Genomic DNA, 565005 nt, shown 5'->3' with positions numbered 1-565005 from the left:
GAGAAAATATTTTTGAGAAAAATTTGAAGAAATTGTTCCGAAGATAAATAATACTTTTCTTTTGTAACGAATAAACGAATGTAGATAGCACGCGTTGAAGTTCACTTTTTCTTTCTAGAGGTCTCTATCGAACTGCGGCAGGTTTGCTTTTCTCGCAAGAATATTTTGATCGAAACACAGCGTTGTAATCTCCTGAATAGTTTGTATTGTTATTACGAGCCTCCGTGTGTCGATAAAAATTGAGAAAACCACCGATATTCCAATTGCAGATTACGAAATCCCACCCAAAGTATCACGCGAAATAAGCATTATAGAATTCAAGTAGAATATATGCAATAAACACTGAACTGTGCTGATATTGCAGTTTTATTCTTATAATAATATTTAATACACGATTATCAATTATCATTTCAACCATTTTATTTTTAAACAACTTACCTCTTTTTGTCGAATTCAATTGTTTCGAAGAATTCGAAAGGAACGTGAAGTTTCAGTTAATTCGAATTATCTTCCGTTCATCCTGTTTCGATTTTTAGTGTGATTTCACATATTGAACGAGCATTTCATAATTAACGCAGTTCAGCTCGCGGCGAGAAAGAAGAAGCGTGATTTCGCGCCCTGTATTCCTCTTGAACTAATTTCTACAGAGAACGATGGCGCATATTATACATTATACGAATATCGGCCTGAGTATAATAACGTTCGACTCGTCATGCTGGCGGATCCTGTAAATACGAGTACATAGACTAAATAAGTAAATAGACACGGGAAGAGAGAAACGAAACGAAGAGTCCTCGCGATGCTGTTGAATTCGTGACCATTTTATTCGTGCCTCGAGAGTTTACTTCGAGAAACATGGAAAACTGTTGAGAATTTTCTTGTATCGCGACAACTTTTTGTTCTGGTTTGCATTGAATTTAGAATAAATATACCGAGGCGTTCGGTTAGGAATTGAGTTATGGTCGCCCTCGTACAAGCGAAACGATGCAAGTGACTTGAATTCGATTGTTCTTCGCTTAAAGTACATTGTTAAATGTGAAAATCTAAGTGATATGTAGTTTTCTATAACTGAACAAGAAATAAAATATGGACGCATCTCTAAAATATCGATAATTATAATTGTATAATTATGAATCTGTCTAGAGAAAACAATAATCGACTATCAACGCGAATAAATATTGCGATTGTCATTTCACGTGGTGTAAAAAGCTACTCCTTTACAATTATTTCCCAAAAAAAAGATGTTTCATCAAAATAAAAAGTTTAAAGTTTCATGGCGATGAACGTATCATAAATCAACCAAAGTATTTGGAACTAATTAATATTTGAAATTGTGCTGTGAATTTTGAAATGAGATACATTCTTAACTTCTATGCGTATTTTTATTTTGAAAAATAGTTAAATAACGTAAAAAGAACATTTACCAATCTTATCAAGCTTATCTACATTTCCATTGTCCCAAAAACATCCTGAAAGAGGAACTTGCATTGCAGCATTTACATAAACTCTGAACTCTGTAACTCCGAACTTGAGAACTGACGAACTTCAAATTCAGAAATTCTTCAAGTTAATGAACTCAATACTGCTTAAAAATTTCGAAAGTTTGCGTTCCTACCTTCCACATTGATGCACATGTCGATGAAAGTGAATCCAAGGAAAGAATTACGAAAAATATAATAAAACATAATGCGTCGTAAAGAAAAGGGAAATGTCGTGTGACTTCACAAAAATAGAAAAGAACATTATACGGAATTATTTTATTAAGTGGAACAACGTAGAAGCGTACATATACCTGTAGATAGTAGAATTTAAAAATGTCATCAAGGCTGAATTTATTTTTAAACATGTAACTAAAAAAGTATCCGATACTGAAACGTAGCTACTAAAAGTAGCTTACAGCCCAAAAATTAATACACGATTTCCACTCGAATGTAAATACATGTCCTTTGGATTTTCATGATTGAAGAAAATACTTCGATGAGAAACAATCCAATTCCAGACTCTTGAATCGCATCCTTTGCAAGATGCTTTCGTTCGGTCGTTCAATTTTGCCGGATTTTATACGGCTGTTGTAAACAAGCGTGTGTGTCAGGGAGGAAATAATACCATAGGGGAATATTTTGACCTTAGCATGTAACGTGTAACGAAATCGACGCGAAGAACAGTCGTCTTAGCGGTTAAGTTATTTTAAGTGGTCGATCACATCGTTTTCGCTCGAAGCTCGATAAGAAGCTCTAAATCTAAGTTAATCTAAAATTAAACGAAAACTCAACACGGTATTTTGTCAGGGTAACGTCGGAAATGGAAGTTTGTACATCGAAATTCTCTCCTTTCGCTTGAACTCATTATGCTAGATGTATTAATTAGTCCGCTTCTCCATATATATGTTTGTAAAACGGTTAGCAGAATTGAAAGAAATTGTACCTACTAACAATTGTTGTTTAGTTCAACATTTTACGACCTAGTATTATTATTCCCCGAAAAAATAACTTTACCAAAATACGTGGATTGTATTTATTTATTATATTTTATAGAAAATCAATGATAAATATTTGTATTTGTTTAATCGTAACTATTAGCAATTTATACATAACTATTTTCTAGGAAAGGTAAAAACTGTGATTGTTTCGCAATTTAAGAGGTCAAACGTGAAGTTAGTTGACTGGATAAATTTTTAAGCGGAAGGATAAAAGTCATGTACAATTTTTCCAGACCTGATACTCGAGACGTGCTTCTTTCGAATTTCGAGACAAAAAGATACTGTCGAAACTTGAATGCATAAAACGAATTAAACGCGAAGATATATATGTATACATAACACAGAATATAAATATATAAATATAAATATACGAATTAAGAGGGACTATTGAGTAATGATATATCATATGTATATATATATATATATATACATATATATATATATTTATATATATATTGTATGTTACATGATATATTATTATAATATTATTATGCTTTGCGCCGTTGAGTTGAATGTTGTTATTTACATGAGAAAAGAAATGAAAAAAGTTCTTATGGATACACTCGACATATGTAATAAAATGTGGGCGAAGTAATTGCTCTGAAAAAGATCGTGTGTTATTTTTTCATCATTAATACTATACTTAACCCTTGGATATTTTCAAAACACCTTCGAAAAAAGCTTTTACAAATCCCCTTTTTTTTTATATGTTCAATCTTCGATGTTTTGTAAGAATATTTTGATCAGAGAGAACACAATCAACTTCCGTAATTATCGGGGCTAAAATTTTATTTATCGCATAGAGAAAGTTCGGCTGATGTTTTAGGTCCCATTTGAAAATTCTATTTGCATTCGAAGCATCGCCGACAGCGAAAGCAGCGGATGCTGAGAAAATGAAATAATTAATTTCGTGATATTGCAGCAGCAGTGCCTACGTTGATTTGTATTTAACTGCTTTGCCACGTCAGCGAACATAAATCCTTAATTACTCCGTGCTTACGATCGTTGCTTCGCTTTCATGACATGCCGCTGATGTAGCGATACAAAAAATTTCAAATATGGAAAAATATTCAACATTGACATCAATTTCATCCTCTTAAAACGGAAATTTCTCGCGTTACATTTATTTCGAAGATTCAGTTCGATACCATTATAACGAACATATCAACGAATAATTTTGCACGTAAAAATAATTTTAATAATTTGTATTATTATTCCTAAAAAATTTTTTAATATTAGAATTGCATAAAACGGAAAGAAACTTCAAACTTCAAATATGTAATATATTCTGTTGAAAACAATGTTTTGCTCGCCCCTTTTAGATAACAGCGAAAGTTAGAACATCGTGCAAATATGATTGTATCTATAAAAGTAAATTACGATTATGTACCGAAATGGTACATTAAATTTACGAGATATCAACTGGATTTTATTTTTGTTGACTCCGTTATTCCAGTAGTGATAGTAATGTTCCTTAAATATGTATAGAAATGATGTACATATCTTGATAGCGCAATAACGTCACCGTGCAAATAGGTTTAGAATCGTGCAGAATTATTGATTAATTAAGGATATAATTTTCAAAAAATAGTATTGCTGATATTTCATACATTTTAATACTATTTAAATGCAATTTCAATAATAAAAACTTAATTTTTGTTAAATGTAGAAGGAAACTGGAAATATGTCCCACCGAATTCAACCAGAAACTAAAATGAATGTTCAAGTATATAATTTTTTGTTGTTGTACATATATTACATTTACAACTGGCTCTGTTGAATCAATCTGCAAATTTGATAGTATGAATATCGTGTGTGTGTGAATAACACTCAATAATGTTTCCACTGCATTTCCTTATTTTTCATTTCAGTAACTTGTATGCTTTCGTTCTCTTCAATTGTCTGACTCTTAAAATTTGTGTCAGGTGTTTAGCTAATTCATTGGGATCTAACCCTAGTTTGTTACTATATGCTGCTGCAAATGATTGAATCTGCTTGTTTTTACGTATTTTATTCCTAGATATTTATGGACAGCTGAGGTACCGTGGGACAGCTGTTATTGTTCTTAAGGATTGGTTTTGAAATCTCTGTGTAATATTCATATTACAAATTTATGTTTTGATTTTATAAAATTCTACCAAATATAACGAATAATATTTTAATATACCTACATGAAGAGAGTTGAATATCATAAAATAACATCTCGATTCACAACCTGTTTCATAATATTGTATATTAAAGAAAATTACACTCATTAAATTTTTAATATTTTAACGTAATAGCATTGAGTATTATAATCAATTCCATGATATTTTGATTTCATTAATTTACTAATTAACAAAGATAAAAGAAGAATATTTTTCGCATAAAAAAATCTAACAGTGCTAGATACAAAACGGCAAGATCTCCATTAACCTAATTAATAGATTGGAAGACAAACAAGTTAAATGGAGATCCACCGAATAATCGAGACTTGGGGAAAATTGTACTACAAAGTCTCTTTACAGGCACTCGTATAATTAATTTTCGGTATTAATTTTGCACGACGTCATTCTGCAAATTATATACTGCTCGTATTAATCCCGCCAAACGTTAAATTCTTAACGCTGTTTTCATTCTGCACATTGGTTTTATCAATTCCCTCTATTTCATTTTATACATTCTTGATACATATTTTTATCCTGTTAGTGATCCCTCAAAAATACCTTGACGAAAGGTTTAGGCAATCATCCATAGCCGTAACCGACGTATACATCGCATCGTTTTGCGTTATGGCGCAAAGTTGTATGACAATGGACAAAATTTGTTGAATTTATGAAACTTAAGGGGAGTTCTGAATCACAAATTCCATCGCGTTGATGACGCGACTTTGTTAAAAACCCTTCTCCGAAAAGGGAGTCTTTCAACATTCTCGTTTTTTACACCTAGCCAATCAACCTCGGTGAGCGATAAAATTCAACGACAGGCGACAACCCTACGTGCACGGTCCTGAGTAGACTAACAGAGAATCGAGATAAGTGTCGTCGGGGAAAATCCACGGACGAGTCGAGTCTCTATCTAAGATCGGCAGATTAAACGGCGAGGGTGGCGTGTGTTTGCCATGGCTAGAGATAGGTGCGTGAAAGTTAAGCAACGAGCACATGTCTGGCCAAGTAGCGGGTGTTGGCGCCGCCGGAAGGTATATCGCCCTTTACACAATATTTCGCAGGGTTATTGCCAGCGATGTTGTAACAGCCGGTTCACCACCCGCATACTAACCGGAGGATTAATTCACACCAGATCCAAAGTCGGCTTACTGACAACCGTCTGACTTTTCTCGGACAGCCGCTGGCTTTTCGACTTCGCCCCGCAGGGTTACCTCGCCGTTACCTCGCCGCGATTATGAGTCAGGCCTCGATAAACCAGGGGATCCCGAAGTTTCGACGTGCTTGGCTGTCTCGGTTCTGACAGAATTTCTTGTGTTCACCAGTAAGGTTATAAGAAGTATATCGAAGTTTTTTTTCTGAAGTTTCACCAAATACTGGTCTTAATACTTTGAAATCATTAGGATTCCTTAAGTCTTCGAATTTCCATGCTATACACATTTTTTTCACAAATAAAAGTTTAGTTAAAGGAAATGATATTTTTTTGAAACTGAATACTATAAATCTTGATCCTATTACAATTAATATCATCGAAGCTATTATCGAAAACAATTTTATAGATAGAAAATATTTCACTCCAGGAATACTATCAACATTATTCAAACAACATATTTATTCAATTTATTCGAGCATAAAACCGTACAACTGAAAAGCATGGTATTCGTTCCAGCTGTCGTTCCAATATTTCTATATTCGTTAAATCCCTACACGGCATCGCGTAATTATTGCAGAATCAAGGATGAAGCTTCAATTAGCTCCGGCTGAGGTGATGTGGAAATCAAAAGAAAAGCAAATATTCAGACATATTAGGACACGTGACATTGAAATAGGCGGAAGGTGCAGAAATCGGGGTTACTTAGAGAAATGAAAGCACGCACGATCGGCCAAGCAACAACGCGTTTACGTGAAAACTGTTACGACGCACGACATTAAGTGGTCATGGTAAAATTAAAAAATGATAGCCGCCCTCTGACCCGCATATTCGCGCGTGCGCAGTTCACTGCAGTTTTACGATAAAATAACTCACGATTGCCTATTACATTGAAATTTAAACTAACGGCGCGATGAACGTGAGTTGGAAATATAAACGTTTCGAGAATTGACACAATATTTCCGCCGTGGCATATTTATCAGTACACTCAATATTTACAGGGAAACAAAGTCGCGTTGCAACGTAACGCCTACCTATGTGTTCTGATTAGATTTACACAACGTAAGAAGGACCATTTGCTCTGATTTTTTCATGAGCCTATGCACAATGGTTTTATTTATATAATCATGTATGGAATACCTGCCTTGTCTATGTATATACATATGCAATACCTGTATGTCTTTGAACTTTGATTACGCTTTCCACTCGGGCAAAACGAAAGAACCGATTACAAAGCTCGTGTATATTATTTATATTTATTTGAAAATTTATCATTGTACGAAATATCGAGTCGCCAAGTAAGTAAAAACGGATTACTTACCGAAACAATTCATTCCAAGAAAGGTAAAAAAACTGATTATTAAAAAACGTAAAGAAAGGTAAAGAAAACGCTTATTAAATTGTACGCAAAGGCAATCAACAATATCGTAGCAAAATCGCGCTGCGTGTTTTTCCAAACATTTACAGCTTCACCATCGATCGCTCAAAACTCAGCAATTCCAACGAGAAAGTTCCCTCTGAAAACCTATAAATGTCCCAAATCGTGTATCGAATAACGTCCAACGAAAACGCAGCAATAAACACTGTATAATACATATGGTACATGTATGTATAAAAAAGAAAAAAAAAAGCAAGCGATTAAAATCGCTCTTTTCATTCGAGCAGAGTGAATTCGAAACGAAATGTCGGGCACAAATTTTGATCGACGTGAACAGACAAACGAACGAGAGATCGGTCGATTCCAGGCCAAAATTGCTTTATTTTCCGAGTGCAATCCATTCGAGTGGTTCTGGTTCGAATAGCTCGAACGAACAAGACAATGCGAATCGAGAAAAGATGATTCCACGTAACCATTGTGCCTGAAGCTCCAACGATTATCTGCTGTTTCACATTGTGCGAAATCGTCGAACACTCGACTGGCTCCATTCGATGAAAACTCGGCTAGCCACGCGACCGATCTTGATTACGGCTGTCATCTAAGCCATTCTAAGCGACAATTCGTTCGAGATGAAAGAGCGAATTTATTCTATTATACACATACATATATCAGGCAAACCAGGCCATGCTTCACGCGATTGCGTTCGAATTCGCTCGTTTGCTTCTTTTACCGAAACATAGTTAAAAAGTGCGGGCTCGAAGGAAATTGTTCGCAAATGGCGCGCGCTAACTTTGCGATTAACGTTCCTGCTGTTTTCCTATATAAAAAAATAAAGGACAAGTTCTCACGGTACTATAAAAAATAAACGTTTTAGAATAAGAATATTTTTTGACCTAAGTTCCAAAAATATCCCATCCAAACCTTTAATTCTAAGAAAGAGAAATTCAACGTATTTGTATTCTCTATTTACGCTCATTTTGAGTTTTTGAACACTCACATTGCGAAGTCTAATAAAAGGACGTTGCAATTGTACACTTTTCTCTGTAGTCTAATCGCGCGGTAATTCCTCCCCCGATAGAATCGGAAAGTTTACTGAGAAACGTCTCCGGAAACTTTAGCTTTCGCTGCAGCGAAGTAATAAAACAGCCAGCTTGGGAGGCTACGCTAAAAACAGCTACGGATAAGAAAAGGCGTTGAAAAAATTGGCTTTGTTTCGGGGAAGAGATGTATGCTAGCGATTTCACTCGGACGTTACACGCATCCTGTATCGTATGTAACTACGAAAATGGTTGTTTCTATGAACTCGAAGAGTCGTATAGACGCATTTAATCTACAGCCTCGTTAGATATTCTGCGTTCCAATGTTCTAACGATATAAGGCAGCAGTTTATAAGGATTATGTTAGTACCATAAAAAAGCGTGTTCTTTTTTTCTACTCGTTAATAATTAGCGACCACTTTTTACATAATAAGATAACTTCGAATCATGTTTTACCAATTATGTACTTTCATTAAGCTATTAGCATACATTAACCCCTTAACCTACGATTTACGTTCGAGAATGCCCGTAATATTTACGTTTGGCCCGATCATCGTACTACGGGCTATGCCCGTAGTTGTAGGTTCAACGTAAAACGTGTAATGAAAATCTCATCTTTCTCTGAAGTCACATAACAATAAACCGTATACTTTGTCTAACAATATGCAGAGGATTGAAGATAAAAGGCACTATTAGCGACTCACCGGCGCGACGGCGATGCAAACAAATAAATCCAAAAAGGCGCTCAAGAAAAAGAAAAAGAAAAACATAAGCAATTCATGCACGGAGGTATAAAAAGCAGCAACGCAAAGAAATTTTAATAGTATGTAAAGAATCGCAATCGAAATCGTTAGAAGTAGCAGCCCGTAAACCTTCTCGGGAGAAAACCATCGCGAGATGCGTCATAGGCGTCAAACACTCTGGTCTCTGGACTTTACGGTGCACCGCTTTCAACGCTACTTTTACTCTTTCCTTTTTTTACTCCCATTCTTCCTTTTTCCTTCTTTTTTAGTGAAAAGAGTGACGCAATAGCTTCCGCGCTATCGATCTCCCTTTGTTCCTGGCGGCCCTCGGTTTTTACGTTTCCTTCTTGACGGTGCTAAAACGGGTTAACGAAAGAGAGAATAAGGAGTCGGCGGATAACACAGAGTGCACTCGAAGCACCCTGTTACAATCCATAAAATCGAACCCCGGCCGCTCAGTGAACGACTTCGTTTACGAGCTATACGCAAATTTAAGACCCCCGTCAAACGATCGAACACAGTAACCGCGGGGCCACCTCGTGCCAAACCCTAAATCGTCCTAATAAATCGACCGTAAAAAAATAGTTACGCCGTCGTGGAAAATATTCATAGGTCCGATTTCATTTCGTGCGCCAACAAGCTTCAATTGCCATACCATAGTTTTACGACTGCGAATTAGAGAAGAATGCACCGCATGCTTATAAGGGAATTGCTCGAATTAAGCCGACATGGAATCGCGTTGAAATGGGCTGCGAACTAATTTTAAAATAAGGCTCCCCGTCGAAACGAGGAGATTATAGAAATCTCTGCGTATCTGTGATGTGATCCGCTTTATATAAAATATATCATTTTTTATTCTATCGTTCACAGAAGCTTGGATACAGCGACAAAATCAATGTCACCAAACCGATTACTACATAAATACTATCACGACATGTGATCAGTCCTTTCAAAGAGTCTAGATCCACGCATAACCCATATATAAAAAGAAGCATACGACAAATAAATGCATCTTCAACAGGTATTCGAAAACGAGTTTGAAACGCCGATGATTAATTGTTTCGAATAAAGGGAACGAATTATCTAGTGAAATAGCATATTAAATTGATTACTTATTAATGAATTGTGGGTCGATCATTCTATACAACAATAAAAAATCTCCAACCTCTCCTACCCCATAATCCAAACGTGTTTACATAACAAACCATCATCTTCCTTGCTGTATTTTGGCCTGTACTAAAGCCGCGGCGTCGCGAAATCGCGGTCTTGTTTCATAGAACTCTCTCTTTCTTTCTGGAGGGAGAGAGCCGAGTTCACGGTCGGCAATGGCCGAAGAAAAAGGCCTCGTGAAACCTTGATGAGCCGTGCTGCCGGCAAGTAGGCATTGTGGCGGATTATGAATTAAATTCACCCTCGACTAGCTCCGTGCCAGCACTTGCTTCTCTTTACTTTACTCCATAATACGGTCCGTAGCTCGCGGCTGCCCCTTCGGCTCTTTTCCTCGACCATTCAGTCCCCACCCTATTTCTGTCTCGCTCTCTAACGGTGCTTTCTCTACTCACCAGGTTCCTCGAGCTCTCTTCTATCTTGATTCTCTTCAGTTTCTTCTTCACTCTCGAGAGACTTCACCGAAAGTGGCCGCTACGAGCGGCATTAACCAGTGTCTGTGTACGCTAGTCCCTGTTATTAGCTCCTTTTTCCAGTTAAGCTCGAATCTTCTTTTTTTCGTTTTCTCCCGTTCTCTCCTTTTATTCGAAAGCAAGCTTGGCGATAACGCGTGCCGGTTAATAGAGCCGTCTACATTTTACAAAATTACTATTTTTTCCACTCCTCTGTTGCCCATCCTTTACGTACTATTCTTTTTGTACGCTTAATATCGCCGTGAGTTGTCCGAAGATTACGTTAACCGTGTTTGTATTCGAATGAAGTTCGCATTTACGCGCTGGTGGATTTCCCCTATTTTTCCCTTAGGTTTTGGATTTTATAGGTAACGTTCGTAGAGAAAAATTTCACATTTGCCATTCGCTGCGAAATAAATATTTAGAAAGTCTGATGGTTTCGAGAAAACGCGTGCTTTTTATCATAAAATTTTTAGGATGGAAGCAAGAACGAATCTACCTTCAAACTGCTCGTGGAATTAAAAAAGTCTATGTCTTTAAGGGAGTAACAGGTATGAAAAAAGGATACAAGAGAAAATTAAATGATGCTACGAGGTTTAGCCTCTTATGCTACCATAACATTATGTATTTACGCGCACATGTAGCTGCAAGGAGTGGTTGTATTCTTTTCTTCAAAATTTAAATGTTTCAATACCATCAGATCTTATTTACAAAAGTCTCTAATTTAATTGTTTTATCCGATTAAATCTAAAAAACCATGAGCAAGTAAGTAATAGACTAGTTCGTTCCTAAACAGTAGCCACGAATGCCTGCCTGCCTGTGATTTTCCGTCATAATGCGTAACGTCGCCATTTAGAACCGTATTAGAAATTTACTTATAATTCTATGAAACGAACACGAGGCTACGTATTCACTTTCATATTCCAAATCGAAAAACAAATTGGTTTTAAAGCAAGCCCTTTCGCAATGGAACACATGGGTGAGTTTACACGGCAACGCGCGGCGAATAAACTTCTTCGAGTAACTAACTATGACGTTCTAACATTGAGAGTGCTAACTTCTTCCTTCATCAAATCCTAAACTCATCATCCCGTCGAAGTTCTGTCCATCTCTGGAAAAGAGATTTTAGTCGCCCCTTTACCACAATCGAGATAACGAATCCTCGCTGGGGAAGCGCAATTATATCGATCGTTTCAACGGCACGTACGTGACGTCCAGTAACTTCATATCCTCCTCTTCCACTTCGAGTTTCGCATCGAATCCGTGGTGTACTTTTTATTGGAAAAACTTTGACTTGTCTTCGTCTTCTTTTCTTATCCAGTGGGCGCGTGCTACGAAAACATCGTTTCTGCCTGGCAGCACGGCTTCGTGATTGAGAACGTGTGTAGAACCTATCCGCACACATTTTTATGTTCTATTCAGCGAAAAGTTCCAATACGCTTCGCGCCAAGCATGAATTACGCGTGTTGGATTTTTAAGCTTGAGAAAATAGTAACGTCTAATAAATTATGTTTTTTTTGAAGATAATACTTTATTTATGATTTTTTAAGAAAAATTTGAAAATGTAAGTTCTCGTACCAAATTCCTCCCACTTTCTCCGAAACGAAAATCGAAAACCCACCCTACAACCACGGATATTCGCAAAACATCTGGCAGTAGCGGAAAGCACAAAAGCTCCTTTAACAAACCCCATCAGGACGCAACGCTAATTACCCTGAAACGCTTGCAGCATAGATGATTCACTGTTCAACGGAATCATTAGTCCGTGCGCGCTGGAGAATTCCCGCGGCCCTCTTCCGCCGCAGTATTTGTTCGTTGAGACGTCTGAAGTCTTCATTATGACACATATCGAGCATACTTATCCCAGGAGAACATGGTCCGCGCGTCGAAGATCGTGGAAGCGGACAGGAATCCACAATCCGTTTACGAAATTTGAACGGCAAGGCAATCGCCCGCACGGAGACGCGCGGTTAGAAATTACAATTCGAATTCCAAAGCCGTGGCTCGGCGTGAGAGACACGGTCTCACCATTGGGGAAAGCTCGCCGGGGGTTGGTGGGTGATATACCTAGAGAATAGTAACCCAGGGTCGGACTGGCAGTTGACCCCCACACGGATATCACAGGCTTTCAACCCGATCGGCATTCTCGAATTCTAATCGCAGTTCCATTGGAACCCGGACACACGACTCTTCCCTCCCTCTCTCTCATTCTCTCTCTCTTTCTTTCTCCGCTTCTGTGCTAAACGCGTTCAACGGACAACGAACGCGTGCTCTTTCCACTTTCATCCCTCTCTGTACACACGTAGACCATTATGAACGGAGAATTCCCTTTTAATTAATTTCCTCAAACCATGTTCTTGAGGATACTCGATCGAAAGTAAAAGCAATGACCAGGTTCTTATCGTCACGATACTGTTTCATCATTACTTTCTAGGTTTTATGCATTTAAAGAGCTGAATTTTTTATAAGATAAAAATTGTACTAAAACAAGTTATTCAATTATATCGTGTCTCGAGCTTTTGAAATCTATTGGCATTCATCGATCACGCTAACATGATTAATTTAATAATTAAAATTATTAAAAGATTAATAATAATTAAAAGTTTATAAGAAATTAGCGATCTCGGCTTCTTTCCTACGAATTTAATATTTACTTCCTGCAATAAAACGCAATGAGACTGAAGTTCCATTTCAGACCTTTAGTACCTTTACAGCGAAGGAAAACAAATCTCCTAAGAACTTCTTTATGACTCGATCGTTCTGAAAACTCTTCAGCGTTTATTTTTCGATTTCCCAAATAAATACATACTTGCGATCTATAGCTTTATATTTATCAACTAATCGAACAGATTTCATTTCAATGAAAAAATCTGACCAACGGCACGTGTGTTCCTTCCTAGCTGGTAAAACCGAAAAATAGAGTTCTTGTGGGATGAACGCATTCTCAACCGGAAGAGACCCGTCGATCCGCAAAACGGTTCACTTGATTTCCCTCGCAGTTGGGTGCAAATGTTTCCAGAAGTCGGCGTGAAAGTCCTACGGAGTTGTTGCGTTGAAATTGCTGCTATTTGTATACCAGACCCTGAATTCCGTTCGCGAATCAGGAGAACGAGAGAATGCTCGCATTAACGTGTGCACATATACGACTAAATGTGCAATAATCACAATGCAGAAAGCGGTAAACCATTCATGCGCGTAAATGATTGTGCTTGAACGGTGCTGCGAGCTTCCTCGTAAAGTGTGTACTTTTGATTTTCTATATCAAAGGTTGACACGAAATGTGGAATGCGTGTAATAATTTACGACACTGATCATTTCTGTCTATTGGTAATATTAAAATAGAGTGATAGAAACATGCGAGTAATTACTAATACGAATCGCTCAACGATCCACGAAATAAAAACGTACGACAACTAGGAGATAAATCATCGTCAATGCAAAAGAAAGACGTTTGTCCATTAGTCGTCCTAACTCGATTCTATCCTCCTTTTTTTCTGCCCACCGGAAAAATTTCAATTCACTCGGCACAGCCGCTTCTCATTCCTTTTAATCCTGTATCCTGATTACTGTTATTGCTGGCTGGCAGGAAGACAGAGAGCGAGGAAGATATACTGGGAAAGGAGAGTGAAATAGTTGGTCGGTTTTAAACTCCGGGAATTGCATCTTCCGAAGGAAAGCCCGTAGGCTGTGGACGTTGGGCAATTACCCATGACCGAGCAAAGTAAACTAACGGACGCAGAAATAGATTTGCATTTTTACCAGAGACCCTCCGAGAAGTTACGCCTTACGTGTACCTCGAGGTTTCGTACTTCTCGCTTCGTTAGGCAAAGTCTTAATGACGGAAGGTCCTGAAACTTGATAGCGAAGCTCTTGAATATTTCAGTGGCGGCGTTTAACGCATACAATGCTTCTCAGCGAGTTTTTCGATGCAAACGTGCTCTCGATGATTTTACAAACGATTGAAAAGTTTCTATGACAGGGAGAACACCTGAATATCTGGAAATTAAAAAAAAACTATAATTCGCGATAAAAATATTTAATCTACGATAAAAACAGCATTTTGCGAGCAATGAACATAATCTCCGCTATAATCCCATCATCGAAACAGACTTAATACGAGGAATAGCAAAATAAAGTTTTACGATTTAAGGGATAAAGAGAGCAGCATTATAAGATAAAACAAAAATACAAAGTATACGCGTATATTACGATACGCGTAAGTGATTGATGTACGCGGAACACGCAAGCCTATATAACTTTTGCTTCGATGAAAATAAAGCGCTATTTTTACATGCAACAATACAATTGATATGAGCTCGCACTACGATATAAATTTAATAGGAAGAAAGAAAAATCGAACAAAAAAATGCATACACGAGAAAGAAAAAATTCACACCGACGTATCTGCACTGGATATCACTTGCCATAATATCAGTAACTACGTGGGAGCATCGCAATATGGAAAATTCATGAAAATCGCGGCGGACATTCCCAGTGTATGACATTCGCAAAAATTTCGTCGGATACTTTTAACGGCCCGTACCGCGTATTTTATACGTGAAATCATTTTGCCGGCTGCGTACGAACGATTTCAATTAAATTAAATTCCAATTAAATTAAATTCCAATTAAATTATAGGCCAGCTCCGTTCTCTCCCGACCGAGAGAACACATGTATTCGGCCTTGTGTTTCAAATGCTCCTTCCATATATAGGACAGAGCTTAAAGCGAATATAAATAATCCCAATTGCAACTGAGTTCATAAATTGCGAAATATTTCTTTCTCATCTTTTGTCGTTACCTACTTTCTTTTATTATATAATTTTCAATAATTTTGAATAGCGGTAAGGAATTAAAACTTAAGAAAATTATCTCGCTTTAGTTTAGTATTTCCTTCTTTCATTTCCAATCTGTATATCCGTATAAAGTCAACGACTTTTATCAATTGTTCGAAAACAAAAATGAACAGCGAGAAGATGCGTAAAAATTTTCCCTTGAAGAAAAATACGATTTTTTTATGTTGTTTTTGATACTTTTCAGCCCACAAGCAATTGGTTGCCATTGAGACCGAGCAAATCTGCAAGTCGAAATAGACTTGCGTGTTTATCTGAGACTTGGTAAGCTACAAATAGTAAATACAACTTGTGTACCCAGTGTTTTCGGCAAGGCAGTACCTGTTTCAATTTGCCAAGAAACTATTTTGCTTTGGCAATAGCTGCTACTACCTGGTCTGAGTACAGAAAACAGGAAATGAAGCGCAAATTACTCGCGAACATTTGATTCGCTCGAAGCAGCTTTTCCAGGAAGAAAAATTTCAGTGCTTGTCGCCGCAATAACCCAAATTACTCTGTAATTTTTCGCTATTTCGTAAAATAATTTAGAAGTGTCAAGAAAAAATAATTCTCTGAAATGGTGTTAAAATTTTTTTAAATATACGTTCAACAAACCACAGCATGTAGTAAAAATATTCTATATCCTACATATATACCTTATCCACTGTTCACACTTCACTGATAACGCCTAAATACCAAAAATAACTATCTTAGGAAGATTGATGTCGTGGATGCTCGTGCACATTTTAAACGCCTATACATGCGCAGTATTCACAATTTGGCGCTCTTCATCGGTAAAATCTACATAGAGAAAATGATTTCCCAAGTAAGATTGATGTCAATGTTCTACGCAAGTAATATGTACAAATATAAATTGAAGTTATTACTTAAATCCTTGACATACGATTATGTTAAAAAAATGTCCATATAATTTCATTTGAAATAAAATAATAACAATTCCGACCCGACATACATATATGATTGAAACACATATTAATAGCATAAAAAAACAACAAAACGGAAGTATGAATAACCATAAAAGCATACCTGTGCAGTATAAGAGTATGTGGGGTTTTGCTTTTAAAAATGGTAAACCACCTTGACGTACTGGCCTACTTGCATACATATGCAGTAATGATAACAACCTTCCTACATACAAAACACAAAAAAGTAAAATAGAAGTGAGGTACAGATAAAACAAAACTAGATGCACTATATATTGCATTATATTTCATAGAACACCTCAACATGGTTTTATCATGTCACCGAATTTAACAATATAAATTGTGGCAACATAAGCAAGATAATACAATTCTCAAAAAAATTATCTTATCGATCAATCGCTCGCAACTCGTAAGTCTAAATGTACTTCTAATCTTTTCAAGTTACGGTTAAGATTTAAAGAACAGATTGTATATTGTAATAAAAATTTATACAAAGTATTTTCTTACAATACCACCAAAGTAAAGAACTCTGAAGCAAGTATAATAAGAATTTTCTATTATTCTGCAAGCAGTTTTATCAGAATTCTGATTAAGCTCGTACTTTTATTAAAGAAGAACTACAACGAATCTGTCAACTGTCTTTGAATCCGTAGATAATCCCCCCAGAGGAAAAAAATTTCTTAATTTCCAACTCTAAGAGCTTGTTAGAACTTGTTCCATAATTAATACTCCAAATAATCTTCGCCAACAATTAATAATCTTTACTTACTTCATAAATATAAATCTAATTAGTTCGGGAACATCACGGAACATAATATCAAAATGTCAAAAGTTTTGTATATCTTACTGATGTTGATTAAACAATTCAATTATTTAAAATTATACAGTATCATATCCCAGAAAATTTTTTCACAATCCACATATTTAACAATTTAAAAAAATCGGACAAGCAAGAGAACAAATCAAAACGCAACATTCGATCAACCTTATCCGTAGATCGTGCCATCTGGAAAAGATTTTGTCGCGGTATGGTACAGACGCACCGCGAACCTGCTTGTCAAGGTCCATTTGTTTATTAAAGATTATCTCTTGAAACGACATCTTTCGTTCAGGATGAAAGCACAGTGAAACGGTGGGGATCGTACTTCCGAAAAGCAGATGCCCATACGATCCGGAAAGTTAAGTTCGTTAAGTATCCCCGGAGGTCGTGTCTTATCGGGTAGACCTGGCTTTGATCCTCCACTTACCGTGCCGTAGCATAACAATTACCCTATTATTTCGCACACAACCTGTGCCAGTTCGCCACCCTGTATGCCACGCGTTTCCGTTTCACGATACACCTTTCGTGATCGTCGGCCGAACATTTTTACCCTCGCGTGTTCCTATCTGGCCGTCTACAAGCATCGATGTTGCGCCTAATTAGCGGGCAAATGGTTAACTATGTTTTTTAGCGCGCTATCTACTAACTGACTCCGCCATTTGGATTAATTGCATGGCCGTTAAGGAGCATCTTTGAATGTCTTAGAGCTCAACTTTTCATGAATGGAGTTCCTATGCGATTTCGCCCTCTTACATTCAACATAGCTGAATACACTGGTTTATCGGCTTAAGAACAACCAATAATATTTTAAAGCATCTAAAATTTCACGTGAATCATATTTTCAAGTTGTAAAATAATTGAAACAATCCGGTCTTAACAAAATTTAAAATAGTAAAATCGTCCCTTTATTCGCCACGATATTTTCAGTAGTCTTAAAAAAACGTGGAGCGGATGTAATTTAAGTAATTACGGAACCAAAACATGCAATTGGTAGTGCAAACAGTAACGTTGATTTCATTGAGGCTCTTTCGCATTTACCATCGTCCCTCAGTTGTTTACGAGCTCTACGAGGTTTTTATTGTTACCGTTATCCTTATCTTATTTTGTAAAGCAATCAGCGGACTTTACGTTTGCGTTCGTGCTATAATTTTCATGGCCGTTTATTTCAATTTATAAAGTATGTATATCAAAAAATGTTTTTAAATCGTTTATGAATGTAATTACATACAGTCACGTATCTGCCTCATTAGCAAAAGACTCTTTGCAATTATCGAGGATTATCTTGCAATTTTTCAGTTTCTTCTTTTCTTCACAGACAGTTACATCATAAAAAATTCTATATTAGACGTCGATCATACGTCCGACTTTGTAAAAGCAGTATACGTCAGAGTTCGTTTTGGCACTATTCGCAGCGAACCGCAGTTGCAATTAGAACGAATTCGACTTCCAAAGGCGAGTTTAATTCGGCAGAATTAGAAGTGCGGAACCGGCTCTTCCTCGTACGGGAAACTCCGGAAATTTCGAGAGTTCATCTGGACGTCTTGAAGGGGAGCACTGAAAAAAGATACGAATAGAGAGCCGAAAGAAAAAGGAAAGGGATCGAGACAAACGTCGAACTTCTAAAGAATCGCAGAAAGAACGAGTCGTTCGAAGAATAGCTAAAGTCGACCTCTCCGCGTTTGGGAATTCCAAGATCGGTGAAATTCGCATAATCCCTTCGTAGAACAACTGAGGAATGATTGTATAATGTTCGAAAAACAACCGATACCGCAAAACAAAAAGTCTTTTTCCTTAAATGAAGCAAGAATTAAGTGAATGTGAAAATGAGATATTATAACAACTTTTACGTGTAATGACATTTCCAAAATTTTATAGAAGTTGAGAAGCGTGAACCGTATGCAAATGATTGACTGAATACCTTCATAGAGACATAAATAACCGAATTAACTAAATTAACTTAAAAAAATATGCTTCCTTTCTGTATACATATAAAACATCTAATCACATCCAGACCGTATCTCTTAAATATCTATATAAAACAACAAATATTAATTTCGAAATAATGTTTTTTCTACATAAATTACTGGATACATTTCTACAATTAATGGCCGGGCGTATTGTTTGAAGGAAAGTAATTTTTCTCGTTTAAAAGGTAGTAAAAGTTAACGCCGTTTCTTTCAACCTGAATACCGTTTATGTTTCTTCCTACGGTAAGTTTGTTTCAATCTTACGATATTCTGAAGTTTTCTGATCGTAGAAGATTGAGAGTTTTGAAGAAAAGTGAGCAAGGAAAAAGCAGAAAGGCAAGGTTGCGCCGTGTCGGTCATCGTTAACAATTTCAACGTACCACTTATCGGAACTGATAAAAATACTCCACGAAACTTAAATTTCTTTATTATTCAGTACTATTCCTTTGAAAATCGTTTTATATGCTTTATATTACTGCATTCTTACTTCAATATATATTAAATTGAACTCAGCAATATTCTGTGAAGAGTTGTCTTAACAATTTCAGAAAGAATCTTGTTCTTGCTTAAAGAATATAGGATAAATATCTAACATTTATAAAACGTTGTATTCATGAAAGGAAACAAGTAACGCGTATAGAATATTTTAATAAAGCGAGGAATAAAGGATATTACCTGACAAAATTATCTATCTCATCCTATTGCGATATCTCCGTGTGATACCCCACCTAATAATCAACTTTTACGATAACGAGAAAAAAGAAACACAGTACCCGGAAAACCAAAAACATAACAAACCAAATAATCGAGCAACTAACAGAAGTGTTGTTTTCTCCATTACCAGCTGCTAAATTTTCTTCTTTCGCCTTTTTCTTTTCGCGTATGAACTCGATTAATGTAGTAGAATATCGCGGCTAAACTGCAGGAACATCGTAAATACGTGAACCAGATGGCTAGCAGTAATTTCGGAAATGAACAGCGTAAAACGTCACGGATAATCTTGTTAGAAGGCAGACTGGTCGTCAATTAGCGAAGTCCTTTATATTTAGGAGCTATGTGCAGTGTTAAGCAACCAGAATCTAAATTTTATGAGTGTATAGTATTCACGAAATACAAATACCCTTCTATTCGCTTAGTTTGTCGAAACAATTTGCGATTTTCTAGTCCTACAGCGTAGATGACTTAATATCTTCTAATTTTCAATCGCTGAAGGAAATATTACAATATTGTTACTAAAATATTTTTAGTAATTTGTTATATTAAAGTGAACACCGAAAGAACCAATATTTCTAAAATATTTCGAAAATTTTTTTTAAATGATTCAAATTCAAATACGAGAATTAAATTTAGTAGACGTACACGAATGTATCTTAATTCTCCTTCGCTCAATTAGTTCTAAAATAAAAGATTTTCAAATTCCATTTAGAACTCGAAAAATATGTAGTTTTCCTCTACTGTACAATAGCAATTGACGTATCGTAAAACCACAGGAACATCAGATTTCAAAGAGGTGCTATGGTATTGCAGATCAGTGTCTCAAGTCAAGAACGTGAGCAACATCCCTAGTGTATCTACCTACCTACTCGGCACACTATGTATAAGGTGCATACAATACGCCAACGATCACATAAAAAAATCCTCATTGACATTCTCACATTCCAGGATGTATCTCGAAAAACAAGGGTTAAAATATATCGTGAATTTGATCACAGTGGAGAAAAAGATGTATCCTTGAAGTTATACCTTGCTCGATAACATACTAATTAATTTAAACAAGTTCTTTGACATTTCTCGAGGCACCACAGCATTACGATTAGATGGAGCTTCAGACCGAGTACAAGAGAATGTAAATGATGGGAACTGGCAAGTTCATTATAACGCTGTAGTAGGACTGCACAATTGCTCGCAGAACTTTTGTGAATGGCAGTTAATTATAATTAATTCCATATTGTCTGGTCGACAGCTCGTACTGATTTTTCGCTCGACAAGGATCATTCAGAATTGCCGCGAACTTTTAGTTATTATCGGGATTAATATGAATACCAAATTGGTACATCATACCGGTAAGACAACTTCCCACGATTATTTTTTTCACCCTTCATTAAACATTATTTTATAGAGCATGAACTTCTACCAATGCCATCAATTTACCGCTCCTTACGATTTACAAGTTCTTATACTTGGATACCTTAATTTGATAAATTAAATAGACAGCTTTGTATGTGTATATCATGTCATAACATGGCTAGCGCATCTTCTAATATATGTATAAGAATTACCTAAAAAGTAAAATTACTTAAAGATACACACTGACCTTATAAAAAGGTATATTTAAAAAATATTCTATTATTTATATAAACCAATATCTGTATCTCTAACATAGAAGGTCTAAATATAGAGTCTAAATATAGAATTCTATAAACACATATATGAAAGAAAATCCAACAATTTACAATCGAGGCACGCTGTTTAGCCACCACTAAAACAAAGCGTAACTCGATTCAGGAGAACATCGCGCGGAGCAATAAAATTTGACCCATGTTGGTATCGGATGAATTTAGGTTCGCACATATTCGAACACGGATTTTAACTCGAAAATGTCGGAGAATGCAAGACGAACTAGCCGACACCGCTCAGAAGCATATTATCAGTTCGTTCTGCGCTCATAGGAAACCGCAATTTCCACGGATTATACGGACGAAAACTGACTCGCCTGACTGTATAGCGTCGGCCAGGCTAGTGGAATTCATGGGTCGCGGGTTATGCCGCATTCGGTGGTATGTAGTAATTAGCAACATTGCTTCCAGAACCCAAAGGTGGAAGGAGGACGGCCGAAGTAGGATCGGGATATCGCCAACACGGATTTCATTCGAAGGAATACAACGCGGCAAATTACTGTTACTATGCGGCCCATCGATTGTTTCGGTACGAACCGACTATCATGATTGACTAGATTTTTCTTTCGAGATTTCGTAACGTTTATTGGATAATATTATATTTTTTATGATAGAAATTTTTAAAAAAGCTTTATTAAAAAAAATTTTAATCTAAAAAAAATTTTTTAATTTCAAATTTTTATAATTTTATCGATTATGTGATTTTTTTTATAAAAATAACAAATTAAATTAAATATAAAAATATAAAATTCTATAAAATAAAGTTTTTCGTTTTGAATCTGATGAATCATCAATAGTTCAAAAACAGCAATAGTGCTTCCCGTAATGTTATAAAACCACTGGAGACAACGCCAGCCCAATTGTTTGAGCTCAGCTTAATATTAAATTTCATAAAGTCTCAAACATCTGTAGCTGAATTATCGTCCTAGTTTGTTGTTTCCTAGGAGAAAGCAAAAACCAAGTTGGATGCAAGAAGACGAAATAATTTCGAACTTCTTCGTCTGATGTCTTTTTTGCTATCGATTTCTGCCTGCCAACTGAACTTCAACAAAATTGCAGGAACAACTGACGCTAATGCAACCTCGTAGATCGTTACAGAACAGCTTAAAATGCAGATTCGCGTGTTACTATTATAATATGGCATGTCGAAGAGCAGCGAGGGCAAAGATTAACCTTAGAATTGGATCCATGAATTTCACATACTAATGCTTAATAACTAGAATCAAGAAACTATTGCAAAAAGCAGAGGAGGTTAGCTGCAAGTGATTTTTACAAGAAAGAAATTTCATTTCTTAACGGAACCTCTTGACAAATATACAACGCGGGCATGTTTAACTACATAGTAAACTTCTAGTACTTCAACGTAACATCTTCCGCATTAAACGCTTAATTTAAATTACATTCTGTTTTATTTGATGATACATTATGCGTAAACAAATTAAACTAACAATCGCATACTTTTTATGATAATATAAGAATTAACAGAGACGCGCAATCTAGCGTAAGTCTGTACAATTAATCAGGAAATAGACAATCGGTAACAAACGCAATAGATCTCCAAGTGAAATATTGCATGAATAAAATCATCTTGAGACCCCATTAATCAAAGATGAGATTCAATATACAACAAACTCCGAAGCTACTTTTAAAAATCTGGATAAGATTGTTTATTTATATGAACATCATACGATACATTATCTTATCACTCTCTATTTCTACATTTTGTCCTGATAAATTTGCACACTACGAGGAATACATTTATTCATGGATTCCAAAGGTGTAATTTATATTCCGTCGCTTTCTGTTTCTTATGCGAGGATACGTAGCTTAGTGGATACTTATCAACTTTTGCTGATACTAGATAAATCAAATTTAAATTTGCCATTAAATTGCGTAGCAACTTGACTATTTGTTATTGAAATTAATTAATCAATAGCCAAAAATTATCTGTATGTGAATCTCCTTTTCATATTATATGTAATTACTATATATTCTAATATATAATTAGTTCTTCATATGTATACCAAATATACGTATATATGTCGGGTTGGCGTTAGGTTTAGGGACGTGTAACGAATCTTCATTCGGACTAGCCATCGTTGTTGTACAATAGAGATTATATTTACTGGTATAAATATTGATTTTTACAAAGTTTGACAAATAACCGTGGTGATTAGACACTCGAGATGTTAATGACAATGTTCTTAGGTTCGATAACGAATCCACGGTCAACGGGGTAACTCTCTGTTAAACGTAGAATATATTTTGAAGCACAAAGTAACGTTTGCTGTGAAGCTCGGTATAATACTGCACGTAAAGACGGTGTGAAAATTCTCCAAGGTGATTGCAAGAATAAAAGACTGATAGGAACTTTCCTTTCCTTACGATCGCGTTTGTTCGTTGCATATTGGTCGGGGATACCAACAAAATTCCAGCCGCGGTTGTTAGGCAGACCCGCATAGAAGTGACATTGCTCCTGCCCGAGGTTTGATTGTTAATACAACGTATGTCACGCAATATTGGCACTTCTCTGCTAGGTAAAAACGTTCATCCCGTGACCGTTGCTACGTTCAGCGACCAGTTGTGTCACCTCAAACCCAAGCCCAATGTCACAAATCTCGGGCAAACATAATCGGAATGAATCATAACAACTACTTCTAAGTTTTATTATTTAAATACAGCTATAATAAATAGTCTAGACTAAAGTATTGGGGATCTTCCCAAAAATTCCAAAAGAAAGGCCCCGATGTCCTTTCATCTCCGACATATATATATATATATATACGTAAATATTAAGAATGCGTAGATATATCTTAGTTTTATGACATAAAAATGCAATTTAGTATTTTGGGAACAATACCTATTGTATCGTATCGTGAATAAAAAGAATTACCAGAATATACTAGAATAAAAAAGAAATAATTGATCATTAATTCTACGAAATATCAATAATGTTAAGAATTAAATATTTTAATTCAAATCAAATACCGTATTTCTATTGTTTGAGATATACATATGAGCTGTTATAAATTATGATCAGTTTACGATTCACGTTATAAATTATGCTGCTTGCGTGTTATCAAATACGGAACAATTTACGCGCTCGTTGCTCGTTTTCGAGGTACGTGCATATGTATGCATGTGTATATGAATGATGACGAAACAGTATTCCGCGACACATACGCACGCGCACTGCACGTGCTTACAATCATATAGTAACACTTCGTTCATTCTCTGTTGATCATAGTCTAATTTCCGTAGAATATACCAAAAAGAAAACGATAGCCGTACCAAAGATTGAAAGAAATAAAAGCACGAGGTATACGACAATCTTTATTCAGTTACGTAACAAAAATTGTGAAGAAATATGAGATATCGTTGGTGTTTCTTCGTATCTATTCATTTCAGGGTTCACGCTGTAGCCACAGCTGATTGTGTTCTATTGCAGTCTAACATTAATAACGAATTTGAATAGTGATATCATGACCCAAAGATCAAATTCCGTAGACATTCGAGATCTACAAGATATACAGACACCTTTTGGAGTATGTTTATCAGGAATCTATAAAAGGTAGAACAAATTTTTTACTTCTATGTAACCTAGGAATAAAAATACTCTGAAACTTATGTACCCATTGTTTATTAATGTCTTCTTATGTTTCTTACAGGAGCTTTGCTTATATAACAATTAAAGATAGATTACCAGTAATTTTAACAAAAATAATTGATACTCTCAGTCGTAACAAAGAAAATATTGCTGAAATATATGGAGAGGTAAAACACACATTTGAAGATTCATTTGATAGAGTCTAGTGACTTATGTATAATGTCTATAACTTTTAAACTGTTTAGAATGCCACAGAAGAAATTAAACAAATAACAGGATTTATCAGTAAATTAAAAAATGAAATAGCAACAAATAAAACTTTGAAACCTCTGCAATTGCTACCCGATAGTAAAGACAATGATGCTGAAGAATGGAATAAATATCTAATAAAAAGAACCGAAATAGAGGAAGGAACACCAACATGGTTTAATACTTCTTGGCTATATTGCGAATGCTATATGTATCGGGCACTTGCACAAGAATTTGCTCTCCTGTAAGTTCCAAGAAAGATTAGTAGTCAGTAGTATGTAATACAAATATATGAACCTTTTTATTTTCAGGAAATCTATGAAAAACTATGATCCTTTCGAACAACAGAAACAGAATGCATTTACAAATTCATTGGCTAGCATAGAAGCACTTTCTACTTATACTGTGAACCTCATACATAAAGTAGGAAGTCTATCAATAGTCGAAACTAAAGACGAACTTTTTAAACTTCTTAAATCAAATCTTTGGGGTAACAAGTATGCTTTATTTCCTTCGCTACATTTTCTATCTTAATTTTTTGCATGTTTTCTGGCATCAAATTTATCAGAATATGTTCTTTGTAGATGTGATTTATCTTTAAGTGCAGGAGCAGAAGTTAGTCAAAGTACTAATCCTATAGAAGCATTAAAGACATTAGATAAAGACATTCTTGTAAACAATTTAGAATTCGTTTGGAATTTATTAAGGAACAAAGACAGTGATGATACAAATATTGTAGATATAATACTTGATAATGCAGGTTATGAATTTTTTACTGATTTATGTTTAGCAGCATTCTTAATTGCAAGTAAACTTGCTAGAAAAATCAGGTTTTATGTAAAACGTTATCCATGGTATATCAGTGACACAACAGCAAATGATTTTCACTGGATTCTAACATACATGGAAAATTCACCAAATAAAAGTATACAAGAATTAGCTAACTATCTGAAGAATAATGTATGGTCTATTGAGGTAATCTGTTTCTTTTCTTTTCGCTAATTTAAAAAAATAATTATTACAAAATATTAATATCTTCCATATCTTATTTAGGTAGAACTATATTGGACAAGTCCTTATGATTTTGCAGAGATGAAAAAACGTGACTCAAAATTATATGCTAAATTATCGGAAGCTAAATTAGCAATATTCAAAGGTGACCTAAATTATAGGAAATTACTAGGTGATATAAATTGGGAATATACAACAGAATTTAGACAATCATTAAGAGGGTTTCATCCAACAAATATCTTAAGTTTGAGAACTGTAAAATCTGATGTATGTGTTGGTTTAGTACCAGGTGTAGCAGAAGAATTATTTAAGGAAGATGAAAGTTGGATGTTTACAGGGCAATATGGACTTATCCAAACTACAATAGCTGGAACTTGTCAATGTTCTAACAAAACATGTTAAAATTCTATGAACCATGAGCTATCAGAAACATTGAACTATGAACAAATTTCTATGTGCTGTTGCATATATTTTGTATTAAATGTGTACTATTCTCACAATTCTGATGCATTTCATCCATTGTATATTCAGTGTACAGAATTGATTGTATATATTATGTATAGTTTATCAATTTCCAACTACAAAAATTACATATGTAATCCAATTATTATAGCAGTTAATGAACACATATATGATTAATGATTATTTAAATTGTATAATAAGTATATGATGCAAACTATGAAAATAATTATCAAAAGCTACTCTATAATTATATTTCAGTAATTATATCTTTAGTAATTGTCTTTTTGAATTTATTATTATTGAATTAAATATGTATTATATTTTGTATTATAATATCAGTTTTGTAATTGAAATTTTCATACTACAAACTATTTTTCCAAGATAAATGATTTAATTATAGATAAAATACTGTACACGCATAAATATAGAACATAAAATAAAATTTTGCGAATTCTATTCCAAAACCTTATTTATGCTTTTTTTATCTTGAATTAGAATTCTTTAAAATCCATGTAAATAATAAGCATTGATTTTTATGTTTCTTATATGTTATGTTATTTTATCCTATACTTGTATATATCTCCTTTCTATAAATACTTAAATAATAAATAATTACTTTATTATCATTATATATATTAATGACATACTAATAGTAGTATACAATTAGTCTGTATCATTTAATATAATTCCAAATGCATATTTTAATATACCAATCCATATTATAAATTTATATTGAAAAATATACACATTTTTACTTTCATTTATTAAAACCAAATTATACAAAATATTAGTTATGATAAAATAGTATTAAAATAAGGAATGTATTCTTTACCAAATACAATTCACTCTAAAACACTTTTTTTAATAAAATGTACATAACACAATGAGTAACATGTTTCAATAGTAAAAATATATAATTTTTACAGTCATGTGATATATAAATGTATTTGGAAAGGTATATTACTCATAACAAGTATATTTATATAAAACAAAAGAAAATGATGAATCAAAAATATCAAACATCATTTCTACAAAAATAATTTTCACAAAATATTAATATATTCATAATGTTATATTATAACAGCCAATATAAAATACTAGCTTTTGCTAGTTAAAATAAACATATATTAGATTGTAATTATATCTAATTTGATATGATGAAAGTACTAATTGTAACATGTGTTCTCGGAGTTAAAAGAGTATCTCTATTCTATTCCTCTTATCTTAAATTTAAAAAAGAGGATAATAACAATATAAAGTATTAGACTTAAAATTTTTAGTGAATATATACTCCAAATATTTATATGTAGCACCATATTCTACAGTTAAAAGAACTTGCAAACATCCTACCAAGTGGCAGTAGAACTCTTAATAATTAAAAAATAAGTATTTTAATTTGCATGTAACCATTAATATGCAATATTCATGAATAACATCAATTTGAATTTATAGAAATTAGTTACCTTACTATCAGTAACATTGTAATAATAAATGCTAAAAATGCTTAATATTTATGAAATGCGTTTGTCCAGCAAGCTCTTTTTTAAGACAATTTAAATTATCTTTTCAAACAAATTCTTTAATAATATACAGGTATAAAATTATGATATTTATTGACTATTTTGCTGTATTACAAGAAATTTAACAATAGCTCATACTTTTTAAATCTCTTTCAATAAATATTTATGTTATTTGGGATGCAGTATAATAGTATTCCAATATTGCAGTAACATAAAAAAATCTATATATGTTTCTAATTTTATAATACTAAGGCAGCAATATTAAAAGATTTTAGAATATCTATTTCTTTTGCTCTTATTTATTATTTCCAAAATGTATGTCAATATATGTATGTATAAACAAAAATAAGTTTATTGTTCTATAATACATATTATCTAAACACATAAAATAATTTTATGTTATACAAACTTATGTAGGGAACCCCTCAACATTATGAACAAATTCAGTTGAATACATACAGGATGTTCCAAGAAATATTAATCAAACAAAGATAACATAACATGCTGCTTTAAATTAAAAAGATATATTATTAAATTAGTTAAATTAATGGTAAAGTTCTAATCCTACAAGTACGAAATTTTCAACTACTATTATAACCATAAAAGGTACAAATACATTTGAAACTGATTAATCTGTTCTAATGCAGATACTGAAACTGACTCTTATGTGTATTTAAAATATATGAGCCTAAAATTTTTATAGTTTTTAAATAAAAGGTAATAATATAAAACTTATATATTCAAATCAATATGATCAGTTTAAACATTGTCAAAAATAACAATATACCTTCCATTTAAAAGATCAATATATTTCCACAAATATAATTTGTGAACTAAATATTCAGAAATGCCATTGTTAAATACATACTAAACTTATCACAAATATTCGATTTTCGTAATGAACGAAGATTTGAGACCGAATATTAAGCAATTGCACAAGTTTACGATTTTAGTAATCGATGTAATTTACGATGTATGAAAAAATAGATAAAAAAGTGAAATAATTGAATCGTTTTTCATACATTGATCATTTAAATGTTGCTAGAAAATATTTAAATGTCCAAGAAATAAATTAGTACTATTATACAAACATTCCAAAGAAAGATTAAATATTTCTTGATCACCCTATACACATTTAAAGATTTGTAAAAGACGATAGTATATGTTACTGACATTAGTAACAATTATAATTCTTGAAAATCCCTTATTCGTCTTTAATTTCGTTTGCCTTGATACACTAATTATAACAGACAATCCCCACTTTATTTTTTTTCTACTTACATCGTATCATATCACATCGTATAATGTTAACAATAGTAACATATATACGATAAGTTAACAACAAAATTTATCGGGAACATACGTGCGTATCGCGTATTAATTAAGAACATAATAGCTTCGACATATTCGTTTGCTACCTCCAACTATTCCCGCGTTACATTTCATTATAGATCATAGCGATACATTGAGAAAGATTTAAGTGGGATAGAAATGACTTTCATAAGCTATTTTTGACATCTGAGTACTTTACTGCCACCTAGTGAAACTATAAATATACACTAGTTAAAAAAAATAAAAACAAATTTTGGAAATATAAACCTACTATAATCCAGTTTTCTATAAAGAAGACGTAAAGAAACGATAAAAATTCGTCACCACTGTGCAAAGAATTACTTTCATTGCTTTCACATTTAGACAACTATCAGAAATGTGACATTTGATCCAACATTAAATGTCTGCCATATAATTGTCGCGTCTGTAAACATATGTATTTGCAGTCCATGTTCAGATAATAGACACAGAGAAGATATGGGACAAAACTCAGCACAGTGCAATCTTTTGTTCCTGAGCTGACATGGCACTACCCCACACGCAAAGTACTCATTCATACCTTAAATTTTGTTATTCTTTTTTGCTTTTTATAATATTTAAATATGAACATTCATAATTCAGCTATCAAATGTATTAAATAACAGTAATGGAAATGACTAATATTCTAAGTCTGCTTTACACAGTTGGGTTCAAGGTATTTGGTCTGAATTGTATGATCATTAATAACACTTGCAGCTACTCCATTTCAGATTGCAACAAAAATTTCTGTAAATTTGATAGTCCCAAGTATTCATACTAGTATCCAATATTTGCTTTATACACTTGTAATTTGTGAAAGAATTGTTACTTAGTGAATGCAGCAAATACCGCCCAAAGGACTGGATTAGCATTAGGTTTAGCAGCTTCTGCTTCAAAGTCAAGGTCCAATAATGTTCGCACTCGTCGCATCGCTAGTTCATAGTCATCATCTGAGAGAGGTGCAAACGCATTTTCTAATACATCAGCTGCATGAGCTAAAATAACTAAAGCTAATGTTCGCCTATCCATACGGCCAGCATCATTGACCCAGCGACTTAACACGGCTTCTTGAATCTGAGAAATATAAAAAATACATTTTTTATATATAACTTCCCTGTCATTATAATTTTTTAATTTCAACAATCTTTTAAACAAGATTCATACAATCTAATTATGCTTACACTTTTATGTATATATAAATTTATATATAGGTAATACGATGTTACTTTCACTTAAATATAATGAGTGAACCAAAGACATAATCAGTGACTGAAACTTAAATTACAGATATAACAAGTAAACTAAAAAATAATACAACAAGAATTCACCTTTTTTACAAGTCGACTTTTGGCAAGATTATCAGTAAGAGGATGAGTTGTCATATCAAAGAGTAAGAAATTCTGTTTTTCAGTTGTCAAAACTCCTTTCTCAACAAGATTTTTAGCTAATCTTTCTCTAACATTTTTCAACTGATATCTTAATTTGAGTGGATTCCATGTTTCTCCTAAATAAGGAAAGATATTTAAACTATTATAGGAGTATATTATAAAAAATTTGTTATCAAATAAGTATACTTTCATGCTTAACTAACCACTGAGATATTCAATCCAACTAGGAACAGTTTCAGGTGGATCAGTTTCTTTTAGGTGTTTTAAAGCTTCGTCTAACAGAACATCTCCTGTAGGAGCATCATTTTTCAGTAGAAGTTTCCTCACCAATAGTCCCTTTTTGCGCATACCAGCTTTTTCTAATTCTACTCGACCACGGAATCCAAGTTCTGCCAAAATACAACCACGTAATCCGGAACTTATGCAATCATTCCAAAATGATGTGTAACCCTATAAGAAAATATATGTTTTAAAACTCAGGTATTGATTCATAATACATTTTACTATGCATGACAGCAAAGAAATTAACTACAGAGTTGACAATAATGTCAACAAACCTCCTTGTCTTTCAGGCCAAGTAATAAAACTTCCTCCATGAGTGTCAATCTGGTTTCCTTATCAGAATCTTGGGATTCGTCGATCTTGGGATTTGAATTAAGATCTTTTTGCATGGTACAGTCTGTATCCATGCCATGACCAGATAATTTATCATTATGGCTAATATCATTAGAGCCATCCTGGCCTAGACTACTACCACTACTGCTGTTAACAACACGTCGTCGTTGTACCAATCCGTCACTGCGATTCATTATTTGACGAAGCTGTGCTTCTTTTACGATTACGTCCGCGTGTCAAATACGCCACCGTGTCGCCTTTACTTCCGATGATTAGGTGTGTAGTCAACCGTAGTTAAAGCAATCTGGCGGCATGTATTGAACAATACACACTATATTGTTGACGTTTTAAAAAATATGACATATCTTTTCAAGATGGCCAATCTTTACGAACGTTGTTATTTTGTTCCACTAGTATTTTTATTACGCTTGTATTATACACAATTAAAAACAAGCCTCTATACGTTATGCGTAACACTATCGTACTCAACGTAGTTCGTTGTTTCTGCGATACATTTACCTCGGCGCTAATGTTTTCGGAAAGAAACTTATCACAGCTCGATCAAGGCCCTCTCAACTCTCAACACTCATCGAGCCTAGGATGCGAATCGCGCACCGCGTATTACAATTGTTTAGAATGCTCACTCGACTCAGACAGAGAGATCCTGTCATTCGGTCGGTAATATCGGTAGTTTTGTTTACCATCGTTATGTCAAGTTTTCTGTAAAACTTGCTGCAATAATTCAAAAACCCATCTACGTACATATGTATATATACATATGTAATATCTTGTCATGAGCCTTGCATACCCGCGCGCAAAAGTTCGTTCGTTTCCTCCGATTCCTCAAATAAATTTTAATGAACAATTAAAACTGAATACGTTTTCTTAAATTATTCTGTTTATGAAATACAACGTCAAGTAGTTTGAAACAAATTTTACTATTTTCAACTATTAATGATTGTATATATATGAGCAATGTATGTATAAATAAAATATGTATAAATAAAATAAAATATGTATATTTTCAGAAAAGTATAAAATTGAAAAATCCCTGTTAATTTGACTTTGTTTAATTCAAAGTACTGAAAATTTTAAATACTACTATCCCTTTTTTTTAAGTTTGTGTCGTTTCCTTTGCAATACCGAAGCAGTTTAACGTTATTATATTTCGATTAGAAGGAGATTCGTGTATTTACAAATATATAAAGCATTTTATTTTCAACCCTATAATATACTTTACAATGGTTAGAAATGCGATTATATGATACAAAGTATTCAAAGACCGCTCCATTTCTGATAATAACCTAACCAACAATAAATCCTCCGGTTAAATCAACTTCTTCCATGCACTGCAAACAGTGAATTTCGAATATTTATCAAACAATAAAATAGCATAACCCGGTTAAAATGCACATCTTTTTGTATTGTAATTAATGTAGCAACCCTGGTACTATTTTATTAGATCACAATATTTGCGTATATGGCACTTAATTGCTCTCGTGAAGAATTTACATAATGCAAAATACTAATATTTGAATTACCTAATAGCAACATAAAATAACATTCGTGGCAGATATAACTGAACTACTGCGCTCTGATATATCTCTATTTTATCAGATGTGATTTTTCTAACCACGAAACTAATATCTACCTATTAATGTTAAGACACCAGAGATTTTCATATGTATCATATAGATATATACATACTATTTTAGCAAGCAATGTCTGTTGGCTCTCTTCGATAAAGGGAAAGACGCTAATATTTAACCAGAACAATGAAAGAAAAATGCTCGTCACCCTCTGTTCTTGTGCATATAGAACCAGTAACACGGTAACGATTATTTTTTATTGCTCGTGAACAATGGAGCGAAACGAAAATTACAGCCTGTGAGGCTTACGTTGTCGTTTCACAACGAAACATTAACTTTTACAGTTAAACTATACGTGTCCTCGAAAGTACCAATAAAATGATACGTGTTCTCGCGTATACCGTATACTATGTATCCGCATCACTCGATGATGCGTGAAGTTTTGTACGAACGGTTATCTTGGTAAATTCAGAAATATCAATATATTGTGATTGGTGTAGAAAAAACTAGTAAAGTATCTAAACTGCCATGACTGTAAATTATAGAATAGGAAATGCGCAAGCTAGAAAAAGTTATATTAGTTGTGATAACGATTATTTTTATAATTTCCTGTATGATATTACTTTGTGTTTACTCTTTGCTTTATTATTGTCATTTACATTCAATCTAAACCTAACTCAAACGTAATCCAAACCAAACGCATAATTTCAACATATCTGCATGTTCAACTATCTATCGTATTAGAAAATACATACGTAAAATGTTTTGTATTCAAGCGGGGTATAATCACTGTATTATCGGGGTTAGTGACACTCTACGGCCGATCGTGGTGTACGCTGATATTGAGCTTAATGATTGTTTCCGGCGCTCAATGTCAACCGTTCAATGTCGGTGTCGGTGCCCACATTTGCATGAAGCAGGTACGAACAAGTACAAATGTAACAAAAATATATTTACAAAAGGAATAAAGTATTTTTTCTGTTTATGTGTGTCAAAGGTATAGAAAATAAAACTCCTTAATATTCACGTTTTTAAGGATTAAAATCTATATATTTATACAGTGTCGTTAATTTTCATTAATAGAAGAAATACTCCGGTATCTATTTTAAGAGAAACAATTTTAATTTGTGATAATAATTGAAAAAGGTAACAATCGCTGATCAAATTTCAATAATTATAATCTATAGATATCTTTTTATCAGTGTATTAACGACCTTCGACATGAATTTAAATGTCGCGCGCTTATTAAATTTTATCAAGTAAAATATTTAAATGTCACAAATCTTTTCTCATATGCCTTTCCACATACAACTTGGATAAGAAGGATAACTATTCCCCTTTCCTGCTCAATGTCAATTCCACGCCTATACGGCATCGCTGCATAGCTTTACTCTGTACAATAACTTATAAATAGAGGAACGAATAACGGAAATGAAGATAGTCATGTTCTACATCATGTCGAAGATTGTAACTTTTGAAAAAATATATCTATTATGGATAATTGAGTCAAATATCCATTATCTAATTATGATAAAGACTATTTGACGACAATTTTTGATTACACTTGAAAAATCTAAAAATTTGAAAATTCAATAATTGAGACGAATATTTGTTAAAAAAAAAGCGATTCAAACAGAAAGTCCTTTAGGCTAAATAAAATTTATTACACGACAAACGAATAAACTATACTGCCATAATAGCAAATCTGTATTCATCGAAAAAAGATGTGATCGACATTATCCATCTGATTAAACAATATAATGGTCTAACCAAGAATGCCCATATGTTCAAATATTTGTTGAAAACAAAAGTTACATATATTTAGACAATCCAATGAGATTACAATATTTAAATGATTCTTTGGTATCCATATATCATACCAATTTATCAAGAAAGATCGTAACGTAAAATTCTAATTCTTATTTAAAATCAAATTATACAATTTCTGTACAATTTCTGTTTATATAGAGGGAAAGGGAGATACACTCTACAATGGGGAGAGAGAAAAAGAGAAAGAGAAGGTAGGAATCGAGGCTGTCGGTGAAGGCGCAACGAGAGGCACGTTCAGTCGTCCGGACCCGCTCGGTCGGTCTAAACAGATGGTACCTGATCGTATTCCCTGCTATCGCAGTGGCTCTGTCAGGTCTTCACTCGTGTATAGTGAAATTTTCCTCTTAATTGTGCATTTTTAGAAAAAACACAAGCGTATACCATAGAAAGGATACACTATTACAAACAGAACCAACGATGATTCAGTGGGACCTCTGTTGAACGCATCGATTTTTTACGAGGACAGGTATCAGGTAAGTTAAAGGAATTTATTAACTTGAATTCTGTAACGACCTTTAATAGAATAATGTGGGAACAATGTTAGGGATTATTTCTTTCGTTACGTACTTTGATCGATTCGTCAAAATATTGCTTGCTCTTCTTTCACGGTATATTTTATAATTTTATTAGTGGTAACAGGATAGTGAGTGTTTGGCTTGAGACAGCTGTTAAAATATTTTACGAATCACACATTGGTCCGTTGCACAACTTGATATAAATTAAACAAAAGATGTTTTAAAGGTTCTTTTTGCTACAAAAACCTAACCCCAACCTAACCCCAATTTTATTGTCTTATCACTTGAATATTCATGTTGTTTATATATTTTAAGCGAGCAGTTATTAGTCATTCATCGTTATTAATAAAACATCGTTTGCAGTACGTTTTGAACAACTCTCACTATATGGAAATATTCGATTAGCGCATAAATTACATTGTTGTTTTGCATACATGTTGAATTTTCAACTATCGGAATTTCGTTCGCGCGCTTCTTCTGCTCTCTGTGAATCATTGCCGAGTTCCCGGTTGTCTATGTATTGAAGCCGGGTCTCACAAAAGGGAAACCATGGGAAGAATTGCGTAATCATATTATTCATAATTAACGAGAACACTTTACAACGTTTCGAAGACGCCACTTTAACGATGTGAACGGCGTATTACCATGGATACCATTTCGGAGATGCTAGGTTAATGGCTAAAATCTGCTTATAGGTGATTTTCAGGAAGCTTTTTAGCCTCATATTTCCCATTCTTGTTCGTTTCTTCTTCGACGTCATGTTTCTTTTGTCTACAGATAAATTTTGAGATTTCTTTTGCGTTCGAGACGTTTTCGTGCTAAACAATTATTCACTATAGCAAACAATTACTTGCACCTTGCATTACGTTTACACTGAATGATTCGCTAGGATTACATAACTAACTGTTAACGGTGAATGGTAGAGTTACGATATATTAAGTAACTATGTTAGCTAGCGTACATTAAATTTGTTCTGAACTGCTTTTAAGCGTGATTTTAATTGTAATTTTTACTTAGAGATTAATATTGATCAATTGAAAGAATTATAACTCCTTCGTTTTGGCAAATTTGTTTAAATTTATTTGTATATTTACAATCTACTTTTCAACACCAGTGGGAATAATGAGTAAATTAAGTTTGTAAATTAAGGCTAGAATACAATAGCTGGTAATCATATAGAAGCAATTTTACGATTATTTTTAGTAAGTGAAAATAAAGAGAATGTCAATTAGTTAATAAAAGAAACAGGAGATAAAAGAAAACATAGAAAAATACTTGATTTGTCATGTTTTTAAGATATCGATAAGATTTTTTCCTAAGAATGCACACTGATCTCATCGTTATATGACTAATCCTACATCTTAACAAATACGCAGATTATACTTATGTATGTGTTGGCTTCAAAAAAGAATAAATTTAGTCTTGTGCCACTGAACATTAATTAGAATGATTAGAATATTGTTTCTAAATATATTTGCATATTTCATAACGTTTTCTATGCTCTAATAAAAATTTTAATTTTTGTACAACAACAACTACGTAATTAAATTAGATGATAATCAGCTGGCAATGAGATGAAAAATGAACTGACGCGTTAAGTATGTTTCGTATTTATCAAAACCATTTAGAGCAAAAAATATAAATATCAGTGTGAACATATTTATAGAATCACGTTTATTTATTCTACTAACGATGAGTCACCTTAATCGGGTTAGCGATAGCTAAGCTCCTTATCGTTAACGTTATGTATTTCAGAAACCTCTTTCGATAAACGCTGTATATATTTCACACATATGCATTTTATATGCAAAGGTTATTAATGCAAACTTTTTGTGTAATTAATTATAATGTTACACATATTCTGAACTTCGCTACGGCTTGAATGGAAGCCTGATTACCAAAGATTTATTCACTGATCCCTAAACGAAATGCTATTTTTTAATTGCAGGATATGGTACAGTGAAACTCTTTGGTTTTCATTAGTTTCGCAAGTAAAAATTATTTAAGGATTCGAAATTTTTAATTAAATTAAATAGCAGTAATAATAATAGCAAATAGACTTATCGATCAATGTGGCAATTAAGAAACTTTGTTTAAAAGCAATATGAGAACATCGTTGTATTATAATCATATGGTATCAACTTTTAGGTGAATGAAAAACACGTAATAGTAAAATGTGATTCGCATGAAAACGGAATACTACATGCCTCATCGGCGATACAGTCTACTCGTAATTTATACTTCACGCGTAATTCATCAACCATATATTAACATTCGTTAGATTATCAAAAAACTCTCGAGATTACAGCAAACGAATGGCGTATAATTATAAAGAATTTAATCAACTAAGCAGTCCAGGATTGACGAGCGTGGCCCAAGTAATCTGTCTTAGTCAAGAAACCATGAAGTTTCATAAATTGATTCGTCTACGTGAAATTATTCGGAAAATTGTATAGTTATTGTCAAAGCAATCCTCTCTTTTTCTTACTATTTGATCACCAACTGGTTTCTTTAATGGAAACGCCGTACACGGTACATGCACCAAATATTCGTGTACCTAAGCAAAAGTGTAAAGATAACTGTTTCATCGAAATGTGCTTACAGTGTGCTTATAAACTACGGAATGAACTCGGTGATATTAAAGTAGAATTTCGTACGCGTCGTTATTTTTCACTTATTGGTCGTAGCCTATGATAGCCACTATTCAATATATTCACAATAATCGTTCGTGGAAAATTATGGCAATTGAATACAGGAGACAAATTGTCGAATCATCCTAGAAAAAACAGATGTACGAAATAAAATCAATTTAAAAAGTATTATAATATACATTACTCGCCGCGAGAACAAACAAACACATAAGAAAAGAATGAGTTATTAAATATACGATATTTGATGCTAAAAAATGGAATTATATCACTACTTCCGTAATAGAAATTCATTGCATCAATATATTCGGTTCATTCATAGGATAAGGGACAATTTGATTTTTTATATAATAATCGGGTCATTTAAATGTTACACTTCGACGGATATTATCAGAATGATTTCACGCGGAAAAATTACAAGCGCTGAAAATGATTCGCGATTAACTGCATTCGTTGAACCGTATTGGTGTGGCTCATCGAGAAATGAAAGCTTTCGAGTGAAAGTACCGTGTTTTTTCTGCCGTAAATCTTTTATAACACAATGCAATTCGACGTTGTGATCTTGAACAAACGAACGGACGAACGACCAGTGTGTCACAACGTGTTTCAGTCTCCATAGGACGAGATGTAAAACAAGTAACTTGTCTTCGCTTTGTTCATGGTTACTTATGCGCGTTTAACAGAGGCCAGCAGCGAAATAGATAAAGAGAGAATATCATTTAAGTGGCGCATGGAGTGAAAGTCCGAATATAACGAGTGCACGGGGTCTGCCAATAGCTGTTTCACGTGCTGCATAATTAATGTCGTTTCACAAATAGGAACGTACGCGATATTGTCGGATATTAGCTTTTGTTCCTTTGATTTTCTTTTCTATTTCAAATGTACGCGATGGCTGTGCATGGGAAAAGTTGTGAGTAGTAGATACACCGAAATTTTGAAGGAACGTGACCGTCGTCAACCTTAATTTACCAGACTATGTTAAAATATAATGTTAATTTTGCGAATAATTCTCGTTGTTCAATTTTACAGTAAATTGGTAGAGAGTCATGTAGTGGACCGTGAATTTGTCATGTAGAATCGATTTAACACGCGTCAACCACTTTGAAAAAACGATACTGTCTTTTAAACCGCTACGAAACTCACTGTCTCGCGATGAAAGCTACAAAATACGGTAAAGGTGGACGAGGGTTAAAAATGATCGATTTATATATAAAGTCTCCGCACCTTTGACTAAACCCCCTGTAATTCGTAACTTTGCGAAAACAATCTTCTCGGTACATGCGTCGATGTAGGTATACATATCTCTGTCGTTGATCAGAATTCGAAGCACGTTGTTGCGGTGGATGAACGTCCTTAAAAAGAGAAATATCCAGGAAAATTTAAAAGATAACCTGGAAAGGAACGCGATTGCACAAACGCTCGAATTGCAACGTGGGATACGCATAACTCAGGGCTATACTCGCCCCTATTTTTCTACAGCTTGCAGTAAAATTGCGGCTGTCCAAGAGCTGGCGGGCATGGCTCGCGTTCCACGGTTTCGCGTATTGCCATTTAAGTTATCACGTTCGCAGGGACGCGGACCAGTTCCATATCTTGAACTTTAATCGGCCAGCGTCACGGTAGAACGAACCCATACGCGCGTATCACACGTGTCACGGCACCTCCCCGTTCTCTTCCGAACGTACCCCTTTCGCTCTTATGCTCTGATAATAATTCGCTCGACAGATATCAAAACAGCCTCGAGCCGACAGCCGGGAAGGCCGTCTATGTCCGACCATATCGTGAGATTATTATTATACATGGATTTCATGAACCGGTCGTCCGTATTTGCTGACATCCTGGCGGTTACGTAACCAGCTAAGAAGGTCCGAAGGCAGCACACGCTTTACGCGTGCCAACCCCAAAATCGGATATACAGAGTGATCGTCCTAATGATCACCGAAGCGTTTCGATTACTTCCGCTAATTTGTCAGAAAAAATATTTGGAGAACAGATCGTTAGTTTTTAATGGGGTAAGACGTTCTCGGCGGTTATAGCTTCACAATCAAGCTGGTAAATGCAAAAATAGCTAGAGTTAACGGCTAATACGATATGTCTTCACGTTTTTATTGTATCTATCAATCGATCTTTATATTAGGAATGATATAAGTGTGTGATCACTATTTTTAAGAAAAGTACGACTCATAAGTGGAATTTTATAATTTCCTAATTTCATAATTAATAATTTACTTAATAATTACTGGTAATGCATTAAGTTATATGCTGTTAAGGTGTAATTTTAAGAGTAATTGCTTTGATCTATTTCGATTGTGTAATACAACCGTTTTATTAACATTAAATCAGATGATAATCGGTGATGTGTTAAGAGGTTTTCTATACCGTTAATTATATGTAAGTCTGAGATTTATTTTGCTAAAATTTACGCTTCTTCTTTGAAAATAGAAAAATAGGCTATGGATTACATGAAAGTGAAAGAGGAACATTATCGAGCTAACCGTCGATAAACTGCCCAGTTGGCTACAGATTACTCTCTTGTTCCTTTTCCTTTTTTCGTCGAAATTGCCACTGCTATTTACACAAATACGAGCCGTTAAATTACGCATCATACTATAAACAACGTAGTTTACTTGCAACTTTTTATATAAATTCTCCTTACGGTTAAATCGAAAGTTTTATAAACAGCAATTTATACTAACATTAAAAAAAATTTAACACAATCTACAACATATTAGCAACTGACGTACAATTTAAAGAAAACGCATATATACGATAATAATTTATGTTACTTAAATTTAATCCAGACTAAGGCCAAAATACTACTTAGAAAATATATTAGAACATAATTTTTGTGAAATAGCATCAGATATGATTCTTCGTTCTCTGGACTTACTTAAAGAAATATATACTTTATATGCTATTCGTAAATATGGCTCTCGAGAGAAGTTGTCCTTGTCCTTGAGCAGGTGGTAACACATGACGGCTTTGAGTTCAAGAAACGATGGCACACGTGTTTTTAGATAATCCCATATGAAGTGTTAATTATGTTTTGTATTACTATGTTCGATGTGAATAGCGAACGTACGTACAAAAATTAAATTGTCTCGTGCATTCACAATCGCAGCACAGCAAAGCACAGGAAAATCATTCAGAACATAGACAGTTATCTTTATCATATGACATTTTGTACTACTTTATGTAATGTCGCCTTTTCATATACCGTCAAACGCTAATTTACATTCCTGTCGTTCGCACTGTTCTATTCAAGCAATCCATTTAACTGTGCATCTTACGCGGTCGCCCGCGGCTAGGTTTTAACCCGGTAACCAGCGAGTTTTCACGATCTCCTTCATGATCCTCGTATGCGACCTCAATCGCTATCAACCATTGCCTGCATGATCATTTCTACGGCCGACATTCGACGCATTTAAATTCTACACCGTTGTCACAGGCTGGAAAATCTTGTTTCGTATTCACCGTGATCGAGTCTAGCCACAGATCGGAATACGCGTCGCGTCGTGTCGTAGCACCTGAACAAAGAACATGCCGGTGCACAGCGTTCAATACGTCGACAACTTCTCTGCATTTCATCCTCGATGGGACAATTTAGCGCGTGAGTCCGTGCTTTAATTGAAGCGACGAAGAGAATGTAACTTGTGTTCTTCATAGTCAGGAAACGTTTCTAGAACGAACGTTCAACATGCTTGTAAGTTGCGACAGCTGAGTACGTAAGTATTTGTACTTAAAATGGATTCCTCTTTATCTCACCGTTTATCGATTCGCGTTATTTATGTGTATCATATTATCTTAACAAAATGTTATTTTTCGTATATTATAATTTCGAGCCTGCTTTCTGTGTTAAAACAAGCAATATTTGCATAAGTTGGGAGAAATTAAAGGTTATTTTGATGTGTTTAATGAACGCGAAACGAAAGTTTCTCGACTCAATAGAATTCACAGTAAGTTCGCATATGACGGTTTTCCATTGTAATAGATTTCCTCGGATTGTATACATACGTTCCCAAGATTGAGTCATCGTAACTGCGTTATGTAAGGATGAGATTACCGCGTTCGAGAATGAAAAATATATTAGAGACAGCGACCGTATGTACAGCCTCAGAACCAGAGGACTGAAATTTCATATGAAATAACGCCAATCTCCTTGTTAATGAGGATAGTTAACGTGCAGAAACGACAAACAGCTTCTAATTTCATCTGTTGAATAGTAATCATTTAATTGTCACCTTGAAGATGCCAAATTTTTCCAATCTTTCAGCAAACCGACTTATTCAATTTCGACTTATTTAATAAAATAGAATTTGATTCGCATAAATTCATAGCATCTTTTAGGATTTTTCAAGTAAAAGTTTTTAAAACATAAAAAATCGTTTTTACGGAGCTCAAACTATCTGAAAGTAAAAAATAAAAGTATCGAATGTGTGAAATACAATTTAGTACTCTGACTTCTGAGTCAGAGCCAGAACCAAGCGGGAGATTTATTTTTGTGAAAGTTTGGCATTAACGATCTACGTGATCGAGTTGACGGCCCTTTTCATGGCATTGGACCATGGCTGGGGATAGTGACTCAGGTAAGAGGATTCCTTTGGTCATTCATAAAAATTCCTGTCTGCGATCCGGGGGCGAGTGTTCTGATTCTCAGAGTTGGATGAATGAAACTAGACACCGTTCAATATCGACACCTCTGACGTTCAAGGATTCTCTTTCGTGCTGTCGCTATCTCATTTCTAGTTCCCCGATAGTTCATTTGATATATCAGATGACCACGAGAAAAATCGGCGCTTCTTTGCTATTTCATCCGTTACGCATCGTATTTGTGCCGTAAGTGACGTAACTGCCTCATACACGTGGGAAAGCAAAAACAGAGCAATTGCGGAGCTAGCGTTTGGATGACATTTTCAATATATATGGAAATTTTATATGAAGCATTAAACGTTGTGGAGAACGATTTTGATTTTATAAAAAGGCTTGTTTCTTTCTCGTTTATTAATTTTAAGCCTGTGATTCGAACTTCCGAAAAATTATTTCTCTTTTGATTACACAATTTACCCTGTTTTAATTTAAACGATGCCTTAACACAATTATTGGACTGGTTTGAAGTGAAGATTTAGAAATTCAAATGTAAAATGCACGAGCAACGTAAAGTTTCACCATATTGGGGAGCGGCGAAGCCAAGAATCGACTGCATAGAACTTTCCAACTAGCCGAAGTGCGTGGAAAAGACCAAGGACGGGAAGATCGTTCGGCAGGAAGAGAAGCGATTAGAAGAAGGAGCGGTTAAACCGGAAAGTCGAGCGTGGCCGAAGATACCTCAGAGCAAAACGATCTTCGAACAAGCTAGTTCTCCGAGCAACCACGATTACCTTCGTAATTGCTCGCGTCGTACGTATCGGACTTCCGGTCGTGAGCTCTTAAGAAGGATACGTGGTCCAGGACTGGCGCGTGTCCTTGCGCGTACCACGAAACGCGAACAACTAGACGCGGGGCAGTAGAATTCTTTGTATCAATGTTAGAAAAAGGGTTATAAAGGGAAATAGAGTTAGATACCTGTCTATTACGAACCTGTTTCTGTTACAGTACTAGGTTGTTGGATCGTCTGATTTTTATATTCCACTGATGCGTGAACATTCGTTGAGATTCTTAAGTAGTTTCGGTCAACACGAGTCAGACTTTTACAGAATCGTATATAAGCGACATTACAGGGCGATATTACATACTATAGTTCTTAATTTAGAAGCTTATCTTAAATTACGAAGATAAACTTTAAATAGATAGTTTGTAAAATGTTTTGGTCATTGGCGGTTATAAATGATTAATATGTAATATTATCCTACAAGGCTGTTAATATTAACTACGTTTCCTCTATAGGTAGTAAAAATGTGGTTTCTAACTACGTATACAACACAACTTTCAGATACCTATACATATCTCTTATAACCAGTTTTCTGAGAAGATGCGATCGTTACATGTTGGATGTCCGGTTGTTCTTTATGAACTCTTAGGAAACTCAGGATATGTCCTTGCGAGCCTTCGACACGTAATATTGAATCCTTTTTCTATAATCCAGCTACCGCGGCTGTAGCCGTACAACGAGTAGAAAAACAATAATTACATTGTGTAGTGGATGTAGAAGCTAATGAGTTGTTACAGTCGCTGTCAATTTTGTAGTCTGATCTTATTCTTCACTTCTTCAAATATGATAGCGAGGACTTGTTTCCCAGTTAAGATTAGTTGGTTGTTAATTTCACTAGAAATATATTATTTATGGTTATGTGGATAGTATTCCCATTAAAAAACTTCACTTGAAGTTATGTCTGCAATTTGCCACTTTCGTACAACTTTCACTCGATATATCTAATAACATTTCATTTACTTTCGATTTTATTGTGCATATTATTTGTTTATTATAATTCAGTAAAAATATTCAGTGTTCTTTTTCAAAGAACCGAAATATTTGATATATTTTGACAAAAACATGCATAAATTTTACGCCGGGAATATATTTTTCTTTTTTTTTTTTTGGAAGATCAATTTCACAGTTACACCGTTATTATATATTTCCTGTTGCTTCGTAGAATTGACTACAGTTTCCTAGGAAACGTAATAAATCGTTATAATTACGGAACCAATCGATTACACGATACAAAAGTCTACAAAACAGAGAAGCGCGTAATAGACGAGCGACGAAACTCTATCGTTCACCGGCGGTTTCTTGTAGTTAATTCATTTTGAAAGCCTATCAATATTCTTGCAGCACTTGCACAACGTGTACACACGAAGAGAAACGGGTGTTGGTTGTCGAAGCGTAGAAAGCATTAAAACGAAAAGTCACGTACTACGTAAACACGTTCGATGATCGAGGAGTACGTTTTTGATTCGTCAATGTGATCGTAGTCCCGCCACGATCTTTAAGTTTCTTGACACCCAAACGCTGGTCGACCAAATGGAATCAATTCTGCACACAATTATAACGATATGAAAGGATAGAACAGCAAACGGATTCGTTTGTTGTCTCATTTCCCTGATAGATGCGTTCGAAAGTGCCTGTTCGATGAAAAGTGAAACACCAGAAAATTCTTTTTGATCGGAATGAATTAGCTGTTAAAGGAAGAACGATCACGGAGATAGCAGCTGTTCTAGGAGCGAGATTGAAATCTCCTGACAGGAAGTCTTAATGCATGAAAGTGGCCATTAACCGAGTCGATTAGTCTTTTTTTGTGCTGTTAAGAAATTCCAGAGAAAACATTTGTAATTCTATGTATGTATATTTATTTTCGATCTTTTCGTCAGGAACAGGTAGAATTTTCCAGAAATGGACTATTTCTATCTTTTTTCAGTATCTACGTATCTCTCAATAAATGAACAATTTGCGAGACGTGTCAAAACGAGAACAAGATTTCACACAAAGCTAAGATAACATTTCGTTGAAACTCGCTTATCTAATACCAAGAGATATTTGTTAATGTCTCCAATAAGGCAGTTATGTACGTGTCACCGAGGGAATTCGCTTATTTAAACAATTATGTGTTATTTCGTGTACGGCGTTATTGTTCGGTCCTGTTTCAATGCAATAGTGTTTGATAAAGATATATTGCATTCGCGGCAACTTCACGGCTCCGAATTGTCTTTCTTGTATGTTCAAGATGGAGAAAGAAGGATTGCCCGACGATCGGCCTTGAGTCCCCGTCCTTTACGCACACGCATACCTTTCGTATTGTATCCAATGCATGTATACTACACGCGTGTAACCAGATGCATAAATGTCAACTACAGGCCCCATTTAAATATCACATCCTCACTTGTCTGCCGTTGAACACAATAACGTTTCAGAGGAAAGAATTAATAGTGATTCGTAAATCGATCGATCGATCACTTCGCAAATTATTAGTACTTTATCAAGTAATTAATAAACAAACCACCTCTTTGGCTAATCATCGGAATGGCAGAATCTTGAAAAATGATTTTCTTTTACACTTCGTTGATTAACGTAAAAAATTTGAAAGTAATATATTCCTATAAGAACATAGATGAATTTATACAGAAAGGAGAATAAGCACGAGGAAGCAAATGGTGGGATTCTTTGCCAAAATAGTCCAGATACTTACACGTCCGACGTTGAACGTGCTAATTAGCATAATGACCGAATGTACATAGACTGAACCGTAAATGGTTAGTTTAACAGCACTACTATAGGTCTCTGTTATGAATAGTCATGTTCCATTATTCGCCTATATATCCATATGGAAGAAAACACGATAAAAAGTATATAGTTCGTTAAGATTGAATTTTTCAATTTCAATAATAACAAACATCAACAAGAATAATAATATGAAACTTTAATATGAAATAGGTACTTAATATTGTACTTTATCGCGAATGATATTCACTAAAAATATTTCAGAGTTTCACAACGCCTGAAATTGAAATAAACTTCGAGTGTGTTACAAAATGTGTCAATATGTTTTCTCCGTGGTCAATTCCGGTTGCATATTTTGGAAAAAATCCTGAAGAAAAAACGGTAAAAAATTCGCTGAAATGATCGACGAGAAGCAGGATGTAACGTGAAACTTCACGTTCCCATAAGTCGCAGCATCTCATAGGCGAACGTGAAATTTCCATTAAGCGGTTTCACGCGCCAGAAAATCGGAATGTTCGCTTTCTGTTGCGCACCCTGTATAAAGTACGTACACAGATGAGCGCGGAAACGCGCGCACACGCGTACACGGTTGAACACGCACGTAGGCCATGCCGAGGGCATAGTTACACGGCTATTCCAGCGTGGAATGTCTGGCATGTCGCTCTCGTCAAATGGCCAGAAAATAAAAGGACTAGCTCGGCTGTGGCCTTGATAGGTTTCCACCGGGTACCGGGCACCGGATTCCCTACGGTCAGCTACCACGATCTTAAGGGGTCAGCTTCCTCGAAGATGACAAGATATGAAATACGCTGGTTGCCGTGTTTCGTAGTCGCTCGAATATTTCTTCATTGCTTGAACTAGAAGCGAAACAAGGCCTTCCAAGTGCCGAATCGATCGATTATGACCCTCATAGAGATAGATAGATCCTCTGATGGGAGTTTCGTTTGATCGATGAAAATCATTTTTTGTGCGAACCGCACGGAAATTAGACTTGATCATGATGGAGATGAAGAATTAAACTTCTGAAGTAGCGATTATCTACAACTAAGAGGAGGAGTCGTCGATGTATTATTACGATGATGCACTCTCGATGATTTCTGCGAGTAATCGATGTTACTTTAAATGAAATTTGACATGTTTACCTAAATGTCGTCTTTTTTGTCGTTGGCATCTTGATTTTTGAATTTCACACCGTATGAATTTTTTTACGCATACGAGTTTTCTCCATGCCGTCATTAATTAAGCAAAGAAACTCTCTGTGCAATGTATGCGCATACACCTTTCTAATTTTCACTATACCCACAGAGAAAACAGTTTGCGAGGCAATGTACGTATATTTCGTCTACATCGTCTACATCTCGTTTGTTCTCTCGATCAAATTTTCTTTGAGGTTGCATTCGCACCCGCTAATTGCACGAAAGGGGACTCTATCGTTGGAGGAGTGTCTGGTTCACCTTGCGACGTGATACCAATGACTACAACCCTGGCCTTGATAGTGCTTCCGACGGAACGTAGAATTCCGATCGAGTGGCTTGGGGAGAAGCGTCGAAGGGTCAACTCTCTCGTGACACGAGAATCGTGTGGCCGCGCTCTGGAAAGTCTGGCGGAGAAAAACCACGGTTCGATCCACACACGGTCGGCTCGACGATGGCGACACGACGGTTCGTTCTTCTATATACACCTTTTGCATCTGCGTTCACCTTATCCGGTATCGGCGCGGCGCCTTAAGGTCTCTCGCGATCAGAAACGAATCCGGAGAATCGATACGAGATCTCTCGCGAGGAGAAGAGTCAGTGTACTCCTCGGACAACACTGCCTAGAACTGGTACGTGACGGAGGGTAGAATCGATAGAAATCGTTTGATACACAACGATCGTGCTCGTGCCAGCTTCCTTGTTTGGATTACGAAAAAAGCACAACAGTTGAATGGTGCATCGCTGGCTAACTCTAACTTCTGAAGTATCGGTTAATCGCGCATTGTGTGTGCACTGACTGGGCTACCTCGCGCGAAAGGATTCTGCCAACGATCAATTTCTTTTTATTTTTCTCTCTTAACGTTTGCATCGATGCACTGATAGTTAATCCGTTACGTACTCGATATTTTTTTGTTATTCGAGAATGTCATTTATATGAAAGAAACTATACCGCTAAGAAACTACGTTTGATACGCGATGCAATATATGTATGTACTACTTGCTAGGTAATGTGTCAGTGATTTTATCGATTATTAGTATAGTATGCTTTGTACTCGAGAAAGGACAATTTCTTTGACAAAGTATACTTTGTATGGATTTACGTTTATGGAAAATATGTGTATCTTAATCGTTGCACATTAAGTATATTTTATGGAGGAAATATTTGTTTAGGGAAATATAAATACATTTCATTCCAATTTTAGTGATTAGCACAATGAAAGTGCAATGCAAACGCTAGACAATGATTCCATATTTGTATCCTATAGATATTTGTTAGCTAAGACATGGTTAGACTTCTAGAGAGCTCGTGGCAAGTACGCTCTATGGTATGCCAAGATCGATTATATCCATCTAACTTTGAATTCTACGAATTAACTGTGTTCAGGTGAACTCACGAGCGAAAACACTCAGGCTAGATCAAAGAACCCCAAGGAATGCTGTTAGGTCTATGGCCAGGTTCATTCGTTACATGTAATTACTGATATCATTGAACCGAGCCACAGTCAAATGGTATCGTACTTGTTCGCGAGCGTGCCATATAAATTAGGTATTCAGTTGTTCCGTGTACACATAATCGTGTGTGTTACATAACAATTGGCCTAAAGCGCGATCTAATCGTTGCGTTTCAGTAGGTTTTATTATATTTTAATTCGAGAAAGTCTTATCTATATTTTTGTCAATACGAGACGAAAGATTCCAAGATGTGTCTAACGCGAATTTGCGTAATTATTAATGTGTTAATCATCGAAGCGAATTGTGTGGTATACTTCTACAACGATAGAAAATGTAATATATAACATTTTTATTTGTAAACGATATCTGAATTAAATTTGTGCAATTGCATATTTTGATTCAAATTTTAAAACGAAGAAGAAACATTATATAGCATAGAAAGCGTAATTGTAGGTATCGTAGGTGCAGCGTTACAATGTTTGCTTTATTAAATACGTATCAGATTTCACTTGTGCATATATAGATACGCATGTGAAAGTGATTAATCTCTTGGAGCACATGGCATCGTAAAGAGATATTGCATTCCACATTTAATCATTTGTAAGTCATAACTTATGCAATGGGTCATTAACTAAAAAAATATCTTACGTATCAATTTTTTAAATCTTACAATATTAATTTGAACTAAAAGAAGATATTTGCATAAATGATTCAAGCTGTATATAAGCATTTAACTTGTAAATCTTCTAGTAAAATAATATTTAAACGAAAATAACTTGGATAACTGCGTAGAGATGCATCTGCAAGTATCATCGTTGAAATCACCGTGGATTGCTTTTATGATGTCGAAGAATGCTTACGACTTACACCCACTACACATACGGACTACTGTAAATTTCATTTTCTTCCTTCAGTTTACTTACTTTTAATCGTTCCTTCTGATTTTTGGACTTGAAGAGGCAGCAAAAGCGAACGTGTAATGCGTACAGCTTCAGTTCGTAAGATCGTTCCTCTTAAAAGAACATCTTTAAAATGCGTGGTGTTAAGAGTAGATAAAATCGTAAGTATGAGTTTTCGCGGAGCTATATCTTCGTGCTTCAAGTTACTTCGTGGAAAACATTCTGGCTTTTTATGTAACGAAAGAAGACTTTAACCCTTGACACATCGGGATAGATCCTTTATTTTAATCAAATCTGTTATATGAGTTTTAATTACAAGTATTTACATGGATTCGTATTTAAGTGTTTTCGTTTATAGTAGTTTCATTTATTATTTCTTCAGGTTTAGGCGATCTTTCAAAGATCGGATGAAGTCTTTTCACTCATTCTACTCCAAAGATTCGACTCAAGTTTTTCGAAGATCTGACTTCTTAGTACGTGTGAAAAATATTTTACTTGTCGGGCAACTGTGATATCATTATCATTATCCTTACTTACCACTTTTAGGAAACGATTCGGATACTTTTATTCGATGACTAATAAAGATATCAAAGCTTGGATATAATCCCCGTATTCGCTTCTTCGTGCTTCCTGATCAAAGAGTATTGCATAGAAAATATTTTGGTGATGTACTGGTGACTAAAACTGATCGTTTACTTCACGAATGTCTGCCGTGTTTTAAAGTACCATTAAGAAATCCTCGTAAAATTTTCGATGCCGTTGGTTGTACAAAATTATCGAGGTAACGTTATTCCGAAACAGCGAACCAATGGTTTTTTTATTGCAAACCAATTTTCTTAAATACCCTGTGTAAAATTATTTATTTGTTAACGAGCTATCTTTCATTGGGCGTGTTATAACATAACGTTGTAACATGATTCGATACGATACAGTATTGTTGTTAGATTTAATAACGGTAGACGGGTATGAGCAGTCGTAAACGATATTAATAATGCGCGCTGTGCATTTTAATTTCCTTGTTTCGTAATGAGCTCCTAATTTCACATTGTACGTGGAAACGGAAACTGTTTGACTTGCAACAAGTATTTATAAAGAAGATCTATGTAACAATGCGTAAAAGCGGTAGAGCATTATGAATTATGTAAAAGTGGCCTCGATGTTAACATTACAGACTTTTAACTTAAATGTTTTACTCTATTTGTTTTTACGAGGACGAAGAAGTAAGTCAATAAAATTGATTGAAATATTTAGACGAAAATAATTCTTTGACGATACATCATCGGAAACACCATCAAGCTCAGAAGAATTTGTCGGATTTCGAGTCGTAATATTATCCATACAAGACAGTGCGCATCGTCGAGCGCAGCAAATTGCATCGGTTGCATTTTCCAAGCGAAAAACATCCTATACTGATACACACACACACACAGTCGAGTCCGGTAATCGACGTGACGGTCCCCTGACAAGCCGATCGTGAAAGGTGCTACGTACGCGCGACGTTAATTGCTGACAGTATGTATTTCCGAGTTTTAATAAAGTGACGGTCGTTAAGATCGCACGGCCATCGCGACCAGTTAACTTCTTGCCCCCGTCAACCGGTCTCGTTACGTCGCAATGCTTCTTGAATTCTGGAATACCACGACTGGAAACGAGATCAGCTAATCCACTTCAGAAACTGACACCGTTCAGCTACCTACTTTTTCTCCGCTTGTTCCGGAATCTCCGCGGCTGAATAGTTCCGTGGTGAAATATGTCAATAGCCTGTGCTACACCGTGAGTTCAACTTTATTCTTTACCATGAATTTGCGATACTTTGCTATTCATAGATATAAGTTTTCTTAGCAAGTGGAAGTTGTTCTTTTTCTAGTATTTCATCGAATATTTAAACCTTTTCAATCCTCTTGATAACCGTTAAACGCCAAAGATGTATCTAATCCAACATAAGTTTCATTTTATAATGCTTAGACATTGATAAAAAATGTTTTCCTTGATTAGAGACCAATTCATAAAGTGATCAGCTGGTGCTTTGATTTCTGCTTAGAATATTAAACACCTGTCGGATGGTAGAACAAGAATTCAGTACGCTTCTGCGAAATTTGTACTTAGGACTTCTGTTGATTTATATAATACATAAAATATACAAAGAATACAACAATATAATACATAGAATATATATAGGAATGATGTTTTCATTTCATTAATTATTTAATGTTATATAGTTATATAGCTTTTATTTTTTTGGGTATTGACGGAACATCTGATATATGAATTTATATATTTTGTATGGATAGGAATCGTATGTGATTTTAATAAGTATTAACGTTATTCGTCGTTAATAATGTGTCTTTTTAATTTTTCACCACGATGCACTCTTGAAAACTAACATAATGAATATAAATGTGATTTTGGACTAAAGGCGATGTTTGTTCAGAATCGAATGCGGAATCATATCACTGTCAGAACGTTGGAAACGTTTTCTTTATAAATATTTATCCCGACGTCCTATGTGCTCGATTCCGTGCATTTCTGAAATCCGTAAATGTTACTTCAGCTTTAATTAATTCGGGAATTTCTTCGAGAAACTGTCCACAATGATTTAAAGGTCTTATTAGCAGTTCCAGCGTGCAACGGTTCGAAACGCGGAATAATCTTCGTTTATGGTTGACGAGCCAAAGTATTTTTATGCGTTAATATATCACGTCTTTCCAGTCGAATGCTTTTATAACGTTTAACGTCACTGTTTGTTGTCCCGCTTGCGCATTTGAGACGTTTCCAGGTATATTTAGAACCGTTTTAAATTTCAGTCGGATTTTAATTACGTCAAATAAATTACCGAGGTTTTATGAGCTGTTTTGAAGTTACAGTTAATTTGACATAGATCCGGAAGCGAGTATCGAACGATTTTACGCAATTTGCTCCTGTGTTTTATTCTTTTGCTTTACGTTTGATAAATAGAGAATTTCTATGTACTACTGTCATCTGGGACATAAACAAATCTAATACTGTCAATAATAAATCTTCGTGCAATGGAATATTTGTTAACAATGATTAATCTTTTAATCTTAATCTTTAATCTTAAGTAAATTTAACAAAAGAATTAATATATTTAATTTACTATGTTATGTGCTTGTTATTATATTATTTCTATATACCTAGATTCAATTAGATCATAATTTTAAGTCTTTTCAATCTTGATTTAAATAGGATACCTATGTCATTAGATAATTCGATATTTAAACAAGAACACAAAAAAAGGCAGTAGGATAGGGTAATACTCTCTTCTTATGTAAAGAACTATTTCATACCGAATTCTTTTTAGAAACAAACATCGCGCCTTAAACGACTATAGAAATGTTCTGCTACATCTTAAAATTAGCTAGATTATACTACATCGCCGCTACTAATAAATCTTTATAAAACGGACATAACGTAGAAGCCGTATATGTAATGCCTCTCACCTGTTCTTGCTAAAATATCTTCGATTTGTACTTCCACTTGCCTTCAGCAAACGTGTTTTAGATGCGCCTGCCTTTCCGTTATCTCTAATAAGTACGACACTTCTCTGTTCTAGTTAATTGTGAGTTGATGTTTCCGTATTATAATTATTAACTCTATCTTGCTTTAATTTATATTATTTGTTCTATTAACAATACTTTGAATACGTAAACGAGGCATGCAAGGAAACATCTGGGCAAGGAATTTGCATACATTTAATTAATTTTGAAATTAAAGAGTTTATAATGAAATAAAATAAAAAGTTGTTCGGCTTCCCGAGGAGTTTTGCATGGTTACGGAACGGTGGTCTTGACCGTCTAACACAAACTTGTTGTTCGTCTGTAGCAGAAGTGGTGCGCAAGAAGTTGCTTGGAACGTTTCTTCCGTACTTGCTTTGTACACGAGTTGAGATTCAAGAATCCTTCGGTAAGGCAACAATACCTAGGAAGCGGAGCGAGTTACGACGCGGTAGCCATACGATGGAGAATGCTTTATGAGCACTCGAAGAATGCATGCACACAAGTCACGTTTCGTCTTACATTTCGGCCGTACATGCATCTATCATACGAGTACTCCCGGTAAATTTCTCCCGAACTTTTAGTGTATTATTTTCACGGCTTCGTCGAAACAGAGTCATTTGCCTTTAATTTTAATTAGGATGATTTTTAGTTTTATTTTCGTAACGTCTAGTCGCAATCAATTCGTATGCAATGTCATTCCATTTTTCTACCACACATTAGGCTCCCATTATTTCAATTTAAATTCTATTTCTGTGATTGGGATCTGCCGCGTTCGTGCAATTTTTTCTTTTTTTTTTTTTTTCTTTTTAGCAAATTCTTTTGAGTCGAAGAGATAAATGGTATCCGGTAAAGACTGTGCAAGTAGAATGATGAATATCTTACAGAGACATGGACTCGTGGTATACGGTATTCACAACGCTTCCGCTCCTGGCAAGATCGGGATAAATTGGATTGAAAATAAAGCATCGAACGATGAACGATAATAAATGCGATATTTTATTACTTCTATATGATTTATCTACCAACATTTTCAATACCTACGATAGGATATACTGTTGCAGAATGCACGCAAACCGCCAAGATTGTTCCTTTTCACTTTTCACAGTTAAAAATATTATATCGAATAATATGTTCACATTTTAGCAAAGTAATGCGTAGTATGTACGCAAATGTTTCGTATGTCATGGTAGTAGATCATTTCATTGCAAAACTGCTCGATGAAAGACGCTTTGATCAGAAGAGCAACAAACATGTAACCCCTTAACCTACAACTACGGGCATAGCCCATAGTAAATAGATGATAGGACCAAACGTAAATATAATATTACGGCATAGCCCATAGTACGATGATCGGGCCTAATATAATATATAATATAATATACAGGGTGGTTGGTAACTGATGGTACAAGCGGAAAGGGGGTGATTCTACGCGAAAAAAGAAGTCGAAAATATAGAATAAAAATTTTTCGTTTGAGGCTCTGTTTTCGAGAAAATCGACTTTGAATTTTCGCTCGGTACGCGTGCGGTACGTTATAACGGATCTCACTGTAGATCGTTGTCTCGATGGAAAAATTAAAAAAAAAAAAAATAAAAAAAAATTTTTGTTCTATATTTTCGACTTCTTTTTTCGCGTAGAATCACCCCCTTTCCCCTTGTACCACCAGTTACCAACCACCCTGTATAATAGCTTGTTTACGTTTTCGGCTTAAAATTCTCGAACGTAAATCGTAGGTTAAGGGGTTAATCAATTTCATCATTAAAGATCAGCATTTTAACAGCGTAAAGTATGATTTGAAACACGTACCAAATAATTTAGTGGAATATAGTACATGTCAAGAGAATCGAAATAACGTAGGCAACATATGTAGATTCACAAACTAATTCTAAAGCAGCAATTTATTGTATTTGTCGAAATTAATTGTGCATTATCTATAGTACGTTGTAACACTATCTAACCAACTATATTTACTTGTCACCACGACATTGCTACGTGTTTAACGTTATCAATCCTGCGTGAATCATTCTTGTGAGCCTAACGCTTGTTACATCCTATGCCAATTTTCTACTCCAATGCGGAAACAGTAAATACTTAACAGTGGAACTCATCTGCTTGTATATTTTCCAAAATTAATTCGCAAATCTATGTCGACTTACTAAATATTCATTTTTTTGATCTGATTTGTGTATTATTTTCTACATAACAGTCTATTAGAGAACGGTTAGAATAACATTGTACCATAACACAAGCCACTGTACCATTACACCGAAACAGTTCTTCAGAAATTCTAATGTTGTCATATCGTACTGGTATGTAAAGTAATCCAGGAAAGGAACGCAAGAAAACTGTGCATTACTTCGTAACGGTGCATAATTACGTATAATTAGCGACACAATTGACGATTGCCAAGTAACGCAAATGCACATGGAAATGCATTAAAATCGAGTGCATTTCTCGATATTATAAACAATAACAATATCTAAAAATTACATCCATTAATTTATACAGGCGAATCTCGTGGTATTAGTTGGAAGCGAGTCAGTAAAATATGGTATTCTTTCAGCCATTATTTCTCCTTTTCATTTTTCATGCATCGAGTCGTGGGCGTCTAGTTTTCCATGAGTTTACATTATACAATGCCGCGAGCTATTTGTAGCTGCTCGCAGTTATACGTGGGCAAGATGTACTCGAGAAACTTAGAATGTAACCATTTCGAGGCAAGATGCATCGACCGCGTTCAACAAAGCCGCAACATTGGCTATTTCTAATTTAAACAAATTAATCAGTTGTATTTTTTGTATTTTCTTTAAATGTTTTAAAAATAATATAAATTTTATCATTTACCTACCATTGCCTGCTATAATTCTAGGAGTTGAACACGAGCAAAGTAGCTCGATGAAAAGAATATTCGAATATTACATTTCTTTATCTGGAATGAATAAATACGAGTACTATCGCTTTTTGAGAGTAGCAGAAAAATGTTCACAAAGATGTACTTACTAATTCTATTTTATGTAACGAAGTAAAAATTTACGGTTCGTGGAAAATTTATACATCTCATAACATCTAGCTGAAACGTATATCGAGACGTCAACTGTTCGTTTTCTATGATTTCTTATTGTAAAACGTTGTCTCCATTTGTAAGATGGTGCAGTAAAATCTATTCAAGTGAGATGTATCCCAGAAATGTGAAATTTGAAACTCGAATATCTTACAGTTTCTACGCTAACTAAACTCTCTGCTTGTCCTATCAGAATTACATTCTATTTTCTACCAGAGAAATACTTGACTGAACTAATGGAAAGCTGTTTCAATCTTCCAACTAAGAGATGTATTCTGTGCGCGTATAACTCTTTACCATGTTATCTTTTAACGTTCAATGTAAGTATTTTTACATTGCAATTATTTTTCTTTGCTTGTAAACATATTCATACGGGAATGTATATATGCATGTTTCATTAATTTTCGAAATTTGCTAAGGAATAGTTTCTTGAATTGCTTAACAGTTAATATAATTTCCATTTCAACAAACACTAATAGACACAAAAACGAATTAACAATTTTTCTGCAAACCCAAACTATTAGCCCACACGCTTTCTGTCTTCTTAGTGCTTCACCCAAATACGTTCACACATTACTTTTCAAACGTATCCTCCAGCCCCGAAGAGCAATCTCGATCAACGGACTACCCGTAATATAAATACATAGCCACATAGCTACGCATCTGCTTCTTCGTTATTCGCACATATCGTGGCCGTAGAAGATTTTACACAAGTACAGCGATCGATTAAAAATATTTTCAACCGCGATATGAGTCGTCGCGATACAAAGGGGACCCGAACGAAACTCCGCTCGCGCGACTATTCACGCGACACGTTTCGTTACCTCAGGCCGCCACCACGGTCTCGTAAATAGTTCGAGGGTCGTAAGCGAGCCAGCGACTCGTAATTTCCGCAGCCAGAAAACTGCGGTCATATTAAAGTGAACGAACGAACGAATCGTCCATTGGATAGCAAAGCCACCCCGCTGAACACGAATACAGAATGCAGCACGCGGAGTTATTTGTAACGAGATCCGGATAAGCCTTCACCTACCCGTGGCGCTCGCACCACGAGAGAAGAGCACGATCCACGCTCTCCTTAAATGCGAATTTCGCATGTCGCGAGAGGCCCATAGGGTGGCGAATGACAAATTGCCACGACCAGTCTGTTGGAACAAGCTTTAATCGTCCATATCGCATACCGAAGTCAGCGTGATGTTGCCTCGTGTTACAGAATCGCGCCGCGAGTCCAGATTTGCATCGCGGTTCGCGAGGGTATCCGACCTCCACAATCAACTCGCGGAACACCGTTTTTCCGGTTGCTTCCATAGCGAACAATATGTCGTGAACAATAATTCAACATAATCATACGGAGCCATTTTAATGATTTCACTGCTCTCTTTTGTGGTTCTGATGGATCGTTTTTGAAGCGTCGCTCGTGGTATCGTGAACGTAATGTTATCTTGATAATTGTCCGTCTGAGAAAAAGACAATTTTATCATCAGAATCAATATTTGTTTCAGGATGCATACTGTGCAATAAATCGTAAGCTATTATGCGAGTTCTTTGTTCGTAAACATTTACCTAATTTAGTTGCACACAAAAAAGACAAACAACCAGATATTTCTTAGCTAAAAGCCCCTGTTTTTTAACAAATTTTCAACGTTACATAACTAACCCGATATAATTAAATTAAGCTTGTACAAACAGATAGTAAATCAAGGACGATTATACAATCGTTACGTGGCCAATTAATTTTTTAATCTCTCCTCGTTCGCAATCGTTGGTGAATAGGTAATTAATTAGGATCTCCTAACTACCTTATACGTTAGTTAGCCATCTCGTCTAGAACCAATTTACCGAGCGGTGCGGTTCGTTAAATCACGCGACTCCCGCGGTTGCTCCGCGTTCCTTCAATAAAGATACGATCTTCCGAGTAATTAGACCCGTGGAAATGCTAAAAATTTCGAGAGCTTGGTAAAAAGCGTGACGGCGAGAAATGTCATTGCCAAGTCGAGGACATGATCAGATGTGAGCAAAATGTTATGTTATTCACGTGAGAATTATGAAGATGTAATTACAAAGAACTAGGAATGAAAGTACTTGCTTGTTCTAATACAGGAACAGTAACGTATCTTCTTTACTCAGGGTGGTTGGTAACTGATGGTACAAGCGGAAAGGGGGTGATACGCGAAAAAAGAAGTCGAAAATATAGAATAAAAATTTTATTTTTATTTTTTTTTTTTTTTAATTTCTCCATCGAGACAACGATTTACATTGAGATCCGTCACAACGTACCGCACGCGTACCGAGCGAAAATTCAAAGTCGATTTTCTCGAAAACAAAGCCTCAAACGAAAAATTTTTATTCTATATTTTCGACTTCTTTTTTTGCGTAGAATCACTCCCTTTCCGCTTGTGCCATCAGTTACCAATCACCCTGTATATATGCAGATAAAAAATTTGCGAAAAATATATTATTGTCGTATTAAAGATTAGACTCGTAAAGTGTCGTAGTATCATACGGAAAGACATTCAACTATAAGAAAGGACGTAGCTCTGTCATTAAACACGAAAGTGTAAAATCTCTGACAACGCGACGAGGTTTTGAAGCCTCCAAGATAATTCTCCATACAATGATCTTCAAAAGACGCGACATCAATACTTTATTGCCACTAGAGATTGGAAGGCTATGAATAATTAATAATTACTCCTATCGTTCTCCATAAAATCAAGAACTTGCATATTACCACAGTCCGGTATTATCTGACCCACTTTCTCGTGCTGCGCGTCTGACTAATCGCTTAATACTTCGCTATTAAAGTTGACTTTATTTAAAATCCCCTGTCAACAATTGCCCATTGTCTTTTTCCTTATGTCCTTAAAGATAATCCTCTTTAATGGTTCCGATAGGAGTAACGCAAAATATCCGTTTCTTTCACCTCCGCTATTTCAACCATCTACGCTGATAAAATAAAGTACACTATGAATATCGTGCGATAATGCCCTACAGTTTCTAAAATGAAAAGAAAGAAAAGAAGGAGATATCCTAGCGAGCCGTCGATTTTCCATTCGATGTTCAGCTACAGACGCCAGGAGAACGTCGGTAGACAGCGGCATCGTGGCGAATTTATGGGTCACGGTCGAACGAAAGAGAAGTTCGAGTCGTATTTTGCATCGTCCTCGTAATTTCCACGATTCGTGCACCCGCGAACTCATCCGACGCGTATAATTCCACTCGCTGAGAATTTGTCCCGCGATCGTTCGGGACGATGCACGTGCAATCGTAGTCGTAATAAGATAGGCTCTGTACAAGATCCTCCTGTCGCATCGCACGGCAAGCTGTGCCATGCCGCAAGCTCAGAAAAATCGCGTGCAATTTAAGCGTAGAGCGATAATTCGCACCTCGTGCCAGCCTTGAGGTGAACCCGGGGTTTATGACCACCGTTTCTTCATGGAAATGCACTTACGCGACCGAGATGCATGCCACGTACTTATGCGATTTCCATGAATGGAAAATGCGATAAGCCGCGCGTAGCGACGTTGCAAATACGACTTTTCTCTCGGTGCCGCATCACGTCTTCCTATTTTTAAACGGGTATACGGAAAAGTTTAAGATTCTCGCGAAGCGAATGTGTGAGTGGTTATTTTTGAGGAGAGTCGTTTGTTTATTCGTTGCTTCGGTTAAAGATCTCCTTCGTGCATAAAATCGAAAAACATTTTGGTTTACGAGGTTAGAAATCGAGAGAAATAGTATCCGGCAGTGAGAAGTCAATCGAATTTATGGTCATTGAAAAAGTTTCGCGGTTCAACTGGGAATCGATCAGTGATTTAACTTTCGTTAAAGATTTCCTGGTTGACGTGTATCTGTACTAGTGCTTGTACACCAAAGTTCGTTTTCCTTTAATTGTCAGTGAAATATGATTGGATTTATTGCTCTTTTTATTACTCGCGGTAATTTCCGAATAAAAGTTGCCAATGTAAAGGTGTGAAAATATTTTAGGAGGTTATTTTAATTTAAACGTTTTGAAGGAGATTCCAATGAGTACAGAATAATTCGTGTATCGTTTTTTTACTAATTCCTTAAAGCCAAAGAAATATACCATCGACCTTTTCCAATACTGATTTGCACGATCTACTCTTTACGGTTTTTAACGACAAATATTTATACAACTTCATGAATCAGCATGTACAAAACGTTTTGTACATCCAGACAAATTCTGTACGCTTTATGCGTGGTTCGTGCAATCGATACTTATGTTCTCGAACTTTCTGTTGCCGCCGATCACGAACGTTCATGAATTTTAATCGAAACTCGAATCGGAAAATACGGAGATATCGTGCGAACACAATCGGAATGCCAGGCGAATTCGATTCCGTATTGCACGTGAGCGCAGCAATGGCTATCTTCGACGCGAACACGCACATAAGTTTCGTTGCCATTTTGTGACTCCTTTACGTTGGTCCAAAGGATCGTTAATACGCCTCTTAACGACGAAGGCCTCAATGATATACGTCGCGGATCTATCGAACGAACGCCTCGTGTGACCATTTTCCCAGAAACGCGTTCGGATAGTTCTGGTGATTCGTCGAAGATTTGCTCGAAGCGTAGAAATGACCACGCGAAAACGCTTGCCCGCCAGCACAATTGTATAATTATCTCTCGAATGCGGTGTCATTCGAGCGGCACGTACGCTCCGCTCCCATTTTTATCCTCCTTTCAAAACGGTGTCAAACAGAGAGAGTCAATCGCACGTGAAAATAAAATACGTTTCAAAAATTTCTAGATTAGTTGTATGTTTATGGTTACCGATAGGTGAATCCGGATAGCTTTAACAGCATCTCTGTTTCTTGCGACAAAATACGTTGAAGTCGCGTTGAGTTTGGAATTTGGTGAATGATACATTAAATAATTTGAAATAGCTTGAATAGTTAAACAGCTAGCAACTGCAGTTGCACAGAGTTCGTGTACAATATTGGGTATAATAAATGGAAAATATTTTAATGGTAGCGGAAGGCATTTATTGAAAAAATATAGGAATGAGACATATAAAAAAATATATAAGAAGATTTAATAAATTTGGAATAGAATACTTGAATAAAAATAAAATCGATCTGTGAAATTTTAGAAATTTGCGTAGTACAAAAGCGTGAGCAGAGGAAGAACTCCGACATGCGCTACTTAATGTTCAAATTACAACTTATCTTGTTTCCGAGAATTCCCATGCTGATACTCTCAATACATTATGTTTTGTTTATACTCTTGGAGAAAGGAAGCTTCCATCCGACGAGATGATTCAGTTTCTCGCCACGACCGATGCAACGTGTACGGACGGTTCTTTAGTCTCTTTCTTTAGAAAAAGTTAAATGGCACAGCATCTACCTCTATCAGAAACGCTTGCTATATTTTACAAAAAAATACTTTTGCAATATACCATCGTAGATTCATCGAGTCGAGTAATCGATCGCGTCTTCCAGTGCGAATTTTCGGCTGCAACCACCGCTGGATGAATTCCTCTCGGCGTGAAAGTAGTTTGCAATCAGCATTCCCGAGACGAGCATCCCAAAAGAATCGAGTTATACGCAACACGCGCGACGCACGGGAGCGTACCTCGAGGTACCTCGCGCCAACGATCGCGCGTGTGTCCGTGCAACGAATGCTGTCGCAAGTAAGTGGGTCACGTTGTGTGACCAGGCCGAAGGATATCGTGGGTACCTGCGTTAGACATCGCCGTCGGCTAATGAAACAGCGACAGGTAAGGAACATTCATTTCTACAACATTCGTTTACTGGGTATACAATATTTAACATAGATACACATTCCTAACTAATACTTTTCAATAGCATTAAAAACCGTATTCTAGAACACAGCCAAGTACTTAGTTTCGAAAGAATTCGTTTAACAGCCATTCACTAAAACTTCGAATATTTGTGTCTTAAGGAACAGGAAAACGTAGCACCTTACGTTACGAGTTTGTAAGCTTAAGTATGATGAAACAGTTTCTAATAAGGATGCAATCGTAGTTACGGTTGCTTCAGCCGCGTAAGATCGATAGATCGAGGACAATTACCCGGTAGTACGATTCACTTTGCCAAACGAAAGTCTCTCGGAATGATACTTGGTACTACCAAGCCCAGGTCCCTTCCAACACTTTCTACTTTCATCGACTACGTTATCGATGACTCATAGAAACCGTTTGACTTCGATATTGTCGCGACCGCCACTACCAACAGAGAACCGTGGAAAAACGATTTAATTCGAACATGAAGCCATTCATCGATAAACGCTTTTCATTTGCTTGCTTTTTAAAGCAGATTCCTTTTATAAAACTTTTTACGGAACATGGGTTTGATCAAATCGAGATTCAACAATTAACATTGCAATTAACGTGCAATTTGAATAATAAACAAGAAATGTAGTTACGGATAAACAAAGAAGAGCAAGAAATGTGATTGTGTTTGTTCGTGTGGACAGTTTGATGTGTCTGGGAACATTGAGTTTCTCTGCTTCTGAGAAAGTGATTCCATTTTTTGCGTAATCATACTTTATCTTGGTTTCCGTTCAACCTTATCACGTCATTGCGTTTCACTTAATTGACTGGAAGATCAGTGAAAGCGCGGCGAGTAAATTACTTAATGACTTAATGGATTCGAGTGTTCGCTATGCATATACACCACTCCGATTACGAGTACATTCTAAGTTAAAGTTAACAGCCGTAAAATCAATTTCGCGACTTATTTATTTGCGTTCTTGCATTTAAAAAATTTAGGAATACGATGATATACGATATTCTTATATAATCTAATAAATATGATATTCGTTTAAATTATCGTATGATCACTTTTTCAAACTGTGTATCATATTTTCTAAACAATTCCTTCTATTATTTCACTCTTTATTATAGTTAGTAGCTATTAGCGCTCCGCTAGAGACTGTCATGCTTCTTATTGTGATGTTGAAAGTGAGAATTTCATAAAACGCTGTTACAACGAGTGTTTCACTTTATGAACTTGTTGTGTTAAATGTTTATCTCTGAGGTAACTATGACGCACTCGTAATATTTAGACGCGGTCTGACATTTTGAAGATTGCGGCGAATTTTCACTTGCATAATCTTACTACTATTTCTTAAAATTAGAAACTATCACTTGTGTTAAACTTACTTACTGATACCGTTTACATATCTATAAAACTAGAACTTTTAAACTCCTATAAATTTAGAAAAAGATTAAGTAATACGATTACGATACTTTATTAAATAAGATAATAAGAGCACTTCGCCGGTTGTCCTTGTATGCTTTCAATCTGAAGAATCATTCCCATCCTATGTCTCGTACCCACAAAAATTATACAAAATTAGTCTCGGTGAAACGAAGGTCGTAATTAATCGTCTAATGATCATTTGGCCGCGTTTAATCACGGTCGGGAACATATCGCGAAGTCTGCAACTAAGTGCTGCTGGTTTTATCGATTCAAGATAACGGCTACGACGGGTGCAACGAAGATTTACAATCGAGAACATCGAAGAGACTTTAACACTGAGTACCGGAGGGTGGAACGAATCAGCAGCCACGAAGGTGGAACGATAAATCTGTGCACAGATAACTGGACGTTTGGCTTCCAGATTCTTCAAAGCAATAACGATTCAAGCACGACATGAAATTTAGCGAAGGACACTCGTGCGTAAGTGCACGTGATTCATTTAGGTATTCATTCGTTTGTAAGATTGGAGGTCGAAGATTCAACTAACTGATAACGGATTTTTATGAGTATCCAGTTATAAATTACTTTGCGCACAACTCTAGGAAATGTAACAGAGCTTTCCAAAGAATTATCGTTAAAAGAATTTTCAAGAACCTGCGACTTTCCAATCTTTCCCGCCTATGATCACCCACCTATGACTACGCTCGACTATCGATAATAACCATTAAAAGAAAGAGATATACCGTGATTCCTTAACCAGATACAAAACATACCCACTTAAGTTTCACCGGAATAACAATCAAAACCTCGGCGAATTGGAGCGTGAACTTGGTTCGTGTTCCATATAATTTTCGAAAAAATTCTTCGCCTTAGCATCCAGCTCGCTAAACACGCGATGTAATTTCCTACGGAGGTGGTAGTCGCGATCGATCGACTGTCACGGGCCGCGTGTTCTAGGGCCGCGAGTTTACGGCCATGAACTTCCTCCTGACGACGGGCATCCTTGATCGTGGTCCCCGATTCATCTTTTATGGTCGCCGGTCGTCTGAATGAAAAGTGAAAAGCGGACGTCGTGGGAGCAGCGGAAAGGTACCGTTGGCATACATATTTGTATCGGAGAAAGTCGCCGCTCTCTCTCCCTCTCTTTCTCTCATGGTTTCCTCGTAGCTGCATCTACATAATATCGATGCATTAACACCTTGCATAACTCAGACTCGCAGTATTAATCATCCCATTATGCGACCGTCTCGTAGAGACGGAGGTATGTACGTTGCGTCGCAGCCGACGCTTTTCACGCTCAGCGTGTAACGCCAACTCCGTATTCGCGGAAAATCATGCGATGGAAATCGATACTGTTGGTGGAATGTGAGAGTAGGAGTCGTAATGAAATATTTCGGATGTGAAAATTTTAACATCGCATCGCGGCTCTCTGATGCTTACATGTTTCGTATTAAAACGAAATGGTTCTGATTGCCCCAATAAACGTGTTTTATTATTCATAGCAGTAAAGAGTAAGCGATAGGATTAGCTAGCTGCGTATTTTTCCAAATTCCATAGGAGCAACGAATCGTTTCGCTTTATTCACGATCCCGCATGCTTTTACATTTTCTTTTGACCCCTTTGTAATGCAAATAATGGTATACGATTCTCATAACGGAATAAAATTATTTCACCGTAAACTTTCAAATCGATCAAATCTTTATAGAATAGATTTTGCATCTCTAAGCAACAAGCGCTTATGGAACGCATCTATGTAGGTCCAATTAACGAAACCAACTATGTATATATCTTTGTCAACGTTTTATAGATGAAAATTGCATTAGAAGAAAGATAAGAACAGGACGTAAGAAACACGTTATTTATATTTCCAAGCACAGACGATATGTACGATTCAATGAGTAATAAATAATGATACTTCCAATAACCGCTTTTTCCGTGACAAGATAATCGCCCTCAAAATCCGTCGGTTCGTTGAGCGCAGACTGTCATACGGAAAAGGCATGATTTGTCATGAGAGATTATGCGGACCGTTAAAGTAGAAGTCGTTATGTTCGCGGCTTCGTTTCGGCGAGTATGAGGTGGTTAAATTACGGTTTCTACGAGAAGCAGATGAACGGTAACGCCTCCGTGAGGATTCCGTCTGGCAGAGAATCACGAAGGATCAAGCGATACTTCTTCTGGTGGAAAAAGGACAGCATTATCATCGACAGTTGCTCGCAACGGTACTTACTACATAGGCAATGGAAAATTTCTTCGAGATGACCCAACCTTTTTTCCCGTCTTTTGAGCGATCTCTGTATCAACAGCGCTGATGCCGCGATACTGGGAGTGTAGAATTCGACGTCCGCAATATGTATATACACGGTACACTAACTCGCAGGTATAATTTTTGGATCATGCGGTCAATTAGATAATGTTTGTTAGCTTGTACAAACTACAGATGAGTAAGAAATAGGATTAATTGGAATTTGAGCATTGCATCAAGAACGAGAAGAATTAGGATTATTAATACGATATTCATCAACGTGTGATTGATAAGTCACGAATAATTTAACGAAGTGTTTGTGCACTTTGCAAGTTTTAAAGAAAATCGATATTAACTTGAATTAATGATACAACGATGCTGTGAAATTTTACGTAATCCTTGCGCAGCCACGTGTAATTGTCGCGACGTGAACGGTTTTAACGAGAGTCAAGGTCTCTTGGTGAGCAAAAATAAATTCCAATCGAACGAATCAGAATTACTACCATTCGCTAATTAATTTGTGTTAGGTCCGTTATAATGGCTTCGATTCGTTTAGGAATCTCTGGGCCTGATTTAACCGACTTTCGTGTTTCACTTTATCGCTTTTGAAGATAAAGTTGATAATTTCGTAAGGCGGAAAGTAATATTTTATGCTCAGGATCCATGATAATTATATAGATACTATTAAGTATCTAAGCAATATATCAAACTACAACATATAACAATTAATGGTATTGGTATTTAAAACTACACATAATACTTTCATTGTGTATTAATACAACATTCAGGAACACTTGTTTTGTATTCATATTCACATTGGTGAATAAAAAACACTTTACAGTTCTCTGAAATTCATAAATCTTCGTTATGCGTATCAAAATCGACCATTAAATCCTTCGAATCAGCGAATTGTATTTTAAACAGAAAGTTTATAATTTATAACATCCTCCATACTTTTCCAAGGTTGCCTGTCCATTAAGTCCTTTTACGCGATATGTATTCGGTATCGGTAACAAGTGCACCCGCGAGGTGGAAAGAAGGGCCTCGGTTCAGCGATCACAGCGGAAACTGTCGCCGTTCGTTCACGCGAGATCCATTCACCGCAAGTGTAACCGTTTCACTTTTATAAATTATCACTATTGCGATCAACCGAAACCTGTTGTTGCTCCGCATTTTTTATCCTGATCTGATTTTCTGTGTGAGATTGCAAGAGAAAAAATGTACGTCGAGTAAACCGAGTTTTGTAACAGCAAAATTAGGAATTTTTTTAGGATTTTGTGTTATAGCGCGAGCGTTATTATTATTTGTTCTTATTCGAACTGTTTCTGTAATTTTATACAATAGTGCCGTCAGTTCTGCTCACCTCGAAACGATAATTGGACCTTAGATCAAATTTCAACAGGAGTCGAAATTAAAACTCGTGTTTCAATTATAATTTCTTATTTCAGAAATGCGTTGGTTTCGTGGCCACGCCGAGGCGCCAAGACTTTTAAGCTTAAGTCCTCTTCAAGCCGATGAAGACCTTGACGGAGCATCTTACCACTTTCATGCCACGTCTCAGTACAGAGGTAAGAATCGTGAGAACCATCGATACAATTACCACATTGCTAAGAACAACACATGTCGTTACATTCATATTACAATCATAATATATACAATATAATACAATAATTACAATCATATTCTGATGTTAATTAGCGACTGATCGCGTCTCGAAATCAAACGTAACTTATAATCAATACCTACCTACATGTGCCATATGTTTTTCGAATAAAAAACTCCAGTTACATTCGCATGCTTTACCTTTAATTATATTCGTATACTGCATACTAATATATCAAGTATGCCTCTTGACACATGCGATTCCGTCGCAACAGCTTGGTTTATTACGCTTCGAAATTGCTCATTTGGAATTTGAACTTAAATCGCCTGTCGATATTGCCTGCGATTGTTCACTCTAATGCCGCGTTATTAGCTAAGATCATTGGGAAATTGCACGCAAATTGAGTCCATACCATCAGGATTTCATTTCAGGAATAGTTATTACTACTCAAAGTTGCTTTACACGAACACTCGTGTAATAACATGTAAAAGAGTCTCATTGTTTCACGAATTTTTCTATGAACGTTAATTCCTGTGATAGTACGGAATACCATTTTGTTGGTATAGTAACAAGTGTGTTTTATGACGTCGTCATAATCGTCACGACGTGTGTCGCTACACCAAAGTCGCTTTCGAAAGCAAAGAAACTTTGCATAGCCTCGTTACCTATGCGAGAGTCTCTTTTTACGAACCCGGTCTGTATTCGGTTACGAAAAAGGAGAGATTTACCTCGTTCGCCACGATGAACTCAGCAACGCACATTGCATGCGCTGGAAAATGCGTTAATAAGCTTAATAATCCGACACTTTATAATAATATTCATTGCATAGAAGTTAGAAATTGCAATTGTGATTCTTATATTGTATTTCTTCTGGATGTCGGCTTGAAGTTATTTGTCGCTCGAAGGGTTTTGAAATTATTCAGTACGGTACTTTTAATGATAGAAAATTTGTAACGTGTCAACATGGCAGATAAGGTTTTCTTTATTCAGTCTACATGAAATAGAAGAACAGTCGCTTCTGCAACTGTTCTGAGTCCTGAATGACTTTAATTTCTTAGTTAACTTTATTGTATATATATGTATATAAGATATTAAGATATATATGTAAGATATATATATATATATATATCTTGCGATAGTCACCTGCTGGAATTTTTTGGACAACATTGGATTACGATTATATGAAGAATCTCATATCTAACAGACTTATCTACAAGGTTTGAGAAACCTTACGTCGTTGGCAAATTAATGCAATTAATCGTGATGATAACACAAGATAATGATGGGAATAGTAGGCGCATTTCTTTGTGTAAAAGCGACGAGGTTGTTAGTTTACATATGTATATTTACGTAGCCGACAAACGCACACCTTTACCGGAAACCACAGTGTTAGTTAACGCGCTTCTATGAACAACTGTGTTAATAGCATTGTGGTTTTTGACGGTAATATACGGTCAACTTATTACTATTTTTGCGACAGTCTCGTTAATTTTTGTAACCAGAATGCTTGGTTCGCGTTAGTTTGTGCCACAACACTTTCTAAAGACTAACAACCTTCTCTCGTCGATTATAAGAAAGGAAACGGCTGCATTTTGCGAAGTCAGCTCGCATACTAGACAAAAACCTCGTGGCATTACTGGCCGACATCAACTCTGCGGTGTTACGTAGACGTTAACGGGTTTCTTCGCGGCAAAAACGACTGGTGGTTAAAGATTTCGTAATTGTGTGTTGTTTGCAGGGAAACTGCAAATTATTTAAATCACCGTTGAGAAAATGCTGGAAAAATTTTGTGGCGTCGAGTCACGCGTTACGAACGTTACGTAATACGTGTACATAGCCTAAAGAATTGCAGCATCATTTACTACGTTATCTTAATATAGTTTCTTATAGATACTAATGTCTTTTTACAGAAAAAGAAAGATCGAATACTACTATCTAATAGTAACACTATCTAAATCAAGCATCTGTCAAATAATGTTTTGTAGTTTATCCTGTGTAATTTATACTGTTTCCTGAAATACAGGTTATCACATTACAGACAATTATATAATTGTTACATATCAGTACCCAGAATTTCAATTTTGCACGACAGGAAGTAAGCTTTAATAGTTTCGTTTTAATCGAGTTGCTGCTTGCATCGAGTGAAATCGCATTTGTCTCCTTTTCTAGTAGTTCGTCGTATTACATTTGCCGCAAAATTGATCCTTTCTTTCTTTTATTGTGAAACTCTTTCTTCAATCCCATCGAACAACTGAAAGGTCTATTTACCGTGCAACTCTTAACTTCGCTCTCTATCATTATCATCGATACTCGAGAAATATACTAGATATCGAGTGAAGCATACTTCCTGCAATTCGTTAAACCTACTCTAGCATTTCATCCCAACGGAAAAATTTACCGCTTCAAGCATTTATGTAATTTAATTTATATTATGAAATTATTCCCTTTATATTCATTAAGTATAATATTAATCTTCGCAGTCAAACATTTTTTGGATGCGTACTTTTATATCGTTATAAAATATATCAATTCATAATTTTACGTTATTCGTCGACGTAATACTACTGTAAAAAGAAATATCAATACATAGCTACTAAAAATTCTGTTTCAATTATTTTTTGTTTGAAGAGGTAATTATTCAATTCCCATAGAGATTGTAAAGAGAAAGGAATTAATTTATCGCTTATATGTACAATGTATTTAACGGTATCAATAGCAACTAAAAAACGCCATTTTCAAGACATTTAATTTATAAAAATATTTTATTGATTCATTTATGTAAAATTCGTTACATACTTCCGACCCCTCATCCGTTACTTCTTCGACCGGCTAATTTCCTCGGTTCGTGTGACTATTTTTATTTCTATCACCCGAGCAGAGTACTCATGTGAATTGCTCATACGGGATGTCCTGCCTTCCACACATCCTGCACGACGCCGTCTTAGGCCTGAGTTCAAACTCATATAACGTCATGCTTCGCAGAAGCATCATTTTCGTCGCGACTGTCGCTGTTAAACGAAGTTTCAAGTTATAACGCGTCGCATGCGTTTTGTGCTCGTTGAATAAAGATCTATCGTTTCCTTAAAAGGATGACTAACGTTTGGTGCGACAGACTGTTATACGTGGACCATTCGAAGAGGATCGTAGACATCCAGCAGTTTTTAAAATGTAATTCCCATTGTCGTGTAATCTGTTAAACAGATTTTGAATTTTCCAAAATGAATTTTTAAGTGTTCGTTTCGACGTTGGTTGTTTCTGAAGTGATTCATCGAACGTGACCGAGCGTGATTTTATCGTTGATGACAACAGTTAATTGTAATTCTTGACAGTGTCAAATATAGCTTTACATTTTGAACAATTACGTTGTGAGCTTTTTAAAAAAAGATCATTTTTGTAAAGAAATAAATTAGCATTTGTAGAGAATAATTTTGCATTAATGCAATGTTGAGTTTTAGTTGTGCTGTGATTCTTCAAAGTAGTTTGCCTTGTTTTTTGATAAAACATTGTAATTCAATACTTTCATGAACTTTTATTGTTCATGTGTATGATTGATAAATAAATGTGTCACGATAGTTTATCAATTTGATTAATAAACAAGTACAACAATTATAGATATTCTACACATCTTGTACATTTACCATTCAAAATCTTAATAAAATCAGAACTTTTAAAGCAAAGTTAGCTTGATAATTACATCGAGGTGCAAATAGTACTGATAAACGTTTCATGAACGTTATGAATATGATAAAGAGTAATATGAAGAATTCTGAATAACTTTACTCGAGAAAGAAACTTCTGAAATAAAGAGTTTCCAATATTCGACTTTAATCATTTTTGTTTACTTGAATAATTTTAAACAAACATTTGTCTATTTTTCATCGTCCCTTCGTAGATTTGTCTCCGGTGCGATGGGCTCGCCGAAAATCGTCGAGCTCGGAATCGGAACGAAACTGCTACAACGTGCAAACATCGAAAGTGACCACCGAGCGGAGTCCCACCAAGAAGAATAAGAAAAGGATTCAGCAGGAGAGGCGGAGAGTCTGCGAGAAACGGAATCCTCTTTTAGACCGCGTAAAGAACGCCAGACTAAGCTTCTTCAAGGATCGAGATTCCGACGACGAAGACCAGGAAGAAGCCGAAGATCCGGAGAAGTCGCAGCTTCGTTCTATGTGCGAATTGGACCAACGTGGCCTAACTAGAAACGAATTTCGTAGATCTGTCTGCGAGTCTGATTTGAAAGAAATTATCGAAGAAGAGAAAACTCAGGCGAAGAGAAAAAGACGTTCGAAATCACAAACCAGATTGCCTTATCGAAAGCAGCAAGAAGAACGCTTCTCTTTCGTAGGTTTTCGACAGTCTGGTGGCCAAAAGGTAGGAAACTTACCTAAAGATGTCAACCAGGAAAGCGCTGCTCAGCAGAATCGCAAATGGCGGAAGAGCAAAGAGTTCTTTCAGGATCATCAGACACCTAAACGATCGATGGATCACGTTTTGGAAGGTTCTACCAGCCGTCTAGAAGACCCATCTTTCAAAGATGGTACTCAATTCGATAGCATAACGCCATCGAGCTGTTTAGCCGCTAAGTTTCGAGCAATGCAGGACAGGTACCTAAAAAGTTCCACTAGTAAGATAATAGCGAAGATCTACAAGAAGGAAGGTAAAGACAAAGAAAGACGAAGACTGAGAAGTTTCTCGTACGGTACTCTGCCAGGCCTCGAGGAACTCAGGACGAATCCGCTTTATGAAGAACAAGATCAGGATGATAACGATTCTGGGATTCTGGATAACGACTCTGCTACCAGCTCTTTGCTCGACGACAGGTGCAGCAGCAGCGCTTCCGGCTTGTTAACTGCTCTCAATGATTCGTCCGTAAATTCTCCGCCTCAGCTACCACCGAGAAAACCTTCTTCCTCTATCGTAGATGTAGAGAGAACTTCGAGGCTGTTTTCCACCCTGGATATCTACTGTAGCAGAAATGAGGGCAGACGTTGCGGGAGAAATGCGTCCGAAACGAATACTCTCGAAGACTCTCCCGGGCAGATTTGTCAAGCTGCGAACAACGAACTGATAGATCGACAGGATCGTGATGGTTCTAAGTCGCCTGAGGAAAAAGATGTCATCGAGAGGCTCGACGGTAAAGGTTCGTTAGGATCGGAGAACTATCAGACTAGCAGACTTCCAGTTATCAGAAACAGACCTTACACTACTGAAAACATCGTCGTGAAGCTCCCCAGGGAAAGTTCCGATCAGTGTTTAGGTATCTTCATCGCGAAGACGGCGGAGTCCAGTCCAGGTTACTTGGTGGCACACGTAGTACCCAATGGTCTGGCTGATAAAGAGGGTACCTTGAGGATAGGCGACGAAATCTTGATAGTTAATGGAAAAAGACTGCGAGGATTAAGTATGGTCGAGGCTAGAAAGATTCTTGGAAGCGGGAATGGTCCTGGCGACGTGGACATCGTCGTCTCAAGGTATTCCGCCGTAGACCAATCCCCGAAAAAACTGACAGAGAGCAGCGTAGATTACGAGAACGTTCACATGGAAAATGGTCACGGAGTTATAGTCGAGAATTCGCCTAGTACGCACTTTAGAAAACATCAAACGAAGCATCATCGAGATAGAAAGAATGAATGCAACAGATCCACTTCTTCGGATAAGGCCATCGTGAGTGTGGACAATGGCGGATCACAGAGCATTTCAAATTTTTGTACATTGCCAAGGAGACCTAGGAACACTGTTTCGACGTTCCTGACAGTCGTGTTTCAGAAAGGTCCTGGGAAGAAATCGCTGGGGTTTACTATCGTGGGTGGAAGCGACAGTCCTAAAGGAAGCATCGGTGAGTGATTTACTTGTAATTTATATACCACTATTGATACTGTTGACTCTTATCAATCCTTTGCAATTTCTTGCAACGTGTCAGTGATACAAGGTTTATCTAACAAAAAGTGGGGGGAGGGGATATATATGAGATGAAAATGTGTGTTCAGATTTCTACTAGTTAAACGATATCCATAATTATAATTGTATCTTTTGCAATGTCTCCATTTGTGCGTTTCGCAGATCCGTGTATCATCTATAAAAGAGCATTTACATTATTTTCTAGTTTAAATAGATTAATCTGTAATCTATGGTATTTTTTATTATAAAATTTACAGTAACAGAGTTTGTCTGGAGATAAATTATTAATACCTGTATTTTGATATACTAATAAACTAATATATAGCAATTAGGTATTAGTGTAAAAGTATGCTTGTTAAAGACTGTTATAACATTAACTTTAATTATAATTTAACTTTAATTATAATTAACGTGTATTTACTTTAGCATTCGGATGCAGTAAAAATAGATTAACAATTATTATCTAATATATAAGGTAACATCGTTACTGTTCGTTGTGGAGTACTATTATATGATAACATATCATATCACCAGTAAATTAATTAATATTTAATTGGTTTAAAGATAGTATGCGGAACATTATCTATTCTAATGTTTTAGCACAATTTGCGATTAGTACATTAAGGAAAGATAAATAATTCGTTTTACAATTGTCTCATTAAAATATTCTTAAATATTAACATTACAAACGGCATCCAATTACAAAACGATATAAGATCTGCTGTAAGTTAGTACGATTAAATTGAAAAAATCTTGGTATTTTACTTAACAAAGACGCTTTAAACTTTTAACAAGACTAACCCCATGTTAAAATCCTATAAAATGTCTTTGTAAATATATTTATGTTTATATATATATTTATATTTAGAATTGAAAACACGTCTCAAACTTTAAATGCGATTGTATATGTATCAGAAATTTCCAAACATCAACGTTAGCATCGTTTCTTAAAATTATTTGTATTTAAAGAAAAACTTCCAATCGTTAACCAGAATGATTAATATCAATTTAATCAATTTAAAGATAAACAGAAAGATTTCAAACTTAGCGATTAGAGATTTTAAATATTCTTAAAATTCAACGTTCTCTACGTTCTTTAACAGCTTCAATATTCAGAAACAAAATAACTTTATAAATCTTTCGATATTAACATTATCATATCGTTTAACACGACTCCTTAAAATCTTTACAATGTGCTTCGAACTTTTAACACGATAAAACATCTTAATAATTTTCGATATCGAAATCTTTTCAACATTAAAATAGCACTTGAAACATTCAACAAAATCCGTTCGTCTTTACTTTTTCACTAGTATAAATTGATTCTGTATAGGTTTTAAATGAAAAAACCATATATTAGATATTTTTTTAATTATTATTCAAGAAATTAATCAGGTCAAATTTTATTTAAAAAGTTATAAGAATTTTAATTTTGTCATACAACACTGAGATAATATTTTACTTACGACATGCATTAGAAATAAGAAATTAAATAGTGCAACATGATTTCTACCATTCATAACATTTCGAATTGAGAGAGCTAAAATCTCCACCCTTATGATCCATCAACCCTTCGCCGTGATCTAATCTCGATATGGAAAGAACTCAATGCTCGAGAAAACATTTTCAAACCTCGCAATAAAGATATTCCGACGAAGATTGCTTCTTATCAATGTTTGTCGAAGGCTGCTTCGGGTTTTATCACGAAGCGTTGCTTGTACTCAGGGCCGCGTATTTGGGGAGGGTCGATTCGCAAACAAGCAGAAATAGCGATGGATCAAAACTTTTGCTTAAGAACTAGAAACACCGGCGGTTTTCTCGCATAACGTTTACGCACTCGCTCGACCGCCGTATGGCGCTGCTTGTCGATAAACTACCTCCGCGTGTATACAAGCATTCTCGAGTTTTACGCGCTCGTTACATTACAAGGCGAATGCGTTCCAATCTGCGTTTCGTACGCATCGGGAATACCGGCCTTCCAGTTGTTTTACATTCGTGTAAGATCAACCGCGTACATGGATGCGATGCAGTTCGCTTCTTGAACGATGAAAAGAACATCGTTGAGAAACGTTCGAGTCAAAGAACTATTGCATCGAGTGTTTATCGGCTAGAAGGGCGAGGAGAGATGTTCTGTAATACATCTCTGAAATAAGAATAAGAATTAAGAAATTGATCGCTTAAGTTTTGCATTCGGTTGACCGTAAAAGACAAACCTCTAAAATCTATTTTTCTTTTTTTTTTTTTTGGAAGATATAGATGGATGAACATGTGAAAATTGATTGCTCTTGTAAAATACACGTTCTTTCAAAAACTTTGACGGAAGAAATATTTAATTTGTACTTAATAGGATTTATGTAGTGAGAAAGGATGAGACGTCGAAAATTATCATAAAAAGGAAAAATGCACAAAGACTAAATTGAACCAGATCGAATCTTTCCGATGACATTGTATTTGTAATTTTCAGCAAGTTTAAGTCCTTATAACGATACATAAGCGAAGTATTAATTTTTGTGTTTTAGATTACTTGCCTAGATGTTCTCTACGGATTATAAAATGATATTACGTTGTATGAATTTGTCTGTAAAGCTTACTTATTAACATTATCGAGTTTTATCAAATCGTCCATGTTCGTTCATAAGCTATCTATTGTCTGCGAATAAATAATTCGAAGTTATCGCAATAGAAATATTTCCTTTGCAAATCTATTTGTCATACCGATCGCTGCTTAATTTTTTTTTCGCATAATTCGTAGTAATTATCGTATATATTTATTACAGGTATCTTTATAAAATCGGTATTGCCAGGAGGGCAAGCCGCGGAAGATGGCCGTTTGCGTGCGGGTGACGAGATCTTGGCAGTGAATGGCCACGTTTGCCACGACTTGACCCATAAAAAAGCCGTTCAGCTATTCCGTAACATCAAAACTGGACCGATCGCCTTGCATCTTTGTAGACGCGTTAAAAATAAAGAATTACAGTAAGTATGGCAGTACTGTACTGTTACGCACAGCTTTCTACGATTTTTATCAGTGTCCTCTAGTATTAACGTTAGCTGATTGTATAGGAAAGAAATTCATAAAGTTAACATAAGATTGTTATAAAATGTCAACTTTAGTACAGTCATGCTGATTATGTAAAAAGGGAATGAGTCACACTTTTCCTCAATATATTTCATTCATAAGAATGGATCTACGAAAATGAAATTAAAATCTTTTAGCAGCATGTGCGTAAAATTTGGAATTATAATTAAACAGTGCAAAAAAAATACATAGTGCCTAAATTATACTTGGAAAGCACAGCCCTTTCATATTATTTTGCTTCCTGTATTTCCAAAATATTTAGAATTTTCTCTTCCTTACATTTATGTACATTTTCTCCATAAACATCGTAGGAATGTGAATATTTTCGCCATACAGCAATCTTAGTGATTATTTAGCAACAATAACCGAACCTAAATTCTTACGTAACCAGCACGATATATACTAATTCCTTAATTCTATAAAATATATTACAGTTTGAGATTAAGAACGGTATCTTAAATAATTTACGACATTATCTTTCAGGACAACGAAGGCTAAGTCGTGCGCAGATCTTTTGCTCGTCGACACGTGAAGAGAAGCTGTACAAGAAGATTGTAAAAACGAAGAACATACTTTGTGACCTCTGTAAAAATGAATTGGGAACCTGTACATATTGTAAATTTGTAAAGTCCCTTGAAAATAAAATTATTATTTAATAACTGTTCAAAAGTTGTTTCGTTGATCGTTGCACATCATTGTTACGCATAACAGATCCTTAAGCACCTTTAAATTACGGCCCCTTTATTGTCCTCTATAATCCTAATAATCCTAATAATAATACTAATAATAATAATAATAATAATAATAGTAATAACAACAAGAATAATAATAATAATAATGATGATAATAATAATAATAATAATGTCAGAAATCGTATACAATGAATTCACGCTGCTGTAACGTATCTCTATAAAATCTTATAGTCATAATAATAATAACATAATAATAAAAATAATACATAATAATAGTCAATAATAACTAATAATAATAATAATTTCATAATACACTTAATTCCTACGCAACTGCGGCACCGCAGTAAATAAATTAATTGAAACAAACATCAAAGATCAAAGATTCGTTCTGATAGACTAGAATCCTAAAACTTCGTATGCAGCGAATACTAAATCGTTTAGAGTTAAACCGAAAGAGCACTTCCTGTGGGCAGCTTCGTCCACGTTGCCTCCTTCTCAGCACGGCGCGGATTTTTGCGTACTTTTTGGATACCTGCAAACAGTTATGTTCTCTATAGGTTCATTCATTTTACACACACTTAGCTTTTAAATCTGAAAATATGGATATCAAGTTTTATAAATACCTGTGTCTCCTTGTGATTTCCAATTCAACTGGGCCTTCTCTTACTGCTTTGAACAATTCGATAACTTCTTGGTGTGTGTAGCCACGCAGCACCTTTCCATTTAAACTTAGGATTTCGTCACCTACGGAAAATGTTTAAGCGCTATGTCAATTAAATGCTTATATTCATCTCATTCTCTAAATATTTAAACCATCGTTTGATCCAAAAGAAAGAATTTCGAAATTTGGAGCAGCTCAAAGGAGTTTCTTGGCAACAACCGAAGATGCATCGATCCTGTACTTATGCAACCGAAAGATACCGGCGCGGCAGTCCGTTATGCTTACATGCGGCAGGTTGCAGTGACACGAGGAAACCGCGAACGTTCGCGTGCTCGAAAAAAGTAGGGATCGGTTGAAACTCGAAACGCATTGCGTGAAACTTGCCTACAGAACGTGCTGCCGCCTACCGCGACGAGATCTTCGTAAAAATCATGAAAGAGACGTGTGCGCGAAATTCGATTCGACGTTGACACCGTGTCTCTTTTTCCTGGTGGAAACTCCATATTTCGTTTCGATCAGATCTTTACTCTTTCCTGTTTGTTGTACTTGATAGCATTTCACAGCAAGTATTTAAATTTTACAGTATTGTGATACTATAGTACTTAAAGATGTATTTTATTTTCATAAGGTAAGACCGACCATTGTATTTTTGTATCTTTTGGCATCGTATCTCGATCACAGAACACATATTTTCCAGCATTAGGAGGCCAAGCAATTTAATCAAATTATTAAATCTACGAAACGAAATTTCAAATGAAAATCGCCAGCAAATAAACAGACATTCCGTGTCTACGTCCACTCAATATTCATTAAAATCTCTAACTGCGTCAGACCTACCAATCGATCCAATTCACAAGTCCATTCTTCCTGCGTCCTATAAACGTAACGAAAAACGTCCATTAACGTAACCGTGAGTCCCATTTAACTTGCTCGCCTTTGGCAACGAAGAAAGCGACAGAAAAGATGCCGTTGACAAAGCTGGCGACGAGGTCGCCAAGCCAAGTCCAGTGGCACGCCGCTTCAATAGGCGGGAAAAGAAAGAGTTGGCAAAAATGAAAAGGAAAAAAAAACAAAGGGACCGGAGAACGGGAGAGGAAACGAGAAAGGGCACGAAGAGTGCCGGACTGTTTAGAAATGCACGCGACGTCAGGCGTCGGATTAAAGATTCGAGGTGTGTCCGACGCGTCCATGGCGTGAATGCACGAGGAACGACGAACGCGTACGTGACGCATCGACACGCTCGATCCACACCGTGATCCTGAAATAGCGAACTATGTCGATGGAACGAAATCCTTGCGCGATCCACGCCAGAGAAATCTGCGATCGATTGCGTCACGGTCACGGAGGAATGGTAACGTGAGAGATTACACGCCGCAACACTAAGCCCGTAAAAGGAATTGAGATGCCCGCGATAGATCTTCGAGGAGATCGTTTCCAACTGCATCGATCGATACGTTTGGATTACCGATCCGGAGGTTTTTTTTACAAGATTTAAAGCCGGTATCGAATGTCACACTCTTTGAATGTCACGGTCTACTCTCGAGCAAACTATCGACAAGTACCAATTTAATTACCAATTCCAAGCTCGTTAAACTAGTTTACGTTACCTTGGAACAGCGACTTGGAGACGTCAGCTTGACCACCAGGGAAAATCCTTCTCACGAAGATGCCCATTTCACCTCGTGGGCTGTCTCTGCCACCCACCACGCTGAAACCGAGACTAGGCTTGCCGTAGCCCTTCTCGAATTTGGCAATGTGTCTCGATAAGTAATGTTGCGGCTCCATCGTCGATTCCAAATTACTTTCCACGCCCTTCCGTTCTTTGGACATGCAAGAAAGCGGCAGAAAATCCGGCCTCTTCGTCGACTGAACGCCTTCGTCCGCAGCGGGTGTACTCGATTGATTCGATTGTACAGTTTGCCTCGTTTCACTGTCGATCAACGACAGATTCGAAAGATTCTTTGCATTTTCCAGGTACTCATACTCCCCAGGTAAAGTCGGAGGGCTGACATACACCTGCGGCACTGTCTCCTCGAACGCGGTCATCAGACGTATTTTGTTACCGGTGAAAGATTTTAGAAACTCTTGGACCTCCTCCAGACTTTCCAGCGTCCTCAGCTCCTTCCCTTCAACCTCGACGATTTCATCACCGAGCCTTAGTCTTCCGTCTCTGTCAAAATTGAACTTTATTAAATGATTGCGTGGAAATAAAACCAAGAGCAGTTGATTCAAACAGATGATTATTTATCGAGAAACTCTGATGGAACTCGATAAATTACTACCTATTCCTGTATGCTCTAAACTATCTCTAACCTACACTTAAATATTCTCTGATAAGACTTTACCTCTGACATTTACCTATTACTTATGATATGATACTCTGATAAACTATGTCATGTCGATAGACCCTTTGATCTACTATATATATATATATATATATATATATATATATATATATATATATATATAGTACTCCTTCAAACTCCTTTGTACAACGCCTAAACTTACCTATGCGCTATTCCATCGCTTTCCAACTGAACAACGATATACCGCAACTCGCCTAAACGTTGCTGCGCCAAGCGGATACCCAAATTTTCCTTTGGATCTCTCTTGTTCAGTTGTACCAATCGACATCGTCTAACCCTCTTCGGTGGTTGAATTATGTCACTGAGAAACCTACTCTTGTCTTGTTGTAATCTCATTCGATGCGGTGAGATATCCAGCGATTTTGGTGAACTTTGCAACGCGGTCAGCCCGTTCCCGCAAATTGGAAACTGAGAATTCATCATGACATCATCGTACGTCTGATGAATGCTCGGCAACAATCTCCCCGAATTACTCTGATGCCACCTAAGTCCGTCTATACCGTCGTTCAATTCAGACGTGCCAGCCCGAACATCTGCCTCGGAAAGCTTTCTCATCCTGGTATCGTTGCTGTTCTCCTGTTCTTGGCACTCGCTGGGAGTAGAGCTCCTGATAGGCTTCTCCAGTTCCGAATCGACCACACTGCTAGTATCCGAACTATCCGTACACTTTAAACTTAAACCTTCATTTTCCGAAGCTGCCGCTGACTCTCCTCTAGGCCCATCACTGTCGTAGCCAGACTCGTTCGAGCTGACATAATGAGAGGAAAGCCTCTGCTCACCACTGGGCGCGGAGTTCCGTCTGTGGCTCCTCAACGCTGCCACCATGTCCAGGTCTACGTTTAACGAGGACGTCTCGGAAAATCGAGACTCGTTGATCCTTCCGGCAAAGTCGACTCTATCCTGACCAGTTTCTGGATGCTGAACAGTCGCGTTACCTCGAAGGGACATCGGACTGCTATCGTACGAATTGTAGCAGCCCGTATCTTCCTGCTGGAAGTTGTCGTCAATCCTCTCCAAATGACCAGGGTTTAGACTGTACCTATCCTCGCATCTGCTCGAACTCCTCCGAAACTCAGTGTACGAGTTCCGTCCGCTTTTTGAGGTGGGCTGTTCCTGAGACTTGTTCGGATTTCCCCTGGCCAAGTTGCCGTTCCTGGTGCGACGACGTCCAAGCGTGGTCGTTCCGGTATACGTATCCTCGATCTTTAACGCGGGAAAATGTTCCTCTGAGGCAGTCTTGAACAGTCGTTCGTCTTTAGAGGCGAACGTACTGTGACGTTCCTCGGGTAGGACGGATAGTTTCGACCGTAGGAAAGCGTAAGGAAAGCTAGACTTCTTGGCTTCCTTGAAGTCACAGCTACTGCTCTTCCGCATCGGCGATTCGTTTCGGGACTGACCAAAGTCACAGGGACTGAAGCTCGTTATCGATGGGTTTCCCAGGGAATATAAGCTCGCGGTAGCGTCTCCGATATGCTCGTCGAACGCGTCGTCATTTTGACGATCCGCTAGATTGTCGCAAGATACTGTTTTATCCTTGCGGTTCGAGATCTGTAAATCGATCCCTTCCGAGGGGTCGTCTCCCTTTACGTAAGTCGGGCTGGTGTTCAGCTGACTAGTGCTACAACTTCTAAACAAATTTTCCTTCTCGGTGGTCTTTAGTCTCTCGTCCATGTTTTGCGAACGTCTGTTACTTCTCGCCGAGTTGAGCATTCCCGTGGAACCCATGCGGATGAAGAACGATTTAAAGGGAGAAGGTGATCTATGGAAAGTTCCCGGTATTCTCTTTTCTAGCTTGCTATCTTGCTTCAAATCTGGCACTGACTTGTCCGTTTTCGGGCTAATATTGTTATTGCTAGCTGCCGTGCAACTGTTATTGTTATTAGCGTTTCCGTTTCCGGCGTCAGACCTTTCGGAAATGGAGCAGATCGTTTCGCGGGAACCAGCCCGCCGGAACGAATCTATCTTCTTGCTCATTCTACGACCCCAGACTCCAAAACTCGAACCTGAAAAAAGTGGAGTGTCATGTCACGACCATTTGCGTGGAGTCTGTGAAATACACATACTCTATTATTCCAAAACAATTAAACGTCTAATATTTAAAAACAGTACCATAACGAGTACACGTCGTAATTTAAGAGAAGTAAAGACTCATCTTCGCTATGCAGAAATGAAAAATTTCGGAGAATCGAACGGAACGAACATTCAGCTGCTCGAGTCGCAGCAGTCGGGCAAAAGAAGAGATACCGGGCCATCCCGCGAGACGAAAAACCACCGGTCGGCATCCTTATTCGCGGTCGACATATGGTCGTCCCCAGGAACGGGTAAGAGGAAGTCGGGTATGCGCGACAGAGGCAAGCAGGTCGACCGATGGTTCCGCGTATTTTGGGACTACTTTTTCGAGGTGTGAGCCCGGTTAACGGGGCCGGGCCATTCGCTCCTATACCATGGGAAACAATTGTCAGGCTGCTCAGGTATCGGGTACACGTGTTTTGCGATAACGCTCGCGCAACAGACGGACTGCCGACTCGTGATACGACCTCGTTAACCCGTCGCCTCGCGATTTCTTTAATGGTTGCTCGTGTGCGCGCCATGCTTCGTTATTTAACCGATCCAGCAACGTGATAGATACATGTTTCGTCTGAGAAATCATCGAATGCGTAAGTACTAACTACTGAAAGTTGGCTTTTAGAGCTGTAGGTCAGGGATTAATTGGTCGATAGCTTGCAGAAAGGAATAAATAAGCTTTAATAAATTGCCTGGTAAATTGCAAGCGATCCTAATTTTATAAGCATTTTGTTCCTATTTTATTCGAAGGAATAGCTTTCGTAGATATTATTTGAAAAAAAAGTATCGTTATCTATCGAATATAAGCTGGCGTATGGTAGCATGCAGAAGTGCGACTTTTTTAATTAGGAGGAAAAATTGTAGGCGAATTTGAAGAGTTGGAAGTTCAGACCTCATTAACAAGGCGCCTTTTGCATTTCTAATATGACGAGATGCCTTTGTAGGTTATAACGAGGAATATTCATGAATTGAAGAAAGGAATGAGTTTAAGTAAAACCACACTGTGTCTATCTGGAATGTAACATATTTGTGATGAATACGATATCGTTACGTAACTGATCAATTCTGCCGAAATTAATTTTCATACAATCTATCTTCGTCTAACAAAGATTTTACCCAATAGACTCGAATATTCGAAAATTTGAGAAACTAAGAAACTTATTGTATCTGTTTCGTCTGCTTTATTTCACAGTTCTGAAAAAGCAAGAAGCAAAACGGGGCCAAAACCAGCTTCGCGCAATATTTATTTGATCAGATTCGTACGATGCAATAACGTACCCGTCCTTATTTAACTCGCGGCTGTATTAATATTAAAGTTTCGTTCCGGCTCCTCGGACGTATACTACGCCATTATGTTCTAATGCAAATTGAAAGACAAAAAAATAAGAATAAATGGCACAATGGGGATGCGACTCTAATTCTTCGAATTAATCTCGCGGGGATAAAACGAGAGAATTCATGATAAATCGAACACGGCGTGACAAGTGCGATGACTTACACTCTCATTAAGGTAACAAGTTGCATCCGTGCACCACAGTGCACAATTAAAGCGTACATGTATTTCCATATGAACGCTATCAGCGTCATATACAGTACGGCCGCGATGACGGTGAAGCGTCATCACTTTATCCTTGATTAATTAGTTCCTTAATTAATCAAGCACGGAACGCCGCTCGACGTAACGATAATTATATTGAGCGACGCGATAAAAATGATTACGGTTACTTTTGTTCGTGCTATAACGAAAGATATCGAGAAAGTGACATTGATTTTCAAATAAAAATTAACGTAAGTGAAATATACCATGGTCTTGGTAAAAGGTCGCGGCCAGCGGGATGTAGTTTGAATCGATTGAAATAGATTTTTAAACGTGAGATTCTTTATGGAAATTATAATATTTGTAGTTCTACGTAGAATGTAATTTTGTAAGCGATGTTCTTGCAACTGATAACGATGCATGAAACGTGAAAATAAATGAAAGTTATTCATTCTATATCTTTTTCCATTACGTAACAAAATGTCATCTCTTTGGAAAACCACTCATATTTCTGTAAATCGTTCCCACTATTTGTCACGACGAGTGATTAATCTTCGTATTTCACTTAATGTTTCTTATTTCAACACCAAAGTCACGACAGCATATTTCATTTCGCGTGGAAGTTCAGTTTTTATGACACGTGCATCGCGCGTGCAAATAAATGTATAAGCTAATATTCGTTATTACTTTAATTTAATTAGTAACTGTGTTGAGTTACTATATAATTTTCCAGGTCATTCTATGCTGTAAAATATTATACATAAAACATTAAAGTTTATGAGATCGAAATTATACGCTACTTACATAATTTACATTCATTTATATTAATATCATTAAGAAAACCTTGCTGTTTACTTTAAAAGAGTCAATAATATAAAAAAGCAAAACGTAACTATGTTTTAGATAACCTTTTCGATCTTCTATTACGAAGTATCAGTACAGGTTAATCATATTATAACAAGCTTTTTCTTGATAATAATTTGTCGAGACTAAATATACTCGCTTTACATCTGTAGGATAGCTTAAAATCTTTGTATCGCAACATGTAACCTCAAGAACGTCTCGCGAGACAAACATTAACAGTCTTTCGCGTGTTATCGTAAAACGTACATAATATAACTATCTTATCTATTATCATTGCCACAAATTACATCTTAATAGAAACCTATCCTCTTTAATTCTGCAGATTGCAACTCTAATTTGAACAACCTATATAACCTCCATTTTCACATTTCCTAAAACAATTCCACTCGTAAGAACAAAAACACCTTTGAGTTATCTTATTTAACCGCGAACTTCTACATGGCAGCTAAAATCCAAGGTAAACAATATCTAACGAGCCGAAGGAATGTTGCCGCAATTAAAATTAACGTTATTAACGATCTTCCATGAGATCTTATTTAATCTAACTACTTGAATATCGGCTATGAAAATAAAGCAAAATTTTTACGAGGGAAAACACATTATGGACATCGTAACCTTGTTACAAACGCGACTGGTGAATACGGCACTCGTGCGGTACACACGTTATCCCCAAAACTCGCGTTCCTGTCCATTAATCCACTGGACACATAATGATAACGCGTTTTAATAAATTAATCGTATCATGTGTATTTTACCGTATCGCGATAATGACACGTCGAACAGATCCGTTAAATCAACAGCTATTTAACGAGCATTTTCGCGAATAACAAACGAACGATAACGCAAACGCTTGAGTTCTACTCTCCGACGCTGAGCAGCGGTGTTAAGCGTAATTTTTAAAATGACACGCGCAGATGTATGTCGGTGGTCGTTTAACAGCCTTTTTAAGGATTACCTAGGAACGTACGATCCTGCCAGAGTCGAAATGGTTAAGACAGTCACGAGCCCTACGAAACATTGAAACTTTTCCACTTGGCGACTTCGATATTCCGACACAGTTTATTGTTCTTCAAAAAATCTCAGCCGTGGTTCAAAGTTGTCAGAATCGTCGACTCGCTCTACACGCTTCGAACGTATCGTCAAACAAAATCTCAAATCCGTCGACTGTTAAGCGAAATCGTGCTTCGTCAGTAGTATAATTCGTAATCAGTATCAGTGAGTCGTTCATCATCCAGGGATAGAATATCTCCTTCAAACAGTCAATTGAATTACAACGTCCAGAGCAACCTAGTCTCTCTCTCTCTCTCGCTCTCTCTCTCGCTCTCTCTCTCTTTCTCGCTCTCTCTTTCTCGCTCTCTCTCGCTCTCTCTCTCTCTCTCTCTCTCTCTCTCTCAGCTGGCTGGTATTTTGCTTTTCGAGACGAGTCGAACGAGTGGAAGTTCGCGAGGAAAAAGCTGAACGAAACGCGTCACCGCTAGTCACCGAGGGTACACTGTTTCCAGGGAGGAACAAGAACGGCACTAAGAGCCGACAACGCGTTATAATCCGCACTTTAATTCTAGAAGAAGGCACCGTAACGCGGGCAGACGCGTGGCCTGTTATAAACCGAGGCTCCGACCCGACAAGTAGTTTCACGATGCTTTTTGAAAGCGAGACGCTCGTAAGCGTCTCACTTTTGCTAATTTTTGAAATATTCGTGAATACTTAATATGTACGTTAAGCGTCGTTCGCATTGTCGTACGTTTGAATTTGTACTGCCCGGTCAATCGTAAGAATCGAAGATGCTAATGTATGGTACAAAGATGTGACTGCGCGATGAACCGATAAGATGTAACTTCGTTGAATATCGTAATCCACACGGTTGCTTACAACAATCTTTTATTATTCCTCTATTTTCCAGGCGTTAATTATTCAGACATTTTTTTACCAGAGAATCTGAGCGATACTTTATTTTATGATTCATTACTGTGTACTTTTGCAAATATATGTATTATCAATTTATCACTCTTTTCGCTTTGACCGTTTTATCAATTTATTGCTTTTAACGAAAATTAAATTATTGACATTAAACATTAAATTATTAAGAGATCATTTCTTAGGAATATCAAATATTCACATATATATATACATATTCTTTAACGCATTTTACGTTAACGATATACAAATAGATCCATTTAACGTTGGCAGACATTTCGAAAGTCCAAAGACACATACAGTGTGAAGAGATCTTTGACCTAACAAGCGTTAACGAGAGCAGGGACCATGTATATTTTAAGCTAATAAATGAAAAACACGAATGGAAAATTTATTTTCGATCTTGCTAAGTAGTTACGCTATGTTCGCGTTCCTTAACCATTTTTAAAAGAACTAACGGTTAATAATGAAAAAAATAGAACAAAATTTATCGAGCTTAAAGTAGATTTTCCAATAGAAAAGAGTTTGAAAAGGATCGCATTCCAGAGCAGAGAATGTTGCACCTGCAAAGACATCCAGCTGCGCTTAGCTCGTTCTAACGAAGCGAGTGACTCGCGCCGCGATTAGTAAAAGGATGCGAAGTTGAAGCGTTAGCGGCTCATCGCCGGCTTTAGAAAGAAGTCAAACCACAGTATCGAACTTCTATACTGCTAGAGCAACAGTACCTCGGGACCCGTTGCCACGAAGCAAAAGACACCGAAGCCATCAGAGCATGCAATTCTGTTCGAGAGCACTTAGATTCGCCACATCAGGAAACGGTGTCCTCTGTGTGTATTGGTCAACAAAGAAACGGACACGTGACCGTGATACTATCTCTTTCTTGGGGAAATTCTTTTTCCACATTCTCGTTCCAAAAGCTTCTTACAGATAAATGATTTTGAGAAATCATCCTTTTTGTCTTATTTCTTTGATTTCGTTTCTTTGAAATTTATATTATTGTTATTGTTAATCGTGAGATATCGAGCAGAATAATCTTCCTTCAAAGAGGTAGTAATATCGACAAAGGTTTAGCTGAATAATCCATAAACGTAGCTTTTTCTATATGAATAAACCAAATTGCCTAATTCCCACTTCTGCTAAAATCCCAATTCTTTCTCGCAGCGAAATAAACTCCGTTATCTTTAGCGAACTGCAAACGAAATAGGTATTTTCATATATAGAAGCAACGAAGAAATGTCCAGTTAAGATGTATTCGCCTGACAGCAGGCCGACCACTCGGCAAAGTGTTAATTTGTTAATTTCACGTGACGCGTGCGCCATAGTGAGATGCTTTAACGCAGTTGACCCTCGAACTTTCATACATGCATACCATCTCGAACTGTCTTCGTGCAATTTGAATGTGAAAATCATGGCTCGCTCGTACCTACTCCACGAACACGAATACAAACACGAACTCGTCTCTTTTTCCCGATGATCGCCACGTCCTGCCACGCCGTTCTAGAGCTGGTTAAGGCTCGTTCTGGTTTGAACGTGCGTCGCATGCGACGCTTACCGATTTTGTAAATGAATCGCTTTTGTTGCCGATCGAACCACAGTCTGTACCGTAACGACCAAAAGGGTAACCCACGGTTAACTGTATTCTTTTTTAGCCCGTTATCGTGGCGCCCGCGATCGATTACTCGCGTGAAACACGATAACGACCACGATTATCCACGTTATTTAGCGACTCCGTCACACCTCTTCGAGTAGTAGAAACTACCGGGCCAATTAAATTGATTTAGATGTTCCGATAAAAGTGGAAAAGTCAGGCAACGATACGTGCGCCCAATAATGTTGCTTTTATGAAACTTTCACACGTCATTCCGCCGCTCAATAAATTAACACGATGCTTATTTACCAAAGCTAGTTTTTTAATTTCTTGATCGACCGTCTAGAATTCTTGGTTACAAATGAAATATCTTAATGGTATTAAGTATAGAAGCTACCTAGAAGAACCTAAAATAATACATTCCACTGTAATTCTGTACGCTAAACCAATTTATATCTTTCATAACCACCGACTGCACATTAATAATTATTTGTAAACATCGAATTATCCAAACTTGTAACGTTCATTGTAACGGACAAGTTTGACAGCATATTCCTGCTGCGTGAGACTATTTTAAACTCGAATTTTTTAAATTAGTCAAAATTATAATACGCGATATGGAAAGCTAACAGTTTCTAATAACACCGATAAGAAAGATATCAAAAATAGACACAAATTGAGGAAAATGTAAACCTAGGTAATAGATAGTTCACTACGGTCTATGATTACTGCAGCAGAAAGCAGTAATCTACCTATGATATTAATGTAAAAGAGCTAGAACTAAGATTGCTAGCCAAAGTTACTTTGCACAAGGAAAACGATTGATCCGGATAATTGCACAATATGTGTTTTAACAACAAGAAAATTTTGTACGTTGAAACCATTACCTTGCTAGTCTGTTCGAATGCATCACAATAGACGTCATTTCCGTTCATCTACAAGCATAGTACACGAAATCATCGCCGTAGAATATTTCCACGTTAGATTTGCATTGTTACTTCGAAACATTAGCTGCTGTACTCATATAGAGTATCATATTCTTAGTATTATGATAGCACGTATTATGCTTATTAATTGCACCTGAATGAACTTCGAGTATTCCGCGCATCCTGTGGTCGCGCTATAATAATTCATAAATTGCGCAACCGTTGTCCATCGTGATGCAACCTAACCCGCATTCCTCTATGTAACGAACATTTCGCTCCTTCGACACATGGAGGTCGTGAGATAAGTCGAAAAAATTAAAGATGCCCGTCTAAGTGAAATCGCTCGATCGATGCAGAGCGAGAATCGAGAGTCGGGTTCGCGGATTCATGCCTCTCAGGAAGAACAATCCTACGAGTAACTCTACATTTTTCGAAGAAAAATAGCCGAAACCTTCCTTCTATTCGTCGCGAGTTTAGAAAGCCGATGAGTGATGACGACATTATGCGTTCCAGACACGTTTCGATGGTTTAAAACGGTGTCATTGCCTGCGACGGTGACAATGAATGAAGATTTTATGTAGTATTCCTTGTGATAAGGTAGGAGAAGATGGAGAGCCAATCGAGAAATTCTGTAATCTTTCAATACATCGATGTAACTTTTGTCAGGAAATTAGATGCATTCTTTAAAAACTTACGTCAAAAACAAAAAGCATGATTTATTATAAAATTTACTAAAACGTTAATAAAAGCTATAAAAGAATGCCTCTTCGCTGCCTCATTTATTTCTTTTTTATTCGTAACATTTTGAAACTATGAGGAAACGTAACAGTCGTTAAACGCGTCCTCGATAACTAAACGCTTGTTAACACGAGAAAACCGATGGCGTTTAATTGTCCCTATGGGTAATTATGAACCTCTGATTTCGTTAAATGTATTGTAAATCGCGTCATTGACTACTTATACCGAGTCGTCAACACGAACCATAATTTGTTTGATTGCTGACAAAATTACAGCGTCGATTTCGCTACGATGTTCATGCCTAAGATTGTTCGCAATTACAACATCGAAAAGAAGAGTGAAATAAGTCGAAACCTGCAGCGATAGATACGCTGCTTGCCGCGAGATACTCAATAAATACAAAATGACAAGGAATATGTATTGTTGAAAATGATCGATCTTGCTTCTCATGTAACCTACGTAACCTTTGAAATTTTTTACGCCACCTCATTTCACATATCGTTATGCATTTCACAAGGAAAAGCGAATACTTTTTACTGTAATTTATCTCTGTCAATAGCAAATTTTTCTATTTTACCCTAACTCTGTTCGTTTTATTATCGTACGGAAATATTTACCACGCTGTTTCTCGGGCTCGTGTTCGACGATGAACGCAGGAACGGCCGTGACCATTTGATAATCGGCCTCGGCGACGTCTTGCTCCTGTTCCTGCTTAGTGGCGAGCAACGCTTGCATGGCGCTCGCGTCCCCGCAGCTTCTCCTGGTGTACTTCGTCCTCGAAACCCTCAGCAGGGCGGCTGGGCTGATGCTCTGACAGTTGTCCCGCGGCGTCGACGTCCCCGGTGGCTCGTCCAGGGTCGTCGGGCTCGACAACGAAAGGGCCACGTCGTCAGCACTATGGCGCCTTGATTTTGACAACCGTTTAAACATTCTGCCACCTGGAATCCAATCCACATGTTCCTGAGGATTAGTTTCGGTGTGGAATCAATGTAAAATTATACAATTAGGTATATCAAGCATATTTCAATTAATTTCTTCGAAAATTGATACTCTAATTTGAAACGTTGAATATACTATGAAACCAATCGGTTCATCTAGTTTTTATCGTAAAACGATAAACGTAGCTCAATCTTTATAGCATTCGATTTGAAGTAACGGTCACGTGTAACGCTTGGCATCGATCGCAGGTCAAATTCCTGTTCATGAACGCGAGCTACCTTGAAATTTAGCTTCCCCTAAAAACCAACAGTCACGTAAAAACAGCAACAAAGAGGCCGTATTCGTTACAATATACTAGCGAATGCGCTTCGATCCGTAACTTTCCAAGTACGATTTACCGTTCAATCCTCTTGGACGCAGCCAATACATCGTGGCTTTTTGCGATTCGATGGGAGGCAACGATGAACTCGATATAAATCACCGACCGATTCGAATCATAGCGATCAAATTCGTTCGGAAGAATAACGCGCGCGTTATATACGTACTCGTGTTTCAGAGCGTAGTTCACCGAATACTTCAAACGAAAAAAAGAGGAACCTACGTGGAAAGTAGAAAAACCATAGCCGGAAGAAATAACCGTTGTCTCCCATAGATGTGTCATACTTTGCTTTTTTCATCGATGTTTGTTCAATCGATATAACAGGATTTTCCTTTTCTGATGAGAACAAATATTATGGTTGATTGCAATACGATTGGAGAGATAGCAAGAAGACAACCGAAAAATGCAAAAAAATAAAATCTAACTCTCGACGTAAATATCGTAGACTACTTGTAAAAATATTACGCGTCGCCAGCAATTTGCCACGATTTTCCATGGATACGCGTTTCCGCGGAAATTGAAACCGTAGGAAAAGCGAGATCTAGAAAAGTTCGCTCAACGGGACGATGACACGGAATATACTGAAACTTTTTCCTCGACTTTTTCCTTCGTTTACTTGTTCCATGCCGGCTGTTTCTCTTGTTGGAGCGTGCACTCGTGTAAGCTTCGTCATACAGCTAGAGAGAGCAAGAACCTATTCAATGCACTTCGAAGGTCGTGTCGAATGCAATGATACGAGCACGAGACCGACACGAAGCCACCAGTAATCTCAGGATTATTGATATTTCGTCGATGTACACTGCTCTAATTGGAGTATCGTAAATGAGGCAATTAAAAGAGAATCTCTCATGAATTCTGTACACGGTTTTCGCACACTTGTGTCTGTAAAATTAACCTTTTTGCGTTTTTTATATGCATACGACTTCTTTTATTGAAAAAGATTAAGTTTATAATAACATTTTAAGCATCTTTTACAAAACTTTAAACAAGAAGTTTCAACAATTCGAATAACTTGAAAGCGATAAAACGCTACTATCGCACTATCTAAACGTCGCCTTTTATTAAATGGGAACGAATGTTTGCAACTCCAACGTTTTTCGATATTGAGGTTTAGCTTAGAAGACTCTATTGAAAATCTTCCACTTTGACGCAAGAACGAATTCGACTTGCAATTGCAACAAATAAACAAAAAACTCACTGCACATATATTCAAACTTCGTCATACGACCGAAGAATCTATAAAATTGTTCGACCATAACTAAGAAATTTTAGCCAATAAGCGGTTTTGAAACGCGTATCATCATTGTGACATGATCGAGTTGGTACTATAACGCAACTACGAAATTACGTTATTAACGTTCGAGTTTATTGTCCGGGTATCTCTGTTTTACATTAACCTATTAGTGTAGCTTAACCAAGTAAAGTATTTGACAACCGTATCGATGTGGACGATAATAGTCGCACTAGCTATCGAACTCGGCGAAAACGAGGGAAAAGCGACGGTCAAAAATAGGAGATCGCAACCGTGGAAACGTCCCGTGTAATAGGGGCATTACGGCGATCGCAAGATATTATTTTCGAACGGCGCGGCGCGGCGGTAGCGCGGCTGCATGGAGAGCAATTAACTTCTCTCCTCGCGGTCGGGTACGAAGGCCGCTCGCTATTATTTATTTTCCTTCACCAAGGTCCTCTGGTTGTACGGTCAGGAGTCTAATGCACAGCCGAGAGACACAAGGCAACGGTCAACGGAACTCCCGGCAGAAAGAGACGAGGCAGAACGTCTTTCTCGGTGTGAACGTCCCGTTCCTGCAACCCTCCCACGCAACCCGCCCCACTCTGCTCTTTTCTCGTTTCCGTTCCCCAGCGTACTGCGGTGTATAATAAACGTTCTTCGATTATTAATCGAGATTTCTCACCTCGCGAACGAGATACCTCACGAACTGGTTTCTATTTATTCTTGACGATTCTTCGAACCAGGTATCTCGTGAGTCGAAGTTCCATCTTTGTAATATATCAGGAAATTTTCTTATGCGGTATAGCCAAATAAAGCGACTAAATCTCTAATGAAGGCAGCACGCAATAATAGTTTAAAATGTCGAAAGGCGGTAAAGAAATTGGCAATTAAACGATGAAGCTCGTCTCGCTATTACCGCGTAAAGAAGAATTCGTATCCTCCCTCGACTTACGAACTTCCATTTAACCCGGAGCGTACTTTATGACCTCCTTCTTACAATTACAGAAGTCGCCAACTCTCGTAACTCTCGTAACATTGGTATTTCTACGCAGTCAATTAGCTGGATGAGCGAGAAGGAAGGCCGCACCGCGCCGTGCCGTATCCCGTCGACCTCCTTATTCTTCCCCCGGTCTTGTCTTGCTCCGGCTCTTTCTTCGTAAATTAAATTTCGTAAATCAAACCGTTTTGCAGCGAAAGTGACCTGATTTTACCAACAAAACCAACGTTCAGGAAGAGGTTCCTTCAATGTTAACAAGATGCACATCGAGAGATCGTCTACGATCATCGGACATCCGTCACCAGCCGCGTTTCTTACGTTGTCGCTATTAAATTACATATATCGTTCCATCGATTTTTAGCAAAATAATCTAGGCTTCTTGCTCAACCGTAACGAATGCGATATTGCGCGCGACGCTCATTGACAGCAGTAGGTACCGGGAGAAGATGCGGATTTACCGGCTGGATAATAGCTCGATTCATTGGATCGGTCCTTTTGGTAAATGGACGATCATTGGTCTGGAAAAGTAATCGTTTTGCCTTGTTTCTTCTTCGTTTATATCGTTTGAAAGAAACAATCAATTTATATTACACGGTGTGTTGTACCATAAGAAATTCTTGATTCAAAGCGGTGATACATAAAAGATGTTAAAAAAAATCAAATTTAAACGCCGTACATTTCGCAGAGCACATAAAGCACGAGAGAGTTTCCTGTAACATCGTTAAAATATGGCTGCAAGGCCCGTCAAAGAGCTATCTGATTCATCCCGACGTTTCATTAAGGAGTACATTATCGATCACAATGTAGATTGCATTTTACGTGATCGCGGGATGAACCGCTGCCAAGAGTAAAGAGAAAACTCCGAACAACCGCCGTTCCCTCGGTTGCCGTAATGGCCCGGCACTTTCAATTTTCATTTTTCTGCTTTTCAATTATGAACACGCTCGCGTGGTACCGCCGACGAACTGTCGGTTTCAATCCCCTTTCGTTGCCATGTTCGTCGCGGCGATTTCGCGGAGCAACGGCGCGTGCATTCAAAACGTCAGATTCTTCGCTCGCAAACTCCAGGCACGAAATTAATTCATGCGCAGTTTTTTCGTTCCTGTCGACGTGTGTATCGTGTCTGCGACGCGTGAACATCCACGCACTGTAACTTGCGTCGCACAATCGACAGATTGCGTCGCTTCTTTAAGAGGGCCTCCGCGTTTTCAAAAACATCTGAATCGCGACAAACATACAGTCTGCGGGAAACCAAATGAAACGTAGGTGAAAAAATTTATGAAAATCGAAGCTGTTACCATTTTTATTCGTCCGTGTAGAAATGATTCAACCGGTTTTAATAATCGGTAACTAAATGTGTGAGTAAATAAATTGATAGCTAACAGCGGTATATAGCTATTCCTGCATCTGCGATTTTCATCGACGAAACAATAAAATTGAATCGGGTGAAACGGAATGTCGATGTCTCGAATTGTAATGCAAATAATCGAAGGCCATCTAAAATAGGTGTAGCCGTGGCATTCGGGTTGCATTCGATCTTACACGCGGCTTAATTGAAAACGATTAGTTTTGCGGAATAAGCTGCTATACACTGCTTAACGATCGTTGATTATCCATTTAAAGGACGGTTAATCAACCCGTGAAATCTTTATCAAAATCAGTGTATCTTCAATTTAATTAGCCAATTTCAACAGTGATAATAGTTTCCGATGAATGAATTCAATTTTACTCTGTATATTTAGAATGTAAGTGAAATATCTTTTTATCGGTAGCGTTAAATCGTAGAACTATGTAAGTGCGTTAGAAATAATTGATACGAATTAAGAGAGAATTAATTATTTATTCTCATGGATACATATAGTTATGTATCCTACCTAATTTATACTGTTTATATTTCATAAGTCCAAATAGTAACGGATACTTTCTTAGTCCATGAAGGTTTTTGATTAGATCGCGATAACCCGACTCGTATCGATTAAAAGGTTTCCCCTGTCTCGTAAGAAAGCTCTCTTGAGACTAGTTCTTGTTACGAGCGCGAAGAATCTCTCATTGTTTCGCTTTACATCAGACAGTTCATCGATATTGTTGTGACTAAGGGCGTGGATAGTGACATGATCGTAAATTTCACTTGAACTGGAGAACCTGATATTTCGAGTAAACACCAATTATTTTTAGAAGGAGCTCACAGATCGCAAATGACAATTACGTATTGTTTTCAATCGCTATACTATTATGACTTCTAAATTTAAGTTACTTTTGATAAAGTAGATAAATACCGTTGCTCTTGCTATATTCGGATTTTAGTGCAAATTAGGAAATGAATTTCCATGGAAGGAATACATGCTATTGACGGTGACACTACCACATATACAAATATGGTACCGTCTATGTATGAGAATGCAAAGGAACATTAATTGAGTAAAGAAATTCAGCAGACATCGAGCAAACGCCATGTAAACACGCATCGCATCTGCTCCAAAACAATTAAATCTCGACACAGTCTTATCCCTTACAACAACATACCTCGGTCCAGGGGTTAGGGCATCTAAAGGAACACCTGAATCAGTATTCTTTATTCCAAAAGTTCTCGGCTTTGCGAAGCTTCCTCGAGGACAACAATCGTTGATCATCGTTCGACGACGAAGAGAGACCGGCGCATCAAGATCGATTCTTGTATCCCTCTACAGGCTGCACGTTTGTTTTTTATGGACGCGTCGACGAGTTAAACTCTCGTTCCAACGGGAAAGAAAACCCGTGTCGGACGCCCCGGCCCCCTAATTAACGCGTGCACCAGATAACCGCAAAGAGTCGTTAATTCGCGCGGAAACCACCTGTCAGACACTCAAAGACGTGTTCCTCGTGTCTATTGGTCGACGTGTGACCGGTCTCATCGCGAGATCGCAAGCCACAGAACCGGCAGCGGCCGCGAAATCGACATGCCAGATCTTTGGACAGGGCCGAAACCCTTTTTCGACCGGAATACGTCGCGCCAATTATAATTGCGTACGACAGTAGGCTTTTAACCGATCGACGCTGTTGCCGGTTTGAATTAACATTTTGTGACTATATTTGACAGGCTAGATAGCCGACGTTGAAAGTAACTACTTTTGAATTACGTGCTAGCCCAAGCGTTAATTCGTATCTCAATAAAGAAACGGAAAGCTAGAATAAAAGATTCGAATTCCTTTTACTTTTCAAAACGAGCGGAAGGATATCTATCAAGCGAGTACATCTTTTATTCATCGTACAAGATTTAGAAATCATAGTTACGTGCAAGAGAAAGCATGTAACAATTGACTGGCTGTTGACAGAAACCATGGTGGAGAAAGAAGGAAGCTGCATCTTCGCTGAAATATACCGTAGATAACCTACGATTCTTCGTGACTGAAATTACAATTACGCTTACAATGTCTACTTTAAGCGAAAGTCAGTAGTAACTATTAAAAGCCAATTTACAACGAACGTTGTTAAAACATTTATGGAACATTTCATGGTAAAAAGTGAGGGAAACGATGTACGCGCGAGCTCTCTCGAATATCTCCGCTACTCGTACACCTGTCGTGGCAAACAAAATGGTACCGAAGCCAGGAGCTTTATGTTGTACTAATTCGCGGTTTTGATCGTATGTATTGATATTGATATGTATTGATCGTCGCAAAGAAGTTTTACGTGCACGGAAGCAATTATACGCGACAGAGAACCCGGTTAGATTGCAATTTTCTATTTGTATCGAAGAGAGCGTATCCGTTTTCATCGTTATTAAAAGGGAGCTTTCCTTTTTGAAATTCTGGCGAATGCCAAAGTACCTTAGAAACACGGCAAGCGACCGGCCACGATGAAAGGATAAGCCGAATCGGCTGGTTTCGAGCCTCGAGAACGCTTTCGTTAAATATTCATATACGCGGTGCGAATGGACGGAACTAATGGTTAAGAATGATGAATGACGAGGCGAGTTGTGAAATGGAAAATGAAAATTTCTCGGCTATCCTCCACTTCCCCTCTCTCACTAGACATGTTCAACAATCGCCGGCTCACGAGAAATTATATCGTTCTCACCCGAAAGAGAACGGTAGGGGAGTAATTAAGTATTTAAAATCATTTGTAGCCTTTTTGGATGTGTCACACATTGCGTTCGAAAATTTCTAGGCAAGATGTTGGAAAGTAATTGAAAACAACGGAGTCTGCAATTGCTAATTAGGTATAATAACTCGAGCCTGTGAATATTCTAAAAGTTTGATCACGTAACCTTTAGTGGATTAGAAATCTATTTATTGAAACGCATGGAATTTTTGAAAAATTTGGAGAAAAGGCATTTTACGTGATATTTTTTCGTCAAAAACTGCTTCCAAATTTTACGTAGATTCGGATCGCTACGTCGCACCACTGTTCGGTTTCCATTAAACGAGAAACGATAGTTAGGAGAAGGAAGATGGAACGGTAAAATACGACGTTAATAAAATGTAGGAATTGTGACAGTTAATCGGCAATAAAATTTCTTTCCTAAATGAGATATCGATCATTACTTTTATACTCGGCAGATTCGATTTCACGTGTTGCTAATTGACGTTTTATTTTCGAGTGTTTTACGATTTCCTCGTTGTACAGAAAGAATCACATTAATCAAAACTTTCAAAAGTCACCAAAAGTATCGTTTTATTTGGCCAATTAACCGAGAGTGACCACTTTCGAGTTTTGGATTTATATCTTGCTTTCGGTCCTACTTCTTTCCTCGCTTCCAATAACTTTGAACATAATTTTTCGACACGAGTGAAAATCAACCCATTGTTGCACCGCATCGGTTAGTTTCTGAAACAACGCGTGTAATTAAACCATCTTTTCGACTCGAGAGTAAACTTTCGCGCGACTTAAATCGGAATAAGTAAATTTAATTCGTGTTATATATTAAATTATTGGTTTAATCAAGATAAAATATTTAATTTCTCTATTGGGTGTAAGAATATCTTTTGTTAAGAATTCTTGCAAATAATGTTCCGAGAACCTTGTATATCTAAATTAAACGGGACGTTTCTTCTTTCCTGCTACCTGAAATGCAATTCTAAACATTCTCGTCGTTAATTTATAATGATAAATTGTTCCGTTTCATCAAGAAAGCTAGGTACACCAAGGTATGAATCTCGAAAACCGCCAATCGATTGATGGGATGAAAAATGACTTTTTTCTGTCTGGACTCATCGCCATTAAGAACGCCATCAATCAACATACGAAGGGAAAAAATTTTTCTCTGACTAGTTACGTAAACCAGAAATTTTCTTCTCGGTTTCTGCCGATTTCTTCATACGCTATTGATACCTGTACTACTGCTTCTCCCAGTCTTGATAATCATGTCACGATATCTTCGTTACGCGACGTATTGAATACAACTCGCAAAGAAATAGTAACATCACTCATTAATTATACGCGTAAGAAACGTTTTGTACTGCCAAATCTGAACCACCCTATTAAACGAACAGTATCGGAATCGGCGTATAAGCATACGGTACCTGCACATCTATATCTCATACAGGCATATCGCGTAGAGGTTAACAGCGATTTCAAAACGCTCGTTTCCGAGGACCAAGGTCTCCTCTCGATTGACCGAGAAACGCGCATAAAATCTTTCAACAAGCAACACCTAACCATCATCCTCCATCAGGTTACGCCGGACCGCAGACCAAAATCGAACTTGGCTTTATCGAGGCGCACCGATAAAACCACGAAGCCCGAGTACATCAGCGACAACAATTAAAATTAAGATTAAAAGAAAGGAAGACACAGATGAGTCGGGTCTCGAGTTTGAGGGCGAACTACCAAACTTACGAAGAAACTTACGAGACGCACTACGCTTCAGGTTGGAGAAAGTCCTTGCGGTGGCTCCCACTGCTGTGCGACTGCAATGCACCATCGTGCCATCGGGGGAATATTATTACACGATTTCACGTAACGCACGTGCCGAGTCAACTGACGCGAGAACACGTATATACTCGCGCGAGCTGACAACCAGCCTTTGGAGAAGAGAGATCATCGTCGGAGAAGTGAGTGCCGTACGCGCCTCGTAGGGGATCAATCACATTCAGACGCGTCCCAGGCCAGATGAGATCGGAAGAGAACGGATCGCTTCCAAGTTCGAACGCTTGATTTACCACTCTGACTTCGTGATCGAGGAGCATCGCTTCCGGGATCATCGCGGAAGAAATCTAACGTGGACTACAAATACGACTAATTTTTGTCGTTAGAAACGATGACAGAATTAAATTCTATTTAAATACATCTATGAAGCGAGTTTGTATGTACGCATGCTTATTTCAAAATTCCTTTCGTTTCACGCAATAACAATAAAGAAATCGTAATAGCGTAACGTGTTTAACTCGAACCAGGTTTCTAATAGGGAGAAATCTCGCGTCATGGAAATTCTTTCGATTTTTCCAGTTTTTCACGTCACACTTGACGAAAAATAAGCCAAAAATTTTACTCGCCTTTAAAATCGCCAGCATAATAACTAGGTTCATAGAACGGCAAAGATGCTGCTTCGTGGTTGACCCCAACGAGAAATTTCTAAACATAGGAGAAACCTAACGAGATTTTATCGCGGAAGTTCAATCCTTTATTCCAAGTGGATGTTAAGTAGAACGTCATCGAATTTCTATCCTGCTCGGGTGCTCGTATAACCGTCTATGTAATCATCTTTCTCCAAGGAGATGCTTTTACGCGGGAAAATTGCAGCCTGCATTGTAAAAGTGTATACAGGGTAGCTTCGAAGTTTGCGCGCAAGATTAACATTCAAATATACATAATACTTATCGTTAAACGCATTTTGAAACGCGTGTCTAATTGGTTGGTAAAAATAAAACAGAAATAAATAGTAGATATACTTTTAAATGAAAAACAATTCGCATTTTCAATAGCTAAAAAGATAATATGTGTAATAGTATGAAACGTCCTATATGTCTTTAAATACTGCATGTCAAGATAAATAGTTTAGCGCGGAATTCACTTATATCATATTTATCCTCTTCAATCTCAATTTACGCAACATATTTAGAAATTCTTCCACATGCCACAGATTTATCTTAACACCTTGGAACTGACTACATATTTGCAATAACTTTTTGTAGAATGCGGTCTAAACAGGGCTGTCAGTTTTCCACGTGCTGCTTTTAAAATATCATTAGCAGATAAGGATTTTTCTCTGCTACAGCGGAGTGTAGAAATTTGTATCGGGTCGAACGCGGAACTAATCGAACTTTCCATTTGTCCGATCGATAAGAATGGCATAGAAGGAGCGAATAATATCTATTTCGTCGCTAACCTATCAGCAATTTCTGTTATCTGCGTTTCTCGCGTGATATATCACTCCTATTCGAAAAACTCTTTCTAACCGAAACGTATATCTATACCGGTTAATTACGTTTAATTGATCGATCTGTTTTCCTTTATCTACGAGGAAGTTTCACGGATGTTGAAATACCCGTGATACTTAAGCGGAACGCTCGCCAAACACGGCGAACAACGCATTTCTATTTTCACTCTTTCGCTCTTTCGAACAGAGCTACTCCACTTTTGCGAACAACGATTATGAAGTAACGTTAAACACAATTTTTTAGATCTATTCTCAGTCGGGCCGTTTTAGTTTTACTAACTCTATACAAGTAAATAAGCAGAACGTTAGTCCGCTTGCTATATTAATGCGGCAATTATCGCAGTCGCTCTATCATTAATAACTGGATGTAGGTAAGTAATACGAAATTCCATTCTTGTCTATAAATCGTGAGTAAATTTTTTCTTCAAGGCGTAATGGTTTTTGTCATAATTCAGAAATACGTATATTTAACAATTTGAAACTCCAATCTTTTCAACAACTACATGTGAGATATTTATCTCGTATCGAGTAATAATCGCGCACGAGACGCGGCATACGTTTATTTACAGTCATCATTTTCCGTACCAATGACGCGTGGCAGACACGTTCTTCATCCTTTCACTCGTGTAAATCGATCGGCTCTGCATTCTTGCTAAATCTTTTAGAATCTACGTTCGAAGCATACATCGTGTACAATCGCATGCATCTAGGAAATATTCGACCTTGCATTTTTCTACCATTCGTCCTTCTGGTAATCTTTGAAAGAATCTTGATTAACGTACATTTCTTGAATGATGTATTATCTTATTTTTTCTAATTCTTTAACAGAATTTTTAGTACGAGAGAATCTGCGAGAATTTTTGCTGCTTCGATTTAAAATATTTGTTGAAAATGACAACGTGAGTTCTCGCTCGCCATCTATATGCTGACGGCTAGTTACAAAAAGGAGTAACTAAAAGATATTACCAGACACGGTCGATAGACCAGATCGATAGTTTAAGACTTCCTTTTCGTTCATTCGTTCGTGTCCCTTCCAAGTGTGTGCAATAAAGGTTTTTCGGCTCCGAGAAGTGTGGTGTTCTTCATCCGAATAATAAAGTAATAACTAACGCGATCCTACCTCTAAATATAAATATAACAACAATATTTCTAGGTACTCTTATATTCCGGTTGATAATTAAAGACACGGAACGTTAAGATCTGCGATACAGAAAATCGAAAAATGATTGAAGAAGTTAAACTTTAGAGCCCATACTCGAGATGAAAGTCCGCGATGCGAAAAAGAGAGCAGCCTCGGATCTCGATTGTCACAAGCATTAAATCGAAACGAATATTCGCACCAGAATCCAGGATAATGATTTCGATGGCTATCGAGGCACAATGAGTCTGTGCAATTTTACGCAGATGCGGGATAAGTAAGCATCAATTATCATTAACGTTAATTTGAAATTAACGTTGACCATAGCGAGAAATGATCGTTCCTGGCCGTTTGAGACCACACGAAGAAACTCTGTCATTTCGCATAAATACAAATCTGCCCATTAATTGTCGTTGCTATAAATTATAGTATTATAAATTCGGCCTTTTGATCGTCAATTTGAACGCTATTCTCGCAGGCACAGAAGATATTTCTTCTTTGATGCTTCAACCGTGGCGCGACAGTCTGCGTGAACGCCCCTTTACATTCAATTACTCGTTAACATGAATTCCACACAGCTGAGAAATGAAATAGCGTTGGTCACGGTGTTTCTAATCGCTCTTCGCTCGGGGAGCTTGCTCGAATGTTTGCTCGTCTAGCCTTGTAGGTGTTTCATCGGTTACCGGTATAGTCACCCATTGTTTCCGTTGATTTTGTACACGTACTTCTTCATTTCTTTTCTAAGGGCTATATTAATTGCAGTGATAGCACTTCAACGTTGAACGCGTGTTATAACATAGGGGAATAAGAATATTTGTTTTTGTTTTTCATTAATGTCTGTTTCCTTTATTCTGGATACTACAATAGATACGCAGTTACAAGCATAGCAAGTAAAGTATTCTTCTTAATGAAAACTTTGCTATTTTCATATCATAAATTAAACACAGATTTATGATACACACTTTTTTACCGTATTATCTTATTCACAAACAACCGCATATTTCCTTACGATTGCCAAACAATTTACAACCACATTTTTTATACTAGATATTTATTCATCCCTATCATGCAATAAGATAGAACGCTGTTATTTCTCTGGGCGTCAAGTTCTTTCGATCTCGATTCTTAGAACACATCCATCGACTACTTGGGAAAATAACGCGGGCGATCCAATCGCGTAGCAATTTGCACGTGAGCGTTCAATAGACACGTCGATGTTGGTATGCGCTTTGTAGGCTGAGATTCAGACGCATTCCTTGCACAACCAGTAATTTAAGCAGCAGCCGATTGATATAATGCGACAGACGTAATGTACCAGGAATCAATCGCGAGTGTCAACGAGTAACCACGCTCTCTTAGAATGTCACGTTCGACTGAAAAAAAATCCTATCGTCAAAGGATGCAAGTAATTTCGATTCGCACGAGCGCTGATGTTCCGCACGTTACTTCCGATACTTGTGCATCTTTTGCAATACTTGCGTTTCTAGATATTTATTTGGGAAATGTTGCTGCACGTTCTCGTCTGTCGTTATATTCTGTAGGATATGGCGAATGAGAGTAGAATTAAAAATAAAAATTGGCAATAGAAATAACATTGACAAGATAAATTCCCTATAACTGTAATTCTGTAACCTAATTCACCTACTACGATAACTTTTTCCTTATCAGCGATTTACATATTTTTAATTCAGTTTATGTATTTCGGTATTTCTTATCGTAATTTTAATTCAATTCCTTGCACTCCATAGATCTTACTGCGGCATCCATCAAATATGTTCCCGTCTCAAGTATGACTCGATTCACAATATCTGTGCCATATCTCCTTACAAACCTAATTGAATTCACCCATTACAAATACTTTCTTTTTAACCATGATCTCTATATCTCTATAATCCAATCCATGAGTCATAATGTTTCTTGGTCTCGAATCAATTCTCTGGACTATATATGTCTTGGTACAGCTTTAATCGAATTCACGATACTCAAATCTTTTAACCCACTTCGGACTACTTGTTTCTGCCTCTCAAAGTCAGGACAACACCCCTTCTATTCATTATTTTTCTTTTCATCTATTTCAATATTTCTTGTCCCAATTGTCCGAACCGATAGACCGTAATACGCTCGCGATACTTCGACATAGGGTTCGATCAACTTCTCGTTTCTATCTCGACTCGAATCGTGCGACCTACCGTCTCTTTCGATTCGATGCTACTCTATTCTACTCTACTCTACTCTACTATAACGAGTAATTCGAGAGCTTCGCGTTCGCGACATTTTTACACGCGTCATAACATCGTAGCTGATACGTAAGTGTGAACGAGCTGCGGCCACGTTATTACACAGGTAATACACCTGTTACCATACGCGTTGCGTAAGCCTCTTCAGAGGCGAACCCTCGGCTCAAACTGGCCACAAGAATTCCGAGTACTTTCACTCGACTTGCTTGTCGGTGAAGAGGTGTCGCGCACCATACATACGCACAACTGCCGTCGTTCGACAGCGTACAGAGAAGGTGAAACATTTGTTGCATACTTTCCAGCCGACCGGTAAAATTCGAGCGAAATTAATTCCGAAAAATTGATGGTTCGTTGCACGATCAATGAGAGTCCAACTCGGAGCGTTATATCCATTATACGCCACGCTCATTCGCCAGCCCGTTCGTTAGGTAATTTAGAAATTAACGTTGTTTCCCTCGACCGTCCTACGCGTGCTATGGATTCGCTGGAATGTAAACGGAGTTTGCGCGACCGACTAATTTTCGATAAAAACGATAACTCATTTTGTACTGAAAAAACTAATTGGTTCTACTGGTTCTTTTCTTTTTTGGTACCAAGAAAAAGGAATCTTTTATTTTTTTTTTGATATATAATCACTTTATAATCTACTTTATTGCTCTATGATAGCCCTAGTCTATTAACAGAATTCTATTCTAGATTAAAGTTATGCCAAACAAATAATAAATCGTTTGTACATTAAATTGTACATTAAATGACTCATGCAGCCGAGTCAAACAAGAGTAAAATAACTGACACGGTTTCAGACTGAACCCCGAAGGAACGATAAAAAGGATAGATAGGATATTTATTGACATAAGCGGAGGAATATCTCGAAGCATAAATTGGTGGATAATACGATTTAAAAAAGGGAAGAAAATTTATACGTGACAGAATACAGAACTATATGAGCAATTTAAGTCCATCATATTTAGCTACAAATTATCAAATTCATCTGTATACACAATATATTAAATCACGATCAGCAAATTGCATGATCGATCGCAAACAGAAATCCGCAAAATAAATATAATTTATTTCAGGCGTTCACGATATTATTAACCATGCCACGATGATTACTAGTATCATATTTACGTATTTGTTACAACATCGTCTTCTATTTTATTTTATCATCCGTTAGTTATCGAAATGTATCGAATTAACGAAATAGTCATCCGATATTCTTAGAAAGTTCATTTTCACAAATAAATTCAGTAAGAATTTCCTTAACTGTAATAAAATCTCTAATTTAGCATCGAATGCTGCTCCTTTGAAACATATCGACCGAGGGAATTTCCTCGAAGACACCGTAAGTGGTAATTTACTTACAGCAACGATTTCCAATTAACTAGCTGCTTTCCGTCGCATTGCTATGCTCTCCAGTTACGCCTTTATTATTTCGAACAAAAAAAAACACGTTCAACTCCGCATTCTAGTACATTGGGGCCGCTTCGACTCTTTTACGTTTCCCCTATTGAACATGACATAACGTACTACGAAGTTTCTTCAGCTTTCCCCGACCCTCGTCAAAAGACTGCGCCATGTCTGTAATTTTCGATATTACACGCTACGGAGTTCGAGGCACAGATGTTCTCCACCGAACGTCCAACCACTATTTACATAATACGTTTTCTGTATTAAAACATTCGCCTGTCCAGTTGTGCCCGAACGAAAAATTTTTTATGACCGATGTTGCAAATTTGGTTTAAAAAGACCACTTTGGTTTAAGACGACTTAGATGATCTTTTACTTTTCGCTGACTCTTTAAAAATAACGCATGGGTACTGTATAAAATTGTTCGCCAAGTTTGCAACTCACTATTTTATATTTTTCTCTCTATCCCACAGCGATATCTTTCTGACACATCGTTTCATTGTACGATTCCAAGATAATTCCAAGTCCAAATTAATTGCAACCGGTAAAAAAATCTCATAGCGACAGAAAGTACACAAAACTGCATAAAATATTTGTGAATGAAGAAAGGGTTCCTTATCAATATGTCGTTTGCACGATTGAAGTTCTCCATTCATTAGGTTTCCCCGCTGACCTGTATTTCAATATGACACGAATTGTTTAACTACTTCCAAATTCTATACGTCTGGCTGCTGCACTGATTACGTAAAATTCTTTTCGAAAGGAAAATTAATGAAACATTTACTTCACATCATATAAGTGCAAATTCGATCGAAAGTTCGTGTGTAATACTATATAATAAATCTAACTCGGTCCGAAATGCAAGAAAGTTCCAGAGCTTCGTTAGATTTGATTTGCACATTTGTTGATCTTTGCCAATCTACTCTCTTAAGCCAACTACCCTCGAGCTTCTATCTCAGTCAGCAGAAAAAACTCGTATTAATCTCTCCTTGAAACTAAAAATCCGCCACGAATTTCATCATATTTACCAGCAGTAGGCAGTTCGACCGTGAATCGAATTCGTATTACGACACAACATGATTTTCCTTTCGCCTGGAATTACGCACAATCTGTGAAGCTACTACGAATTGAGAGAACTTGCACGCGACGAGATTGTCCAAGTATACGAAGTGGAAAAAAAAATATTCAACAGGGTTTTCAGCTGCAAAGCTACCTCTTCGAATTTATAGAAATTTGTTTTCTCTTTATTATGACGCTACGATACCGTTTAGGAGTAGAAATAGCTTGTCAGGAAATTATCTTGAGTTTCGAGAATCTGTGTTAATTTTCTTTTGATTTTTACGTACATTATCGCACGAAAGAATTCGAAAGGAAACACTTGTCGCAAATGCGCCATTTACTTGCAATAAAATACTTTCCCCTAAAAACTACGTCCATTGCCTTTTTTACAATCTCCACTCGTAGCTTAGAGAATCTTTCTTACACAGATCGAGGCAATAAAATCTTGAATCATACATGAAGGCACGTGCATTTACTTTCGCGTGTTAAAACCCTCGATTATACGTTTATAGCTTTAATCATCGGCTAATTATTTCAAATTTCGTAATGACTGAATTTGTAATCGGGATTGTTACGCGACGTTCATTTTGGCCTGTGTATTTCAGTCCATGTAATATCCAGAAGAAAAGGTGGTTTCAAATGTCGCTACATTTTCGAAGAAATTTCGAAAGAATATTTAAATTATAGATGGGTTAAGATAAATAAATTTCATTAAAAAGTTTGTAGCAAAATTCTTTGACAATGCGTGAGATGAAGTGTTTAAAGTTTAATAGAATGTTTTTTTATGATGTGTAATTAAATTTAGCATTGGATGTCCTTTTTTCTATTTAAATTGTACGAATCGATTCTATTGTCTTGAGAACGTAGGAACAGAAATTGCCAGTGATTTTGCAATACGATTTCTGCAATTACCAATGATTTCTTTTTATCGAATGTACGATGCTGCTGCAATGTTGCAATCTCTACATCATTCATCTAAGTTTTTTTTCGCAAACAGCCAATGCGATATTTCAACACAACCACTGGAACGATATAAGGCTGATATTCCTTACAATCAAACTGATAAATTAGAGAAATTAAAATGATTTCTTTCGGTAATACTTGAAACGAAGATTTTCTTTCAAAATTTGAAGGAAACGGAACAAAGTAATTTAAGATATTAATTAAAGCAATTAAGATAACTCTGGAAGATATCAAACAATTAAAGGACAAGCAGGAAAAACATTTGTTCCTGAGATGCACCGGATGTACACGCGATCCCTGCTTGATCGGGCACGAACTCGGTTTTTCAGAAACGCCACGAGTCTAGCGGGGCTAATTCAGTTTCGCTCGGCTCTAATCACGTTTGGCCGGTTAATCGCTCGAAAATCACAGTGCGCTCCGACGTGAGAGAAACGGGCCGACCTAACGCGGCCTGTAAACTTTAAACGCCAACTTAATTCCTAGAGAACCGGCTGTAATTAGACGGTTGAGTTGAATTTTTGCCCCGGGAACACGTAAAACGCCGCTCCAAAGCGATGAGGTCTCTTTGCTTTATGAAGAAGCTTCGTTAAAAGTTTAACTCAAGCTTAGCCTTTTGTTCGTTTCACTTTAACGCACTTTCACGGAATAATGCATCTTTCAAAGTAATTCGCAGGTTGCTGGTATTATTTTATGTTTGGGGTTGTTTGGTTAATTTCATGACTGTGCCTTTAATGTATTTAAGATTTTAAAAAAATAAGCGTGCGCGTTCAAATGTGGAATTCAAATTAGAAAATAGAAGGGAATAGAAATAGGAAAACATATTTATATGAGAAAAACGCAATATACGTGTCATTTTCAAATATTAAATTTCTCAGTCTTTGAAATCTCTCCTCCTCTTTCGTCTTGAATTCATAATTATAGGAGTTATCACCGTTAGTGATTCCGAAAATTATGTTACGTGGAATGTTGTCTGGAATTTTCTTTTATTGCCATCAAACATTTTAGTCATCGATGTAATTCCACGATCGACGAAACGGTGAATAAACATAAAACAACCCCACGCTACTGTACACGTCGAGAACCAATGCGTAAAATTTAAACGAACATTATCGTTACAAGTCTGGTTTCTTGTAACACACTGAAAACAGCAAGCCAATACCACTTGCATGGTAGAAAATTCTAAACTACTGATACAACCCGTTTTAATTCATTTCATAGAGACATAACTAAGAGGACTATTCAGATTGTTATGAAATGAAAAATTCCAATGGAATCTTATACCCAACTTGTACAATTATAATAACGAATACAGATCTTCTAAAAAATTTAAGTTATTTACAAATCACAAAAATATCAATCTTGAAAAATACGATATAATGCAGCTAACAACTATCGCTATGATAACTTGATCCTGTCACTGTCATTTCTTACAACAATATCACATATCATACATAATTACCATTCTGCTATTATTTCACTCTGTATATCGCTAAATGCAATTGAAATATACAATTAAATGAAATAAAAATTAAATTAAATATGATAAAAAAGATGTTACGCGATACTACTAAATCCTCTTACAAATTTTCACCTCAAAGGACTTCAGATGGAAAAGCACGTCGCTACATTTTTAACCGCTCTCGAAGTTCATTACTCCAAGAATCGACGATAACATTTTCCGGGAAGAATCTCTATGATGACCTCCTGAATCTCTAATCCCATTTCCAAAGGTTTCTATCTTCCCCTGCCCGCTCACCTGTTAGCGACACTACACACGCGATAGCATGAGAGAGTCTCTTTGAAGCCATGAAAGCCTCGGCTCTTTCCGCTCTCTCAAGTTCGATGGAGGAGCAGCACAGCCGTAAATAAATAATAGAATTTAGCCAATGAAAGCGGCTCAACGTCGTTGAAATAGGTCCGAGCACTGACCTCACGAGCTTCGATCCGTTGCAAGTCCACGCTTAATTGAACTTCCCTGTGTGCATATACGTACATCAGCACTAGTATCTACATATATAAATGTGTATGCATTCTCACCCACGTGCAATTTTGATCTATGCACGTGCCTGTATTCAACGCCGTGCGCATGTCTCTAACGCGAAAACATCGAGATACGATTCCGTTTCTCTCTCGCCACGAGGAAGAAGAAGCCGTTCCAAATTAAAATTAGGGTCGCGTCTTTCGATGTACGCAAGTATATAACGAGGTAACAATTTGTTGGTACTCGTCTCAGCGGTGTGCGAGGGTAGTTGCTTCCGGAAACATAAGCTCGATAGGGCTTTTTCATTCATCCATTTATCATAGCGCTCTTTTGCGTTTGATATAGTATGCACGACTCATGGAATATCTAAATAAGCCGAAAATTTAGACTGAATCACGAGATATCTTAAGTCTGTATAGGTTAATAGGTGCATAAGCTTCGCCCGAGAAATATCCGACTATTGTATTTAATATTAAAATAAAAGACTATATACACAGGGCAACAACCTCTTAAATCTTTTGAACGTATATCTCTTGAGATCTTTAATTTAGTTTTAATTAAGATTAAATGTGAAAAAAAATAATTTGTCGAGATATGTTAAAACACTTGCAGTTATTTGATAACTTCTAATTGGCGTACTCCTCGGTTTTCATAGATGCTTTCTCGCTGTAAACGATAGTTCTACAATGCTTAATAAGGCGCAAACAAAATGTTTCACACTATGTTACTGTAGACGCACGACACTCGTTCAGAAAGCATCGACACGAAAAAATCTTTCTAATTAATGTAAATAAAGTAATCTGCTCGAATATTTCAAGACTTCGACGCGTGTTCGACAACTTTTAATTAGTCTAGTTTTCTATGCGATTAGCGCTCTCGTATCATGGCGACGTAGGTAACCAAATTTACGTTGATTTCTCCAACGATGCTTTTTCTGAAAATAAATTACAAATATTTATATTTTTACGGACTTCATACTAACATCGATAAAGCGCCGAGAGTTGATAACTAATTTGGGAGTGATTAGGTTAATTTCTCTGCAGAGCCTACGAGTCACGATAATTAACGTTTTCGATCTAAATTCAGCATTATTCTGCAATAACGAACACGCCATTTCCATCCTAAATGTCGCATCACATCAATTAACTCGCTAATACGGACATCAGCAGACGTAGTGTCGTTGACACGAAAGTTAATCCGATTTGCGATCACAAATGTCTTTTGATTATTAACGAATTGAACCGTATAATCAGCGTAGGAATGGGATATTAAAACGGAACACGCCGAACACACCAAACCCGTCGGTGTTCCCAATATTAATTTATCAAATTGTATTCGGGAAGCGACATTTATTTTTACCGGCGGCACTTAAATCGGCTATATACGAAAGAGGAAATTTATAGATCCTTGAGATCGATAAATAATCAGGCTTTTACGTAATTGTGCGTAATTCAATGAACGCGAACGTCGAATCACGACTGCGGGAGTTCTTGTACATAAAAATTAACCGCTAGTTTATACGTTTGTCGGTTCACATCTTTCGCGTATGTGAACATAATTGCTCACTTACTAAATAAATTAGTGCTTTACGAAGGCATTCGACTACACGCTTGGAAACGAATATTTAAGGAATTTCCAGACCGCCTAATATATATATTGCGGTTCACGTCGCGTTTCTAGCCCTTTCTCAAACGATTCCGAATCCGAGTTTGAAGAACAAAACAATGATCGTACAAATCGATCTTCTGGTCGCATCGATTGAATGTCCTAACGAGCTAGGAAGAGTTTCTATGCGAGCGTGGCAAGTGGTGCTGATTGATTTACGATCGTTCCAATTGCGATCGTGGAAAAAGGAACGAAATCGATTTCTGTAAAACCGCAATGCAAACGGCCGTTATTGCCACCACTCGCGAAGGCGATTGGATGTGAGTATGTTAATAAAATGCGTCTTGAGAAGAAGAGTTGACGTCACATGGTGGATTGATTTTAATGGCTTCTTTGCTTCTTTGGATCTTCGATAACGATGTGCCGAGCGTCTCGTACAGTAATATTTGTTTAAACGGTCGTTAACAAATTGCCGTACGAACGAATCACGAAAACGATGTCTTGTGAAATATAATAGGTCTTCGTGGTAATCAACCTACAGTTTGTATAGAGTACTATTCCGAACAAACATTTCCGACGAACATTTCATGGTTTTAATGATTGAATGCATTCTCTATAATAAGAATTTGTAGTACTTTTCAAAATAATCCTGGTATTACTCTAAAAAATTATAAATCACTTACGATTTTACTGCTACTTTAAACAAAAACTGGCGGTCAAAGTTTTACAGCATTATTGATCGATATTCTCTACTGGTATGGTTGTATCTGAAACAAAATTTTAAAATGTTACAAATGTTACATTATGTAATATATATAAAATGTGTACACTTGTTACATTATGTAATATATATAAAATGTGTACAATTGTTACAAAATCAGATTAACTGTATAATTTTACACGTTGACTTTAACGATGAACGAAAAGCATTAAGAACGCGACGTTCGCGCGGTCGCAGGGGCGATCGAAAGGGTGACGAGAAAGAGGAAGAACGATGCGAACAGACCAAGGGGGGTTTGGCAGTGCGACAAGCGCAACGCTGGAAATAGCGACCGGGGGTAGGGAGTCCGGTTTATAGTTAGCTCCTCTTATAGTTAGCCGCTGACTAGCTCTCTGCAGAATGCGAAATCGGTCTTCAAAGCTTCCTCCCTTTCGCCTCTTTCTTCCATGCCCTTTCGTCGAACGCTTTTTTATCTGTCGCCAATTTGCAGACATATTCGTTTCTGTCCGATACTTTCTTCTTTCCTGCATCTTCCTCCTTCCTCTTTTTCCTCCCACTTAGGTCTTAATCGTTCACTCTTACCAAACTATTCTAACTCATCCATAGTTTGAACTTTCTCGGGTCCGTTTCTGTTTTAGCTGGGTTTATTTCTGCGCGACGGTTTATCGCATTAGGATCGTGAACGCTTCTCTTTGAAAGCGTCTCTTGGCCCAGACTCAGGAGCACGCTGAGCGACGGAATCTTTGTGAAAAAAAGAAAAAGCACTGCAGTTTGGTCGGATCGGGAATGAATTCCGGCGACATATTACGAGTGTTAGGGGATCTAGGTCCTAGAGACATAGTCACGATCGCGACTGGATGTCTTGGTACACCACTCGTGCAAAAATAATATAACGACACGGGTTTGTTTCTATACTCTATATCAGATTAAATTCTATTATATTAGATTCTATAATAGAATACTCGCGTGAAGATTTAAGACGAATAGTGCCTTTAGAGAAATGCTGGTCGAAGATCCAAGTGATACGATATATTTACATAGAGTGACAATTGCTAATTATGCAAGGTGTGAAAGATATTCCATTTTGTTTGCATTATTAATAAATACTTATAGAAGTCTGCTTAATTATTTTCGGTTGTTACGTGATTATCATTTTCACTTTAAAAGGTACAGTACAGATATTTTAATACAGGTCTCTGAAAAAAAATGCGAGAAAAAATTGTAAATAGGCTTTGATAAGTAAGTAGATTGATATATTACTTTCTCTATGAATTCACATTTTGAAACGAAAACTAAACTCATAGATGAATAACAATCTTGGAAAATATCTAGCAGAGCGATGTCAATTGCGCAAATTTGATAATTTATGACGAAATGGTAGCCAGTTATCAAATACATGTACCTACTTATACTTGAAAATCTAGCTTCTGTTAGGTATAAGAATGAATGACGATTCATCCAATTTAATGTGAGAAAGCCAGGGATCGAGGATAAAGCAATTTATCGTAATATTCTACGAACGCGAACGTGTATCAAGCTATACTTATCCGATAAATTCATCAACGAATACCGAATAAAAATCCTAATATCCCATATTAAAGTGAGAATTACACTAAAAAGCATAATCACGAAGTGAAAATTACACTGAAAAGCATAATCACGATACCAAATACCAGATATTAAAATATATATTTACCTGCCTATACGTTGCCTACGAATCGATCATTTATTATATTTATAAACTCTGACACTATTAAATCTAACTACAATTCATGAATTTTAGCTTCAGTTGATAAACGCGCACTGATAACGCGGTATCATGGTTAGTAACGTAACTATGTACTTTAAATGTACCACACTTAGCACCAAGATCAGCAAAACGCGCATTACGAAGTTGATAGAAACCCGAGATCGAAAGCAAACACTTAAATTCAAAACAGAGGAGGAATATCATAAGAAAGCTTTACAGAAAATCTGCAAGACAGTATGATTTAGCAAATTTCGATCGTTCGCCTTTGTGAGAAAGGTTTCGTGATATAAAAAGCATGCAAGAACAAAAGAAAAAATTGAAGGAGACGGAAGAAGCGTAGCGTGGAAACGAATACATCGGTATTAAAACGCGACTCTAGGCCTTGCTGCTTTAATTTGCCACTAAGGGAAAAACGATTTCAGCAATCTGCACAACCCGTGTAACTTTTTATAATTTACGTCCCAGTGAAACATCTTGTTGGTTACGTTCGCACGTCGGATTTGATTAAACGAGCCTTCGATTCTTCATTCCAGTTGGCTGATCAAAAATGATAGTCATCGTCCAATGAAAGCTGTTTTCCTGTGCATGGTTTCCGCCGGATTCGCGTCGACAGTGCTTGCAGTGATAAGTAAGCAGTCGCACGCGCGTGCGTATACTTTACACGAGTCAATAATTAAACGATAACTTCAGTACATGCCTTTGATAACAATTGTCCAGTGCAGGAAAGACATTACATAATTTTTACTACAATTTTAAATTTATCGCCCGAATGGGAGATACGTGGTTCATTAATTACATATAAACACGCACCAATTCACAAGGGGTTTTCAAGGTATATAAATTATATCCTTTCTAAATAGCGCAGTTTCAGCAACTGGAGCACAACAATTTTTTGTCGACATTTTATGAATGAACCAAGTAACTTTCAACTTATTATCAACGCACATTTTAATATTACTAGAAGAAACGAGGTGCATTCATACATCATAATCGTTACGCGGAATGAATGAACTATAATGTGGCACGATTTAATAAATGTATAATGGAGATTCTCATTATTCAAACTGTAAGAACAGGGAAGCGTGAGTGGGTAAATAAGAAATTTCACAGATAGGATGACGCTGATATTTAAAAGTAACATTAAATATTTAAGAAACAATAGCATTTATCTTCAGAAGACTTATTATTAAGGCTTATTAACCCGATATTTTATTTCAAGAGAGATCGAAACCACAGCCGAAACTAGACCGTGATTCTCTACCTGAGCTATTCAAGCTCATCCAGACTCATTCTCAATAACGCCTTGATTCTCTCTGGTTGATACCCTGTACGATGCTTTCACTCGGCTCCAAAGCCCCGATAACAATCCTAACGTCGCTCGACAGGATCCATAATGCAACCAAATACGTATACGGGCGATGAAGCGTTATACTCGCCGCGGGCCGTTATCGTTAAACCAACTGATCCTCGTCCTCTAATTACGCAGCCCCTCCGACCAGACTTTTACGAGATGAATCGGTATCCGATACGATATACGAGCAACGTCTGCGACGAAAAATAATTAACTCGAAAAAATTCGATCCTCCCCTCGCCTATGTCCACTGTGTGACCCTTTGTTTTCACGTTAATTCCATAAATCCCAGTGCAAAGACACGAAATACGTGGCTCAACGGTCCGAAACGTACGCGCTGCTCGTGGCTAACATCAAATTATAAATAGACTGAACTATCCCATTTATCAGCGTCAATAGAGCCGTAAATTTCGCGGCTAACTGTTCTCACTTTACCATCTGGACAGGACCGAGGGAAGTATCCGCTGGCGCGACATAGCGAGTTAGTGCGAGTGAGCACCAGCAAGGATACGCTGCAATCATCCGCGATTTCAGGGTCTTCGCTGACTGCGCTGCGTCAACTCTCTTAGATTCACGCCGGATAGTTAAGTCGTGTTAAATGACCAACGCAACTATCTAGATCCAAAGTACCTATTTCTGGTAAAGGTCAAGAGAAAAAATGGTCGACGACGCGATTCCAATGGCGATTCTCGCGCGGTTCGGGACGAAAAACGAATTCCTATTACACACGGATAATGTATGTTGTATTATATTTCAGGTGTTATTTATTGGGCTAACGTCATCGGTGCCAGACCGTTGTCGAGCTTCTCCGTGTCCTCGCGACATCGTGCGTATTAATATTCAATTTGCATAGGTTTCTCACCGATGTGCCGCCAGATAGACCATAGTGATTGCTCGCACGCTCTTACGTGATTATTTACGGCGGATGTTAGGCCGCATTTTAATTTTAGTTGCCAACAGGTGTCGAATTTTCTCGATAAATGTGCGAATCCTCCTATCTTAAATTACACGCATAGTTTAATCACGAATCTAATTAAATATACATCGATTTTAAGAAATTCGCTATACTATGAAACGGGAACAATAAATCCAGGCACCAACCAAACCATAAACGAATCCAATAAAAATATGTCTGCTTCGCTAAATACGCCCGATGTCGACACAACGGAAACTTTTTTCTATTATTAAGAAAGTAGCAGAAGCACATGGTTCGCCATTAAGCAAACCGATCTCGTCCCGCTCACGGGTTACATAACCGTGAGACAAAAGAGAGCTGGCCGAGTCAGAAAATTACAAGTTGGCCACTTTCCATAAAGATGAACGCGTTGGGATTGGAGCAACGTGACAGAGAAGATAAATTTGACCGGTTTTTCGACAGCGCAGCGTTACGCTTTAACATTAGTCCATCACTTTTCGCGGGTTCTATAATCACTTGAACGTATCCATTCACGTGACCAAATAAGTATTTCCCGCAATTCCCGGCTATCCCTCGAGATTTCGCTGCGTCCACCTATTATCAGCATATTTCAGAAGCTCCTTCTTAAGGACCTTGGAGGCCCGTGCCCGGTAATAACGCGAAACCGGCTGTATCCGACAGTTTGGTCGCTCGCTCGCTCGCTCGCACCTACACCTATCTTCCTCGACTCACACCAGGCTAAATGAATGCAGTCGCTTACAGCTACTGGATACGAAGATTACCCCAAAGGTAATCCTGATCGTACGCAGCTCTCGAAAGGATCCCTCCTCCGGCTAGATTTCTCCTCGAGCAGTTGCTTCTTTTTTCCCGATACCTCCTGCGCTGACGCGCGCAGTGGTATAGGCTCCATTTTCACGGCATCGAAATCGTGTCGAACCCATCCACGAGCTGCAGATTGCACGCCTCCAAAGATATATTTTCGATCGGCCATTTGGATATCGATCGATGAAAAACTGGTTCTGTCGATTTCATTCATTTTGGTAAATGTATATTATTAAACCGATCGTTTGGAAATGAATTTTTCTCTAAAACTCTTAGATTCTAATGTAATATCCATCTTCCAATTATAGTACAATACAAGGAAACACTATAAATTTTCTCAATTCTTAAACAAACTATATATTTACCATCATTTTACTTGATCTATCATTCGCAGGAACGAATATCTTCGAATCGTAAGCCGTGTCGTCATTCGACCGCAAAAACCTTCCAACACTCGAGAATCCAGGAGATCAATGACTGACACTATCTTTTACAACACCAAACAACTAGATCCGTGTCCCTTGAACGATCTCGAGTTCGCCCAAAGAAATATATCTGGATCGACTAAAAGTTAATTCCACACCAGTGTGCGTGTCACTCTGTCCCTCTCGGTTTTCACGATCGCGGCTGGCTCTTCGTCGTTGGTTCAGCCTCCAGTGGAGGCCGTTCTATTCGCAGAGGAGAGCAGAGGAAGCAACCGATTAAGTTTTTGTTCCCTCGAGTCGAGAATTAGAGGTTGAGAGAAGCTAGCTCTCTCTTGTTGTAAAGAATCGGGGGACGTTGAGAAGAACGCGCCAAAGGAAGAGAGGTCTAGAAGAAGAAGAAGAGTAGAGGAAAAGAGCGGGACCATCCATCGAATGGACCAATTCGTGCACCTGTTCGACTCTCTCGACCTGCTCGATTCCATAAAACATTAACTAGCGTGGTCGTCACGGAACCCAGACAAGGGTCCAACCTCGACCGACTCTCTGGCCTTTGTTCTTCTTTTCCTGCCGGCTAGCTGGACTCGTTCTTCCTCCTTTCCCCATCCTTCGATCGATTGTACGCCGTTCATTATGGGAGAGGGTGGGGAGAGAGAAAGAGAGGCGGAATTACGTTAATCGCTACGAATTAAGTTAATCGGACGAGAAACCCACGATGAATGGCGAAAATCGCGGAACTCTTTGCCACGTCTTCATCAATGAACGCGACTTTCAGAAGATCAAAGGATCGACTAATACGACTAACTCCTTAATCGCGTAGAGTCTCGTTGTTTTAGAGTCGTCATAAATTACGAAAGAATTTGAAAAATCATCGAGCCTGTTCCGTAAGAGTTTCGTTGAACGTCGGTGAACGGAATAACGTTCATTGAAATTTAGTTAGAAAGAACAAGAGAGCATGAATTTGTTTTGAAATATTTGCGATGCAGCTATTTCTTGCTTGAAATGAAAAAGAAGTTATCTGTTATAATAGGAAGGTTTTCGACAAAACGTCGAAAAGCTACGCATCAGTGAAATTATTCGATACGTACCGTACATCATTCCATGTTTTCCCCAACTACGTACACGAGGAACGTCTCACTTTCATGAAATATGATTCTCCATGCGCCGGAGCTTAACTTACCTACATAGAATTACATTCAAATATTTGCTCGTGCCGCCAGTAATTAATCAAGGTAGAAGAAGAAGGAGGAGGAGGGTTCAGGACAGTAATCGATTTACCTTTTTAAATTGTTTTGACGTATACATACAGTTAACTACGAGGCCACGAAGCTGTATTTCCACTGAATGAACATTTCTATGCGGCCTTTTATCAGGCATTAGACATATTACGTGTTTCGATAAATCATTCCTTTCCGCTTGAAACGCACCCCGATAGGACAGTCTCTTCTTATGTGTGTGGGACTGCCGTACATGTCAGCATAATACCAAAGTCGCGGTGTATCTTTTCTATCTTCTCGCTGCCACGCACTACGATGTCGTAGGAAAGATAGCGGTTTTGTCGTTATTATTACACGGATGTTGCTTTGCTTATTTCTCGGAATCATATACGCTTCCACTTTATCGGTACTAGAAATCCAAACAAGATACGTTTGGTAACTTAGAAACGAAGTTGATAGAATAGTTCTTTCATAAAGTTTGATAAAAGCAGAAATACAGGAAAGAAGAAAAGAGATTTTCCGCGATAAATTCTTCAAATTCTTCGGAGGTATTTACATCACCGATGACTTTATAGCGTCGATATGCGCGATAGCCGATATACACGAAACAGATCGATATACAACTTGTACAAAATGAGACACTGTCAGAAATAATGGATGGAATTCCTATCTTACGTTCAGTGGCAGACAATTCCTACAGCAACCTAGTACGAAGTAAAAGCAAGTGTCGAACCGGTTTGTATCGATGATTAATAGTAGTTCATAACAGGTGATCTGTTTCTGTATTTTTTATCTTTTTAATTTGCATGAAAATCCATGCACTAGGGTTGCGATAGAGTTAACGCATATAAGTATAGGTCGCACAACACCCTACAACTACAGTGCTATAAACAAAATTTACTAAAATCGCCACCTTCGATCGTATTGTAATACAATGAGCATATAAATATAAGATTTAATAACCGTAACTGGAGTATCACGATCAAATCCATTAACATTAACGCTTTGAATTATAACAAATTTCGATTAATTTGATTCCAATGACGCCATTAACGCTAAAAGCAAGACCGTTACGCTCGCGTAACGCGAACAAAGAATTTCTCTGCAACGCTTTCGAAGACTCAGTGATTGTTTGTTCCTCGGCTGAAAGCAACTCGACGTCAGGAAAATCAGGCAGCAGCAACACTCGCGTGTATACGATGCCTTAATTACACGCGGGGTCGACGCATTTAATTGCGATACTTTCGTGACCCAGTGTCAGACGTAGTACGAACTTCATCTAACCGTTTCTATCTGAAGAACGACGCGCCGTGATGCCGTAACATGGGTTGAAACGTTAATGCGTTCCGACCATGCGATAAATCACCAAGTGTATCTACAACAAGCTCGAACGGTGAGCGGACCGCGACCGAGGAAGACGAGGAGAGCCGAGGAAGAGGCATTCTAGCCGCGTGTAATTCCGTAGAGAACGTGAAACGACGCGACGCGGCGCGGCACGGCGGAAGATCGAAAGTCAAGGGACCATGACGAGCTCGACCAGCGGAGGAAAGCATCGACTTTCATCGGCTCAGGAAGCCATCCATTCACGGATCATGAACGGTTCTCGCCCTTGCTTGCTTCATTTTCCAAGATCAAGGCTGTAACCAGATTTTGCGTTTTAACACTTTGAGACCTAACTAGAAAAGGAAAGGCATTAACGCGGAATGTTCTGTGTCGAGGTTTCTCGCAATGGTACAAGTTGAAATATCGAAGCTTCGTATTTCAGAAACGTAACTTTGAAATTTATGAAAAATCCAAGATGTCCATATCATCGGTTTAGCTGTCAGACGTAAGGTGATTTTAAGAATTTGTAAAGAAGATGGATGAGATAGCGATAAATGCGAAGCGACAATGAGATATAACAGATTATTTTCTGTTATTTTCTGTATACTCGAGATTTAGAACAACGATAATGATAGAAGCGCTGAGTCAAGTTAAACGACGACAGAAATGAGGGTGGTTGACGAACGATAATCAAGCGCGATAAAGATGTGCAAGCTCGATATATCTAAATGCTGAACGCTATTCCGTGTAAAAATTGTGGGGAAATTGGCGATAAATGGATGAATCGTTCCAAAAGAAGTTTCCAAGGTTTTATATTCAGCCAGAATTTAAATTTCTAGACGACAATTTATGCGTAAATATCTTGCGTGTATTATAACAAATACACAATATATTTTATTATATAAGAGAATGGCACACTCGATAAAGTAAAAGGTGCATATCGATCATTGATCACGAGTAACATCGTTTGCTTAAGCTAAGAATATACAATGGAAATAAATGCCTACGCAAGTGCGTATGATGCCAGACACCTCACATTTTACATACGATTAAAAGTGATATCATCAAGAAAAGGTATAACATGTTGCTTGAATCTTCTTTTTCCAAAACCTTATAGATTCTACGAACTGATTATTACGACAGAAAGGGAGAGAGAAGAACGTCCCTTGCAAGGGACCATATCCTTCAACGGACGTGTAATTATGTTAACTTTTTGTTTTAATATTTTTTTTATTTTTCCTGTAATATATCATCATCTATCGTATCGGCATTATGCAACAAAAAATTCGATTTATATCTGGTTATAGACGAAATTAATTCCACAAAAAACTGGCATCGGATATCCTGTTATTAGAAGTTTAATAGAATACTGTTATAATGTTTCATTAGTAATATTTCTTTAATTATCACAGTGAATAGCTAGTCGAATACAGGATTCTTAGAACAAAAATATCCGTTGACAAGACTGAATGGTTTAATCGGTTTTAGCAATTACTCGGCAAGATAGACGCGAGCTGGAGTCCCTTTCTAATACACGGTTAAATCTCTTCGAAAGAACTCAACGTAATTTTACCTCCTCGATAGCTGAAGGACCAGGATTAATCCTTGCAGATCGCAAAGCACCGGATCGAGCTTGAGGGACGAAAAATTGACGTAGAAACGACGACGGACCTTTAGGCTCGTCAAATCGTCTGAGCTTGGCCTATCCTGGGACCATAAATGTACATGCGTATGTGCATCATGGAAGATTGGAAAATTATAATGTCTTAGCTAGCAGGAAGAGCCAAAGCATCGGGGGATAGGCACCGGATACTTAAGACGGTAACAACGTAATCCGGCGAGAATAAAAACGTCGACTTCCTCCGGGTATCAAGTCGTCTTTCTACATTTTATCACTTTGCTCAATGGGAGAATGTAACGCGTTACATTCGTTTTGCTCCGATCGCTCAGAAGCTGGAGTTTTGATCTCCCCATTAACTGGAATTGGAGTTTCTCGAAAGATAAACGAAGGTTCAGTCTTTTACATTTTCCAACGACCATGACATAAGCGGTCGTAGCGTACATTGTCTTTGAGGTTTTACGAGTTCTTTCCTTCGGCAAAGGGAATTTTAACGGGAGATTTTTAGTGCCAGGATTAGGACTTTACAAATCATTATACTTCCCGCATGTATCTTGTACCCATCGTCTTCGCTGTCTCCTATTTAACTACGTCATAAATTATAGAAAATGAATGAAAATATATGTATATGTATGGTATATTATAAACATTGTTAAATATGATCGATATATGTGATAAAATACGGTATTTTGAGATAACGGTGAAGAGACATTACGACTAGAAAGAAGTTCTTGGAATTCAAAGTATAGAAACGATATCGTGTAAATTCTAGAAAATACCTACCATTTTTCACGAATGGATATTTAATGGATATATATAACATTAATTTTATATCGTAAACGAGTCGAGTACTGCTTTGGATTATCAAACGATTATTCACTCATATGCGAGCAATCTGAAAGACTAGACAGAACGATGCCAAGGACATTTTTACACGTAGCGCGAGCGCTCGCGTATTATTCAATCTGAGCAAATCTTTAGTTGTTTCGCTAAAAAAGTGATTTACATTAAAATTGGAACATATTTGCATGCAATTACAGACGGCGAGAGATCGAAGACCGTACACCTGCCTGTACTATTCAACCACGAACACTGTTATCTATCCCGGACAGTTGGAAAAAATATATCACTGACATACCGGTGAGTCAATCGCCTATCTCGCGTAAAACGCATTCCGTCTCGCTGCTACACCTTGCATTGCGTTATCTCTGATTCATGCTACTTAGAGGGCTGCGATTCGATAGAAATTAAAATAGTTTTCTTCGTTTTGTCCATTATCTGTGAACGACATAAATTTTCAAACGCATTCCCGATATCGCTTTTTGCGATTCTTTCCGAATTCGAAGACCCATTCGAGCTAGATCAATTAAGGATTAATTACGTCGTTAGCACGAATAAATCGGCTGTGCGAACAATCGATAGACAGCCTGTCGTATTCGTAGATAAATTACCTAATGCAGCTTACAATCTCTGTTCATACACGGTAACTATTCATCACCATTCGAGAATATTTATTAAAGTAAGGAGAGCCACGATGTAGTTACGCGATATCTGATGTACCCAATGGCTACTCGACTAGTTTCCTTAATCCAACTAAGTGGATAGTCCCAGGAAAGTGATTTTATATGAAAGGCAAAACGGAAATGAGAATAGCTGTAGGGGGAAACGCGGCAATCGGAATACGATAAAACGAGAAATTATTAAAAGTACGTTTGGAATCGAACCAATCATAGACTTACTTGAAAACTTAAGCGATATGAAGTATCAGAAAAAGTCGCATAATTTAATATCCGTAATAATTACGAAGGATAAAAATACAGGCCTGTTAAGTCATTTTTAGCGAAGCATAGTTCTAAACACGAGTCGGAATAAAATAGCACGATGTTTTATGATTACTTCCTAAAGGGATTTACGTAATTTTACTCTTGAGAACCTGTTCAAATGCGAACCGATGCGATACATGAGTGATAGGTAGACGATATTGGCGCGATAACGGTAAAAACTATTATCTAAGAATACAAATAAGAAAAATTGAACAAGCGCTTCTTTCCTGTTGTCGATTTCAACGCAGAATGAAATCGTAAACGGTGGAGTCGCATCCGTTAAATTATAAATCGTGAAACGTGAGATCGTCGATCGTTCGTCGAATGTTCAACTACTACACCTGTTGACCAAGATAACCTGTGGGGTCGTATGGCACGTGCCGACATTTTTCACTTTTTTAACCATGGACGCACGCATCTGATTTACCTGCCGTCAGATAAGACAGTCCAGTTTTCCCTGCTAGCTGCTGGCAGCGGTTCGGCCGCAAGCCAGCGCGCGCCACGCGTGTCCAATAGAATTCAAATGCGCCGCTAGAGACATTCCTCCGAAGGATCGTGATCCAGACGGCTGAACCTGTGTGCGTGCAGAAGCTTCGACGTGTGGTAGGAACGCGAATTTCACGAGACGTGGCAGACTACCGTCCTCAGAGCGCAAAGCTTCTTGTAATGAAAATTCGCCGAGTTCTAATAGATCGTCGAGTTATTCTCACTCTCTTCGCGAGGTATGCTTTGCGATTTCTCAAAGTTTGATTAAAGTTTCTCAAAGTCGAGGAATATATAATATTTTCCAAAAGATTGTTATCATATTCCTGAAGCAAGCTTTTAAAGTACCGGATAACTTGCAATATCGTGATAATTTTCTTAGTGGGTGATATTTGTGACGGTAGATGCCGTAAGTCTATTCGAGATTATAGTTCTGGAGACGTATTTTGCGAAGAACTGTTTGATTATGCATGAAGAAATACGAAAGAACTTTTCGCTGTCCAAAAATAATTTCACGCAAGATAAAGTGCAGCTCACAAATACGTTGCGTGACATGAAAAATCCAGTTTCGAGACGCAAATAACAGTACTACCGGCTGAAATAGTACGTACGTGTCTCGAAAAACCATTTGGAAGCCGAAAGTCCGTGCCAGCTAAAGAAATACAGTCTCAAAGTTTAGAGGAGAGCCACGTCGCGTCGTTGTCGTTCGCGTAAAGCTCTCATGGAAAAAAGAACGGGGATCGCTCGGGGTACCAATTTTAACGTGCCTCGGATACGAACTTTGGTTGAAAATGGAGTAATTGAAAACTATTAATGTCATGCGTGAAGCCACATGATTTGGGATAGAAAACGACGCAATACCGTATGTTGAAGTATTTCATAAATTTCCGTGTAGTCTTGATCTTCGAAGAATAATGATCGTAATCAACCTTCAACGAGATATGCTTTGAGACTTTAGACCATGTAACTCCCGATTTAATACTATAAAATTCATCTTCCTTTTTTATTTTAATCCATATCCAAACCTTATCGAGGATTAATCTGCCTTTTCCTACAAGGAAGATAATACGCGATATTATCGTAAAACTTGGACAAACTTGTGCAAAGATACACGCTAATATCTTCCATCGAATCAACGCTCGAAAGATCTTCTCTTGCAACAACAAACTCGAAACAGCCAAAGTCGCATATTGTAACGAAGCGAAAGACAGGATTCTCCTCTGGCTATACGCGTAGCTTGTTGCAAGGATCAAGCAGCAGAAATCGCCAATAAACAAGCAGAAATTGTCAGAAAATCCCTCTCCCGTATCGCGTGGAACTCGAACGCTGGTGACGAGACTTCAAACTCTATCCTCGATCCGCCCGCATGTTCAATACAGCGCAACTTCAGCGTCGAATAAACATCATAAACGTCGTTCGTCTCGGACACGCTGCTGAATAAATTCAGACGGTATTCGACGGGACGAAGAATCAGCGAAGACGGGTTCATGGAAACGCGAGAACGCGCGCAAAACCAAATGGAACTTACTAAAGATAGGAGAGAAGAGATTGGAAGAGGAAGACGCCCACGTGGTGCGATAGTAACGCAGCATCGACTAGTGAGAGGGATTTTCATTCAACGTCATCTGTATCTTCTCCTTCGTCGTATTCGCGATGGATCCATGACATTCGCAATCCGTACGAGCAAACCGCAACTTTGATTATAGTGCGCGATTTTACAGCGCGTAGAGTGGATTCCAAATGTTTTCAAGTACATATTTGCAGTATTGAAAAATTCTACTTAAAGTATGCTGTTTTATTTCCAAATCGGTGATTTGTGTTGTAAATAATATGACTTACCCTCATGTTCCTCAAAAGGTATCTGGTCTACTTAACTCGACTGTGTTAAATTGTCGTTAATATCATCATGATTAATTATTCAGAAATGTCAAAACGAGGAAAAGACATCTTTGCAATCTACAAAATTCACGTTGTACTAAGTGAAAACATGAGAAAATTACACATTATCTATGGTAAAATCACGAAGCTAACTAAAATATAATCTGCCATAAATTACTGCGGAAACTGTTTTATCAAACGTATTTGTATACATGCGTAAGATTAGCAGCCGATAAAAAATAATTACAAGTGAGAAATGATGGTCAAATAATTTTTACAGGTTTTAAGTATCATACGCAGTCTATATAGTTTTACAACAACATTTACTTGTCTAGATGAAGCTGTAATCCAAAGGATTTATTACCGAAGTGTGTACTAAAAATACGTTCGACTTGGAATAAATTGTATACTTCGTAAACTACGAGGAAGAACGCAACTTCTATCTTCCTCGTACGATTATAATCCACATACTGTCTTTTGCGAACGAATGAAAAGACAAATGAAGAATAATCATAAAGCCATCGGACGCTTTATAAAAATATCGATTGGTCATTACAAGAATTCAACCTCGCGTAAAACTACGAACACGCAGAAAAATCCATTCGAGCATCAAACCGTGTGAAACGGCGAATCATTTTAAGTGCGCTCACACGTGACAGAACGAAATTCCTCTAAAACGCAAAGACAGGTCCTTTTCGAAACTAGACGCTCAGACTTCCTAGTAAACAGGACAAAGAAGGGAAAAAAGTGATAGAATGATTGTTCGTCCTGTGAAGCGCGGTTCTTTTAAGATCAACAAGAACTAAGTGAAATTCGTTCGGATGCGTGGCAAATGCACAGGAAAGAGGAACGTTGCGTTCCATTATGGCGAGGCTGGCAATAAAAGTCCATCTACGCATCTGTCTTTCCTAGTTTTTCTCAGTAGACAGTCTCGTACCATCCAAATGGATGACGCAGCACCTTTCGCATGGCACTGAAACTGTCTCTCTCTCTCTCTCTCTCGCTCGCTCTCTCTCTCTCTCGCTCGCTCTCTCTCTCTCTCTCTCTCTATCTATCTATCTCTATCTCTGTCTCTTCCTCTCTTTCTATCTTCCTCCCTGTAGCAAAAATATTCCGCGAAGTTGGAATAAAATGGTACGTACGTTCGACGCGTAACACGAATATTGCCGTGAAATCAGCCATGTCACATAGAGCAACGCGCATTCTGTTCGATAATAAAAATCTTGATTTTGTTCACTTTTCTATAAACAATTGTAAAACGTATGCGTCGTTCGTGCAAAAACGTGATGCGGCGTTTTCGAAATAACCAAGAAAAAGGGTCGCAGTTGACTTGTCCAAGGTTCGTGTTTTTGTTACTTTATTTTTAGGAGGTTGGATTTGCTTTACGATTGTGACGCGATGAATCGACTATTCAAACTTTTAAGCGTTAATCATATGCGACGATTTGTGGACTATCGCGTGATAGGGCGTGTAATCTGGTATTTATGTATTAATTTTAGAACCTGTAATATCGAGATTACGTAAGATTGGCAGAACTACAAAAACCTGAAAATATACCACTTGCAGATCAAGGAAATCCAGGATCGATCGCTAGACTACCGCATAATTCCCGGAATGATAAACTGGCTAACCATCCTACGGCTATCATCCAGAGTGGAAATCACTCGGGCGATTTTTCGATCGAGGACGCTCATCCAAGCGATCCAGGAACGTGTATTTTAAAATCACTTGAATTTTAATCGAACCGCGTGCGGTTGTCATCAATTAACGTGCATTAAAGCTACGACGAGCAAGAGTGTTCATCCGGAGGGAAGGAGTTCATTCCACTTTGGCGGGATCGTGAGAGACAGAGAGGGTAACGGAGACTAGATGCGTGCATCCAGCTTAGCGAGGGAAAGATGGCAGCTCTCATAGGTTTCAGAAGCCCTCGGGGTCCGGAGGCCGCCACAGCCTGAAGGCTTAGAATTCGCATCGTGAGGCACATCACGTCTCCGTGGGGTCTTCGTTTCTCTTCCTCCTCCCCGCTGCTTCTTTCTTCAGCTTCTTTAGCTTCTCCACCTTTCCTCCGCTTCTCATCTCCTTTTTTCCACCGGTCATACTATCGCGTTAGGTCACGCAGACAAAACGTGCACCAAGGGTCGGGACACGACGCGCTACCGTGCACGCCACGCTTTAGAATGAATTTCGTTTGCATCCTTCCAATTGCATTCCTTTCGAGCCCTGAGCCGTTTCCTGCCCGCGTGTCCTCCAAGCAGCCTTGCCGCTTACTTTTCCTTTTTCCCCCTTTCTCTTCCCTTTCCCTTTGTTCAACGATCGAGCAGCAGATACCGCATTGATGAGAAGGCCAGTCCTACCCGCTGGTTTATCATTCAATTTATCAATCATATCGCTAGTTTGTATTATTGGATTCGCCGTTTCAGCAGTAACCTGAACGAGTTTAAAAACCATCGTTGTTCGTTATACGCACTATATATATATACATGATAAAAATATATATATTTTTTTTATATATATTTCCTAATTTAAAAACAAAAATACTTACTTTTTGCAATCCTCGAGTAAGGTCTAATCATCCACTAATATCGAATAACCGTTTCTATTAATTTACAGTTTTCGGTTCAACGATGTTTCCACGTTCCAATTCGATAATCTTCGACCGAAAGCTCGTCCAAGAGGATATCACGTGAAAATCGTGGTAGTCGAAGCACGAAGGGCCGCGCGACGTGCGTATACAATCTATTAGAATGCATTTCTTTCGTTTCGTATTTCGCGGCCGTTCACAATGTTCGACTGCATTCCGAAGGGTGTGCCACTTCCTGCACGTGTGTCCTCCAGGCAGCCTTGCCCTCCCCCACAACATTTCATGTTCATAGAAACGGTTGATGAATCATGTTCGTTTATCTATCGTCGTTTAGACATTTTTATCCAACAGAAAGTGCAATAGAATAATTCTACTACAACGAGAAGAACGTTGGTACTTAAGAATGATCGGTTCATCTTTAATTTATACTATCGATTTTATTTTATTACTATTAATTCTATTGTATCAAATTTGATGTCGTGACCAAGAAGAATAAGAAAACTTTGTCTATTTTTAACTGATATAGCAATGAAAATAATGATATATTAAGAACTATAAAATTATTTCTAGAAATGTAGGCAAATATTCTACAGGTATAGCATTAAGTACAAATTCAGTGAACAGTAGTTACTAGGGCATTAACTATGAATTGCGAGTAAAAGAATAAACAGAAAGAACGTATAATTAATCATTAGTTATTATTACAACGCATGGTTACATAAGTAATTAATTCACTTTAAGCGAAATTTACCGCTGCACACATTACGAAAATTATTTTCTCTTTATACGATCGAATTCTTACGAGCTTAAAATATCATTGTTTAATGACGAAATAAACATACGCTGCGATTGTAATAGACACAAAAACGTTCTCGATAACTACAGTTCCTATGTAACTTCTCGATAACTCCAGTTATTTCCATAAGTAACATGTAACTACATGATAGCCATTCATTTCCTTGGATAATTTTAATAACTCATTTTAATACATTTCGTGGCAAGAACTAATTCAACGCTATATCATGTTGATATTATCTGCATTTACCAAACAATTTTACTCATCTAAGATGCGCGTCATTCTTAATCCTTTGCGATTAAGGCCTTTTTCGCTGAGACCTACCAACAATTGGAGAAGATTTACCACATATTTGGTGTATATTTAAATGATTTTACATACAAATTAACACATAAAACTACTACATTTTAATATTTTACGTATGTTTACATTTCAAATGCTATATTCATCACTGCTTTCCTTCTCTCTATCAAGTACTCTATGCATAAATGTAATTTCGTCGTTTAAAAGCGAAAGATCAAACTCATCTTCACTTGAGCTAATTTCATTACTACATCCCAAGCTTATAGGGTTCAACAAATTTGAAAATAATATTCCGATTGCTACGACTGCTAAGCTCAAACTGACGCCGAAGACGCAGCCCGATTCATGATCACGAACTAACTTGACATAAGAAAATCTTATAGCCATTTGAAATGTATTATTCTACATTTCGTAAGATTATACGTAAGAAGCATAGAAACCCATTCATGAAGCTATATTAGCATCGACGCTTCGAGTTCCAAAGAAATACAAACTTAAATAAACATCGTCGCCGTTCGAGTCACTGTATCAAACCAAGTGATGGCCGAGAATCACCTCTCGAGTGCAAAAGGTTCATATTCAATCATTCGCAGTGAAAAAAAAATTCAATCTGCAGCTGTTTTAAAAGCTATAAGATTTCTTCAACATTAACAAGCGAATTCCATATTCCGTTCCTATTAACACTCCGAATCGTCGATTTTCTCTTTACTTTAATGTTCATAAATTACATAACGATACACGAAATGGCGCAAAAATATCTGACGGTATTAGCTGAATTCGCAGAAATGAAAATTTGTCGTTTGTCAAAAATTTCAGTCGTTGGCACACTTACCCTTCGACGAAACACCAAAAAAGCAGTCTAATGACCAGAACGATGGCCACCGTGAAAAAAGTTTCCGTTATTACGAAAATAACGAGCATGGAGAGCCGGCAAGGGTCATTTTCGGGCAACCAGGAATACGATAACTCAATGAAGAACCAACGTAGCGAGCGTCCCCGTGATCAATCGACGATCATGTTACGGAACACAAAGTCTAGGTCCACCAGAAATCCGCTCGGGTTTCTTAACTGGATTCATCCAGGGATTCGGGACATTCGAGTAACGAGAACGCTGAAGAAAAACGAAGACACAAGATACGGACAAAAAGTTTAACCAGTGGTCCAGTGACACCCTCAGACTTGGTTGTTGGTAACGGATTCTCTTTTTCTGACGTTCGGAGTCAGGTAGTGTATCGAGATACTTTGAAAAGTACCGAGGAATTTGGAAGATGTTCTTCATGCGGAACTTTTCACAAATACATATTACCAGGAATTTGGAGGTAATAAATTGAAATATCGTAAAGACGTTGGCAGCGTGAAAGAGTTTCTTCCAGAATTTTACACGGCAACGTCTGGCCAACGTACAACTGAATTATCTTCAGTTCCTAGACTAGCTGACAGTCGATCGATTATGAGATTTCATTCGATAGAACGTGTCGTTGGAAATAACGTTTACAATCAGAATTACGCACATACAAGAAAAGATATACGGAAAAACGAAATGTTGACAAATTTTGAATGATCACTAAATGTCGTACACTCGATATAAGATCTCCTCCGTGTGAAACCTAATTTAAAATAATGCGCGCTTTATTCGTTGACACGGCTGTAGCAAGTGTAAACCGTTAGCAGGAATCGCGCGTGCATTCCGGTTAGCGTCAGAATAATTACTCGTTCGCATAGCGCGGACCAAGCTAATGATGGTGGTAATAGAAAAAAAGGGGATAAACACCAGATAATTGCTATGCGACCTGATTTATGTCTCTCCCTTCTACCAATTGCTGGATTTGCAATTGCGAACAAATAAAGTGTGATCTTTAATAGGCACCTTGCGCTAATAACACCAACGTTTTCTTTCGTTTCTGTTCTTTTTCCTCTGTCCACTATACATGTGATAAATCAGAGTGTCTGCACATAATTTTATCGCCGTGCAACGGCACTGTTACATTTTATATCGATTTTTTCGTATCTTTTTTGTATATACGATCGCTTCACATTTCTTCCAAATGATGCAAAACATTTTCTTTTAGAAAAACTTAAGGTCGATCGTTTAGTCTTATCGACGAAGAAGTTGCACGAAATATTCGGAGGTACGTCGAGTGGGCCAGTTACATGAATGCACAATGATGAATCATATCTCAGGCAAAGAAGTTAAATCTTTAAGCGGCATGACCTTGGATCGACGATACAAAAGCAGCAACTCGCGAATTAACGTTCCTGCCGATTCTTCTCTTTCTTTTTGCCCGACTAATTACGCGTATCGAGTAGTCTAATTAGCGAGACATACACCGTTTTCAAGATTACAGAGAAACCTTCAAACGAGATCATCGATGGTTCGTTGAAACAATTTAATGGAGCATCGCACCAAATAACGCTCTCCTCTTCGCGATTTAGTTCCGATCGAACGGAAGCTGGTAGACGAAAGATAAACGCTATCAGCTTCAGTGTACAACGAATGAGAAACTTTTCCTGCCGGAAAAGATCGATAAAACGGATATGCGAACTGGAAATTATCGATCTTTTTGCCAAGAAACGCTAACTTATCTTGATTTCAAATACAGCAACATTTTTTTCCTACGTCCAATACGAACTCGGTCGATCCTTTCCATTTCCTTCAAGTAGTATCTACTACCAAACCGATATCCAGGAAATTGAACACGTCCAAATCTACTACGAGATTCTTTCCAGAAGTTCTGGAAGTCAGATGCGACGCGAGTTAGCACGGAAGGAGCCAAATGAGTGGATGCATAATGGTGAATCATATCAGTGCCGAAGAAACTAGATCATTAAGCCATATAACCTTGGATTTCTTGCCAAGTTCAGTGCACTGTCCGGTCGGCTAGGCTGAATATACCTACTCCAGCGCTACCTACCGCCTCTGTCTCTCCTTTCGTTTCCTTCCTCTTCTTCGTCTTCTCCTCTCTCCATCCCACCCAGATCACGCAACCTTCTCTTTTCCCCTCCGGTCCCTATACTCAACCCACAGCGCCTCTCTTCCCTTCTTCGTACTTCGTACGCACTTGCACGCGTGTACAGAGGTATCTCGCGCATATCCTCGCTCCTCTCTCGCTCCTTGGTCGTAGTATTTTTCTCCTTCTAGCCTCCCCCTGTCTCCCGAGGAACTCAGCCATCTAGGCCTATCCTAGTTTTTGCCTATCCAGAGAGGCTGACCGAAGGAAGGAACCCGGACCCGGTCTGCATAGCCTGCCACCGGTCTTTGAAACCATCTAAGGCCGGTTTCTGTGCCTTATACGATCATTTCTTCGCGGCGAATAACGCGCGCCACGCGAATCCGAATGCGTCCGGGAGACAGAGACCAAATAGAGCGAACCGTGTGCGTATGTCGAATCGAGAGAGCAAGAGGAAGAGAGTTCAAGGTGAGAAAAACCAAAGATCGAGCAGAAGCGAGAGGAAGACCGAGAACAGAAAGAAATATGTTACTCGGCGGTGCGGCACCGCCGAGGAAATGCAGAGGATCAGAAACAAGGCGAAAAGGATCGGTCCAAGAGAAAGGGAGAAAGATATACGGTGAGACACATCGACGGCGATGGAGGAAGAGGAGGAGGGCAAACGTGTAGTGAGAAAAGAAATGGGAAGAGAGAAGAGAGAAGAGAAAAGAGAAAGGTTCTTGGCTCTTGGCAGACAGCGATAACGACGAAGTGTAATGTGTAATGTGTAATGCCTTCACTTTCCATCGTAAACATTTCGAGGCTGTTTCTCTCATGCGACGATAGGACGTCGCGCGTCGTCTGAATTTTCTAAGCGGCACACCAGCCATTCGCCCCGCGAATCTTAGATGCATACTCCTTGCCAGTCTCTACGAGGAATTTCGTAGGCTTAATATAATGCTCGGAACGAAATAATGCGATGTGACCGTGCAGCGTTCGGCAAGATAATGCTGTTTCGCTGGCTGGCGCTCAACGTGAGGCGTATATACCGTGCGCCCGCGTCCGTGCTCAGCTTCTACGATCCTTGCACGCCACAGAGGTTTATATCACAACCATGCACCGAGTAAGACATTACTCCGAGCATCGGTGTAACGTTTAAGTGCTAGTAATTCGCGGTTAGCGATTGGAATTAAAGAAGGTCGTGCCGTTCTCATGCTTTGTTTGCAGGCATTAGACACACGTCTTGTGCGTTCATGGATCTCCTCCCGTTCGTATTGTGTCCTGCGTGTTTCTTCTTCCACGACGACCACGTATACGTATATTTCTTCGATGACACAGCACGTAGTGGCTTTTATTCTTGGCACAAATGATATCATGAACGATTGATTATTTCAAATGCGATGGGATGATTGTTAAGACATCAGATTAATACTTTATTCCTATATCGTGGTTCGCAACGAACACGAATAAAACAATATTGTTTCGTTCGGAAGGATGATCGTTTAAAATCTCCATTATATGGAGTTTAAATAATTAGTCGCATCAAGAGGATTTAGATATCGAATCCTGCCTTCGAAATTTTATTCGCAATAAGGCTTACTTTGCTTTACAAATATTTTTAGATTTGTACCTTTCAAAAATTCCGTTTGTATATCAGAAAATATCCAAAAATCAAGCTCTCATTTGCAACGATAACTGGTTCGAAAATATCGCTGTTCTCGCGACATGATTCCTCGCTCCTCGAATCTTATCAGTCAAGACAGCAACGGTAGTCTACTGCTATCCTATCTTTGCTCGATGATAGGTTTCCTGAATTTGTCGAAGTACGCCAGAAAATTTATCGCCATTCGATCGTAAAAGCTATCTAACGCCCGTGCTTTTTCCTCGCCTTATTTAGAACCGTGCAAGTACTGTAAGGTATCGCACCCGATGCAAAGGAAGGAAGCTTTAATCGTTCCGAAAATTATAGCACGCGCGAATCTGCGGTGCTGCGTTAATCCCGCGACTGTTACACGCGCTATTACTACTCTCTTCTGCCAGAACAGCGTAAAGAGGAAGAGAATCACGGTCTCCCTCGTAACAGGAAAGTAACAACGCTTTTTCTGCTGGTATCCTGCCGCGTAACTGTTCCGCTTAATATCTATTATAAACTTACGCGCCCCTTTCACCCGCGAGAGAAATAAGAAGAAAGAAAGAGATAGGACGGCAGGAATATGCATGAGAGTATTCGCAAAGAGATCTGTGTTTATCGTTATAACGTTGAACACATTGTGTTTAACGGTATCCACCGATCCTAAATAGCCATTCGCGCTCGATTGTACGTGGTATAGCCATTGTAGCGTACGTACGAGCGAACTTTGACTATCGTTAATAAACTTTTACGTGGTCAGCTGAAGTTTACGAATGGAAATTGACGATAATTCTACTAATTAACACCTTATTGACTACTGACGCGATAATACAACATTTCTGTCAGTTGTATCCTAATACAGCCGATAGTTCGAATCATATCGTTACATACAACAATACCCGGGATAACGTGATATTAACTCACCTTGCAAAAGCGATTTCGTCACTCATGCAAAATTATAAGATAATGAGGTTTATCTAGTCCATGCATATTAATGCGCCTCCAAATTATAGGTTCGTGTTATTAACGTTGCTAATGCGAAAGGAAATGTTAACACGGCAGGCAGTAAAACGTTATAATATGGCAACAGTCTTACGAATCCGAAAATAGATGAAACCGATAATCGAGAAACATCCGTATTTTAAACGACACAATTCTCAAAAACAAAACTATGATTTCTCTCGAGTATCTAAATTTCCTTTAACCACTAATCAACGTTAAGCAATACTTGAGACAATCTCTCCAGTCCCCTCGCCTCTCAATGGCAATTTAATCGCGCCGAAAATTAACCGGCTCCTGAACATACGGCGTCCGTCGAAAACCCGGAACCATCTAAACAGCATTCTTCGTGACAGAACAGCTAAGAAAAAAGGAAGAGGGTAAAGAACTAAAAAGGGCAACACGAGTATAACAGAGGCAAAAGAAGCAATATCTCCTCCCGAGTAATTCGGTCCTAACGTTGCCCTTATGCCGTAACATCCGATACCTTCACCTTCCTCTATCCGCTAATACGAATAATGTAAGATAACACCTCTGATATAACCGACGCAAATAAAACGGTCCGATGACCGAATACTCACGCATGCATATAGTTGCACGTACAGTGGCGATCAACCGATCATCAGGAAATCGCGTTTCGAACTTGCTACATCGCCGAGCTTCTTGGAAAACCTCGAGTTGTTATCATTATCGCGTGGGTGGCCTGTAAGTGTTCATGCCGAGATGCACGGTAAAGTACGAGGTATAAGTTCGGTAGATCTTCCTCGCAGGAAAAATTTTTCTCGCAGGATACGATGTAAGATGAAGAAAATTGAAATACGTCGAGAAGAATGATTGAGGAGAATAAAATTTACGGTGTTTTAGCAAGCGAGTTAGTAGAAACATGGTTTTTGAGAATTATCAAATAGAAATGCATAGAGTCGTATTACTCAGGTTTGACCAAATCCTGTTTCGTAAAATGAAACCTTTAACCAGTTAAACTGCGGAATTTAGTTTTAGAAATCTCTCATGGAGTTAAGTCATGGAGTGTGTAAATAAATACAAGCGACAACGAGTATACACGACAAACGCACCAAAATAAAGTTTTTGTTCGACGCGTATACTTGTCAAACGCAGTTGGCTGATTAAGAATCACAATAAACACAAACAGCAATGATCGATTTTCTAATTCTATGATTTTGCAACGCAAAGAGTGGTCTATTTTTAAAGACCAAGTTAAAGTTCAAGCCCGGACAAGCCAGGAGTCGCGAACACCGCGTATTAACTTCCGTTCACCATACGTCCGCGAGAGTCAATGAGTATACATACGTATACGTATGTATGTACATCCACCAGTAGATGCCTATATAGTTTACACTGGTCGCGACGTCGATGAACCTCACATCACCACGGTTATTATAGTTTTTCTCCATAAATTGCCACATGTCATCCCGAGCATACGGCTTACGTGTTATACTCTTCTTAGTTAATTCTTCCAGACATCTCGGACGGTGTCACATGAAACACGCGACGAAACACATCGATGGACCGTTGCTATATCTATACTAGTTACACACTGTGCGATATATATGCGACGTGTGTGTGTATCGACACATAATGTAGAGTAGACCATGGAAGATCAATTTCCCCTGAATAAAACATCCTGTCGGTCGGATCGGCGTTATCGATGGAAGAGTCTCTAGGCTGAACGACGAAACGGATGCGATACAAGAATGAGAACATGCTTGTTTCACGGCCTACGCACCGCTAGATATACACCGTGGTCGAGACGATAGCGAATATTTGGTATCGATGTCCGGTGTCAATAACGTGCGATCATCGAGTCGGTGGAGCTATGTAAAGCGGATGTAATGAAGGTTTTCCAAAATAATTTGTGTCACTGCAAATACACGTACTGGCTTTTGACACTTAAATAACACACCCTTTGATAAGTTGCTTGTCTTTCGGGATGATACTTAACCAATCGAATCGGCACGTTTCAGCTATCGATGCATCGCAGATTGTTACAATTAGCGATGCTCGCTAACAATGCTAACAACGCTAACAACGCTAATAACACTAAGAACGATTAAGCTTCTTCCGACGTTATAAAAAATAATATATAATTCTGAGAAAATAGTTTTCCCTCTTACGTAGAAAGCGAATTTTTCAGGAAAATGTATCGATCAAAACATCTGAAAAGTTGGGTCTCCTATAATCCAGAAAATGAGAAATCGAGTTTCATTGTTGAATTTCAGAGACCAGCCATACGATTCTCTTCCTTTTCGCAGTCAATCTTCGCTGCAAGAGTTCTATTTCTGCCATTTCGTTTCATCAGGTACGTTTCATGCTTAAACATTCCCCGCCTGATATCGGGCGTATCGTATCCTCGACTTTTTGCTCGCTTTGTAACCCTTCAACGTGCACTTCGATTCAGACATCGTCTACAGATGCGCACCGTTTATAAAAAACGTTGAAACGTTAATTTGCCGGTTCATGTTGTCGTCCATCTATTAATATTCTCGGGCATGTCGATTGCGATGAGAAATCAATTCATATAATTTCTCTGAAAAAGAACAAACGCAAAAGATCGCGATCGAGAATATGCCAGAAGCAATGACGCGCATCCTGTGGTCCATACTGCAGAACCACCTTCTTCTCTCCGAGTATCCGCTCCTTTCCGCTTGGACGAGAAAGGATGATTCGAATACCCTCTGGCATCGACTGTCCGCCCGCTTGAAAAACCTTCGATGTGTATTCTACGTACACACATAGACCGGAAATACCCATGAGGCACCTTTGCACAGCCCGCCACGATATTCTTGCGGAAGTGCACCACACGGAATGCAAATTTGTTTCGATCCAATCGCTTTACGAGAAATAAAATTGATACATCCTTTCCTTCCGAGCTGACATTGTTATCCAAATTCGTACCCCTTCGATCGAGGCAATTGCTTTCAAAACTTGTTCGAATGCTGTCCAATAAACAGACTTTATTCGCAAATATACATACCACAAAAGTCCTAGTATCGAAAGCATTATATACATCGAGCTTATCTTCTGACCACCGACATCGAAATAAAGACAGAGTTCATAAATGAGATCGAAGGTAATTAATCACCCGAATGGAGGTATCAAGGCGGCCGAAATCGAGGCACACAGGTTTCGACGCTCCTACCAAGCGTGTCTGGCTGTCTAATTAAATCCATAATTACGATCGATACACATAATTGGATCGAGTTAGAAACAACTTTAGTTGCGAAGATCAAAGGTCCCACAACCGATTTCTCGTGATGCACAGGACACGAACGAACAACGACCAACGGAGATTGAAAGGGACCATAACCATGGATCGAAATACACTGGCAGCGTTGCACCTGTGCCAAGCGTTATTGTTTTAGGACCAGGTAGATAAACTTTAATAGGCTTCGGACACGCTTCGATCGGATCTCCATTCAACCGAATCGTCTCCGTTCAAGTCCGTAGCCAGGATTTTCGCTTCTTTATTTCTCATTCTTGTCCGTAGTCGCTCTTTGTAATCTATTTTTGACGTTTTGTAGTGTAAAAACTTCGAATTCCAACTTGATTTGTTACGCTATTCTTCAGAAGCACTTGTCTTATTATATTCGTTTCTATTCGTTTTTTCAATTTATGTTGCTGTTTTTCCCTCTCCCTTTCCTTTTGTCGCGTGGTTCAGATATCTTTAACTTGAGAACGTTCTTCGAAACCTTTACTTGCGAAACTAAAGGAAACTTCTACTTTACGTTCTTAATAAGCTATGAAATCTTCTCATTGTCAGAAAAGTTGAGATAATATCTATCTCGATAATAATTGCCTCCATTAAAAGGGTAATATACATATTTCTTTTATGATATAAGTGACTTCGTAATACGCGGAAGTAACTTCGTAATATGCATTTTCCAAAGGAAATCTTAAGTAAAATTTCTCGAGCATATCGCATATAAAGAGATCGGACTTGACTAAATCAGCCACAAAGTCTTTACTTCTAAAACTATCAAAAGCCAGTTAAACCGAAACGAAGAAAAAATCCAGGAAAATTGTCAGTACTCCGTGAAGAATTTTAAACATGTCGGAGCACATAGACCAATGCTACTTGCCACTGCCAGTATTCAATAAAATAGAAGAGAAAAAGAAGACGAAAAATCACTCAAACCTGTCGGATTACACCTGTCGCCTCGCTTCATCAATAGCGACTAATTCTCCTGCTGTTCGTATTTCCTCTCAATGATGTTCATCTCTTTCCAGTCTTGATCTGCATTCGCGCGTCCGCTGTCACGGTTAATTCTTTTAATTCCCAGGATTCCTTCGTTGAAATATTCTGTGACTTTATGTTATCGCATGGCGACATTTCTGTGTCTTTATCGACCAGTTGCCGGCATTATCAGTCCGGTCAATCGGTCTCGATCGACAACTTCCCTCATTGCGCACTCGCTCTTTCTCTCTTCCTCTTTCTTCGTCTTGCCTCTTCCTGTATCTGGCCAGTCCACCAACGATTATCAAAGTCGTTCTATGCGCCTTAATAGTGTGTTAATGTGCAACTCGGCGAGATATCCAATCGAATCGCCTCGCCACCGTTCGATTACCTATAGCTCGCTGTGTATTCCGTTCGAATGTCGACGACCGATCTGTTGCTCGCAACGAGGCAAGAAAAAAAGAAACCAAGTAGGGAAAAAACGCAATGAAGTCTGTACACATGCCATAAAATTATAATGCGAAGTAAAATCGACCCTACTCCAGATTCCATAGCATTGCTGGCTGGCTTTTTTTTATTATTTCGCTGCGAGTGACCGCGATTCATCGATAGCAATTAAACGTGGGCGGTGCTTGGATGCGATGGATTTTTTTATTTCTCGCGCTCGCCGTCTTCGTAAAACATGTTTGCCAACCTCCGGCACGCCGGAGAGCTTTTCTATCTTTACGGGCGAAAATAACGCCAGTCTCAGTCTTGATCGTCGAGACTCACGCACATTGTTGGAGGGTAACGCGTTTTCATCTTCGATAACATTCGATGAGACTGGTCGATTCCTTAGAACAAACGTTTAGGATGATATGTAATTGACGATATGGATGATGACTAACACCCGAGAATGGTGTTTCGTCTGTTCGAGGAGTAGGTAATTCTAACGATTAATGAAATCGATAACAATATACTCGTTGTTTGTCTAACTTTTTCACAATACGTTGTAATTACTTCTTACTTTATCCTATGCTTTGCTCTATTTCTAGCTTATCTAAAAATAGTCCGCCTATTCCTGTTTCATAAATATACATATAACGATTAGAAGTATCAAAGAAAAGGTAAAAATTAATTCTCGATAACGATTCACCTAACTGGTGTATCAAGAAGTATCACTTTTAAACGATAAACATAAAACGGTCACGAGAAATACTATAAGTGCATTCGAACAAGTTGCTCTTCAACTAACCGGACTAGTAAAGCAAATGTCACGCGACCAGAAATTAACCAATATATACACTGAGACGAGTGCCAACTAGAGATTCAGAAGATAGACATCCGGTAACTTAACGTTCGAATCAAATATCATAACAGCACATCAACGGGCTGAGTTGAACACCAGAAAGGGCTGAGTTTTACGCGACTTGATTCGTAGACGATCCAAGCGGTCCGAGTGATATCATATTATTCGGTGAATATAATTTAAGTTTAATTTATACAATTATTTCAATTGACACAATTCAAGTTTAACTGATAAATATTACAAGCTTCTATCTCATTTTCTATTCATCGACAGAGATACTTTAAAAAAATGTCGTGAACTTTTCCAAGTCTTACTCAACAACCTACGCACCGATCGATGTGACCGTGAAGCACTTTAAAATCTCGGGCATCTCGAAGGAGGAAACAAAAAACCGCGAACAACATCCCGGTTCTTTCCTCGACCGATCAAACTGTTCGTTCGCAAACTGTTGCACCGATAAACTACGGTTTCGGAAATTCTACGATCGATACAGGCGATTCTCCCAGTTCCAAATACGTGCAATCGCGTAAAATCCGTAGCACTGCTTTGTAAATTCATGACGTATCTTCATCAAGACATATCACGGAGGAACCAAGAAAAATCGAGTAGAAAGCGGCACGGTTGAAACGTGTTTCCGGTGTTCGAAACTTGCTACGAATCGATTGTGTCGAGCGTAACGCATCCGAGCGACATCGCGCATCGATGCTCTTTCCAGCGGGCGAAAATTATTGTAGGGACAACAACATGAATGTTGTCGGGAACTTCAATACCACGACCATGCAATGCCGTAGAGTGTAGAGCGTACATCGTTGGAACAGCCAAGTAGTTTACCTCTGTCAGTGGCCGGCCGCGCGTCCATTGCACACACGTCAGAGCGAGTGCACTCCCGCAAAAAAATTAGCGCACGTTCCACGATGGAAGCGGTGGCAGCGACGGTTATCATCAGCAGACCAGCAACTACTCCAAGTGACACGAGAAACTCCGTTAGATTCGCGACCAAATGAAAGTTTAGTCGAACTGCGCTCGCGTTCGCGTACTTCCTGCAACTTGCTACCACACGGCTCGCGCTCTAGCAAGAAAATCGGTGGACATGGCATTCGGTGTCAGGGTTGGAATTTGACGTCGGAAAGGATCTAGCACATTGGAGCGTCGGAAAATATCTAGTACATTGGAACGTAGGAAACTTAATGGCAGATACTGTTATGAAGAATGCTCTGGATGAGATTACGGATCGTCTTATGGTGAATGTTGTCCGACTGTATGTTTTTATAGAATCTCTGATGTAGGTTTAATCGATATAAGTGATTCCATCATTATGGGAGATTAGCTTATTAATGTTACATATCTAGAAAGGAAGGGCGAAGGAGCTCTTAAAACACTTACGTACTTCAAAATAAAGTTACACTCGGACATAATATAATAGAAATAATTTCATAAAGTACAATAAGTAGCTGCGTTTAACTTAAACAATCAATGGCCCTATTATCTTGCACCACGCAGTCAGAGTTGGTACTTGAAATGAAACTTCGTAATTAACATTTACTGTTATTGCTTGATTTTAAACACGATTTATAAGAGTGTTTAAGTATATTTACTCCATCTTAGTTGCGATAAAAGCACTTTGCGAAGCTTCGGTGGAAACTAGCGGCACGATATAACTCATAAAGAGCAGAGGACTAAAGTTTGGAAAGCCTCGTTGAATTTTCTACCGAAAATGAGTATGTAAATTAACTGAATTTCTCACAGTATGAAAACTAATTTTTCTCTATCAATTTCATGTATAGCTCTTATTTGAAATAACAATATTTCACACTAAAAAGGGCAGGGAGAAATTTCCAAGATAACAAACATACACAAAACGAAAAGCTCTCTCTAACCAAGAAACCTCTTTAACGTACCAAAAATCACTTCTCCGTCCTAACTCAAGTAAGAATCTGCACGTAAGCTCGTAAAACTACTTATACGTATCCCTTAACTCGTTACGGACTCGGCTTAAATATAGCGACCGCCTTCGGAGCAAGATCCCACGGTCGATAAACATTCTTACTAATAACACATTATGTAAATCCATTAAGGATGTCCGATTGGTAGTTGCCTTTGATTCGCCAATATACCCGTTGTGAGATATAAATGAGACCGAACACCTCTTGTTATACGCCTATACTTTGCGAAAAAATTTCGAACAACAAAAAACTGTTGAAAATTTTAGAGACGGAAGCGTAATAGGAAAACCGCGAGAATACTAGGAAAGAAGAAATATGCCAGGAGGAAGCCAGTTGCAAGGAAACATCGAACTACGAACGGGAGCAACGAACGATAAACTGTTCCGGGAGCACAGATGGATCCGCTGCGTTGCGTTGAAGGAATCGAGCGTGGATCGATCCATCGATCCTTTTCTTCTCTATCACAAATTCAACGTAGTTGCATAGTAAACGGCGAATGATTCATTCTGGCGAACGTGAAATCTCACCGTGAACCACGTACTCGGGCCATATAATTACGCCAAGTAGTTAGCCTTCAGTGTCCACGCGGTTGCGTTTAGGACATCCTATGCGTTTGACGAAGTGACGAAACAAGCGTGATTTACGATTTGTGCACGATGCAAATAGCGTATGTTAGTGTGAATATCTTTCTTCTTCTTTCCTTTAACATTTCCTAATGAAAATGCCAATATCGTATCGTATGCTTGGTAGTGGATAGTCCGAATAATAAAGTTTACTTTCCAAACTACTCGCGAGTAAGATTTGAAAGTATGATCGTAAAACTTGTAATTAATTAAAAACAATTGCACAGATTTCCTGAATTTTCTGCAAGTTCGTAAAATCTTCTCGGTAATTAAAAATATCTTCGGACTTTCACTTCTCTAACCAACACTTGGATGGTGTATAATGTATCGCACGGTTTTATCGATCGATAACGATCGTCGTTTTCGCGAGGCGCGCGTCTCTCTAAACGTACGAAGCTTTGAGATGTTATACAAAATCAACCTGCGTGTACCGTTGAAAGTAAACATTCTTGGTTATAAATTTTACGTAGCTGTAATAGATTCATTAATAGCTATTTATCTATCGTATTTAGATATACGCCAACTTTTCCTTCACTTGTTTGACTTCTTCGTGCTTTCCAACTTGTTATTTCTAATTACCAGTAGCCATTGCTTCCTTCTGAAGAGTTTACTATTAAAGACCAAGATATTACGTTTCAATTGCGATTATTGATTATTAGGCTTGAATCTAAACTCTACTTATAGAGTATTACGTATTCCTAAATTACATATATAATTCGTGAAATTATACGATATACAGATACATATCCAGAAAAAACGATTCGTCTTATAAAAAATCTAGTTTCCTATGGAATTCATTCGATAGAGCGAAACAAGAAATCACTGTGGCGTGAAATTATATGCAAATTGAAGCGTGAAAGACAACACGTTTTCAGGTTGAACGTTCGACGCTTTACAAACGATCAGTCTAGATCGAAGCAGCAGACGTTACATAGGTACCTATATCTAGGATTCGCGAAGACGTGAACGAGGTACCGCGGAGCGGAAGCGTCGGCGGATGCATCAACGGAAACATGTGTCGACTTTCTAACTACATATGCACCGTAGGAAACGCAGTAAATCTTACATGAATACGAAAGATTAAAAAGAAATTATTCCAGCGCACGTTTCCATGCAACATGTTGAAACAGCTTCCGAAAGGGCTTTTTGACTCTACGTAAGATTTAGTAACTTGGCTGCAGACTTCTGATCTCTGCGATAACTGGAAAACGCTTTTGGAATAAATAATGTAACGCTATGGAGACTACCTTTTAGTTTCGTTGTTCCCAGATACGAAACCTAGGTGTTACTTTCCTTATGTTATTTCGTCTTATCGAAAATATTAAAAATCCATTCGTCAAACTTTTGCCCTTTTTAAACCAAAATGAGATAAAATCATCGAAAGACATTAATTTATTTACGCGCAACGCGTCGCCATAAACCATCCTTAAAGCCAGATTACTAGATAATCTTCCCCATTTATGGTGGAGTTTCACGCACAAAGAGTTAAATACTCCCACGCGTCGTTGCCGTGTTCTCGCTCGCTCACCGAACATCAATGCTACTGAAATACGGCGTATCTGAGATGCTGGACGTGCACGGCACGACAGAATATCGATCGTACGCGAACCAACTAAGTAGGGAGAACGAGAAAGCAAAATGAAAAGAGGGATGAAACGACAGGCACACGCGGCTAAACGGAATAGAGATATTTATTGGCACAGCCGGCGTCGCCTATATAGGGCCAACTTACATCTCAAGTCACACGCATGAAGATAAGTTGTCACAGAAGAAATACACGCGGGACTGATAGATTTCGCAGGGGGCTCTGTTAGAAGCGAGAGCCATTTAGTAGATTCACCTACGGTCTACGTCGACAACGAAAACGGGCATTGATTTGTGTTTTGACGCAAACTATCAGACTGCAAACTTCACACAGATTTAACGAAACGTATCTATTAATTCCGGCAATTTTCATGGTCAGATACTGCCACGGAAGTGTTATTTGAGCAAGAGTTATGCGCACGCTATTGGCTCCACCCGATGCTCCGAGCATTTGCGACAAACTAATTACTCTTCCGCTATCGTCGCGCTTTTGATACTTATTTTATCAATTTTTTATATGATGTGAGTCGTATCCCAATTAGTCAGAATTAGACTTGCTTCCCAGCAAGTATATTACGCGTCTTGTATCGTGAAGTAAAAATAGTTTAGGGTATCGTGTCTTTTCGGAGTACAGCGCTAATAAATTTTCCTCTTACAAATACTCGTTTCCAAGGAATAATCGTAATCCAATACATGTTATAAAACAAACCTCAGACAAAAAATACAGTAGTTACTACATTTATAAACTTTTCGTTTAACATTTTATCGCTATGATTCAACGAACAGGTACTATTGTATGTTATAGTATCTTCTTGCATTAAAATGCGAGATTTTATTACTATTCAGGTTTGCAGAAATCAACAAGTTCAACCTCAACTCTCTTCAGCCTCAATGGTCAGTTAACTACTATGTGTCTCAATATCCATTTTATCTTTTTAAAGTACACTTAGCTCCTCTAATCGTTAATCCATCGATGACTAAAGAACTAAGAATACGCTTAATTATTATTTCCGTTCCTAAAAATTTCAACATCGTCGTAAATTTCATCGGCGTACATTACTGAGCGATCTAAATATCAGTCAATTTAGTATCATCAAAAATCTGCATCCGACCCGACGATAATCCCAATCCAATCCATCCAATATACTCACGGTGAAAGCGATCCATGGAGCGTTTCTCGCAAACAAAGCAAAGCGTCGTTCTACAGGCTCCATCGAGCGTCAACATTAATAACTTCATCAGGAGAGAAAAAAGAATAAAAAGAGCGGAGAAGGCTCGCGGGGCTCGGTGAACGGAATTCATTCTGGAGCGTCGTAAAAGTGGACAAAAAGGATCGGGCTGGTCGTGATCGTCCATTTTCGGTCACGTCGATCGGGACAATGGTAGGAGAGAGAAAGGGGACCACGGTTGAACACGGGACAGAAGGAGCACATTATGGTATGCAGCTATGCAGTCAGGCACGTTATATGATTATTTTGCGCGGCCACGGCAAGGCCACCCTATGGCGAGGTGACAGGATCTCTCCCGCGCGCGATCTCGTCTAACCCGTCGTCGTCTCCTGGATCAGGAACCTTGAGGAATTCCCAAACCGGGATCCGTTTAAAGAACCAAACCGAACCGGTGCCCCCGTCAAAAAGGTATAAAACGACGAAAATGTGTCGCACAAAAGATCCCCAAACGGGTCAACCTGGGTCAACCGATGCGATTTGGTTTATGGCACGAGCGAGAACCTCTTCTCTTGCATTATTGTATTTTCGTCGGTGATTTTTTTACGATAGGAATGACTGCGTTCCTGTTTCCCTTTTTCATTTCTTTTTCTTGCCTTCCTACCACTGAGTGTCCTTCACCCTTTAATCCTTCCTCTCGCAAAAGCCAACTTCGAAATATCGTACTTTTTTCGCTTGTAACGAGAAACCTCCTCGTGTATCGCTCGCTTAAGTTTACCGTCTTCTGTAAAAGACCATCGAAGGAAGCTTTGATTTCATGAACCGTATATAGTTGATATATAGTCGGTACTATTGCTCGAAGGAGAACAATACTGGAAGGATTTGACGAGTGCGAGAAAAGCGCACTTGTGAACGCTTCGACCGAGCTCAGAAGAGTTGGCTAATTCAGTGGAATGGTATGTTTTTCGATAAATATTCTGAATTGCTGAATGAGTTTGCGCTGCAATTGACCCGCGATATGCCTCGAGTGGTGCTCTCGATATTTAGTTGGAAGTTTGAATAGACTCACGTCAGCGGTATTACTGGCGGGTACTCTGTCGGCAAATCTTTCGATATCCGTTTTAGTAAACGTTTGTACATTTGCGTATTTCCAGCGTTGCAATTGTTGCGATAACCTTTGTTCAAGACGAGAAGAACAATAAAATCCAGTATTCGCGTGTCGAGACGTGTGTGAACAGAATGACGTTGCATATATTCCAATTATCGTGCGAATTTTTGATGTATTGGTTACTCTAAACTTTTATCGTTTAACTTTATTAAACGACTAAAAACGTACGTAAATCTCCGGATGATTATAGTCATCTGTAACGGTCAAAGGATCGAATACCAAAATCGCGCTTCACGGACCGAGAAGAAGTGTTTTACGCAGTTGGGGAAAATGGTATCATGAACAATGCTAGCTTCCGTTCTCCTATCTAGAAACCAGTGCCGAGCGGGGATTTCTCGAAACCGTTGACTATAGCGATTCACCAGGCGTGGCGTTAAGTATCCGTTTACAGGTGTGCTTAGACGAATTATACATCGAACGTTTCGTTCAGAGAATTGGACGAAACGCCGTGATTAGTATTCGATCGTCGGTAACGGCGTGTTCGCGTTACGTAAAGCCGATCACGGAGCGCATACCAAAGCATAATTATTAACACAATGGCTGCATTGTTGACGATGGGGTCATAGTTTAATTGCGATATAATTGCAACCAACGCAGGATGTAATGACGCGCATGAAATTCATTAACGCTTGTTCCGCAGATGCCGCTCTGTTCTTCTCTCTTCCCAATGCCTTCTCATCTCTTGTTCCGTCTCTCCTTCTTCAACTTTTACCCTGTTTCTCTAATGTTTGCGCGTTATTATTAGTTTCGAGCAATTCTCAATGCGGCGAGGGGTGATCGCGGTTCATCGACCACCGGGCAAAAACTGGCCACGCTCCGCAAATGGGAACATACGTACTTACTCCTGCGAGTACGTCACTCAATTATTATCACTGATCAGCTACGCAAGATCTAAGCCTGACGCAAAACTCGCCGTGAACGCGAGTAAATAAAGCTATGAAATCGCAACGACGCGTCTGCACGGGTCTTGCAATTAGAAATATAAAGCTACCAAATCGCATAGCCTCGTATCACAGCTATGAAATCGAGATCGAATCTACTACGTTGTATCGCAAACGTAACGTGAACGAGCGAGCGAGTGCGTAGAGAAGCACGCATTTCACAAAGGCTCGTTCGAACAAAAGGTCGTAATTTTGCGAGAAACGAAAGCGCGCGATTAATGTCGCAGAGAGATCCGTTATCGACATAAGTGACATACCTAAGTACTTCGAATTTAATTAATTAATCGACGTTTCTCCGCGTCTATATTCCGGCTAATTTACAAATCGAATGCACGAAAAACTATGTTCTTTAACTAAGTGCGTTTAACATCGCCGACAAGAGGAGCAGTTTAACCCAGAGAAAGATTGAAAAACTGGTCACACATGACGAAATTCTTCGAAAGCGAACGGAGAATTAAGATTTCACGCTCGTTCGGATCTAATTAGCGTTATTCGCACGATACAAGAGGCTGTTTTTTGTCGCGTAGCCTGTGCGGATACGAGGACGTTCACGAGAGCGAGAAGAACACGATATTAAGAGCAAAAATAATCGGAACAAAAAATAATCGCAACATAACAAAACCTTGAAAAATTAAAAACCCTTAAACAACCAATTTACGTTTTTATTCACGATTTAAATCGTATATTTAGTGCTACTTTTGAAGGAAATACAGAAATAACTATGAAGATACGATTTTTAAGCCGCGGGATTATTCACGTATGCATAAATAACAAAAAATAGATGGTGAATCACGGAATGTTTAAATCCTGTTCTTTTAAAAATAGTACGTCGTACAAGAAAAGTTTTCCTTGGGCTCTCTTTAATTTTCACTTTTGCTTTTTCTTGAGAAATCGTCACATTCCTGTTATATTTACGCAAATCACGCGGCAAATTACACAGACAAAAGTACTTACCGTGAATATTTAACACGAGTACGAAATTTAATTATGGTTAAGTGACGCGTGTATGCGAGGGTGAGCGTTCTCAAGAGCGTACAGTGAATGAAGAAAGAAATAATACTAGATAACTACGGCACTCTCAGAGAATTCTGCGAAAAAAGGAACATCTCGAAAATTCGTAGCAAAGTACCATTCGATTATAGAAGGCGAATGGTATAAAAAGTTTAAGAAGACAATTAAGTAAATAATTGTCAATTAAAACGCGTGTCCTCCGTATGGCTTGGAGAAGCTAAAAAGTCGTTAAACAGATTAACAATTTTTACGTGACAAAGGAAATGAAACTGTATAACTTCGATTCCAAATTTATCTCACCGAAAAACAAAAATTTCCCTGATCGTTAACGCGCAATAGGATATCGGTACAGGCGTAGACAATCTAATTTCATCGAAGTGCGATAGCATTTAGATGTTGTGATAGACCTTAGACGAGAGAAGACAGTGTCAAGATGCGTGATCTTGCTCATCGACAGGCTATAAACAATGTCAATATATTTCGAGACGCGGGAGTGTGTTGAGCAGGTTTCCGTGGCCCGTTGTGAATCGGTAAGAAACTCATCGGACCGCATGAAGACCTAGCTCGCATGATAGATGCCCACCAGCGATTTCCTCGTGAGCCGCGATCAAAGAAATTTATGTGTTTCGCAAGCTTCTTTACTTTCTCTCCGCTCTCGACAAACAGTTCTTAGCAAGTTAGACGCGCGGCATCGCTAATTGCCTTCGGACCGGAGCCCCGATCTCCAACTAACTGGTGAATTAATTACTGGCGATAAACGCTGGTTCATCGGCAGGTTCGCGCGTACGAGCACTCTGAATCGAGATCGTAATCGAAATCGATGGGGCAGAGTTTCTATTGCGATGCGAGTTCGTACGATGGATTTCCTACCAACCTTGCTACTATGCAGATACAATATATCGCTACTGTGGTTAGGCGAAGAGTATGAAACACGTTAAACGAGAAATTCTTGACTCAAGTTCGATTATTAAGGGGGGTAAGGGGGGGAAGGTTAATTCGTACAAAGATAAGGTATGTGTTTGTGAATTATTTGTGACGACACAGTTAAAATCTCTTTATTAAAACCAATAGTACATTAAAGTATGACATTCGAAGAATATTGTATAAAATTTTCACGGAGAAATATTAAAAAATACGGCAATGGCAGCAATTATTCGGGCGTGTCTCGGAAAAAAGTAGAATTGCTCATAACTTGGTGCTGGATCATCTGAAATGAAAAAATCAAAGTTCATTCGTTAGGTAACAGCTTTCCCCAGGTAACGCTGGGAGGGTTTTTCGAAATTTTAATTTTTCACTTTTTTGGAACACTTTGAAGGAAAGATTAGCCGCAAATTTTCGCAAAATCGGCAAATTTATCCTTTCAAAGTGTTCCAAAAAAGTGAAAAATTGAAATTTCGAAAAACCCTGGGGAAAACTGTTACCTAACGAATGAACTTTGATTTTTTGATTTCAGATGATCCAGCACCAAGTTATGAGCAATTCTACTTTTTTCCGAGACAATATTCTTTTTATATTTTATACAATACAATAATTAAAAATACAATAATTTTATACAATATTCTTCGAATGTCATGCTTTAATGTACTATTGGTTTTAATAAAGAGATTTTAACTGTATCGTCACAAATAATTCACAAAAACATGCCTTATTTTTGTACGAATTAACCTTACCCCCCCTTAAGGGAATGTGACTGCGCGATTGTGCAGGCAAGCGGAAGTCATGGAACTTGAACCCGTATGTTTTCAGGTGTTTTTTGGCCATATTAGGTGGATATGATAATGTTGCTATCGTTAATAAGCATCGGCTTTGCATTGATAAAATAATATAAATAATTACGAAGGAGAAGGTATAAAAAATTCTATTTCGAGTTCGTTTATGTATGCCCTAAAATCTAAATATTCAGATCTAAATATTAATTATTGATAACAATGTCTTATACTTCCATTAAGAACCTAATTTTATAGAAATTTTAAAAAGTGCTAATACCGTCTGCTCTAATAAAATACAAAATGAAGAAAACAATGAGATTCACCAATCGAACGTGAGAATCAAAATCCATAACTACACATAATGCATCTTTTCACAAATGCCAAATATGTATTAATAATCTCTTCTTACGTAATTATTAAAAATAAGCACAGAAGCTATACATTCCGTTCCTAATTCCTCCTTTTTAATAACTTTTTACTCGAAACAAATTCTCTGAATAGGAATTGCGCGAGACAATCAAAACGTTTTCATTAGTTTCATTGACAACATTCATTTGTTACCACGCACGTCAGGTATGCTGACTAAATTTCATCGATGCTGAGAGCTTTCGTAAACAGCGAGAGTCTTTTCTTGGGAACTCTGTTTACGAGTATTTCTGACGGAACGAATAGTAAAACATTGGCTTCCGTATTTTTAGCACGGACTCGCAAAAGCACGTGGAAAGCTATTTGTCGAAATTTATACAAATAAAAATTTCTGTTTAGCGAACTGGAAGGAAAGTATGTCAATGCGAGAGACACGGACTCATAACACATATCGTGTGCATGTTCAATTAATTTTCTAGTTAAATCCGTGTCATCCGAGTGTGTAAATAAAACGTTGCTTCGAGAAAATAACTTTCATCCCGCCTCATTACTCTCGATGTTGTCTATTATTACGTCCGATGAGATTCTACTTTCCTCTTGTTAATATTTATCCTTTTATTGATTACGATTTCTATACTCGTAATATTTTTTTGACAGAGTCGTGTTTCACTTCATTTTTATCATGCAAAATTATAGGTTCCACACCTCGCTTTATCCGTGCTACTTTCTCGTTTACTTCGATTTGGACCTGTTTATCTTTTTATTTGATTTTCGATATATATAATTAGCATAAGCGTTTCCCCTCATATAGAATGAAACGCTTCTCGGTAGAAGGAAACTCACTTTGTTTATGATCAGGAAAAAGATTTGTCAAAGATGTTTGTAACGGAAAGAAAAATATCAAGTAAATTTAGGTAACCCGAATATAATTTTTTTTCAATAGCAGGTTCATATGACGCAAGTTAATAAATTTATGTCAAATTTCTAATCTTACGTGCATGGGAACGTGTGTAAGTGATACTATTTGAAATTGTGTTAACGACCTCATTATTCCAAGAAAAGCTAATAATCAGAAGAAATTATCTGTTTGCTTTACTCGTCTAATGAAACCATACATACCATTCTTGGCCTAAAATACCTTAAAACTAAGACGACTGCAATGTAATGATCTCTGGTCTAATGTTTGATTTGGTTGCTTGTTATAGAGAGAATAGAACAATTACTTTATCAAATAGCACAATTGTAACTAAATTTTTTTAATCAACTAAAAATATTCTTTTTTAATCGTTCGATAAATTAATTCGATAGAATGGACTTTACATTTCGTGATAAATAATATAACGTTCAAAAAATACTATTCATTATTCCTTAACTCCAAATTGTATACCTTATCAGGCTTTATTCCAAGCTAACGTTATTCTTGCACTCAGGAACATTCCGTATACGCACATCAAGACTTACTCGATTACGCAACGAGGCAGCAAATGAAAGTAATCTCCTTACAACCACGATACACAAACCAAACGAGATTCGGGTCTCCGTTTGAACAAAGACAAGCATCGCGAGGCGTAAATCATTGAAATGATATCGCACCGCCTTAATCGCCACTCCGTAAACATTTCGGCATGTTTCCTGTGATTTTAGAGCTCTGCGGGATGAAGATGAAAAGGCAATAAAAGGTGACGACAACCTACCCAGATACGGAAACACGGCAATTCCGCGCACCGGCCGTGGAAATATTTGGAAAGCGAACGAAACCGTTTAACTCCCTTTGAAATATGGCGCCAAACAATTATAAACGGTTGCGATTACGTACAGCGTGTGACCGTGTCATCACAAGGAAGGTACTGAAATTATCCTGTCGCGACGTGCCCGTAGTAATTCTGATACTACGAAGCACGGTAACAAGGACCATCTTGTCTAATCAACAACTCTTAGAAATTGCTTTGAATGTGTAGCTAAACTCAATCACGTATCATCTACCACGTGTTCAAGGAACTTGTGAACTCACGTTTTATAAGTGTGCTTAGATTTTCTTTTCTTTGCACGGGCTTTGGTTTGCTTACATATATCTGGTTTACTGTTATGACTGTTTTCGTTTTTGTGATTGAATTTTTATGTGACAGAAACCATCCTTTGGATATGGTCGTGACTTAACATTCAATGTACTATAATAAATTATAAATTGATCGACTCCGTTTTCGAATTTGTCCAGTATTTGTTTTACAATATTATAATGCCTTAAAATAAAATCTCATCAGCTATACACATTGCAAGGTGCGACTTCGCATATAATCAAGAGTTCCTCCATCTTCGTTCATCGATGGAAAAGTAAAGTTGTTTAATTTAAGGAAAGAATTCGTTCGACGTATGGTCGAAGTAATTCTTAAGAAACGACCGCTTTTATACTTTAATTGGACCGGAGAAAGGACGACGAATATGGAAATACGTGAAGACTGTCGTTTTGAAATGTGCTTCGAGATCTTAATGTGGAGCAACTGTCAAGATAAGGAAAAGTGAATCGACCGCTTTCATGGTTGTTTATATTCTGCTTGGGGTTGTGGATTAAACCGACGACCCAATTAGTTCGATTCAGCCACACGTTCGATATTTGTACAAAATTTCCATTGAGAAAATATTCGTAACGATCGACCGTCCGAATGTTTCTACGTTAATGCCGTTAAAGGTCACGTTCCAGGTCGAGAGAGCAAACAAAATTTCACTTTCTGATCGACGGATATAATTGAATCCAAGTTCAAAATTGGGGTATATTGGATATTTATTACGTAAAAAATTGTTCCATTCTTGTTTCATAGAAAGTAATCATTTTCCTAAAGCAGTATGCTAAGATTTAAGAAATAAGTAGTGCTAACACCCAAATTAAACTTGAGGTCCTCAAAGGGACCTTAGGTCTTGGAAATCGAATTTATTGCAAGTATTTTGAAACATAAATCATGCATATCGATATTCGAGACAAATAAAGTAGCCAAATTTCGATGATACTAACGTTTAAAATTTAAACTCTAAATAAAAATTTGTCGCTGCATGGTAATTCATTAATTCTTGCTTAAATAAATATACGTGGAGCAGTCAGATTTTACAAAGAAACTTGCATAAATAGACATTCCTTTTCGAAAAAAAATGCGAATTCATATTTATATGAACGATATCTCAACTTGCAAAACATAAATCCTTGATATATTGATTTCAAAACTACACATACAGGCGCAAAAACAGATTCCAATGAATATTTAATACAAAGAAGATTCGCCTTCTCCAAACTTTCCTAAATTTAAAATAACAAGAGATATACATCTATCACCGACAAAAATCATTGAGACACCAGCGTATATGAGACGAGAAACCATAGGATTTTCGACTCGAAGGCCGCTAGCGTCTAAATACAAGACCTATCTTCCGTACAAACCTAAATCTTTGTAAATCAGAACCATCAAAGGAGGTGGTTTTCAGGTGTACTCGCGATCTTCCCACTTCTCGCGGTCCATTCGTTCCATTAACGGATAACGCGCTTTTGATTTCTCAGACTCTCCGGGTTTCTTAGCCCTTCATCCTACTACCTCGTGTACACACGCACCCAGCACGCTTATCCACGAGCATACGGGACAATAGCGGTACCAAAGTCGTTTTATTGTCGCGCATTTATTGTCCATCGCGTATCGCGGCTCGTAAACATTGTCCCGCTGCTGAAAGCATGCTCCGTGGGCAGATTTCGTAATCGTTTTAGAGGTAACACCGGAGGGTTAGCCTTTCAGTCGCAAGCACCGTTGCTTTCCTCCTCGTCATCGTCGTCGATGCGACGCATTGCGGACATTGGAGACCAAGGAACGCTTCAACGCAACGATGAACAGAGTACCTTCGATATAAGACTCTGATCAATGTGAACGATATACGCCCAATATTTTTCCGGTTGTTAGATATTAGCGATACGATGGGAGTTTGATTCGATAGACCATGTTCTTCAAGGGAGAAATTCATCATCGTAACCTCGAAGTGTTACGATAAAATGGATAAACACTGAATTTACAGAACATAATTATAAGGTTCGGTCTAATCAAAGAATACAGTTAACATGACACTTGGTGTCGTGTGTTTATCAAGAGTGGAATTGCGACAATGTCCATAATGTCCGAAGTTCTCGAGAAACATATAATATAGTAGCAGTTAAGGGTTAAAATGTCGCTTTTGCCGCGTCTTTGGAATTGTAGCTGCCAAAACTGGGAAACCAGTTATTTATAGCGCAACGTGTTTTGGAATACAGGCTGTAATATTAAGACAGAAATGAAACGAATCGCAAGGACGATTATCGAGGTACGTTAAGCCGCGCCGAGAGGTGTAATCGCGACACAACTACCACTTAACCTTAATCAACAAATTCTCACGAGAAATTCGTTACTCACCGATAGAGTACAAACACGAATAGAGGTTAGTTGCGGACCATGTTACTGCTCGATCGACGCGTATACGTGTGGCGATTCACAGGGTGTAGAGGAGTTGGCAGGGTTGTAGAATCGGTCTCCCAGGACGACGATGATTTTCAGTCTTTTTTTCCGAAAGGCACAAGTGTCACTACACCGAGGCACGACTCACAGGAGCGGAAAGCAGACGTGTGATAAATCGCGTGGCAATGGTTCGCGTCCCGACCTTGGTTGTTCACGATGTGTCAACGAATCGAAAAGAAAACACCGGGAATTTCGAGGAGTGGATGTGAACGTGAGCTTCGATCGATGTCCGTGCGCAGACTGCCCGCACCTCGGTGCTGCCGGGCGTTCGTCATGTCGCGGTCTCTGTTGCGGTCTCTGTCGGGCTCTGTTACTCTCGCTTGGCCTCTCGCTCGGTTCGATCTCCCTCCCCACTAACGTCAGTTGTATCGTCTCGTTCACCGAACGCGGGACGCGCGCGCTTCCCCTTCGAAATAACGCTCAGACAGTTTCACCGTTCCTTGCTTCGTTCGTTCATTCGTTCGTTCGATGCCGCGTCCGAACATCGAACATTTTCCTCCATTTTCCATAAATTCACACGGTACACCGTGATTCGCGCGAGCTTTTCCATTTATAGTGGTAGGACGGTGCGTGCGCACCTGATTCGGTGTACCGCTCGACGCGCCGCAATTCCAACCACGAGTTTCAAGAGGCGGGCTTTCCGGTTAAGATCGTTCGATAGTTGGAGAAATGCACTCGTTTTAAAATTAATGACTTGATTTCGGCTCCGATTTAACGATTCGCCCAAATAATGAAAAACAATGGTTCTTTAGAAGTCTTTTATTGTTTATGTGCTTATATTTGTGCATATTATATAATGCTTATATTTATTGGCAGTTTCGAATAACGACTGCTGTCTTATACGAGGTTCAAAAAAGCAACAACGGAGCCGATTATTTTACAGACAAATATTCAATTTCAATTATTTGTAATATACTCTTATACTAGTATATAATTTCTAGTTTTCATCGAAATACTTTTAACTATCCTATTTTAGTCCATCTGCCACGTATTATCCGCGTTCCTTTATTAGTATGCATTCACGATGCAATCTATACTCATATTCGGTTTCCTCTCGACAACTGAAAAATCTTGCTGTATACAAATCATATGCATTATGTCAGCTACATTTGACTATAATTTATGCTACCGTGCGTAACAAGTAAGTTACCTGTGTTTTACATATTCGTTCCTAGTACATTAATAAGAATACACAGACGCGAATGCTTGTTTCTCTTTCATCATCTATTTATTCAGCTTTTCATATTGCTTCTTTATAAGAACTCTTTAAAACTTCTACATTCGAAAAAATTATATCTTTGCATGATCATATTAAAAATGTTAACGGTTGTTATCAAGCATAGTCTGTATTGTTTCTTCGTAAATAATTATGTTCCATCGAAAATAATTTGTACGTGTTCATAATTTTAGGACTACGAGCAATTTTCTACTAATAGATTGACCTTGCTTCATTTCTTATGTCGTGGTCTTATCGACTTGTTAAAGGCCGATAAACCTATTGACCATGTGTTCTAACCTTTTGTTCGACCTATAAACTTTCTGTAACTTTTCTCAAACCAACTAAATGTTAAATACACGTCTCGTATCGATAAATACACATTATTCGTATTAATTCGATATTTTAAACATTTCTCATTTTTAATTATTGCATGCAAGAATCAGTCCTCTTAAGTAATTAATAATTCTACTTATCCAGCATAATTTTTGCGATTAAATATGCAAATGTTCATATCTAAGAATACTAGTACATATTTAAACAGTCAATTCGAACTCTCACAATGTTAAACCCATTTTACCTGTTCATTTTTGCTCGTGTCGATGAGATCAAGAGGAAAGAGAAGATGGAGCATACATACATAAATAACTACCAACACTTGTTGGTTAATAATGATTTCAACTGTTAAAACAATCTCGTCACGATTATCCAATAAACGACCGAAGCCGCGAGTAAGTATTGTCTAATTTCTGCGATCCCCCTTCTTGCGGCTCCGAAAAAGACAAAAAACATTAGCAAAACTATATGTTACCATACATCCACAGCCAACGTCATTTACCACTTCCAAGCTAATTATCCAAGCAATTGTTTAACGCATACCCTGAGCCGTTTTCAACATGGCATTGGGCATCAACGCCAACTTAATGTCACGTGTTTACCCATTCCAGAGTGCACTTACGATCTCGTTAATTGGCCTGCGATGCGCATTCATTAATTAATGACGACGCCTCCCACCCAGTTTTCATAATCACCAGGCTGCTGTCCCGATTCGACCCTCTCGACCCTCATTCGCCGGCAATCAACGAATAAAAGCTTTCCTCGCCGCGAATCTGCGTGTTATCGCAATCCCCTTATCTGGCACGTATCGTCGCGTTGTTTGACGCCTATAAAAGACTGGATGAATCAGAAATCGGCGGAAGCATTGTGCTAAAGGTAGATCGTCGATCCAGGAAGCACCGGGTAATAGGATATTTCCAGGAATCGATGCGACCCCATTTCGCCTTTTTATGGATTCGAATACGTCCTGTAACCCAGATCGAGCTGCGATTTCCGTCACTGTTTAGCGATCGAAATCGCAACTTTGAATACTTACTCCTGGAACTTGCCGTTCTTTGTCGCGAGTTTACTTTTGTAGAAAATTGGGAAAATAACGTTCACCGTGAGAGAAAATAAAGTATGTTATTTTATGAATATAAATATAAAATAGAAAATATAAATAGAAAATATGATGACAAAAAATAATCAAAGAAAATTTCTTAAACTGTTACTTGTTATCCCAATTTCACCAAACACAATTTCCGTAATTACTCCAGACAGTAATGATAATTACACACGTCGATGTCTCCATCCCAATGCAGTAATAAAAAAAAAACCGAACAGAGCTGCTTGCCACGAGCGTGCACTTGTCACAATGCTCGGTGCGATCAATTACACGCTCGTTAAGAAGGAAAAAAGAACAATCGGGAGGACAAGAAGATGGAGCAAGATGGAATATAACTGACAGAACTGCAAATAAATGTGAGAAAGTTCATGTTGTAACAAACATGTGTGTTTCGATGGACCCACATCATTCGTATAACCAGGCATCTGTGGTGCTTCCGCTAGACGAAATTGACACCGATCTTCCGGGCAAAATTACCATCTTTTCGTTTTGGAAGATCCACTCTTCCATCATAAGTCATCAAAGCTTCGTAACAAAACTGTATTTTAGAAAGGGAGACACGTAGAGGGCGAGTTTCCTTTTATTTTACGTTAATCTCAGATGAATCCCTTCGTTTCTGTATTTTGTGACTTCACAGATTGTAGCCATATGTAAGCTCTGCATAAGAGAGGAATTATCAGGAAAACAGAGCAATTATCAATGCGATTAAGTTGTTTCTAAGATTTCCTGTGCAAAAAATTATATAGCGTACTAACGAGCGAAAGACTTTAAAAGTAAGAGAGAAAGTGTTGAGCTTATAAATCGTAGACACTGAGCAATAAAATTTTGCTCCCCTACTGCGCACATTTTGCATACACGGTACTTGAAGTTTATCAGAGATCTACATCGCATTATATCGAACGTAAGTTATTGGCCACTTCATTTCTGTGATTTGAAATTGATTCTTTGATTTATTAGCGTAATTATAATTATCAGCTATTAGTTGTAAATCATTTCTCTGGCTAACTACTCGAACGCTAAAGATCGCTATGTGTGCACTAGTTCGCACGCTAGTTCATAAAGTTCTCCATAAATCGCTCAACCTCGTTGTTTCAAAGAATTTGCAATTATTTGCCACCGAAGTGCACGAAGAATCTTCCTGTAATTGACATGACTATGCGTCATGTTCAATTTCAACGATGCTTTTGTCTTCGAAATTTCGCTTCAAAGTGTGGTAAATCATAAAAGTGGTATAACTGACCGTAAACACGCGAGTGCGGTCGTAATTCTTTTCTAGTGGTACGCGACCACGTAGCTCCGCGACCAACCGTTTTTCAGTTTTCACTAGATGGAAGGTCATTGAACGTGTCGCGGTATGCTTATACAAACCGAGTGGAACGAACGACGCTGACATGTCCATTGTTAAAGAGCAAGACGTTCGCGGTCTCTTAATATCGTTTTCCGCGTCCGCAATTGAGTTTTCACCTCGAGAATCCTCATTTTCATCATAAACGCGCATTAATGCTCCAAAGGCTTACATTTGTGGCTAGAGTCTTCTAGCATTTTAAACCTACAAAATAAAGATCCGAAGAAAGTCATAAATTTTACGAGCGGTTGTATTTTAGAGTTAAAATATTATAGAATATAAATAGAGTTTGATATTTATTTTTTTATATGATAATAGGTATGAATATCAATGCCTCGAGCTTGATCGTACTTAGATCAAACATCAGTGTAAAGTCGTCAACAGTTGTAATAGATTGGTCAATCTGTAGCTTCCTTTCTGTTGATACAACAAAGTCGATATAATGCTAAATCGAGGGTTTTAAAGTGCCAAGGTTGGAGAAGTTCAAACACTCTCAATAAAGAATTAATATATTGAGTGTTATGAGGTTCAACTGCAATTGGCACCATTTTCTTTGGTATTGCAATGGGGGTCTCTGTTAACTATTTAACTCCTTAACCTACAACTACGGGCATAGCTCGTAGTACGACGATCGGGCCAAACGTAAATATTACGGGCATAGCCCGTAGTACGATGATCGAGCCAAATATATGTAATATAATATATAATAGCTTATTTACGTTTTCGGCCCAAAATTCTAGAACGTAAATCGTAAGTTAAGGGGTTAATACGTACTATTCCATTTAATTGAAAGTGTTACAACACATTAAGCTTAATACAATTCAACGTTAAATTTCAATATTTCTTCATATTTATACTTTATTTTTTACAAAAAAAACAATCCCTAGGAAAACACGAATTTACAAAGCTAGATTCCATGAAGAGATTCTTCCAATTCTATTGATTATACTCTCTATTGCTAAAGTCAAAACAAACCACGACGTCCAATCGATTTATGAACCATGACACAAGTTTGATGTCAGTGTATCTGTCAGCAGACCACACTCGAAGCTTCATAGGAAAAGAAAGAAGAAAAGGAATGGCGTAACCCGTAGACCTGCATAACAGTACCTCTCGAAAAGACAGGGCAACGCTTCTAACTGTACTGTTAACATCGACGCTCGCCTTCCTTTTTCTCCCTTTTCCCTTTTCGAGCCACTTTGGACACATATTATTCCCGCCCAGGAGTCGTTACAGCTGTTTTTCGAGTGCGGTAAAGGCCAACCCATTCTTCGATTGCAAACGGAACGAACAGAGCATTCGAGCTGTCCGCGACGCGACGCGCCGACCTCGGCCCCGCGCCCTTTCTTCTTTTTCCCGCTTCGCAGGACAAATGCGCGTCGCTTTTTGGATCGATGCACGGAATCTTAATGACATCCTCGTCACGTATTCACTCGCCAACGACACCGTGCACCATACGTCCCGTGGAACGACAAAGAAAACGTGCCACGAACGGTATCACGTGCGCGATACCTCGAACCGCGCCAGCTTTGTTTAAACCGTTTTATGCTCTTTGTGTGGGCGAACCGATGAACCATTTTCCGAGAAAATACATCTTCGATCATCGTTCGATGAAACGTTAATCGCTTGTTATTTGCTTGAAAATGTAAAAGGAAGCAAAGCAATTTTGTCACACTCAGGGTCAGATACACCGGATTTCTTATATAATATAATAATTTGTAAATCGAAATAGTTTCCTTTATGAAATTAAAAAAAATACAGTTATTGAAATTGCATCGAAACAAGAGTCAGAGGAGTTTCCACTTAAAAAGAGACTACACAGTTGTTTACTGGGTTACCAAAATGTGCTTTTGGTTAGATCTTTAAACATCTGGCATATATCCAGAAATATATTGCACTTAGAGACCTGCATGTCAACAACATTTTGGGACGTGACATTTCACGAGCACTCGAAGACAAATTCTGGAGTTAAACATTTCTTAAACTTCTCAACAGGGTAGAATAAAATGAAACACGTTCGAGTCGAAGCAATCTATTTATAGGATTCTTATGCATTAAAATTATAGCAAAATTAGTGTTATCTTATACACGACGATTTGAATATTTTTAGAAATAAACCAACCCGTCCTCATGTCGCTTATTTGAGAACGAGTTTCAACGATAAAAAATCCCTCATTAACGTTCAAAGTATGCACTATACAACGAGTACGCATGAAATTAATCAAAGGCTATAAATCACAACGATTGAAATTATGAAGTTCACTGTAACATGTCGAGTATCGAAGACATAAATCTTCGAAGATCCGATCTATTTTTACACATCGCGGACAGTTCTGATCGTCATTAATATTCATCAAAATGCAACGAACTCCTGATACCTCGCAGAAAGCAATAAACCACGCGCGTCGATCAGAATGTCTATTAAATTTGCTTTGTCTCATCCTGACTCGTTAAATGTATGTCAACCATTTGTCATTTACCACCGTGTTACTCGATCTTTTCACACGAGAAGCAAGACATTTTCGCGATATCATTTTTGACAGGCGCATTTAGCGTCGTTTCTATTGTTAACGCAAGCCTGAGAAAACAGATTATAATAAATCGGAGTATATGAAACGTTTAGTGGAAAATCTTTTTCATTTAATAGCCACCTATTAAATTTTATCCTATTTTAACAAGCTATTTTTATTTTTTATCGATATTACAAACGAAACGCATTTAATTGAAGTTCCAAAGGTGTACACAAGCAATGAGTGGCGAATCTTCCAGAACTCCGCTTCTTTGGAGAGACATTGATTTATTACATCGTCCAGGAAAACCGATAAAAGCATCCTTTATGTCTATGTAAAAATTACAGGATGCAACGGGCACATATTACGGGCAGACGACCCACGCGTCTCTCTTTCAATGATCATCGTACTCGAATCCTTGTTCATAAAGTTTTACCGATAATTTACAGCTTAATATATAAACAAGATGCGAATAGTTTACACCTTTTTACTTTTTGCCTGATCGCAACAATCTATTCATCTATTCGAACGTTTTCCAGTTTTGCCAACAGCACCGCATTACCATCAAATTTCAGTTGCAATCTGTATTGGTTTTAATAACTAATAGATACATGTTGATTTCCTAATCGAATATTCCATCCGTAATACATATTTATATTAGGTTTTATTTGCTCTCCTTAAAATAGTTTTGTAACGATCAAACTCGACTCGGAAAAATTGTCCTCGAAATTACGTAATAACATCCTTCTCTTCTTTATCTTCTAGCTTCTAATTCCCTTATTTTTTTTACATGTATAGAATAGATTCTCTTCGTGATTTCTTTTAATAGTAAACCGATCCTCTAACAGAGGTATTTGTAAAAGGAATCATTATGGGTAGATATACTATAATTTATACTTGAAAAAGTATTCAGAAGAAAACATAATCGAAACGCATCGTGTTCCATTTTATCTATTCACCATTTATGCCATTTATCACGAACGTAATCTTTTCTGCTATATTTCTCACATTTTTTTATACACTTCTATTTAACACTCGACAAAAATCGTGATTTTTTTTTTAATTATAAACGAAACGTATAAGAGGGTTATGGAAATTAATCGGTTCAGCGTTGAAAAACGCGTTATTTCCTGTAAATATTTTTCTTAACGAACAAAGATACTACACGCTAATTGTTGCGTTACATCAATTTTTTATGAAATGAGAGTTTTTTCCGAGAAAGGGGGTTAGAAGGATCATACGTGTGTGTATAAGAAAATAGAATGATATCCTTATTGATTTATTAAAACATCGTAAATGGTCAAAGATCAAATTAATAAATAAACGCAACTACTGCATCGTTATTCACAATGTAATTATTTACTTAATATCTCTTTGAAGTTATTTTACTACATACCAACTGCAGATTCAAATATTTCAATGCAACATCGAACCAGTTATCAAGGTCCAATCAAGGGAAAAAAATAACTCCACCATTAAAATAATTCCACCAGACTGTAACAAATTCAAGCCTTAATTACCTTGATTTTCATTAATTAATGTCTGTCCGATTTGCGATCGAGTGAGCAATAAATAGATTCGGCAGGTTCGGTAAATAGGGTCGAATCGAGCACCGGGAGGGATCGAAGCAGAGGGAAGACACATTGAATCCAGGTAATGCAACGTCATAATAAAAGGAAAATGTAGGTATAAATCATCAACGTGTCGAATAATCAATAATCGGTTCAAATGGCGCACGTGGAACCAACCTGCCGATAATTCTCAAGCAAAGCTAATATCCCATCATGGGGTGGTCGTTAACTGACCTAAATTATTCGAATCATCCTGCAGCACAGTGCGTGAATCTTGATGATACAATTTTCCACGTTAAACTCCTGAAATTATGCCACCTACGTACTATCTTTCCATAACATCGAACAAATTTAGCGAATTCCAATTAATCGAGTACGAATACATCGACGTGTTTTTAAATGTGAACGCACGATCCAAAGACGCGTAACTTGTAACGATACTTTCTTTATACATAATTCATCCGTGTGGTATCGTCCGTTTGAATTGCTAACGAACGGAACATTTGTTAGCGCGTTAATAACCGTGAAACTGTTGATTAATTGCACCGCGGTGATAAAAGCAAGAAGAGTTACTGACAAGTGTGTGTTCCTTGGTACAGCGGAGGTTGGTTTTGGAGAACGACTTTACTTGCGCAGCGCGATGCAAGTTCTGACGTATGAAATTAGGGTGACAAATGATCTTGCAATTATTTTAATAGCTGTCGTATCTTTCATGTGCGTTTAGTTAATTTAAGTTATGCGTCAACGTATATGAAAAGGAAGAAAAGTAAAAAGGAAAGTAGTACAGAGAGAAAATTCTGTGTGGAAGGAAAAACAACAAAATTCGTTTGAAAAAGTACAGAAAATTGCACGGATTGTTTACAAAGGTTGGGAAATTGAATTAGTAATAATTAAGTGCTGCCCGTTTCACGTAAATAGACTGACGTTAGAGTTAAAGAAAAACCGAAAAGTAACTTTCATTTAAATGATATGTGCTATCAACGAAGTAAAATAGGATGCACGATGAATCTATTTAAACGAAATTAACGAATAATTAACAAAGCTGTTTCCTTGAACGTGCAGCAAACTAAAACTTTCAAACAAACGTTTACCACTCGAACGAAAATATATATACTCTGCCTAATAAAAGATGGTTCGAAGGATATAGCAAAACATAACAGAACAGACGTTGCATAATTACGATCATCGGCGAATCGTTATTTTGGCTGTCGAATTAATCAGTCGCAGTCAGTGAGCCGGCAGCATAAATCGAGAAGTCGTAAGCACGAAATTAAGAGGCGGTGATACGACAGCTAAGTTGTTCATTGACGCACTAGCGAACGAAATAAATTGCCACCGTAGTCGCGATCATTATAGGCTCGAACGTTCGCGAAGAGTAGGTATGATTATACGCGTTCATCCCACCCTGTTCCGTTCTTATCTTCCTCCTTTTCTCCCTCGATGGGGGCTGCTTGAATCGGTAGAAGAAGAGTTGGTTCGCGTTACTCGAGCTGTACCAGAACCTTGCCTGCTAGGTAAGGTAGCTAACATCTCGGCAAAAACTGGACGTTCCTCCGCTGCTTCGACTTTTTTCCTATCCTCGTTCCCCTGTCCCTCTTCCTAGCCGAACAGAAACCTGAGTTTTCCCGAGAGGATCGCAGTGACACATCGACCTGTCCGACGCGCAAACGTATAATCACGGGGAATCAGCTTAATCGCGGTCCAGGGGAACAAGCAACCGCTCTCAGAATCATTACAGCCAGGTTCTAATGAAAAGCTGATACGCCGGAGGACTCGTTTGACCACGCTTCTTCCTTCGTGTTCCTTTGTTCGCATCTAACCTAGAAAGTCGAAGATATGCCAGTAACTCGATGAGATAGGACAAGTTCGACTTGATTCGTGCTGGTTGATCGTTTTTCACAATCTCGAGAGAGGATAGCTCGGTGGAGGAAGTTCGTCTGAAGATTGAAAATTCCTAATTAATCCCTTGTTGACTGAAGGAAGATCGTTTTCGAGGTTCGATGTTTATTTTCATTTTGTTGTCTTTTTCGAAAATCGTAAGTGCTTGTGTATGATCTTTACGGGTTGATAATGTAAAATGACGTCATTGAATATTCAACCGACAGTTATGTCAATAAATTAAAAGAATGGTAACAAGTTTCAACCTGTTAAAGCTGTTAATAAAAACCGATACTACTGACATAAAACGGATTTTAATTATTTCCCTCGTTTCGACTGCTAAAGATATTCGACAAGCGTTCTCAATTTATCCAAAGTGTTGGGGAGTCGAACATCGACAAATTCGTTAACGCCAACGCGGATTAAAATGCTAGACATTTTTGCCATATCAGCACCAAGTGAAAAGTGCATGCTCCTTGCTACATGGTCGAAGGAAAAATTAACGTTTTCGTATCTTTCAATTTACTGCGACCATAACCCTTCAGCGCGACGTATTAAACTGCACGTCCGTCCATTTAAAGTGTTCAGAAGATTCTTGGCAAAATTGTGTTGGCCATCTGGCATGCAACCGGTTGCCAGCAAGTGCCACGCATTATCGTCCACGCGATAGTAATTGTTGCAGAACTTCTCGTTCCCACTTCTTCGTTCGCGGAATCTCCACGCCGGTCTTTCCGAAGAGAGTTCCTTCGCCTCCAGGCGCACTTCCGCTGTTTAGAATACTAACGTTCCATTGTTCTAAACGAAACGCACGAAACAGTTATAGCAGCTCTATCGATCTTTCGATTACAGCCATAGTTTTGTTCGTTTATGTTTGTCGATTTCGTATAGAACTGCTTAATCGAAAGTGCCAAGACGGGTCTTGTAATATCAAAAAGTTTCAACTTCCTCGAAACTCGCACTGAACGAAATAAAATTCCATCACGCGCGAATTCAAGGCCAAAGAAAAAAGCAAGAACATTATTGCAACCATTGATTCCGGACAACACGATTCTTGCCAAAATGTTATCGGAGGTGGAAAGAAAAAAGAACTGGAAGAAAAAACGTAAAAAGATAAAGAATGGAACGAATCGTCCACTGGCGGAATATCGAGTTAATATTCAGCCGAGTTTATCCATAAACATCGTTTAACTGCGCGTAACTTCACGAGTCACCCCGCTAGGGTCTTGGGCTCGGAAACCCGCAATTTCTACTGGACAAGCACATTTCAGATGGGAATATTCGAGTTCGCAACACGTCGTACCGAAATATCATCTCTTGGTATCTTTGATCATAATGAAACTTTACGAGGTTCGTGGACCTGAAACAAGGATCGTGGTCTCTTTTACGCGGAGCATATTTAAGGGGTACTGATCAACGACGAGTGCAACTATGATTCTACAACGAAGACAATGTCACTGTGTCCGGAAAAGAATTCTTGTCACTTCCCTAACTGGTAATTTCTTCGTTTCTTGATGACAAAAAGTCGCTTTAAAAGCGATATGCCGGTATTATCCATTGGACCATCGAATTACAAAAAATATGGCACTTGGCGAGTACAATATGTATAATAATTCAATTACTATTTTGGATCAAAAGCCTCGTATAACCCCCTCTAATTTTACATCATCAACACCACACTCGATCCACCATTATAATTTCTTGTCGCTTTCATTTCACCACTGAATCCCAAAAAAGTCGAACTAATGAGAAACCAAAATCACATTTCTGATTATACCAGTTTAATACACTGTTATTGAAAGTAAGACACCACCATCGCTCACGCAGCGTGATTAGTTATAAACACTTTGATACGTAACATTTAGCGAGCTGAGAATTATGGTGTAAGTCAAAATGCATCGATATCGGTAAAGTATTAGGACGGATTCTGAATGAATAACCAATAAAAAATAATCATAAAAATCGTATGCGAAATCGTATTATCTCGCAAGTATAGTTGTCATTGTTTCATTTAAAACTATTCAGACGTAACAAACCTTATAGACACGTTCAAAATGCTCTCAGCTCTCCTCGTTTTCTCGGTTCCCGCTGTAATTGCGATGGCATCGTTTTCGAAGGAAATAAAAGAAAAAGATGGTTGTCTTCCTGGCCATCTGGCGCATGGAAACCTCGATATTAGGCATCTTAGGTTCTCTCGTGGCAATGGTCGCAGTGCAGTCGCTGGTGCCGTGAAGCAAATTATCCAAGTATACGGTATTTGAAATGAAAGTGGCTCGCTCATCTGTTTCACACTCGCTCTTCTCCATCTTCGATCCGTTTGGTGTTTACTTTTTAACTAGCTTTCGAGAACCGACGTCCCTTTCTTTCATCAGTCAGCCTGTCCGCCTTGGGTGGTTCATGGACCAAGCTACAATTCAGAGAATACTGTAAACAACTTCGTGTTGATTAATTCCTTCGTTGTGGACGAGGGTCGGTAAAGAGAAAGTTATTTGGGAAACTCTTTCCGCTGAGACAAAGGTGGAGAAGACACTTAAGAGTGTAGAAACGAAAATGAAGAGGATCACGAAGATGCACGACTATTAAAAAGAAGAGGAAATGGAGTTATAAAAAAACTTACTTAGAAAAGTATTTTGACAGTACGTTAAGAACGATTAAAACAAACATTTGTTTTACATCAGATCATAATAATTTTCTATGCGTTTACTTTTCGCAAGATACAAACTTTTACAAAAAGAAATTAATTAAAGCGTGACTAAACAAAATATACAGCCGTTAAAGATACATATATATATATAATACATCTATTACACACGAAGAACTTTTTTTTGACACAAATTAATTATCACCACTTTTTTTTCTTAATTTACACCTACACACGATCCGTGCAGGCTTTCATTAAATGTAATAGTTTCTATGAATATCCGGCTGCGATTCCGCCAAATTAGAATACACATACATGTATCTATTTAGGTTCGCCGTTTTTTTTTTTTTTTTACAAACGCGACACATTTAAAATTACTACGCTTTCAGCGATGTCTGAATCCTTGTGGTTGATATACCTCGATATACTGTCATTATCAGTGTTACATTTTTTATATAAATTCTACCTTACTAATCTCCATTTCAAATCAAAACTACGTATTTATTACAATTTCTATTCAATTGAAATATCTTACGTTTGACCGATCATTAGCTACTAATTAACTTATTGAAACATACCCCGAGGCAGTTGAAAAAATTAAACTCAGAGATCGTCCTTTAAAATCATGAGTGATATTAGATACAAATGTAATTATCGCGAGTTCCAAAGGACGTGGAAAAAAGGCGACCCAAAACGAAGAGGGAAAGAGACAAGAAAAAGTTATAATTACCAGGCTCACATTCGCGATTAATCATACGAATAACAGGTTCGAGAATAAAAATCACATTAACCTACCTGTCGGCCGATAAGTTTGCGCAAGAAGATTAACGAGCCTCGTCGTCGGTGTTCAGCGAAAGTGCACAAGCATTTCAATTTGTCGCGATGTTTCGGATCAACGTGTGCTGTTACATTAGCAAACTTTTACGCGTGCATCGCGTCAAGAGCACGCAAAGCACGATAGAAGTGCAAACGAAGAAAAGGTCGCACATCGATTTGTTTGCGTGTGATTCGTTGTCATTGCATGTACAACGAAACAACGTATTTCGACGATCGCGGACGTACGATTAACTTTCTCGTTTATTTCATTTACGTTTACGCTTAATAAAGTACCTTTTATATTTCATCGCTAGAAAACATTGCTATATGAATTGGGAAAACTCTTATCCAAAAAATAATTTCTAGAAAACATCGTACTTTTTGCATCGATCTAACAATTGTTCACAGCCTGCTTACGCAGCTGCTGTCTTATCGATTCTTTCGAGAAGATTTCGCAATGTTTTTGATACTATGTCGACGTTGAACGCGATTTCGCACTGCGCTATACGATACAGAAATAAATGCACCAGGGTTTATAAGCGTTATTCGCGTTTACTGAATGAACCGTGACAGAATCGTAGGATTTGGTTGGTTCGAGTAATCAAGCGACTACTTACTTTGAGCGCAGGAGACGTTCATACAGGTCCTGGAGTGAAGCGTGTTTTGTTACGACTCGCATGATGAAGTGATTGATGAAGTGACGTGAACTTGCGTTAGATTGTAAATGTTGCCACGGTTCATAAGATCTAACAATATGTATTAGCAATTATTTTCTACGAAAAGCAATTTTTGTAACGTATAATTATAATAGTTCATTGAACAATCAATAAACTAATAGGCCGTCAGAAAAGTTTCTTTCGTTCTGTAAGGAAATAATGGATGCACATTTTCCGTTTTATACTATTTTATCGAATTACGTATGATCCATTTTGCTTTATCAAGATAAATATCACAACGTTCGACAGATTAGGTTTCATGTTTATATACAGAAGCGTTGTAAAAGACATATCTGTAAAAGAAAGACACTTTTCGGACAACCTAATACATTTACTTGAAAATTGTAATTGATAAAGAAAAATATCCATGGAAGGTAACGTAACCTAGGAAAATAAACCACGAAAACGTACCCCTTAAATTTTAATATACGATACTAACATAGAAAATAATTTAAACGTTTCTTTGAAATGCCGGGCGTACTTTTAGCCCTGATAGTTTTATATAAAATTCTTTCAGAACCACGTGACTATGACGACACTGTGACGAATTAGATAAACAAGTATCCTTAGGTATTGCTAGTAAATTATGCGCTTCAAACTGCAACAATATAGCGTTCCTTCTCTCATTGTTCTTACACAACGAGAACATTGAGTATGAAAAGAGGAACAGCATGTTACAAAAACACCCTGCTCGAGGGATATAATCATCTTGCATGTAATAGTCCTGGGTGCGATTAGGACACGAATAATTTAATGGTTAGCTCGCGAGTATATTTTATGAAATCTTATGAAATAACGCGGTTTCGCTAAACAACAATGGGAGATGTACGTATAAAAGGCGTTGACACTTTTGTATTCCTGCTATACGCGAGTTGATTATGCGGGCATTAAAATGGGTACGTAGTTTCTTGAAAACAACTCAATAAGTATCACTCTGTGTTTAAATATTCACTAATTGTCCACATACGCAGTTGAGGATAGTGCTGTCGATCAACTGCGCCGCCGGAGAGGGTCTACGGACGGCTCGGCAAGCCGGATATACTTACAACATTCCCACGGTACCGTTTACCTTGCCTGCACCTAATCACGGCCCACCGGCACCACCTCCTTCACCGCCAAGTTATCCCTATTCCACCCCATTGCCACCATCTTCTAGGCCGGATTATTCTTATCCCGCGCCAGCCCCTGCACAGCCGCGTTACTCATATCCTCCACCACCAGCACCTCCTCCGCCTCCTCCACCTCCACCTCCACCATCTCCCCCTCGTCCTTCTCCAACACCTACTTATTTACCACCACCGCCGCCTCCGCCACCACGACCACCGCCACCTCCACCCCCACCTCCACCACCACCGCCACCGCCACCGCCTCCTCCAACACCTACTTATTTGCCGCCGTCACCACCGCCTCCACCACCACCGCCACCTCCACCCCCACCGCCACCTCCACCTCCACCTCCACCTCCACCGCCACCGCCACCGCCACCGCCACCGCCACCGCCGCCGCCTCCTCCAACACCTACTTATTTGCCGCCATCACCATCGCCTCCACCACCACCACCACCGCCTCCAACACCTACTTACTTACCGCCGTCGCCACCGTCACGGCCACCACCGCCGTCACCACCTCCGCCTCCTCTGCCTCCACCAGTGTCGCCAACCTACTTGCCTGTTTCAACATCACCTCCGTCAATACGAGTTTCTACACCAGCGCCAACTTATCTACCACCATATGGTCAGGAAATCCAACAACTTTCTCAAGCACCCGTCACTTACGCATCAAGCACCGCATCTGCAATGTCGTCCAATGCGGTTAAAATAATTGGACCAGTCGGACCAACGGTGAATAATTACGGAGCATCTAACGCAGCATCGTTTGCAAGTTCTTCGGCTTCTAGTCCGACATATGACTACTCGACAGCGCGTCCCGCGACTATTGGATACAATTATCCTACGTCAGCTGCTCCCGCCAGCTATCCTGCCCCAGCTCCTCCACCTAGCTATCCTGCTCCTGCTCCTCCATTCAGTTATCCTGCTCCAGCTCCTCCACCTAGCTATCCTGCTCCTGCTCCTCCGCCCAGTTATCCTACGCCAACTCCTCCATCTAGCTATCCTGCTCCTGCTTCTCCACCCAGTTATCCTGCCCCAGCTCCTCTACCGAGTTATCCTGCACCAGCTTCTACTCCGACTTCAAAGTATAACTATTCTCCCATCTCTAGACCCAGTTATTCTGCATCCGCTCCTCCACGTAGTTATCACGCAATACCACGCCCTGGCCCACGTTATCTACCTCCAGCCTCCTAGACTAGTTATCCTACACCAAAATCTCGACTTAGCTATCCTGGTTCAACTAATTTGGTTGAGATCCTCGACCTAGTTACCTTTTTCCATCAGAATGATTATACCGTTACTTTGCTGTTATTTAGTAAAAATAATTGCAGATTCTTCCTCTTTCTATTTATCCTAAGGTCGCTTCCAGTTAGAATTATTCTTTATATACCAGCGTATTTGTAATGCAATTATAGATGATATAAAATATAAAATATGCATTATTATTGTTGAGATCAGAACAGAATTTACTATATAAGATTTTTACGTTTGTAACTGTAAAAGCGTTTATTCTTTTTGTGCTCGTAATATGTAGGTGGTTTGTGCAAAAATTTAATCGCATGTGATGTTATACGTATCTATGTAGTCTTTCTTACAATATATGCGAACTTTATAAATTCCTTAGAATTTTCGTCATTGTAAGATAGAACTTTTGTATCCAATTAATACAAAAATCAAGACAATTGTACGGCGCTTCTACATTAATTATTCATTTTACGTCCTTAATAAAGAAATCACTTAAAGCTAGATGTTAGTCAAAAGATTATAGAACGGAGAAAGCGAATTAACTGTGTACATTCATTTATCAACAAAACCAGATTTATTTTAAATACAGTTTGTACGATAGCAGCTAATACGACTACAATGAATATCACAGCATTTTTCTCAGGTAGACATTCTAGATGTCAGTCAGTAGCTTAACATTATTAACCAACTAAATACTACGCTTACGACATAATTGAGTAGTAAGTAAATGATGAGTACTCATCCCAGTAAATAAATCTCCACTCGAACTTGCGTATAGCTCGTATTAAACAAACATGTGTTTTTTAAACAAAACATAGGTGAAATCCGCGCTACACTGACAAATAAATTGAACAGCCATGATCCGAAGTGTTAGCGTACTATATCTAACAGGATATGACTATGTATAGTGATCTGTTACAATTATAGTTATAATCATCATTGATCTTTATGATTGTGATATCATAAACGAAGGCGTATTTAAATGGATCAATTTTTTTTTATAAAAGTCGAGTATAATTCCGAATTATAATTTTGACACGAACCGATAACAAAGATCAACGCGTACATTTCTTACTCTTCACTTTACTACTTAACTTACTGTATATTGCAACGAATTTGATTGTTTAAATAATTTATGTAGGCTTATCATAGTAGAAACAACGTTTATAAATCAATTGTTTGTCAAATAAAAAAAAATTAATGAATCTCGTTAGTCTAAAACAAAAGTTAGTAATAGTCAACCAATATCACAATAATCATCTTAAGAAAACGAGTTCATTTGCATAAGAATAACGAATACATGAGAAGAGAATTGCCATGTTGATTACAAATCGATCACTGGTATGTAAATTTTCGTTAAAAGAAAATACATCGATTGTTTATATCAAACTCGTCGAAAATGAAATGTGACAGTTACTAATCTATATTACAATGGCGAGGAATCGTAAGAACGTGCTTTATCGTACATGAAATATATACATCGTCTTTTTACTTGCAAAAACGAGAAAAGATAGTAATACTTCAATCTTCGATGGATTTCATTTAAAAAAATGAGATATAATGTGATTTTGATGATTGTCCGTGATCGATTTCTCGAATTTCTTATTCGTCTCCAGTTTCCGTTAGTCTATCCAGGCAATCGTACGACTTCGACTGAATGATGTATCTGTAATATAAGTAGCTTTTGGTTAATATATCGAAATATAAAATAGAGGTTCGGAGAAGTTAATTTTAAATTCGGTACTAAATTTAAAGGTGAATTATATTTGTTATTAGTTAAAAATGCCAAAAGACAAAGATCTGTTACATAAGTAGAAAGCAGTAGCGGTAGATAGTTGATTAAAGAAGCAAAGCACCGAAACTAACCCAGAGTTATATACATCCAAATTATCTCTATCGTTTCAAACCCAACCGTTTGTGCGTGGGGTCTCTACGACCCACGTGAAGAATCATTTTCCCAGCTTTGGCAGCCTTGAAGCTTTGCAACGCTTTCGCATGCGTCAATCCGTCCATCGATATTCCATTGATCGCTAAAATCTCGTCTCCGATTTTCAGAGTTCCTTCTTCGGCTGCCTGGCCACCAGCCATGATATCCTTCACAAAGATACCCATGGACCCTTTGTTACTATCAGATCCACCTACTATAGAAAAGCCTAATTTCTTCGGAGCACCCTTTTCCAAGGTGATGGTCAGCAAATTCATGGACAAACTAGTCGCCCTACGGGAACAGGAAACCGGAATGACAGCTCGCTTTCGCACTACCTGAAATTTTCTCATGCCAGTCATCTTTTCGCCAGGTTCTTTTCTCACAATTGCTTCACTTTCGCTTTTCGTTCGTTCCATAGAACTCGCGGATAAGTTCGTACCATCCTTCGTCAGAGCACCGGTTATTTTACACTGAGAAGGGGTTTCTTGTCGTACATTTATGGAATCGGAAACATCAACTTTCATGTTTTCATTCATTTTTTCTTGTTTCAGCATCCACACCTCGGAGTCGCTTCGAGTGCGTACAAGAGTGTCGCCCCACGTGTCACCTAGCTCTTCACCGAAAGCGAAAGCCGGTTCTCTGGCTATCTGCAATTCCACGGTTCCCGAACATGTTTTTAACGCGCTTCTAGCTTCGAGGATCGACATCCCACGCAGCCTACGTCCACAAACCCGAACGATCTCGTCACCGATTCGAAATTGCTTCGATTTAGCTGCCACTCCATTTACGTCCATCTTTGAAATCACATAGAAAGGTCTAACAGCTTCTTTCCTTTCTACGGAAATGCCAAGGTTCCCAGATTTCTCCACGAACAATTTCATAGTCTTTAGCTCTCGACGGACCAAGGTCTTCGCTGGTGTTGGTGGAATTGACGTTGCATGATCGACTTTAGTTATTTGTTCGGATTTTTTTATTTTGTTTCTACAATGGACAACCTCGAGATCATCCGGTCCCATGTTTGACCGCGATCTCTTTGGACTATAGTACTGCAGGGGGCTATTGACAAGTGTCGCGCAAATTTTCGTCGCTGGTGGACTATCCTTGCACGGAGATGCCGCGTTATCCAACAAACTTAAGACGCTGTAGTCGATGTGCTTCCGAGACTTTAACGGTATCTGGGACTTTTGTAAATTGTGCACCCTCACTGCTTGCGACAATTGCAGTGTTTGTTCCGGATTTGCGAACAACTTTCTCTCCGGTATCTTAGACAATTCGTTGCTCATAGGTATGGTCGAGGATGTTCTTTTATCTTTGAAATCTCCACTCAAAGATACTTTCGACGTTCCACCGTCGCATCTTTCTGACGTAGATGCCACAGTGCTAGATTTTGTTTGTCCGACTGTACAGTTCACAGAATATTCCGTAAATCCTATGAAAGTATCCTCATCGCAACTGTCCGTGCTGTCTCCATCTGAAGCTACTGTGGTTATGTTCGTCGTTACCGATTTGCTTAATAAACTTTTGTTCATGATGACGGTATCATCAAGGCAAGAAGGACTGGATTCGTTTTCTTCCGTTCCCGTTGTCACTTCTTGTTTTATCGGTGTGCTGACTGGTAACGATAGATCGATGCCATGGTAATCGTCCGATGTTATGGAGAAACTACGGGATTTTAACATCGGTGGAACGGAGTTTTCACTGTCTGGAGAATCGGCGCCAGCTCGCGTGCTGTCGGAATCGTAACCACTTTCGTCGCATCCTAATCGCAAATTGCTCATCAGCTCCTCCAGGCCAGTCGCTGAGTAAGATTTGTGATTGTCGGCTCTGAAACTGAAAGAAGAAACTTAAAAGAAGTGGTCTCGAGAAATGTAAGACTGCACAGCTAAGCGTACCAAGTACCAAAGTAAAAGTAGCTTCTTAGTATGCTTAAATAGGTATGTTTAAATGTAATCCCACTCACCTGTCACAATCACTGCCACTTGCGCGAATGTTGAACAGATTCCTCTTAATATTGCTAAGATGGTTATTGAAAGGTCTCGCGGTTTGCGTGGAAACACTGCTCTTGCCATCATCCGTCGTAGTCTGACTCGTTCGTCGGTTAGGACTCGTACTTCTGACTTTTTCCAACGTTTCTCTCGCGAAAGTCGTTCCCTCTTGAGTCTTAAGCATATCCTGGTTCTTCAAAATATAATCTAAAACTCGATGTTGCTCCTGGAGGTTTTGGATGCTGCGACTGAGCTGCTTCTTTTTCTCGCGAAGTATCGTTTCGCGATCTAATCGACTATCGTTCAAGCTCCCACGAAAGGAGACATTCTTTATGGCACCCTCGCTCAAAGCCTTTTCCATCGGATAATGACTGATGCAGGTAACATCCTCCTCTTGTATCGTCACATTTTTAGCTGACACGTCGCTGTTCAAGAAGCCGCTACCTCGCTCGCTGCTTTTGAACAGATTTCGTAACGACTCCACTCTGGAAATTCTCTTTGGCTTTGGTAATTCAAATGAACCACTGATACCCTGGAAATCACGATTTCCATCAAATCAGATATTTAGCATTAGATCGGAAGAAGATGCGAATAAACACGTGACTCTGTATATAATTTTTATCCATAACATATTTTCTCCAGCTACTTAAAAGATTTTAATGTAAAGGATACAACAATACAACTATGTGATAAAAATTTGCTTATGTATAATACGATATATGGTTAAAAAGAAGATACTCAAAAGGTTCAGACATGGCCAGTCAAGTGGTAAGTAACAAGTAAGCAACTTACTTCTTTTTTCTTTTTTTTTTTTTTGTACGTAGAGAAATCCTCATGGACACTCCGCCGCTGCGGCAGCAGCAGAAGGTAAGCTACTAAACGTTTAAGGCACGTCCAGTAATGTAATAAAAGGGTTTAGTCGAGTAGATCCAAATTTTTAGATTTTCTGGTCAAGTAGGAGAAAAGAAGAGAATATAGACGAAAATATGATTATAATGATTTTATTAATATAACTATAGGAACATTATTAAAAACATATTGTTTAAACTTTCTAAACTCTAGCAATTAAACAATACACAACTAATATCAAATAATTAATACTATAATGATGGAAAAATATTCTGCCATAATATCGCACATATATTTGCTTATTAATATTTGATAGAAACCCAAAATTTAATAATTTTACTTATTTTCTTCAACCCTTCCAAAAAAATTGATCTACTTAGCTGATTTAAAAAAATATCCGAGATTGTTTGAAAAACAGCTTGTGCCTGTAAACCAGTATAATTACCAAACTCCCTAGCATTAGAAATGTAAATTTAGACTGCGACCAATTGCGGCTTACTTGGCCAAAAAATCTAAACATTTGGATCGGCTTAACTGATCGTTTCACTAAGCTACTTGACTAAATTTCAGTGTTCAAAAACTGCAATATATTAAATTCCTTGCTGCTTACCTACCATAGTGGCAATGTCTGAATCAGCTTAGTTATTAAGTTATTTAGTTAAACGAACGAAGATAGCATATTTACGTTTTCTTTCTCGTCTGTTACACCGCCTTTTCGATTCGGGCTCCATCGTCTCCGTCGGCCTGAAACCGAAAGCAATTCGGAGCTGTCCGATCTCTTTAACTGATCCCATCTTCGACCTACTTTTCTGCCCCATGTCGAAATTCCTGTGACGTAAACCAGATTCGATACGTTAATTCTCATTCTACGTCGTACCCTACGGTTTTACTACTGTATTTAGTCGTTACCTTTTCGATTCGGAGCGCAAGATTCCGTCGACGACGGTTTCAAGAACGGTGATTCGCTATCGTCTTCCTTCATGGACATCCGACCTAATCCATCGTTTTCCTTGTGCAGTTTTTTACTACTTCCACCGAGATTTTCCTCTGCCACTGTCAAAGGCGCTGTTCCATCCTGAGATAATGGAGTAGCCGAAACTAGCTGTGGGCTGGTATCAGAACACTGTCGTTTGAACAGACGCATCGTGATAGCCTGAAAAAAGTGGTGATATCGAGATTACATAAGCGAATAGATACGACTGACTGCAACCGAATAAGTTTCCTCTTGTAAGATATTCATGACTTGCAACTGCTGCCCTTTTATCGATAAACGATATATCGTTATTAACAACCAAAGGTAACTTTCATGTGCCTTTATAAATAATTAATATTATATATAAAAAGTACTAATTAATAAATATTAATATAAATACATTTGTATTAATACTCTAGAATTTAGAAGTTAAAAAGAAATATAGAAGACACTGTACCAACACTCGAATCACAATGAACAAAGAGACGCATAAAGTTTAGTAAAAGTTCGGATCATCGAACGATCATTTTCCCAGCATTCCAGGAACGTTTAGCAACGTTTCCTATAGGTATCGGTCTGCGAACGAAAAACAAGTCTCTCTCCTACTCACGCCAACTTTATCACTACCACGCTTCTACGCCTTAACGGCTACGGTCGAAAGTACGTTACCCGTTCCCAGCTTCGAGTTACATCCACCCATATCGAGCGTCTCAAAAACGAGCGATCGCTTTGCCCACGGCCCTCTCTCAAGTTCCAGCAACGATCGCGTTCATGCACCACTTCCTCCTCGATGTCTCTCTTACGAACAACGATTAATAATAACCGACGCCCTTCGTCATTTCATGCCGCGATCTCTCCTCGTATCTCGATCCGTTTTCTTCGATATTCCACCACGCGTCCAATGATCGCGACCGCGTTTCTCTTTTTTACGATTAATTACCTCAACCGGCTCCGGTTAAACCTATACGACTGAGATAAATAACTTCCTCGCTTTTATCCGATCATCATACAGGCCAAAGAGTGAAAATATAAAATCAGTCAAAAACAAACATGTAAAAGCCGGCACGACGCGATTCTTCGTGGAAAAATAAAAAGGATATAAAATCAAACTTTTCATCCTCGGCTTAGTTTTCGAGGAAACCGAGTTTGAAGATTTACCAAGTATACTTGAACATGGTTAATTCTAAACTGGACGGGACTACTTACACCTCGACTAGTCGATTACTTAAATCGTCGAGAGATCATTCTACGTATGAAAGTAAGTCGAATGTAGAATGCGATTTTTTCACAAGATGCTTTGCTTCCGAGAAAAAATTAGAGAATTGAAAATTTATCATACACGTGTACTAGCCCGATTCTTAACTAAGCATGTTCAAACTATTTTCTTGAAAATAAAATTTCGATTTCCTTGAAAATGAATTTTCCTAAACGGAAAAATGTTATTCTACATTTTCTTATTTTATTTATTTTCATTCGTAGAATAACCTCCTGTCGATTATTTACTGCCCACCCTGTCCAGAATTAGCCACGTTCAAGCATAGTTGATAAACTTTCAATTTCGGTTTTTTAAAAAATTCTGCCGAGAAAAGAAAAGGTTTGATTCTGTATTTTTTTTCCACAAGGAATCGCGTCGTGCTGGCTTTTACGTGTCATTCGATCGGAACTTGTATATCTGGATGCGAAATGGAGTATTCAACAAAATATCAGGCTCGATAGAAATATTCTATACGCAATTAATCAAGAACCCACGCTTAGTCCAAAGTGAAAGGTTAGTATTGAATATTAAGAATATTACCAATATACATTTAAACCACGTACCACGATATACTCAGAAGATACTTTACCATGATTATTTCTATTAATCATAACCGACGAGAATTAATACGACCACTGAAAACCGCGACGTTAATGTATATTAGTAACATTGAGATGAAAGAGCTTCTTGTAGTTTATGAGGCTGCTAGAGGTATTAAGCGCAAGGTATTAAACATAAATTTTCACTGATTCAAAAAATCAACAAACAAATAATCGACAAAAATAAAACAGAAAAAGGCGTATTATTTATGTCACCGTACGAAGCAACGCAATTTACGAATTTATGGGTCATTAAAGCGATCGGTGAACTATTTCCATTTGTTTCGCACATCGTCTAAAAATATCGCCCATATGAATTGCGTTCGATGTAAGTAGATTTCTCGGTGTTCATTGTTAAATACGTTACCCTTCTAACGCTCCGAATCAAAATTATCCTTTGCGATCAAATCTCAAGGAAAAATGTTCAAAACGCTTCTCAATTTCTTTCGCCAATTTATTCTGATTCGATAAGTATCACCCGTTATGTAGGCAGCACCGGCACAATGTTCTAGGATTGGAGAAGAGGGAACAGGGTGTGGAGACAGGGAAAAAAGCGCATGTAGCGTTGCCCACGTGTCCCGGCCGGCCGTATAAGTGTATATCACATAGAGCACATGTCGCGACGAAGTGGCGCGCATTTTTCCTAGACGAAGCGCACACGCACGCGCCGCGTTCGAGACGTTGCACGCATCCGGTCGCAATTACGACTGTTAACGAAGTCGTTCAACGATTCGCGTCAAATAGAGTCGACCAATTATAGTTTCAAACCAAATCAGATCTGTACCTGTTCGAATATTACGCGTTACCTTTTCTTAAAGTGAGAATTTATCATTTTCATATCAACCACTGCTACATCAACTGCTAGTGAAAACGTAATGAAGTCTTTTTACGTTATCATTACCGGTTATTTACAGTCAGTCTGGTTCAGTTCATGTCCCAACTGCTGATAATTCCAACGAGTACCGCGCATTTCTACTTGACGTTACGCCTAGTTAATTTATACCTCAGGGTGTTCTGTAACTTTCCATGCCTATGTTACAAAATTAAAAATTAAATCGAGCTTTCTCCGCGAGTACGAGTGCTCGGAGCCACGATACGGACGAGATTAGCGCATTTTTTAATCGAACGATAAACAATATCAACAAGTATTAATAAAATTTCTCTCGACTTTCGCCAGACTATATTCGAGTTATATATCGCTTTTCAAACATATCATTACCTTACGGTCGAGACAGACGTTTCAGATTGCAAAGGTAATTACCATTTTTTGCCCGCGAGTTATAAATCTTCTTGCGCTTCCTCGAGTCGAATTAAGGCGTCTAATAGCCTTTTTTGAAACGAACATTATACTTATAATATAAAACATAGAATACCGAGGCCTTTGATCGCGGCAAATCTACCAGTCCATTCGATACGGGCGTTTCAACACGAATCTTGATTTTCACAAAAAATTCAGATAATGCTTGTAGTTATATGTACATAGCTCATATATTTAGCGCAACTTTTAATGATCACACTAAAAATGCCACGATATAAACGTAAACGTCTATATGAAATAACAATTCCTAGCAGTTCGAGTCCTCCCTAGGTGTAACACGTCAAAAGCATCACAAACGTCTTTCTAATCCACACCATCACAACTAGACAAATCAAGAGATATCACCTTCGTTTTAATCCGTCCCTTTGCCCAAATCCTACGAGCGACGTCGAAGCTTCTTCCACGTTTCTCCATCCTTCTCCCTTCTCTCCAGCTTTCTCTCGCGCTACAGCGTCCGAAACCAAAATACCGACCCATCCTCTGTGCAACTTTTCGCGGAGAATCACAACAGAGCGTATCGAACTAACGACGAACAACGCGATCGTTCTCATAAACCAGTTCGATCGTCGCGATTTCATGAAAACACAGCAACGCGTAACGCGACTGGCTAGAGCCACCGATTAAAACTCGTCGAGTTACAAAGAAAGAAAAACGGCACCCACGCGCCGTTTTGAGAAAAGCCAGCGAGGTAGAACGAAACCAGACACGATGTACCAGCTGATTGGTTTCCTCTTCGACTCGACTTTTCATTCATACGATCGTGCACCGAAAACTCGATTCCACACCCCCACCAGTCAGCCACGAGCCTCGCCCCCGCCTGTTTCTCCTTCGGAAATAGATTCATCATCAGGATGTCGTCCCGAACACCGGAAACGGCCGCTTCCTGTCGAGCCAGCTTCCCGTCGCGCGTTCGTCTCTCTTCCACGCTCTCGTTTTTTCCGCCTGTTCTAGCTTTTTTCCGCTTCCCACGGAACGTATATGTAAGCATCGGTCCGCTTTCAAGAACGAATATCTGTCGTTTATCAAACAGTGAGCGAAGTTTGCGGTTCGAATTTGCAGGTCGGGTTTACGGGCCGAGCCACAGCCACCAACTGGCTACTCACCTATTTCAAGGTAACATAACGGTGCGAGATCATAGGTGACGCGAGATGCATTACAGTTACAGCCGGGTGCATACCGGACTTTATTCCAGTCGACGTTTAAACGTGCTTTGGACATGCCTTCGAAGCAGCCGCGTGCGTACGTACACGCTGGCAGCCCGTGCGAAAAATCTGCCTGGAGTAGAACACTATGGCCGCGTGTGTCTGCACAGGCTAGCTATACGCTGTAAAATATGAAATACGACGTATGGCACGGTTGCACAAGTTCCATGTTCCAGCCCGAGTCTCCAGATAGTTATTAACTAACGAGACGTTGAGACGATCCGGTAAAATTAACGATTACGATTTAGTTCTCTACTTTATAGCGAATTACTCAAATATCGGTTTTAATCGAATTGCGTGTTTGAAACGAGAACGAGTAACATCGTAAGCATATCTTTGGGAAAATTCATGAAACATCGTAATTTGATAAGGAATTTTTGTAACTAAGAACGTAATAACGATACAGCGACGTTATAAAATTAAAGATGTACGCGCAAATAAATAGAATTTTTCTCAAGTTCGTCCATAAATTTGTGTTCGCCGAGGGAAGTCATTGGTACATCATGGCTGAAGCAGGGGTCAAACACGAAAACTCATCGAGCGGTGTGATAGGGGCAATATTTTTACGCGTTACATCCGCTCGGATACGTGGTTAGCCTTGCATCCTTTGGCTACAAACGGAGGTGCAAGAGGTTAAAAGCAGCGTGCGTATTGCTGTATGCATTTGCATGCTGCTGTGGAGCTGCGCTATTAAAACCAGCGAAAGTAAGTTGAGCATAAAATGTGGGTGATTGGGTCTCTGATCTTCGACAGGCGCCCAGAGAAAAAATCGCGCGAGAAGATCGCGATAGTCGTTTATTCGCGAAACGTACAGCCCAGTCCTAAGATGTCCCATTACTAGCCAGCCACTGATTCGTTTCTTAGCGTTGACAACTATTCTATTTTACAGACTATGTATTATTGTACTTTCCACGTAATAAATGAAACTTTGGAAATATCGAATAACTTCAATAATGTCTTCTTTTTTATCAGAGAGAGGCAAGAGCAAATTTAAGGTTTGGTCGATCGTTATCTGAATTTAAGATTTCAACAATTTTTTATCGTCAGGTATCACAGTATGAAAGAAATTGAAAGTATGTAAATCATTATTTACCGAAGGTAAGACGAAAATAGCTCCGTCATTTGATTAACTTTCACAGCTTGCAATACGTGAGAATATGAATGGTCGCTGCAATTGATGATGAACGTGCATAACTTGGTTTAAAATACGACTGCCGTCCTTCGTTAGAGCCCATTGTCTATTTTGTTTTAAAATGTAATCACCGTTTGCAATAGGACTCGAGGAAATTATTCCAAGTCGAAGTACTAAGCTTTCAAGTAAACTTTAGCCAAGTAAAAGTTTCCAAAAATTATGTTTCGCGTCATTAGGGAGCAACGTTTCAACACTTTTAACCCGGCAACTTTCACTCGATACTCTTTTTCCCCCATCACTTTCCCCATACAGCTTCAATTCGTTAACAACTCTCGTAAACTTCAATATTATTTACCAAAATTCATTTTTTCGACGTGATATATAACGTTTCTCGCTGTGCGATATATAATTCATAATTCATAACATAATCCTAGTTTAATTTCTAATTCTTTGTAATTTTAACATAAGCATAATTCAGCGATCTTCTCTTCTATATTTGCCGCAAAAATGAGCATCTCTGCGTGGACGATGACGAGTCCAGAAAACACATCTTTCCTTTTGCGAATTCGAAGAACCGGTTCCATTTTATTACTCGATATACCATCCGATGTTAACACACGGTTACTGTATCCACCATGTATAAGCTAAAGGATAAATCGATATTCGATTCGATGATTCGTCGTTATCCATGAGACAACCAGCCGAACGAAATCGGTGCCACGGTATTTCGGTCGTCGTCGTCTTCCTTTCTTGGTTTTAATCTTTTGTTTGTGCACTATTTTTTCGTTTACTTGGACCGTAGAAAGTAAAACTATGAGATTTCGGGCGTCCTCGAACACACTCGTCGTCTGACACAGATTCATGATTTCGAACATCGACCGCTTGTCCTCGACTGGTCTTTTTTTCGAAAGAACTGCCATAGCCCACAGCGAATCGACTCGCGTAGAAAGCGGATTTGCCGATCCAAGAATCGTACCAGATTGGGGACTACGTTCTTCGTTTTTAATTTAATCGGCGGACGAAAATGTTTTGGAATGTCGGATTGGAATATTCACGAGGATCTAAGGCTCGATAAATATGGGTTATCGCAGGATGTTTTTAGATCGATACAATCGATAGAGTTAACCGAATATGAAATATGATAAAATTGAAATAATAAAGGTTTAACAAACATCTTCCGTGGTTAAAAATAAGATATTTTTATTTCGAATCGCTTTGACATTATAGTTTCTTCGATCACTTCCATACAGAGAATCTCGCTTAGAAATTCCTAGATATCGGAAATATTCCAAGATATTCAACCTCACTTTCCATATACAGTGCATATTTCTGCATACCAGCCAATCCAAGCAACGCTATCTTCGATAAATTTTAAGCAATGATAGTAATACAAGTCTTCAAACTACTACATATTCCACTTCTCCTGTATTCAATCGCAGTAGTTGCTGAAGAAGAACTCGTATAAGTACGCGTTTCTTATATTCCTCTTATTTCACAGGCATGCCAAGTTTCACAGAAATCGAACACCCGGTGGACGTACCTCGTTAGTAGCCAGCACGATGGCAACAGAATGTTTGTGCAATCGTTCAGAGTAGTCAGTGATAATTACAACTTTTTACTTCAGCCCATTCCAAGCGAAGTACGAGGCGTTGAATGAACGCTGGCAAACGTGTTCCAGGAACGCGACGCGACGTGGTGTCCTTTTTTTAAAGCAACGTAAATGTGTACCAAACAAGCCAGCATTCTCGATCGCTGGGAATTTTCATCAACAGGCCTACATTCCGTCTTAAACGAACCAAATCTAATGCGATCATTCGCCCCGATGAGAATCGTGTCATGATCTAGAAGACACAGGCTGTCCTTGCGTTTAACTTTTAACTTACTGCGACGGTTATCTCGTCGAGATATTTACGGAGGATACGAGGAAAAAGATCGAGTATTTCCATGAGACGGTAGTATTAATCGAGAAGGTAAATTCGATAGAAAATGGAGCTAGTTAAAATATTTTTTCCAAATGTTTATAGCTTGACGACTTAACTATTAATAAACAATCTCTAATAAGACCAATCTTATCTGCAAATTATTTCATATACAAGATTCGACTCCATAAAGTTAATAAGTTTCCATCCCTGACCATACGAAAAACATACGAAAAACGATGTACATATATCACGTCCGTATCAGAACACATCTTACTTGATTGCTCGATTTCTTATAAAACTCCTGTCATACAACTGGTACAAATCTTGAACATGAAATCATGTTTTCACTGGTTGCCGTACGAAAGAACAGGGCAAAGATTCAGACACCGAATGGACAGTACACCATTTCTATAGTATGTTTATTTGCAAAGTCCATACAAATTTTAAACGAAAAAGAGGTATTGGGCAGGAATGGAGGAACATGGCAGTAGCAAGACGGACAGAGCGCTACCATCGACCATTGGAACAAGTCGAGATAACTAGCGGCGCGTTTACCGCAATAAAAATTTGTCTCCTTGTCCTCTACTCGAATTCTCTGATAACGGGATGAATGTTTTTATGTGGAAGAACCGGCTGGTATTTCCTTTCGTTGTGTACGAACACGTCCAAGAGGAGAGCGGGTTGGACCGAAATATCGAATACAAAGTCTAGAGAAAAAGAGGGAAAGTGCAAAAGCGAAAAAGAGAAGAGAGATCAGAGATCTAAGAGTTTTCAGGATAAGCGAAACGCGATGGATTTATGTAAACTCACGAACCAGGATGTGGTTGTTTCGCGTTCGCCTTGTCCCGAGAACTCGAAAAACGAACAATGTTTGTTCCAACGTGGGAGAATCGCGGAAATTGTAGATGAGACGTGCTCGGCTTACGAGAATTAACGCGGCTGGTGTGAACTTGTAGGTATGCATGTAAAATATTACGTAGCGGCAAGATCGTTACCTGGCGATTCATTGTTGAGTATGTTGGTGGTGCCGGGTTGTACGAGCTCGTCTTGAGCCTCAACGAAACCGGAAGTCCTCGCCAGGAACAGATCGGAACTGCGAATTATGTAGGTCTTCGAATTAATCGATGATTGAATTTGCGAGAAACATATCGTAGAAGCGTTGAGTAATAGAACGAAGAGAGAAAGATGGAAAAACAATAAAAATTCCATGATTTAAAATACGAATAAAGTAAATTCAATCTCGTAAAATAAAAAATGTCAATTTTATCGAGACAGGGATTAGAAATCGTACATGGCGGTACCATTACACGTGACAATTAAACGCCAGTTATCGTTACACGAATTTACATTATTGCCCGATAACCTGACAACAATTGTCAATCATCGCACAGACGATTCTGAAAGCAGTTCGTTGAAAATCCAACCTAACGGCAGCATACACGCTGAATGGATTCGATGCAAACGCTCGATGGAGAAAGAACATAATGAAAAGAAGAAAGAAAAGGAAGAAAGGGAAAACGGATGAGACAATACGTTCAGCGTGGGAGAATCGTAGGCAACGTACGCGAGGTGTACACAAGAACGACAAAGAGGGAGAATAATCGACATCTGTTCCATAACACACTAGAAACCCTAACCATGGGCTTCCAAAGGACAGGTTCCCATAGGGGCAGGTATATACGAGGTCAGGTGGCCCTTGGCTAAAGACCTTTTTCAAGAGCTTCCAGCTTTTTTGCAATTGTGTCGATCGTCCATGGAAATAATTCTATTACTCGGTCAGGCACGTTGTACTCGTGTTTCCATAAAACTTTGGTGACTCATCGTCAGAATTTGCCTCGTAGTTACCGTTTTTACACTTAAACCATTACTGCTACGATAGACTCCCCTCTCTCCCCACCCCCTACCTCTTTCTCTCTCTTGTCTGGTCACGTTTTCGTCGAGATCTTATTCCGATAAGAAATATCAAACGGCAAGATAATGCATCCGCCAGTGATATATGCATTTACAAAGAAAATGGTTGCCTCTGGCATTTAATTCTATCCATTGATCACGATTAGAATTTTTAATAAACGACGGAAGCCCAGCCACCTTACATTTACGCATCGTCACAATAGTACCACGCACTAATTACATCCTACGTGAAATCATTAACCTAGCTTCCATTGTGCCATTGTGCTCAGCTTTTAACGAAGCGAGTTCTCAACTGCTAACTATGCACTGTAAATCTCCCTAAAGGAATAACGTATTTACGCAATTAACCAAACGAGCTATTACGTATTAACGTAACAAGTGCAAATACTGCGAACGCGTTTGTACCGGTATAACGTACGTTAATATCGTCATTATATCGTTACACTATCATTAAACAACAAATTCAATTATTACGTAACAATGCTACGTACGTTCTACGATTTTAATTCACTTAATTCTCGCGCAATGTATCTTCTCGTAACGTTTATTCAGACCGTGGCAAGTGGCTGCGAAAGGAAAGTTACAATACGCGTACGGATAAATTTATTTGCAGAGAAGCAACTCATAAGCATGACACGTGCTATAGACTCAATTACCTATCTTTACGGAATAAAGTTTAGCCTAGGGTCGTCCCATAATTATACCGTTTCGCGCTAATGATCGCTTTGTGTATGTGTAATTAAGAAAACACATTAAATATGCTGGCGGAGAGAAACGATCAGCGTACCGTTCAGGTACGTTGCTTTCATGTAAAATGGCACGGTGGTACTTCTTTAATAGATCGATCCATTAGATCGAATGGTTATCGTAATTCTGCTCTCGTCGTGGAATTTACGATGAATCGTACGATATGCGCCACTAATTTCGCTAGATGGATCGTGATACCTCAAATTTGAACAGCGATTATTACCTATTATTAGCATAGCTCGATGTAGGGCGTTTAGAACGCTGTATGACTAGAAATTTGTCAATCAAGAATTCTCAAGTATAATGAAAAGTGTGGTATGATAAAAATATAATTTATATTCTGCCAGTTAGTCGATAAAATAATCCAACACTTGGTTCACATGGTTTTTGTATTGTAATGTTTCGGTAGTATTATCGGAAAATCTGCTTAAACTCGTAAAGAATCGTAAAAAATCGCGCGTTTCAAGAAGCCTTTTTCAAGGAGTTTAGCGTTTATTCTCGTTTTCGTTTGCCGTTGCCACGACTCGAGGGATACACGTTGTAGGCTTCAATTATCGATTCACTTAAAGATTAATTTTTTTTGACAATTTGACAAGTTTTTTTTTTTAAAGGAGTATTTAAATTTCCGTCTCACGGGACTTGAGAACGACAATGAAAATACAAATACCCGAAGAAATATGAAAAAATAATAGTACTGTAAGGACAAACACGCAGCGGACAACGAAAATGCATCACTCTCCAATTTTTCCAAATATTCACGTAAAATAACGTCTGAGACTAATAACGGCAGTATAGCGAATCGCATGGGCAGAAAGTAACGACGTAACAACGATAATGCCCACGCTGGAGAAACAAAATCACCAGTGTTTACTTGCAAAAGCCGCATAATTAGAATGCTGGCCCGCATTATAACGTTCATAGAACTGCACAATCAGTTTACTCGTTAATTATACGAGAAACACGACCGAGATTCAACGGATAAAGAACATGTATTACAGCATCTGAAGAAACTTAAAGGAGGTCCTGGTTTCTCAAATATTTTTGAAATGCATCTCGCATGATGCTTCGCATAATTACAACTCTCTTTATTCTGCTTAATTTCGTCCGATATTGTCTAACTGCTAAACGTTATTCATAATTTCTGCGACTTTCTAACGCATCTTTCAGCTTTTGATGAGCGTAACTTAATGTATCATAACGTTAATCCTTTCGTCAGAGATGTTCATACTTTACAATGTGGAAATAACAATTGTACGATTATTAAAACTGGGTTAGCACGTTCGTACAAGAGAAATATTCTAATTGGCAGTTTACGGTACATCTTATCGGTTACGGATTGCATCCGTTTCCGATAAATCTATAAATGTAGAAAATTTGATCGAGAATTTCGCGTATAACGATTTCTACATCATTTGAATTATCATTTGAATCAACGAACAGACCCCACTTTAATCGATATCACTATACAGTACCTATCTATTTCCAACACCGTCTGGAAAACCGTAAAGTATCTCCGATAAACGCTTCACGAGTGTCGTGCAATTAGAATCCCCCTCCCCCGTTTTAATCTGAATAAATCCATCCTGATCCATTACCAAACGTGACCACACCTAGATCAACTGTGTGGCAGCCCTACCCTTTTATTAACGCTAGGAGCACCTGCGATAACTTCTCATTTGCTCCCTGTTATCTAGGGCCCGGATGACACACGTTCATGGTTCCGCCAGAGGAAGGTCAGATGGAGATCACGAGATTAGATCGGGACAAAGAAGGTCGAAGAAGGGAGTCGAGACGAAATGGAAAGAGAGGAAGAACGAGTGAAGCGAACAGTCGCGGAATCGAGAAGGAGTCACGACGAAGCGAAAGCAGGACAAAGAGAAAGAGACAAGGCTGTAGAGAGAACAAGAGTGAGAAAGGATGAAGAGAAAGAGGTGTATCAGCTAGCAGAGAGTTCGTTGCCCGATTGGCTAGCTTCGCCGTGCCTCTTCTTTACCGTCCGCTTCATCCTTTTTTATTCACAAGCATTGAACACGCGTATACGGCCGCAGGTAGGTACATACAGGAGTGGCTGTTTCGTCGAGTCGTCGAGGATGACGTCATCGATCGACAAATCTACCCAGGTGAGTTCAGGTTGCCTGGCGAAATCACCGTTCGTTCTTTCTCCCCTTTGACGCCGATATAGAATAACCTGCATCAATACGGCCGACATTGATCCTCGCTTTGTTTCAAGGGACACCCAAATCGCCTTTGCGATATGCATAGCGAGCCAGCGTCAGTAATTATCTCTTCGGTCTTTCGGGCCTCCAGAGACCCGAAATAGATACGTTTATGTTTAGAAACATTCCAGGAAAGAATATACTAATCTTTACATTCGAGACATGTCATTTGAAAAATAGTTTAGGAAAGTTACTGGATCGTCATAAATTATGATTCAACCGACTATAAGATCCCAACCTTTAACATCGGGAAAATTATTCCTCGATCCGGTCGAAGCTCGTTAACACAGAGCATACTAAACAGGATAAATATGACAAGCAGCTGAAAGCATGGAGCAATAAAAATCAGATATGGAAAGGAGAACGCGATTGCTACTCGCTGAGCTGGGTTTAATTGTAAGAAGACTGGATGAAACAAGGGGTCGCGATCGTCATTAACGCCCATACAAAGGGAACGTCTATCGTTTGATATCCGAGTTGGCAACCTAACAATAAGGATCAGCAGTCGTACAATACAATTTTCTCCAACGTAATGTCGTCTTGCGCTTCCAACATAAGAAACAATCTCCCTGTCCCTACGTCTAACTGTAAGACCGTCCATTATACGCTCATTCATCATTTTTCTTCATACAAATTGCCGTTCATTGTTCATCGCATAAGCTGCAAGCGACTTACCGGCTTAACATTTGAATCCAATCGATCTAGACGATAATCTATCGTTCCAAAAAATCAAGAACGTCACTTTCGACCGGTATACAAAAATCCCTGTTTTTCATTGTGTAAGACGACAATGGTATTACATAATATCATAATCTATTGATATACTTTATATCGCCTGTTTTTATCGTACCTGTTAGAAAGAAATATTTTTTTCTTCGGAAAATCTGTTTAGGCTATATAAATATCGAAGCAAAATATTTTTTGCGAAATGCGCGACCTCAAGGTAAACAGATTCTGTAAGTGATTCTATCGATTCAAGTAGCATCGTGCTTTGGAACACAATGTGATTACAACGGTTGCTCAGTGCAACGTTGAAAAATATTTACCAAACCATGTGTAACCAATGTATATAGCGTCAACAGTATTATGCTTTAAGTACAATTCTACTGTTTTGCTCTTGTTTTGGCAAAATAGTTTTGTATATGTATATACAATAGTCGCTATACCTGTTTTAAAATAGTAGAATTACGTAAAAATTCTCTAATCTTTCTTTCGTCGTAATAATAATCTATGTATATTCAAATGATTCTGTTTTCAAAGATTAATTTTCATTGCTTGGAATTAGCTACATGTAATATTAAAAAAAAAATAAAACAGAAAATGTTAACGTCAAATTTTTCAATCGCTTTAGTTACTAAAATGTTTAAATTAACTATTCGAAAATTTATCGTTCCGAAATTAGATTACATTTCAATTCTCTAGTAAAAAGATTTGCAAATGATTAAATAGTGGCTACTAGCATTATCAGCGAGATAGTTTATAAGAATACCTTTCATGAAGAGTGACAAATAATTCAAGTTCGTTTCCAATTTCGCGAATCCATGAATTCGTTTCACGGAAAAGAATTCGCCTATGATTTATCGTCGGTTACTGTGATTATAATTAACACGGATATGTTAAATGTATTAAATTAAATTAAATTAAATTAAATTAAATTAGATTAAATTAAATCAACGACCCTTAAACACTTATCAATGAAACGCAGAAACGCATTTGTATTTTTTTGCAGAAGAACAGTTAGAGATCACCGTTGCTACACTTTCTTAGAATGCAGGTTCAACTTGTCTATTCGATTTATAGGGACCTAACCTGCTAATTATACGCGGTAAATCAGCTAATAAACTCGAAATTTTATTTTGTAGTCTTCAAGGCCAACCGTCTCTCGACATTCAGTTCCATGTAAACAATTCGCAAAGCGAAGAATTCCTATTTCTAGTCGAAACTGAAATTCCAATAAAAGGAAATCGTTCTTGGATTAAAATGACGCGTTTTTGTACAGCGATATATCTATTATATGTTCCAAGAACAACAAATTTGGTAACGTCGAAAGTATCAAAGATAAAGAGAATCGCGAGACATTTCGCCAGTGCTTTGTTAATTGGTCGTGAATTGACAAAGGAACTTCGGTTACTAGGCGAAACTCCTCTTAGAAGCGAAACACAGAACGAAACTAGGGATATTACTTCTTGAAAATCTGCTATATAAATCTTTAAACAAGAATCCATATTTAGAACGCGTCTCTGTAAAAGATCTCTCTTCGCACACAGAAACAAGAACTTTATGATACTATTAACCACAAAGATAAAAGTTTCTTAATTTAACGTGAGATATTCGAACAGGACGAGAGGGGAAAAATTCCAGGCAGACATTAATTAATGTCGAACTTTAGAACTGTTCGTGTAAACATCGATACAAACTGCTCTGAACACGAGCCAAGTCGTTTGTAAATGGCCCAAAACATAGCGTTGCCGCAACAAAGTAGCACTTCGAACAAATTCCAAGTCAAAAGTTCCGACAAGCACATAAGAAAAATAAGAAAGAAACGTTTCTCTAATTATATCTTACAACAGACCAATACATCGACGCTGTATCCTATAATAACGCACAAATGAGAAAATAAATAACCCGTCGACAAATGTCAATCTTCGTTCAATATCAAACGTTTCTGAAATGAAACTTAATTATCAGAATTAAACGATTTACGAAAAATCCTAGGAAAGGTATGAGAAAATATAAGAGAAACTCACCTCTGACTAGAAGACGCTCCTCAAATGAAATGCATAATAAGAAGACACGAAACCAAGAATCACGAGTATATCGTAAAGCACTGATTAAATAAACTTTGTTAACTTCACAAAAAAGTAAGGAAACTTTCGAGATCCGAACTCGATCGAAGATTGGTATTTTCGACGCCGATTCACGCGATATCGAACTACGTATTTCTGATGTATCGAATTGACGAATCAGTCGATAGAAGCGATCACCGGCACGACTCTGTCGAAACTGGCGAGTGGAGCGACAGCACCGAGAAACGCCAGGGTTGCCTACGCAACGATGCACGTGGGCTCTGGAGTGGGGAGTGTAAAGAGATGGAATTGAGAAGGTCCGTAGTCCGTAGTAGGTATTTGCGAATAGCGTTTTACTCGACGAAAACAGGGGTGGTGTAAAGTGTATGTAAATCATTCGCACTCTCCATCGACTGCCCGTTTTTCTTTTTCTTTTTCCTTTTTCGCGCTAGAATCGTTTCGATCTTATCAAACACTGTTATCTTCTTTCACTCTCGGGTGGACTTCTTAGTGATTCGCAGTTATTGCAGAGATCTTACCTATAATTAGGGTATGACAAAGGTTTAATTTCAGTTGTAATTATTTCTACTTTAAATATCTTCTGCTATAAACAGCACAATGGAACAAATAGGTTGTCGCTTTCGGTACGAATGATAACAGCCATATCACTATAATTACTTGGGGAAAGTATTGAAAGCAGTTTGGAATCTGTTATTATTATGATTTCTCCTTCGTGTGGAGAGTTTCTTGGACAATGTACGAGCTACAGTTTCGCAACATATAAACAAAATTTTACGCCCATTTTCAACCCAAGAGTTCACAAGATACTCGAGATCGTCGAGTAACACGAATCATCGATTCGGTCAACATTTCACGAGTAGGTAGTATTGAAAGGAAGCTTCGACAGAACAAAAAGGATTACACGGTGGACAATACACGCGAAGTAGATTATATTTCAGTCCGTGTAACAAACTCGATTCAACCAGGTTCTAAGGCAGCTTTCAACGAGCTTATTGCCTGTGCCTGACTTCTCTAAAAGAAGGTAGAATACACGTAAGAAGAAGCAGAGGGGAACAGGTTTTAGATTCATTCACATCTCGCCGAGGCCTTGAGCTCGACAAAAAGCATTCTATGCAGTTCCTACCATAGGCTCATCCTGTATTCCTGCGTAGGTAAGAAAATTGTAGAGTTGGATTATACATAACACTTCATTAACTACATACGTGTTCTATGTTTTATACAATACAAACTACGACGTGCCTCGTACAGCTACTAGCTCGAAAATGCCAAAAAAGCGACAAACGAGCGATTCTCGTCCTCGATCGTCAATTGTCTCGAATAACAGTAACGCTCGAAAACTCGAAACTTCAGTTCGCCACACTCTTTAACATGCTAACATTTATTCTGCCGATACTCTCAAGTTATAAACTCATGTGTCGTAAATATCCAATATAAACCATCTGCGGATTGATTTGTTATCGTTGCTCTTTTTCTCGATCGAGTTACGTTTCTTTGAAATTGCGATGTTTAAGTTTTTCGAATACAGATCCGCACAAAGAAGCATAGTTGTTCACAGAAAAAAATATACATGGTTCAAAATGTGCCTCGTTAGAAATAAACCATCTATTTCTTAAAATAATTTAAATCCCGTTTTAATAAAATAAATTTTTCATAAATATATAGAATATTCTTACTATTCTTACTTTTATTAGGAAGAAAAATTGTAATATATATCAGTTTCGTATGCAATATAGCAACGATTTGTACATCACTGTGTTATACGTATTCTCCCATTTGTATTGGACTTTGTTTAGAATCAAAAAACGCGATCGAACAAGATAATGTATTGCTGTGATCCAAATACCAAACATCCTATTATCGCAATGAAATAATTTAACAAACAGCTCAATCAACGTTACAGAATGTCCATGCATAAAGATCGTCGCGAATCAGGCGAAAGAAACGTTGATCTGATATTCGTATTACCTATCGTCACTAAATAATTGATTTACATATAAATCGTGATTGTTGAAAAATTTTCGATATTTGTGATACACAAACGCTTGTTCATCTTTCGGATATCGAGGATCGAACGAAGGAAGGTCCAAATTTGGATCAAAGGTAGTTCAGTTTCTCCTTTATTACACACGGCCCTGAGTACATGCGCGCGTTATCTGGGAGCACTAATCTAAAATGTTCTAACGTGAGTTGCGTGGGTATAGAGTATGGACGAACATCGTCGCTTAAGAAACTCGAATGCCTACGCCTTTCTCACATGTGGTCAGCCATGATGAATCGGAGAATCCAAGCGATTTCGACGATTTTTACGCGTATAGTTTGCGTAACTTGTATGAACAACACGAGATTGCCAAGACTTGTTTAGGTCATCAGCATAGAACTCCGCTATCTTTGGACGTATTTATTTCGTTCAAATGTTATTATTGTTATTAATAATAGGTAGAGAAATTGTACACATCTTCTTCTGTGTGTACGTATACATTTCAGAAAATCTCAATTTTGAGATAATTTTACCTAAAATATATCGGATAACATAGGGAATAATTTATTCTCTGATGATAAAAGACAAATGCTTTAATGAGTCATGCTCTGTTTATTCGCGGTTTATATCTGATCAAAACGTACACTGACACCTTTAGCTAACTAAAATTAAGATTACCCAATTAGGCAGGAAATCCCCTGTTACAATTCTAATTAGGAGAAAACATTTCTGATAAGAGTCTCGGGTTCTATGTAAAATGAGCTTGAATAAGATTATAACGAAAATAGAATAAATTATTCTATGTATGCACAGTAGTTCAATTTATGCGTATGAATGTAAAAGTTTGTTTCGAAGAACATATTATTAAAATATCAACATAGATAGGACAATATTAAAAATTGTATTCGATACGTTCTTCGCTTAATTCAGAGTAGGGCTTCGTTCTATAATACTCGTGACATGATAGTTTCCTTATTTCCTTAATTACCCTTAGGATGATAGATGAATCCGATCATTCAATTTACAAGAACAATGACAGAATTTATTGTTAGCCGGAATGCTTCCTCTGTTTGTCATTAGCATAAACCGACAATTGGATAAATGTTCGCAATGACATTACCGGCTATAAAATTTATTTTAATTTATTCAATCAGATTCCCAATCATAATTTTGATACGCGATAGATCTTTTGTCATACGTAAGGACTGATGAGATTTTCAAAAATCGAAAGTCGTAGATACTTTCTACTTTTCCTAGCGTTAACATCTAAATAAATAAACGGATCCATAAATAATAGAAATAACTGTAAGAAAGGAAAGTTAGTGAATACCTCGATACCTAGTTCGTAATGGAGGGAGTACAATTCATTCATAAATCGTCGTACAAAAGACTCTACCTAGATTATACCGCTCTGAACCTTTCGGAAATCCCTCGTGCTAGGTATATTTAAGTTGGGACGATCATAAACGAAATGGCACGTATTAAGGGTCAACTCAAACATCTACTTAATTACGGTTCGCTACTAATTACGAAGCTGTCGAGATTATAAGCTGCTTATTTAGATCTGAGTTTTTGTAGAAATAGTTTTTTTTTATTTATTTATTTAAATTTTACAATTTGTCCAGTAGGACAAGTAGAAATAGTTGATGGTATATTACAGTATTGTACTCGGTGCAATTTTATGCCCCATAGAAATAACGTGGATAAATTTTCGATTCAGTAATTGAAAAAGAATTAAAGAAAGATCTTTGTGTAAGAAAAATTCACATTTACTGTTGTTTCTATAGGTATCGCAGGTAACAAAAAACTTAAATTACGCATCAATAACGTATATCGTTATCGGTAAAGTTCGATACAATATGGTATATGGTAAAGTGTTATTATTCTATTGTAAGCTACAACTAAAGGTTTATACATATACACTACGATCCTAGTTCCAAATAATCCTTTTGGTTACATGGTGAGGTTACTTATCGCGGCGCTTCCACCAAATATCAAATCAACTCTAATTTACAGTTGTTCATACTCTCCTCTACTTTACTTATATCAATTCAATCATTCTTTTAATTCCTCAAAATCGATGTACGTAATTTATATATATTATAAATTAATAAATTTTCATCGAACGCGTAAGGTGGTAAAGCACGTAGCGTCCGTTGGATGATTCATTTTTGGACTTATAAACAATAATTAGCAGGTTAAAAGTGAAAGGTGTCTAGGAAGGGGAGCAACGATAGACAGGTGAAGAGTCTCATAAACTACATACGTCCAACTGCTGCACCGGATCTTACGCACCTTTAACTCGCTACATGCGCTTACGTTTCAGCTGCGTGAAAAACTAAAATTAATCGTGGCAATGGGTGTCCTCAACGGAAATAGTTTCACAGCAAGCTGCAGCAGCGTGTGAACGAGCAGGTTGTTTAAAATAATTACTGTCCACTAATTCAAAATAACGTTAACCTCTATTTTCAGTATGTCTCGAAGATAAATGTTTTAAAAGTACCGAATATCCTATTTGCCAATAACAAACTATCTCTTCTGAACCGTGCAATTATCTTATTATTATTAGATGTAATATCTTTGTAAATAGCTGCACGAATGATAAAAGTTTGAGATGTGGTCTATTTCACTCAATGATAAATCGAGAGATTTTGTACTTGAAAAACGAAATTTGGGTTGCAAAAGTTATAACGCGTTGACCGTAATCAGTGGGAGCAGACTGTCCTTAATTTCGACTTTGATAAATTCGACAAATCCGTTTCCACGCGTCGAAGGAACAAAATGCGAATAAAGTATTGCACTTGAACGACTGCTTTTAAATTACGTAACTTGGTGAATACGTATCCTTCGTTCGCTTCGGATGTAAATGCTCAACGATATTCGTTACGTCAATAACGGGAAAGTTTTAATTAAAAACAGGAAAATATCAGTGTAAACATGTCGTAACGATCGAAAAATCGCTCGACGAGACTTTAACATTTCTTCGACGAAGCAATACTCGTATCGTTGAATTTTCTGTCGTAGTCCTAAATTACATTTCGTAACGCAATGTGTCATAAGAGACTGAGACTGAGAGAGAAAGAGAGAGAGAGAGAGACTCCTTACCAAACTCCTTACCTCCTTACCTCCTTGATCTGTCCGCATTGAAAGATTTTTCGTGCGGTCCTTTCTGCGCCATTAGTATCCTTTGTAACACCGAATTATCGATACACGTCTGAAAAAAGCAGGAAAGATACATAATATTATTCATGCGATAAATAAATTTGTAGGCGATCGAACAAAACTTTATTAATAGATTGTACGATTATTTATGCGTCGATAACTCGCATTTATTAGAAACAATCATTTGGAATTTTCTAGCATCAAAAAGTACAATTAATATTAATTAAAATGGCATAAACTGAATAATATTATAAAATAAAAATAATTTCAAGAAATCATAGAAAGGCGATCATGTTAATAAATCAGTTTCTTACACTAAATATTCCCACACCTACGATACTATCATGATGCTCATTTATTCTAAATAATAACTGCTAACGTTTAACGGTTTAGCCTCTAGCGAGAATCGAGATTATAAGTTTATTAGATCTAAGACGTACATAATCGCAAATTATTACGGTGTATCGTGTAATTTAATGAAGTGTTATAACCTCGACATAGCTGAATATCTTCATAAATGGTGAAGGAGGAACGTTAAAAGTCAGGTTCATTGTTCTACGCTATATGATGATTCTACGACGCTATATGATGTTTATTATGCACATTTTGATATTTATTGTTTTGGATTCGCGTAATAGAAGATTATTCTAAGCAGCCATTGCTTGCAAGAAAAAGTCACTGTGTCGACATTGTTGCAACTGTAACTGTTTGCAAAGATAGACACAATATGTGAAATTCCTCGATACCATAATATCTAATTACTGTATATTTTGTAATTGACAGAACTACATAATAGACCAGTAGTAAACAAAACTATTAATACGATTATGGTAAATAATATAAAATTGAAAATTGTAACAAAAAAAAAGTATGTAAGAAAGATCATGAAAATGACGGAAAAGTGTGTTTTTATGAAGTTTCTTCTTAATAGTTTACCACTAATACTAATATCTTGGAGAATGACCAGTCGCAATTCTGAGGTACCAAAGCGAATTTACATTTTATCTGTATTGCAGATACGGTTAATACGGTCTTTCGGGCTGGCCACACCTAGCACATCTCTTTCGCCATCGATATCGCATCGAACTGTACACTCGCCATAATCCACGAACCAATCAGTCAAGGCTGTTTGGATCTTGCAAATCATCCACAAATTCAAACTAGCAAACAGATACAATAGGGTTTAACCTCCTACCTAGGATTTAAGCGTTTACCTGGGAATTTGAAAAAGCTATTAGAAATTGGGAACTTTTAGAATAGTGTTTCAAACGGACGCTATTACGTGGGTTAAATATCTGGGGTTCTACTTGATACGACGGACCAGATTCGCAGGCTGAAGAGGCACTACCCGCTAGACCTAAACGCTAGATTCAATTAGCTATCTAAATTAAGTAATATTCACTTATTTATAACACTTACTTATAAATTATACTTATCTATAATAAGTACTAACTTATTATAAATAAACAGCCATGTCACTGCGCCACGCCAGAAAAATTACTGAAAATTCTCAACGCGAGAATTGATTGTAATTTTAAGAAATAAATAAAAACAAAAGAAAAAAAAATATCTGGGGTTCCAAGTTATTAATCGGAAGTGTGATATATACTTCCCTGAGCGATAATGAGATGCACTTTTCTAGCACTAGCTGATCGTATCTAATAAGCTTCGACTCAACATTCACCTATTCGCTTGTCATTGTATGCATCTACTGCACTTACATAACTGTGCATCTAAAATTTTCTATGATGCGCCAATGCACCATGAAGAACTGCTGTTCTCGGGGCTTTATGTACATATTATTCGATCGTCTCGTTAAACGTTATAGAACCATTATTTCGACGCCTCGAAAAATTCTCCATCTTTTTCCGTTTGCATTGTCAATTTGAGAAATTTTTATGTGCCTCCGCATTTGATTCGATTCGTGTTCAATGCGTTTCGTTAAGAACCGAGCACGGTTGTTCCATCTTGCACGTCAAATTTCAATCCGCGTAATAATACTTCGTTAATTCATTGTGTTCGACATCAGATAAGATGTCGTCTATTTTAAATAGTTTGCGTTGAAGAACTCGGCAGGTGACATAGGTAAAACGTGAGAAAGATTATATCACCGATCACATTTTTACTAGGGAGACCTACCAAACGCCTTTCGTGTAATCCTGCAAATCTAGCATGCTGAGTTTCTATAATATCGTCTTCGAAAAATTATCCTAATAAAAATAATCGAATATACCGTTTATTGATCTTATGTGTACTATGCAGAGATTTCAGTTAATGTGAAATGTTCGTGTTTTTTAAAAATACTTTTAACGAATCTCTTCTCTCTAAATTTTATGGTTGTTGACGAGTGTTTTAAATATACATTTTTGGCACATGACGGATTTGGATTTTGAGTTAGGTTTTGGAGGTCCGCAACAATAAAAGATTATTTATAAGGAGTCCGTGGTAAACAAAATCGTAAGGAACCGTTGATCTATACGAACCATTAAATTTTCAACTCTCGAATATGCAATCGCTATAACAGTTTATTTCTTTATAAAATTATTTACGGTAATTGGTCCTATTACCATTATCTGATATATGTTATCTGTGCTTATTCCAGAGATTCGATTGTCGTTATAACATTCGATTCTCTCGTTTTATATCCCATAGCAGTAATTGTTGTATCGAGCATACCTCCCGACCGAGGGCATATTTGAAAGTATTATTTCATACAACGATACCTAATCGATACCTATATTATTATATATATTATCATATGTATTATAAACGATACCGATATCTAATCTTGTGTTTTAATCTTGCTTAAAAACAGATTAACAAATTTTATGAAGTATTACCGTTAACCTGCACTAAGAATAAACCATTGTGAAAAAGTTCGGATGAATTTTAAGCGTAACCGTTAACGGTGATTTAGGATATCCAGGGTCCCAAATTTCTTGAGTCGAGTAAACCTTGTGGACATATTGTTTTATGAATAAAGCGTAGAAGCATAGTTCGTAGATGTTTCTAGGAAGAATACTGGCAATAAAATTTAATTGTTGTACTTATACAACTAGATAATTTCCGCGTTACGATCCTAATCAAACAAATTTCTCCCGTTTTCAAGTAACGTTTTCTTACACATGTCCGAGAATATCAACACTAAAATTTGTAACTTAATGATCATAAAATCTCAATTATATAAATTATAAACTAATTGAACTTTTGTATTTCATATATAATAATTTTCATTTTCGAAGTACGATTTCATAGGGAAGTAGCGCATCTTTGTAGAGCATACCAGTGCAACCCTTTGAGAAACGAATTTCAACGAACTTCCATTCATTCTTAACAATGCTAAATATAACCAATCGTTTCACGGTCGAGTGGATCCTTATATTCTCTACCGGACAACATCCCGGAGAAGCGATGCCTGAAGCGCTTTTTCGAAGTCATCAGGGTCTAACAACCTTATCTTCCTATACCTTGATGGCTCTCCATTCCGTTATACTTTTGGTATTAATCATTTTTCTCCTGCAAATTGAAATTTGGACGTGCTAAAATCTCTCATTCTTGTCTGTAGGAGTAGCTTAATTAGTTCATGTATGACATCGAATTTTAAATTTAACATGTTTGAAACTTCCCTCTACGATGAAAGCATATTTCTATAATGTAGAATAAACCCTTTGTATCTATCATAGAAATATTTTGTAACAAACTAATTCTTTATCCAATAAACAAACAAGATAATTAATGCAACAATTTTAAAAAGTTAATGTTATAAAATTTAAATAAACTTTAAAAGCTTATTAGATAGCCTCGGATCGGCCCGGTCTTACAGTACATGTCAACGATTAACTTTGACTTAAAAACTTCTTTGTATTACCCTCTAATCCTATTTATTCACGTTTAAGTAGACAAATTTTGCAGGAAGGAAAACGTACGACAAATGGTAGGTATTTAGATTAAAACGAAGCCATTATATATTACTTAATATGTAACTTTCAACTGCCAAATATGAAAGTGTGTGATTAAAGTAGGTTTGTGAAATTAAATAATCTACTAAACTATCTAAACAATCTAAACCGTCTAATAATTGTCGATAATATAAAGAACGTTAAAATATATCATCTCCATCCATTCCATTCAACGAACGCGAACATCGCATAAAGGAACGTTATTAAACTCCTTCAGAAACTATTGTGGACTCCCATGAAGCTTCGAGGCAGAACCCCCCGAAACGGAAGACGCTATTGTGCAAGGGCGCGTTACATTTTTCGACCAATAGTTGTAAGAGCGGTGACCGGAAAAGAAGACAGGCCAAAGGTGTGGCATACACGTGTACATACCCGTGTATTAGGATACGAGTAGGTTGTTTAATTGGCAGCTCCTCGAGCCGTTTGCGCGTGCCATATGCGGCGCGGCCTCTTTAAGGGCCCCCGCGGCTTCCCCTGGGGACGTTCCCGTCGCGTCGTCATCGTGGATCTAGTTCTCCAGAAAAATTCGCGTTCAATGGCACTGAACCGTGAAAATTTAATGTCCTGTTTCTTCATGGGGGCAAAGAGGGGTATACTGTTACTGCACAATATGACGGAAATAGGATATCCAGGATCTGTGCAGACATTCGTTGAATTTTAAACTCGAGTGACTGGAAAAAAGCTAGCTGCGGGAATTCGTGGCTGACTTATCGATGTTACTCGTTTGTTCTATAAACTCGACAAAATTGGATCATACGTTAAGTATGGATAGAATGCTTTTAAGTTGATCGATGAAAATTATATATACTATCTTAATGTTTCCTTGTATATTGCAATAGAAAGTATTCGTAGAAACATTTTTTCTAGCTTTGTTCGTGAGATATACATTTCTATAATCGCAATCGATATTCTAACACGAACGTTAAACATTTGATCTTTACCATTCGACACTCGGGCATTCGATATTCGCAGATTACTCGCTCCACATCGCATACCATAAATGTAATCAAATGAAGACAAAATAAATACACCAATCTAATCGCTCGTAGATTACGCTAGATTGAAACTCAAATCGTCTAATTATTTAATTACTACATAGAAGATAAATACAATGTTAACATAATTCAATGTTTCATATACATTTTGAGAAAAACGAACATCAAAGTATTTATAAGTTTATGAAAACAAACTATTTAATACTATACTGACTATGGTTAATCGATGAATAATTTTATGTAAAATCTAGTTACACTGATACGTTAAGTACGCGATCGGTCTAAGGGTAGAAATTCGGTAAAAGGTGTCGACTATTCTAAAGACAGAGACTGAGTAGTCTTTTGTAACGATGTTGTGGCGGAAGAAAGCTAGGGGTAGGTGTGTTTAAGGCCACGAGATGAGCCGATTCGTTAAGGACAATTTTAGTTGGAAAAGTGGGGGCGATAGACATTGCCTTCGATTGGAGCATAAGAACCCTGATGGATTAGGAAGACCGAACGTGAACGGAAAATACCGAACGTGAGAAAACTATCTTTCTGTATCTTCTCGTAGTAAACGAAATGTAAAGATTTTTTTTTTTGTATTTATTTATTAAAATTACAATCAATTCTCGCGTTGAGAATAAAATGTAAAGATCACTGGAAATAGAAGAAAATGCTTGTTTTTGGCCCGAAGGACCTTAACTATAAAAATGCCAAGATTTATGGTGGGTCCTTAAAACTATTGAGGGTAAGGATGCGTAGACATCTGGATGCCATCTTACCCTCGGTCTATGGCCTGGTCTATGTGGATTGAGATTTGGTTTGATGTTACAAGGCACTTACCCTTGCCTTCGCAGGAGGGCCATTCCTTTCCGTGACCGCACAGTACGGCGAGCGAATGATATTATATCGAGTCGGATATCAGCTGAGCATATTTGAAATAACAACAATGAAGTGCAGTTTAAATTGTATAATTACGAAATATAGAATATTGTAAAATGCATATTCCTTACGATCTTTTTAATCTTATTTCAATATCGCATGCATGACATTTTATAGGAAAAGAGTATAATTATTTAGCAAGTTACCGCCCTGATGGATTTCGATCCGGCGGTAACATGCAAAGGAAAATATTTAAAAAGTTATTCCAATCCAAGATGGCGGCAGTTTTCTAAAGAAAATTAGACAGTTTTCTCTAGAAAGAAACGAAGAGAGAATGTTCAGTCGATTTACTAACATTATTTTAAGAAATGTGGATCTCGAAAGCTTCACAAATTGTTCCTCCGTCTCTAGACTTACTGACCTCAGCAAGATAACGATACTTATCGTGGCACGAAGCGTACACCGCGTGAAACGATTTTTTGACAGAAAGAAAGGATCTCTCGTTCCCGGAGCAGCATGGACGGTACTCCGTAGTAAATTTGATTGTTCTGAGGGAAGGCGTTCGATTCATTTTGTGTAACAACATCTCGGATAAAACGAAGCAACTAAAGAACAAACTAAAAAAACTCTATTGGCTCACGGGCCGACGCTCCAAACTAAACATACAGAATAAAATTACCCTCTACAAGACCGTAATAAAACCTGTCTGGACCTACGGAATCCAACTATGGGGAACAGCAAGTAACTCCAACATTGAAATACTCCAACGCTTTCAATCGAAAACGCTAAGATCCCTAATTGACGCACCTTGGTATGTAACCAATGAAACAATACACCGCGACCTCAAGATACCCACCGTCAAAGAGGAAATAGCAAAATATAGCGACAGATATAGCAAAAGAATCAACAAACACCGAAACCCCCTAATCACTGGACTACTCGATACGACGGACCAGATTCGCAGGCTGAAGAGGCACTACCCGCTAGACCTAAACGTCAGATTCATTTAATTATCCAAATTAAGCATATGCACTTACTTATAATACTTATAAATTATACCTATCTATAATAAGTATTAACTTATTGTAAATAAACAGCCATGTCACTGCGCCACGCCAGAAAAATTACTGAAAATTCTCAACGCGAGAATTGATTGTAATTTCAACAAATAAATAAAAAAAAAATTTTTGTGTAACATCGCAAGGAACAAATAAAATATCTTATTGTCTGAAGAATTTGCACGGCGAATGCTCGCTGATGAAACCTTCTCTCGAGCAGAAACCAGTTGTCTTCCGTAACAATACAATTATGACATTAGAATCTACTCGCGAAAATATCCTGCAACCGATACTTATCACTTCACAAATAAATACCGTAAGCCCGTTTTCGATTATACTTTCTATTGTATTTTTAGATAGCATTGTTTAGACGTGAAACAGTTTATGAATAAAATACTTGAGTTTAGGTTTTTCATTATTTTATTGTTATTTCGTTAAAAGATTTATGATCGCGTTATCGCAAACGTACAATTACGAAATATAGATTACATTTCTTACAAACTTGAGTACTAAATCTTACATAACTCTATAATAAATAATTAGATGTGCGTGTAACGTACATGTGATTTATACAGAAACGACGATTAAGTAAAAGTGATGCCACAAGTTTTCATGACACACGCGAAGAAGAGAAAATTATTTCCAATAACTTTCTATGGATTCATACACGATCGCTTGTGTAATTCCAAAGAAAATACATATACTTGACATGGTTGTCTCGTTATAAATGTATTATTGAAAATTTCTATCGTCTGCAACAAAGCAAACATTTCCTGTGATAAGGATAAAAAATTAGAATAGCGTAAAGCTTACGCAGCGTCAGATACTTAACACTGCAATGATAATGTATACATATATATGTAAATAAAAAAACCTTACCGTATCGTCAAAATTATGCCTATAATTATGATGTTTTACTAGCATTATACTTCATCCTTATAAATAAGGAGATTATAATAATAATAGTCCAAGGAGACACACTTACGTTTCATATTTGCAGTTTATATTTTAAATACATAATTACGGAAATAATTATTTTCGTATGACAAAGAAAGTGCTTAGGACTTAAGAAAGAGAAACATGTATCTGTACACGATAAAAAAAATCTCTTGAATACAATGGGCTTCTTGGAAAATCAATAAAATATTGTGGTCGCGAATCTTCTCTAAGAGACGACGTTGGAACACTTTTCTTAATACTAGCTTCTGCCTAGAAAAGAATACGTCTACAGCTCGAATGGATGTGCGAGTAGGAGAAATAAGCTGCCATTCCCACGGCTGAACGCTGCGACCACTTTCGCTATTATCCAACATTATCCATCGTATTACGAAACATGTAATAGGTACGTGTTTGTAAGATATTTTCAATCGGATGGTTCATTCGATTTACAATCTTCTTAAGTCATTAAACTACATACACACGTTCCTTCACCGTTTGCAAATTTCATTAACCGCCAATCGATCGAGGTAAGGTACATAAATGTGAAGAACACTTTGTTTCGTAAACGTCAAATTATTGAACGATGATAATAAAAAAAATTCTCTTTTATTCTTTTCAGTATCTGTAAAATGCGTGTCACGTTTAATTCATCTATAAAGTTACCCAGCAGTCTTTAAATTAGATCGCAAACAAGATCGAAACGTCGATAAAATGCAATTTACTTTGGCAATTCACTTAATCTAAGCTTCTAAGGGGATGAAATAAATGGTACGAAATACATACATACGCGCAACGTTTCCATTCTTCCAAGCCATAAGACATCGGTAATTATCGTTGAAATCGACAGATAATGTTCCGATCTCGCAGTGGTCGTCACAGCAATGAAACGACGATAGTTTATCCCAAAGTTCCTTGACTGTTATAGCGTCGACTGGAATAAAATAGAATCCATTACCGTTAGCAGTTTTATACCAGAGTAAACTTCAGGAACGATATATACGTGCAATATAGGTACCTTTGGCGTAGTCGTACGCGTTTCGTTTCACCTGCGCCCTTAAACGCAAGAAACAATTCCGCCAGTTTTCTTAGCCCTCGTCGTAAACTGTAATAGCAGTATGTTTCAGCACGGTGCACCTGAACAGAACGGAAGACCGCGCCGTGCTCCGATCATCGTGAATCCAGCACCTGTTTCCGACACCTGACGCATCAAGCCTCGCTCCTCCACAGGAGATCACTAGTCCTACAAAGGAGATCATCATCAATTACCGTCCCCGCGGAAACATTGCCACGAAAGCACCTTGCCATTTTACTATTTCACTCCTGGTTAAGGCCTGAATCAATATCGTATCAGTGTTAAGCAAAACGCTAGTGGAAACCTGATGTTGACATTTGTATCGGCTCTCGGTTTTTAAACGGGACATGTCTCAGCTAAAAACCGATCGATACTTACACAGACACGTGACCAAGATGTCCATTGTAAATAGATTTCCCCAAGTAAAGGTTTAAAGTAAAGATTAACAGGTGTCCCATTCTAATTTTGAAAAGTGCGTTGAGGAGGTTCAAAAAACAGATAAAATACGATGGTTTTATCGAGTCTTTGTTGCACGAATAGTATTTGAAATTACAATTATCTAGATTGATCATAAGTTCGTGCAACAATGACTTTTGAGTTCCTTAATTTTTCACTCAATAGATCTGCCTGTTTTACATTATATATACAAATATCAAAGAAGATATAATTTGAGAAGTTAAATTTGTTATTAGGAAAGTTAACTTTACAAACGTTAAAATATTTAAAAAGTATAATCATCTAAGTCGGCGGTTTTGCAACCTTTATGCTACTACGCCTCCCCGAAAAAGAAACTTATTTAAATAGATATAATAATATAGACACGTTTTAAATAATAAAATCTTTATTACAAAAAAAACTGAAAACTACAATTAACACAATAATAACAAGGTTTTCCTATATACGTGCGTACGATATGAAGTTTTATTTATTTGTAGATATTATGGTATGAAAATTAATATGTTATTAAAAAATTTTGATGCTTCCCTTAGGAGGCGCACCTCCCAGGTTGAAAACCGCTGGCCTAGGTACATATTTAGGACTTACAATTAAAGTATTCTACACATCCTTTATGGTATGCAATCATTTACATTCATGTTAAACAGGTTGCATCTATGGGCGCAGAATGTCGTGAAGCGATGACGATAAGTGATGTGTGTGTGGATAGCACTTTTTAAACTCCTAACATCAACTGTTTTCTAAACACAATTTTATAGAAATATTAATAAATTCTTATAAAGAATTAAGATTCTTTTCTATAGTGTAATTTAACACATAATTTTATTATGTATAGCACATATCCGAGGATATTCTCCTTTCATAGGTTCAGTTAAATCAGACAGTTTTAACAAAGAAATTCTTTATTTATTGTGATGTCTAAATTAAAGTACAGAAACCATAAATTAATGTAATTATATTTTATTTATATTCATTATATATTTATAAGTATTATATTTTGGTTTCTATGTTTCTATTTTTATAGCTGTTATAGCTCCGTAATAACATACTATTGAAGTTTTTATGCTTATTATCCGAGAGTACCTGAAAATGAAAATATTTATTATAACCACTATACGTGTTGCTCAAAAATTAATTCATAAACTTTCTAGTTTTAATATTATACAATATCTAAAAAGTTAATTTTTTGTTAACAATGCGATTTTCCTGTCCATTTCGTATCTATCGTTTTTTCACAGTTGTAATATTTAAATGCTACAAAAACATTTTCCATTTTTTTCCGAGCGGTGAAAGTTACAGAAAAACACCATACATTAATTTAAAATTTATTTAGAACGATATTTTTGTAAATTGATAATTTGTATCCTATCAGGAATGATAATATTACACATTGCGTTATCTATCGAACTCACCACTTATGCCACCATCGCCATACTGTTTGTGTATCGCCATATTATAACAAGACACGTCGCACCTAGTCTGAATCTGTGGATATAAACAACCTGAACAATCAATTGGCCCTATTGGATTTCTTATATACTGTAAAAAAAAAAATAAAAGTAACGTTAAAATGAATTTTTAACACATTTGCTCTGATGGAATATGCGTCATGGCTATAAAATTACGATATTTAAACCAGGCTTACTTGATCGGTGCAAGGCCATTGATTAGTATATTGACATCCAAACGTTAGTAGAAAGACTAATCCTATAGAAGGCTGTGCCGTAATCTGCGGATAAGGTCGAGGAGGATTCCAATACGGAGGACATATGTGTGGAGGGCACGGGGGCTCATAACCACACGGAACTGGTGGTCGACACGTAGCTAATTAAACAAAGTACTCATAGTAATAACATAAGAATTTCATCTTTAAACTTAGACGTTTAACAAAACGATCGTTTACTTACGACAACACGTTCCACTTCCATTGCCAATAACGTTATGGATTTCGATATTTGTGGTGAAGTTAGTATTTCCTGAATGATTGCTGTTTTTACTAGTTTCGTTGCAATTTCCAGAAACGCACTCGTTTTCGTATTCTGTGATTATTTGAAGCTTATGCTTTGTTTTCTTCAAACAGTGACCACATTTCTTTTCACATGAATCTGCCGCGCGTTCTGTCTGGCATTTCTTCACGCACGACTCCAAACAATTATGATCTTGATAAAATTCATAATAATATTTATTGATTTGAAATAATTTGGCAAAAATTCTGAATAAGAAGAATAGGGAAGAAAAATATAGACAGGATATCATATTGTTAGTACTTATATGACGAAGGAAAAATACTTCAGTCTATACTGTACACAGCACAAAAGTTGAAAACTTAGATTTGACAAAGCTAACTTCCCCTCGCTCAATCTCTTTTATTTAAATCTCAAATTAGAAAGGTTTGTCTTATTTCACAAAGCACACATTAAAACGTTACTACCTTTCTTTAGAATAAAGATTATTTTTTGCACTTGCATTTTTACATGATTAAAGAACATATTTTCAAGCAAATAAGAATCAGGACTTGACACAAAATTAATATTTGTAACCAATAAGAGTCACTATTTTTTAAGCTCTCCCTTTATTAACAGAGATACCTAATAAAGAAAAAGATGAAACGTAAAGAAGAAATAAACAGATATCGGCATCGCTGTTTTATAATCAACTATCGATACAACTAAATTCCATTTTCATCAACCATCAACCAATTTCATCACTTTTATCGCCCCATAGAAAAGTCGTCTGATCTAACCGAAATCCCCATGTACGGGGTGATGTCTCTTTTGCCTCCGCAGGCATTTTATGTAGGTTCTGTAATCCGAGTGCTGACAATCGAGGAGAATCTTTTGTTCTTCCGACGTGGCTGCCTCTGTGACCGCGACCGGTGTACCGAGGGCGGAGTACACAAACACGGTGTAACCAACGAAAACGGCAATAAAGCAGAATGTTCGCGGCTGCATCGTGAGGTATTTTAACGAAATAGTCGTCTGCCACGACTCGACCGTCCTTTTATACTCATATTACTTGCTGTTAGGTAAACGACCTGCAACACCGTACCTAACCCCTCCATTAAAGACATAGATTTTTGCGCCGAAAAAAGGATGGCGTCGTACTCTTAGCCCCAAGCTAATATTTTAACGCGTAAATTTTTCACCACGGTTCTACCGTCATGACAAATTTGCACTGCTTATCGTGCATCGCCCCGCTGAAATCACTTCTCTGCTTCACTGGAGACGCGCACGAATCAAACAGAAAGCTTGGTCACTTCAGAAATAGTTTTTTCTTCGTATTCTCATTAATCTTTAATACAAAATTATAAATATATAATATTTTCAGATTTATTACGTTATTTTTTTTATATTTACACATCTATTTTTTTTTTATTATAGTAACTGTATTTCCAATTTTTTTCAACCACGCAAAATAATGAAGGAAATTTCTCATGCAAGATTAAACTTTAAAAACCCTTTACAGAATAGAACTTAGCTGAAAGAAAGTTGGAAATGCTTGGCATCACTTTTTAAATTGAAATTTAACGGACTATAATGTTTTATCCCACCGTTCTTCATTACCGGCTTATGGTTTATAATCGATTCGAAATCAGATGCGATTATTTCTTAGAATGCGAATTAGAAAGTAATGTCATAGGCGCTAATCTGTTCATTCTTGCTAGGCAGGTGCACGATATGTGATTATACTTTACACGCATAATTGCATAAATATGGTGGAAACGGCAAACATTTGATAACAACCTCCTATTTACTCCTGATATGATTTTCGAGCGAGCAACGAAAGGAATTTCTTTGTCACAGATACCTAACGGTTCAAGGTGTGATAATAACACGTTTTGCATAACGTTCGTAGATAGTAAATATTTGTGTGATAACGTGCAGGAATTGTAAGTCAGAGGGTTAACTATGCATATATTACGGAATAAGTGTGGATATAGATACGCTTTCTAGAATGTTATAAACAGTGTTAGTATATGGATCGGGTAATATTTAGCTTATTCTTTTTTTCTCGAAATCTGATAAAAGAGGCAGGATCGATAGTTTTAATCGTTTTCAATTTCCGCTGACAATGAGACCTACTACATTATTAAGTGTTGTTTTTACCTAAATTCAAATTAATAATTATATGCACACAATAGAAGTGTAAACTTATATATATTTTGTTAAAATTGGAAAGATACTTCTGTTTTTCATCACTTTTATAAAAATCGCGTTGTATGTTACATTTCTACCAATGCGCATGGAATTTGTAGACCGTAAATCACAGACTGGTATGTGGTACTTTTTTTTTCTTTTTTTTTTTTATTATTTAATTTAAACTTTACAATTTGTCCAGCTGGACATTTGGTAAATTTTTCTAACTTAATTGGTAAGTAACATGTGGATGGCTACCCCCCAGTGAGATACCATCTTCGAAATTGATTGATATATGTGGTACTCATTCTCAACGCGAGAATTGATTGTAATTTTAATAAATAATAAAAAAAAATATGTGGTACTTGTGTTTCTTTTTCACAGTACCTACCTAGGTTCGTAGTACATATTGTGGTAGGCCATTGACACATTTGTCAGATCTTGTAACGCTTTTATATATATTTTGTTTTTTTTTTATTTATTTATTTATTAAAATTACAATCAATTCTCGCGTTGAGAATTTTCAGTAATTTTTCTGGCGTGACGCAGTGACATGGCTGATTATTTATAATAAGTTAATACTTATTATAGATAAGTATAATTTATAAGTAAGTATTATGAATAAGTAAATATTACTTAATTTAGACTTTTATATATGTTATCGTTTCTTTTATTCATGTGAATTATCGGTACCTATAAAGCATAATAAGGTGAAAAAATTTTCAGTTTACACTGCATTCAGTTAATAGGTTAATTATTTATCAGAACCATTCACGTTTCTATAGGCATGATTAAAATGGTTATTAGACTACAAAGGGTGATCTCTAATCTAATGAATGCACCGTGAAGATTTCTCTAGCGAGTGGTATCCACAAATGTCGCAAGAATCGTTTAAAATCGTTTAAAAGTAGAATGAATTTTGCAATTATTATCATCTAATGCAAAAAATATGTATTAGCGCTTGCAATAATTTAGGTCACGATCCCGTACTGCAGACACTGAAAATAATTTTAATCGTCGATCATACGGTACAAAGCTGACGATGGGAATAATAATGTACGCTTTTCCTAATCGAACGTACGATTTTATCGTAAACGCGGGAATTATTGACATTTTGTCATAAGTCAATGTGCGATTAACAAGAATGAAGAAAGTACAAAAACAAAATATAGAAACAACTAGAAACTAACGAACCGATAGTACATCTGTTCGATTTAATTTCTAACATGAGCGCACAATCTCTATGGTACTGCATATTTTGAAAATAAAATTTTCACAATTAGTACTTTTTTAATCTATGTAAAAATGTAGTTACTGATTTCATGGAATATCTACCGAAATATGATATCGGTATAATGTGGAACTAATATATACCTATAACGCATATGGACCGTTTATTGTGACCTGAAAAGTTTAACATTACCAATAATGTTTAACCTCATTTTCTTAGTACCGTTCGATCACCGGAAGCACATCGTTATACGTGCCGATATTCTATATTCAACTTTGAGTAGCCTTACTTTGAACATCGGATTTTTGTTTTTAATGTGTAAGATTTCAGCGCACGTTTCAGGAACATTTCACGAATTTTTTTAAAACGAAGAAACCCAACGAAAGTTAACACGATCAACGACTTCATCCCTACTGCTATGCAATTTTTATATCTATAAACGCTTAATTATAAGAGAACAACTTGGGCAACGTTTAGTTTCGCCCAATAACACTCTTATATATTTGACTACGCGTTTAATGGAAAAATATCGATTATATGATATATTTATCAATTTGAATTTACTCATTAATTCAATTTCACGATAAATTGAATAAAAATTGACTGAGACTTTCCTAAAAGTAATGCAGAAGAGGAGAATTCTACGAACACATGAAATTATCATATTTTCTACTGGAACTAAGTTTTTACTGCTTTCGATGTGTGCATTGCGTTTTCTCATTTTACTACAATTACTGTGTAGCATAAATTTTATTTCCACGAAAAATTAGAGCGTCATGGCTATATCGAGTAATACCTTTTTTTGTGAATACTATATGCGCAATACTACATGGAGCGCAATGCTATATGCTTTAAAAATTGTTAAGATAAAACTCAACTGATCTACCAAAGAATACATATTTAGTAATAAATGTCTTAGTTTCTTCATTTCGATTCGGATTTCAATAAAAAGATGAAGGATATATGTATTGATAACTGATGGAACTATGGTTCCAAAACTGATGGTGGAAAGTGGAAGGGGATCGAGCCTCAGTTCCTATGACGTGAGCACAGCAGAAAAGTAACGGGCACCGTGGTAGCGAGCAACACGCTGCGCTTTCAACGCAATGGATTCTTACCGGACCAGCTAAATACCGGGTGTCTTAGAATTACAATTACTTGTCTTATGTACATTATTATGTTAACGAAGAAAATTGCAAAACGAAATTTTTACACTATGTGAAGCCTATGTGAACTATGTGAACTATGTGTGTGTAAAAATGGTTTCTGAGAATCTTGAGAAAACCCCATGCAACTTTTTGAAAATATTATTCACGCTATGTATCTAATCGCAATTAATATTATAATCCTTTGCTATTGATAATTATACGTATCAACTCTGTAAATATACATATAAGTACTAAATACGTACTTTATCCCGCCATTTCTCTTAACCTAGGATCTCAATTGCGAACGGTAAAGTCGGACGTTTTATCGAATTTGTTATGGAAAATAAAGAGAATAGTCTATAAATTTCTGTAAAACGTTACATTTATTATTGGTGAAATAAAGGAGGAATGCTTACGTAAAGTAGGTGAAACGCATACTTTTGAAAAGCATGGAGGAAACTGGTGGGACACCGTGTAGAGAAGCGTGCGAAGTGGGGTGGCGCTGTCTCGTGTGAGCGGCGGCGTGCGTGTGCCTCGGGACGCGCAATGGCCGCCGTGACCCGATGTGTGGCGGTTCAGTGTCAATCGTCCTTAATTTTCCCGTTTTAATTCACCGCTCCACGCCCACGAAAATGCGCGCTACCTCGGCATGCGTACAGTTAACGCGGCTCTGCGACACGGTGTACTTGGACGATCGCCATCATTCTGCCCTCGGTCGTGGTAACGCGATCTCCTCGCGAATGTTCCGATCATCGCCAAGAACCATCGTGGATGCTGACACGCGACCGTGCGTGTCGAAAAACTCTTTTCTCGTGGATAATCGGCCGTAAAAACCGAGCCAGTGAACATAAATTCTCAATGTGTACCCCCGTCGGGCGGCTCTCGTGTCTCGTGAAAGTGGCCCCTCGCGGATCGCCTTCTTCATGCCCGATTTTTTCCTGCAAGAACAGTCTGCGCGCCGAGAAGTGTCAATTGACGTTTAATGCGTGCGTTTAGAGATTAGATGAAGAGGAGCAGTGTGTACCGATTGTTGCGCGCATTTTGTGTTAAAGACGATTTCCGGACTTGTCAACGATAACTTGTGACCTCGCAAGTGCGAATCACTGGCGAAACCGAGCAACAAGTGGTCTTTCAGTATCGAGGGATGGGAAGAGCTTGCAGTCAATTTTAAACCACACTTCGTCGACGTGTGCTACCTATCGTGCGTATCCACCGCGGGGAAATGAACCGGTCGGCAGTCAAAGTTCAAAGGGCAAGTATAATAATGAACGTTCGCCACAACTCCAGCGTTAAACGAGTATCATACTCTGTGTTAAACGAATGCAAACAAACGATTTGACAGCGTACGCGTTTCAAAGTTTCAATGTATGCAACATTTTTTCTGCCCATTGGAAAATTCCACATAAGCAGAGTGTTATTATCAAGCTAACGCGAAACAAGAAACTAAGTTTTATTTATTACGATTAACGTTGTATAGTTGTCAGAGATGTGTAGTATTCGTAACTATTATTTCGTAATGTCACTTCTATTCTGCTTCTTCTATTTAAGTTAAAATTCATCTTATTTAGATGCGCGTACTTATGTTCGGTTACATTCGGGAAAATCGTTCTGGACACTGAATAATCTAACAGCCATAGTTCGATGAGTAACGCTGTATATACTGAGAACTGATCTATTCGAATAACCTGCATAATGGATGTGGAACGTAGACGTAATTATATCAAGGATAATGGGCATAGAGCATCGAAGTATACTCTCACTCCTGATATAGGAATAATTAGGAAGTACACGTATAGTACTTTCTATCATCTAATTTGTATGGATTCTGATAAAAAAGAGTATCTGATGTTTCATTGTGACACAATACATCGCACGGTATCATAAATATATCAAACCTGTGCGGTTTTAAACTGGATCATGTTGCGCGGGAAATATGAAAAATAGATTCCGATATCAGTTTTATGACAGAAGCGTAACTGGAATTATACGTACATTTTATCTTTCTTAAGTTTGCAGGGAATAAAAATCGAATATTCTAGAAAACGGTAGATCTTTTAAAAAATCTCAAGCTTCAAAATTATTTTTATCACATCCTTCTCTTCAAATTTTTAACTATAAAGCTATGTAAAGCAATTATTTTGTTTCAAATCGATCACTCTGTAGGTATCACTATACCACCACATAGTTTTCTAGTTTTTACGCCTTACTTCACACTATGCATCATATATCATACCTCGCACACCGCGTAAAAACTTGAGAGAACGGACGAGCCCAACTATTCTCTCGTTATCCGTTATTTGTATATCGGTACATTGAAACTACGCGATATATATTATGCACGACTCCTGTATGGCATATAATGAGAATTATCCTTCGGGATATACATTCTGTTATTTTGCTATTACTTCATGTACACATTCGTCATTCGTGTATTTATTATGCGAAATGACATTAAAATGTGATGTAAGAATTGGCTCATCGTTTGCAGATCGGGGTGATGAGCTCTGTAATTGTTCTGCTCGAGAGAAGAATCGCCCATAATAATCGCCCATAGAATAAGAAAAACGGAAAACGGTATTTAAAAAGCGTGTTATTGAAAACGGTCAATCGATGTAGCAGTTACTAACAAGTTTGCAAATAATCAACGTAAGCAGTTTAAATAAGCGTTTGACGTTGTTTATTTTTTAGAGTATGAATATTTATATCTCATAGTCAGACTGAATATATAAAGAAGTCCATTATGTAAAAATTGCGGACGAAGTTACAAATACTTGTTAAACGTTTTATAACACAAACTAAATGTAACGAATGAAATAATAAAAACGTTTATTCGACTTTCCAAAAAATAGCATGGAACAATTATTGGAGAATGTTTGCTGTAGCTTACTTTCTGTTCTTGGTTCCTATCTTGCAATATTACAAAATTTTTAGTCAAGAAAGTCAGAAGATAGCAGATTTATCATTGATACTTCTGTGAGTTGTTTTATGAAAATTTTAGTCTTATCGCTTTACCAGATTCGTTTTGGAATTCACACAGTCAGATCAGTGGTCTAAGAACACGTGACTGTATCAAATCAAATTGCGATCTTTCCGATTAATGATCCGAATCCAATATTTCCCCTTCCAAATCCTCCTCTTATATAATTAGTAGTCTAAAAATCGATGCGGAGATGCATACCGTTGCTTTTAATTCTATTATTTATGTAGTTAACGTCACAATTGCCTTCCAAGGAAATACATAAAATAAAATAAAAGAGAAATCCTCTATAAATATTTTTATATCAGGATACAGATCTCCTCACATCGAAACACTCAACACTTTCCTTAATTGCAAATTACATTTACTTATCGATCGGTGTTTTAATCGTTCATTAAAATTCTGATATCGTATGATATGCAATATGCATTAGTAATAGCAATATGGTATTTGGTCATTGGTCATCTAATTAAACTTGTTATTCACAGGTTGAAACACTAGATATAGCAATTAGCTGTTTCCACGTTGGAACGATCATCGGCAAATCAGCGAGCCGTAAACTGTTTAACACAAGAAGCCGCGAGAAATGTTACTTTCGTTTTTCGTGGGGAAATCGTATTTGATCGAGCAACGGTTGCAAAAATTGCAGGAAAAGTGTTGCAAGGCTACGGGCACGCAACTCGATGGAACGATCGAGCTAGGAGAAAAAATAGAGGAGATTCGTTAGAAGTGACGAACAAGTCACGAGAGGAATATTTAAAAGGATAAAAAAACGACGGAACTCGATATCGGAGACAGGCGAGGAAAGACGCAGAACAGAGCCGATTTAGAAAGCCTGTGGACTCTATAAGTAAGAATTCAGTTTCCAACGAGTACACGCTGATGCATAGGCATAATTGCATCGAGGAAAGGTAGTATACGGATATTTATAGATATTAGATACTTATAAATACGCATATCAAATACGCAATCATCCCACATTTTTGGCCATTTACCGTTACATGAAAACTAACATTGTGTAAAAAGACAGAACCTTATTGGTTTAATGAAAATCTCATTTTATAAAGAAGAAAAAACGGAAATATCATCTATAAATTATATCGTGATGTTGGAAATATCCATCGAATCCTACGAAAATTTATAAATGAGAAGAATTGTAAAGAATTTTTGGAGAAATTATGAGTTATAGAATTTGATTATATTATTTGTAGAAAAAAATCATAAATAGAGTAAATTGCTATTTTGGGTCACGGAAAGTAAGAATACTTAACATCGTAGCGAATTGTGACTTCGTTATCGTGATATTCAACGATTAGAGCTGGTCTCCATTCACAAAGAAGAAAAACAGCACTGTGAGGCAGCAAATTTGTACTGCGAACAGCAAAGCAAGGAGTTCACAACGCGTTAAACAGAAGGCTAACACCGGAACTCGATTCCGGGAACAAGAAGATCCTTAGTAAATTTCTCGACTATTAACGAAGATTAGTCAATTTATAACGTTATAACAGTTCCTAAACATTGCGTGACAAAGAATTTTATAACATCTCATTGTTGGAAAATACTCAAGCAATCTTTATGATCGCAAAAAGTAGTGAATTTTCGTTGAAAACATGACTACAGAGGGAGAAGATACAGTATCGGTAACACCTTGGTACACAAAGTTCTTCGAATATTGGAGAAACAGAAATCGAGTGGGTCCAGGCAAAGTAGAACTTCCCGACTGTGACTTCTTTATTGTCGAATCACGGCGAACCTTAAGGATTCTGAAGCCAACCTTGAAAAGTGGCTGGTATTACGACAACACGAACGAGAGGCCTGAATCCATCGCTGACAATTTCTTCACCCGTTGGTCCAGAAGACCTCACTCACCCAGTAACTGCAGATGCTCTTTTCGACAATCGAAACGAGTAAGTACTGCCGAAGAACAAATCATCTCCGCCGAATTGAACAGGATTAGGACGAGCCTCTGCGAAGCGGAGGAAAACGAACGCGCAATCGAGGAACTCGAACATAAGGTGTCGGTAAATTTGCAGAAATTTCAAGTTTCTGAAGCCGAAGACGATCCCGCTAAAATAGAGGATAAGAGTATCGGCAGGATAAGCATAATCGACAAAGTTACCTCTGATACAACCGATCAACAGGTGGACGAGCAAACGATCAAAAGTAGAATCGTGAAGGATCTAGAGAAGTACATCAACGTGCTTCTCGAAGAGATATTGGACGACACGGTGAAGTACGTCGCAGGCACGAAGGACACTCTTATCAAGGATGTAAGAAGCTCTAAAAAGAAAAACGATTGTTCCACGTCACAACGATCGAGTCACGATAAAGAGAAGTTGAACAAAAGGAAACAAACAAACGAGGAATCCTACGACACCGAGGAATCGTTCAACGACATCAGCTTCTCGTTTCATCCGAAAAGGATCGAAGAGAACGAAAAAGAATCGGAGCGACGTGAAAGCGACAGCAACGAGGGCTATGTAAACCGCGGCTTCATCGGCTCGACGGACGATCCCGATTCGTTGGATTTCTACCTAGGACGATCGATCGACACGGAAGTTACTTTGGAGCAACTGGATTGTATCGATTCCGGGATAAACAGCGTTGAAACGATCGAGTTCCAACCGGATCAGGAGCCGAGCCTGGAGCAATCCTTGTTGAAGATCATCGACGAGAAGCTCGGTAGGACGGCTTTGAGGAACAGTTGGGAAGACTTGAGTACAGGTGGCCAGGAGAACGATGCTCAGGGCCAGCCGACAAAGAGAATGGACGAGGAGATGGTGTTTCCGAGAAGTGGCGAGCAGCTGAGCAACGATCGAAGCACCGAGAGATCGGAGGTCACCGGGAAGAATGATGCGGAAAGGAGCGAGCCGCAGGATTCGAGCGTTCAAACCGCTCGAGGAATCGATATCTCGACGGATAATCTCGAGAGTGGCATACCCGCGGTGGATCTGAAGGAGCTAGAGGAAACTGTTAACGAGCCCAGTTTCGAGAAACTGCGGCTGGAATTCAAGGACAACGGCAACGAGTCGTCCTTCAGGGCCAAAAAGGGTAACGCGATTGCTAATCTGCGAGAAAAGTTCGCCACGAACCCGCACGACTACGATTCTGATCGGTGTTCTTTGGGAAAGAGCAGTTGGAACGAAAAAATGGGCACGTTCGAGATGAAGAAGGAAGCCGCCGCTGCGTCCATCGAACTCGAGGATTACAGAAAGACGTGGCCCAACATCGAGGAAAATACCATCTCGATCGATTATAAGGAAAATCCTCGAGATTTAGTTACGTTTCGAAAAAATCGGAAGCCAATGATCGTGTTTCTTCATGGTTTCGGATCGTCAGCGGAGATCTTCGAACACCAGCTTCGATATTTCTCCGCTTTGGGTTATCCTTGTATCGCGCCGGATATGCTGGGACACGGAATGAGCTCGGCACCTGGACGGTCCAGAGATTACCATTTTACCAAGCTACTCAAGGATTTAGATACTATACTGTGTCACTACGCTTTCAAGCCTGGTCAGAAATGCGTCCTGGTAGCGCATAATTATGGGTAATTATTTCTCTTTTATTTCCTTTTTATTTTCGGATTTTATCGTTCAACTTTACGCAAAATTCACAAAGATTTACAAGATACCAGCCCATGTAAATATCTCTTAATTACAGCAAAGGTTCGTTTTAAATATCGTTAAATTGAAACTATCAGACAAATAATGTTCTTAGTCGGTATACAGTGAAATTTCACACACATCCTTGAATAGCAGACAATTGTCGCGTGTATTCGCGTGTTACGAATGAGATCAATTTCACGGTCGAAATCATCGATAGTGCCTTTGATACATCTTTAAATAGCAATCGCTTTATAATTATCACTTTGATAACAAAAATTTATAGTGCCTAACTAAAATGTAGCCGATTAATTTTTCATTTAGCGTTACTTGATCTTATTACAATAGTTAGAAGATTTTACATTCACGTTGTCACTCGGTAGATTATCTGATGCTTTGTTAGAATCTTTTCCCAATTTTACATTCCTCAATTTCACAACACGTTCAGGAAATTTCAATTAGTCACAAAAAAACAAAACGTAGGGCTGTGGTGATGGACGTTCTGCTCTATGGTAAGGTATTAGATTCGATCCCCTTAGTTGTATTTAAAAAGAGTCTGCATTTGCATAAACATTCGTACTCTATTCATTACTATTAAATAATTTTATAATAGTAACTAATAGAAACTTGGTTGTAATCGCGTAACTTATCTTTAACTATGTAAAAGCATCTGGTGTATCGTAATCTCTTGGTACACGCGAGACAGTGTCTTATCGGATATCAATGATTACAAATTCCTTGACGTTCGTATCGTTGCGCGTCCAAGCAATCTAGTCAGCTGTACGCGTTTAACCGACGAAGTGGCTAATGGGCGTTTAATCCGCGTGTCTCAAGTTCTTCAAATTCGTCGGGATGATCGATTCACTTTTATGCGCGTTGTGAATGTACGTTCTAGCTAGCTCTTGTCCTATTCCTCCATATCGTAATGTTTAAACGCTTTTTCTAACTGTTCGACCTTCTTCCGGGAAAATTGTATCGGAATGTATATACAATATACATAACTAAGTTAATGAGAGAGATAGAAATACGAAGCGAAAAGTGAAATTCTATTAGGTGTAAAATGCGCATGTTTTTGCTTTGGATTAAATAACTCGTTAAGGATGTCGAAGGATTAGGATTGTATTTTTCGATTAGTAACTTTCTCTATGTTTTTCGTTATTAATCGACGATACGTTTGATGCATTTATAGATAGAAAATAATAAAATAAAATTATTAGGTTCATAGAACTATTTTCCACTTGTTCAGGAGATCCGACTTTTTCCCTTTATGAGGAAGTATACATTTTTTATTTCCTTTAAATCTATCAAATCAATATATAGCATCGATAAATATATCTTTTAATTTCATGTGCTCGTTAAAAGGAGCGTATATAGTATATAGATTAAATTATTACTAAAGATTAACACGACTGTTTCTATGCAAATTTTATTCCTATCTATTCGTGAAATTGTATCAAACGCTTGCGTTTGCATCAATTAGGCGCATATACATTGGGACGTAATTAGACCAAGAATGGTATAAAGTGAGCTCTTCGCCTTACCACTAATCTTGTATTTTTGTAATGCGCAAGTGCATTTCTCAGTGATGGAAAGTTGCTGGAATACATAGTAACTACATACAATGTTGCGTGCGTAGATTAATTTATGATACATGCGCCATGAAACGTGGAACGTACTACTTATAATATTATGTATCATTATACGTGTTTAATCTGCATACACGTAACAGATGTAAACCCTTTATCTTGTTTGCAAACATAAATCAATTCCTGTACCTTTCTACTAAAGTAGAACATATACAAAGACTCGTCATTTTCGTCTTGTGCGGAATGTGTTGATGCTAGCATGCAACAAATTAGAAATTCAGTTAAGCTTTATCTGTGTATCTCGAAATTAATTTTTGACGCTATAGCGCGCTAATTAATTTCAATCTTATCCAACAAGCTTTCGTTTAGCGATAACGCTCGAATTAACACTAACGTGTGTCAAAGTATTCGATTAGACAACGTGGTACAATATCATTCGGATTGCAAAGACCGATTGTAAGGTCGTTGTTGCACACATCATGATTCGTATCGATTCGTTTTTGAAGCTAGAGGATTGTCATCCATGCTTCGGCCCCGACTAAGGAGAAAGAAAGGAAGAGAGAGAGAGAGAGAGAGAGTGAAAGAAGAGGAGAAGGGTTGCAATATATACAAGAGTGGGTATATCGTGTAAATTTTATCTGCGCATTATTCGTATATCTGCAAAATGGTTCGTGGATTCACGCAAAATGCATCGTGCATGTCGACTTGTATTAGGAGTGCGTGTAAATGATTTTGTTCATCACGTTTTTTTCTAATGATATTCCCCCGATACGTGGATAAGTGGAAAACATCGCTTTAATCGGGATATTTATCATTACTATGTGTGTTATAGTTATACGTTGCTTCATGAGTGCGGTTATTAAAGTATATAAGAAAAAAAAAGACATGGCTTCCTAATCGGTTTGACGATATCCTACGAGAATTTCTCAATTTTTTTTATTATGTAAATTGCTAATGAATACGATCACTCGACTGGCAATCACGACCTACACGAAACGGTGCCGTAATAAAGAGGCAAGTTGTATTAATCCTTCACACGACATTGCAACATGACATGTAGGCCGCTGGCTATGTCTACGAACCAAGTAAGGTTCAATACTCGTTCGCCGATTTAGTTAGAAAAATTAACATTTGTATCCTACACAGATTACGGCAATGAGTTAAGACAGCAATAAACGCGTTGCGTCCACGCGGTATGAATTATGTTAGGAAGGAACATTACGTTAATGAGACTTTCGAAAAGGCATTAAGAACCACACAAAGACATTCGGCGGAGTTCAAGTCCCATCTGAATGAAACAAGCAACTAATATATCATGTTGGTTTTCTTTTCTATTTTTTTATTTCCATTTTACGAGACTTTATCGATCTTGATACATATATTGTCATCATCGTCAGTAACCTGATTTTAAATATCTATAGAAGATTCAACTTCAAATAGCAAGTTTCAAACTTTAGTTTCAAGGAAATTCGATTAATAGGAGTTCAAACCAAAGAAAATATTGCACACGTGCAATGATAAAACGATTGTGTCATTTTCTATTGATTGCAGATGCAGTTTTGCAGCTGCCTTGGCTTGCAAGTACGACAGTAGTATCCATCAGCTAGTCCTGATATCCGGAGGTGGTCCAACAGCTTTAGCAGCACCCAGTACCGAAAGCGCCGGCCACTGCTGCCTCAGAGCAATCCTGACACCGTTTTTAATGTGCGGCCTTCATAGAGATATATTATATTCCGCGAGGGGCCGTCAACACCCTTACTGTGGCCCTGAGCCACCAGAACAATGGCCTTCGCACATGAAATACGTTTTGGACGGCATGGTCTGGCCGGAAGGAGACTACGTGTTCCATAGAAGGATATGCACGCCGACGCTTCTCATACATGGTTTAAGGGACAACAAAGTGTCACTCGTGCAGGAATGCCAAATGGAGAGGGTACGTTGCTCTTTCTCAAGCTTCTTCTCAGATAGATTCTAAGAATCATGTAAATATATTACGCGTAAATTCTTATGAAATTTTATACGTAGCAAATGGCTTGTATCAAATATTGGAAGATCCTTTTAATGAATTTGTAAGTTTAAAACAGTTAAAAAAATTCTTACTTATGCATATATTCATATTACTTTAGATAATACGTAATACTTTATGTGATTCTTTCATGATTATGGAGCACGGTGAAAATATTTGCTATTGTCATTCACACTAAACATTTTTTCCTTCGGTAGTTTTATTAACGTTGAAATATAATTCTAATTTATTTTTAACTGCAGATATTTCAAATTCTTAATTTTCTCAGAAGATATCTAGGTAATTTGAAAATAATTTTCATCTCATTTTCAATATCAATTGTATTCTTATGTTTCATGTTTTAGACCATGATGAAAGCCTTTCTCGAAGCGATTCCAACTGCTGGTCATACTCCCATGACTGATTGCCCAAAGCAAGTTAATCACATGATACATTGTTTCATAGATTTGTGGAAAAACAAGAAACGGTAGCAGTAAAGTAGGCAAAAAAATGTCTTTGCAAAAAGGACTATTTGTGGACCAAGTAATTATATAATAATATTATATTTAAATATCAAGTTCTTTGTACGGGTATTTCACTCATTGTACATGAAACAGAGAGAACAACAAGAAATTATAGTGCCTTATGCTTAATTTGCCGCGGCAAAAACACCGAAACAAAGATTAAGATCTATTGTACATAATTTAGATTTTACGCTGGTAAAACTTCGTTTGTATAGAATGCTATTTTATAAGATTGAAATGAAGTAACCAATTTTCTGTATAATTATTTTTTTATAAACTTTCGTCTAGTGCCGTATAGCCGGATACCCATGTTGGTAAAGTTGTATAAGTCTACAGAGTAACTGTGCCAAAACATGTACACGATTATTAAGTTGTTCTCTTTGAATTTATCAATTTAACGGTATATTTGTAAATGAAATTATAAAATGCAATGTGGAGGCTATATAATAGCGTATAAGTTATACCAAAGATGATTTATACAGCGTTATTTTATGTATTCTACCGGAGTATAACTTATTCGTTTACAATAAAATTGTGTACAGATATTTGATTCCGTTCATGATTACATTTATGAGTCTTATTCCACGTGTTCCTCTGAATCATCTAATCAGTCATATGCGTGTTTACATTTCGTTTGATTTCGTTTAGTATCAACGGTTTAAGAGTAATTTTTGATTGAGTGGGTTTTCTGGAGATTTCATCCATTCCTTTTTTAATATTTGTTTTAATTGACTTAACCTCAAAGTAGGGTTTTGCTCTTTAACAATAGGCATCATTCTTTCTTCGAAACTAGCATACGCGGCTTTTACACGTTTTTCTGGATGACGATCAACCTCGGCTTCTTTTGTACTGTGTAACAAATAATAACAATGTACTTTCAATATATATAATATGAAATAATTGCTTTCATTTAAAATGTCAATATAATAATTGGTCTTACCTTAAAACAGATAGCGCCTCATCTATATTATGAGCACTTTCACCTTCTATCGTCAACCTATTCAAATTTTCTTCGATTGGTTTTTCTTCTTCCCTTTTTTTAGTTGCTGCTTGATTTCGCTTTTCCATTACAGCTACTATTTCTGCTCTAGTTACTTTAGATGCAGGCTGTTTGCCACCCACTTTTATATTTGCCATTTCCTTTTCTAGTAAAGCTTTCACTTCTGCTTTCTTTTCTAATTGCTGTTGACGTTTCCTTTCAGATTCTTCCTATGAAATAATTTAAAATATATTAAAAATTAATAAATAAATTATAGGAAGCAAAGTTATTAAGTACATAAGTATTGTATAAGTAATAAAATTTAATAAGTATTATTTAGATACCTGTTTTTGTTTCTTTTTCAATAACTGTTTATCATCATCTTGCCAAGCTTTTTCTTCCGCTTCAAGAGCTTTCTTTGTATTTTCAGCCTCTTTTGCTGCTGCCTTTCTGGCTCGGGCAGCGACGGCTTTACTATTTTCACCGACAAATTTTTTAGGCATATTAACCTGTAAATTTTATCGTAATTACAACATGAATTGAAAATTCGCTGATAATAAGCTTTCGTATTATTTATTTCATTGCGAAATTATTATGTAATTCGTAATATTTGAAATATTATCACAAACGAAAAACCGGCAAAATTAAATTGGCTTAATAATTCGCGGTAACATGTATCTCACTATGGTTTAGTTGGTAGTACCGCTACACGTGCGCAGATGTATCGCTCAGCTAAAGATATAAAGAGGTTAAAGAATCATCGGCATCATCTTTAACTATAGCCATCTAAATCTAAAATATGGTTCGAGTGATTTTTAAATCATAAATGACGTATTACTTTGGAAGTGCGTGTCTACGAAGGAAACTTTTGCAATATTTTACGAATACTCGCGAAATGTCGAAACAGGGATCAAAGAAAGCTGGAAAAAGTAAAAAAGCTACAGTTAATGAGGTCAGTGAATAATAAAAATCGTAACTTACCAACTCCGGTTACAAGAATTAAAATGTAACGTGTGATCGAGATTTGATCACCTATTAAGAAAATAACATGACATTTTCTATGATACACCTCCAACTTATATTTAATACTACTAGGTGTCGCTTGCGAATTCATGAATGGCAACATTACATTCGCAGTTCACTAGATATTCTCTAAGAAATACCAATTTTTTCGAATATTTTATTTAAATAAAAAAGAAAATAAGATATATGTGTATATAGAGACGCTATATATACTAATTCAGTACTATTATATATAACATACAATATGTGATTAAGATCGCAATCATATTTTACGTAGCATTTTAGGTAATCATCTACTTAAAACTTAAAATTATATTATATTGTTTGATTGTTCGATATTCTTTGTTCATATTCATAACGGATAGATAAATTTTGGTAGGAATCTAAAGGACCCATAAGTTTAGATAAGAATGGAAATGTTACTATAAAAATACAAGCAAAACCTGGCGCAAAACATAATAATATAACAGGTGATAATATGTTGCAATATTTAAAGCAAAATTTAAAGTAGGATATCAGATACATGTGAAGGTGTAAATTGCTTTGTAGATATTTCTGAGGATGCAGTGGGCGTCGCAATATCCGCACCTCCGGTTGAAGGTGAAGCAAATACAGAACTCGTGAAATACCTAGCCTCCATATTGGGAATGAGAAAATCCGACGTATCGTTAGATAGAGTTAGTTTAATATCTACTAATTAAGCCTCTCCATTTTTTTTTTAAATTTATATTCTCATCTTTTATAGGGTTCAAAGAGTCGACACAAGGTGATAATAGTATCTGGAACTACAGTGGAAAAGGTCTTAGAAAAATTAAAGGGAGAAATAGGAACTTAAAAATAGTAACAATTAATTATTGACGCACTTCTATCTTTTGTTAGAACAACTATTTTTTTAATGTATACATATAATGTTACACTCCTTTCATTTTGATAAGTCATATTTAGTATACATAAATATGGCAATCACGTCAATATAACATATTCAACTAATCTATACAATAAAAAAGTAACTTTATACAATTATTACGTCATAGAAGTAGTTCCTTAATAACTTTCAGAAATTAAATATATAATCACGAAATTCAAGTTTTACTTTGCTGACACATTTAGGCTTTCAATATATATGTCGGAGAAGCGTCAGGAATAGGGTTGTGGGCGTTTGATAGATCTTCATTGGAATTGGCCATCGTTGTGTTATAACGAAGGTACGGCCTGGTAATACGAGTATGGATACTACCGATTCGACAATCAACCGCGGTGGTTGAGCACTTGCGATACTAGTGACGTTAGTCTTAGGTTCGATAACGAATCCACGGTCAATAGGATGATAGATATACTTGCTCATACAATCTAACTCAAACGTGTAATACTCACAGATCGTAAGGCGCTGCTCTCTTCGTCGATGAGATCACAAGAAAGAATGATTTTTCGTCCCAATGATGCCACAGAGGAAAACTATGATGGGGTGTGTCTAAGGACACGAGATCATCGGATTTGTCGAGTATAGCCCTCGTTCCGAAAATAAGGGAAATTGACGTCGCTGTCAATTGGTCAATTTGGGACAAAAACTGCCTGTCCGTTTAAAGAACCTTAAGTACAAAAAATACCCAGGTTTTATGGCGGATCCTCAGGCTAACTGAACTTGTGCTGTGTAAGTGCCTCAACATCTGGTATTCATTGTGTCCGAAGGAACCGTTGGAATATTTTACTGTCAAGTACCTCTATGAGTATTTCTTTTAATGAGGGTCATACTATCACTCCACACCTTTGTTAGACGAAGCGCCCGTCCCGTTGACCGCGGCTACGTTCGGCGACTGATGATCGCCTTAAGCCCAGGTTTATTATCACAAATCGCAAACAAGTACAATTGGGTAGAATGACGGCAAATTGTTTAATTACAACTGTTATAATTGACTCTTCTCCGACATGTATATAACTCATTATAGACATTTATAAGATATCAACAAAAATGATATAAATCACATTTTTAAATCTAAAATTTTTAAATTATAAAAGAAGTTCTATTCTTTATATACTTCCTAAATTTAATTAAACAAATATTTCAAGATGAAATGCAAAAATAACGTATTTATTTGCCATTTGTAAGCACTTTTAGTTAAGTTTAATTTGAGATAAGTATTGCTATAAGCGTATTAACTTTTTCCAAGATTCAAAGAATTTTTTTCAATTTTTAGTATCACCGTCGCGGATATGTTCTATATAAATTCTTTCAAGATTTTTTTCATCTATATATTATGATCACCGATTAAAATGAATTAAACCTTCACTCTTGTATCTCAAAAGCTTTATCGTCCAACCATGGCCGAAATATCGGCAACGTTGATGGATAATGTGCCCCTCTTTTCGACGGTGCAGTTCCTGCTGGAGCACCTTCCTGTCTTAAAGGATAGGTGGCTAAAACGATTGGTATTTGTAGTTTTATCTCTTTGTCCAAGCTTTTTGGACTTATTACAAACTGTAACAAAGTGAAATATTCTTTTATGTATGTTATAAGACATTATAATAAAAACATAAATAATTTTATCCGATGAAATAATAGTATAAAAATGGAATCTCAATCATATATTCTGTACCATCTAAGATATTTATCTTCGTTTAAAGATGTCTCTTATAATATGTAGTTTTTAAAAGGTTGTCGATTATTGCCAGAGAAATACATATACGGGTATGCATGTTTGTAAAAGAATATTTTATTAATGTTTCGAATGGAATGCATTTGGGATAAAAAGTCGGTTGACAAAGAATCGAGTGACACAAATCTCGAGAAAGTTGACTAACATATAAGATTCATGTACACTCCACAAAATCAGAAATTTTAAAAGATTGATAGTACAATGTTCTTACGATATTCTTACAATATTCTATCATGAAAATTATTGCTTTGTTCGTAAAATTTTATTAACGTTGCAAATTAATCCCAGTAAAAATTGTGATCGTGATAAAAAATAAGTGATTCATAAACAGAAGTGATATTTTCATAACAGAAAAAGAAAAAAGGAGAAAGAAGAACCGTACAGAAGAAAGTCGCTGCTTTCCGTAAATGATCATAAACACGTTAGCTTTGTGGAGGAAACACATTAGAGTAAAGAGAGAGTATGATACTTTAATCATGCTACATGTAGTTGTAATTATCGTAATAGCAGTTGAAATGGCATTTATACTCACGTAGACGTGATAAAGGACGTTGATAAGGTGACAACCCCGCAGATTGGTGGGTGGTAACGGGGGAACGTACATTTGTTCGTTCAACCACTCCTCACCTTCTCCGGGACGGATTTTACCCCTGGAAACACTAGCCAATTCTCGCGTCTCGCTCGCGAGTACTTTGCCACGACAAAGGTATTGGATTGTTTCAGTCAAGGATGCTTTAGTCGATTTCATCGTCACCTGTTGAATCATTTCAATTCTGTGTGTACACTTAAATGTGGGTCTTGCATTATTTGCATCGATTTCGTTGTTATGATAATATTGTGAAATTTTATGCAAAAGTCCTGTAATTAGAATTAGATGTTTACTTATGATTTTCAATTAAAATACTTGCTTCACGTTAACTGTAAATCTAGGAAACGTTTATAGATTGGAATAGTATGTGATAGCATCATATTGTGCTGACCTTATTTCCACGATAGAAATTCTTTTGGTTAGTCATTGAATCGAAATACGATACATACTTTGCTCCGATTGCTGACAGTCGCCGAGATGCCGATAGTTTCACCGGGTACATATCCACCTCTGTCGAGGCTTACCCTGCAAAATACAGGGCCTCCAGAGACACAGGAAACTCCGACTCGCTGCTCGATTTCTTGCCTTGCTGGTTGCTATTGAGAAGTATACATTTTGACAAATCATATAAATTATTTAATTCTTTATTATTATATAATTCTAAGTTCTTATGGGATTTGGTTTCATGATGTAATTTCTGTATTTGGATATCTAAAGATCCTATATATTACGAAAGTATACTACTACCATTATCTCCGACATTTTCTAACGAAGTAATATGTATCGCGTTCTTTTATAATACTTGGATCTTCAAATTTCATCAATTTCTTCATCAAATACGAGATCAATACTTTCAGTTATCACTTGGAGAGTTCTTGATTATGCAATGCAAGGCGTGTGCAATGAATGTGTCTATACAGTAGAATCGACAATGCGGTCGCGTTCGAAGCTGAATGCCACATGCCTACGTAAGAATTATCTTATGTTACATGTTAATCTGGTATGATGTAAATGTGTTTCTTTGGCCCCATAAACAATCAACTTTCCACCAAACATACGGAGGAATGTGTGTCTGACTGAGTAAATGTAAATGCTGATTCTTTGACGTATTGCGGGGACGATTCCAAAAAAACTATGTTGTAATTTGCAAACAAATTCAAGGAAATCATCAGTATAAATGTTACGTCGCGTAACACTCTACCTAGCCGAGGCCACACACCGCGGGCAATATGGCAGCCAGATGTCTTCGGATACTCGCAGCGTATCTTCCATGATTTCAAGGACCTTCCATAAATCACATAGATTTCCTAGAAAAAGTCCTTCAAACGAAACAAACATCTGGTCCGGAGGAATTTCTAGAGACTATTGTCTACCACGGCTTAACAAGGGAAAGTCAGTTTTTGTCACGTACGCTGCAACTTTCCTCCCACTAACCACTTTCTCTCGAGGGCGGTTAAGACCCTTCGTTTAACCAATTAAAAACGAAGCCTATTCCCTCACTCTCCTAAATAACATCGGCGCGAACAAATTCGATGGTCCCGTGCGCTAGACACACTCATCCTTAGCTCTCCTCCGAGACAGCATCGTCTTCCAAGAGTACTGTTTTTGCATCCTTCGAACGGTCAACATCCTTCGAGCGGGTATACACACCCGCAGATCACTCAGTCACTCATCTCGTACATACGCACCAGTGTAACTATCCTCGTTATAAGTTGTGGAATAAACGGTGAAATATAACTTACTACTGTGTCATATTCATATCAACCACCTCTGTTATCCTAACCGAAACAGGGGAACGACTACTTCGCGGCGTCGATTCACCGAATCGTAGCGAGAATTTACGCCTCTCGCTGACGCGTTTTCCTCGCGACCGCGTCTCTCCGCGAACGGTCGTAACAATAAACTTGAACCGTTTGCAAAAATCAAGAAACGAAATGAAATAAAAAAACGAGAAATGCTAAATAAAAATGTGATGGGATAAAAACAAAATGTAAAAATTAGAAGACTAGAAAATAAATCAAGTGAAGTAATAAAATAAAGAATGAAAATATAATAAAAAAAAACATTAACGTAAAGTAAGACAAGAAATATTATCCATGAAATTAATTTCCTTCCATGAAGCAGAAATAACTGCAACGATTGAAAATTTGGTATTGGAAGCAAAAAATGCAGCATAATGACAAAAATCGCGATCGCTTTCTACGCAGGTTGGTGACCATTATTCAAAACTCGGAAGAACCAACGATTCTGTGTTGGATTTTGCCGTTAAACGATTCGTGAAACGTACAAAGTCGTTTGAAATCTTAGAACACTACTTCAATCTAACCGTGACTAATTTTTGTGTTATTGTATTAATACCCGCATAATTTCGACGATGACTCGAGCGATAAAGACGATACGGTTTTATATCATTTTATTGCTTGTTAAATGCCCGAACGATACTTGACTCGCTGTGATCATATGAATACTACGGATAATCATATGACATACTACAACCTATTACTAATTACATATAATTACAATCTAGTAGGGTATTAATTTTTGCTGTTTAAAGGGAAACTAATGGAACATAAAATATTTTACAGAATTACTTGAAATTTACACGTGTAAAGTTTTACTAGAATGGACCAAGATGCAACAAAAATATTCTAATTTTTACTACATTTTTTCAAAAAATGTTTTTCTTTAAACTTCTTAAAAAATTGGTTGTGGGATATATGATAACTCATCGCACAGGCCATATTACATCCTCTTACCACACAATTATCCTAAACTTTAAACAAGCTTGTCCTGCGAAACATTATTCTTTTTATATGTAATTCGTTAAGGCCGTTGTTTTAAACGGCAATTAGAAATCAGACGGGTGTATTGCGTGCAGCAAAATTGCAAATTAAATCGTTTGATGTGCAATACGACGTTCAATGTGATCGCAATCGCAATAAAATTAACCGACCAGAGATGTTTCACGATTTAGGATGCGCGTATCGGGGTTCGTCTAATCGCACGCTTCGGGTAGAAAGCGTAAGCTGAATAATGATGTTCAAAACAAGCACGATCGTCCTGGCTATAAAGTAATGGAAAACATGAATCATGGTTCATTTACGTGCAAACATAGCCAGCATAAATTTGAATATAGGACTATCTTATAAGGATTATCACTATCTTGATGGTCGTATTTTATTATAATATATTTTAATATTTCCAATAAAACAATATTCATTTTATCGTACATATTTTAATCTAGAGACACGATAGCAAAATGATAACTTTTGTTTTTTATGCATTAGCAGTAACAATAAAGGACAAACATCCTTTATAGAATAAAATTTATGCTTTTTATATAGAACATCGTTTCGTCCGAAACGCAAATATGATCATCGTTAACGACGAGAAAATCGTGGATCGGTGTAGACGTTGCCCTAGTCATCCCTGGTTATCTTTTTAGCCAAATTCTATCGTCTTCTAACAAAGGAAATATCTATGCGATACTAAATCATCGGCATATATAATGCAAAGATAAAAAACAGGAACAAATAGGTAAAATAGATATGTACAGAGACTTACTGCTAGAATCGGCGGTTCTAAATTTAAATCGATTGGGTTCATTACGATGAAGACTTGCTGATTCTTGTGCGTCAGACCTCCGGGCTCCCGAAGTGCAGCTTTGCAGTAGTATTGTACCCAACCATGTTTCCCCAAGAAAGTAGACGGCAGGCCCAGGGGCAGACCTAATTTGAATGGAAAGCTGTGAATCCCCGGCGATAGCAGCGATGGTCCCTCTCCTGGATTCCGGTGTCGTACGCATGAGCAACAGAGAACGAAAAGGAACAGTTTTTACATTATTATGCGCCGCATGGCTTGCAGGTGTGCCGCTTGTAAAGAGAAGAATTTGACGGCTTTCAAAGATACATCATTAACGCTACACCTAGCAAATCCATTAAAATGTTAAGTTCCACGTATCATGTTTTTACAATTACTTAGTGAAAACATGCAAGTGCTTCTGACAAATCCTTTATCGTCATATGGGATCTCTTTAAATTCGATAATCAGAAAAATCAAAAGTCATAAAAAATTCCATTTTAAATCTTCCATCTTTAAGTAGAAGACGAATGTCGTTAAAGAATCTGGCTATTATTGCAAACATTTATGCAAACTCGAGTAAAGCTAATTTATGAATTAAGATGTTCCAGATCACAGGCTTATCATCTAAGGCTCATTATTCGAACACATTGTGCCCGTTTCATTTTAACGGCTACATTAAATGTACCGTAATGTAATTTCTTTTCATTACCTGGCTCACCCAGCAATCTCATACGAAAATCTATATAGTTTTCTTTGTCGTAAACCCTCTCAGCACGTTGACTGCGTACACGCACCACTCCTTCGCCGATCACATGAAAATGTAACCCTGAAACGCTACGATACATCGAAAGTGTCATTAATCTTATTACGTCAATGAAATAAATTTAATAAATCCAATAAATTACTTTCAAGTCTTACAACACTTAATATCGAAACTGAAAACGAACAAATTCAATTTGATTATAATAATACTATTATAAAATATTTGGGGTAATAAATCCTTCAAGAAAGATAGAATTCTAGACGTAGAGCATAATAAATAATGGATAAAAAAGAAATAGATTAAAAGTAAATGAAATTTTTGTTGTATATGTATATATATATAACTATCCTATGCAGTACGCTTTCTAAAAAGTAGTTTGATACTATTGACAATACTGTATTGAATTAACATTCTAAGGAGCGCTGCATGTAATTGTGTAAAAGGTGGACAATACTCATATTCATGTATTTTAATGCAAAAATGTTGTTTTATACGACAATTGTTTCTAATAAAGTGAAAAGTTTATATCGCGAAACATATTTTATTTATATTGTAAATAAATTAATGATCATTAATTGAAATGAACATGTAATTTTCAATGGTTTGTTTAGTCGATTATATAAATTATCATAACTATTGGATATATCGTAATTTATACTGTGAAAGTTTTCAGTGGCTACAATAGATGTTACGCGAGTTAGTCACGATTAAAGTAAATCTGACGAAACATAATTATTTAAAGTAATATACCTACATGCTTCCATGCGCTTCCTCATGTCTCATAAAGATCAAAAATATTAAGACATAAAACTCTTAATTTCAAAATAATTTATTTCAAATTAATCTTCAAAGCTAGTCAGTTTGATCAATATCTCGTTGATAATTATATTTTAATAATTTAAATTCTCTTCGAATTCTTTTTTATAAACAGTTTCATAAAAATATAAATAAGTAAAACATAAATGGATTGTATGTGAGATTTCGTGCGATTGTATATATATACATACATGTGGTATGTAAGTAAATACATACTTACTAGGCCTCATCATCCAACTCGATAAGTACCCGACCGGACAAAAAGTGGCCGGGAAAATATAAAAGATTCGTATTGTCGAAAAGTATTAAAAACTTGCTGAGTTTTCGCGTCATGGTCTTATGCAGCACGTTGTTCAAGGATCGACAAGGATGACGGATGACGCTCGCGTCAGAACGGCTTCGCGGTAACTGATTATGCACAAAGTTGTCACGAGCACAAAATTTTTTCCAACGGAGGCCGAAGTAGGCATGTCAGTGAGAATCACTGGCATACACTGGATCGCACCAGCAACGGCAGCACGCCCATAACCTTGCACACACTACGTTTCTCTCTTTGGAACGTCACTGGAATCGGCGGAATCTCACTCAGCCAGTCAGTCTTTTCTTGATCGAGCAATCGCGTTCGTACATACTTTCATTTTTCGCGTACTCTGTTGTCGCGATTTTCCAATGGCTAACTTAGCTGTAGATCATCATGGAGATCCATACACTTCCCATTCGACTCAATAAAACATTAATAACGATGCTCCTACGCTATTATCCGCCAAACTTTCTGCCGCAGGCTCAAGGAGCCCGTCTCTTCCTGCCCATTCTTGGAGCTGTGTTCACTTTCGCTCCCCTACCTCTTTCGTTGTTTCCACCTCCAACCAACGTAATTACCTGCCTTCTTCCACCGACCAATGAAGAACTCCAATTTCTCGTACACAGAGTCTCTAAAGTAGAGCGTCTTGATTTACCGTGCTGTTGTACATATCATCTTGCTAAGCAGACTGTGCGCGGTCGATGAATAAAGTCGATAAGGTTCGTGTCGTCTGGCACGTTATATTATGGATCCTGTCTTATAACCCGTGTTCCGATGCGCTCCGCCGATAAGGTTAGTACGACGCACGAATTCACCAGGAAACCAATCGGCCAATGAAAACAACATATGTATATATATTTCTATATATGATCACTATCAACCACTATTTTCCTTATGTATAATGCGTGTGCATCCGAGCGAATATAATATTCGTAAGATGTTAGGTTGCCCCAAAAGTTTCTTTCATTTTACACGGAAACATCTTTTGTTTTATATTATTTTATTGAATTATGTTTCCTATAGAACAAAATGGATCATGCAAAATTCAATAAAATAATGTAAAACAAAAAATGTCGTGTATCTATTATTTCCTTATAAAACGAAAGAAACTTTTGGGACAACCTAATATCTGGCGTCATATAAAATAATTTTAGAGGATATCAGATAGCGAAATACTTGTTTTGATGTGCCTGGATTTCTCTTGATAATTTATGTATTGTTTGTCACTTCCTGTTATGCTGAAGAATTAGTATTGTTATCTTGGCGGTTGTTCTTAAAATACTTACGTATAAAGGTAAGGCAATCGTACAGTACCTTCTTCTTTAAATATTGTACTTAACACTTTATCTTATACATTAAATAAGCGTAAGCTATATTGCAAACAAAACAAATATTTTTATGTAACTTCCAAATATGTATTCTATACAATTTATGCATTGACTTTTAATGATTAACTAGGACGAAAAGCGTATTATAGCTAAGAAACCTTAAATTCTAATGCTTCAAATCATACATGAATTAAGTTTAAAACTGTAATTGTTTTCAAAATTTGATTATTCGTTGGAAAGAAGTTATGACATATAATTTTTCAAATTATCATTTTTGTGCGACATTTAAATAGCGAATGTAGTGCCCTCGCGTGTATGCGGCACGAAATACTGATGGAGACAGTATGGTATAGCACATACCTAAGCTACAACATAGTTGCGTGTTGCGCGCTGTACTTGGGATATAAAACTCAAAATGGACAAAAAGGTTATAGATCAAAAAGAATATTTAAAAAAATACTTATCTTCAAAAAATGAAAAGAAGAAAAAGAAAAAGATTAAACTGGGATTAAAAACGTAAGATTCCATTTGTAAATATTGTGGCTTTGACAGTTTCAACAGGGAGTTCTTGTGCTTTTTAACCTTTAATGTATAAACAGAATATATTTTATTTATTGTCATGTTCTTCATTTAATATTATATTAATATCGGAGATTGTTTAAATGTGAACAGAAATAATAAACTATCGTAGAAGATTATTCACTCCTTAGCATAAATTTTGATATGTATTTTTCAGAGTAAAAATCATTGATGATGACATAGAGCTGAAGAATTTAAGACCAATGGAAAAGAATGAATTGGATATTTTCACCAATGCAGAAGATGCACCTCAAATTGCTGGTGTTGTAGATGAACGTGGTCCGGTTGACTTTTCTGATAAAAGAAGATGGAAAATAATAGCTAATGACAAAGGTGACGATTTAACTATTCCTAACATTGATAGAGAAAATAAGCAACTCAAAGAAGTTAAGAACATTTCTGATGACGACTTAAGTCCACCAAGGCAAGAAAAGAAATATTTGGATGATGATTTGTCTCCTCCAAGATTATCTAAAAAAAGAAAAAAAAAGTGATAAATTAAGAAGCGAAAAAGAACAATGGTAATGATATAATAAGGGAACCTGACTTGATACAACATCCATGGCCTTGAAAGATTTTTTTCTCGACAAAAATAAAGCGAATGTTTCCACAATTTTAAGGGTGCTTTATTTTATATTCAAGTACTAAACAAAATTTTTTTATTAAAAAAATAATGCATTTTTTAATTAGACATTAGATATATTTGTAACATCAAGCCACCAGGGTACAGGAATTGTAAACTTGTGTACATCTTAACACTTTGACTGCCACGCCGAAATCACATGTTTCGCTCAGTACGCCACTGGAGTATTTTTATTATTCAAAGCATACAATGACAAAATAATAATAAATTGATGATTTAAGACAACATTCTTCTCCAATGGACCATTTATCTTATTGGTGATCATGGGTGACCATCGTGGTGTGTAACAGTTGATAGTGATATATTATAACAAGGCTTTGTTTATTTCAACAAACCATTTGCATTCGTTATTTCGTCGTAACCAAAACGTCCAAAATATATTGTTGAAACGTGTAGAAGATATTAGAAAATAGCATTTGCTCATTCTATATATAATAGTAAGGTATCTTCACACTTCTAACTTCAATTATATAATTATAAAGCAGCATTTACGATTATTTTCTAAGGTGTGTTTATAATAATAATAATCATAGAGTATCCCTCAAAGATATGGATGCAAACAGTGCACCGTTAGATGCAAGATTTGTTCTCATCTTTTTTTTATTGATGTTCTAATAAAAATGTTTAATTGTTCAATGGGGCACTTTTTATTTCAAAGTATCTTCTATTTATCGGTTATATTCAAAATGCCCCAACTGTCGATTTTCATTCAATTTTTACAATTGTAAGAAGTTTAAGCGCTCCGGTCACCAATGACCACCGTGGCGTCACAGTTAGTCATATATGATCAACGTGGCAGTCAAAGTGTTAACCTAACGGATCCAATTCTTGCCTGCAACAAAAAACAAAACTGTTCCTTAATTTTCGTGTAATTACATCAACAAATACAAAATTGAACAAATCGTGGAATTTTAAAAGAAAATTACGGGAAAATTTCGATTTATTTTTGCAAGAAAAATCATTTTAATTCAATTGTTTTTCTAAATGTTTCTATTTCATTGAGAATTATTAGTCATCATCTAGCTATAAAATCACGGGTTAAACTTTGTCTTAATTGTTCTTATATATCTTAAATTATTGTTTTCTTTTTTATCACTATCTGGCAGTTTTCAATATGTAGTTTCAATGTGTAGAATCTGAAAATGCAAGTCTTAATTTTAAGAATTCAGCATTTCAAAAATTATGCATGTATAAAGTTAAGCGTTTTTTAGCATATTTGACAACTTGCTTTGTCGTCATATTGCTTCCATCTATCACCGATTGGGCCGCACAAAAATGAACACTCATTCATACACATTTAGTTTTTTATTTTTTGAGCTTTTATTTTATGACTGTGGATACCGTTGCTGGCTGTAATTAACACGTAATATAGATGAACTTTGTCGAAAATTAACATGTGAATATAGCTGGCCGCCTTGCAGTCACTGCAATTTTATAGCTATCCTCAACATAATTCAATACTTACCTACAAATTCTATGTTTTAATTTACTGTTTTATGGGCATATCCCTCTGAAAAGATATTTGTCTTATCCCGCTTAAGTGGCTACTTCCCAGGTGCATTTGTTACAGCCAGCGATTCCACTCATTGGACGAATCGTGAATAAAAGCCAATATGGCGTCAAAGTAAGCTGTCAAATACGATAAAAATGCTCAATTTTATATAGTTATAACTTTTGTGCCGTTGGATTCCTAAAGCTAAGAGTTGCATTTTCGGATTCTACGTATTGAAAACTATCAAGAAGCAATAACAAAAGGCAATAATTTTATTTCCATTAAGTCGCATTCACAAATTTAAAAAAGACATGATTTTGAGAAAGATGCATCCAAAGTTTTCGATAAAATGGTTTCTTATTAAATAACAAAGAGTGAAGAGTGCAAACGTGTATCGAGAATGTTACATAAAATGTTGTCAGATGGGGCGATCGCCGCTCGACGCTCCATGTAGTAGTGTGGCCACAATCATATAAAACTTGTAGTTGTAGCTTATGGCGATGCAGTGAGATCGTTTACAATATGCATGCATGTTTCCAGTTATGAAACTTACGAATGTAACGAATCGGCTGTTATGCAGCATGCATGTCTTTACAACGTTTATTTTTGCGATTAAGATTTCGAGTTATTTTTGTTTAATAAAGTTTATGTATCAAATACCAGTTTAATTTATGTTGTAGTGTCCAGCACATACATTGTTTGGAAATATCACTATATATATGTAGCGGACAGCAGAATTTGCAAGGACGACTGCAAAACACACGCATATAATAGCTGAAATTGGGCAGACGTTACAAGTAAAATGTACAAACATTATAAAAAGAATCCAGACAAGAGACATGATTCAGATATGAGTCCACCTCGTAAAAGGAACAGAGATGATCACACAAGTTCAAACAGATTTAAGGAAGGTGACAGAGATTACTATAAGTCTAAATCAAGCAAATTTCGTGACAAATATGACCACGATTTTAGTCATCGTTCGTACAGAGAGGACTATTATACCAAGGAAAAGAGATACAGGCATAGGAATATCGATAAAGAATGTAGCGAAAAACGCATGAAGAAAACATTAGACGGAAAAAAGGCGGGATTACAAGATGCTAAAGCACTACGAGAAGAAACAGAGGCATATAGAAAACGAGAAGCTGATCATTTTCGCAAGGTATTTCAAGAAATTCCATCTTTCCGTTTTCTAATTTATGCCTTATAAAAAAAAAAAAAAAATGCTTAAATTTTACTTCAGTGAACCAGAAATTATTGACTTCTTTTTTGCAATCTTGTAGTTTTCGATGTGTACACTGTACTCATTGGACGAATCATAGATAGAAGCCAATGTGACACCAAATAATTAGCAAAATATCCTAAAAATGCTCAATTTTACATAGCCATAACTTTTGAATCAGTGATTTCCTTACTTTAAAACTTGTTTTTCCAGATACTACACGTTGAAAATTACAAAATTATAAAAAAGAAGTTAACTTTTCATCCCCTAGAGTAAGTTTACTCAAAAAAGGTTACAATTTTGTTTTCTTCAGCTTAGTAAAGAAGTTACAGGAGTTGGACAAGCGGCGATTGTGCGTGATAAAACAGGTAAAAAGCGTAACCTAGAGGCAGAGGCAATAGAAGAACGAGAGAGGCAAAAACGACAAGCGGAATTAGATGAAAAATATGCTAAATGGGGAAGAGGGTAAGTAATACAGAATCCAGTTCATAAGATATTGTATTTGTGGCAAAATTTGTAAAACACATATTTGTTATATCAGTTTAAAACAAGTTGAGGATCGTGAAGAAAAGCTAAAAGATGATCTTTATGAAATGAGTAAGCCTCTAGCGAGATATGCAGATGACACTGATTTAGACAAAATGCTTAGGGAACAAGAAAGAGAAGGTGATCCTATGTTAGAATATATTAAACAAAAACAGATAAAAGAAGGGAAGAGAAAACCAGGTATAGCATTATACATTTTCTAAGTTCAGTTCTAAAAAAATATTCATATTTGTCATAATAATTTCATTGGTATACAACTATGTATGTTCTCAGATCGACCAAAGTACGAAGGATCATTCATGCCAAATCGTTTTGGTATCAAACCTGGTCATAGGTGGGACGGGGTTGACAGAAGTAATGGATATGAAAAACGATGGTTTGAAGCACAAAATGCAAAGATAGCACGTCAAGAGGAGGCTTATAAATGGAGTACTTCTGATATGTAAAATGCACGCGTTTTTTCATTTTTTGTATATATCATACAAGTTACGTGTTATGAACATCATGGTTTAATTGTCAAGCGAGAGATCGGAGATATACAGGATGTCGAATTTTAGTAAATATTACAAGTATTTTGACATTTATATATATATAATAATTAGTACATCCTGTATATTCAAAATGTAAAATACAGTTTCTATCATCTATATTCAATAAACATGGTCTCAAATTCGTTACCAATCATTATTATTATTTATCCTTAATATTTTCTGTATCGAGAGAATCGTGCATGCCGGGAAGGCATTAAAAATATCGAAGCTATTTGTTAGTACTGCTCTCAGTATAAGTCACGCGACTGTGAAACGCAAACAAATGTATGTCTCATCTATGAAATATGAATCATCAACGGTGGTAAATCGCGGAGGATTATCAAAACTACAAAATCGATATTCGTTCCAGAAAGCAGGAAGACCGCGAGAATTGTTGGCGCCTGTCTGCCACCGGTCTTGTCGATTCAGTACATTTAAACGAGGTATCCGCTTATGAAATCGATTGAACCTTGCAAAAGTCCCTCTCCTTGGATGATACACGAGAAATGGGAGTGACGCGTAGTTAACCGACGATAACTAATACAAAACCAATATGTCTTTCATAGAAATGTTACAATGCAAAATCGTAAAACATTGTAGCGTCTTTAAGCATCTAAGCCGTGTGTAGCGGAGGGTCCACCGTAGCGGTGCATATCGTTATTGGTTTCGCGCGCATGCAATCGTGTATGTGTACGCATACGAAGATCACGAAGGAATATATATCGACTCGCGTAGTCGCGACGCAAGGGCAGGGTCGTCGGCGTCGGCACTCGGCACTCAGCAGTGTCAGTACGCCTCGCGACGCCGATGGGACTTGTGTTCGTGATACACACTTAGGTTAGCGTTTAGTGTTCGCCAGCAGTAGCTTTTGTACAGTGTTTTAATCTATATACATACAAATATATATACATACATACACGCGCGGGCACACACATACATATACACATATATATATTTTCTTAACCGATTGTTAAATTCGTGAACGGAAGAGACTGCGTAACCGATCGAATTTACAATACGTCCAGTTTGACCAACCACAAAGATTCATTGTATTTTCGTCTCAACGAATTGCTGCGAATAAGCCGGGTCCACAGCGTGTCGTTCACCTTCTCTGGGCCACGAGAAGAAAAACGAAATTTTTGGAAACTCCAAAAATACACTGTGATCTTTCCTACTAACCAATTTGTCCTTGTCAAGGTGTCGGTAGCTTTTTTCTAACTCCTATGTGTAGTCTCCTGGTGTAATCTCTATTCCTTATTTTACGACTCGATGTTAACCAGAAAAGCTCCTACAATCAGTCGATTGTAATCGCGAATTACATAGCAAGTGTCACGAGTAACGGTTGGCGTTTGCGATTGGAGAATAGAGAAAAGATATAGGGAAAGAAGAGAACAAGGAAGAGCCGAGTGAAAATGGGGTGCAATACGAGCAAGGAAAGTGTCCAGCCGGTAGGGGATGAAGCGAAGGAGGACGGGAAGAACGGCGGTGAGTAATCTACTTTTAATATTTATTTTTATATTTTCTAAAACATGATATCTGACAAATATGTTCAAATTAGTCACAATATGTACTTATGAGAAAATACATAATTACGTGGACATGCTAGTTTTTAATTAAACCGACAATGAAATGTGCTATGCAGCGTATACTATATAGAAATAAAAATACAGTATGTAATTTAATCAAAGATAATTTTAATGTGAGCACCGTAGTTCTGTGCGAAAAACATACGTTTCAATAGATGTTGGTGAAGGTCTAAGAGAATCGTAATAAATGAATCTCGTGGACTTTTTCGGTTTACATTGATGATAATTTATTGTAGAAGCTTTTAAAATCGTTTTCTACTTTTAGGAATTCGATGTTTCTAATTTGTTTCCGAGCTAATGAATACAGGGAGTAATATGATATTTTTGAATTAATTTGATGAAAGCAATACATTTTCGAAGAAATAATGTTCATGTAATATATCACTAAAATGAAATACGTACTGGCAGATATCAAATTACTTACAACTAGTCGCGTTGGAGGTTAAGAACGTTTTGTTTAAACTCATTCAGAAGGACAAGCTTGCCAGTTCGTAAGAATGCATGGAGTCGCATTTGATATCTTTCCCTTCGAAAGACGACTCGAAGAATTATTGCGTTTTCTCGTCTAGGTTCTTGGTTGTCATTCGAAGTTGTTTAATCTTCGACTGATCATGGTTGTGGCGATTTTTGTCGCGAAACACGAGGAATACGGTGAGTAACGAAATCGTAATAAAATCGATCTGTGAACGCTGAGGCATTCGTATTCCGAACGATCCAAAATTCTCCGGAGAACAATTCAAGCATTCGAGCGAAGTTCGCAATTAAGAACTACTTTAATCTCACAGTCAGATGAACCATGTTTTAATGGTATTTTTATTTTTATTATTCGGTCTAAGAATTTGCAATATCAGTAGAACGTAAGTAAGTATTTTATTCATCTCGTTTATTGTGGAACAAGAAATTTTTATAATTCAGAAATGATACCCTCCCTGTACTGAAATGCTTGCTGCCACATCCGCAAATTTTTCTTATGACTTTTGCATACTGAACGTGTTTTGTAATTTTTTATTTGAAGTACCTAACTTGTTTTCAATGTTTGTCGCATTCGAGCAAAGAGAATTCCTCTTTTCACGTAATTTGTTTGTAAGAGAGTTTTAATCGTTGAATCTTTTTGTTTCTTTTTTAATTGTTTCAATGTACATGATACATCAATATTATTGACGTTGATGTAGTGACTCAGAAGAACTTCAAATGTCTCAGGCACCGTTCATTTAACCTTTTAATTGATTAATCAACTCGTGTTTTGTGATAAATAGTTGCATCATAAATATAGCGCTTATAAAAGAATTTTTTTCTTAGAGTACTAAATCACAATCACGTATTGTCGCTATTGAACATTTGCTTATTAATTACAACTCACCAGAGAGTAATTAGATCAAAATGATATTCAATTGTTTGTTCATACGCACATGAAACATATATTAACATATAATCAATTACTAATTGATTGTTAGTTTAGTGTACGTATTGTCTTCGATATACTTTTTCATTAAATAAAAATATACATGCGTATGAAACTGAGAAATTCAATGTATTAGGTCATCGGACAAATATTGCGGTTTTTCTGGGAATTGAGTTTAAAATAGAATTCACGATAGAATTCATAGTCACGATAAATGTTTTATAAAAGGAAAATATGAGACTTACTAGAAAGATAAGTAACAATCGTAGAAATATGGAAAGATACATATGACTGGCTAATTATTGATAGATACATAATTGTTTATATTTATTCAATGTACGTAGCGAAAAGTTACTTATTAAAAATGCTTTCCACCAAAAAGTTTCAATATTTTAACCTATATCTCTTATCGATGAAATAAAACCTACTCTACTCGATTCTCATAAAGAAGAATTCTTTTCGATCCTTCGTCGTTGATGGAATAAAGATTCTCACGTGATATAACCAGTTGCCCAAGGAGGAAGTTAAAACCTCCAGTTACGTTGTGAGACGAAGGCTAGTATGTATGTGCATTTGTATATACTTAGATCTCTCGAATTACGAGCGGAGTTCTCGACCTTCTGCTTTTTCTTTACGCTTGGTTCGTGCATCGCATTAAGGCTGACTCGCGATTTCTATGTACATGCTGTCACACCGTTGATACTGATAAAGTCAGAGTTTCGAGGCTTATGAGCTTTACTTCAGAAAGCTCAATGTTGCATGTCACGGAAAAGGAAGAAGCCGACAACAAGCCGAAAAGGGGATATTCCCGGTTGAATGAAATGAAAATTCTCGGCACGGCTCGGACAGTAATATAATGTCACACCATACATTTCGTTTGGGTACTAGAGCACTAAATCTGTTCATACGCTGAAGTACGATATTTATAAGATCAGCGTCATTCACGTTCCTTGCCTTCTTTCTTGAGTAATAGAAAAATATCGTTTCGAAACCGTATCTTGTTTTTATTACGAAGCGATAAAACGCGTAACAAGTGCACAAAGTTATATCGGTAGTGTCATTAAAAATATGTAAAAGGAAACGCTATAACAAATAATTATCAGTAAAACATTAAATGAATTATCGATCGAAATTGGAATTTTACTTTGACATATATGCAGAATTTCATGCCTTCTGACTTTTTATCTGGAGCAAATCGGATAGGGAATTTTTTTTTATCACAAGCTCCTATTAAAATTGTTCCATTGTACAAAATATGTCCGATACATATCAATACCCTCTACACTTCCTGTACAATCTTTTCCTATATGTTCCTTTTCTTCATGCATTTAGTACAAAAATATAAATCTACAAATACAGGAGAAACAAATAATAGACAAAACAAAATTATAAAATAAAATTTTTCATCGTACAGAATTTGATTACTCGTAAGTTCAAAACTGGTCTACGAAGGACGAGATATAATATTCACATATGTATATATTTTTAATCAACTGCAAAATTGTCATTTGTAAGATTCTATCAGAGAGAGAAATAAACGTGCAGTTTAGATATTTTTTAACCGATAAACGTGCTTCTCGTTGCATCTTATGGAAACAAGCAAGTATTACAGGTAGACGTATCTACGATCGAATTATATGTTTGTGAAACCCTCTTCCTCTTTGCAAAGGTAAGGCAATATTGGGCATATATATATGAAAATTTTATTCAAGTTGAGTAATTCTCGTTTTCCAACAGACTTTTTGAGATAGATATTATGGTATATGAAAGATTTCCTGTAATACGATACCATCTATTGATTTATACTTGCGTATGATCACTTTTTATCGAGTAATATTAATAAATTCTGCAAAAGAAGAAAGTGTTGTTTTTATAGAATTCGAAGGATAAAAGACGGAGAATTATTTTATAGATATTTCTTTATTAGTAGTGATACAGTATAGAATTTTGTATCGAAGATAAATCTTACTCTTTTTTAGATGCATTTTATAGAATTAAAACTACATCAAATTAAATCGTTAATTAAAGACATTTGAAATAAGATATTTGATATATGTATACACACATCTGAATAAGAGAATATAGTTTGATATAAAAAGTGAATCCACAGTTAAATGATACAGTTGTATGAAGTATCGAATATTAGACGAGACATACTTTTGTGAAATTCTAAAAATTACTCGAGCAGAAAGCCATCTCGGCGTTAGAAAGAGGAATTTACTTTCACTGTAACATAGAAAAATACATGCTGTGCTCACTTTTCTTTTTACGTCAGCAATAATGTGCACATTTTAGTAATATCAAGGCAATCAGCAGAATGCAGAGGATGGATGACCAAGTTGTTTTGTACAGCATGCGTACACTGTATGTATTATGTACTTATCTTTTATTTCTTCGTAGTTTTTCTTTGCAACGAGATCCATGTTTTGTGTCACGAACAGAAACTTCTTATGAATTATTCGACTCACCAGACGTAACTATTCTTCTTCCACTACGCTATTTCTCTTTAGATTATAGATACGTGTCTTGTTTGTGTTTCCGATTTCTGTAATATTACATTTATTCGATACGTGTCACTTTATTGCTTGATTATCCTCGATGGATTAAAACAGGTAATCAATCAAATACTAAATTTTATAATCATTCGATAATAAGATAATTTAATAATCTTCGTCAACATATAGCGACCAAACTATGTTAAGATAGAAGTAATGAATTATTAGTGTCACATTAAACGCATTTCCTCCCAATATAATTTACAAATAATCTAACATTGATAGAATTCATTCACATTTAAATATGAAGCAGACATAGAAACTGAAACACACACACCTTAACGCAACTTGATTATCCTTTAGGAACCTAGTTACATTTCTATTCGGTAGTCTAAGTTCCTATTTATCTAGTAACATACTACGATACTCAAGGTTTCTTAAATAAATAATAAATTCTTTCATGATCCCAAATATTTGGAATTAGAAAGGTGTCCAACCTTATCACATGAGTAAGTTCGGGGTTCGGCGAATCGGAGAATCGCGAAATTGGCAATAAATATTACTCGCTTCGGAAAATCGTGTTACCTTGTTATTCGCGTCGATCTTGTGAGTAATAAAAGCACAACGAAACAATTTTATTTGTCTCTATAATATCTTCTTCCATCACTGATAGAAAGTGTTTTCGATGGTGAGTATGACTTCAGCGACTCGCGAGTAGTGACATTTTCTTAACAAACATGTTCTAGTGCTATTTCATCAAGATTTTGTCACTATCGGGAGTTAAGGAACGACCAATTCATGTGAACAGTGCTTAGTCTCAACGATATAATTTCTGCCTAAATGAAACAACACCAATGCATTATCCGAGACGTTCTACATTTTTCAGCGCAAAATTGCATGCAAATTTTGTCACCCAATTTTTCGTCCGTTTTCTTGATAATCTTTTTTCATTACTTAAATTTGTTCGTGACATTAAACATCGTGCAATTAGGAAATTATAAAAATCTTTAAAAATTATTACGCTAGTTTGGACCGAAGAATTTTCTTTAGGGATTGTCTGTTTATTCGAAAATTGTTATCGGTATTTTGGTCTTGCGATATCCGCTGTCAAGGGGTTAACAAAATTTTTAATCCCTAGACTATAGGCTGTTTAAAAACAAGCCGTTTTGTATAGTTAACTTGACATGTATGACCTGAAGATGATGACAGAATCGCATATACGGATCATATAAACACGCAACACTAGGTATTACAAAAGAAAAGTACATATATATAATATTGTAGAAGTGAAATATAAACTCTATGAAAATTAAAAAATTTCATTTACATTTCAATTTATTTATCTTAACTACATGGGTTGATATTCTCCACCATATTAGGTATTAGGTTATTATAATAGTTCAGTAACAGTACCATTAAGGTTTAAATATAACGATGTGATTAAAATTTCATTTTATACGATATTGCATATGCATCGACTTAAAACAGTACATATTAAATGGTAGGAATGCGGAAAATAGTCTTCAGTTCTTGTATTCAGTTCTTTTGGTGTTTGTTCCGGTTTGTTGGCTCCATTTGCGTAAAATCGTTGTTTTACGCTCCTTTATTTGTAGGAAGATCTTAAGCAGAGAATCGAGGAAATGAAAACAACATCAAGGAACGATTATTTATTTTCTTTGCCGTGATCGGTTACTGTTGAACGCGAGAACCAAACTTCTTAAATAATAAACTGAATAACATACGATACGACAATATGGAATAATGTACTCTTCGCTTAGTTACAATCCTACTTTTCGCAGCACTTAAAGCAGAAAAAATTCCTTAAAGTCAACTGTTCACGGTGTGCACTACCGGGTGCATCTTTCGTTATTCAATAAATTCAAAGGTTATTTCGGCGAATACTGCTGCGTACTTCTTTATTGTGCAATCACATTGGTGCAGTAATCTGTGCAGAATTTATCTAGAAATACATTAGCTTGAAATTCTTTTGACTACATTCACGCTGGTTATGTGGTAACATGTTTTTGATAACGACGAATCGTGTCGTAATATACTTGGGAAAAAGTATTGTTTCTTTTTATTATATAGAATGCATCACAAGACAAGAGAGTAACCTACAAAAGGATTTTTGATATCAAAGGTACATATATACTCGTATGATACGAAGAGGGACATATGGTGCTAAAATGTTTTTAAAGAATAATCTACTGTTTTACTACAGGGTCAATGTAACTCGTTATATAATTCTTAATTACTCTCTAGATCGTATAGTTATGGCACTTGTAATACACAATCTAAATATTCAGGAGGCTTGTCGATAATACACAGTTACCAACGTTTTTATGTCTTATCAGAACGACGTTAAAATCGTGGAATTAAATTCGGTGATAAAGACATATACATACGCACATATGTATTTGATACAAATATAGTAGATGTTATACGAAAGATAAAGCTCGTGCGATCAATTATTTTGCGTGTTTGTCGAGAACAGAGTTCCGTTTCGACTTTCTTTCGGCCTGCCAAAGCCGACACGTAGCAGCGAATAATGTATTTATTCTACTGATTGTGAGTAGCGGTGGAGCGGCGCGGCGGTTAAGTGGAAAAGTGCCAAACTGTATCAGCCAGCCGTAGAGTTTATTGCATGGACACTTACAAATTGATTATTCCGCGTACAAAGCGATTTTAGGCGTAAAATGGCAGTGTCCAATTTTCTCTACGTACGTGAAAATCGTTTCTATATGTTTCGAACATGACGGTTTGGACATTTTTTATTTGGAAAACCCGAAAATAAATTCATCCGCTACGTTTCACGCTCTCTCCAGCTAGAACGCAAAAGTTTTTTATTTATATTTAGCCGAAACGAATGAAAGTGATATAAAATATTTATTGTTATTATTTATCGAAGAAATTAATAGGTGTTTTTGTCGCTTTCCGTAAGAGTTCATCGATCTGTTCGCGTGATAACTTTGGTTCTTTCTAAGTCTTTCTAAAATTACGTCGTATAAAAATTAACGAGGGTTACAATCGATCGTATAATCACAGTCATGTAAATTATATTCGCATAATAAATTCCTACTAAGCACGTGCGGTCACCGAGCATGCGTTCTTTCGGCTCGATTGAATGAATCAGCGCAGAAAATAGTTTGGAAACGAACACGAACTACGAAATTACATGGTGCTCTGACTGTAGAATGTAGTATCAACTGCAGGAACTTACATGTAAGTTGGAAAAGGCTTTCGGGTTAGACCATATACGTATGTATGTATGTACATATAATTTGTGAAATAAAGGGAACAATTCCATTAAGTTTCTCCAATCTGTGGCGTGGATTTGAAGAGATTCAAGGGTGTACTTCACACTGATCCCTCTAAATCTTTAGTTTTGACATATGCTTGTTTTCGGAGTATCTACATATATGTATAATGTTTACACGGGACAAATAATAGCGTACATTTAAAATGATTAACTTATGAGTGCAGATATACATAAACTTACAAATTAATCGGTAAGATGTCTTGTGGTGTCGAGAAAAATCGCTATTTGTTCTACCGATCTCCGTTACACGATGCATCGGTCCTGTGCTTTTTTGTGACAACTGTCATGTATTCTCTATGTAAGATTATACAAATAAGTTTCGTATTACGGAGTTCTTCGAAATCAATCGATCGTGATACACCCACGAGTTCAATTAACTCAAGGCCGCATTGATTCGAGCGCGACACGCGGAGCATCGATTAACCGGCTCTCCATTCGATCGATGCGCTAGTCTAGTGCTCGCAGCCACGGACATTCAACCTTTTTGAATAATTACTTGAATCGACCTAATGACAAGCAACAGCGTTCGCTTCGATTCTCATTTCGACAATGTAACAGATAAGAACGCAGCTTGTTTTCATACTTACTTACTTAGCTTTGCCATTTTGCTGATATCGTAGTACACTAGTTTTAATACTTCCTTCCAAGAACCTAAACTCATTTATCTTAGGTAGAGATACATATAGTTGAAAACTTATTTTATGGCAAAAGGTTATATATTTGCGAGCGATTCATATGGAACTACATATCTCGCGCAGTTCGCGTGCGAAGCTTGACCTCCTTTACGACATCCCTAAGATACGCCGCTATGTTTATGAATCCGACAATAACGCCGTTTAACTGGATTCATGCGAACGGGCATGGTAACAGCGTCAGCAACCAGAAAAAAGTTGTAACTAACTTTGTTCGGTTATTTCAGGTAAATTTGTAATGCTCGGGGCGTTGTAGTGCATATGATATTAGACATGGTATCGTTGAAGTTGCGTAGTAGCAATGTAATATTCTTTGTATGTATTAATTACATCTTCAGGTAGAAGTAAACTAATAGCGTTAGAGACACGCTTATCTAATAAGATAAAAGGATAGATGAACCTTGCAGGTACAAAGGGGTTAGATGGAGCAATTACTTGCACCAGAAAATACATACGTATGTGTATGTATTTAATTGTCTGTTATTTAATAGTACTATCGAGATAAAGACAAGTCTTGCTGAAAAATTGAGTTGAAAATATGGAATAAAATTCTGTTTTCGAGAAAACGGAATGAGAAAAATATAGATACTAGAGTATTATATTTTTTATAGTATTTACATATGTATTTGAAAGGAACTTCTTTTCAAGCACGTTAGTTGATACCTCTTGAAGGAGGTCAGAGTTTAAAGTAGACTAAAATGTCTATAATAGCCAATTGTATAAAATCTAGAGGATCGCTATTTTATCTATCTGTATGCTTGTCAAATTAACATCTCGTGTAATAACATTGTTCAGAAATTGCGTTAATTCGTTTAGAGTAAAAGAGCTTTATTCTCGTCATTAATTCTAAACTCGTTGACAATTAGCATGGAATTCGATCGTGAAGCAAGAGACGTTCGTGTGCTCTCGTGTTTTGAAAACATTTTGAGTTTACAGCTCGAAATTAATGGTTTATATGGATAGGCTCGGGCGTTAGAGATTTCCTACAGGATCGTGGTTTTTGATATTTGGCAACTTTAATTTTTTGATAAAAACAGAAAAGTTGAAAAAACAAAGATTAGTTGCGAAGTTGAAATAGGAGAAGTTTGAGTTTCGTTAGAGGGAAATTCGGTTTCTTATTTCAACTCGAGTACAAAGTTGTTTTTTACACGTACAAGCACGTAATCGTGCTACAGATAACCGATTCAAATTTCACAGGATGTTTTAATGAAGACAAAGTATACTAGGATATCAAATAAATTAGTCGTGTATTTCATAACATTCTAATTTATCGTCATTATGAATCAGTTTGTGTAAATTTAAATGAAGTGCTTGGGAAATATCATTTAAGATTAGTGCCTCTCGTTATGATATATTTAGTAGCTGTATTTTAATTTGAACTTTTTGAAACGAGTTGCGCGTTAATTGCAATGTAAATTAACATGACTGGGTGAAATGATTTCGAAATTTTCGCTTAAATCGTGGTTAGATGAAATTTAAAATTTTCTATTAACATGTAGGATAGATAAATATGTGGATAACGAGAGAAATTTATATTTCACGACGAGATTTTTTCTCGTGGTATAATAAATATAAAAAAGGGATGTGAAATACTACGTCAAAATCTTTCTTGACCCTCGAATGTAAAATTTATGTTTATGTTAAAAAGCACTATAAGTCGAATATAGGTATGCATTTCATTGAAAGTGGATTCTGGGAAAGTAGATAAAAAGACAAAGTACCATATTCTTCTAGATAAACTAAAAGATAAACTTTCATATTCTCTTCATGCCAGAAATACACGTTTCAAAAAAAATCTTATATTATATTTTGGAAATTTAAACTGAAAAAGTCATATTCGATGTTTACGTATATGGTATTGAAATTTGAGTAATTTTGCGAACATAAATAACAGGCGAGTGGTTCTTTAAGCTCATAAAGAGTTCAAAGTCGGTCGTAAAGAAACACGCCTATTGGTGTGAACTTCATCGTTGCAAAACCATTAACATTTCTAACGATACAGTAGTTTCCGGTTGACTTCAAAGAATTTCATAGTTGGCGGTAACTTGTGTCTTTATGACGTCTAACGCTACGTCTAGTGTACTGCGTAATGCTTAAACAGAAGATGTAGAAAGCGAGGATTGGTTGGAGAGAAGTAGAAGCGTGTATAAGTGGAGCACGAGCCATGAACCGAATATTAACACAATGAATTGTCGTCAGGTGGTTATAACTATGTATACATGTATATACTAGGATGCATAGGTCGATGAAATTAACAGCGGTGCAACAGTGGCAGTGACAAAAGAGAAACTTTTATTCCTTCTCTTTTTTTGGTTATACCTTACAACTCAATTTTCCGGAACATATCTTTGAGTTGAAAAAATTGGAGACTTTCGTGGACTCTATTTTAGGAAGCCTTTTATATCACTGAATATTATGTTTTTGACAGTATTATACTATAGTTAGTATTATAATTTAATTTGTATTTTTAAATAGTTACAACAAGGCGAAATTATTTTTATCTTTAGATCGCAGTCTTTTTTGGTACAGTCTGTTAGCGCAGATCAAAATGCAGTGAATTGAAATGATGTAAGTTGACGAGAAACTATTACGAGTCTCGTTTATTTTGTGAACAGAATTTCTACATTTAGCTAATATAACGTATATTTAGGATATATTTACTGAAGTATCCTTTGGCGATATCAGATGGATTTTCGAGGTCTATAACCGCAGGTCGATTGTCTAGTGCTTCTCTCTTAGCTATTTGCTCCGTGCCGTTGATCTATGAAGCGATTCGCTTAATTCCCTATCCGACGATTCGCAGATCAGACAAGCTGATACAAAACACGTAAAACTAAAAAAGAAATAACAATGGTTGTCTTCGTGCGATGAATAGAGTTCCTGCTAAATTTCACCCGAGAGCATATCCCTGCAGAGAGACAGAGAGAGAGAGAGAGAGAGAGCGAAAGAGAGAGAGCGAAAGAGAGAGAGAGAGCGAAAGAGAGAGAGAGAGCGAAAGAGAGAGAGAGAGAGATTTACGTATTCACAAATTTAATGTTATTTTGTGGCATCCAATAATGTGACTCTCTTGGGATTGAAATATCTAAGAGCCTGAAGGTTCCTGTTTTTATCGTGAAATTTGATAAACCAGATAGAGGTCTGCCATTAAAAATTTTGAAATTATTTTCGGATAAATTTTACTAAAATGTTCTGTAAATGATTTTCATATTTAAATATATTGATTCAGTTATTTTATTGCCTTCACTCTTTCGCGATATAAAGATATTTATTATGTAATGTAAATTTAATTTCAAGAGTTTAAAAGTTGCGAAAGAAAAATTCATATCCTGAATGAGAAAGACTGCAGGCTGTGAGATAGTGGCTGAGTGTGTCAGAAGTGGAGGAACACTTTGTTTCAAATTCCTCTTATCGTTCTTTCTGGTGGGTTTCATTCTTTAATTACATCGCGTTTAATTCCGTCGGCTCCTTCCTAGAGTCGGTAACGGTCTTTAAAATAGTCAATCTCTTTAAGGCGATAATAATATTTCCCTTTCGACGAGTCAATCTGACAGACTTGTAATTGTCGCGAATAAAGTCGTTAAATGGTGGAACATTCACAAAATAAATAACGTCGTTTTTCAATTATAGAAGAAAATGAACATCTGTAATAGAACATGTATCATAAACACAACATTTTATCATGAAAATATGTATTCTTTCCTTTTCTATTTGGATTCTTTTATAATTTAATTTTTTGACTCATAAAAGATATCATTTTTAATACCTAATTATATCCTAATTACTAAGAGATTGTTATGGCAATTAGGTGTTGTAGTGGCGCTCACAATGAGAAGATCGTAGTAACACGGTTTTCACATGGTAAATTACAAGAAATTTCCAAGATGAGGATTAAGGAATGAGGATTACGTTTCATAGATAATATACGGAGAAAGTTCTGCGAAGGACTAAAATTAACCTCTTCGGTAAGATGCTCGTCCATCGCGTAGTGCCACTTGACGGCCGTGAGCAAGAGCGATTGCATAGCGTTACTGTACACTTTAGTCGATACTCTGCCGATTATAGTCGACGCTTGTACCGAAAAGATTAAAGCGATGATTTTGTATAAGTAAGAAAATCAATAAATTTAAACTAATGGAACAGTAAAATCGTCATAGAGATACAAAGATAGAGTGCGTGAGCGAGAAGAAAAAGCGATGTAGGAATAAAAAGAGAAATAAAAAGTGTCCTTGTCTAATAACGCACGCACATTTGTACAGTAAATATGTAAGTGTAACACCGATCAATCAACGGCGTCAGTGTGCATGTCAGATAAGACATGGACAAAAGAGACCTCTATACAGCGTTCTCTTTCTATTCCCATATCGCATCCACACTTACACTTTGTACGGTAACGTAGAGACTCGCCTACTCTATCTTTATATCTCTATGTAAATTGCAAATATAACAAAACAACTATAAAACTAACGAAATACCGCGATAGATCGCTTCGAAACAATTATCAAACGAAGAACTAACGCGATAAAAAGTGATAGGAACGAAATAATATTACGGTAATTCTAAAACGACCACACAACGGAATAACGTCAAAACAGTTACAAAATGACCAAATGATAGAACGACATATCTAGTCAACGATTTCAGTTCACAAAACTTCGGTCCAATGGAACAGTCACAACCTTGACGGAACATAAAATCACGTCTCTTAAATTGGTTGAAAGTTTCCGAACATGCGTTCTCCCACCAATCGCAATCGAAAGGCTAAAATAGCAGCAAAACATAACATTCTGAGTGGCATCCGGGCACGCTCCCTGGATGGACGAGTAAACCTTGACACGCATCACGTGTTCGGTATTCGGGGCAAAACAATTCGCGATATTTCCACTGAATTTCAAGCCCGATCTCCATTCCAGTTTTGGTCGGTTGAAATAACCGCGAGAATAGTCGTTGGCTATTGCGTGACTAACTAGACGAGCCGGAAATTTCGATCATATGACAGTGCAAGTGAAGGTACTTGGATTACCTTGCCCAAGCTTGTTACAAAGCCGTTCTTCTACGTCTTTCTCTTTTTGTCATTGGGAAGAAAGCGCCGGTAACTCCCGTTAGGTTCGCGTTAGGTGTTTGAAAAACACGTTCGTGCGCGAACCAAATGAATTATTTATACGATCGTTACTGGCCGCAATAAGTTACCTTAATAGACACGCCACATTTCCATCGACAATTCGTACGTGAGATCGAGAGAAAAGATCGTTGTCTCGAGCGAGCTCGTTATTACGAAAATGTAATTAGGCAGTAGGAGGAAACACAGGGATAGTTGATGTTCTTCGAGAGAATCCACGGTATGGATAACCCCGTATCATCGATATTTTATACCTAATATACTAATTTTTGTCTGTCATTGTTTCTCTTTCTTCGCTATACATATCCGATATATCTGTTTGAGTTCCAAGCAGCGCGATCGCGCTGTTTCGATTTTGTGTGGAAAAGTCCCAGTACATTTGAACGCTACGGACGATTGATGGTATTTTGTATTTCATTGTTATCTTCTCAATAATTATTATTGAACAAAACTAGAAATATTTATAAACTAATAGTACGCATATATAATAATATATATGTATTTCATAAAATAACAAATATGACGAACGCCATTGCATCGCCTTGATTCTCTTCGTAATCGATTAAGACAATCGCTATCGCGCTGTTCGGGATTTTTCGACCCTGTTTTTTCAATGACCCCTGGGACTCAAACGGATATACAGCTACGTATTTGTTGCGTGCTCGGAATTAAACACTGATTGAATAAGGACGACCAAACTTTTCAATGTGAAATATTTTTTTATTTATCTTACATATGAAAATGTATTATGTATTTAATTATTGGAAAGAAATTAACGTATCGGATTCTCTTTTACATGTTTCCCGTTATTTACATTGCTTTCTCGTCAAATTATTCAACGAGCTGCTCGTGCACTCTGGAATAAATTATGCCGATCATATCGCTCATTTTAGATGGCCTATCGAGCGATTTATGTTCGATTCAGTGTTTGATTGCTGGAAAATGATTTGTAAACGGTTAATTGATTCGACAGTTTGGTATATTCGAGTCAGAGCGATTTCCTCTATCGGAGCTATATCTAAAAATTAATTTCAAATATGTAATTACGGACATCCTAAACACGACACGTGTATCATTTCGTTATACAGCTACGTTAATGCAAAATTACAATTTCCTGCGGTTTCGAGTAAATATTAGCTTAATAGGATTTTGCGTTAAATTCTTGGAGAAAAATATGTAAATCATTTTTATGTGGACGCATCTTTTTCTGGGAACCCTGTAAACTGTAAATTGTTGCTTTAATGGTAACGAATAGTTGATGACATTCGTGTGGATATAACGTTCGTCTGAGATGATATTTCGCGTCGAAATTTTCGCACATGTGTATATCAGAACTTTTCGTAGAAATTATACTTATCGCTATTATCTTAAACTATATTAAGTTGAAGATCTCGCGATTAAACTATAGGACGTCTGTATGTTGATTGACGCGACATTTTTCCATTTTTGTATTCATGTATATAGGGTATCTGAAAAATGAGATTTTAGAAAAAATATTCCGTAATAAAAGTTAATTCATAAATAATGAAATATATATTGCAACTTTTGATCGAAGTAAACGCATCGTTCAAATCAATAAAATTGGGAAGTCATTGAGGAGAGAATATAATAGAGTTCGTGAAATTCGTACAATTTCAGGATGTAATGTTTAAAAAAATTGATGCAAGAAGATAATGAAATGATTAATTATAAATTATTTATCAGTAGCCAAACGTCTATGGGAAAAACCAAGCCGGATTGGGAAAATAACAAGCATATTAAGACAATATAAAGATATCTAATTTGGACCGGAAGTGTATCGACAAATATTTTCTATTACGTGAAACAAAATAGTGGCTGCGGTACCTCTACAATTTGATTTGTTCGTACTTGTATTATACTTATATCAGCACGGTCTCTGGTGATTTGGAACCTATCTAAAATTTAAAATTGTAGTTCCTACGTGTCTCCAACTGTACCAAAAACCATTGTTGTTCACTTTGCGAGTATGCACTAAACTGAGACAAAGCATTCGGCTGGTACAGTTTCGCTTCCGAAAATAGAGATCCATGTGCCTTGCACTACTAGAGACCTTATATTAGAGTACATACCACAATGATATATGCGTATTATTCAATCCAAAGTAGTCACTAGTAACCTCGTAGTTGATGCGATTATAAATAAACAAATAGGAAAAAGAAAATAGAGATAGCATGTAACCAAGGAATTATTAAAGGCAGAGACTGCTGGTGAAAATTGACGCGTATGCAAAAACATGAACAGTGTCGACATACAAAAACGAGTGTTAGTAACAATTTTTGTTACTCCTGAGCGAAACAACTGAAAACTTTCGTATATATACAAAAATATAGAACGTTGAATTGTTAACGTGAAATTATTACTAAATACTCCGAGGAAGAAAAATACTAGCTTAGATAATAACGAATTATATATATAGATTATAGATAATATAGTAATTGGAATACGAACATGATGGATAGAACAAAAATCTCTTTTTAGACTTTTAAAGAAGATGATATTCCTTTTGAGCTCTTTTTTGGAAACATCTCTATCCAGATTATAAAGAAGAAATCTTTTCTGCTTTCTTTAGAGAAAATTTTTTTTCTGTATTTCTACGAATATTTCCTAGATGTTAGATAAAAGTCTTTGTTACGACGTTCGATTTTGTAATATAAAATAAAACTCCTTCCTGCAAATTGTATATAAAAAAAATCTATTCGCACGTCAGATTCCGTGAACTATTTGTGGGAACTTTAGATTTAGTACAGAAGTTGTATATACGCAATTGGATAGGTAATGGGCGAGGATTACGTTTCGATAGCGTTGTCAGTTCCGATTACGTACACAGCAAAACAACAGTGGTATAATTTCGCTGTTACTCTTTGATCGATGACAATGTTCCGTTTAGCGAAGAGTCGATATCACGAAACGGCACACCATTAATCCAGTTGGATTAATATATTTTTGAAAACGAATTGATAGTAGAAATGTTTTTGCATGTTATAATTCGGAACGATATTTAGAACGAAATAAGCGACTTTGAAATAATCTTCCTCCGATGCTTCATAAACAAAATATGGAGTAAACGAAAAAGAGCGAGATTTTTTTACATTTCGTTTTATACCTTAAGAATTATTTTTCGTACATGCAAAAGTTTCAGTAGGATGTTGTAGCTAATGAAGTTATTTGTAAAACGAGATAAAGTTGTTCCATTTTCACAGCAGGCAGTCAGAGGACATCGGCGCAGCCCTCGCACCGTTTCTTAATCATACGTGCGAAAACTGTAATTGATGGAAAAAATCGCAAACTTTGTAAACGTATTTCTATCCCTTATGGGTGTTTAATTGATATAAAAAAATTAACATATAATAAAAATAATAAACTGTGAAACGACGCCTGTTTCATCCCTTACTGTTTAATAGTTCAGCGTTCGCGAATTTTTGAAAAAAAATCTATCTTTGAGCCAATCAGTTCTATTGTTGCTGAAAACATGTTTTATTTTTAAATTACGTGGAATGATTAAAAAAATCGGTAAAAACAGATTCCACAACGGTAGGACGTAAAGTGGGAAAATAATAGCATTTTACAACTAAGCGAAAGTAACCATCAACATGTTTTAGCATCACAAGCGTTTGAATGAAAAGATATTTTCACACTTGCATATCAAAATCCAGATCTTCCAGATAGCGTACGAGCTCAAGGGATAAGCTCATACACTTTTATTGTAAATTTTAAATTTCCCGTTTTGTAAGTTGACAAATTGATTGTGCGAAAACTAATAGACGGATCGATTCGAAATTTGGTACCTATTTTAAAATGACTAGAATTTGCTTATCTCAGAGCCTCGATATTGAATGATAATTTTAACGTACGGTATAAACTACTTAAGAAAAGTGTATTTTGTTCTACTTCTTACTAATTCATAATCTCTCAATTTTATTCACTTTACAGATAATTTCATTAGCTTCAACTTTCCATTGAAACCTTTTCACGTACAATAAATAGTTTTTAAGTTTTATAAAGCGAGATATAAAAGAAGGTAGTGCTTTTTTTCGTTTAATCGATATTTTGCTTATAAAGCACCGGCGGAAAATTGTTTTACAATCGCTTATTTTGTTCTAAATATCGTCCCGAAGCATACCACACAAAACCATTTATACTATCAATTTCTTTCTGAAATCATAGGCTTAATTCGGCTGAACTACATGGGAAGATCGTTACAACAGGTAAGAAGAGATAGATGCATGAATCGTGATTGCGCGCAAATAAATGTGACCAAATTTCTTTTCCTTTCTTCTGGTAAGTCGGCTAACATCGATTTCATTCTGCTGTAATTACAGCTGGCAATAACTCGAAATATAGGACGACAGCCTCGTGGAGTTTGTTCATGGGTGCCCGACTGTCTCGCGTGGTCTACGCTCCACCGACGACCACACCCGTCTTTAAGCACGTAACTGGATGAAACCTAATTTCTACGAATTCAGAATGGAATTTCATAATTTAGCAAAATCGATAGGAATTCGATGAACTTAAATTCTTTCCGCATCACTATATCGATTCGTTGCTTTTCTTCCGAATTTTCAGTAAAACTTGGTCCTTCATCCTATGCCGTTATTTGAGAGTATCGAATATAATTGATATTTCATTTCTCTCAATTTCGAATATGTTTTGGCATTTACTTAATCCTATATTGGTGTTATAGGATCATAGGGGATACAGTAATTTTAGTTGAATATTTTAATAGGGGAAGGGTTATTCGCTTGCACTTGATTGTTTGCGTTTTTCTTTAACAACATCTTATACTTTTATACTAAATGCGACCTGTAATTAAAAAAGGTGTTGATATAGTTAATTCAAGATCTATAAAAATGAAATATCAAAGCGGATTATAAATGACTTAATTACAATCTCCATCTCCGTTTTCAAATGAAGCTTAATGAAAATGGAAAATACCGAAATTTTGATTTTCATATTGTACTTTTTCTATAAGTCTCTAAAAAATTCAATTTTAAATTATCTATTAATTGTTTAACTTACTTGTCCGAGTACACGATCGTTAAATATTTGAGTGGTTTTTATTGCTTGACCAAAATTAATTTGAGCTGTAGCAGAGTTTGAGTTTGAGTTTGAGCAGAGTTGTAATTGTCCCTGATACTATTTCGTTGCATTGATGTCGCGAATTCTTAAGAAACGTGGTAGTTAATTGACTGTTAGTTGTTAGTTATTGCTATTGGTATTATTTTTGATATCTAGCGAATATTCGAAAACGAGATGTAACATGTATATGAGGTTATATATCGATCATTTGAGGATTTGATGTGATCAATTTATAGGTAGGCCGAACATGACGAATTCAAGGGGGGATATGGTTAGAATTATTAATATTCTCTGAAGCGAACTCAGATTAGCCGCGAATTGTAAAATCTTGATGTGAAAGATTAAATTTATATGTATATTGCATATTACTCTAAATCGAAACTCTTAGTTTATATATCTTGCATATCCACGAATTTTAAACATGAATATATTTACTTTTCTAGAAATATTTGTGAGCAAAGTAATTAGAAAATTATTTTAAAGCCCTGATAATGTAAAAGATATAAACAGAGTTTTTAATTGTATCGTCTTAATTACATTACATCGCCACTTTGTTAATTTATCATTAAACAAGTATTTACAGGAGTGTTATAATAATTAGAAATATTGGATTACACGTTTAGTTTTTGTATTCCATGCTGTTGAACCGATTTTCATTATTCTCACGATTGTGCGAATAAACTTTATAAGAAGGCATGAATAATGAAATTATAACACCTTTAATAATTATTCGTCGGTTATATGTGTTTATCTGAGTACACAAGCTGTTGTGCCACTTCGAATATTAACGTCTTTTTCTCGTGTCGGTCTGTCTATTGATTTGCCAGCATCAGCACTCTAGAATAACATTTCTTTTCTTGTGGACACTGGGGTGAACGTTCTTTAACCTTTGACTTTTCGCTTTAAGCTTCTCAAAGAAGTCGTTAGCCATCCGACACTTGGCACCTCGACAAGCTCGTCAACCTCGAACACTGAATACCTAGTTATATGAAGAAGTCGCGATTATCTCTCATTTCAAAGAGAAGTAGCCAGATAAGGACGGGTTCATTGGAATTCGATATTATTTAATTCGTAGATATCGTTTATGAGCTTGATACATGATAATCAGCTACGTATGTGTTTAGCGATAAAGAATCTTTGCTTTGCGCTTTGTGTATCTCCGTGTGATGTTTTATTTTGAAAATTATTATAGCAGAATAGATAGGTAAAAAGCAAATACGTAATATCTACGAACGCTTTCAATCAATATTCGTTAATATAGAAAAAAAAAACGCGATTAATATTTTATTGTATGAAAGGTTCATGAAATTCAATCCAGTACCGGTGGTATTGATATTGATCATCAAACAAATGATGTGACTGTTTGACGCGCATCCCAAACTAGAGATTGCCGAGAATATCGATAAACTCGTTTAAAAGATGCATTTCGTTACGCACCACTTATTCTCGACAAATTGAATATTGTTTGCAAATGCGATTAATCGCAATATAATTAATTCATAAATAACAATTTGAACAATGTAAAGGCGCGTCGCGATATATTGTTTGGCGATTATCTTTTTCCTTAGAAAAGAAGAATTTATCATCGTTCATTATTTTATCTTTGATGAAGTACGATAGATTCTACATATAATCTTCGTACAGCCACAGAATTCAAAACTGAAACTTTTAGTCTTTATGTGCTCATGTTTATAATTCCTGTGTTTCGATATCCGAAATACGTTGCTTTGCTTATCAACTAATTTTATGACCTCGTTATATCGTGGTCTATATATATAATATATGTATACTCCGATGATCTCTACACGCGTTTGTCATGTCTCGATAACGATGACGGAAGTAGGAACTTACGCTTCCTGGAGTGAAAACGCATCGCTTCAACGACTACGATCAAATCTCCGAATTGATCTCATCTGTAGAAAATTGCGTAAATAATTTATAGGAAACGGTCGCTCTGTTTGAAAAAAGAATGCAAACTGTTTATAATTGAACCTTCGACTTTTGTTTCTGCCTACGTTTTGAACAGCTTTATTTTTACGTTCGCCTCCATTGTCGATCTATTTATTCACGCATCGCAGCAACGTCCTAATTAGATTTACCTTTGTTTCTTGCAGTTTCTTGCTCGAACAACTGAACGATCAATTATTTCTAAGATGGAGACGTTGCTTCGTTAAATTTCAGTGAAGTTTACGTGGATTGACAAGGATAAAATACACGGATTGTCGACTAATATCGATATGGATATGAGAGATAAACTAAAAATCACGAAATTTAAACACAAAAATTTTAGTATTAATTCATATGTAGTATGCAGCGTGCAAAGTACATACTGTAAAGTCAATATATAATATACCATAGATAACGAATATCCGATTAGCATCGAACATATTGAGCATTGAAATTATTGTAACACGGTGCCGTGACGTTTTCTGTTCTCTGAATATCTATGGTCGTTTTTTATAGGTCAATTCTTAATTTCTCATTTTCAGTCATACGATTTATATCTAGTGACCTCTTTCCTCGAATACACCTTGTCATCAATCTCTTATGCAGACGCTTACGTATGTTCGTGAATTACTAAACAGATTTCCATGGAACTAATACTGTGGTCCCTTGACAACCATTAGGAGGGCTCATATTTCGTATACAATTGTTTTTCCAGTCAATTTATATTATGAAATGATATTTCGATATATGTATATACATATAGAAATATTTCTTTCTTCATTTACGTTTCATGATCTTGTACCTTATCAACTTGTATTATATTGTAAGATTATCTTAGAAGTTCCTTTTCTCATCTATCTCTTGTGTTGTTGAAACAGACATAAATATATATATGTATATGTATATATATAGTCGTGAATAATTAGTGAGACAAGATCGCTAGTTTTAAAGTATAGTTAGTAGAACATAATGGTCGGTTTATGCTATTTTCTTGCTATAAAAATTCACATTGATTAGTTTAAAATATTTTGAGACTATAAGTCTTCGACTTCTTCATAACCATCAAGTTTTTTCATTACTCCAAGAAAATTTGTTCTCGCGATAAGAAAGAATGATAGTGTATAATGAAGTCGCGAGTATGTGATGGATGACTAATTAGTTGTCAGTTCGAGTCATGCAATTCTTTCTTCATGGAATTTCTTTCTTTGAATCAGATGTAGCTTTATAGTACTTAGAGATGAAAGACCATTTTTCTTTCGTTAATAAGTGCGCGCTACTTCTCTTTAACGACAATACTTCATTCGTCTAAATAGTAACAATCTTTTTCAGTTTCAATGAGTTCGGTTTTTTTTAACATACATAACGTACCGAGCTTCTTCCTCCCGTGACGCAACTTAACATTTTCTTTAAACGTAAGTTTCGCTGACTTTTCCCAGTAATGGGAAATATTCTTTTTGCTGATATTCTTGCGCAACTCTCGTTTATTATCCGGTGTAATTAATCTGTCTAGAACTGGATTGGTTTCGAGGAGATGGACTGGAGATGGATCGAATTCTTATTCGATCGACTTAATTCTTCTGCGACAATTTCTGCGACCAGGAAAATAGCATAAATCATTTTATGAGATTAATCTAATCGGGGGGCTGAAGATCTAGAATTCGAGATAATTATAGATAAAAGCCAGACAATCGTAACAAAGTTTTACAAAAATATTGATAAAATTTTTTAAACTAATAGTTTCGTACAAAGGCTTTATCGTAATAGACCGTGGTAGTTAGGGTAGGTTAGGAATTGAAACGGCATCTTGTGTCGTAAGATTTGTAATATAAATATTGAGGCATACAAATTATTTTTAAACGAACTGTATAATTTTTTCACGATTTTGTGGTAAAGTTAATCGTTCGTGCATGCGTAACGAATATGGAGAGAAACGTTGCACGTTCTTTTAACTCTACCAAGGCATTAAATTTCCTTAGCATTCAAATGAAAATACCGAGGCCTGTATGAAAATCAGCATTTTTTCCTCGCTTAGTTTGTTTTAATATTTGTTCATTACCTTCCTTTTGAAGCATGCATCAACGCTTCCTAATTACATTTATTCCTAGGTTAGGCTCGAAGCAACCGCACGATAGGTCTTCAAAACGAATGCGTCGGCTGCGATTATTTTACATTCAAAAAGTATTTATTATTATTTCTTCTGTATTGGAAGCATTTAAGAGGAGCTTTCTTTTAAAAGCGAAATAATGAAATAAAATGATGAAATGATATTTGATTTAGATATTACAAATGGTTTTTAAATGAGAAATTTTATGACTGACTGACTAGTTCCATCTTCCAGTAGTGGTAAGTTGACGTAATTGCGAAGTGATATTTCCGGGTATGATTAAATCCAGTTAGAATTGATATATACATACATAGAAATGATATTGTAAATTAAAAGATGACGCATGATTAATCATCTATCAGTTTTATATAACGACCAAATCTGTTGCAGTTAGAAAAATAAACGTTTGACATGTTCTTTATTAGGTTATTTCGTTGTTTATATTTATAAAAAGAGGGGTATGAAGAGAAATGGCGAATATTACATTATTTATATTTTGCTGTTTAATTGAAACATCAAATAAACATTTCATTATTTTTAGCTATATTTACTACTAAGACCATACCATGGATTTGTATAATATCACGGTAATGAACTTGTGCGAAACTTTTAAGTTGTGACAAAATTATAGGGCTGGCTACTGATAAGTAGTAGAACCCATGCGTGGCCGGACTTTACAAATTTCTGTCTAACTTTCGTGAACAGTTTGAAACTGTTTCATTGTGATTGGTGGGTATCAGTGAAGTAAAATATCTCTCTCTTTCTCTCTCTCTTCCTCTCCCTCTCTACCTCCGACTTTCACACACACATACACACACGCATGCACGCACATACCAAGAGAAAATAACAAAAGTCGGATAAGTGAGGCAATTAAGAAAATTTCATTTCGCGAGAGGAATGCGAAGGTTAAGTCTCGCTAAACGTCACGGAATTAAAAAAAGGTGCATATTACTGAGACGTTTATTAAATTTTTGAAACAATTTTTTCGTGTTGTTTATTAAGAATTTTAACAAGGAAAATACTTCATTGTTGAAGAGTTACACGTAATACTCCTACGACAATTGCCATTCTTGATTTTTTCTATCTTGAGTAAGAGGAGCATAGATCTTTGTTATTATATTTGCTATAATATTTACCATTTTTACGATTAGTAAATTAATAAAAATATTTAAGTAGCATATGTAAATTAAATATATACAAAAATCAAAAAGATACGTGGTTAAACGAACGCTGTATCATTCGAAGTACTCAATACACACACCACAAAAGTATTCAAGGCTAAAGGATAAGCAAATCGATCTTCTGCTTCCTTTGCGCCCGCTAAAAAGCAAAAATACCGATCTTGATATCACTAACAGATAACCAATGTACCGTGTCGATTAAAAAATAGTGAAAAGGATAGAATATGAAACACAAAAAGAATTGACACTTTTTCAACTCCGTATCGGATAACTACAAATGTGAATATCACAAAACGGGTCAATCACACTTACTCAATACGTAAAAATAACCTCACAAGTAGAGTAGGTACGTGATATTGTCACTGGTCTAATATAAAAGCGCAAACGGTATGTTTCTGAGACTTGGCTTTGTGAAGTACGAGAACCGACGAGTGCTGCTTGTTGGTAAGGTCGTGCAAGCTCTGTGCCACGTGCCATTATCAAAAGCTCACCCCTCTTCTCTGTTTTATCGGCTGCAGCTACAAGTTCGTCACACATGCGATAATTTTATAGAGCGTTCGTGAATTTTGGACAGGTGGCGACAAAAATCTGTCGACTTGTATAGTGCTTTCGGAAAACAGCTAGTGCTGAAAAAATCGCAGCTTAAAATAATTATACACTTTATCGACGAGATTCTTGTTGGTCCTCGAACACGTATCCGCTGCTATTCCATCTTTAATTGGACTCTCTGGGCTCGTTTGTCTGTTCTTCTTGACGGAAATCCAGCCGACTCGTAGAATTTAATTTCAACAAATTTATTCAGTTACGTGACTCAATTTTTAAAGTTGCCTTTAATAGCTCCTTTTTTTATTCTTTCTAAGAGGGAACCTGATAAGACCAACTTTTGTATCAAGTGGATCGACCTATTGACCTATATTTCGAATAATTTTTGGTTCTTATGGATACCGATCCTCTCGTTTATATTTATTTATATTTAATTCTATCATTTTGACAAACCAGTTGGCATGTTTTCTTGGTACTCGTTATTATTCGCATTACTCGTATTACTCGCCGATACAAATTTCACGAGTTCGAATTCACCAAGATTCTAAGAAAACTTGTTGAAAAAATGTAATAAATTTATTAAGAGATTCACAGGAATATTCATGTAAATTTATATAATATATAGAGTATAATATAAGAGTATAATATAGAGTATAATATATATATAGAGTATAATATATAGAGTAGAGAAAAAGTAAGATAAATTTAATAACAAATGAATTAATAGAAATGTAAATATTTCGATACATTTAACATTTTTTTTTCAACCATTTTTCTTTTCAAACCCTGCTCTCAACAATTATTCAATATCTTCCAAAGGCTTCTACGAGTATAAATCGTTGCAAATTCAGCATTTCATTAAAACAGCTCGCATGGACGTATAATGATTAATCGATTTCTCTTGCAAGTCGACTACCTGAAATTCCATGTAGTGGGCATATAGGAACTAAACGCGACCACATCGTCACCAGCAACATTTCGGCTAATAGCTTTCGGCTGTATAAGTTGTAAGCTACGTGATATTTCTAGTTAGAAGGTTCTATGGATTCTGAATTTGATCGATGATTAATTTAACCAAGTCATGTTATCATTTGCTATTGTTTATGATCTGGTCCTAAAAAATCTAGTTTTAAAGCCCATTGGTTTCGTTAAATGTTAATCCCAAGAAAAGTAAGTTCTCTTATTCATTTAAGAGTTATGTTTATTTTATAACGTAGAACTTGTGTAAAATATAGCATTGTCTGTCATTTGTAGAATACGAAATTCTTTTATATATTTGCAATAGTATTAAAATAGGATTTTCTCAGATTAATGATTTAGTTACTCGTATCATTTATCACAGTTATTTTACGAGAGATAACTATTAAAATATGGTTTTTTTTTGTTACATGAAGAATTATTTTAGTATTCGGTTAATCACTGCAGAAAGTTTATTTGCAATTTTCTTTTGCGAGCTTTTAATTCGACGTGCAATTTCCTTGTGCACTTCCATGAACTGCGAATGTTGCAAGATAGGTGTGATTAGGTACTGCCTCCATAAAAAGTAGATCACATAGAACTTGTAAGATCTGGTTTCAAGCAATTTAGTATTATCTTGACTTATAATGCAGTGTCTGTCACATACTGTTGTAAAATAATTACATTTTCAATTATTCGAATAGTATCAATGAGGTTTGATTTTCTTTGTCAAGAATAATTATCTTTAAAAAATATTTTCTATTCGTGTTATTTGGACACCTTTCCATATCATACAAACACAATATTTTTCCACCCCTTAAACTGTAAAAAAGAACATTTTTGAAATGATATTTCAAACTACCTCGTAATCTTGCAAACGTAAAGTAAATAAGAAATGTGAACAGGAATAAAAAAAGTTCTACACAGAGTAATATAAAAATCCCTTTAAAACTAACTGGTCTGAAATACAGTTAAAATACACGGTTTTATTTATTTTATTACTTATTATATTTTATTTATTTATTACACATGGAATACAAGTTGATAGGATCCGTTAAAAACGATAGACTAACGATAAAGTAATGTATCTCAGAGAACACGTGATATTTAAACAAAAGTGATCTTACCATGTGTGTAATCATTTTTTTTCGTGTAAATATGCGGGGCTGCATCCACGCAGACACGTTCCTGTAGTCGGCTCACAGAGACTGCGTGGCGTTCCGCGCAGGGCCGTCAAGTCCCGCTGTTATAAAAGGAATCGCCGGCACCTCGAATACGCCAGTTGTACGTTGAATCAGGTAACTCACGTTCGCGAAGGTGAGGGTGGTCGCGTTTTCCCGTCAGGTGAGTCCTGCACACTGTACAACGAGTTTAAATCTTTACAGGAGGGCGGCCAGCGAACGCCTTTTTCTCACGAATCCCGTACGCTACGCATAGTCCAAAGGAGAAAATAGTTACGACATCGTGACACGCGAGGCGGGCTTACTTTCTACGCAGTGAACCGTTCTTTCGAAAATTATGTGAAAATGAAAGGGGAAATACTTGTTTCTAAAACAGATTTCAGATATTATTGGTATGGTTCGTAGAAAGGAAATTTGTTTATTAGAAAGGATTTTAAACATTCTTGGGCAGTTCTTCGCTCTTTTATTTAAGAGTTTTATTTAAAGCGTTTTTTTCTTTCACACAAAATTTGATATCATTAGAATATTTTTTAATTTTAATAGAATGGGATCGATTAATTTATTTCATGACAAATGATATTGGGAATAATGGAATAGCTCTTTTGCTATGAAAATAAAGTGTAGTAGCGAGAAGAAATCTTCTAAAAAGGTTGCAGAAATTATAAGCCATTTTTTTTAGCTTTAGCTCGGAGCGAAGAACACAATTTCATTCGCTTGATAAGTTTTGTGAAGTTACTAGTGGGGGTATTCTTCTCTATAAAATTTGGCGAAATCAGGAGAAAAATTTAAAGAATATTCGTACTATCATTGAGCAAGGTATTATATTTTTTTAAAGAACGAAAATACGAATTTTACAGACTCCTATCTCGAAATCATAATACCTTTTAAAAAAGAATCGTTTTTGACATAAAATGCAATATTTGAGTAATAAATTTCCTATAACCTTGTAATACTTTTTACGTTGCTTTTCTAACTTACTTTTATTCGACATATATTTTTTCGAGACGTAGAAACAACCGTTTCTGTCGTATCTTTTAATTCAGATTATTGTCCAGAATTTTTAATTCGGATTTTTATTACATTTTTTAAATTAAAAATCATGCAACTTTATATTCATTTATCACTCTAAAATAAAAATTTAATCGTAAGAAATTTCCCGAACAACATGCTATGCTGTATATTTGATGAAAAATGTCACCAAAAATCGATCATAGTAACCATCTATAAATAGAAGCATAAAATATGAATAAAACATTCTTTCCACTAAAAAGCTTTTAAAACATCCTTTGTAAGAAAATATCTCCAAACACGTTTCTCGAATCCGCATTTCCTCCCGACACTTGAAAACGAAACCCTCTTCTTTCTTCGCTCCGAACGAAGATCTTCATTCCTTTTTTCCATTGAGCCCTATGGACTATTGAGAAACGCGCGTTTACAGTTGCGGAGAAAAGAATCGATAATGATCGCGTCTAATTCAATAAGCAAATGGTCGATTGCTGCGATCACAGCCGAGAATTAATGCAATCAGAAGCAATTTTGCGCGCAATTCCGTTCCCGCTCTCGCGATTTTGTCTTCGGTGGAAGGGCGGAATTGAGGACAAACGAGACAAGGGAACAAACCGAGTTCAAGGGGAAGGGGCGAAACTCGGATTCCCGGGGAAAAACAAACACAAATGCCGGTGTAAGTTGTTGGTCCTTCCGTATAGGGGTTAATAAACAAAGTAGAATAGTGAAAGAGTTCGACTTTGTGGAGTAAACGCGGCTATCCCTGTACACCTTTTAACAAAAATTCCGATAAAATCTCTATTTAGGTTCTCGTCGTAAAGTGATCCGAGTGTTTTGTGGTGGTCGATGATGGAACATTCGTTGAACCGCATGTCAGATACTCGTTTCTGTTCATCGCGATAAATTTTATTTTATTTCTACCTTGTATTCGACGAGATCGGATATATTTTATTTTTTCGTATAATTTATATTTTACTATCAAACATACGATAAAATAGGTAAAAGTGTTATTTAGAAAAAAGCAAGGATATAAAATTGTGTATACCGATAAGACGACATTGCGAGTGAAAAGTAAATATACAGTCTAATCGAATAACACGTAAAAGCGGGTATGACGTGATTCCTATAATGTAGAAATAAGGAAAAGATATAGAACCAAATTTTTTCATTTTTGACATAGTTTCTGAAAAAATCAAGTTTAAAAATTTATCAAATATACTTGAATGTAATTAATTCTGGACTGGACAGAACTAAATAATCGACAAGAGGTGATTCTACGTGTGAAAGCAAGTCGAAGATGTAGAATAAAATATTTTTACAAAAAATATTTTGTTTCCGAGAAAAATAGATTTGAAAATTTATCGTACGCGTGTGCTAAGCCAATTCTTAATTAAACGTGTTCAAACTCTATTTTCTTGGAGTCTTAAACAGAAAAATGTTATTTTACATTTTCCACTTATTTTCACACGTACAATTAACTTCTTGCCTATTATTTAATCTGCTCAGTCCGCCATTAGCCACGTGCAAGTATAGTTGATAAATTTTCAAACTGGGTATTCTCGAAAACTAACCCAAGAATGAAAAAACTTTATTCTATATTTTTTCCTTATTTTTTCACAAGGAATTACGTCGTGCTGACTTTTACGCGTTATTTGGTTAGGCCTTGTATAAGATTTTTTTTAACTCTATATAAGCGGTTATTTTAAAAAGGTGCAAGTCGCTTTCAAGCAATATGTAGTTTGCTGCGCTAACACGGGTAAAAGTCATACTTCCGGACTAAAAATATGAGATCTTGGCTGACCTTGTTTTCGCTTTTTAGAGTGGAGTGGTGTCATAGGATCTGACGATCGACCTGTACCTAATGAAATTTACTACCTCGTATTTCCTTAATGACAACTTACTATCACGCTATTGTCCGTAAATAATGAATTCCTCATGAGAAAGAACACAACATTTCAATTTTTAATACAGTTGTAATTATTTCAAGGTATGTAATTACGAAGAATTCATAAAATAGTTCTACTACAAACACACTTTACAAAAATTTTAACAATGTATCACCGATACCTTTCTATCTTTTTGCAAACAATCTCCTTAAAAACGTCACGAGATTCGATGCAGCAAAGATCTTCCCCTGTAATATAACTTCCGCCGAGACAAAAAGGTCCAGTTACCATATATCTCTTTCTGAAAGCACATTTCCGCTTATCAAACGTTTTTCTCGTTGCATCTAATTCTTTTCAACCATCTATCAGTCTTACAATTTTCGTTTTTAGTCCTTATACGACATTCTGATACGTAACGAACAAATGTTTTCAGTAAATATTTATCGAGAGCAAACTCACGTTCACCGCATCTACGCCGGCTCGGTACAGAAGAAATGTCCTAAACCCCTACGTGTAACATAAAGAGAAACGATACCACGGAAGGTGAAATGTAGAGCAATCTTCGTGGCTCGTGTTGTGGAGGAAAACGATACTTCTAGTCACATCTGGAAATGCGTTGTACAGCTTCGCGTTTCGAACAGATTCTGTCTTTCGATTCTCTCACTCCACCTCACTATAGAGCTCCATCTCTATAATTCGAAGTTAGAGCTTTTTGACTCAGTGGAATCGAAATGAGATTGTTGTATTAGTTCGTTAGATATTCGAATTGTACCATGTGGATGAATATAATCTACGTATGTATATTGCACGCGAACTTTTTCAATTAAAAATGATCACCATTGTAAATTATAGTAGTACAAAGCGAGATATTGGGAAGATATGGAACCATGCATCGTCGATTTGACGAGTAGGCTTATGTGACACTTGTTACTTATTAGTTGATAAGTGGCAGGTCTCTAAAACGGGAATGGCATAGTTGGTCGAATGACGAAGGATTTAATTTAAAATATATCTAACTGTTGCTGGATGATATTATTTACGCTCAGACATTATGATTGGTTATCAATCTTGAATTATGTCAGGATACAGATTTTCTCGTTGTTGGATTAGCCAACATCATAGAACTGATTTTCCGATGGAATTTCGAGGAATGAAGACTAATTTAATGACAGATGGAAATTTTTGATTAGTGGAAGAGGTGATGTGCAAATTAAGAGTATGGAGAAACAATGGTACACACCAATACTGATACTTGAAAAACGACAATTTCCAATTGACCTATATTGTTCGTCGTGGTGTCAAGCAGTACGTACGTCAGAATTTTATTTCGCGTCGTCGTCAACTTTAAGGAAACATCGCGTGAGTTATAACCGTGGCTCGCGGTGACACGAGCACGCTTATAGCGAATAACACCGACCAAAATATCTGTGTTTGACATGAAATTATTACCGGTAATGTTTCCTTCGAAACTTGCCGTTTGATGCATACATCGCTTTGCAAATCAATGTATTTAACAACCAGAACCGTTCGAAAAAAAGCAACACTCGATGAATAGAAACGTAATCATCTCTACAAGCAAGGAATAATTATCTCCACCGCGTGTATTCGACCGCATAGATTTTATCGTCGCGAGGAATCCAGCCGACCGAATCTCGTTTCGACGAGCTGACGCGAAATTTGCCAGGATTTCTGTGCGTTTACGTGTTCACCAGGCCATGAAACGTACCAGTCCGTGTGTAATGCCGAGAACGAGTATGGTGTACGACATTTTATGTACTTAGTGAAACAGGAGCACGATTATAGGGGTGACTTGAGCGCGAAAAAATAATTAGGAAAGTTCGTAAAAGTATACTTGTGTGACTTTGGCTTCGACCTGCGGCTGTTTTCCGTATTTCGATGTCTTTCGGTCAAAAACGAGATAGCATGATAGATTACGTTTGCTTGTTAATCGTCGACCGAACGATTGACTTTAGATGTGGATTTAGGTACGAAAATTGGGGTTAATCGATTGGAGCAGATGGATCTTGAATTTTGCTAAATCAGCTAGCTCGATTGATCTTCTTAGTCTTTGTTAATGTGGAGAGCGGATTGTTTTCGCATTTTTAGCGTGCATTTATATTTAGTTTTCATATTATTGTAGCATAGAAATTTCTTTCGTGTTCAAAAATGACTACATTTATTATTAGATAGTTGAACTTATAGATGTATTTTGGAGGTTCAGTTGAAAAAGAAAATTGAACGATAGTTTTAATGTAAATAGTTAATCAGATAGTTTGAAAAATAAGATAGTTTGACAGATTGCAGTTTGATATGGTACTTTGCTATTAATATAATAAAATTTATTCACACAGCGTATTTATCTTGTATTCATGTTCGAAGACATTAAACTTTCACTGCTGAAACCGTAATACGTAATATATTTTGTGAAATACGTGCCCACGGTATTTATTTAGCCCTGATCGTCTTGTCTTGGAATATACAGGGTGGTTGGTAACTGATGGCACAAGCGGAAAGGGGGTGATTCTACGCGAAAAAAGAAGTCGAAAATATAGAATAAAAATTTTTTTTTTAATTTTTCGATCGAGACAACGATCTACAGTGAGATCCGTTATAACGAGACGTAATAAAATGCGCGCGTACCAAGCGAAAATTCAAAGTTGATTTTCTCGAGAACAAAGCCTCAAACAAAAAATTTTTATTGTATATCTTCGACTTCTTTTTTCGCGTAGAATCACCCCCTTTTCGCTTGTACCTCCAGTTATCAACCACCCTGTATATTCAGCAGTAAAACAGTTAAAGAAAGAGCGACAATTATCACATACAAATACGACCATCTCAAAGGCAACACAATGTTTCGTTTCTTCCTGGACAATGAAGGCAACGTCTAAGATAATAGGCATAATATATAGAATAGAATTGCGTGCTTCATGCGAAATAACAACAAGCAAATATACCTAGAACTATGTTGTTTTATAAAATAGGTGATTATACTAACAATAAGTTGCATTATTTCAATGGCAAATGATTTTCAAAATCAGAAAAATTGTGTGCCGGATATTTACTAGGCGAATTGTTGTCGACGGTCAATATTTTTGATAAGATGAGTGTTTTCTTTTGTAGTTCAATGGATTATATATACATTTAAAATGGATCTTGTTAGATATTGCAAATTTGAAAATACTTTTTGTCGGTTTGGTGTGGTGCATCTTCTAATTGGATTTCGTGTTGAATGCATTTACATTAAATTGGATTTCGCGGAATCGCAACGATGAACACTGAGATAATCTCTGATCTAATTGAACTCGCTAGGTGATTAGTTTATTAACTTACTATAGTAGGTCCAACGAGATCGCTTATTTTTCTCCTTTCATTTTGTTCGCCTTTAGTCTTTGCTGTTACTCTCGCTTCTCTCTTTCAATGGAATTCGTCTAGGATGGTTACAAGATAAATTTATATATATTTTACGATTGTTGGTAGTATTATTCAAACCGCCCGATGTCATTCTGGAAAGATAACAGTTTTATTTAACATTAGCTAATAGTAATATAAAAATTAACCTCTTTCGATTTGGCTTTTCCTTTCCTTGCTTTTTTCAATTAAAAATTCTACCGCATAATAATTCCTCTGCAATGTCCGTGTCACATTTTATCGCGTTTTTCTATCGGATCGCGAAGCTGATAGCGATAATACCGTCGCACTCAATTCCAAGTCCGCGTAAGACGTTTGATACGTCGTGTTTCATTAAGAGCGGACAGGTTGGATCGATTTTCGATCCTCGACTGCGTACACATACAGCTAGGCGTGTTTTCCATACCCCCAATACTAGTCCCGGTAAAAGATAGGAGAGACCTGACCTGATCGATACACGTGGCTTTGTATAACCGTCCCGGAAATGACGAAGATGTTCCCCGGCATAGCACACCACTTTTGTCCTTGCAGAAAATTACTCTGGGGAATATCGGCGACACTCGGTTGGAATGTTATGCTTCGAGCGTTCGTTAACTTTGTGTCATGGTAACCTAGTAAATCTTATCAGTTTCAGGTTACGAAAATGATGAAAATGACGAAGATCGATCTTTAAATTTTGTTTTATCCATGTGTCGGATACATGCTTCGAAACCTACGAACTCGTCGGAACAAATCCACAATTTCCGCCTATCCATTCATAGACTGACAGAAAACTGTTGACACGTTACGAAATGGTTGCGCAATGCGTGCCGTATGAAGCAGCGAAAATTTCTAAAAGAATATATAGAACGCAGTTGCGCGATTCGTGTCTGGCGACGTTAGATGCGCAGTTGTTCGTCGTGTGCAAAGCTCGTATATCAATAGTGATTACGATCCGAGCCAGCGGAAATATCGTTGATTTGTTTTATTTATTCTCGCTACCGTTTTATCAGATGGACGTACAGACTGCTTAACTCAATCTCAAAGCGATCGAGCACAGAAATTTGCGAGTTGGGCAGAATGCTTGGAAAGTTTAACACTACTACATATGTAGAGACTCTCTTTTATTCGAATATCTCTTCATTTTCTAAACTGTTAATTAGTTTCACCTCGTTAATTGATTCCTCAGACATATTACAAAATACTTCCTCGATTGAATTTTGAACGCGATATATTTCGTTCTAATATCTTTGGTACGTTTCAAATTCTTGGATGTTTCTTTATTGAAAAATTTGTCACAATATATTAAACATTCTGAGTAATATTACTTCTAGGTTGTATCTGTTACGATTATATATGTTAATTATAAGTTAGTCTCATCTGGAAATTCCAGGTAAGAAAACACGAACGGTTACACAGTTCACCGAATTATGTTCAAAGGGTGTATTTATACCGATAAAGACAGCGTCCTAGATTTATGAACGTGTGCTACGTTATTGAGAATATGTCGCTATTATTGATCATTCCTCATTAAAGTAGCTTTGTTGAGACTTTTTGCATTTTTAATGAATTCTTTCCAACTTCTTATTTTATAGCGTTTTTTCTATATTTAGACAGCGAGAAATACAATCGAAACAAAATATTTCTCATGATATACCCGATAGAATTGCTATCTATATTTATTATATATTTATAATATATACATATATTTACTCTTTTACCGAATTTAAAGTGTGCACATACGCCTTAAAGGAGCGCAATTACATTTTCATTCGGATCCTTTTAAAGAAAATTTTTACGATTTTAATAAAGCAAGATGCACATCATAAAATACCCAATAACCAATATATCCTTTATCATCTTTCGTGTACCATATGTCGAACTGTCAGACTTTTACGAACCCACTGATACGTTCGTATGATAACGTAGATCCTGATACCATCACGGAAACGATAAAATTATATTTCATAGCTGTAAATTTTTCATTTATTGAAACACACGCGACAATCTTTCATTATAGATCTTTATATTCGGACACCTCTTTCAAAAGTGATAAAAATATGCCAATGAAGGGAATCAATTTTAATGAAACTGTTTTATAAGTCGTTTTATATATTTATGAGAAATTTGAAAATCCAAAAAAAATCTCTGTAGATTTCGTTATTTTACATCTGTTTATAAAAATACGAATTTGCATAAATATAGTTTAGTATAGTAATAATATAGTAAATATCCATGTCTAATGGCGTTCCAAATATTTTATTTTACTATCTTCATATGGCATAATGTGATGCGTTTGTCAGCCCGGTTGATATATTGCCATCACTGAATACAAAATTTACCATAAATTTATAATTCATAGGATTTCATGCGTAATATAGTTGAATTTCTTAAAATATCAACACTAACACTTAGGATCGGTTAATGAGATATAAACCTTTCTTCGTGAATGATTACGTGACGCAATTAAGAACGAAACATGAAATAGCCGCGCAGTTTCTGTTAATGCGATCCGCTTCTATTAAACGTTTCTATTAAAAGTTTTCATTTCTTTTCTATTAAAAAAACTTTTGCTTCTTTTTATCAAATTATTATAATGGTAATTAGTTTAACATTATTGAACGTGGTTGCGATATAGCTTATAGTTAGTTTAAAGTTATTGTAACTGGACTGCGGATCTTTTTGTAATTTAAAGTATGATATAAGAACCTGTGTAGAAGTACAGGATATTTTACGCAGACATATCTTTAAAATGGTTAACGGCGAAGGAAAACGAAAAAGAAGTATTATAAAACAAAGTAAAATATTCATTTTATCGATTTTATTAAAATTACTTAATAATATTGCGTATCATGCTCGCATATGCTTCTAAAAAATATGGAAAATATGCAAAGCGAATATTTCGTTGCTTAACACCTACAAGTAAGATAAATTTATATCTAGGCCCTATTTTATTATCAATTTTTCATAAAAATATATATTTGCATAAAAATCTGCATTTGCATAAAAGTCTAATTATGACATTACAATAATTACATATACAAAAAGTATCATTGAACCGTTTAGTAAACGGTACTGCGGAATTGGTTCTCTTACACGAAAATTTATAGTATAACTAGGTAGATGTTTAGATTTCGCATTGTCATGAACGTTTTGTAAATACTAAGAGTATTTCGTAAGTATTTTTAATGCCGTGATCGTTAGTACTGTTTTAAAATCATGTTAAATATTGTTTGTATATGGCTTCACACCTACATTCCTTTTACAACGAATTATTTCTTAAAAACGAATATATGCTATTTCTTTATGGAGATGTTTCGTTTCTTAAACGAGACGTTTCGTGCAATAACGATTGAAATAAATTATACGACGTTGACAATTTTTGAGATATGCATTGCTACTTATCTTAGGGAAGATAACCGAGAAATGTTGTCTAGTAGTATTTTGAAGAATTTTTTAAAGCTACTTATTAGTATCACTGACATGATCATAACTCGATAAAAATTTTATGTATTTGAGAATTTATTTAGTCAGTTTTCCATGTCAGCCGCGCTATGAACTTTATCGAAATCGTTTCTGTATTGAGAATGTGGTTGCAAGTGTTTACGATTGGCAGTAAAGTCTGAAAATGCAATAAAATCACTGTCGTTTTAACTTCCAAAGATTCATGCGTAACGCTACGTCACTGCATTCCGTTATGGGGGAAAGAAAAGAAATCCGATAAACACATAACTTACATAACATTCATTACTGAAACAAACATATTTTTATTCCTATGGTTTTCACCATGTTACCTTTTGATTGTAAACTACTTTCGCGATCAACCTATTACGACTCTATATAAAGTCATCAATATCACCTATGCATACATGCAATATATACATATAATACATACATACGTTAGATTAGCGAAAACTTAACGAAAAAGAATGCCACATCTATTTTGTTGCACAAAGTTTTGCTTGCTATGAGCGCGAACATAAAATTAACGATGCTCTATTTTTACCCATTTCTTCCCGTTTCCTATCTGGAATTGACTTGTCGGCTGCGGTTGCTGCTAAATAATAACTCGAATATCGTAGTTGATTTCGATTTGAAACGTATACATACATATCGATGTTGATTCGATCGCTAACGATCGACGAGGTATGACAGGAAAATGAGATCATTGGTTGTCTTATAAATACTTTTTAAAAGAGCGACGATTGATCGCTAAAGGTACCGTTAAAAGTTACGCTACATTTCTCTCGTACGTGGTACGCGTATTTTTACTTTTACACATTGCACGCTGAATTCCGGATCATCGATGTTGAAAATCTCGCCGACCAAGCGAGAATATTTCGTTAGGCAGCTTTGTTGAAACGAAAGTGGTTATGGTATGATGGCCTACGCTTATAGCACCGCGCGCAACATCCTAACAGCTACCAGCTAGCTAGATTAACGAGCGTCAGAATGAATTATAAAGACTGCCGCGATGACGTCTTTTCTTTCTTTTCCGTTCATCATAGTTACAAAGTATTGTGCAGAGGCGAAGAAAAATGAAAAGAAAATGCTACACGCCGACTACATCGGGAAATTTCTCACCGCCCGGTATACAAGGAGGGAAACGCTTGAAAAATTAAAACGCGTTTAAATACACGAGGATGAACTTTCGCCCTGGCAAAAGGTAGAATGTTGGTAAAAAGCTACACGCTTGTTCGCTGGTTTCCAGCATGGCTCGTGCTTAATCCTTTTTGTTTATTGTTTGACATTATTCGATTCTTGATGTTTACGGATAGAGTGTTTCGCTTCTTGGGTTAACGTAAATTGGAAAATTACGTCTAAATAAATTTAAGCATACAAAAATGTTTTTTGTATCATAAAATATTAAATAATACTTATATCATATATCATTTTTCATTTCTACTTTTTGCTTTTCAAAAGTTCCCTATTTTCTATTGCATATAATTTGAAATGGTTAAACGCGATCAATAAAAAGTAAAAGAAAATCCCACTTTTCTCGACAGTTTTTCTGTATATTCCAATTACATGGCCATAAACTTTTAATAGGTATTATATTATACCTTAGTTGAAACAAACAGGTTTTCGCCGTCTCGTTTCGCCTTAATCAGTTGTCTCCAGAACGTATTTACGCATTTCGAGAAATTTGCTGCGTTTAAGAATTTCACTGAACACCAACCAATTGTTCCAACCAATCTGTATAACTTTGCACCTGATGTAACTCGAATTTGCATACCTCTACTTTAAAACTTCAATTTTCACAAATATCAGAAGAAATATATGTTCATAAATCGCAGATTTGCTTTTTAAATCGAGCGTTTCTGTGCAAATCAAACTAACTCTTTACAAAATAAATAATCATTACATTTTTCCAATATTAATTGCTAAATAAATAAATAAACCACAAAATGACGATACATTTCTTAGGAAAAATTATAATATTCAAATTCCTAATTAATCTGGATTTTAATTAGTCAAAGCTGCGTGCATTTTGATCTCGAACGCTTATGTACAAACACACAGCCGTGTCACCGCGTCGCACCGTGTCGATAGTGCCTGTTTGTTAATTAATGTCGAACTGAACTCTAGCTTCATTAACTTCTTTCAGTTCAACGGAGTTCACCAACTATCAAACCTGATATGTAATCGATACTTCTGTTATATTGAAACGGAGCTAGTAAATTTCGTAAACGACTTTTAGAATAATATCTCTATTAAGAATTTTAATATTAAACGCACGAGATTAAATCGTCATACGATAATATGAATTGCAGCAATCCAAGCATATTGAACTATGAATCGTTCCCCTATGATGAAACCCCTAACTATGAAACGGATCGTGTAATCAAAACGTTACCAAGATTCGATATAGAGGGTGGTTGGTAACTGGTGATACAAGCGGAAAGGGGGCGATTCTACGCGAAAAATGAAGTCAAAAATATAGAATAAAAATTTTTCGTTCGAGACTTTGTTTTCGAGAAAATCGATTTTGAATTTTCGCTCGGTACGCGTGCACTTTATCACGTCTTGTTATAACGGATCTCACTGTAGATCGTTGTCTCGATGGAAAAATTAAGAAAAAAAATTAAAAAAAAATTTTTATTCTATATTTTCGACTTCTTTTTTCGCGTAGAATCACCCCCTTTCCGCTTGTACCACCAGTTACCAACCACCCTGTATACTGTCTAAGAAAGTACACGTGTAGGTATTCTTCAGCTTGTCTTTGGAAATACATGCAATAAACACAGTTACCTTATTTTGCTCCAACAAAGGACAGAAAGACAAAATGATTTATATGACTGAAAGCTCACGTTCGACGGATGAAATCGAATTTCCTACAAATAATACAATTTACGCGACATATTGATATCGTATAGTAACGATTCAAGTAGTCTTCTGGTATAGTGTTATCGTGTCGTTATATGTTCATGAAACTCGTTATAGGATGGCATAGTAGGGTATTTGACGTGCAGTAAGTGGCACACTGTTTCGTATTCCATAGGGATCGATCGAAGCAGTTCGCCAACATGACGCGACGTTCGAAACGTTAATTCGTTAGCTGGTAGTGTGTTGAATATAGAGGCTTCCTCGTAATTTAGCAAGCAATTTAGCCAAATGTATTAGCCTGAGGCATCTGAAAGTAAAATTCAACGTTACCGTTTTTGGTTGAGATCGACCGCTTTCTATGCATTTCGAAGAAAATTTTCTTAAGAATCGACTTGCAAATTGGAAGGTTCAGGCGGTTGTTATGCCTGCGATGGAGCGAGTCGGATTCTTCTTAAGTCTATACGTTGTATCGACGTTACTTTTATACGAACGTTTCTTAAAATCTGTTGATGAATATTTTGGAAAAATTTGGAAGAAATGGACTTCAATAGATACTTTTATTTAGTAGAATAGCGATCAAATGTTTCGCGTTACGATGTTCTCTCTTAATATACAACACTTAAATAATTCGAGTAAAAGAGTGAATATTTTTGTCAAAAAAGGACCGGAAATACTTGATTAAAAGCACGACCAGTAATTTTGTTCTTTGAACAATGTTTTAGCTTTATATTTTAAACCATTTTATTTAAAAAGCCGTCGAGAATTAATCGTACTTAATAGGTACGCAGCTGAATTCGATATTCAGTACCCAGCATCTGTCGCTTATAAATTCTCAATTGGAATAATTCATCAATGCCGAACTGTTCTTTTAACAGTTCCTTTTATAGACCTACTCTCCGTTATTACCTATTCACAAACGAATGTTGTAAATAGTATTTAATTTATATTTATATATATTGTCTTATTCATAACCATTCGCAAAGTGCTATAGTAGATTATTAAGTAGCTATTTGATGTACATAATAATATTATTTACTAGCTGATGTTACATCGTAAATTAATTTAAAAAGGGAAGACCAACTAAATTAGGAGGATCAGATTAATCTTAAAGTGATTATTCCACAAGAGAATCATCGCAATGTTAATTTCTTTAATTTGCAAATACCATTAGCTTCCGAGAAACGGTTTGCAATTACAGAGAATTTTATCATCAAATCGTAACTAGGTCATAGGTAAATATTCTCGCAGATCGGACGAAGGTAGGTGTATATGTTAGATGTATTTTACTTTATCTTTCGAGAAATTCCAGTAAACTAGACTGCGTTTATCTTTGTTAAAAGTTATGGGATTTCTGCTTCCCGAGGGATTCGACGATCTCGGATACAACTACCAGTAAGAAAAATCATGTAGGACATGATTGCGTGCAACGAAATGCAAAAAATAAAGGAGAAACATTCGCGACCGAGATATCGAGGAAATCTTGTTGCCATTCAATGCTCGCGATTTTTTATGCCGATTTTTCCATCGCAGAGAGCGCTTTCGAATTTGTCATTGAAGACATCTACGAAGTCTCGTTCTGCCTGTACCTTTGTTTTCAGATGTAACTAAAAACCATCGCTCGAACTCTAGGTCGTCAAATATTTTATGAAACTTTACGTGAATATTATACTATCGGTTATATTATATTTTGAACTGTCTACTTAGAACTGAAACAATTTTCAAGCCTAAAGCAAACATTTGCCAATTATCGAAGTTGATTAGCGAGTAGAAATCGAAACACGAAGCCAGTTAGTTTGCCAATAAAACCAATTATTTACAATTGCTGAAATAATTTTCCCACTTGCATGTGGCGACGCTACTTTCCGAATTCCATTTTCTATCTTTAATTGTCTCTATCCTTATTAGTCGAAGGCGAAGGACGAAAGTAAACCTGAACTCATATCTCGCGAAAACCACGAATTACTCGATGGTAAAGGTGAGACGTGTAAGATAATTAATTATCCCAGTTAATCCAGAGGCTCTTAATCCAGAGGCTGCTTCATATCCACCGTATTGTATCAAATCTTGTTTCAATCGTGACCTTTATTTTAGTTAATGACGATTCATTGTCCTCTATGCCAAGTATTACATAGAAGAAAATATGTTGGATTAGGTATCAGATACAGCGAATAGTTACATGAAAATTTATAGATAGACATATCGTGTTAACGCAGCGTTAGCGCTTAAGGGATTAAACAATTAGCGAAACCAAACGAAGCACGTTTAATCGATGTTTAATAAACAAAATTTATTTTGATAGGTTTTCGATAAATTCGCCAATTTTATTTTTTGAACCCACTAAACGCAACACCGCATAGCTTTTAATCGTAAGCAATAAACCATTCTGATTGTTGATTTTATATAGTCGAGATGCGTGTCAGTTGAAGAATTAAGTCCGATTTTTAATCTTGGAGAATATTAATTTTGTCATGCATAACTTCTACTTTGGCTGTTGTTTCGACGGTTTTACATTCGGTGGATTACCTTTGCGACGTTGTAAATTTATAAATAATACATTATATCCTTAAATTTATTTAATTTAATTTATTCGATCTAGCTTATCTCTTTGTTCTCTGTTGAAGAACTCATACTCTTGTCACTCTCCCTATATTTTACAGTTTGTAGCAGAAAATTTCAGGAAATTCAGCCGGAGGTATCGCGATTATCTGTCTTATATTTCCTGATTCTAAATTTTTAATTCGCTCGCTCTTTTCTCTGATTAATATTGGACGTTTCTCCTCCGAGATAAAAGAGATTCCTTGAGGCATACGCCAGCCTGCGAAAAAGCGAACTGCCGTCTCGAAATAGGTCCTGCACGAAATACGACCAACCTAGTAATTAGAGGCGCGTAGTTAGAAAGAAGGTGTGCGTATATGTAGAGTCTGTACGTGTCACTAACTGTGCGCTAGCAATGATTCACAGTTTTCTTTCTTTCTCTGCCTCCCACGCGACTAGGTACAATGTTCCTTTTCTCTTTTTCATTTCTTTCTCTTCTTCTTTTTTCTTCTTCTTTTTCTTTCTTGCGTTCATAATACTGGGTAATCTATATCTCTTCCTATATACACACATATTGTATATATGTATTCTTTATTTGAGATAAATCTTAGGATTTTTATACTTACAAAGAGATATCCGATTATCTTACAGATAAACCTGCGTTAATTCGAAAGACAAGATTATCATAGAGCTTAAAGTTCCCTTTTTCCGTTTCGTTTTATTAAGTTTCGAATATTTTGGAATAGAAGGAAATTGATTGAAAAACTATGCTTCCTAATTTTATATTGTGAAATTTATTTAATAGGGTATTCAAAGAATTTTATGTATGTACATTTCATGATCGATAATGGAATAATAAGATAAGAAGTTAATAGATTGATAGTTCATACGAAGCTAAAGTGGAAAACTGAGAATTCGAGTATCTACAGATTCTTGGAGTTTAATCAAGTTTAATCAAGACAACTATATGAAACACGAGTACAAAGGGAATTGCGTATGCGTACGTGCATTTTGGAACGTATGATTAAATCCCTTGATTGACATTGCGCGTTCATACAGTTACACATACGTTAGAAACACACATCGCGAATAAAATGATACACGTGTATCGGAAGAATTTTTATATAATCGAAAGAATTTTGTATTCAATTGAGAAATATGTATGAACAACGCATCAGAGCAAAAATATGGAAGTTATTCCTTCGAAATTGTCAAGCGAAATCATATTCATTAATAATATTCGCCACTTTTTGTCACGGAATTCTCTTGGAACTGTATATATACTAATTATTATATCCATAACAGAGAAAACTACGATACAAATACTCTTTTAAAATATTGTCTCTCAGAGTCTTTAAAAATAAATGTAAACTATACGATTAGTAATTATTGATGAATTTTCAGATATCTCAAACGCAGAAAGCAGCTCAACGAAAGTAGAGTCGCAAGAAGCTTCACAAAAAAAGTCGCAAGAGGGAAAGAAGGAGACAGATTCGAAAAATTCGAACGAGAAAAAAGAAGAGGGGAAGAAGGAAGAAAAGGGTACGGACAAAGAAAGGGAAGCGGCTGCAACCAGGATACAAGCAGCTTTCCGTGGCCATCACGCCAGGAAGAGTATGAAAGAGACTGAATCCTCGATAAAGCAGACGGGGACCAAATCAAACTCAGAGCCAACCAAAGAACAACTTCAGCAGGAGTTCCGCGCCGACGACAAGGGTGAGTGTCACGTGCGGACCCTCGAAATCGTTCCCAAAAGGGATGTCTTTAATTTTAGAACTCTCCTTTTCCTGCCAATCTCGTTCAGTCACCTTGAAAACATCCTTCGTTTCTCCTCGAGAGCTAAAGAGCTTTACCTCTCTGCCAGCATCCTTTCTACTATACACATATATCTCGTATAATTCTATGTTATATGTATTTTATATAACGATGTGCCACTGAGATTGGATAATTTTGATGCATTAAAGTAGGTTTTAAAGTAAAGAGGTTAAAGTAGTATTTTCGCTCGTTCATGTTCTATTAAAATATAGATAAATATAAATCGAATATAAATCGAATATAAATCGATATAAATCGGAACTCTGAAGTATTATATACGTATATATGTATTTGATTAGTAGTGGTTCAGAATTGAAAATAACTAGCTGCACTTACATAATACACTCTATATTTTTAAAAACATATTTACGTTTAAAATTGCAAGCGGTTTTAATAAGCAGCAACATTAAAAGTTTATATAAGTTTCTGAAATTCCATTGATATTGTAATATTAATACGAACCGTTTTACTGAATTCTGAACGTTGAACGTATGGTATGTTCATCGTTATCGAAATAATTCATCCTTTCTCCAAAATTCAGCTTTCGATCGCACAATGTTATTACATTGTAAAAGTATTTACCATAACAAGCAGATGTGATTTATTCTGTATGCGTCTAAACACTTTGCATATGTATTTATATCTTTGTTCACATACAATCAGTTTGTCAGTTTCGAGTTTATGCGAGCCACGATTTCATAATTTTACGTGCATCTTATCAAGTCAGTCGCGATAGAATTCCGACATACATATATCGTATTTTAGATAGAAAAATGGAATTGCCAATATTTTCTTTCGTTTTCACCATTGTATTAGTAGAAATTATTGTTATATGTATGAAACTAATCATTTTCGAACTTTATCCCGTAATAAATACAAAATAATTTCTGTTACTTGCACCCTTCTCACCATTAAGAGCATCACGAAAGTTTATTTTTCAATGGGACGTTATTTGTTTGATGGAATCACCATCGATTCTTTATTTCTTGTAACGAGTATAAAAAATAATAATTTAGCCAATTGCAACTGTAGTGTCTCTACGTTCCCATTCGGTAATGAGAAAACTTCTCGAAAGCTTATTTGTTCATTTCACTGCCCTCGAATTATATTTCGACAAATTTAATGATTATAATTTAGTAGACTGTACTTTTTCTCTCTGTGTCGTATTAACTTAGACGAATACCTTTTTGCAATAAATTTTATGCACGATAGATACAATCTTATTTTTCGAATATGTTGTTAAATTAAATTCGGTAATTGGTTTTTATCATATTTTTAAATAGAAACTATGTTATATCATGTACTCGCCAGATCATACAGCCATGTTGTAGTGTTGTCAGCAGTGAAAAAAGGTCACGAGGAGGATTTGAGAAAAAGCTTTGGAAGAACCATATGCTTACATTTCACTTGTTCTTTCTTCTGTAACGATGTCATCACGCTCGATAGCCGTGTTATATACGAGATCAAATTTTGTAGTTCGTAAAGTGGATGGAGAAGACAGTCCGCAAACGAGAGTCGTCATAAAGTTGACTGACATTCTCCTCCTCGTGTGGCAGTTTTCTCGGCAGCGGTTCCCCGAGGGTCATGAAAATCTTCCTAAAGGTTGTTACCTTCACTGAATTTTGACTTGGGATCTTGGAAATTCCACGAAAATTGCTTGCGATTTTCAGGGCCGTTTCATGACCCAGATCTTCACGGCTAGCTCGACTTTGCAACGTTCCCGGAAATTTACATATTCGATAGGATCCTATCTACGCTTCTGAGATAGGAAACGGACATAAATATTCGGTTAGGCAATCATATAATGGTAACGCAGGATAGATTTCTTGCTATTACAATTATTATGACAATGTGTAAAGATTCGTGACCAATGGATATCCCCGACGGAACCGTTTAATGTCAAAGGTATATCGCAATTTTGACACATATAAAGCGAATAACTTTGCAGAAGTTTGACACTGACGGTTTGCAAAATCGGTTGTGCTTTGTGTAACTTTATTTAGCGATGATTAATTATCTGGCGCTCGCCCGGCAATTGTTTTTCGTCCTATAGAAAATTTATATTGTCACGCCCCGTTTGATTAATTTATCCATGACTTAATCTTATTCTATAATCTTTTTATTTCAATAATCTTTTAGCCTGATATAACGGAACTTTGTGTATGCCCTCTAATTAATATTAAAAGATGTTTTATAAAAAAAATTATACAAAGAAAATTCTCTCCTGACAAAGATTGGCCAAGTCTTTTAAGCATACACTGCATTAAATTTTGAGATTTTGAATTTGAAATAAACTCGTGCTATTCTTGGGTGCGTTTATCCTTGAGAAAATACCCTCGTACTTTTATCATTTTTAAACCCTCTCAATCTCTTCCCAAACAATTCTATATGACACAAGATTGTCCATCGTATGTAGACAAAGTATTTGTTACAAATGTTATCAAAGTAAAATAACGTCTCTTTGATGCACCTTAAAAGTACGTCATTGTTGACACGCGAATATCTTCTAACAGTTTAAATAATTTTCGTTTAATTTATCCAGTAGATGTAACATTATCAAAAATGGCAGAATTTACGTTTTTAAAGTTGAACATTTCGTACTTCGATGTCGTAGCTTCGTTTTATTTATCTAGCTTAATCGCGATATTATTGTTTAAAACAATGATTTATGGCAACTTATTGTTGGGCGATTTATTATATTGTCGTGCACCATCTCGCTTTTTCGCGTAAAAATTGATTGTACTCTATATCGTTTGTTTTGCTCGTCAGTTAACGTGAATTAATTTACCGCCGGTAAAAGCAAACTTTTATCGGCGATGTAACACGATCCACCTGTGTCACTGCCTGCAAATTTACTTTACACATATGCTATCCTCCTCTAGGGAAATTATAGAAGAAATTTATTTACGCGTTAAAGTGATCGCGATTTCGATTGTTTTTAATTAAAAATAAAGATTGAAGTTCTATAAATTTCAAAATTGTTCTAATCGAGGTTAGAAAAATTGTAATAATAAAGTTAAGGATACAGATAAGCTCAAATTGTGAAATCTATATCTGACAACGAGTCGAAAAATGTTTTCATAAACGTTCAATACTTATTTGATGACGATACATCATCACGTTTGGAAGATTGCTTTCACAAACTATCATTTATTTCACTGCCTGCTTATAGCAGTCGCTATACCACTAGTTAAAACAGTTCTATTTCCATGGATCACTATCGTTTGCGAATAATTATTTGAAAATAATTATTTATAAGTATAAAAGACATATCGTACTTAATCGTGGTAAAATCTGGCGACGTTAATGTCGACGATATTATTTTTTCTAACGACACTAAATTACTAATAGTAATAATAGCAGAAATATCGTCTGTGTAAATGTACACATATATGTGCAGAGAGTATAAAAAGTAAGTGTAAAAGCCACCGTAGCGTGATTCTACGACTCTAGATCGATGGAGATTTGTAGAAAAAAGTTCATGTAAAACTAACTTTGAGTATTATTATCAAGGAGAAAATCTGTTTTCGTTGCTACTTCATTATATTTTACATATCACGATGAACAAAAGTATCAAAGGGATCATGGGTTGGAAATGATCATTTCTTCCGGAAAAGAATATTAATAAGAATAAGTTTTAATAATTCTTAAACTAGCTTTATTCACAATGTGTTTACATCTATATTCACATTTAATGAGAAAGTAGCGTGCTATATACGAAAAAACAGGAAATTACAAATTAGCTCGTGAAATATATGTGAGAATATAGGAATAATGGCAGATCTCTGCTTGCAGAAGACATTCGTTCTTTTTGAGTAAAATACGTTACAATAATTCTGACCTCGAAGATCATGTTCAATCGAGGTCAACTTTGCACGAACTTTTTTTACGAGTGTCCATTGACTCAGAGGCGTAAAATTACACTGCAGTGGTTGTTACACTTACTGTTTATACACCCCGTACATCGTAATGAACCTTCTGTAAAATTTTCTTCTCACTGTTTTGATATGCCACTTTATTTATTAATAAATTCATAACCTTGGTTTCACAACATTGGAAAGTAAAACAAAGCTTCATCATATCATATTTGTACGCAAAGTGTTTACTGATCTCGTAGAGCGCCTCGATATTATGGAGAGATTCAAAATTAGTATTCCAATGAGAAATCTGCAGTACCATGAAATTTTCTATTTATGTTCAATCACATAACACTGAGTTTGCTTATCGCATCGGCATAAATCGCATGACCATTAATATTTATAATGTATTTTCTGCAATTGATATATTTTTTGAATCTTTTTCTCACATATCAGAAAGTCACTATGCCGTACTTCATTGTATCATAGTTTTAGTTTTGGTTGTAAATAGTTGTAATGTTTATTTATATATATAAATATATATATATTAACTTTGTACATTCCAATGAAATTATTCCCGTATATAATAAACAATAAACAATGACGATTTTGATCGCGATACTAATTAGTCACTCGTCGTTTCACAAAAGATAAAATTAATAGAAAATTTTCAGCAAAAGCCTCTTTAACTTTGCGGTTCGAGAAACGCGAAATAATCCTAACTGACAGGCTGAGCACCGTGAAATAATGTAGAGTAACAGCGTCCATTAGCGACGATGAAATACTAGCGATGACGAAACCGGAATTAGACAATTTGCCGACCGTTCTCGATGAAATATGAATGGTTTTGGCCGAAATACGAATCTCAATTAATATTTATTTACAGATACGGTACGGAACGAGACCAGTGAGGATCGTTTTAATAACGATACAGTTACTCAGAAATTTTTAGCCACGAATGCTATTTGGCTACGTGGTTTGTAATTTCCCATTAGAATGTCGACCATATTTTATCGCCTAAAATTGATCAATTGTACGTGTATTGCGTACTATGTCATTTCGTGATGTAAGGATGAAGAATAAGAAAACACAAAGTTTATACTTTGGCTCATAATATCGAGTTATATTCGTAGCATGGATCGAGGAAATAGAACAAAGACCGTATTTGTATGAAAATTTAATTTTACGTCTGACTGTAATTTTATGTTATAAGCGTGTGGAATATAAGACGCACGATATTTCAATGTTTTGCTTCAGGCATAATGTACAAATAGAATGTGTAAAATGGAGGATATTACATAACTTGCCAAAAATGGAAGACAAGTTTATTCGTTGTTTAAAACGTAAAAAGAAAAATACGCTAGCGATGTTTATTCTTGCGAAGAGGAAGAGATTGAGTGAATTTTGGCTAATAGGTACTCACTCACAGAGACCAAAATCACAGAAATTCATAGACGTCCGTTGACATAGAGCAAATTCAGGAAAGTCGACTGACAAAGATTGACTAACAGAGATCGACTAATATTGATTAACTGATACAAAATTAATTCCAAGACATAAGAATAATCTCGCTCTCTATGCGATTGGAATATTTTTCTCGATGCAATTATAATTTTAAACTTGGAATTCTAGCTGATAAAGAGCTAAATTTCATATTTAATACAGTTATTAACGAAACATCTATCTTCGATAAGGTGAGAAAATGATAAAAGGTCAATGATTAAAAGAAAGGTTAAAGCATATGTAACAAAAGAAAAATAAATTTAAACGACGTGCATAAAATTGTCCTGCTAGGTCGAAAAATGAAATGATTATGAACATTGAACAATATGAAAAAAGTAAAAAAACAGAAATGGACCATTTAACGGCGTGATATTAGGCTATCACATTAGGATATTAGGCTATTACAGCGCGATAGCCTAATATCGCGTCGTTAAATGATCCATTTCTGTTTTTTTTACTTTTTTCATATTGTTCAATATGATTAAATATCGATTTTAATACTTGTTGACCAACCATCCGTCGATCTTTCTTGTTTTATCTTCGTTTCCAGCTTTTCGATATTTCGACCGCAAAGGAAACTAATTTTTCCGGTAGAAACTTCCAAATATAGTCGCGGAAATATTTTTATAAGAACTAAATGTAGAAGCAAAACACAGTAAGTGATATCTTTTATCATCGTAAGATATATTATACTGATATGAGAGTTTAATCGAGGATACTTTATTCAATACTTGTGTAATTAACGATTTTGCTCACTGTGCAAATTCGGAGCAACTGTATTTCGCGAACGGATCAACTGCAAGTCAGTTGAATTTGCACAATACCGAATTCGAAATTGATCCTCGATTCAGAACTGGGTCAGCCATTGTTTTTTCAAAGCGGTCGACACGATTCAACGAAATGAACAGTGGTTAAACTTGATTCCGAATGACAGGCACTCGCTGAGACTGATGTGCTTGTGTGAGTGTGAAAACCATTTTCCTGTTTCTTGCCTTGAATAAGAGATTTTTAGATTTTCTTAAAAAATACAAAATGAAATAACAGAATCTATTTTTAAAAATACATTGCATACTAAATACTAGATGTTTCTAAAATTTTAGGCAAATTTTTGTAAATTACTTGTACATTAGATAATGAACAGGCACATACGTAATATCACTACTAACCATAACCGCTGTACCACAATATCGTATTACCACATTTCTCCTTTTTCGGCGATATTTCTGAATAAAATATATACTGAAAAAATAAAATTCTGAGAATCACGTTTCGCTCTAAAAATAAATTTCCTCAATGTCAAAGCAGTTTTTCGTAGGAAGACACTTTTATACTGTCAGTGCAAAAAGCTTGAAACTTGGAATCCCGTTTCCTCGACTTGACAAGGCTAGAACGTATCGATCCTATGCTCGTCTATCGATATTAACTTAAGAGCACTTTTCTCTTTGGTTGACAGAGCTTTGCGACGCGGCGACCAAAATCCAGGCATCTTTCCGTGGCCACATGTCGAGAAAGGAGCAAGCTACAGCCCTTGCGAAATCGGCGGAGAATGCCGTCGATAATGTCGTCTCCAAGATGGAGGAGAAGGTGAGTTCTCAGTTTTATTTCTTTTATTCGTTTAGAAAATATGAAACACGGATATCGAAAATATGGTAAAAGAAAACGTGAAATAATTTTATGAATGGAAATATCAAAAAGAAAAAGCATTCCGAATGTTTAGCCCTTTTTTTACCATTTAAAAAGTATTTCGATACTTATACAGGAAACAGAACAGAACTATGAATTGGTACTTGAAATTCGACATTTCTATGTCATTTTATTCGTTTAATGCGTTCAGTATGCGATAAAACTTATTGTATTAAAAACAGAATGAGTTTTATACGTTTATACATCGCTCGAACAAGCAAAATTTACGGGAATATAGTTAATAAATTCGGAAACGTTCAAGTAAAGAGGAAAAGAACGATCAAAGAGACGTAATACGATTTTATAGCAGAACTCCATTAGAAAGTTAGATAATGTTTTTAAAACGTGAAATTTTTCTAACGAAATGTATTATGCCAACTAATTAATTAATATCATCATCACTAGTCCAACTTTCATTTGTGCGATAAATGTATTTTAATAAATTATATTTTAATAAAACCAATATCCTACGTTATTAGTAGAACGTTGTAATCGATCTATATAAACTGCAACAATCTGCTATAGTCAAGCATCGTTATATGTGTTTCTATTCGCTATGGAATTCAACTATAATCCACGTGGCGATAGAATTTATTCTCCTTTCAGGAGAGGATCAACAGTGATATGTGTATACGCATGTAACGAAGAGAAATACTCTTAAAGTAATAATATATAACGTTTTACTAAATACATAATTTATATATTTATTATTAACAAAATAACTATTATATATGTAACAGAATAACTTGAAGTATTAACGCACACCGCTCTATTCTCTTATACATCTCAAACAGGAATGAATTTGTTTTATTGCATATTCATTCATTCCGTGTTTTCCTTTTGTCTTCCTCTCTTTCACTCCTTGCTCGCACAATACGGATGTACACACATCTATTTTCTAACAAATACAAAAGGAAATAAACATCAGAGAATTTTTTATTTGTAATATTAAATAATAAATGTATTCGTATTACAAATTCCGGTTTTGGTACTATACACGTAATGTCGACTGACACCTAATAGCAGCATAGGATATCATTTTAAAAACATAATACAAATGAGGAAACGTAGGGAAATTTCTCGGGATTGAAATTTTCAAATCTCAAGACGAAAAAAGTTGGAGACTTTGTAGCAGCTTGTTTGAAAACTGTGGCATTAAAGTTTCCTCCGGCTTTCCTCGTCTAAGTTTCCATTCCATTGAGGATTTCTGCTTTCGTAACTAGGTTGCAACCCATATAGGTACATGGTGTATGTATTATAATAGGCGTTGAAGTGCGGCTGGTTTAAAATTCAATGGTTCGTCCTCTCGAGATTAATTGGAAATCGATATTCTATTATCGAAAGTAATATCGTACTATACCGTGACCAATTCTTAATCAGATATCAGGTAGATACACTTCTAACATCTTTATCGTCGTGTTGTCTTTTCCCTCGTTTCTCCTCTCTTTTTTTAATCTCGATAATGGATCTTTGATCTTTTTTCAATTGGGGAACGTTTCTGCAAAGTTTGTTAAGTTTCTCAAAATCCGTTCGCTTGAAATTTATAAGTACTTGAATTCCATTAACGACATAACGCAGATGGAAAGAAGAATCCTGCCTTTTTTTAGTGGATATGTACAATATATCCTGATTAAAGGAATAAAGAGATATTGCCTCAAAAGTAATACTATTTCTTATCGAAGATTTCTTTTCACGTAGTGGCAAGCGTTCCAACTTCTTTGAATTTTTATTGAAATGCAGTCTATTTCGAAACGAAATATTATTGGCAGAGATAATGTAAAAAAAATATTAAAACTATATCTATAGATAGGGCTCATTATAAAAAATATACCAGTGAAGTGTAAGATGTAAAACGTAGATATAGATTATAATAATTTAATTATACGTGACAATTATTATGCTCAATCAAGTCTTCATTCTTTGATCATTTGCCCTTTGGACATAGCAACTATTTTTTTTTATGGCTTTCCACGCTCATACACACACACCTACATATGTTCACACGCTAGAATTCTTTATCAAACATATTTTCTCATGACACATGCACTTTTATTTACAAAAATATCAGGTCACAGTGGGCTTTCTTTTACCATACGCGTTATACGCGTTTGCAATACTTAAAATCTCCAGATCAGAAACGAAAAACTCTACCTTTCAAAGTAATTTTTGTTTTACACCCATACCAGTTTTTACCGCCGACCGTAATTTCGAGCAATACACTACCCGCTTCTTACTTGTACACACGATTCTCTCTCTGACGCATTTTCCTCGACCCATTGCATCGCAAGCTTCGTGTTCGCGGCCTGGTCTGCGACAGACGCTGACTTAGCATCTTTTTTACTACTACCACCGGTATATCTAGGAAAAGATATGGGTCAGTTCGTTTCCTGAATTTCGACCGCCATTCGGTTTTTAGCGCTACGCTTTTAAGTCTTGTATCTTGAGAACCATTTAAGGTGTTCGCTTGAAGCAAAAATGCATTGTCAAGGATCATGCTTTATCATGGACGAGATACAGCGGGACCTGGTACCTTATAGGATTAGGATTTTGTGTTATGAAATACCGATCGCTCAGAAAAATGACTTTGCTAAAGTACGTATCTAAGATGTAGAGCAGCGAACGTAGCAGTTACATATATTCAATTCATATCGAAGATTATCTGTATAATAAATAAAATTGTTCTCAATTAAACAGATAAAGTACATATCTGCGATAATGGCGAGAATACAGATATCCATACTTAATTAAGATTTAAAACATGAGAAGATTTTCAAATCTTTATAAAACTATTCTATTAGCTATTCTATAAATAGCTAATGCTTACTATATAATACATACATGTGAGTATGCATCGATATATCGTATCAGATTTTATCTGTTTCTCGACAAACGAGCTACTTGAATAAGGGAAGTTCGATTCCATAGTATCTTTGATCTCAATCCTATCGACCATATAATGATCCTCACGATGAGTAGAATACGATGTAACGAAAAAGATTTCACCTTGAATTTCAATGTTAAGGTGAATTTTGCGGCTACATTTGTTCGCAGGTTTTCACCGATCCAGAAGTGTAAAATAACTCTACGGCCGATTCGATTATATGAGTTGCGTGCATTCATGTATATGCAATATAGCGGCAGGCTCGATGAAAAATCGTTTTTCGATGTGAAAAATGTGATATTAATGTGGATTGTAGAAATTCTTCCGCGCTGAAACATTTCATAGCGATTCATAAAGATTGATCTTCCCTATAGCATCCTGTCACCGTGCTTTGCTTTTGTTCCCGACTAGCGAATATGGGTCATGCGTATAATGTATACACTTCCAGCAATCATAAGTTGAATGCATTTTTACGACAGGAAATGTTGTTGATAAGAACGATATACCAATTTTAATTCGAAAAGCGTATAAAGGTAGAAAAATGTATGTTTAAGTATGTCGGAGATGAAAGGACATCGAAGCCTCCCCTTTGGAGCTTCGGGATAATCCCCTAACACTGTAATCTAGATTCTATCTATAGGCGTAATTAAACAATTGTCGTCTTTCGATCCGATTGTATTTGTTTGAGATTTGTGATAGTGAACTTGGGCTCGAGGCAACAGCCAGTCGCCGAACGTAGCCGCGGTCACGGGATGAACGCTTTGTCTAACAAAGGTAAGGAGTAATTCTATAGCTCTCCTTAAAAGAAATATTTGTAGCGGCACGCGACAGTAAACATTCCAACGGTTTCTGTCCCGTGGCTCGCCACACGCAGATCCTATTCTTCGGGTATGATGGTTACCAGATGCCAACGCGTCTCCACAGTACGTGATCAGCTAGTCCGAGGGCCGTTATAATTTCTAAGATCTAGTTACCTAAGGTCCTTCAAACAGACAAACAGTCTTTGTCCCAACTACGGGAAGATAGGAGAGACCTATTTTTCAACGAACGGCGTCTCCCACCAGCAACTTTCTCTCGAGGGCGGCTAGCATCTTTTTCTAACCACCGATATGGAGATTGACCAATTAGCAGCAACGCCAATTTCCCTCGCCTTCTGAACGAAGGCTATCCTCGACGAATCCGATGATCTCGTGTCCTTAGACACACCCCATCATAGTTTTCCTCCGCAGCATCATCGCGATGGAAAGTCATTCTCTCGTGAGGTTGTATTAGCGAGTTACTTTGTGTCTGTACGCTCGGTGGATATCCCCCGTTTTAACAAAGAGTTCGACTTAGATATTGTGAGCATGTTCATCTATCATCCCGTTGACCGCGGATTCGTTATTGAACCTAAGATCATTGTCATTAGTTTCTCGAGTATCTAATTACCACGGTTACTTGTCCAATTCTATAATAATCGTATTTGCACTAGTCAATGTCTTCTCTATTGCATAACGACATCGTGTAGTCCGAACGAAGATTCGTTTCACGCCCCTAACTCTAATTCTAGTGTAAACCCGACAAGTATATGATATTTATACCTAAAAAATTATTCAAATGGGAAGCGGACGAATGTTTTCACTTATTTGTATGATACGTTAGTTTTCAATAGCCGTGAAATAGAGTCTGTTCTTTCCTTCATACTTTTGAGGAGTGAGCGAAGTGCAAAAAAAGATAACAAGTTTTCTTCCGAAGCAATCGAGACACCAAAAAACACGAGAAAGGCAATGTTAATTTTTGTTCTTTGAAATAATACGACGAAATATTTCTCCAATGAAAACAATATCTTCATCAAGTTCTAATGTTTTCATTACTATAATTAGATTTACGTCCGTAATTGTGCCACAACTACTGTTTATAATATTTTTATAAACTTCCAGGAAATTTTTGTTCTAGAATTACATAGCTCTTATAGATATAGTATATACTTGCAAAAACGTGTAATCGTAATTGTTTCATACGAGATTCGTCCAGCGATTTAAAGAATGTAAGAAGACAATTTTGTATTCACGGAGTACGTAGATTATTCAGGAGAAAAGAATTCATCAAAAGAGCACTTAGGGGATCAAGAGATTCAATGAAATTTTTGCCTCCTAAAATTTGTAATATATATTACTTGTACGACCTAAAATTAAAATTTTGTTGGGAGCAACGACGAGAGAGAGAGGATTCATCGACATTCGTATGGACGTCGCTCTATGACGTTCATTCGCTAAAGAATTCATGGAATATCGCATGAAGCTCGCTAGCATTAATTCCAAACGGACAATCGCGTATTCTTGGTCAGAAGCATGGCACGAGCTAAATAATTGATCGCTAGCTTTTAAAAGAAGAGAAATATAAAAAAAAGCTAAAAAAGAAGGAAGAAGAAACTCGCTTTCGTATCGTTCGACTCGTGTAATCGGAAGATAATTTCGTGTGCTGTGATATAACTTGAAGGGTCGGCCGAAGGAGAAAGAGGGAGCACGTGTAAAAAAGGAAAGGGTAATCCATTCCGTCCGCCAGCGAGCTAATTGCAAGGTAGAGTCACGCTTCGTTACCTTCGTGACATTATCTCACGCTGTCCAAACTTTGTTCGGACAACTTTTCGTAGAGTGTATCGCGTGGGATGCGGTTGACTCAAAAAGTTATGTGATCATTGCTAGCAGGCTTGTATTTTATTCAGCCACGTGAGTAACGATAGTTCTAAATCTCTGATGGAGATACGTAGCATGTACGTTTGTTGCGCACGTGTTTCGAAATTGTATCGACCCTAAAATTAAAGCTACGGAGTGCACAATCAAAATTCCCGATTCCCACTCCGATTCCTCCTTTTTTTATTTCCGACTACGACTCTGACTCCGATCCCGACTCCGAGCAACATTTATGATAAATTGTTGACGTACTAATTATACATACGTATGTAAATAATTAAATTATTAATACTTAGTATATTTACATATATGTTATATAGAGTATGAAAAACTAAAACTATGCTAACAGTGAAAGTAAATAAGGAAAAAAATGATGAAGATAAAGGCGCCAATAAAGAAGAAAGATATTTGTTATATACGGTAGAATATATTATATAAATTCTCTTTCTAATGTGAAAAACAGTAAGTTCGATATTTATAATTCAATATTTACAGTTTTGTGCAACACGAGATCTCATAGAAATGTAACAGCCGTTCTATATTACTTATTATTATTACTGTATTAGAGGATTATCCATACCTTATACTTTTATAAATACAGAGATACAAAGTATTTTTGATTAATATATAAATAATTTTATTACAAATTTTAATAATATCGTGCATATTTTTGATTTTTGTAAAATTTACAAACAGGAAGTCGGAGTCGGTATATTTTCTACCATCTTCACCTCTGGCTCCAGTGATTAGAAATTCCTTCTGAACTTCGATTCCGACTTCAATTCTACTGTCTAAAACGTCGTGCGATAATACCAAAAAGCTTCGAAATCAATTTCAGAATCTTAAAATTTGTTCGATAAACTTGTTAGTTTCAAAGAGGGAGAAGCGAGGGTAACTTTCTCGATCAGAGTTGCAACCATCCAATTTATAAATAAATATTCCGAGAAACATATCGAGTCGATTTCGTTCGCTTCACTTGTTTCGCGGATTCATAATCTCTATGGTGAATTGAAATGCTAGTAATTAAAACGTCAAAATTCGAAACGCATGACACGAATGAGCGCAACATAGAAAGTGTCTGAAAGTGTAGTTAGCGATGTTAAACTTGATAGACATTCGTTGATACGCACGAACATTTGCACACGCGGTTTGCAGAATAGAGTGAAAATAACAAGCAAAAGTAATTATGGGCTATGTGTGTGTCATTGTCCGTCTTGCTTGTTCCTAAATCATGTATCTACATCGTTGGTTAATTATCGACGCCGCGAAATTATTCTGCCTATCGTAATGCGCGTTTAATTTTGTGTGGAAATGAAATGAAAAAGATAATTACAAATAATGAAAGATCTCGAATTAGTGCTCTTTTTTTTAATGTTCAATGCAGGAGTATTATCTACAGCAGAATACTTTTTCCTTTAATATGGTTAACAACGATCGACAACAAGACAGTATTTTATGGATATACAGGGTGGTTGGTAACTGCTGGTACAAGTGGAAAGGGGGTGTGGTGGATGAAAGGGGAATGAGCCTTTCGTCCCGGGATTACCGGTGGACTCGTCAGTAAGGCTATGCCCGGTAGTCCCTGCCTTAGACGTAGAGGGAGTCTCGCTAGGTGCGGTATTTGTATCAATCGCTCGTATATTCGACCGCTAGCGAGTTAGACAGACTCGTTGTCGTCGTAGCCCTCTAGTGTTGGCGGTTGGTACCAGCGGATCGCCCGGGAGGTGTTGCGCCGCGTTGATGCCTCGACCTGTCGGCGTCCTATTGATACCGATCCGCCACAGGGGTGATTCTACGCCAAAAAAGAAGTCGAAAATATAGAATAAAAATTTTTTTTAATTCTTTTTTTTTTAATTTTTCCATCGAGACAACGATCTACAGTGAGATCCGTTATAACGAGACGTGATAAAGTGCACGCGTACCGAGCGAAAATTCAAAGTCGATTTTCTCGAAAACAAAGCCTCAAACGAAAAATTTTTATTCTATATTTTCGACTTCTTTTTTCGCGTAGAATCGCCCCCTTTCCGCTTGTACCACCAGTTACCAACCACCCTGTATAATATTGGTTCGCCAAATTTAAACTATCGAGAAACGACATTTGATATGCACCAGCCTAATGCGTGAAATAATGCCCAGATGAATATCTAATACAGCGTACGATACAAGCTCTACGTACAAAGAAACAAAGCATCTTGCATCACGTGCTATCCGTATGAATAGCTAATGGTTATTGTAGGAGCGACTTGTGTAAGTCCATAGCGCAATTTGTTAGACACGCGCTCGGAATGGTTTTATGTAATAACCTATTAACTGATAATACACGTTTTCTAGCCGAGAACCTTCTGCTAAATCGACCGTCACAAGATCGCATTTATCGAAGAAACGTTACGAGCAGATTGCCGGGCGATCAAAAACTATGACTAAATTCGACGACTAGCCGCGTACCAGCTGATTATTTCAATGAGTCTATCATGGTCGCCTGCGATTTTCCGACAGTGCGTAATAATCCTAAGATCCGACCCATTACTAGGACCTAGCCTAGTCTACGACAATGGCACAGCGGCATCGCAGTGCCTGCGACGCTGTGTATCGGGTCTAATGGAATTAACTACCGTGTTTCTTTGTTTAGATTCCACAGCTGCAGTGCATTAATCGATAATTAGGATACACTTATCATACACATATACATAGATGTCAACATCGATCTTGATGTCGTCAGTCGTGATGAAAATTCATTACTGGCAGAGATTAGCGTGAAATTCAATGATCGATAAATTTCTGACGAAGTTATATTCCACTGTAAATCAAGCTTATGATTGATAAGCAATTTGATCTCTCGTTAATGATTCCACGCGAAGATTCGTAGCTTTTATTCTGAATTATTAAAACGAAATATTTTCTAAAAGAAGGTTAACATTGTGAATAATGTTATTTCACGTCAAAGAAACCAGGTTTAACATCCCGCGATCTTACCTTTTTTAATTTCTTTGAAAGACCAACGTCCATACCTTAAACGATAGTACGAGCAATCAGGGGAAAGCGTCGAGTAACCAAGCTTCCCTGTGTGCTTTTAGAAAATGACGAAGTTGAAGGGGTAAGTTGCAAATTCTACGCGGATTGGAGGGTGTCACGCGAGAAAATACTTTTAAGTCGTCGCGTTTCTTCCAACAACGATCGACGTATTACAGAGCACGCCAATCCAATTATTCGTGCGCTAATAAAATACGCTTTAACCGCTGGATATCGTGTCGTGTGAATAAATCTATGCCCAGGGAAAGTTTATTCGTTTTAATTCCGATTTATGTGCTATGTTGTATTGTTTCGTTCAGTACAGAAATCGATGAGAAACGTAAAAATCCAATTGACTCTGATATCGATTCGCGATGCATCTGCAGAAAATTCCTGCTGTAAATATATTACGCGAGTACGGCGAGTCGGGGAAACAGGCGCGAGAATGAGGTAAATGTTGAAATTAGAGTGTATGCGAAGAATTCACAACGATACGCGATTTTTAAAGGTTCCTTGTGTTTCGTTTACCACGGCCGTTGGTTCTTTTTATAAATTCTTACGCCGCGTTTTTCAGACTACTACGGTCATATTTGATTAATGCCGCGTTGGATCTCTGCGAGAAAATAATTTCGCTGCCAAAGTAGATCCGATTGCAAATTGAGCGAACGCAGTTGGGAGATTTCAGAATTTTATACGACCCGCTATTTCTTTTTAAATTTAGATCAAAGCGAAGAAAATCGAATCTTGGAAAATATAAAAGTACAGAGAGTAAAATTGAAAGTTGCTTCGCACTTTAGTTATACACATAAATATATAGAGGTATACTATTACACTAGTTATACTATGAGTCGCGTGCTACGATATTATAAAACATAGAACTACAGGTACAACGTTATTTTATTTTTTATTTGTATATTTATTCTCGTATTTGCATTATTTTCTTCTCTTTGAGTAACCAGTCTATTGTAGTCATTATTCACTCCAATATTTAGACCGTGACTTTTGTTACGTATTGTGATGTCTTTTATGATTTGTTATTTAGAACGAGTGGATTTGTTTGCGAGTCTGTTAATAAAACCTTTATGGTGTTATAAAACGGAGATTAAGCCGTTATTTTATATTCGAATACATAACAAATATACCAATATGTAAATATATATTAAATTAAATAAAAAAGAAAACCGATTTAACGTCTGGACTCTTTATTCTAGATTTTTCGTAGTTAAAGTATTAGATATGCAATTAAAACGAGATTTCTAAAAAGAGTTAGAAGTTTATTAGACGAATAAAAAATTCATAAACTATTCCAAATTAGACGGTACACTGTCCCACTTACTGAAATTTTTCTAAAAATACAGTACAAGGTAAGGAGTATTTTTATGGACTTAGCACACGCAAGGACACCGGTGACTCCGATAAAAACCAAAGGTAAAATTTGCTACGGCGGTTAATCCAATCAATCCGTGGAAACGCATTTATTTTGGTCCAAGTTTTTGCACCTTTATTGCGGATGTGAAGTCAAACAACAGAAGCTAAAAAATACAGAAAAGAGGATGACGCCATAAACGAAACGGGCTCTTTCTCGACAACGGGTAACAAAAGATCGCGTATTGAATGCTATCAAAAGTATGTATACATATCCGTTGGCCGGCAGTTCTCTGTGTAGGTCGCGCCGCAGCCGCAGCTGCAAATGTTTGTATCCTTTATTACAAGCACCGTTTGTTCCTACGCTACGTTTGCATTGCCGCGAGAAAGTTTCTTTTGGTTGTGCCCACGGTCTAGCTAGCAGCCATTGACACACGTGCATAGAAGAAAACGCGTCACTATACGAGAGACAGATACATAAAATAGGAGGGACTGCAATCAGTGAAACGGAGATGGAGAATATCAAAAGAGAAAAACGAAAGGAGGAAAAGGAGAAATGCAAAAATAGCGAAGAAGAGTGAAAGGAAAAGAAGGTTAAAAGCAGAGGAAGCGGGGCGAGTATTGGAAAGCAGCAAAGAGCGCAATTGATGCGTTCTAGGGAACCGGAAAAATTGAGCTGACAAATGGAACGGATAAGGTTACAGAAGTGACATTAATTTCGAGACGCAGGAAACAAAGTACCGTGTAGGGTATAGCAACGGATGTTAGAAAAGTTTTTATTAGGTTTGTTCGTTATAAGTTATTGGTATGCTGTCATCCAGCTACGAATTTCGTGAAAAGGGGGGAAATGGAAATTTTGTATCGTTAAATCGATGTAGAGGCGAGTTTTTAAGACCGTTCGGGAAACGCCGAATTGACATTTACCGGCAGAAAACAACCGAAACTCAAACGCCGTTCCAGAAGAAGCAGATGGAATCAAGATTCAAGAAAGGATCGGAGTTTACACGTCAAAACGAAAAAGAGAAAGCAAGATGATCGGTTAAATAAAATCATTGATAAGAACGAAAGAAACGAAAATAAAGGACGAGGAGAAGAAAAAAGCACGAGGGAATGTTCCTTTGCTATTATCGGGTCGCCATTTTTCTTCATCAACTCCGTCCGACTATGGGATCTAAATTCTTCTCCTTCGTTCTTTCTTACCTCTTCGACTTACAATTGATGTCAGGAATGATTCATCCGTTTTGCTCTTTCTATCCACCGTCGAATGAATTTCTGCTCGACAGAAACGTTGAAGACCTATACGCATTTGAAGAAACGAAACGATGCCGCAAAGCGACGAGAGTTAACATCTCGAACGTGGTTCGAACGATCATTTTATCGATGTTTCTCGTTAATAATGCGGTAAAGTGTATCATACAAGTTTAAAGCTGCGTGCACGCTACGTAATATAACGCGTTACACATAACAAGTTATAAAAGTATGCATATAAAAGAATTATAAAACAATTTGTTGTGTAATATTATTTTAAACTATTTTTATATGGTTTGTAGCTTAACGAGGTACTTCGTACACGTAGAAGCTTCGAGAACCTATTACGCGACGTATAATAATACGAGGTTATATGACGTCTGACCATAACTAAATTCTAACTACTGAATCCACGAGCGGTCCAAAGGAAATGCATAATTCATCGAGTAATCGCTCTCGTGGAACGCTTGCGATTTTGTTAAGCAGCAATTCCAGCGTATCTTCAGGGTTTACCACTGCTAATGTTGACCTCGTTGCTGCAATCACTCGAGCATTTCATGTGTATTCGTGATGCCCACACATCGATTGCAATGGCAATGTTCTCGATACGTTGCGCACCAAATTAACGAAAGAAATTTACTCTTCTAGTAGTAATGGGGTTATTGACCCATCTGCATTGGTGAAGTATATACTATATATTTAATTTTGTTCTTGAATCATGATCGCGATGTCAATGAATAGTATCGGTACGTGTGAGTTAATGTTATTCGTTCCGCGTTAGGTAAAAGTATCAGTCAGAAGAATTTAACGGATAAAATTAGTAATTTTGAATCGTAGCGAGGGTCGTCGATTACTCCAAGAACTCGATCTACGTTTCTCGTTTGTCATTAAATTCTCTATAGACGAAGTAGAATTTTCCAGGCACGCAGGAACTTTTATCGATCATTGGAATTTGTCAATGTAACGAGAAACGAGTTTCTTTGTTCCAACACCAAATTATCGAAAGTTTAACCAAGCGATTGCTCTCAAGTGCATAATGCAATTCTCGAGTAATCGAAGATACGTCAGTCTCCGATCGAATAACGACGCATCATCTCCAAGATTACAGTAATACGTTTTATTATCGTTTCTCCCGTAATCATCACAGTTCGAACTTCACGTTTATTTGCCTTAGACCTTCCGGTTAATTCGTATCTCAAAGAACAAATTGTTCGTTTGCCTAACGTACATGATAGTCAAAGACAAAATGATAGACAAAATATATCGGACTAACGCGAAGAATCCTCTATCGCCTTTGTCACAGATTTCTATAGAAACGAGAAAATGTTCTTCTATTCGCGACGATAAGAAGTATGCATATAAAGCGAAATGAATTTTTATTAAGAAGATGATATTTGATGTATGCGAGAAGTTATGTAAAACGGAACATCCGTAACCTTCTCACACAGGAAATACATATGTGCACATACCGTTCTCTTTAAAGTTATCATATTTCTGTTCCAGTCAAGAAATCAACTTGGCACGGTTTCTTCCCCTTAAACATCTATCTATTATCGAGTACATTGCGCGGATTTGAATACTAATGTACTTATCCTTCATCGGATGGCATCACTATATAACGCTATGAAAATTCGAAAAATTTTTATGTCAAATTTTTAAGTTCCAATGTCCAAACGTTAATTCGTAATGCTTTATAGTTAGTAATTTTTTGTATAAATGAAGCGAACTAAACGACGATAATTTCTCAATGTCAAATAAATACATATCTAGACTGAAACCTCTCACGACTCCTTCTAATAAATACAATGCAGACGATAAATTCACATTTATGTGTATCGACATTCGTCTTGCTTTACCATTTTAACGTAAAACAATGATTTATCGTGTCTGGAACTTTCACCAGAAATCAGCTTCATCTAAATAAAAGCAATATTAAAATGCGCTTGTCACAACTTATAATGGAATATAAAATCACACTCTCGTATTACCGAAACCGTTTTGGCAAGCGTTTCGTTATCGATTCTAATCTCACCAAGCTGGGTATCCACTTAACCGACGACTCTCTCCACTCAGAAACACATCAGATTTGGCTAACCTAGTTCTACAAGGTATGAATTCGCTGAGAGATGTGAATAGTCACTTTTCCATGTTTAGGTGTCAAACCACTAATTCAGTGGATGCCTCGAATTTAATGGAAATTCCTGTCTGCGCTGAAGACGCTGAAACACTTGATGCAATTTATCGCAAGGACTTGGAAACTTGAGAAAACGTCGATAATAAAATACTTACTGTTCAAGTTTTGCATCAAGAATATTTATTTTTTTACGCGTTTCACACAGCGGCGAAAACGATCTACAGATCGTTGGAAGTTTTATTATTAGGAAGTAGCTGTGGCTATTAGTTCCGAGTGGACAGTTCTTACTGTTAAACTTCTTCTCAGGCATATCTTATCTTATCGCGATATAATTTTAAAACTGCAAATTTATGACTTCTTATGATTTATGCTATGTTATGGAGTTCCTCGATGTCATATGAACACCGTGTGTGCCATAAATCTGTGTCTCTAAAACGGTAACACATTTCTCTGAATTCCTGTCGTAAGCAGGAATATTAGATATATACATATATTTCATTTCGATCAAGACATTTCAGACTTAATATTCTTGTTAGGAAACAGTTATAATGTAAATAAATCGCTCATACAGATCATTGTCTTCTTATGTAAAATTTTATTTTTGTATGTAAGAAAATAGAACAGGGAACGATATCATCGGGGTGAAACAACGCTCGTCTGTGCACTTTGTAAAAATCAGATCATTACTATCGTATATTATTATTAAATCGATTCGACGTAATAGAAAAAGTTTTCGACGTCGCTTGCTTTTGATTGCGATGGTGATGTGATTAGATGAATGGATCGTCGTTAGAAGCTCTAAGATCCAAATTCAATACAAGTCGCGTTTACTCACGGAGACATAATTTTTGTTTTTGTCGTTCCGTGTTTTTTCTTCGTAGGATGGCTTCTCGAAAATTGGAACGTTACAAAAATATTTTGTATATCTTTTGTAGTTATCGTTGATTAATTAGTAATTATTTCATCGACATAGAAGCGTAAGAAACAGCGAAGCGGTTTAATTAAATCAATACGGCATATTCACACGATAAAAGAATGAAATTACTCGCTGATGAGTGTAGGAACGGTAATGAACTTTCAGCTGCGATGAACTGTAATCGAAAAGGAGAAGTATTTTATAGAGTGTCCTATAGTTGGTTTATGCAGCAATCAATTGTTTTCAACGCTGCTTAAAACCTGTATTTAAATATAGATCTCCATGTATAACTTCGCTATTTTAGATTAATTTTCACTCGATTAATAACAATTTCACCCGACGATGATCTGAATCTCGATTAAAACTCGAAACATTACGTTTAGTTACATAAAAAATGCGATTTTTCATTGTAAGCGTTAATGTAGTGAAACTAACAAATTGATCGAGAGCGAAACTTACAAAAGCAAAATAGAAAGTTTCAATTATTCAGAACAGTTTGAAAGTGGGTTGCGTGAAACAAATCGATGTTTATAGAATATAATGATCCTAGAGAAACATGGTGTAACATCGGTAAGAAATGTTTACGTAGTTATTTGTATACATACGTACCGTTACAGAATTAGCAAAGTACATATGTGAGTACCTGTCGTTTCGCTTAGATCTTTCACGTATTCCTTGCTCCCGTTCAACCTGCCTTTTTCATGTCGAACCTTGTTTCTTTCGACATTTGAACGCTAACGTGTTCGAGGCGTCGCAAGTAACATTGTCGTTTGACACTGATCAAGTAGATTTCTTAGTTCCCTTTTGATAACGGTATCTGCGAAGTTTCTTCGAATTCCGTAGATGACTCTCAAAGAATATCTAAGTGATAATTCGCAAGTTCTATAGTTACGAACATTCGCCCGTGTAGCAACTTTAAAATATGGAGAATTTTTTGAGCTTCTGTTACAATATTTCATAGTCTATTATTTTTAATAGACTATTATATTTAAGTTGAAAAAAAATTCTTGAGAAACAAAGCACGCGACTCTTGAATAAAGCGACGCTAAGCTTCTAATTGAACATATACCACGCCAACGTGTTTAGAAAATAGATCGCGAGATATTACATAACACCGGTGCAATTCTCAGCAAGGAGCAGCAATCGAGCTTGATCGCGTGCAATAAAGAATTTTGATTGAAATGAGTCGTGGAAAATATACTGAAGCAGCTTTAATCGGTTGTAGTTTGCTCTTATGAGTAATGATTGAAAAAAGTTTTATTTTCGAACTCTCAAATTAATTAATTTTTTTATAAGTAGAAATATTATTTCTTTGTAAGCATTTTTGCTCCTGTGTTGCAAGATGAAGTGCCGACGGCTACATGTTTACAAATAAAAGCCTCGAATTCATTTCTAGTACACTATGGGCTCTTTCCCACGTGCGGCTAGTCACACGCGATGCTGAACGAAGGTCAGCTTCGTTCTTTTCAATAGAGCCATACATTTTTTAACACATTAATCAGTCTCTCATGGCATTCCTTATAAAAAGTTGTAACCTATTTATGTCGAAAAACTATTAATACTGAACGAAAAAATTGTTGGTAAATCAGATATCGGTTCGGTGATGTCAAGCTGGTGTAACAGATTAAATCCTGTTGTTGATATCCGTGATCGGCTACAGTACGAATTATCGAGACACGTTCTGAGCATCTGAGTTCGACAGGTTCGAGAGCATCCAAATTCGATATGGATATCCGCGTATCAGGAACTGTCTGGATGCCTCCGCACGTCGAAGACGGATTATTTCCTTCGGTTGGATGATAAACCAGTAAGATCTATAGTTCGCCTCCAGCGATTTTAGTTGCACCTTCCTATTATCAAAATTCCAGAAAATAGAGAATGTTACAGAGAATAGAGCGAGCAAGAAAATTTCGATAATAATTGTAGGTATTTCCAGCGATAATTTTTCAATAATAGTGTTAACAATATTTTTAACTAACAAATAACTCTAGTGACAAATTTTCAAAACTTCGCCCTTTCTTGATATTGTAGAAATAGAATACTCAATTTATTTTCCACCGTTGTATCGAAGGAAAAGATCCCTTTTGTCCTCGTCTCCCTGTTTAAGTCTCTTGCCATGAGAAGGCGTGATAGTATTGAAAAATTTCATTGACGCTGTAGCACCGATTTGCTTGACATCTCAGTCATTCGTTTATTCTAAACGTAAAAAAGTTTATCGCAGACAAATTTTTGACGATCGATTTTTGCAATGTTAAGTAGTAGCTAAGTAGGACGACAATTTAAGTTACTTTATTATTTACGATTCCTAATAGAATTCTGTTTATGTGTTAATTTAGTATCGATTAACTTGTTAACTGAAGAAAGTAAGAATCGCGTCATCAGTATTCACAGTCCTATCATACACCTATACTTACACCTGTACCTATTTTAACACATTGTGCCACCTCAATCTAATCCATCAAGTTTGTTCGTTTACGTCAGTTATTTGGATTCTACTGAAAAAGAAGAAAAAAACAATTACATTATTTCGCTTCATCCGACTAGTCACTCACAACTCTCTAATCGATCGACCGTATTTCCATGCGAAATAAAACGGTAACCAACAGTCGCTCGATGGGATTGTGGATTTTTCCCCTCTGCTATATCCGGCTGGGAGGATCGTTGAAACGTTTTCGTGTTAAATCTGACCTTAAACTTCGCCGAGCAGTACGAGTGTACGCAAAGGTCGGAGCACGCAACGAATCCGCTCGCTTTTTCTCTGTTTTTCCATATGAGTTGATAGTACTCTCGAAGAAAGAGCATGTGCGAGAGAAAGAAGAAAAGGAGAATGTTGGATCTATTCAAAAGTTCTGCAATATAAAACTTTTCAGTTGAAAAGTTGCGTCCTGACGGAGGCATTTTGAGACTCGAACGCGCACAAGAGAGCAAAGAAACAGAAAATCATGAAAAAAGTTGCTCACAGAAAGTGGGTCGCGATTGTAATGCGTGTTACGGCGCTCTAGCTAGCTACGATCGATAAACAGTTCAAAATTTTTAGCGACGTTCGTTCCGCGACCTTTTGATCCGAGCCTCGAACATGGTCGACCAAAGTTCAAGGGCTCCTTCTAACAAGTGCCTTTACGTTTCTGGGCCTTTTTAGGATTTATCAAAAATTGCTTCTTGTTTTGATCGAGACTGAAGTCTCGATCGAATGATTTTGATTGAACGCCAATGAACGTTCATCGCATACTACTGCCGACCTTTCTACGCTTTGCCGATAAATTAATCGAGGATTCTTACATTCGATATGTATCAAAGTGTAAGCCAGACAAACTTATTACTACATCCTACCGCATGCTGTTTCTTACTAGTGTTCCTTCAAAGGAATTCAAATGCAACGCGGAAAAATATCGCCGACTGTAATCGAAGTGGAAGAATGTACACAGAGAAATTTGTTTTATGTCGTTGGAAAGTGCGCCAAGAAACTGCTATGATTTTGAAATTTATGGGTACTTGCATAGCAAAAATGTGAAAATGGAAATACAACTATTTTTACTTGATGTTTTCAATGTCCCATTATCATGTGGCTCGCTAAAATCATAAATTATTGCCAACATTTTACATCTCGTAATCGCATGGCAACTTTCGCTTCTTGTTTTTTTCCCGCGCGTTAAACATTTTTAAATCGTAATATTTGTTAGTTTTTTTAAAACTATTTATTTTTACTTATAGCATACAAAATGAAGCTCCTTTATATTTCACATGTATTTCGAAAAAATTCCACGTTGCATCGATCTTAACAAGAATTACGAACAACCTCGTGCGAGAAAAAAGACTTAAAAATCCTTACAGCAACGAGCGTCTATAAATACGGAGAAAACAAAGCAGCGCGAACGTCGTACAAATTTTTCAAAAAAATCGTCGATCCATATATCACCATGGCTCACTATAGCGATGGCTTTCCCGAAAAGAACACGAAACACGATAATGGAGAAGCAATCCTATTCGAAGATTTATGTATTGGCGTTTCACGCTGATACCAACGTGCTTCAACTTTGCATATCGATTCTATCTAACCTCCAGCCGGTACGGTGTAAACCGAAAGATCGAATAGAAAGAGGGAAGATCCTGACGCGACGACAAAGGATTCGTTGTTTTTAAATAGCGTTAGAGAGACAATATAGTGGAATGAAATTTTCCTATCGTCGAGGCTTATATCGTACAGGGGAAAAAATCAAAAAGCGAAAAAGAAATAAAATTTGTTTCCATGGAACGAAAGGGACGAGCACGCTCTCATGGAGATACGATATAGGTTAAGTTAAGAGCAAAGAAAGAGGGAAAGCTCACAGGTGCATATTCACTTAGGAAAAACGGTTAGGAGGAGATCCGATGAAAAGAAGTTTCTTCTTCGGTGAGCAACCAGAAGAATCCGTGTCAACGTGTGTAGAAAATAGACCACAAGAAACAATATTGATATAATTCTTTCAATGAAGAAGGCGCGATCATAGCTGCTCGCGTGCAATGAGAAATCTTGACTGGAACGAATTGACTAGAACGCGGAGAATGTGCTATTTCGGTAGATTTAACCGGTAATAATTTGCTGTTAGGATTAATTCTCGGCGAAAATAGTGATTTAAATATTGGATATGGACTTTCATTGTTCTAAAGATGTATCCTTGAAAACGTAGAGATGTAAGAGATACGTTATATCAGTTTAAATAATTTAAATAAATTTTAACTTATTAAATCTTTTAATGATTTCGTAAGAAATATCATACTCTTGTTCCGCTTTTCATCGCTCGTATCGATCACGTTTTGAAAAATATTACTCGAATCGTTAACAGACATCGAATTGGTTTATTTCGTCTTAATTTTATCGTCACTTGGTATTAAATCACGATCCACTTTGGAAAAAAAAGCTTTACGGATCTATTTCTCGCGCGTTATTCTTTTGATATATCTGTGACATAATGTGGATCAATTCGAAAACTATGCAAGCATATCAAGCACTTGTTTGATATCCGTTCATCGTAAGAGTTCGTGGGGGGGGGGGGGAGAGATTTGAAAACTAACTCAATTCTCGATCGAACACTGCGAACAGAGTAATGCAATGCATACAGAATACAGACAAATGATTCTTTGCTCGTACTCGTTTAGACACCGAGTGGAAAGTAGCAAACGTTTATTTATTCGTGAAGAAGTTTATCGATCGGAACGTTAATTTTCGAAAAATACGAATAAGAAAAAACAAGGATACCGTAGCGGGATGATATAAGCTCAGACATAGAACTTTCATGAAAACTCGTTAATCAGCTATTTGCGAGAACTTTCTGTTTATTTTCGAAATATAGAGAACAGGTTTGATCGTTTAAAGTACAAGAACTTCGGTAACATCGTCGAAATAGTATGCAAGCGTAAAATTTATAAAAAAAAATGAAGATCCGTTTTCTGAAATTTTTAAACGAATTAATGCAATTGGAGCTTAACAAACGTCCAATAAATAATAACTCGGTAAAGTCTAAAAAATACTTGCGCACAAGATAGAAGCTTTTTGTACTGTTTCCATCGATATCCTGTACAAGTAAAACAAATTTTCCAGAAATTCTGAAGTTTGACGGGTCAACTAGTTCCCTTTTAGACGTAGATATCTCCGTTGCGTCTCTTTGCTTCTTTAAAATCCGAGCCATTCTAAACTGTATCCTGCTTATACGGGGGCTCGTGAAAAAACATTCGATCCGTCGTGTTTTATTCGCGTCTCCGTATCTCTCATCGCTTGGTAAACAGAATTCCGTTCATGTACAAAGCTGGTTGGCTATACGGCATCGGTTGTGTACTTCTCCTTCCGTTTCTCTGATGAAAAGCAGCAGCACGAAAACAACGAATCAATGGAACAGCAGATAGAAAAAAGAAAACGCGCGAAACGTAGAAAAGTTAAAGATAACGGGGACGCGGTTAGAAAAAGTCGAAGAAAAAGTCGTACGAGTAAAGGGGCAAGTGTCTCGAAGGTTTATTCGCTAGAAGAATCGGACGTTACTTCTCTGATCGACCTTATCCCCATCTTCTTATCGATATCGCGTGGAACAGAAAACGAGTAAAGGTTCGCGGGTTTCTTTGTCAACGTACGTGACAGAAAACTGAATATACGTTTGCCGTCTGGCGGGTGACCCGTGGGCGACAGCGAGAGGAAAAATTGACGTGCACGGAAAATGAAAGCAATCATAAGATATCACAAGTTTCCTCTTCTTTTATTGAATATACATGTAATATCGTGATATAATGTGTTTACAAAGAGTGGACAATAGAGATGTTAATCAGACAGAAAAAGACGATTGTTGTTCAACCTGAACTATTCACGCCAAACGCACAGAAAACAGCGCAAACCACACTCTCTCGGCAACGCCACTCGCAACCTCTGTCTCCGCTCAACTCGCACACGGCTCCTCGACTCGCACTCTGCTTTTCGACTCGCACTCTGCTTTTCGACTGCCTCTCGGGCCGTTGTAGCGCTCTATTGTCTATTGCTGGGCCCACCGCACACGTGTTTTACAGACGCTCGTAGCCAGGGTCACGAAGGTCTTTTCGGCTATTTACCTATTTACCTGAAGGACCCGGTAATGCATTGATGGAGCCGACAGCGCCTCGGCTCTCGCGACATTGTCTGTAGTTCGCCCGATATTTCTTAGGCCTTTCGTCCACGATACTACATACATATAGATTAGAACCCGGTATACAGGATGACAAAGAAGTAGGTGGCCAAACATTAGTACCATATTCCACTATTCTTAATGATTAGAAAAGGCATATATACACAAGGACCGAAATATGTACTTTCGGAGATATAGACACTTTACGAATATAAGGGAATATTGTAAGAATGTTTGAAACTTACTGAAAAGAAATTGCTGAAAATAATCTCCTTTAAGAATACATAACATCGACGTGGCGTCGTCGTTTCGAAGATTGTCGAAGACGTTCAAAAATTCCTGGTGTATTTCGAATTACTTTACATGTAGCGATAATCCGATTTTTTAGTATTTCCAGGTTATCAATAGCGTTATTATCATAAACCGAACTTTTAAAACGTCCGCACAAATAAAAATCCAAAGGATTTAAGTTGAGATAGCGTGCAGACTAGGCAATTGGTCCTCCTCTGCTAATCTATCAGCTAGTGTAATTCCTATTAAGACAGTTCCACTAAAATGTGTTGGAGCACCGTCATGCACAAACCACGTTCCAATCACATGTCATGTAACAGTGTAGAAAGATTATTTTCCAAAAATCGTGTTTAATTCCTACAGTTAAGTATAGACGGAAGAAAAGATGGTCCAATAAAAAAGTCTCCAATAATTCCAGCTCAAATGTTACATGAAAACTGATATTGCCCTCGAGATTGATTAACGGTGTGTGAATTTTCATTTATCCATAGTGTAATTCATAGATAGCTATCGGTTATGAAAATTGACATTAGAAAAGATTATTTGTGGTTAATAACCCAGTTGCAGAAGTTCTTATACCCCTGTAAGATAAAGTAAGGATACAAAAGATTTTCTCATAAAATTTTTTTTTTAATTTTCAAAAAAATTTTGTATTTCTAATGCTATTTGTCTCGTACTTAGTTCTGCATTTTCTTCGGCCCGTCTTATCTGATCTTCAACTTCAGTTGTTTGAACATGGTCCCTGGTTAATTGTAATAGGCGAAAAAGATTCAGTTTTCCTAGGCCTACATTGCACCGAAGTGAAAGTTCTTAAGCAGGATATCGTCTCTGAGTCTGCTGATGGAGACGCTGAACTTTTCTGACGTTTTCTTTAACTGACATATATAAAGGGAATATCTGCTCACTCGTTATTAACACAAATCATTCAGATAGCATTATCTTCATTGTGAAACGTTTATATGCATACCAATTTACTATGAAACACAGTGTCTTCAATGTAAACACAACTTGCTCTAACATACTATTTATTTTTAACAAAAGAAATGATGACAGTGTTTGAAATTCGACGAAAATGTGTCTATATCTTAGGCTGTGTGTCTATATCTTTTTTTTTTGGAACCTGCATTAATCGTTTATATAACGTTTTTTCATCCTTGAGAGCAGTGGAACGTAGTAAAATAACGAACGACCCAATAAGTCTAGAGTATTTTCGTTTCATTTTAATGTCCCATAATCGCAGCGAGTCGCCTTTTGTCCTACTCACGATAACGCAATTATTCCCGACTCGTTGCTTTAATTAACATCTTTGTCCGGTCCAACATGTAAAAACGTTCCGAGAAAAAGAAATGAAAAAAGAAATAGTAGAGAAAGGAACTAAAAAATTATCCAACACGGTGCAAGTTTCGTCTAATTCCAGCACCTTCTAACCCAATATTTGCCCTCAATTAAAGCGGTTGGCGGCTTTGTCAAAGATAGACGAGCGAAACGGTGAGTTCGTTTGCATGTTCATTTACATCTGACACCCTGTGAACACGTTTGATCACGAAAATTTGCAAGAGAAAGAGAAAACAGACGACAGAATGATGCATCCTCGACGCGATATAAAACCAATGATAGTCAACGTTCAAACAACAATTTTCACTAAAGCGAGGACTGTTTGCGTCGCCTTGCATCCTATACTTTAAAATTACTTCTAATATATTTAACTACGGTTTTATTTCAGTGCCGAAACTCTCAACCTTTTCATTTTTCCGAAGATAGTGTAATACATTTGGTATAAAAGCCATTGAAAATTCCACGATTTGACTGTTCTCTTTAAACGACGACGACGAGCGTTTACCTGTGCTGGTCGCGTGAACTCATAGAATTAAACTGGGTCAATTCGGTGGTTTCGCCATGAATACGCGGATGCACTTCGTTACGCGCAAATGTGCTTTCGTTGTGAAGAAAGAGCTTCTTTTTCTGTTAATAACCGGTCTGTTACAAACATCGTCGTTATCTCGATTGTAAGAACAGAGTTTTAATGGGGCCTCCGAGTGCCAGTTGCCGTGGCGAATTATCGATTGTCGGACGCTGTAAACTTAACCTCCTGGGGAAAGAAAGTTTGAGTTTTGTTTGCTATTTCGAGAAATTTTTAGTGGTTTGCTTCATATTATCGATGAGAAAAGAATAGCTCTGCCTGGTCTATATACTTGCCGATATATCAAAATCAGCTATGTGACTTCCTACGAATGAAAACACGCATCAAAGGATTGTGGGCAAAAATTTATTGCGGCTGATTTGCATAAATGCGGTTGCATAATTCATTAGGGATCTTTGTATTCACGTATCAAGGAACGCGGCGAGTAGGGAATAATGGAGATGTACCAGATATTTGTCACGAACGCAGTTCATCAGTTTCTCCAGTTTCGAGGGAATAAATTTCTTGCTCAACGAGCTCGCAGATTCTCGACATAAATCGCGCATTCAGCAAATACAATCAGTGGCGAGGAATGCAGAAAAAAGGAATAAAGAAGGAAAGGATCCAAGGAAAGAAGATGGAACGATACGTAGCGTGAACCAAAGATCGACCATGAATCGATAAGATAGGTAGTTGCCCAAAAAACGTTTCCTTACGTAAAGATCTTTTAAAATAATTGGCAATGGACGAGTAAATCGTGCAATTGCACGAAACAGTCGACCATAAACAATCACGAATAGGTTGGCAAACACTTAAAGTCACGGTAACTTTCTATTTTGTTAAGGAGAAGATCGCAAACAAAATTGGTTAAGAATTACGAAAGCTCGAATATATAGTTTGAGACCATTTCGATATAATACGTGTTTATCTTAGCTCGCACTATTGTAATCCATCCCGATTCTTAGATTGTGGAAGTTAACATCGTCGTTACGAACAGCGCTTTCGATACTATAGATATCGATCACACAAGGTTCTCTAATGGGATCAGGAGAACAGCTAGTCTCGTGACGATTATATCACTCTACGTCAACATATGAAACGATTACGCATTAATTGTGATACTTCTGTAATGAAACAGTTACCGTGTCTATGGTAAAATTAGTAGCGGCATTTGACAGAGATAAAATCGCATACCTCGCCTCTGGACTGCAATTTCCACGTGTCATAAGACGTAAGCGGCGGCAGATGCGGTGAAAAACACGAAGAAATCCATAGAAGAAAGCATCGCCGAATAATTTTATCGCTATCGAAATTGGAACACCGATTTAAAATTATTTCCAAGAACAATCTACCAACCATTCAGAAAATTAGTCTTCTCGATGAACAATTTGTATTCAGCTTCCAGCGAAACACGTGTAACTCGAAACCGCGCATACTATGTCTGAAGCAAACGCCCAAACAATTCGAACGACTAGGCCTACGAACGATAATCCTTTATTGGCGAATAAAATTACGTTCGTATCAGAGGATTTGAGAGAAGATGCGAAGGAAAAATCACGACAATCATTGCGATACAGCTAGCTCCATAATTAATATGGCAACGTCGATGAATTTCGATGTTGTGTTAAACACCGTGATCGGTAAGTTCATCGACGACACGAGTGGACTATCATTAACCACTTAAAATTACGTCGATTTACCGATACAGGGCCTTAACCAACAGTAACCAACTGCATCAATGGGTTCTGTGAATCTTGTTCGCCGATTGTCAAAATCCTCCAGAAAAGTTTCTTTAAATTATCGCGTATTGTCACGGCGAACAAGAAATAGGATGCACACGCCATTATAGAACCGTTCTATTCGAGATTCGAGAGGTCTGTTATGAATCCATTATGAATATACACATGTATATTCGACACATTCCACTGTTTTTAACGCTTTCAGGAATTTTATTCTACCTAGAACGCAGTATAAAATTTTATTTCCTCAAAGATTAGCTAGTAAAGATTTCAGTTAAATTCTATTAATACAAAAAAAAAATAGACAGTTGTTTTTTTAACTTTTTAACTTTTTTAACTCATAAATAAAAATTTTAAGTTGTTTTAAACAGCTTGTGTTGAAAGGTCTAAGTTTAAAGTGAACGTAGATAGCCGTAAATTTGATGGCTTGTTGTTTGAATACCGTAGGATATATGTATTACATCAATCGATGGATTTGGTATATTTATACGAGAGAATGTTTATGAGTCTTTTTAAATAGAAAATGTAAATTTGAGCTCAATTTTAATGTCGCTAAGTGATGGTAGATTTCATCGATCGATCTCTGATGAATTTGGGAAATGTTGTACGTCTTGATAAATTACAAATAAAGAAAAAATTTTTAAAGATAAAATAATATTTACGTAGATAGAGTATATATTTCACAACGTTTGTGCACGGTTTATAGCTTTCGCCGAATTATGAACTAGACTATCCAGTTACAGAAGTAAATTTCCCTTTTATTGTAAAAGTTATACATAATAATCTAAACGTCCGTTGTTTCAATTCGATACATACCCTTCTGTAATATCTATAATTATTCAACATAATCTTACGATTCTATCAATACCATTTCTATTTGTCAATGACATTACTAACCTTGATATTTCATCGCAAATGTTCATGTCCTATTACAATGCTGCAACGAACATTCAAAAATATTTATATAAAAATATAAATACATCATGCTATTACACGAACACTGTATTATATTGTTACGAATGTGTTATTTGTTTCATTTTTAGGGAGAATATTTCCCAAATAACTCTTTCGATAAATTGAAAAGTACCAAAGCTTTAAATAATTTAAAAGGAAATGGACAATGAATAAACGGAATGAAATTTTGTATTACTTTAATATTCAAAGTGTATACATCTTTCAATAAAGAGTGAAATTTTTAAGCTTCGTCCTCCTTTATAGAACAATTTGCTAGCAAATAATGTTCGTGCTAGTACTATATCAAGTTTATTATCTATCTTTGTAAAGAAAAGAAACACACAGGGAAAAAGACCTGTCCATTATTATAGCACTTTTGTATCTTCGCGTATAATTTCTCTTGGAAGAGGAAATGTAAAAAGGGCGACACTATGTTTCAAGAAAGCTTCTCATTTTCCTTCGCAAATGTCTCCACTAGGAACAATTTCTAAATTAATTAAAAAACGTAGTGTCTTATCTAATTTTTATTTGTTGTCAGATATTTATGGGAAGACGATAAAAAAGTTGATATGTACTGTTGTATTTCATAAATGTTATAAAGTGGCATATATGTTATGTATTAATAAACATTTAATTAACGATCATTTACACAACAAGATTTATATACTTAATAAAGTACTTAATAAGGTTCTCATTACCACCAAACGATCGATGAAGCTTTCACTTTGTAAATAAAGCAAAACAGTTTTTTTTTTATAAGAATAAGACAGTTATTGCTCTATTGAAGATTATGCCAAAGAATAGGCTAAGAAATAACTTCATATAATAAATATACCTTGTTATAGAACAAGATTTCTTCGCTATGAAAGCTAAAATATGTTAAGAGAAAAGTAATTTCTAGCAAGTACCTTAGAAATTAGCCCTTTACCAATGAACGTCTCATGGATACAATAATGTTGCAAACGATTATAATTGATTCTTTTAAAAGATAATAAACATATACATTATCCTGGTCTTGTCTGTCGTATTAAAATATCATACAATAGGTCGTACTAGGATAAATAAAGAATCGTGTTCCTTTCCCCATTCGTTTCCCCTTTTAACAACACTTCTGTTAACATTACCTAGTCACACACGTGAAAATATAACAATCCTCCCTCCAGTCGAAACTTTTTGTCGCATAATACACCTTTACCTTTAGCATCATCCGAACATAACCATATAAAAACTGTATTTATAAATAAATCAAGACATCAATCTTCAAAGGCTCGTAAAACAAGTTTCTTTCGTAAGCCACAAGCATGAGTGAATGCAAATAAAGAAACGGTATGTGAGAAGGATTGTTTGCATTTATGTGGAAATTCAAAACGCAAATACACCGACTTTATGAAGGGAACAATAATTATCCAGTGATGCATAGTTCTGTAGGAGTGATAGTAATTTCAAACTGATGATCGGGTTCCAGAGATCGTGATCCACCATTATGACCCGTCGAGTCTGTAGCTGAGGAACTCGTGGTATTATGCGTTCGATCGCGACCGACTGTTATCTATTGGGAACACTGCGCCGAGTGCCTTTTTCCAATCCAATTGACTAGTTATGGTTGCGTCATTGAAAGAATGAAATACCGAGCTCTATGTTTTCCTTTGTGATATCATGAAAGATGATAATACCTCCGTTGAAAATTGATTAATTTTCTATATTTAAGTATTATGAATCCTGGTTCTCTTTAGAGAGTCTAAAGGACTTTACTCAAAGGGTAGATCTCCATTTTATATTGATATAACTCTTTCTTTTAGCGTTTATTTCATCGATGGATATGCTGTTAAAAGTAAAAAATAAGATTAATCGTTTAAAAAGTTACTTACGCCTTAATACAATGAAATGTTAAAAGAAACTGAATATCAAACATTTAGAAAATCATGAAATTCGTTAAAAAACGAATGAATATCTGAATTGAATACAGAGACATCACTCTCATTTCCACTTTTCGACAGAAACGGAAAAAATGAACTAATTATCGTTAATGGGAAAAATCCAATTTACTATCTTTATTGGAAAAAAAGTTAAATGGAAAAACTTTTTACATATTTCGGCGGATGTACACCTACTATCCGCCGCTCGAGTGTGATTCAAAGAGATGAGACAACTGACGAGAGAGGAGATGAAAGAAAATCGTGCCAAGCCTCTTTGTACTTTGTTCTGGTTGCTCTGGATCATCCAAAGAATTTTGAAATTCTATACAGCTAATGTTGCGTCAATTTTCGAACGTTCGAAGCAAAATAAATAATTTGCAACGTATGAAAGTTTGCGAAAGAAATTGAAATTAAAACCACTCATTCAGCCTGTTTCACAAATCTTTCTATGGTGGAGATAATGGTGTAGCATTGTTGTAAAAAGTAAACAAATACGAATGCATGCTATAAAAATGTGACGATATTAATTTAAATCTCTGCAAAAATTTTTAACTTTTGCATAGAAAATGTTACTATTGTTAAGAAAGATAGAATTACTTCCTATTGAAAAAATTATAAAATATTATAAAAATGATAATACAGGAAATCTTATCTTCCGTTTAATCATTTACTTAACTGATACAGCTCTGCAGGAATACCATAAAAATAAACCTTCCATGGTGCTTGAAACATTTAACCGGGATTAGATAAGACGGTTTATAGTCATTGAAAAAGTCGTTTCAACAAACTCTGTTTCAAAGTATAATAGCATGTAAATCTATGAATATGTATTTTCTCACGAACGTCTCGCGGGCGTACGCAAAACAGTTTATGGGTGCGCTTTTTTAAAAGTTATACAATGCCCGATTCGTAATTTTTGTTCGAAATAAATTTAATATGGTAATAAATATCATTCAATTAAGAAACCGCGCTAATAACGATAATAGAAACTGAGCAGAATTAATTCTGATAAAATGCAAGGCAAAGAATAGGAAATTCTGAAAACAGATTATTTTTAAACATGAATAGACTAACTGAATGATCCTACTGGAATATTCAAGTGTCGAGGTACTCTGATAAACGTCCTTACATTAGGTATAATAAGGGATTCAGGTAAAAATGCAAAAACGTTGCAATTCATAAATACATTCTTTTCTCGAATATGGGTGAAAGTTTTATGCTAATATCGATAAAACAGTGTCCGTATTAATCTGCCAGTAATGATACTAATAAATTTATTCTCACATCGCTTCATAAATTTTGAATTGTAAAATTTTATCGGTCAAAGAACAAAAGTTTCCTTTCCCGGCTATCATCTTGATCAAAATGAATCTCTCAGGTTCGTTTATAGCGGACATCGAAAGTTAATCCGTTGTAATTTTCTCGAAAGTCGACGGATCCGGATTTTAGCAAGTCTAACCGAGACATATTTCTATAGATCGCAAGTTTACAGAAGCGGGCGACTTATTAGCTTGGAAGAGTTCAACTTTCATCTAATTGCTATTCAAAGGATTGTACAAAGGAAGACAGCCGAGAACAAAGTTCGACGTTGGGCCGCAGGCGATTCCCGAACCGATGGAAAATTATTAAGCCCTAACCGACATTGTTCTTGACGGGTGCGTGCCTGCACCAAGTCCAATAATTAGACTCAACTTCATAGAAAATTCCTCCCTATAAGTTGCTTTTGCTTTTCGACAAGTTGCCACGCATCCGCTAAATGGAACAACTCTATAGGAACTTTACTAGTGGTACGAAGACAACGAAATCTGCTTAATCGAAGCAACTATTTTGCAAAATCGGTTATATCGATTTTGTAACTGTACCTGATGATAAAGACAACGTCCGATTGACCGTAATCGATACAGATCGAAAGATTGAAACAAGAAAAAATATTTCTCGTGATGGGTTTGACACGACAACTCGGACGATCGAACGTTCGTAATTAATTAAACAGAACTAATTGGACGTTGTACTTTACTTACACGAATATCCTCGAGTAGCCACAGAATCGTTTAACTATTAAACGAAGTTCTCGAGTATTCGAGATCTACGACCTTTCCTGGCTAAAAGCTCGAAACCACCGAAAAGCCTTTAAACTTTAAAGCCAACTTTCGGAATATGCAACGAGATCATCATTCTTTTCTGCTTTGCTTACAACGTGTAAGTTGCGTTATATAGTCAGAAAGTCATGAAGTGGTATTAAATTTAATGTAAACATATATGCCACATAATGCCGGAAATTAAAGGAATTAAACAAATTTGTATATCCTTTTTCATATCTTATCGCGCAAATCTTTAATAAACTCGCGCCTATACATATATGTATGTCGGATTAAGGTTGGAATTTTGGGCGTTCGATGAACCTTCACTCAAATTTACCATCGCGGATATAGCTGATATTTATTGGTACAAATGTGGCCACTACAAGAGGCTATAAGTAATAGCGGATGGACGAGATGTTGATGACAACGAATTCAGGTTCGATAACGAATCCACGGTCCACGGGATGACGAATGCGATGCGATACACGTATAACTCCACGTGCAAGTAAAACTTATCTGCATGAACTCAAAAAATATCCAAGTGAAACTACCCTTATATATTCCTCTCCCCACCTCTCGGGTCAATCTTTGTTTTTAAGGAGGACTATATCATTATTCCATACCTCTGTTACGTACACGTCCCTCCCGTGACCGTGGCTACGTTCAGTGACCCGCTATGTCACTTCGAGCCTAAGCTCAGCGTCATAAAATCGGATTAGAACATTAAAACTATTTCTTATTTTTATTACTTAAGTGTAGCTATAGTAAAAGTCTGGACTAGGGTATTGGAGTTCTTTCCAACATTCTAAAAGGAAAGTCCCGATGTTCTTTCATCTCCGACATGTAATATATATGTCGGAGGCGAAAGGACACCGGGGCCCCTCTGGAACTTCAGGATAACCTCCTAACATTGTAATCTAGAGTCTACTATAGCCGTAATGAAACAATCGCAGTTATCCAAGCCGATGGTAACCGTCCGGGATTAGTGACGGTGAGCTTTGGCTCGGGGCGACAGCCTGTCGCCCAACGTAGCCGCGGTCAACGGGACGGGCGCTCCATCTAACAAAGGTGCGGAGCGGTGTTATGACTCTCATTAAAGGAACTACTCATAGAGGTATCGGACAGTATAACATGCTAACGGTTCCTTAGGACAAGTAATACCTGAGGTTGAGGCACGTACACAGCACAAGTCCCGGTAGCCCGAGGACCCGCTATAAAACCTGGGTTTTTCGGCAATTAAGTTGTTTTGCAAACGGACAGGCAGCTTCTGTCCCAAATTGACCAATCGACAGCGACGTCGATCCGAGGATCTTGGGCGTCGTTGGGACGAAGAGGCATTCCTGACTGAGACCTCATCGAGAAAGGGAATAGCTCCTTACGATCAGTACACGTTTGAGTTAGAGCAAGCGTATCCATCCTCCCGTTGACCGTGGATTCGTTATCGAATCTAAGACCACTATCACTAGTGTCGCGAGGGCCTAATCGCCGCTGTTGATTGTCGAATCGGTAGTGTTCATACCCGTTGTATCAGGCCGTATCTTCGTTATAACACGACCATGGCCAACTCCAAGGGAGGTCTAGCAAGTGCCCACAACTCTATTTACCGCCGCTTCTCTGACATATATACTATATACCTAGCGATCATATTTTCAATCGCAAAATGGGCTGCCATAAATCTTTTCCCCTCATAACCTTTCATTTATAACCATTCCGAAAATTCATGCTTCATCCCTTCTGATGAATTTCAAGTCTTGTGATATTTGCAATTTCGCAGTAAACCGTGAAAATTATTTTGTAGAAGTTGGAAACGAATTAAGAACAAAAGTAATCGAGGAAGTGAAGGAAGAAAAACCAAAGACACGGTGCATTATTCGTAATTAAATCCATTATCAATGACAATTTTAACTGACACCCTAACCCTTGCCCTCTTTATATCATTCAACACCAACCTGTCAAATTATCTTACGATCCTACCAGTCGACGAATAATGCTCGAATACGAAAGTTTTCTTTCTCTGCGCAAGCAAAATCATTGGTTATAGCGGAAAGTACAGACGATACGAAAAGCCTTTTCACACGAACGTAGCTAGTAAGTCTATGAACACGAACGAGAGAAAGAGAGAAATGATAGAGAAGGATGGCTTAATAAGAAGTCGAATGCAAATACGTTCGCGCGTAATTACAATCTACATGTTTATAAACCTCCTTTGCATGTGATGTGGCTTCTTTTTACCCTCTGCCTGGCTGTTTCGAGACCCGCTCGAGCCTTGTTATCCAGGTCTCGCGCTGTGACGTCAGACCCACTTGGGTTCGTTATAATTAAGCCTAAATTTAGTCAGTGCGACGATAATTGAGCATACAGTTGCGAAGAACAAGCCGTGATGAAGAGAAAATGCACGAAATTATGCGAACGTCTCGTTTTACTGACTAGAATTTATCATGGTGATTTTGTTTGCGTAGCACGATCAAGTCGTGGATGGATGATTCTAGCGCGGGAAGGATTACTATGAGTATCTTGAATAATCGAAGTTTCGTTGAGAAAATATCGTAAATGGGAAGAATTTGAAAAATTGGTATTCGCAATAATAATGGAAAGGAAAAATTGAAGCGAAAACTAGAAACACGATACAGAAAGATAGAACATTTAAGTTGATAGTTATATAATAGAAATAAAATTGATCTTTATTGCCATGTTTAATAATTCGTAATAAAACTAGATCGTAGATCGCGGATAGACTGTATTCATCAACTAAATATATTAAAATTGCTTTTGTTAAGATTACGTAAATTGCAATTTCTAACTTAAAAGAGACTTAAATTTTATCTTTCCTTATATTAAAAATGAAATACTTAAAAATTTTCCTCTTCGAAGACCTACTTGTTTAGCAATTTTGTTTAAAAGGTGAATTTTAAAGAGTAAACTTTGTGATAAAAAATTTTGTGTGTTTGTTGTGTGGCGATAAAAGAGATGCTCGGTACGCCATGAAACGTATTTGCTAACTGTAACTGTATATGATTTGAGTAATATTTTATACCACGATGAAAGAAACGCAAAAATTTGGTAATACGACAAATAATATTTCCGACATCGAATTTCACCGAAATTCATATTGCTTTATACATTTAACAGTTTACTTTTAAGTAAATTAATAAAAAGATGAACTCAAGGTATTATTCTTATTTGGAGGAGGTAATTTTACAAACAAGTTAAAGTCGAAAGAAACGTGATGTGTATTCTCTCTTTCCCTCTAATGAAACGCACCATAAACATGCTGAATTGAATTGGCTCGCGATTGTTAGTGAACAGCAACATCGTATTATATTACGAACTACGCTATATTACGTTCTACGCTTATTTGCAATTACAAATTTACATACCGAGGTTGAATCTTCTTGTTTTAAACAAAATAAGTATTTCGTATATCTTCTACTTTTTTTAACTTTACTGTCTGAAATTTTTCTAAATCCTCGATCATCTTAAAGGTACAGCTTCGCCTAGCACAAAACAAATGTCACGATTTCATTCGGTATAGTCTTTTCAAACGAATTTAGTAGTAGTTAGTATTTAGAAAACAATCTAGTAAGCTATAACGCAAACACGTGTTCATACAATCGAACTTTTGACATATAGTCGTTAACGAACATTAACAACACAACGCGTAATCTCAACAAACATGTTTTTATTTACAATAGCAAATCTATACGTCAACGTTGCAATCTATTGTTTCAGGCGAAGGACGCCGTGAACGAGCTTGAGGGTATCGATCTCACGGATCCTGATCTACACAAGGCAGCGACGAAGATCCAAGCAAGCTTCCGAGGTCACAAGGTCCGCCAAGAAGTGTTATCGAATCCTGTGCACGATGCGCCTAAAAATTAAGGATGAGATTGGAGTGTTGATTTTTAAAAATCAGATCGCCGATAGTATGCCCGAAATAAAACTAAGAACGAAGACGGAAAAAAGAGACAAAAAATACAAACATAAAAGAAAAATAAGTCGAACAATCAAAACATAAGCAGTAAATCGGGCTTCGTCTTTGCTTTTTCGTTTGTCGCTGAGTCGAATCCGCTTCATTCTGCGGCACGATTATTATCTAAATTGTACGTTCCGCTGTGATTTGTTTAAAACTGAGCTTGTAAGTTCGCATAAATCTTCAAACACGGATAATCCCCGTCAAACAATTTTCCATCCGAATTCGTACTTACGTATTTTTCGCCCTTTTGGAAATATGGTATTCCAAATATATGGATATTATATTTATTCTATAATTATGGAAGATTCGTTAAATTCGCATTAAGCACACCCGCCTATTTCAGGCTAGTATGCTTATTGCTTAATATTTTAAAATACATGTATGTATTACATACTATCAACATCCTTGTTATTCATATTTCGTCGAGATACGAATCTTAATAGTTGAAGGAACAAATTGAAGAAAACGGACAAGTCGATAAAAAGACCACGCTACTTATAATACCGAGCATAGCATTATAATAACACGTTGAATCGAATCGCGGTCAAGCATGAATGAAATACACTTATTTTAGTAGAAGAAGACTGTTTGAGCTTCACCCACTGGTTGGCCAAAAGAATGAACGAAAAGGAGCTAGACAAAACTAAAGAAACGCAGTGGGAAATTAATTGGCTGGATAGCCGAGCGAAGCCAGCAGCCTTTTCATAAATTCGAAGCGCGAATAAAGGAGCACAGCGGGTGAGTGCGTTTCTTCGAGCAGATCCAATTACGTGGATCGATTTAATCGCTCGGCCGCGTATTCAATATTTCAGTGCGGAAGTTTTCGTTTAATCAACCGACACGTGAAACTAGTGCGTTCAAGATGAACACGGTGAACGCTCGATAAATTTGCCAGTCCGTTGTCAATGCGAAATTTATTGGCAGTCGAAAAAGCTTGGAAAGGATTATTTGCGATAGCGAGCGCCAATATATGTACGTATGGAAGCTGATTCAAAATTTCGACAATAGATTGCACGGGGCGCGATGCACACGCTACCGCCGCATTCTCTTCCTCCCTTGTATAATTTTACCGTACGAGAACCACCGTCGAGACTCAACTACTCGGCCATTCGTATCGGACGTTCCTCTTTTATGTTATACACTGTACACCATGAAGATTCGCGAATGAAAACAGTGAAAGATTACAAACACCGAATAATTAAAATGTCATCCGACCACATACTCGATACGTGAAATCACGAGTCTGCTCGCCATAAGAGGGTGGAGTCGTGTTGTTCCTTGCAAAAGTGAATTAATTCGAAAAAATACGGCACGAACATAATAGCAGCTGCAATCTTTCATAATCAATCGAAAGTCGATCGTTTCTTTCTCTTTCCGAGTGTATACTCGTAATATCGTTCACATCGATAAATTTAATTTCGCGCTATAACAAGTCGATTGAATTCGTTGATCATATTGTAACGCTTCATGTAAATCCAACCAGATATAAAGAAATATATGTACATAATGATGTTACGAATATGAAAACAATAGAGAATTATTGGTCGGAAATTATCCCCTAGTAAGGCGCATGCCTGAGCAAACAACATGTTTAATCGATAAACGTGTCGTCCAAATTACATTGCTCTAACTTTAAGGATCTCCATACCGTTATGTTTAACCGCAAGTTATTTTTCAAACACCAAATGCAAATATTTTTACGTGTTTAGATCGTATATTACGATACACAATTATGGATATATGTACACATACATACACGCAGATGCTTTTGCCACCCCTTAGACGCAATAATTCGACGACAAAGAGGTTACAACGCTCCAGTCGAACTGCCATGTAACGGAAGCGCGTTTCATATCATTCTATTCTCATCTAGTCCGTGGTTTCAATTTTTTCGGATTTGTTTCAATTCGAGTCAACCTAACCCCCAATCGGTGGAAGAGTAATACGTTGTTTTTAGCAGGCCTAAAAACATTACGAAGCTTTTTACAATCTTTACGAGCACACGTGCAAACTTTCTTCAAATTCCCGATGATTGTCGATTTTCGACCTATTCGGTTATTAATGAAAGACAGAAAAATCGATATTAAGAAATACATGGTGATTTGTTCGACAAAGAATCTTTTTTGCTTTTAAAAATGAGAAAATGATGACGCACCGTTCAAGATGATTAAACAATTTGCCGGTATAGCTGGTCATAATGTAACGAAATACTTAATGTTTTACAAATTCTCTTTAAATACAAATAAAAGTATTATATCAAGCACGCTGTGCGTTTACTTACATTTGATGTTATCTTTGATTTGTACTGGGTAATTGGTCAGATCAAGGACTTTTTGAACAGAACATCTTTTGTCTGAATTATATATGTATAATTATATATGTTGCCTAAAAAATAAGCGTGCAGCGTTGAAATACTATTATTATTATTAGTATGAAGTACAACGTTTATTGTGATAAAAATTTTACAAAATATTCTTTTAAAAATTCAAGCATTTTTCTTTAACTTTTTTATGCTTTATCTAAGGATAATTCAAATATTTTATATTATTTCAACTATTATTGTAATTATTAAATCCTACCAACTATGCTCTCTTTGTTTCACGTTATTAACCACGGGTGAAATAAAGAAAAACCTTTCGTACAACTATCGAGCGGCTTCATTATGCATATACTCATGTTCCTGGAATTATTGCATAATTTATGACGCACTGAGTTGACCATGATAACATTAAATGTTCAGTAGGAACTGTTATCGTTTTATCAGTTTCATTAACGACCTAACTGTTGACTTTGGTTGTCGTTTATTTCTCCTGTAAATATTTTCGATATGCGTCACCGATTCTTGTCACGCATTGTCATGTATCACAACGTTTCTAACGGATATTGCGCAAAACACGATTGTATTTTCGGAAAATAACTCAATTATGTACGTGTACATGCACGATTAATATTATTAATACTTGGAAACACATGTTACACAAATTTTTGCACTTGTCTCTGATAATCGTAAAAAGTTATTGAGAAATTGTTATATATAGTAGTAAGCAAATTTTAGACGCTACGCCGAAATAAAAAAATTAAGTACGGTTTAAGAAACGTAGAATTCCGCAAAGAGCTCGATTCTATACAGTATTCTCATACTGAAATGCACACTATGAACAAAATGTGAATACTATACCGTTATCATATATATACAGTTATTGTATTATTAGTAATCTTTTATGTTGAAGGAATGAATCTCTAAAATTTCTCTTCGTAGATATCAAAGAACTCTTACACTTGTCATTGTATATGTGAAAAATATTTATCAATTTCTTATAACTTCTACTTCATAATTATATTATTTTCATTTATCTGTTAACCTAATAATTGACAAAAAAGGATTGCAAATTTGAAATCACGTTTTCAAATATCGTTCATGCTTTATCGATTCCAATTCTCTTGCATTTTCACGTTACCTCATAGGATACAACTGATCGCTTTTAGAAAGCTGGTGAAAATATTATTATCGTTGAAAATGTCTATGAAAGTCAGTATATGGTCGATGATTAACCAATCGAACATTCAAATCATGATCCATATACTTGCTTAATTTAGTTCTGTTCGCGAATAACCAAACAGGAAATTTGACATATAAAATTTGAAAGCCGATTCACACTGTGTCCTATCGAGTCTCGGTAACGACGCTAGAAATCTATATAGAGAACGATCTAATATATTAAACCTATTTATAATATTATATTCCTGTTATAATAATATTTGTATGCTACACCAACTAAGAAGCTCCTGTACGAATATTATTATAATCCACACTGACATTCTATACATATACATATATTAATACTATTAATATATTGTGTTTATATTATATGTTATATGTGTATAATAATATTAATATTGTCGAATATATAAATATTTATGATGTCCATCAATGACATGATACGGCAATTGCATTTTTATTATTGCCGTCTAGTGGGGATCGGCTTTATATTTTCACAAAGAATTATCATTCGTTTACAGAGAAATTCATTTTTTGATATTTCAACTAAAGAAATAAATATATTATAAATACTTTTTTAAACCGAGAATGAATAGTGCAAAGTTGAAATTGGGCATTCTACAACGTTGCGTATTCAAATATGAAAATTATATATTTCCAGGATATAATTTCTCTTGGAAGCAAATACACGGACAAATGATGGATAACTTTATTTGCTCTAAGCAAAATTCTGGTGTAAGAAAATTCATATTATCGAAGAATAATTAAAAATTTTTTAATATTTTGAAGCTTCTGTAGTTGCAAGGGTATTTCTCACTGCGTATGGTACGCGATTATGAGGTCAAGAATTAACGGAGAAGGTTATTGTAATAAATTATAGGCATTTTCTTCGGTATATGACGTTACCACACAGATATAGATTAGTAACGCACAAGATGTTGCGAGAAATTATATTGTAAGGATGTAACAAACAATTGTAATGTTTAAACGAGCAGTACCATACATGTAATCTGTTTGTTTAAAATAAATACCCATTAAGTGTACAAACAATTTCAATCTGAAGAATTAATAGAAATACACCTTTAAATAAATTAATCGTTTTGGATAGTTTAGTAACTCTTTTCTGTTCTCAGTTGATTATTCATATACTGATAATTTATACATGGAAAATGTGCACGATCGGGAATACAAAATAAATCTTTTCTTAAATAAAAACTAAAATTGAGCCAAGTTGATTGTCATGGTACATAGTCCTTGAATTATATACTTTCATAGCGAATGTCAGATGGCACTGTAGTTGCTATAAAGTTTGTTTACTTCGTTCCCGTAATACTTAGTTCGTAGCAGCTCGTAGTAGTAAGTACAAATTATTCTGTTGATATTATTAATATTATTTTATACTATAATAAATAAAATATTTCTTATTTAGTTTCAGTAAAGTTTAACCACCAATGGGTAGAAGATATTATTGCGAGTATTGTGACAGATCCTTTAAGGATGACCCAGAAGCCAGAAAAAAACATCTTTCGAGTTTACAACATACAAAAAATCGCGCAGATCATTATAATATGTTCAAAGATAAATATCTAGTAATACTTTATCGATAAAATATTTAAAACATATGAAATTAAGTATAACTTGCTAATCATAACCTCAAAATTGTTACACATTCGTTACGATTATAAAAATAATTTTATTTATTTTTCTCTATAAATCCAGAAGCTATATTAAAAGAAGAAAGCGCAAAGATACCATGCAAATGGTATTTAAGTGGTGGTGATTGCGCATTTGGCCTTGGTTGCAGATATTCCCACTATACTCCTCCTATGATATGGGAACTTCAACGACTGGGTAATGATCATAATAATTCAAAGTAAATGTAAAAAGAATACTATACCGCATACTATATAACCATTATTTATTATTTATAGTTGCTATGAAATATCAATCAAAACTGAATGTGACGCTTGAAAATGGTTGGCCAAATACTGATGATATAATCAAAGAATATTTTGAGAATCCTACAAGTACAAGCGATGCAGATGATTTTATTTATCCTGTTTGGCCTAGACCGTTGGAATTACAGAATTGTTCCATGTTGCCACCATCATTATGGCCTATCACACCAGAAAGCTTAGCAAATACCAAAACTTTCAAGGAATGGAGTTAAAAACATAAGAAGTATAGGATTCTTTCTTAAATTGAATTAAATTATAGTTTGATTGCAATCTCAACTTGATACATGTAAATCATTCAAAATGTATTTCTTTTTCAAAGGATCGGATATATCGTAAATAAATTGATATAAATACAAAATACCGGAAATTTCTGAAATGTCCTTAATTCAGAACTAGTAAAATAATACTTAAAAAATGCAACAGTTAAATAGTATGTAGTAATTTTTCGACATTTTCCGATTAAACAGATGCACCATCTTACGAGGCAAGGATGAATCAGACTCGGTACTGCTTGACGTTTGCCGGTAACCTCCGTGACTACCATCTGTCCTCCATCATCCCCTCCGCCAATCACCAAGCAGAAAGGCGAGCACACAATGAACCTTGGAACACCGTCACGCAGTAACGAAGCACCCGTTGCTACGATAGTTTGGCGTTTAAGTGTCGTGTTCGGCGCGCCGTCGTGTCGTTTCAATTTAAAAACGAATTCAGTGTATGTTCGTAGCTGAGGACTGTGTTGCGATTATGAGATTGACTCGATCACGTAACTCGTGTGAATTTACGCTGGTGTACCAATCAGAAAGTGTTTGAAACTTCTCAGTGCATCGGCACGGCGGGACGCCGGCCCTCGATTAACCGACTGGATTTTCGATCGTCGCTTCGGATCAACTCGATCGCACCGGTGAGTCTTCACCAATATCTCCTCTGCTCATTGTTCATGTTTTATCTGTAATCAAATCATATGGTTCTTATTCCATAAAAGATGTATATGTATAATAGGATTAAGCTTAAACGAAACACGTGATTTGGTTAACAGAGAAAACATTCATAGCTATGAGAGATCGTAACTTTTTACGACCATAAATAAAGGTAGATATAGTTGGAAGAAAGTGTTTAGGTATACGGAAAATATTACAAAGTGATAATTTTCAAACATCAATGATATGTAAGAAAAATGCTTATTGTTAGATTTGCGAGCGCATAAAATTATAAACAGACCCATACATCGTATGGTTTTAACAACGCGTGACTTCAATTTGACAAGTATGAAACGTCATTTGAATTCATACGATCTCTTTCTTCACGTACTTTCCCTCAGTTACCGAATTTAAATACAATAGATTGGCTTCGATTAGTTTGCGCAACCGGAACAATGTTATTGCCTCCAACAATATACTATCATTTTGCTAGTTTTTCTTTATTTTCTATAGCGTGAAACTTTATAAGCTTTAAATCATATTATTTAATTAAGGAATCGTTTCGCTTTACATAAAAGGAGGCACTAAATTAGTGCTCCAACATGAATCGCGTGAATTTAAGTATGCAATATATACGTTCTATATTATGCGTTGATAACTAAGGAAGCCATTTAACCAGTAAATGACATTTTATAACCTTAATTATAATTATAAATTACTATGCTATTACGGTTATAAAAAATTAGCTAAATTGAAAAAGTGTCGCCATTATAGTAATTGGTTAAGAGATAATATTTATTTCACGATCATCACAGTACCATATTTTCTCGTTCGAGATTCGATACTCGTGCGCTGTTATAGCAACGGAAATCGGTTCGTACTTACGTATGATGATACCCTTTGATAATGTATGCATTATCATGGATACGATAACATACTGATTGTGAGTATCAAATTGATTTTACCCAAGCATTATTCCTGTTAATATAGTCATAAAATGACTCTTACAATTTCTACACCATATTATTACACACTTTTCAAGCATTACATGCAAACTTTGCTTCTCATAAACATATGAAAGAATAGATATATTCCAATGAATTTTCAGAATCTTAATTTACAAATAAGAAAGAAATTACAGCACCTAATAATAACTAATAATCTGTATAGCGTTTAATAGCAATAATTAAACATTAATGATAAATAACGCGATTACAAAATCTGAATGAACTTGATTGATATAGAGAAAGTGATTAGAAGATGGTCGGCACGGATTCACAGATATTACATCACTGATATCGTTTCCGCCATAACGTCCATGGAGTCTGGTAGTGTGACGATCGAGTGGCAACGACCTGCTCCTGTCCGCCATAGACAAGAAAGAGTGGAGCTACGTGTAGTCGCGTCACGATTCTTGCCGGAGGTCATGACCTTGTCGATATGGAAATAATGGTGCGTTTGGGATCGTCCCCGTGCCCGTGCCCGTGAGTCAGTTTCCCGATCGATTTCAGGCATGCATCAGCGTCCATTGTCGCGTTCCGCGCACACCACAACGGACTTGTCTATTTTCGAGCAGCTGCGCGGCCCTCTTTCGAACAATGCAGCCCAGAGTAAGCAACATGCATGCGCGGATCCGATCACTTTTCGATCATACTTTTCGTAAAATGGTGACCTACCGCTGGACACCCTACACTACGCTCACTATCCCGATCAATATTTCTAGTTTACATAGTCTGTTTTTAAACATATTATATATTATTATATATATATTATATTATATTACATATATATGTTATTGAATGTAATGCGGAGGTTTTATCAAAATACGACTCGAATCGTCGAATCAGTGCGTTCATAATGTATGTATCTATATATATATGTAGTATGCCTTCATGGGTGATTTTGAGAGAATTAAAGATCTTATTGAGATTAAATTCCTACTTCATGATACTAATATGAAACGAAGAAGGCATTATGCCCCAAGTCATTAAATTGTATTATGTTAAATATAAATTAGGATAAGGTTATATTTTTAAATCAGAAGGAATAAAATTAAATATCAAGTGCTTTATATAGAAAAATCCTTTACCTTTTAAAATTAATTTCTTCTATGATATTAACTATTGGATTACCTCAGCTACCAGTAATATTCAGAAATTGTGCAATATTTAAATGACAATTCTAATCCATTCAAAATCAATCAGATCGTACAAGACTAATCGTATCTATTAGACGTAAAAAACTATCTTAGATCAAAGCTGATTTCTCGAATGACATCCACGTTAAAACTAATTCCCCTTCGACACGCATTGGAATACACGTATCTAATCGACGATTAATCTTCGCAAGGACAATACGTACAACCAATCTTTACAATCTGCCGATAACACGCGATCAAACGATCATTTTCATTTTCATTCTCCTTCTCCGGCAGCAGCGAGAAGTTTCGAGGTTCGCAGATTTAATTCGACGCGAAGTATTTCGTTCGGCCACGTCTAGGAGCACATGAGCTGCTAAAAACGAGCCACTCGGCAATTTAACGTCATTTATTTCTATTGCCTTTATGCGGGCCTATTACGTCATGCGATTTCTCTCTGTCCTTTACCGCGTGGCAAGTTGTACCCGGTCGCATGTATCACGATCGTTTCGCAATTCTTCCACGAGAGTCAATCATCGGACAATTTTCCAAATTGCCAAACATTGTTATCGATGAACACCATGGTTGATCGTTTTGCACTCGTGTTGAACCAGGCGACACGTCATTGTTTTGTCCGATCCGATATAAGTCGATGTAAATTTATCGCAGTTGATAAACACCGATATTCATAGAAATATTTTTTCTTGGTAACTCGTTGTGTTTCTTCGAGCAGAATTCATAATTACACATACATCTACAGTATAAAACAAGATAAAACAAAATACGAGGAAGGATATTGGAGTATTATTCCTGTTTTGTATTTACCACCATTATGTAATGATTTACCGTACAAATCATTTATCATATCTAACTACTTAATGTAATTTACCACATGATACAGATTTGAATGTTTTTTAACATGTAAAAAATTAATACAGAATTAGACTTAGAAATTCCTAGACTTTAGGAAAGCATCTTAAGAATAAATTTTTATAAATAATACGAAACTTGCGACAGTGAATAAAGATTCAGTAATAGATTTTTCAAGTCTTGTAACAAAGTTTTCATTGAAACGATTTTAGCAAGCGTATATTTTCAAATGTCACTTGTTCATTTCAAGCACGCACGGATAATGCTCTTACATGACAAACGGTTAGCTGTAAAATTAACTAACAATGACATAGATACCATGTTCTGTGAAATTTTTTGGAAAATTTCAGACTCTCACAGAGGTCATTTTCTCGTTTAAAAATTGTTCTGTCACGTTATTCGTATGTCTTTCTTTTTTCAAATTCAAACAACATAAGATATTAGCTACTATTTTTAAAGATAAGAGTGCTACTTCCACAGATTTATATTGGTCAAAAGAATAAAAAAGTGAAAGTCTAGTAAAAGGAAAACAATAATAGATGGTACTAGTAAAAAGTGAAATTATATTTTTCCGCGCAGACATTTCAAAAATTCTAACCGGTTCTTTGGTAGAAGTGATCTGAGAAAGATATGTATTATGCGTGCTCTGAAAGAACTAATAAAATTCCCACACAGTTCTCCAGTTCTTTCTTTCGTGTTCAAATGGACAATCGTGGAGTTTCGCAGCTTCCGTCATTTATAAATAATAGCATTAAATAGTAGCAATCTCGAAGGTTTCGTAAGTTTCAATATTTTTACTTTTATATTTCTTAAATGTGTTTTCTAAACAATTCTAAAAGATTGTTTTCTTTTATAAATGTGCAGTATATTCCAGTTTTAGTGGGAATATTCATTTTTTACTGAATAAGATTCTTTATTAATATAAATTTATTCGCATAGAGAAATAAAATAAAAATACTTAATATCAGTTATTAGAATCACTTATCGTTTCAATTAATCAAATAGGTCCCATATATCGTAACTTATCCGAGTTGAAAGTAACGTCCAATGATTGATACGGTCACTGAGGATTCAATATGATTCTGCATTCTGAACACGTGTTTGCCTCTTTAAATAGCGTTTTGTGCAAGGGTCAGTCCGTTCAATTCAAGATTCGTTCTTTTTGTGCTGCTAAAAAACGATTACTTTGTCTGCAGAGTTTTTTAAATTCTTTAATAATTCCGAGACGGAGGTTTCGGCACGCGTTGTGCGAATTAAAATCGATAAGGTCAGGCACAAAGCGCTCGTCATGATATCGAGGTGCGTATGATTGGTCAACAATAATTGACAACTTACATTTTGTGTTACTGTGTTGTACTTACTCGATTACATTATTTGATCTTTCTTTCTTTCCGTATCTTTTGTAAAATCTTTGAGAAAAAGATTTTTTTTCATTCTATAATATTAGAGGATTCAAATTGTCAAAAGAGTTGAGAGACGAGCCAGTATCCAGTCAGCTGGAAAATCTTATTCTTTCATAACTTCTTTCATAATTTTCGGTTTGTAGCAAGCTTGGGTCAATCTGACGCACCCGCGTTTTTTTTCTCCGCACACGAGATCTTCTGGCTGTGGTAAAATCTGTCAATAACCGTTAGCGTGCGGTTTCAGCTGTTTACCAAACAGGTTTGAATATGAGACGCACACCCTCGTTCCTCGAGTCGAATATGCACGTACATATACATATTTATGCAGAAGGACCAACAATGTGGTCGATTCGCGTGATCTATAGATATGAGGAAAAATTCGTACGCGATTTAATGAGCCACCGTTTTACTATACTGTGATAATGCCGATAATAGTTACATGAATTCTACGCAAAGCCAATAATTGCAATGTGCAAACGACATGGATGAGCTGGTTACCCATGACGTGCATGTACAATAAAAGGTCGACATGGTACCCATATAACAATATGGGTAATTATATATTTTTTCTGCAATTTCCTTTGATGTTTTGTAAAATATTCTGTTTCCTGTGTTGTTTTTGATATCATATTTTGATAAATCAAAATAGAAGATATGTTATGTTATTAATACATATTACATATAGCTTGTTTATGTTACATTTGGACAGATATGACTCGATATTATGAAGCAAAAGCTTGGATAAGACTTGTTCATGATACAGAAACATTTCACGTTTCTTTATTACCACGATTCGATGGAGATTCTCTTTGGTAAACTAATCCTTTCGGTCGGTAGTGATTTACAGTTTCCTTATTTCAGTTCGAGATCCGAGTGTTTTGTGAAATGTACTTATTATTCACAATACTATAATATAAATAATATACTCCTAATAAGACCTACAATAATTTTATCGATGCTGAAAACTGGCGACGTTTGAAGGTGGAAAATTAGAAGGAGATGTAAACTAGATGGGTTCGATCGTTTTATTATTATTCCATTTTGTATTCGATATTACCTTGAAAACAAAATTTTATTTTATGTATAAAATCGATTATTCGCCATTGGACTCGTATAACGTCTAGCCGATCGAAATTGAAAACCACACGTTCATGGAAATCGGGCAACATTCGCCGAAGACAACAAACAACATACACTTTTATACCGCTATACTTATGACGTAAGCGTAAACGTACACCTTCGGTATGCCGTGAATTTCCGAGGAAAATCTTACCCGCGAGACCGTTACTTTAAAACGGTAACGTAGGATGTATCGTGTATCTGAAAGCGGATATAAATGGATTAACTGACTCATACTGAGTCATCGCACTGATTTTCGGGGAATTTACGAGCCACTGTATGCCGGAGAAAATAGGTCTAATGGGGATTCGTTCACGACACACTTCCGGTACACCAAGAAACGAATACGTATATTTCATAGCTTCGTATCGGCGTCGAAGCTGTACCTGCTCCTAATGATCGTGACTAGCTATGCAGGGTTTTCCTTCTGGGTCGTGATCATGTTTTAGGAAATGATTTTTGTTAAGATCTTTTATTTCTATGCATTCAAGATCTTTCATTTCTGTGTAAAGGATTACGCATTCGGTAACAAATTTGAATTAACGCCATAACGACGGATACACTACGTATCATTTTAATTTTACAAAAAGGACACGTTAGATTCATTCGATATGTTTGTTTAAAGTTAATTTTGCGACCCTTTATAGCGAATTCTTTCAATTTTTTATAAACAAAAAACGATTTTGCCGAATGACAAAGTGTCGATAGGGAATTTCATATTCCACATTTTAATTGACAAGCAGGTCACAGCTTGAACAAGACAGCTTGAATAACCTTTAATCAACACTACGTAATAAGACAAGTTCCACACACGTGTTACGAACAGCTAGGCAATCTAAATTAAATAATCAATTTCCAGACTTCATAAACATCACCTAGTTCTTTACTTACCTAATATTTACTTTTCTTTCGCGCAAAACTGCTCAAAATAGAACTTTCTCTATGCCAACTCAATGTTCATTTTGCCATGTTTTACCTATCAATATTCGTTGTCGATCTTCCCGACCTTCAAAGATCAATATCCACGCAGAAAGTTGCCGCAGGCATTACAATTCAATCTTCGATCGATCGCTAGTCGCGACGATTCCTTTAATCTACTCAGATACGTTTTTATTTTATATCAGATTATTCGTTCCCACCACTTTTTCTTTCATTTTCATTCCGTTTCGATTAAACTTAACATTTTTATATGCAATATCATCTTTGCATGTTGTCAATTATTTTATTATAAGATGGAATCAATGTAAACCACAAAATCAACGTCAAATTCAAGTGATGTCTTCTTCTCGACTCGAAAAAGAATGTAACTAATACGCTTGCTTGGTCACCTTTGTTCTTTGATATGGAAGGTCATGCAAAATCTCGATAGTCTGGGCAAACGCATCGCGTATGAAATCCATATGGGCAAAGAGAGAGAATATAAATCGTAACGAGTACCTTTCATGCCTGAACGACCATAATGCACTAAATGATACGCTCGCGAGGTCTTTATGCTCAAGGTCGCTTTTACCGGCATTATTCGCCTTTTATGAAACGACATGAAAAAGAACTAGCCGCGGTGTGTGTAACAGGTTCCCTGTAATACACCGGCGCTCCTCGCGATGCGATGCATCGAATTGTAAGATTGTTCTCTGTTGCAGTCTTTTATACCTCGATTCAACGGGGTATCCAACGGCGTACCACGTTGCTTTATGATGGAAACGAAAATTAAGTGGTTGAAACGCGGCTGCGATCTTTGATGCTAATTACTTTGTGCGCTGAGTAAGGATCCCTTGGGATTGAAGTTTCTTGTCCTGCTGAGAATGCGTAATATGTGCTTTTATTTCCTTTGTGGAAGATAACTTGAGTGGTTCAAAGCTAATTATGCGTTCCAGAGAATCAAGATTTTTGTTTATTCGCTCAAAGATTTACGGATACGTATTTTAACCACAATAAAACGTGATATAACGATTCGGCTTTTTTAAATATTCAGATTAATTACATTTACAAGGATTAACGCTGGTTTCTGAATTCATTCTTCAATACATCAATTATGCTATTCTAATCATTTTCTTTTAAAATGTATTTCTAGTCACGTAAAACGATTTTTCCTAAGATCTCAATCGTTCACCGGCGGACTGTGGTTTTCGAAAAGTAAGGGCAGCAATTCACTAAAGGGTCCTGTGACACGTGATCCCTACCTGACTGCATTCCCAGAAGACCTCCAAACGTTCTCTCAAGGCTATTCGACTTCCTACTTCCAGAATGTTACACAACTTTGAATTATTCATTCCAGAGTCTCTGGTAAACGATAACACTTTCATTGTCCGTCATGTCACCTGGACATAGAATAATTTGGCTTCGATTAGCATAAATCGGCCATAATATACTTATTACACTGTACAAGTAGCTCTTTACCACGTTTTATCTTGTGTGTTTGCATTATACTTCGGGAGGGGTTGAACGATTCTAACGTTATCAACGCATAAAATGAATATCTTACAAAGCTTTTCTTTTTTTAGCTTTACAATGGAAAAATTATAACACGTTATTGTAGAGTGTTTAAAACCTCTCGTCAAAGATACAAAAGTCGAAAAATCGAAGTTTGTCGATTTATCAGATTGTAACATCTGAAGCGTCTTTTTAAAGGTCTCACGTTCACCTATATTATATATATAGTATCAAGAAGCATATCAGTTGCCTGTAGCGTAGCGTTAAAATAGTATTGAAAGTTTTCCGGTATTCTCTTTCTCTTTCTCTTTCTCTTTCTCCTTAATTGTAATTTAGACATTCCAAACTGTTTAAGCACATTAGAAAGTGTCTGATTCGCGCAGAGATAATTCTTATTACCTGTACTTCCATCAATCAATGATTCTGCTTCCGGCTCTATGAGTAGTTATCGAAACTTTTACTTATTTCAAGGACGCTCATACTTGCCAGGTAACAGTCCTTCCTTAGGTTCTGCTCTTTTTATCCATCGACTATGCTCACCTAAACTGGTTTGTTTTTATCATCAAATGCCTGTTTCGTTTCGTTCCGTTCTTTTTCTGCTTGAATTTTCAACAAAAATAGCCGTTCTTCACGCAGAAGAATTCCAAGTTGCATCCGTTGTCGTTGCTTTATGCGTTACATACACAATTTTCAATTACAATCTTATGTCTCGTTAGAGATTATTATTGTATCGCCTACGTGGGAAAAGTGTTATTAATACTAAAAAGTCTGTAGAAACTCTATCATTGTTTAAAGGTATTATGAAATTAAAAAATTAGAATTTTCATTAAATTCATTTCAATTTTACAACTCTCCCCTTACAGAATTACATACAGTAAATTAGTTGTTTAAGCACAGGACGAGATAATCCAGCCTAATTGTCGTTCACGATCTTTGGCGCAGTTTTTCCATGGTAAAAAGAGACGTAAAGCATAGATTCAATTTTATTACTCCAATTCAGGATACCGCTCGAATTCCGGGTAAGTTAAGGTAGGCCATGATTCGCATTGAATCGTAAGGACGAGATTCCCCGGCACTACTTTCTTCTTCTTATTCCAGAACTCGCAGTGCCGGATCTCTTCCTACCTCTTTTTTTGTAATACCGCGACGACGATGACGACGACCTATCACTCTCACCGTCTCAATACGAGATCCAGTTTCGCTGCTCGATCTCGTCTCGAGGAATATCAAGACGCCATTTACGGAAGGCGATACGCGTGCATTCAAATCTCTGGGATGGTGACGAATTCTCCATGCGTGTTATTTTATTCGAGCAAAAATCCCAAACAACCCCGTAACTTGGATTTCTATTTATCTATCATTCTGGTCGTTTTTACATATAGTTTTGTTTTTCTTTTTTCAAATTTTGCTTTGGAGCGAACAGATTTTAAATGAAACGACATGTTTGGATATTACCGCGAATAAGAGGCTACATTGTGTATATGTACTTTGTTCTCATTGTGAACAAAAATAGGTGGTTTTGTATAACAAAGAGACGAAAATTAGGATGATAATGGCTATTACTGAAATAATAAGGATGATTGGTCGTTACGCTTTACGAAGTAGCTTAAATGAGATTAATTAACGTTAAAATTTATCGATATCATCATGTACAATATTGAATATTGAACTATAAACTCGATTGAATTTGTTATCACAATGTTAGTTTTATGTCATGTTTAAGTTACAAAGCTAGAGTTCACAAGAAAGTTTAATAGAAAATTAATATTAGATATTTAAAATAAATAGTTAAACCTAATCGTCAAACGAAATTTACAAAATGTTTGCTAGATATAAATCGCGATATATTTCGTGAATAAAAGATACTAAGATATTAGATACTAAGAACCTAGAACTTGTTTTGAAAGCGACAACTTTATCACGACACGAAGTTGAAAGCGCATTGTGTGATTCACCACACATGGTGTATTGTTCTAGTCGCGTGGTTTTCAATTTTAGCAGCACTGTGATAGATAAAGTAGAAATATTCAAATCAATCGTGCTAGTTTCAACAGAGAGTCAGTGATAAACGTCGGTTATTAATCGCTATTTCCAAGAAAATTGCGTTTCGTATAGATCGATGATATTAAACCATTATTACGTAGAATTTTGATGCAAAAATGCCGTAATTTTAAACAATTTAAATTTTCTGATAATACAATACACTTTGTCAAATATTTGTTTCGATGAATTTTCTAATTAATTACTTTGTAATAACCTTCATTTAAATTATGTTAATCACCATAATTATGTAGGAAATAATCTTCATATAACGAATTATTATATAGTTGTAACAAAGACATTATTCGCTGAGTAATGTTTACATAACCGGCAATTATGATTTAAATTTCTAAAAATATTCAATAGGAAATTATCTCAGGTTATTTAATAGGAACGAAAGAATGGTCAAAGCAATGCTATACACATACGTCTCATATCGAGTATTATTTCTAGCGACTCATAAAGCTCACAATGAAAGGTATCAGACTTAATGAAGCAAATATTTAATATTAGAGAGCATACAATAATTGGAGCACTACTATTGTTCGTCTTATAGCAGTCTTCGTTGTGAGTGTTCATAGATAAATTTCATAAGCTTCGGGATAGTATTTAAAAATCTAGCTGTGCTCTTCGAAACGTATCGCTATTCGCACATTCTAATTGAATTTAAGCGATTGATCAGATTGTACTAGCAATAGATATTGTCAGAAATTTTTAAATGAAAAATTTATGAATGGATAAAAATCGTGATAGTGTATTTACGGCGCTGATATAAACCAAAAATAATCATCGATCTTTATCGTCAAAATTTTTACCTTTTATTATCGTGTATATGTTCGTATTATGGAATTATCAGAGTTAAATATACATTCTTCCAAAGGATTTATATAACCCTATTACGTATGTATATCGTTAGGTATTTAAGCTTGATTACAACAATAAAAAAGGAAACATTTATGAAGTATTTCAAACTTTAAATAGATTCCACTAGCTGTTATTTTATAATTATTTAACACAAGTAAATGTAGTCGTAAATGTAGCCATAAATGTAGTTTCTTTCTAATGTAATCGTAACATTATTTTTAGAAGATTATAGAAAGAGTAATGCATACACGGTTAAATAATTCAAAAAAAGATGTTTATACAACGTATTTTTCTTGAATTTTTACAATCTTGAGATACCTTTTTGTTCTAAAATACTTTCCTTAGATTTTCATTTTACGATTACGACGGTTACGACGCGTTTAAGAACACGAGAAATAAAATAAAATCGCCAAAGACAAAACACGTAGATACGTGCTAACTTTACTCCCTGCACATTTAATTCCTATCATCGGCTTGGTTAGCAACGTCAATTTGCAGAGCGCTCGTCGACGTGCAAACAGAGAGAGACCTACTCGCTTTTATCATATCTTGTTTCCATGCGACAATAAATTTGCACCTCGTGCTAAAATCACGCAGCTATCTCCGCTTTTCATCCTCAAAGAGAATATTAAACGCGTTCAGCTTGAGATTCTTATTGTAACGTCAACGCACGCTTTCAAATATTTTCTCATGTTCGGGAAAACGCAAGAGAGATGACGCATCAAGTTGTTCGATATTTTTCTAACCAACAACGTATTTCTATTAAATTAAATTTCAACACATACAAATATATTTATATATTAACATTGAAAAGAATCGCACCCCAAATAAAAATATCGAGTCCAATTTAACATACATTATTAATTAATATATTGCATACATAAAGCGTAAATAATGATTTAACTTAACGTAGCTGTATTTCTCGTAAATATATGTGCTTTACGTTCATGTATATTTAGTAGAGTGAAAACGAGTATAATATAAACTTTAATTTGCAGTACATTTCATTTAAAATGCGAGTAACGGACAATATGATTAGAAAGTAACGAGGAGAAATTACTATAGCAAGAATAAATTCTAATTTTTTGCTTTCTATCTCATTGAAGAACAATTCGCGTTCTTTCGACACCATTAGGTGCGTAATAAACCACCCCGATTACTAAGCAAATATGTCAATTTATTAGTTGTTCAAGGAATGATATTATTGGGTATGTTCAATAAAGATCTGGACAGTTACCATTCATCGTTCTATTACACGAAATTCGTACGACTGAGGAATTGAGGTATCCCAAGGAACTCAGTCATAAGGAACGTCGGACTTTGAATTATTCATGCGACAGGACAGCAGTCGACAGGTTTTCCAAGTGAAAATCCGAAGGTGTGAGTCATCGGTGCATTCCGAATTTCCCAGTCGTGTTTTAAAGGAATTCCAAAGCTGTGTCATATAAAGGTGGGAGTGCGAATATATGACAATGCGTTTATTTAGATACATAGAACAGTTCCAGGACATCTTAGAAGAGAAAGTGCAATGACCTAAACTGAGAGATGATCTCACATGTTGCAGGGATGACCACCGCGAGAGCAAGTGTATATAGTTTCATTGGTGAACCACGTAACAATTCGCGGAAATGCAGCCGCTAAAGTTTGGTGATAATATATTACGGCGGTTATTACGTTGGTGAACTCTTGTTGTTTCTGTTGTATTCTGTGTGGTTAGGTAAAAGATTACATTTACCGTAGGAATTTCAAAGTAATACTCACAGTGGACAGCTAGCTCCTTTTAGCGATGCGTCATTGATGATACAATCGGAAAAGGAATAACTGAAAATATTTCTACTATATCTCGCAATTTTTTTTATTAAATAACATATTTTGAGTAAAATTGGGATGTTATTGGCATGCGAATTTATGGTAGTACACTCTTATGTCAGTTTTACGTAAAACGGCAACGTCAGATAAAGTCGAAAAGCAAGTTTCAGCAAGTCGTTTCTACTAGAAAGTTAAGATGCTCGTTTGGTACGTTTACGAGCTCGTTAGGTGGATTCATCTGTTGATAAGACTTGTCCAAATACAGTTGGCTCGAACGACCTCCAAGGTCGCATTCCTCGGTGTCTTAACGTTTCTGATATTCCTTTCAGACATGGTCTATAGCGTGTTGTAAAAACCACATTATTTGTTGTTGCATCCGTTTGGTTTGCCAAAAAAATTTATAAAGTCTAATTAATATCTTTTGAATTTATTACACAGGCATACGTTAAGGAATTTTATCGGAAGATGAGCGAAAAATATTTTATTTTGCGCTTGAATTAGAACATAATTTCTATGCTCCCATTTTCCATAATACATGCGTAAGATTATACGTGTTATGAGAAGACTCGTGGTACGCAAAGGTACGCAAATATTTGCTTGCACGAGCACGATATCAACCCCTCCCAAACAAGCCGTAGAAACAATTCGCACGATTTGCACGCTAACGCGTGTCTCGGTTTTATCGCTGTGAGTGTCATATTATCCTATGGAATATTTCTCAAATACCGTTTTGAGTTTAAAAGATGGCTCTGGAAAAACGGATAGTGTCACTTGTTGTAATTCTTCGATTACGAAACTGAACAGTATGTAAATTGTTATGTAAATTTTGTACGCGTAGAGTTGTTTCGTGCATTCGTCGAATGTTCGTAGAATGTAAATACTACAAGATGGTTTTCAATTGAACACTTTCCTTTTCGCGCGAATCACGACGGATTAATTTGGGACATCGGTCAGATTGGTAAACAATCTATGACTACAAAGAGAACAGAGGACAATCGCTAAAACTTTTGCCCACGTCTTTTCGTCACAAGCCGCTTATTAAATACCTACGTTGGTTGTTTTATCGGTTTCTCGAAGAGCATTCGCATGCGTATTCCAGTCTTTCATCGACGTTCGTCGAAATCAAACGAACTTTGACTTTTCTCGTCGTGATGAAAAAACAATTTTTAGAAAAATCGCTCCAAAACATTTATAGATATATGATTCAAGAATGTGTATAATGCAACGCTTTTATTCATCTTCGTGCATAAGTAAGTCCGTAAAGATCTGTTATCTTCAACTCCGTATTAGCGATTTATCGTTGCGCGACTTTCATTTTCAATAATCGTGATCGTTTCATCCGTGATCGGCGGAGGATTAATCGAACGGTAATTTCTTTGATTCCGATCACGGATGAAAAGTCACGACAATCGACGGAACGAAGCAAGACGATCACGTATAGATTAATAGATCGCTCGCGTAGGTATATACCGTCACACCAGGTTACCACGTAACACCGAGTCATTGGATATTCATTGAGTATCACGAAGGCCGATAATGATAATCCGTTGGAAGAATGTTGTGGTTGTGGACACCACAGTTATGCAAGACAACTAACCACATGACAATTTGTTCTCCGTTGGTCACCCGTTACTGTCAGTATCGGTGATATGTTCTTGGCATAAGATGATCACGGAAGCGACGGAGCTCCGTAAAAGTATGTCTACTGTTAGATTCAATGCTAGAAAAATAACATAGCCTATGTCTTTATGCTCTAAACTCAGGATGGCTGGAGCTGACTCGTGCATTTATTATCTCCGTATTCGATAATTTTGATCTGGTGTCTTTCGCACGACGCAGCGTGAACTTTACGGTCTGCTTTATTAATTATTCGTTTTATATCCGCGTAAAAGATGACGCATGAGGCCCAACACACACACACACACAGAGTAATATAGACCAAAGTTGTACATCAAAAATATACAATGTGCACGTAACTAACAGCGAAGCTCTAGTGCATCGTGCTCGCGGAAGTCGTGAGATCACGCACGCTGCGCAAGAATTTTATTTGAACTTCGAGAAGAGGAAAGTGGAAGACATTAAAATAGGAATGTGTATATGGCAAATTTTTAAAAAAGCTTGAAAGGGATGTACTTTTTCTGATAACAGTAAAAAATATGTGGTAATTATATTTTCGAAACTTTAATTAATAGATAATATACGGAGATAAAATATACGTGATTTGTTACTTCTAACGTTGAGAAATATGTATAAAGACGATAATTTCTACTTCTGGCGCACCTTTTATGTTAGGACCGATGCGATATATCTTCAATTTTAACTTATATCGTTAAATGAAATCAGTTATGTGTTGTGAAAAGCATCAAATAGGGGATATAATGCATGGGATAAATATAGTTCGATTTTTACAACAGAAATATTACGAATCTTCTACTTCAAAATTATATGCGGAGATTTTAAGGCCTTGCTTATACAGAGTGCGGGCATACAAGTGACGACAAGGCGGAAGAAAACAAGTCAAGCTTATAAACTTATATGAAATAAGCCATACAGCGACTGGGCGGCGACGCTGAGAAGCAGAGCGATAACCGATTTCTGTCGCACTGCTTTCGTTATTATATATGTTATTTTAAAAGATATCCAAGCGGCAAATACATAGATGGTAACAATAAATACGGAGAATTATTTTGATATCGAGCCTTTAATAACTGTGGTGCAATGTAGATCGATTTTATGGCAAGATAAACATAAAGATTATAGAATTATGTCTATGACAGGGAAAATATGGAAAGAAGAAAATAAGGGCGACATGATTTTGTCGCCCGTCTGTATGTTCATATGCAACTCAATGTTGCTGCCGCAGATGCCAATTTTATCGCTTTCCGTATAATCACGGCCTAAGACAAGCGTCGCTCCACGGCAAGATTCTCCATTTCGACGTCGTAAAATTTGAAACTCCCACTTTCCTTCCTCTTGTTCAGACAACTTATTTCATCACGAAGTAAAAGCTACAGCGTAGTGTCACCGACACAGTTATGAGAGCAGACAGTAAAAGCTAGTTCAATCTGCCGAAAGATTGTTAACATAGCTAGCCGGCAGAGCAAGAAGTATTTTCGAGGAAGTTTTCTTGTTACGATACATTCTCTAACCCCTGCTCGTATTGATTCTGTTTGCTAAAATCTTTTAGTCTTACACAGAAAATGACCGCCAAAAATAATGTACTTTCTCAAAATTATCCCTCTTATAGAAAATTAACAAACGATTCGAAGTAATTATTACAAAAAATTTCAACCAAGAAAAAGTATAAAAAAATTCTCGATACTTTCTTTATCTATTATACACACATGTATCTGCTTGTACCGCTCCCCTTGAATTCACTTCTCGAACGATCAAATAAACTACTCTTAAATTGACCGATATCATCGATCAAGTTGTTGCTAGCGACACGTTGTTTTCCATCATTAAATTTTCCAAGAAAATATAGTCACAAGTTGATGTAACGTGTCTAATTGGCACAGTTTTTGATACGACTGATACACACCAGTCACTGGGTCAACGTTCGTTTCTTATTAGCGACAATTAACACTCGTACATAAAAACATTTATCTGTGACGTCACTATCATTATACGCGGAACAATCGTACGTACAGCAATTTCTTCGACGAGACTGCACCAAAGATCGTCGGGTCGGAATTCGAGAAAATTAGTAATATCCACATTTCGCAATTATTCATAATAATATTGGATAATCCATTTCGTAAGTAAATGTTACTTATGAAACGACCAATAATAGTCGAACATCATAGCTTGTTAGCCTATATAGCCATAATTTATACTTTATTCGCGTTCCTAATCTAGCATTCACATTTTCCCCCAATTTTTTGCAACTACTATATCCCGTAATTAGCAGCCGCGTTATCGATAATTAATATCCATGTAACAAGGACACGAAGGAACTGAATTTCCGCAACGCGTTCTTCGCAGAAATTGACAGCGGAAAGGAAAGTAAATTTTTCGTTAAAAGATATTGCTGACCCAACGTGAAAGTCTCTAGTAAGAGATATTCGAACTATAGTCGAATGATATTAAATGATATACCAACGTGGAATAATGATCATAGTATGTTTTATGAGCGATTGATCCTGTAGGATATTGTGGCGAATTTTATCGATCAAAAGTTGAAAATTATCTGATTGCTCTTTTATATTTCCCAAGCAAATTCAAAGATTTTTCTAGGAATTCCTCGTACTTTAACAAAATTTAAACTGCAATTTAAATTCGCTGCAAAACGAACGAAGACCTACGAATCAAGAAGCAATACAGTTTCTGGAAGTTTACAGCAAGACTATTTAATTGTAATCCAAGGAGATGAAATGATGAAATACTAGGCAGAAAGATACGATCCGAATGACATTTCCTTCCGCGTGCGAGCAAAATGCGAGCTCATACGGGCTTTCGTATGGATAAATCAGCGTTAAAATGAAGTCAAGGCATTTAATTATTATCTGTAGAATAAACCGTTCTACCCCAAATATCGTTAAATTTGTTAAATCCAGCCCGATGACCGTTGCTACGACACCGTAGTTATTTGTACTTGGATTAAAGATCAAAATACTTTGTCAGTTATATTGTTTCTTTCTACGCAAATCGATCAATACAGAATGCGCTTAAACGTTTTACCTAAAATACAGCAACATCCACTAAAACGAAACAACGGTCTATTAACGCTCTTATTTCACAAGGAAAGTCTACCTCCTACATCACATCGTGACAATCAGTCACAACCCTTTTCTTTCACCGCATTCCTCGCATGCAGCTCCAAATTTAACTCCTCTGAAACACGTTTTCGTTCGACTCACTACCAGTCTCGGTAACGTCAAACACGTGAAATCATCGATCCCGAAGAAGAAATCCGTTGGCGATTCGAGTCGCGCGATTTACGCGAAATTACAGCAAACCGCGTCGTTAAGGCTCATTAGGTGGTAAAAAGTAAAAAGCGTCGGGCAGCGTGCGAATGCGTGCGACGCGTCGCAAGCGGAATATCTACACAGCGCAAAAACTGCAGGAACGCGGCCGTCCTTAAACCAAGCACGTTCGTGTCGCGATCCATCCGGTATTTCTGGTAATTTCTCCAGAACAATATAAAGGGCAGGCAAAAAGGCCCGGCGGCCACTTGCACCGTGCACGGCTCTGCCTCTCTGACAGATACGAGTTTATTTACAGAAACGATTTTACTGCGACGCACGACGACGAGACCGCGTCAGGTATAGGTCGCATGGCCGCCCGCGTCCGGTTCTCCGCATATAGAACATCCGCTCCGCGACGCAGCGCGCACACACGTGCTCCCACACAACAAGATGCGCTTTCATGCGCTCGTTGCTCACGCGCGCACGTTCTACCTACTTTCAATACGCTTGCCATATCGCAGCTACGACTTTTGCTCGGCGTGCTGCTAATACTGCTAGTATCGCCGCTCATGATTGAACTACGGATGCTTAGACCCTTAATATATATCAACTTATACAAATAAGATATGAAATATGTTTACGAATGTATGTGTAATAAACGAATATGAATAAAGAGAGAGATAAGCTACAATTAACTTGTTAATTGCGAAGTTTATTTTCATAAATCTCTTATGGGTGCGCAGATAAAATCAAGCAATGAGAAGTATACACATTGAACGCAAAGCAAATGCTCCTATTATAAATTTTACGAAAAAAGTAGAGAAAATGGTGGAAGAATTACATTTTTATTCGATAAAAACTTAACTCAATTCATTGTTGAAAAAACTTAATAATTTTCCAGAAATAATAAAATTCGTAAACAAGAAAAAGTAAAGAAAAAAAATTTAAGAAATTCAGTTGATTTTAGTGTGATATTTTTCAAAGCAAGGTACCACACAAAGTGGCATTTCAGAGGTCGGGCACCAGTAGCATGACCCCTTACAGATTCCATTTTTTACATAGACGACGCATGTTCGAAGTGAATTTGCTTTTGATGGCATAGCTGGTATAAAATGCAAAACAATTCGAGAAACAGCCGATATGCGCATCAAAAAGAATAATCAATTAATCAAATTTTCTTTATAAAATACATAGTAGGTTTGCTGGAATTATAAAGGGAGCATACCATTAAATATCATTTATATTACTTTGTATTAAAATTTTGAGTTTTTATAGTAAATTGTGATTTTTTATTTTATCACGGCTATATCACACATCAACCCCGCCGAAATAAAGTTTTGGTTTGACATGTATATTCGTCGAAAGCAATTAACTGGTTAAGCCTGTTTAAACTATCTTCAAATTGCCATCCTGTTTTGTATTTCTTGAAAACCAAAATGACTTCAAACTATTGATTTAGATTCAGCGAAGGATGTGCTTACTCGTGGAAAGGTGTGTCGAGTGCAGAATTAAACGTGATTGTGATTTGGATTTTGAGAGTGTAGATTCTGGATGTGCACGAAGTCTACGTGTATTTGGGAAACATTCACATCACTTGACTCTACAATCTCGGGACAAAGTACGATATCTTTTTAAAAGCAATTTGAAATGTGGATAAAGTAAATAATTTACACGTATATCAACATTTTATTAATTATATTCACGCTTTACTCTTGCTTTTCAAATACTTACACCATGTTATACGTACATGTTTTATATATTCTATAAATCTAATGTACATGTTTTTGTCGTAAAATTTTCGCTTATTACCATGTACATATATTTAAACGCAGACTGCATCATGGCAATCAAGCATGTAGCGTATGGAAGATTCGTCATATGTAATCAATTCTGTTGAATATGGCAACCACCTAATAAGGAATTCATTGGACGTTGTCATTGACGAAGCCGTTGCTATATCGAGATATTCCACCTTGATAGTACTCTCGATTACCTTTTCAGCAATTCGCGTAATAGAATATACAAAGACAGTCAAATGATGATTTTTATGAGAATTATTTTTAACATTCGTGACAGCGTTGGCTTTTTATACTCAATTTTTCTTATTTAAGAGTAATTCTTTACATCGTATACCACAGGTGAAATTACCTACTCTATAATTTAAGTTCCGTTTTCACTTTATATGCTCTTTAATTTTAACATTATTTAAAATTAGTATAATTGTTGTTACAAGTCGTTCTTAATGAATTTCGTTTTGATATAGATCTGTTCTTCAGATTATTTTTTATCTTATTGTTAAGTATTCCCCTTTGTTTCATAATTCGATTAATGTACATAACACTTAACTAATCTTGTTGCTTTCATGTTAATTCTCCGTGGTTAATATTCATTTCGCCTGTAATTCATCTTCTATTAACAAAGAGGTTTTTTTTGGTTAATGATGATATCAAGTTCAAGTCCGAACTTCAACTTGAAAATATCAATTAATTCGGTAAGTAGGCATTGTTCGGTTAAAAACTACGGAAATAAATATATATTTCGTTTAACGTGTTTGCTGAGTACATAGTACTGTCAACCTGTTCTCGAGGTCCCGAAAAATTTCAGACACAATTCAAAAATATATTTATATGTCGGAAAGGTCATCGGGGTCTCCCTTTTGGAATATTGGAGAAATATCCTAATTCAGACTTTTACTATAGCTACACTTCAGTAATAGAACTAAGAAATAGTTGTGCTCATGGTTTCTGACGATGGGCTTGGGCTCGAAGTGACACAACGGATCACTGAACGTAGCCACGGGAGGGACGTGTACGTAACAGAGGTATGGAATAATTATATAGCCCTCCTTAAAAACAAAGATTGACCCGAGAGGTGGGGAGAGGACTATATAGGGGCAGTTCCACTTGGACATACATAGAGTCTATTCCGAGGAGTACTACTTGCACTTTGAGTGACATCAGGATCGTGTATCACATCACATTCGTCGTCCCATTAGCCGTGGATTCGTTATCGAACCTGAGGCCACCGTGATTCGTGTCTAATCACCGCGATTACTCGATAACGTTGTAATACTTACGATTGTGATAATAAACATTACCGCTATTGTATGACAACCATGACTAATCCTAGCGAAAGTTCCTTAAATGTCCCTAACTCTATTCTTGACGTCAACCCGACATTAGAAGTGAGATCAATGCACCGGTTATGACAGAAGAATATACGAAACCCAGAAGAAAACCGACCAGCCGCATCGTCGAAGGTGTCTTGTTTCAAGTGTCACGAGGAGGGTCATATTGCGCCTAATTGTCTGTTATTGCGGAAAAGAAACTATGATTCCAATAACTAGCGTCGAGTCGACTTCTGAGTAGTGGAAGCGCCAACTGGTAGATCAAGTCATCTGTGTGAGTTGTTTCCATTTTACTCCGATTCTGGAGCCGAGTGTTCACTAATTAAAGAATCCGTAACCTTGAGATTTTCTGGCAAAAGAACCACTGATATAGCAGTAATGTGCGGAACTTGTATTAAATGTACATCTCAAATTTTGTCTATTGCATTGATGGATGCATATTGGAGATAATTTTTCATGTCCTTTAAAATATGATATCATGATTGGTTGTGAAATTTTAAATCAAGGTTTTGACGTAATATTACACAAAATATCCTCGCTATGTGTAAAACAAAAATAAGTAATGTCTGTAATAAATTCGCTGAAAACGAGATCGATATTAAGGAAGTTGACACTGATGTACATGGTAATGATAAAAGTCGATTAATTTCTCCTCTCGAAAAATTCAAAGATTCATTCGTTACGGGTTTTCTACTTACTCGCGTAAATACAGACCAGTTAGAAATACGATTAATCGATCCTAACATCGCCGTACGAGGAAGTCCTTATAGATTTAGCGAGGAAGAGCGAAGAATAGTACGTGAGAAAATAAGCGATTTAATTAAAGTAAAAATCATAAGGCCTTGTAATTCACCATTCGCGACCCCTATGTTACTCGTGAAGAAGAAAGACGGCCCAGATAGATTATGTGTAGATTTTCGAGAACTGAACGAAATGCGGCTCCGGATCAGTATCCTCTACCTCTTATTGCGGATCGAGTCGCGAGATTGCAAAAGTGAGATACTTTATTGGTCTGGACATGACCAGCGGCTGTCACCAAATCCCTGTTCATCCTAATTCTACGGAGTACGCAACGTTTGTTACCCCGACGGACAATACGAGTGTGTAACGATGCCGTTTGGATTGAAAAATGTCCATTTTTCAGAGGGACATTCTCAAAGTCTTGGGCGACCTCGCTCATTCGTACGTTGTTGTCTATTTGAATGATGTTTTAATTATTGCCAACTCGATAGATCAAGCTCTAGAAAGGTTGTACATCTCCTCTAAAATCTAAAAAGATCTAAATATCCTCGTAAATGCCGGATTTTCTTTTAATTTCTCTAAATGCTCTTTTCTAAAGACATCGGTGCTTTATATTGGATACGTAATTCATAACGGAGAAGTTCGCCCCAACCCGGGTAAAATACAAGCCTTGAGTTTTTTACCTGAAACAACGACCGTCACACAGCATAGGCAGTTCATAGATTTAGTTTCTTACTTCCGAAAATTCGTCTCTAAATTTTCACAGGTCATGAAACCTCTATATACGCATACTTCCTGGAACAAAAACATAACTTGGACAGATAAACACAAAAAGATGGGGCAAAAGGTAATTTCCGTCCTGACTGGTGCTTTGGTGTTAACGATATTTGACCCTAATTATCCGATAGAATTACATACTGACGCTAATTCGGATGGATATGGGGTTATTTTAATGCATATGATTGAAGGTAGAAATAGAGTAGTAGAATATTACAGTTAAAGAACTAGCCCCGCCGAATCTAGATATCATTCCTATGAACTAGAGACGTTAGCAGTTGTGAACGCCGTTAAACGTTAAACGTTTTCGCCACTGTTTACATGGACGAGAATTTCTTGTTGTTATTGATTGTAATTCCTTGAGGGCATCTAGTAATAAGGTGAATTTAAATGACAGGGGTTACAGTTGGTGGGCTTACTTACAAACTTTTAATTTTGACATTATGTATCGAGAAGGTAAACGAATGGGACAGGTAGATTTTTTTTCGCCGAATCCCAGAGACACAACAGGCAAGTTAAGTAGTAAGAGTGATTTGAAAGAATGTTATTGTTTCGGTCGATGCTTTTACTAAATTTGTATACCTGCATCATGCTCGTAAAATAGATTCCCTTAGTATTTTATTCGGCGGCCCCTACCGGATAATAGCGGATCAAGGAAGATCTTTACGGGTAAAGAATTCCAGGATTTCTATCAAGGTAAACTTATTAGACTCCACTTAATAACAACCGGTGCTAGTGGAGTTAATGGGCAGGCAGAACGTATTATGGGTACGCTTAAAAATATATTTACAACAGTAGAAACGACCGGACGGTCATTGCAAGATGCGATTGGGGAAATACAATTGGCTTTGAATTGCACCTCCAACCGCGTTACTAAATCGAGCCCATTGGAACTACTAATCGGTAGAACAGCAAGACCATACGACTTGTCGCTACCCGATAGCATCGAGGAAAAAGAAATAGACATCTCCGATGTAAGACGACAGGGAATAAAAGGAATAGAAACTAGCGCTAGATACGATAAAGATAGGTTTGACAAAACTAAAGCTAAAGTTAGGTTTAATCCCGGTGATTTTGTATTACGCAAAAATGAGAAAAGAAATCAGACTAAATTAGATCCAAAATTTAAGGGTCCATTTGTAATAGCAAAAATTTTGGAGGGAGATGGGTATATTTTAAAAACATTAGACGGTAAACGATCGTATAAATAGAGTCACGATAGATTAAGAAAAATGCCAGATAGTTGTATTCCTGTTGAGTCGGATGTCTGTAGTGATAACGGGAACAGTAACCATGACGATATGAGTACTCCAATCTCGGAAGATCAGTAGCACTATAGCTATAACAGCTAGCGGAGCAAGTTCGCTCGCGTCTCGGAGCAACAGTGTAAGGAAGCTCAATGTGACCGTGTGATGGATTTCACATGTGTTCGGAGCGATAATGTAAGAAAGCTCAATGTGACCGTGTGATGGTTTTCGCATGTGTTCGGAGCGACAGTGGAAGGAAGCTCAGTGAGGCCTTGTGATGTGGTTCACTTGCGTCTCGGAGCGACAGTGTAAGAAAGCTCAGTGAGGCCTTGCGATGTAGATCACTTGCATCTCGAGGCGACAATGTGGTAAAGCTCAGTGAGACCGTGGAACGAAGCTCTATGTGCTCGTGCGACCTAGTAAAACGAGATTCATTTGGGTACGAAATCGAGAATGGTCCATCATGTTATTAAGATCCGACTGATAACTCACAGGAGCACCTTGATAACACAACTAGCACCTTGAATACTAATCATAATTCTACTGATTTTTGTTTTCTTTTATTCCTTTTGCTATCAAACCTCCGAACAAAGTTTTGTTGCTGAACTGGATCCTTGGCTTATTTGGACATTTAGTTAAATTGTAAATAACGTTAGTTGTATCGAATCTAATGTTGTTAGGATGGCCGTGTCGAAGATGAAAGGACATCGGGACCTCCCTTTTGGAATATTGGGGAAACTCAAATACCCTAATCCAGACTTTTACTATAGCTACACTTGAGTAATAAAACTAAGAAAATGTTGTGCTCAAGGTTTCTGGCATGGACTCGAAGTGACACAACGGATCACTGAACGTAGCCACGGGAGGACGTGTACGTAACAGAGGTATGGAATAATTATATAGCCCTCCTTAAAAACAAAGATTGACCCAAGAGGTGGTGAGAGGACTATATAGGGGCAGTTCTACTTGGACATAGATAGAGTCTAATCCGAGCAGTACTACTTGCATTTTGAGTGACATCAGGATCGTGTATCATATCGCATTCGTCGTCCCGTTGGCCGTGGATTCGTTATCGAACCTGAGGCCACCGTGATTCGTGTCTAATCACCGCGATTACTCGATAACGTTGTAATATTACGATTGTGATAACAAATATTACCGTTATTGCATGACAACCACGGCTAATCCTAGCGAATAACGCCCCTAACCCTATTCTTGACGTCAACCCGATATATACAATGAGTGATAGGAATTTAATAATCATCGAAACCCTTAAAAATAATATTTCAATCTCGTAGAGTGCAGATATACAGTGATTTCAATGCTTCTTTTATATTCGAAGGGTTTTAACGTACGATAAATAATTATGTACTACTAAATATCATCGCACCACCTCTACACACCATAAATCATCCTCGAAAAAGAAACACCAATTAACTTCCAAATCTCTTGCAATTGACTAAACAAAATATCCACGTTATCTTCAAGCTTATCGTTACTGTGGAAATTCCATCGCTACATAAAATCAATCGATCTCTCAAGATCTCCGCAAGGTCGGTAAAAATGCTAACAACATCAAGCTTTATTGTGTTGGAATTTAATGGTCGATTTCCGGTCCGCGGCACTCGAGAACTGAGAGCTTGACGACGATAACGAAAGCAAGAACTCTGTTATATCAAGACCAAGAGTGGTATTATTTCATCGCGTAACACTTGTTTCGTGAGAACATTTCATGAGAGCAAGCAAAGCTACGATGCAAACGGCGTCTGCTAGGTTTCTTCTTCTTCGACTAGCTGTTGGTTACCGAAGTCTCCTTTCGCTGGACCAGCTCACTGCTCGCTTTTTGCTGCAGCCGTCTCCTTTTGCAGCTGAACGTGGAAGGCGACTGAAAGTGTCGCGCCTACGCGTTGTTGCCCCTCGATTAAATGTAAAACGTGAACCCGCATCGGCCTCACCACGATGAATCGCTTTTTTTCAGCTTCCCAGCCTTCGTTCTAAGAAAGACACGAAGGTCGAATTATGGCTAATTAGCATGCCACGTGTTGAATGTATGGTATTTATGGTGACGTGAAATTTTTTATATGTAGATGTGGTGTCGATATGCGTATCTTCCGAAGTTAAGAAAGGCGAATTCATCCATAATTAATATATCCATAATATAAATGTTCATCCAAAGTGCCAGAACGAAGATAACAATGTTAAACTGACTATTGTTTCGTGAGGAGAATATTCTCCAAACATTTGTCAAGATTACTTGTAGAATTATCTGTTTGGCAAACTACTTTCTCTCGTAAACGACATTATTAAGCGTGTTAACACCAGACTATGCTCATAGAGGCAACCTAGATTTAAGCGTATAACTACATCGTTATCTGCGAAAACTTAATTCATTTAAACTTAAGGTGCAATTCAAGAAAGTGACCGATGGAATTACTTAATTATTTGGTATTATACTACTGTCATGATGTTCGCTTCAAGATTAATTTATAATTTATTTATCAATTCACAAAATGTTTTCAACTATCCTTTTATAAAATTCGATACGAAGTAGTATAAATTATATAGAGTATAACATCTCGTTACTATATTACAATCAGTTTATTATTCTTCTTGTTTCTATGCAATAAAATTTTCTTTGGTTTTTTTAATAGGTTGTAAGAATTTTCGAATGCCATTGAAAGCTTTTACTATTACGATAAAAGAGATAAGATTGAAATAAAAAGAAATATAAAAAATAAAATTGAAATATTAGTGAGCAAATACATTACTTTATAATACATAGAATTACGCAAGTCCACAACTTTATCTCATACAAATGAACAGGTATTTTATGCAAGAAGAAAAAGGTATTATTTAATTATCAACCTTCGAGGTTTGAAAATGTTGAAATATAACTGTCTTCGAAGAAGGGTCGCACTCGCACAGAAGGCCACATTCGCATGACGGAATAATTTTGTCCTCGACTAAAATCACCTGCAAACGAGCAGGTGTATCCTTCGCGTATAGGAATTTGAAAAGTTTAACATTGAACCGAAGTTATACGGTATCTGTTCTGTACTAGATCCTGATAATAATTAAGACAGGAAATTGCGGCTCATAAACTAAGTGCTTTACGATTATGATAGTATGTTTTTCGAACTTTCGCTGTTTAAGAATTAACTAACTAATTGTTCGACTATCAAAAGACAAAAACCATATGTTTAACATATAAAAATCATTAAAAGATTTTGAATGACAATTTCTAGCGTAGAACCGATAAAGACACGATTGTTTATTATTACATCAGAAGAATTATGCGTTTCATGTGCTACTAATTATACATTCCTTCGCGATGAATGTACTTCGAAGCTCGGAGCAATTTTGTTTTTCTTTGACAATTTATGAGCGTATTTTTTTAACGCAACAGCACATGCAATAAGCTGATGTTTTTTGACGCAGTCAAATTTTTCTGGCTCCCCTTCTCCTTCTCTTGTTACTCGTAATCGGAAAAGAACGCGTATACCCGATTTCGTGGAAGACTTTTTTGATACGGATAACTATTCCTAGCGGTCTTGTTCTGTGTCACGTTTCAGTTGCTGTTATTTACAGATAGAACTCCCTCGAGTTCGTATTTCTAATGTCGAAAGCGTTCGTTAAATCGCGCGAAACGCGATAGTCAAGCTTTAGAATCAATCGCGTGTCTCTTGATTAATTCGATGAATTATTTTCCAAGATCTATTCCCTTTCCCGCGAAGAAATGAGCAGCTTTTTGGTCTGGGTTCGTATTAAAGTAAATTCGGAGGTAGCTCTTAACTCTTTTGATTCGTTCGTTTACATGAAAAAAGAGGTCAGCCAAGTTTAAAAGAGTTCTTTTCCGAATTCCGTCTATTCGGAAATAGTAAGGAATTAACTCAGACGATTAAAAATAGTACACTGTTGACTCTACGCAGAAAAACGTTTTAATGGAATGCACAGCTGTGTTTTCGACTTCCCTCTGAATTTCCCGATGTTTACACGTTTATACATGAAAAGGCGAATTATATAAATGTTAGAGGAAATTTACTCTATCTACTATTATGGTTTTTCTTGAATTTGATTGGGTTACTTGTTATTCGAACGCATGAAAGACTACTTCTTCGTACGGTACAAAAATATAAAACAGTATATTTATCAAATATAGTATATTAATATATAGATCGAATAAAGACATAGAAAATCCGACATCGATACACATATAAACATTTAATTTGCAAGAAGATCAGTACTACGTAGATTAAATTATTATGGACAGAAAATAAGAGCGATGACTTTATGACATTAGAAACGTATAACAGCTCGATAAATCAGCTTCTGAGAATTGTCAAAAAAATAGTACGAAGCGTAGTTCTCATTGAACGTTGTAAATTGCGAATGGAATATAACGACCAACGACGTTATGAATTCTCACCGTGAGGAAGACTCGATGGAAACTGTCGTTCCAGTTGTCGACAAACTGCTACCGTTTATAGGGTTGTTCATCCCGTGCGAACGATCTTAACGAGTTGAAACAACTTTAATTAAGCGCATTACGCTAGGCCGTCCCATTGAACTTTGCCTGTCGTTGTCGTGCTCTGACACGAGGAAATAATGCCTTTCAGCTCGAATTACTACCGACTTACTGTTGAAGCACGTGTCCTATATACATATGTCTATAAAAGAAATTTTTCACTTTTGACGAATCTAAAGAAAAATTCATTTAATTTTTGATTTGTATTCTATATTGAAATATTTCGTGTACTTCTCTTTGCCTTTTTGGACGTATGTATTATATCAAGAAATCGATGACGATCGTCAATTTGTTATATGATGATGCAACTATAGATTTAAACTGGTTGAATTACGATCCTTGAATTTTATTGAGCGTTTATTAAAACTTTGCAGCTTTGCGTTGAAACAAATTTCTCTAATCATAATCGCCGGCGAGTAAGACGGGAAGTCGTTTTATTCATGGTTTGTTTCCATTAATCTCGGCTGAAGATCCTTATAAATTTGAACATTACTCTACGATGACAAAGCAATATAATGTAACGTTTTATGAAACAGATACGTCATATATATTTGTCTTATTTATTGAAAAATTAATATACTTATATGTATAGTATGTACTATACCGTGCTGCCAACAGATTAATCTAAATATGACTGAAATATTAAAATAAGCGAATCTGTTATCCAGAAATGTAAAATTTTGAATATGTACATATATTAATGGTATGGCAAATTAGTTCTTAAAATTTTAATGTTTCAAACATTTCGCCGATCTAGCTTTCAAGTATATATCAGGAAAGCCTACAAGGTAAAAACCCCTCTTGAAAAATTTCAAGTACCCCGTGCTTCTAAACGAATATGTTAATCCTATTTAGATGCATTTATGGGGCGTTGTACATTATTATTTACAGAAACTACATATATATCCTTACATTACGCACGAATTATTATTGAACGTAGTACACAATTGCAATTTTTCTCTTTCCATTTCAAATCTCTCCCCTCTTCATTTTCTAACACATGCTCAGCCTGTAACTATTAACCACATGACCCAACACATTCATTTAAAAAGTTTCTATCCACTTTTAACTAACGTAATTACTTAATTTTTAATTCTTCTATAGTGTATATCTTTCCATTTAAAATAAAAGATAGAAAAGAACTTTAGTCGTAAAGCAGAAAATGACTATACCGTGAAATATCAACGTCAGATTACACAGGATCGTTTGTTGTCAGGACGTGGAAATTACGCAGACATCAGGATCACATTAAAAAGAAAAAGATCCTTTTTCACGTTCGTAGCACACGTTACACCTCCTCCGCGAGGTGTATACCCACTAATTTTTCATGACCCGTGACTCCGAGACGAGGAGAATGGGAAGAAAAAAGAAAAAAGAAAAAGAAGAAGAAGGAGAAGGAGAAGAAGAAGGGGACGTACAGAAAAAGAATTCCGACCATCCCGCGGCGACCGGTTTCCTCTCGTTCTTGCGTCCCTTCTTCATTTATTTTTCTCATCTCGCGCCGGTAAATCGATCTCATCCCTGTGTCTTCGATGAAATCGAATTCGTCGTACCGATTGTCACTGCACTTTTTAGCCTTGAGCGACTCTTGTAGAACATTTAAATCAATAAAACATTTAGTACGAAGAATTTGGAAATTTTATAATTTTTGTTACGTGCCACGAGAATCATATTTTTCTAATACAATTGATGGTTTCAATTTAATTTGTTAATTTAATTATCCTTATTTTCTATACAATTTTAATTATTGTACGCATATCTCGCGTAATAAATCCATTGTCATACCCCCTATTTATACAAAAAAAGAGAGAAACAATTGTTTGATTTATAATTTTCCCTTATTCATCTTTGAACACCAATAAAATCGTCTTTAATCTTTTAATGTCCTCTGGAAAAGGTGTGTTTAAAAAGAATGTGTCGAAGCACCTGTTGAATGAAATTAATTTACTCGATGTTGCACTTTTACAAAGTGAGTTATAACATCACGAAAAGCCTAACGCAATAGAAATAATTAATTTTAACAGAGATTTTTCTGTATTTTTTCGATATAGGCATGGCAACCGCCGGTCTTGAGGTGCGCGAGGCTGGACGAGCGTTACGAGTGCAAACGGAAGCGCCGCATCTCGTTTCCATGGGAAGCGGACGTTTGTCAACGGCGGTGACCCTACATCCTTTACCCGAAGGTAAGACTATATACGCTTGCTGGATGTAATAGCGAATTGAAGATGCTAACGGTGGTGTACTCGACTGCGGTAAATAGCGTCTATCCCTGTTCGAACTCGTAAAGGTGGTTTAAAGATGACTCAAACTAATTTCGATGTGATCTAATGGATGGTTAAGTGTAGGTGGGATTTTGAATCTGACTTTCTGGGGGAAAATAATACTGTACGAAGTTTTCAGGGTAACACGGTTAAGGGCTGATGTTATGAAATTCTTGAGAAAGTTATTGTTACTGCGGGACTCTTTATGAAAAAAAATGAATATATCTTATTGAATTTTTGGAAATTTGAAATTAGAAATGTGCTTCCTAACTTTATGAAATTTGACCGCATTCAAATCGATATTGACTTACTCTATAGCTCTTTCCGAATCAATTTTCTCTTTCGGAATAAATTTTCATTATTCTAAGGCGAAAAACGGGCAACTATCTACATCGACAAAAAAACATAATATCACGAAACACATTCATTTACCGAGCATGAGAAAGAAAAAGTGAGTTTCTTTAGAGAATCAATTAAACGTATAATTTTTTACTTCGCTTGTATCTCGAAGACAATTAAGACAATAAGCGTTTGCTAGATAACGCTGTATCCATAACAGGCAATGATTCATCAATTTTAATCCGTGATTCGAACATGGTAGTAATTCTGTCTGATAAAGCTTAATAATGCTATATAACTACGATCCAACGCGCTAGAACTTCCACTTTGTGTGTTACGCAAATGACGGTGGGGAGAATATCTCTGGGAAATGAAGTCTAGTTAATTTCTTCGAAGCGATTTTCTTGGAATTTTGTCGTCTCTACGTTTCCTCGTTGTCTATAATGGACTACATTAAGAAGTCGAAGGTATTCTGAGCGTACATACTCTTGGTAATTAGGAAATTCGAGGAAGAATTATTACGATGTGTACTATTCCGTATCTTTGTTTATAAATTATTCGTATAATTCATAAACCCATTTAAAAAGTTCTTTTAAACTTTAAGGACCATTAACGGTTATTCGTTGTATGGTGCTACATACATTAATTTTTATTTATTTAACACGTCATCACGAGTTTTATTAAAATGATTGATAAGCCTAATTTTTTCTTGTTTCTGTTCAAACCTTCTATCTTCCGATGTAGCGCGATTCCAGCAAATCGTATGTAATTATAAACACGCCTCTCAGACAGCATTTATAACATTTAGATAATCTATCAAACAAGGGGAAACCGAGATTCATCGATAAAACGGGGCCACGAGCAGCGGTACGATTCGCAATTGGATGGTAGTCGTACAATTAACTTGATAAAATTCATCTATGGATCCAACTGATGGATCTATTTGGCACTGAAATAACCGAGACATACCGGGATTTCTCGCGTGCTAAAGGGCGACGGAGAATTTTTAGAAATACATCGAAGACGCGACAGGAAGCCGAGAGGTCCTCGACGTGCATCGATGTCGAAACCGGAAAAGAGTCGACCGAACACAAATATTTGCATTCACCGCACCGAACAGATCGAACGGGCCGAACCGTTTGGCCAATAATAATAAAGAATCGCGATTAGTAAAAGCAAGGTTCCTCGCGGAGGAAACTAAAATTTCGTAATCGGTTTTTGTAATTTCTCGAACGGTGCCGATACGATCCGTTTTCCGCGGAAAGAATTCGAAGGAGAATAGAGTGATGTGTAACGATCATAACGTCGATGGAACGAGGTAACAATGACGCCGTGTCTGTAGTATTCGTGTTTTCCGCGGAGCGTGAGACTCTTCCTGTGCGATGAATGCACATGCATAATTCCATAGTTTGGATTTCTGAAGAATTGGTTTGCTTGGATAGTAACAGGATACAATGTTGTACATACATGTATTATAAACATATCGCAAATCGAATTGCCAAACTTATGATTTAATTAGAGCCAATTAATGGACACGAAAAGTAACTTATTGGAGCGTCAAAGTAAATTAAATTCTACGTATCTCGAAACAAAAGTTCAACTATCAATAAATACAATCGTGTTGCATTTCCAATTCGACCTACTATCTAAATTTTGTCCCATTGAAAAAATCGTGCCGATCAAATATTTAACCGGTTCCTTCGAAGCTTCGCCAGTCGGAGTCGACGACGGTCGATATATCGATGTGAACATTACGATCCAAGATACTCCTTCTTTCTTTCTTTATTCGCCTATCGTGAAGCTCTTCGTCATTTCTATGCGTGCATTTTATGTCCGTGTACGTGCGTTCAATAAAATGACACTGTGTAAAAACGGTTGATAACCGCGCCAGAAAAAGTGTAACGCGGTGAGAAGTGTTTCTCTGTATGGCAGTTCGCCAACCGGAAACTTCTCTAAATCGATAAGAAAGCAATCTCGAGATAACAATAAATTAGTAGGAAGAAACAAAGGAATATATCGATGAATTTACTTGACTTGTATTATTTTTCCTGTTTCTCCTTTGACGTAGAAAACGTGGAATTCATGGTATTGGTGCAATTTGGAATTCTTCGACTCGTGTGCGGTCCGCGTTCCTTGCATATATCTGTTGCTCGTTGTGTTTATTCGTTTTATCGCTATTGCGAGATTCTTGTAGAGCGGTAAGTTGTATCGTATTTGACGTTGAAATACCAAGGTATACTTTTGAGAGTTATAGGTTGGAATTTGATGTTTCCTTTTAACGAGGATTCGATTGCTTTTAGAATTTTCTTTTCTGGGGTTTTGTTTAATGTTGATTTCTTTGCAATCTTTTTCTGGAAATAGTAAAAGTTCTATTTCTTTTGACTGTCGTAATTAAATAGTAATTGCAGTTAAACGTAAACAACTTAACTACATTGTGTTCAGAAATCATCAACGTAAATCACGCAAGTATTTACACCTCGCGTTTTGTACGCGGTTTCTTCGCGCAGCGAAGATTTCAGCAAACGTGTCAGAAATAAACCTTGCGCGAAGGAACGTATACCCAGAATTGAGGAAATTTTACTTTGCGTTTGCCAACACATTCGAACTTTTACGAAAGCACACGAATCTAAACAGCGCACTAATTCTACGACATCTACGGCATTTATAAACTTTACCAACTAAAACTTCCTCTATCACTTAATTATGCAATCCTTAACGCTTATCTCTTAAAACCTCGTTATTCCATTCAAAAACTGCGAATTCGCCTGATATCAAAAGAACTTCCGTTCTTTTAGAAATGACCTCGAACGATCCAATTAACATAAAGATTCCACATTCGTTCCACTGCTATTCCTGCTCCTCGATCTCTGATCAGAAAACATAGAGTTGGTCTAACGCCTATCGCCTATCGCGCAATTAGTATCTAATTACATGGCAGTCGCGTAACAATGCATGAACTTGATATTCCTACCGTTTTGTGACAGTAAAACAAAGTAGAAAAAAGTGACTAGCACGCGGAGGAAGTAAACGTAAATGAAGAAAAGGAAGAAGATGATGACGATGACGAAGAATGTGAAGTAAAAGAACTAGAAAAAGAAGAAAAAGTCGAAGAGAGAAAAATCGTAAGATAACGCGATGTTCGTGTACATTGACGCATATAAAATAGGTAAAGAAATATGAGAACGAAGTAAAAGTAGAGAAAAATGAAGAAATTGATGAAAGACGATGATGGCGACGAAGAAAAAGAAAAAGACGAAAGAGAAGGGTAGAAAAAATCATAAGGCAACGTGGTGCCCATGCACATTCACGCGTAGAAAGTGCGCGTGCGTAGCTGTGCACATGACGCCTCTGTACGCGGTATATAAATGGCGTAAAGGCGTTTACGCGGTCGAAGGGGAGTTGGAGAAGAGGACAGTAACCCACAAGGAACGTTCTGTCTCATAAGCGTGGTGCGTTGCACTTAAATATAGTCGGTGCATAGAGAGGAAGATAGAGAAAAGTTCACGCATACGTATATGCGTACGTACCGTTGCGGTGGAAGAAAGATAGAAAAAAAGTGTAAGAGAGAAGTCGAGAATGCAATATAAATTATTGCATGAGTCAATCCTCAAAGTGCCGTATATTTTCAGGCGACGCGACGTTCGTTCTTCTCGTCGTCCTATTATTCTCTTTTAGCACAACGGGCTCCCTGCTTGTTTGGAAGTAGTACACTCACGGATTCGAACGGTCAACAGTATAATAGTATGTTCCTTTCGTGGGCTGTTTCCTACGTCGGAGACGTTTCTTAGATCTCTCGCTTAAAATTCGATAATAGGAAATCCCGTAAGATATTTTTGTTTCGTGTTATATCAAGCGAAGTTTTGTACGATGCAGAATGTAAAATGCGGAATAAGGTAGAAGTCGAGATTTCGATATTGCCCGAAAGAATTAAACCGTACAGGTTTGACTGATCAAGTGGATCGAACCTGCGAATTACCACGGTCGTCGATTATCAGAAACCAACATAATCACGCTAAATATCGTATTATTCGTTCCGGAGACGGAAACTTTATCGTCGATCGATACATTTCGCAGTCGCATTAACCTGATCCGCTGGATAGATATTAACAAAGACCCATTTACCTGTGGTACGGGCGACCTCGCGCGTAGAACAAAACGATTGTCAGGAATTAATTTCCCTGTTTCTCGTTTTCAGTCCGTAACTGTCCGACGTCATTGTTTGACCAGCTTTTAACACGTTCAACTAGGCTTGAGCCGCTGATGGTTTAAAGTGCTGTGTCGGCGCAAGACACCGTGGTGCTTCAAAACAGAATTGTACGTTTTTAACACTTTGGACCGTGCGTCCTGTAACTGTGCTGCGTTAGTGTTGGTTTTGTACTACAGCTGGGAGAACAGTTAAAAACTCTGTTGACAGATGGAAACAAATTTCTTTTTTAAAACAGAAATACTCAAATTAGTGATAAAATTAACTTTCTTGCAATGGAATCCGAATAATGGTTTCGTAAAATGTATATGAATTCCGGAGAATGTAGTATACAAAGTTATGTAGAAAATACAACATAAAAAATGTGAAGCATCGAAATTCTTCGTTGGAAAAGTGAATATAAATACATATGTACTATGAAACACTATGAAACACTATGAAACACTACGAAACATTATAAAAATATGTATATGTAGTTGTTATGAATAATATAAAAACACGTAGTTATTTATATAAATAAAGAGATTTTAACGCATAAATTTCCACTATCAGATGGTTTTACAACGTTTATACGTATGGATAACGATATCATTTTCTTACTATGTTTGGGATTATGGCACATTAAAAGACAATTTGTCTTTCGTTATCTAAGAAGCAGCTTTATTTCTTCAAAGATAAAATGGATATAGCGTTCAGATAACGTGCAAGATAAACAAATTGTAGCTGAATTATTTATGAATATATAAAAAGAAGGAAAAATACACATTTGTAATTTAGCTTAAAAGTTTTAAACTTTTTGTTTTAATTTGCTTTTACATGAAAGTGTTGAGGAAATCCAAAGGTACTGACCGTTTTTTTTTCTTTTCTTTTTCCTTTTTCTTTTTTTCTTTTCTTTTCCCTTTTTCTTTTTTTTCTTTTCGTTTTTTCTTTCTTCTTTTTGAGTGGAAGGGTATATTTTCGAACATGCATAAAGTAAGTAGTAATCTATACTCAAACGAACTGGATAACCATCGTTCAATGTCGACCAAGGACACAGATAAAGAAAAAGCAACAAAAAAAGTTTTAGAAGTTACTCATTTTTATATCGTTAGGAATGTTAGGTGTGGAAATTGATCACTTTCACTTACCAAAGCGCTTTTCCAAGCGAGTTTGGAACCAATTTTAAACCTATTACACTTACCTACATATTTCCCATCTCTCTAAGAAGCAAAGTAATCAATACGTATCCCGATGCGTGAACAACATAGGAATGCAACAGTTTCGCTAAGATATCGTAATGCCAGAATGCAAAAAGATCACAGTAAAGTTAAGCATGAGCTAACTTAGGCTGATCAAAATCGTGCCGAGCACAACACGTTCTCGCATCTATTTTTTTTATTTTCGTTGGAATAGTATGCTGGAATAGTAGCTTCATTGAAATTTATAGTCGAACTATATCGTGCTATAGACGAATCACAAAGAACTTTCTCCAACCCGGACAAAATTTCTGTCGAATTGTACGTAATGAAACTTTGAAATATCTAAATTCAACGATCGTCTTAACTACTCCATTTTTCCTGTTTAATTTCTTGCGTCAGATCGGATCCCTTGATCTCATTTCGATAGAATCTTTCCCATTGTTTAAGTTTGAATGTTACCGCAGGATAGATATCTCCTACGAAAAATTTAGGAATTGTGTGAGAGACGATATGTCGTCTATGTATACGTGGAACGCATATGTATACTTTAACGCTATGATTGTCATTAACAAAGTTGCTAGTCGATCGTATCAACAAATTTTCGGAGCGAAAGTAGTTAAAAATTTCATCGATTCGTAGTCGTATTAAGAATCGTTTGGTATACAGATTACATATATGGAATGGTGCTCTGCAAAAATTAGTGGAATTACAGTTTGTAGTGTTTGTAGATTATCGATACGATCCGCTGGCTACGTTGTAATTGCGTAGGACTCTCGAAATCGCAGCGACGGATCGCCCGGATTTATCGGGTATTACGCAACGCCATCAATTTTGTTAATGTATTGCTCGCAAAGCTAACACTGGAATGTAGATAGAGCTGTTTGTGATTGAGCTACTCGGATAGATTGAAATTCGTTTTGTTGGAAAGGTGTAAGTTTTCGAAATATTCCAGATATGTAGGATCTACATTTTGAAGAACAGGGAACTCAGAAAAGGAGGAATGAAACGAAATGAAAAAAAAAATAAAAAGGAAAAAAAGGATTCAAAGGTGGTAAAAAGGAATAAAAAGGAATAGAGAAGTAGAAGGAAATGGAAGGAAAGAAAGGGGAGCAGATTGGAGCGTGTCGCGTTCTGCCGACTGCAAAATAGACGAGACTGACTCCTCTGCGCGAGGTATATTTTGAACGTTGCGTGGCGGAAACTTTTCCAAAAAGACCGAAAATGTGCGAGAGTGCACGACCGCGCCAAAACTAAATATAACAGCCAGTCCTTTGTAGAATGCGCCACGATTTACTCGCTGTTCTCACAGATTGGCGTGCGCGTATACCCAGAGTTATTTCGCGCTAATGATCGAGCCGACCCTTTCACGGAGAATATCCTGCGAAAAGGAGCGTGCACTTTTTTTTTCGTGTTAGGTCGCAATTCCGCGTTTCTACGCCCTTTTACCCTCGAATGCGATCGATCGTCTAAACGGAAAGAGTATTTTACATCATACGGAGGTAACTAAGTTCCCCCGTCTTTATCCTCGATTTTGTATAATTCGCTTTTCCAACTATAAACAATTCAGTTGGCTCGTTTGATCGAATTGCACAAGAAGATGAAAGTTATCCGGCAGATGTATTATTAGAGTGACTTGACGAATCTCTAACTAAAGATCTGCATAATAAACTATTATATAGAAAGTTATTTACAGTCTCTCTGATTAAAGGTTATTTCACGCATCGATTGCATCGTTAGAATACACGACATGGTTGTTTTCTTTTAACTAGAGATAGCGAACGTTTGTCCCTTATGTTTCTACTGTATACGTTTTTGGTAACGTATTGAGAAATTGAAATGAATTTAGACAAGGCTATATTAAAACGTTAAATTCTGATTTCCTATTTTCATTTTGTAAGTATACGCTTTTTGTTATTTTTGATGCAACTAAATATAATGCTTTGAAGAACATTATTTATTTTGATATTAATACTTTAAATGTTTTTTCTGTTATCTCGTAATCAAATGCTTCAAAAAACAAAAAGTTATAAATATAAAATTAAATAAAAAGTTAAACAAATCCGTAACACCTCGATTTCAATATTCGCCTAATTCATTATGTCTTCTTTGACTTTCTTCTCGCCTTCAAAATTTCTCTTAAGAAAAAACCAATTAACCATGACTTAACACGTACATAATTCACTGCATCTCTGCGCGGCAGCCAATTGTTCAATCAAGCAGATGCTACGATGAATTTCTTCAAGTTTCTTAATTTAAGCGCATTGTTAATATGCTCAGATGCATAGCACATCGGAGAGAAAATGAATCGTAATGCATGTTCAGAATGTACGTCCAAGCATTCGCTAATACGTTAAAAAAAGGAATTCCACTTATCAATGGAATATTACAAAGATCAGAGGAATTGGGCTTGCGACCATAATCCATGTTAAATGGCAACTTCAGATAGTATGGATGCCATGTAGATTGAAGGTTTTAGGATCTTGATCGCGTTAAAAATGATGCAGAATACGCGAAAGCTGCTCGAATAAATGCAACTCTCACGATAGCGTTTCTGAAAAGCTGAATAGAGCTTAGAGTCGTGCATAGAGAATTGGAACAACATAATCATGTTGTTCTTGATTGTTGTTCATAATTTGCTGAATTACAGCGAAAAGAATAATAACGAAACATTAATATGTATAAGAAATATTGAAAAGTAATAGCAAGTATCTTTCTTATTCATATTATCCGTTACCACGAATCTACAACTCAATATTCAGCATTCGGTATACCTACATACGTGAGTATATGTAGAATGCCTGTGACGCTTTTCATGCAACTTCGAAAGCCAAGATAGTTAATTGTGAAGATGGAAGCAAGTTTAGTTAGTTTTGGTAGTGGTTTCCTTACCGTCTAGAATAATAGTTGAAATTGTTGAATAGTTTCGCATTTCTCGAAAACCGAGTTACCGCATTACTCTCAAATGTAGCGCACACTCTGTACTCCAGCTTATTTTCGTCGCATTCTCTCCAGATCTCAACTCGTTCGATGTTTGTGCCCGACTATCTTTCGAATCCTTCTGCATAGAATGCCAATTATTGGTGGATTCGTTATATAACACTTTAAACAATTGTTATATCCCTAATATAAAATAAAAGTTCTAAGTTTCTTAATAACTAGTTACATTTCGTACTTTCTTAAAACGTACAATGTTTTGTTTAGGTAAGTTAACCCTTGGATCGAGTCGAGATGCGGATATTTCTGTTGTTGGTACCGGCGTCGAGTCCATTCATTGCACGATTGAAAATAATAACGGCGTGGTCACTCTTCATCCCATAAATGGAACTACGGCAGTCGATGGTGTATCGATAAATTCACCAGTGAGACTCGCTCAAGGTAAGACCTTGACTCAGATACGAATGACCAAGTATAAACTTTTTGTAAACCTGCTACTTGGTCAATTTACACCGTCGAAATTAAACCTCATGTTTTGTATTTTATATTTGTATTTGGTATTTAGTATTATATACTTCATGTACTTAGGAAACGTACGTAGGAAAAGTGTAATTTTTAAGTGTGTAAGATATAATTTGAAATATAAAAATCTACATACCTAAAAATATATTAAGAATATTTTCAGATGACTATAAATGGGAATTTAACGTTTCAGGTTGCATGCTGTCGATCGGCAGATCGAATTACATGCGCTTTAATCACCCAGCCGAAGCGAAACAATTACGATCTGTACTGCCACACTCGAGAATCTCCATGGCGCCTATAAGTTTCTCCCTACCGGATAACCAGCTGCAGGAAAACTATCATTTAGAAAGAAAACCACCGGTGGCGCCACGAAAATCACCAAGAAATTCCTGCTCCGACGAAGAAATAGGTTTCCTTGGAAAACTAACGAAATTTGAAATGTTATCGAAACAAAATAGAAACAATTGCGTCTCTCCAAAAGTGTTTCCAGCGGGTGCTATTACCACGAACGTGCCTGCCGATCAAATTCTCGGTCACTCGAGATCCTCCAGTTTAATCTCCCTAAAAAATGGCAATAATAATTCACCGTTACAAAACTTAACAAACTTGGAAAGAAGTCGTTCGAACACACCATCCTTTAATTCATCCTCACCGGCTCATTTTCTCAATACATCTTCTCCAGGTAGCTGTTTCGCCTCTTCCTCTCCTAACTATTATAGCGATGAGAATCGTCAAAGATTGGATATCAGAACACCCAGCAGATCCAATACGCCTAATCATCAGCATCAAAACATTTCATTGCCGAATCATAATCAGATTCAGATGTATTCAACCGCGGAATCCTACCTAAAAACCTACAAACCACACTATCGAGATAGCAATAACGAGAACAACCAAAATCCTCATATCCTTCAAACGATATCGAAGAATAATGTGAATCAGGGAGGTCTTATGTCACGAAGCTTCACCTGCCAAAAGTCGAACGATCTCGACGACCTGACGACAAGGGACTTCGACATGAGTCAAAGTTTAATTGTTACCAAGACCACGACAACCGAGTATCTTCAGTTGGAAAAATTTGGTTCGAATCCTAATATTTGCAATAGTCCCAGTAACGGAAATTTTTGTGGTGGAAGTCTGAGGAGCGTGGCTGGAGCGCAGGGTTTTGGTTCGAATCCGAACATCAAGAGGATACAGCCACCGAGTCCTGCGTTTAATCGTAATCCCAAGTACAGCGAGCCGAAGAGAAGCTTTGGACGGGTGAAGAGCCCGACTCCTAGTACCGGAAGTGGTTGCTCGCTGGAGGAGCTACGAGAGAGACAGATTGACGCAGAGAATAAACGGAGAGAGGCGGAGAATAAGAGGAAACAGGCGCAAGAGGAGAGGCTACGAGAGCAGGAGGTTGAGAGGCAAGAGAAAATGAGACTCGAGGAAATCCTTGCCATGTGCGCGGAGTACGAGAGGCAGAGCACCGTTGAAAAGCCAAGACAACCTAATAGGTGAATGGGTTATTTGCATTTTTTGCGAGAAGATTCGAACTTATCGCGAAACACTTGCAATTTTTGATACGTTATCTAAGACCGTAGTACGTTATGTTGCGTACATTACAACCAACTTTAGGTTTAATCCCGCTACCCTTTTTTGACGAGGAGTAGCTGTTTATCTTGGTTGAAAGAAAATAGAAAAGACACAGACTGTTCTCATGCTATAGTGATATTATTTTCTTAAAGATAAATTCTACCGTAAAGTGAGCTTTTTAACCCTTTTAGTGACGACCAAAAGAATTGTATCTAAGCGAAGAATAGAAGAAATATAAAAAAAAGTAAGTGATATTTACAAAATTCAAAAAGGAACATAGAAACGAAATAAAGAGAGAATAAATTAATACCAATTGTATTTCAATATTTATTGAAAATCGTACTAATAATACTTCATCAAAATCGGTAGGAAAAATGAAGAATCAGTTTCCTTTTATAAACATTATTTGCAAATAAGAAGAATCATCGTTTGGTCATAGTTTGATGTAAAAAACGTAATGTAAAGTATAAATACTGCATTCTCAATTATTTGTAACAAAATTTCTAATATCAAAACACAAAACTAAATGATAAACCCATGATGCGCAGCAAGCGTCAGAAGGATTACTTGCTCTAAAACAAGTGATTCGTGTAGCTGGTATAACATCACTGAAATAACATTCTAATATTATTCTATACATTTAAGATTATCCGGCTGCTGAAAACATGTAATACTTATTATTTCCAACACAAATAATTTACTTAGCTTTGATGGTTACTAATGTGTACACCGTGTAATCCTTTATTGTACAGATTACAAATTGTGCGTGATCTTCGCACAGGTCCAGCAAAAATTTTACTCTCGCCATGTCGATGCAAGATTATTTTGTGAAACATAAGGAGATATTCTGTTCTAAACAGTGTTATATAGACCTGTGATTACAGTCTCAAGCAAACCTCGTGTCAAATTTTCTTATAACAGAGAAATTCAACCATTTACAACGTTTTATAAATTTATTTTAAGATAAAGTTCTATCGCGATGCTAATAGTAAGACGCCATCGCATACGCAACGATGTATCGTTGTTCGGCACTAAAAGGGTTAAGACCTTTCGCCAATCTTTTTGGCAATTTTTTTACAAAAGTCTTGTACAACTTTTCCCGTCAACATTTTGTACATATAGTTATCCGTATTTGAGTAAGTCACAAGTTTATTCTTCTTTATTTGTATATTATACAAATCAATAATGACGATAATCCAATAACTAGCTTTTAGTTTCAATACATATACGTACATCACTAAATATAGAACTAAATATAGAGGTTGTATAATTTAAAGTCTACAACATCTTCATTTTCTTTCACAGAATCAAAACGAATGGCTCTCTACCACGAGACAAGCGACTCGGTTATAATTCACCTTTCGACAGCCCGAAAAGTCCATCTAAAAATCAACCACACTTCTCCTTCGACACTACGAAACAATCGAATTCGGCTTCATACGAGAACGTATGTGTGCAAAATTCAAAAATCATATTCCAAAATGGTAACTCGCCGAAGAATCGTCGAAACCAGGCGACAAGTCATACAGACAGTCAAACAGACAACATACAGAATCATCCACAAGCGATCACGCCGAACAACAATAACAACAGCCAATCCATGATGTGGCCAAACATTCATGGCAACGGGGACCATAGTTTTTGCGGTTCGATCTCACAAGTTCGTAACTCGGGTTACGAGAATACGGCAATCGATGGGTCGATGTTCAACAATAACGGTGGTAATTACACGCAGATCGTTGATCTAACGAAAGACACTTATGGAACCATCCAACTGAATGGGGCGAGGATTAACGGACAACCAAATATTCATTCACGAAACTACGACAATTCGATAAACGGGAACGTGAGCCTGTATGAGAATGTGCTGATTAATTCTGTACAGAACAACAATCAAAACAATCATTCCATGCCAAAGAAGAATGGTCAGTTATCGAAATCGTGCGAGATGATCGAGAACAAGCTGGCAATATCTAACGACGACCTTCTAGAGGCTATCGAGCAGCTTTCCATGCTTTCCAAATCCAAAGAAATTTGCACGATTCCCAAAAAAAACAATTCGGAGAAGGACAACGCGAAATCGAACGAGGCTAAGGCTGATAAAGAAAGGAAGGAACTCGAAGAGGAGGACAGAAAGAAGTACATAGAGTTCCTTCAGAACGAGAAATTACATATCCTTGGTAATATGGACGTATTAAAAAGGAGCGTCGCAGATATTGAGATCCAGGAAGAGGAAATTAGTAGGGAGGTCCGTTATTTAAATCCTTTTTCTTTCAACTAAAAGATTTAACAAATTTTAACTATGCATTCTACCAACTTTTTAAAATCGAAGATTTTCTTTCAAAAGGAAAGATGTTGTTACCATCGTTAGTGTGCAGTAGTTTTCGTCTCTTTCCTATTTCTTATCTATGAAAATAATACAAGAACTTATTTTCATATTATTACATAGTATATTATTAGGTTATACACGCACTAGCGACAATTTGTCGCTCTCGCTCACATCAGTGGAAAGTTCAATTTCCTCTTCTTCTAATAACAAAAATATCAGCTTGCAGTCGTATCATCAGATACGCGCATACCCATCTAACTAAACGAATGCCACTTTCGTAAGTGGCAAAACCATAGCAAGACAAATCGTCCCCGGTGGCCTATACCCTTTAGCATTAAATAGTACCGACGAATGAATAATTTCGAGTTTAAAGATACAAGTGCATTCGATGGTAAGGATAATCGAGAACTGGAACCTTATCCTCTTATCTACGTTTACCTTCGAGTTAAAATTTATTTACTTTTTCTTATTTCGCAATGAGATAAGGTATTACCCTTTGCTCTTAGTCTTGCTCCAGCTTACTCACTAACGTTCAAACATTCGTGCATCAAGCATTTCTAAATAATACATTTTAGAGGGAAGAAACGAACAATTATGAAAAAGCTCGTTCTCTTGTTTTCCAGGATCAAATTCCTAAAACAAAGTTTAGAACAGGTTATTAAGAAAAACAATGGTATCGTTTCTCCTATAATATTCTTTAAGCATTAATTATGTGCATTTTGTGTGTGACAGCTCGAATTAGAAAAAGCACTGCTGTCTGCAGAATACGAGTCGGAATCGTTGAAACTCAGTCAAGACGAGGGTGAGAAGATAAAAGTACAGATGCGGATAAACGAACTGGAGAGACAGATGGCCGAGGATAACACGAGTCAAGCAAATTTGCAAGCGGAAGCAAAACAGAGAGTGCAAAGGGCTCAGCAGACTTGTAACAGTTTGGAAGAGGAATTAGCGAATTGCGTGGATGAAACTATGCAACAGAATATCAGCAAGAGACTTATGGCTCAGCAAGACGTCCTAGAGTCAGAAAGGAAGGCCTTTGAGGATTTGGAGTTTCATCATTTGGAAGAGGAAGCGAGCAAACTGGCAACCAGGGAAGAGTTACAGAGGTAAAAGTATTTCATGCACGATTGTGCGATTAAATTTCTTCAAATCCTTGTTGGTTTTTCATCCTTGTTTTACCTTCTTTATGATACATTTTTCATTCTCAAAAATAATTATATTATATTTTTATTGTCAATAAAGCTGTCTCGTATCAACTGTGCATGATCGATAGAGTCGATCAGTAACATAGAATTGATTTTATAGAAATTTTAATTGTTAAACTAATCCACGAAATGGTTCTTCTTTTACAAATTAATATATACTTTAGTATGCTAATTATATGGTGATTGACAATTGAGTCTAACATAGATTTGGCGATGTAAATGTCTGTTTTAGATACTTGAGCGAATTGACAACCAAGATAGAGACCAGAAAGGTTCGATTGAGCCACTTGGAGGCACAGAGATCCGAAGCAAAAAGCACAGCGACTAAAGATGCAAGAAGCCTTGAAAGGCAGAAGTTGACGCATTTGAAACGGTTGGAAGAAGTTAGTGAATTTGTAGATTATTTACAAAACAATCAGAATATTTTAGTTGTTAATGACTGTTGTTCATGATTTTTGTTTGATCTTGTCTCTTATCGTCATAGGGTCGAAACCGAGTTAGAGCGATTAACGATGAACTGATAAAATTGGCGCAGAATGCTTGCGAAAACAGAGACGAGAAACGATCTCCGAGCAGGGAAGACTTCGACAGGATCTCCAGGGTCACTACTGACTCTCCCATTGTAAACAATCAGGGCAGCTTGGGAAGGAAGACTATCGAATCCCTCAAAGAAATTGAGAGAAATCGACAGCTTCATTTAGCCAAACAAGGTAAATGGCTTTACGAATTGTATAGCCAAATGTGTTAAATAACAGAAAATTTATTTCTACGAACGCACTGTAATAAATAACAAAATGAATTTTAGAGAACACAATTACGAAGAGAATTATCTAACAAAATATTTAAACAGACAATGAAACTTTTGATGCTATTAAATTATTTTCTACTTTACTCGTGTTATAGGTAGCCAAGTAATTTCGGAAGAAAGACGAAGAGTGGAGGAATTGAAACGAAGAGTTCAAGACGAGGTTCGGTCGCAGTGGGAAGAAAGGAAAATGAACTGTACCTCTTTTAACAGTGTTGAGTCAGGAGAAGAATCCTCTAGTTATTCAACGGGACCAGCAGAAAGGTAAGTCACATGTTCAATTATGCCGCCTTCACAGCCCAAATCACGCATTCTTTGCTTGTTCTCGTAATGATGCGTTTTTCTGAACGAATTTACAGATGAACGAATGCTAGTTCGCTCCCCGCTTTAATAAAATTAAAAAATGATAGTGAAAACGTGAATCCGTTCATTTTATTAGAGTGGGGAGCGAACGAGCATTCATTCACCTGGTTTGAACGCACCATAAGAAAGTGAGAAGGAACGAAAATTGCATGGTTTGTGTTTGATAATCGCACGACAGAATCCTGAAAGTCTGAAAGAAACGACAGGGAGACAAGTACGTTCTGAATTTTGTGAAGCGATATTTTCCATTGTTATCTTTCTGTAAATTCTAAACATAAGTACATTGAAAAATGTATGGAATTTAAAATGATTTCACAAACATTTGCAAAGTTTACAATTCTTCGAACGATATATAACGAAAATATAGATAGGTAACTGATAAAACATTTTTGAACATAGATAACATGATTGCGTAACATTCAACAAATATAAAAAATTTAAAAGTGCTCACAGTGTTGCTTAGTTAGTAAGTGTACAGTATAGATATATTCTTTGTACGTGTGTGTACAGTATACACGAATGACGAAATCGCCTCGTTCTGAGTGATCGTACACAATGTCACTTTAGCAATAGTGGCAGAACGTGTCTTATCTGTAGATTTAGTGATAAAAAAAGTCCTCGATGCAGTTAACAGAAATAGGAAGCGCGTGCATTTTTTGATTAAAAACGATCGTTTGTATCTGTTCTACGGTTTCACGGGGAGACGCATTCGCAGTATAACGCGTCAACGAAAGTCGTAAATTCTTGTCTCGATACGATAATCGACGCCACGAACCAGCCGATCCCCTATTTCGGTTAAGATAATAGGGGTGGTTTGAATGATTGTAACACTGAGTTAACAGTTTAAATGTAACTCTTTACTCCCAACAACTTTTGAAGAATATAAGTGTCCGCGAGTGATGCGTGTGGGAGATGTAGAAGTGTTTTGAGCGAAGAGTTGTTAGCAAGTGATTTTCTGTGACGGTAAGGTTTGTAGGGAAAATTAGTAATGGGTGCTGGCTGCTCCTCGCTAATGGTCGCTCGCGGGTGGAAGTGGCCCTCGAACATCAGACATGGGATTCCCATGTTTTACCTGAATGAGCAATAACCCTAAGGAGCTTCTCGACTTGAAAGATGTTTGTAGTAATTAAGGGCCTTGACAGTAAAGTAAAAAATGCTAAATCTTATGACGGTTCCTTAGGATCCGAGTAAGCATGCTTATAGAACTGGTGGCCATCTTGACCGAAGGATGGATTATAGTATATGGTAGGATCGCGGGACTTAATAGTAACCATTGGTACAATTTAATTTATCGATTTAACTGAAAAGTATAATTTGAGCTGTATACAAACGCCAAGATGTCAAGAACAAAAGATTTTACTTGTTATGCGTTAAAATATCGTGTAAATATTTCTGTAAATATTGTCAGACACGTTTATGTGTTTTCAGCATATTGTAGTATCCCGATCAACTAAATTCTGATGAACTACAGGTAAAAAACAATGAAAGTGCTGACGGGACGAGAAAGATGAGAAATCTCGATGGGCCATATACCCGTGGCCCTTTACGGCATTGGGTAATTAAAAAAGGTGTACTTGATCGTGGGTCATCCACATCTGTGGAACACATGTGCGTGCTAGGAATACCAAAACCGTGGTATGAAAGGTAGCCGTTAGTCAGTTGCAACTAGAATTACGAGGGAGCACGAGTAGTTGCGCGTTAATTGTTACTCGTAAATTGTCGAGTCGTTGTAAATTGTGAATTGTGAATCGTCAGTTGAGTCAAGTCGAGTTGAGAGCGAGTTGCGAGTTGGTTAATCATTAGTTGCCGAGTTGTTATGAGCTGTTAATTGTAAGTTGCTAGTTGTGAATGATCAATTTAGTTGTCTTAGTTATATCACATTAGTGCATTAAGTTCACATTAAATAACCATCGTTTCCTGTTTAAATCACAATAAATAAATCTATAAAGATCGTTAACCAGTGATTTCTACGATACTAATATCGCTTATGATGGATATCATGTTTGTTAACACCGGTCATCAATGAGTTAGACTCTGATTCTGACTAGTTTATGTTAAATATTGGTATTTTCTTTTTTTAAAGAAAAAAGTGAAGCACGATTTTCGCACGATTAAGACGTACTCAAGATGTGGCTTTCCGTAACATTTAATAGACCTTTACGTAACAAATAGTCACGAGTTTTTCCTTTGTTTGTAAATGGAACGGGTTGTGCAAGAATTACATGGCGCACGTGATCTACTCGCGTCGCGTCACTTTTAATCGGGCAGTTTCGTGAAACGGGAATCTCATCGAAAGTAAAAGGCGTCGCAGCAACCTTGATAGGTAAGAAGGAGCGACGCGAGGAAGCATCGGAATCGGCGTCGACGATCGTAGATTGTCCGGTTGATTACGCTGCCGGCAATAAAACGCTTTATCGGCTCTGCTGCTTGTCCCGCGCGTTACTTGGATACGCTTGGGTGGGGTATTATCAAACGATACGGTATCTGTTGCAACGAGCTGCCTTTCCGCGGTTAGCTGACGCTGTTGACACGTCGTTTCCTCGTCATCTTACTCGTTGTGGTTAATGAAAGTGTACATTGAGTAGGAACTCTGGTAGTTTGGATAGACTCGATAAGATAGACGTTGCTTATTGCTAGAAGGCAGGATTTCGGTGATCTAGAAACAGATAGAACAAATATATATTATAGGAATCTCGCGTGAGTCAGTGAAAAATATAGAGTTCTAAGTGACGAGCTTTGTGAGTTAAACGAGAGTTATAAATGAATGGATCTTAAGGCTTCGAGAATGTAACACGTGCATAGAGGATGGTTCTTGAGAGGAATATATCTGTTATACGGAAGCAGAACCGTTAGGAAAAGTTGAACTCTAATCATATCGAGCTTTGATTCTACAGTCGAGAAGTTTGTAAAAAGTGAAATTTATCGATTTAACTTCTGGATAGCTCATATGAGCGACGGATCGCGTAGTAACTGTCTTTGATAATGAAGAAATCGTGGAACTTTAATCACGATTGTAACAGAAAAACGTGAAATTTTATTTCAGTGATAAGATAAACGCAACTCGAACGAAACATATACGAATCTTATCAAATTTTACGGGTATATCGATGGTAAAATCCGTTTCGTGTTTCGAGTATTCCTCTTTTTAATTTGAAAATAAAGCAACGAACGATTTACGAGGAATAGAGTTTCGTGATAATGAATGGGATCAGAATCGTAAATGCAATTCGAATAACGTTTGTTGCAGAAGAACGCATCGTTGCATTGTAAGATCATAACAAAGGAAGGGACATTGCGATAATGCGAACACGATGAGTCCAGCTGTATAAAGATTGATTTATTTGATAGGTAGTATTCGTAAAAGTGTATTGCGCGGCTTTAAGATTTATCGTGGGACGGAATCGAGTAGAAAGTCCAAAAGATCGATCGATGACCTAAAGAAATCGTCGCTGATAAATGAAGAGACTATAGAAAACGAACACTGTGGAAAGAAGAAATATAAGCAAAATTAATTAATAAATAATTAGAGATTCTTTGTCGGAAAGTCTTGTTTCAACTGCTTATTGGTATCGTATTTTATTAATTATGTTATTATATTGACACCAAACTGTTTATGTATACCTATATCTGTAACGATTATTGATTTCTAAACTTCAGATTACATTGGCAGACTATAACCCTTGTTTCTCATAAGCAAACGGAGCCTTGATAACAGAGTACATATATGTTATAGAAATTACAACAAATGTGAAAGTGTCAGAATATACTTTGACAGAATCATCTCCGTTTATAACCATGAGATTTATCAAAATATTTTTATCTACTCGAGTAAAAGTTAGAGATTAATCTTATTTGGTGAGAAGAATTTTACAAAATTTCAAAGAAAATTTAAAAAAATATACGACATACGTGTAGACGCAATCTCGCGAGGTTATTCCACATGCTGATGCGTGCATTTTTCGAAGGTGAAAACGCAGTCAAGGAATCCATTAAGACGAAGAGCAAGGAAAAAGAAAGGAAATATTTATCGTTGAAGAACGTCGTGGTATCGTCTACTCTAGAGAAAAATAAGAAATTGATAGTAAAATGATGCAATTGAAAATTTGTCAGAAGTCGTGTTGAAATTGTGTTAAAGGATTTTTCTGGAGAAGGCACAGTGGTCGCGTGAGTGATCGGGAGGGTGCGAATTAAAGGGAGGAGAATGCACGAGAATGAACGCAAGGGAAGTGGGTGCGTCCGTTTTTAACGAGGCTAGGTTCAGAGGATGCAGCTTGATCACTTTCCTAACCAGCAATCGCTTTTACATTGTCAGCAAGGATTGGCTTTATAAAAATTTCTATCGACCCTTGGAAACGCACTCGCGCGAATTTCGTCATCGGTACTTGTGAGTTTAGAAAGATTTTGTTTTTACATATTTTTTTCTTTTTTTTTATAATTTTTATTGATTAAATGTTTGGTTGGTCGAGAAGATGTAGGAAATTTTAAGAAAAAGTGTTTCAAGTTAGAGGACAACTGATCTTTGTAACACGTATAAAATTAACACAATTGTGTGTTAGTTCCTTAGATAATTATACAATACTTATTGCATAACTAATGACGAAGCATTCTATAGCTTCTGAGAGTAATAGCAAGAGAAGCGCTCTGTTCCAATCGAGGCGTACATTTCAAAATAAATTCAATAAGATTAGAATTGTCCGCTGTTAATTCCTATAAATTAATCCATAAACTACAAAATTGATGTCACTCTTGTTTGCAGCACGTGCTGAATGTACGATCCTACCAAAGAGAGAAACTTAACAGTTAAGATAAATTTGATCTCTTCGTTCTATTCAAATATCATCTCTCTCTCTCTCTCTTTCTCTCTCTCGCAGGTAATACTCGTTTATCAAAGAACTTCTATTTCAAGTAGTTTACTCAAATTTCGACAAGATATCCATGAGAATGCTTCCATTTAAACGACAACTTTATAGTATATTTGATCACACCTCTTAGTCAAAATTACAATTTAACAAATACAAAGATAATAGCCTTTCTTCGCCAAACCGATATACCAGAAATATATTTTGAAACTTCCTCATATGTATTATAACCTTTGCTCCTGCACATTTTTACAAGAAAACGATAAAACAGTCATTTTGACGAATTCTCCTCTTCAATAAGGTAACAGAAGAGACGATTGTACCTAACAGGATCACCCTGTATATACTTCTCTCTCTCTCTCTCTCTCTCTTTTTGTCTGCTACGGCTCCACCTCTTGACAATGACCACATCCATGGACACTGAGAGCTCGGCAAAAGGAGCAAACGAAATGAAAAAGATGACCCTGTTCCTGGGGGGCCAAGGACAACGTCTCCATAGCAACGGGATTGAAAAGAGTGTCGTCGAGTTCGGTTGAACATTGTAGAAGAATTAAATGCTATGCTGGTGGCACCGTCGAACCGGTCGACCGAGTCACTTTGTACTTGTTAGGTTTTAATAATACCTGCTGCGGCTATGGCCTCGCTGGTAGTGGCGATCCTCGCCAGCTAGAAGAGCCTGCTGCCTTCTCCGGCTTTTTTCGCGATCTCGCGTGGCTCGAGTTTACGGGACGGTGTTCGATACGCGAAACGAGAAGCACTCGAAGGAAGATCACATTGGTGATTACGTAAGATAAAAACCGGTGATATTCGATGCGGTTGACGTAAATCAGTTGGAAGATGCATTGCTCGTATGGTCCGGTTACCACGGTGCTTATGGCTGCTTCGAATTCGTTACCAACCAACAATCCAATCGTTTATCTCGTTCCATTTATTTTCTGACTTTCTTTGTAACTGTCGAAATACTGTAGAAATCGTTGGTCGAAAATTTCGTATTGTTCTAGTTAACGATGCATCGAATCGTTCCTAATTCTGAATTAGTGCTGTAAATTATTAGTGCCTAATCCTTCGCTTAATTTTCGTATCGATGTGATTTCCAATTGTTTTGCGAAAATTTTCACCGCAGATATTATTGTCAATGCCAGCTTAGATTCTTTTGACGTGTTCCGAGATGTGGAAAAAAGTAGACATATTGCTAGTTTAAGTAGACATATAGTTTGAATATGAGTGAAAAGGATATACAGGATAATAGGAATATACTTTATTTATTCGTTTTTTATTGTTAGAAAAATGTTGCGATCCGTCAGAGTTTATTTGCTTTTGGTGCAATTATACGATGCTACAACGGCAGAATAGAATAGTACAGAAACAATGCTAACAAACAAAAAGATAAAATAGATATATGATTACGTAACTCCGATGTTACATATGCTATTATAGAGGATTAATTATAATCTTAACTCAACTATAAAATAAGTAATCTCAAGGCAACTATGTATATTTTAAAGTCAATTTTAAAATCAATATGAATAGGAAAGTAACTAACTTTAGAGTGCAAATACCGCAGGCACAATTTAATTCAAAAAATTGACGTACAAGTTTTCGTTTATCCTTGTCATTAGGAATAAATTGAATTTCTTTTATCAATGCGATTTCGATGATCATTTGAAAATAGAAATCAATTAACGACACTAAATTTATAGTGGTAGCGGAAGCAGCGACAGTGCAGAGGGTGGAACCAACGAGAAATTGTCTGGTAGCAAACTTTCGGAGCTCACGTCATCCAGTCCAGGACCTTCGAATAATTCCTACAGTCTGCTCCAAAATGATAACGTGAGTACATAAATAAGTCTTCCTCCAAAATTTGCATCTTCATTAGCTTTTCTATAATTAGTAGCTGTTAAGGTTATATATTTTTAGAATACTAACTCTTCAAAAACTTAGATATATGTATGTTCGCGATGAAAAATATCGATTAGCGATTAATGAACTTTTGCAAACATTTGTTCTATTGAAAACGGAATGAAAAATGGTCCTATACAGAAAAATTTGGTCAGTGCAGATGGAAGGGAAATGCACATTTCCGATTAGAAAGTACTTATTAACAGTTTCGTGGCATTCACGATCATTAAAGCTTGACGAGACGGTTAACTCGAGACTGAACTCGTGACCGTGACACAGCAATTTCTCATGAATGTTTAAAGCTGGTTTAGGGTAAATTAGAAGAGACGCATATTTCGTCTAGATGCCAAGACTTTCATGCTTCGAGAAAAATATAACTCATCTTGGCTAACGAAATGTCGAAGACTTTTGACGGGTCGAGCCGCGTTCTAATTTGTATGAAGGGAGCAAAAAATTAGTGAAAAGAAATTTTGTTACGAATTTGTCTGAACATCGGAATTAAGTCAGGGCCATTTGACAAGATTTCAAATGAGTCATGGTTCTCTTTGCTCCACGATTTCGGCTTTCTAATCGTTGATAGTTTTGTCAAAATATCTACCGCTACAGTATGTTAGATAGATCATATTTTCAAATATTTTAGAGCATTTCAAGTGGAAAACACTGGAATGAGATTGTCTCACATTTGATCTTTTATATTAAACTTGAATGATAGAATTCTAACTACGTCGATTAGGATAAAAAATGAAACAGAAAATTAAACGGATAATGTTGGTGGTATACATATGTATATAACAAAAAGAAAAATCGATAATTATAGGAAATTCTGTTTCTTATCGCTACTGACGAGTTTCAGCTTAAAAGTTCTATCGTCAAAAAGCAAACAAAAGGTCCCGTCGCTATATTTATCTACTGTTCACCGTGATGCCGATAAAAGTTGAGTGGTTAGTCATCCGATGGGATGTTTATTCATTTTAAAATTCGAATCAATTTCTGGTTTGGTTTGCGTAAAATGCATTGAAAACAGACTGATGGACAAATAAGTGCAGTGGAGTGAGAAATTTGGAAAATTTCTAAAAGCTGTAGCAACTGCTTATTGCAAATCATTGTATGTACAATCTTTCTATTTCAAAATTACACGAATTTAAATCATTAATTGTATTTAGTCTATATTCCATCCGTCAATAAGTTTATAAGTATTACTTTTTCATAACCAGTTCTTTAATTCATACTTTTTATCAATAGCATATGTTTTATAATTTTTGCAGAAACTAGTTTCTAAAATCACTATTTCGTTACTTATTTCACGATCGTAGCTTGTTTGGAATTTAATATCCATTATATTACTTAATATTAATATATTAATACATTAATTCAGTATTATTTAATATACAAGAAAAAATGGAGGAAAGCACAGAATTAACAGCGAACGAGTTTGTTATTCGAAAAGTTTTGAAAACGAGAAAATTGATCGTGTATGTCAAACTTACTCGATCATTTCAATCATCCAGAACATTCACTTAGACAGCCTAATTTTAGTAATTACGACCGGCGACCACTGTACTTAACGGATTCAATGAAATCATCCGGGGTCGAGGAGCAGCTTTATATCATGTCTTTTAATGAAACGAAGACAGATCCTAAATTACTTGCACACTAAGAAAAGTTTTAATACGGGAAACTTGTTTCATATAAAGAATCTGTAATATGCTATTAAAAAAGAAAGATTCATGGAATATTCAACTTAATTTCTTACATTTATAACCATCGTTGGAATATTTCACCTTTGCAAAAGTATGACTGCAATGAGGCAAGTATGACCACGATGTGAAATTTTTCATCGAAGTGAAAGCTCATAAGATAAATATATTTATTTGGTAATCATTTAAAGAAACGTTATTGATTGTATCATTTATTTTTATATTCGTAGTATGTGGACTTTTTTATATTATTTATAGATTAAATTAATTTCCAGACTATTTTCAATATTCATTATAATAAGAATATTTTCACACGCGGTACATTACAATCTGTTCTTTTGACATTTATACGAATCTCGATATGCACGAATCACCGTAAATATTAGTGTAAAATTTTTCTGATACGCGTTTTTAATATTTATCATCTCCTATTAGCAACTCGCGTATAGTACGCGATGCAGTTCGCGTTGCTCGCATACGGGCAGTGCTCATTAACGCATAAATATACACGCGAGACTTGTATCGTGAGAGCTGCATGTACACGTGAAATTACTGTATAATCATGACATGTTTATTAAGATTTTCAGACGAAACTTCCGGAATAGTGTAATATGTCACGTTGTTTCAAAAATGTCGCTTTAGTACTATCAAAGACAGCTTTCGAGTATTAATAAGACGAAGGTGCTTGCCTTTCCTATGTTTATTTCTCTCGATAACGTGGAAGACGTCGAACAATTCATTTCGGAAGTTACTGTAAATGTATACCACGCAGTGAATCTGGTCTGGACTAGGTGTTTAACTTGCCAATTTCTGGATAGCTTTCTGAATGTTATAGTCGTGCTAACATCCTGTTACAATACAGATTTCATCTTTTAGGATATCTGTTGATTTCATTTTATGATTTCATTGCACGAGCTGTTTCTAAAATAGGTATGTGTAAAGTAACGACTAGGAATCCTATTTTCATTTCTATTGGATAATAAGAAGGGTAATGCCAAATCTTTTTTGCGTAAATTTATCTCTACTGATAATATAATTAGTAGTCTGTATTTTTATTTGGAAAAGAAATAATCGGGTTCTTTGTGTCTCTTTTCCTTTAGTTCAGAGTCAGACATTTTTCATTCTCAACTTTTATCATTAAACAGTGTTCCAAAAATGACTTTGTGATTCCTTTAGGGTCACAACTTATAGGAATTTTAGATCATCGATACAAATTTATCAATCATTCCCTCAGCAACTTTCAGGAAATATTGATACTCGTCAAACATCAAACGATTCTTTCTACAAACTTACTGTCAAACTGTTCAAACATGTCGTATCTCTAAATTTAAAATCATATTTTCAAAACGATCGACGAACATTTGTATACTCGCGATGAGACCTGATTCGAGGAAGACGTAATTTCTCCTAGCAGCATATTCGAAAAGCGTCACAATCGCAAGAGACCAGGCGACGTCGAGTTATTTTTTTTTTTTTTTTTGTTTCGACCGGACCCTGAAAAATTCGCTTCGTCTACTTGTTCGCGCGGACGAAGAAGTTTTACGGTCGACCGTAAGGAATAACACGAATCGCTTCCTCGTATGTGTTCCACGAACTCGTCGATTTTCGCGTGCTTCCTTTGTCGACTCGCCGTTTCAAATAGCGGAAGGTCTCGAGTGTGATGACCCCTTTTTTTCCGCTGATGGAAATACGCTTCTTATTATCAACAGTATACACTTGTATTTCAACGTGCCGAATACTGGAATTTTTGCAAATTTTGAAAGGACGATGTGTAGTTTCATACGAGTCAAAAGTCTCATGTAAAGAGTGTTTGCTCTATCATAATAATCTTCAAGATTTGTTAACTGTAGTATTTACGATAAAACGACGAAGAAGAACTGTATAATTCGTATACGCTGAATAAAAAATATCAATGCACAATGTCATGCGCACGAGACGATTTTATTAATAAACGAGTCTCATTTCCGTAATGGAATCGTGTCTTTCACGATACGTAGTTTACAGTACTGAAGAGAAACACGAACTTCCGAACGCGTATTTCACAAATATCCGCTACATTCTGGAGCGAACGCTTTCGTCGCCGGCTGTGTATTTTTGCGATGATACTTGCGTATCTAGGACTCGAATGACTCGATACGTCAATGTTGCAAAATCGACCAACGTCTATGTGCGAATAGAATTTGCGAATTGACCATCACTATCAATTTCAATTTCAAGATGTAATCTTCCTCATAAATTCCATTTTCCTTTAGCCAACATTTAATATGATTAGAAAAAACTTAATTCATTTTTTACCTACGTTCAAAACATAATATCGACATATCCATACCTTCTAGAAAAAAGCTTTTCGACTTAACAGTAACTCGTGATGAATTGTTACGAAGCAACAAAAGGAGTTACTTTTCAATTTGAAATGAATTTCCTGTCGGTCTTCCTTTTATTTTTGTCGCGTTATTGATTTAGCCAGCTCAGCGTTTCAATCTGTACGAAATTTTTTCAGCCTCACTTTCGTTCCACCTTTTTCAATGATTCATTGTCACGATTATAGCTACGCGAAAAGAAAAATTTACAAATGTAATTCAATCGTACGCATAATATACGAAACAGTGGCCATATCGTTTTTACGCGATTCAAAGACGAGAAAAAAGATGATAGAAGTAACAACTCTGTGCAACTTTGCTAACAACTCGTAAAGTATGTAATTAAAATGAAAGTACAAGTATTCTATAAATGTCGATCTAGCATTTTTACAGTATAAAAAAGATGAAGAAATATACTATTCAAAATCTTAAATGTCCCAGAAATATGTATGTCGTATCTTTTCGCTATGAAAGTGTACTATTGTCTAGCTAACTAACCGTCATTTCAACGTTATGTGATATTTTCATACGTTACTAACAATGTCTAGAAGGTTTTGGATATGTATTCATAAATTGCACATAAAGATACAACTATTGTCCAGTGAGATCTTTTTTCGAATGATCACCATTTTCCGAATGACATTTCAGCTTTACTCGAAACCTTTGAATTCATTGAGCATTCCAAGACAATAAAATCAACAATTTATACAATTTCCACCCACGTTAATGCGATTCATATTTCAAATCTCGTCATCTTCGCTAAGGAAAAGAAGAAACGAGAGAAAAAACGAACAGTGACATCGATTCGATCAAAGAATGATAAACAAAAATTGTTTTCGTCGGCTTACGACTTACGCAACTCCGCAATACTACGTGAACTTTTTCACGGCAACGCTCGATGTCAAATAAAATTCACATAAAACCCAGTGACGCAGATTCCTCAAATGCTACGCAGAATACAGAAGCAACTCTGTATCCCCTCTGTATCATTGTTAAACAAATGGATGGTCATCGGCACCTTTGGTGCCACGAATAATGACTTTGCTCGTGAATGAGCCACTGATTTCCCGAGCGTAGAACAAGATTTCGAGAAGAGGGAGGGAGACGCATTTTAACCTGCGACCAGCCTGTTGAACGACGAACGTTCGTTCGTGGACATCAGTTCTTCACTGTCGTTCATCCGTTCCGAACCGAAGAATTCAACCGCTCGGTGTGTCTGACCACGTTTCACCGAAGCTTCTTATATATTTTGTTTGTTCATAATCGAAGGAATTAATTAAAAAATCGAATATTGGAATTCATTAAAAGTAACGATCATTGGATAATCCTCATCGATGCTGGGTACTGGAAGATATTTTGTTTTGTAATTGTACGATAGTACCGTTGCCCCGTTTGTCTCTTTGTTTGGAAATAGTAGTAGTACTGTAGAGGATTTCAAAATGTCTCTGATGTGGATGAGTTACATGAAGAACAGGACCAAAAAGAAGCACGTTCGTCGGCGACGAGTAAGTGATAAATAGACGAAGTCTGTGAATGGTCTTAAATGGACTTACATACATATATCTTTTATAACTAGTTTAACGTTGCATTTTGTTTTCTGCTTCGTTATTTATTTTTTATTAACAATAACGAATTTTTGCATGACAATTGAATAACGTTTCGTTTCTCGCATAAGAGAGTAAAAAATTATACCGTTTAGAAAATTTATGAGACTCGAACAGCAAAGCTGTATGTGTTACTTGGTGATAAAAATAGTGACAGACGCAAAGAACAATCTTAGAGACAAGCATTACAATGAAGAAACGAATGATTATATTTTTAGATTAAGAATGATAGTGACATATTCCAGTGTCTTTGGATTTTTTAAATATTTTATATACTTACTTACTAAATAGATAAAAAATAGTATATAATTGATTATAATCTTACCAGATTTATAAAAATCACGAATTCTAGAATTCAATTTTCAATATCATAAATGAAAAAAAGTCTCGATGAATACACGTGCGAAGCAAAACATGACCGAAAACAGAATGCTATTACGTGAAATTTCGATTTCAGTGAAAGTTCGTTTAAAATCCGTTCTCCCCGATTGTTCGAGCCAACGCATGATGCATTATTGTCGAAGAGGGTTGCCCGTTTCAGCGAAACAAAACGGTACACGAGCCCTTTGACTAACGGACGAAGAAAGACAAAAAGCAACGGGTATTATCGTTCTCACTCGTACGCCATTCTTCTGGCTCGCCTCATTGCACAAATTTTTCTCGTTAAATATGCTTAACAGCCTGCCGTGACCTAACGAGCGTTGGTTTGAATTATTTCCAGCAATCCATTAATTCCTTTCGTTCCTTGCCGCGAAATGAAAAATTACCAGATTACGAACGAAACTTTAAGACTTTGTCACGGTCGACGCGACATTGACTCGTCATGTTCGGATAGAAAAAAAAATATGGGAAGAGTTTCATCTTCAATTGGTTGCATCCTCTTTTGAATCGATTCTTATAAGATTATCTTTGGAAGTCTTCTTTCCTCGAAGAAAAAAAGAAAAGGGAAAAAGATGTTTACAAGGAACAGCGTAAACAGGTGTGATTCTCACGCGTTGTCTCCTCCGATTTGAGATTTATAAATAACCGTAGGTTAGAGAGCGAATATATGTATAATACGTAGTATGTATTTACATATACATCTCTGGACAGATCGCTTGAATGTAAATTAGAGACGATACATAGCTTTTTCGTTCTTCTCTTTCCTGTTTGGCATTTTTTTTCCTTTTGTATTTGTATTTCCTTGTTAATAGAATATTTGGATTTTTTACATATTGGACAGATTTTACTCGATAATTTGTAGAAGACTCAGTATATTAAAGTGATTCAAATGCTGCAAATGGTAGATGAGTTAAGTTGATTTTAATGGAAATATCTGCCTAAGTAATATGATTCAAGTAGCACTTACTTTTTTCATTTAACACGCGATATTCGTTTGTATTACAGATGAGAGACGATCAAAGGACATCAATGGAAGGCGAGAGACTTAGCAATAACAGCGGTGGAATAATCGACGGAAACGGAAGTCGTCCTCTTTCACAAACTTCCAGCGAAATGGATACCCTTGGACCACTGCAACCGGTCAAACATCGTGAAAAGGCAAAACTGCAGGTATACTGATCTTTTTTCCAATTATACGTTACGAATTAATCGAATCACAGTAATTTTTTAGTGCTTTGAAACCTAAATGTTCACGATAATAAACTATCATCGAAAATTATATTTCCATCGTCTTTTTAAGAAAATGAAATTCTAATATGTATTAGAACGTTCGTGTCCATAAATTCTAGATTCTATTTTCGCGCAGTTCGATGCGTAGCAGTATGGTAATACTGTTTAAACGGTAATTTAACTTGACAGTTCAGTTTCACGGTTTGTAAATTCGATGATTTATGGACGCAGAGGCCGCTTACGAGATACCTCCCCATCAAGTCGGAGTCCCTGGACCTGAGGCATCACATCGAGACCGCCGGGCACCAGTTACCCCTGATACACGATGTCACGGTCGATACGACCAGTTGCAGTGGTTACCTGTCAAAAATGAGCAAAAAGTTCCATCACTGGAACAAACGGTGGTTCGTCTTCGACCGGAAGAGGAAGACGTTGTCGTATTACAGCGACAGTTCGTCCAGGAAGGCGCGCGGAATGATCTACTTCCAGGTATACTACATATGTACAGGGTTATCACATTTTTTATATAGATATTATATTGTAAATCATTATTCAGATCAAATCATTATTCAGAGATTTCCAAGAATCTACCATAACTTTACATGGTAAATATACAAGTAAAATATCAAAAAAATATAGTAGATAATACATTTTTTATATTATTTACATCTATACGTAATTATATTCTATTTATACGTATTGAAATGCTTTTGAATAGATCCAGGAAAACAACAATTTTTTGCGAAAGATGATATTGCTACTAATTGTGAACATTTGACACGAAGGGTCAAGTAGGTCAAAATGCGAGTTGTACTCATAAAACTGAAATGAAATAAACGGGGAGACTGTCATATGTAATTGCCTACTTACATATATGGGTAGTACAACCTATCACGCAGAAATAAGTGATAGTACTTGTAGAACTCGTCGAATATTAAGTTGATTTTTCAATAATAGAACAACAATTTCAATAATAATGGAACAACGCAAAATGTTTTCTTATGTTTAGTCGATTGAAGAAGTCTATGTGGACCACATGAATACTGTACGATCGCCACAGCCGTCACTGACTTTCATCGTCAAAACATCATCTAGACTGTATCATTTAATGGCACCGAGTCCAGAGGCTATGAGAGTTTGGGTGGACGTTGTATTCACTGGCGCCGAGGGATACCATGAATTCGATCACGGTATCTGATAAATCGACCGTTCTCACGTTTCTGATCGAGATTCGTTTTATTCTCGAGGATCCTGCGATAACACGATTCCTCGGCTATAGCTTGTAGGTTTAGCCGAGTTGTTAGTTAAACGAGCTTCGTGATCGTTTGAAGATACATTTTGTCACGAGCGAAACTACAACCGCTTATACTTTGAAGCTGGATTTGACTTGCATGTCTAAAACACAAAGGTCTCTTAAGTTTTACAGTGAAAACTGATAGTTACATTGATGCTAGATCACTCGTTTAGGCAGCTACATACAAAAGTAAATCCGAAGTAATAGCATTAATCGTGAAAATGATTAGGGACAAAAACGAATACAATGTAGATAATGATCATAGCCAAATACACCTAATGAATCGAATGACGATTAAGGTGGATGAATCGATGAACGATTTATTTATATAATTTATATGATTTAATGGTGAAATTCTGGATCGATGATGGAAGTGATTATATTTGTGTCAACATGTTAAAAGACGAGGGCATTGATGGTACGTTATATTGAAATATTACTTATTGAAGTGTAGGTTGATTATAACTTGATTCTATTTAAACGATATGGACAAATTTTATAGGATTTATTGTTAAATTTTGTAGACATTATTAATCTAGTCTTCCAGCATAGCTATTTTCAAGAATAATGAATTAATATCCTAACATTTGATAAAGAAAGTCTCAGACGATACTTCAATGTGTATTCTGGTGTGAACCAGAAATAGTCCCTAAGAAATTGTAAATATGTCCTATTTTACATTTTACAGTTATATGTACTTTGACAATTTGAGTAAGGATCTTGATATTGTTTGATACCGAAGATTGTATGGAATAAAATCTTCCATATCTCTTTGTATACCCAAAGGAATTTTTAGAATACATACATACATGACTCTGAAATTTATATATTGAACTTTCTGTTCTAGAAATGATTGTAGGCCTTTCATATGTCTCTTATTGAATAAGAAAGGTTTTCTCACATACTAATTTTCTCTAGCACGCAAATAAACGCTGTTGTAGGTATTCATACCAATTCGTAATACGCAAATTATGAATATTCCCTGACATATATAATGTTCATCTTTATGAAAAGTAATTTTTAATGAACGAATAAGTCTGAATATAGTATATGGTACGAATCAAGATATCTCAAATAATATTTAAAAGTTGAAAGAGCTTATAAATATAACAAAATTTAATTGAGTTCTATGTATCTACGATTTAAATATGTGTTCACAATATTTTAATTTCTGATCAACTGCCTTACATATCAAATCGAGGAATACCTGTAGGTAGTATACAGATTGTTGAATATCCCATACAATTTTATAACATAATTATATATATGTAAATGATTATTTGAACACAAGGAATGATTGATTGAAACACATTGATCGAAATATTTTATGTTTATGATCTTTCTACTTTGTACGTCATTGACTGTTAGAATTATTAAATATACAATTCACTTACCATTACATGTATCATGTAACTGAATTTTTGTTAAAAATTATCCCATTAGGTTAAAATAAATTATAAATTATATTATGTACTGTGCATATGGTATTTTTGGATATATTTACAAAAGATATTAAAATGCTCCTTATTAATAAGCTATTCACCTTGTAACGAATGTATAAATGCCTAAGTATTTTAAGAGTAATTGTCTTGTTAATTTCTGATAATTAAACATCTTAATTACTGTTAATTTTTTAAAAAATTTCCTATTCCAACAAAAGACATATTTTTACTTAGGTCTTATATCTGTTACTTAAATGAAATTTAATGAAACATGAATTTACTCAAGAGAATCATTAGCGTTTTCTAGAAGCAAATAGAGTAACATGGAAACTAAGAAATCGAATTAACAGTAGTGTCATTTATCTTATTTCTGGTCTGGTTTTTGAGACAATTAATTCTACTAAATCGTTAATGATTACATATTTTATATAAGAAGGAAAATTCAAAATTTTTGTTTAGAAATATAACTTTATTCAATTAGCTGTTGTCCGTTTTTGTCGATGGCCTTTTACCATCTTTCAGGCAGTGTCATAATTCCATGTTCATAAAACTTTTGATTTTTCCCAACAAAAAACTGAATTAAATGTAATTTTACATCGTCAGCGTCATTAAAAATTTTAGCATTTAAGGAGTTCTGCATGGAACGAAATAAATGATAATCTGAAGGCGCAAGATCAGGACTATATGGTGGATGTGACAACACATCCCAATCTAGTTCCAATAATTTTTGGCGAGTGACCAAAGATGTATGGGGCTTTGCATTATCATGCTGGAAAACAACACGCTTACAATTTGCCAATGCTGGCTGCTTTTCTTGAACTGCAGTTCGGCGAGTTGTTGAACGTACACGTTTGAATTAATCCTTTGGTTTCCTGGTAAAAGTTCAAAGTACAGAATTCCTTTATAATCCCACCAAGCTGACAGCATAATCTTTTTTTGGTGAATTTCAGCTTTTGGTGTCGTCTGGGCTGTATAAACTATCCACTTTTGATCGCCAGTAATCAGTCGTTTCAGAAATGAATCAATTTCGTTGCGTTTCAGAAGCGAATCGCAGATGCCAAAGCGTTGCGTCAAATGAATTTCCTTAAGCTAATGAGGGACCCATATGTCGAGTTTCTTGACATAGCCAAGCTATTTTAATTTTTTTTGAGTGCATGTATGCGATACATTGAGCTTCTCTGCAATCTCACGCGTTGTGCTATGACGGTCTGAATCGATAATGGCCTCGATATGGGTCTCATCAACTTCAACTGGATTTTTCAGTGAAAAATCACCAGAACGAAATTTGGCAAACCAATTTTGACACTTTCTTTCTTTCAAGGCTTCATTCCCATTCCCATTCCCATATACGGCGTATAATTTCTTGCGTGCTTGCGATGCGTTCTTGCCTTTTCGGAAATAATACGATAAAATATGTCTGAAATGCGCGTCTTGATACCATTTTTTTACTAAATTAAAGGTGAAAATTCAAACAACAAAAAAACAATATAGGTTAGGTGCTTTGAACACGTTGACGAAACAAAAGAATGTGCTAAAACTACCTATAGACAAAATCCGCAATCACTTAGTTGCCAGCCCAATAATAAAGAATGCAACGGGCGTGTTACTGCATATTATTATTCTATCTATACATAATATAATATAAAGTTCCCGGTAAGCGTATGTATGTTCGAACTAATATCGAGCACTACTGAACGAATTTCGATATGATTTTTACAATTTTAAAGAGCATTTCTCGACTAAAGTTTAGGCAAAGATTAAGGATACATTTCTATTGTTTGTCTACGCCCCGATCGGAAATCGCGCGCGTGATATAATTTCGTTTCAAGAACATTTATCTTACATAATTAATTAGTTACAATTAATTCATATTTCACGAAGTACGTTTTACTAGTAAGTGCCAATACGTTTCATCGTGACATGACAATTGATGGTGGGAAGCAGTTGAATTTCGCGATGCTTAACGTTATCTATGAATGAGAAGTCGCATGTTTCTATCCTGTTTAGGATAGGATACACGTTTTTTTTTATTTATTTATTAAAATTTACAATCGATTCTCGCACTGAGAATTTTCAGTAATTTTTTCTGGCGTGGCGCAGTGACATGGCTAATTATTTACAATAAGTTAATACTTATTATAGATAAATATAATTTATAAGTAAGTATTATAAATAAGTAAATATTACTTAATTTAGATAACTAATTGAATCTAACGTTTAGGTCTAGCGGGTAGTGTCTCTTCAGCCTGCGGATCTGGTCCGACGTATCAAGTAGTCCAGGAATTAGGGGATTTCGATGTTTGTTGATTCTTTTGCTATATCTGTCGCTATATTTTGCTATTTCCTCTTTGACTGTTGGTATCTTGAGGTCGCGATGTATTAGTTCATTGGTGACATACCAGGGTGCATTTATAATGGATCTTAGCGTTTTCGATTGGAAGCGTTGAAGTATTTCAATGTTGGAATTACTTGCTGTTTTCCATAGTTGGATTCCGTAGGTCCAAACAGGTTTTATTACAGTCTTATAGAGAATAATTTTATTCTGTGTGTTTAATTTGGATCGTCGGCCAGTGAGCCAATAGAATTTTTTGACTTTGTCCTTTAGTTGCTTCGTTTTGTCTGTGATGTGGTTTTCCCAGGTTAATCTCCTGTCCAGGGTCATGCCCAGATATCTGACTGAGTCTCTGCTAGGAATTGTTGTATTGTTGATGGTGACCTCGGGGCAGGTTTGTTCCGGAGCATGAAGGTTACATGTGTGGATTTTTTTTCATTAATTTTGAAGCCCCATTTATGAAACCACTTTTCCATGGAGTCGAGGCATCGCTGGAGAGTGGATGAAGCAATTATCGGATCTGCGTGGGAAGCTAATAGCGCTGTGTCGTCAGCAAATGTTGCTATTGTTATCTCTGTTGATATAGGTAAATCGGCAGTGTATATGGAGAACAACAGGGGTCCGAGGACACTACCTTGGGGTATGTCAGATTCTATTGGGAATGTTGTGAAAGTGGCGTCCAAGCATTTAACCATGAATTGTATATTGGTTAGGTAAGACTTTAGGATGGAGTAGTAGGTGTGTAGTAGGATTTTTTTAAGTTTGTATAATAGCCCTTCATGCCATACTTTGTCGAATTCCTGTTGAATGTCTAGGAATACCGCTGAGCAATATTTTTTTCTTTCAAGGGTTTGGCTAACACTCGAAAAGAAAAAATATTGCTCAGCGGTCTTCCTAGACATCCAACAGGCATTCGATAAAGTATGGCATGAAGGGCTACTATACAAACTTAAAAAGATCCTACCCCACCCCTACTACTCCATCCTAAAATCTTACCTAACCAATAGGCAATTCATGGTTAAATACCTAGACGCCACTTCCGCAACATTCCCAATAGAAGCCGGCATACCCCAAGGTAGTGTCCTCGGACCCCTACTGTACTCCATCTACACTGCCGACCTACCTATATCAAATGATATAACAATAGCGACATTTGCAGACGACACAGCGCTATTAGCTTCCCACGCTGACCCGGTAATAGCCTCATCCACTCTCCAGCGAAGTCTCGACTCCATGGAAAAGTGGTTTCACAAATGGGGCTTCAAAGTCAACGAAAAGAAATCCTCACATGTAACCTTCACGCTCCGAAAACAAACCTGCCCCCAGGTCACCATCAACAATGCAACAGTTCCTAGCAGGGACACAGTCCGATACCTGGGCATGACCCTGGACAGGAGACTAACGTGGAAGACACACATCTCAGATAAAAGGAAGCAACTAAAGGACAAACTAAAAAAACTCTATTGGCTCACGGGCCGACGCTCCAAACTAAATATACAGAATAAAATTACCCTCTACAAGACCGTAATAAAACCTGTCTGGACCTACGGAATCCAACTATGGGGAACAGCAAGTAACTCCAACATTGAAATACTCCAACGCTTTCAATCGAAAACGCTAAGATCCCTAATTGACGCACCTTGGTATGTAACCAATGAAACAATACACCGCGACCTCAAGATACCCACCGTCAAAGAGGAAATAGCAAAATATAGCAACAGATACAGCAAAAGAATCAACAAACACCGAAACCCCCTAATCACTGGACTACTCGATACGACGGACCAGACTCGCAGGCTGAAGAGGCACTACCCGCTAGACCTAAACGTCAGATTCATTTAATTATCCAAATTAAGCATATGCACTTACTTATAATACTTATAAATTATACCTATCTATAATAAGTATTAACTTATTGTAAATAAACAGCCATGTCACTGCGCCACGTCAGAAAAATTACTGAAAATTCTCAACGCGAGAATTGATTGTAATTTCAACAAATAAATAAAAAAAAAAAAAAATGTTTTGTATATTATAGTGATCCGAGTCCGTTTCTGAATTGTAGCAAATTGCTCTTCCTTTTCTATTTTGTAGCGACATTTTCAGGTTGAAGATTCTACAAAATTATAAAGATACGGATCGGCATGTTAACACTTTACCGACTGATAGTCGATTAATCGATTTTTTGTCGTCGACGCTTACGGACCAATAGCCTATTAATCGGCTTTTTCTCGCCGACAATCTGTTTCATTATTTGAGCATTTGTTATTTAGTACTAAGGTACCTTGCTCAGTTGCGTCGCTTTGTAAGCTCCCACAGTTTTATTAATTTAATTTAAATTAATTGAAAAAATTTACCGTTCACGATGAACGAAAAGAATGGTATTGGGGAGTCTAAACCGAAACAGAGCCGGCGCTAGGGAGAATCTGCGCTTGAGCTGCCGGTCAGACGTGCGTATGCTGTTGAACAGCTAGCGGTCAGTAAAATGTTAAAAAGAATATCTAATAATGGTATATTTATTTTAACGGAAAGCAACAATTGATATCTGACACTAGTGTATCAGAAACAAAGACTATATATTATGCCTGTATATTGTTACCACTGTTACAAACGTTGCAAGGGTAAAAAAAGTGTAAATCAAGACAAATGAAATAAATCACCACGTTATGTATCTATCACTATCATTCACTACGAAACAATGAAAACTGGTGATGTCCGTTGTATTATGGTTTGTTAAATCGCAATTGGAATACATGTATTTCTTATGATGTGTTTCATAATGTTATTTTGAACTAAACAAGCGAGCAAAATTATATAAAATTATGCACTATACGTTCTACACTACATATTATAACAAAATTGTAAGTGCACAATAAACATTTAATATATACACATAATGTATAAAAAGCAAGCGATAAATAGCAATTAATTTTAATCAATACCCGACTGTCTACAATGTCTCTCACGTGGTGAAACATCGTAGTCTCCGCGAAGACTAACAACCACTATTCTCATTAACTAAATGTAAATGATTGAGATCATTCTCGATTGTAATTATGTTGACCATTGATTTAATTATAATTCCTACCGCTCCAGTAGCGCTAGTATCTTATTTTATATTAAACCAATAACGTCGTATGTGACACGGAAATGATATGGGGGTTAGGTGACACCAAAACGTAGGATACGAAGAGTTATTAAATGTCACGTCTACTCCTTTAATACCTTGTCAGTGCTTGTATATAGCTACTTGTCTTGATAAAAGATTCGAAGAGTAAAAGAAAGAGAGAGAGAGATAACTGACGATGATTGACAACTGTTTTATTTTTAAACGTATAGCAAGCATAATGATCAAGAGTATCACGATACTCAATAATATTTAACTTTATGATCGAACTTAAAAGTAGTTTGTTTTACTTTATGCGGATGATAATTATTAGAATGATTCATTATAAATGCAGGCAAGGTTTCTATCCATCTAGTAATGTAAAACGTTTCGAAGTACCTGAAAATAAAGTGGCATGGAACATTGAATATCCAGAATATAAGCCAATTGAATATACCGCTCCGAGTCTCAAGGGAAAACCATGGGCAGATTTGGAAATTGATGATATTTCATTTCAACCAAAATGGAATGCTGTTGATGGTAAACAATTCATAAAAGCTTTACATATTTGATCAATCACTATTCAAATTTTACTCTGCGCATTATAATATTTTTAAATATGTATTAATTTATTGTCAACAGGAAATGTTAATCGTAGGAGTTTTACAAATGACTATGTTATAAACAAAGATGGTTGTCCTTTAAATCCCATTGGTCGTACTGGTATCATAGGACGTGGTCTCTTAGGACGATGGGGGCCAAATCATGCAGCAGATCCAATTGTGACCCGTTGGAAACAGGATATTACAGGTGTAACAGAAATAAACAAAGATACAAATAAACCAATTTTGGAATTCGTTGCTATACAAAGACAAGATTCTGGAGAATGGGCTATTCCTGGTGGAATGGTTGATCCAGGTGAAACAGTCTCAAGAACTTTAAAAAGAGAATTCATGGAAGAAGCCATGAATTCTTTAAAAAGGGATAGAGCAGAAAATGAAGAATTAGAAAAATCTATGAGAAAATTTTTTGAACAGGGAGAAGAAATTTATAAAGGATATGTAGATGATCCTAGAAATACTGATAATGCTTGGATGGAAACCGTAGCTTTAAATTTTCATGATCATGATAATAATGTTCTTGGAAATATAAAGCTAGTGGCTGGTGATGATGCACTTAATGTACGTTGGATGGATATTGATAGAAATTTGAACTTATATGCTAATCAGAGTGAGTTTATCAGAAAAACAGCAGAAAAACGTAATGCACATTGGTAAAGACATTAAAATTTTTAGTAAATAGAACAGGCTTAATTATTTTCATCTTTTATTATATTGAAGATTACAAAATTGATCGAGAACGTTTATATACATACAGGAAAATATGACAATTTGTATGTATCAGTTTGTAGAAAAAGAATAAAATCACATATTATAAAATGAAAACAGTTACTGATGATAATTATCATAATAAACTCTTCCACTGCACATGTGTTCCATAAAGCAGAATTAGTTGATAACATATTATATTCTAAATATACATGTACAATGTATATATTCATCATAGATAACAATATATTTTTTAAAAGTCTATAAATTAAAGTATCATTAAAAACTTCGTAACTCCTCATTAAACTAAGTATCTTACCAAAAATAAGTCATAAAAAGGAGATATTTGTTTATAAATATGTAATATAAATGGAAAAAGATATAAATATAATATAAATGGCATACATAAAAATACTTTTATATGTATTACGATACCTCCAGATCACAAATTTTATTTCATGAATGTCTTAAAACAACTCTTGGCAGGATGTTCTACTAAATAAACATTTTTTTTAAAAATACTGTATATCCTGAATAAATTTTGTTATACAATTAGTCAATTAATATTTTTATTTTTAATCTTGATAATTCATAATATAATTGACGTAAACGTTATAAAAAAAAATGTTTATAGCATATCTCAAATACACGAAACATTACATTTCATTTTTACTTTTAATAATTTTGCTACATTCTAGCATGTCACATTACAATTATTTGACTCCACAGAGACAGGTAATATATTTCGTTTACTTAACCCAAAAATATTGAAAACTAATTCTATAGAATTCGTACATTCTACCATGGTTTGCTTATGATCAGAATCTTCTAAAAATTCTGCTTCTGATTGTGTATATAATACATTATTATAATTAATTAGCTTTCTAAGAATATGATTCATATCCTCATTATTTCGCATATGCTGTAAGATATTTGTACACTCATTCGGAAGAATTGTATCAATTTCTTTTCGTTTAACTTGGTAATAATGTTTCTCTAAATCTAGCGCATGTTGCGCTTGTCTTTGTCCTAACTTTGCTGCTTTAATAAAATAACTTCGAGCTCTATCAATATCTACTGTAAAACCACCTCTGCCTTGAGCATGAAAAACTCCTAAATTATATATAGCATCTGCATGACCTCGTTCTGCTGCATCATTATAATGTTTGGCAGCCTAAAAAAAAATATAAAATTTAATAAGATGTAGAATTTTGTATTCTTTACGTAACAACTTGTAATTTCCATACTAAAATATGTATACTTTTAACATATTATACCTGCGTGTGATCAACCAATGTTCCAAGTCCTAATTCGTGACACAGTCCTAAATTGAACATACTAGCAGCAGATGATAAACTTGCACCAGCAGTAAAATGTTTTATAGCATCTTTATAACGTCTCTCTTCTAAAGCTTTCAAACCGTATTGAAGTTCAAATTCAGCCACAGTTAATTTATGAGTATTGGCAAATTCTTTGGTAGCTTCTTTTAAAGCCTGAGAATGTATAAAGAATAAAAAACTTTTTTAAAAAGATTTTTTTTAATTTTAGATAGGTTTATAATCAAGATAGAAAAAGCTGAAAACAGCTAATTCTAAAATAACCAAAATTATATTCTGCTTTTGTATAGTCTTGTAATATATATGAAATAAAATTATAGTCGTGGCAAATAAAATTTGACAGTTTGTTACTTTTAGAATAAAATTTCAATATTAAGTGAATAAGAATATGTTTTGGAAAGGAGATGCAACAAAAAATTTGTCAGTCTTATATCCATTATGTTTTGCTTTTTTATAATTTTACATATTATATCATTAAACGATAATTTACAATTAAATATTTAAAATTAAAATTATTTATTAAACCACTGATTATAAAGTGAAGTACTGAAACCATAATGAAATCTCATTAGATATATATATGTAACATTAAGCAAATTAAAGTTTTATTATAAATTTGTATGAAATAAATATATAGACCATTAAGAATTACAATATATGATATAATGTCTAAATGTAAATATTACTTTAATTGAAGAATGTTATCTGCTCTCTATTACAAATTGTTTTGTCAGTTGTTAATTACAATGCCTGCAGAATAACATTGTCACCTCTTCAATGGTGATAGGCCCAAATGGCTTTTCTGGTTTCCATTCTGCTTCATTGTTTTCTTGAGCGTGTATTTTATTATTGGCGATACAATTAATAATAGGTAAAATGTGTTTTGGTTTTAAATTTAATACTTCATCAAGTAAATAAGAAGTATGTACTTCTGGAACTTGTAATAGTTTGTTTTTTAAGGAATCAACTTTTTCTTTTTCAAAGAGCCTTCTGCGAAGACATAATGTTTGGCATACCACCCATCCAACAGCTAATACACTTGTCTATTAAAAAAATTACCATATTATTTATTTAGAAAATAAAAGTAATTTAATTATTGCTATTAACATAATAAATTAAATTTTATAAGAAAAGCACATTTACTAAAATATAATCTAATTTGAAATTTTGAATGCGATTTCTATGAAAGTTTAGACTTTATTGTAATTTAATATAAAGAATATCAAGAAAGAAAGAGAGAAATGAAAACAAAGCTAAATATATATATTCAGCAAAAATCTAAATATAAAATATATCACAAAGTGGAATTTTACATATATAATTTTAAAAAGAGTTTTAAGTTTTTCTCAAAGAATATATTAGATGAAAGGATTATAGATAAGAAAAACAAACAGAAGGCGCAATTTACCCATCCTATAGCTTCTGACCAAGTGTATTTTGTATTCCATTTGGAATCACGATCTTTGTCTTTTGTACCACTAGCTTTTGTTGATCCACAAAATTCTTTATTAAAAACAGGAAAAGATGGTAATAACAATTTATGATTACACGTCAAATTGACTTTAGTCTCATTTTTTGTATTCGATTCTTGAGGCGTTTGACAATAAACGTTTGTACGACATGCACGTCGTTCCAAAGTTTCACGAATACCACGAGCTACTAATTTCCACATCGTGCCAGTTGATGATGATACAGAAAGTATTAAAATTTTTAAAAGTTATAATGTTAAAAGCTTCTAACTACGTACATTCACATAGCATGAAAAAAGTGGTACACAAATGTAAAAGTGATTAGTAAAACTGACAGTCGAATCACTGACACTATACTATGGATATGATCGCGACCTTATTGTGTCTACAATATGTAGCGCCACTATCGTTCGACTGGTCTACTTCACCCTCCTGTACTCCCTTTTATTCTCGCACGTTTTGTCATTGTGTCCACTAGTGCAAAGTGTTGAGTGTTGCGAGTGCTAAAACTAATATGGTCGCAATGAAGTCGTTTCATGTAGTATCGCAGGATCTCGTGTCCTTAGTATCCTTAGTATGTACGTGGTTATTCACTTATCTAGAAACCGGCATTCGAGAACATGTGAGAGTAGCAATAGTGTAACATGTATGCGTACTACTATAATCAAATGTCGCTCGCCATCTATGAACTGTTACTAGAAACATCATTAGGCTAGAACACATAGCGGTTTGGTCGCCGACGAAGGACTTTAAATTTGACATCACAATAGGAAGAAGACAATCGCTGAAAAAGCGACGATTTTATGTCTCTGCGCGCTCCCGGAGCTTCCAAGCAAGCAAGCGCACCCAGTTCTTTTCCCACACGTAATTCAATTATTTTCTTTTAATAACTAATACCTTAAATTATACTTACCTGAAATGTAATTAGAACGCAATTTTTTTTATTTAAAATTGTGTTCAAGTATCAAAATTAGTAGCGAATTACAATGAAAATTTTCACATTCTTATAAACATCGAGGTCTTCTTTGTATCATTAGGTAATTTTCATTTTTAACGTATTAAACATTCTTCTATGTCATATTTCAAAATTTGCTAACGATCATTTTCTACAAATTGGCCACTATCATATGTTCCTACGAGCGCTGGTTCCGAGTTAAACGAGTAACCCTGTACTATATATCAAAAAGTAGAATTCTTGAATCTGTTCTATAAATTGCGCGCGCAATCGCTCTAAGTGCATTTTAAAAGTAATATGCTTGCGAATATTATACGCCATGCATTATATTCTTAAATATAAATTTTTAAATGAACAACTGCCTTCTTCCATCTTTGTTGAAATTAAATATTAATAAATTATTAGTCTAAAAATGTCAAGTTGCATTTATTGCAATATTAAATCATTTACATGGAAGTGTCCATTTTTGCTGTGTTTAAAAAGATAGTATAAAAAGAAAATGATATAAAAAAAAAGTATCTGTGAAAAAGTAAAACATATTTCTTAAGAACATTATATATTGTAATGAAATAGTTTAGAATATCTTTACAATTCTATTTTTATAGTGTATATGTGTAATAATAAGAATCTCATGATACATTTTAAATATATAGTTGAACATTAAAGTGCTGAGATCCTTTTACAACCTTTTACTATGTTATTCATTCCACAATTTTGTTTAAAATAAAAATTATTTGTGTTTAAAGAAGTATTTATAGCTACTTTTATCAAATGCAATTCATCATACTATATTTTCGTATATCATACATATAGTGCTCTGTGTACAGTATGAATATCTTAGTGGTTAATTTTAAAAACTAAATGCCTCATAAATATTTGCTCCAAGTGTCTTAAGTTCGTTATTTGTTATAAGACGTTGTAACAAATCGCTTTGAAAATCTTTTAATGTTGGTTTATCTGGTACTTGTCCATTTATAATTGGTATTATTTTAGCCATTGGCATGGATACCTTATTAATATTTATAAACGCATTTGAATCATACTTTGTGTTTATGCTAGTTTGACTCGATGTTCCTGGTACTGAAACACCATTCTGAATAGTTTTACCATTTTCTACTATAGGAGAAGCAATAAAGAATGCAGAAATGTGGTCCACTAGTAAACTAAATCCGCTTCTAATACTACTTTGTGTTAAATTTTGTACTTCTTCACTTTCTAGAAGATCCAATGTTTCATTGAATAATTTTAATAATATAGGTGTTTGTTCTTCCTCGCAATTTGATAATAGCATATATTCAGCAAGATTTTTTACAGGGTCTTTTGAACTGTCTGCAGAAAGAGAAGATGTTAAAGCCCAATATATTTCTTCTATGTCTCTTAAATTCAATTCTTCTTTCAAACAAATTGATGCTGTTATTTCTGCCACCTTGTCTTTTATGAGTAAACCCAATTTTTTAATTCCTTTGTATATAAAGTGACTTGAAAGTGACATATATTTTGTTTGTACAACATTTTCTGTTGTTGTACCATTAGAATTCTGAATATCCTTGTATACATGACCACCCATTACGTTAAATTGAATTCTTATTAAAGTTGCTAACATGGCATACGAATAAACTACTAAGGCAGATCTAGCAATTGCTAAAACTTTTAATTCATTCCAACATGTTACTTTATCAGGACAACCATTTCTAAGCTTATCTACAACAGCATTAGTATCCAAAACTTTTATTATAGAATCTTTTAAAGTTAATGTAAGAGACATTATCATCTGACTGCATGTTCTTTCATTACATTCAAAATATTGACGTCGCTTTGATCTGTCCAGCATATCTTTTATTTCTTTCTCTTGCCATTCTCGAAGTCTACGTGCTGTATATCTGATAAAAATAACACCACCAACTACGATACCTCCCAATATAAACTTTCGTCTATGCCGGTTCACAAATCCACGAAGACTTGAAAACATTTTTTTACATAAATTGTATAAAATGTTGTTTACAAAATGTTATGTATCATAAATAGTAACAATATTTTTGCTCAATTAACTATGAAAATGTCTTAATCATGAAATAATTTATTGCACGTCTACTTCTGCAGCATTAGTTAAAACTGTATTTCTCAATCTATATGCAATAAAGTTACTTGTATCAATAAACCTCTCTACACAATTTACAATACAACTTCGATTAGTTGAACTTAAGGAACTACCAGGTGTTCCAATACAGAGTTGCCAGCAAATATCAGTTATGTTAAATGTCAGTCTCTGAAAATAAAAAGATTACCTTTACATATATTTGCAATAATATATTGCAATTTCTTTTTCAAAATATTTTTGTATTTATAAATCAATTAACTAATCTCAATACTTAACATATAAAATTAACATACTGTTAAAAGACATTATTTTGGATATAATTTTATATTCAGTGCAAAAGAAAACAACTGTTGTTACATACAATATAAAAGTCAATAAGTATCCTGCATATTCTTTACTTTCTAATGTTTGATGATAGATATTACTTTCAATATTCCTAATTCCGGAATTATATTAATTAAAAATTATTGTATGGAACATTAAAATGACTTAAAAGAGAAATATTTATTTATAAACTAACCTGAAATTGTTGATTTTTGCTTTCTCGCTCAATGAAGGTTTGTAGTTGCTCGTCGACCGTACCTTTCGATCTTTGATCCTTCATAAACGTCATTCTTTAATTCTCACCGTACTTTTTTTTAAAGCTGAAATGATCGTATATGACCATTATACTATTATTATAATACCAAAACTTATTTTAATTTTCACTTACTAAGAAAATGAACTTAGTCAGGACAAATTAATAATAATAAATTAACAATAATGATAAAATTCAAGGTTAGTATTAAGTTTTGTATTTATGAATTTAAATTATTTGATAGAATCAGATAGAATCAAGAAAATGCAATTTATAATGTGACGGACTTCAGATGTGTGCCGTGCCAACTTCAGTCAGTTACTTCTAAAATTCGCTCATAGTCCACCGACTGACCGATTTTTAAAACTTATAATTTAGAAGCCAGGAAGAATATTTAAATGAAACTAGTCTCAATTAATTCTTTAGGTTCCACATTTTTATTTGAACCTTCAAAAGTTCAAGAATTCTGCCTAGAAGTCAACAAATTTATTTTTTTTAATTGCCACATATCAATTAGTTCTATCTTTTCACCGCTAGATGATGATAAGATACAATTGATTAAATCTTATACATATTTTTTAAATAGTATATTAGGTAATCTATTTATACATCCAATCAGTACTAAATCCGTTACAGATTATACAATGTTTTATTTATATATACGGTAAATTATAAATCTGATCTAACACCAAATCCAGGTCCTGGTGGTGGTGATGTCAATGATGTTAAACCAGATGCCGGATCTGCTGCAAATCTAGGAGAATTTTGTGGTCCTGGTGGCGGTCTTTCACCTTTTTTAAATGCATTTATTATAGCTGTAGCACTTTCAGGTGTTAAATCTTCCTGTAAGAGATACTGATATTACTTATATTTATTTTATGAACGTTCAATTTATTTTAAGGCTTATCCTGGATTTAAAATCAAATTAGGATTATCTAGTTGGGGCTATGAAATATTTTTTAAAATTATACTTACATAGTAATCATCATTAACTTGAAACATTGGCGCATTAGCACAAGCACCAAGACATTCTACTTCAGAAACAGTAAATAGTTTATCTGCAGACATTTCTCCAACTTTACAATTTGTAGCTTTAGTTACAGCTTCTACAATGGAATCGGAATCTCGTAACCAACATGGAGTACAGGTACAAATTTGTACATGATATTTTCCCATTGGTCTTCTATTGAACATTGTATAAAATGTTGCAACTTCATAGACTCGCATGTGAGGGACATTTAATATTTCCGCTACTTTGTGCATAGCAGAAATAGGTAACCATCCATGTTGACGTTGAGCCAGATCTAACAGAGGTATCATCGCACCACGTTTATGACCTTCAGGATAAATTTTTAAAAGAGCTGCGATGCGTTTCTTGTTTGCTTCATTGAATTCAAATGGTATACTTGGATTATCAACTTCACTATCTCTATGCTATTCAATATAAAATGAATTAGCATCGGTGTAAAACATTCATTAATTTCATATTTATATAATAATACATACAATAAATAACTGATCTGAGATGCGAATGGTTGAAGTATGTAATCCTCTAGCGTTCTTGCAATTCTGTTTAGTCAAAAAAAGTAAATAAATAATACAAATTATTCAAAAGAATTTATTAGATGTCAGATAACTATACTTTGTGATCTGTGAAGTATTTAAAATACAATATGTTTAAAACAATGAAAAAAATTACATTACCTACTTGTTTCACAGAATGTTTTTATTTTTAGAAGAAACAGGAAGACATTTTATCAATGTTAATTTTAATTTGATCATAAATTAGGATTCCGAAATATAATGTAAAATATTTATTAAATGATAATGAAGTATGTGAAAAAATTTGGACCATATAAATTGATATGTGCATATGGATAATAATATATTTTTCATAATAATATCAATAGCATAAATAAAACTTAAAATTATTTGACATTGGTTATTAAAATCCTTTTATATTTTTAAGTAGTTACTTTAAACAAGTAAAGATAAGGAAAACTAATTTCATGATATCATTTTAAATGTATTTTATTACTGTAAAATATGCAGTAAATTTATATAAATAAACAAAATTATATAATATTATGAAAGAGGTTATAATACTAGGAATTAGGCTATATAAAACTTACGGCAAGAGTATGAATTATACGCAAAGGTAAAAACATGGTTTTAAGATTATTGTATATTTATTGTTAACAGTTGTTCGCTTCACTTTTTTGTTTCTGCGAAATAAATATTTAAATCGCAATTTGAGATAAATCACATTTCTTCGCTTAGAGCGTCACCTGTTGGGTCGATTCAAAATTAAAAACTGCCATTTTCAAATTAGCGCTAATTTTAAATCATCACATGTGCATATACGTATATAATAAGTGAGAATAACAATTGTATTGTAGTTTGTATTAGAGTTAATATAAAACGTAAGAGAAACTGAGAATAATATCTGAACATGACAAAAACTAAAAAATACATATAAAATAATTCAAATGAAATTATGAGAATTACTTATTGCAATATTACTAATTGCAATATTAATATTGCAATTACTAATTAAGTTGTATTTGTGTTTCTAAATTAGACCAAAGGCTGACTTATAATTCGAATCAGAAGTATAAATTACTAAATAAAAATTATCACCTAATGACAAAATCCGCCATCACTTAGTCACTCATCAACCCAATAGAAATATTTATCTTTCTACGATTTCACTTTTCTCCTAAGTACAAACGCGATTTTCTTTGTGACGTTAGATACATATTATTTATCATTCCGCTTAGCAATTGCAAAAATGCTTGTAACAAATTTAAACGAATAGCTCCATACTGTTCTTTCATCAATATTTTATTATGTATTTTTATTTAAAATTTTTGATAAATCCTATGTTTTGTTGATGTACAAATACATTCCTCGTCAAAGAGGTGTGCTATCTTTAATTTCTCAATGACGCGTGCAAAGTTTTTCGTCTGTAACGTATAATATCAAAACATTATGAGCTCGGAATATGCGGTTTGTTAAAAATAATTAAAAATATTATGAGGTTTAGTGTGTATCAAAAAAAAATTGTTTTATTTTAAGAACGAAATGATAGCACATGTACAAGAAGAAAATAATAATCAACATAAATTGTAACTAACAATAATTACTTATCAAACATATATACTTATTTAATAATAGGTACATCCCCCTTTATTTTCTATTACTTTCTATTGTACGGTTTGCTATCGATTTATATAGTTTCTGGATATAATTTTGACTTAACGTATCCCATTCGCGTACAATTGCATTTTTTAATTCTTGTACGTGTTGATACTGCTTTTCATTCGCGTACACGCCGTGAAGCGTGCAGGCTACGGCAAGATAGATATATTATTTTCATTAAAATAAGATTGGACCAATCTTGATATGTGTACAGATGCATTATCTTGTTGAAAGATATAATTAGGTCCAGAAATGCGTTCTGCATGATTATTTATTTGTTCTTTGATTAAATTTATATATCGGACACTATTCATTGTCCCATCGATGAACTTGATACTTGTTTTGCCGAAATAACCGATGCCGGCTCAAACCATCACGCTGCCTCCTCCCATTTGTCGTCGAATTGCTGACATTGCCTCTTTTCTTACGTTATGAAAATAATATTGGAAACCATCAGGACCATCCAAGTTGAATCTCTTTCGTCTGAAAATAGTATTGTTGAAAATGACAACGTGAGTTCGTGCTCGCCATCCGTATGCAGATGCGTTAGTTACAAGAAATAGTAACTAGAAGATAGTTCTAGATACAATCGATAGATTTAATCGATAGGTTTAAGATGTTCTTTTGTTTTTATCCCTAGTCCATGTAAGAAAGTGTAATAAAAGTTTTTTTGAACGGTGTGATAGATTTATCCAAAGAACAAAATAATAGCTATTGTGATCCTACATCTGAATAAATAAATAACAACAAGTACCCTTCTCCATTTCTTTTTCCAATGCATTCTTTCTTTTGCAAAGCGTAAACGTTCTACTTTGTGTTTCGTTGTTAACGAAGGTTTCTTTTTCAATTTTAGCCTCTTAATATCTTTGCAGGCTAGTGGAACTTGACGAACACGTGAAACACTGGCACTAACACTAGATTTTTCCAGTATTCGCTTTGTTGTTAACTGCGAGTTGGAAGCTACACCCAAAATTGCTCGCTTATCACAATCGGATAACGATGACGGCCGACCAGTACTCTTCTCTTTACCATAACGAACCGCATATTCCGAGCTCATAATGTTTTGATATTATACGTTACAGACGAAAAACTTTGCACGCTCATTGAGAAATTAAAGATAGCACACCTAGGCTATCTCTTTGACGAGGAGTTTATATGTACAAGTGATGTTACACAGCCTCCTTTGCACTGGGCAAGTTACAGCCCTGATACGGTAGAAGATGGTATAGAATTTCAATAGGTAACATTAAACGATTTCGGATGATGTACGATCTTAGATTTAGTGTAACTATCCTCTCCGAAAGTGGATAGCATTTTGAATATTTAAAACTTATTTCCATTCTTACAAATGGAACTATAAATTTTTTTTATACATACATTATATCAATTAATATATCGTTGCATTCACCATAAAAAAGTATTAACGTATTTAGATTGAATATTGATTAGTTTAAAGGATATTGTAACATTAATTGATTGATTTATTCTATCTAAATGATACATAAAAAATAACTTGAAAAATTATTTTGTTATATTAATTGTATTATTATATTAAACCATTAATTAAATTAAATTAAATTACGATGCTTAATTTATTATACATATATAATGATAACATACTATAACATAATATAAATTATATGTGTATACGTATATAAATACTATAAATATATAAATCATTATTAAATTATTATCCTCAGATAGGTTATCGTTAGCTATTTAGGTTATTTTTTCTGAAGTTTTTAAGGTCACTCTTAGTTGTTTTAATTTGATGGAATCTTACAATCTTTTTTCTTAACTTCTTTGCCGATTTTTCAGTAGAATGGAAAGACAAATCTAATAAGATTTATCGAAAAGGTCTTATTATTATTAAAACAGAATAAATGGTGAAAAAATATATTTTAAAGAAAAATTTGTAGAAGCTTATCCAAAGTGTGTTCAATTATTATACTTCCGGATATGTAATCGTAGTGAATATTTGTTGCTTCAAATCGATTTTCATCGTCATTCATAGATAAGTATACATATGTATGTATATATATCGAACAATAATCAGTTCTCTAGTGTCGTTAATAGATTTTCACAAATTTTGTCAACATGTTTCATAAGATCTAGCCAATTTAATCTGTGATTAATCCAAGTATGCATTCGAATTCTTAACAGTATTTCTTTTCCAATGCTGTAGAAATTTAGTTTACTTTGCTTAGATTAGGATTTTTCAATAAAGTAAGGATCAATAATTTTATTCTCGACTCATAAGCGATTAAATTGCACGTTGATGCTTCGCAAATACCGATAGAAATAATAATAGTATACCATCAGAGTATTATGTTTGTTCTCTATGATTCATGATTATAAATTATGACTACTTTTTCGAAAGATCCCAAACGTACTGATTCACATCCTCTTGATTCGAGAACTATTATAATGTATAATATATAGGAATAGTAGTAGATATGAAACATTTCAATATATACAAACGTTATGTGAGAGGTCAAACCAATTTGTTTTTAATATTATATTTAATATTATATTTTTTTTATTCATAGGGGAAACGAAATCTATGTATGGAGTTTATAGATTTATTTTGGGAAATTTGTGGGCATTATTACATAAATATATGTATGAATAAGAAAGATAGAAATAAATCAATACAATAGGTCTATATGTTCCTTATGCATTGTATTTATTATTCATACAACTAATCACATTTATTACACCACAATACACAACGATACACTTAATAATTTAATCGAATCTAAATCGTAATCGTGGTACAACAGTAATCGATTAATAATGTAGAGGTATAAATAGCACACTTACTGTGATATCGTGTATATTCTACGATATACATACAACTGGTCAAGAATTTCGTAAAATCTCGGACCTGTAATCGGTATTCTTCCATCTACAATACTATCGCGCGAATCATTCTTAACTAAACGGTGCAGTTTTTGCTTTTAACACGCTCGAAGGAAATTGAACAACGGAACTAACAATAAGATCATCTTACTTCTACATATGCTGTAATTATTTTGTGTAATGACACCGAATGATCGTTAGTTCTCAACTGTTAATTTTTTGCAATCTGCCTTACAAATATATCTATATATGTATGTATATAAAGAACAAATTTTTGTTATCAATCGATGTTGCATCTTTATAAAAACGTCTTAATAAACCTAATTATTTGTTGCTACGAAATAGTTACGCGAAGTATTAAATCATCCTAACGTGTAAGGATAGTTTTCAGAATGCAAAAAATCAAGGTGTTACATCATTCTAATTTCTAAGTCTCTTATAAAAGGATTGGAAGATGCGTTCAAATCATTTCGAAGTGATAGAACAGAATTAAATATGCGTTTATACTATGCCTCGTAATATTACAAAATTCGATCGGCCGTGACATCTTTAGCAATTTGATCGAGATATTATAATAAGCCACATCGATCGATCGATCTTCCTTGTAATGTAATACATCATCCTGTACGTATATCCTTTCTTTCTAACACTCAAATATATGTACTAATTTCGTGAATAGCTGATATATTCTTTACTTATACTAAAGCTATTTTACGTTGGTACATTTTATACACGTAATTATAGCATAGGCGACGGAAACAATGAATCTTCGAAATAACGTCTCGCGAACAATGAGATTACAATAATTAAAGTATGATTCTCTTACAAAAATTCTCTTGCCGTTGATGTCGAACAGTGTTATTTCAATCGAATATTATTAGTCGTGTTCATTACTTTAATTTTTATTTACGTGACTCTTTTTTAGTTTTTTTTTTATAATAGAAATCATAAATTTAGGAGAATAATCCAGTTTCTTTTAGATATACTTATAATATTTATTAAGGAAAACAAATAGAAAACATTTTTTTTTTTCGTTTATGATACTTTCTATCAGAATGAAAATACATTTTAAGCGATTAAGTAATTAAAAAACAAATGATTAGAAAAATATTTCTCTACCTATCAAACCTCGTAAAAAGGGTCACATAAACGAAGATTAGAGTACGTATATCATCTTACGTCGGTTTTATATAAGTTCGCTATTACGATCACATGAACACATGCAGCGTTCGGTATTTATTAATATCGTAAGTACATTGATGCATCGTTGATTTCGATATATAAAACGACGCTTAATCATTCTTCAATCGAGGAGGTAAGATATTGTTATTACAAATAGGAATTATTTTCACAAATTTTTTAAATTGATATTTTATTCTAAATTATGCTACGGATGTTTTGCTTCGATTGGTTTTAATAATAACTAATGAAGAATTTCTCTAATATTTTTGAAGTAAATTTTCTTTTTACGTTTTTTACGTTTTCATGGTTAAAAATGATGAATCGTATGTTCCGTTTTACGAGACGGAATTTTTATAGCCGTGAATATTATAAACTAATCAAAGTTGATTGACCGATAGAGATCTTTTGTAAAGAGAATTTTCTCGATTTGAAATAGAAAACGCTAACAAGTATTGAAATAAACAAGTACATACAGAATGTCTTAAAAGTAATACATATATTGTATTCACTATCAAAATTTCAATTTTGATGTGCATGATAATAAAAATGTATAGAAATGCTTGGTAAAATAAATTTTGCTAAACATTAAGCTTGCAATTAATTGAAAAGTTGTTAATTAGGTAAAACTTTTAGTTTCGAATTTAAGAAAGGATGAATATCCAGCACCCTATATACATGTAGCTAATATAAATAAAATCATAGTTTAGGAAACGATTGAAAATATTTGTTGTTTATTTGAAAGATGTTGATAAGAAAATTAATAGTCGAATATTACAAATAAATTTCTTCGATATAGCTGATTTAAAAAACTTTTAAGGGAAATTATAAGATGTACGTGCCTGTCACTGTTAGGAACTTATTTGTTAAGCAGGACAATTATCATAAATCATTTTATTTAATGTACCTGTATATGTGAATGTTGTTATAATTAATTCCACTTAACGATAAAGTTTCCCATTTCATTTGTAAAGTTTCCACAGTTGGGTTATTTTTTATTGTCGAAGTATACACGAATAACATGCAGGGAAAACAAGTTTTAAAATTCGGAAGAACAATTGATTATGTTCATGTTATGTAAAATTATAAAAGGAAATTTCTCATTACTAATATACACATACCCTTTTGTACGAAATTTCATATTAAAGCGCATTAAATATACGTTAATTAAGTAAATACCGTTTCCCTTTATGTCTTGTCAAATTTTATGACGACAACAAGGTTAATTTTAATCATCGTAACATTTGAAGCTACGACAATTCTTTTTGCAGCAAGTAGTAACCGATCATTCGATGAATAGTTATTTCCACACATTTCGAGCTTAGCCTCTATATTTCTTCGATAATCGTTACTACTATTATTATCTCTACTGCTACCAATAATAATACTAATAATAATATCAACTAGAAAAGAATCTTAATAATTTATATAGAAAATGTACAAGAAAATCTACATTCAACGTACGCGTATATCTTTATAAATGTGATCGATTTGTGATAACCGAATGAGAGAAGAATAAATAAATTAAAAAAGAAGGTTATACTATATGAGAAAAATGGGAAGTCTGAGAGCGGGGAAAAGACCATGTACAATGTACAACGTTGTAAAATCTTATTGTTAGTCTAACTGGTGGCATAACTGCAATAAGATGAAATATCGCTTTGGAGGAACGATTTGTAAACCCAAAGAGTTTGATGTACATGACATAAAGAATCTTTTGGACAAAACACCATGTGTCCACATTTTTGTCAATAATAAAACTCAACAGAATTTATAATATGTATACATACATGTCATCAAATAAAAGGAAAATAAGGTAGTAAAAACTTGTTTATCTGAATTCTCGTATATAAATATTGGCAAATTGCAGGCAGTGTTTGTGCACAAATATTGTGTACATTTCCAATTATTATGTAAATTATACATATAATAATATTGTGTATTGTTATTTAATTGAATATATTGTGCTTGTATAATAATTTACTTTACGTAATTTGCGTATTATAGAAATACAAGGTACAATAGAGAATGTACTATAGCACATATTTGTTGCATAGCTATACGTACTCGTATATGAGTGTTTTATAAGCTAAGAAAGGATGATAGAAACTTTGATTTTAGTTAGATTATACATATCCTAAGAATTAGAGAAACAAGTTTTTGTTACTTATGTATATATATAGTTTATTAATTAATAAACAGATTTCCCAATTGCATGAAATGAATGCGTTCTTTCTATTTTTTGACACATCTTTAATTAAAGTAAAAGAAAAAATGAAAGTATTACGAATTTACTAATAAAATCATTATACCGATTATTATTCTTTTGATTACGCGTGTCAATATTGCATATTCTTCGCATTCGTAGTGTATCTGTATTATACGTAACAAACTATAAAAATGACATATTTGTACGAAATGGTGGTTACGACTGATATGCATATAATTCTAATTTACTACCGAATACTGCACATTTGATTCATTTTATTAATACATTTAACGGCATACAACATTCTTATCGATTTGTTTCGCACATTTTGAGCAAAATGTTAAATTTGGGACTTAAAAACGTTAGGTTTTAAGAAAGGTAAAGTATATACGTTGCTTGATATTCAAATTGCAACGTAGCGTAGTAAAAATCAATTTATGAATTATAATTTGTAAAACGTAACTTCCTTTATTGTAAGTTATAGTGCGATCTCAATTTCTTCTGGTTTATGATATAAATTGAATAGAAAAAAAATATAAACTATAAAATTCATAGAAAATGTATACATATATCGATATAAGTGTCTAACTAAGTCTAATTTAATACAAAATATTGCATTTTTGGTTGGATGAAATGCATGTGAGAAATGTTGTTGCAATATATGTATACACAATTTTTCCAAATTTCTAGAAAATTGTTGCATATTCTACAATACATTGTAAAATAATAGAAATCTCTAATTAGATATACATACTTCACGTGTTTTATTACCTAAATTATTTAAAAAGTTATAAAAAATACATACAGAGATGCGTACATATATTTACCTACTATCTCTCAAAGATGTGAGAAACATGTACATATTTCCATATAGACCAGATATAGCAAATTTTAGAACATGCCAACTAAAATCCTAAGCTCAAAAAAAAATATGTCACCGAGACTGTTACATTTATCAAATTTACAGCTTTATTTATAAAAATTGTATAACATAATATACAAAAGTTATAAACTCTTAGAAGTATGTTAACGTGTATTTGGAATTATTTGTCAGAAAAATCAACAAAAATAACCAAAACATTAACGAATAAAATTAAGTTATCAAATAAACCGTTCATCATTTTATTCTGTATAGATTTTCCTTTCTATATTGATGATCCTTGACGTAAACAATTTATTAACTTTGATAAATTAAAAGTCTCTGTATGCAATATAAAACCAACTTACGCTCTGTTCACGTGTATTTGGGTTCTCACTTGCACTTCATTTCGTTTGAGTTTCTTTGTTACTTATCATTAATCTTAGGACGTCGTCGAGTATTTTTATTTCGTTCGAGAAATAAGTATGCGAGAGTACATACAGCTATTGGCAGTTTTGAAAATGAATGTGCATCCTTTTCTACGTACATATACGAGTAAAGTTTTAACTTCTGTTTCTCAATCTCTCTGGTTCGTTCATTTTCTTTTATTCCATCTTTTTCTTCTCCGCTGCTTGCTCTATCTTCCCAATCTTTCTCCGTCTAATTTTCCTTGGTGTGATGCAAATTAGTTCAATGGCACGATTTTGCCCTCCGCTGGAAGCGTCGCATTCGACGATGCCACTCGTCGCGCCATTCGATCACAATCGACCTCTGCGTCACTGTCAGTCCACCTTGACCTCCGCCATCGCTTTCTTGACCAAGAATCAAGTACGATCTGAAAATTTCAATGGTCTAACTAAAAAATCAATTCGTTATTGTTTATCATCTCCTAACGCTTTATAACTAACAGTTCATTTGTTTAGTAGGCGTAAAAGAGAGAAAAAATACAAATTAAAATGCAATTCATAAGGTTATACTTTCTTGGTTTAATCGACATAAATAGATCATTTGATATTCAGGATAGTGAGATAGTGTAAACATTAATACGATGCAACAGTACATAGTCATAAAACGAAATAAAATTAAAAGATTAAACATATGGATGCACATAGCTTTACAAATGGTTAACTTGCCTCGGTATATTATATTATTTAAATATTTTTGTAAATTCTTGATCCATCGATATTTTATTCTATTCCAGCCCTTTTTAAATTAACATATTTATATTGTAATAATTTTATCAAGTATGTGAAATTGCTTCTATTTTTAGCAAGAACATTCATCATTACCGTTTTAAATAATAATCTGATTAAGTTGTATAATTCGATGTAAAAAGTATGAATAAAGAAAGTATAGAATCCAATCTTCGAATGTTAATTTATTAATTTTGTTTACATCACATATATACTTACTTGTTCCTTATCACAATATTTTATGCTTTTTTTCGCGGTAATTATTTTAAGATATTTTTTAGAAAATACGCTTATTAAGATATTATTGAAGGATTTCTTTAAAATAAAAATTTTGTTTCATTGCAAACTAGATATGTATCAAATAATTTACCTGTTTGGCTTGATTTTCGGGCATCTACAGGCTAAGTCGGCCGAGTGTACGTAAAGAAACACGTCACCACGACGAATCCTCGAGTTTGAAGATTTTTTATAAATAAAGTCAACATTTAAGGTGAAACGTATCCAAACAGAACCAGACACGCTTGTTCCTGCTGGAGAGCCATCGTTCTTTTTGTGTCTATCTGTTATCCTACCCAGAATAGCTGAAAGAAAAAATATGGGGTAATCTCTTAGTTCTACCTGTTTTTTATGATTTACCTTATTTACATATTTTACAAGTTTAAAAAGGTGTAACGTTTTTTAATTTATACATTTCGTTAATTATGATCTCTTGCTTAACACGATACATAAGGAATTAAAAAGATTTGCTTCATTTACGGTTACATCATTTACGTACACGGGTAAACCAATATCGTTCATGGTGCAATGAATTTAAGTTACATTACGCCATATGCAGTAATACTACTTGTTATTTCATTTGTGACCGGAAATCAAGAAATATCGTCACTTTACTGCTGGTTGCATGGCAAATGAATCACGAAGGAGTATGATAACAGTAAATTCTGTTAATTTTACCGGCGATCTTAAATAATTACGTTTGCTAAATGCTACGTTATGGCTAAAGGAGAGAAAATAGATGACGCAAAGAATGTATAAATAATATGAGAATTTGTCTATATTCTGATAAGAATTTTTTATTGAAACTGAAAAAATTGCTTGTCTTTTTAATAAGCACGTAAAATGAGGATATTTATATTATGAGAAAGAAATAATGACAATATCTATGTATCATTTTTTACTTTAAACAGAATCTTAAAAATTCTTAGAATTATTTTTTATTTATTAGTGACACATAATCTACCCTGATTGCATACTTACCATAATCTCTTTTGCAATACTTGTTCAGGTTCAATCTTTTAGTGCTGGCTCGACATTTTCCACATTGATCTATAACAAACAACATGAGAAATTGCTTATAGACAATATACAAGGATTTATATACAAGAATATGCAAAATATTTTTAGCTAATGTATTGTTTTCTCTATATACATAATTATAAAACGTTTCATATATAGACAGATTTTTGCCACGTTTCACACGTTTATTTCTGTTTGCATTTTCATTAGATTTTCAATTGCATCTCGATTGATAACATATCCCCTTATTAAATGGCAAGAAGCAACAGTTGTCCCTCTTGAGAACCGGGAAAGGACCTAATCGATCTTGCTAATCATCGACTAATAGCTTTAACGAATACAAACTTATGGACACATATACACAATATAAATTTATGGAGGATATTATTAACTAGGCTCTGATGTTTTTTGTGATCTCAGCATATTGTATCTAAATTTCAAGGTAGATTTTCATAATCTCAACCTAGAAAGCAATATAAAGTCACTTCAATTGCTTACTATACATTCGGATTATAAATGTGTAGTAGATGAATTCGATACTTCAATTATATCATTGGTACGTATATGTTCTGTATTCAAAGAAGAAACCTTTTTGAAATTTTATGCGTTAGTCTATGGTTTCTTATTTGTTAAACTGGTTTATAGGACGTAATCAGAATAGTCAATAATATTTTATTAATACGCTCTATTATCATTATTGGGAACAGTTGTGGGTGCAGCTATCCATTTATTATCTAATCATTTTATCCAACGAAACGATATCCATCTATACTATTATCTCAAACGACATGGCCACCGTACAACGTGTCCTCGTCCCGAAGTCCCGCAATTAACTTTCTTTGGAATATGTTCCAGTGTAACAGCTCTTAGCCTGATCATAACTAATCATCTTTGCGAAGGATATGCGTAATATGCTTTATAGAATAATAATGCATCGATTGAAGAAACATTAGGTTTACTTTATGTAGCAAAACGCTATAATTTTACACGTTCCTTTAATTCACTATACCTCGGGTATTATATTTCTTTCATGTTCATCGATTATTGTTTCTAAAAGCATTGACTAATGTTAGTTATAGAATATTAACAGCATCGTTATTTGAGCTTAATAAATTGTTTTCTTAGTATACAAAAAAATTAAAAAATTGTCATCTCTTGTAAGTAACACATACCTATATACACATACTATATACGATTATTTCAATGTATTCAAAAATATTTTTTTTTCTTGTTTAATAGAATTTTTTTATACGATCATCTATCTAGTGATTTGTATAAGACAACGGAAGCTTTATTTTACAGTAAATCATTGATATCACTTGGTGAATTACAACACGAAGTACTTGCCTATTTCGAGTACATACAAATCGACATAGAAGCGTACTATATCAAAATGAAGTATATATATTACCGAAAACAAGACTAAAGCAATAGATACACGATTTAAGATACATCAGATTGGTGTACATGAAACGGACTGATGATAAAAATATAGAAGTAAGGACAGAGAGTTTGTAAAAAGGATTGAAATAAACACAAAAACTTCTGTTTGTAAATTTCATGCCGTTTTAATGAACCGTAGGCTCTCTGCAGGTCGATAATAGAATCCGTACAACGTACCGAATCCCCCGAACTACGAATCCAAACTACACGCAACCAGTACACACGCGCTTCGCTCCACTTCGCTTTTGCTCGTTCGTTGGCTAACCAAATTAAACGTAATTTGAATTTCGTTTGAAATTCAATCGATGTTCCGTTGGTAGACGGGTTCGCGTTATCTAGTAAAAAATAATGAAAATTCTACGCCCGTACCAAGTTACGGTCACGTTCGTCCATGCTCGAAACTGTCTGTCGATATTTCAAAAATTTTAATTCTGTCAAACAAAATACCAAAAAGAACAAATCGCTCGGAGAAACTTTTCGAACGTTGATATTTTGTGCAAACGTGACTTTTCATTCTGTTTTCAATTTTCCATGCATGTAGCATTTCTATGAGATAATTCTCCTGGCTTGTAACGATGGGTCTATAGAATGAAAATTCATTAAATAAATTAATAGTGAAATTGGCAGGTAGTTTGATCTTAATTCCTTCGACCATCGTCTGTAAAATATTTCTCAAAGAAGAGGCTTGCAATTAACTACACAGCAATATTGAAATATCGATGGAAATTTTGGAGGCCTGGTCAATCTGATAACTTATAATACTTATATTCATACATGGCAATGATACATGTACAGTTATATTTCCTAAAGAAGTGTGTGCAAGCGAAAGTTAGTCATTTCGGGCAAGTTCAAGTTCTATCAAGTTTTATAGATCTTTAGATTGTAATACTCAAATTTACGAACAAAAGATGTTATTAGATTGGTCTTTGCTATAATTTATTTGTACTGTAATGTTGTTTCTATAAGGAGCATAATTTATGGCATTACCATGTACATAAATTTTCTTGTCGCATGTAATTTCTGTTACGAAAGAACACGAAATTAAGCAGTGCTTCTTAGTAAGAATTCGCTAGTAGTAGACAAATTTCGTTGGCAGCTCGTTAAGTATACCATCGAATCAATTAACCGAATTACGAAATGGATAATATGAGTCGAAAGCGAACCAGATATGCCGGTTAGCTGCTATGCCACGAATCGATCGTGATGGCAGAGACCTCAGACCATAATCCGTTTAATTCCTGACTAACGAGACATCCTTTGTGTCGATTAACCCGTGCCAATCGGCATCAACCGAACGAGCAATAGCTTCGCCATCAAATGTATCCCAAACCGTAAGGTCCGCTTTCCGATCGAGCGATTCGATCGATCGAATAGATGCACCTCGAAACTGATTTCAGTTGCTCTCCTCGCCGCAATGAGTCCGATGGTATATTGCAATCACCGAACAAACCACCTAAATCCAATGTTCCAGACCAAAAGTCAGATGCAACCGCAATCCTCTACAACTTTATGTCGATTTCTACGTAAGGCGTTACGTAAATTTTGTCGTGATTTAACAATTTTTTGTTCTCTTTCTTTTCATATGTCAAACGATGTATGAACAAAAGAATAGAAAAGTATGCATATTACAAGAATGGAAGATCATTCGAATATTTACTATTATGTGAACATCGAAATAATTCGCTTTTCATATGTATCAATATACATATAAAAATGCATACGTATAAATATTATTCCAAAATATATTTCATTTCATACTATTTCATTCTACCTTGTGACATTCTTATCAATTTTTAACCATTTTAAAGATATATATGTCTTCAATATAGCCTTAATTAGTATATATATCCAATATAGCCTATATTAGTATATGTATCCATCCTGCGCAAGTACTTGAATTTTTTTTTTCTTTTTCTTTATTTTTCTTATTTATTCCATCTTTACGATTCATGTATCAGTATGAAGGGAAAATTTCAATTTTCTATTGAGCAATCAGAGACCTGTCTCTGCAAGAGATGTTAATTTTTATTTAATATTCAAATCACGATAGATTGAGTAATGCTGGACTTCTATTCTGTTTGTGTTTTACGCGCAGAAATTACCATGGGTTATTTCGTAAAAAAGAAATCCTTTAACATAGATCAGTTTTACATTTTTTCTAAATATTCCCGTTTCTTTTAGCGCTCGAATATAGGATGCACGCGAGGCATACTCGCAGTCGTAAAGTAACGTCTTAATTATAAAAGGGTCTTGTGGTACGATGCATGCCTTACGAGGCACCCTAAGTATCTTACCGCGTAACGGCCGAGTGGGACTTTAATGGACGCGTGGGTGCTTGCCTGCCAGTCGTGACAGTGTAGAGTGTAGAGAATCTACGGTTTTTCGTACGACTACCTTTTGAAACGCCCCCACCCTTGCAAGGGTAAGCGTAAACGGTGCTTTTAATGCGATGTACTTTCACGACGAAATTAAATGACTGGAATCATAGTCTACCGTTTAAACGAAATTTACATAGACATTTACTTGTCATCATACCCTCTAGTAAGTTGCGCCAACGCAACGAGTCGAGCATTTGACACTAATACCTCTAACTTCTTTTCGGTAGGTATTGTATGCGTTTCAAATCTATTATCGTTTGCTTCGAAAATTCATATCATCAGAGTTTCTAGGGAATTTTCTAATTTAAGTTTTACCTGAGATAAGTACAAGCATGTCTATTTGTCATTTTTATTACGTATGAACTTTGTTGTATAGTTAGATATTAGTTCGATTTTATTATATACAATACAGTTTTATATTACGTATGGCTATATTAAAAAGGAGGAAACCTTTTGTGAAGAAAGTAGTATCTAATTGTAAAGTAAATAAAAGTAACAAATAATAATTTTAGAAGAACGATTCCGAACTTTTTCATCTTCGCGACCACAATTGTTTTTCCTCGAGTTTATATAATCAATATGTTTCTATTGTTTAAAAATTATGTAATTACCTATTTATTGTCGTTGAAGACGTTCGTAACTTCTTACTCGTAACATAACTGAAGAATTTTTAAGTTGTATACGATTGGTTATATGTACATATTTACATTTACACGTAAAACAATTATTTTTAGCAACACATGCACATTTGTTTACGCATTTGCTATAACATTATTTTCATCTAAGTTTAATAAGACTTTTTAGAATTCACTTATGGGTACAGTATAAGATACTTTTTTTCTATCATTTACTATATATTAATCATCCTTATTATGATTCATCTAGGGATTTTGTGCGACGCGTAGATGAAACGAGACAAGTTTAGGGAAAGTTTCATGATATTAGAAGCTGAGGCGCGACCTGGAGTAATGGAAGTTGAATCGCAGGGGTGAAGGGAGGAGTCAATTAGTCTTGATTTAAATTAGCTACGGCGGCTGGTAATTAACTTTGGTTTAGGGCCCAACCGGCAAGCCTGTACTGTAATAATGAAGATAATTATTACGATAGAAGTTATCATATACCGAGTGATACAATATTTTAAGAATATTCCAAATACATAGGTCACGTTATTATAAATATAATATTAATTTTAATATTAAATCTATAATGCTAATAACATTATAGATATATTATTAATATTAATATATTAATAATTAATTGTGATACAAAAAGTTCTTTTATATTAAGGAATAACTTATATCACTAATATTCAAATATTTTGTAAATAGGGTAGTTTTATCCTACCTACTCTATTGTATAATCATTAATTAAATAAATTTTCAAAATCTAAAAATTACTTTCAAGATTTATCAGCTATTAGAAAGCAATCACGGTATCGTCGAGAATATATATTATCGAACTAAATTGTGAAAGGGTGACACGATGAGTTTATCATGCTGTCAAACGTCCCCTTTGGCGAAATGCGTGTTCAGCTTTAATAGTCCACGAAAAACAGATCGATTGCTCATCGTGAGTACGTAGCATTGACAAAGCGAAAGGTCATTTCCTTCGAAACATTCTTTTCGTTATACGGATGTACAACATACATCGTAAAATTCTTCCCACAAATGAACGTAACATCATGTAATATAATGAACGTAACATCAAGTAGAATTGATTCGATTAGCGAATTCCAATTCAATCCAGATATTAATAGAAAGTAGACGGTTTAGTAAGATTAAATTTGTAAGATGTCTGAAAAATTGTACACAGAATAAATTGAATTAAAATACTTGTAGACATTTAAACAAAGTGAATTTCGATTTGTTTTGATTTTTATTTTGTTGTTTATTGTGGCATGTAACGAAAGGATACGGCCAGAGCTACTTTAAAATGCATCCATGATTGCGGAAAAGGAAGAAAACGGGAAAGAGAACGAATCGATGTGATGTACAAACAGTACCAGGGCTATGTTTCCTGAAATGGAAGGACCCTTAGTGGGCGTTTATTCGAGCGCATACGCAATACGCACAAGCAATAGGTTCACGCGTCGGTACAGTAAGCGAACTGTAAATTAACTCGCCTTGTAAACTAGACAACAAGTTTATCTCTGCTTCTTTCATACCGATGCTTCTTTGACGCGTTACACGTTTATTGTTTTTATCCCTTAAACCAATTAATTTCGGTTATTTTAATAAAATCAGGTAAAGTATTCTAATCGGTGTCGATCATGTTATTGATCTCCTGCCTTTTGATTTCATTAACTGCTATTTCTAATCGTACGTCATTTAGTTAGAATGTCAAAAGAATGCTACAAGTTACAATGGATAACTAGATTAACTAAAGCTCAATTATTATTGGGGACTTAAAACATAAAATACGAATTACACTTTAGATTTATCATAAAATATATGTTATATATTTGAAGGTAGTATCTATTAAGATGATACATATCTTGTAAATGTACTGAAATTTTATACATTTGTCTGTAGCCTATGTAACCTATCTATAATATACATATAATATTATGAGTTAAAATTTTTACACATTTATTTTATTAATAAAATATGCACATATTCATATACATTTACAATTTATCATACATAGAGCTTTGCGCAAGAAAGGAATAAAAGCTATTAAAGATTACATTGGGAGAAAGTTGTAATACTAAAAATTATGTATATAGCATCATATTTACAATATGCCGAGATACGATGCAATGAACCTTTGAACAGAAAACGGCAGTTCTCTCGATACTTAGTTATTTAATGTCAATTTCATTTATCTGAACGTTAATACTGATTCGTTATAAACAACGTGGATAGTTAAACGTCGACACGATGATAGTTCTACTTCCTTTCAGCATCAATTTTAGGTTTTCCATCGAATTTTTAACGAATTTACGAGGTGAAATCGTAACTCACCGGCAAGCTGGCTCGATACAACGTAAGTACTAACATGTTATTACGTTCAGGTGTATGGCAGGGCAGAAAGCATCGATAGCCGTGGGCATTCCGTTTTTAGCATCGCGGGCTCATTGTTCATAAGCGTTGCAAACTAGTAGCTGGAGGATACTCGTCGCTCCTTCTCGAATGCTATTCTTGCAAGGAATAAGAGCATCTCGTATCGCGTATGCAGGCGTGCATACATCGCATCGGGAGTATGCATCTTGCGTCACGAATCGCATCTATATGTTAATGTTGCACGCAACCGCGCGCGTAATTCTCGTTGCACGCACCCACGCACTGATTCCGTGCTTCGCTGCCGATGCATATGAACGCGATTGCGGAAATCCTGCAATCCGTCCCGGGACTATTCCAGTTCTTTCGATCACGGCAAATTGATATTAACACCCTTTATCTATACTAATTGATGTACATAAAATATTGCACCTGAACGATCTTTATTATCATTTCCTCTAGCCTGCGGAATCGTTTAATTGTAATCTCATGTACTTACAATTAGAAAAGTTCTGCTTTTCAATATTCGACGATTAAATGGTTTCCAATTCTTAATAAATTACAATATAAATTTTTCAACTTTTTTTCGTTATATTTTATATGTTTCGGTAATACATTTGATATCGTGTAAATGAATATACAATAGAATAGACTTTCTATTCTAATATTCCTAATATTACAATTTCTTTACAGTAATAACTTCAAACAATAATGCTTAAATTAAACAACAAATTTAATAATAAAGTCGTAATAAAAAATACATTCAAGGATTTTTTTGGATCTAATAACACAGAGCTTTTTATTGAAAGTACATGCATGTTTTACATGGTCAAAGTGTAGCGAGTCCAGTGGAGTGTAAGTACTTTGATTAATACATATTACTCTCCACAAATATTACTTTCGGTAGTCAATGGAAATTGCAAATATAAATTCAGTTATTGCATTTGCAACAACCAAATAGTATCACACCATAAATTTAAATGTTATGTTTCAATTACTCAGCAGTATATAGCAATATCGAATGAAAATTAAAGAATTGTTTTCTATAATTTGGAAATGTTTTATTTTGTGTATTTAATATTTAATCGTACTAAACCGTCAACCTCTCGCAAGCGCGATCCCTTGCTTTTCTTTTTGAATGCATATGCAGGCAGTCGATTAATTCTTTTGAAAACACTCGAACGTTATTAATTATCGAGCGAGCTGACGCTTGAATATAAGTTCACAGACAAAAATCCCACATTACGGTCAACGTATCAAACATGTAGTGCACAGCATTATACAATAAGTATATCCCTTGTTATCCCTAAGAGTGCAATTCTACTTAACTATAAAACCTACGGGCTCGATAATGGTTTTGGGTATGTAAGTACTTGTAAGGCATTCAATCGCTTCGACGGGAGTAGTTTTCCTTTACTCATTTCTCGAGCTAACAGAACCAAATAATTTCCAAATGGAGTCGCGTCTACATGTGCACATGGAAGCAATGCAGCGAAGACGCGTGGAAATAAACGTCGGACCATTAAAGGGTCTCCGTACAAATGTATATCTGAGACTAAATAATAACTTGGGAACCAACCCTCCTGTATCATTGCGTTCAGCGACCACTCACGGGAGGCGTAGGAGGGGGAGAAAGCTTACCAAAAAGAGAAAAGGAGTTAACAAACGGAAAGGGAAACGGAGGTAAAGGGAAACACCAAACATGGAGCGAGAAAGACAAAGACAGAAAACATGACAAAAATACAAAAATATTGCAAGGAATATAAGGCAAAGACGAACAGATGGAATATTAATTTTGAATATAAGGAAAGCAAAGAAATAAGATTGCTTGAACGAAAATACAATTCAATTTAACATTCCAGATATTGCGTTCATTTCTTAACAGGTATAAATTGGAGAATCATTTATTAAAAAAATATACCGATTTTGCCTTTGTAATATATATAATGGATAAAATTCACAAAACGGAGTAAGTTGTTTGTAGATTTGAAGAGGTTCTTGTTCTATATTATTTTTAAAATTATCGTTACCGTTGAAAAATGTTATTGTCGCTGGTAATTACGGACATTACTTACGAAAAGCTAAAAATTATCTAAGGAGGTGTTTCTCCGAGGACGTATTTACACTTCTATATCTTTCAGAATAACAATGCTGTTCGTAAATAGGACTATTGGTTTTATTCGAAGGAAATACATCATTCATCAGCGACAATAACTATATCTACTCTCATAAAGTTGAGCTCCTCTTATCTGCAAATTATTGCGTCGAGATGGTAATATGTAATAGTGGGAGTAACTGGAACCTCGAGGCAATGATATGATACTTGATCCTACTATTGAACATGTCTACGAGACAGGATAATGCGTCGTTATTTATTGTTGTTATACTCAACATATTTCTTTTGATAACGATACTCATAGCTGAAATTTGTTAGTATTATCTATAGTAATAGAGCTGACAGAACGAAGGAAAACGAATAAGAAGTTTAAGATTTATATTAATAGTACGAGGAATGCATATGTATGTATATCTTGTATGTACTAATAATTGTTACATAATTCTGCAATTAAGCAATATAGTATGATGACTCTTACCTTTTCCTTTTAATCTCAGCATTTCTCGAGATAGAAATTTGAACATGTTATTGTATTTCCTTTCAGGATTATTCGTAATTTCATTAACCAAAGTAAACAATATGAATATGGTATAGGTACTTTCAAAAAAATGCATTTGCTTTAATAATAATTAAACATGTGTATTATTACGTTACTAAATGGTAAAAATTAGAAACCAAAGATTTTAGAACGAATAACCGATTTAACCGTAAATGATTACATAGACAATTTGATTTGATGTTACGATTTATTCCTGTGTACACACTACACACGTGTGAATAAAAACGGTAAATTTTATGCTCGTACAACCGTACAAGTAGGCCGTTGGAAACTTAGAGCAAATGGGCAAGCCGCAAGTGAGGGTAGCTTTAATTAAGCCATTAGGGTGGCTGAGAGGCTGCGACCAAGCGGCTAGACATTCCAACCCTCTATTCCCTCTCTCTTTCTCTCTTTTTACGTCGCGTCTGCCAAATTAATATTATGCTTACATTCCATACTGCCACGTGGCAAGCGAGTTTGTATCAGTATAAACATTCTAGTCTACCTTCTCTGCATTTTCCTATATGTATGTATTGTGAGCATTTCTGTTTGTAGGAATATTATAGCGGAAATTACAAATAAGTTAGATTATTTTCCCTCTACAGACAAATGTTATTATTTTCTATGTACTTTCATATATGCGTATTTCTTATCGATCGCTCGAATGTCGTTTATATTTAGTTATCATTAATTCATTAATAGATCAATATATCAATTATGTCAATAACGACTAATAATCAGTGTTATTCGTATTTATATCGGTATGTTAGTATGGTTTGTTGAGAAACGTAACAAACAGTCTGCATGTATTTACACGAAACAGTTATAGCTTATTGTTAGTGCTAAAGTGTTGTTTGAAACATACATTATGTATAATTCTCCACTTTGCAGTCGAATCACTCTATACTCTATGTATTACTTCATTATAGACGTTTAGAAACAATGAAATAGTTGTTTTCATTCATTTTCTTCCCTTAAAGTCTCGAGTCTCGAGTCTCGAGTCTCGAGCCTCAAGATATCATTCGTAAAGATTACTAATACGCGATTAATAAATGGTATGTTTCACAGTCATGGTATTTTTCCCACGGGGAAAAAGTGTCACGTATCAAGAATTAAAGCAATTTCATAAAACACGTTACGTTTGTTGATTTGATATTACTTACCAGCTCGTCCATCGTAACCGCGCTCGTCGTCGTCGTCTTCGTGTTCTCCGCTCTCCTCACCAGCTGTCCCTTGAGTCTGCACAACCCTCGGTATTTCTACGAGAAGGAAAATAAATGTGAAATCGTTGACGAAAAGTTACACTAAATACCGCTCGTATCTCTTCTAAAAGGCTACACGGTTTCCTCTTTCGTATTCGCAAATTCTGCCTAATTGGACGCGCGATCGTGCGATAACACGTTCGAACGGTCGCGTGTTCCTTCTCGTTGATCGATCGATCGCTTCTAAAAACAGGACGGCTACGGTCGAAAATTTCATCCCATTTCTTTTTCTTGCGTCTCGAGTGATCCTTTGCTGTCTGAACTGTTAATGGAATGTTGAAGTTTTCGTGTGTTTCGTTAGATATCGAGTGCCCTAATAATGAAGACTTTCAATTGGATCATTGTTTTACTATCCTGCATTGCAGACTTGCGTTGCATTGATTGCGTTGTTAACATTTATTGAAAAATCCTTACATTTTAGTTAAAAATGAAGTAGATTCAAAATTATAAAAATACTTATGTACATAACTATACTTTGTATATTTTAAAATCTTATTATGCATATTTCGTTCTATTTTGTCAAAATTACTACATCACTCTACGCAGTAGAATTCTCTTTTTTTGTTTGTTATAAGAAATATGTGAATAGGTCGTATCCCACATTTTTTAAAAAATTACGTGTTTTACTATTCATAGATTACATGCTTGTTAGTCATAATAAACCAATAACAGATGTACAATACTATTGCAGCAAATTCTTTTTGATATAAGAATAAACTTTCACATAAAATATATTCTAACATTTTTAGAAATTATTTATATCGACTGTCATACATATTTATGAATTTCATTATAGAAAGACTATATTTTTATGGGCATTTAATTAATAAGAAGGTAATAAATACTTCTTGATCGCCCAGTGTATCGGAGAATGCTTCAGCTTTAATGCAAGGGTCTCTATGTGTATAACAAGTTAGGATAAACTCTATAGGGAATGGTGCTCTGCGATATACTGGACATAATTAAGTCTGCTACATACATACTTATATATATAAGTATATATACGCAGTACATATATATATATATATATATATATATATATATATATATATATATATACGTAGTCAATTTATTAGATCATCAATGGTGTAGAAAAAGGTGATAATCGGTCATAAGAAATATAAACTACTGTCTCGAGTAACAATTTAAAGAATGTTATTAAATATTAAATTACTATTATTATTATCAATTTCCAATATATGTGACTAATTAGTTTCGAGTACGTATTTATCTCGTAATACATTAAACATTTGATGGTATCATATAAGATACGTAGACCTTCTACTTAAATGAATAACAACATATGAAATATGAAGATCTTAATGCCTTAAGGCTTTAGGGAATTTGTATACTTACTGATACAAGGTGCAATGTGCGATCTACTCTGTTGGTAACCTCTGGCACATCTGTTACAAGTGGTACCAGTTACTCCGTCTTTACACGGACACTGGCCAGTACTTTGGTTACAAGTTTTTCCGGAAGCTCCGATCGGATGACAGTCACACGCTGTAACACGCAACATGCAAAATAAGGGATGGTTAATTATAGTTATATTATTAGTTGTAGTAAATAGTTAGATATATCCAGAAAATAATTGGTGTTATAAGCTTTTATATAATGCTAAACACTCCACGTGCTTAACTCGTGTTACTTTTGATATACATAATACTAATAACATAATACTGTAACATTTAACTTTCAAAAAATTTAAGTACGGTAAATATTTTCCTTTATGAGGTTTGTGATTTTATTAATAAGATATTATGAAAGAGTTAGTATATATGTCTTGCTTTCTGACTAAATGCACGATATAACTACATAAAGAACAGAGGTACAGATTCTGCAAGTTTGCGCTTGTAATAAGAAAATCTGTAAGAATCTTTGCAATCTATAAAAATCACCAATTACAGATGCTACAAAGAGTTAATACAGTACGAATAACACGTACCTTTTATCGTTTCGTAAATCTAACGAAAGTCAAATTAATATTGCTTTATAATGATCTATTACCTAAACAATTAATTATATCAAACTACAATTACTTAAAAATTAATAAGATCGATCAATTTCATCAATTTATTCCTCATTTCCATTCTTTAATCATCTTTTCTTTCAATAATCGAGCGCTAGTCACGTGAAAGTTATAATTCCCAATGTCACTCGTTTATTCATTGATCAGTGTTTTCGCATTCAGCGCATCCGGAATTAAGAGAGGTGGAAAGAGGCTAAAAGCAAAATCGAGGGAGAAATGTTCGCTCGAAAAGCCAGCTTGACACGTTCCTTTTGCCCACTTACTTATGCAAGCTCGTATTTTTCATGCGAGAGAGACACTGAAAAGCGGTTAATTACGATTGCACTTCGAGCCGAGTGCATCACCGCGAAAATTTAGGAGGAGACTCTCGAAAGCTCTGTCGGTCGTTGCTCGTCTGCATTTCCATTTTCCCTTCCCTCTTGGCTCACTTCTTTTCTATTCTATCTCCACTTACAATTGGCTATGGTATTACTATTTTACAGTAAAACTGTTATTGTATTTGTATGCAGTATTATAATGAGCTTGTTGCACGTCTGTGAATACCTACTGATCTTTTCATCTTCCTTTTCTCCTCCCTTTTTAAAGTTTTACATGCAAATATTACAAATATATACGATACATATATACAAATATTGCAAATATTACAAATTTTAATATTTTTCCTTGACTATTTACAGCTAGAGATGTTCGACTAACGTGTGCCGAGTGTTGTACCTAATGACGTTATTTTAATATTTCTACATCGATCAAAATTGATACATTGAACGAAGAATGACTAGGACAAGTATAATCTATTCTACTAAATTGTACAATAAAAGACCTGTTGCTTTCACGATTAAATTCTACTTTTCGGTATCTTTTCAGACATTCGTAAAGTATCGTTTTGCAGACTATTCTTAGTAATTCTTCGTTCGAAAGTTTAAATATTTTCTGCCAGTATGATTTTACTATTTGCTACTTAAAATTATTATGTCATCAAGGACTACATCGATCATCGAAAGTTGGGAATAAAAAGGAAGCACACGTAAAAGTGGGTGCTCGAAGTATTTTCAATTTTCATTTTATTAATTTTAAAATTACATGCGATTGCGAAAAAAATAAATGTAAAATAATTCGGGAAAAGATATTAGAGCGACAATGAACGGCGATGGTCAGTCCAAATAGGAATACAATCTCTACAACATGAATACCAAGTGACCATTTGCACTTCCGCGAAACGGATTAATCTTGAGGAGACTGCCGAAGGGACGAACAACCGGTTCACGCTTCTTCCACATTCATACCATGAGCACAGAAGAGAATTTTAACCGTGGCCAAATGAAAAAGTGTTCGAGAAGTTAGCAGTAGTATTCTCAAATTAATTTAACAAAAGCAGATAACAGTTTCGCTTGTCTCTTTAAATCGTTATTTATTTTTACTTTTTTTCATTTCGATTATTTTTTATTATAGATATTACCATTTATTTTATTAACTATTAGGAATTTATACTTATCGTACAATAAACTAAACGTGTCCGTGTATAGTGGTAAATTATAATTTCTATTTTGTTTATTTCTGTTGTTGCTTTGAATTCATTTTTTTTTCCTATACAGCTCGTTACGAAACGTCAGCCGCGAAACTTACCACCACTGACGCGAGAGAGTCGATCTCCAGGAAATCAAACCGTCATGTCAAATGTTTTTTTCGTGGCGATCCTCTCAATTATCACGCGGCCATTTAAACGCGCGTGTTCTCTGCATCGACTGTAACAAGGCGTAACGCGAGTAAAATGTAAAATGCTCATGATTTACGAGCGGTGCATGTACTTTCTTTATTCTCGTAGGTGTCTCGGAGTCATGTTTATATTAGCTAGCAATAAGTGACACGCCGGTATGCCTGCTCATTTTACAGGCGTAAACGTGAGTTACGGTGCTCCGTTGTGCTTCCTGAGCACGCTATTCGACCGATCGTTCCCCGTGACCCTTGCGAAACGCACTCCGACGGTTTGTATCGTTGCATGCATCGAACATCGATCCGTGAGAAATCTGCGCACGACGTTCTTCGATCAAGTTATCCTATTAAAATGGTCCGTGTAATCAGGAATTCGAAAGTTTCCAGCCGATCTCGAGTCAGTTTTTAGCAATTTGCACATTGCACGTACAAGCGCGTTTGTTGTTTGTTTTCCTTGCATATGAAAATGGGAAAATTTATTTTATTCACGAATGCGTTATTTTAGTGTAAAGTTCGATTAAAGTCGTTTGTTAAGTCAGCCGCGTACACCCTTCGAGACTTTGATCTCTCTATAGCCTTTAATCGAAAAGAAAATCAGATGCCTGTTCCTGTACTCTGAGCCGAATCACAGAAATTTCTCCACCATCGGAGCTCAAAGCGTTTTCATTCTTTTACGAGTTTAATGAGAATTCACGTTAAATAAAATGGAACTATCGTCCTTCTGGAGCTTTTAACAAGAGAGTCTTTCACTATTTGACCTTGAGATGCAAGTCGAGAAAACATTTCCTCCAGTTTTCTACCACTTCGTTTGTCATCTTATGGGAGTGAATGAAACTCTGTGTTTTCATCTTCGATGTGTTTTGTAACAATAATGTAAGTATTTTCGTTTTTAAAGAGTTGGAATATTCTATGAATATTGACGACATTCTTTTAATTTTTTGGTTATTTTGGTGGAAGAAGAATCTTAGAAGAAAAGAAGGTTACCATATATGTACGTGTATATGATACTATTTATATGATTGAATATTTCGGTGTAATATTGAAATTTGAAGTAACAAAACAGAGTAAGTATTATGAATTCTACATTCCAACGTATAGCTTAGAATGCTAGCTTACAATATTTGAAATAAATTGCACGTATGTATACATATATACATATATACGACGTATACACGGGAAGAAAGTTTTGATCAATTTTAAAATAAATATTAAGCTGATTCAAGGAAATATAAAATATTATACGATCCGACCCTCGTACTACGAAGCGGCAAAAAATATAATTGCAATGGTGGAAAGCGCAAATGCTGCATTCGTCGCGAATACGGTTTAACGCGCTGGAAAAGCAAAAGAGGGAAAGACGTTCATAAATTCAACTTACCAGGCCACTTTTACAACAGTAGACCTACACGTATTTATATCCGGATATCTACATGAAATTGTTAAGGCGCTTTAAGCCGATTACCGCGGAGGGTCAAGTTGGCCTTGCTAGGTTTCTTCCTCGTCGTACTCTCACTTTCCCTCGTTTTTTAGACGTTGAAAAAGTTATGGTACATTAACGAGTTGAGTGCATCAACAAACTTACAAAAGGGTTTTAAGGGATTAACCAGAGTTATTAAGAACGCCTCTGTCGAAGGGGAAAATGCAATAAAGAGCGTTCACTGCTTCTAATTCCTGTTTCGCGCTTGCTTCTTGATTTATCCCGACGGATTTGTTCTGTTTTGCATCTAAAAAGAAAGCTATGAACTATACAAATTCGATTCTTGTCATGAAAAATGTTTGAGACATATTCGCCAAACAAATACAAGAAATTACTTTTTACGCCTTTATCTTTTTTCAAGTGGCGATAACAAAATAGAGTATTTAATATAAATTATAGATCTCATTTTATTATAATACACACACACACACACACACATTCTATACATATACTATACTTTTATACATACAATTATATATATCAGTACACATATATTATTATTGCAATGTAAAACACGAAAAGCAGTGAATAAATATTAAAACAAATATTAGAAACGTACAAATATCGTGCGAGACTGCTACAATCAGTAACAATCACAGATCTTTTTGTTCATCTATTTCTTTCAAGTAAAAGTTATATAGATAGTAATATGAAATTTCTGATAAAATACAACAATTGACACCTACTCGTATTTAATAGTAGTAATAGTTATAAGAGTAATTATATTACCTATTCGTTTACGTTCATTTTCGACGTGAAAAATCATAATGATTAACTTCCTAATTAATAATTGATTAAATAGGCGATATGAAATCCCTAGCACGTGTTTTGCATCAATATTCCTTATTATTTGTAGGAACACTACTTAAAGATAGCGTAAATCTTTACGTGTCCACTCAATTCGTTTAAGGAAGAAGATGGGATAAATCTGGCAACGAATTTGCATACTGAAATCACCCACTTGTTTTTGCTCGCAGCAGGTAGCACGTGGGTCGTTTGATGGTTACTCTCTACCTACGTTCTTCTTCAGTCTCGTAAGATCACAGCACCCTTCGTTTCGACTAACTGCTGTGTATCAACAACATCCGGTCCCAGATTTGGTTGTAAGAAACCTTGCAGCCTTCGGTAGATGAAAGCCAACGAAAATACTTTTCAGCAAGGGAATTCGTCAAAATAAAATTCATCTGCGTAAACCACTACTTTAAACTCGCTGTTATAAATTATATTTCTTATTTTATTTATACGAGATATTAATGTTTGTCTTTAAAAAATGAAAAATAACGTGAGAATAACGTGTATAACAGAACGAATTAAGTAGGTGCAGTAGTATATAAAATATGGAGTTTTATACATACATCTCGGGTTATAAGAAATTTTCAGCTACTATTCGACTTCATGCGCGTACGACTCGTTAAAATCAACTTACGTTTGTTGAAATTACGTCACGCTATAAGTGAAGTCGTAACGTAAACACTAATGCAATGAATCGTTTTATATAGATGTGTAGGATATCGAGTGGAAAATTGACGCCTTTCGTTATGTCGCTGAAAATTGATAAAGCAGAAAGACTTGTTTTGAGAAATAGACACATCGATAGATGGATAGCAATGTTTTTAAAAATATCAGATTACTTCCGATAAATTACATATTACTCAGATATTACATTAATTTTTAAAAGACGTTACACCAACTATCGTTATTATTACCTACATTAGAGATTCTAGAAATGGAAATAAAAAACACTGTTCTTTTAGAACTATAGAAGATTCTTGAGAACCGAATAGGAAAGGACTGGTTCTATCTACTGTTCCCTGGAAGAGAAAACAAGACGATATATTTTTATTTTTGAATAAAATTCGTTACGAATATGTGACACGATATTGTGATGATAAAAAAAGGGATGCCCGTAAATTTCATGCGCCTACGAGATTAAAGCACTTGAATGGACGAAACACGTGATACTGAGAGTAATAAATGGATCGTACAGAAAGATAGTCAATTAAATCGAGAACAACGATCGGTAAATGCGGCGCGTGGATGCCAGCCAATTTATTAATCGGATTATCAGGCTGATTTCCCTCGAGTAAACCTGGGTGCGGGTTGCTCGATAATGTCGATCCATCGAAGCCTGAACAGTTCCCCCTCTGTTGATCTCGTCCCTCTACACTCCACATTCTACTCCATCTTTCCAAGGAAATTCCCGTTGTCTCTTACGTCGAGGATGTTTTTCTTTTCCCACTTAATAAAACAAGTGGGAAATGGCATGTGAAAATCCAGTTGTATTATCTGCTCTTTGATAGAAGAACAACGTTTCTTAGATTGTCAGCTAGCTGAGTGTTGCTCAAAGACGCTTTCTTTAAATTCAAGATTCTTGTCAAAATCGAGGTTGCTTCTTTTGTAATTGGAACATGAATTTCCGCTTGAAGAATTAAACTGATGTGAAAATTCTTCCGTATGTCAAAGATGTGTCCTTTGGAAAACCTAATAGAAGTAAAATATGATTCATCTTGGAAAGTATCATTATTAATCATTAATACAGATATTTAAACGTAAAAGTCGTAGATATCTTTTTAAAAAGAGGGTTAGTTTTTATATAATTTTATATTTAAACGATTTTTATATCTCGATTCTAAAATTCACATTCATAATTCGATAAACATTTTTTTCCCAAAGCATATTTGTTTAATTTTATAATAATAAAATATTTTCAAATAAAATTCTCCATCTTAACGTATTTGATAAAAACTCGAATTATTTGTTATTATCGTGGTAAATCGTCCACTCTTTTCCAATCGATAAAGTCTAGTCCTCCCCAGGACTTACGGCTCATTTGACAGCCGAATTTTCCGAAAATTCCACGCGATCCGAGAAGCCTCGATATCATTCGGTCGTTGATATATCGAATATTGAATAAAGCAATCACCATAACATCGCGCGAAATTGCTTCGTTATCTTCGAAACCTGTCATCGAAGAGTGATTGAACGATGTCATTGCTAGCCCCCAGTGCCTCGTCAAGATGATGGAAAAATAATTTCCTAATCAACCAATAGGCTGATGTGTTTTTTTTATATCTGGACGGACAGTAATTGTAGGGGATGGAATTAAATGCATATTAAGAATTCAATAATATTGTAATATAGTATTATGTTAATGGTAATAATGATATATTATATTTATTGGCAATTGATCAGTAACGTATTTTCTTTCATTTTCTACACTTGTCTATCGCCATTTTATCCTGCTTCTATAAAAGAATCCTATCCTCACGAAATCCATCGTTTTAATAATATCCATCATTTTTAATATTGAAAATTAAAGATAAAAAGTGTAGAATACATTTTTTTTTGTTTCAGGCTTCGTCTTCAAGAAAATTGAATGTAGCAATATTGGACTAATCCTCGATTGCTGTTAAATATGCGAACGAATAGCGTAAAAGGAACATGCTTCGAATGTGTTGTTCCTAACGGGACAAGGTTATTCCTTCTCTTTCGATCTTAAGTCGTGCTTTCGAATGGCATAAACGAGAAAAATCTTCAAATCCGATTCAAGACACGCTCGTATACTGGTTGATATATTCGCGTCACGACACTCACGACGAGAGAGCGGGCTTCTATTTTGGATTCGGTTCACCTTGCGTTTCCAACCCCCGTAATCAGACTCTGTGTCGAAGAAATTCGGATTCATAATTCAGGGCAGTCTTTCTTCCTCGTTCCTACCTCCGTTTTTCGTTCTTTTTTCTTCAATCAAATACGTGGAACTCAGCACATTGTTATCCCTTCGTGTACATAGGCTGGATCGAACGTCAATGTCATGAAAGCATATTCTCATTGAAATTCCTTGCACGAAATTCGTATTTCGTCATATCTGCATGCTTCTTGCCACATCAGAAAGATCAATATACGATGACTGTAGTATTTCTTTGAACGTGGCCAAGGAAACCAACGTCGAAGAACAATTGTCAAAATCCTTCTATGCGGGTAATATTAGTTACGTCGAAATCGACATTTTCTCTTAGAGAAGTTGAAATTGAAATGCAGATTTGTGAAAATTGGTCACGACGTCCTTTATATTTTTTTTCCTACAGTTTAGTTCGTATATAAATAAATTGCAGGTAAACTATCTGCTATAATTTCAAATTATATTTACTTGAGCGATATACATAAAATGATTGTCTCTCGCATAATGAAAAGAAAGTCGACTATTCTAAATGGGATGGTATCATAATAGTCTGATAATATATATGAAAATTATTTAAAGAGTTCTCCTCTCCAGCTAAAAGGACTTTTAAAATTTTTCGATGTAATTATTCCGAATTATTGTCCAGATGCTTGATTAAAATTCCTGAACTCTCATACGCAGTACGTTTATGTTGCGTTTCGTGGTTAATCGTTCAGTACATAAAGCCCAGCGGAAAATTTGCATCGAAAAGTGTCCCGAAATGGGGATGCTACTCACATCCATCGCTACTTAGCTCCATTCTCCATGTAGTAGCGTAGTAGTGTGATTAGTACGTGCACACTGCACACTGTACACGCTGGCACGTGTATAGGTAAGGATACCCACCTGTGGCGGGAGTATGCAATAACGATGGGCCTGGCCCATCTTATGTAAACACGCTCGCGTGAGGAGAGCCTCTTAGCTGCTGCAGAGACCTATGTAGACTGTAGACTGTAGACTGTAGAATGTAGACCCACGGCATGGCACCGACGCATTATGCACTCGATTCACTTCGCAAACTTACATCTTCGTGTACGGGTCGTTATATCGTCAGAATGTTCGCGTCTATCCTTTTCTTAGATCGTCTGACCACGATTTTTCCCGGAATGCAAAAACAATGCTTGCAGCCTGGAACATCCCTACTTTAGTACCTATTATATTATGTATTTTCATTGAATAGCATCTCTCCGTTTCTGTTTCTTATTTGTTGTACGCGCTTATTTATAATATTTAAAAATAAGCAAGATCGGATCTAACTGGTACGTTTTTCATTTTTCGATCTTTGTAATTCTTGTTTGGTTTAACGAGTTGAACTTCCATCAAAGATAGATCCGTGGTACGTTAATCAATATATAAATTTTGCTAGTTCTACATAAACTAGAACGATACAGATTTTAGTTATCTATTTAAACTAGATCGATTTAGATTTCTTTGGCGCTCTGTCATTTAATATTATCAGTTTGAAATTATCGCATGACACGCATCGACGATTACTGTCAGTGTTTGACAAAACCGGCTACTACTTAAAGCGACATAATAACGTCTCTCCTCGATATCCTGCATGAAAAATTCCGTTACTATTTCAAGGTATCGTGTATAACGTTTCGAAGCATTCGAATCAATGTCAGTTCTCGTTTGTACAGATAAATTACTCAAACGGGAATGGAAACACCAAGGATTTAATTACTATTGTTCTTATCACATAATCTTAAGAAGAAAACGATTGTGCGATTATTATGATGATTTGAACAACTGTGATCGTTCGCACAAAATCCGAGAGAAATGAAATATTATTTTGGTGTATATAAGATGCTAGAACCCTTTGGAGTTAATTCAGTTCAGAGTTTAATCTACTTTTGCAGAAGGAATTACTATCTGGCCTCTTATACATTTTCAGCCGCACCCTATGCATGTATATGATGTTTGCAGCAAACTATAAGCGATTAAAATGTTATTTGAGAAAACGGCATTTCATATATGCTAACCTAATACATACAGGCACGCTAATAATCCGTGACAAATCACGTTATTTAGATTAAAGTTAGAAACCCGTCGCCTAATGTCATTGGGGACTTGTTAATTTTAACGTTGTTTAATATGCGACACTTGAGAGAGATAAGATACGAAAAATATGCGACCGCTAAATTTTATCCTAATTCCATCAACCACTCTAGTTTCGAAAACACTTTAGTTTTCTTGCTTTTCAAATTTAGTAAAATTTATAGATGGATATGAAATAATAAATATTAATATGAAATATTATACGCGTTGCATCATACTCGTTAAGCAAGAATATCCTTTCCATCAGATTAATGTCGAATTTAGTACCTATTTTGTCACATAATTTCTAATTCTTTTATAACGCAAAAAGTTAAACATTGAATATTACATTAAATATCAAATACATATATTTATATAGTAGATTTTCCGAGAAGATAATTTCTATCGAAAATAAAGATGATAGATCTTGCTAACCAAAAATATTAATTATTTATTAATTATATATTATACATTATATATAGATATATTATTATTGATATATTTATGTACAATTTATAAAGAACGTTGCATTTCTGCTCTACAAATTTACTACAAGCAATTAAATGTGCGGTATTAAGTTCAACGAGTTCAAACAGGCCGGATGGGTGAAGCAATATTATGTTACACTAAATGCTAAACTAACGAAACATTTCGTGCTGAAAAAATAAATGGAGGAACTTGAAAGAAATGCCATTACAATTTTTAAACCTACATACGTCGTTTGATGTATAATTATAGATATCTTATAGAAGATATCTCTTTGACAAAACTTGTTCCCCGATCGGCCGTTACAATATGAACAGACAGTCGATCATTTTTTTATCGGCCGGCTTCTTTGGACCGCGGACGTGCGACGCAGAGAATGGAATGATTGCCCAAGGCTGCATTTATGTTTGACATTTATCGGAAACGACATTTGCGTTTCATATTCTTTCACACCGGGACCGTTGAGATTCCTGTTACCTAACGAATAAACGAAATTGAAGATTCGAAGGTAATAGATCCAGAATGGATCGTCATTTGGAAAATGATCGAAGATGTTAGTGTTGAGGGTGAAAGTGTAATATATATATTCATATAGTGTATATATGTCATATTAGTATAACAAAGTGGTATAATAATTAAAATAACTGGTAAACAACTTCTTAAAATAAAATATTCATTTTCTACAGATCAATCAGTAAGTACTATGATTATAGTAAGATTATTAATATGCTTCGGATAAGCAAATGGAAGCTTCTCAGATTATAAAAATCGGATACGTTTTCAATCAAAATAAGACATAGTCAACCATGATTGCAGATCAATACCGAATACAAAGTATGAAACAGGTTTGGAATTCATCGATCTTTGTCAAGGACTGTCATTTGTGTGCACACAGGGTCAATCGCGATTGTCAATCATATTTACGGATAATTTTGAGTAACGATATACGATCAATTCCGATTGACTGACGTAGAAATATGAGATGTCATGGACTTGCCGAATTATTAAACGTAGTAAGAAGATTCTACAATTTTTGTACGCAATCGAGCGACCTGGTTCGTAGCTATGTATGTATCTATATAGAATATAGTATATATACTCGATGCGTATCGACTGCTTACATGAATATATGCATAAATGTTTATGTACATATATCTATATAATAGGATTTCATGAAACGATATAATTTTCGTCGAAATTTAGTTGAAATTTATTCTACTCGTAATAACAAAGCAAAGTAGATCAACACCCTTTTATTTCCTCACTCTCAAAGAACTTTATGAAAATATTGCGTTATGATAAGTACACAGCTACATGTACAATGTACGTCCTCTTGAAAAAATAGTTTACTATAGATATAAATATTTTTAAAATGTTCAAATATTTTCACTATTAAATAATCAGCGCTCTTTTGTTCACCCTATAAGTAGGTATTATACGTGTTCGTATACGTACGTGAAATTTCGATCAAAGTTTGATGTACTTGAGTGCGCAAAAGAGTAGAAATTAATCGGCAAGCTTGCGTAACATGGAGTAATATCTTGAATATGTGTACATAAATTGTAACGCAACATAATCGAATACAATCGGGTTAAGTTAAAGAATCAACAAGCAATTATTTGGAACGCTTGTTTCATTTTCTATCGAAAGATCGATTTGGGTTAGATCATCCTCCGCTGGACTTTTTGGAATATCGTTTGTTCATGGAAAATCTTTCCGGAAGAAATTAGCACGCAAGGGTGCGCAAAGGTTATGGTTATGGCTAGCTATTAGCGTAATAATATTCGTCCGTCTCGCGGACACAAATGCCGTACGAGAAAGTGAGTCACCGTCACCATAAACGACCGTCGAATTAAGGCCAGTGTACGCATAAGCACGCGTCAGGACAATCGAACAATTGCAAGCACGACATTATGTACTCCGCGACTGGTCAATGCCCTTAAAAGACCAATCCAGTCGTGTACAATGACCTTTTTTTTTATTATGTACTTTTAGGTTTCGTTTTTCTTTTTTAAATTTATACAATTTCTATAGGCTGTAATTCTATAAAAAATCTTCTTATGAGATTGTAGATGTTTTAAACACGTGGTTAAACGGTTATTGTTTAGAACTATAACTTTAGAACTATAAAATTATTAATTTTTGCAATGCAACGCTTTTTAATTAGAGAAATATAGAGTCTATCGACAATTTCCTTAGATGACATATTGAAATTTATTATTTGTCCGTCTACTGTTGTGCATGTAAAGTTCTTTAATTTTTAAGCACTTTTTACACTTTTTTAATATTTTGATATTGCTAAAATTTAGAACATTTTTAATGGTAAACTTAATCTTCATTTTATTTCTGTCAACGAATTTATATACTTCTGTAATTAAAAAATTCGAAGATAAATAATTTTATAAAATATTTTTGCTACTTATAAACAAGTTCGGTAACGTGATCCTCGATTGAGTTTTGATAATATTTTAATGTAAAGAAAAGTAAATGTTCGTAAAGCTCCCATTTTTCTCTTATGCATATAATACGTATTTGTGAAGCAAACTGATTGTGAGGTATGAAACGAACAATAATTGCAACAAAGTCACTCACCAAGTTCAGAAAAAGCGTTTATTGTGGCAGAAATAAAATTAGAAAACTCTTGAGAGCTTGTCCCTACATACCTGAAACAATGGAATTAGATAAGAATTATTCGATGCAATGATCGGTGCGGAAAGTGAGACCCTCTGCCAATGGTTTTCCATCTTATTTGCCGTTCATTCAATAATTAATCATATAATTATGTAGTTAAAATGATACATTTACATTGCAATAAAAATAACTGTCGAAAGAAGTACTATCATAACTTAACTTGACGTATCTAATTGTAAGTAGGTATTATTTCGATAATTTCACTTAATAAGAAAATAGATATACAATATTCATAGCAAGTAAGAAAAGTGTACCTATATTAAAGGCTTTAGATTTCAATTTTGATTCGACATTGTACAAACAACTATGTGTCTTCAAAGCTCTCAAGATAAGTGAATCACATACCTATGTACATCCCTATGTACATCCCTAAAATTATCTTTTGAAATAATATAACTACTATATCGCACAATTTTTAACCAAAATTTTCATCAAAGTTCAGTTGGCACTTACTTGTCACGTAAAGCAAATTTTTCTGATAAAAAGATTGGTGATACGTCGAAAAGTAAAAAAATATGTAAAACTTATAAATTCAATTTATAAAAGTTATTGCCTGTACATAATTATCGCGTTGCAGTGGAAATTTCAATTTTAAGAGAAGTGTAGAGAAATCACGTAGGGAGAAAGGACGGTAAGAATCAAAGATGATTGGAAATTCTCAGCCGCTCAGGCAGTCCGTTGAGGTAACTGTTGGTCGGAAATGCTCGTTATGTATTTCCTTCGGAAAAGTTACCTTTGAGGCATTAGCTTGCTCGTTTTGTACAAACCCTACGGGTTTGTTTATCGACTTCGTTGTCGTAATTACGAATCAGGAACAAAGATTTGGTCTTTAATCGTACCGAACGAAATCAGTTTATCCTCCTTCATAGATGTTTGCATAATAAAGTTCAATGTTAGAACGAACGAAAATTCTACCCGATTAGATCCTTACTTTCATTTCGATAGCTAAATGAGTAATAACAAATACATAATTTTATTTTATTATACATAATTCGTATCAATCGTATATGTCTGTATTATTAAATTTGCTACGCCGTTGATTGATTATTTTATTTAAAAAACTAACGCGTCTTAGCAGTTATTTTCACAAAAAGAGTAAAAATGAAAATCCTCAAATGTAAATAAATTTCATTAATTGGTTTACAAATAATTTAGTTGTACGAAATGTTGTGTATCTCTTATACAAACTGAAGTACATACGTAATATTATTTTAATAAGTCTATAAATATGAAATAAGTTTATCAAAAATTGGTCGTGACAAATGTCATATTCAATGTTTTTAAAAGTCGTTTAATCACCAGTACAATATACGTTATTATCCGCTTTAATACATAACAAGATCCAATTTAATACATAATAACTTACGAAAACAAATTATACAATTTATATTTGAATAACTGCATAAATTGATGCATGTGCATACAGGGATATACAATATATGTACATACTTGTGACTGATTTGTACATCGAAACGTGAATATACTTATGATCGACCAACAATGTATTAAAAGTTGTGAAACAATTTAGTTAGATGGAAAATTTCAAATCATCAATCACGTTAAAAAAATTTACAAGTTATATTGAAATTTTAATAGTAATGACAATACAAATTTATCAACTTATTGGTTGAGCCTTCGTTCAATTTCAGAACATTTTATAATATCAGTGTTTTACGAATTTAAAAAAGATTTAGTGAAAAAGATATTATGAAAGTCAAAACACGTTCATATCTTATTAATATTAATTTTTATGTATGCAAACGTGTAACGAATATATGACATAAAATATCGAAGCAAACAGGAATAGTGGAATAATATATATCCTCCATTTGTTTCAATGTGCATTAATTTAAAGTACGCGTATGCGAATCATAGTGTGTAAAAATAAAATAGTTATGTATAAATTGAACAGTCTTACACTATTTTCCGATGTTGTGTTATCGTTTACGTATTTCTTAATTCTTGTGATATGCTTTAAGGCTTATTATGTATAATAACTATTTCATGTTACATATATTTATTCACTTGTCTAGTTCTACTTCTTGTCCGTTTCAGTATTTGGGTATATCGAATCAAATAACGAATACATTTCACTTATTATGCCATATACGTGAGTACTATGTGCTCACGTATGTTTACTTAATTAAATAATAATATTAAAAACAATACATGTGTCTGTATTTACCTTTTGACTATTACACGTGTAAAAGAATTACACATGTTCCTCATACACATGATAAATAATATTAATTTTAAATTATTATAGATTCGATACAAAGTAGGAAAAATGATAAATTTATAGTATCGAATCCCCTTTTACATCAGCTCATATTCTTGCATTAGAGAATAAGTACATTAGATGGAATAAATACTTGTTTCATTTTTTACATAATATCATAATATAATAGAAAAAAAGCGATTTCGTTATACCATCTAATAACATATTCGCTTTAAAAATTTTACTCCAATATGTTTATGGCATCGATCATTAACAGATAGTCTTTGGGGAAATTATGCTTCATTTACAATCAGGCAGACGATTAATCTTTGGTTTTCCAAAAGATTTTTGCTCTCGTGGGTACGTGTAAACATTAAATGAGCTAGGTTATTTCTTCGATCGCTATCTTGAGGTATGAAGATATCTTGGTTTATTAAACAGTTTAATTTGACACGATCTTCGATCAATGGCCAGTATTAAATCCGTCTAGAAAAAGACGAAACTTTCTCCTGGGATGCTAATTAACTCATTTCTCATCACTCGCAGCACGTTAACTTTGGCTCTCATTAAGCGATGATCGATCAACTGCCGAGTGTCTACAGGAATTGAACGACATAAATATCGCGCAGAGCAGTTCCACTCTTGTGCAAATTGTCTTGTTCACAGTTAAGCATCAGAGATAGAAACAATCTTAACGATCCTTTCCTCCGTTCGTTATTAATGCACCGAGTACGCGCAAGCGAATTCTTGTATTTTGCAATTATATATTTAAATTGATTAGAAACTTGTAATACTGGTCGCGCGAGTTGATTATCAGAGTTAATTAAAAGATAGATACAAAACGAATAATGAAGTATGTTTTGTTCACTGTTGCATATTCGGTATATATATTTATATCTTTTTTATTAATTCTGCATTATAATAAACTAACAACGATACCCGATTACTGTTCGATTGTCCTCAATTATTAAATTTCACACCTATCTATTGGCAAGATATCTCGCGATACCGACACGTTCACACGATTCTACAGACAAAATATCTCACACATTTTTTTTATTAAGACATTTAATACAAAAACGAAATTGTATTGCAAAAACTCTTGTGCCTGACAAGTTAAATCACTGTAATCGTTGGCGTTATTACTCTACTGAATTAGGATCGATCGTAGTTTATCCATAGAGAGCCGTTTAATAAGTTCAAATATGTGTAAGAGATCAGAGTTGTAATTTCACGGCGGACTGCACGAAACATTCAATTAATAGACCAACTTACTTATTGGATAACGCCAATTAATCTGCGATATTAGTCTGTCGCTTGTTTGCGTTTACGAGTAACTTGGCTCGCATACCATTGGGTTTATGAATCGTCGCTCAGCAGGTGGGGCTCTGGAACGATGATAACTATAGTTAGGTTTGCAGTAGATATACATATACTATATAGGTACCACATTACACATATGTGGATCTTTTATAACACCAACTACGTTGTCGATAAATCGTCGATTATATCTTTTCAAGAACAACGCCGTGAATGCAGATGCAGTTATAAAATATCAGACCTCTTGCTCTCGCAAGTCTTCACGAAAATAACGATCTGGAATGAATCTGGATATCGTCACGAGTTCCCTTTTTGAACAAGCCCGTAAACAGTGCGCTGGTGAAACATACCGGCCTATTCGAAAATACATGCATCAACGAAAGAATCCTGTCCGGAGGTAGACAAAGCGCAGAATACGTTTAACTTAAGAGGAACGTGTCAGTTATCATTTTACACTTAACCTTTTACCCTTAGGCAACTGGCCAGCCTTACAACAGCGTCAAGTTACATTTTCCAAACGTTCGGCACCTTCTGTCTCTCCTTTTTTTTTCCAGTAAGAGTAGTTTTTATTACCTTCCATACTTCCATGCTTCCTGCGTCGCAAATTCTAAAAAATCGAGACTAACATACCAACTTGCCGCTAACTGAAAAGTAGTTCTATATCTATATACAAGTATCTATATAGGTAAATAGTAGCTTTTAGGAGCTTTTTGAATATTTCAGAGGATTTATATAAACATTTATTCTTTGCGCTTTTCACTTGATTCTGCGAATATATTTACATATACATACAATATACGTACCTATATTTGATTTCATTCTAGTTTCACTTCAAAAATAAACATTTTGCTATATTTTTTTGGCAATCCCTAAAATAGGGTTATAATAGTTTAGTTGTCTAATGTTATAATATTTTTAATTTTTAAAACAAACCTGTGAATTTATCAAATCTTAAAATTTTTTCTGGTGGAAATTGAGTTTTAGACGAAGAGTAAATACAGTTCTATAAAGAATAGAAAGAATAATTATTACATACGTTTGATTTTATTGCATCAGTCACAAGGAGCGATAATAAAATAAAATTAGATGATTTCGCACCTTCGTTCGTTAGTTGTATTCATTTCGTGTATCAAACAGGGTTCTGTTTTTCAACGGTAAATACCATTACTTCGGGTTTCACGCGATCGTTTCGTCGCTGTAAAATGCGCAGGAATTCGGAAAGAATGTAGTGTCTTAGCACTTAGGGTTTAGAAACTATGTTGATAACGGCGTAATCTCGGAATTGTGCACAGTCTAAAGTATATGTAGCTGCGCGAAAGACAAAAAGTCCGAGAAACCGATAAAACATGCGAGCTCGTGCATGTAGCGTGTACTGCGCGCGTACCTACGTGTAACGAAACACGGATCGAACTTCGCCGATCGTAAATCACTGTTCAACCTAAACACAATGCCGCGCCGCGCCGCAACGATTCCCGAGGATCGTTTCAAATCTCCTTAGCGCAGACTGGCGTGCGTTACAACGCGTGCAGGGAGACACGGGAGACCGAGTGCAAGTCTGTGTTCTCTTCCCGTGGATACGTCCACAGGGAATAGTGCACGCGGCTGCGTACAAACAAATAACGGTTCAACCAGACTGCGAGTTTGCGAAAATATTTATAGTAGGCGTCTGCTTTTATCTGTTCGTTCTAGCGTTCTGAGCGCACGCTGATTTCGTCAGTAGTTCCTCGCGAAATTCCTAGAGAATCTAGTACAAGCCATGTGTGCGTTGTTCCATCGCGCATCGAAAAGATTTCTTCGTCGATCATATTTAATTGAAACCCAACACCCGGTCGGTTATCCCCCTATGAATCTGGTATCACTCTCAAGTATTTTCACGGTCGCAACGCGTACCTACTACCGTGCAAATCTGCGCAGCGATGTAAAGGGACACTAGGAAACGTGATGCTATTTGGAGAGCCTGCGAGAATTTTCAATTCATTTTCAATGGACGATAGTTGGGCGTGGTTAGATACGACGAGGTTTTATTTTTCGATACACGTTACGCAAATGGAGGGTAGGTGAGCTTTTTCAAATATTTTATATAGAAGTGGTTCACATTTGAAAGATACTTGTCGAATAGAAATGACTGAACTTACTGAATAGATCATAATAACATTTCACAGAATAAATAATAACGTTGCACTATGATCGTCGCTTTTAGTAACAATAATAACGTTATACAATTATTTCATACAATTAATGTATACCTATAGAGAACTGATTCCGATTGATATTCGTAAGAATTGATCAACGATATTGCTCTCATATTTGCGCGATCGTTTAATAATTGAAGTGTCTCTATCTCCATCAATGGTACCCTACTCTCTCGAGCTTTACTTACTTTTACAAACAAAAACAAGCATTTGATGTAAGTAGACAGCGGTGTGATATTGGACCAGAGAGTACGAGAAAATTTTATCACCCCTATGGTCACTCTTTTCGGCCAGCATGACAATTTGCCACGCGACGCCATAGATACCATAGCAGGTTCCTCGGCTATCAAGTTTCGCCCTATTACACCTTTCATACATTTATTACAGGTTCCCTTTATCTTTCACCTGCGTAGCGAACCGGTGATATGACTGACGACAGGAGACGGGCGAGACCTTCCCGAACCCTTCTCACACATCAAAGTCTCGTATTCCAGTCATTCTATACGCGTCCTATCAAAACTATGCGGCTGATGACGTCTTCATTCGTACGAGCCAGGATCCGAATCCCTCTTTTTACCTTCCTTTTTGTTGCGCGCTAATTGATCCAAAGTGGCTTCCTGAACCTCCACCTCTATGATTCCGACACTCACGAATGAAATAAAAGTTCAACGACACCGATTTGACATCTAGGACTGGGACAAAAGACTCATGATTAGTCATGATATTGAAAATAAAGAATTATTCACTACGGAAAGAAATTCTTTTCTCTGAAGATAAAAATAAAAGAGTAAGATATGATGTGAGGTAGATAAGTGATGTGACGTAAGTAGTAGATTGTTCATCATTTTCGATAATTCATAGCTGTTTCTTCTAACTTTTTCTCTATATTTTTGTCATTGACCAAGGATATTAAAATATTGTTAGAGTAGAAGAGCTACTTGTTTCCACGTTATTAAATGTTTCATTCGATCGAATACTAACTTCGCTCGACAGAGAAATAGCTTAAAAATCACTTAGACCTGTTAATTAATTATAATAACAATTGAATTTCAATATTTTTAAACAAACCATTTGTCTACCGAAACAAAAAATAAATAAAGTTTCAATTGTACGATCTTGACACGCGTAAGTTATTGGAACGTTCTATATCTGTAACTCCCATGAAGAGTTAAATTTGTTGGTTTCGCGCTTAAAGGGTAACACGCTTTCGCATAGTACATACATCAAGTCCTTAAAGTTTAAATGCGTTTAAACTGGGAGTAACGTAAGCTATTAAGAGGTTAACCCCAGCTGCTACATATTTGCATGCAGTATCGTTCCCTTAATTATTCTTAAGTTACGACTTCGTGTCACGTACAATAGTTCTGTAACAAGAACATTTAATCGGTAACATGTTACGATTATAACATCTGAAACCATAACGAATTGAAGTTGCATGTGTAGCGTGGCTTATATCGAGAAACAAACATGACGTTTTGATGTTTCGAATAAAAGGATATGAAGCGAATCAATGATTGCATATGAAAGAATTATATAGCAAAAAGGTTCATTCGACTCAACTTCATTTTGTATCATCATCCGTTAAATATAGTAATAGGATTCGCACTTAATTTTTTTATCATAAATAAATTGTTTCAATAGCAAAAAGAGAAGAACGATCAATCTTTCAGATATACAACATTATGTTGAAATGTGTTTACCCTTGGCTACTGGAAAATTACGTCCCTCCTCCTATCGTCACACTCTAATATTATGCGAAAGTAAAGCATAGTCTGTAACTACAAGCAGACTTTATTTCCTTCGCGCGATAGCAGTGAAAACAGAAAAGTATTGAGTATATACATACATATAGATACGTTGTTTCTCGTCGTCGCCGGCTGAGACCGACGCGACGATACGATCAGATAAGTTGCTGTTTGAAAAAAAATTGTCGGGGCAGCGGTGGTTGTCATTAACATTTCAGAGGAAGAATTTTTTCAGGCAAGGGAAAGAACAGCTCCGAAGAAGAAACATGCGGCCCGGCGCGGCACAGCACGCAGCGGAACGGAGCAGCGTCAGTTGCTCGCGTGGTGGCGAGCTATCAATTTAATCGTTTCTCGATGAATGGACGGATCGGTTTTCTTAAAGTGCCGGTTTCACCCGGAGAACCGCATTTCTTGACCCCCCCTTTAGCCGGACGTACGGTGCGGTGTATTCTCGATTTGTGCTGCGTTCACCGTGGGTCATATATTCGTGCCGTGGCGCGCCCTTAAATTATGCGCGCAATTACGCGTACCTGCATCGCGTAAGTGCATGTCCGTACGGGTGTTGCGCGTACTCGCGCAATCGCCTAGAGAGCGGACAAAAAAACCGAGAGCGAAAGACGGAGACAGAGAGGAAAGATTGCCGAGGGAAAAGGTTGAAGAAAAGAGACTGATAGTGAACGATAGAGAGAGAAAAAGAATACATAAACGTGCGCGAAATTGCAACCTCTCTCCGTTCCCGGCAATCCTGCTTTTTTTGCAAGGTGTTAATGACGAGTAGAGTAGAAGTGGCTGTATCGGTCGGCCAAGTGCTCTCGAGTTAGCGAGATATGCTTGTGGCATGGATGAACGCGTCGCGCCGCGTCGGTTGAATGCATCGAGAGACAAATATCCTATACCGAGGATGTGTCGCTAAGCCATAATGCGTTTCGAAATGTCAACACCGATAGGTCGACATCGAGCTTCATAGAAGTGGAGTTTGATGTCACTTCGTTAGTAAGAGGAAAGTGGGAACTGAGATAACTTATTTCCTTGTATTAGAATTATTTTCTTCGCTTATTACTATTCGAGGATTTCTTTGCATCGCGACACGTGTATATATTCATCGTGTTTCTACGTGAACTTTACATGAACGTAATTGATTGAGCGACGAGTTAACTTTATTTGGACGTTCCTTTAATTCGAAGTACGATGAAAAGTCCGTTATTCGAATAATGTCGTCGGAAAACGGGACTACTAATATAAATTAAATTCGGCAACAGAGTGACTCAGTTCGGTGATGTTAATTTTCATGCGATTTGGAAAAACAGAAACAGTTGGGGTGAATAAGTCGTGATAGGTGCGGAAGCCTAGTGCCGGTGTGTGAAAGCCGAGATAGGTTCTGCTGCGGATGTAGTGTCGCTGCTAGGGTACTGCTGTATTTTCTTCTTATTTAAGAATCGTGGAAGAAAAATCGGCCTACGGGCGCCGGGATTTGAACCCGGGTCCCGAACACGTTCGTAACCTAAGGCGCTAACCACTGCGCTAACCACTGCGCTGCCGTCGTCCGACACTAGTTAGTGTCGAGTGGTGGTATTTGCTGTTGAGTGTCGCCACACAGTTATCCAATGACAACACGTGAGATATTGATGATAGACGTTCCCAAAATTGACTATACTCTTCTTTTTTAAATGAATAAATTCTTAATGCTTTTAATAGTAAAGTAACGATATAAAACACCAAATTCATCATAAATTAAAATTCTTAACCAATTTTGTTTTCTAATATACATTGTTATATACATCAGAAAATTTGCAATTTTAATTAAAACTTTACTAAGAAGAAAATCAAAGAAAGCAATGTGAGGGATGTAGAGATAATTTAGCAAAGTATGGTTTCAAGTTCTATGTTGTTTATTAAATATCGTCGCAACCTCTTTGGTATAATCTAGCATACTATTGCTTCGAAATGCGAAAGAACCATATCATCTTTCTCTTTCATCTTACCATTTATATCATTTTATTACATTATTTAGTGTATCATTTTATTTTACAAGGTACGCGTAACATATTACGCATCAGTCTCTTTTAAAGCATTAGGTTATTGTATCGTTAGTAAGTACACTGGCAGAATTAACACTTTGCGGACTGAAGACGCGAATGCGTTGAATAACATAACAGTAAAAAAAAAAGCAATAGATGCTGTAAACGAAATGTTATAAAGGTGTTCTTACGTTACATGCTTGAATAATACGGAACAGTATCAATATATTAGATATAATATTGGTTGCTCGGAAAATTCGTTCCAGTTTGAAGGAATTTAGTAAAATAATAAATTTTGCCTAGTATCTTTCCTCCAGAGAGATTGTTTTCAAGCATATCGCATTAAAAAACGTTACTAGAAGTATCTTTAAATGTGTTTATTAATTTTTAACAAAATATTACGCTTGTTAAATGCTACTCGAAAAGTTCGTTCCGATTTTTAACTCTTTGGTCGACATAAAAAATCATACTGAAAAATTTTTCGTTGAAAAACCTGGAAGGTTCTGGAAGGATGAAATATTCAAGTTTCGAGAAAGATTGGGAAAGGTTGTGGAACAAAATGACACCTATATAATTCAATAAATGCATATCGAATCGAAATGTAAATCGGAACGAACTTTCCGAGCGACCGTGAAAATGAATCTTTTCAATCATTCCAAACATACACGGGAATTCAGGCTATATGCTTGTCAGAGAATATGATCCTCAAAGTGTTAAATAAGACGAAAGAGTTAAGTATGTATACGATACACTTGAAGCAAAGAGACAAATTTTAGTAAGAACTCTTCTATAATTTTTTAGCTTTTCTCCGAGAAAAATGATTTCCATCGGGTATCAACACCTTTGTTTTATATCTCTTTTGAATGCAACGTCATTCCATGGTAGTATACATTTAAAAAGGCCATTTCATTCTTCGATGAATAGACGATATGGAAATGAATCTCGAAAGCAAAACTGGTAATCAAATTTTCGAATGCGCGCGCATTTATCGGGTGTGAATATCTCGAAGCTCTTAAATCGAATTCAAAGTGTACAGGTAAGATCGGTGTAACGTCGGAGCGTTAAAAAAAGAAAGAACATCAAAAGTCGACGATCGATGACCGCGGTCGTCAGTAGCCGCTGGCCGAGCCAGTGGTTGGCTGTCTTAGTCTTTAAGATTTTCTTTTGGAGAACGAAAATAGCTGACGTGGCGATACTTAGGCGGCGGCGCAGCAGGTCGGGAGACGCTTTTCAGATAGAGAAGTATCTCTGACACCGGGTGTATACCGCGCGTATAAATTTCAACGTGTATACAGGCGCACACATAAATCGCGCGTAACCCTCGGGGTACGCGCGTAAACTCGCGCGCGCACCGGCCGCGGTCTCGCGAGAACATAGAAGCATGCAGCCAGTTAGGGAGGAATGGAGCAGCTCGAAAGGTGCCCAGAGAAGAAGAGAAAGGGAGAAAGAGCGAGAGAAAAGAAGAAAGAAGAGAAGAGGAAAGAAGAAGAGGGAAGAGAAGAAACAAGAGTCCTGCGTGTTCAAACAAAGGTGAGTCTGCAAGTTGCACCTCGGCTGCAGGTACTCTGTACTCCGTACTCCCCTTGTATCTCGCTACCTTTCTCTTCTTTTTCTCGACCCTTTGCGCGTCCTCTCTATGATTTTATCTTCCTTTTGCCAATGTTACACACCGCGAAGGTTACATCCGGCCGAATGTCTTGTTGCCAGGTGTATAAAGCGAACATTCTCCCGATTCTTCTCTTTCTCTTCTCCGTGTGCCTTCCCCCTTCTCTTTCTTTTTCTTCTTTCCTTTTCACGTTAACCTCGTCCTCGCATTGCGCAATCGGCCGATCGTTGCGTTAGGAAAGGAACCAAGGTGAAAGGTGTACTTACGTTCAAATTTATAAGGAACGATCGGGCTCGCCTCAAGTGATAGATAGGATTACATTACGGTGATTAAAGAGAATGTTATCGCGCGTTAGCCGGCTTTCTATTAATTCTTGGATCGTGTACCGAGCCATGGTTCATTCCAGTTACTCTATTCTCTAACTTTTCACTGTCAATCTTATCTACGATCCGCATAAACGTTCCATTGTTTATAATTAATACTGCTTGTCGAAAAAATGATAACATGGAAGCTGGAAAGCTGTTGTCAACCGATATACCTCTCGTACATTGGTTCAAGCTGAAATTGCTAAAAGTTTTTTTTCTATTTGACGCGTCACGATGGTCGTGAGAAGGATAGGTAAATCGTGTAAAAGAGAAATTGAGTGGAACCATACGTCAAGTGAAATTTTTCCATCGATATTGACATTATTGAGAAAGATGCTGTGAAACTCTGCAATCCTGCATAAAGTATACGAATTTACATGTTCGTACCTCCTGTTAAACCTGTTGAATGTTTACATGCATCCTTTAATCGAAGAAAGCATACCGTGTTGTGTTGCAAGAAATGTAAAAAATAGTATGTTATATATATGTGTGTATATATATACACATATTATATATACACATATATATACATATATGTCGTTAATTTTTAATATCGTTGAATCGTAGATGATTCAAAAGAGTTTCAGAATATTTGAATTTAATTTATATTAGTATGTCTTTTTTGCATAAGGTACGGGATAAAGCTAACAGACTAATAGTAGTAATAATATAAATTAACAATATATACCCTAAATTCATCTATAATTCAACGATTAATGAGGGTTAAGACCAGAAAACGTCCAAGTATTTAATGGTATTATTAGCCGAAGCATTTCTTTAATTTTATTAAAAAGATATCTTCTTTCAATATTGGGCTTATGATTTTAATCTTATTCAAATACTAATTCGCTCGATAGTTTTTCCTGAAGTCTACGATTATGCGAAATCTTGTATTCTGTCGGTGTATTTCGTTTTAGTCCCCTGTCAAGATTGGATAATTGGTTCAATCTGATTAGGGAGATCATTTATGGCGCGGCGTGGCGCGATGTGGCGCGGCATGGCAGCCTCCTAAACCTCTGAAAATCCTATCCCAGCATAATTTGTACAAATATTTACCAGTGCCGACTTTAGTTAATAGCTTATCCATTCACCTTAAAGTCAAGTTGTTGTCATCAATCAAAAGCTGATAGAAACTCGATATTATCAAATAATAAATGGTAGTTAAATAATTTTATTGCAAACAGTGCGATTAAAGAAAGTATTAAAAAGTACAAACAATATAAAAGCAATATTTATATTGTTTGACACAAGCACAACTCTTCGCATATTCTTTTTATAATTATTTCGTTGAGTACAATAAATACAAGAACCTTAGCCAGCGTTAAAAGTAAGTTTTAAGAAAAATACTTGAACGTACTACGAAGGTAAATATTAAGAATCGTGTCGTTGCGTGCTGAAATTTGGCAAAAGTAATATAATAGCAGTAAAGTAATAAAATTGCTTTGTATGTTAATATTACAATTATCGAACATGAAATCGGATATAATATTACCAAAGCGGTAGGTAGGTAATATGTATACTGAAAATAATGGTCTAATGCTTTTTGATTCTAAAATGGTGAAAAGCTAATATATAATATATACCTACATTACCTACATTAATTCGGATAATCAATATTCAATTTGCAAATAAAGAGTCTACGCATCTATATTATATCTTATTATTGATTTATTTACCAAACAAACACGTCGATATAAAGGAGTAAGGGTTAATTTTGTATCAGTGATCAATCGAGTATTTTAGGGAAGAACGAAATTCTTTTATGATTAATGTGTTGAATAAATACGATTCATTTTAATTTCATTTCCGTTTGGAAAAACGCTGAAATATTCTATAGCAAAGGAAACAGAATCGTTTTTATGGGTCGTAAACGAAATTCGATGCTTGCGCGTAATTACATGCGTATCGTGTATTTATCTGAACAAAGGGTAACGAGGGTTGCCGGATTCGAGTGCACTTGATTTCTTTGTCTCGTTTTATCCCGTCTAGACGATCGATCATACCTACTGTACGTTTTGCTACTCTCTACAGGAAGAAACAAGTTAACCGATGCAAGAAAGAAAACTGCAAGAAATACATGCCCGTTATTACAAAAATATGTCATACCATACATATACGTCAACAAGACTTTCAACACGTGGATCGCGTCATTGATCGTCCGTTGATAATCAAGACTTGTTTTTAAATATATTCAGTAAATTATCACGTATTTATCAACTGTACTAGATGTTGTTTTACGTAGAATTTGCAAAACATTAACATTAGTATATGCACAAATATTTGGACTTGTGCATTATTGTTAATTGATTACGTTTATAGTTATAGCGTATAACGTAATATTTATAGTTATGTACACAGCTGTCCATTAGTATTAAAATACGTAAAATTATTAGGGGATTGTCAAAACTTTTAAGTTCATAATTTCGTTTGGAATTTTAGACTGTAAAGAATTCCATATGCTCGATATCATGGTAAAGACCTGGCTGATTATGTGTAATAAGGTTAAGTGTTCCTTCCTATGTCGTACCTCTCGATCAATATGTGAATTATAAGATTTTCTATTGTATTTATCGTTATTTGATTCAATGTGTACATATACTGTAAATGTTTCCACAAGTTAAATCGAAGTTTTACAAATTCTCGAAGAGATTTACGAAATCTCGAAACTTTTTATTTAATATATAGAGAATCTATCAACACATAAATTATCAATTGATTATTTGCATTTGCAAATTATCTCATTTTTATGAAACAATAGAACTGAAAGTCCTGTTAATCGATCGACGCATACATGCGTAAATATTGCCAGGCAAAGGTACACAAACCCCGGCATAAATCGAAGACAATATAGATATTAGAAAGAACGGATAAGAAGAAAGAATAATAAAGAAGGAAAATATGGGAACCGAAGTACAGAGCAAGTGAACAAAGTATCGGTTGGAAAGAAAAGAAAGGGGGTAATACCTATGCCTGAAGAGTGGGAGGGAAAGGAGGTAGAATACTGGAAGAAAGAAATGATAGCAAAAGGCATTGAAAGATGGAGGTAAAAAAGATGTAAAGGGAGTCAATAGGAAAGAGGAAGGGGGGGCGTGAGAGACTAATAGTGCTGATCCCACTGCAAGCACCGCTGGTTTAAGACCCGACTAAGTGGTGGATAATGAATATGCTTACGTGTGTTGAGTATGCGAGGAAAGCTTTGCACTTGATATCGGGTTCAAGCACCTTCCGACTGCTGTATGCGTGTACGATACTATACCTTTTTCGTCTGTGTACTGTGGTTTTCACAAGCTTCGAGCTAAGACCATCGCCAGTAGCTGATGACAAGTCTGATGAGCTAGGAAAGTATGATATTAGCACCGTTACAATTTCGCTCTGATATTTAATTAAAATAGAATAGCACGGTCAAAGTTTCGGTGTAAAATAATATACATATTTTTTTCCCTTGGATCGACGTATGTATATATGAATGTGACATAAAGATCAACGACATTTGAATTTTATGTACACGGTGTGTTGAATCGTATCATGAAATCGTAAGTAGAAACTGATAGAAAATAAAAAATCGGTAGATGATAAAAAATGTGAATCCTACAGAGATAGTAATAAAATAAAAATCCAATAAAAAAACAGAAAATATCACAACATAAAATTCTGTGTTTATATTACGTATTGATTACAAATATTTATTACGTTTTGCGAATATTTTTAATTCGTAATTTGACAATTTGTCGCGTGAAAAATATAATTCCAAACGGTGTTTTATTATCAACGTATTTTAATTAAAAAGATAGAAAAATCATATGTATATTTATTTCTTTGTACAAACGAAAAATTTTGCTAGGAACTATCAATACATGTGACTAAATTCGTTACCTTTTTATCCATAAAATTGAAAGGATTTTGTGATAAAAAAATCGATAGTTTAGAAAATTTTGGTGCGAATGACTACTCGGAGACTTGACAAAGGGCCAGTAAGGTTGCCCGAAGGGAGACCACGAATGTCTCGGTGACCGATTCTGTTTGAGAGGCAACCCTTGCTGGAGGGTGTAAAATAAACACAGGCTGAAGCTTTTGGGGTAGGATACAGTTGAAACGTATCGTTCCGGTATGGCCACGCGTATTATACAAACAGGGGAAGCCTCTAATATTACCAGCCAATGTGTGCAGTGTGCACATACAGGCTGCTTCACGAGGAGCATGACAATTCGGTACTGAGCGATATCAAAACTAAAAAAAAGGGGAACGAGAAAGGAAGAAAAATGGAAAGAACGAAAGAATGAAAAAAGATGGTCTACGACTATTTTTCATCTTATTGTAGCAGATTCGACGCATTAATGAAATACAGTTTTTTCGTTACGATATTTCGTAAACAACTTTATTGTTACTAGTTTTATATTAATAACCAAAGAATATATTTCATTCTTAGGAAAATTCGTTTGTTTGAAAATGAATTTCTAGATATTCTTTTCACGATGTTAATTGTTTTTATAGCTATTCTTCTTTCGCAGTTTTCGAAAGTACTGCGATAAAATACATAGGAGATTATTTGGAGAAAGTCAGAAAAAAGAGACTAGAAATCTGAAATCAGCTTTTTAAAATAATAGAAAAGAATGCCAGGAAACATAAAATTATTTTGCTAAAACATTATACGACAACATTCTTAAGAATTGCTGACGTCGAGAAGGTAAAATAAGATATTACAAAATGTTAACTGTTTTAAATTAAATGACATATTTTGTGGTAACCATAAATCGAAGAAAAGATTGAACTTGACGCAAATGCGGACATTATTACATACCAACCTAGGAATTTACAAAAATAGACATAAAAATACATAGGCACAATAATGCCATGTTATTCTAATTAATCTTTATCACTCGGGCGTCTTAGCGTTTAGTAGCATTGCTGTCAAGAACAAGTGGTTTACCTAAATCATTCGAACACTTCATTGAGATAAACCGCGCATAATTCCTGTTCGCGAAATCGCGAACCGACCTGGAAGCTTTAGCCAGGTGGTAAACGGAACGCTAAAAGTTCCCTCGGCTGCAATACGTTTTGGTGGGCTGACAATTTTAAAAGATTCCGTGCGTTCGCACGAGGTGGGCAAGCATCCACGGGTCACCTCACAATGACATTAGATACGGCTGTTAGTTCGTTGACGAGGCAACAAATTTCCCGAGCAATTCAGTGTGTGCCTGTTGGAACGAAGGGAAGGGGGAGACGGAAAAGGTGATGGGAGAGGAGGGCAGGACAGAGCAGAAAGAGGTGAACAAAACGCAGTATGGAAGGGAGAGAAGGTCGGAGAGCGAGAGAGAAAGCGGGCGCGAGGCTCGTCGTCGTCGCCGTCGTCGTTCGTCGCGGTGGAAATCTCTAAACGAGCAGCGGTTGCCTGACCTGACACAGTACGTAGCAGTCGACAGGGCCGTATTTTCCATGTGCTGCAAACTACCAGCGCAAAATTGAGAGGGCTCGCTGTGGGAGCCATTTGGAGTTCACTAACCGTGGAAATGACGTGACGCCACGGAGCACGTGGAAAAAGGGGCGAATGCCTTTCGGAGATGCATCCCCTCTTGACTGCACTTCATTTTTCCCTCTTTTAAAATATATTCTTTCCGAGGGAAGTCGCGGCAGCCCGTTCGCGTCTCTAAGTGCCACCGATCTTACTCCTCGCTTCTGCCTTTATTTATTTGTCCTTTTCCCGGGAAGGTTTCTCTTACCTCCGCATTTTTACCAAATTCGCGTTCGAGAACGCTTTCCTAAGAGTGTACAGTTGAAATTATTGCATAGCTTAGACAGTTGGTATTTTCTAAAAACTAGTGAACGAAAAGACACGGCTGAGGAAAGAGACTAAATGTAATTAAATGCGTTTTGAACTAAGAACTCGTGGTTTTAGATATGGCACAATCGTGGCTTCCTTGTGCTCACAATCAGTTGGCAGTGTCTCTGGCTCGCATATAAAACACAAGTGTCGGGCCAAGGGCTTGCGCGTGCTCTTGCCGCGAAGATAACGAACAGTCTGTATTCTCGTTAGCAGCCATGGCAGCCGTTAAGATAACAACGAGACACGACATTCACCGCGAGCCCTTGGCACGAAAAGGAGATTTAAACTCGTCTTAGGATGGTAGAACTTTCATAAATTAGTCCTCAGAGCGAAGAAGCCACCATCGACGCGGATTGCGTGGGACGCACCACGGCCGTCATTTCATTTCTCTCCTGTGAAACGTAACCTCGGGCTTTCGGTGCGAATTAAATTTACCATGAAACAACGAGAACCAACCCCTTTCAGGAGCTAATTAACGTGCCGGTAACTGGTTTAAGGTTCGTTAAATTTTATAATGTTAATGGAATGCAGTGTCGAACATGACAACGTGAAACGCTATATGCTGAATCGACCGCTCGTAACCATAATACCGGTACATTATCATTGAAAAAATTTCATCGCATTGATATTACATGCGTTGCAAAGTTCTGATTCCAGGAAACTTCCTATGGATTCTGCGATTGTACGCGTGCTGCGCTTAAGTATTCCAATATGTTGCAACTTCTTTCTAACTGAGAAATTGATCTACGGATACGTATACGTATACATATTTATGTATTCTACGAAGAGTACAATCGAGATACTCGTAACAAAAACGACGTATGTTACATTCTTTTCACTTTTTTTGCTTCAAGCCGGTAACTTGAACCGATATTATAAAAAATGATTTCTGTATGTTGACTATCGTCGAATGGAAATTGACCGACTTTATAAAAATTTTTGTCATCAGACAGAACAATTATAAACATCTCTCGCGTATAGATGTAATGAAAATCTTTGATATCGTATAAATAAATTACCGTTCGAACGAGTACTTTCCACGAAATGATAAAGGTATGAAAACAAAGCAACATAACCCAGAGTTCTGAAAATGAGAGTTCTGCCATTCTCTAAAACACTTATCTTGTGACGAGTCCTGTATTAGGATCTGCGGGTTGAAATGACCGTGACTATACTGCTGATCATGGTCGGCTGTTAATTTAGTAAGTGCGGGAGGAGGTTCGTAGTCGCGAAGGACTAGACAACAAATCCAGTGTGTTCCAATCGTACGAATGGAATGTAGTACGTGAACGTGTATACATTAGATGCACGATGGTGCACCATGCACCATGCGCCATGCACCATGCACCATGTACCACCGTGCGAGCATGAATACGTTCCGATGTGCTTTCTTGCGTTTAGAGATCGTTATCCCCGCAATGGGTTCTGGCCCTAGACAAACCGACATAGATTAAATGTCTCGAGATTGGAGCAGAGGAGCAGTGCTCGGTTAGTTGCCACTTTGTAACAGTACCGGAAAACAGATGAAATTAATAGTAATAACGGATCAATAATTGGTTTCCGCTTGTGACACGAACGCGCACTTCAGGGTCGATTGACAGTTTAGCTGAATGGAATCATATCTGATCCATCTAGAGAATACTTGTGCCGTGACAAAGGTAAAGTAGATGAGATTTGGACGTTATTGGCTATCTGAATGTAGATTTTTTTCTGTACACGATTATTAATTACAACTAAAATTACTCTAAGGTACTATATTTAAACTGTTGTAAAATATTGTACTGTGATTAAATTTTTTCGTAGATATAAGCATATCTATTTCGCTGTCATTCGGATTCTCATTTTTATATTTATGTGTTAAATTTGTTTCTATTAATACCGAGAACTATCTTGTACCTTTTTAAAAATTAGTGTGAATCTGCCACGATGATCTATCAATGTGTATGTCGCATTGATACTGATATTCTTACGTGTCTGGTCATAGAACGTAGAATTTGTAGGAGGTGAACGAACGTGCCAGGAACATGCAAACGATTGCAACAAATAATTCCCGATTGATAGATCAGTGGGAACAAGCTATCTTAAATTAGCGGTGATCCATGGCTGTCGGAGGGTACTTACGTTTGCAGGCTTTACGATGTTGGATCGGTCTCGCCGGATCCCTGTAGTAACCTTCCCGACAATAGTGACAGTGTCTTCCTGCTGTAAAATGCCGGCACTGCAGACAAACGCCTCCGCTGACACGACCCGACAGCTTGTATAGTTCCATGTTGAATCTGCACTTTCTTGCGTGGAGATTGCAGTTGCATTCTGAAACAGATACACGTCCGATTAGATGACTAACCGGTCCTTCCATTTTGCTGAAGCAATTTTACTTTCCGAAACAGTTTAACCTCGTATTACAATTAAATACACATTGGAACAACGCAATCGTGTTCATTTTGCAATCTTCCTAAGAGTAAATAAATGTCGACCATATTTCTGTAATATCAAATATCTTGGTAAAGGAATTAAACACGGTAAGTCAACGGCAGACTGACAAAAACGGTGCAATTGTTGATCTATTTTGACGGAATAAATGTCTTCGAGTGCACTACTTATTCCACTAGGATTCCATTATTTCACGATCAATTAGTTGAAGATATAATTTATGGGTTACAAAACAACATATTTATTATTTAAAATATAGCTTGGAATTAGAATAAATGAAGTTATAAAAAACAAAAAAAAAAAAAGAGAGCACGTGTATGAATTTTTTCGGATATTCTACCTGCATCATGTATTAACAGTATTATATATTATCTAGGTTAGGGTACGAGGTATAACCTCTAGGTATAACACACTTTAAATGAAATCGATATATGTAGAAACACTTCGCTTTGCGAAATGTGAACGTTTTCTACTTACAGATAAACGTACGATACAATCAGGGGAAAATGGCAGGATAAAACGATTAGTATATTAGCGAAGAATGGATAGCACACTCAAATTTGTGTCTTTAACCCTCAATAACCAAAGTTTCCTTTACTCACGAGAAAAAAGATTATGGTTAACGACTATTTCTGATAGGACAAAGTAAAAACTACATAATAATAAGTAGATTGTAAATATTTATGCATCTATTATGAGAATCTTAGATGTGTATATATATGTAGAGTAAATAGAAACAAACCTTTAACGACATACATAAAATGCATAGAACACATAAAATCATTCTAATTTTTAAAAATATACATATGCAGTTACAATTTCTACAAAAAATTACGAATTAATCGTATTTCCATTTAATTTAAGTTATCACAATAGTGTCACCACGTTTCTTGAGAAGTTAACGAATCGGAGGAGAAATATTCTTGTGTTTATCGTAATAGTGAATTTCAAGCGTATTCATTGGAAGCAGAGAAAGAGTCGTGAACGAGATGGAGAGTGTCTTGTCTGGTGTGCGTTGACAATTTTCCTTCGCTTTCTTCTTTTCCCCGATTCGCCGGAAATGTCCCGCGCGGTGCGGCGCGGTGTCGTCATATCGAGGGCGACCCGTCCATTGAATTCTCGAGAATCGAACAAGAAGTATCTCCAAAAGACTCGTGCTTCTTCTACTCGAGCACGTCGTTCCGCAGTTGTTCTTCGTGACTTCTTGAAAATAACAGAATAATTGAGAGGTATCAAGCGAATAGAAAGAATAGGAGGAGAGGATAAACGAGGAAAAGTCGGTAGGGAAGTTGCAATTTTAACGATTCTTCTTACACTATTCATATACGATCACTCGACCCAATAATCCGTGTATCGAACCAAACTGAGCGTGCCTTATTTTCCGTTTTCACGCGAGACGCCATCGTTACGCGCTTCTTTCCGCTGAGCCAGCTCTTCGCATCCACGTTAATGTTTCTTCACATCCGCGTTAACGCTTCTTCACACCGAAATAGATTTTTTATGGTCCTGAAATTTCGCCTCGTGGTCTGGATTGTCAGCCTCGTTCCAGTTACGAACTATAAGCTACGAGCTACGAGCTGTGAGTCGAGAAAAGATTCGGCATGTTTTATGACCGAGTTAAGTAACCAACTCAGTTTTTTATACTTTACCGTATGTTAACGTACAATTCGTAATTCTTATCTCCATTCAAAGATAGATAAATATACGATAAAAAAGATGTTAAAACTATGATTATCGAATAAATATTTCGTTAAATTTAATTCGATCTCTTTTAACGAAGAAATGTGTTATTTGCTTAATAATTAAGCATTTACTGCACAATTAACTCAGGAAGGCAGGAAAAATATTATCGTTAAGGATGCGTGGAAAAACCGAAATCCGATGCTTTACACAGCAATATACCCGATTACCTACGAGATACGAGATACGGAATTCGATGTAGAGGATAAAGATAAAGGTGTAAGTGTAGGTATAAGTATAGGGATAGGTATTGGTATAGTCGTTAAACGCACGTGGAATGTAGCGTGGCGGATCGATCGAATAACCTCTCGATAGTTAATAACCTTGTTCAGCCACCGTCTGAAATTTCTTGATCGATTCCTGTTATTAAGCTGTGGCTGGCCACGCTAAGGCCCTGGGTTGTTTTCGTAGAGGCAATCGCTGTAATTAGCGATTAACCGTCTTATAATCGATGTTCCACGTCTTCTGGATTTTCCTCTGCTCTTCGAAACCAACGGGGTTATGCTTTTAGCCTCGTTAAGATTTATCGACTACCCCGAAGAAAAAGATTTACAAGCTTGAATCTCGGACCATGCGAATCGAAACGCCTCGATTCTCTATTCTTTATAGCGAACTTTCCTTTTTCTCCTGCTCTTCATATTATTGCGTGCAAACGTGGCTTCAGACACATTACTTATTGCCATTAGCAAGTGTCACCTTGTCAGCGGATTTCACTTAGAATTTATCTGCTTTAGAATGTAGGTACATACATATATTGTGGTTACGTTTCAGTTAGCTATTTTATTGTTCGCAACAGAATCTTTTCTGTTCTAGGCTTTATTCGATCAAAGTACGCAAGAGGCAGTATTTAATTTCTCGCACGTGTAGTCAATACGTAACAGTGCGTTTAGAAATCGAAAATATCAGATTTGTGTAATTCTTTGAGACAAACAGCTGCGGTGAACTTGCGAGGTAATTTACTTACACGCAGATGTAAGCATGTATCTTCTCTAATCGTTGTTCAACGAATTTCCGGAATAGAAGGATGCAAAAATCTTTGAAGATTCTTGAAGTCTTGACTAGAATACTCAAATTATTTTAGACGTATGATTGTACATCGTAAAGCAACGTTGTATAGTTTAAGAATATTTTGGTACAACAAAAGCAACCTATTAAGCAAAATAAACAACTGGATTTTATACGAAATAATGTAAATTTAAAATCCTCTCTTAAAGATATTCTATGTAACAAGGGCAAATGGTGTTCCGAGAAAAATAGAATTATACATATTTAATAAAATATTATATCATTACTACTTCTTTATTTAATTCGATTAAAAGCATATCCTTCGTATATGAATTTGAAATTGACAACCCGATGGTTAATCAGAAATTAAAATCGTTCTTCGACAGCTGCGGGTCCATTATGGATACGTAATAAAGATTTTCAAAGCAAGAGGTATTGTTCCTTGCAGACGTGGCACTCTCGTGATAAATTAGGTCAAACGGTGCATTGTTTCGCACTTAGATCGAGCGAATACCGCTTGGTGATTGCTTTTAGATGATAGAGCAGTAATTACAGCCATTCCTGGCATATCGCTTCTAAGGGAGGTCTATTGTCGTAAGAGGCGTCGAGGACCATGGTTCCATCAAATTTCAATACGAGTCAGTTGCTTCTGCAATTAGTGATCTTAAACGCATTACGACACCTTCACACACCGCTTTTGTTGGAACAAAGAAGAGGTCGTGCGTACATTATTAGGTTGCTGATTAGTTTCAAAAATTGATATTATTTAAAAAATATAAATTAATTATATATAATATAATACGTAAATATAGATACAAACCAAAGAAAAGTACCTTATATTTAAATGTTATATTTACTCTGTTAATATATGTATGTATTGTCATCCTGATCTATCATAGCATATTTCTACCTTTCTAAAGTACCTATTTCAAAATATGCATAACATTCCTTTCCGAAATTAATTGATACAAGCTACTCAATTTTAAAACTTTTCTTTTCACAAAGATTCCCAAAGAATCTTTTCACTGTTCGTTATCTCTCCATCGAACATCTTGGGTTGGGACATTTTAAAAATTATCCGGTTCTTTCCGGATCCCATTGCCTTCTTCCTCGTATGTATATGTGTCTGTGCTTATGCAAATGTGCACATATACGCGTAAAAGCTAATTAATCGAATTACACTGTCTTGTTTAAAGCAATAACGATTCTCTAATGAACGAGGAAAGGACATTCGTCCTGATAAGAGAAGATGTATGCTTTGACTTTATTCGCTCTAAACCTTTTCAAACTGTCGAGGAAAACGCTATAGTCGCTAACCGAAGACGGTTGTATCTCGATCTATGGTGAAACTATACGTCCCTAATCGATGCAGGAGCAAGTATTTCGAGATAACGTTTTACTTTTTCTTTAAGTTACTATATCGCCCATTATCTTTTAGTAATTTCAGAACACATGCTTCCCCGCTACAGACGACTCAACGGACTCAACAGTAACGGCCAACATCAGTTGATCACCGGATCTTGGAAGAAACAATCTCAAACAAAGAGTGTTTAATGCAAGTCCTACATAATGTTATTACGATCGTGACACATACATATGTAATGTACATATATCATATAAAATAATATTAAGAAATGAACTATGTATAACGGCATGGTATGTGTATATATGTATGTATAATATAATTATATATATGTAGGTATAGGTAGCTTTTTCCATTCAATTCTAAGAATTCTTTAAACGATCCACATATTACATCGCAGTTACGTAATTCTCAACAAATGTATTTATTGGATAATAAATCGACGATTAAACGACCAAATTGCTTATAGAAAGCCATATAAGTACACGTGTGTGTGTATATACTTTCGCTTATGTTTTATGCTGACAATTACGTAATATATATATGTTCATAGGCTAATTCATGTATAACAGAGGTAAAATCGAATCACCGCAGCACGTTCGAAATAAAGAAAATTTCTTTATTTTTATCTACGAACGTAGGAAAGCATCGCGATGCATTTTCTGTTCGTTAAGTCAGCTTGAACGTGGCTCGTGATATATAATATGTATTCTCCTCTCGGTATGGGGAACCGATGTTCTTTCAGAAAGGGGGTTATATGGTTAAAATAAAACAGCCTAACGGTTCGGTTACGAAAGTTAGCATGAAACGGATTCGCGGAACCCTGGCTACTGACCGCGAATGGATCGCGTAAAGTATCACGATGCACACGGCCGACACGGCCGAGAAGGGTTCGTGACCTTTCGCAGCCTTTGAAAACTCGAGTGTCTGTATCAGATCTTATCGATACAGCTGGCGATCAACGTTGAACTTCTCTGAAGCTGATGATACCTGGTTAGGTTCGGCGGACCGTCTTTGAATGCCAGAAGGATAGATTTCCTAACGTTTCGGTGTCTAGTAGCCGCTCTGTGAACTACATGATGCGTCATGTCCCGGGTCCCCGCTCTCCGCTAACGAGCTTAAATTTAATGGGAACCGTTTCGGTTGCCGACTAAACGAAATTCCATTCGAAACCTCTTACGATCGGACGATTCCAGGCAATTCAAATAGACGATCCAGATATTGAATTAGCTTTTCATTAGACTATCTTTTCAAACTTCTGTGAAACCTCCCGTTAAATATTAAATTTGTCTTTTTCGGTAAAGTGACAAATTTTCTTTGCTTTTAGTTTTGCGGACCTAATGCATTGCGTTGAAAACGTTACTCGATTATATGTATTTTTTATATAAACCTAAACTTAAAAAGAATCGAGGATGAACTTTTAGAACTCAAAAAATGTTGCGATTTTCACAATACTATAAAACTCGCTTTGTATTACATTCACCTGACATTTTAAGTAATAATATATTTATATATACCAATACATATAAATGGAATATATGTAATATTAATCCGTGATGCAATACAATGTTGTACTTACGATAACAATAAGAATAATAATAAATACGAATTACGATGATACCAAGGTAAATCTTTTTTAATTTCTGCAGAGGTGTGATAAGACAAATATCAAGGAATATCCAGCTAGACATTTGTTGAAGTTGAACAAACATGTTGGTGTTCGCTAAAGGCAACAGCGGTAGTGGTCCGATTTTAATTCCCGTAATCCTATAAGCCTTCTAACGTGATTTCACGCTTTCAGATCTCACGTGAGTTTCGTTACGGTGTAGTTTTAACAGACAAGTCAAGCGGACAGGTTTTATTGTTTACTAAATAATCTATTCTTTTAAAAAAATCATTTTTCAATTATCTACACTCGTATCTTTTTATCATACATAGTAAAAATGTATACCGTATACTCCTGAAAAAATATTCATCGTACTTTTGGATTGCGGTGAAAGAATCTAATTGGTAAAATTTGAAATTTTTTCATTGTTAGCGTCTGAATTCTTTTAAAAGGTATATACGTCCTGTTAACAAAAAACAGATAAAAATCGAATATTTCTATATTTTTCGGATATAGGTATATACGTAACCCCGCGCTCTTTTCTCCGTGAAGCGCAAATGCATTGTTCAGAATGTTTCATAAATATTTTGTAATATTTTACGATATTTTTAAAGTATGCCGATATTTAGGTATTATCGATTTATTTTAACATTTCTCAATATATTTTATAATAATTCCGAGGAAACTCAACCCAATTCTGTAGCATACGAATTCTGTAGCACGAAATAATAATTTATATTACAATTTCCAAAAAATTATTGAAATGATTCGATGTACATATATCCATAAACGGTACAAAACAGGAAAGTATAATTTACTTTCTTATGTAATAAATGCCGGAAAGTCTGAAATATCTTCGATAAAATTATTATTTAATTTTGGAACTCTCAGTCAGTCTCAATAAATCAGTTGCGTAAATCCCGGTCAATAATTACATTTCAAAAGGCAGTTTCCACACGCACTTATTATAATACATACATGTATAAGTTATACGATATTCTGAAATTGGTTCGCACACTTTCATCGCCTATAATGAAGGGGAAATAATCCCAAGTCTCATTGAATCTCTTATTTAACGTTACATATTTTTTTTCCTTGTCTTTCTTTTTTGTGAAATATAACTTAAAAATAATGGATCTTGGATCGTGCTTAAGATAACGAACCACATTTGAAACTTTCATAACTCCTTATTTATGCTCATCATGCTAACCAAACAAAATAATAATCACGACATCCTTAAAATCTTTTTATAATTTCGTTAACAGACCAATAAATAGTACTTCTAAAATGACCACTGACTCAAGCGGAACGATATCATGGCGATAATAAAAATAAATCTTAAATTTAACCAAACAATCTCAAATGTCAGTTACAAAAAAAATTCATTGCAAAATTACAAAAATACATTACAGAAACAAAAACGGTAGGTTCGATAATCTTTTTGATATAAAATGTTGTTTTATACCAAGTGAATAACTAAAGTTGCTGAAGACACATTTATGGAAATTATTAAACTTGTAAACTTAAACTTGTAAAACAAAATTAATTAACGTTATTAAACTTGTTAAGAAGAAAGGTAATAAATACAAATATAACGTTGTAGATATAAATATAACGTTATTATAAATATAAATATAACGTTACAAATGTAACGCAAAAGTAAATACATCTATTTATATTTACATAAAAACATAGAAAAGAATGGAGATACATAACATATTAAGACCTTATAAACCTTCCCATTGGTACTTTCTATATTTAACAGTTAACAACCATTTCGGAATTGATGTAATTAAAGATTTTGGGAATTATTTGACATATCGTGGTGGACAAACTATATCTTGTAGATTTATGAGTAATAATAAAGCATGTAATTTTTAAGATCTGCAAAAAATGTTGAAAATGCTGGCGACCGAACTGCATACACAGGTGTGTCTCCGAATTAAATTTTCGTGCACGCTTTCCAACGTACTTTCCGCTTTTAGTTCTTCGAACGCCGAAACGATCCTCGCTTTTGCTAGTGGAAGACTTGTATTGTCCTCGGAATAAACTTTTGATTTAATATGTACATTTCTACATAAATGGATACAGTAAATAATGGTTTGTATCGAGAGCCGTTTGACAAGTCATAGCTCGATTTTCTCGAGAACGAAGCCTCAAATAAAAGAAATTTATTCCATATATTCGACTTATTTTCTCATATACAATCGCACCCTCCAGATTGCACCATCAATACTGGGATACCCTGTATAATTGGTACAGCTCACTGTGTAATAATAATTTTTTAACAATTCAAACAGCCTGTTTATATTTTTTTGGAACGTCGATTGACATATCCAACAATTTGGTTCGAAAACATAAGCTCTTTCGAACGCGAAGAGCGTCAATCGTGTTTACATTTATAGAGACTAGAATTTCAATTACATCGAGTGAATCGTGTATTAGCGGCGAATCGCGTATTCAGCAGTGAATTCCTTCCGACAAATTCCGTCGACATAATGTCTCCATATAACACTCATCCGACAAATCGGTCGCGGAAGCTGCATCGCTGTCTATCATCGGAAAGATCAGCCATGGACAGATATAGCACGTCGACGTCGAGTAAACACGTGCCTGTATCCTGTATATTCGGGAAAGCGTAAATTTACGAGCCAATAAATTATCACGGCACGCCTATCGTGACATCGCTTGCAAAACGCTAACAAGCCGTTAACGCCGTTGCGCGGCTCTCGACGTTAATGAGCAACGGCACGCGTGAAAACGGATCTACTGAAATTTTCACGTGCCTGTCTGTTTGAGAGAAGAAAAGTGCAAAATGAAAATTTCGAGGTAACATCTTCTAATCGCATCATAATGATCTATAAAACTAAACTAAAACGAGAATCGATTATATACATAATTTCGACAGCTTGTTACATTTTTATTTACCGTGCAAAAATTGTAAATTGTTTTTCATTTTTATCGTTTTACCAATATATTATGCTAAAAATTAAAATTATATAATTACATAAAGTTGCTCGATTATAGTCGTACATCTACTATTTGCAAATTAAGACAGTTTCGAAAGAAACTTTTCGTGCAAGCTTTATCGCGGAAACGTATTCTTCATTTTTAAATTAGTTTTAGATTCACCGATATTATTAATATTAGAGAAACAGCTAAACCGTACAAATACGTACAATTTTTCAGTCCCTTTACATGCAATGTCACACAGTTAATCGAATGTCACATAACAAGTTTTGCTGTTAATAGAACGAATTTTTGACAAGTTTTTTAAAACGTATTTTTGGCAACTCCAAAGTTTCTCGTGCTGCCGAGTATCCATTTATTAACGTATTGCGATTTGAATCTTAGATTTCAGATTCTAGATTTAGTCATCGAAAAGACGTCCTTTTTTGTTTTCAATTATTATTAACGATGGAATGCATAAGGAATCGCGATCAACTCGTCAAGGCGAACAAGAAGTTTCAACGAGAGACTGCTCATTAAATAAAGCACGAAACGAAAGATATGATAAAGATAGAATGGAAAATATACGATCGCAGGGCATCGGGAAACGAAGTGTAGTCTGGAAGGCAGATGGAAGAAAGGGGTGAATTACAACGACTTCTTTCGTAGCTGATTCGATAATGGGTGCTAGAACTGCTAGAAGTAACGCTATAAACGACGCTATGCACAGACCAGCATCGGTTGTTCGCCATTCTCATTACAAATGGTCTCATCTTGAGACACGTGTTTGTTTATGTCGTCATCAGTCGCGTACCGTCGTTGCTACTAGCTCCAAGCACTTACTGCAAATGTATTCCACGCGAGAGGTATGCGAAGGGGAACGACTTTGCTATCCGCCGCCATTACGGCTCTTCTCCCTGGACTTATATTACGTCAAGAAGTTGTTTATTCGATAGGGACAAACACTTCGTACCTTGCAAAATATATCGCTCTCTCTCTCTCTCTTTCTCTCTGTCTGTCTCTCTCTCCCTCTCTCTCTTTCTCTCTCTCTCTAGCAACGTCTGCTCCATGAAACACTAAAACGGTTTTCGAACCTGTTCAATCCGATACACATTCAAACAATTTTTAATATTGTGACAAATAAAAAATGAATGTTTAATTCGTGGACGATATTGCAAAACTAGATTCTATTATTTAGCTATATTCGCTTCGAGTTATTTTCTAAATTTTTTAACTGAGAGTAACTTTGTACCTGCAAGAAAGTAAAATTATCAATTTTATTTTCGATGCAACACAAAATTCCGGAAAGTCCGGCTTGGTGTACAGAACATGCGCGGGAACAAAATTTATTAATAACGTGATTTATATTACGACTATTGTTTCTTTCAAGTCGAGGATCAAACGATAGAACCTCCACCTTTGCATTATAATTTATCTCATTTTACGTTCAAAATATATTTAACGTGATGTTTGCACCTTAAATGTCTATCGGTTACTACTGAATCGAGAAGCGTGTTAATTTAAACGTTCCTATTGCTTAGCGCGGATTCGTAAGTTTTTATTCAAGATCGGGAAACCTTCTTACGATCAAACCGTCGCCGGATTATCTGCTTCGAGATCGTAAATCCGTTACTTTATTTCTTTCCTTATCTCCGAGGATGGTGCAAAACTCGCGGACCAGTAGTAAAGCCCAAGGTACGTAGTAAAAAATAACAAGGCCATTCCACGGAACATTGACACAAAGCGAGGGTGAATCGACGTACACTTTATTCTGCCATTCTATGGGCCAACCTTCACCGTATGATCCCAAAAAATCAGTCGATTAAATGGTCTGGAATCTACAATTGGCTCGTGTTCCTCGCGGAGCAACCGTAGTCCGCTTCGATTCAATTCCAAAAATCTCCACTTCACACACGCAAATCTTTTTCTCACAATCAGTAGATAAATCGTCACCAGACTACGTGACCAAGTTGGCAACAAAAAATGCTATTTTCATCTTGAAACACTATTATTCTATCAAACAAATGGCCTTTCACGTACTAAATTCGTCGATTCACATCTTGTAAATTCAATTTCATTGTGCGAAAACCCATTTAGCAAATCGACTATACTATTTCCAAAAATACGTTAACAGTGTAAAGATAGCATAAATGAGCATAAATATTAAATTAAATTTTAAAGAATAATGCTTAATGGATAACATTTTCACTTTTCTTATTTCTTAACCTACATATGTACTTAACGACTGTGACTTTTGAACGACTCGAAAATATGCATACTTTTCTGTAATAAGACATTCTCGATGAAGTATTCAAGTTAGTGAAAAAATTTCCTGATTAAATTTTCTATTTCAAAATAAAGCACTAGTTATCAATTTTACATGTTCATAACTATGAAACTGCTTTTAAATAAAACATCCTTAATGTCCATTAACCTAACTCTCGGTAACCTTTTAACAACCGTTTATGATAATATGTACCATGACAGCGTACGACTGCAATTTGAATTTAACATAACTGGCGTCCGCTATTTTCTGCAGCTATTCCCTTAAGTTCAGATGCGTGTAACGCGGAAGCGAATTTTCCTGTAATTTCGATAAAATATTCCACTTTTAACAAATTTAAATACCAGTCTATATTACCCGTTCCAAAGTGTGTGGGACGCGGAGTGGAAGCACACGTAATTTTAATATTAACATGTAAATGGTCAGAATTACAGTATTATGTAAAATGTCGCTTACTTAACTAGAGTTATAATGTAACTGCGCCTAAACAGGAACGAACATTACACTTGGATTGGTTGTCTCTAAATACACATACCTATAGTGCTTTTTCGTATAATATAGAAGATATAGGAGATCTATATGAAAGTGTATATGAGCAGATGTAAAAAGACATTTTATTTGGCTTGATGCTGGCGGATCGAACGATGATCAGGAGCCACGTCGCAGCCATGCGATCGGCTTGGCGTTACTTAACCCTTTCGTCTTTTACTTATTCCTACACTGTCCTCCTTTTCTTATCTCGAGAAGCCACAACCACTGTCACAGCCACAATCACAGCCACACCAACAAATCGACACATGGCAGGAACGCGTTAGAAGCCAGCACGAGGCAGAGCCTCGCATTTTGGCAACTATTCTATATATATGTCGAGTTATCATTAGGGTTAGGGGTATGTAACGAATCTTTATTTGGATTAGACATTGTCGTTATGTAATAGAGAAGATATTTACTAGCACAAATATGATTATTACAGAATTTGACAAGTAACCGTGGTAATTAGATACTCGAGATGCTAATAGCAATGATCTTAGACTTAATAACGAATCCACGGTCAACGGGGTAGCAAATGTGCTTTCTTCCAAAGTCCAAGTCGAACTAAACTCACTGGTCCACAATTCAAGTGTAATTCAACTTACTCCTCCACAAGTAGAACTCAACTTCTTCAGTCCAAGTCGAACTGTACTTATATACTCTTCTCCGTACTTCTCTGTACCCCTCGGGTCAACTATATCTTTAAGGAGAGCTATACAATTACTCCATACCTCTGTTAGGTAAAAACGTCCATCCGTGGCTACGTTCAGCGACCCGTTGTATCACTTCGAGGCCAAGCCTATTGTCATAATTCTCGGACACACATAATCGGATTAAATCATAAACAACTACTTCTAAATTTTATTATTCAAGCACCGCTATAATGAAAAATCTAGACTAAACTAAAAGTATCGGGGGTCTTCCTAAAAATTCCAAAAGAAAGGCCCCGATGTCCTTTCATCTCCGACATATATATATATATTTTTTTTTTCTTTTTCCAATGAAGAGAACTTATAAATGCAGTTTTGTCTTTTACAGTAACTACGAAGGCATTTAAAAAACAACATTTTACACAATAAGTATATTTATAAAGTTTAAAATCATAACTGAATGATTTTATATAGATTTCCTGCACGTCCTACATATGCCAAATAAATATTATATTATTATAAACTACGCAAGTGCTTTAACAATCACAATTCGAACAACGTTATCCTTCTAACTCAACAAAATAAATATTTTGGTTGCATTAAAATTACGATCGACGATTTCAATGTCGAGGGTCGTACGATTCCGTGGTTTACGAAGTTTTGTTTTGTTTGGCATTGAGAATCAAAGTCCAGTGTACGCGCTCGCCCACGTAAGTATCTCTCCTCCGTACCTTTGTTTTCTCTGTCAGCTCTCTAGAAATAGTCAAACACGCTTCTCTACTTCACGTAACCTAAGCACACATCGTCGAGTGACGTTTTACAATGCGACGTACCGCATCGCGTCGTTTATACGCCATCTAAGATTGTAAGTCCTGCGAAGCTATCGCAGTGTAACACAATCCGCGTGTTATAATTCGAGGGTAGGAATGCTTGTGTAAGAATCCATGATCGTAGAAGTGCTTTGCCTGCGCACGTATACACTCGTTCGCTTGTGTAGTTTGTTACAGGTAGGTACATGTAATCGTGAACAAGGGCTTTCGAAGACAGCCAATGTTCACCTGATTGGAAAATCTGAAGTACCTCGTTTCTAACGCAATTACCGTTATATGACGCGTCTATGTTGGATATTTTTTCAGAGAACCATTGTCATGTTTATAAAAAAAAAAAAAAAAAAAACACGTGAAAAAACACGAACGTGTTGAACGCGATAGCTTTAACAATACGAATAGGTACAGATACGCAGGCAAAAGTTGAGAGAATCGTAGTATATTCGGTAGGTATATAGATATAATACGATATCTACATGGTGGCTATTCGTCGATACGGATAAGCTGGAAATCGAAACGATCAATCGAGAATTCTTGGCATTCGTCCATTTATCCTCCGAGATTGAATCAAGCAATGGACAAAAAATAGGGGGAGCAAGGAATCGATAGCAGTGATGCCGATGCCGGAGAGGGAAGGGGCTTGCTCTGGGTACGCTTACAAGCTTCTCCGTTGGAAAGTAGTCTCCAGGGAGCTTTAATTAAGCAACTAATTTCGAGACACACTTTACTCTCGCAGCCTGCCTGCTGGCAGACATACGAGCCTAATGCGAACGCGCTGGAAATTTATTGGGGGGTGGGAGGGTTAAATCGAGCAGTCAACTCGTCGTAGCTACGCCCTTCGCGTTTCACCAGAGGCAAATAATGGCAAATAAAATCCCCCTGAAATTTCGTTACCGTTTGATTTCTGTTTCTAGTTAATTTCTCTCAACCTATTGGAATAATAATTAAAACGAGGTCATTTAAGGCATGTCAGTGAATACAATTTAAAATATGGAAATGGAGGAATACGTCGGTCGTCAATTATTTCAACGTCGATGTTTTAGAGGAGAAATATGCGTTTTTTTTTTTTTTTTTTGCTTCCGATATAACGGGAATATTGCTTCCATATTGATACCCACTATTGCATGAAAAATAAATCGTGACGCTGCTTCTCTCACTGGGGGATACAATATTCGTTATTGAAATATGTATATGTTGCTGCAGTAATTGATCCATATCTTACCCTGACAAAATACCGTAGCATCGATGTAAGCATTCATTCACCGTTTCTTCGACTTCGAATATCGAATAATGTTTACATCTAATCAGGTAAATTCTTGTGAATTCGATATGAAAATCTTATGTTATAAAATGTGTGTACACTAAAATCAAAAGGAATACCAGTGTTTGACTTTTCATTTTTTTTTTCACACTTAGTAAACGCGTTTCATTATATGTACGTATTACGTTATCGTATATCAAACAATTTTCGAGACGCATTAATATTTTATAATAATAACAATAATTGTTATATTTGTAATAATATAATATAATATACTAGTAATAATAATTATAAAAATATAATAATAATTTATGATAATAATATTAATAATATCGTAACGATAAACGTTCGATTATTCGGACGATTGAAAATACAAGTAAAAATAGCCACGCGCATAAAGCAACATTCTTGTTCGAGACATAATTACTATGAATAATTTTTTATCAATTTCTTTCTATGAAGGAAATGTGTATCAAAGTGAGCGTAGGTTTTCGTCCGCGAAATAAGGGTATATGATCAAGTGTACATGAGCAAGGATCGCTTTAAGCAGATCTCCACCGGGCGACGCGACGCGACGCGACGCGCGACGAGGTAAAAAGCAAAAATTTCGCGCGTCTCCTGATGGTAGTTGTTCCCAACCCCCGAGGGAGTCCTGCCGAACCTGAAGGGAAAAACGAATAAGGAGCAAAGGACGCAGTAAGAAAAAAAGAAAAGGGAAGAGAGAAGAAGAAGAAAAGAAGAGAAAGGAAAGAAGCGAACCGGCTAGGCTGTCGGTTATTTTAATGAGAGTTAAAGACCTTGAGTACACGTCGAATAAATCATTTTGCCGGGGCGCTAAGTGCACGACGAAGGGGAAGTGCATCATTGGACACCTCTCTTTATCCGCGCGGATCACAGACAGGCGCAGTTGCGATGGCATACGTTGCCGTACACCGCCTACGTGTACCGTTCGCGTCCGCGTTTTCATGCCGAAATGCATACCGAGACGACGAAGCGACGCGACGCGACGAACGCGTACGCGCGCGCACGTCCGCCTACTACACGCGTTCGTTCTCGCAATAAAATGTCGAACAACAGCCTACGAATATAAACGAACCCATGCCCACCCGCGATACGGCCTACGAATATGCCGAAACGACCGTTTTACGCGCGTACGTGCGCCTATCAGTTTTATCGGCTTCCTAATTAATATGCATCCCTGACACTGCCATTCATAATGTTTCCGTCGTGTCCGTGACGAGAGAAAAAAAGTACCGCGCCGACTTCTCGTAGGATGTATTATATTTGAAACACGCTACGGTGAACATTGTTTACGATGAAAACAACCATCCCGTTGACGCGACCGTCGTTTTATCGTCGCGTCGTAGCCACGCGACTTTACGCGTTCTTCGCATTTGTCGCCACGGATTTGCACGGCTTAATTTAAACTTAAGCTACCTCTGTATAGAGGCTTCGCTTGAATTACGCGTGAACAAACAATACCTTTTCTTTAATCTTTCTACCACGTACATATGCTCTTCGTCTATTTTTCAGAAGTACCGATCTTAAAAGAAGATAAATTCTTTGACCAAGTTCCGTTCTGCAAATCAGCACCTTTTGCATATTTTTTATGTTTCATATGCGTATGTATAAGAAATATTGCTTATTAATAATTACTCTACTAATATAGAATATGAGAACCGATAACGCGTTTCTTATTTTTCATACGAACGTAGAACATCAAACAATAAGATATTTTTTTCGCGCCAACATCTCGTACGTATGTTCTAGTCGCAAGTGAAATAGATTAGTCGTTGAAATTCGATTAAAAAAAGTTAGAAAGAGTTAGCTATCTTGCAGAGGATAGCACGGTACATACAAGTGGTGCTGGGTAGGAAGGATTTCGATGAAAAGCGAGTTCAAACCGTGAGATCTATTAGGTACGTTTCATACATTGCTCGAATACGTGGTGTGCACACAAGACAGCCACCCTAGTATCATGTCTTTAGATATACTTGCAGGTATACGCATGGTTATACGTTATATGTATACGCGGTACAGCATATATTCAGGGTAATAAATATTCTTCATCCGAGTCAGCATCGGCTCGCTTGATCTTTCATAGCCGCTCGTAAAGTTCGTTGGGGTGGGCCGTAAAATTTGTCGACTATCTGAAATATTTGAGACCCTCTTTCGAATAATCCTTGCGAAAACTTTGCCTTATTTCCCGCACAAAAATATTGCGGCCGACATTTTACCAAGCTTTTACCAAGTAATAAACGTACTAACTACATCCTGACGAAAGAGGAAGAAAATCAAAATATGTAGGACTAAAATGGAAAATTGAAAATCAACGATACGAGAGAGATATCATTCCGCCCAAGCAGCAATTGCCTGGGGCCTGGGGAATAAAATCGGTAAAATTCTCCCATCGCCGAGAGAACTCTAACAAATGGAAGATACACCACGACTTCTGGAGGCAAGCAGATACCGGCTGACGAGCTTAGTTACCCAATATCAGCTTGCAAACCTTGAAAAGGTTCTTCGGGGTAACGAGACGAAAGTTTTTCCAGTAACGAGGGAAAACTTTGTCCGAACGATATCACCTCGAGGATCAGACGACTCTTTCTTCGAGTTCGTCTAACGAAACGTAGCCGCAGGGTTAAGTGGGTGACACTGGCTGCCTAGGGTTCGATTGCTTGGGAAATTAGCGAGAACGCGTTTCCGCTATTTCCGAAGGGAAGAAGATCTTCTGGAGAACGCAAATTCCCCTCAGGGTCTACTTTCGGCGCATAGGTACTACCGTGAGAGAGCGAGAAAGATCTGTGAAATTTGGACTTCGATCTTCAGCCAGAAGAATTTCATTTAAAGAACATCAAAAGTTGTAAAAAGATTTAACTAATATTTAAACTTTTATACTTTTCTCGACACGTTAAAAATAACGAACGATCGCTTTCGCTCTGCTTAACTGTGTAGTTAATATCTACGGATATGAGAACTTTTTTCTTCCATTCCTGTAAAATCTGTTTGGAAAAAGATTCACGTTCCAAGATAAGTAGAACGAACTATTTATTCTAGCTGAAATAGTTTTCTTATCCTTAGCGCCTAATGTTTCGTTGTGTTACCTAAGCTAGTACGATGCAACTCCGTTAAGAGGTGCTTTAATAGTTGCGTATTTAACGAATGTATTTTAACAACTCTATTTTGCACTATGTTTTCACCTTCCCCTATAAGGATCATGATGGGAATAATTCTCGACCAAAATGAATAAGTATGCGAATTAATAAATGTGATATATTAATAAATGTAATAAATGCAATAAATGCAAATACTATAGCCAAGAAATTACCTAAGACTTCAACGTGTTATATTTCAATGATAGAAAAGAATGTCATTATACCGGTTATAAAGAGTTTATATTCACAAAACTTTTACCAGGATACGTTTTAATTCATTCCGTTTCTAAAAAATCGGTCCATTTCTGTAAATACAATTTTGCCAGCCAGTTGTTGCGACGACTAAAAGAAAAAGCTATGACCGGAGTGATATTAAAGAATTTAGTTAGAAATGCTTGTTTACTGTGAAGCTAATAAATGATATGAAACTTTTGACGAGTTTTATTTATATGCCTAAAATTTCATAAAAAACGAGAAATATTTTATAAATCGCAGATCTCTCGTTTTTCATCAGAAATATTTCGTTGAAAATATTTTCAACGATACGAGTTGAGTACACTTGTTGAAGAACTTTATCGCGACACGTTAAAAATATTAGTCCAAAGAAACATAAACAATTTTTCAATGAAAGAGTTTGAAATTTTGTTTCTTGCTTACAATGCTCACGCTATTAGATGTCAGAACCTTTTTCCAAGTAGCAGATTTATCAGAAAATGAACATGAACAACTATTTTTTACATAGGAACAGATGGATAGCCTAGATAGAATGTTTATATATCTATATCATGGTTTTTGTATAATGTCAGGCAATATGTGTTTATAGATTGATAGCCATAATTTCTTTCGCATTGTATGAAGATATTGTGCACAATAGAAAAATATTCAGTGTCATATTCAGTGAAATGTTAAAATTGAAGGAATTTGCCCAATTTCTAGTATTCAAAACAACGGACCTCCTTTTAACTGTACGCAATAAAATCTTCAAAATATGTATACTTAATTTTTGAGCTTCAGTGATCCCGAACTCTAGACAATCGATTTCGTATTACAGATAGAAAGTATTATGATAAAATCCTGTCCTTGTCCATTTTTTACAATTCTATCACTTACGAAATATCAGTTAAAAACTGATAATAATAACGAACAACCTGTTCATTAGGCTTATTTATCGTTTTGTCTTATTACTATAAAACAGGGACAAACTATAAATAAAGAAAAGCACGTTATCTCGAAGGGAGATCGTTTCGGTCGGTATGCCTAATTGCGACAAATCTGTCGTCTGTTAGGATTTTTCTTCAACTAGCGGCGGCTTATTATCTGATTTCGCCAGTTCTGGTACCTTATTATAGCCGGAAATAAATCAGTAACCCTCGCTTCGGTCGAATCGTTTCTCTGTAAAGTTCAGTGTCGCCGAACGTTTACCTGGCTTTTCCAATTTCACAGATCGTCGAAGATTTCCGTTGTTATTTCGTCCTACTCTGCTTCTACCCTAATATCCTAAAGAAACGAACACTTTCTACGATCGAAGACAAACTACCAACCTGGGATTTATGGGGCTACGTGTACCATCGTTTCATCTGACTTCAGAAAAATACGATCAGGGAAACAGAAGTGAACAAAGTTCTAAAAAAGTTTTGAAACATCATTTTATTTTGCTCTTGTTACAAAAAGTACTTGCTTCCGAAAATAATAATGAGTAATAGCACGAAAATAAATCCTGATAATAAATAACGAATTTGTAAAACCTTTTTTTTTTTGTTCAAATAATTATTGAAACGTTTCAGACAACGAACGGTTTGAATCGTTCAATCAGGTAACGATTGAAAATAATTGCTGTAATACAGGTTGTAGATTGCCTTACATTAATTTGTATCTGTTATATTTTACGATGTATCGCGACAAATACGAATTAAAATCGGTATCTGGTAGTGATCTGATAGTGATGTTGTTGATAAGTCACTGTTGTGGAACAAAATTGGAGTAAATGCCATATATATGTGCGTCAGCGTGGTGTTAGATCAACGTACCTAGTAAATATTTTACGTAGCACGAAGAAAATGAATGTTTAGGCTAGAAAACGAAAATATGATTAAAAAGATGATTTTAATTTTGAAATACTTTATACGCGGTACTAACTTCGTGACGTTTTGAATATTGCCAAAAGCAAAATTAATAATTACATTTAAAAATAGCATTTAACAATCACTCGTTATAAACTCTGTTCGATTACACTTATGTAACGTACATTAACGTAAACTAAAGCGTAAAAATAAAACATTAACGTACTGTTCGAATTGTTAAAAATGGCATACTCGTTAATGTATACAAATCGTAGCTCTATGAATTAGAATATCTTAGACTGACGTCGTAGCGTCATAATTACGTAATTGTTGGAAAGTCCGCATAACTCTTCGTTTCAGTCATAGAAAATTTAATCTACTTTTTGCATAAACACGGTCTTTCTCTCATTAAGACAATTACATAGAAAACAGCAAGGATCGTGCTATTGTATCGTAGGAATACCAAATAGGTCTAACGGATACAATTTCGCTTATAAAAGTAACAAGCAATTGCGTACACTATTCTAAATACCGTGTTCTCTTCTTTAAATGGCATTGAACGACCATCATAAATCGAGCTAACATGACGTATCGCTATTCTTATACGTACTACACTATAAATTTCGAACCAACCACCCTAATAGCTCTGAAAATATTTTTTACAGGACTTACATGACACACATTCCTCCAACGCGACGGACACATGGTCTACATTTGATCAGTCGATAGGGTGGTATCGTCTATTTGTAAACACAAGAAAGAGGAGCGTAGGAGTCTCGTAAATTCATCGGCGCGTTTGCGATGTAAATTTACACAGTGAACACCCCTCCCCTATAGCTGCTTTGATTTGAATACCATTTTGAATCTCTAAGGAAAAAACAAATCCACTCGTCTAATCACTTCACTGTATCCTTTATCCTTCAAATTTCCACATTTCATAAACGGAAGTATCTTTGATTTTTCATGTAGCAAATTAAGTGAGCAAAGTGGCGCGTCAAAAATTATGTACATCGACAGAATCGACGATTTTCCCTTCTTTTTATCGGCCGATACTTTTTAATCAGAAAAACTTTCAACCGTCGCATCGCGCCGCACTGTTCGAAAACGAACAAACGTAAAGCTCGTTGCTCACGAGATAGAAAGGCAAAAGATGGATTAAGCGCAAAAATAATTCACCCAGTGCTGTTCACAGAAATTGTGCGTCGACGAGATTCACAGACCCCTCCGGCGGATTAATTCCAGCTATTTCCAGCATTGAAAATATTAATTAAAAAAGCAGCGAAATCTGCTCGCATCAAATATTGGCATTTTCCAGATATCCAAACGGGAATGCTCGAACGATGCGTTATCGCTTCAATTGAACGAGAATTCTTGCACGTTTAAGCACGATCCCTTTATCAATGTATCAATTTTTACAGAGATAATCCATTTTGCTTGAAACGAATAGAAATTTGTTACGTTAGAGAACAAGGATGCTGTCATTTCGTTACACGTACCACTGGACTCATCCTCCTAAATATATACATTTATGTAAGTAGCTACTTATAATAGGAGAATGTTAAATACGTTTAAACAAATTCCATAAGAAAGTTTAATGTCTACACGTAGGACAATGTCTATATATAGTAGAATTAACTGTTTATATCGTATAAATTTTTATATTTTCAGAAGACGTGAGTCAAACGTACTGTGCCGTCATCGTTTCGGTGCAGTTAAAAACAATCAGGAAAGGCGAAGAATTATTCGAATCGAGCGGTTACGAAGGTTAAGACAGGTCATTACAAACGCGTTGCGGCTGTACGCGGCAGTACGCTGGCCGCGTTTACACAGTAAATATATCAATGAATTTATGATCCTGGCTGATCCCTAATGGCCTCACAAACAGATCTTCGTCGGGCTATGCGCGGTTCGTGCTTTCGTTCCAGTCGAAAGATGCATTAAAGCCGGAGTGTCGAGAAAATGGAGGGCTGCGATGTAAATATAATGTACCTTCGCTAACAAGGCTCGTGTCCTTTTAATTTTCACCCATCTTCTTAACCCTTTTTTCTACTAATACGCCGTACTACGAGCATCGCAATTACGTAACTTGACGGGATCAAAGCTAATCGCACATATTTATAGATATATTGTAATTATATAAACACTGCTTGAAGAATATTCGCTAAAAATACGTCCTTCGTAATTCGACTCGGTTTCGATCTTGGGAACACTTTACGAAACTAATGTTGCAAGGACGTTGAAGTATCATCTTCGTCGGAAATTCCTTATCGCCGTGTCAAGAAAGTCAATTCCTTCCTTTTTTATCTACTAACTTTAAAATCATTTTAAACCAGTTCCGTGACGTTTCAATACGTATACTTTTCGCTTCAGAACTTGATCGTTTCCGAAAATATTCTTGTGATAATAGATACTGGTAACAGTAACAATTTTCAAGTCATAACACTTTGATAAAGAAACGAAATAATGCAATGACCCGATAGAATCATCGTATACATAATGCATAAAAATGTCGACATATTTACTGAAAACGAATCGTTGTTTGACGGAGGCAATCAGAAATTACGTGAAATTATTTCCGACAGAGATCGAGGATCGCGAAAAGGTATTTTATTTCTCAAAGTTTGTTCAGATGAGAACCCTGTTTGCGGATGAGCTACGCACGGAGGAAGCGAAAATGGGTGAAAAAGGGAAAAGAAGCGAGCGCAAAGCCGACGTTAGCGACCATTAGCTTTTAGCATGGTACCACGAGAATGAAAAAAAAAACGAAAAAACGAGCAAAGAAGGTGAAAAATCATTTGAAAATTACCATTTTTAACGCGTTAACCAACCTGTGTTCTGAATTCTTTTATTACCATTCTCACGACTACAACAGTTTGCTTTGCTCTTTTCGAAAAATAGAAAAATTATATTTTTTGCTTGTTTTGCGGTCACTCCCTACGATCAATAGTTTTATTTCGACATCGCTAGTCCGTGAAATTCAAAAATTATTTAAATTTACCATCGCAAATAATATTCAGGCATTATTAGGCAAATGGTATTAACAAACAGTTTTAACAACGAAAGCGTGCTGTTAAACACGTTTTCGGAAGTCTTGTTGCTTTTATTCTATTAAAGAATATAGGATTGATTCTGCATAAGAAATTCAAGAAAATATTTAAATACTTTATAAAGTGTTATAAAATAAAGTATCTAAATCTTTTCAAATATAATTATGAGAAATAATTAAAACAAATAATATTTATCCGAAAAAGTTAAGATTCCTTTAGCCACGATTTATTAGTCATATTTTCCGCTTCTTAAACTATTGGTATTACATGACTCCCTTCTCAAAATCAAACAGTTTCTTTCTCACGAATTTTTTCGCCCGTGGAAAACGATATTTGCAACTTTATACGAATGTGCCGATAAAAATTCCTAAGCATGAACATACAAGCAGAAGTTATACGTTTCATTCGCGTGGTGTTTCAACGGTGTAATTAAATAGAAAATACTATCCGATATTTTATATGAAAAATGTTGTAGCAAACAACAAGAAGACTACAAATACGCAACGCGCGCATCAAATTATTTTTCATATTTTTTCAATTTTCGTATATTTCCGTGTTTTATCTTTTCCACAGAAATTTTATCATTTATTTTTATTATTTATTTACTCATTTTTCGTTCTGTTGCGCGTGAAAAAGCGTAAAGCTGATTCGATAAAAATGTTTTCGATTCCAATTGAAGCAGTCGTAAAACGTGAAGATAAGAAGAACGATAACTGCAATTAGTATCATTGCTAATAAAGATGATAATGTATTCAATATTGCGGAAATGGCATTAAACAAGATTACAGTTATAGCAGGTCAAAGATAGCACGTGTCCCCTTTCACGTTCACGCTAGGCAGTCGCGCTAACAGCTCGTAACAAACCCTCTATTCTCGCATATGGAGAGCTGATTTTTACATAACCCTGATTCAACTATGCTGCCATACCTGGCCCGCGCTTCAAATTATCGATCCTCTACACGTTTTGACAAAGAATCGGAAGTATCAATTCGTATTGACGTATATGTGTAAGTAGGCAGCATGTATACACATTTTGTACATTACTGTACATATATAGGGATCAGCGCAGCTGGCACGAGCTATATACGTATATACAATAGTGTACATATACCTTTAAAATGGATACATATGAAAAAAGATTTCATAAAGTAAACGGAAATTGCATTGAATAAAACATATTGAAATCACAAAATTTTTCAGTATCGCCATAAGCTGGAAGATAGACTGGAGAATGAGAATTTATCTCATTATCAGTAAAAAGAAAAAAAACAAAAGGAGACAATGAAACGAATGTAACCGCTTGTCAAACGAAGATAGAGAAGCAAAAATAAAATATAAGATAATAGAGAACGAAAATAGAATTATAGCCACGATACTTGTGAAACGATGGAAACTTAGAAACGCTTTACGTCCTAATCACGATCGTAAACATGTAACACTGATATAAAACACTTATGTTTTTAAGTGTCTTTTTTCCTAGCAATAGGATTGAGAAATTTCGCCCTACAGAAGGATTCTTATCAATCAACAAAGTCTTTGGGTTTTTTTCACAACGTTCACCCGCACGAGATCTCAGGATTACAGGGTCCGATACTCGAGTCTCGTGAAAAATGACTCTCCTTTTCGAGTCGCTGGATTTTTATGGCATGTTTCTAGGAAAACTGTTTGGTCAATGATTTCTCGTTAAAGATGATTTCTTCTGCTCTTCCGCTTTATACATCATACATACCACGGTTCAACTTATCAATGCAAGAACTGTTCTAAAGTGTCGCCGTTAAACAAACGGAATGTGATATATCGACACAATGTGTTCACGTTTATAAAATAATATTCTACACTTTGCTTTTCACTTAGCTTCACTTAACTGTGATTATTACCTAACGTTGGCCATAAAATAAGTGCATTTTCTCAAAATCTTGCATGTAAAAATGCCAGGTACAATTTATTATGTTTTTAGATTTACGCGAATCATTGACTGAAATTATTAAACAGCAAATATTGGAAGCTTTTAAATTTGTACAATTTTTGGTACTTTCTAGATGATAATTCAAAATGATAAATCTGGAATGATGAAACTACATATGCATAGTTGTTGAAAAACTGTATGTACATTGTATCAAGTGGAAATTACTTTAATTAAATACATATTTTAAAGAAAAACTACGTGCAATTACAGTTGCATTCTTTCGAAACGACATGTCACACGCACCAGTCTAACAGAGTAATATTTGAAAGATAAAAATACCTATTTACCTACATGAGTATGTAAGTTTCAAGATTCATGATTTCAGTTTCAGTTGTGTAAGTTTCAAGATTGAGTTTTAAACTCTAAAATTTCATGAGTTAAAGAAAAACGAAATAACACGAAAGGGAAGGCATTCTCCACCGTTGGTAGTCGGAAATCTCAACATTACCTAACATCCATCTGCAAACTTTGTTTCGCCCTCTTTCGATCGCGTTTCGAGCCATTGTTGTCCGGGAATAACAGGCTTAATCTCCCCACACAATTTGCTGGATCGTCTCTTTGGCCTCTCGACCCCCATCCCCCGTACTCCCTCTAACCCTGCCGTTTTTTTTTTCTTTCTTCTTCTTTCTCAATACTTCCCATTCCCTTCATCTTTTTCGGCTGGCGTACACACGCGAGTGTCAGAAATTACGAGAGCAGACGCAAGTGCGCTCGTCTAGAAAATTGCAGCTTATTTTCGGCCGATCGCTGAGCCTGGAGAGTGTGTTCTTTCATTAGTACGCTTCGAGTTTCGAGTTTCGACACAGCGTTGCAGCCCTGACGAATCACTAAACTCTCTCCTCGCAGAACGAATCCAGAAGAATACCTTTCTCTTTCTTCGCCTAAAACAGTGGTTCTTAACGTCATTGACACAGTTACCTGTTAATTCCAATTAGCAGGCCAAAAATAATCTTCTTCTTTCTGTCCCATTAGAATTCCGTAATAACTTTATGGTACTCAACTGTATACATATCATAACAATACACGACACTCGCCCATAGTAATACCGAATAGTCATTGACTAGAACGAATGTAATAAAAATTTAAACGAAGAACCACTGAACACTGACGAGTATCTTCGTTATTCTTCCTGTTGCGATTATTACTGATTTTGCGTGTCATTTGTACCATTCTATTTCCTTTTTTTTATTTTCTACTCTCTATTATTAAATCGAAGGAACTTAAATGTACTTTTTTGGACTTGTAAATACTTACGAGTAAATTAATCCGGATACGTAGCCATGGTTAACTTATGGATATATTATTTATACAATTTATTTGTTACATGTTTACAGTCTATACTGCGTTTTGCTATTCTCCGTTTGCTTGTATTTTACGAAGAAGATAATTACCTTAAGGCTTTTTTTGCATGTAACATTTTACATGTAATAGGATGTAATTAATCATTATTTTTGATATTCGATTGACAAAACGATGATATTAACATTCTTTCAAATTCCCGTGTTTTTCTTATGCACGATTCGCGATACACGTGCGGAAAATTGTACAGCTTATAAAAGCAAATAGAAATGGTAGTTTCTTAAGAGATAAACTGTTGTCTACGCGACGGTGATTAGAATTATTGTATCTTACGCTGCGAGTGTCTGCCGACGACGAATTGTTATCGAAATTATAAAATATATATGTACATACATATATCGTGCACAATCAACTATCAAAGTTAATGAATCGTGCGTTCCGGTACTTAGATACGGCAGCGTGCACAATGATTGCCACAACAGAAATAGAGGTGTGGCATCGTCCAAGACGATACTAATTTGTCGTTTCTCTAGCCCTGTTTCTCCGATGTTTCCTCGTCACGCACGACAGAAATCGTGCAAAAATTCACATGCCGCAAGCAGTCGCCTGAAATAATTATACATTTTTTCATTCACAAAGAAGGCTGCTCGAAATAACCGAAGAAGAATAATGTTTATCCTCAACAGCGGCTTCATGAAATCCCTAACAAGATTTCTCAACGAAAATATAATTAGTGCAAATTCCTATCGGAAATAACAAATAAGTGACGTTAAATGAACTCAGTATAGGTTACAAGAAATTCATAGATGTCCTTCAAACTGAACTAAACTAATATAATCTAAATTATATTAAACTGCAAGTTTAAGAGAAATTTATTCTATATTCTAGATTAACGGACATTTCGAACGAATCACTATGCCATAAGAAAATCTAACTCTCCATAGTCGTATCCAATATCATCGTTAATAAGAATAATACATTCGTGTTGTTTGTACGATATTAAGTACGATACCGTTCATTAGAAAATAAAACATCGAAGCACGTGCATCAGGAGCCAGAAAAAATACATACCGCGGCACGATAAAGTGGCAAATATCTTGTGAATTTTACGACACGATATAAACGAAATTTGCGAGCTAGTCGACTGCGCCCCTTTTTCAGTTATTATTATCTACTTGTGCATTACGCGTGGAAACGCGAGCCGGATGTGCGTAATGTGTAGTCGTGCGCCCGAATATCTAAGTACATGTGGACCATCTCGAGGAAGAAGGATCGTAATTCCTTCCACGACAATTCGACGCCTCTGTGCCTCCTAACGCCCACGCGGTAGTCGCACGTCGCGTCGCACCATGCAAGCACTTTCATACACCGAGGTTATACAGGCTGTTTCATCAACTGCGCACTATCGAGGCGACATCGATCCTTTCGTGAGACAAACGTTTTACGATCTAAGCGAAAACTCAGCTTTCACGATAAATAACAGCGCTTAAATCACACGAACGACTCGTAGAAGCCGGTTCAGAGCCGATCAGGCAGACACGCGTTGATCGTGACATCTTGCCCGATAGGCGAGCACCGTGACTGCAGCGCACATGGCATTCGTGCTAGCTCGGCACGGCGTCGCAATTGTCAGCAGTTCCCTTCAAGAAATTTTCATTTGCATGAATAGAACTCTCGAATTTGTACATAATACGCATTTACATAGGAAAAAACAGTAATTCCGTGCAAGATTGAGACGCGAATATATCACAGAACTGTTAGGTGGATATTCTAGCTAGGTGTACCATGACACGCTGTCGACGAGAATTTCAACAGCTGAAACAGTCATACGCATCGAGATTGTTTTACGATAGTCGATATTTTTCTAACGTCCAGAGTGTGATAAAAATATATATAGGAATTTTCATATCTTTTCCTTGTGACTATAATTAAATCGAAAACAACGTATCTGCCTTCTTATCCTCACTCCCTGCGAATAGGGACGAGTTCTTTGCGCTCGAACGAAGGACTGACAATTTGATCCTGTAGGATGAATTCTACGTGGAGACTAGGAATACCATCGTTTACCGAAATACTACATAGTGTAAACAGTGCATTACCAGGAGCGGAAACAAGGTTAACGAAAGATGAGAGGATACGGAAAGAAGGGGACAGCAAGCGCAGCGCGGAACAGTAGACAGCAGAATGCGTACACGTGTCGAATACAAAGAGCACTTTGGAAGAGGAGTAAGAATCGCCCCTGCCGTGCCAAAGCAACGGTAATCTAGTTTCAGCCCCGAGGGGAAAATGTGCCAGTGACGTACACATTGGGTCATCGTTGGTAGACGAGCCCTCCTGTATCATCCCGTATCTCCTTGCCTTGTTCGTCAACGGTGCTGCTAGTGCACGATTACTGTTCCGGCTTCGAGAAGCTAGAACCATCTCCAAAACGTTCGTAGCCAACGTCAATTCCACCTAATCTCTTTCTAACTGTTACAATATTACCTGGAGACCGAAGCTCCGCTCATCGTAATTCCGAACCATCTTTTCCCTTCGCTTTATTCCATGAAACGAAACTGAACGCAGTATTCGCTTTTGTCGAAGCTAAATACCGTACCACTTTTCATATTCCAGACGTTTTCGTTCGTTAATAGCGCATTGCTAAATACATGCGTAAATAATAGGTGTGTATTCACGCTCAACCTGAACCGATATGAAAATAAGAGGTTAATGCGGCGGTGATAATGATGATACAACCGTGAAGTTTTCTTTTGTAAATAAAAAGAGGAAATTGCGCGGAATGAAAGAAACGTGTGGATCGTCGAATGAATTGGAAAGACCATTGATTTGCGATCGGTCTGGCGTAAGAGAATCATAAGTCATCTTCCTACCAAGATGAAAAGCAAAAACACGATCTTGCCAACGTACCGTTTTACGATCCAACGTACCAACTGCCAACTTTCGAGTTTCTTTAAATTCGGGATAAATCCCGCTGCCTTGTCAGGTAAACGAAATTTGCCGTTTCGAAGAAATCTGGTCATAAGAAAGCAAACAAAAGAAGATTTAAAGAAATATGGTCTGTTCGGTTTCACAAGTCTCGTTTACTTTTCTCTGGCTTCTTCGTGAATACGTAAGTTTACCAAGTTCTTGGATTCGTAATTAAATTTCGTACGCGACCTTTTTTTTTTTTTTTTGACAGATTGCTGTCCTCAACCCCCATGTTAATGAATTTTACTATAAATACAAATTATTCTTTGAAACTAAAAGAAAACGTAAGAACGAATAAAGAAAAAATGTTAACAATATTATTTCTTCATGAGTTATTAAAACAATAACCAGAAACCGCTTTTTCCTATATTATAGTAGTCATTGCACTGAGAATATTTAAATGACATACATGATACAACTATCAAAACATGCCTAGAGAGCCCTCATTTTTTACTCAAGCATTTGCATTCCTCGATTTGGAGTAGAATAAAATTTGATACATCGAAAACAAAGTTTGCCTGTAATACGGAATATGCTATAAAACAAAATATTAGTACAACTTCCTTTTCTTTCGTTACGTTCAATTTCCTGCATATATATATATATATATATCTTAAACGACTGATATTTTACAGTATCAAATGAAACATTGATTGTATATCTACTTACAGTAACAGTCGCGAAAACGAAGAATTTGCGGTGCTGATTTCGTAAGCCGCATTCGATCAATTGAGAAAGTATCGCGTCAAATTCGCCACGACTAAAATATTTTCTCGCTTGTTCGTTCGACCATCTGCATCCTTTTTCGAGTTTTCGTTTTTCTAAAGAGACTAGCTCGATAATCATTCACCGATACATTCTGAATTCGTTCGACCAAGTTGTTGATTTTCATCTTGCCGATTTTTGTCCGACATCTTTACAAGCGGAGTGTTTTGAATTACAGAGAGGACCGGATAGTAATTTCAGGTTCAATTACCTCCTGTGCATCGATACGCGTTATTTAAGATCCTGCACGCCTCCCTTCTCGGAACTGGGTCTGTGTAAATTCAAGCTGTTTGCACGTGTCAAATTAAAAACTTGTACAGATACACACGCGTGCGCTCATTCACGATATTCGTGTTTCGCGAACTCGATAATCTCGCAAATTTTCTTCTCACGATTTCAACGATCGGTGCAAGGGAATAAAAACAATTACAAAAAAAACTAAAAAACGAATTATTGGGAAGTGCTTTGGGATCGCTCGAAAAATATTCAGACAGCACACCGCTATTAAACAAACGTTGGCGGAGTGTTGCGTAAACACCGATCAAATATTGACACTTGGTATTCGAATAATAGCAAAGCGAAATGTCGATTCTTGTTGGAACGTACTTGACACTGTGTGTATCTACAGATACAGTACGATAAAACGATAAAACGTAGTTCTGCATTGAAATATATAAGGTGTCTCTGAAATATATGGTCGAACTTTGAAACTTTAAAAAAAATTTTACATAACGCAAGGACCAAAAAGAGTTACGTACTTAAATGTAAATGCAACGATGCTTTCGTTCTGCCTAGTTCTTGATATATGTACGTTTCAACATTACCATATTAATTACTTTCCAGCAAAAGCAACACAGTTTTTTCTATAACAAAGTTTCAAGACTTTGAAGATGCCTTCGACTGTAAGTACTACAGGAAAAAATCGTTTTCAATCATTTTTACTCGACAGAAGTCAAACTGTTTCCAACTCGAAAAGAAGACATTTTTCAAAGCCACCTTTACGTAATTCTTTTTTACCTTTATTAGAATGTTTTCTCAGAGTTATCTATCTCTAAAACGTCCAGTATAGGTATATGTATATAAAAAAAATGATTTGTATACTCCCTCAATTAATTACGATTCAGCTATTCCAACATTCTATCGTTAACGTGACAGTTTAAGGTGTACTTCTCTAAATTTTATACGACTGTAACATTCAACGTGACAAATATCGGGAAGATGATACAATATTTATCATAGCGTTATTTACATTTTCCACCAACAGATTTTTATACGGATGCTGTTATATTTCTGGTCGTTATCGTGTAACAAAACTTGGATTAAATTTACGCTTCTATCAAGTTGTTGCGTTTTTTCAAATTTATCGTAATGTCAAATATAGCAGCAGTTGGTTTAAGCACTTCCTGTCAATTAGGTTATGCGAGTAACTACATTAATCGACGAGTCGTTACGGCCAACGTCTTATGATAAGGAAAACACCTCCTAATGAAGTCGTAACTAATGCCAACGGAAATAAAACCGTTTAAAGAACATTCCTGTCAACGTTTATTCATAGATGTATTGGAACAAGAATCGAGTTAGGAATTGCCGATAACTAAATTATTTCGATAGATCGTAATTTTTATAAAATTGGTTCCCAGTTTAACGCAACGTTAAAAGACTTTTATTAACAAGTTGACCATTGGCGATAGATGATCTTAGATAACACGTAACATTTATAATCGTCATTTACTATTCACATACAATTTTTCAACTTTCACCTTCGATCATATTCATTAAGTGACGTACAGGTACCAACAACAAAACTGTTTGTAACTTATGCTAATTCACCGAAACATCGAGAAACAGGAGAAAAACGCGATGCTATTAATTTGTAAATAAGATTGACCGTCTTTCGTCTCGTCTCGTCTCGTCTCGTCGCGTCGCATCGAGTCGATTCAAATTAAGCAAAAAAGTTTCGCCAGTCGTAAATGAGGCGACGCGACGGTTCTTTAAGCTCGAACCATCTTGCACACTATCGTTCCATTAGCATTCACGAACGCATTTATTTCGCGCGCACGAGTATCAAGTGAATCTTTTATTTTCGCTAATTAATTCCAATTTATCGATACCGATATAGCAATATGAGAAGCATCAGCAACATGCCGCTCGTACCGAAATCCCTGGGGATTTTCTACCGATTACCACCTCGTCCGTCCTAAATTTCTTTCCCACGATACCCTTAGCTTTTCCCTCTATTTATTCCCCCAACCCGCCTGCTCCTTCTCTTCGAATTAAAAACTGTATTTCTATTTCCATGGAGGGCAAAGAGAGGACGAAAAGATTCGAAAATATCACGAAAGGAAAATACCAGTGGGACATGAAGGAGGCTGCTTCTCTAAACATTAAATACCCTTACACTTTAAACCGTTGCGTTCCTCGGATGCTTGTTTAAGTTTAAGAAGTGACAGTTGTCAGTCGAGCATTACTTTTGTCTTCTTTTCAGGTTTTTTTTTACTTTTTGTTCATTAGTAACAACAATATGCAACCGAGGCTTCGTAAATTATATACATACGTATATGCCGATAATTTTTAATCGTATATAGTAAACAGTTTTTAACGAGGATACAAACAGATTTTATAGAGTTAAACGAAGGTAAAGGTAAAAGCAAATATTTGAAAGCTAAGTTCCATTTTATGAAACTTAATGAGGCTTTTTCACATTTATTTGTATATCTTTTTGTCCAATTTTACTGAAATTTTACTGAAATGTTACTGAATTCAGTATCGATTTCCAAAAAAATGGCTGCAGTGTTGTCTGTTCGAGTAAAAGTATTTTTCTACGATGATTTTACACGATCGATATCATTCTGATTGCAGACGACGAGAATGACTCTCCATCTGCACCTGTTTATCTCCAGAAAGCGAATTTCTACCGGCGCAGTAGCGCGGCGCGACGAGGGAGTAGACCTGTTTAAACACCGTGACAGATTTTGAACGTGCAGGCTCGTTGGTTCGGTTGTGGCTCTCCCACGCGTGCACAGTGCACGTGTGTACGTCGGCATGGGTGGCGGCCACGGCGTTTTTCAAGGGTGGACAACGGGACAATAGATTGGTAGGGTGCCTTCGCACCTCGAGGCCGGCTTCTTCTCGATACCACGATTATTATTCGCTCCCTGGAATTCCTTTAAATGTCCCCTTGCGTCCAAACGCACCACCCTCCACTATTTCCAGCGAAGACCGGCGATCCCTAAGAATTTTAAGTACAACTGCAACGAGCATTCGTAGTCACGAACCTGCACGGATTTTCCGCCTTGAATTTTTGACACGTGCAGATGTAAGGATATCCCGTGAGCACAAAGCGGAAACACACCTGCGTATCGAACCGGCTCGACAAAATTTCTCTTCTCTTATTCTATCCCGTATCCGTACATTTTCACTGATTTATTTCGACTATCGATTTATTTAATGCAACGGTTACACCTTCAGCGCGACTTAACACCCGAGACAGATTATACCATTGTACCATATCCCTGTATAGGCAAACACATATTTTTTTACACTTTTACAAACAGACTCGTTTATGTTTAAACCTGATATTTCATTGCTCTAGTTTTCAGAAATATCTAACGATCTAACGTACCTATTACGTACAGGTAGTTGTCCGTTAAGTTAATATAAATTTGCATTTTCTTAGAATAATGCAAGTTAATTTATGCGATAGCAACCTGTCTTCTACGATTAACGCGATAAGAACGAAAAAGAAAGCTACTCGTACTTTGATAAATTTTTCCCCACTTCACGATAAGGGATATTCACTTTTATTGCTTTCGGGTTATCAACTTACGAACATTATAGCGTCGTATTTTATGCAGATAGATTCATGCACATTCATATATCAAAAATGCTCATACAAGATATCGACGATGGAAGAAAGTTGATTACGTTTATTTCTGAACTCTTTCGAGCACTCTAAGCGCGACGCAATGTGAAGTTTTCGTACGATATACTCTTGAATAAATAGACATACATTTTTTAAGCGAATATGGCAGCATTTTTATAGTTGATATACTTTCGCCGGTAAAATGGACGTACGATGTTCTCGAGATAATCGAGAAGCAACGAAGAAAGAAGCATTCGCTGTCGAAAATTCGATCACCAAGACCACCAGGAGCGTACTATCGTACGACGCGTCGCGAGGCACAGTTAGCAAGACAGGCATTTGTCATGGAGATCTTACTTTCCATTGACGAAGCAGAAAAAAAGAGAAACAGAAAAACTGGTGAAAAAGAAACCTTCTGATGGAGACCATGAGCATTGAGCATAAGCCTGTTCCAATGGAGATGACTAGATTATTCTTGAGACGTTCGTAACACGTCGAGCGTATCTCGCAGTCAATAAATCATATTCGATAATTGGAACAGGATATGATACGGTGCCGATGTTCCGAGGTCATGCAATTTTATACAACGCTCGCAAAAACGCTATTTGTCCATAGTTTGGCGACATTTCGTTTCATAAGTTGATATATTATGCATGTTATATTCTATGTGATACGTAACAAGCGTCTAATTAAAATCTACGATAAACTTTCAATTTACGCTAAAACGTTATTTCAAATAGAGTGCTTATCAAAATGAGAGAAAGACGAACTATAATTGATACATTAAAGTTTTGGTTGATAATTTCAGTTAAATAAATCAATCATGTATATTCAGATATACGATAACATTACATATATTATATGAATACATATTATTACGATTATACCGTAAATACATAAAGTAATGCAAATGTAACAGCTTACCACAACGGGATTTGATAATATGAAAATATGAAAGTATGAAAGTATGAACAAAGTTCTTTACTGACTTTATTAGTCTCCTTGCTACTTGGTACAGTAATTATAAGAACATAATATGATAACAGTATTCGTCGGTCGTACAGTATAGTAATAACAGAACCCAACCCAGTAGGTATATTCCTTGTATAAAACTGGCTCCATTGTTATACGATACCACTGATGTAATGAATGAAATCGTTATAGGAATTTGCAGAGAGTAGCTTTTCAATATATTGTGACGCGAACTTGCCATACGTATATCTATTTTAAAATTTTAGTAAGCAAGAGTAAGGATGGAGATATCAATTTTTTAACTCGTGAATAAATATATGAAATCTGATTAGAGCGAAATCGAAGACGATACTTCAAATTTTAAATTTACAGTATTATCGCGGTATTTGAGAATCGAGCGGGACGATTCTCTGTTCAATTGTTTGATGTGAATGCGGGTGGTCCGAGCGTAGAAATCGCGAAGACGCCTACGCGAGGATCATCTTGAATGTTTACATACCTCCACACGTGCCTTTAAACTTAAACCTCGAATCCGAATCATTCGTAATTTTTCTATGTTTATTCACTGTTTGTTGATTTTGTATATACGCGCTCCTCGGAACGCGAATGATAAGTTGTTAAGTTAAGAGTGAACGTCCAAAACACTTAACGCTCTGACTCTGAACGCCACTTCATTTTGTGTGAATAACATACACTCGACGCAACTACAACTTTACAAGTTGTAACGATCATGCCCTCAAAGGATCTTCGTGTTATCGTTATAAATATAAATTATATCCGTTTCACTGTGGAATCGTAGGGATGAGATCGACTTTTCTCAGCTTTTGCACATAACTGTTCTTCTCTTTTTTACGCGTTATTTCAAGATATTGGAAAATTTACATCGTAATGAGTTTAAAGCAGTACAATGTCGAGAATTTTCAACTTAGTAATTATCATAATAACTAGTACTTGCTTTATTTAGTTTATTTACAACTTCCAGAAGGAACGTGAAATATTCCAAGCGAAGAATCTAACAGGCAGCCTGTTGCGTAGCTTTTTTTAGCAATTCAATCACGAAATGAATGCGCATTTCTAGCAGATCGGCACGGCTCGCAAATCTTGCAGGATTGGAATGCACTGAGCCAAAACTGTCTTTGCCCACAAATGATAAAAATAGTACCTATACGCGCCGATGTTGCGTGCTTCAGCATCGCAGGAAGATGTGTGTTATCCCCCGTAGGGAAAGTCATTATCTTTGCCTATTTTATACGCGACATATTTAACCCACGAAGCCTCTCCTTCATCGAAAATTCTTTAAAGTGCGATATCGCACTTTGATTCATCGGGAACGTATATTTTGAATACATGCAATAAGAACCACTCATGTTGAAATTCGATTTGTATAGATTTACAATGACGTTTCTAAACCTACATTACGCTTGCGTTTTTCGCAGCAGAGCAACGTTACGATCACTGCTGCTACGAGTATAATATTAATACACGTTCGGTCGCGCTTTTATTAGTCCGTTATTATTCCGTATACTCAGGTTTGTAACGCTATCGTATCACATTTCATCAATTAAAAGCGTACGATAACCTAAGCATAACAGCTAAATGTCCCGTAAGAACGGCAACGGAATTTTGCATTTTGGCAAAATAGGACATCGGTGAAGCCTGATAGATGAAGAGAAAGCACTGATACAAGCTGTATTCGCTTCCATAAGGGTGGTCTTTATCGTTATTATTTATTATCGTTTTGTAAACCGTAGTTTTTCTTTCTTCTGTGTGCCAAAGACTTCAGTCTGTTTAAGAATCCCAAATATACAGAAATATGTATCAACCCTAGTCGTCGCAACAATTTACGATTCTCAAGATTATTTACTTTAGTACCAAGACGCCGAAAAAGAGATTTCAACATACTACTTCGAAGCAAGTGCAGGTTGCGCGGTTCACATAACGTTGGCATAAGAAATGGTTGACGGCTTATACAGAATATAATAAATATAAAATTATACTACATCCATTATCGCCTGTAATAGAAAATTTTCGATCCATCAGGTAATAAAAATGTGAGAACATAGTACATTTCCTAAATTCGTATCAAACCAAATATAATTTTACCATGTATATTCGATTACTCGATATACGTACATATGTACAGCCGGGCCCCTATAACGCGGTACCTCCTATAACGCGGTCCAAAAATTGCGCCACTGTTCCCGTATAACGCGATTAAGAAATTTCTGGAAAATGACTCATTTCTTATATGCAAATCTATATATGCGTCTTTGAATTGACTCGAAGCACAGTTTTACATTAACTCTTGTGCGATAAGGAGGGGTTGTTTACAATGTGTATTGTGGAACACATATTATTTTATCGTATTAAAAATAGACTAGATATTTATTTAGCTACAGTTTTTTGGCGCTCTTGGATTTGTATAACGCGAAATCCGTATAACACGGAACGTATATTTCGCGTTACTTTAAGTTTCTCTCACCAAATAAAATTAACTCGTACAATTAGCTACGTAGTTTAATATCAAACATCTTCCATATCTGTAAATTTGCAAATTCAATTTGAATAGAAGGCTCCTTTATCGTAGCGTTCATCGCACCTATCTAACTGTAAAGATTGAAAACGGTGATCATTTAACGTTCTATCTAGTCAAGATACGAGAGCATCGAGTACTTATTAAAATTTTAGCCAACCGATTAACGCGTTAAATGATCGACAGGTGATTCGATTATTTATTAGCGACTGATAGTCAATGGAATTCCGTAGCTCGATAATATCGTGCTCCACCTAACATAACCTGCCACCTACACCATACGAGTTCATCTTATCGTGCTGCGTCACTGTCTACCTTCGGATACGAACAGACACTTTTGTACCTGCATCTTGGCAATCAGATAACAGAATCGACAGCTACGCGACATATCGAGTCAGTGCTTATTTTATATTTTTCCATTACGTTCAACTGGACTACATATCTTCATCTTAAGATAGCGCAGTATTTCACCCGGGATATGGTATTTGCCTATGTCTTACTATTGAAAATAGTGTACCTCCTTTTAAAAAATAAATAAAGCTCGTTAAATAATTAATTATCATTCATTATAACTGATCTATTCAATTAAATTACTAGCATTAATATTAACTGACAGTATGAAACTTTAATATTTAATGCTTTCTTCAAATATATATTGATATATGTTATAATTCTAGTGGAATTAGCAAGATAATTGATTATCGATTGTTCGTTCCAACTGATTAACGAATATATAAAATAAATTCAATTGTTTTACAAAAATAATATAAAGAAAAATAATATTTAAAAAATTATTTAACGTATTTATCATTACGAAACATTTTTCAAAAAGGTACAATAACGTTGATGAGATCGAACCGCATTTAAACACTCACAATCAGGGATAAGAAAATAAACAACAAACGCAACCGTTTTCGTGGGCTTCCGAAACTCTGTTTATTTTCTTCCCTTCTGGACGCTCTCTTGGAACTCTCGATATCCTAAAGTGTAGAGGAAGTAAGAAAAGCAGAGGACCGTTTACTCATTCGGCTACTACACACACGTATCGGTTTAATCGTTAATCCAAATTCTTTGTACCCTTCTTTGTACGTCGCGTCGCCACTACTTCTTCCTGTTACTCAGATGAATGTGACCTTCTTTTCGAACTTCTAATTCCAAGTATTTCACTTGTTAAATTATTTATTCCTTATTAAATCATTTATTAAACTATAATTTCGCACATGCTTTAACATTAACAGATTTAATCGAGCCGATGAACAAGCTTTTGGCAAAGCAGTAAAGTTACAAGCATTACCAAGGCCAACGCTTATCAGAAAGGACTATTTAACTTGTTCTGTCCGGTTGAAAGGTTAAAATGATGCTTTATATACGGGTTAGTTAACTGGCCGTACGAGAATTATATTTCAGCGATCATTTGTACACGTGGGAGATCAACGATCAACAAGAATATATAATACGCGATGGAACATTGGTTATTCCTCCGACCATTATTTCTCTCAACTCCTCAATGGATCGCTTTTAAGAGGATAAATCCTCTTCAAGAATGAATCTTTTTCAACTACGAAAGACACGAATGCCTTTGATCCCAGTTGGAAGAAAGTTCAGAGACTGTTCAACCGCGTCCAACGATTAATTTAATTCTTGATTTTACCATTGAATCCTTTCTTTTTGTTTCTACATTATATTTATCTGTTAGGAAGCATGCGATGAAAATAACGACGTAATTTATATTGTTGGAGCCAAGAATAATGCAATATAACAAATATAAAAAGGAACATTCAACGGTTTTATTAACTTATATATTTATTTTCTAAAAGGTTAACATTTTTAAAAATTAATCCTTTACATTTCCAGGATTTTTATATTCTTATTATTTTGGCGTTAAAAATTCTTTAATCGTATTCAATGAAAATTGAGAATAAGGTAAAAATGATTGATGCAATGTCACATATCGCCATATACGATGAGGCAGAAAAGAAAACTTTATTTCGACATTAAGAATATTGTTACATAGACGAATAGAATTTCGCGTTATCTGAGAGTTGTAAAGACTTCATAAAACAAACTTTTTTAATTGAACCTCTTGTTTCATCTTCAATTTCATGCTTTGTTTCATTATACATATTTCATGATAATTTTAACTAAAACTAGAAAATAATTTTGAAATGACTTAAATTTATTACTTTCGATTATCACGTTCCCTATATAAAGGCCAAAAACGAAGAAAGAAAAAAGAACCTGGATAATGTATCTGAATATAAACTAATCATTATATTATATGGATAACAACTTTGGTTTAATCCACTCGCGACCAATCCAATAGCTCCATTTCTTTCGAACATCGATAACCGAAATTATGGCAATGATAAAAAGTAACGATTGCTTGAATGTACATAACTATGAACGTACACGCCGTAACATACACACTACTCACACATATGAGCCATTTCGGGTTTATTCTGTTGTTTCATCTTCGAATGGACTGGTCAGTTGTGAATTTACGCAGTTACTATCATTGTCGATTCTCTTCTTCTACGATCGTGGTTATGTGATTAAGCGCTCAATCTACGCGAGACAATGCGACGTCCCACCCGGTCAATTTATCGAACACCCACGAGGATCAAGGATACTTCCACATAAACGTGGCTCTCGTGAAAATAAGAAATAACCGAAGGTCGCCCAGGTCGCTAAAGAGAACCTCTGGCTCATTCCTTGCCTTCACCTTTCCACGTCACCTTTTTGAATGATTAACCTTCAAGGATCGAAGTAAGTATATACCGAGTTCATACTAACATTCTACTTTTTTACCTTATTCCTTTTTAATGTTACCAGCATTCACAAAATTCTCAAGTAGAAAATTTCATTTTCCTCAATACAGATGTTAATATAGATTTCGATGAAAAATATAAATTAGACATATATATGGGTTAAAAATTAGACATATGTCGTAACGCTCTGTAATAAAATTAAAAAAAATTGTTATCTCTTTTTTTATTTGTTATCGAATCGAATATATATGAATATTTTAATTCCATTTTTGTTATTTATTATATCAATTAATTAATTTAATTGTACAATTTGCTTCACATGTAAATTAATAAATTGTAGTTCTCGAACCTAAACCACACTATTTTGTAGAATAGAAAATTCTTCTTTGTACAATAAAAGTTTCTAAACCGAAAACTCCCATGGTTTAACTCCTAAAGAGTGGTTTAAGGGTACCGCAAAGACTCGGATTGGTACAATTTCTTTCGATGTAGTGCGTCTTTCTTCGGAACGCTGTCACGTGTTAGGAGTTATCTTTCGGTGGTCAGGGAATATAGTCTCCGGACGTAGGTAAAAATCCTGCGAACCGTGCAATCCCAAAAGTTTCGCAGTTCTCTACCAGTCTCCTTTTTCTTTCCTTCCACGCTTTATTCTTATTTTACTGCCACCCTCTCCCTTGCCGATTTCACGTTTCGTTCTCCTTCACAGAATAATATAACCTTTCGTTTTCTGCCTATATTTTTATTTAACTTATATCATTGAATAAGGTTTCAACGCTTCGAAAATGTTTTAGACATTGTTGTTTAAGAAAAAGTTTAGTTTGTAAGTCACAGTTTATGGAATAAATTGAAACTATTGTAAGTTAACTCCCTCTTGAGAATCTTTAAACAGGAATTGTCCGTTGAAACGTATCCCAGTAAAGGCGGCCATTAATTTCCAAGAATACTAATGAAACCCTTTAATTTCGTGCGTTTCAAATACCTACTTAAATGTTAACCTCCAACAACGATTTACCCTTAAACGAAAACTCACAATGTTCACAATGTAGCCGTAAGAATGGAAACTGCATATAGGAATAAAATGCTGTATTTCGAATATAAATAATATTATTATTAAACCACGTTATTTCATTGTTACGATTAAGTACAATGACGAAACACGACAGAACGAAGAATAATAGCAGTTATCGTAGTTTATTAAAATTTGACGACGGCTGTTTCAAGAAGTATTTTCCTGGTCTTTCGTGAAAACTGCAAGCCGTGCCCGCGAAACAAATCTTGTTGGAAAAATCACAAAGAACACGAGGTGAGAGATAGTTTTGTTCAATCAACTCGCGAGAGCGAATAATAGAGTTAGCGAGCGGCAGCCAGAAGTTTTTGCACCTTTTTAGCTTGCACGTCGACCACTTGATTAAAAGTTGGTGCCCGCGGTTCGTCTCTCGGCAGAAGTCTCTGACTAATTGTAAGAGTTACTCGAACGGCAACTCGACCTATTCAGACGGCTAACAGCTCAAACTAAATCTAGCAGAGAACGCAACGTGTTCTACGTTCTCCGACAGAATGAACGAACAAACGAACGAAAGTCGAACCGCGTCACGTATACACGATCGCGAATCGGCCTCACGTACCAACTTACCAACGTACCAACGTGCTACGGGCAGAGTTCTCTCTGATTGTGAGAAGAAGTAACTAGAAAGACTGAAATTCTGTTGGCATACGCGAAAGATCGCGGCTGATCCTCTGACACCGGTAATCGAGGACTAAACTTCCACAGCAGCGAATCAAACGAACGAGCGCTTCGCACTGAATAGCGATTATCGGGCACCGGTTTAGATCGAAGAACCAAAAAATTCTGCTTCCTCTCTCGCCGCCTGCATCTATTGCTTCTCTGCCGCTCCTTCCTCCGCATCATCTTTCCTCCCTCGTTTTCTATCGATTGAACGACATTACCGTTCGCTCTCTTCAATTATTCGAATCAGCTGAAACTACTTGATTCCCGTTCGTTCGTGGCAAAGATTTCAGCCAGCGGAATTTTTGAAATTCCGTTAACTCATATCGAGTCGATTTGAAATTATGCTGTTAACAGAAAGAAGAAAGGCGGAAACGCGATGCAGGAAAATATATGTACGTGGTTGTGTGGAATATGTATTTTCCACATAAAGTATCTAGTGGTAAATCTACTATACGTTACAATTATTTTAACGAGCAATAAGAGGACAAGTACCATACTGTGTAAATGTCAATTATAAAGCGAAATAAATATTTCTGCTATATGTATATTATAAAATTTGATCATTGCGTAAAATTTAAAGTAGCTGTGATTGACAAGCACGACAATGTATGAACAAAATAAAGTCTACTAATATTAATTCATACAATGACAAAACATGGTTAGGGATTAGTTATGTTTTACGTAAAATATCTATATATGATGTACGTAGTATTAACTTGAAACGGTGTTCTTCTATTTCCTCGTAAACGACTCTTTAAAAAAGGACATACGAATGACAATCTCTGTTTCTCTTGAATTTTTTACTTCTTGTAGGATCAATAGCTTAACATATTACGTACGTATGTTTGTCGGAAAATGAAGCTTGAATAAGAAATCGTTAAAAGTTTAATAAATCGTAACTGTTTAAAAAAGATAATTTAACCGCAAATTTAAAAAGAACTGTTAAATGTATCGTGTTTCTAGAAAGTATGTAGGTAATGGTACACATGAACTACAATGTCGGTTATTCCAAGAAACTTTACCGACATTCCACCAACAACTCATGCAAAAAAAAAGAAACTCGCAGCATACTTCGTACTTTCACGGACTGATAAAACGTGTAACTATGTAGACTAAATAAAATTATAAAGCAACAAATTAACAAAATATTAATATTTCGAATAACCATTAGTATATATTCGTATAATCGATTATAGTACGACCCGCGTATATATATATGTATACCGTATACATTAGTACAGTTAGTAAGGTTGTCAGATTGTCAACAGCGAGGTTAGGCGCACAATCTGAACTCACAGATCGCAAATAGCGATTTATTCATGCGAGAGGAACAAACAAATTCGATGACACTCCTACGGGCATGAGATCGTGCCGCTTTCTAAACCACGGAGGTTTATCTAAATCGACAGGGCGATATCGGGTCGTCCGTTGTCTCTCGATCGACTCACCTCGAACGCAGCTAGCGATTCCGATACTTTCTACCAGTCAGATGTACTATCTTCTCGACGTGTAATCTCGACACGGTTCGCTATAACAATCCCCTACTGCTTTGATGATAACAATATGATAAGACGGCTTTTTCATTGAATAATAAAACGCCAGAGGAATTTTTCAGATGAACGCCCGATACCGGCTCGAATACCGTTTGAGCATCGCGCGAAAACTTTTAAAATTCCTTCTATCTTCTGTGAAAGTGATTGAAAGATAGCACTGACACGCCAACGCTATTCCTTCTATTACGAAATTAAATGCTAGATAGAGAAGGATAAGCGCGAATTTACATACTTATTTCTACCCTTAGTCTTACCATATCGTAGTAAAACAATTTAACAAATGACAAAGTAATAGTAATATCACAAAAAAAGAGACTCATTGTAAGATGTACATATTCGAACCTAGCTATCTATCTAATAATTATCAGGTACTTCAAATGTTTCTTGTAACCTGATCTTAACGATTAGCCAAACAATCAAAATATTAGAACCAGCTCTTTAATCCCAGGGTCAAAACAGAGCTTTTGTCGATTTAAGAAATCATTAACGTTACAGACATTCACCCAATTCAGCCAATAATAGAATCACTTGAGCTTCGATCGATCGTTCCAATAGATCCAGAATTCCAAAAGCGTTTCGTGGCAATATTTGCCGTACCGGCCGTTAAATCAATCTATTTCACGAGGTCCATAAAACCAATGAAATCATTGATCTCATTTTGTTCGGAGATCAAACGAAACGCAATATTTATCTTGCTAAGAACTTGCGCTCTCGTGCGTTCCCCCTGATGAAGTAAAAATACCTATTATACAGGGTGGTTGGTAACTGGTGGTACAAGCGGAAAGGGGGTGATTCTACGCGAAAAAAGAAGTCGAAAATATAGAATACAAATTTTCTTTTTTTTTTTATTTTTTTTTTTAATTTTTTCATCGAGACAACGATCTATAGTGAGATCCGTTATAACGAGACGTGATAAAGTGCACGCGTACCGAGCGAAAATTCAAAGTCGATTTTCTCCAAAACAAAGCCTCGAACGAAAAATTTTTATTCTATATTTTCGGCTTCTTTTTTCGCGTAAAATCACCCCCTTTCCGCTTGTACCACCAACTACCAACCACACTGTATATATCGTAATTTTATTCACTACTCCAATTACGAATGAACGTTTGTAATATTCCATTACATTCAATTACAAAATCAAAATTTATATTAAAATTAATATGATGTGCACGTGTGTGTTACATACCGACACAGAAAGTAGTATTTTTACAAAATTACATATCATCGAATAAATTTTATGAAATATGTATATTTTATGGAAAAACTAAGGAACACCAAGCAAATGCCAATACAATTCGTGAAAGATACGTAGATAGAGAATAATAAAGTTAATAAAATAACAATCATCGTCGTTACTAAAAATTTTCTCTGATTATGCGAGCATTTTTATACTCTCGCGGTATATCATTACGAGTGTTGGGAAATAATCGCAAAAGAAAAAACGGAGATAGAAGATTGATTTATATGCCTGTTATATATCCGTAATAACAATAACCATGGCGAGAGCAATTCTCTGGTATACAGCGCGGATTAACCTTTCCTAGAGCGTGCCTATCTTTGTCGTCAGACGATGAACATCTCTGATAATAATGTGCCAACATTAGGGTTTCTCCGCAATTTCATCGGCCAATTACCTATACACCTGTTCTAATAGTTAATTTTGGTATTCTGATCTTATCCAACTGGGTGGTATTTCGAAATTGCGAATTTTTACGTTCCTACTAGCGACTATTAACATCAGAATTACCGCTATAGATACAAATACAGGAAACGAAGAGCGCAATATGGATGTAAATAACAATTTTACCAGAAATATCGAAATAATAGCGTACATCTTTAAAACAGTTACGATATGAAACTTGGCAATTTCATAACTTTTAATCTTTTAAACAATGTCGTCTTGCAAACGTAAATAAATTTCGATTTTATAGCGTATACGCGATAGCAATGGACAGCAAATGTAACTCACTCAAAGTGGATATGCGTGTACGTAGGTATTTAAGTAGGTGATTATAGAACAAGCAGATGAATTTTGTTTAACGAGTATAGACGTTCGTACGATGGAAAAGGTTAAATATAAACTTACAGTATCTTTGGAAAGAATGCAATGTTGGAAAAAGGAAAAGAAAAAAGGAAAAGGAAGGAAAAAGAAAAAAGAGCAAGATAGTCTGCATTAATGGGATATCTGTATTGTAACATAAACAGAAAATGCCGTTAAACCACGGATGGTAAGAGAGTTAAAAGCGACATGCAATTTCAAGATTGTGAAACTTGTCACGCCTCGGTAAGAGTTACACTACACGACGGGTAATGAAATTCTCGTGGAAACAAAGGTGGTTAAATGGGAAAGAGGAGAGATGGAGAAAGGCCAACGATGGGAAAGAAAAATGCGGGGAAAGAAAGACGAAGCAATGCCAAGCGAAGCAAAGCGAGGTAAAGCAAAACAAAAGCAGGGAATGGAAAGCGAAGTAAACCGACAGAAAAGTCGAGGCACGGTGACGAGACAAGTTTCATCGAACGGTTTCTAAAAGGCGATGCCAACGAGAGGCCATTTAAGGGAATCCTGGGCAAAGGTGTCGGTGACCTCGTTGATCCTTCAACTGGTTTCAAACGTATTCGCGGAGGATCTTTTGTCGATTTTCGCTTTGCAAATCGCGACGAATGGTAACGAAGGAAAAAACGAGATCAGGGGCTCGTCTTCGTCGATAAGAGGGGCTGGAGAGACAGTTTAAAGTTTAAGGTGTGCAAAAATAAAGAAGAGGAAGGAACGAAGCACCAAGACACACGGCGCGGCGCGGCGCGGCGAGACAAGGAGAAAAGAGAAAGGGTAAATCTGTGGATGTCGAGCGTGCACACCGCGCATGCGTGCGCACGGGTATGCGGTCGCCGTTTATTTCGGGATGAGCGCGAACTCCCTATCCTTCCCAAACGACTGCAACACCGCCTCGTTATTGTTGTTACTGTCGTTGACTCGGTACCGTTGCCTTGCCAACTTCCACCCGGTTAACGACATTCAAATTGCGTCCCTCTACCACCCTGTGTTTCACCGTTCCGTATAACCTTCTTCCCTTTTCCTATTATGTCTTTCGTAAGAGAGATCGGTCCGAAAGAAAAAAGTATCTCGTAAGTCGTAAGTAAATCGTAAGCTGTAAGCCGTGAGCGATAAATGCACCGCCACCCTCCGAAAGTACTTACCTCGAGCGACCCTCTTCTTCGGTCTCTTATCCTCGGCGGCATCGCCAATTCGATTCCAATTTTCTTACAACCACTAATCTTTACGATGGTAAACGCAAATAATTTACAATTCAGTTGACAAACGATTAAACAGACGCTAACTTGATTAAAATCTCATTTTACCTTAAACAAAAGAGTACACGAGTGGAAAAAAGCGCACAATGAGAAATATATCTTTCTATCGATACACTAGGTACTCGTTATCAGACGAACGAACTAAAATTCATCACGTACATAGTCATGTATATGTATATGTACATGTGTATACCTATACATAAATAATTTTATTCAAGCACGCGTAATCGTCTAGTATTATTGAAAAAACTGGTTACATTGGAAACGTTTATGGAGCGTGTTTCTCTTGACCACGACGACATTGGCAGCCTATCTCGTTTTATCGAATTATCGTTGATTTGCGCGATACGCGGTCCGTTTCAGGTACAAGACGCGAGAAACAGGCCGTTTTTAAAAGAAACGCGGGTATTTCTATTCGGGTAGGGAAAACGGGTAGAGCAAACGATGTTGCACAATTTACGTACTATGCAGCATCGGCAGCTACGACTAATATTTTAATATTTGGTTGCAAGCATACGTGCGTGCGTGTCTTTGGAGGGGCAAAACGGCGCGAAAACGGGAGCAAAAGAGAATTCGGCAAGGCATAAAAATCGTTGCGCCCTTTCCATGTAGGCATGATAGGTTTGGCAAGGAGGCGACTATGGAACGAACTAGACGCCGTGCCACACCGCACCGCATCAGTCACAGCAGCGATAATAAGCGCGCGTAAATCGAGCTTAATTCGCGGAAGAAGTTACAAAGTGGAGAGAAACAGCAGCTAAAAGCGATGCGAATCTTCGAGCGAGAATATCCGCAAATCGCGGAAGCACCTGTGCACCAAAGAAAACGTGTCCACCGAGTCGCAGAACAAGATCGTGAACGCGTCCGTATCCGCGTGTATGAGAATGCGTGCGCAGTGTGCAGTGTGCAGTGTGCAGTGTGCAGTGTGCAGTGTGCAGTATGCATGCACACGCGTGTATACGTGCGTGTGGTAATGGTAATGCGTACGCGTAGACGGGAGAGAGAACGCGTGGTGCACTCTCGAGACACCGTGTTTCACGGCAGACCGCGTGGCAGCTCCTGGATTTATTTATACGTCTCGCGTACCTAGCTACATACATACATACATACATACATACGAACGAGCCTGTGGTTCGCGCCGCGTTCGGATAAACACCCTGCGCGTTGCGCCAACTATCGCCTGTATTTATGGACGTCCCAGCAACCTTTCGATTCGGGACGCAACTAACGCGAATTCAAATTTATGCTCACCTGGCTCACGCTCCAAGTCTCTCGAATTATCACCGGAGTTTCATCAACCCTTCGTTCGATCGTTCCATCATCTTTGACAAGCTGCACCAACCGTAAGGCAAATGATAACGGAGTAGGATTACATGCTGATGCTGACTTTAGACGAGTTTACGTTCGTATTCGCTTCGATTCGTGAGTTATTATTCTTCCGGTCACAAGTAGAGCGGGCAAGATAGAGAGTAACCTCGAATTTAACCCAAACTGCGGCGATTATTTATGAGAAAAAGATACCTCGATCGAAAGTCGAGGACGAGACACTCAAACGGTAGATAAATAACATTTCTTACTCACTACCAGTCAAAATCAGTTCGTTATTTGTTCAATGCGATACTTTTAATCTCTTACGAAAGGAACGCACGCACTTCCTGATAACTATTCGCTTTCACACACGGGTGCTACCTACAGCTTCTTAAATCGTTTCACCTATGTAACAGGAAATAAACGGGACAACAGTTTCTCGTATCGATCTTGCTGTGCGATATTTTCACGACGAATTCTCAGAATCCTTGAAAGTTCTAGCATAATCGCAATCTCTTACATAACAGTTACGTAACAACACTCGTGTAAGACTTAAAGAATTTCGTAATTACATACCGTCGTAATTTCGAGACTGTCTGCATCTTCTCACGAACAACAGACTGCATGGCAGTATGTATCTGAATCTCTATCTTCTGCCAGAGAACACCTTTTTCTTTCTACATCGTATTGCACTGCGTTCAGAAATATCTTCCAAACGAAAATGTCGAAGATTTTTCTAACATACGTATCTGCCATGATCCTCGAGGACGAATCGCGAATCGAGAACATTTTACACGCATTTGCAATTTGCGATAGAAGCTTGAAATCGAAGCGCGACAGGACGTAGAATTCCATCTAAATTTATTGTTTCGATGATAATACCATTCATCGTAATGCTAACGCTTGCTTCTCTCTGGCATTACCTTCAATAACGCAACTTGATGTATTTTAATATATGAAATCATATCCAAGAATTTTACTATTTCCTCCGATATCTTCCCCCTTTTTCAAGTATGGACGCTACATAGCTAAAAAATTGTCAGAAGAATTCTGTGATACTTAACCCCGGTGTAAGTAATTTTGAATTTCTTCGAGAACGTTTAGAATCGAGCATCGTTTGTTCTTGTACCCAACATATGTTACTCTACTACAACTCATATGTTATTCGCGTCCCGTAGTATTCGACAGAACCTTCGCGACGGTCGTTTGCGTGGTCGACGACGCTTCTGAAATTGAAACCGTGTAAAAATTCAGCACCCGAATAGAAAGACTCGTGGAATTTCCAAGAGAGGAAATCGGAAGGGCGCGATTCGGTCTGGCGAGAAGACGAAAAAGGCGGGGCAAACGCGTGGTACGCGCGCGAAATTCACTACGGGGGTCGAGCATATTCTCCGTGAAGCTGATTTTCTCGTCTTGCGGTGTAAATCTCGAGCGCATATGCAATGTATGCGTAGGTATGCGCAACTCGATCGTACGTACGGTCTACGGTCTGCAGTGTACAGTGTACAGTGTATAGTGTGTAGACACAAACGCGAAAATCGACGCGGTGAAAAGGCCTCTCGTGCGACCGATATATGTACATATTTCCTTTTCTCTTGGCCGCGGCTGTAGCCACGACTGCAGCCACGACTGCAGCCTCCACCAAACACGAATGCATCGTATACTCCGACAACCAGACCGGACCAAATTCAAATCGTTGAAAGTACACTTTGTGGTTCTACGACGAATAGCAACGATCCTGTTACGGTGAACTTGAATCGGACCCTTTGAAACTCTTAGCCAGACCAACGACTCGGTATCGGTTTGATAAAAATAATGTATCGAACAGGCTTTCGGTCATAAGGATCATGCATATCCAACCATTGATTTTCCGCTATGTACAAAATTACAGAGCCGTATCGTGTTTGTTTCAATTTTTATTCATTCTATTCGTATTATTCATTTTACAAATAGTACCATTCTGAAATTTATTATACCGCATGCATTTATTTAAGATCACGATAGCGAATTTTCCATCCATCTTCTCATCCAACCATCTTCTCTATGAAAAAACCTGTTTTAATCCTTCGTAAATGTAATTGTTTAACATGTATTTATCTTGCCTGTCACCCCAAAGGCAATCATCGTCACAGTTGTCTCGTCGTCGAAACATTTATATCTTAAAAGGGAAGTAAATATCTTCGAAACGAACTTACACACTCGCGTATACTACTGAAGCAACAGAAAAAATGAAAGAGAGATCGAGGGTGGAAAAGAAAAAGAAAGAAAGCAAGGGTGGGTGAAAGTGAGAGGGGAAGAAAGAACCATTCATCTGAAAGGTCGCGACGACTCCCATTCATGCAAAGCGCGTCGGCCTCGCATCGCAAGGAAGAATAATCGTTGTACGTTGTACGAGCGTCGCGTCGGCGTAAGACCACGGGGACCGGGCAAAGAATAACATTCGTGCGGTCCCGAAACGTGTCAGGAAAACAGGAGTACTTACAAGTGAAAACAATCCGTCATACGACTACCATTTTGATTTTGTCGAAAGTTATCTGTTATTTCTGCATACTTTTCGAATTATCTGTATCAACTTTGTTCGCTTAAACTTTTTAGCTGACCAATTTGCAAGCAACGTTGTTTCATCCAGTTATTAAACTTTGCTCACTGGTTGTTACAAATTTTATACTCTGAATCGTGTTACGTATTACGATACGCGTTCGAATTACTCACAACGATAATATAATATATTAAAAACGTCTTTTACGCATGCGTGTATGTACGTACCTACTCATTATCACACAATTGAATCCTTTTTCTCATTTATAGTTTGCTTTAGTTGCAAACATCCGAGAAAAGTAAACTTGACTTTTACGAGTTATTTCGTTGCTTAGTCTAAGGACTAACGGAACGTAATGATTTATACGTACATAAAAATAATGAAATAATAAACAATATTCACGACATCTACTAATGCCACAAAACTCAAACTCGAACAATCAAGAGAAATGGAATTTCATTAGCTTGCCCCAAAAGTTCCTCTCGTTTTACAAGGAAATAATAGATGCACAACATTTTTTGTTCTATATTATTTTATTGAATTACGTATGATCCATTTTGTTCTATCGGAACAAACGGAACGGAAGAAACTTTTGAAACAATCATTAATATATGCATAAACCTAATACCTACCTTCGTATCCGTTTGTCACAAGTAAACCGTCGTAATTACTTTCAATGCTCAAGAAGAAGGAAAAAAGGGAAACAAGGGATTGGCGATAAGACGCAATGATGAATCCGCGTAGCAGTGAGAACGAGAACGAAATTCAAGAGGTGCTCGTAATTAAGTGGTCGGTTAAGGTGAAACGTAGCAAAGGAAATTCGAGACAATTTTCTCGCAGGAATTGAAAAAGTAGAATACTCGAGTATAGGAATGCTGCGATGGCGAAGAAATACTCGGCTGGTTTTTACAAGGAATCAACGCGCACCGGGTGCGTTCAAGTTTTCGAAAATCTCCATCAGAGAGGGTTAAACGTGCATGCTTTTTATGGAAACGACAACAACCTCGCCAGACGATGCCAACTACCGACGAAACTCACGAAACCCTCGAATCGCGGCAAGAAGTGTCCAATTTAAAATGTAAATTGCACCGGATATTTGGCATATCGCGGTGTGCGCTGCGAAATGGCTGCGAAATTAAAATGTAATTTAATTCGAACTCCCTTCCTTCGTTTCGTCACCCTGTTTTCTTCCTTGCCTCTCTTTCCTCTCGTTCCACTCTTTTTTTTTTTTTCATCTCTCGTCTCTGTCACGTATACACGTACTCTGTAGCTGAACGAAAGCCGTTTACGTTTACCTACACAGCGTACCACCTTCTTTATCGATTCCCCGTCTCTCGAACGGTATTTCGTCTCTTCTTTACAAGTGCATTTCACAACGACTACATATTACCCGTTCCACTACCACGAAACTAACTCGTGTTCGCAGCGAAGGACTGTGATTTCTGATTTCTCTATTCGTCACGCGACACAGAAACGATGCGACTTTTACCAAAGCTTATTATTAGAAAGCTTATCATTCTTGCCACTATTATCGTTAACCCCTGTCAGTCTTTACGTGCAAACGCCAAATTTTGCTACTTTAAGCATACTTAACGTATATATTTGCAACAAATTACGTATGCAGATATAATCTAATCGAATCTCAAAACATCTTTATATTTACCTATATAAATATTTTGAAAAATCCGTATTCTTTACGAAAGATATACATCTACATTTAAAAGACCAACTACATACGTACGTAAATATACCTATTTCTATAAATATAAATACGTCTCCAAAATTTCACTTTATTCCATTATTATTACCTATTATAGAAATAGTTTCTCAATCAGTATGTACAATCATAATAACGTTAGTTACAAGTTCTTCGATTATTCAACATGCAGAAGGATGCGATGAATTTTCGGCAAAATTATATACCTATCGACTTGGAAAAATAAAATTCTATCAAGAAACTTAACGTTCTGCGCATATACTTAGAGATAGATTAAATATTCGTAAATAGTTGTTAACAAAAAATTGACCGACGCGATGCGACGAAAAAAACGACGCGATCCAAGTTGTATTCCTACGGATGCCATAGGCAAGCACTCATAACCATCACCATAGCAACCGTTTAATTGGAAAAGGATCCCCGTAATAAAATCGTCGAGTGTTTCTGTCATTCACGTAATTGTTCACAGAAGGGCGCGACGAATTTCAGGCTAAGCCTCTTCGTCGTTTTCTTCTTTGACTGAAATTTCTGTTGGCAGGCAGGTACGTTTCTAGCTGAAACTGGTCGCGATCTGCTCTGTTTCTTTTACGTAATTCCATTCTTTTTCAATTGTCGAAGTTTAGTTTTCGATCATCTAGGAATCGATGTACGTTAAATAAGATCGGATAGGTAATTGCACTCAAAAAAAAGAATGTACCGATTTACACTCTGCAAGCACATATATACATACGCTTAATAAAAAACATACACAGAAACATACATGAATACCTATACGGAACATACCCTATTTAAGTATGCTCGTACAGATAAATTATTCTACCAAATGTCCAAATTGGACAAATTGTGAATGTGAAATTTTAAATAAAAAAAAAAAAAGTATGCTCGTGTCGTTTGATACCTTTTTCAATCTCTATCATCATTTCGGTGATATAGCTTCGTCAAATTGTACGAAACACTCTGTATTCGCTACAAAAACGTTCCTATTTTCTTTATAAATTACTAGTTACTACCTATCATTTACAATTTAATTATTTTACATTATATTATACCTTTTTACGTTGCGACATTTTGCATATAGTGTACCGTTTGCTACAAAATCTTGACAAATTCTCTATCGAATTGTTACACGTTAATGATTAACATCAGAATACGATTGTCCACTAACTACAACGAAAATACCCTGGGAACGCAAAACTTTTTTAAAAGTATTACGCGAGAGAACTATTAACTAGAAAAATTGGATATACTTAGCTATGTCACGAGTAAACGAGAAACGACACAGAGTGAAGAGCAGGAAAAAAGGCAAAGGAAAGCAAAAAGAAAGAAAGGTATAAAAGAGAAAGAAAGGAAAGGGAAAGAAAGGAAAAGGAAAGAATGAAAGAATAAAAAAAGAAGGAAAGCACGGAGCAAGAATTACGGCACATATGCATGTATATATAGATACGCGTATAACTACGCGTCGCATAAACATAAACGAACCCTTGAGAACATAATTCATTGCCGTAAATAGCAGTTACAGTTTACAGCGTTCCGTGTCACATTAACGGCAACACACCTAGGCCCCCCGAGATCTGTCTTTTTCCACCTTTATCCAACCGAAACCTTAGAAATCAATTTACAGGAAGATAGCAGAAGCGTGCATTGACATGAAATAAATCGAACGAAGAAAAGTGAAACCATGTTCCAAGTTAAACACTCCTATTAACCGAGGTCGTATTCGAAACGCGGAATTCCCTGTAGAAAATGCGAACGAAATCGTCACGCGAACTGAATAATTCACGACTGGTAAAAGATCGATTCCGAATCAAACGTTAAATGTACTAAGTCTATGAATGCTTAAACCAATCAATGTCAGATTATCTAGAATCTACAGTTATCTAGTTTTCGAACAGTGTCCAGATTTTAGCCGCCTGGTACAATCGAGCCAATACCACCTATTAGTGAAAAATCTTACAAATCATCATAAACATAGTTTCGAGTCACCGTTATATCTACTAATCAATTTTCTTGCATAGATATAACGGTACATTTAGCAATAAACTTTCACGAGTAAATATTACAAATCGATCGATGAAAATTCATAAATCATTAAGCGATCAATTTGGAAGAAAAAGTTCGTTTTCCAAGACTCTGCAAAAATTTTACGATATAAAGTTTGACAATTCATAAAATTGCGATCATTATGCAATGAACGCTTACAAAGCGTATTACTAATAATATCAATCATCTAACTTGAAATTTATAATCTGTCAATCTCTACTATATGCGTAATAGCGTTAGTGTCGATAAGATATTATGTGAGAAGATGTTGTTAGTAGAAATGAAACAAAGCAGCAACGTAAAGAACGATTATTGTAAAGTTGCTACAGTTTCGCGATAATAAGAAACCATTAATTTAAAAAATTAGAGAATAGCTAAATTAACAGGCCTGCCTGAACAGCGAATACCGAACAGAAAAGGACCTGGAAATCTCATATTTCCACGAGACACGTACAAACGTACATACGTACATCGTAAAACACATACTGCCGCTTGTACTACTCAAACTGTAAACTCTAGCATATGTTACTTAAGCGCTTAAACGGCGTTAGCTTATGTTGCAAGAACAAAAAGGCGTGCAGCTAGGAAACATTGAAAAGAACTGGAATTACTTTATATTGCGCGTACATTTGCCAGAAAGGGCACATACGCTGCATGTACAGGAGTAAAATTTACGGGCCTTATCCGTTTCCTGTTTCTTTTCTTTTTCTTTTTCTTTTTCTTTTTTTGCACCGATTCGTATATACTATATTACCAAAGCGCTGCTTGCCATAAGCATGACATTTATGAGTTCTGTCCTCAGTGTACCTCATACCTCATAATATATTGTTCGTATTTTATACATTTGTACATACTTATATACATATAGGCATACCTATACATATAATACATACCTATACAGAGGAGAATGCACAATGTAATTCATTATATTGTATTAAAGCTATCAAATTATAGATATTTTTTTAGCATAGCGTTTATTTGTTGTACTATTTTCTTTTATTTGCCGTATCTTTATATCTAATATTAATCAAGAGTCCAGCGAAAACTTCTAGGGCACGTCTCTATAGTAACATATAATACATTTTGAATTGTACATTCGTTGCACGGGTTTTCTCTTTTTAAAATGTTACGAATGAGATTAAGTGGAAATAACTACGATCGTTTAAATAAGTTTTAAGAAGTTTCAAAAAGTGAAGTACCTGAAATACCTGTCAAATTTTTTCATATCTTTTTAATTAAGAACGACATGCAACAATTTTCCAAAATTATCGTTTTTCGCGACATGAAATCCTCTACGATAAAAATTTTACTTCATTTTCTCTACGAGTGCCCAATATTTATAGGTGTATCTATGTATAATCACAGAATTTGTTATACAGATGTACTTGATCGAATAACGATAATTAGTTTTAGCACGAACCAAACAGTTTCATTGGTTCTTAAGAGTGTTTCAATTATTGCAATTACAAGCTACGACCAGGGATTCCGTTTCGTTCTCATTTATACATTTTCACTGGAATCAACAAATGGGAAATTTCATTTGGAGATATTTCACTGAGAATTGCCAATTACATGGTATTACGTACTTACTAACATAAATTGGTCAGATCGAATCAGACTTCTGCCAGTAATAATTGGTATTAACAAATCAAATCTATTTTCATCAAGCTATTAGAAACTCTCAATCTGTCTACTTTATTAGTAAGCAGATACATATCTACTACGAGGCGACATATGGATAACGTTAACGTTTTTAATATTTTTAATATTTCTCTACGAAATAATTATATACGAAATAATAAAAATATTAAAAAAGAAGGCAAAGAAACGAAGTAACAGCACTTTTCATTTTTTTAATAGATAGATATTCAAACTATAAAAGGTAAAAACAATAAAGAGGTGGTAAAATAATTTTTTAAAATGTGGATTACTCGGAAGATCTTGAATAATTTTCAAAATAATAATATATCCTGTGAAAGTAATGACCGATTAATCTGTTACTTGAAATCGAAATGTTTCGAAAGTCGTCGTTCCCGTTTCGCAACACTTGCGCATCTATCGATTGTATATATTAACACTTTTTCAAAATAGAAAGTGACATAGAATAAAATGAAAAGGTATTTTTAGAATCGAAAAACCGTGACTCTAAACGTATTTTTTCAAAAGTTGCACAACATTTCAAGACATTTCATTGTACGTATTTCCAACGAAAAATTCACCGCTTTACAAACAGGTACATAGTTGATCATAGTTGACATTTATCGACATCTAGTCTTAAAAAAAAGAATGCTACAACACTAATGTCGCGATATTGCGTAGCCGGCGCGGATCGCGGTTGTCGCGCGAAGAGGGCGTCCTTTATCGATTCGAAACGATTTTAGAGGGTGGTTTGCCCCTGACGTTTTTGATTTGAGCATACATCCTCGATCCGAGTCTCGAGGCAACGCTTCGCCGCTTCGAATTAAGGGGTGAACCGAAAGGAGTGCCCCCACGCCCTACCCCTAGGGTCGACTCACGGACAAAACAGAGAAAGGGAGTAAGAGATGGCATCACGAAGAGTGAAACGGAACACGGAGAATCGGGATACGAGTACGAGAATCGAGAATGGAAGATGCGGAACGAAGGATAGAGGAACCAGTCACCGAAACGAAACGAGAAACGAACTCTTCGTCGTGTTCATTTTCTATCGTTTTAAGCGGTGCGTGACCAAATAATCATCCCGAGTAGTCAATATATACAAATAAAATTTTCTATCGTTCGATATACGTACGTGTATATATACGTACCTATATAAAGTATTAAAGATAGAAAAGACTCTTATACTTTTAATTTTAAAGTATATAAAGTATACTTTTAATTTTAAAGACTTCTAAAGACTTTTAATTTTGCACACATACACACGGTCACACGTACGAGGCGTAAAAAAGGTTTCTACTTTCGGAATCAACCGTGTATCGGCTGCTGTGACAGTTGAAAATCTGAGATCAGCGTTAATTACTCATCTTAATATGCTTGAAAAGCCTAAGGAAGGTTATACCTATACACTTACTCGTACATCAACGAAAAATAGACAAATAAATGGTGCAAATTGCTTCGACCTTTCAGAAATATGAATACGTTCTATTTCTAAAGACACAGATGTCTTTTCGATGTTTTGTCGTGTCTCTTCTCTCATCATAAATAGAAATCGGATCTCTTATAGGTCATAGGTATGTACGCGACTTTGCGACATCGGAATTTGTTCGGAAGGAAAATATTTTGAATGAAATATAACCGAGATTGAAAGTATTCGTAATCCCATAGGTACAGATGAAAATGTTCATTTTGTCGGAATGTGGGCACCCTTTACATTTGAAACTACGTCCTTTCGATTGTGGATTATGGGCAATACGGGACGATTTACAGCCAGAGCTTCGAGAGAACGCGCAACTCGTCAAAATATCTATACGTTACTCGCAATCAGAAATACTTATAAGAAATGTACACCATAAATACCGTAACAAGATATAGGATACTACGTATACCACGGAGTACAACACCCGGACGACACGAGATATCGCAACCACGCATACGCGCCGTATAAATAAAATAAATTGAAAATTAGTTAAACGATCACACAGACCCAACTCGATCGTAAATCGTGAAAAATCGCTATGAATGAACATCGGAAGCACCTTACGTGCGTGTAAATCTAAACTATTTGGAACTATTTCGAGGAAAGCCGCGGTAATCTTTAAGCATGGCTCGTGCACGGGCACGGGAATACTAAGTGTTAAGCACACACGTGTTACGTGGAAACGGCGGAGGATCGACGGAAAAGGTACCGGCACGGCACGGCGCGTCGCACGTTGGAACCGTTCTAGAAAACACTCAGTTCCAAGTAATCGAAGAAGCTTGAAATTCGATTCGATTCGAATCGAGAGACTCGAATTAGAGATTGGAGATAGTCGAGGGCAGCTTGTAACGAACAGAGAGACTAACCTTTGCATTCGTTGGCATCTCTGGCAGTGGCTCGTGCCCATGGTCGATCGAAGTGGAACGGGCGACACCTCTCGCAGTCTCTGCCGGCGGTGTTGTGCCTACACTCGCAGGCGACCTCGCCGTCCTTGCCTTGGATGCACCTTGCCGCGTGGCCGTTGCACTTACACCTGCCGCCGACGGCGAAATCCGAGACCGCGTAATGATGAGCCAGCGTGCTGGACCCATGATTGCTGGCGAGGGTGCTGCTCGTACTGGTCGAGACGGTGACCGCAGCCGCCGCCGCCGCCGCCGCCGCCGCTGCAAACTCGCTCTCATCGTCATCAACCGCGTCGTTCGATTGCATCTCTTGCGGCGCGATAACCTGGTGTACCGAGGGCAAAGCGGTCGCCAATGAATCGAGCAAACCAGCACGAGCGGGGCTCTTCTGTTGATTCTTCAACCTCTCTTCTCTCTCCCTCTCGCGTTTCGCCAACTCCTCGAGGCCGAGGCCATGATCGCGGTCGTGATCGTCGCCAGTTCCACCACCTAGTTGCAAGACTTGTTCCTGCGACGGCTGCTGGGGCATGTGAAGCCGATTGAAGACGACGCGAACATCGGTCGCGGTAACCCAATCCTGAAGAACCGGCGAGTTATCAAAGTCGGAAGCCGACGGGCGGCCCTCCAGGGTGCTGAACGCGATCCTGCCGACGGGCGCGAGGCCGTTACCACCGGTATATCGATGACTGTCGGTGCATCTGGCCTCTTGCTCGTTCGCCTTTGTGATGGTGGCGCGATTCGGTCTGCCGTATACTCGACGACACTGAGACGAATAGAACTGGAACGGTTGCCACGTCTTCCCGTAGTCCATCGATTTGTAAATCGCGATCGAGTCCGGCTTGGCCGCTTTTGGACAGAATTGCAGGCTGACGTAGGTCAGTTCGTATTTCTTTCCTAGAGAGAGGGTCAAGGTCACATTGTCTGGCGGTGCGGAGAAACTCTGGGAGGTGACAAGAGGCTCGCTTCGCCAGCAGGTCACGTTGTTGGGGTTGCTCACATCCGTGAGGTAGCTCGCAGGAAATCGACGTCGCGGCGTGCTGTCGTCGCAGATGTGGCACTGACCTATACCCGTGCTACCACCCGGCTGTTCGATCACGTCGCAGTACCTCGTGGGCCCGCCGCTTCCACAGGTCGACGAAGCCTCCACCGCCGCTCCAAATGCCGCGTTCACAAAATTCGGGATGCATCGACGCGGTCTGTCCTCGTCGTAGCACGGGTCCGACGGATGTTGTTGGCTCGGGAATGTCTTCGCGTAGATCTCGCTACCCGCCAATGCGTTCCCGCAATCGAACAGAATCACTCCGCAGACGATTCCCAACAATCGTGCCTTTGCTCCACTCTTCATCTTCGTTGAGTTTGTTCGCGCGCGATACGACTTCTCTCTCTCTCTCTCTCTCTCTCTCTCTTACTTTCTCTTACTCTCTCTTACACGCCTCCTTCCCTTCTCTTCCCTTCCCTTCCCCGCCCCTCACCCTCCCCCACAGCCCCTTGCTGTGTCACCTACGCACAAACCGTCCTTGTCTCGTTCGGCGATTATTTCCTCGCTCTGTTCTTCTCTCGGGTAAAACGACACCGTTCGAGTTTTCGATCCTACCGAGTTTCGAATCGTCGATCCTACGCTTCTCTCTCGCTCGTCATATCGACCGATCGATTAAACTTTCACGATCAGAGTGTCGATGCCCACCACGAAGCCGCTCGCTTCGATTTTTCTTCCTGTTCGCATTATACCGGAGGGCTGGCGAAAACAAAAGCGGTCCCGCTTGCGAACCACACGCGTTCCCTCCTTCAGGACTAGACTAGAAGATCTTCGATTCGAATTTCGTCGCGATAGCGATCGCGATTTCGAAACGAATTTTTCCAATGTTCGTTCAACAAGGACGATTCGACACAGGCTAACCAGCTTCGATATATTTCATCGAGCGTCTCTCGCAATCAGGTGTATTCGATTTTCAAGCGGAACGCGCGTGTCAATTTCATTCCTAAGCGAGCCGTGCAATTGTAACGAGTCGGGGGCGCGTGCGCGTGTACACGCGACGGCTGTGTTTCAACATGAAACGTTCGTATCTCGGAAAGACGGAACACGGAACACGGTACACGACGCGCGGCTCGCCACACGATCAGAACCAGCGCAATGCGATGCAATGCGATGCGATGCGATGCGATGCGATGCGATGCGATGCGATGCGATACGACACGAAGAAAAACGAAAAACCGACGATCAACGATCCCTCACCGACGGCGGCTCGCCGCTAACTGAATCACCGTCCTTGCACGGTGTGCATCCGAACTGTTCCGATTCCCAGTCCCTCTCTGACTCGCGCTTCTCCCCACCTTCGCTCTTCTCTCGCTCACGGCTCACGGCTCTCCGAGCCTCAGTCTCCCTCTCTTTTCCCTTTGACCGTCGGCTCGCATCCTCTCATCCAAGACCAATTCCTCTTCGGCCAATCCGGCGACGCCACTACTCGCAACCACCCCACTATTCTACTACGCGTTCCGCCACACTGGAACGAGCTTCGAGGATCCAGCAGCCACGCCGCGCCGCGCCGTGCTACCGGAAACCAACCGACCACTGGACCAGCGAACGATATTCTCTTCGCTCCTCTTTTCCTCCCTTCACCTCCTCCTATCATTCCTCGCCGCCTCGACTCCTTGCGTTTACTTACTTGGTCCGATGAAATTTTTGGAGGGCTGCAACAACTTTCAACCAGGATCATCGTTAACCTTGATCGAGCCTCCATTTTGCTCGATTTTCGCTTAGACCGCGCCTTACCTGCGAATCCATCTACTCTCTAAGTATCTTCATCGTTAACCCTCCGTCACGAGATTTTCTCTTGTTCGCGAAGACAGTTCGATTGATTAAGATTATACGCGATCGTAATTTTGATTCGCCACAGAGAAATTAAGAGCCGATAGTCGCTACAACATATTGGTCGAATATGTTTAATCTGTTAATTTCACATCGTGGATAAAACTAATTCATTAACGATCGTGTAATTGGAGATATTATCAAGGTACTAGCACTGCTAACCTGTTAATTAGTTAGCGTTAGATCGCTAACAAGTTCACCAATTTTCAGCTGAAAACGAACAGTACCGTACACAATAAGGTAATATTACCTTAGCCTTCCTGTAATTTACTCTCTATAATTTTCTCCCTTAACTACGAAAGAATGAGATAACTCGTGTTACCCAGAAAATTCACCATAGGTATATGTAGCTCGTTTACCGAAATAGCGATTTATCGCTTTGCAACAAATAAAATGTGAAGACACGACAAGTGCAAATATAGTTTTCAAAGCAATGATCTGTCGTCCTTTGAAAGAGATATGCCTACCGAAGAGATAAGAATCGCGACGAAGTGGGGAATAAAATTATAGTTTAGAATAGGTTGAGATCGAGAAAAGCATTTCTTAGCGCAGGGTTTGTTTCGCAATGGTCGTGCCAGAAAGGAGACGAAGGTTCCTTTTCCTTTCCATCGATTCGATAGGAAGACAGGTCCTGGTGCTTGCATGGATTATGGAGCGGGTTCTCCGAGGGTCTATTGGCCGAATTGGCGAGTGAAAAAAAAGCAGAACGGGAATGCAGCAGATACGGCGCGACGTTGAAAAGCAACAAAGACAAGATAAAAAGGGAACGGCCGAAACTTCCGTAGATCGTCACGCGATGCCTACCTCGAACAAAGTCTCTCGTTGATTTCTACGATCACCGCCAATTGAACACAGCTTCAAATTTTCTAAAACGAACAAAATCGGTAGTTCCTACAAAATCTCCGATCGACCGATACTCGGCATATGTCACTTTGCTTAAAATATTTTCATTTTCCTACGCTTCTTGCCCTCGTTCTTCTCGAATACAATTTATATCGTTAAATCAGTTACCCTATACCGCGATTGCTATTATTCTCCTTAAAATAAGTTAATTACCTTGCGATTGCGTATATCTATATGTTATTTACTAACGTGATTGCATATAAGTAACTTGTACGATATTTTGTTACTAGGATTTCCATATAAATTTTGTAAGAGAATTCATTTGGTAACGCTGAACAATATGAATACGAACAACAACAACAACAACATAATACACGTTTTACCAACTTATTTTTTGAAATTTTTATTATTTCAAATGGAATATTTTAATTTCCAGGTGCTTTTAATTTCTCTTGCAATTTTTACAAACTTTATTATACATATACCTACCATCTATAACCATGTACACATAGGTATACATATGTATATAAGATTTACAATTACTCTTTGTATCATTTGTTTGTTTGTTATCCCTGTTGCTATTTTTCTTTTTCCAAAATTTTAAAACGTAAAAATTAGACGATAATGTCTCCGATGGTGTTACTCTGTCGAGATATTAAGTATAAAATATACACGTTAGAAATAGGAGTACTTTCAGAAAATATTAGAAAAAAATGTACTTACATGTTTATTACGTTATTTTCATTTCTTGAGTGTCTTACCTCTTAACGTACATTTATTCACGTACATTTTTTTAGGTCAATCTATTTATGGAAGCGATACAAAAAAAGATAGTAACGTATTCGAAAATGTCGTTTAGAGTTTTAGATGTATCTGGTCGAGATATTTAACATTTGCTTGCAAACATTTGCCTGCAAACCTTTGCCAAATGTAGAAAAGAGCTACTTCTCGACGAGTAAAATTCTTTGCAAAAGGTATCAGAAGCATTATCGCGATATTCCAACTCATCCCTCGACTCAACAATTTAAATTCGTTCAATGGCAATCTCCTTCTCTATAGATTCTACACTATAGCAACCTGCGTTCATTTTAAGAAACCGATTTCATTTTGAAATAGTTCTATGTATTAGGTCGTCCGAAAAATTTCTTTCGTTTTATAGGGAAATGATGGATGCACAACATTTTCCGCTTTATATTATTTTATCGAATTATTTATGATGCATTTTGTTCTATCGAAATAAAGATCACAACATTTGACAGATTAGGTTTCATGTTTGTATAAAGATGCATCGTTGTAAAAGCCGGGTTTGTAAAAGAAAGACACTTTTCGGACAACCTAATACATACCTGTTATACATATACGTGTTATTTACGTAAAAACTCCGCTACGCGTCTTCTGCGAAGATAAAAGTAGGATATTTATTTAAGATAAATATATGGTTACGTATACCTGTATTATTACGTTATAAAGTGTAGAGTCTAGCCTGAAAGTTACTATGAAACATCCTTTATTATATAGCGGCAATTGGAATAAAATTTATTACGTTATAAGATTGTTAATTTCCATTCTTTTTCCTTTTGTATGAAGTTGTTCGGTAAATCTATACGAAAACTATTATTGTTCCCCTCCTGATTATTAGACACGGAAAAACATAACAGATAAAATAACAGATATCTCTCGCGTATAAATACTTTCATACAAATAATTAAAAAATCATCATTTATGTAGCTATACGTATATAGACAAATACCTAATTTCTACCAATAATAGATAACGTGTACCTAATTATTGTTTTTATGACATTTGCATAAATGTTATAAAGGTATTGCCGATACAAGAACAAAGAATTGCCAGAGATAGAGATGGATGAAAAATGAAATTTCAAATTTTCTCAGTCGGAGAATTATATCGCTTGGCCAGGCTCCAGGTTGATCGTTCAGATGGCAATCAGGAAAAAAAGAATGTTCTCGTAGGATCGTGACGTGGGGCGTGCACGATAAACGGCATTCGTTAATCGAATTAATGTAATCTGAAGGAATGGCTAGGCGAGCACGAGCGGGCGTGATGACATTCTCGGTTTTAGGCTTTTCGGCTTAGGCATCTTGGTCCGGATTAAAACTTTAGACTTTAGACCGATCGACAAATGACCAATCCTATACCTCTCGGAATATCTTTCGTTTGGCCTTTTTTCCCTCTTTCCGGAGGTCTTTCAGCGAACTTCCGGTGCTTAACTTAAATTTAATACTAACGCGTCCTCTTCCTTTTTCTGTTCTTCCACGAACTGCTTAACTTTTAACGATAGATCAAACTTGTAAAAAAAAAAAAAAAATAAAAACTTGAGTGAACGATATTTGAATCTAAAAGAGGAAAAACAATTCTAGGTTTTCAAAATTTATACATGCCTATTCGCCTAAATACGAAAAATACATGATAGAGATGATAACAAAAAATAAATGAAACTGTACATCACGTAAAATATCAATGCATATCAATTAAAGTACATAAAATATTACGAACGTTTTTAATTGAACAAGCTCAAAACTTCATTTTAATTTTACATATTTTTTTATATCGTCTACATTGCTGTAAAAACATCGACATTCCAATAGATAGTTCTGTTTAATACATTTTGTATCGAATAACTTTGTGTAATATCACTTATACAAAACTATATCGATTGCGATTTAAAACTGCCTCGTTTACCGCATAGTCCACGCATTATATGTTACGTAGGTACTCGTAGATGGTAAATGTATATATAGGTATGTAGTACTTACCTTGCACTGCAATTTACAGAAATTAACTGTAGAAACGTTTCTAATGTGATTAAATATATTAAAACTCGTAATAGGTATGTACCACACTTTTCCTGCTTTTCCTTTCTCTATACATATTTAAGACTCTTTATCGTATTTAACAAGCCACGCGTTGTAATTATTAAGAAATGTCTGGAAAGTCAAATCACGTATCTATGCGTTCCTTTTCTCTTGCTTATTGAACAAATAAAACAGAGAAACGCCCGCCATTATTTGTCTGTTCGATATTTACTAGTAAATCTGTATTTACGATTTTAAATTGTTGCTACGACAATGTTTTCGGTGACAGTAATAAAAATAGTATCGATGATCGCTTCGTACAATGTTTCTCTTTTTACCTCTGGCCCCAGCCGATAACTTTTATGGACAACAAAGAACAGAAACGTCAAAACATACAGAGTGTTTCATAATTTATAAATTGCATTATCGCTATAAATTTACAGCATATGGGTACATATGTATATAAAAGATAATTCCAAACCGTTTTAATCCTCGAGTAAACGTATAGTACAATGTGTTATTCTTATAGTAACAATATCAAGTATCTTTATCCTTAAATATTATCATCGCACGCTGTCAGCGTGTTTCTATCAATTTCCACAATTTTCTATGCTAACAATGATAATGGTATTAACAAATTAAACATAAGCATAAATATAAATATAAAGAATTGAATAAAATGAAAGATAAGATGATAATACAATTTACAGCGACACATTTTTCTTTTATTTTCCTAAATAACTTATGCTTTAAACTATTCATATTCATATATTCGATACACTTACGAAACATGGAAAAGAAGAACGCTACGATCTATCTATTTATGACAAACTTTTAATAGCTGTATAAATATTAAATTATTGTACCAAACTGGAGGGCGATTTCGTTAGATTAGATTAGAATACGTTTAAAATAAAAGAAGATATGTTTACAAAGTACAAAAAGCACAGTGTACTAAAATTCCCCATTAGAGATTAATTTACAATCCATGAAACACCCTGTATACACATGAATGTCAATTGTATTTCAACCAATCGATTACCAGCATTTTTCTATAATGTCGAATATAATTCAAATTTAATGGGAAATAATCAGAACAACAATTTCTTAAATATATCCTCTTTTATACGTTAAAATTTATTTGAAATTGTTGCCCGGACTGTTTTAAACGCCATTAAACGATATTCAATTTCAATATCATCGATAAAATGATCATTAAAATGCACAAAAGTGATAGTAATAAAAGTTGTTATTCTCGTCGCGTATGCCACAATTATATGTTCAAACTGATCGATACATAGAAAAATATTATGTATACATAATACTGCAATGAACCGTAAAAGGAGAATCGATATCGACATCGATCGATATTAAACTTGTCGTTACATGGTATCTTACATAAAAATATGTTAAAAACGAGCGAAGAGATATCGCCAAGCGTTTAGTTTGTCAGATACGTGCGTATTATGTGTATTGACTGAACGGGGAAAAAAGAAAAAAAAAAAGTACATGACTTTCATCATACTGAAAATATAAAAGGCATACACGTTTACGGGATACATCAATTGGCAAAAAGCTGAGATTAACGAAGACAAATCGAATGAAGAAATCAACAGACTCCGCCGTAATTAACGGAGAGTCCACTGATTAATCGTTCGCCAACGGTAAATTCTACATATTTTCATTAAAGATTAAAGCGAATGCCGGGTGTTTAAGTTGAAGAGCTTCGCACACACGAATCATATACCTCTACAGACTTAAACGATTAAATTTATCGATATACTCGATGAAAATTTGTCGGCTACGTTAAATGAACAGACGATATGCAACGTTTTTGTTTCATGTTTTTTTCTGCAATGTTCCCACATTAACCATCGTTGAAGTATATCTATATATTTGTTTCGTTTGCGCAGTGAAGAAAAGCTGCTGGTTCGTCTTTCTTTCTGTCAGAGACGCGTAGCGGTGAAATCGCGCTTATTGTTAGATCTACACAAATATGCGAGTTACACAATGTTTACATGTTGTGGCTCGACCTTTGGACAATTTCGATTATCCTGACAAAATGCATCGGCGCATCATAGTCGCATACGTGATGCGATCTCACTTATGCGATAAAAACGAATATAAAACTATTTGTAAAAGATCGCAAGAACGGTACATGATGCATCTACATGCGCCGCATTTCGTTCATACCGCTACCATTTTATTTAGGCTCGATCGTTACCGATTAAAACGGGATACAAAGGTAAAGCGTGTTCGTATTCCTCCGTTTCTCTTCCATCATACGGCGCACGATGATACTCTCACATAATTCTTCATCTACGTATGTACACACGTAGATAATGCTAACATGCTTTCTTACCAATATATTTATTGATCATATCTAATTGATCGGTATAGATAAAATAATAAATATAAAATATATTAAATTGCCATAAAAGGATTTCGAAAAATGAAAAAATGATTTGATATATTATATAAATCTTTATCTTTAAACATGTTCCTTATCATATTGCATTTCTTAATTATTTTTTTCTTTTTGTTTCTTTCTTCTTTTTTTTTTTCAACATTTTGCCATTATTATTTCCGCATCGCACACACGCATACACAGGACAGGAACAATCACGGGCGCTCTGCCCTTCCCCTATCTATTATACTACATATAATATTTCGTTCTATCGGAAATAACTTAATATCTATATCCAATATATTAGGTATTAAATAATAATCGTATCATCAATATATTAATTTTAAATAATATAATTTCTAACAAAACACCCGCCACTCAACAAATAATCAAAAATATATGATATTCGACGATATTCTTATTTGGAATTTCAGTAAAAATAATTACGTTCTTAAGGTTTCTACTATTCGTTATTATAAACTCTTGTGTAATATAATTATATTATTGGCTAACGTAAGGTTCCTTGTAATTCACAAATACATTTTTGGCATACTACGATGCGATACATTGACTATATATGACGCTAACGAATAACATATGACTCGAAATAATAAGGATACAGGAGATTATTATAGGTATGACCACACTTTCCCCAACAGAATAGAGATTGTGATTCTAAAGAAATTAAATAAACGTTAATGCTTGCCATAGGAAATGTACAAGTACGTGACGGGTTAGAGTACAAATACCGTTAAAAAGGACAATATTTTCCGATTAAAAAGTTGCAATAAGAAAAATATAATTTCATTAAAACAAAAGAGAAGTTTACAAAATAGCGTTTTATTCCACGCAGTGATCGAATGTGAATTATCATTCTAAATCACTCGAATCATCTATCTTTTTTGAATAATAGTTCTACGTACTCGGTAAGATCTTATTTCATTTAAAATCGTAAAAAGCAATAAATAGATATTTATAAATTTACAACGGAAAGAATTATGGAATATTTACTGTGATATGGCAGTTTGATAAATTTAAATTAGAACTCTATAATTTCCAAGAAAGTTTTGTAACTGCTCGAGTACGCGAAACTTAGTGTTTCAGTTAAATTTTAATCAGATCAATTCCATTTCTCAACACTTCGTTATAAATGACCGTTATTAAAAATGAAACTTACATTATCTCTGTGTAATAAAATAATGCATATGCATGGATCTCGTGAACCATCGTAAGACAATGGAAGTGTGTTCTGTTTCCTGCTTGGTGTCCGCTTTCATCTCACCCATAGAACACAGTGCATAGTGCATACATTACTATTTTCACTAGATGGTCAAATACCCCAGGCGTTTGATTTCTACCTTGAAACTGTTCGAAGGTCCCCTCCAAGAAGGGCGCCACAATGATACATAGCATATACGTAGTTGTATCCCCAATGTGAAAAATACTCATTTAAATATCGTAAATACTATTTCACAAAAAATAGGACTCTCTATATAAAATTGTCAAATTCTATCATCTCCCTAAAAACGTATCCATTTGCGGTAAAACAACCCGTATTGATGAAAGAATGATCGCACCGATTGCTTTGACACGTAAACATCCGATTCACGTCAAATGGTATTTTCATCGTCAAGCAATACTGAATATTGCAATAACTTGATTATTCATTTGGATACTCGCGGTGCGGTATAACGAATTCTATACACTTTTATGCTATCTTCGTCATAGATTTAGATATGAGTTTCAGAATGTTTATTGCCAGAATTAATAAAAGATTGAAGACTTTTATCGTATCGCAAGTAAAAAAATAAGTAAAGCAACGATATCTATCTTATAAGTATATATAATAATTACCCACTTTAACGTAATATTAATTATATATCTTTTTTATATTGATGACTTTAAGAATTCGACTATTTTGCGTCATTATATGTCAAGAATCTATTTCTTCTCATTTCCCTTAAAAATGTAAGACCTTTTTAAGCAGTGAAATTTACCTTCCAAATAACCATTGTATAAAATAGGTAACATACAAGTAGAAAATTCTATTCGTGATCCGTAACCCTTAATTATAAAAAAAAATGCATTTATACCTGTATAAACATTTTTCTATATACATAAAGATTCAAAAATAATTATCGAAAACATCGATGAAAATTCATTGATCTTTAAAATCAAAATAATCTCATCAATATGCCTATTACGCTTGAAGGGAGACCTACGTTCAGTTTCAATTTATGCAGCAAATTTTGTGCATTCCATTGGTTCCAGCACGAAGCAGTTTATAAAAAATCGAGTCATCCAGGATTCTTAACAAGTTTTTTACCGCGATAATCGTAAACGCGTCGACAAAAGAGAACCATATCCGAGGGTACTGGTATCGGAGGCTGCCGATTTTCTCTTGGATATAGTTGATCACCCGGCGGAACTATTAAACCGGGGCTTTCTAACCCTTCTTCGATTCTTCGTAAATTTTTACGATACCTATAAATAATATTAAAATTGTGATCGATGTTTATCTTTTTAAGATGTTTTATCTTCTTAAATCTGATACTCCTTTTTATGTAAAATATTTAACTGCTGCATTAAATAAATTGCGTTGCAAGTTATATTCATTAAAAAGCAAGTTACATTTTTATAGTTTTATATTGTCATTATTGTTCAATTCCATTTGAACAATAATTATCATGAGATATTAAACTTCAAACCTTTGTATTTTTGTTAAAATATAGACAGTGCTTGCAACAATGAATTAACTAGAATTTATCTGCGTTAGGTGTCGATAATGATAATAAACAATTATTAGAGTTAATTAGTTTTTTTCTTTTTGTGAACTCAAAATATCTTCGAGCCTTTAAAATGAAATAACTCACCGACAATATTCATTGAATGTCAAAATATAACATTTATCTTCTATACAAGCAACACTATTTGCATCTCGATGCCGTGAAGCGAAAACTTCGTCTTCGGTATCATATTGAGTTCTACCTTGCTCGGTATGTTCAGGTCTGTAGTACCATAACAAAGAAAACATCATTTCACCTACAACAAAACTTATTTGTTTTATTTAGTTTAAATTTACTTTATTATCTCTAAGAACTACCATTAAGAAACAAACCATCATCTGGATTTTCCCATAGTGCAGCAATTTTTGCTACGAATGGTAAATCTGCTTTTCGTGGGCCACTTTTTAGTAAAACGCAATCACGAGGTCTTAGAACATCACCACTTTCATGTTTCATGCTCGCATAACATCGACGTATAGCCGATTCTTCGTTCTAAGACAGGTAATAAAATAAATAGAGCTGTTCAACATATTTTTATATCATGAATAAATCTGTTAGTTGTATGTTTACCGTTAAATAAACTTTGGCTTCGAATGGATCACCTTCCCAACTCCAACCGTTACTCCATTTGGGTTTTAAAAACGTTTTTCTGGTTAATAGTAGGCTTTCGCTTCCTACTAAGCAATCTTCGATTTTGGAGCTAGATTTTTTCACAGACAGTTTCTTCGTATTTTTTCGCTTCTTTTTTATCAATGCTGGTTTCTTACAAGACTCCTGAATTTCATATGTTTTAGATTTTGTTGTACTGTCAGGCTTTTTACCATTATCCTTTGTTTTCGCTTCATATACTTTGGATTTTCCTTTTCCTTTATATTTATTCTTCTCGTGTGTTCTTGATTTTGTTCGTGTTTCCGTTCTACTTTTGGATTGGTTACTCTTGGTAATTACCTTTGACAATTTTTCTGATGTCAATTCTTTTACTAAATCAACTTTTTTAACAACCTTCTTCGCTGCTGGCAATAAGTTTACCTCTTTCTTTTTCTCTGTTTTTTCAACATTTTTGCTCTTACGATCTCTTTTCTGTGTCATCTGTAAACTTTGTTGAATAACATTATTAATAGTTTCCATAATAGAATTATCACTGGCAGCGCGCTTCAAATAATTTGGAATATTGTTACTTGTACTTTGTTTAGAAGTTTTTGACTTCTTTGTTATATTTTCTGAACAATTTGGATACTCTACTTTACGTTTGTGATTTTGATTATCTTTTTTAGGTTGTTTTTTCTTTGAAACACTTTCATCGCTGTTGTTATCAACCTTTTTTATAAGTGGTAAAATTGGTATAGAAATTTTGGTTGAAAAATCACTATTATTCAAATCTTGCGAAGAACCAACGGAAAGAGTCCTTTTGCTTACTTTCCTTTTTTTCCTACTATCGGATAAACTATCCAAAGATAATTTTCTTTTCGATACTTTTTGACATTTTGGATGTTCTTCTTCTATTTCTGGTTTTTCTGTACTTTCTTTATCTATAGTTTCCTCGATAGTTTCTTGTACAGTTGGCTCATAATCCGGTTTTTTCCAGCTTTCACTATCGATCGTAACAACATCACTCAATTCCTCCTTAACATCTGGATCTGCATCCAATTTATCATCAAGTAATATTCCAGAATCTTTATCAATTTCAAGAATGGCCATTTGCCCTTCCTTCATACATTGCTCACATTTCATGATATCGCACTTGTAATCTGATTCACATTTAACGTTACAATTTGCAACGCAGGACACATTGTCGCCCATTTCCACACTACAGGATTCACATTTCACATTATTATTTTCCAACTTAAAATTATGAAATTTGTTACTTGAACATATTGTTACTGCTAGCTTTTCAGATGGTGAAAGAGTTTCTAATTTGACTTCACAGGTTGATGTACATGCATGTTTCTGACATCCGCACTTTTGTAACTTATCCTCTGAACAATCTTTCTCATCCTAAAACAATTGTAATTACGAATTATAAATACAAAATGTGTCAATACATCTCTTATAAACTTGTAAAACTATTACATTAGTTAATATAGTTATTATAATTTTATATTCATTGAATATTGATCCATAGCATGAGTATATTATGGAAATTTAATAATTCATTTATAAATCTACATTAATCTGTAATATTATAACATTATAAACTTCAAGTTAAAAGTCGACTATAACAAACAATTCTGAAATATTTATTACTTTCATAAACCTATCGGTGACAAGCGACGTATATAACACGTGTTTAATTTGTTCAGATATTATCGTCGGAAGTACGATAACACGCATTGTGCCATGATCGCATATAAAATCACTTTTGTAAATAATGCTTGAAAAATCATCAGATATTTTTATACGAATTTAAAGTACAGAAAGCATACTTTCTACATGTTCACTTCTCACGATGTAGGCATTGAAACTTTTATTCACTTTCGAAAATCCTCCATCCGCGGAGTGCGTTTATTAATGAAACTGCTTCGTCGTTGAAGAGTTAATAATACAAGAAATGTACCAAATAAACAACAGTAAATGAGCGATTAACGAATTACAAGAATACTATAACATACGATAAAATTGATAAGATAGCATGGTTCAGGTTATAAAATACTCTAAACGTAACACAAACCTTATTCTTACAATCCGAATTTTGCGGGCGATTATGTCCACCGACTAGATTGTGAGACGGAGGGACCGACGGTTGGTTCTGATTCAGGTTGCGATGAGTGTTAAGTTGGACGCGATCCGTATCCCAGGCATTGGCACCGTGAGGCGGCGCTAGCCCGGCTAGCCCCCTCGCCGGCGAGGGCGGACCTACCAAAGCACTGGGCGGCAATGACAGACCGGGCCCCGATACCACTGGCGCTCCCTTACCATTACCAATAAGGGGCCCAGTATCCACGTTTTTTGGACAAGACTGCATCGGGCATGGGCAACCCTGGAAGGCTGCATCTAAAACGAATTATTTTCTAATATCATTTTCATTTTATTTCGTATAATGTAATTAATAAAACAACTACAACATACTTTATCCTATCATTTCTTTTTTCTCAATAAGATTACCATTTTCAAATTCATAGTATTTAATAATAACTAACAATTTAATACTAGAACAACCATGAGTCTTAACAGCATAATTTATAATGATTTTCTAGGAAGGAAAAATCGTCCTGTACCTAGACTATTTTATACAAACAATAACGAAAATATGTTTGGTGACTATTTAAGATACTCACGATCTACAAAAGGTCTTCCCTGAGAATGCAAGTATGCCGGATTGGGTGGTGGAGGAGGTGGTGGTGGAGGTGGAGGATATCCTCCATAATATGGTGGCAGGGGGTATTCACCAGGTGGCGGTGGAGGTGGCTGATAATCAACAACTGCTGGACCTCCTGCAGTACCACCGCTACCAGGACCGCCGCCTCCACCAGATTCCTGATATCCATAATACTGCCTGAAAAGGTACCTTTTTTTACAGTACATTAAAAATCAAAATTGAATATAATCATAATTTTGCTAAAGTAACGAAAAATAACACGGTTAGCATATTTTACCTTCTATAAGTGGGTGCATATTTATAATAAGGCGGTGGATGAGCATGTGGATGAGAATATGTTGGTGGATAACACAAATCTGCATATTGTGGTGGTGTACCATAGTATTGAGGGCAATACGCCCTATAAAATCCACCTCCTAAAAAAAAAAAAAAAAATAGAGATGTTAATTGATAAGCAATTCAAAATCTTTAAAAATACCTTACAGAAAGTTCATAAGCTGAATTTTTTATTGTATGCATTGTTTAAATATTAGAAGAATTTTAGGCTAAGAAAGTTTTTTAAATAAAATGCTAGAAATTAAAGTTAATGGTACAACAAAAAGAATTTTTGTTAATTTGTAAATCTAAATATTCGGAATATATGTACATCCCATTGATTTTATACCACACTATACTCTTCTTAATAAATATATGGATGAAAAAAATTGTTCAAAGCATTAAAGTAATTGAAATTTATCAAATTTAAGATTGTAATGTAAAATAGTTATTAGTATATAAATATACCTGTACTGCTTGTTCCTCCAGAAGTTGTAGAAGTTGCAACTAAATCATCTGAGCCTTCAGAATTCTGTGGAGGTGTAGGTGTTGGTTCTGGCGGAGGTCCCTTAATAGGTGGTAAAGTTGGTGGGTGCTGTATCAGTGGTCCAGCCGGCTGATAATATCCTAATGTTATATTTCGTGTATATTATACTTCTATGTATTTTTGTTCTTTCAAACATCAACTTGATTTTCAATATATTTCACACTTATTTAATAAATAATTATAATAAATAAGACAGATAGTTTACCATGTTGATGTGGTGCTGAAAATGCAGAATGTCTTCTAGGTGACATATTTGGATGATTACTCTGACTCCCTGGTGGTTGCATAGAAGATAGCGCCCCCAATGGTGTATATGATTTACAAGGTTGCTCCAATTTTTGCTGGCGCAAAAGATATAAATGCATTTAACAATTTTTAAATTAATACATACCTTTTTTAAATTATATTTAAAAATAAAGAAACTCTGAAAACACATAACAATACCAACCTGATCATGGAGCTCAGTAGCAACTGCAGTAGCTGCAGTTTGAGTATGACTTGTTGAACTTATTCTATATTGCATGCCAGCAATACTGCAATAACCTTCATGATGCGTAGATCGAGTTTGATTAACATAAACACCTTAAAATAAAAATTTTGTTCTAATGTAAATAGCAAACAAATGTGAAAAGTGAACTTAATGAAATATAATCGCGTACCAGTAATAGTAACATCTGTGTCTTGGTTCACAATAACAAGTTTATTAGATGGTTTTAGAACTTCATCTTGTTCTGGATTTTGCCTTGACTTTCGTTTCTCAATGTCAGAATCATTTTGTTTACGCTTTTTAATAATTTCCACTTCTGATTCACTGGAAGAATCAGAACTGCTACCACAACGATTTTTTTCATCTGAGTAGGAAGCAGCTAGAATAGCTGTAGCATTGAGGCTTGCCATTCTTTTACAAACAACCATATCCTTTAGATCCATTACTTCTTCATTTTTCTTTCTTCGTTTGATTATTTTTTTCTTGTTATGTTCCATATTTTTATCACGTTCACACTCATCATCAGAAGAAGATGAAGATGACGAACTTTCTAACATATCCCAATGCTTTCCACGTAATCCTGGTACATTCCTGAGTTTCCTTTTTGGGATATTTTCTTCTGCTTTAGTTTCTACCTTCTTTTCTTTTTCTTTACGAATTTGCTCTTCTTTCTCCTCTTTATTTTTCTTTTGTTTTTCCTTTTCAGGCTTTGGTTTGCAGAAACCACCAAGATAAACCCCTCCAGTTTCATTTTCATATAAACAATGTACTTTGGCCAATGCATTCAGGGAAGCTACTCTATATCGTTTTGGTCCACTCCAAAATCCAAACAATCTCATTCTTCTAACACGTTCATCAGATGGTGAACCGGATCTTTCTTTTTTTTTAATTTCTTTCTGCTTATTTTTTTTTGTTTCATCATCACTTTCATCTTCTGATTCTGACAATAACGTATTGCCACTTATATTGTCCCCATTAATCGGTTCATCTTTCAAGTTTGTGTCAAGTATATTTTCACTATCAACTTGCTCTTGTTTAGAAGATGCGTTATCATTTGAGCTATCTTCACAAACTTTTATTTGTTTACCAGATTCCTCGGATGATGTTTCCTCAGAAGAAGAAGAAGTTTGGCTAGTGTTCTCTATTTGTACTTTCACAACTTTCTTTTTCATTATCTTTTTCCCTATTTTTGGAGCGCATTTAACAATCTTTTTAATATCTTGTGATTTTGACTGAGATTGTTCTTCTTTATTACTTTTATCGATGTCTTTATCGTCTTCCAATTCGCTTTTTATATTAGTTGTATTTACTTCTTCATTTAATTCATCTTTAGTTATAATCTTCTTATGTTCATTTGTTAATTTTTCTGTTTCTTTTGCATCCAATCTTTTCTTAGATATAACTTTTTCTACAAGTGTTTTTAGCTTATCATCTTTTTTTAGTGCAGTATTTATTTTATTACTTTTTGAAGGCAACTTAGCTTTCATATGTTTTCCTAATTTTGGTTTTTTCTCTTGCATAATTTTGTTTTTAGAAATATTAACATTTTTTCTTTTTGTTCTTTTCATTGTTTCATCCTCTTCACTTACAGATGTTTCTTCATCTTTTACCAATTTGCTTAGTTTAATTTTTTTATCCACCAGGTTTTGAACTACCGATAAATGTGATTTTTTAGCTAAAACAGTCTTTCTAGAAATACCTTTTTTTTGCATTGATTTTGCCTTAGAATCTTTTTTAGTTCGTCCTAAGGGAGATTTAGTATTTATCATACCTTTCTCAAGGAGCTTTTTACGATCTGATTTCTTATCTTTTATCACAGATATTTTCATATTTTCCTTGATATCAGGCTTCATCAATTTTGAATCTTTCTTTTTCTCATCTTTACATTTTTTCTTCACAATGGTACAAAGGTGATCTAACTTTTCCTCGTGCAAATCATTCTCTTCTGTAACATTTGAAAGTTTCGCTTGTTCTTCTACATTTTCATCATCAAATTTACCACATTTCTTTTTGTCTTCTAGTTTTTCAGGTTTCTTCTTATTTTCCATTAGTTGTTTATCTACTTTTGGCTTCTCTTCCATTTTTTGTAGTTTCTTTTTCTCTGCACTGTCGCAAGTACACTCATCTGTGATCTTCTCATCTGTTTTATCTGATTTCTTTTCCTCAGTTTTTTCCCACTTCTTTTCATAATCTTTTATACACTTCTTTTTTTCATCCACTCTTTCAGATTTTTCTTTTCGCTTTTCTTCAATCTTTTTCTTATCTTCTATCTTCTTTCTTTCCTCAGTTTTTTCTGATTTCTTTTTATCACTTTCTATTTTTCTTTTTGCATCCTCCCCCTTCTCAAGCTTCTTAGGCTTTTTCTCTTTTCTTATATCAGATATAGACTTTTCTAAAAATGATCGACGTTTTTTAGCAATTGTTGGCATCTTTGTTGCCTTCCGGGCAACTGCTGCCTTTTTCTGTGGCTTCATTATGATTGTTTCCTTTACATTTTCAATTTGATGGAAATGTGCTCAATATTTAAAAAAGCGCTGAGCAAACCATTAAAACTACCTAACTGCCATTGTAAAATATTATAACTCTTGTAACTTTTTTTGAAACTATCTCTGAAAATAAAACAAATACATGAAAATTTATTAGCATTTTTTTATCATAGAAAAATAACACAAAACATATAATAGCAAAGTAAACTACTTTTGAAATCTACTTTTTTGAAGATATATTATTAGCAATAAGAGAACTTGTCTTATATGCATTAAAAACTTGTATAATGCAAAGATAATTCGATTATTTCTCTTTTTTTTATGAGAATCTCAAGATGACGACGAACTGACACACACACATACTAGAATTTTATATTGTTATTCGAAATAAACCATGTTTAAAGGCAATTAAAGTACAAGTAAAACGAAGTGAAACCAGTTCCATATTTCCTAACAGTCAACAAAGTATCCAAATTCTACGGTAAAATGAAGAAGAATTACGATCTAGATTGTCGAATGCGCGAACTTTCATCGACTTGTTGACAAATCGATCCCTTTGAATTTCATTACTTCCATCATATAACATGCATCAGATAAATTCGTTGTTCAAAATTTTTCACTAGAATCCGTTCATATTTCATAGAGAAAATACAGGGAACTCACAAAAAATGTAGAGCCCACGTTGAATATAGAGAAATTAAAAGGACAAGGACAACAGGATACTTTTTAAATGTATCCGTAGATGGCCACAAGTGGCTAACATAAACCTACTCTACTGATCGATGAATTTGTCACGTACGAAATTTTGCCAAGCTCATATACTATTATAAAAGTTTCTAGTAATATATTTTCAACAAAATCACTTACATGTGTAGAATATAAGTATAATCGGCCGACAAAAAATATACATAAACTAACGCATAATTTATGTTTACGTCTATCAAGCCCTTTTATTCTTACACACGGCCCGCGAACGCTTTTTTAAACAATAAATTAATACACCAATACAATAGACTAGTCCGAAAATATTTTATTTGAACACACCACCAAAAGAAGCAATAACACGATCGTTTTACTAATACTTCCCGTCTGGTTTCATAAGATCTAACACGGATTTCGCATTTCTTTCTCCCGAAACACGTATCTCACTCGACGTCCCTGCCCTTTTACCGTTGCCTTGTCGGCCATTTTCTTCCTCGCGCCGCTCCCCCACTCCTCCTTTATACCATACCAAATAACAGATTCTATCTCTGTGGTTTTATATTCTGTGGTTTTCTTTACATCTCCACCAGATGGAATCACTTCTTCGTTTAAACTCAGTAGCAGACAGCAGTAAAGATTTTTCTCATCTCTTCTTCACGTAAAATGATATAGACATACATATAGAGAGAATAAGGAATAGAACAAAATATATAAATGTTATATAAATATATATATATAATTATAATGTATTATAATGTACTATGATTTATATAAATTTATTTATACAAAATTTTGTCGCTTAAAAAATATTTTATTGCAGAATTACAATGAACATTACACGAATATATATATACAAGTATATACTTTCAAAACTACACCTTGTTTTTAACAAACTTTTATATACAAATATTTTATATGTATAAACAATGTACATATATTATATTACATTTTAATTCCATTAACCAAATATAGGATAATAAAGTTTTTATAACAATTTCATTTTTACCCTCCTATTTGTCTTTGTTCAATTATGACCATTGCGTAAATCCCAACAACATTGCTTGTACCACCTCCCCTTGTTGTAATACAGTTTTTTCTGCTTTACATCCTGGTAATATTAATAATGCATTTGCATTTTTACAGCTAAGTAATTTACTACTAATTTGATTTCCAGTACTGTAAGCTAATGGCAAAGTATCTACATCATTCCATTTTAAAATTGCTCTTGCATACTCCGGACGTGGATCCAACTTATAAGATGACATTAACTATCATCAAAATATAATTAAATACTATACAGACTAACAATTCGAAATACATAAATACATTACATACTTTTGCTGACACAATCGTTGGCATGGAAAAGTCTTTGCATAATTGCTTTAGTAAAGGCAATGCAAATAAATTCATAGTAACAGTCGCAGAAACTGGATTACCCGGCAAACACAATAAATATTTTTTCTTATTTTGGAAAAAGCATGTTGCAAAAGTAGTTGGTTTCCCAGGTTTCATGTTTACTCGTCCTAAAATTTAAATGTTCAAATGTTTACTATAATATTCAAAATTATTGTATACATATTGTATGTGTATAACCATAATTATACTATTAAATAATGATATTACCGAAATGTATAGTAGCATTAAAATAATATTGTAAAATAGGCTTCAGCATATCTCTATCGCCCATTGATACAGAACCTGATGTTATGAGTACGTCGACTTGTTTTAGAGCATGTTTAATCTTATGTACCATAATGCTCTCACTACATAACATATAACAATTAAACTAAAATAACGTTTTTTAAATATAGGAAACAAAATATAAATAAAGAAAAACTTACTCATCCAATGCAATGCCCATGTCCAAAGGATCAAAACCATATTCCCTTAACATTGTTAATAATGTAATTTTATTACTATCATATATGTGTCCTGGCATTAAAGTAGTCCCAGGGCATTGTAATTCATCTCCTGTAGATAATACACCAATTTTTGGAAGATCAGTGACTAATATCTTTTTGTAACCACATGCAGCAGCAAGCCCTAATTCTATTGCTCCAAGTTTTGTTCCTGACTTCAAAATTAATTCTCCTTTTTTAATATCGCAACCAATTGGCCTTAAAGTAAATAAAAGAAAGAATAACTATTATATTATTGTTTAACGAACATCATATAACTAAAAACAAGATACCTAATATCCTGGCCTGGTTGTATTTCTGTCATAATTTCGATTTCCTTCTCCTCCATACTATCTGAAGTTCCCTTTAAAAGTTTAGTATCTTCAACTTGCACAACTGCTGTTGCATCTTTAAATAAAAAATAATAAGAAAATGGCAAAAAATATTATTCCAATTGAGCATATTAAGCATACCATCTGGAATTGGAGCACCTGTATTTACTCTTACACATATGCCACGTTCAAGTTTAATCGCAGTGGCCTATAAATTCATAATATTGAAATCTTATATTAGTTATATCAAAATACGTTGAAGATATTGCTTACAGTGTCTCCTGCTTTTATTCCACTTAGTACTTTTCTTCTGCCTTTTCCATCGCTTGCTAAGACTGCATAACCATCTTTAATAGAGGCTCTAAATGGTGGTAAATCATACTTAGAATATAGATCACCACTCAATATCCTGCCATGACATTTTTCTAGATCCTCCTCTGATGTACCATTCAAATTTAACAGTTCTGCATGTTCATGTATTAACTGTAGAGCTTCTTCCACAGAAATCATTGGATATGGAGATTCTCTACTGCGTTCAACTATACTAGCTAAACATGACTGTAGAAAAAGAATATACATATACATTCCTTTTTACATATATTTATGTTTACGTCTATAGCATGTTTGAGTTATTGCCGAAATATCAAATATCTTTTGAAAGGTATTTTTCATCCAAAATTTTATCTATCGCTCCATCTATAAAGAAATCTATGAGTAATATCTCCCTAAAAATCTTCTACAAAATCAATTTTTTTACATTCTGTATATTTCTTTTTTCGATGCACGAAAAGTTATTCATTTAATTAGAAGAGATTTTATTTAATAAAACCTCACCATAATTTTATCTTGTCCTTGTGACAAGGGAATTTCTGCAACAATGTTATTTTGCACATTTTCATGCGTATCTTTTATTCTTTCCTTATTATCTCTAATTAAGTCAACAGCATGTGGTATAGCAGATGCGATTACGCTTAAGCATTCCTTTGCAGCTTTTGGTGATCCCGGTAAATTTATAATCAATGTTTTATCTCGTATTCCACATACACCTCTTAATAACATATATTTAAAATATACATTTAAAGACTATCAAAAAACGTGTATTAATGAAAAAAAATTATGAAGTGTGCATGTAACATACATTTTGAAAATGCTTATCAACAAAACAAACTTTGTAAATAGATAAATGTTAGAAAAAGAAATAAGTTACTGTTTTAAAAATATCTGTTATATTAGTTAGACTAAGAAGCAAGACAACAAACATGTTAATATCACAACAAAAATGTTAATATTATCGTACTCTATAAATAATTACCCAAAAATAATAATAACAATATCTGTTATCAATAAAAATAATAATAACAAAAAAGATTAGTTATTCAACAAATTTTCTAATTTTTTAATGAAGTACCGTAATATATGCTAACGTTAATATAAAATATGAAAACACGACAAGTTAAGATAATGATATCAATGAATAATTTTCAAATATCTAATTTTATAAAAAACATTGTACCTAGATAACATAGCCAATGGAGTGATTTTTAGATTGGATATTAGCATAGCTGCAATTATTCCAGGAGCTTCCTTTTGAATAATTTGTTTTGTTGCTTCAGGAGTTACATCTCTTTTAGAAAATCCTGTTCCACCAATTGTAAGAATAACATCTACTTGTCCATTACTGCTCCATGAAATTAGATATTCCTATGCATATAAAAATATACATATACATATCAAGTTATGAAATTCTATACTAAATAATTACCTTTATTGTAAATTTGTCATCAGGAACGATATGTTTATAACATACTTGACCTCTTAAAATCTTTGCAATATCAGACTTTTCATCTTTAATACATTGTTCTATTTCATGTCCACTTTTGTCTTCATTTTCACATTTATAGCAGCTATCACTAACTAATGATAAAATTTGTAAATTACTACATATTATGGTGTTATTAAAGTGAATCAACAAATAAAATTTATAAACAAATCAAATTTTGGACAATTTTAAAATAACAATGTAATAACAATGTAATAAACTACCTGTTAATAATCCGAATCTTATTGAATCCATACTTTATACGTAATTATTTGCACACGGATAAGTAAGTATGTCCGTTTGATAACACTAAAATTATGATAACATGAAATTAATAAAATTGGTATATAATATAATCTCATATAATATAATATATTATAATCTCAATAAGTAAATTATTATAGTAAACATATAGCATAACAATTTGAAAACAATTAAAATAATATTAACATATGTATATATGAGTATATATTTAACATTTATGTTTTTAGATAACTTGTTTTTAAAGAGAAATTATAAGCCTATTAACTTTCAGTATTGCCAATCTTAGTTTTTGTTATCGTTAACGCATACTCTATAGTATAATGTAAGTAACACACATATTTACCGCACTCATAATAACCATATTTATTATTAAATATTGATAATTATATACGAAAACAACATCGCTGAGAATTATTATTTATCTGAGCAAAAGATAAAATGTAAAAATATTAAACAAATAAGAATTAAGATAATATTTAGCTAAAAAAATGTACATAAATAAAAGTATATACATGTGTGTATGTGTGTGCGTATGAACGCGCGTGCGAATGCATATGTACAACGTGATATGTAATTGTTATTTGAATAAAAGTGATATTGTTTGTGTTAATAAATACATAATTTATTAAATTTTTAAATTATTGTTAATCGACTAAATAATAATTGTTAGCCGAGTAAATCATCATTATGCATAAGGAATCCTTTCGTGTATTATAGGTAATATTTTCGTTATCATCGTCGTTGCATCGTATATATGTACATATATGCAAGTTAATATATACAAGTAGAGATATTAACGTGTAAGTGATGAGCATTCTATAGTTTAGTTTAGCCAACAAGTTGGCAACTTGATTATTTTATGCAGTTGTGAATATAGGGAGGGGGTTAAAAGGCTGAGTGAATAGTACATTATATACGAAGTCGTAGTGGAGGCAGTGGAACGAAAGGTGTGTAAGGATTGAGAGATATTCAAAGATTTACAATCCTATTACTTTGTGAAATATCTACCATAAAATTTACTTCTGTATACGCCACGGGAATTCCTGTTAACCGGGGTAATGTTTTGATAATTAATTTCTATTTATTTATAAATATAAACAACACATGGGAAAATGGCAGTTTATTAATAGCGACTAAGTAAATTATTTTGGCCTACTTACGCGAAAAAAATCCAAGATGGGAGGCACGACCACGCACTGACGCACACCCTTCACTTTAACCAATCAGAATGCAAGTTTCAGTTCTTAAGGCTAATAACCTTTGGCTTCCATTTTATATATACAAAAGAAATAATATACGTATACAGTAGGAATGTACCTTTTTCTAAAAACAAGAACATAGTTATTATGTTTTATAAAATTTATATAATTTAAAGAATATATATTTCATATACTGAATTCGGTTTCATAATATACTAAATAAATTATCTACGTAATAACATATGAATGTATTAACATGATACGTTAAATAACTTTCTAATTAAATTTCTTTTTCATTATTATTATAGTTTAAGAATAATAATAACAACAACGATAATAGTAATAATAATATATTGGTTATTACATATAACAAATTTGACAATTCCCAGTATGTAGATTCAAAATATTTTTGGAAGATTACTTGCATTCTCAATATTCCATATGGATATTCCAACTTATATTCGTATGCATTACAAGATTATTAGTATAAATATTATATATATATATATATGTATATATTGTAAATATTTTATAAAAAACATTAATTTTCTGATAAACAATTTTCGTAAAAATTGATTTTCGTAAAGTATTACAGCATACATTATTATATTTCTATATCTTTTTTAAAACCTACGCGTTTTTTTAAGGTAATACTTAAAATTTGTAGCTACATACTTGATATACGTAATAATGTTTCAAATGTATGTGTATGTGCGTGCACATTAATTTGTACTAATATAGTCCTGAATCAATCTTAATTAATATTTTGTATTCAAATTTAAGGGATTTTCAGATATGATAAAATTCAGCGGAATATCTATTTAGATATTTGTTTTTTTTTACGCGATATCGAAACTGCAATGATTTTATGATTGTCTTTTATATTAAAATAATTCGTTTTTCCAGTAAAATTTTCAATATGTTTGCTCAAATGTAATATTTTGCTCAAAGTTTCAATTTTTGAATTTAATATAGTAATATGAAATAAACACAAAAATTATAAATTACCATTAAAAAGAAAAACAAACAATACTAAGATATGTAAATATATCATATCTCGATATTGAACGTAGAGTTAATGGATACAAGTGATTAAAAAAAAAATTACGTATTTCATTTAGAACTAATAAGCTTTGTCATCTATATGTTTCTTTTAATCAGCTTCTTATGAATTATAAACATGTCATTAAGCATTGGCAATCTCTAGTCAATACTAATTTTATAAACAAAAAAGGAAATTTATATACTTTTAGCATAGTTAGAATTATGAATACATTCACGTGGGAGATGATGAACTACCATAGAGATAATAAGCACCAAATAAAACTTCGATTTATTGCTAGTAGCGAGTTACATATATGAATACGAAGCCCTAATATTTGATAGGGATTCACGATTTCGACATAGAAATTATAGTATCATGGTGTTGGAAAACAATATTTTTGTTGTATCAAATTATGATAAATGATGCTATTTATTTTGTCTTTGAATTAATACCGTATCAGTTTTTTCATCACAGACTCGTCCAAAACATAACACTGCCTTTACCCATTTGACACTGTTCTTCCATGATCAAAATCCTCTTTTTTATATGTGTTAATAGTAAATAATCCAAGTCATCTGAATTATCTGTCGTAGATTATCTCGATATCTCGAATATTTTTATTTTACTGTATATGTTATGTATTTATTATAAGGTTTATTTGATCCCTCATACATTTTACTATTAATCCAAGTTTTTTTTCGGTCTTAACCGTTTAATATTCTTATATATTTGAAATGAACAACGAATGTTTCTCTTCAGTTTCTGAATAATTACACATGTTATGAAATATAAATTCAATACAGCACGCAGAAGTGTTTGCTCTTTTTTCATATTATAACTATCCAACAACAGTTTTGAATTTTGAATTTCCCCGTTGTTTAATTTTTGTTGCAATCTCATTTTTATAACGAATATCTGTAATATTGTTAATAATGACTGCCTGTGTTTATACATTATATTTGCACAACTTAAGGAAAATTAAGAAATCTAGACGATAGTTGAAGTGTGCTATTACTTCGTAGGCTCTATTTCACATGTCTTATTAATAAACATAAAAGTCAAGTTATAATACAGTTCCATGCTAGCAATTAAATATTATATTCCTAAAAGGTACTATTTATGTATCATTCGATACATACACGTATTTGCTATTAGGTAGTGAATTTATTATATAAAATAGATATTCTAAGGTAAAGCTGATTAATTAGTTTAATTTGTAAACGAGATTATTTTCCGCTTATGCTATAATATTTTTATTTGGTGATTTGGGGAATAAATTGTATAAAGTAACTTATGTAAATTCTTCATCACAGAAAGTATATTTTTTAAAACAGTAGATTGAATCCATTATCTATTATACTCGTTGTGCCGCAACGTTTGTAAACAGTCCTGAAGTTGCAGCAACACGACTCACTGATAAATATCAGCTATACATATATAATTCTTTTACTTTGGAATGTGAAAAGTAGTGTCATGGATATATTGCTTAATGCATTATATACATACATGCACGCACACACGCGCACACGCGCACACACACACATACATACATACATACATCTGTATGCCTTTGGCCTTTGATTATACATACAAAATAACCTTCAATTTATATTTTAATTAATGGTGACCTAGCAATTTTGTAAACTATAAAGGAAGTAAGAATGATAATGAAATATAGTGTAGTGTCATTTAAATAATGAAGTTCTTGACTTAATACATCTTTTTTCATACCATTTATTTATTTCCCTTCCAATAGTAAGTACGATATTGTAGATTAGGAGGAAATAGGCTAGTTGATCTTATTAAAGAAGCCACAATTGTAGCACATACATACACATATACATATACATAGATGCATCGATACATAAATACATTTTACACTTATAAAATATATTGTAAATGAAAATTGTAATTAGTAATAATAATAAACATTCTAACTTTTGCTGATTTATATACAAATTATCTGGTTGTTTCAATATCATTACATAAAAATATGATTTACTTGATATAATTATTGACCAAAAACAATATTTTCATACAATGAGTTATAGCAATAACAAATTAAAAAATGGATAATGATGCTTTGTTCTTTGGAGAAAATCTTATCTAATTTCACAAAGACTTCAGTATCTCTATTTTGGAATGATAAATATCCAATTTTGTATATAACTAGATGCACAAGATAATCACTATAAATGAAACTAGTACGATATCTAGGAAACTAACTTAAAACTAACCTAATTTTGTTGGTCTCAAAGTTTATACACAGGTCTTTGAATATTTTAACAATTATACGTGACAATTAATTCCTATTTGTCTTCTCTTAACTGAAATAATAATTGAATTATAAATTTCAAATATTTTATATTAGAATCTAATGTAATTTGGAATTGGTATTGGAAAATAAGCAACATATCCTCCCATTATAACATATTCTTTATAGTATCTTTTTTAAAAAGTTGCAAATGTACAAGATTCAAGATACATTACCACTCATACATAAATACATACATAAATAAGTACATATCTGAATATTTAATTTTTATGGCAATAATACGTAAATTTTATCAGATGTATAAATTAATGGCAAATATGATCTTTGATATCTTTGCTTGAAATAACGGTAATAGCTTTCCTACCAATTTAAAAAAAAAATTGTTTTCAATAAGAGTACATGCGTTCGCATAATTAATTTATAAATTAAATAACTAATCTAACTTGAAAATTATTTTAATTAAATAATTTTGATAATGAATTATTATGAACTTTAGTTATCTGTTTTTAAAGAAATAACTTTGCGAAGAAACAGCTTCAAAATTCTTGATTTGTTTTATTTACATTTTTATTTAAATTATCTGTCATTTCAATATTCTGTACGTAAAGTACTCACGAACGTCTGCATATACAAATTAAAGAAAGTTGAACGTTAAGTTTAAGATGTTTTCGTTTGGAAATATATTATAGCACTTGGAAGAGAACATTGCTAAGTTAAATTAAGTAAAGAGGTCTACATTATATAAATTTACAAAAACTTTGGGAGACACTATTATTTAATATGATCAAGATATCCTATATTATAGAATTCATAATAAATACTATTTTAGAATATGTGTAGACTATGTATGCAAGTGGATTTAGAATGTATAGTGAGATCAAGTAATTGTTTGCTAAAATTACGACCACTTTTCCAACCAGACGAGCATCGTTCAAAGTCCAAGGTTATATAACCGAAGCGTAAAAGTGAACCGTTTCTATTTGAAAGTATACGTGCATGTTATTTTCAACTGTTTTAAACTTTTATCGTAAGCTAAAGTGTATTTTTTTTATATATAATTAGAAATAATTATTTAAAAATGATACAATTATGGTTGAACCTTCAGATAGCTTGTATATCATACTTGATTTTAACAATTTTGATAGTTCTTACTGAAGTTAATAATCTTTCTTTGTTATGCGTAACAAGTACACAAATACAGACTTATAGAATGAAACATATGATATAGTCATGTTATAAGTGTGCACTTAATGTTTTCTAAAATATGATAGCTTATACGTATGCACAGTAATACAATAATAAGACTTTTTTTATACTTAAGAAATTAATAACTGGATAAAGTTTTATACGTGCATATATAAAATCTATATATTAAAATATTTGAAAATTGCATTATTATTTTTTATAAGTATTATTGAACTTTACATTAGAAATATCACTATATTTTATTAAATTATGTAACAAATGACACTAAAATTTTCACAAATATATTTGTACATTTAGTTTGGATTTATAGTACCCAAAAATAAATGTTTACTGAAATATCAGAGAAATTATACAAATTATAAGCAAATACATATATGTACATCTTAAATGTGGAAAGTATATATGTATAAAGATTAGATTAAAGTTAGAAGAAAAATGTATTTTTTTTAAATACTAATTATTGTTACTATCGTTGTTATAAATTTGATTTATGCTTATTTCAGTTTTATAGCATATAACTAGTGATATGGCGGAAGCACATTCAGCTGTAGCATTTAGTTTTTCTATTACTCATGAGGGATGGGATGTTAATTTTGATAGAGAAGTTTTACATTTAGTATGGCAATCAGGTATCCGTTCTTGGAAGAAAAGATTTTTTAGATTTGTTGTAAGTAAATAAACATTAATTTAAAGTACATTTAAATAATATAGATAATAATAAATAATAAATTAATAAGTAATAAATAAATAAATAATAATAAAGAAGCATTTAAGAAAATAATTAAATGAATTTCAGAATAACTTGAGAAGTGGTGTATACCCTGCCTCCTTAGAAAGTTTATGGTTCACTATAGCTTTGGTAACTGCAATACATTTTGCTGGCTACAAAGTACCTTATGACCTTGTTGGAAAAGCTGCACCATATCTTTCAGGGTAAGTTTAATTATCTTTTTTTAATATAATTTTTGTGTAATTGTTAATGGAATTAATAAAAGCTTATACTGCTGGTATTTACATTGCATAGATCTTCAATATTAGCACACTTAACAGGATCATTTATAGTTGGGTTGTTTTTGTGGTTGATAGTAATATATATAATGCGATACATCTTGAAGTTATTACTTATGTACAAAGGATGGATGTATGAGTCAAGAGAAAAAAGGTCCAATGCTTCAAGAGTTACTAAGTTGTGGTCCACATTAGTGAAGTTGTTCTTTGGATGGCACAAACCAATGCTGTATAGTTTTCAAGGATCATTGCCACGACTACCATTACCCTTAGTGGAAAATACAATGAAACGGGTTAGATTATAGAATATTTCGTAATCCTATATAAGCCGTGAGTAAGTACTCACTTCTTTAGAAAAAAAGATGGTCTTTCATATTTTTCACCCTTTTCTCTAAGATATGTTCATTTAGTTATTTATTATTATGATATAATTAAACGTAATATTAATAAAAATATATATACATTTAATTAGTACCTACGCAGTGTTCGACCATTACTTGACGACAAAAATTATTCTCGAATGGAGACATTGGCAAATGAGTTTCAAAGAGGCATTGGTGTGAAGCTTCAACGTTATTTGATTTTAAAATCTTGGTGGGCCACTAATTATGTTTCTGATTGGTGGGAAGAATATGTTTATTTACGTGGGCGATCTCCTATCATGGTGAATTCAAACTTTTATGGTATTGATGCGATTCTTATGTATCCTACTCATGTACAAGTTGCCCGTGCTGCAAGTGTTATTTATTCGTGTCTGCAGTATCGACGACTCATTGAACGCCAAGAATTAGAACCGGTCAGTATATAAATAAGTTTTTATAAATAAAATATTTTCTTCTGCTTCTGATTAATTAAATATTTTTGTATTGATTATATATTAAATCATATTTTTAATAAATAATTATTTGAATTTATATTTATTATGATCTATTCTTTACCGATATTACATAATTTCAATACCTTCGCTATGCTTTATCAAAATAATCCAATATTTAAATTTAATTTGATAATAGATGGAAATTATTAAAATTTTGTTATATTTTAGAACAGTGCAATATATAAATCCTTAGGTAATACTTATTTTTTCTTGTAGATATTAATTCAAGGTTTGGTGCCTCTCTGTTCATGGCAGTACGAAAGACTATTCAATACTACAAGAGTGCCAGGACTTGAAACAGATAAAATTGTACATTATCAGGATTCTAAACATATTGTTGTATATCACAAGGGAAAATATTTCAAGGTCCTTATTTATCACAAAAGCAGAATCCTTCAAGCTTGTGAAATTGAAATGTAAGTGAAATATTGTAACGTGTTTAAAAGTATTTTAGTCCTACTGTAGTGATTAAAGATCCATTTTGTGCACTATACATCATACAATTTATACATTAAGAATAATGTACAATACATTGTACATTATACAATTAAATATATGATAAAATTAGTTTTATTATCCAAAATGAAAAATAAAAATGTAAGACATTATACCTTCGAAGATTTATTTATTAAAAATTGTTTAAACATTTGTATATATATATATATATATACATATTTTGAATTTTTATTCTATCGAAATATTTTATTTGTGATTTTGTTTTCTTTTATAATCTTGAACTTACTTCTAATTATAGAAATCACAGGTTTCCCTGCTTTATAGTAGAATAAAAAAATTGTGATTTAAGAAAAATTAAAGTACTTATATTTAAAAGATAAAATAGGGATTAACAAGATACACTTATAATATATGCATTTACTCCATAAGTATCAATTTCATTTCATGTAAAAATAATTTATAATAACATTATGTCTCCTTCCATACCATACTTTTTTAAGAATATTCTTTTTATATAACATTGTTTAGAAAATATTTTACCATATTCACTTAAAACAAACATTCTGTATTCTTATGTACATATATTGTATTTTTCATTATTTCAGACAAATGCAACAAATTTTAGATGATAAATCAGAACCATCAGAAGGTGAAGAGAAATTGGCTGCTTTAACAGCTGGTGAAAGAACTGCATGGGCAATAGCTAGAGAAGAATTTTTCTCGAAAGGAGTAAATAAAGCATCTTTAGATCTTATTGAAAAAGCAGCATTTGTAGTTGCATTAGATGATGTACCATATGTATACGATCCAGTAAGTGATACTAGAATTATCCTATTTGTAAATTTGTATCATATTCATAATTTTTATACATAATTTTTATTATTAGGAAGATCCAGATAAATTAGATCAATATGGTAGAATTTTATTGCATGGTAAAGGATATGACAGATGGTTCGATAAATCATTTACTTTATGTATAGGAAGTAATGGCAGAGTAAGTGAAATTACATGAAAACATTATTCGAAAGCAATATAGTACAATTTATAAATAATTACTATATATTGCTATGTTTTACAGACTGGCTTTAATGCAGAACATTCATGGTGAGTCTTTTTATATTAAGATATGTAAAAAATAAAAATATAATTAAACTATATAAACTATACAAGAAAGTAATATATAAAATAAGCAAATAATTGAAAGAAAAACGTTTTATGATGAAATGAGTACATATATTATTATATATTAATTATATTTTTTCTGACATAAACTAAATACTTTTTGTTAATATCAACTAAACTTTTATGATAAATGTAGAAGCATTTTGAAGCAATTATGACCTTATCTCATAATTCTTTGTATATAAATGATATATGATCATCCACAAAAGTCTTCATACATGTAGTAAGAAACTCACTTTTATGAAATAAAGTATATACATATATGTAATGACGTATGTGATAACATATTTATTTTTTAACATACAAAGCAATAATAAAGCAGCTCTTCATCATCTTGACAAAGAATGTCCTGACTTTGCAGAAAAATTTTATAGCATTTAATTTTAATAAAAATGTGCTTTTTATAGGTTGTATAAAGATTTTTGTGGATATTCGTATATTTAAAAGAAAAGGAAATTTCATTATTATTATTTTAGTTAAATTATTTTAGTTATTAAATTTAGTTATTTTAGTCAAAAATATTGCAATTTAACCTCCTTAATCCCTTAATACTTACCTTACCAGGGCTGATCAAACGACTGATTTCAAAATTTAATTTAGAATTGTACTTTCATTGTTATTTCTTTTGTTCATCTAACTTTGTGTAAATTTTTATATTATCTGATTAATCAATTTCCCAATTTTTGTTAATATAAGAATTAAGAATAAAGTTGGATGAACAAAAGAAATAACAATGAATTGAAATTAATTTTAAATTAAATTTTGAAACCGTTCATTTATTTTCCCAGTAAGGTTAGTGTTCATGACAAGTCAAATTTTCGTTTATGATCCATATAAAGTGTTAACACGAAGCTGTTCAAAAGATTGTTAGCAATCATACCATATGATAGTATCATTTTGTTTATTTTTTATTTTTTTGTAGGTCATTCAGCTTTGACCACTCATTTTTTTTATTTTGTTTATATATGTCGGAGATTAAAGAAAAACCGGAGCCTTCCCTTTGCAATTTTGAGGAAGTCTTCTAATGCTTTAGCCTAGATTTTATCACAGCTGTAATTAAGCAATTGTCATTTGTAATTGTTTGATATTTGTGAAAGCGAAAGTGAGTTCGAGGTGACAACTGGTCGCCGAACGTAGCCACGGTCACGGGATAAACGTTTTGCCTGACGAAGGTGTGGATCGGTTGTATTGTTCTTCCTAGAAATCACATAGAATTGTACTTTGGAGATGTCGATATAATGGGACACACGTTGTATTAGGAATCAAACTCCAGACAGAAACTGCCTAGCAACGGCGTTTGGATCTTTCTCGATGCTTCCAAAGAGTATACAACAAACTTTTGACAGAAACTGCCTAGCAACGACGATTGGAACCTTCTCGATGCCTCCAGCGAGCATATAACAAACAAATGCAGTCGTATAGCGAAAAAGATTTTCATCAGATATTCATTCGTGTGATCGCCTTGGAAAGCGATACATCGAGCAATTTACCGAGTGTCTCAGCAATCGTATTTTTTTGTGTTTAAAATTATTCTACGCATAGTAAAGAGTTATCCCGTTGACCGTGGATTCGTTTGAACCCCGGAACATTGTTAATAGCGTTAATTAAATTCATTATTCGTAAAACCTATTAATCGTTAATCTCATTATTCGTTAAATTTATTATTCGTGAGACATATTATTCGTTCCTCTTATTATTCGTTAAACTTATTATTCTTTAGTCTAATCATTAGTTAAACTTATCGTTTGTTAATCTTATCATTCATTAAACTCATTATCCATAATATTTTGAAAAATCTTGTATATTCGCGTAAATATAATCTCTGTTCCGTAAAACAATGGCTAATTCAAACGAAGAATCGTTACGCGCCTTAAATTCTAATGATACCCCGACATATATAAATGATGCAATTAGAACAAAGCCCATAAAAATTCGTCATGAGCCCCCTTTACTCCAAATTCACCATGAATCCTTATAAATGAATAATATTTCAATATTGCTTTTGTGCTCTCTGTTCTTTACAAATTTAATACAACATGTAATACAACAACAATGTTGTATTATATGTTATCATCTGATACATAGAATTCTACATATCAAAGATTTTATGTAAGTACGGTTTGTACTTATGTAAGTAGGATTTAAAATTGTATATGTATGTAATGCTTTGCACAGATCACAAGTGATATTGTGATATATTTTTATAATCTGTTATCTGAAAGTTAAATTAATTGACTATTAATATTTTACTTTGATTATTAAAAAATCATAATACATTGAAATTGATACATAATGATAAGTAATGAGCAGGGCAGATGCTGCAGTGATGTCACATATGTGGGAGTACGTGATATCTCAGGAGATCACCAATAGAGAGTAAGAAATTAAATTCATAGCTTTTAGGGTGTTCTTCATGTCTCTTGCTTTTCTTGCCTACTCTACCTACCCTTCGTAAGCTAATTGCAATACATTATTTGAAGATAATTGGAAGATTCGTGAAATTTATTCAACTTTTACATAACATGTTCTTAGTTTCAGGAATATCTATTTAACACAAGTACATAAAATATGCTTAAAATTAATCAAAAATAAAATAAAGATATGATTATATTTTTATACATACAATTGTTTAGTACTTTTTTATAATTTATTTCTACGTATGAGTAACTCTTAGTATTACACATTTTGTGTAATTCTCAGATATAAAGATTATAGATCTCTGAAAATCTGTAAATATTCTTACGTTCTTTTCATCTGTTTTATGTATACATCTTTATCATTACTGATTCTATTAATTTGTAGAATTCTAATATCTTTTTTATGCACAATAATTAAAAAAATTTTGTTTACAATATGCTTGTTAGGGCTGATGCACCTATAATGGGATCTCTATGGGAATATGTTATCGCTAATGATGTGGAAATGGGGTAATTCTTTTTCTTATATTTCTCTGTCTTTAATTATCAAATGCTACATAAATATTCAAATAATTATTATTCTTAATCTATGTACATAATCTAATAACTATTTTTTACACTTCATGCATTAACAACTTTCTTAAAAAGCTGTTGGTGTTCTATTATGTAATTATATTATATTGTTTGTGCAAATATGATTTACTAATATATGTTCATATATTTAATATAAAATTTTACAACTTTTTCATATTGCATGTTTTGAAAAATTGCTCAAATGTATTATAGATATAAGGAAGATGGATATAATAAGGGAGTACCAGAGTTCACACCTCCACCTCCTGTTCGACTTCAGTGGGATTTGAATCCAAAGTGCATAGCCGCAATTGAAGAATCAAACCAAGTAATAGACATGAAATTGAAAAACTTCTTTTTACATGCATATTTACAGTTATTTTCTATCAAAATTCAAAATTATTAATAAATCCATGACTAAAATATTAACCTACATTTGATATTTCTGATTTATTTTGTGCAATAAAAAGTTGATTATATTAACAACATTTTTAATTATCAGGTTGCACAGAACTTATTAAATGATGTCGAATTACGTATTTATGTACATGATGCGTACGGTAAAGGGTTTATGAAAGTTAATTCAATGTCACCAGATGCATACATACAAATGGCCTTACAGTTAGCGTATTTCCGTGATTCTGGTAAATTTAATTTAACTTATGAAGCTTCTATGACTAGACTGTTTCGGGAAGGAAGAACAGAAACTGTGAGGCCATGTACAATTGAATCTACGAATTGGGTAAAAGCAATGGAAAGTAAAAACACAACTGTAAGTAATACTATAAAATTTATTTGGACCAAAAGTTTTATATAGATCAGTGTAAACGTTTTTATATTACAATTTTTCAAGCTGTCAGGAACAAGTTGTTGCACTTAAATTTTTAATATTGGTCAAAATCTCGATTTCTCGAACTTTTTATTTCAAAAAATTCATTCAAAATATTTTGTGATATTGATATTCAATTCAATAATCAGAACGTAACAGTTAATTATCAGGACATAATTTGGTATGAAATTAATGTTTTTTATAAACAGGTTTACTGTAAAAAAAAACTTTAATGTACTACATTTAATATGTTATATTAAAATAGTTCTATTATATTAGAAAGTTTGATAATTATTTACAAAGCAGATGGGTTTACCGATTTTGAATGATGTTAAAATGTCCGTATTTTTACATGACCCTAATTTACTTTCGATAATCATTTTCAATTCGCGTAAGAAAGGAAAAAGCAATCAGTTAGGCATAGATAAAAATCAATCGATTTGGCATAGATAATTGTGGGATGATAACGCTACTGTGAAATAATTTAGGGTATTAAGACAAATACAATTCATAGTAAGTTTTATATTATATTATTGATATTCGAAATTGGAGAAAGCGATTATTCGATTATCAAAATCATATTATTATCGAAACAGAAAGTTTTGCAAATATCTTGGAAACTAAAATCGAGTAGCGGTAACATCTATAGAGGGAAAAGTAGTTGAAAATGTTGACCTTGACATCTCAAGATTATTGAAATCGATGAAGTCGTTCGGTTTGTAAATAATTACTGAGTTTTATTACTATTATTATGTAATATATATAATTAATTAATGTAATGTATATGTGTAATTAATGTAATGTAATGTATATAATTAATTATGTCAGAAAGTTCTTTTATCATAATTTAATAATAGAAATTTATTGTTTCTGGTTTCATATCAACTTTCAATATTTTCATACTCTTTGTCAAGTATCAACTTTTATCAAAATACTAAAATGCCTTGATATTTATTTAGAGTTCAATTAATTAAAACAGAGTCATGTATTAATAACTAATTAACTATATAAATATCTATAGTAATATAATTTGTTTTTTGTGTCTTTTAAACAATTTGAAAAAGTTATAGTTTTAATTAACTTAACTTATTTATTTTAGTATTATGTAATTTATTTTGTATTCTTTTTACAGGTTGAGACTAAGTATGATTTATTGATGGCAGCAGCAAAACAGCATCAAAAAGGTTATCAAGATGCTATGTGCGGTAAAGGAATAGATAGACATTTATTTTGTCTATATGTAGTATCTAAATATTTAGAAGTAGACTCTCCTTTCTTAAAGGTAATGTTTGCAAGAAAGAAATATAATTATATGATTTTTCTCAGACGATTTCAAAGAAATTTTCCTTTAGGAAGTTTTAAGTGAACCATGGAAATTATCTACTTCACAAACGCCACATGGGCAAACATCATTAATAAACTTGAAAAAACATCCAAATTGTATCTCTGCAGGAGGTGGCTTTGGTCCTGTAGCTGATGATGGTTATGGCGTTTCGTATATTATTGCTGGAGAAAATCTTATATTTTTCCATATTTCATGCAAACGTAATTCTCCAGAAACAGTAAGCAGTTATATAAATTATTATTATTATGTAATTACTTCATTCATAGCTAAAATATTTATATAATTATTTTTAGAATGCAGCTAGATTTGCAAAACAAATAGAAAAAGCATTAGCTGATATGAAGAATCTGTTTCTTGAAAGAAAAAAGCTGCAAACTCAAAAGAATGGTTCTACATAATTATTCTGCAGCAAAAAGAGATGCAGTTACAGTATACTAGTAGAAAGTTTCAATTTTAATCCTTTTTTTCCAAATGTTTTAAGATGATCCCTTTACATACTCAAAACGTATCTTTTGTAACGTTGTCTGCAGAAAAAACACTAAACATTAATATTTCATGCTCTTTAACAGCATACATTAAATTTAAAAACGTACAAAGTTTAATTATATTTATTTTTATAATAAGCATTTTATGAAAAACGTTTTGGAATGGAAAACATTTGTAAATTATAGTAATAATGATTAAAAAATATTCTCATTAAACTTTTTATGAAAACTATCTTAGAAAAAAGAGATACATATTGCTATTTTTATATTTTATATTACTCTCAGGAAAATTGTTATAAATGAGGTTATTGTAAAACTTATTGAAGATTGAGTGTTTAATAGTAAAGTTTAGTAAACAACATAGAGAAAAACTAAGAAACGTAGTGCGAAGTTTTCAAACAGACTGCTGTTTGAATAGTAAAATTGTGTATTCATTATGCAATGAGAATAGTATTAAATTTTGTAAGCAGTTTCATCTCTTCTATATAGTAGAAGATCGAAAGTTTAATTCATTGTATAACTAAATTTTCTATAATATAAATAAATAAATAAATATATTAAATTACTTTATATATATATAAATATATATATAAAGTAATTTAATATTTTTAACTTTGTACCAATTTTATCAATTATACGAGTTTTAATCATATTCAATATATCTACAAAATGATTATTATTAGTGAAACCATCAGAAATTGCGAATATATTATATAAGTCAAATCATTATTAATATTCAAATACCTTTAGTATTGCAGTAGAATCAATCAATAACTACTATTTTTATATTTTAGATGTGAAGAAAAATTATTGTAATTGATTAACAATAAGTTTTATATTAACTGCGTATTAGCTATAACGCGTGTTATTTGTAATACAAAATGTAATTATACATATATATATATATATATATACACACATATATACATATATATATATGTATATGTATATTTAGTTTTAAAATATATTAAATAATATGCCATAGATCTATATCAGCAACCTATCAATGCAAAATTTTAATGTTATAAGTAGTTTATATATTATTCATTTTACTATATCTTTATTAAAACTGTATTTCAAGGTATTGGTGCTTTTATAATTTTATTACTCGAATTTACAATTTTAAGGTAAATATGTTATTCTATTTGATGTAAACAGAAAAAATGAAATATATGATAATAAGATGCAACTATTTGGATTTATAAATACTCGACATACCTTGGACGTGGAATAATTAAATGATCATAATGAACAAAGGAAAAGGAATATATTAATAATACATAAAATTATATCTTTTGAAATACCTGAAACTTAAAAGTAATCAGTTACTATATTACATACAAAACATATTCACAGAGGCAATATGAAAAGATCATTCAACTTTTTCGTTTAAATATTTCTAGTGATTACTTTTAAAATGTTATAAGGACCAAATAGTGACTAACTATTGAAAAGATGTATTACAGACTTGAATATCTGGGAATTTTTAGAACTCGACGGTGGAAATAGTTTTTCCTCATGATAATTTTTTGATGGGATTTTAAGGCTACTAGTATTTTTTTAAACAGAACCTGATTCTATATTTATTCTTCAGTGTTCTTGTAGAACAGGAAAAAACAAATACACCGACTTTAATAACCACTCAACATTTAATCTTGGCATATTTGCGTTTGAAATGTATGTATGTATAGATTATGTATATACAGGGTGGTTGGTAAGTGGCGGTACAAACGGAAAGGGGGTGACTACGCGAAAAAAGAAGTCGAAAATGTAGAATAAAAATTTTTTTTTAATTTTTTTTTGTAAATTTTTCCATCGAGACAACGATCTACAGTGAGATTCGTTATAACGAGACGTGATAAAGTGCACGCGTACCGAGCGAAAATTCAAAGTCGATTTTCTTGAAAACAAAACCTCAAACGAAAAATTTTTATTCTATATTTTCGACTTCTTTTTTCGCGTAGAATCACCCCCTTTCCGCTTGTACCACCAGTTACCAACCACCCTGTATATGATATTTAATTATGTCTCGACCGATAAATTTTTCGGTTTCTAGACAAAATTTTTTAACTTTTCAAATGCTCAAATAAAAGTCTAAAACCTAAAGAATTAAAAAATTCAACAATTCATTAATTTATAAATATTTTTAAATTATTATTTTAGGTTTTGGTTTATCAATACTATTTATATAATAAGGTGAATATAAATATCGTTTTATATTGAAAAGTCGTCTTTTATCTTTTTATCTTTTTATCTTT

General features: G+C 35.8%; 24 protein-coding genes and 1 long non-coding RNA gene across 50 annotated transcripts; 11 read left to right on the top strand and 14 right to left on the bottom strand.

The window, feature by feature from the left end:
• Positions 1–24670: 24670 nt before the first annotated feature.
• LOC117240022 (damage-control phosphatase ARMT1-like) lies at positions 24671–27085 on the top strand. Its single transcript, XM_033505865.1, has 7 exons — positions 24671–24827; positions 24917–25079; positions 25177–25282; positions 25361–25608; positions 25676–25861; positions 25949–26339; positions 26418–27085. The coding sequence occupies exons 2-7, from the start codon at positions 24991–24993 to the stop codon at positions 26775–26777; spliced, it is 1380 nt and encodes a 459-aa protein (XP_033361756.1). The 5' UTR covers positions 24671–24827; positions 24917–24990; the 3' UTR covers positions 26778–27085.
• Positions 27086–28691: 1606 nt separating this feature from the next.
• Positions 28692–32309, bottom strand: LOC117240023 (Golgi phosphoprotein 3 homolog sauron). Its single transcript, XM_033505866.1, has 4 exons — positions 31653–32309; positions 31299–31545; positions 31036–31211; positions 28692–30781 (listed from the first exon to the last, which is right to left on the bottom strand). Exons 1-4 carry the CDS (start codon positions 31902–31904, stop codon positions 30533–30535), a joined length of 924 nt encoding a protein of 307 aa, XP_033361757.1. The 5' UTR covers positions 31905–32309; the 3' UTR covers positions 28692–30532.
• A 3038-nt stretch (positions 32310–35347) lies between these two features.
• LOC117240016 (partitioning defective 3 homolog) lies at positions 35348–77240 on the top strand. Of its 9 annotated transcripts, none has more exons than XM_033505845.1 (6): positions 35348–35602; positions 62022–62299; positions 67440–67559; positions 71487–73430; positions 76270–76468; positions 77055–77240. In XM_033505845.1, exons 3-6 carry the CDS (start codon positions 67442–67444, stop codon positions 77101–77103), a joined length of 2310 nt encoding a protein of 769 aa, XP_033361736.1. In that variant the 5' UTR covers positions 35348–35602; positions 62022–62299; positions 67440–67441; the 3' UTR covers positions 77104–77240. The 9 variants fall into 9 exon arrangements, with proteins under 9 accessions (XP_033361736.1, XP_033361737.1, XP_033361740.1 ...); XM_033505849.1 differs by lacking the exon at positions 35348–35602 and adding an exon at positions 41819–41995; XM_033505847.1 differs by lacking the exon at positions 35348–35602 and adding an exon at positions 51520–51764.
• Positions 76794–155589, bottom strand: LOC117240015. 2 transcript variants are annotated; one of them, XM_033505843.1, is made up of 7 exons: positions 155190–155588; positions 111904–111987; positions 90539–90859; positions 80433–82293; positions 79532–80094; positions 77887–78007; positions 76794–77795 (listed from the first exon to the last, which is right to left on the bottom strand). In XM_033505843.1, the coding sequence occupies exons 3-7, from the start codon at positions 90849–90851 to the stop codon at positions 77759–77761; spliced, it is 2895 nt and encodes a 964-aa protein (XP_033361734.1). In that variant the 5' UTR covers positions 90852–90859; positions 111904–111987; positions 155190–155588; the 3' UTR covers positions 76794–77758. The 2 variants fall into 2 exon arrangements, with proteins under 2 accessions (XP_033361734.1, XP_033361735.1); XM_033505844.1 differs by lacking the exon at positions 111904–111987 and having other exon boundaries at positions 155190–155589.
• A 14711-nt stretch (positions 155590–170300) lies between these two features.
• On the top strand, positions 170301–171725 carry LOC117240040 (leucine-rich repeat extensin-like protein 3). The gene is made up of 2 exons (XM_033505893.1): positions 170301–170318; positions 170394–171725. Exons 1-2 carry the CDS (start codon positions 170301–170303, stop codon positions 171723–171725), a joined length of 1350 nt encoding a protein of 449 aa, XP_033361784.1.
• A 602-nt stretch (positions 171726–172327) lies between these two features.
• On the bottom strand, positions 172328–192816 carry LOC117240042. 3 transcript variants are annotated; one of them, XM_033505897.1, is made up of 6 exons: positions 192560–192816; positions 177447–177690; positions 177223–177365; positions 175664–176220; positions 173689–175533; positions 172328–173442 (listed from the first exon to the last, which is right to left on the bottom strand). In XM_033505897.1, the coding sequence occupies exons 2-6, from the start codon at positions 177679–177681 to the stop codon at positions 173379–173381; spliced, it is 2844 nt and encodes a 947-aa protein (XP_033361788.1). In that variant the 5' UTR covers positions 177682–177690; positions 192560–192816; the 3' UTR covers positions 172328–173378. The 3 variants fall into 3 exon arrangements, with proteins under 3 accessions (XP_033361788.1, XP_033361785.1, XP_033361787.1); XM_033505894.1 differs by lacking the exon at positions 192560–192816 and adding an exon at positions 181028–181202; XM_033505896.1 differs by lacking the exon at positions 192560–192816 and adding an exon at positions 181028–181202 and having other exon boundaries at positions 173689–175527.
• A 15355-nt stretch (positions 192817–208171) lies between these two features.
• Positions 208172–210394, bottom strand: LOC117240039. Its single transcript, XM_033505892.1, has 5 exons — positions 209846–210394; positions 209010–209261; positions 208748–208926; positions 208515–208641; positions 208172–208185 (listed from the first exon to the last, which is right to left on the bottom strand). The coding sequence occupies exons 1-5, from the start codon at positions 210051–210053 to the stop codon at positions 208172–208174; spliced, it is 780 nt and encodes a 259-aa protein (XP_033361783.1). The 5' UTR covers positions 210054–210394.
• A 6688-nt stretch (positions 210395–217082) lies between these two features.
• LOC117240058 lies at positions 217083–224876 on the top strand. Its single transcript, XM_033505916.1, has 3 exons — positions 217083–220141; positions 223334–223715; positions 224153–224876. Exons 1-3 carry the CDS (start codon positions 218205–218207, stop codon positions 224276–224278), a joined length of 2445 nt encoding a protein of 814 aa, XP_033361807.1. The 5' UTR covers positions 217083–218204; the 3' UTR covers positions 224279–224876.
• LOC117240060 (coiled-coil domain-containing protein 124) lies at positions 224738–226411 on the bottom strand. 2 transcript variants are annotated; one of them, XM_033505918.1, is made up of 4 exons: positions 226272–226411; positions 225635–225799; positions 225252–225520; positions 224738–225160 (listed from the first exon to the last, which is right to left on the bottom strand). In XM_033505918.1, the coding sequence occupies exons 2-4, from the start codon at positions 225791–225793 to the stop codon at positions 224962–224964; spliced, it is 627 nt and encodes a 208-aa protein (XP_033361809.1). In that variant the 5' UTR covers positions 225794–225799; positions 226272–226411; the 3' UTR covers positions 224738–224961. The 2 variants fall into 2 exon arrangements, with proteins under 2 accessions (XP_033361809.1, XP_033361810.1); XM_033505919.1 differs by lacking the exon at positions 226272–226411 and adding an exon at positions 225974–226112.
• On the top strand, positions 225986–227339 carry LOC117240062 (UPF0235 protein C15orf40 homolog). Its single transcript, XM_033505920.1, has 4 exons — positions 225986–226242; positions 226693–226783; positions 226863–226990; positions 227059–227339. The coding sequence occupies exons 1-4, from the start codon at positions 226117–226119 to the stop codon at positions 227146–227148; spliced, it is 435 nt and encodes a 144-aa protein (XP_033361811.1). The 5' UTR covers positions 225986–226116; the 3' UTR covers positions 227149–227339.
• Positions 227340–228381: 1042 nt separating this feature from the next.
• Positions 228382–235800, bottom strand: LOC117240059 (arrestin domain-containing protein 2). Its single transcript, XM_033505917.1, has 6 exons — positions 234938–235800; positions 233848–233972; positions 233121–233338; positions 230006–230152; positions 229500–229721; positions 228382–228789 (listed from the first exon to the last, which is right to left on the bottom strand). The coding sequence occupies exons 1-6, from the start codon at positions 235048–235050 to the stop codon at positions 228598–228600; spliced, it is 1017 nt and encodes a 338-aa protein (XP_033361808.1). The 5' UTR covers positions 235051–235800; the 3' UTR covers positions 228382–228597.
• An 871-nt stretch (positions 235801–236671) lies between these two features.
• Positions 236672–241512, top strand: LOC117240038 (BUD13 homolog). Its single transcript, XM_033505889.1, has 6 exons — positions 236672–236862; positions 237083–237416; positions 239839–240225; positions 240599–240750; positions 240827–241011; positions 241105–241512. The coding sequence occupies exons 1-6, from the start codon at positions 236762–236764 to the stop codon at positions 241275–241277; spliced, it is 1332 nt and encodes a 443-aa protein (XP_033361780.1). The 5' UTR covers positions 236672–236761; the 3' UTR covers positions 241278–241512.
• A 641-nt stretch (positions 241513–242153) lies between these two features.
• LOC117240050 (HIRA-interacting protein 3) lies at positions 242154–326694 on the top strand. Its single transcript, XM_033505907.1, has 4 exons — positions 242154–242846; positions 285526–285837; positions 292750–292880; positions 326438–326694. The coding sequence occupies exons 1-4, from the start codon at positions 242774–242776 to the stop codon at positions 326585–326587; spliced, it is 666 nt and encodes a 221-aa protein (XP_033361798.1). The 5' UTR covers positions 242154–242773; the 3' UTR covers positions 326588–326694.
• LOC117240052 lies at positions 271940–276807 on the bottom strand. 2 transcript variants are annotated; one of them, XR_004494627.1, is made up of 4 exons: positions 275430–276807; positions 275203–275375; positions 272332–272561; positions 271940–272173 (listed from the first exon to the last, which is right to left on the bottom strand). It is a non-coding gene; the product is annotated as an uncharacterized LOC117240052 (long non-coding RNA). The 2 variants fall into 2 exon arrangements; XR_004494626.1 differs by having other exon boundaries at positions 271940–272561; positions 275430–276806.
• A 4735-nt stretch (positions 326695–331429) lies between the features above and the next one.
• LOC117240051 (zinc finger matrin-type protein 5) lies at positions 331430–332465 on the top strand. Its single transcript, XM_033505908.1, has 4 exons — positions 331430–331536; positions 331610–331758; positions 331894–332031; positions 332112–332465. Exons 2-4 carry the CDS (start codon positions 331632–331634, stop codon positions 332348–332350), a joined length of 504 nt encoding a protein of 167 aa, XP_033361799.1. The 5' UTR covers positions 331430–331536; positions 331610–331631; the 3' UTR covers positions 332351–332465.
• A 138-nt stretch (positions 332466–332603) lies between these two features.
• LOC117240049 (pleckstrin homology-like domain family B member 1) lies at positions 332604–395634 on the top strand. Of its 3 annotated transcripts, XM_033505905.1 has the most exons (14): positions 367038–367209; positions 367281–367392; positions 367847–367965; positions 372235–372408; positions 372683–373991; positions 375376–376318; positions 377132–377505; positions 377837–377987; positions 378089–378314; positions 378508–378673; positions 385332–385461; positions 392578–392742; positions 393034–393291; positions 393812–395634. In XM_033505905.1, the coding sequence occupies exons 5-14, from the start codon at positions 372688–372690 to the stop codon at positions 393998–394000; spliced, it is 3906 nt and encodes a 1301-aa protein (XP_033361796.1). In that variant the 5' UTR covers positions 367038–367209; positions 367281–367392; positions 367847–367965; positions 372235–372408; positions 372683–372687; the 3' UTR covers positions 394001–395634. The 3 variants fall into 3 exon arrangements, with proteins under 3 accessions (XP_033361795.1, XP_033361796.1, XP_033361797.1); XM_033505904.1 differs by lacking the exons at positions 367038–367209; positions 367281–367392; positions 367847–367965 and adding exons at positions 332604–333039; positions 363103–363234; XM_033505906.1 differs by lacking the exons at positions 367038–367209; positions 367281–367392 and adding an exon at positions 367460–367544.
• Positions 395635–400511: 4877 nt separating this feature from the next.
• On the top strand, positions 400512–402825 carry LOC117240012 (ADP-ribose pyrophosphatase, mitochondrial). Its single transcript, XM_033505840.1, has 2 exons — positions 400512–401516; positions 401619–402825. Exons 1-2 carry the CDS (start codon positions 401258–401260, stop codon positions 402251–402253), a joined length of 894 nt encoding a protein of 297 aa, XP_033361731.1. The 5' UTR covers positions 400512–401257; the 3' UTR covers positions 402254–402825.
• An 87-nt stretch (positions 402826–402912) lies between these two features.
• LOC117240010 lies at positions 402913–405711 on the bottom strand. The gene is made up of 4 exons (XM_033505838.1): positions 405050–405711; positions 404412–404684; positions 403582–403797; positions 402913–403478 (listed from the first exon to the last, which is right to left on the bottom strand). Exons 1-4 carry the CDS (start codon positions 405311–405313, stop codon positions 402999–403001), a joined length of 1233 nt encoding a protein of 410 aa, XP_033361729.1. The 5' UTR covers positions 405314–405711; the 3' UTR covers positions 402913–402998.
• A 1116-nt stretch (positions 405712–406827) lies between these two features.
• On the bottom strand, positions 406828–408078 carry LOC117240011 (peroxisomal biogenesis factor 3). Its single transcript, XM_033505839.1, has one exon. It carries the CDS (start codon positions 408032–408034, stop codon positions 406916–406918), a length of 1119 nt encoding a protein of 372 aa, XP_033361730.1. The 5' UTR covers positions 408035–408078; the 3' UTR covers positions 406828–406915.
• Positions 408079–408122: 44 nt separating this feature from the next.
• On the bottom strand, positions 408123–408804 carry LOC117240014 (mitochondrial import inner membrane translocase subunit Tim8 A-like). The gene is made up of 2 exons (XM_033505842.1): positions 408690–408804; positions 408123–408337 (listed from the first exon to the last, which is right to left on the bottom strand). Exons 1-2 carry the CDS (start codon positions 408774–408776, stop codon positions 408143–408145), a joined length of 282 nt encoding a protein of 93 aa, XP_033361733.1. The 5' UTR covers positions 408777–408804; the 3' UTR covers positions 408123–408142.
• Positions 408805–409154: 350 nt separating this feature from the next.
• Positions 409155–411056, bottom strand: LOC117240013 (NADH dehydrogenase [ubiquinone] flavoprotein 2, mitochondrial). Its single transcript, XM_033505841.1, has 4 exons — positions 410873–411056; positions 410247–410309; positions 409716–410174; positions 409155–409583 (listed from the first exon to the last, which is right to left on the bottom strand). Exons 1-4 carry the CDS (start codon positions 410906–410908, stop codon positions 409410–409412), a joined length of 732 nt encoding a protein of 243 aa, XP_033361732.1. The 5' UTR covers positions 410909–411056; the 3' UTR covers positions 409155–409409.
• A 3548-nt stretch (positions 411057–414604) lies between these two features.
• LOC117240036 (netrin-1-like) lies at positions 414605–525396 on the bottom strand. Its single transcript, XM_033505885.1, has 7 exons — positions 523931–525396; positions 465836–466024; positions 433632–433781; positions 432177–432272; positions 421501–421569; positions 420614–420824; positions 414605–419885 (listed from the first exon to the last, which is right to left on the bottom strand). The coding sequence occupies exons 1-7, from the start codon at positions 525309–525311 to the stop codon at positions 419741–419743; spliced, it is 2241 nt and encodes a 746-aa protein (XP_033361776.1). The 5' UTR covers positions 525312–525396; the 3' UTR covers positions 414605–419740.
• Positions 525397–530189: 4793 nt separating this feature from the next.
• Positions 530190–544063, bottom strand: LOC117240004. Of its 5 annotated transcripts, none has more exons than XM_033505820.1 (12): positions 543703–544063; positions 540522–542958; positions 540311–540444; positions 540068–540203; positions 539784–539942; positions 539278–539416; positions 538960–539189; positions 538353–538669; positions 536255–537679; positions 536017–536176; positions 535772–535940; positions 530190–535382 (listed from the first exon to the last, which is right to left on the bottom strand). In XM_033505820.1, exons 2-12 carry the CDS (start codon positions 542821–542823, stop codon positions 535196–535198), a joined length of 5358 nt encoding a protein of 1785 aa, XP_033361711.1. In that variant the 5' UTR covers positions 542824–542958; positions 543703–544063; the 3' UTR covers positions 530190–535195. The 5 variants fall into 5 exon arrangements, with proteins under 5 accessions (XP_033361711.1, XP_033361714.1, XP_033361710.1 ...); XM_033505823.1 differs by having other exon boundaries at positions 538960–539177; XM_033505819.1 differs by having other exon boundaries at positions 530490–535382; positions 538353–538675; positions 543499–544063.
• A 485-nt stretch (positions 544064–544548) lies between these two features.
• On the bottom strand, positions 544549–547895 carry LOC117240019 (gephyrin). The gene is made up of 11 exons (XM_033505861.1): positions 547811–547895; positions 547530–547681; positions 547281–547468; positions 546602–546815; positions 546041–546325; positions 545909–545975; positions 545729–545843; positions 545379–545654; positions 545161–545300; positions 544873–545060; positions 544549–544805 (listed from the first exon to the last, which is right to left on the bottom strand). Exons 1-11 carry the CDS (start codon positions 547839–547841, stop codon positions 544566–544568), a joined length of 1896 nt encoding a protein of 631 aa, XP_033361752.1. The 5' UTR covers positions 547842–547895; the 3' UTR covers positions 544549–544565.
• An 824-nt stretch (positions 547896–548719) lies between these two features.
• On the top strand, positions 548720–562952 carry LOC117240018 (carnitine O-palmitoyltransferase 1, liver isoform). 7 transcript variants are annotated; one of them, XM_033505856.1, is made up of 16 exons: positions 548720–548905; positions 554079–554242; positions 554372–554508; positions 554600–554876; positions 555056–555379; positions 555677–555876; positions 556522–556726; positions 556803–556910; positions 556995–557020; positions 559409–559474; positions 559963–560025; positions 560302–560416; positions 560591–560860; positions 562050–562199; positions 562270–562479; positions 562556–562660. In XM_033505856.1, exons 2-16 carry the CDS (start codon positions 554102–554104, stop codon positions 562658–562660), a joined length of 2397 nt encoding a protein of 798 aa, XP_033361747.1. In that variant the 5' UTR covers positions 548720–548905; positions 554079–554101. The 7 variants fall into 7 exon arrangements, with proteins under 7 accessions (XP_033361747.1, XP_033361748.1, XP_033361746.1 ...); XM_033505857.1 differs by having other exon boundaries at positions 548726–548797; XM_033505855.1 differs by lacking the exon at positions 548720–548905 and adding an exon at positions 553263–553396.
• The last annotated feature ends 2053 nt before the right edge of the window (positions 562953–565005 follow it).

The sequence above is a fragment of the Bombus vosnesenskii genome, unplaced genomic scaffold (genome assembly GCF_011952255.1).
Source record: "Bombus vosnesenskii isolate JDL3184/JDL3185 unplaced genomic scaffold, Bvos_JDL3184-5_v1.1 scf7180000014535, whole genome shotgun sequence".
NCBI lineage: Eukaryota > Metazoa > Arthropoda > Insecta > Hymenoptera > Apidae > Bombus > Bombus vosnesenskii.
This window is presented reverse-complemented; position numbering and strand designations above follow the sequence as displayed.

Coding starts and splice junctions, on each gene's coding strand:
- LOC117240023 (XM_033505866.1), bottom strand. CDS start 31,904: ATGAATCGCAGTGACGGATTGGTACAACGACGACGTGTTGTTAACAGC. Junction 31,546..31,652: donor TTGGCCTGAAAGACAAGGAG/GTTTGTTGACAT, acceptor ATTTTCTTATAG/GGTTACACATCATTTTGGAA. Junction 30,782..31,035: donor AAAGTCGACTTGTAAAAAAG/GTGAATTCTTGT, acceptor TATATTTCTCAG/ATTCAAGAAGCCGTGTTAAG.
- LOC117240038 (XM_033505889.1), top strand. CDS start 236,762: ATGGACAAAAAGGTTATAGATCAAAAAGAATATTTAAAAAAATACTTA. Junction 240,751..240,826: donor TATGCTAAATGGGGAAGAGG/GTAAGTAATACA, acceptor TTGTTATATCAG/TTTAAAACAAGTTGAGGATC. Junction 241,012..241,104: donor AGAAGGGAAGAGAAAACCAG/GTATAGCATTAT, acceptor GTATGTTCTCAG/ATCGACCAAAGTACGAAGGA.
- LOC117240012 (XM_033505840.1), top strand. CDS start 401,258: ATGATCGAACTTAAAAGTAGTTTGTTTTACTTTATGCGGATGATAATT. Junction 401,517..401,618: donor AAAATGGAATGCTGTTGATG/GTAAACAATTCA, acceptor TATTGTCAACAG/GAAATGTTAATCGTAGGAGT.
- LOC117240059 (XM_033505917.1), bottom strand. CDS start 235,050: ATGACGCGAAAACTCAGCAAGTTTTTAATACTTTTCGACAATACGAAT. Junction 233,973..234,937: donor GAGTTGGATGATGAGGCCTA/GTAAGTATGTAT, acceptor GATGTATCGTAG/CGTTTCAGGGTTACATTTTC. Junction 228,790..229,499: donor ACGTCCTTTATCACGTCTAC/GTGAGTATAAAT, acceptor ACTTTGTTACAG/TTTGTAATAAGTCCAAAAAG.
- LOC117240039 (XM_033505892.1), bottom strand. CDS start 210,053: ATGCAGCCGCGAACATTCTGCTTTATTGCCGTTTTCGTTGGTTACACC. Junction 209,262..209,845: donor CCCCGTACATGGGGATTTCG/GTTAGATCAGAC, acceptor AATTTTATCAAG/ATCATAATTGTTTGGAGTCG. Junction 208,642..208,747: donor AATGGCCTTGCACCGATCAA/GTAAGCCTGGTT, acceptor TTTTTTTTACAG/TATATAAGAAATCCAATAGG.
- LOC117240019 (XM_033505861.1), bottom strand. CDS start 547,841: ATGGATTCAATAAGATTCGGATTATTAACAG. Junction 545,655..545,728: donor CAACCAGGCCAGGATATTAG/GTATCTTGTTTT, acceptor ATTTACTTTAAG/GCCAATTGGTTGCGATATTA. Junction 545,301..545,378: donor ATGGGCATTGCATTGGATGA/GTAAGTTTTTCT, acceptor TATGTTATGTAG/TGAGAGCATTATGGTACATA.
- LOC117240011 (XM_033505839.1), bottom strand. CDS start 408,034: ATGTTTTCAAGTCTTCGTGGATTTGTGAACCGGCATAGACGAAAGTTT.
- LOC117240050 (XM_033505907.1), top strand. CDS start 242,774: ATGGGGTGCAATACGAGCAAGGAAAGTGTCCAGCCGGTAGGGGATGAA. Junction 242,847..285,525: donor GGAGGACGGGAAGAACGGCG/GTGAGTAATCTA, acceptor ATGAATTTTCAG/ATATCTCAAACGCAGAAAGC. Junction 292,881..326,437: donor TCTCCAAGATGGAGGAGAAG/GTGAGTTCTCAG, acceptor CTATTGTTTCAG/GCGAAGGACGCCGTGAACGA.
- LOC117240014 (XM_033505842.1), bottom strand. CDS start 408,776: ATGACGTTTATGAAGGATCAAAGATCGAAAGGTACGGTCGACGAGCAA. Junction 408,338..408,689: donor GAGAAAGCAAAAATCAACAA/TTTCAGGTTAGT, acceptor TAATCTTTTTAT/TTTCAGAGACTGACATTTAA.
- LOC117240015 (XM_033505844.1), bottom strand. CDS start 90,851: ATGTTTAAACGGTTGTCAAAATCAAGGCGCCATAGTGCTGACGACGTG. Junction 82,294..90,538: donor CGAGCCCGAGAAACAGCGTG/GTAAATATTTCC, acceptor CACTTTTTTCAG/GTTCGAGTTTTGGAGTCTGG. Junction 78,008..79,531: donor CTCCAAGTCGCTGTTCCAAG/GTAACGTAAACT, acceptor CATTTTCCGTAG/GTGACGAAATCCTAAGTTTA.
- LOC117240018 (XM_033505854.1), top strand. CDS start 554,102: ATGGCGGAAGCACATTCAGCTGTAGCATTTAGTTTTTCTATTACTCAT. Junction 562,200..562,269: donor TAGACTCTCCTTTCTTAAAG/GTAATGTTTGCA, acceptor ATTTTCCTTTAG/GAAGTTTTAAGTGAACCATG. Junction 562,480..562,555: donor AACGTAATTCTCCAGAAACA/GTAAGCAGTTAT, acceptor AATTATTTTTAG/AATGCAGCTAGATTTGCAAA.
- LOC117240036 (XM_033505885.1), bottom strand. CDS start 525,311: ATGAAGAGTGGAGCAAAGGCACGATTGTTGGGAATCGTCTGCGGAGTG. Junction 432,273..433,631: donor GCACATTGCACCTTGTATCA/GTAAGTATACAA, acceptor TCCTTCTCGTAG/AAATACCGAGGGTTGTGCAG. Junction 419,886..420,613: donor CCGAAAATCAAGCCAAACAG/GTAAATTATTTG, acceptor TGAAATTTTCAG/ATCGTACTTGATTCTTGGTC.
- LOC117240010 (XM_033505838.1), bottom strand. CDS start 405,313: ATGTGGAAATTAGTAGCTCGTGGTATTCGTGAAACTTTGGAACGACGT. Junction 403,798..404,411: donor GGCCTATCACCATTGAAGAG/GTGACAATGTTA, acceptor ATACATTCTCAG/GCTTTAAAAGAAGCTACCAA. Junction 403,479..403,581: donor CATTGGTTGATCACACGCAG/GTATAATATGTT, acceptor ATTTTTTTTTAG/GCTGCCAAACATTATAATGA.
- LOC117240058 (XM_033505916.1), top strand. CDS start 218,205: ATGACTACAGAGGGAGAAGATACAGTATCGGTAACACCTTGGTACACA. Junction 220,142..223,333: donor CTGGTAGCGCATAATTATGG/GTAATTATTTCT, acceptor TATTGATTGCAG/ATGCAGTTTTGCAGCTGCCT. Junction 223,716..224,152: donor AGGAATGCCAAATGGAGAGG/GTACGTTGCTCT, acceptor TTCATGTTTTAG/ACCATGATGAAAGCCTTTCT.
- LOC117240060 (XM_033505918.1), bottom strand. CDS start 225,793: ATGCCTAAAAAATTTGTCGGTGAAAATAGTAAAGCCGTCGCTGCCCGA. Junction 225,521..225,634: donor TGAAAAAGAAACAAAAACAG/GTATCTAAATAA, acceptor ATTATTTCATAG/GAAGAATCTGAAAGGAAACG. Junction 225,161..225,251: donor GAGGCGCTATCTGTTTTAAG/GTAAGACCAATT, acceptor TTTGTTACACAG/TACAAAAGAAGCCGAGGTTG.
- LOC117240022 (XM_033505865.1), top strand. CDS start 24,991: ATGACCCAAAGATCAAATTCCGTAGACATTCGAGATCTACAAGATATA. Junction 25,862..25,948: donor TCAAATCTTTGGGGTAACAA/GTATGCTTTATT, acceptor TGTTCTTTGTAG/ATGTGATTTATCTTTAAGTG. Junction 26,340..26,417: donor ATAATGTATGGTCTATTGAG/GTAATCTGTTTC, acceptor TATCTTATTTAG/GTAGAACTATATTGGACAAG.
- LOC117240051 (XM_033505908.1), top strand. CDS start 331,632: ATGGGTAGAAGATATTATTGCGAGTATTGTGACAGATCCTTTAAGGAT. Junction 331,759..331,893: donor TCATTATAATATGTTCAAAG/ATAAATATCTAG, acceptor TTTTCTCTATAA/ATCCAGAAGCTATATTAAAA. Junction 332,032..332,111: donor ATGGGAACTTCAACGACTGG/GTAATGATCATA, acceptor TATTATTTATAG/TTGCTATGAAATATCAATCA.
- LOC117240013 (XM_033505841.1), bottom strand. CDS start 410,908: ATGTTTTTACCTTTGCGTATAATTCATACTCTTGCC. Junction 410,175..410,246: donor TCTCAGATCAGTTATTTATT/GTATGTATTATT, acceptor TATATTGAATAG/CATAGAGATAGTGAAGTTGA. Junction 409,584..409,715: donor AAGTTAATGATGATTACTAT/GTAAGTATAATT, acceptor TATCTCTTACAG/GAAGATTTAACACCTGAAAG.
- LOC117240062 (XM_033505920.1), top strand. CDS start 226,117: ATGACGTATTACTTTGGAAGTGCGTGTCTACGAAGGAAACTTTTGCAA. Junction 226,784..226,862: donor AAAACATAATAATATAACAG/GTGATAATATGT, acceptor ATTGCTTTGTAG/ATATTTCTGAGGATGCAGTG. Junction 226,991..227,058: donor CCGACGTATCGTTAGATAGA/GTTAGTTTAATA, acceptor CATCTTTTATAG/GGTTCAAAGAGTCGACACAA.
- LOC117240042 (XM_033505894.1), bottom strand. CDS start 181,159: ATGGGTCGGTATTTTGGTTTCGGACGCTGTAGCGCGAGAGAAAGCTGG. Junction 177,366..177,446: donor TTGCGCTCCGAATCGAAAAG/GTAACGACTAAA, acceptor TTTACGTCACAG/GAATTTCGACATGGGGCAGA. Junction 176,221..177,222: donor TAACAGACGAGAAAGAAAAC/GTAAATATGCTA, acceptor CGTGATTTCCAG/GGTATCAGTGGTTCATTTGA.
- LOC117240004 (XM_033505819.1), bottom strand. CDS start 542,823: ATGAAGCCACAGAAAAAGGCAGCAGTTGCCCGGAAGGCAACAAAGATG. Junction 540,445..540,521: donor CACAGATGTTACTATTACTG/GTACGCGATTAT, acceptor TTTTATTTTAAG/GTGTTTATGTTAATCAAACT. Junction 535,383..535,771: donor ACATTCAATGAATATTGTCG/GTGAGTTATTTC, acceptor TATTATTTATAG/GTATCGTAAAAATTTACGAA.
- LOC117240016 (XM_033505846.1), top strand. CDS start 67,442: ATGCGTTGGTTTCGTGGCCACGCCGAGGCGCCAAGACTTTTAAGCTTA. Junction 73,431..76,269: donor CAGTCCTAAAGGAAGCATCG/GTGAGTGATTTA, acceptor TATTTATTACAG/GTATCTTTATAAAATCGGTA. Junction 76,469..77,054: donor GTTAAAAATAAAGAATTACA/GTAAGTATGGCA, acceptor ATTATCTTTCAG/GACAACGAAGGCTAAGTCGT.
- LOC117240049 (XM_033505904.1), top strand. CDS start 363,105: ATGGCAACCGCCGGTCTTGAGGTGCGCGAGGCTGGACGAGCGTTACGA. Junction 372,409..372,682: donor ACCAGTGAGACTCGCTCAAG/GTAAGACCTTGA, acceptor TTAACGTTTCAG/GTTGCATGCTGTCGATCGGC. Junction 378,315..378,507: donor GCTTCATTTAGCCAAACAAG/GTAAATGGCTTT, acceptor CTCGTGTTATAG/GTAGCCAAGTAATTTCGGAA.